Below are 563,980 nucleotides of genomic sequence, written 5' to 3'. Positions count from 1 at the left end.
TTTTTAGAAGCAGATTGTTTTTTTATAACTATTATAGTTCCTCTATTACAAACAGTGCTTATAACGGAGATCATTATTGTTCTACAACAATATTGACATTTTGATTCAGTGTAATTAATGCGACAATATTTTTATCTATACTAATATTATAAAGCTGAAGAGTTTGTTTGTTTGTTTGTTTGAACGCGCTAATCTCCAGAACTACTGGTCCGATTTGAATAATTCTTTTTGAATAGGAGAATTCCAATTATAGAAAATGGTTCCGTACAAAATACAGTTCACGTCAGTGATGAAATGGAGAATAATTCATTTGTGGACAGCGATTCCAGGTGTTGCAAGTGCGACTGCCGGGCAAGGGGTCTCTGGTTCGATTCCCGGGTCGGGCGAAGTATTGCTGAGCCTTTTTCGGTTTTTCGAAAATTTCTCAGTAGTAGCACGGAGTCTGGAAATGTGCCCGGTATATGGCAATAGGCTCACCGCCTATTACATGGGACTTACAATAGAAATTGTGGGTGTACACAGTGGCATTACGTGCCATAATGTGCACCTCTGCCTACCCCTTCGGGGATTAAAGGTGTGACGATATGTATGTATGTAGTTATACTTCTCTGACGTCATACGTAGTACCTACACAGATTTATAAACCATAACATTTATTCATTAACAAAAGTATTCATCATATTTATGGAATAAGGACAAAAAATAAAACAAAAATAACAAACAAGCTCAAAAGGAACCCTAATTTCATGTAATGGTGGATGTAATCTATCATAATGAGTACTATAGTAGAGTTAAGGAAGCTGGAACTATGTTTATAACTTAAAATAAGAAATTATTTTAGTAAAAGCTCATTAATTCGAAGGGGGCATTAAAATATGTCGTAAATCCATACATAGTTTATCAGTAAAATTACAGTCGCACAACATTTTCCTCGTAAGAGACGAATAATTCGATTAAGTACAAAATAATATCTTAGTCACCACGATACCCCGTCACTTTTCTTATTTTTTTTATTTTTCTTCGAAAACACTGAGACTGCAGCGACGTGAACGAATGTAAAATGAATGAATGATGAATTTTAGTGATGTAATGGAATCATGAACTCTTTTACAGTACCCAAAAACACTTTAGTAGTGCTGCGGTGGCTTATATATCACCAAATAGAGATTGCGTTACTGTAACATCAACTGCAACGGGCCAAAATTGTCATGCCTGATACCCTTATAGTTCTACTTTAACACTGAATGGAGATATAATTGCGCCACTTTCTTTGTAGATGCACCTTCTTTGGCCTTTTATTTGACCACCGTTTAGTTTTTACAAAACGTTCTATGGCCTTCTATAAAACTAACTTTTGTTGGTTGGGTTGGTACAATTGTTCTTCATACTCCTGGGCAGGTTATAGTATACTTTTCATCACGCTACGATAAATAGGAGCAGAGCAGTGAAGGGAAATGTTGGGAAAACCGGAGAACTTACTCCATTTTTGAAGCTTCCGTCGCGTGTGCAGCCTTAATGGTTAAAGCTACACAGAAATCATGTATGACGGAAATGTTCTCCTTAAAATTGTTTAAAAAATATTCCACGACAGCAAATGTCTATCTTTTATGGTTGACTCACAATAACACGTAAAACTCCCGATAGCTTAGCAGTTCGAAGCTTTCTGATTATATTTGTCTACCTATTCTTACGTTTATGACACTCATTCATCCCTGATTAAAAAATGTTAACATTATTACCTATTAAATAAAAAAAATCATAGAAATCGGTACAGAAACACCAAATATATACATGAATTACGCTTAGTTTCTATTAAGTAGGTAAAGGCGTAGGTACTTTTATTAATTATAGATCGATACTAAAGCGGAATATGTGATTATTTATTTTTTTTGTCTTTCTGTCTATTTCTATGTTCAGGCATCACGTGAAAACTAACGGTTCGATTAAACTTGGTATAATTATACCTTATTATCCTGGGCATAAAATAAGATACTTTTTATCCTGGAAAAATATGTAGAAAAAAAAAACTTAATTTTTCACTTTTATACTACAGAACGCAAGCCTAGCCGTAATTGGCTCCAATAGATATTTATAAGATGTCATTGTTAGAGTTACTCAAAATGGAGAAATAAAACATCCACGCGAAGACCGACATCCACGCGGACGGAGTCGCGGGCGGAAGCTAGTATTAGATAAAAGTTTTTCAAAACGAGATAACTTAATTATGTGTGGCGATATAAATATTAACCTCTTAAAAGAACAGGATAGCCGGGTGATGGAATACGAAACTTTATTAGCTGAATTCGGACTAATTAGATGCATAAATAAAATAACACGTAAAGAAATTATGAAAGGGAACATTGTCGAATCATGTCTAGATCACATTTATATAAGGATACCATCCGCACTTATCCATTCCGCGGTAATACAGCAAAAAATATCGGATCACTTCCTAGTATCGGCCGCAGTGCAGTGGAACCGCGCGCCGCGGAATAACGCACGCGCTGGCAACAGCGCACCGAGCGGGCGCGAGCCGCGCGGGCGGCCGGCCGACGAGCGGAGTCGCCAAAATATACCTACCGCGCATCGTCGCCGCGTTCTTGATAATCGTTTGGTTAGGGAAAAATTATTGAACACAGATTTTGAAAAATTTGAATGTATAATTCTCTAAAGCAACTTTTTGTTAATATCTATAATGACTGTTATAAGACTGTTACTGTTAGTGTAAGTATTAGAAATAATAAGACTTGGGTTACAGATAATTTAAAAATAATGATAAAAGAGAGAGATAGACTGTACAAGGTATGGTGCAACGACCCAAAGAATATGATTAAGAGATTAGAATATACTAAATATAGAAATAAATGCTATAAAAATATAACCAAATGTAGCAACGAATATGATAGGCAGAGTATTATTAATTGTAATAAAAACATTAAGAAGATATGGGAAAGAATAAATATATTGTTAGGGAATAGTAAACAATCTCTCGATACTGTGATATTATCTAATATGAACAGCCAGGATGGCACGAAAGCTATAGCTGACGGGCTTGCGACTGCATTAATTGATGAGGAAATTCAACGGATTGAACATAATTGTGATACAAATTTTTTAAATAGACGTAATTATGTGAAAATACCTGACGTAAATATGAGATGGCAACCAGTAAGCGACGAATATGTAGGTAAAATAATTAAACAAATGAACGCTAATAAATCGCCTGGAAGCGATCTCATTCGTATGTCTGATTTAATAGTAATAGCTAACAAAATAAGTCCTGTTATAGCAAAATTAATCAATTTATCCGTTGAAAAACATAAATTCCCTGATAAACTTAAGGAAGCAATCATTCGTCCTATATATAAAAAAGGAGACCGTAAACAATTCTCTAACTACAGACCTATAGCGATTTTATCTAGCATTGACAAAGTAATAGAAAAATGTATAATAAATCAACTCGGGAACTACTTACGCACAAACAACATAATAAATAAATCACAACACGGTTTTCAAAAATATAAAAGCACTAATACATTACTGTCTAATTTTACTAACGAAATTAATGATTACTTAAATGAAAAAAAGTTCGTAGTTGCAATATTTCTTAAATATATAAAACTCAAAGGTGACTGACTGACTGACATAGTGATCTATCAACGCACAGCTGAAACCACTGGACGGATCGGGCTGAAATTTGGCATGCAGGTAGATGTTATGACGTAGGCATCCGCTAAGAAAGGATTTTGATCAATTCTACCCCCAAGGGGATAAAATAGGGGATGAAAGTTTGTATGAAACTTTGTCAATTTTAAACCAATCGGACTGAGACTTTGCATGCATAAAGCTACTATAGCGTAGGCAACCCTTAAGAAAGGATTTTGATAAATTCCATCCCTAAGGGGATAAAATAGGGGATGAAAGTTTGTATACATCTTCTTAGATTTTATGAAGAAGTCCTGATGACGAATCAGAATTTTATGATGACGTTCGCTTAAATACGATTTTGATTAATTCAACCCCCACGGGTGATAAAATAAGGGATGATGAAGGATGTAAAATGTATTAGTTTGAACCTATCAGTACGTAATGGAACGAACAAAATAATGTTTACAAATGATTTGACAAAATAATTTAAGCCTTTGGGAAATACCAGCAAAAACCCCAAGCAAGGCCGCGAGACGTAACAAAATTGCATTAGAAATAATATTTCCTACTTTATCCAAATCAAATATTTTTCCTTATCTGTCTGACAAATCGACAGGACATAAATATATATCTTTACTTAATAGGTATTATAAATCTAAAGAGGTTGTTACTTGATATGAATGCGCTAATGATCGAAACTATAAGTTTGAATTGGATTCACTTTTTTACACACGCTAAACAAAAGTAAAGCCGCAAAAACCATACCTAATTAATAATAATACTTCTTAACGCGAGCGAAGCCGCGGGCAAAAGCTAGTTTTTACTATAAAAAAGCATTCGACACCTTAGAAACTAACACGCTGATAACATCATAGATGTATTTATATGTCATTAGTTGATTCTATTATGAGCTATGCTCTTGGGAGCTATGGATTAACATTCAAAACTAACTTAGATAAATTGGAAGCTCTTCAAACTAGATTTTTAAAACTACTTGTCACTAAAAAAACTAAAAGCAACTGTAAAGGAGATTACAGAAAATTATTTAAAATATGTAAAATTTGCCGATTACTTTAAAACATAAATATCTTTTATTAGTTAACCACCATGGAACCCAAGAACATACCTTAACTTATGTGAACAACACTCTTAACACACGATCTATGGCTGCTGGTAGATTCAATGTACCCAGAGTCACCAATTACTATGGTGACAGGACACTAAACAAGAGAATACCTTACCTATTAAACAATCTGCCAGCAGACATAAGGAGTGAAGCAAAATTAATTAGATTTAAACGTAAATTAAAATTATATTATTTAGACATTTTTAATTTGTAAAAACATATATTATTAACATAGAGATTCAGCGACCCCACAGTCAAACTATTAAAACGGTTTTGTGGGGCTTATTATATTGTAATGTAATTATATGGAAATTGAATAAATAAATAATAATAACATCCTTGGAGGAGTGTGGGGTGGAGAAGCCACTGAAAGATTGGTTCAGAGACTACCTCACCTCACGTTCCTACCGGGTCAAGATAGGCGACACACTCAGTGATGAGAAAATAGTCCGATGTGGGGTTCCGCAGGGCTCAGGGAGTGGTCCCGTATGTTATTTAATGCATGTGAATAGCCTGTGCAATGTGCTTCAACATTGCTCAGCGCATATGTTCGCGGATGACCTCTGTGCCTTGCGAGCCGGTACTGACATCGCTGAAACGTGCCGACTTGTTCAACAAGACGTGGACGCGGTAGTTAAGTGGTCCCATGACAATGGAATAGTGCTAAATTCAGAGAAAACACAATACCTAATTATTCACTCACCTTACTCACCATAGAAGGAAACTCCTTTACCTATATACACTCACACGTTTGATTGCATTCATAGAAACTCGGTCAATTGCAGCTGCAAACCTATCCAGAGAGTAAATTGTGTGACTTACCTAGGGGTTAAAGTTGACGAGCATTTTTCCTGGATTGATCATGTAAATTACTTGTGCAATAAACTTAGAATTATATTAAGCAAATTTTACCACCTAAGTTACAGAGTTCCTAGCAGTACATTAAGAGTGTTGTATAAATGTATGGTGGAGTCTGTGATGGATTATGCTCTTGATTGCTATGGGCTTACATTCAAGACCCACATGGAAAAATTAGAAAAACTACAAATTAGGTTCCTTAAACTACTAGTAGATAAAAAAACTAAAAATAAATATAAAAAGGACTACTATAAGTTATTTAAAATCTGTACCTATCAGTCTCAAGCATAAATACATTCTCGCAACCAATAACCATGGCAAGTATGAGTATAATTCACCATTGACAATAGTATGTAATAAAAACAACACCCGATCGATGACGTCTGGTAAATACGAGGTACCAAGAGTTAATAATGTTTATGGTGATTGATCATTAAAAAAAATTAAATTAAAAATTAAAAAAAACCCCCGACACAAAAACTTAATTTCCCTTTAAAAAGTAAAAAATAATAAAAGAAACTTAATCTTAAAGTACCTAAGAATGTACTAATAATTCTAAAAAAAAAATACGTCGCGTTGGGGGACCGCTCCTAATTATTTCTTACTTATCTACGATTTACTGTCTATGTCCAGCAGTGGTCTACAATAGTTTGATAACGATTAAGAGCTGATGAAATTTTCAGTGTAGGTAAATAAAACAACTTAGTTTTTGTAGGAATTTCATTTACTTTATTTTCTTATAATTACTTGATTGGTTCTTAATATTACTTCATCCAAGAAAGGGGCAGGTCGGCTGATACCCTCATGGCAAGCATAACTCAAATACCAAAGAATGCTCATAACATGTGAGCAGCATCCCACTGTTCTTAAACCTACAATACAATTACAGCAATCACTTTTGATTGTGTCCCGGCTATTCATATTTGTTTCTGCAAGTATGAAAACAAAATAAGTTCCAGGAGAAGAGTGGCAGGACTTTATTTTAGCTTGAAGCAACATAGACCATCTTGAACATAGAAGTTCAAATTGCATACTTGGCCCCAGCAAACTTCACAAACTTCATTAATGGAAGGTGTCTGTAAATAAATAACATTCATGTAATTCAAAATTAAGCATTTACATATGATAGATATAAATTGCGCAAAACATGATCAGGCTAGAGAATTAATCTCGACACACAATGATTGGTTTTTACCGAAGACCTTTCAAAAAATACTAAACATATTTATTGTTCACTGGAGTAGAGAATGGAAAGACCAGTATCCTTTTGTTGTTGTTAGTAGAGCCAACATCATTAGTGTCTTACATTTAGCAACATAAAATTGTAATTGCTCTTTGGATTGCGTTTTTAGCTAGCTAATTACTATAAATATGTTATTTCATATTATTATATACCTGCTGGTGCTCCAACAAACAAGCAGTGTTGTCGGGAGTAAGACTTTGACCACATGCAGCACACATCAGTTCAGAATTATCACTTTCCTGCTGATAAGGTTCAACGGGTTGAATATCTTCATTTGGTGAAGTATCCTTAGTTTTCACTCTTAACCAACACCGCACACAAGCTTTATCGTCAGGATGACGCTAAAACAAATAATATAAATAAAGAAAAGCTTTCATTTAAACATACATGCTATTAGTGGAAAATATTAACATTGTTTTATTTCTTAGTTTATTTCAAATATATAAAATACCGAATTGATAAAAGTTATAATATGTACATGTTCTTATTTATACCTGTCGTGGTTATATCTAAGTAGCAATTGTGTAAGCCGTTCTTTGTTTTTCTTCAATCAAAATTCTGCATTGCCTGATTCTTAGTATGGGTTGTCCACATACAACACAAACACCGATGGCCTATGTGTCTTCTCGGCATATTATCAGAAGAACATGAATGACTAGCTAGCTGCCAGCATTCATGGTAAACATGGTCATCTGGTGTAATCTAGAAATAATTAAATGATTTTGAGTATGGCTCACCATTAAACAAAATAATAGGTACTAATAAATTATAACAGTGTTATGCAAAACAAATAAGGCAAGTAAATAATACATGTTACCGATTACTTATGTGTTTATTTAGTGTGATATCACACGTAAAAGTTATTGAAGTTCGTAACTATGGCCCATTCGTACACACAATTTTATGTGGAAACTACTTACATCTCTAAGATATGTCCACAGACGATTAGTGTTGACGATATCTTCACCGTCATTTGATAAAGCGTGTCTTCTTCTTCGGGACAAGCGAACATTGCAATTGATGCATTGCAAACTCGTCATTTTCAATAAAACACGTAACACACAACACAATTATTAAAGCGTCCTTTCGCGAAAGTAGTATCAACAGATGGAGAACGGAGAAGCAGTTGCTCAACTCAACGTAAAAATGGCCAGATAATTGCTAAATTGTTTAGATGAAGTTACTAACTACAATCCAAAACAAAACAACGGCAAAAACTGGACAGACTTTGAAAGATTAGGGATTTTACGAAGCTGTCAATAAATAATTGCCATTACAAAAAAAAATACTGATGGCAAAAATAATTCCTATAAATATAAAGATTCTATGCATATATATGCATTAATTATATATTCTAAGGTATAACCTGTAATTGGTTAATTATATTTACTGTTATTTCTATTTCAAAATATTGATTTATCATTTCGAGCCTTCTGATATTTTATTAATGGCAACTAACTAAACATGTCTTCTACGTTTCGTTTCATTATATTACGTTTCGTTACTAAAATCTTTTAATTGATATATTTGCTAAACCCCAGCTTCTAAAAATATTATTTTTACAAAAAAATGAATGGTTTAGTTCCCTCAATAAGTGGTACAAATTTTATCAGGGAACACCAAAAAAGTATGCTGTACGAATTCTGCCATTCTCCTTTCTTATCTAATAAATGTACTCGCAATCTAGCTGCCAGCTACCTAAACATGTAAATAAATGTATGTATATAAACATACTCCACGGATACATACATTATATATACAATGTGATAGGGCTGAGACTTCTAACCCGTTAAGGCTGAGTACTACATCTAATTTTATCGACAAAAGTCGGGGGTCGAAGGGGTCGAATCCCCTCCCCCTAAAAATTATGGCTATTTTTATAATTTTTGTACTTTTTTTGATATCAAAGGTTGTATGCGTCGTAGAAACAAAAAAAAAAAAAACGACAAACGGTAGCTAATAACCTTGGCTAACTAATTCATTACTTTTTTCATATGTTTGATAATGTTTTGGTGAGAAAAAAATCATTTGTGAATTATTTTTACCGAAAAAATCACTATTTTTCAATATTTTCAATTAGGGGTTCAACCCCATATTATTATTTTTGTCGATAAAATTAGATGTAGTACTCAGCCTTAACGGGTTAGAAGTCCCACCCCTATCACCTTGTATATACATATATAATATATGAATAACATACATATATATACATATATTACATACACATATATGTATATTTATATAAATAAATATATATACTATTATATAAAACTTATTATACTACATATTATTATATATAATTACTATACATTATACTACTGTGTAAACATTTACTACTAATACATAATATTTATCTAATATATACCTCTTGGATCCGACAGACAAACTACATATATAGTTTTGTCGGACTGTATACTAGTTTATAAGTTCATAACATGTACCTTTTAATAAAATAAATAAATAATAAATAAGATACGTAGATAGGTCATTATCTGCAGGAAAATATTAATTATAAAATAATAACAGTGCAATCTTAATCAACAGTGTGATTAATTGAATACTAAAAATATATTTTATCATTTGACATTACCTACTTTTCTTTGTGATTTGGAGTGACAAGATTTAGTCGCAGAAAGCTGATGTGCAACGACTTATTGCTTCGTGTTTTACTGTATGAGTGTTTTTTATTTTATTTTTTTGATTTTTTGAGGGGAGAAAATAATTCAAAAATCATCCCGCCTTGAGCGAGGCGAAAGGAAGTGTCAGAAGAGTCTTATAATAGCTAATAAACTAAAAACCTTAAACTAAAAACAAAAAAAATATATACTATAATATTATTGTACTGCATCGGTAACTTGTTCGATTCCCGGGTTCGGACAAGTACCTGGGATTTTTTCAACACGGAGTCTGGAATTTGCCCAGCAAATGGAAATAGGCTGACCCCCTATTACATGGGACTTATAACACAAATGGTGAAAAAAGGATGCTATATTAGCATTACGTGCCGCGATTTGCACCTCTACCTACCCCTTTGAGGATAAAAGCCGTGACATTGTATTTGTATTAATTATATTTTATATTTATTGTATTTTAATTAAGTAGCTAGGAATAATTATTAATCTAAACTAACACATTATTTACAACTTAAAAATACCAAAAAAATAAGGAATAAAAACTAACTTAAAACTAAAATAAAGGCAATAGGCGTGGTTAGGTGTGGTTAGGCGTCGAAGTACTCGTCCGCATCGCTGTATGTATCTTTATATTTTATTTAATATGAAAATTAAAGCCATCAATCACCCGTGGTGAATCCCCCTTTTGATCCGGATATCATCGATAAAAATCGAAACAAACACTGTTTACCTTATCGCAAAAACTGGTGTACATTGTACAGTGGCATTACGTGCCATAATGTGCATCTCTGTCAACACATTCAGGGATAAAAGGCGTGCCTATTAACCAAGGTTAGCTCACCATCCTTCCAGAACCAGACCTTATGTCTCATCATCAGACTACCACAATGAGGTCCAGTAACGCCGGACCCGGAGCTGCGGACTGTCTAGCCGGGTGTCGAGGCTCTAGATCGAAGTGCAGGAGTAGGAACGTGGTAGTTTTTAGTCAGTAAGAGTCTGACACTTGGAAACCGCATAGGATGATTTTCGCCTCATCAAAAATTAAAAACGGGGCGGGTCGCTGTGTGGCGGTAAACGGCAGCTTTCTGTATGTTCCTATTTAATCTATAACCCTTTATTGTTACAATAATGTTCCCGAAAATGTACTGGTAGGGGAAAGTGGGGGAAACACGAACACCTAAGGGAAAATATAAATAAAACAGTGAAATCAAATCACAGAGTTTCTTTAATTATTAAATTACAAACTTTACTTATCTAGCTAACGTATTACTAATCAACATCATTATTTTTTTTAATAAATAATAACAAAATGGCCGAAAAACAAAACCCTTAGTGTTCGGTTTTACCCAACTGATGTCGGGTAAAGCCGAACACCAAGTGGGGTAATCACGTACTAACATTACTAAGGTAAATTGTAGTTTTTGGAACACAAGTATTTGCTGCTCTGCCAATGCTGAGTTTCTTGGTTTGAACATCGACTATTGCCTTTTTGAGATCCTCTAAACTGTATTTAGTTTCAGTTTTTCTTTTATAATTACGGGGCATCTGAAACAATTTATTTGATGTTTAGCATTATCAAAATCACCCGACAATATAATTTAGTGCCACAAAGAAATCAACATAGACTAAAAAATATGAACAGGGAACTAACAAAAAAGGAGAGAGGAGTAATGCCAAACGTTCGAGATTACCCGACATGCAGCGTTCGCCTTTACCCCACCGGGTCGAAAAAAATTAAATGGAAAAAATATTTTAAGTTATAAAACTTTTACCAAATGCGTCACCGTCATTTTAATGGTTTAGTATGTAAGTTTCCCACTATGTAAAGGTTAAATAACTATTCTCAATAGAAATAAAGCTACACCAAGTTCAATTTATCAAAAAATTACATCGAAAACATTGAAAATATTAAAATTGACATACCTTGAAAAGTACGTGCGTCCGCGTCTCCCGTGTCTTTGACTGGCGCTGGTGGTGGCGTAATCTCTGAGTTACCGGCAAGTGATATACGGCTATATCTTTCTAACATATTAAAACTATTGGGTTCGGGTTTACCCCGCGTTCGCGTTTACCCCACTTTCCCCTACAAAGCGGTATGTTTATTGTTTAAACCTTGAATAAAATTGAAGTTATTGGTTCTACAGTTTTGGTGCCATAATAAAAAATGCTTAAGGGGTCGGGTACTAACAGATTATTATATCTTTTTATCATGTCCAGCACGTTCAAAAATGGGTAATGTCCTATGCTATACAGACAGTGTATAAGCTGGCTTGGGGTTATAGGAATTTTAAACCCATGGGAATGCAGGTAGAGCCGCTGGCAGAATTATGTATATGATAAATAAAAAAATATATGCAAAGTAAAATTTATTATGATATAATCAATTAAATTATTCAATTACATATTAGAAAAAATGTAGACTAACAAAAATTTACTAGAAAATGAACTTCAAGTAGACAATTAATCATGTTCGCCCAATTACAGTTCGGACGTTGTTGCGGGTTTGGCGCCTGCCTTTTAACGTCCGTACTTGTATCCCAAAAATTTCACATTACCAACCAAACTGCCACCGACTTCTGACGTCAAGGTCATGACGAGACGGTTGGTCAGCCAGCCTTCAGTGGTCACTTCTGCTGGCAATGGTGGTAAGCTGGTTCTATGAGTGCCGGTTAACTAGAAAGAAAAAAAGGACTTATTTCTTAAACGATTTAAAGAGTGTTCACACAGAAATACATTGCTTTAGGATTTTCTCCAGCTGGGTGCATTTACAAATATACAATGTCACATACATATGAGATCTAGACGAACAACAATTTATGTATCACACAAAGAGTTGCTCCGTGCGGGGACTGGCTACATGTTGCGCCACAGCTGGTTGCCCAGTCATCACGCCAACCGTGCAGTGCAGTTTCATCATTGTGTAAGGTACACTTTGGCATTTGGTACGGTTCCTTTTTCCAAACTATATGTACTTCTTAGATCATTTGGGCACCACTAAAGACTTTATTAGGAAACCAGGATTAATACATTCTAATAATAAGTTTGAAATCCGCCTTGAGGAAGCGTGGTGATTAGACACTCTAGCTCTGTGCCGCGCGTTGCTCAGCAGTGATCAAGTATAGGCTGATGTCGATGATGATACAGATACGAAGGAGATTTCTTTATAAAACGTAAGTACAAAATCATACCACAGTGTCTGGTCCACCAATGTACTCGATTCGGTGTGTTACCGTTTCTCCCGGAATCGCTGGTACGGAGAAGTCGGTTCTGAAATTAATAAAGATATAATCTATATATACCGCATAGAACAAACACATATGAGTTCATTGTACAGTTCGATATAGGTCCAGTAATTAAGTCACAAAGTGCATTTTCCTCTTTGATTTTATTTGAACACTCTGTACAAATACAGCATTGCAACAGCCGCACCCCATGCTCGTAATATTCCTTGACAAACTATACATATATACATTACAGCTTTTCTGTGGCCAAGGTACATGGAGCTGTCCACACAGAATTTAATACATGATTTATGTAATTATTTATTATGATTGAAATTACCGTGTGTTTCTGTGGACGAGTACTACTTCTAGTTTTATTTAAGCTATATACCTAATCTTCATACTATTTATCCTTAACTTAGTTCCTACTTACTCGAATAAAAACACTCTTTCTGCTGCCTGACGTTCAGGATGGGTGGACAGCAATTTCTGGAGCTCTGCCTCATCAGCATTTTCCACCACAGTGAGGCCTTCCGCCATCTCCTTCTTGCTTGGGAGGACACTGGCACTACAGCAGGCTGCTAGTGCTGACAGCAATGCGATGATGATGAAGGTCTTCATCTGAAACAGCATGTAGTCCACTTTTATCCACTGACCAAAGACAATATCTAAACGCGAGCGAGGAACGGTATCTTGCCGCCCTACCAAAACCAGACCCGTGCGTGCGGCGCGTCGCGTTACGCGGGCGGCTCTAAGAGCCATCAGACCGGGTTTACCGGGGCTCCGGCTTGAAAAGCATGAGCAGGAACGGGGTGGTTTCTAGTTAGTAAGAGTCTGATACTCTCGCTCGCCTCGCCTAAGGCGAGAGAAGTTAGAAAAAAATGCCGTTTAGCTAGTCCGATCGACAGTATAGCTAGAGCAGTAAAACCAATAGAGCAAGTGATAAAAGAATTTCTTTTTAATTATGCTGTTTCCACACTGCGGCTCCTATTCGTTCCACAAGTCTTAGGAGCCTACCGAGTGAAAAAAGTAAATTTGTTATAATATTTTATGGTGCAATTAATATACGTATTATTGACTGCACAGTTGACACGGCGGCTGGGCAACCGACTGCCGCGGAACGTGTAGCGATTCTTTCTGTGATCCACAAATTGTTGATTCGGGTCTGGGTGTGATGTGTATGTGAACTTGTATGTTTATAAACTCACCCACACCCCCAAAATTTGGCTTGGAAATGACAAATTCTAATATATTTTTTTAGAATCTATATTATAAAACAATACAATAAAAACATACCTTGGTATTCCAATATTTCTCCGTTGACTCTTGAAAACTGCAGTAGCCAGCCAGTTGCTTGAAGCCCAATTAATGAACTTATAAATAGAACGTTCGACTTATATATCCCTGATGTAAGATAAGATAGTAGATAGGTCACTATCTTCAGGGAATTACTTATTTTAAAATAATAACAGTGCGATCTTAATCAACAGAAAAAAATAACCTCTACCAAAGTGATATTTTATCATTTATTTTGATATTACCTACCTTTCTCTATGATTTGGAGTGATAATATTTAGTCACAGAAAGCTGATGTGTATTTTTTTTATTTATTAATTTATATCAGGCATTAATTTATAATTTATATGATGTGTAATGACTTTGCGCTTCGTGTTTCGCCGTGTGAGTGGTTTAGCCTTGAAGGAAAGGAAGTGTAAGAAGACTCTTATTAAAAATAACTTTTTAAACTGACATGACTTTATACATCGCGCTAGTACATCAGAGATCGGCGCTTGGAACAGTGTCGAAGTTGTTTTGTGTATCAAAATTGCAACCCATTTAACATTTAACGCTCTCTAGTGATTTTTCTGGGAACTAAAGTAAGATTGTTATAATCTGTGTAATCGTTCTCAACATTTATTTTTTTAATAAACTTCACTTGCTCTGTACCCGTCAAAACTGCGTTTCATTATAGCCGAAATATCGGAAACTCACAAAAACGAATATGCTACCTAATGGTAAATATCCCGTCTTAAGTTCTCATGTTTAAAAAAAATACTATCCGAGCCCCGGTAACCTGTTACGTTTTCCGCAGCTCCGGAACAGTAGCTACCTTGTATTTGGCTTAGTTAAGCTGTATTGATTAGAACTTTGCACCTATGGTTATAATAGAATAAAATAAATGTAATAATATTAAAAACTACCTAAATTAAAAATATGAGTTATTTTTTGAGAGTTTTTTTATTTCTACTAAATTCGTCGGAAACATGGAGTAATTTTGATCCATCTCCCTTCGCTGTTTTTTATGGAATAAGCCAGCAAATAATCAGACTGATCACCTGATGGTAAGCAATCGCCGCCACCCATGGACACTTGAAACACCAGAGGCATTACAATTTAGGGGTTGTTGTTGAGGAATCTGGGATTGGGAAGGGGAGTAATTGGACCTCCGGTAGTTGCTCTCACACAACGAAACACAACGCAAGCGTTGTCTCACGTCGGTTTTCTGTGAGGCCGTGGTATCACTCCGGTCGAGCCGGCTCATTCGTCCCGAAGCATGGCTCTCTCACACTTAACTAACAATACACTAACTAATACTTATTATACACACAATACTTTCTTTAAGCTTGTTTGTTTGTTTGGATGTTTAGAAGTTTGGATGTTTCCCCGTCAATCACGCTGAAACTTCTGAACGGATTTTGATGAAATTTGCTATACAGATAGGGTATGAGCTGGCTTAGCTTAAAGAATTTTTATCCCACGGGACCGTGGGGTATGAATAAAAAAATATATGCCAAGTGAAATGTATTATGATAAAAATATTTGAACACACACAATGTCACGCCTTTTGCCCCCAAAGGGGAAGGCAGAGGTGCACATTAAGGCACGTAGAGCCACTGTTCACCATTTGTGTTATAAGTCCCATGTAATAGGGGGTGAGCCTATTGCCATATACCTACTGTGCACAATTCCGGACTCCATGCTAGTACTGCGAAATTTTCGAAAACCCGAAAAAGCCCAGTAACAGTTTGCCTGAGAGCCCTTGTTTGGCACTCGCACTAGCGACTAATCGACCAACGAGGCAATATATTTCAACTCAAAACAAATTATACAAATGTCTATGAAATAATGAATAAAACAACTATTACATTATAATGTTATTTTAATGATACATATTATAATATAAGATAGAATAAAAAAATATTGACAGGATTATAGCGAAATCAATTAAATATTAAGAAAAATGTAAGTCTCGATATAAGCGCCGGTGTGGCTTCAAATTAATCGAGACTTACTAACAATTTACCAGAAAAATATGCATAATTATAATGATAAAATGAGCTTCAAGTAGACAAATCATGTTTGGCCAATTACAGTTCGGACGTTGTTACAGGTGCCAAGTACATCAAACTGCTTCAATCTTTCAAAATAATGGTTCTTTTTGGTCCCCAGAATTGAATGTTTTCTACCTAATTCCATCTTAGGAAAAAGTCTGTGTATATCTGTATTGGATTATTATTGTTTATTCATTATTGTTTATACGCGATGAACGTGTAAAGAGAAAGAAATTTTGAACTCAATTCACTTTAAATTATGGACCAAAATTGTTTGAAAATAGCACACAATGAAGTTGGCCCAGGAAAGTCCAGCAATGTAGGGCAACTAATTTAAAATTTAAAATCTTGACAGTTTTGAAGAAACTCGACAAGCTGGCATTATTGTAATAGCCAGCAGATCAAGCCACTCTTTTCTGTCAAACTTTATTAGATTGTCAGCTGTATTGTTCGGATATAAAGTTGAAAATGTAATTGACAGAGTGGGGTAGCTTGACTTACTGGCATTAGTACATAATATACGGTACTATTTACTAGTTTCCGTGCACGTAGCCATAAATTTTCACACTACCAAGCATACTGCCGCCGACTTGTGAAGTCAAAGTCATGACGAGATTGTTGGTCAGCCAACCTGCAGTGTGCACTAGAGATGGCAAAGGTGGAAAGTGGTTTCTATGAGTGGTGGTTATCTAGAAAGAAAGAAAAAGGACTTATGTTTTAAACAATTTAAACACTGAAATACAGTGCCGAATAACTTACAAGCCTTTTGTCGGGGGTTTACAAAATTTCGGAGTTCATAAGACTCCGAGTTCGACAGCTGTCAAGTATACTTTGCCACTTGGCAGAGTTACTTTTTCCAAATTATATGTAATTCTTAAGATTATTAAGATTGAAATCCGCATTGGGGTAGTGTGGTGATTGGATACACCTCTGCGTTGCTTTGCAGTGATAGTTATACAAGCGTATAGGCTGATGTTGATGATATAAAACGTAAGTACAAAATCATACCTTAGTGTTTGGTGCGCCAATGTACTCGATTCGGTGTACTACTGCTTCGCCCGGAATGGCTGGCACGAAGAAGTTGGACCTGAAATTATTAAAGATAATCTATCAATATATTTTTGTATTTTGCATTTTGTGAATTATGAATAAAGTTTTAAAAATAAATTCAGGAGCATTTTTTGGCCAAAATGCAAGAATTGGTCATGCCTGACATATTGTGGTTTCAACAAGACAGTGCCACATGCCACACGACACGCGAAACAATGAGAGCCGCCTTCGGTAAACAGTTTGCGCCTAGATCGTCCGATCTAACGCCTTTGGACTATTTCTTGTGGGGCCATGTTAACACTCATGTCTACAGGGATAAACCAGCAACGATTGACGCACTGGGAGCCAATATTGAAGCATTTATTCGTGATATACCGGCTGGTATGTTGGAGAGAGTGTGTCTTGCGAATGGGCCATCTAAACCGGTGCCGCGGCCAGTATTTGGAAATCATCATTAAACATAAAATTATATTGATCGTCCTATCGATTCCAATAAAGATTTCATCAAGTTTTTCATTATTTGAAAATCAAATCCTAACCACTTAAAAAATCACCCGTTATATACCTCGCTTAGTTCCCACTTACTCAAATAAAAGCTCAGTTTCGTTTGACGCCTGGCGGGTAGACAGGAATTTCTGGAGCTCTACCTCATCAGCATTTTCCACCACAGTGATGCCTCCGGCCATCTCCTCGCTCGGGAGGACACTGGCACTACAGCAGGCTGCTAGTGCTGACAGCAATGCGATGATGATGAAGGTCTTCATCTGAAACAGCATGTTGTCCACTTTTATCCACTGACCAAAGACTGATATATTATCTGAGCGGCATGGCACCCGTTTAGCTAGTCCGATCGACAGGATAACTGGAACGGTAAAACCAATAGAGCAAGTGACAAAAGAATTTCTTACTAACTCTGCTGTCTCCACACAGCCTACTCATTCCGCGGATGTTTTAGGAGTCTACTGAGTGAAAAGAGATAATTTGTTAAAATATTTTATGGTGTAATATTTTGACTGCACAGTTGGCGCGGCGGCTGGGCAATCAGCTGCCGCGCAACGTGTAGCAAATCTTTCTGTGATCCACAAATTGTTGTTTCGGGTCTGGGTATGAGGTATATGTGAACTTGTAAGTTTGTTTAAACGCACCACATTCACACACGTCACGCACAGGATAAAGCCCTTTTTTTTTTTTTTTTTTTTTTGAGGGGGAAAATCATCCAATGACTTTTCTCGCCTTGGGCGAGGCGAGAGGGAGTGTCAGACTCTTACTGACTAAAAACCACCCCGTTCCTTCTCCTGCTTTTCGAGCCGGAGCCCCGGTAAACCCGCTAGGTAGTCCGCAGCTCCGGATCAGGCATCAGCCCTGTTGGGCCCCATCTGTGGTGGTCTGATGGCTCTTTGAGGCGCGCGCGGAACGCGACGCGCCGCACGCACGGGTCTGGATCTGGTCGGGCGGCGAGCTACCCTTGCTCGCCGTCCGCAGGCCCACACTTACGGTGGCCGGAGATCGTCTCGCGATCCCCGACGCCCGGAGTGTCTCTCGCGGCGGCTGGGGCGTGAGGATGTTTGTTCTCTCACGCGCCCCGCCTCCTCCTTAGCTAGCATGACTGCTTCGCAGAAGGAGGATAAAGCCCTAGAGTGGGGCTACATTTAAAAAGTATAAACTTTATGTAATGTGTGACGTTTGGACAAAAAACGTAAAAACCTGGTTTGGAAATGAAAAAGTACAATTAATCAATGTTCAAGATAATTGAAATATTTCCAAATAAACATTTTTTAGAATTTATAATAATATAAAAACAGTACAATAAAAACATACCTTGTATTCCAATATTTCTCTGTTGTCTCTTGAAAACTGCAGTAGCCAGTCGGTTGCTTGAAGCCAAAAATCTTTAATGAATTTAAAAATTGAACGTCCGACTTATATATCCCTGATGTGTGATAAGATACGTAGATAGGTCATTATCTGCAGGAAAATATTAATTATAAAATAACAACAGTGCAATCTTAATCAACAGAAAATAAACCCCTTCCAATGTGATTAATTCCAATGTGATTCGTCTGTTGGGCAAAGCCAAATGACGAGGCTGAAGACCGAGGATGGCAGCGTCATCTCGTCGAAGTCCGAGATCCTCGGAGAGCTCGAGAGGTTTTACGGACAGTTATACACCTCAACACGGCAACCCATCGTCGGTACAGCTCGGGACCCAAGAGCTAAACTGACGCGGCACTACACTGAGGATATCCCAGACATCAGCCTGTACGAGATTAGGATGGCTCTCAAACAGCTTAAAAACAACAAGGCGCCGGGCGATGACGGAATCACGTCGGAACTTCTGCGAGCGGGTGGAAAACCGATACTTTTAGTCCTCCAGAAGCTATTCAATTCCGTCATACTCGAGGGAACCACGCCGGTAGCATGGCAACGGAGTGTGGTGGTTCTGTTCTTTAAAAAAGGCGACAACTGTCTGCTAAAGAACTACAGACCTATCTCTCTTGGACTGGAGCGGACGCGGCATCAACATTAATGGCGAATACATCACTCATCTCCGTTTCGCCGATGACATAGTCGTAATGGCAGAGTCGCTGGAAGAGCTGAACACCATGCTCAGCGACCTCAATACCGTTTCCCAACAGGTGGGCCTTAAAATGAACATGGACAAGACGAAAATCATGTCAAATGTCCATGTTGCACCTATACCGGTTGTCGTTGGGAACGATATACTCGAAGTTGTAGACCACTACACATACCTGGGTCAGATCATCCAGCTAGGTAGGTCCAACTTCGAGAAAGAGGTCGCTCGAAGAATCCAACTCGGATGGGCAGCATTTGGGAAGTTGCATGAAGTCTTCTCGTCAAAAATCCCGCAGTGTCTGAAGACCAGGATGTACAACCAGTGTGTGTTGCCAGTGATGACGTACGGTACCGAGACATGGTCCCTAACTGCTGGCCTTTTAGAAAGGCTCAGAGTCGCCCAGCGCGCGATGGAGAGAGCTATGCTCGGAGTATCTTTGCGCGACAAAATCCGAAATATGGAAATTCGCCAAAGAACAAGAGTTACAGACATAGCTCTCAAAATATGCAGGCTGAAGTGGCAATGGGCAGGCCACGTCGCTCGGAGGACTGATGGCCGCTGGGCCAGGAAGGTGACTGAGTGGCGACCGCGGACCGGAAGACGCAGCGTGGGCAGACCTCCCACTAGGTGGACCGACGACATCGTCAGAGTGGCGGGGAGCCAGTGGATGCAGGTGGCGGCTTGTCGTTCTACGTGGAGGACCAAGGGGAGGCCTTTGTTCAGCAGTGGACGTCTCTCGGCTGATGATGATGATGATGAATGTGATTAATTGAATACTAAAAATATATTTTATCATTTGACATTACCTACTTTTCTTTGTGATTTGAAGTGACAACATTTAGTCGCAGAAAGCTGATGTGCAACGACTTATTGCCTCGTGTTTTACTGTGTGAGTGTTTTGTTTTTTTTTTTTTGAGGGTAGAAAATAATTGAAAAATCATCCCGTATAAAAATATCTACAATATCCGGTCCGGACAAGTACCTGGGATTTTTTCAACACGGAGTCTGGAATTTGGCCAGCAAATGGAAATAGGCTGACCCCCTATTACATGAGACTTATAACACAAATGGTGAAAAAAGGATGCTATAATAGCATTACGTGCCGCGATTTGCACCTCTACCTACCCCTTCGAGGATAAAAGACGTGACATTGTATTCGTATTCATTATACCTATTTAATTTAATATGAAAATTAAAGCCATCAATCACCCGTGGTGAATCCCCCTTTTGATCCGGATATCATCGATAAAAATCGAAACAAACACTGTTTACCTTATCGCAAAAACTGGTGTACATTGTACAGTGGCATTACGTGCCATAATGTGCACCTCTGCCAACACATTCAGGGATAAAAGGCGTGACTATTAACCAAGGTTAGCTCACCATCCTTCCAGAACCAGACCTTATGTCTCATCATCAGACTACCACAATGAGGTCCAGTAAGGCCGGACCCGGAGCTGCGGACTGTCTAGCCGGGTGTCGAGGCTCTAGATCGCAGAGCAGGAGTAGGAACGTTGTAGTTTTTAGTCAGTAAGAGTCTGACACTTGGAAAACGAATAGGATGATTTTCGCCACATAAAAAATTAAAAACGGGGCGGGTCGCTGTGTGGCGGTAAACGGTAGCTTTCTGTATGTTCCTATTTAATCTATAACCCTTTATTGTTACAATAATGTTCCCGAAAATGTACTGGTACAAAGTGGTATGTTTATTGTTTAAACCTTGTATAAAATTGAAGTTATTGGTTCTACAGTTTTGGTGTCATAATAAAAAATGCTTTAGGAGTCGGGTACTAACAGATTATTATATCTTTTTATCATGTCCAGCACGTTCAAAAATGGGTAATGTCCTATGCTATACAGAAAGTGTATAAGCTGACTTGGGGTTATAGGAATTTTAAACCCATTGGAATGCAGGTAGAGCCGCTGTCAGAATTTTGTATATGATAAATAAAAAAATATATGCAAAGTAAAATTTATTATGATATAATCAATTAAATTATTCAATTACATATTAGAAAAAATGTAGACTAACAAAAATTTACTAGAAAATGAACTTCAAGTAGACAATTAATCATGTTCGCCCAATTACAGTTCGGACGTTGTTGCGGGTTTGGCGCCTGCCTTTTAACGTCCGTACTTGTATCCCAAAAATTTCACATTGCCAACCAAGCTGCCACCGACTTCTGACGTCAAGGTCATGACGAGACGGTTGGTCAGCCAGCCTTCAGTGGTCACTTCTACTGGCAATGGTGGTAAGCTGGTTCTATGAGTGCCGGTTAACTAGAAAGAAAAAAGGGCTTATTTCTTAAATGATTTAAAGACTGTTTACATAGAAATACATAGCCTTAGGATTTTCTCCTGTATCGTGGGTGCATTTACAAATATACAGTGTCACATATATATGAGATCTAGACGAAAAACAATTTATGTATCACACAAAGAGTTGCTCCGTGCGGGGACTGGCTACAAGTTGCGCCACCGCCGGTTGCCCAGTCACCGCGCCAACTATGCAGTGCAGTTTCATTGTTGTGTAAGGTATTTGGTACGGTACACTTTGGCATTCGGTACGGTTCCTTTTTCCAAACTATATGTGCTTCTTAGATCATTTGGACACCACTAAAGACTTTATTAGGAAACTAGGATTAATACATTCTAATAATAAGTTTGAAATCCGCCTTGAGGAAGCGTGGTGATTAGACACTCTAGCAGCTCTGTGCCGCGCGTTGCTCAGCAGTGAGCAAGTATAGGCTGATGCAGATGATGATACATATACGAAGCGGATTTCTTTACAAAACGTGAGTACAAAATCATACCACAGTGTCTGGTCCGCCAATGTACTCGATTCGGTGTGTTACCGTTTCTCCCGGAATGGCTGGTACGGAAAAGTTGGTCCTGAAATTAAATAAAGATATAATTTATACATACTGCATAGAGCAAACACATATGAGTTCATTGTACAGTTAGATAAAGGCAATAGGCGTGGTTAGGTGTGGTTAGGCGTCGAAGTACTCGTCCGCATCGCTGTATGTATCTTTATATTTTATTTAATATGAAAATTAAAGCCATCAATCACCCGTGGTGAATCCCCCTTTTGATCCGGATATCATCGATAAAAATCGAAACAAACACTGTTTACCTTATCGCAAAAACTGGTGTACATTGTACAGTGGCATTACGTGCCATAATGTGCACCTCTGCCAACACATTCAGGGATAAAAGGCGTGACTATTAACCAAGGTTAGCTCACCATCTTTCCAGAACCAGACCTTATGTCTCATCATCAAACTACGACTACCACAATGAGGTCCAGTAAGGCCGGACCCGGAGCTGCGGACTGTCTAGCGGGGTGTCGAGGCTCTAGATCGAAGTGCAGGAGTAGGAACGTGGTAGTTTTTAGTCAGTAAGAGTCTGACACTTGGAAAACGCACAGGATGATTTTCGCCTCGTCTAAAATTAAAAACGGGGCTGGTCGCTGTGTGGCGGTAAACGGCAGCTTTCTGTATGTTCCTATTTAATCTATAACCCTTTATTGTTACAATAATGTTCCCGAAAATGTACTGGTAGGGGAAAGTGGGGGAAACACGAACACCTAAGGGAAAATATAAATAAAACAGTGAAATCAAATCACAGAGTTTCTTTAATTATTAAATTACAAACTTTACTTATCTAGCTAACGTATTACTAATCAACATCATTATTTTTTTTAATAAATAATAACAAAATGGCCGAAAAACAAAACCCTTAGTGTTCGGTTTTACCCAACTGATGTCGGGTAAAGCCGAACACCAAGTGGGGTAATCACGTACTAACATTACTAAGGTAAATTGTAGTTTTTGGAACACAAGTATTTGCTGCTCTGCCAATGCTGAGTTTCTTGGTTTGAACATCGACTATTGCCTTTTTGAGATCCTCTAAACTGTATTTAGTTTCAGTTTTTCTTTTATAATTACGGGGCATCTGAAACAATTTATTTGATGTTTAGCATTATCAAAATCACCCGACAATATAATTTAGTGCCACAAAGAAATCAACATAGACTAAAAAATATGAACAGGGAACTAACAAAAAAAGGAGAGAGGAGTACTGCCAAACGTTCGAGATTACCCGACATGCAGCGTTCGCCTTTACCCCACCGGGTCGAAAAAAATTAAATGGAAAAAATATTTTAAGTTATAAAACTTTTACCAAATGCGTCACCGTCATTTTAATGGTTTAGTATGTAAGTTTCCCACTATGTAAATGTTAAATAACTATTCTCAATAGAAATAAAGCTACACTAAGTTCAATTTAACAAAAAATTACATCGAAAACATTGAAAATATTAAAATTGACATACCTTGAAAAGTACGTGCGTCCTCGTCTCCCGTGTCTTTGACTGGCGCTGGTGGTGGCGTAATCTTTGAGTTACCGGCAAGTGATATACGGCTATATCTTTCTAACATATTAAAACTATTGGGTTCGGGTTTACCCCGCGTTCGCGTTTACCCCACTTTCCCCTACAAAGCGGTATGTTTATTGTTTAAGCCTTGAATAAAATTGAAGTTATTGGTTCTACAGTTTTGGTGTCATAATAAAAAATGCTTAAGGGGTCGGGTACTAACAGATTATTATATCTTTTTATCATGTCCAGCACGTTCGAAAATGGGTTATGTTCTATGCTATACAGACAGTGTATAAGCTGACTTAGGGTTATAGGAATTTTAAACCCATGGGAATGCAGGTAGAGCTGCTGTCAGAATTTTGTATATGATAAATAAAAAAATATATGCCAAGTAAAATTTATTATGATATAATCAATTAAATTATTCGATTAAATATTAGAAAAAATGTAGACTAACAAAAATTTACTAGAAAATGAACTTCAAGTAGACAATTAATCATGTTCGCCCAATTACAGTTCGGACGTTGTTGCGGGTTTGGCGCCTGCCTTTTAACGTCCGTACTTGTATCCCAAAAATTTCACATTACCAACCAAACTGCCACCGACTTCTGACGTCAAGGTCATGACGAGACGGTTGGTCAGCCAGCCTTCAGTGGTCACTTCTGCTGGCAATGGTGGTAAGCTGGTTCTATGAGTGCCGGTTAACTAGAAAGAAAAAAAGGATTAATTTCTTAAACGATTTAAAGACTGTTCACACAGAAATACATTGCTTTAGGATTTTCTCCAGCTGGGTGCATTTACAAATATACAATGTCACATACATATGAGATCTAGACGAACAACAATTTATGTATCACACAAAGAGTTGCTCCGTGCGGGGACTGGCTACATGTTGCGCCACAGCCGGTTGCCCAGTCATCGCGCCAACCGTGCAGTGCAGTTTCATCATTGTGTAAGGTACACTTTGGCATTTGGTACGGTTCCTTTTTCCAAACTATATGTACTTCTTAGATCATTTGGGCACCACTAAAGACTTTATTAGGAAACCAGGATTAATACATTCTAATAATAAGTTTGAAATCCGCCTTGAGGAAGCGTGGTGATTAGACACTCTAGCTCTGTGCCGCGCGTTGCTCAGCAGTGATCAAGTATAGGCTGATGTCGATGATGATACAGATACGAAGGAGATTTCTTTATAAAACGTGAGTACAAAATCATACCACAGTGTCTGGTCCACCAATGTACTCGATTCGGTGTGTTACCGTTTCTCCCGGAATCGCTGGTACGGAGAAGTCGGTTCTGAAATTAATAAAGATATAATCTATATATACCGCATAGAACAAACACATATGAGTTCATTGTACAGTTCGATATAGGTCCAGTAATTAAGTCACAAAGTGCATTTTCCTCTTTGATTTTATTTGAACACTCTGTACAAATACAGCATTGCAACAGCCGCACCCCATGCTCGTAATATTCCTTGACAAACTATACATATATACATTACAGCTTTTCTGTGGCCAAGGTACATGGAGCTGTCCACACAGAATTTAATACATGATTTATGTAATTATTTATTATGATTGAAATTACCGTGTGTTTCTGTGGACGAGTACTACTTCTAGTTTTATTTAAGCTATATACCTAATCTTCATACTATTTATCCTTAACTTAGTTCCTACTTACTCGAATAAAAACACTCTTTCTGCTGCCTGACGTTCAGGATGGGTGGACAGCAATTTCTGGAGCTCTGCCTCATCAGCATTTTCCACCACAGTGAGGCCTTCCGCCATCTCCTTCTTGCTTGGGAGGACACTGGCACTACAGCAGGCTGCTAGTGCTGACAGCAATGCGATGATGATGAAGGTCTTCATCTGAAACAGCATGTAGTCCACTTTTATCCACTGACCAAAGACAATTTAGGGAACAGAGAGTAAAGTTCCCTAAGAAAAGGAGGATCCTCCGACCAGGCGAGGTGATCAGCCTGGCGGGCTTTCTGCCCAACTGTTGTTCGTTGGGATTTTCTATCCGTGTTATTTCGCATGTAAACTTCGTATGTGCGATGCAGGATATTTGTGACGTCATCCGTTGATTTGCTCGTCGATAGTCTATGTGCGACTTCTGTCATCTGTCACTTGTTACTTGTCAATGTGTCGCCACATCACTCCCCCCCAAGACTGGAGGTCGATCCTGTTGAGACGGCTGTCGATGCTTGAGATGAGCGGTGCCAGAGCCAGTGTAGAATGTTCCTAGTTCCAGTGAGTCGGAACTGTGCCGCTGAATGCCCAGTGAGTCGGGTGAGCGGTGCAGGGTGATACTCCAGTGAGTCGGAGTAGTGAAGCTCGCAGTGTCCCACGGTGAGTCGGGGAATAGATGCTGCGAGGGTAGGTGCGTAGTGGCTGGCGTCTGCGTTGACGGGAGGAAGACGTCCTCAGACCGTGTGCAGAAGTGCTGTGCCTAGACGCTGATGAGGCCGTAGGGAAGAACCAGGCTGCATATCTTCGATGTAGCGTGTGGTGTTGTTCCCTGATGAGGCCGAGGATGCTGGTTGGCTGCGACTTGATTACCGCTCAGCGGAGAAGTGATGGGTGAGGGAGATGGCAATGAGGATGACGGTGCTGATCTGCTCCGTGAAGGTTGGTTTCAATCACGTCGGGGTCACCACTTTAGGGAACAGAGAGTAAAGTTCCCTAAGAAAAGGAGGATCCTCCGACCAGGCGAGGTGATCAGCCTGGCGGGCTTTCTGCCCAACTGTTGTTCGTTGGGATTTTCTATCCGTGTTATTTCGCATGTAAACTTCGTATGTGCGATGCAGGATATTTGTGACGTCATCCGTTGATTTGCTCGTCGATAGTCTATGTGCGACTTCTGTCATCTGTCACTTGTTACTTGTCAATGTGTCGCCACAACAATATCTAAACGCGAGCGAGGAACGGTATCTTGCCGCCCTACCAAAACCAGACCCGTGCGTGCGGCGCGTCGCGTTACGCGGGCGGCTCTAAGAGCCATCAGACCGGGTTTACCGGGGCTCCGGCTTGAAAAGCATGAGCAGGAACGGGGTGGTTTCTAGTTAGTAAGAGTCTGATACTCTCGCTCGCCTCGCCTAAGGCGAGAGAAGTTAGAAAAAAATGCCGTTTAGCTAGTCCGATCGACAGTATAGCTAGAGCAGTAAAACCAATAGAGCAAGTGATAAAAGAATTTCTTTTTAATTATGCTGTTTCCACACTGCGGCTCCTATTCGTTCCACAAGTCTTAGGAGCCTACCGAGTGAAAAAAGTAAATTTGTTATAATATTTTATGGTGCAATTAATATACGTATTATTGACTGCACAGTTGACACGGCGGCTGGGCAACCGACTGCCGCGGAACGTGTAGCGATTCTTTCTGTGATCCACAAATTGTTGATTCGGGTCTGGGTGTTATGTGTATGTGAAGTTGTATGTTTATAAACTCACCCACACCCCCAAAATTTGGCTTGGAAATGACAAATTCTAATATATTTTTTTAGAATCTATATTATAAAACAATACAATAAAAACATACCTTGGTATTCCAATATTTCTCCGTTGACTCTTGAAAACTGCAGTAGCCAGCCAGTTGCTTGAAGCCCAATTAATGAACTTATAAATAGAACGTTCGACTTATATATCCCTGATGTAAGATAAGATAGTAGATAGGTCACTATCTCCAGGGAATTACTTATTACAAAACAATAACAGTGCGATCTTAATCAACAGAAAAAAATAACCGCTACCAAAGTGCTATTTTATCATTTATTTTGATATTACCTACCTTTCTCTATGATTTGGAGTGATAATATTTAGTCACAGAAAGCTGATGTGTATTTTTTTTATTTATTAATTTATATCAGGCATTAATTTATAATTTATATGATGTGTAATGACTTTGCGCTTCGTGTTTCGCCGTGTGAGTGGTTTAGCCTTGAAGGAAAGGAAGTGTAAGAAGACTCTTATTAAAAATAACTTTTTAAACTGACATGACTTTATACATCGCGCTAGTACATCAGAGATCGGCGCTTGGAACAGTGTCGAAGTTGTTTTGTGTATCAAAATTGCAACCCATTTAACATTTAACGCTCTCTAGTGATTTTTCTGGGAACTAAAGTAAGATTGTTATAATCTGTGTAATCGTTCTCAACATTTATTTTTTTAATAAACTTCACTTGCTCTGTACCCGTCAAAACTGCGTTTCATTATAGCCGAAATATCGGAAACTCACAAAAACGAATATGCTACCTAATGGTAAATATCCCGTCTTAAGTTCTCATGTTTAAAAAAAATACTATCCGAGCCCCGGTAACCTGTTACGTTTTCCGCAGCTCCGGAACAGTAGCTACCTTGTATTTGGCTTAGTTAAGCTGTATTGATTAGAACTTTGCACCTATGGTTATAATAGAATAAAATAAAAGTAATATTAAAAACTACCTAAATAAAAAATATGAGTTTTTTTATTATTTTTTTATTTCTACCTACTAAATTCATCGGAAACGTGGAGTAATTTATATCCATCTCCTTTCGCTATTATTCTGTTTTTTGAAATAAGCCAGCAAACGATCAGACGGATCACCTGATGGTAAGCAATTGCCGCCACCCAAGGAAACTCGAAACACTAGAGGCATTACAATGGGATTGGGAAGGGGAGTAATTGGACCTCCGGTAGTTGCTCTCACACAACGAAACACAACGCAAGCGTTGTCTCACGTCGGTTTTCTGTGAGGCCGTGGTATCACTCCGGTCGAGCCGGCTCATTCGTCCCGAAGCATGGCTCTCTCACACTTAACTAACAATACACTAACTAATACTTATTATACACACAATATTTTCTTTAAGTTTGTTTGTTTGTTTGGATGTCTGAAACTTCTAAACGAATTTTGATGAAATTTGCTACACAGATAGGGTATGAGCTGGCTTAGTTTAAAGGATTTTTATCCTACGGGACCGTGGGCTATGAATAAAAAAATGTATGCCAAGTGAAATGTATTTTGATAAAAATATTTGAACACACACAAACACAATGTCACGCCTTTTACCCCCAAAGGGGTAGGCAGAGGTGCACATTTAGGCACTTAGAACCACTGTTCACCATTTGTGTTATAAGTCCCATGTAATAGGGGGTGAGCCTATTGCCATATACCTATTGGCACAATTCCAGACTCCGTGCTACTACTGAGAAGTTTTCGAAAAACCGAAAAAAGCCCAGCAATACTTTGCCCGAGAGCCCTTGTTTGGCACTCGCACTAGCGACTAATCGACCAACGAGGCAATATATTTCAACTCAAAACAAATTATACAAATGTCTATGAAATAATGAATAAAACAACTATTACATTATAATGTTATTTTAATGATACATATTATAATATAAGATAGAATAAAAAAATATTGACAGGATTATAGGGAAATCGATTAAATTATTTAAGTAAATATTAAGAAAAATGTAAGTCTCGATATAAGCGCCGGTGTGGCTTCAAATTAATCGAGACTTACTAACAATTTACCAGAAAAATATGCATAATTATAATGATAAAATGAGCTTCAAGTAGACAAATCATGTTTGGCCAATTACAGTTCGGACGTTGTTACAGGTGCCAAGTACATCAAACTGCTTCAATCTTTCAAAATAATGGTTCTTTTTGGTCCCCAGAATTGAATGTTTTCTACCTAATTCCATCTTAGGAAAAAGTCTGTGTATATCTGTATTGGAGTTCATTATTGTTTATACGCGATGAACGTGTAAAGAGAAAGAAATTTTGAACTCAATTCACTTTAAATTATGGACCAAAATTGTTTGAAAATAGCACACAATGAAGTTGGCCCAGGAAAGTCCAGCAATGTAGGGCAACTAATTTAAAATTTAAAATCTTGACAGTTTTGAAGAAACTCGACAAGCTGGCATTATTGTAATAGCCAGCAGATCAAGCCACTCTTTTCTATCAAACTTTATCAGCTGTATTGTTCGGATATAAAGTTGAAAATGTAATTGACAGAGTGGGGTAGCTTGACTTACTGGCATTAGTACATAATATACGGTACTATTTACTAGTTTCCGTGCACGTAGCCATAAATTTTCACACTACCAAGCATACTGCCGCCGACTTGTGAAGTCAAAGTCATGACGAGATTGTTGGTCAGCCAGCCTGCAGTGTGCACTAGAGATGGCAAAGGTGGAAAGTGGTTTCTATGAGTGGTGGTTATCTAGAAAGAAAGAAAAAGGACTTATGTTTTAAACAATTTAAACACTGAAATACAGTGCCGAATAACTTACAAGCCTTTTGTCGGGGGTTTACAAAAAACAGTTTGTTATAATGTCAGAGTGCATAAGACTGCGAGTTCGACAACTGTCAAGTATACTTTGCCACTTGGCAGAGTTACTTTTTCCAAATTATATGTAATTCTTAAGATTATTAAGATTGAAATCCGCATTGGGGTAGTGTGGTGATTGGATACACCTCTGCGTTGCTTTGCAGTGATAGTTATACAAGCGTATAGGCTGATGTTGATGATATAAAACGTGAGTACAAATTTATACCTTAGTGTTTGGTGCGCCAATGTACTCGATACGGTGTACTACCGCTTCGCCCGGAATGGCTGGCACGAAGAAGTTGGACCTGAAATTATTAAAGATAATAATCTATCAATATATTTTTGTATTTTGCATTTTGTGAATTATGAATAAAGTTTTAAAAATAAATTCAGGAGCATTTTTTGGCCAAAATGCAAGAATTGGTCATGCCTGACATATTGTGGTTTCAACAAGACAGTGCCACATGCCACACGACACGCGAAACAATGAGAGCCGCCTTCGGTAAACAGTTTGGGCCTAGATCGTGTGATCTAACGCCTTTGGACTATTTCTTGTGGGGCCATGTTAACACTCATGTCTACAGGGATAAACCAGCAACGATTGACGCACTGGGAGCCAATATTGAAGCATTTATTCGTGATATACCGGCTGGTATGTTGGAGAGAGTGTGTCTTGCGAATGGGCCATCTAAACCGGAGCCGCGGCCAGCATTTGGAAATCATCATTAAACATAAAACTATATTGATCGTTCTATCGATTCCAATAAAGATTTCATCAATTTTTTCATTATTTGAAAATCAAATCCTAACCACTTAAAAAATCACCCGTTATATACCTCGCTTAGTTCCCACTTACTCAAATAAAAGCTCAGTTTCGTTTGACGCCTGGCGGGTAGACAGGAATTTCTGGAGCTCTGCCTCATCAGCATTTTCCACCACAGTGATGCCTCCGGCCATCTCCTCGCTCGGGAGGACACTGGCACTACAGCAGGCTGCTAGTGCTGACAGCAATGCGATGATGATGAAGGTCTTCATCTGAAACAGCATGTTGTCCACTTTTATCCACTGACCAAAGACTGATATATTATCTGAGCGGCATGGCACCCGTTTAGCTAGTCCGATCGACAGGATAACTGGAACGGTAAAACCAATAGAGCAAGTGACAAAAGAATTTCTTACTAACTCTGCTGTCTCCACACAGCCTACTCATTCCGCGGATGTTTTAGGAGTCTACTGAGTGAAAAGAGATAATTTGTTAAAATATTTTATGGTGTAATATTTTGACTGCACAGTTGGCGCGGCGGCTGGGCAATCAGCTGCCGCGCAACGTGTAGCAAATCTTTCTGTGATCCACAAATTGTTGTTTCGGGTCTGGGTATGAGGTATATGTGAACTTGTAAGTTTGTTTAAACGCACCACATTCACACACGTCACGCACAGGATAAAGCCCTTTTTTTTTTTTTTTTTTTTTTGAGGGGGGAAAATCATCCAATGACTTTTCTCGCCTTGGGCGAGGCGAGAGGGAGTGTCAGACTCTTACTGACTAAAAACCACCCCGTTCCTTCTCCTGCTTTTCGAGCCGGAGCCCCGGTAAACCCGCTAGGTAGTCCGCAGCTCCGGATCAGGCATCAGCCCTGTTGGGCCCCATCTGTGGTGGTCTGATGGCTCTTTGAGGCGCGCGCGGAACGCGACGCGCCGCACGCACGGGTCTGGATCTGGTCGGGCGGCGAGCTACCCTTGCTCGCCGTCCGCAGGCCCACACTTACGGTGGCCGGAGATCGTCTCGCGATCCCCGACGCCCGGAGTGTCTCTCGCGGCGGCTGGGGCGTGAGGATGTTTGTTCTCTCACGCGCCCCGCCTCCTCCTTAGCTAGCATGACTGCTTCGCAGAAGGAGGATAAAGCCCTAGAGTGGGGCTACATTTAAAAAGTATAAACTTTATGTAATGTGTGACGTTTGGACAAAAAACGTAAAAACCTGGTTTGGAAATGAAAAAGTACAATTAATCAATGTTCAAGATAATTGAAATATTTCCAAATAAACATTTTTTAGAATTTATAATAATATAAAAACAGTACAATAAAAACATACCTTGTATTCCAATATTTCTCTGTTGTCTCTTGAAAACTGCAGTAGCCAGTCGGTTGCTTGAAGCCAAAAATCTTTAATGAATTTAAAAATTGAACGTCCGACTTATATATCCCTGATGTGTGATAAGATACGTAGATAGGTCATTATCTGCAGGAAAATATTAATTATAAAATAACAACAGTGCAATCTTAATCAACAGAAAATAAACCCCTTCCAATGTGATTAATTCCAATGTGATTCGTCTGTTGGGCAAAGCCAAATGACGAGGCTGAAGACCGAGGATGGCAGCGTCATCTCGTCGAAGTCCGAGATCCTCGGAGAGCTCGAGAGGTTTTACGGACAGTTATACACCTCAACACGGCAACCCATCGTCGGTACAGCTCGGGACCCAAGAGCTAAACTGACGCGGCACTACACTGAGGATATCCCAGACATCAGCCTGTACGAGATTAGGATGGCTCTCAAACAGCTTAAAAACAACAAGGCGCCGGGCGATGACGGAATCACGTCGGAACTTCTGCGAGCGGGTGGAAAACCGATACTTTTAGTCCTCCAGAAGCTATTCAATTCCGTCATACTCGAGGGAACCACGCCGGTAGCATGGCAACGGAGTGTGGTGGTTCTGTTCTTTAAAAAAGGCGACAACTGTCTGCTAAAGAACTACAGACCTATCTCACTTCTGAGCCATGTGTATAAGCTGTTTTCGAGGGTCATCACGAACCGTCTCGAACGCAGGCTTGATGACTTCCAGCCTCCCGAACAAGCCGGATTCCGAAAAGGTTTCAGTACCATAGACCACATTCATACGCTGCGGCAGATTATACAGAAGACCGAGGAGTATAACTTGCCACTATGCTTGGCGTTTGTGGACTATGAGAAAGCCTTCGATTCAATCGAAACCTGGGCGGTGCTGCAGTCTCTCCAGCGGTGCCACATCGACTATAGATACATCGAGGTTTTGAAGTGTTTGTATAACAACGCCACCATGCGCATCCGACTCCAGGAAGAGACTACGAGGCCAATCCAGTTGCGGAAGGGCGTGAGACAGGGAGACGTTATATCTCCGAAACTGTTCACGAACGCACTGGAGGACGTTTTTAAGCTCTTGGACTGGAGCGGACGCGGCATCAACATTAATGGCGAATACATCACTCATCTCCGTTTCGCCGATGACATAGTCGTAATGGCAGAGTCGCTGGAAGAGCTGAACACCATGCTCAGCGACCTCAATACCGTTTCCCAACAGGTGGGCCTTAAAATGAACATGGACAAGACGAAAATCATGTCAAATGTCCATGTTGCACCTATACCGGTTGTCGTTGGGAACGATATACTCGAAGTTGTAGACCACTACACATACCTGGGTCAGATCATCCAGCTAGGTAGGTCCAACTTCGAGAAAGAGGTCGCTCGAAGAATCCAACTCGGATGGGCAGCATTTGGGAAGTTGCATGAAGTCTTCTCGTCAAAAATCCCGCAGTGTCTGAAGACCAGGATGTACAACCAGTGTGTGTTGCCAGTGATGACGTACGGTACCGAGACATGGTCCCTAACTGCTGGCCTTTTAGAAAGGCTCAGAGTCGCCCAGCGCGCGATGGAGAGAGCTATGCTCGGAGTATCTTTGCGCGACAAAATCCGAAATATGGAAATTCGCCAAAGAACAAGAGTTACAGACATAGCTCTCAAAATATGCAGGCTGAAGTGGCAATGGGCAGGCCACGTCGCTCGGAGGACTGATGGCCGCTGGGCCAGGAAGGTGACTGAGTGGCGACCGCGGACCGGAAGACGCAGCGTGGGCAGACCTCCCACTAGGTGGACCGACGACATCGTCAGAGTGGCGGGGAGCCAGTGGATGCAGGTGGCGGCTTGTCGTTCTACGTGGAGGACTAAAGGCCTTTATACAGCAGTGGACGTCTCTCGGCTGATGATGATGATGATGAATGTGATTAATTGAATACTAAAAATATATTTTATCATTTGACATTACCTACTTTTCTTTGTGATTTGAAGTGACAACATTTAGTCGCAGAAAGCTGATGTGCAACGACTTATTGCCTCGTGTTTTACTGTGTGAGTGTTTTGTTTTTTTTTTTTGAGGGTAGAAAATAATTGAAAAATCATCCCGTATAAAAATATCTACAATATCCGGTCCGGACAAGTACCTGGGATTTTTTCAACACGGAGTCTGGAATTTGGCCAGCAAATGGAAATAGGCTGACCCCCTATTACATGAGACTTATAACACAAATGGTGAAAAAAGGATGCTATAATAGCATTACGTGCCGCGATTTGCACCTCTACCTACCCCTTCGAGGATAAAAGACGTGACATTGTATTCGTATTCATTATACCTATTTAATTTAATATGAAAATTAAAGCCATCAATCACCCGTGGTGAATCCCCCTTTTGATCCGGATATCATCGATAAAAATCGAAACAAACACTGTTTACCTTATCGCAAAAACTGGTGTACATTGTACAGTGGCATTACGTGCCATAATGTGCACCTCTGCCAACACATTCAGGGATAAAAGGCGTGACTATTAACCAAGGTTAGCTCACCATCCTTCCAGAACCAGACCTTATGTCTCATCATCAGACTACCACAATGAGGTCCAGTAAGGCCGGACCCGGAGCTGCGGACTGTCTAGCGGGGTGTCGAGGCTCCAGATCGAAGTGCAGGAGTAGGAACGTGGTAGTTTTTAGTCAGTAAGAGTCTGACACTTGGAAAACGAATAGGATGATTTTCGCCACATAAAAAATTAAAAACGGGGCGGGTCGCTGTGTGGCGGTAAACGGTAGCTTTCTGTATGTTCCTATTTAATCTATAACCCTTTATTGTTACAATAATGTTCCCGAAAATGTACTGGTACAAAGTGGTATGTTTATTGTTTAAACCTTGTATAAAATTGAAGTTATTGGTTCTACAGTTTTGGTGTCATAATAAAAAATGCTTTAGGAGTCGGGTACTAACAGATTATTATATCTTTTTATCATGTCCAGCACGTTCAAAAATGGGTAATGTCCTATGCTATACAGAAAGTGTATAAGCTGACTTGGGGTTATAGGAATTTTAAACCCATTGGAATGCAGGTAGAGCCGCTGTCAGAATTTTGTATATGATAAATAAAAAAATATATGCAAAGTAAAATTTATTATGATATAATCAATTAAATTATTCAATTACATATTAGAAAAAATGTAGACTAACAAAAATTTACTAGAAAATGAACTTCAAGTAGACAATTAATCATGTTCGCCCAATTACAGTTCGGACGTTGTTGCGGGTTTGGCGCCTGCCTTTTAACGTCCGTACTTGTATCCCAAAAATTTCACATTGCCAACCAAGCTGCCACCGACTTCTGACGTCAAGGTCATGACGAGACGGTTGGTCAGCCAGCCTTCAGTGGTCACTTCTACTGGCAATGGTGGTAAGCTGGTTCTATGAGTGCCGGTTAACTAGAAAGAAAAAAGGGCTTATTTCTTAAATGATTTAAAGACTGTTTACACAGAAATACATAGCCTTAGGATTTTCTCCTGTATCGTGGGTGCATTTACAAATATACAGTGTCACATATATATGAGATCTAGACGAAAAACAATTTATGTATCACACAAAGAGTTGCTCCGTGCGGGGACTGGCTACAAGTTGCGCCACCGCCGGTTGCCCAGTCACCGCGCCAACTATGCAGTGCAGTTTCATTGTTGTGTAAGGTATTTGGTACGGTACACTTTGGCATTCGGTACGGTTCCTTTTTCCAAACTATATGTGCTTCTTAGATCATTTGGACACCACTAAAGACTTTATTAGGAAACTAGGATTAATACATTCTAATAATAAGTTTGAAATCCGCCTTGAGGAAGCGTGGTGATTAGACACTCTAGCAGCTCTGTGCCGCGCGTTGCTCAGCAGTGAGCAAGTATAGGCTGATGCAGATGATGATACATATACGAAGCGGATTTCTTTACAAAACGTGAGTACAAAATCATACCACAGTGTCTGGTCCGCCAATGTACTCGATTCGGTGTGTTACCGTTTCTCCCGGAATGGCTGGTACGGAAAAGTTGGTCCTGAAATTAAATAAAGATATAATTTATACATACTGCATAGAGCAAACACATATGAGTTCATTGTACAGTTCGATATAGGTCCAGTAATTAAGTCACAAAGTGCATTTTCCTCTTTGATTTTATTTGAACACTCTGTACAAATACAGCATTGCAACAGCCGCACCCCATGCTCGTAATATTACTTGACAAACTATACATATATACATTACAGCTTTTCTGTGGCCAAGGTACATGGAGCTGTCCACACAGAATTTAATACATCATTTATTTCATTATTTATTATGATTGAAATTACCGATTTTTCAAATTTTAGCTCTCGTTGAGATATTAATTTGAGTTTCTGTGGACGAGTACTACTTGTAGTTTTATTTAAGCCATATACATAGCTGATCTTCATACTGTTTATCCTTAACTTAGTTCCTACTTACTCGAATAAAAACACTCTTTCCGCTGCCTGACGTTCTGGATGGGTGGACAGGAATTTCTGGAGCTCTGCCTCATCAGCATTTTCCACCACAGTGATGCCTTCGGCCATCTCCTTCTCGCTCGGGAGGACACTGGCACTACAGCAGGCTGCTAGTGCTGACAGCAATGCGATGATGATGAAGGTCTTCATCTGAAACAGCATGTTGTTCACATTTATCCACTTTAATATCTGAACGCTGAGGCAGCCGTTCAGCTTGCGGGCCTGCGGACGGCCAGCTGAGTAGCGACTCTGTGTGATCCACAAATTGTTGTTTCGGGTCTGGGTGTGATGTGTATGTGAAGTTGTATGTTTGTAAACGCATCTATGACTCAGGAGAAAGCCCTAAAGTGGGACTACATTTAAAAACAAATAAGCTGACATGCATTGCGTGACGTGCAGCACGCATTTGGACAAAAGGTGTTAAAAAACTCGGCTTGGAAATGAAAAAGTACAATTAGATAATGTTCTGACAATAAAATAATTACTAATTATTTTTTTATTTTTTTTTAAAAGCAGCACAATAAAAACGTACCTTGTATTCCAATATTTCTCCGTTGACTCTTGAAAGCTGCAGTAGCCAGCCAGTTGCTTGAAGCCCAAAGTCTCTTGAATTTTAATGAACTTAAAAATTGAACGTCCGACTTATATATCCCTGATGTGTGATAAGATACGTAGATAGGTCATTATCTCCGGGGAATTACTTATTTTAAAACAATAACAGTGCGATCTTAATCAACAGAAAAAAAACCGCTACCAAAGTGCTATTTTATCGTTTATTTTGATATTACCTACCTTTCTCTATGATTTGGAGTGATAATATTTAGTCACAGAAAGCTGATGTGTAATGACTTTGCGCTTTGAGTTTCGCCGTGTGAGTGGTTTCCCCGCCTTGAAGGAAAGGGAGTGTAAGAAGACTCTTATTAAAAAATAACTTTTTAAACTGGCATGACTTTATACATCGCGCTAGTAAATCAGAGATCGGCGCTTGGAACAGTGTCGATGTTGTTTTATGTATCAAAATTGCAACCCATTGAACATTTACCGCTCTCTAGTGATTTTTCTGGGAACTAAAGTAAGATTGTTATAATCTGTGTAATCGTTCTCAACATTTCTTTTTTTAATAAACTTCACTTGCTCTGTACCCGTCAAAAGTGCGTTTCATTATAGCTGAAATATCGGAAACTCATAAAAAATAATTAACATGGTAAATATCCCGTTTTAAGTTCTAATGATATTATAAAAATAACTATTATTCATGGTACTACATCGGTAGCTCTTGACCGGTAGACCATGCTCCCGGCATTGGTGAGCTTCTATTTTTATATTTTTAAATAATAATTTATTTTGTATTTGATAAGCAGTATTAAAAAAAAAATTTAGAGAATTTTAAATAAATATAATATATGAAATACTAACAGTAGCTAACTTTTTTGTGGGGGAAATCATCTAATGACTACGCCCGCCTTGGGTGAGGTGGGACTCTTACTGACTAAAAAGCACCCCGTTCCTCCTGCTTTGAGCCGGAGCCCCGGTAACCTGCTACGATGTCCGCAGCTCCGGAACAGTAACTACCTTATAATTATTGCTTGATTAAGTTGTATTTATGAGAACTTTGCACGCATGAGAGTAACACATAGAATAAAATAACTATTATAATATATATGTAATAAGTTAGTTGAAACAAAAGCCCAAGTTGTTGCTCTGTAAAAAGAGTTATTTATTTTAATCAAAATACTAAACAATTTGGTAGGTTTGGTACCATACATGTTTAACAAATTAAACTTATATCTAAAATACAACTCAAACAAATACTAACCTGTAAAAAGAGAAACAACATTAAATGCTATTGCTCCTAACAATTAGTTTTTATAAACTATTAAAACTTTCTTAAATAAATCCACTAAATAAATCAATAGTCTTTTCTCTTTATATTACATTTCAGACATATTCTCAGTTTTCTTTTACCACAGACAATATTCAAAGAAAGCGCGGTAATTTTAAATAACGAACCAGAGAGCTTATTTACATCTCCCCCTCCCCCTTAAACTACTGAGAATTATTTACCACCGGTATAATTTTAGTAATGTGAAAATAATTTGATTCAATTTTCTTGCACCCTGTATCTATCTTATAAATTGAGTTAGATAATTTTTCTAATATTTTATAAGGGCCTATTTTTATCTCATCTAGTTTTTTCCTATTCAACTTGTTCCCATTTTCCACATATACTAGATCACCCACTTTTAACTGACAATTTATCCTGTTTTTATCAAATTTTTTTTTATTGTAATTGTGTGATTTTATAGTTCTTTCTAGAGCTATCTTTCTATCTTGTAGTAAATCGTTTTTTGATTTTTGTGTTTTTAATTCATCTGGTAAGATATTAATATTTTTTCCTTCTAATAAATATACTGGGGAGAATCCTGTAACAGTGTGTTCAGTTTCATTATATTTTTGGATACATTCATGAGCTATAGTCGTCCAAGCCATTTTATCTTTCCTTTCATTAATTTTACATCTGATTTTGTTAACTATAGTTTGGTTTAAACGTTCATTTAAACCGTTTGAAAAAGGTGCATTCACTGCGGTAAAGATAATGGTTATATTCTCGTTTTTTAAAAAACTTTTGAATTCTTTGGAGTTTATGCCTGGGTATTGATCACATAGGATCATTTCAATTTTATTATCAGGGATAACTTTTTTTACTAGTTTTATAAAGTCATTTGAATTTTGTGTTTTTGATGTTAAAATGTAGGCATATCTGGTGAAATGGTCTACTAAAATGTGTAAATAGGTTTTTGTAGAGCGGGAGCCACCAAATCCACCAATAGTATCTATAGACACTATTTCAAAAGGGTAAGTGGCAGGACCCAAGTGAGACATCAATCCATATTTAAATTTAGTTCTAGTTTTATTTTTTAAGCATACTTCACAATTATCGCAAATATTTTTAATATTGTTTATTAAGTTTTTTGCTGTAAAGAATGGTTTGATTTTATTTTCTAATTGTTTCACCCCTATATGACAATATGTATAATGTATATTTTTTATTATTTCTTTACTAAATTCTTCCGTGAGTATATTTTTTTCTTTTTTTCCTATTCTTTTTGTGTATACTTTATCTCTTAATAATAGTTTAGTTTTATGAAGTTTTATAATTTCATTTTTCTCTTGATCTTTTTGTATATCTTCTAGTTTAATAAAATTTACGATTTTTAAGACTTCATCCTGGTTCACGTGTGGTTCTAATACAGGGTTTCTACTTAAGCTGTCTGCTTCGAAATTGTCCTTTCCTGGTGAATATATCACTTCAAAATTAAATTGTGATAAGTAATAAGTGAGATCTCCTAGCTCTTCATCGGTTCTTGCCTTAATATTTAGTTTTTCTAGAGGTTTATGGTCTGAAAACACTTTAAATTTTTTTCCTATGAGCCAATGTTGCCAGTATTTTACTGCTTCTTTTATTGCTAAGCATTCTAAGTAGACAGCTTTTTTTCGTTTTTGACTATCATTTAATTTTCTCGAAAAATATGCACATGGCTTCTCTTTTCCATTTTTTTGTGGTTGTTTCAATATAGCCCCTATACCTTGTATGCTAGCGTCTGTATAAATATGTATAGGCAAATCTGGATCAAAGATCTCTAATATAGGTCTTGAGCAAAGCATATTCTTAATTGTATCAAAAGATTCTTGACATTTTTCTGTCCAAATAAATTTTTGGTCTTTTCTTAACAAATTGTGTAATGGTTCTAATATGATTGATATATTTGGTATGTATTTTCCATAGAAGTTAATTTTACCTAAAAATTGTCGAACATTTTTTTTTGTTATTGGAGTTGGAAAATCTTTTATGGCTATTAGATTGTCCTTAAGTGGACTGATTGCATTATTTTTAATTATGTGACCTAAGTATTTTACAGAATCCTGTGCAAAATTGCATTTCGAGAATTTTAATCTAAAGCCCTCTTTTGAGATTGCTTCTAATAGCAGGGTTAAGTGTTCAATGTGTTCCGTGAATGTCCGGGAAAATATTAAAATGTCATCGATGAAATTTACTGTAAAATTAGATAATTTATGTTTCCTAATAATACTACTTAATATTCTTTGAAAGATTGCAGGAGAAGTTTTCAAACCAAACGGTAAACAGGTCCATTGAAAATGATTTTCTTGAGTAACAAATGCAGTTTTTTTCCTATCTTCTACTTTTAATGGAATAGACCAAAATGCCGAATTAATATCTAATGTTGAGAAAAATTTACAGTTCCTTGTTTTTACCATTAAGTCCTCTATAAGTGGAAACGGTTGTGATTGGGGAACCACTATTTTATTCAAATCCCGAAAATCTATGCATAGCCTAGATTTTCGCCCTTCTTCTTTTTTATAGGCTAGTGTTACAGGAGCTGCAAAGGGACTATAAGATTCTTCAATAAGTTTATTTTTTAATAATTTTGAAACTTGTTGTTCTATTTCTTTTTTATCCTCAAAATTACATCGATATGGTCTTTTGCTACAATATGTATCTACAAGTAAATCTATATGTGCCTCATAGCCCTTAACTGAACCTACATCATATTTATCTTTCGCAAATAGTGACTTATATTTGTTTATCAACTCATCTATTTTTGACCGCTGTTGAACGTCTAAATGATCAACTGAAATGTTGAAATTTGAAATATCTATGTGATCATTAAAATTGATCTCGCATTTATCTTCAGTTATAAAATTATCTTTACCTGTGTTTTTCTTTTTTCAATATTTTCATCAATTAAATATTGCAAGTTTTGAATTTTGTTACCTGTTAAGCCAGGAATATTTTCATTACTTTTATTTTCCTCATTGTTAACGTTTTGTATTATTTCCAAGTTTTCATTTTGAATTAGTTGAAAAGATTTTATGCAATCTAAGCCAATTAAAAAATCATGGTCAAAGTTTTGTTTATCTACAACAAAAACATTTATGTATTTCTCAATTTGAAAGATCTTAATCTTTAATGTTACTATTCCTATAGACTTTTTTACACCATTAATCGTTTTTAAATTTGCCTGATTATTATTGTTATTGTAAGTGTAATAATTTTTTAATTCCAATGGAATTAATTAAACTTACATTTGATCCTGAATCATAAACCCCAAATGTTTCTAAGGAATCATTTATTAAAATTTTAATTTTGATTAATGGTGGAATTATTAGTTTTTTGGATCTACTTCATTTAAACTCATTTCTAATTCAGAATTATTAATACTTTTAATTGACTCTTTTTTATACCGATCACCTCCCTTATTTTTAAACCAACAAACGGATTCTGAATGATACCGAATTCCTTTCTTTTCTTTTTCACAAATTTTGCATGGTTTTTCCTTGAAAGTCTTTTCTTTAATGCTATTTTCTGAATATACTTCCTTTTTTCCTACAAACTTTTTATTCAAATGTTCTAACCCACGAATACTATTGAATAAATGTTCTGTTTCCTTTAAGTTATTTCTATCAATTTCATCGGCGATAAAATTAGGTAAACCCGTTACAATTAAATCTATTAAAGTAGTTTTATCTATAAACTTGTTAGTCTCTAATAAAAGTCTCTCTTTTTTTAATGCATATTCTATTAACGAGCCTTGCCTATACTTAAATAAAATAGCATACCTTACCGGTGTCCAACCTTTGTTCATATATGTTTCGCAAAAATTATTTTTCCAAATACTCCATTCAGAATTCATTGTATGCTTTATAAGCATAGAGCTATACCAATCCTGACAAGAATCATCTAAAAATAACCTTAAAACTTGAATTTTGTAAATATCATCAGTTATACCTAAACGAGTACATTCTGTTTCGAAGATAACCATCCACTGTGTGACATTTGACGTTTTTTGTGTAAACTTATCAATAACAAACATTTCAGATACTTTTTTCAAATTAAACTGTCTAGTCTCCTTTCTTGATTCAGCAAAATTTTCCAAAATTTTTGAAAGAGCTTCTATTGGCGTTTCCGTAGAAGTCTGGTCTTGTGCAATTGATGTAACTTCTTCCAGTAAATAACCTTTAAATTGCATATTTCCATCACCATCTATGTAGATATCATGTAACTCCGGTGTAATAGAAATCCATACTTGTCGTTTTTCATGTCTTTTTTGCAATGTAGTTTTTACTTTTTGGAAAATTTGAGACTTTATTAAGACATCGTGTAGTTTCACCGGTTGTAATTGCTCCGGAATTAAGTAAGTACTTTTATTGGCATCCATAATTGATGTTAAGCATATTATGTTTGTTTTCGGGTCGTCACTCGGTTTGACAACAAATTCGAATTTCAACTTCTCCATTGTTGACAACAGTTATAATTAATGTTGTTTTGTAATAAGTTAGTTGAAACAAAAGCCCAAGTTGTTGCTCTGTAAAAAGAGTTATTTATTTTAATCAAAATACTAAACAATTTGGTAGGTTAGGTACCATACATGTTTAACAAATTAAACTTATATCTAAAATACAACTCAAACAAATACTAACCTGTAAAAAGAGAAACAACATTAAATGCTATTGCTCCTAACAATTAGTTTTTATAAACTATTAAAACTTTCTTAAATAAATCCACTAAATAAATCAATAGTCTTTTCTCTTTATATTACATTTCAGACATATTCTCAGTTTTCTTTTACCACAGACAATATTCAAAGAAAGCGCGGTAATTTTAAATAACGAACCAGAGAGCTTATTTACATATATAGTCCAGTCATTTGGTAAATAAAAAGGCGGTTACCTGGAAAGTTTTCCGGGAGTTTTGAAAATTGGTTAATTTATAGATTTGGGTATGCTCTTTTTGAATTTTAACTTTGCCACCTCGTACAACCGCCGCTCGCGCCCCAATATTGAAAAAATGGCGCCTAAAAACGGTGTTTTGTGACTATCTCCGTTCCAACGCATTTTACGAAAAATTTTTTAAGTACAAAATTAAACTAGAAAAAATTTAATAAAATTTATTTTTTAATAACTTTTTCATAAAATCATTAATTTTTAAATATGGCGGCGCGAGCGGCGGGGTTAGGAGGTGGCAAAGTTGGAATTCGAAAAGAACATACCTAAATCTATAAATTAACCAATTTTAAAAAGTCCCGCAAAACTTTCCAGGTAAAACTACCAAATGACTGGACTAATAGGTTATAATAGAATAAAATGAATGTAATATTAAAAACTACATTAACTGTTTTTTTTATTTCTACTGGACTAAATTCGTCGAAGACATGGAGTAATTTTTATCCATCTCCTTTCGCTATTATTCTATTTTTATGGAATAAGCCAGCAAACAATCAGACGGTTCACCTGATGGTAAGCAATTGCCGCCACCCATGAACAATTGAAACACTTGACCATGGGTGACATACACACAATACTTTCTTTAAGCTTGTTTGTTTGTTTGTTGTGTATTATGATAAAAATATTTGAACACACACAATGTCACGCCTTTTGCCCCCAAAGGGGAAGGCAGAGGTGCACATTAAGGCACGTAGAGCCACTGTACAACGTACACCCACTTTTCACCATTTGTGATATAAGTCCCATGTAACAGGGGGTGAGCCTATTGCCATATAACGGGCATAATTCAAGACTCTGTGCTACTACTGAAAAGTTTTCGAAAAACGGAAAACAGCCCAGCAATACTTTGCCCTTGTTCGGCTTTCGCACTTGCGACCGCATAAAAAATATTTGAACGAAAAACAAATTATACAAATGTCTATGAAATAATGAATAAAACAACTATTACATTATAATGTTATTTTAATGATACATATAATATAAGATATAATTAAAAAATGTTGACAGGATTATAGCGAAATCAATTAAAATAATAAAGTAAATATTAAGAAAAATGTAAGTCTCGATATAAGCGCCGGTGTGGCTTCAAATTAATCGAGACTTACAAACAATTTACTAGAAAAATATGCATAATTATAATGACAGAATGAGCTTCAAGTAGACATGTTTAGCCAATTACAGTTCGGATGTTGTTGCAGGTGCCAAGTACATAAAGCTGCTTCAATCTTTCAAAATAATGGTTCTTTTTGGTTCCAAGAATTGGATGTTTTCTGCCTAATCCCATCTTAGCAAAAAGTGTGTGTATATTAGTATTGGAGTTCATTATTGTTTATACGCGATGAACGCGTAAAGAGAAAGAAATTTTGAACTCAATTCACTTTAAATTATGGACCAAAATTGTTTGAAAATAGCACACAATGAAGTTGGCCCAGTAAAGTCCAGCAATGTAGGGCAACTAATTGAAAATTTAAGATCTTGACAGTTTTGAAGAAACACTTTTGAAAAGAAACAGTTTTGAAAAAACACACACACAAAACTTGACAAGCTGGCATTATTGTAATAGCCAGCAGATCAAGTCACTTCTTTCTGTCAGACTTTATTAGATTGTCAGCTGTATTGTTCGGATATAAAGTTGAAAATGTAATTGACAGAGTGGGGTAGCTTGACTTACTGGCATTAGTACATAATATACGGTATTATTAACTAGTTTCCGTGCACGTAGCCATAAATTTTCACACTACCAAGCATACTGCCGCCGACTTGTGAAGTCAAAGTCATGACGAGATTGTTGGTCAGCCAGCCTGCAGTGTGCACTAGAGATGGCAATGGTTGAAAGTGGTTTCTATGAGTGGTGGTTATCTAGAAAGAAAGAAAAAGGACTTATTTCTTAAACAATTTAAACACTGAAATACAGTGCCGAATAACTTACAAGTCCTTTGTCGGGGGTTTACAAAAAACAGTTTGTTATAATGTCAGAGTGCATAAGACTGCGAGTTCGACAACTGTCAAGTATACTTTGCCACTTGGCAGAGTTACTTTTTCCAAATTATATGTACTTCTTAAGATTATTAAGATTGAAATCGGCCTTGATTGTAGGTGGTGATTAGACACACCTCTGCGTTGCTTAGCAGTGATAGCTATACTAGCGTATAGGCTGATGTCGATGATATAAAACGTGAGTACAAAATCATACCACAGTGTTTGGTGCGCCAATGTACTCGATTCGGTGTACTACCGCTTCGCCCGGAATGGCTGGCACGAAGAAGTTGGACCTGAAATTATTAAAGATAATAATCTATCAATATATTTTTGAATTGTATTTAGCATTTTGTGAATTATGAATAAAGTTTTAAAAATAAATTTAGGAGCACATATCGTACACTCGGTAAAATATAAAAGATAATTTATTTTGCATTTCGGTATATAAGGTGTTTTAAAATTATCTGCCACGTCATTGTTGTATTTGATAATTACAATAGTGAATCAATTTCGTACCTCAGACTAGTTAATTCAATTTGAGAACATAAAGAAGTTAAATAAACATTGAGTCTATTCTGCCTAAAGTGGTTCACAAGTTATACGCACTATGCGGTCTATGCGTCGCTGCGACCATGAAAACCATTGTTATCGATTGTTTTCATTGACGAAGCGACAGAGACAGTGGCAGAGACAGCAAGATTACACTACCTCCCATTAAAACCGTGCCAGATAATTTTAGAACACCTTATACCTAGCTTAGTTCCCACTTACTCGAATAAAAGCTCAGTTTCGTTTGACGCCTGGCGAGTGGACAGGAATTTCTGGAGCTCTGCCTCATCAGCATTTTCTACCACCGTGACACCTCTGGCCAACTCCTCCTTACTCGGGAGGACACTAGCACTACAGCAGGCTGCTAGTGCTGATAGCAATGCGATGGTGATGAAGGTCTTCATCTGAAACAGCATGTCCACTTTTATACACTGACCAAAGACTGATTTATATTATCTGAGCGGCGTGGCACCCGTTTAGCTAGTCCGATCGACAGGATAGCTGGAACAGTAAAACTAATAGAACAATTGACATAAGAATTTCTTTTTAATTTTGCTGTTTCCACAGTCTTAGCAGTCTACTGAACGAAAAATGTAAATTCGTTAAAGTAGTTTATGTTGTAATATATTGACTGTTAATATTGACTGAAGAGTTGGCGCGGCGGCTGGGCAACCGAGTGACATTGTTCAAGACAATTGAAAAATTACCAATTTAATTTTTAAATTTACATAAAAAACATACCTTGTATTCCAGTATTTCTCTGCTTGAAGTTGCTTGAAGCACAAAACCTTTCAATTTTAATGAACTTAAAAATGGAACGTCCGACTTATATATCCATGATGTATGATAAGATACATAGATAGGTCATTATCTTCAGGAAAATATTTATTATAATATAACAACTATGCGATCTTAATCAACGTAAAATTAATCCAAGTGATTAATTAAATACTTACAATATATTTTATCATTTGATAGTTTTCTTTGTGATTTGGAGCGATAATATTTAGTCGCAGAAAGCTGATGTGAAACGTTAGTGTTTTGCCATGGAAGTGCTTTTTTGAGGGGAGAAAATCATTCAATAACTTCTCCCGCCTTGAGCGAGGTGAAAAGGAGTGCAAAACTCCTATTTACTAGAAACTCCCCCATTCCTACTCCTACTTCAAGCCGGAGTCTCGGTGAAAAGCTCAAGCACAGAAATAAATGGTTTTACAAGTCGGGGTCAAAAATCGATACATTTCTCGTATATGGGGGCGTAGCTAGCGCCGTATCTGTCGTATCAATTATACGAGACCCTGGGCTTCGTGGGCCCAAACGTATCACTGTGTGACATTAACTTAAGGAAAATAACAAAAATAAACATGGATACGCTGTTATAGCATCAATAAGTCCCGTCTTTGATGCTTGAGCGATAGGATAAAAGCAATAGGATGATTTTCTCAAACAAATAAAGGAAAAAATGATGGCTCTCATAGATTTTTTATAATATAAGGCACGCTACACCACAACTCGTATATCACCGATTTTTTTTAAGGGGCAATATAATCCAATGACTTCTCTCGCCTTAAATGAGGCGAAAGGGAGTGTCAGATTCTTACTGAATAAAAACCACCCCATTCCTACTCCTGCTTTTCAATCCCGAGTCCCAGTAAACCCACTAGGTAGTCCGCAACTCCGGATCAGGTATCAGCCGTACTGTGCCCCATCTGTGGTGGGCTGATAACTATTTGAGGCGCGCGTGGAACGCGACGCGCCGTACGCACGGGTCTGATTCTGGTCGGGCGGCGTGCTACCCTAGCTCGCCATCCGTAGACCCGCACGTACGCTGTCTGGAGATCGTTGTGCGATCCCTGACGCCAGGAATGTCTCTCGCGAGGGCTGGGGCATGAGGAGGTTCGTTCCCTCACGTACCTTGTGCCTTACATGATAATCATTAATTACTGGCGCTTATTACGTTGAGCAATTTAGGTATAATACGGTGTACAGCGAATTTGAACCATCGACTCTGAGACTCGAGATGTTATGTTGATAAGGAGTATCGAAAATGTTATATTAATTGATAATGTTAAATGTTATGTTAATTGAGTAAACGACCGATTCTTATGAAAGGTTTATTGCTACTGAAAATAACATGTTGTTGAGTAATAATATACAATTAAAGATAAACACATAAAATTACAACGCGACACATTAAGTAGGACAAGTAAGTTAGGTTCAATGTACAGCGGAGCTCGTACATATTGCCCACACACAAAGATAACTTAAGGATACATCTAAATTGTTTCACAATTTACTTAAAATGTTAACTTAATTATGGTAACCTACTACGCGCAATAGGCGACGTTGCTTTATCGAGTGCGCATGCACTCGATAAGTGCGCTGTATTACTCATGTCTGTGACGTCGAATAAGGCGTTGTCAACACTGCTCGCTGTCGACCGTCTTCGGGGCATCGGGTGTGGTACCGAAGCCGCTTCTTGTGTTCGTTGATTAGTCCAATGTTTGCGTAGACGATTGTAAGCGTAAATAAACCCCGCGGAAATTACTGCAGCAGCTAATAGGTAGATGGCAACGTATTGGTGGATATCGTGGTGTGTGGCATGATCTGACAGGATGTCTTCTGAGGTTGCAGCTTTCATCTGCTCCACTTGTTTGCCAAGCTCTTGCAGTAGCGATCTCTGCTCTGTTACCGTTTCATTCTCGTGAAGATGTTTGAATAGTGGCACAGATAGGTTTATGATGTTGTTAATCGAAGGAATTTCTGCAGGACCTACGTCGACTTCGGCTTGCATTTTATTCATTTGATGGTTTTGGGGATAAACCGCAAAGGTTTCACTACTAATTATACAACCGTCGTGGAGTGTTATGACCCCGGCTCGGTGTAGTAGTTGCGTTGAAACTTGATGCCCACAGATAATACGTATTTTGCATTGTTGACAGCAAAAATATAGGTAATTATTTGCATTGTTTAATTCGAACCACTTGTCTCGGCAAGGTTCGTGTCTGACTTCGCAGTGAGGAGGTTCTCTTTTCTTCATGCAGAGACTTTCATCAGACTTCATGCGGTATACGGGTTTCTGTAGTGGACACAATCGTGTTGTCGTGTCATGCTGTATGCATTGATGTATTTCAGATTCTGTCATTGGAATATACGAATCCTTTTGAATGTTGATTGCTAACATTTCAGCAATAGGTAATAGAGTGACCATGTCTCCGTCATTGCTTTTTGGTATGGGAATTGTTCGATATATCTCGAAGTTCTCTCTGTTGATTAGGGGTACCTTTATTTCAATTATAAGGTATCGTTCAGTCATTTTCGCCTTTACTTGTAGAAGATGATACAGGTGAAACAACTCTGTTTGAATGTTGTTAATGGGTAGAACTAAATCTTTGGACAGTTGACTCGAAATAATGTTTAACTCGTCTCGGAGCTGTTCTGGTGCGATGAGATGTAGGTTGATCTTGCCATTATAGATGTTTGTTACGGTGTCTATAAGGTTTTCCTGGACGTTTCTGAGGTGTTCAATGAGGCTGTTGGCCGTGATAGAGGACATCACAAATTCGATAGACAGTTCTTGGGAATCCAGTTCCTTCTGGATATTGGTCGTAAACTTCTCTAGGTTTAACAGATGTTGGTTAAACATTTTGTACTGTTTCTCGACGGCATCTTCCGACCTCTTCAGTAAATTATACTCTGCTTCGATCACGGATGTCTGATTTCTTAGTAACAGTGCCAGGTGTTTCTCGTTAACCTTGATTAGGTCAATGTCTTCTTGATATTGTTTTGCGAACTCGTCATCTAATACTCCGAACAGGGAACGCGCGACGGAACCAATACCGTTGATAAGCCCACGTTTGCTTCTCGTATTCGCTCGGCCTTGCGGATTCAGCAACACATTGTTGTAGTGTCTTATTTCATTGATCGAGTGTTGTAGCTGTGTTAAAATTACGTTGCACTGTGTTTTCTGTTTTATTTTTTCGCAGATGTTTTCTAGATGATTGGTGAATTTTCTGGATGCGGCTATACCGTGCCAGTAAGGCTCGATGTCATAATACACGATAATCTTCCACTCGCCGCGTATAAGTTGCATATTTGTCACTTTATCAAAGTACAGTCCTTGTTGAAGCTCGACAATGTTTGTTTTGTTAGCTGCAGCTGCTGGATTTAGCAAGTACAGTAGTGTCAAGACCAATCCAATGAAGTTTATTTTTCTGTTTGTTGTTTTGCATCGATGCAAATTTTGCGACTTGCTGTTCGTCTGTTGGTCTGATTCGTTTTTGTTGGTATTTGAGCTATTTTGCTGTTCAGCCGTATCGCCACCGTTGATAGGTAAGATGGACAGTTTTGTAACTGGTCTTTTCATAAGTCCATTTTTTGTCTTAAGACTGACGACCCGAACATACCCATCATTTCCAGGGTGAAGTTCTGTTATTCTTCCCATAAGCCATTTCCCAGCAGGAGTATGATCGTCGTGAACAATCACTAAATCACCTATCTCTATATTTTTCTGTGGTTTGTGCCACTTGGATCTTATTGTAAGTTGGCTCAAATATTCGTTTTTCCACGCCTTCCAGATTTCGGCGAATATTTTTCTTGTTAGTTCCCATCTTGTTCTTGCATCTTCCTTTGTTTCGATGACTGTCAGGCCCGGTCTCCCCGATAAAAAATGTGCTGGCGTCAGGCAGTCTAGGTCTTCGATATTTTCGCTTAGTGGGCACAGCGGTCTTGAATTCAAACAGGCCTCCAATTTGGTGAGTATTGTGGTGAACTCTTCAAACGTCAGTTTTTGTTCTCCTACGACTCGTTTCAAGTGATGTTTCAGGCTTCTTACTGCTCGTTCCCACAATCCTCCCGCTGATGGCCAAACGGGTGCATTGAAGTGCCACTCAATCCTCATTTCCGCGATTTCCTTTTGTAATTGTTCGTTTTTGTATGTTTGTTCTATTTCCTCGTATTGCTCAACCAATTGGCGGTTTGCGCCGACAAAGTTGGTCCCGTTGTCACTATATAAGTGACGAGGGACGCCTCTTCTTGCTGCCATCCTGTTAAGGGCTGCCAAAAATGCTGAACTGGTGAGATCTGATACCAGCTCAATATGGACAGCTTTGGTCACCATACATACAAACACGGCTATGTAGCCTTTCGTTGTCTTCGCTCCCCGACCTTTGTTCATTTTGACGTCCACATATCCAGTGTAATCCACCCCCGTATGATAAAAGGGCGGTGCTGGATTTACTCTTGCACTCGGTAGGTTACCCATCAGTTGGTGCTCCATTGTTGGGTTGTTCTTGCGGCACGTCACACAGTTTCTGACTTGCATCTTGGTTATTCGAGTTCCTCCAACGATCCAATATTTTTCACGTAAATGTGATAAGGTGAGCTTCGGACCGCCGTGGAAAGTCATTCGATGAGCTTGGTCGATGAGTAGATGAGTTAGGCGACTGTCATGTGGAATGATCATCGGATGTTTCATGTTCTCGCTTAGTAAGGCGTTTCTCAATCTCCCTCCCACTCGTAGAACACCTTGATGGTCAATGAACGGATTAAGCGCCTTTAACTTGCTGTTATACTGCACTGTGTTTTGTTTACGTAAATAGTAAATATCGGTGTCAAATAATTTTTGTTGAGTTTGTTTCACGAGCACTTTCGTTGCATTATCCAATTCATGCAGTGTCAGATAACTCGGTAACTGTCGTCGCTTCGGGTTCAATGCTCTGAGTATCCATGCCACAATGCGAATAATATGTTCGATACAACTGTAGTTTTGCAATAATTTCTCAACAATGCTTGGTTTTTCTAGGGTGTGTTGAGTTGCATTTGCTTGTTTTTGAACTGATTTTTCTTCTTGGTTTGTGCTGTAGTTATGTTTTTCAATGTTATTTGTTTTAAGAGAGGGCAACCATGTCGGCCCTTGCCACCACAATTGATTTTCTTTCAGTTGACTTGCGTACTGGCCTCGACTTGCGGCGTCAGCGGGATTCTCTTTTGTTTTGACGTAGTTCCATGAGCATTGTGGAATGACGTCAGTAATACTTCGTACTCTGTTTCCCACGTAGGTTTGCCAGCGCGCTGGGTCTCCTTGTAACCAACCCAAGACCACCATGGAATCAGTCCAGCCATAAGCTTGAACTTCAGGTTGATTCAAGGATTGTTTGACCTTGCGCATTAATTGCGATAGAAGGTGCGCTCCATTCAGTTCTAGTCTTGGCAATGTTGTGGTTTTACGGTGGGGTACAATCTTTGACTTTGCGGCTACTAGCACCGTTGATGACTGGACCTTAGCGTAGATGACACAAGCATAGGCATCCATGGACGCGTCACTGAACCCATGTAGCTCCATTTTTTGTTTTTGGCCGCAGTTAAGCCATCTAGGTATTTCGCAAGAGTTTATGGCCCTTACATCTGCTTGGATTTTGCACCACTCCGCATGTATATTGTCGGGCACCTCGTCGTCCCATTGCAAGTTTCCGTCCCACAGCTTTTGAAAAAGAAGTTTTAATTTAGTTGATACAGGAGCCAGCCAGCCGAGTGGGTCAAATAGTTTAGATATTTCGGCTAGTAGGCGCCGTTTTGTTTGTTTCTTGTTCACTTCCGAAATTGTGCATTGAAAGGTGAACTTATCCTCTCTTGAGTTCCAGCACAAGCCTAATGTTTTTTGTGTATTTTCTGTTTTGAAGTTGAAGACAATTTTATCGTTGTTTTGTTGTTCGGAGATGTCTTCTAGAATTTCTTGATTGTTTGCCGACCATTTTCTTAGGTTAAATCCTCCATTTTTTAACAATCGTTTCAGGTCAGCGATCAATTTCTTTCCATGTTCTATTGTATGGGTACCATGGACTAGATCATCCATGTAGAAGGACTCCTCCAGCACCTTTGCGGCCTCTGGGAACTGCTCCCGTTCATCTGATGCTAATCTCCTGAGTGTCATCATAGCTAAGAACGGCGCCGCTTTGGTTCCGTATGTCACGGTTGTTAGTTGGTATGAACGAATAGGTTGTTCTTGCGATGCTCGCCATACAATTTGTTGTAAGGGTTGGTCTGCAGGTGCCACCCAGATAGCACGAAACATTTTCTCAATATCTGCGGTGTAAGCAAATTTGTATTGTCTCCATTTTATCAATAATGTTTGTAAATCTTGTTGAAGATTGGGGCCTTTGTACATGAGGTCGTTCAAACTGTAACCTGTAGATGTTTTTGCTGATGCATTGAATACCACTCTATACTTTGTTGTTGTTGATTCAGCGCGTTGCACGCCGTGGTGAGGTAAATGACACTCGTATGTTTTGTTACTGACTGTTGATTGTTTCATATGACCTAGTTCAATGTATTCAGCCATAAAGTCTTTATATGCCTTTGCCAAATTTGTTTGTTTTTCCAGCTTTCTTTCCAATGTTTTGAGTTGGGCGATAGCCATTGGCTTGGACGACCCAAGTCTGCTTTCAAAGTCCTCCTTCATCGGTAGTCTGACGACATATTTTCCGCTTCCCAAGCGTTGCGTAGTGTTGGAGTAAAATTCAATACAGGCTTCATTTTCCGTCGATATGTTGGAGTGATCAACTATGTCTTCGGATTCCCAGAACTGTTTGATATCATCCAGGTTGTTTATCACCACATTGCAGTGAAAGGTTTTCACATTGCCACATAAAAGCCAACCTAAATGAGTTTGTTGTGCAATAGGCTGAGTGGCGTCCACGCCCTTTATTATTCCTCCTAGGATGATTTGCGAGTAAATGTCTGCTCCAAATAGTAAATCCACCTTGCGACTATTATTGAATTCGGGATCGGCTAGATTGATATTCTGTAGGTGGGACCAAGATGGTTTTGTAAAGGTGTTGTTTGGTAGGTTTTTAATCAGGTTGTTCATAATGAAGACAGACGTTTGAAACTTGAAGTCATTGTAAACAGAACTGCAAGTAATTGTTGTCATTCCTTTACAGTGATTCTCTCGTTGACCAACCCCAAAGATGACTCCTTTGCATTTCTCGCGCTTGCTTCCGAGAAGTTGAGCGGCATGTTCGGTTATTAAAGATATCTGGGACCCTTGATCGATGAGGGCTCGAAGTTGGATTTGTGTCCCATCATCTGTTTCTACGTTTACCACCGCGGTTGCCAGTAGTATCTCAGATGTGTCATCATCCTTTGATACATGGGAAGTGTTTGTTGGTCTTTCTGGTTTGTTTTTAATAAATGCATCGTGTAGCAATGTATTATGTTGACCCGCGCATATGCGACATCGGTAAGCTGACGTACATTTCTTTCCATTATGGCTGAACAGGCAGTTTACACAAATATTCATTTTGTTTACTGTGTTAAGTTTTAACTGAATGGGCATTTCTAAAAACCTTGCGCAATTGTACATGCCATGTTCGCCATCGCAAATAGGGCATCGGATCGTTGACACATGGAATGATTTCGTAATTTTCTTGTTGCTAGAGGCTTGATTACTGCTGTATTGTTTTTTAAAGTATGAATGATTTTGTTGTTGGCCCGATGACGTGTTTGGTTTTTGATTGTTTTCTTGTTTGCGGCGCGATGCTTCCAACGATGTAAACTTCGCTTCTAGGAAATCTAACAGATCTTTTAATTTTGGCAACTTCCGGCAATCCTTCAGCGAGTCGTGGTACTCTGAATGAGTATCTGCGTCTAATTTTTGCGATAGTATGTGTACAAGAATCGGGTCCCAAGTATCAACATTCACACCCAAATTTTTTATCGCATAGAGTGTTTCTATGGTTACGTCATGAATTCTCTTTAATTGAGCGACTGTCTGTTGTTGCATATTGGGCAGATTAAAAAGCATGTTTATGTGCGATGTGAATATAAGTTTTTCATTGTTGTAACGGTGATTGAGGATTTCCCAGCACACGAGGTAGTTATCAGAGCTTATCTGTAGGTGTTGGATCAAGCGTTCTGCTTCTCCTTGTACCTTACTCTTCAGAAACTGCATCTTCTGAGCAGACGAAAGGGAGTTGTTATTGTGTATTGCTTCCGTGAAAAGGTCTTTAAATGGGATCCACTGGTTGTAGTTACCGTGGAAAACTGGTATCTCTAATTTCGGTGTTGTTTTCTCGCGATGAGTGCCGGACCACATTTTGGTGTTCAAAGCTCTTTTTAGTTGTTGAAACTGGTTTTCATACCTGGTGTAGCGGTCGTCGTAGACTATCATCTTCTCTCCGTTTGTCTCGCACTCTATCTCCCAGTGAAGGTTGTCGATGGCTGACCAGCGTGATTGTAATGTTTGTAGAGCGTCTTGAAGCTCCCATTTTTCAGTTAGGAATTCCACGTGTATGTTCGCAACTGCTCTCATGAACGCTTTAAAGTTAGCCGTTTGTTTGCGCATCATATCGTCCAGCTTGCTATTGGATCCCATATCCTTTTTCTCAGTGATTTGTTCTGTTCGAGAAGGTGATGGCTCTCTGTTTCGATTAGCATCACTGGCTTGCTCTGCCCTCTCGCTCGTCGAAGCTTCTTGTTCCTGTTTTGTTTGATCCGCGGCGGTGCCTTCCCCTCCTAGCTGGTTGGCCCCTCCCGCTGCTTTTATTTGTACTGGCTGCTCCCTAGGAGAGCGAGCTAGGGACGTCAGTTGTTGGTGTTGTTGAAGAATAAGTTCCTTTACTTCATTGTAGCACTGTAGCGTTATATTATAGCAGTCATTTGCAAAGTAAGGATGTCCTCCACTTTGCTCTGTAGTTAGGCGGTCATGATTAAACTGAAATTCTGACCAAAGGTTCTCCAACATTGCCTTTCGGCGTTTGAAATAGTCGGCATTTTTTCTATCCCAACCATCTTTCTTGATGTTTATTCCGATCTTCTTTATGTTGTCGTAGATTTCGTTCTGATTTTGGAATAAATCAGCTAACGACATGTTGTTTATGTTATTTGTCCTTGTCGACAGCAAGATTAACTCTTCTGTTTGCAGCGTCAACTGTTTCTCCACACTCCTGGTACTTTGTGTTGTGCGATTTTACCTATTTGCGGTGTATGCGCCTTCTCAATTGGTAACTGGGGCGACCCGCTTGTGGGAGACCAGTCCAACCGATTCGCGACCGTAAAAGGTGTAAATCACAGATTTTTGCTCGAAGGACCATATGTTGGGGCGTAACTCCCAACAGTGAGATGTTATGTTGATAAGGAGTATCGAAAATGTTATATTAATTGATAATGTTAAATGTTATGTTAATTGAGTAAACGACCGATTCTTATGAAAGGTTTATTGCTACTGAAAATAACATGTTGTTGAGTAATAATATACAATTAAAGATAAACACATAAAATTACAACGCGACACATTAAGTAGGACAAGTAAGTTAGGTTCAATGTACAGCGGAGCTCGTACAACTGTACTTTGGGGAAGGAATTAGTATATTAACTACTAATGCCTTTAATCAGATTAATATAATTATCTTCATGACTACAAAGAAGGTACTAAAAAATCATCCAATAGGATGAATTTCACCGCAGGTGTCGATGCCGTCACATGACAATGATTGCTTCAGATTATGATAAATGATAATTGATATTTAGTTTTCCAAATAGGTTACAATGTAACTCTTTTAAACCTCAATCTTTAAAATAACTAGATGAGAAGGGCATTTCACCTTACATGTAAATATGCATTATGCAAATATAAATGCTTCGATTTGATTGATGGAAACAGTTAAATTAGAAAAGATGTCTCTTCGTAAACGGGCGAACTATGACGCATACAAGTTTTTTATACCTGAAAATAAAGTAGGTATATTTTTGGACGAAAACATATGGCCCCAGAATATAATTTTCAGGCGTTTTGTGCACTACAGTCAGAGACGTAGAGAAGAGAATGCGCTAAAGGTCGGCACTGTAAACAATAAGCATGGCTGATATGTTGGTACGATTCGCCAGCTTTAATTGTAGGAGTATCAAGCGTTCTATCGAGGATGTGAGAACACTTTGCACAAATTGTGATATAATAGCACTTCAGGAATGCTGGTTGCTGCCGGAGGAATTGCCTTTCCTGAACTCCATCCATGATGACTTCAGCAGTACTGGGACTTCGGCTGTTGACACGTCTGCTGGCATGCTGCGTGGCCGACCCTATGGAGGGGTGGCTCTTCTGTGGCGAAAAAGTGCATTCAGTGATGTGTCGGTCATACCGAGTGATAATCCGCGAGTTTGTGCGATACGCATTAATTCGAGTGAAAGACCTTTCCTGGTGTTGAGTGTATACATGCCCACGGACGCTGTGAGTAACCTGCCAGAATTTTCACATTGCTTGGGTCTGGTAAGTGCGATCATTGACAGTAGTGATGTGGAGGCGGTTTATTGTCTGGGTGACTTTAATGCGCATCCTCATGAACTGTTTTTTACGGAACTTTTGAACTATTGCAGTGACAATGACTTTTCGTGCATAGATGTCGAAACGCTGGGGTTAAGCTCGGATACGTACACGTATGTCAGTGAATGTAATGGCGCTAGACGATGGTTAGATCACTGTCTCTGCACAGAGTCGTCTTTAAAAACTGTTTGTAATGTGTATGTTAAGTATGATGTAATGTGGTCGGATCACTACCCATTGCTTGTTGAGTGCGATATTAAAGTAATTAGGCCGAAATCAAATCAGAAAGTGATCTATGACAACCGAGTTATGTGGGGAGATAGAAGCTCAGAGGCCATTCATTTTTATAGACAGGAGAGTCATCGACGATTGCGAAATATTGATTTCCCTCTCGCATTGTCCAAGTGTTGTGATCGTATGTGTGGTGATCCGGGCCATAGACAAATAATAGATTGCCTATATCGAGACTTGATATCAGCTCTAAGTGAAGCCGCCATTGTAAGTAGGAAGACACGAGTCTCGAATGGTAGGTTGAAGCGCGTGGTGGGTTGGAATAGGCACGTCGGTGAGGCTCATTCGTACGCCAGGCTTAAATTTAGGGAGTGGCTATATTATGGCAAGCCTACCTCTGGGGTAACTTATAGGGAAATGTGTGACAGCCGTAGGATCTTCAAATCAAAGTTAAGATGGTGTCAGAATCACCAGGATCAAATCCAGATGGACATCTTAGCCGAGAAGCATACAAAACAGGACTTTCGGGGTTTCTGGAGAGCTACGAAAAAGCATAACCTTGGGCCTGGTTTGCCAGTGAGCGTCGATGGCGTCTCTGATGAGAGGGATATTGCCAATGTTTTTAGGTCCCACTTCAGTATAAGTCCGAGCAGCATTCCATTGTCTGGGGTGGTCGATGCTGAGCCACAGTGTACAATCCTGGAGCCAGAGGTTAAGTTTTCAGCTGCTGCCATTGCCAAAACCATACAGTGCATGACAAGGGGAAAGTCGCCAGGTCATGATGGGCTCAGCATCGAGCATCTACAGCATGCGGGTCCCCACCTTCCGCGCGTTTTGGCTATGCTATTTACTTTTTTTCTCAGGCATTCTTACTTGCCGGAAGAGCTAATGAGAACGGTCGTAGTGCCGATTGTTAAGAACAAAACCGGGGACATTTCCGATAAAAACAATTACAGACCTATCTCATTGGCAACAGTCGTCGCTAAAGTATTTGACAGCATGCTTAATTCTCAGTTAAATAGGACAGTATCTTTGCACGATAACCAGTTTGGTTTCAGGACCAAATTATCTACTGACAGTGCGATACTGAGCTTAAAGCATGCTGTCAGATATTACACAGATCGGAACACGCCAGTTTATGCCTGTTTCCTCGATTTGTCTAGGGCGTTTGATCTGGTTTCATACCAAGTGCTGTGGAAAAAGCTGCTTGACAGACAAGTCTCTCCAGAGATTGTGAAGATCTTCCAGCACTGGTACGGGGGCCAGGTCAATAATGTTAAATGGTCGGGAGCTCTGTCGGATCCGTACAGGTTGGAATGCGGGGTGAGGCAGGGGGGGTTGAGTTCACCAACGCTCTTCAATCTGTACATCGATGAGCTTGTTGCCGAGCTTAGCAGTCGCCATGTTGGATGCCATGTTGATGATGTTTGTTTTAACAACATCAGCTACGCTGATGATATGGTGTTGTTGAGTGCGTCAATAGGGGGACTCAGGGAGCTCATAGGCATCTGTGAGGCGTACGCCTTTACTCATGGTTTAAAATATAATGTTAAGAAGAGCGAGCTTATGGTTTTTAAGGCTGGGTCCAAGTGTCCGACAGAGATTCCACCAGTGAAGTTGTGCGGGGTGTCCTTAGAGCTGGTAACAAGTTTCAAGTACCTTGGTCATATTTTGACGTCTGACCTGAAAGACGACGCTGATATTGAGCGAGAAAGGAGGGCGCTGTCGATGAGGGCGAATATGATTGCGCGCAGGTTTGCCCGTAGCTCCAAGGACGTTAAAATCACCTTGTTTCGAGCCTATTGCACATCTTTTTATACGTGCGGCCTGTGGGTGTCATACGCTCAAAAATCCTACAGCGCTCTCCGCGTGCAATATAATAACGCACTGAGGGCATTGTTGCGGCTGCCTCGCTTCTGCAGCGCTTCAGGAATGTTCGCTGAAGCACGCATTAACTGTTTTTATACCAGCATGCGCAAGAGGGCAACCTCGTTAGCGGGTAGAGTGCGGGGCAGTGGCAACAGTCTCCTTGCTGTCATTGCCGCAAGGTTAGACGGCCCCTTTGTACAGCACTGGCAGGCCTTACATGCTCCCGTCAATCAGGCATGGGGCAGGTAATTATATAATATTGTAAAGAAAAAAGGAATCAGCCATTTCATATCGTATTTTAAATTATTATTATTATATAATTCAATTTTCCTTATTTCCCACAATTATAAATTATTAATATTTTATTTATTTTACTGACATACCTTTTAATTTTATGATTTTATTTTATTGACCATTTTATTTATATTTGTTGACATTTTAACTTTGACATTTAAATTTATGAATCATGTTGTTATTATATTATATGTATTACTGACATATCTTTTAATTTTATGATTTTATTTTATTGACCATTTTGTTTATATTTGTTGACATTTTAACTTTGACATTTAAAATTATGAATCATGTTGTTATTATATTATATGTATTACTAATATAGATTTTAAGTATTACTTACTCACTAATTTTATGGACCAATTTTGTTGTCTGAATGAATAAATGATTTGATTTGATTTGATTGATTTCCTATATGACTACTCTGAGAGCAATTGCCGAAACAAACTCAGAAAACTAACAGATGATGCACTTAGCTTATTCCAACATCCCTGATAACCAAAATATATACTGTGATCAGCTTCAGATGCTAACCATCTATTTTAAAACCTGAACTATCGATTTTGAACCTTAGAAAAAAATCTGACGGCAGTCACAGACATAATTTAATAGAACTATTACACAACTTGCAATCCAATAGGGATGATGACGGAGTATGAAAATAAAAAATCTATTTAGGCTGCGTCGCGTTCCGCGCGCGCCTCAAAGAGCCATTCATACAGCAGCGCTGGATTCTAGTTTGGTATGTACAAACGTGTTATATAATAATTTAATACTATGCTGGCAGTGAAAGTCACGGGCGTAACGGAGATCAAATCCATTCCATCAGACCACCACAGATGGAGCCTAGTGGGGCTGACGCCTAATCCGGAGATGCGGACTACCTAGCGGGTTTACCGGGGCTCTGGCTCGAAAAGCAGGAGTAGGAACGGGGTAATTTTTAGTCAGTAAGAGTCTGACACTCCCTCCCGTCTCGACCAAGGTGGGAGAAGCGATACACAGAAGTCACACATTAAAAAAATACTGTATAGTGACAATAGTTTATTTATTTATATATACTTTTTGTACACATTTAAGTAGCCTAGGTTAAATACACTACGACATTGCCTGGACCGTGCTACGCCGCATCCCATCGCTACACGTTCCTAGGATCAGCTGGCACGTAACCTACTCGCCTGCAAAAAGTGTACAATGTTCAATTAATATATATACATAGCTATTGTAAAGTCAATATAAAATCTTTGGAGATCGTATGATGTCTGCGTGAAAGACCGAAAGACAATGCAAGACCGTATTAATATATGTAGTTACTTTTTGTTTTATGATTATAATTGTCATAAAAACACGGTTAAGGTAAAGTTTTATAACAAAATCCCATGGAAAATAGCACCTAGACGCAGGAGAGGTGGACTGATCGGTAGTTTGCATACAAATGAAAATAAAACTAATGACAATTCAGCATCAGTGACGTTACGCACAAAATGGCGAATCTTCTTACATCAATCTTCTAGGAAAGAATAACTATGCAGACTATCTGGGATTCAAGGAAATAATTATAACTACATATCTCGTGTTGCCCTTCCAAGCATTATTCAGCTAGAGAAGCATTTCAACTTAATTTGGAAAAAAATATAGAAATCTTTTTTTCATATCGCCATGCCTTTTATTCCCGAACGGGTAGGTAAAAGTACAATATACACCCACTTTTCACAATTTGTGTTGGAAGTCCCATGTAAAAGGTGATGAGTCTATTGCCATTTGCCGAGCACATATCCAGACTCCGTGCTACTACTGAGAAACTTTCGAAAAACCGAAAAAAGCCCAGTAGTACTTTGCCCGACCCGGGAATCGAACCCGAGAACCTTTGTCCGGCAGTCGCACTTGCGACAATTTCTCAGTAGTAGCACGGAGTCTGGAATTGTGTCCAGTATGGCAATAGGCTCACCTCCTATTACATGGGACTTATAACACAAATGGTGAAAAGTGGGTGTACATTGTATAGCGGCATTACGTGTCGTAATGAGCACCTCTGCCTACCCCTTCGGGGATAAACTGACTACGTGTCACGATTATCATCATACAACTAGCTAAGGCCAGCTTTGTTCACTTTCTCGTAAGATAAAAAGGCCTATGTACGTAAGTTAAATTACCCACACGCAAATACAATGATAAGAATTAAATGATAAGCCACAATAGTAAATATAATCAATGTTCAAACCGTATAATGATTTGATTCTTTGATAAAAATCTATTAAGTTAATTAGCAATAATAAATATAAATATTTTACTTACTCTAGAACAAATTTGGTTTTTCCGAAAGTTCTGAAGCCAATCGTTGATTGATGAGTGCAAAGAATTGTTTACCATTTTTAGGATTCCGTAGCCAAATGGCAAATAACGGAACCCTTATAGATTCGTCATGTCTGTCTGTCTGTCTGTCCGTATGTCACAGCCATTTATTTCAGAAACTGTTGGGCCTACATAGTTGAAGCTTTGTAGATTTATGTATTTCGGTAACCGCTATTCGAATTTTGAATAAAAATTAATACATTTAGAAATTAAAGGGGGCACTCAATACATGGAACTGATTAAAAAATTATGGATAGGTCTTTAAAAAAGACATTAAGGTTCCTAAAACCATTTTTCGTCAAAATCAATCGTTTGAAAGATAGACGCTTCCAAAGTGGAAAAATGAGTGTCCGTCCCCCCTCTAACTTTTAAAATAAGAGAGTGAGAAAACTAAAAAAAAAAAAATATGCTGTAGATTTCAATGAAAATTTTCAACGAAAATTAGTTTGAACGAGATATCATTATTAGTTTTTAAGAAATAATACATTCTCAAAAACCGCAAATATAATTTTGTCGTTCATAAAAACATGTAAAACCAAGTTATCTTACAACTTTAATATTATGACATCTACTTGCTGCTACGGAACCCTTCATGGGCGACTCGCACTTGGCCGGTTTTTTATGCAAGTTGAAACGATAAGATTAGTCAAAATATCGGATTTTTTTATCACTCTGTTTGGCTTAAAATGCAGATAAGAATCGTAATTGAGATCAATTACCATCTGAATATTATATTTTTGATATTTTCCTGTTTCTGTTTGGTCTCGTATCAGCACATCGAGCTTATTGTCCTGTTCATTACATCTTCCGTCTTCTTCTACAGAAGAGATGGAATGTAAAGAAGGAAAATGTTATTTTCTTTTGATTTTTTTTTATATCGTCACGCCAGGTTTTCCTCATAAAATAAAATATTCTTGTATGAATCTGTCAATAGAAAAGAAAAAAATCGGAGCCCTTTTTCAAAACTGTTTTAGTTTACTGGATACAGGACTGATAGTTACATCCCCAAACTTATGGAAAAGAGGATGAGGCTTAATTCTATTTTTTCTAACCAGATAAGGATAGAAAAAATCAGAGTCTTCATTAACTGTAAAGTTATAGTCTCCAGTCAATATGACTTTAAAAAGGATCCTTTATCTGCTTTAGGGAATGGAGCTCTAAAATAATAATTGACTTCACTTGAATAAAAAGGTTTAGAAATTTATGCAGATGCACCTTTTATCGTATATTTCCAGGTCTAATAAAGGCGTTCTATACGATCACGATAGCATATATCCCTTTTTTCTGCATGAGTTATAATTTTAGTAGTACACCATCCAAGAATTAACTGCTCTGGTAGTAAATTGATTGTAAAAGTTAATTTATTTCTAAACATCTAAGTGACAAACGCTATATCACATACGGTGTACCCCAAGGCACGATTATTGGACCTACACTGTTTTCTCTAAAACTCCAAATCATTATCTCTGCAGCACACTGCAATTTTTGGTAGAACATTGTGCAATACGAGTATAAGTGACTCATTATCATCAGTGATGCTTTATCACTTATCTTATGTACTGGACTATCTGATAATGCACTGGTGTGTGTAAAAACTCCTCCCTCGATACTTATCACTGATTAAATTTAAGAGATTCAGTGGTTATCACTGATTAATGCTCCGTGTTGTTTGTCTGATGCCACCTGAACAACATTTAAGCAAACAAAATAATTGCATTAGTCACGGTTATAATGAGGTAGATGTTGATGATGTTTTCATTATCAAATAATTTGTACCTACAATTTAGTTCCTGTTGTCAGAGAAGGAAAAAGTCTACAAATTGATAATGAATAGTAAGATAAACCCTTTATAATGTTAGACAAAAACCTCTTATCCGTTTTGTGATTATTACCGTGTTATCTGACTCGGCGACTACGTAATCTCCCTTAACTATAACCGAATGAGAAGAAACAAAAGCTAACCGATGGGCCTGACTGTGATAATCTATAACGGGAGATTTGTTTATTCAACAAGAGAAAGAAAGTTAATGATAATTGATATTCAAGTAAATCATAACTTTCAATTATTCAGAAAATACTTACTTTTAGCTATATTTATTTTAATGTCTAAATATCTTTTATTAATGACAAAATTAAATATATTTGTAAATCTTATTTCGTTTAATATATCATATAAAAAAAAACAATAATCTCTAAATAAAAATATCGATTGCGATATTTGATCGATAAAGGGTCTATTGTATTTAGATAATAATAATGGTCAATCTCTATCGCACGTCTCCCTGCACGTCGCCTCATGCCACCATTTGGTTCCAAAAAAGACTTATTGCGCAACCGAAAATGAAAAAATCCTAAAACAAAAAAGTCATCGTAAAATTGAAGCAGTCGGGACCCATTCTAATATAAATATGAAACTTAGTGAAACGGCTGACTTTCTAGTATGGGTCCCGACTGCTTCAATCGGGTACGATGACTTTCTTGTTTTAAGGTTTTTTCATTTTCTTAAGAAACGCAGTCGGGATTTTTGTTTTTTAAATTACCTTTTTTTAAAGTCATTGGTCAGGTTGTCCAATTTGATTATGAGGAAACTAACAACACTGCCTGATAAGGAGGAATCTTGTAATGATCGTGTTATCATTAAGATTAATAGATTTGCCTTTTAATCTTTTCTATATAAGTCGGTGGTAGTTCTGATATAAAATACTTACAAGATTTGTGCGACGGTGAGCTGCGACGTACAGAGAAGACAAGATTTTTCCAATTGTAAGTATACATTTTGATTTTTTTTTAATTTCACTTTGTCAAACAATATGTACTGTACTGTTCAATATTGCGATTTGACTTTAAGTGACGTCAATTTGTACAAAAAAATATGGCGATGTCGAGACAACGCGGAACGTCATATCATTAGAATATAAAACGGGATATTTACCCTGTTTATTCGTTTTTACAGCCGAAATATTGGAAACTCATAAATTCGAACAAACATGGTACCTAAATATCCCGTTTTAACTAGTGACCATTATCGCATAAAAACTATAATTTTAATGATGATTTGCACGTGGTTGTTGCAGATGAAGAGCTTCATCATCATCGCGGTGCTGTCAGCACTCGCAGCCTGTCATGGCGCCGCTGTTCCCCCGAGCGAGGCGGACATGTTCTCGTCTTTCATTCAAGAGCAGATGTTAAATGGTTTCACCGTGGTGCACAGTGAAGAAGACGCGGCTCTGAACAGAGTTACGCTGAGCAAAGGAGAAACCAGGGACGATCATGTACTTTTATTTGAGTGAGTTTTCACTAAGTTTATGAGTGGTATTTATATTTTCTTTCTTGACAACTAAATCACAGTGCTCTTACATAATAAATTATTTACGTATAACAACACTTCAATGTAATGTTAGTGTTGTGAAAGTCATTAGGGGAGGACTCTTCTCTGCGCATAGACTTCTGCGGTCTATTCTTGTTGTTGGTGTCAAATTCATCTCGCTCTCTCTTTCTGGGTATATCGCGACGTCTAAAGACGTTGAGTGAGCTCCACTCAGTAGTCAGTTTCGCCCACCACTAATCTGAGATGACAACTGCAGTGTTGAAATTAACATTGTGACTATATTTTCAGACGAGCATGCTACGTGCCAGCTGTACCGAACGACGTTGTGCGCTGCGACGTAGTGTACTATGGTGAACCCAACGTCACAATATGGAGTGTTTCCATTTCCTTTGACTGGCCACCACCAGCTAATTTTAATATCACTGGAGTACAGACGAATGTTGGTCGTGTAAGACTTGTGTCACAGCGTGGTGAGCATTTACACACAATTGTCCGAATGTTTGGTAAAATAACTGAAGACAACAATGAGTCGTAAGCTTTAAGATGATTATTGTTCTGCATGAATAAAGTAAATGCTATTGGTACAATTTTTTTTTATTTGTTGGTATTATGCTGAGCCCTTAAAGAGTAATGTAGTTACATTTGATGTTAATTAATAGATAAACACTGTATACTTGTTGTTACTTACTTAACCTACTCATATTATTCTGTGTTTGATTATCTGGACTTTAGAAGAGACCTCTAAGCTTGTTTCGGCATTTCTTCTCAGAGTAGTCCGATAGAGATTGTCATGTAAAACTGTTATCTTGTGACCTATTTGCAAAAATAAATATCATTTATCATTTACGACCTTTTTTTGAGGGGTGAAGATCATCCAATGATTTCTCACGCTTTGGGTTAGGTGAGAGGGAGTGTCAGACTCTTACTGTCTAAAAACCACCCCGTTCCTACTCCTGATTTTCGAGCCGGAGCCCCGGTAAACCCGCTAGGTAGTCTGCAGCTCCAGAATATTGCTGGACATAGTAACATCATATCTTCCGCGTGGCTGTCAGTGGTGACGCAAATGTTATCTACGTTACAACGGACTATATGTATATATATATTATATATGTATAAATTCAGCAACCGCAAAGGACATGGCTAAACCAAAGTATGGACGTCGTAACCCGTACAAATAAATATTGTATAAATATGGTACCTAGCAATAAATAAAGCCGCATAATTAAAAATTGATATTTTGTAATTAAGAAGGTCCAGAAACTTGGCATATCTGCGCAATCCTGAAAATAAAGTAGCGTTCCTACGTCAAACAACGTTACAAAAACTTCAATCTATAACATTGCTGTGAACTTTTACCAAGGCGTTTTGATGTACCTGAGCCGAAAGTTATTTATATATGAGGTAGATAGGTAAACAATTCTGCTTATACTAGATAATGAACACAAAGTAACCAAGGACAGACACAAAATATATAATAAGATTGTGCAATCTTATACAAAATATATATTTTGTGTCGATCAAAACATTTACAATTATTTGGTTTCAGAAAAAAGTCATTATATTACCGTTATTAAAAATTGATGTTCGTTTAATTATTTCGATTTGATTTTCGGGAAACTAATGTCCTAATAATAGCTTGCAGTACCTACTTCCGTGTTGTCATGTCAAACACAACAGAAAAAAATCAAATATGAAACTAATTTTTTGTTAATTTTTGTTCACCAAGTTATAAGAATTAGTTAAACACAAAATAATTCATAAGTGAATATTTAAATGATACAGGTTAGCGTGAAATTCGTATTCTTGTTATTATGCCTGGGTCAGTCATTTAGCCATCTCCTTTTTTATGTGAAATTTATCACTAAAGACGTCAAGGTGTTCTAAAATTCTGCCACGGCTTTAATGGGAGGTAGAGTTGTGTTTGAAGATTACAACAGTGAAGACATTTCGAAACCCGGACCAGTTAATTTAATTTGAGAACATAAATAAGTTAAATGCACATTGACTCTACTGCATTGCATTAAAGTGGTTCACAAATATGCACGATATGTCGTTTTCATTCGCAATTATGGATAAAATGACATAAACGTGAAAGAGATAGCTCTTTCATAACAAACTTGGATTTTATTGTATGAATAAAAGAAAAATACTGGTAATCAATAATGCGCAACATTTTCTTTTTTTTTACGTGAAATAAACACTAATCTAGTATTTTTTTTAAGTCATATCATAATAACATAATCAGGTTTAATAGGCTGTTGAATTTGCAGTCTTAAAAATAATCACAAATACATACTCCTCATTAGTGATAATGGATATTAGTATTATATAAGTCAACTGCCTCGTTGGTCGAGTGGTCGCAAGTACGACTGCCGAACAAGGGGTCTCGGGTTCGATTCCCGGGTCGGGCAAAGTATTACTGGGCTTTTTTCGGATTTTCGAAAAATTTCTCGGTAGTAGCACGGAGTTTGGAATTGTGTCCAGGATATGGCAATAGGCCCACCTCCTATTACATGGGATTTATAACACAAATGGTGAAAAGTGGGTGTACATTGTATAGCGGCATTACGTGCCGTAATGTGCACCTCTGCCTACCCTTTGGGGGATAAAAGGCGTGACGTTGTGTGTATAAGTTATCACTATTTATCGAGATATCACATAGCACTAACGCTCCTGTTTTTAGTTTCAAGGGCAAAGAAAAGACAGGCTTCCGTTTTTACTTAAAAAGGAACTTTAAGTAAAGACATAACAAGGTATAAAATTCATTAGAGGGAATCTTAACAATGAATATTCAATTTTCGTACAAACAGATAATATGATAGTGTACACAAATTAAAAATTATACGGATTCATTGTGATTAAATGATAACAATAATTGATAATATGTTATTTTCCATCTTCAGACCTTGGCGTTTTTTTTTTTTTACATTTAATAGGTCGACGTTTGGCCGCTATCTCGCCTGATGGTAAGTGATGATGCGGCCTACGATGGAGCACGTCTGCCCATAAGCAACCTATTCACTCGGGGTTTGAAGACATCCAGGTTATACCCATCAGGAAACACAGACTCCGGCAAGGAGTTCCACTCCCTAGCAGTTCGTGATCATTTTATTGAATCAACAAATGTCCCGTTATAGATTATCACAGTCAGGCCATCCGTTAGCTTTTCTGTCTTCTTATTCGGTTATAGTTAAGGGAGATTAGGTAGGGGCCGAGTCAGATCAGTGAATCACAAAACGGATAAGAGGTTTTTTATCTAACAAGATAGTTTTACCTTACTATTCATTATCAATTTGTAAACTTTTCCTTCTCTGACAACAGGAACTAAATTGTAGGTACAAATTATTTGATAAATGAAAATGAAAACCTCATCGCATTAAAATAGTGACTAATGCAATTACCTTGTTTGCTTACATGCAAAGATGGGATCAGACAAACAACACGGAGCATTAATCAGTGATAACCACAGAATCTCTTAAATTTAATCAGTGATAAGCATCGAGGGCGGAGTTTTTACACACACCAGTGCATTATCAGATAGTCCAGTACATAAGATAAGTGATAAAGCATCACTGATGATAATGAGTCACTTATACTCGTATTGCACAATGTTCTACCAAAATTGCAGTGTGCTGCAGAGATAATGATTTGGAGTTTTAGAGAAAAGAGTGTAGGCCCAATCATCGTGCCTTGCGGTACACCGTATGTGATATAGCGTTTGTCACTTAGATGTTTAGAAATAAATTAACTTTTACAATCAATTTACTATAGGACAGTTAATTCTTGTAGTGGTGTACTACTAAAATTATCGTAAAATTCAATTCATGCGGGAAAAAGGGATATCTGCTATCGTGACCGTATAGAACGCCTTTATTAGACCTGGAAATATACGATAAAACGTGCATCTGCATAAATTTCTAAACCTTTTCTATCCTTATCTGGTTAGAAAAAATAGAATTAGGCCTCAACCTCTTTTCCATAAGTTTGGGGATTTAACTATCAGTCCTGTATCCAGTAAACTAAAACAGTTTTGAAAAAGAGCTCCGGTTTTTTTCTTTTCTATTGACAGATTCATAAAATAATATTTTATTATACAAGGAAAACGTTAATATCTCACTACATCACAAGAAAATTGGACTGCCTGGCGTGACGATATAAAAAAAAATCAAAAGAAAATAACATTTTCCTTCTTTACATTCCATCTCTTCTGTGAATTGACATAAATGAAGATGTAATGAACAGGACAATAAGCTCGATGTGCTGATACGAGACCAAACAGAAACAGGAAAATATCAATAATATTCAGATGGTAATTGATCTCAATTACGATTCTTATCCGCATTTTAAGCCAAACAGAGTGATAAAAAAATCCGATATTTTGACTAATCTTATCGTTTCAACTTGCATATAAAAACCGGCCAAGTGCGAGTCGCCCATGCAGGATTCCGTAGCAGCAAGTAGATGACATAATATATAATAGACGCTCGATTCCCTGCAACATGGTTGAGTTGGGCGGTGCTGGTGTACATGTCATGTTCGTGAACGGGCGCTGCCAACTTGGACTGGTCAGCTCCGGACTGCATTAATTTTTATTGTCCTCTAGGTTATTTTCTTTTTCCGTCTGCTTGGACTGTATGTTAGTTTTACATTGTTCTCACATAGTTGAAGTAATCGAAACAATGTAACCAAGAATTGTATTGTAAATCTGATTGAAAAAGAGTAACCTATGGAGTTTCTTGCTCGTTCTTCTCCATAGGAATCTACACTTTGGAACGAGCAAATAGCTTCACTAGAGGACTGACCGACAGACAGACGTTATTAATATTATTATATTTGCTTTGACGTTCAAAAGTGCCTTCCTGGTCTATTTCAAATAAATGATTTTGACTTTTGACTTTTGAATATAAAAGTTATAAAATAACTGGTTTTACATAATGTTTTTATGAACGACAAAATTATATTTGCGGTTTTTGAGAATGTATTATTTCTTAAAAACTAATAATGATATCTCGTTCAAACAAATTTTCGTTGAAAATTTTCATTGAAATCTACTGCATATTTTTTTTTTAGTTTCTCACTCTCTTATTTTAAAAGTTAGAGGGGGGGACGGACACTCATTTTTCCACTTCGGAAGCGCCTATCTTTCAAACGATTGATTTTGACGAAAAATGGTTTTAGGAACCTTAATGTCTTTTTTAAAGACCTGTCCATAGACACCCAACACAGATATGTTAGGAGATTTTTTTTAATCAGTTCCATGTATTGATTTAATATAATGATTTGATATAATGATCACGCCAAGGTCTGAAGATGGAAAATAACATATTATCAATTATTGTTATCATTTAATCACAATGAATCCGTATAATTTTTAATTTGTGTACACTATCATATTATCTGTTTGTACGAAAATTTAATATTCATTATACAGATTAACTTAAAGGCGATTCTATTGAATTTTATACCTTGTTATGCCTTTACTTAAAGTTCCTTTTTAAGTAAAAACGGCACCCTGTCTTTTCTTTCCCCCTTGAAACTAAAAACAGGAGCGTTAGTGATATATGATATCTCGATAAATAGTGATAACTTATATAATACTAATATCCATTATCACTAATGAGGAGTATGTATTTGTGATTTTTTTACAACTGCAAATTCAACAGCCTATTAAACCTGATTATGTTATTATGATATGACTTAAAAAAATACTAGATTAGTGTAACTTATTTCACGTAAAAAAAAGAAAATGTTGCGCATTATTGATTACCAGTATTTTTCTTTTATTCATACAATAAAATCTAAGTTTGTTATAAAAGAGCTATCTCTTTCACGTTTTTGTCATTTTATCCATAATTGCGATTGAAAACGACGCATCGTGCATATTATTGTGAACCACTTTAATGCAATGCAGTAGAGTCAATGTGTATTTAAATTATTTTTGTTCTCAAATTGAATTAACTGGTCCGGGCTACGAAATGTCTTCACTATTGTAATCTTCAAACACAACACTACTTCCAATTAAAGCCGTGGCAGAAAATTTTAGAACACCTTGACGTCTTTAGTGCTAAAGCGATTGCTGAATTTTTATGTGAAAGACTATATAGGTAGTAACTAACTTTAAAAATCAATATGCAGATATATCTTTTCTAAACAACCAACAACAAATCTGTTGGGGAAACACATACTCCGATAATAATTATACACTTTTAAATCTGTACTATCATAATCAGCTAATTGATAAGCTCTACAACAGTCCGTTGTAACGTAGATAACATTTGCGTCACCACGAACAGCAACGCGGAAGATATGATGTTACTATGTCCAGCAATATTCTGGAGCTGCGGACTACCTAGCGGGTTTACCGGGGCTCCGGCTCGAAAAGCAGGAGTAGGAACGGGGTGGTTTTTAGACTGTAAGAGTCTGACACTCCCTCCCGCCTAACCCAAAGCGTGAGAAGTCATTGGATGATTTTCACCCCTCAAAAAAAAGGTCGTAAACGATAAATGATATTTATTTTTGCAAATAGGTCACAAGATAACAGTTTTACATGACAATCTATATCGGTCTACTCTGAGAAGAAATGCCGAAACAAGCTTAGAGGCCTCTTCTAAAGTCCAGATAATCAAACACAGAATAATATGATTAGGTTAAGTAAGTAACAACAAGTATACAGTGTTTATCTATTAATTAACATCAAATGTAACTACATTACTCTTTTAAGACTCAGTATAATACCAAGAAATAAAAAAAAATCGTACCAATAGCATTTACTTTATTCATGCAGAACAATAATCATCTTAAAGCTTACGACTCATTGTTGTCTTCAGTTATTTTACCAAACATTCGGACAGTTAGGTGTAAATGCTCATCACGCTGTGACACAAATCTTACACGAACAACATTCGTCGATAATCCAGTGATAGAAGTATTAGCTGCTGGTGGCCAGCTAAAGGAAATGGAAACACGACTGATTCTGACGTTGGGTTCACCATAGTACACTACGTCGCAGCGCACAACGTCGTTCGGTACAGCTGGCACGTAGCATAATCGTCTGAAAATATAGTCACAATGTTAATTTCAACACTGTAGTTGTCATCTCAGATAAGTGGTGGGCGAAACTGACTACTGAGTGGAGCTCACTCAACGTCTTTAGACGTCGCGGTATACCCAGAAAGAGAGAGCTAGATTAATTTGACACCAACAACAAGAATAGACCGCAGAAGTCTATGCGCAGAGAGCACTGTGATTTAGTTTTCAAGAAATAAAATAAAAATACCACTCATAAACTTATTGAATACTCACTCAAAGAAAAGTACATCATCGTCTCTGGTTTCTCCTTTGCTCAGCGTAACTCTGTTCAGAGCCGCGTCTTCTTCACTGTGCACCACGGTGAAACCGTTTAACATCTGCTCTTGAATGAAAGACGAGAACATGTCCGCCTCGCTCGGGGGAACAGCGGCGCCATGACAGGCTGCGAGTGCTGACAGCACCGCGATGATGATGAAGCTCTTCATCTGCAACAACCACGTGCAAATCATCATTAAAATTATAGTTTTTATGCTGTATGGTCACGTTCCGCGATTAAAATTTTTAAACTGACATGGTCACTAGTTAAAACGGGATATTTAGATACCATGTTTGTTCGTATTTATGAGTTTCCAATATTTCGGCTGTAAAAACGAATAAACATGGTAAATATCCCGTTTTATATTCTAATGATAATTACGTTCCGCGTTGACTCGACATCGCCATATTTTTGTACAAATTGTACAGTACATATTGTTTAACAAAGTGAAATAAAAAAATAAAAATACTTAAATGTATACTTACAATTAGAAAAATCTTGTCTTCTCTGGACGTCGCAGCTCACCGTCGCACAAATCTTGTAACTATTTTATATCAGAACTAGCACCGACTTATATAGAAAAGATTAAAAGGCAAATCTATTAATCTTAATGATAACACAATCATTACAAGATTCCTCCTTATCAGGCAGTGTTGTTAGTTTCCTCATAATCAAATTGGACAACCTGACCAATGACTTTAAAAAAACAACCTGACCAAACAGATATTGATAAGTGTGAAAATTTCCAGCACGTATACGTGTTGGAAATATTGATTATGATATGATTATGATAAATATTTTGATTGAATAAATCTGGATCCAGATTACACTGTGTCTACCCGTTTAATTAATTTAAGCTTTAATCTTTTTACCCAACTGCGTCAGAAGGAGGGTTATGTTTTTCCAGAGTATGTATGTCTGTATGTTTGTATAATTGTTTGGCACGTTCTGCAGCCTAAACAGCTTGATGGATTTTGGCTTGAGAGGTGTCGTTTTTTTTTCTCCCCGTTCCTTTCCCTGCTTTTCGAGCCGGAGCCCCGGTGAACTCGCTAATTAGTCCGCAGCTCCGAAGGGGTAACCGCTGCCGGTTGCTTTCAACTGGACGATGTGGCAGTCACTAAGGAAGGCCTATATTCAGCAGTGGACCTCTTATGGTTGACATTATCATGATGATCCAACAAATACAAATAAAAAACAACCCTTTTTGCCAATAATATTTATTTTCCAGATACCATTATTCACGCAGTAGAATGCAAATGGAGTGGGATTAAAGTTGGTACTTACAGTTCACCAAATAATCTGACAACCGATTGAAGTGGCCCACCTATTTGTGACTCTAGTCTTACAAGACCAACATTAGTCGAAAACCCACTAATATAGATGTAGGCAGGTGATGGCCGTATAGAGGTAACGGTGACCCTCCTAATTCTAACATTGGGTTCACCCTCATATACCACTTCGCAGTTCACACTCTGATTCGGTATAGCTGGCACGAAGCATGATTCCCTGAAAATAAAGTCACAATATTAATTCCGAACACTGCAATCGTCATGTCTGCCGTATGTCGGATAAGCGGTGGGCGAAACTCCTTGCTGAGTGAAGCTCACTCAATGTCTACAGAAGTCACGGTACGCCAAAGAGATGGCTAGATGACTAGATGAATTTAATACCAACTACAAGGATTAGCCACAGAAGAGTAGATGATATGTAGGGAAAAATTTGCCCTGCAGTGCTGTGCAAAAACCTCCAAAGTAACATTATCTTAAAATGTTGGGGTATAATTTAAGACCTACTTCAAACTTCCACATGACCCTGTTAGCGATGACCTACCCTAAAGTAGTGGTCACTATCATTGGGCACCGTGATGTAGTTTGCAACACTAACAATACAATATATTTTTAGTTTTATTTTAGTTTTATACCACTCGACCTATGTATAAGCGAAATAAAAACTAAAAATCTATTGTATTGTTAGTGTAGCATGGATTTCTGCAAAGTAACGCCTGATTCTATTCTATATAGTTTGCAAAATTAAAAATATAAAATCCACTCAACAATTTTTTAATACTCACTCATGTAAAAGTACATGATCGTCTCTGGTTTCTCCTTTGCTCAGCGTAACTCTGTTCAGAGCCGCGTCTTCTTCACTGTGCACCACGGTGAAACCATTTAACATCTGCTCTTGAATGAAAGACGAGAACATGTCCGCCTCGCTCGGGGGAACAGCGGCGCCATGACAGGCTGCGAGTGCTGACAGCACCGCGATGATGATGAAGCTCTTCATCTGCAACAACCACGTGCAAGTGATCATTAACATTAAAGTTTTACTAACGAACCCGGCGAACTCCGTTTTGCCACCAAAGATTCCCTGTTTACCTGCATATTTCTCCTGAATATTCTTTGGTCCTCACGGAGCCCGAGATCTTTTCAATGAATGCAAAACCGTGGAAAGCGGTTCGTGAGTTCTAGAATTATAGCGTCAGAAAGGAAAACCTGATTTATTTTTATATTATAGAACATACATATTTTCAGCGCTAACTCAAAAACGTGATATTTTTTGTCAAAACTTTCAACGCCTCCGAAAGTCAAATCAACGTCATTCTTCATAATATACAATGTGATAGGGGCGAGACTTCTAACCCGTTAAGGCTGCGTTCTACATTTAATTTTAAGGACAAAAGTCGGGGGTCGAAGGAGTCGAATCACGTAGCTCCCCTAAAAGTTATGGCTATTTTAATATTTTTTTTACTTTATGTGATATCAAAGGTTGTATGCGTCGTAGAAACAAAAAAAAACGACAAACGGTAGCTAATAACCTTAGCTAACTAATTCATTACTTTTTTCATATGTTTGATAATGTTTTGGTGAGAAAAAAAAACATTTCTGAATTATTTTCGCTATTTTTCAATATTTTCAATTGGGGGTTCAACCCCCCATATTATTTTTTTTGTCGATAAAATTAGATGTAGTACTCAGCCTTAACGGGTTAGAAGTCCCACCCCTATCAAATTGTATATAAAATGGTAATTTAAAGAAAAAAATAATTACTTGAATTTTTACTTACTCTTGGAATAATCTTGTATCTTCTGGTAGTCGCAGCTCACTGTCGCTTCAGTCGTGTCAATAATGCATACCACATTTGGCTCTGGCTTAAATAGAAAAGATAAAAAGATAATCATAATGAGTTTTAATGATAGTTATCACAATCATTAAAATCATCAGATTTATATGATAGTATAAGACACTTTCTTCATTATCACATTAGTAAGTAAAATGTCCCATTTAGATTATTGATAATTATAAAGATTTGTAATGTAAATAATTTCGATACCTATACCTACAGCAAATAATATAGAAATAAAGTGCTGTTTTGTGTTTTGGCAGTTAAACAATTAACCCAGTTGTAGTTGCAATTTTAGGAAACAGAGAATAAAGGAAAGGAGTCCTCCGACCGATAAAAAATCAATTATTATTTATTTATTTATATATTGTACAATTTATATTTACACCAAAGAAAAATAATTTACAACTAATGTACGTAAATCTAGGTTTAGCATATATCACAAATCTATACCTGTTAAAATTGCAGTGTGAGTACAAGTATATAGGGTGACTGGTAATTAGTGAACGATATTTAAACACGTGATTGTACTCATGATTACAAACAACTTTCCCAAAGAAACTTTTGTATATACTCATTAGTTTTATTATTATCACAATAACAAAGCAACAGAATTTCGCACGCGCGTGCTTTCGCATTATCAGTCGGAAAAGTTGTTTGTAATTTCATGATTATGAGTACAATCACGTGTTTAAATATCCTTTACTGATTACCAGTCACCCTATATGCATAAAATAACTAAAATCACTTAAGTTGTGCCATTAAATTTTACTAGATTTGGCTGGTTTATATAGAAAAGATAAGATTAGAAAATTTTTGGTCTTTATCATAATGTCTGCGGTGTCTGTGGCAGTTTCTTCATTATCAAATTTTTGCATTAGCAGCTGATTGCATTAGGAGATTATAATACAATTTGCACTGTTATCTAAAGAGCCTTTAACATTAAAGACATTCGTGTTACATTCGATCAAAGCTTAACATTCCATGATCATCATTATATTGGCAGTGGCGAAGGATTCTTTCCGTAGGCTTTTTTTTTGAAGGGGGGAAATCATCCAATGACTTCTCCCGCCTTGGGCCAAGCGAGAGGGAGTGTCAGACTCTTACTGACTAAAAACCACCCCGTTCCTACTCCTGCTTTTCGACTCGGAGCCCCGGTAAACCCGCTAGGTAGTCCGCAGCTCCAGATCAGGCATCAGCCTTACTGGGCCCCATCTGTGGTGGTCTGATGGAACGGGTTTGTTCTCCGTAACGCCCGTGACTTTCACTGCCAGCATAGTATTAAATTATTATATAGCACGTATGTACGTAGCAAACTAGAATCCAGTGGTGCTGTATGGAATCCTTACGTATCAACATACGAGTTACTTCTAGAAAAAGAACATTGTTTATTAGACGATTCAAAGTTAGAAGGAAAATGCAGCACATTTTATTAAATTAATAATAGATATGATAGACATACAGCCACGTCTCTTCCTTTCGCGCGCAGATTAAGTGGCTTTTTATGGTATAAGCTGGTCGGCGCCGCCCATGGAAACCCGAAACCCAAGAGGCGTTGCAAATGCCTTGCTGGCCTTTTAGGGCTGAGGGATTTAAGGATTTTTGAGGATCACTCAGATTCCTCTGAATGCTCTCTTCTTCTATAAATAGTCCTTATGCTCCTGAATACTTAATTCAGCTTTGACGTTTTGGGCAGTTTTCCCAACCAAAATTTCCGTTCAGCTGAAAGTAGCTTCTAGAGATTTATATGAATGAAATGAAATTAATTTATTTTGTAAAGTGGCTACAAAATAGCACCTGTACACGCCAAAATTATTGTAAAAAAATCTAAATGAGGTCGGCATTTCTTAATTGACTATCCATACAATATTTGAAAAAAAAAAATGGGATTCCGCCAAATACTTCCTTCTCTATTTAACTCCTTTAGAGTTAATGTAATTAATAATAATAATATTCCGCCAAATACATAAATTAAATAAATAAATATATATAAAAATGTAATTAATTTCCTAAGTTGCTATACAGAATTATCGATAAAACTGAGCCAAATTCAAAGGATATTTTAGAATTGATGTAGATTTTTACAGGCTTTTACTTAACTTACTATGTATAAAATATAAATGTGTGTGTGTAATTAAGTTTTTAAAATCTTCAATACACTATCTTGGATTTATATTAAAGTACTGAAATATCAACGAGTGCCTGCCAATAAATGCGCGACGGAGGCACATCGACGCGCAATGTCATATGGTGTTCCACAGGGCTCGGTATTGGGACCGCTCCAGTGTGGAACATGATACGCTGGGTGCTGAAGGGACCCTAGCACTCTTACCGCATTTTATTATTAAACCCAAGAATTTTTCGATCCGAAAATCAAAACCGAGATTTCTCCAACTCCTCCTCCTTTAAATTTTATTAGTACTTATATCCTTGATTTAGTCATTTTGAATATTATCAATCAGTTGCGACTTAATAATATAACTGTGAAACAACAAACACGTTTACGGTAAAGGGCATATCCTGCTTTTTATATTATTAGCTTTAATAGCTATTATTATACTAAACTGTTTGACTTAAACCAAGCAAGGCATCGCAGACCCTGGAGTATAAAGTTCCCCAAGGTCGTAAAAGGAAGGATCATCCAACCAGGCGAGGTCGTCATGCCTGGCGGTTGTATTTTAGGGTTTTCTCTCCCTCTTAACTCGTGAGTCGTATATTGTTGAAATCGAATGTTGTGTATACCGCCATCTACCGATGTATCTTCGTACCATGTTGTCATCATGGCTTATTATCGTTTGTATTGATCAGCTGAACTGCCATTTCTCTTTAAGAGCTTCTTATCTACGTACCAAATAACTTGGCTGACTGTTGTTTTACAATTTGATCTACCCTTATGCATAATGTTGATGGATAGTAATGTATACAGGCCTTTGTAATCGACTTCATAAAAGCTGCGGACTACCTAGCAGGTTACTGGGGCTCCGGCTCGAAAAGCAGTCCCCAAGTCAGAAGAAAACATTAGATAATTTTCTCACCTCAAGACGCTCTACTTCGGCTTCATTGTTGCATATCCTTGTGTGGCCTTCGACATCATCAGACTTAATTCTTGCAACCCTGGTAAAAACGCCGTCAGGTGGTTGGAAGAAAACGATGCGCCATCCATTGTGTCATGAGACTATGTCGCAGACTACACCATAATATTCCTCCTGAAAATATTTTTTTTATGTTTTAAAACATTTTTACTGACGTGTCAGAAATCAAATTGCATTTCAAAGTTGGTAAATCTTGCTATATTAAGTTTTCTAATCTTTCGATAGACTGGGACTTAAATGTCATTCAATTTTCAATCATAGCCCTGATTCTAGAAACCGAGACATTTAACAGTGTCTATCGTGAGAAGAAAGCTATTAAGAGCATTAAACTTCACTGACTGACAGACTATTACTTATTTCTTTATTTGTTGACATTTCAATAGTACCTATTTTGGTTTAATTGGAATAAATGATTTGACTTTGATTTTAACTAAGCGGTAAAGATGTATTGAGTCAGCCATGTACATGTAAAGGTAGTAAGAGCAAAAACTAACAGGTGGCGCTTAACACATAAATTCGAACAATACGACGATCAGTAAGCCTGATCGGAATATCATCTTTTCCGAACTAAACATCTACACTCGTGCCAAAAGTAATACATAAGCATTTCAAATAATTTTGCGCACACTAGATGGCGCTATTCACAAACAATATGCACAATGACAGATTATATTAAGCACGCCATCTGTTGGTTTGCTGCTAAAACTATAATGTATAGTATGCGGTAACAGATGTCTCTACATCATTCACACATTATGGCTGCTCAATTACTAACATTATTGAGAAACTGAATATAATAACATACTTACAAAGCTAATGATGGTTTTCCTAGATGCCAAGTCGTCAGCATAGTCTTCAAGAATAGTATACCTTCCACCAAGTTTTCGAAAGATCTCCTCTTCGGTCGACAGGATAGGGGCACGATTACCTATAGGCTGCGAGTGCTGACACCACTGTGATGATGATGAAGCTCCACATCTGAAACCACCATATGTTTTTCTGTCACACTGTCTCTTAACAATAAGACTGACAAGATTTTCCTAATCACAACACAAATCGAATGTTGTAGTGCGATTCTGTTCCACCAATTCGACATCGAACCCTCGTATGAACGAAATATATATAGTGAAACCTCATTAAGTGAGACATCAAGGGACCTTCAAATTGGTATCACTTATAGAGGTAGTCCACTAACCCAGTGTCTCAGATAACCTATAAATAAACATTTGTCTCATTTTACAGAGAATTCCATTAATGGAGGTGAACATACGGGTTATTTCACATAAAGAGGTGTGATTCTTAAATAAAACAATGTGTTATGTGCACATTATAAATGAATAAGAATAAGTAAATCAACAAACAAAACGATGTTGTCTTAGTTACTGAGGTTTATGCATTAAAATTCACTTGCTGTCTGTAAAATCTGTGTGTATCTGTGTGCAGATAAATGGGTTGTTTGTCCCACTAATAGAGGTAATTCAGTGCCAATGGGTAGGGATCTCCATTTGTGGAGATTTTTCACTTACCGGTCCCACTAACTAAGTTTCACTGTATTTTGAAAGAAAACACACTTGAATTAGTTTACAAATAAAATTATCGAAGCAAAATGGGACTCAAAACTTCGAAGACTAATTGTTTGCACTGCAGATCAATTCCGATTTCGGAAGCGAGTCCCATGATGACTTGATTTTTACGCCAAGTACGTGAATGTGTTTTTCTATTTACCCTCCATCATATACCGAAAAACACAAACTATTTTATTTTACTGTTGACTTTGACTTTGACACTACCGAAATAAGATCCTTTTGTGTTTCATTCTAAACTGTTTAATATATTTTTAGTTTTAAAATTTACTAGATTACTGCTTACATCTCTTACCGCTAACATACTCAGAGTCATTTAATAGTTGCTTAACCCAGTCCTTAGTAAACGTTTTCAATACAAAATCGTTACTAAGGAATAGTTTAAGTAATCATTAAATGTCTCTGAGTGTGGCAGGTAGTCAAGATCCAGTCAAAATTAAAATGTCCACTTGAATTTAAAAGTTCAAATTAGAAAACTTACCTTTTTTTTATTTACACTCTTTGTGGCTCATTTCTTGTCGCTAATCGATAGGACAATTGTTGTCTTGTATTTATATGTTGTATATTACAATTTAAAAGATAAGATTACAAGTAATCCGTGTAGTTTTGATTTTGTTAATGATGAATTAATTGGTGATTGTCCATTTTTATATCAAAAAAACCCAGATAAATAAATACTTCGTGTCTTATATCCGCATTGAAAAAATGTCATCACTCTTGTGGGTGGTATCTTATCTCGTTGTTTCAAAAACAAATGAGGAAAAAATAATGTTAATTTATGGGTGACGCTTTCGGAAAAAGTTAGATTTTTTGGTGATGAGTAATGTTAGCTCTAAGGGTAGCCGTTGTCTGCGGACGGCGAGCAAGGGTAGCTTGCCGCCGGACCCGTGCGAGAAGGGCGTCGCGTTCCACGTGCGCCTCAAAGAGCCATCAGATCGCCACAGATAGGGCCCAGTAGGGCTAATGCCTGTTCCGGAGCTGCAAAGTACGGACTGCCTAGCGGGTTTACCGGGGCTCTGACTCGAAAAGCAGGAGTAGGAACAGGGTGGTCAATACGTCTGAATTTGTTTTATATATTTTCGTTGTAATATAAATCTTAACTTAATGCATATAAACTAAATAATAATAATAGCTATGACTAAAATATAAAATGCACTGGAACTAAGTTTCCTTAGTGATAACGACAAACAGGAAAAAAATATTAAAAATAAGACAATACAGTGTTTATGCTAAGTCATTTTAAATCAATCAAATAATTGATATTGATTGTGGTCTTATCAATGTTGTTTGGCTTTAATTTTGTTGTACAACAATTTCCTTGTAACATGAAATAAAGAAAATGTTTCACATCACACATTAATATCATACCAGCAGCCTATATGTGGCCACTGCTGACCAAAAGCTCCTCTTCTCACACGGAGAAGGTTTGAGCATTTATTACCACGCTTGCTCAATGCAGATTGGCGAATTCAAACTTACAATTACCTACTTATATTATTTTTGAAATCTTTGCCCCACATTACAATATTGTCTCCTGTGTCGTGGGTGCGTTTACAAACATACAAATTCACATACATATAACACCCAGACACGAAACAACAAATTGTGGATCACACAAAGTGTTGCTCTGGGCGGGAATCGAACCCGCTACACGTTGCGAGGCAGCCAGTTGCCCAGCCAACACACCAACCGTGCAGTTTATAATTACAAGCAGATTTCCTCACGTTTCCCTTTACCGTTTGTCGGTGTCGACATAATCTTAGAAAGTACTATTGTAACTTGGAAAAGTCACATTGGTACTTGTTGTTGCTAGGTTTCGAACCAGCACCACAGAATAATAAGTACAAGTACTCTCATATATGAGAAGCGAGCATGAAGAAACAACAATTTTAGGCATTACTCCTTCCTGTAGCTTTTCATGTCGTAACTTTGTTATAAGTTTGTATATAGCTATATTGTTTTGTAAGTGAAAATATTTGAAGATGGAGAGTGACATAGGCAACTTTTTGTTTCATTCTAACCCCCCGTTTCCGTAAGGAAGTAGGGGATGGAAGATTATATGGAGCATATCACAATTTTCCAAATTTAAAATTGGTATGTGGACTTTTTGAAAATAGTCGTGCGTAATTTGTTTTATTCTTTAAACCTTTGACCACCAGGGTAGGCTATACTCGACAAATCAGAACGTCTTCACGACGCTTTCGTCGGCAAATTTCCACAAAAATATAACTATTTTACAATACATAAGAAACATACAAAAAACAGTTTTGTAGTTGTTTGTATTAAAGATAGAATTTGTAGGCTTTATTGAAGTGGCAGTCAAAGAGCTAAAAAAGCACATGCGAAGCCGCGTACGCTAATAATACTAGTGGTCGCCTAGTGGTCGAAATTCGACCATATACGATTTAATTTACAATACCACTTAACATACGTTCAAGGATAATTTTTTTTTTAAGGAATTAGTTTTGTAAAATTCAAATTAATATATTCCGGCGCATCATGAACAGGAAAACTCTATTCATATGAGACGTGAGAATATCATCGCAATGTCTGTCGATTTTGACGTTTTGTCAAATACGATCAGATACTATGCATGGTAGTGTGTGTAATGTTTTATTTATTGATTTAATGTACTTTATAAGCATTATTTTTGAAAAATATTAGCGTACTGCACTTCTCCTACACATAAACTATAAGTGTACCAAATTTTATGCTCCTACATCCGCGCAATTTTCGTAAAAAGGAGTCCAAAGTTTTTGCATCACGTATTGATATATAGATAATGTAAAGCACGCTACGCATCGCATGTAGGTATTACTGATGGCGTCATACGGAATGCGTACGATGCGGACATGTTGACCCTTACCTTTAAACAGCAGATTTTTCAATCCTCTAGTGTCATGTCTATAGTAGTATCTAGTGATCATGATTACATTACTTCAAATCTATCACGACTTTCCTTCTTTAATCAATATATTTGATAAGACGAACATAAATGAGCCAATTGTTTTGATAATAACAGCTATATCCAAATATTTACGTAGTCACTATTGAAATCGGCTTATACGACCAGGTACAATCACAAGACATTGTCTAAAATAAATAAAACACAGATATTTTCATCGATAACTTTTATTTGAACACTTTTATGTTGTTTTCTGATAAATTTCTTTCGATTTCTTCTTGACATGAATTTCTAGTCAGACAGCATTTTCATAGCATTATGTCTCCAGCTAGGTGGAGTAACGATGGGGGCTCCAAAGCAATTCTATTAGAGGACCCGGTGCCCCTTACAGACTGAGGGTGGACACAGGGGTGGTTTAGTGAAGTAAAAATCCCACACTCAATTCCCCCCTTTCCAATCTTCCCAATCCCCGATTCCCCAACAACAACCCTTAAATTCCTAACTCCCAAAAAAGCCGGCAACGCACTTGTAACGCCTCTGGTGTTTCAATTGTCCATGGGCGGCGGCGATTGCTTACCATCAGGTGATACGTCTGCTCGTTTATAAAAAAAAAAGATATCCGCAATGTGGCTGACAGTGGTTGTATGAGAAGAGCTGAAGACCAAGCTCAATGGCGTGCTATTGGAGAGGTACGTCCAGTAGAGGACAATCACAGCCTAGTGATGTACTCAGTTCTCCACAATTCGACCGAACACTTCAAGAAAGACGTGGATACCATCGCCTTCAAATGACGTGTAACTTATGTGGACGACGCGGGTTTCCATTCCTTCAATACCCATATCAGCTGGTTTTTCCAACTTTCCATAACGCCACCGAACTCGCGTTATCCGTATATTAGCTGGACTACGATGTATCAGGTTAGCATACTGTGTTTTTCCAGGTTCAGCTGGCACGTGGATTTCACGTCTGAAAGTAAATTAAAATTTTAATATTATTTGATTGAGCTAGTTAAGAAGCGGTTTATGTTTTGTCGATTGTGACTCGAAACTATGAGAGATTTTCTCCATTAATTTACGTGAGTAAACCGTGATTTTTAGTAAATTTAGTATGCCTCACGATAGTTATTATAAAAAAAAATACTGTCACTAAACCCACGGGTTATAGGCCTATGCACACCACGGTTTTAAACGCGCCGTCGACGCGTGTTTCTAGCGATACAGACGCGAAACGCACGCAAGTTAGACGCAGCCTGTAGACCTTTGCACACCTGACGCGCTTGTGTAGCGAAACAGACGTAATGCAAACGCGCGTGTGTAGCGATACAGACGCGTCGATGGCGCGTTTAAAAAACGTGGTGTGCAATGTATGCAAACATAGGCCCTAAAGAACATAAGTACCGACATTTGAACTAATAGACTTACGTAAGTAACAGTATTTGGTCTTCTCCAACTTCTCCTTTGGAAAACGTGATGTTCTGGTCTTCCTCATTGTACTCCACGGTGGAGTTTGGATACATCTGCTCTTGAATGAAAGACGAGAACATGTCCGCCTCGCTCGGGGGAACAGCGGCGCCATGACAGGCTGCGAGTGCTGACAGCACCGCGATGATGATGAAGCTCTTCATCTGCAACAACCATGAGTTACACTCTCTTACTACTACTGAGAGAAAGCATTCAGAAGTAGTCTAAAATTACTATAATAATATATGATGTCCTCTATTTAATACTAGCTACATCCGCGCGATTTTTATCGCTCTGCGCAGCTCCTATTAGATTTAGTGTGATGTTTTATAGCTTATAACTTTCCTTAACAAATGTACTACCGAACATTAAAAGAATTATTCCTATCGGTTCAATTGATGTGGCGTAAAGAAGAGACAAATATATATAAATTTCGTATTTATAATATTTTTCATCCATTGCTCTACTCCTATTGGTCATATCGTAATATTTAACAGCATATAGCCTTCCTCGAAAAATGGACTATCCAACGCACAAAGAAATACTCAATTCGAACTAGTAGTTCTTCAGATTAGCGCGTTCAAACAAACGAAAAATCTCGTACAAAATATGAAAAAAAAATATCGAACGTACTTACGATGGCAATCAAGCTGTTTTTATACCAAAAGTCAGTCCTCACTTACATTTAATCACTAACTGGATTATGTGCGATATGTGTACCACTATTTATTTTGTTTATTTGATAAGATTATAGCGATATACAGTTTTAAATTAATCCTATTTGACTATTAGATTAATATTATATAATGTTCGTAAATGATAATATACAGAACTGCGTCATAATTGTTTTGATAACTATCATCGTCACAAATAAGATACAGAAAATAGATACCATTTATGAGATAAGATGTATAATAATAATATATAATAATTGTTTATATATTGAGGGTGGAAAAGCATCCTGATTGAGGTTGCTTTTCCACCAAAGATGTGCTATACTGCATTGCTGTGGATGCGTTTGACTTCCACCAATCATATTCATTGGAAACGGACGGAGCTAAGCTATCTTCTTATATGGAAAGATGATATGGATGTGTCCTATGGATACGTGGTAAGGATGTGTGCTACGAATGTGTGTTACGGATGGCTTCCATACTATCGATACATCGCATACTCCAGCTGCGTATCTTTCTCGCACAGCGTAGTATCAGTAGAGACGGTTTCACAGCTTAACTATTACATGTTTGTAGCATAGCTATATACCACATCTTTGGTGGACAAGCGCCCTGATTGATGGAAGCCAAACGTATCCACAGTAACGTAGCATAGCACATCTCTGATAGAAAAGCACCCAAATAAATTTTATTATTTTTGTAAGATTTCACTCACATTTATTTACCATTTACATTTATTTTTTTAAAGATTTCACTTCTTCACACCTTCTTACGTTCAAAATTTTTATCACAATACTACATGTAATACGTACGCCATTATTTATTAAATATTATAATCTTATATTGATAAGATTAGATTATGATGACAGAATATAATGATTGAGCATTTATTTATAATCTGGATAGTATAATGTATTTGGTATTGATTATAAGGAGCTTTAAAAGTTATCTGCTTTAATGGGAGGTAGTGTTGTGTTTTACAAAACAAAACAAAATTATTATCAATTATATCTACAATAAATCAATAATTCATTAACAAATTACATATCAACGTAGTTTCACGTTGACGACATAGATGTCGCTAATCTATCATTATACGCGTATCCTAATTCAATGTATGAATGTGTTTCGATCAAAAATATAGGCTGTGATTTTTCTATTCTAAGTTACAACATATCTTTACACAAAATAAATTGAAAACCTAGGCTGATATCACATGGCTCCGGCTCGAAAGGCAGGAGTAAGAACAGGGTGGTTTTTAGTCAGTAAGAGTCTGACACTCCCTCCCGCCTCGCCCAAAGCGGGAGAAGTCATTTTATGATATTCCCCCTCAAAAAAAAGGCTAGTATCGTATGATGTCTTTTTGTATTTATCCAATGGAGCGTTTATTAGAGTCCAACTATTAAATTGTCAGTATTTGATAGCTACAGCGATTTGGCAAACAGACTTAACACTACATTAGTGCCATCTGTGAACAAAAAGAACTGTCGCCTTCATTACAGTGGCTGGGGTATGTGGCGAGTTTGTTACAGTAAAACAAAATATATATAATATAATAACCAAACATTTTCTTAATATTAATTTGTCTGTTATGTCGTCTCGGTTGTGACTTGCGTGACTTTTTATATTCAGAAAAAAAAAACAAATAAGTACACATGGCAATAGACTCATCCTCTATTACTTTGGAGTCATGAAGCAAGTACAAACCTTCACCGTTCGTCATTGGTGTCTAAATGATCTTAGAAAGTCTTGCCGTAGTCTGTGTCTGGAATAGGTTGCTTATGAGCAGACGTGCTCCATCGTAGGCTGCATCATCACTTACCATCAGGCGAGATAGCTTCCAAACTTCGACCCATTAAATGTAAAAAGAAAAAAAAGAGAAAGTCTGTATAAGTCAGAAAAAGTCACAATGATACTGGCCGTAGGTAAGTTTCAAACCCGCACCCTCATGCATGAGAAGCAGGCGTCTTAAACCCAGCCATCACGACATCTACTCTCTCACAATAGACACTCTGTCGCCACTTAATAACACTTAATAACCTATTAAAAAAAAATAAGAACATGAAATTCGTGTTGCCTCGGATGCTTAAGACCGCTTCTCATTATTTTAACACCACTGTCAAACGGTGAAAGAAAACGTCGTGATAAAACCTGGGCTTAACTATTATATAAAAATATGTCGGGTTTTATCTTCCTGACGCTATAACTCCAGAATGCATGCACCGATTTCCACAGTTTTGCATTTTTTGGAAAATTCAGGAAAAATTCAAGAGAAACGCAGGAAAACGGAGTTCGCCGGGATTGCTAGTGATACTATAATTTTCAAGTTTGAAATCGCCAACCCGCATTGAGTAAGCGTGGTGATTAAAGCTCAAACCTTCTCCGTGCGAAAAGAGGCCTCTGGTCATCAGTGGCAACTTATAGACTGTTGAAGTGATTCATAAAAATAAAGAACATGACAACTTATTTATTAGTTTTCCAAAATTACGTAAGGACGCGACATGTTGTGACCATTCCGCTGTACTGGTTACCTAACCCGTTGACATTGGAGCCTTGCCAAAAACTAACTTGCTAGATACGAAAACCTGGAAAATATATCCAGCGCACACAGCCTTCAGTTTGCTCAATTTATTTGATTGCTTTCTTTGAAAACTTTTCGTGGATTTACCTATTTTTAGTACCTGGTTTTGGGTCAGTTGGAAATATAACTGCTTTCACCTCATTGCCAACTGTCCGTGACCGTCCAATACTGAGCTATGAATTTCTTCTACATTTTGTTTAACGTAACTCTGCTTTACAAATGGGTTGAAGATTGCAGTTTAAAATTGTTCAGGACTATCAGAAAGCGCTGTTTCCTGGTCTCTATCAAATATTATGTATGCCCTTTTTCGGCTATTTCAACGCTTTAGGGAATCAAAAATAGTATCGAACTAATTATAAATCATGCGCTAAAAATACACTTCAGAATGAATAAATAACTTAAATGACGTGAGCAGCAGCTTCTACTAAGGTTAGGTGGCCTAACCGTGATCCCATGTCAACCAAAGAAAATATCTTGCCTAAAGAGAAAGGAGGAGGTATTTCAGCAGTGTATGTCTTTAAGCCGATAATGACGACCAAATCTTTGAAAATTCTTTTGTAGCCCAAAGAAATTACGAACAAAGTTATATTATAATAAAGAACTTAAGAATAAATAATGCTTTAGTCCATGCCCAATACGAAATTTTTCATCACGCACAACAAGTCATAAGAAAGAAAAACACAAAAAATGAAATTAACAATAAATAATTTTATTACAATGAGAATTTTCTTAAGGTTCACTTACATTCCTAAATACAATATTAATACCAATTGTTTTTAATACTAATTAATTTCATATCATTAGGTCTTTAAGGCGGTCTATCGGTGGCTATTGGTCTTAACGACCCCAGATCTCAACACGGTAGTAGTAGCCGTAGCCTCTTTGGGAAGTCAGCCTGATGGTAGCGTAGTTGTAGTTGACTCCACCAGCCCTGAGGGATGGGATACCCCACTGTGTGTAGCCGACCTCAGTGGCTTGGATGTAGGAGATCCTGGTGCTGGCGTTGCCACGGTAGGTGATATCTTGGTACTGCACAGCGTTGGTGATGGGATTTTTGTAGTAGTAATTGCTGGAAAAAGGAAAATTTTACATGAAATTCTGCTGTGAAATAGTTGGAAGGATCCATGTTTCGTAAAGAATTTCACTATTAGTTTGTACCCTAGCACCTAAATCTTTATGTAAGAGAAAGAGAACTTAGATACACCCGAAGACGTTGCATTAAATAAAGGTATAGTTTCTAATTTGAATGAAGAACTTGACCATGATCACACGTCATCATCATCATCAATAGCCTAGAAGTGGCCACTGCTGACCAAAGGCCTCTTCTCACACAGAGAAGGTTTGAGCATTAATCACCACGCTTACTCAAAGAGGGAACACAACACATGCTAATCAAGAACCAATGCATTTTATTTAAGGCCAGTATCACAATGTCTGGATAGCCGCTGTGTCCAAGATAAATTTGAATTAAGAACGTAATTTGTATGAACTATCTGTCACATAAGTTTATCAGGTACTTATATAAAGGTGGTGAAATAGGCGCTTAAACTGACAAATGTAACAAAGGAGTAAATGGAATTGAAAAAAGAACATTCCAAAGCCTTTCTTTAATCAGATATAAAAATAAAAGGGCTCATTTGTAAACCAGTGAAGTAAGTACTAATTGCAAATAAATGCAATTTCATTATTGCAACAGCGTGAGTTTACAAAACACTTGAGTCTTGAGTGCATGATTAATCTTCAATGAGTGATAGTTATCACGATAGGGCTTCCACTTGTCAACTTATCTATTGATAACATGTCTCTTGATGTTCTTATCACTGCATAGTTCTCGGTATCACTTGTTCCCAATTGAATGTTGTATGAGGATACAAATGTCTTGACGACAATTTTTTTTGTGGGTTTTCCCTGATTCACGCTTTTTATAGCAAATATAGTGCTTTAATTTTATGAGCAAATAATTATGACGGATAAACAGTGGCTGATGATGGTCTTATGCAGTGGTTTTCAAAGTTAACTGGCTTTTGTAAATTAATGTCTCAAACTCAGGATCTATCTTCAGGGAATTAAATCGTTACCAATGTGAAAAATTATATAGAATGATTGGTTAGTGCATCTTTTTACAGACAAGACTCACTAGAAATTCGCTTGTGACCAAAGGGTCGCGATCCATAGATTCGTAAGCCCTGGTCTAATGGAATTGCTGGGCAATGTAGTATATTAGTTCTAAATTTATTTGTTTTAATAGTAGGTAATTGACGTGAAATTTGCAATGCAATTTTCTCCAGACAAAAAGTCAATGCGACAAACAAACGACAGTGAATCCTAATTTAAAGATAACAAAGTGTCTTTTACTGTAACTGGTACATACCTGTGGAGTAATCTGTCTCCGGGCCTGATGCCTCCCTGGTACATGTTAGCCCTGAAGGCACCGTTTTGAAGAGTAGCTGCATCATTGAAGACAGCTAAGGCGGCAAGCACCGCAACCAGAATCAAGCTCTTCATCTGTAATTGGCAAAAATAAGAAGTATACTATAGAGAACAGTTTTAATTTTAAAATTAATGTTTTATGGAGGAAATCTTGGGAAACGAGTGCGTATTAGAAAAGACCTTATTCGTATGCAAATAATAATAGACCAATACAATACAACCAGAGAATAGCAAACAGGACAATGGTCGATACGGTAAATAAACACAGTGAAGTCTAATGTTATGATTAAAACAATATTCAATTAAAAGGAAGGAATAATATTTGATAAACTATTAAACAATAAACAAAACAATAAGTTGAAATCTAACAGTAAAACTTACCATATTGATTTTGTTTTAGACAATTCCAAGTTAGAACACACTTTTGCTTCCTCAGAAGTGAATGTGTGTATGATGTTGACATCTGCAAGACATAGTATATATACAGCTCAAAGACGTGTGATAAGATTATTCTTATCACGACTGACTCATGAAAAACAACTCTAAACTGAATTTCATAGAAACTCCTTATCAAAGTGCTATCAATAAATGTGTTTATTATTAATAAAAGTTGAGGAAAACAGAAGGTCTATATGACTCATTAGATCTTTTTATAAATAAAATTGATATCTGTTTTTACAAAATTGCTAAATGGATAATGGTATTATCTATATCTGGGCAATTACATTTTGTTTTATGTAATGCTCAGGTATATTAATAATGTAAGGTAATTTCGTCGCTTCGATTTCACTTGTCAGAGAAAAATAACTTTAACTGCCGCATTTGGAGACAAGCAATGATTATTTAACTATTACTTAGTGGCGATTTTGTTCCGAAAACACTTGCTAAAGACTGAGTTAAGTCATCGTTAAATTACTGTGCGTACGGCGGTTAATTTGAGTTTGAAAAGGAAAAGTACTGCAGCATCGTCTATGATAGAAAAACTCAAAAAGCCTAAATTTTGGTTAACTCTGTGTCTGTTCAAGAATATCCATAGTTATTTGAAGAATATAATGCAGAAGATAGATGGCACAGTCAGGTATAAATCTCTCTCTCGATTTCGATCGTGGTGGCAAGTCTGACTAGACTACTCCTCTACGCAGGATATATTATAATGCCCAAGATCTCTGAACTAAGGGCTAGTAATGGTAGGACCAACGGCTTTTCAGAAGTGCCATTAGCTGAAATTCCGGTTGAAATTGAATTTTACTCAGAAAATGCCATTATCATGGAAGGCGCCTCTGTCAGCTCGCAACCACTGCGCCAGTGTTTTCAGTAAAGACCTACGGGATTGTTTAAGTAGTTGTGTCTCGAGCCTTGTCACAACTATGTGGTACCTATGTGTCTATCGAGTTTAGCAACCTAAAGCCTTTACTACGTGTCTCCTTTTCCGTACTTCCAACCATATAAAATCCTAAAAAGATAATGATGATTAACAAACAAACTTAGGTTTCTAGTTTGAATTACATTTGCGATAACAACTTGTATTGTTGTTCAAAGAATTTTGGACAGTACACGGTCCATTCATGTGTAATAATTAAAAGCGTCATATCTTACAAAAGTGTTTGTGTGTTTTTTTTTAAGGATGCCGCGATACAGTATCGATGTCGATAATTGTATAATGTGGATAATACGATTAGGCGAATGCAATCGCAAAATTGGCGGTGGGAAACACCGTTTACTAATAATAACATAGCATCACTCTTTATGACATGAGCCTATTGTCGTTATACCAGACACAAATTCAGACCCCGTAATTTTAATTACTTTTGTTTTGTGAAACGATTGCATTCAGCTTACCTAACTTTGCGGGAGTTGATCTAGCTAATTGATACGATCAAGACAGTGAAAAATGCTGATGCATGCATCTTGTTTTGAGGCTAAAATCATCTAATGACTTCTCAAGCCTTGTTTGACGAAGAGAGGAAGTGTCAAATTCTTACTAACTAAAAACCACCCCGTTCCTACTCCTGATTTGAGATTCTGATGATACTCCAGATTCTGAGCCGGAGCCACGGTAACCCGCTAAGCAGTCCGAAGAGAACATGCACATACATGTGCAATTTTGTACATATTGATATTATGCTGTACCATTGAGTAGTTTCGTACTTATTAATTTCGAGATGACTTATCGTAATTTCAATTGTTCACGTGCATTTACACATCCACTACATAAGAGTGTTTGTCATTATATCAATACTTGACAGGCTTGATTCAATAGGTTCGAATTTATCAGAGAGCACTGCTGCCTGATCTCCACCAAATATGCAATCTCTTAGGGTGATTTTCCACCAGAGATGTGCTTTGCAGCTATGCTACGAAGATATAACAGCTAAGCTGTGAAACTACGTGACCGTTTCCACTGAAACTAAGCTAAGTAACTTTGCGAGGAGGCCACATCCATAGCACGCATCTTTCCATATAAAAAACATAGCTAAACTGAGTTCGTTTCTACCAGTACTAAGTTACGTGTACCAATGAATATGTTTGGTGAAAACCAAACGCATCTACAGGAATATAGCATAACACATTTTTGGTGGAGAAGCCCCTTTAGCCAGCTCTTACGTTTACAACACCCGTTACGTTTACCCACCTCTTACGTTTACACCACCAACACCTCTTACGTTTACACCACCAACACCTCTTACGTTTACACCACCAACACCTCTTACGTTTACACCACCAACACCTCTTACGTTTACACCACCAACACCTCTTACGTTTACACCACCAACACCTCTTACGTTTACACCACCAACACCTCTTACGTTTACACCACCAACACCTCTTACGTTTACACCACCAACACCTCTTACGTTTACACCACCAACACCTCTTACGTTTACACCACCAACACCTCTTACGTTTACACCACCAACACCTCTTACGTTTACACCACCAGTAATTACTAGAGAGATGAACTCTATAAAGGGACGGGTGCTACTAAAAACAGACCATCATTTATTGGATTGTATGCAAATTATGTTTGGCATGCGTTTTGTATGTCTCCTGCATTAAATTGGAAAGTGGAAACTATCGTTTTCTTTTCTTCTTCTCTAATAATATCTTCTGATTTATTTCGTTGTGGGATCCAAGACAGTTTTTCATGTCCCTGGGACGCGCCGGACTTCAGTGTTCCGGTGTTTTCATGGTTGTATATACTGTAGATCCTGGCTTACAGGAGTTGCAGCGGTTTTGGGAAGTTGTGGCGGGCTTGTCCCATTAAAAAAAAAACTACTGTACCAATTTTAAATTTTGTTCGAAGTTTCCAAGTTCATATTGAAAATTGCAGCTACCAGCTGGCGATATTACCAACAACGTTCATAATATGTTACATAATAATGTATACAAGAGGTACGCTTCAGTGATTTGCTACTGGCGTAGTGCCAATATGGCAGCGGTATGCAATACAACTTTATTGTAACGAAGAATACCAGCGTGGTATGTATGCATAGCTTTTATTGCGTCACTAGAAAGGGAAATTGACAAATTTGTATTGTCAATGTAAGGCAAACTAGGCAATTGCCTAGGATGCCAGGTTACAGAGAAGCGCCGTGAGAAGCGCGTGCTCAACTGCCCCTACCCAAAATTAGGCGTGCCTATAATGTGTTTAGGTGCTCTCTAGGTTTAATCCGCCTCTGGTTATTGAGGGCAGGCTGTAGGTGGTCTGCTCTGCACATTGCTACACCACTCGCGACCATCTATGGCATACATCCAAAGCACGCATCTTTCCATATAAAAAACATTTGTTGAACCCGTTTCCACCAGTGCTAAGCGATATGTACCTATGAATATATGTAATTGGTGAATACCAAACGCATTTATAGCAATGTAGCATATCACATCTCTGGTAGAAAATCACTCTGATGCTGCTTTTCAAATAAACAAACATTTTAAAAGTAAACTCCAAAAGTAAGTTTGGTAATAAATATTTTTATTACAATGAGAACTTATTTACATTCACTTATTTTATTTTCTTACGTACATAATAATACCCGCTTTATTTTTGGTTGTCTATCGTCCAGATCATCATATTAATGGTTGTCTTAACGACCCCAGATCTCAACACGGTAGTAGTAGCCGTAGCCTCTTTGGGAAGTCAGCCTGATGGTAGCGTGGTTGAAGTTGACACCACCAGCCCTGAGGGATGGGATGCCCCACTGGGTGTAGCCGACCTCAGTGACTTGGATGTAGGAGATCCTGGTGCTGGCGTTGCCACGGTAGGTGATGTCCTGGTACTGCACAGCGTTAGGAATGGGTCCTTTGGTGTAGTAGTTGCTGTAAAGAACAAAATGTTAATTTAGCATCAGACGAAAGTAGAGAGAAAAATTTAGTATTTAGTAATGTCATTGCGATCCCGAAACAAAATGTTGTAAATCACACCCAGATTAATGAACAGTGAACAGTAAGTGAAAAGAAATAGAGTTCATTTTAAAGAAATAGATGTATACCTGTGGAGTATTCTGTCGCCGGGCCTGATGGCTCCCTGGTACATGTTAGCCCTGAAGGCACCGTTTTGAAGACTAGCTGCGTCATTGCAGATAGTTAGGGCGGCGAGCACCGCAACCAGAATCAGGCTTTTCATCTGAAATTGGTGAAAATCAAATGTTAATTAGAACAACATAATAAAGGAATGGATCCTTTTAAAATAGTATAATAAAAAAGATAAGAGATAGATACACACAATATGATAAAATAAACTACAAAATATAGTGTACAAAGGTGGCGTTATCACTAAAAGTGATATCTACTACACAACAAAATTTTCTTTTCTTTGGGAGAACAGAGAAATAAATGATATTTGATGAGGTTACGTTATTAGAGCTTAATATACTGAGGTAAGGTGAACTGACAAAGTAATAAAATAAAAACAAAAGTTAAAATTAAAAGTCAACTAACCATTTTGATATGTTCACTGTTGCTTCCCCAGAAGACGATGTGAGTATAAAGCTGATTGCTCCAAGATACAATATTTATAGGTAAAAAAATGATAAGATTGTTATTATCATCGCGAAAACACAGCTACACACTTAATTTCATAGAACATCTTATCAAATTACTATCAATTAATGTATCTATTTTAATTAACTAGGTAGTTATCTTTAGGACTGCGACCCAGAAGATATTAAAGACTAACAACATAATGAAACCGATCTCTAAATTTCTGCGCGAAAAAGCCTACAAGTACCCTTTGTACGAGTTTGCTTTAAAATTGAACGAAAACGAAACTAGACCATCTGTTCGGCGCTCTGATTGGCCGGCGCTACTGAATTAACCAATCAGAGCACCGTACGCGCTCCGGTTTCAATCTCGTTGAACGTAAAACAAACTCGTACTAAGCTCTAGCTTCATAGCTAATTTCGAACGGAATAGCATATATCATAAGGAGTACCCCAAGGCTCAATACTTGGGCCAACGATCTTTAACACCCATATCGCCTCGCTCAAGGTGGGAGAAGTCATTGGATGATTTTCTCCCCATAAAAAAGCTTAAGTTAGGCTAGTATTACAAAATTTTATGTTCCTAGTGGTTTCATTATAACCTTTTCAGGCTTTGCACCGGTCTTACAATTATCATAATATTATGTGGATTATGGTTGAGGAAAACAGAAGCACTAAATATATAGATAATCATAATATTCATATCTGATATTACCTTTAATTTTATGTAATACCTACGATTAGTCACTCTGATTTTACTTAAGTTAGGCTAAATTGCATAAAAAGTACAAAATCTATGAGTTACGAATATTGATGTGACATTATGGTTCTAAAAACACTGCAGCACTTGTCTGAGGTCTAATCATACGGACTGCCATATCTGATATTACCTTTAAGCTCCATGCTCGAATAAGCAGGAGTAGGAACAGGGTGCGTTTTTAGTCAGCTATGAGTCTGAAATTAAAAGACTCGCCTCGCCCAACGCTAAAGAAGTCACAGATTGTTGTCTGAGGTAACTTCAACAAAAAAAAACGTTCTCTGACGTAGCAAAGCTTAAAGCATAATCCAAAATTTTAGTTAAATCTTTTTCGACTCAAGAATGATTCTATAGTTTTTTAAATGGTAAAAAGTATATAGCAAAAGTATTATAGAGTAATACGGAGTGCAACTAGAAATCTTCCCCGTCTCTGGTGACTCTTCCAAATTTCCTAGGTATGACGGCGGGAAAAGCAACGCCGTCTTTGTATACACCATAAGTAAGATATTTTTTTTATGAAGAAAGAACAAAAAATTATATCCGTACTCAATCAATAATATTTTTTTTACCAATATAATACTAAATAGCTTGGCTGACTGTACACTCTGCGCCTCAGAAGATTAAAGGTAAGCGTCAACAGGCCCACATTTTACGTATCGCACGCATCGTACCTTAAGGCGCGAGTGGTAGTAGGCCGTATAGTGCCGATATTTCTATTACTTCAAAATATCGAATAAAAAGTCCTGAAGGCACCTAATTAATTAAAATATATTCCTTTGTATTAATTAGATAAGACGTTCTACGAAATTCAATGTACGGCTGGTTTTTCACGATGATAATAACAGTCTTATCACTATTCTTTAAACTATAAATACTATGTCCAACAACAGTCAGCATTGTACTCACATCGCCTTCTGAGGAAGCAACAGTGAACACATCAAAATGGTTAGTAGTGTTTCAGCTTTTAATTTTAATTTATTTATTTAAAAGTCTTTCATTTTAAAATAAATAGGACTATGTGACATTATTCTCAATAACTTTTTTTCACCTAATTTAAGATGAAGAGCCTGATTCTGGTTGCGGTGCTCGCCGCCCTAGCTGTCTGCAATGACGCAGCTAGTCTTGAAAGCCCTGCCTTCAGGGCTAACCTGTACCAGGGAGCCATCAGGCCCGGAGACAGACTGCTGCACAGGTATGCTTTGATTTTTTTTAATTGAACTTTTTTTACCTACATGTTCACTGCTTATAAATCTGGGTATGATTTAAAGTACTTTTTCTTAAAATTGCAATTGCTTTACGGAGAATTTATTTAGATCTTCTTACTTCTTTGCAGCAACTACTACTACAAAAATCCCATCACCAACGCTGTGCAGTACCAGGACATCACCTACCGTGGCAACGCCAGCACCAGGATCTCCTACATCCAAGCCACTGAGGTCGGCTACACACAGTGGGGTATCCCATCCCTCAGGGCTGGTGGTGTCAACTTCAACCACGCTACCATCAGGCTGACTTCCCAAAGAGGCTACGGCTACTACTACCGTGTTGAGATCTGGGGTCGTTAAGACAACCACTAATACGACAATCTGGACGATAGACCACCATAATGACTTAATGGCATGAAATCGGTAATAAAGCGGGTATTATTGTGTACATAAGAAAATAAAGTGAATCTTAAAGAGTCCTTTATGTAATAAAATTTATGCATTGCTAAACTTATTTTTTCATTTTTATTTTTTCAACTTCTGGCTACCTATATAGTTATATCAGCTGGTTAGAGAGATCCACATAATTATTAGTATTCATATTTTTAATACGTTTCAGTAATGTGAGAGAGTGAGGGAACATAGAGTGCACCTGTGTTTGCGCACATACTATAATATCTCCTGCGTAGTAGCCTAGTCTAGTTAGACAGACTGGCTACCGTGATCGAAATCGAAACTTTTATGAATCGATCGAGCACGCTTACTTATAAGCCACTCGAGACTACCGCGCCGACCAACAAAAGTGATAATGGCATTTTCTGAATAAAATTGCCATTAATAGCCCGGAATCAAAAAGTCTAGCGGTGTTCCATCGCCGTTCGAAAGCACGTAAAGCCGTTAGTCCTGCGTCTGACCTCTCTCCCTCTTCCTCAGTCTGCCGTCCCATCGTGTTCAGAGACTGACGGTACAGAGAGTGCACACACTTGTGCAATATAATATCTCCTGCATAGTAGGCTAATCTAGCTTGACAGCCCAGATCCAAATCGATCGGGAGATTTATTATACCTTCACATTACTCGTATTTACATTGACAAATTTGAAAGTTCGCCACGAATGGGCCGGCTCGACCGGAGTGATACCACAGACTCACAGAAAACCGACGTAAAACAACGCTTGCGTTGTGTTTCGTTGTGTGAGTGAGGTTACCGGAGGCCCAATTCCCCCCTTCCCAATCTTCCCCATCCCCGATTCCCGAACAACTACTCTTAAATTCCTAACTCCCAAAAAGCCGGCAACGCACTTGTAACGCCTCTGGTGTTTCAAGTGTCCATGGGCGGCGGCGATTGCTTACCATCAGGTAATACGTCTGCTCGATTACTGGCGTGTTCCATAAAACAAAAAGTTTAGATGTATTTAATTTGCCGAAGGCATCCTCTCGTAAATAGCTTGTAAAAGTACGCACTAGTAAGTGAATTTTGTTACTATTTTATTTTAATACCTTTTGTTATATTTTGTTTACTTTTGGGTTTTCCTCTCCTATCAAGGTGTTTTACGCTTGCTAGGAAGGCAGAGTCCCCTGACCCCTTCAATATCTTCTTGCAAAGACCAAACATCTTCTAATTTGAAAAAGTCACCATCTGTGCTCTAGAAATACGGACCATCCATTTCCAGCATCATCCGTGCAAATTTTTTTAACGAGAGAGTCGAACTAATTTAGGTTCTACGAAACCTGACACAACAAATAGTTTTTCGAAAAAACTATTTTATTCCTCATACATAAAGGCCTATCAATTAATAGATTATTTATCCACAAATAGTTTGATACGTGAAACTTACTAAAAAACTAGATTTTTCACTGAGATATTCTAAAAGACGTGTGTCAAGTGAAAAAGGTATACAAGATAGGGGTGAATTCTTTGATATTTCCGAAAAAAACAATATGAGGGGTTGAACCCCCAATTGAAAATTTGGATAGCTGTAAAAATTTCGCTGATTTTTTATCTTATTATCTGAATATAAGGCTATCACCGTTCGTGCACTGCAAAAAGCCATGGCGATAAAATTTACTCAGCCATTCTATTATCACATTATAATACAATCCTGAATATATTATGTATATATCTGCGGATGTATAATATTCATATATATAATATTCATAGCCTAGCCGTGAATGTGATCTCATCATAGAATTGCAGCCAAGGTCAACTAAGGGACAATAATTGTCGTGATTTCTAAATAACAAAACTACCGAGACATCACGAGTACCTTCTATAAATAGTACACAAATTGCACAAGAAGTCATTAGATTTTTAATCATGCTTTCATCTGAAAGGGTAGGGTTTTAAAACATACTCAAAATATAAATACTAATAATTATGTGGATATCTTTTACTTACTTATATAACTATGTAGGTAGCCAGAAAATGTATAGGAAAGAAAAAATCAAAAATAAGTTTAGCATAACATAATTTTATTAAAATGAGAGCTTTGTCAGACTTGCTTATTTTCTTATATACACAATAATACCCGCTTATAATACTAATTTCATGTCGTTAATCCATCTTTGTTGTCTATTGTCCGTATCGTTCTATCGGTGGTTGTCTTAACGACCCCAGATCTCAACACGGTAGTAGTAGCCGTAGCCTCTTTGGGAAGTCAGCCTGATGGTAGCGTGGTTGAAGTTGACACCACCAGCCCTGAGGGATGGGATACCCCACTGTGTGTAGCCGACCTCAGTGGCTTGGATGTAGGAGATCCTGGTGCTGGCGTTGCCACGGTAGGTGATGTCCTGGTACTGCACAGCGTTGGTGATGGGATTTTTGTAGTAGTAGTTGCTGCAAAAAAGTAAGAAGATCTAAATACATTCTCAGTTAAGCAATTGCAATTTTAAGAAAAAATACTTTAAACCATACCCAGATTAATAAACAGTGAACACGTTAGCAAAAAAGTTAAAGTTCATTTTAAAGAAATTAATGCATACCTGTGAAGCAGTCTGTCTCCGGGCCTGATGGCTCCCTGGTACAGGTTAGCCCTGAAGGCAGGGTTTTGAAGACTAGCTGCGTCATTGCAGATAGTTAGGGCGGCGAGCACCGCAACCAGAATCAGGCTCTTCATCTGAAATTGGCAAATAATAAAAATAATGAGGATAATTTCATGGATGGTCTTTTTTCTAGTAGCATGTTTTATTAAAAGGTAATTATGGAAAAATAATTTAAATTAAAAGCTGTAAAGTCAACTTACCATTTTGATTTCTGTTGAGAAAATTCCCACTGTTGCTTCTTCAGAAGGCGTTGTGAGTATAATGTTGAAAGTTGCAAGATGTAGTATTTATAGTAAAAAAAGAGACGATAAGATTGCTGTTATCACTACTGAGTCATGAAAAACATCCTACAATTAATTTCAAAGCATTGCTTATCGAAATACACTATCAACATATGATTTACTCACTATCATTTAATTTTGGAAAGTCCTCTTTGTAGATATTATGAAGATTTCAATGATGATAAAAATAACCATAAGTGTTAGCTTCAGAACTAACGGAACAGGATCTACCGCAAGGAGTACCCCAAGGGTCTATACTGGGTCCAACTATGTACACATTTTAAAAGTGAATTTTATTTACAAGCGCTGTAGATCTCAATTTAGAAAAGAGTAAAATTTATTTAGAAACACTGTTGTTCAGTCTTAGTCAACTCTTCCGATGCCTGCGTTGAAATATTATGAGTATGTTCTTTTCCTTTCACAAGACTACGGATTCCCGGACCTTTGGAAGGCGTACGAGGAGCCGAAGCCAACTCACAGAGGCTCTTAGAATTTTTTTTATTTAAGTTAATTGGGACGTCATTATGACTATGTATATTCAACCAACTGTAAGCTTTTTAACGTGCCATTTTGTTAACTTCACATAGAGACAAAGTAAAGTCTTCCATTCATTCTTAACACGTCCCTAGCATGATTATCGGTTTCGATAATAGTACGCAACAAAACAACAAAATCGCCTCTCCTTTTTCTAGAATAGCTTTTTTTCCTGGTTTTGTAATAAGAATGTACTATTATTATACCTTTCCAAAATGACCATTAAAAGAGGTAGGTGTTACGCGTGTTATACAAAACTGCCATATACAATATTTATTTGCTGCTGTAAATTAAAGTTGAGTGACAAGAAAATTGTTCTATGAAATCTGACATAAGAAGTAGTTTTTCCGAAAAACTATTTTAGTCCTGATATATATAGGCCTACCAATAAATAGAAATAGTTTGATATGTGAAACTTACTTAGAAAAGTTTTTTACTGAGATATGCCAAAAGACGTGTGTCAAAGTAATTATTTTTCGGTATTTGCGAAAGAGTACAATTTCGCTGAATATATCTGAATACATATCACTCCTCACTGAATGGCGCATTATTTACTGGTCCTCCAGTATAATATACATAGGTATACATCGCGGCTATATAATATCCATATATAGAATACAGAATGAGCCTAGCCATGAATGTGATCTCATCATAGAATAGAATTTGAGGTCAGTAATAGGATATGCTCTTGTCTGATATGGTAAGGTTTTAAAAATAATTTCAAAGGTACTCAACTAAAATTCATATTCATATTCATATACAATACCACTTTCCATACGTTCAAGGATAATTTTTATTTAACTAACTAGCTTTTGCCCGCGGCTTCGTTCGCGTGGAATAGTGACTTCCGGCAAATTTTTGGTTTTAATAGTTCCCGATCTCGCGGTATCTCTTCAAAAATGAGATGTGGAAGATATTCCAGGGAACTCTTCAAAAATCAACATAATGAGCTCTGCGTTTGAATTTAATAGATGTATACATCACTTAGGGCATTGAAAAAATAGTTTAAAAACGGACTTAAACTAACTTAAACCTAAAGAAAGCTACGAATGAATTTATAACAATTAAAAAAGAAACTATATTACAACCTATCCTCTATGCTATAATAACCAAGCTTGAACTAAATAATTTAAAAGAAACGACTTAAATGAATCTAATCTAATTAATTTATAAATTAGACTTACAATTTTATTAAAAAAACTAACTACAGTAACTACTAATAATCGATATCAAACTAAACCTATGTTAAATAGTTTAACCAAAAAACCAGGAAAACCCAACAAATAAACTTATTAATTGACAAATACAACGAAACCAATTTAGAAATACGAAACAGCAGGACCACTACAGACAAATAATCATACGACTGATAATACACTTTTTCTACGATAGTACCGAAGCGCTCGGCCGATACCCAACCAAATGAATGTAACGAAACCATAGCGCGATCTATTTCGATCGAGGATAAAGACAACTTGGATTATTTATTTATACTCCGTTCGGGCATTTTCTTTGTACTAAAAGTTTAATTATATATTGATAATTTTTTTCATACCTTTTTACTATTTATTTACGATGAATTAAAACAATAACATGAACCGAAGTCGTGTAACGATCGACATAGAATTATTTATACTCCGTTAGAGCATTTTCTTTGTACTAAATGTTTTATTATATTGATATTTTTTTTTCATACCTTTTTACTATTTATTTACTTTTTTTCGATGAATTAATAACATGAACCGAAGTCGTGTAACGATCGACATAGAATTATTTATAAATAATTTATTTCTTATTTTTATTTTTTGATTTTTGAAATAAAAATATATCTATGTCCTTTCTAAGGTTCTAAACTATATCTGTACCAAATTTCAACCAAATCCGTCAAATAGTTGCGGAGATTAATGGTATAAGCATAGAATGTTCGACGTGATTCTTTAATTTGACATAACTTTTTTATTTATGAACCGATTGACATGAAACAAACACTAAATGTAAATTTAAGCATTATTTCGTGAAAACCGCATCCAACTCGGATTTTCTGAGATTAGCGCGCACAGACAAACAGACAAACAGACAAACAGAAAAACAGACAAACAGACAAACAGACAAACAGACAAACAGACAAACAGACAAACAGACAAACAGACAAACAGACAAACAGACAAACAGACAAACAGACAAACAGACAAACAGACAAACAGACAAACAGACAAACAGACAAACAGGACAAACAGACAAACAGACAAACAGACAAACAGACAAACAGACAAAAAAAAGTTAATTACATTTTTGGGTTCGACATTAACAATAACCCCTGCTATTTTTTTTATTTTTATTTTCAATGTACAGACAGCACTTTTCTACGATTTTATTATATGTATAGATTGCTATTAGTTTTGTGAAATTCAAATTAATATATTCCGGCGGATCATGAATAACCAAATCTCCTTCAATGAGAAACCTCTTTTCATATGAGACGTGAGAATTAATCGCAATGTCTGTCAATTTTGACATTTTGTCAAATACGATGCTATGCATAGTAGTGTGTGTAATGTTTTATTTATTGATTTAATGTACTTTATAAGCATTATTTTTGAAAAATATTAGCATTTTTCACTTCTCCTAGACATAAACTATAAGTGTACCAAATTTTATGCTCCTACGTCCGCGCAATTTTCGTAAAAAGGTTCCGAAAGTTTTTGCATTGTATTAATATATAGATTTCATAATGTTAACAAAGATATTTTAAGGGGCTTAGAGCTACTTCAGATTATAGACCCTGTTAGGGTGCAAAATTCAAAGACAGTCTAATCATAATGATCATCATCATCAGCCTATAAATGAGAAAAGTTGTATATAATATGCACAGCTCTCTATTACGATGGATAATTCTTATTATTTATGAGTCAGTCATTATTTGTTAGTTTTTATGTCATGGTGGCCCGGAGGCGTAGAACACCCCGTTTCATGAGAAGACGAAAAAGGTTTCGGCACCAACGACAAGTACCATTCTGACTTTTCTGAGTTTTATGTACTTTCTAAGATTATTTATACACTCTGACAAACAAGGATTATAGTAAGGAACACTTATAGTTTCTAATTATGAGTTTGAAATTGTGAACCAGCATTGCGCAAGCGTGCCGATTAATGCTCAAATCTTTTCCATGCGAAATGAGGCCTTTGGTGGCCAATTATAGATTATGGATGTAATAAGATAAATTTTATGGAATATCTTCATCGTCTTGACTGTGTGTGGGGATCTCTCTAACTACCTAATATAAATAAATAGGTAGCCTGAAAATGTTAAAAAAACAAAAATAAGTTTAGCATAACATAATTTTATTAAAATGAGAGCTTTGTCAGACTAGCTTATTTTCTTATATACACAATAATACCCGCTTATAATACTAATTTCATATCGTTAATCCATCATTGTTGTCTATCGTTCTATCGGTGGTTGTCTTAACGACCCCAGATCTCAACACGGTAGTAGTAGCCGTAGCCTCTTTGGGAAGTCAGCCTGATGGTAGCGTGGTTGAAGTTGACACCACCAGCCCTGAGGGATGGGATACCCCACTGTGTGTAGCCGACCTCAGTGGCTTGGATGTAGGAGATCCTGGTGCTGGCGTTGCCACGGTAGGTGATGTCCTGGTACTGCACAGCGTTGGTGATGGGATTTTTGTAGTAGTAGTTGCTGCAAGGAGTAAGAAAATCTAAATAAATTCTCAGTTGCAATTTTAAGAAAAACTACTTTAAACCATAAATAGATTAATAAACAGTGAACACATAGGTAAAACATTTAAAGTTCATTTTAAAGAAATTAATGCATACCTGTGAAGCAGTCTGTCTCCGGGTCTGATGGCTCCCTGGTACAGGTTAGCCCTGAAGGCAGGGTTTTGAAGACTAGCTGCGTCATTGCAGATAGTTAGGGCGGCGAGCACCGCAACCAGAATCAGGCTCTTCATCTGAAATTGGAAAACAAAATAATGAGGATAATTTCATAGATGGTCTTTTTTCTACTAGCATGTTTTAGTAAAAGGTAATTATGGAAAAATAATTAAAATTAAAAGCTGTAAAGTCAACTTACCATTTTGATTTCTGTTGAGAAAATTCCCACTGTTGCTTCTTCAGAAGGCGTTGTGAGTATAATGTTGAAAGTTGCAAGATGTAGTATTTATAGTAAAAAAGAGACGATAAGATTGCTGTTATCACTACTGAGTCATGAAAAACAACCCACAATTAATTTCATAGAATTGCTTATCGAAAACAATATATGATTTAATAACTTTCATTTAATTTTCGTCGTCAGCATTGTGGATATGAAGATTTAAATGATTAACCACATCGTAAAGATGATCGGGAACTATTTGATCGAAATGACCACAAGAGTAAGCTTCAGAAGTAACGTAGGAACGGAACAGGATCTACCGCAAGGAGTACCCCAAGGGTCAATACTGGGTCCAACTACACATTTTAAAAGTTAATTTTATTTATAAGGGCTTGAGATCTCAGTTTATAAAAGAGTAAAATTTATCTGGAAACGCTACTGTGTAGTCTTAGTCAACTCTTACGACGCCTGCGCTGAAATATTATGAGTATTCTATTCTATGACACTTAACTTTAAGCTTTTCAACATGCCATTTTGTTAACTTCACATAAAGTCAAAGTAGAGTCTTCCATTCATTCTTCACACGTCATTAGCATGATTATCGGTTTCAATTATAGTACACAACAAAACAACAAAGCTGATTCATCGCTACTATTATCAGATAAAACAGTATTAATGACAATTCATAAAATTAGTATCTCTTCGATCAACTGACTCATAACGAAATCTCCAGATTATAGGCTATCGATGAAGACGGTGTCAACGGAATATTTACATTAACATTTGAAGATATGATTACTTAATTTTATCTTTTGTTTTAGTGCTATCTTTTCCTCAAATATTATAAAAGTGTACTGACATAACGCCTGTGATACATACTTACCTCATTTTGGTTTTCCCAAGCGTATCTGGGCCTATTCGCAACTAATTTAGAATTGTCACTGAATTTTTGTCCATAATCATTATCTTGAGATGGAATTTGTGCATCATTGACAATCATTTTTAAGTGTGAGAGACCGGCTCGACCGGAGTGATACCACGGGCTTACAGAAACTCGACGTGAAACAACGCTTGCGTTGTGTTTTGCTATGTGAATGAAATTATCGGAGGCCCAATTACCTTTCTTCTTAATCTTCTCAATCCCCGATTCCCAAACAACCCTTAAATTCCTAACGCTAAAAACCGCAAAAGGCTAGCAAACCACTTGTAAAGCTTCTGGTGTTTCGGCCGCGGCGATTGCTTACCATCAGGTAATCCGTCTGGTCGTCTCTCTTATCGGTTTCCTCTATAGAAAAATATAAATTAGCGTTTCTCTTTATTAACGAACTTCAGGAAAACAACAATTCAAATTATAAGATAATCACCTGCTTATACAATACTACGACAATACAAATTATCAGTATCAACATTATCTTTTTCTATGTGGGTTTTCCAGATATGAATGGACTTACGAATTATTTCTAAAGAAATATCGCTATTTTTAATTCATTATCATGTGAAAGATAATTTGGAACGTACGATGGCATAAAAGGTTCGTTATCTTTTTAATATTAGTTAGGTCATTTATTTCATGCAGGTGTTTCCTTTGTCATGTTTCGACGATCGATTATGAAATCATTCTGACTTTTGTTGTTTGGTTTTCCTTTTGATTTTGACTTTTTAGTTTCTTACTATTTCTTTGGAACTTTCTTTTTTCTCATAATCATCATCAATCATTTTTTCTTATGTCAATAGCCCGTTCAAGTCCCGAGTGAACAGGTTGCAAACGATGTGGCCGACGATGGAGCACGCCTTAGGTCAGCGACACGCCTTATGTAGGCTTAAAAAGCGATATGCTGGTAGCAAAAAAAAAGTTGCTGGGTGTTTGAAGGTCCGTAACACAAGATTCGTAACTCTACCGGACAACAGTTCCTTCCTGCAGGTTGTGGATGTAATGTTTATCAGAGAACATTGCTGTCTGTTATTTGTCAACAGTCTACTATGATAATTTTGGATTAAGATTAGCTGATTCATTCAGGCCGTTAGTCTGCTGACATGATAGCCATAGCAGGCGCACATAGAACTGTCCACCATACCACCAGGTAACTGAAAATCGACGTAGCTATAACTCGGTGCTGCAATTCCTAACAGGTTTACCGCGGCTCCGGCTCAAATCAGAAGGAACGGCGTGGTTGGTCAGTAAGAGGCCACACTCCCTCTCGCTTCACCCATGGCTGTTGAAGTCATTAGATGAGTTTCCCCCCATAAAAAAGGGGTACTATTAAGGAATTTATAACAAGATTCGTAATTGCTAACTTTAAACCATTCATAACAATTGACTTATTAACCATGATATCATATACATTTTTACCACTAAATAAGAAATCACTATTTTATTGTCATATCATGAAACTTACCTTTATCAGTATATTATGTATATCTTAATATAATATATTATATATTGTTTGTTTCTCTAAACTAATCTAATCTCAATAGCCAAACTGTTAAATAGAAGTGTTAGTAGAATGGTAGCTATTCATATTAGTGATAAAGCTTATCTAATAGATTGTTAGAAAATAGTAGCAATTGCGATTTACTTTAATCACGATTTCATTTAAATAAATCATCTTCGAAATTTCTGGAACACGTGATATTTTTAAATTTTGTTATAATATTTAAACTTATTATATAAACTAGTCGAGTTCCTCGTAAACAGTTACGGAGTCGATAACATTAATCTAATTTAGTATTGTCACAAAAGTTATAATCAAATCAAACTTATGTTTAAATTAACCATCCATGCAAATCATAATAAAACCCATTTTTGGGGTACCGGGGCTCAGGCCAGATGAGCAGGGGCCTTAGTCTGGTATTAAAATTGTGTCAGAATGGTCGATCACTGTGCAGCGCAAGAGGGACAGAGCTATGTAGGTTGTATAGCTCCATCCCTCTTGCACTGCTCAATGATCGACCATTGTGACACAATTGTAATAGCAGACTAAGGCCCCTGGAGTAAGAACGGGATGGTTCGTAGCTAGTAAGATTTACGCACCCTAAAAAAGAACACTTGAAAATTAAGTTCCATTATTCCACATTATAAAATACCTAGTTGTGACATAAAAATATAAGTCTTAGTAAAGGCACCTGATTTGTCAGACGTTGGCCTATTGCCAAGTTTCGATACAGTTTTATTGCGACGGAAAATATCAAGGAAATTGCCGTTTTATTGGTATTGAAGGCAATTTTCTTGTTACATCAGTATGTCTTTTTAAAGGGGGAAAATCATCTAATGACTTCTCTATACTTTAGAGGGAGTATCAGACTCTTACTGATTCCTACTCCTGCTTTTCCAAGGCTTGAAACAAAGCTTAGCTGGAGTTTTAATTATATTTTTCCTCAATATAATGTTAAAAAGTATTATTTTCAGTGATGAAGATATCAAATAATTTTTGCAACCTTTTTTCATATATTAATTGCCTTTTTTCTTTTGATTACAGGTAAGTTCCTGAAAATTGCAGTATTGGTATGATCACGAAGATTCAATATAAATAAGTATAAAATCAACATCTGCAACACTGGCTATAACATAGCACTCTCATTGTATGTTCGTTTTGGAAACAGAGTGTGTTGTTGTATTGTGAACCTAAAAATAGAAAACACAAGGATTATTTTCCTATTTTCTTGTCATATACTAAATATCTGACGGGCAGGCCTACCACATATAACGTTACGCACATAACGTTATCAATACATATTATTATGTATTCAATTTGATTAGATACCTACCGCGCGCGATTACTGAGCTTGTATAAAAAAATAAAAGACTGTTGGGTGCGCCATCTGTTGATCAATTGCATGAACTATCTTCATATTCTTTAAATGCTTTATGAATGTTCAGCATAATTGATAACTTTATAACAGATAGCAAGCTATTGAAGAGGGTTCAGTGATTTGAATATAATATAAGTTCATACAAGACAGAGAACCTTACATTTTATAATATTTATTTAGGATTTATGATAAGCTTGTTGCTAATTTTTTTATTTGGAGTACTATCGTTATCGGAAGACTGATAAATAGAATATCACCTCCTACTAATTTAAATTAGCAATATTGTAGCTGAAGAATTTTGTATTATTAATCGTCCAGGCATTACAAAAATGATATTTTTATTGCATTGTTAATCAATTCGTCATTTCAGCTTGTGATTGGCCAGCTCCAATGGACCAACCAATCAGAGCTCGTTCGACGTAAAATAAACTCGTATTAAGGGTACAATATACATCGACGTCATACCAAGACATCGATGACTGTAAGTAGGATACGCGACATCGCCGCGTCTACACACTCCTCATGAGTCCCTTTGTGACTCGAAACTAGTAGAGCTTTTCTCATTTTATTTACCTTAGTAAACCATTCTATTTAGCTAATTAAGTTACATGTCACGATACTTTTAAAAAGATATTATTAAGTAAAAATCACGGCTTTATTAACGGAGAAAAGCTCTACTAGTTTCGCTTTATCATGTGCAGCGTACGCAAACGCGACAACGACGGCGCGACGTTTTAGTGATTTTAGTTAATCTAGTATGTCTCATGATTGTTCTTATAAAATAAAGATATTATTATCACCAATCAAAAAGATGTTACATGAAGCTACGTAAACAAATATTTACTTATTTCTACACCCACCTCTAATAAGATACCTTATCATTGCACATAACACTACCTATATAGGCAAGTCTATTTACCAAACAAAAAGATAAGCTCCTAAGTATCGTCAAATCTCAAGTGGTTTGTTTGCATAAGACGTTATCAAATAGAAGCGACTCTGATTTGTCTTCCTTATCAGTAGCTCCGCCTTAAGATAAAGTTGTTTGGTCAACAAACTACTGATATTGGACATTGTATTATCTAATAAAAAAACACTCCAATATTGCGTTATCAGAAGTTTATCATTAAGTACAACTGACCAAATACTGATAAAAAAAAACTCCAATGAGTGATCTGTACCTGTAATCGAAACGAGATCACGTTCGGCGCTCTGATTGGTTGGTTCATTCGCGCTGGCCAATCAGAGGCGAGTTATCTTTGTCACTCAAATATTTTTGAATAACTTAGTAAGTTCGTCTCGAATTCGACTTTAACTTTGAACCAATTACTAAATAATAATAATGAAATCCTGAAGACGATATCAAACAGGTTCTCATTCCCGCTTTGGAGGTCTTTGATTGAGAGGGCGATGTAAATATTGTTATTCTTTTTTCTTTTTAAATATGGACGGTGTAAAAGTTGTCTGTAATAAAAAATATTTTATTTTATTTCTTTTAAACACAGTCTTCAGTTTTGTTACGTGCTAACGTAACAATGATATAGATCATTTTTATTTATAATTATTATTGAGCAGAATAGCTTCATTGTTAGTTAGATTGTATTTGTATATCAATTAACTCAAAAAAAGATGACACGGATGTAATAATTTCTTCAACCCCAGCTTAACCCTCACGATACCTAGGGTTAAACACTGATATTTATAGGTAACCTTACCATCAAGGAAAAAAATTACACCAATCGTTATTAATAAAGGTATTTCAATAATTTTATTGATGTTCCGAATACACAATTTGACAAACACATTATATAATATATAATATAATTTAACAAAATACATTATCTGAATCTCGATTTATTTATATAGGCTTACTTAGCTCCTAAAGTATAATAATCTGTAACATATCAGAATTCTGTAACTGTAACACAAATTCCAAATTCCCTTACAACCGACTTCTAAACCTTAACATCCCATTCTACCATGGATTCTCACATTATACGAGTAGCCTCGTCCAATCTCTGATCGGAAACTGAGTCTGACGAAATTCTTCCCGATGCCTCCATCAACGACACTCACTTGTGCATTATGGGCGCCTCCTACTTCAGTCACTTGAATTGCAGTGATGTTCGTATATGAAACTGGACGTATAACTACTTCTTGGGTTTGCACCACGAAAGCGGCTCCATCAGATGCGTGATTGGTACTGTGAAGAAATGATGAAATATTAAATAATTTCCTTTTTTGTTGTTTGTTGAAAAACGTCTATTTCATATGTAAGGGTTTTATAAATGTATTTTCTTTCTTTCTTTCTTTCTAAGCTGTGAAACTCTGTCACTGTTTCCACCGATACTAAACTATGCGAGTAATATGTGCTAGGAAGATGCGCCGCCACAAAGTAGCTGTGCAAGGAAGATATGCAGCTCTAGTGTGCGATGTATCGTTAGTAGGGAAGCCATCTATAGCACACATCCATAGCACGCATCCATAGCACGCATCCATAGCACGCATCTTACAAAAATACTATATAAACTTGTCTTACTTGGATAACAGCCTGTCATCACCTCCAATACTTCCCAAGGACAGTCCTCTACGTGTCTCAATTCCATCAGTAAAGTCATCTTCAAAGGCAGTAGTGTAGCTAACTGCCACACAACCAACCAACAGCACGATCATAAATACGCTATGCATCTGTAAAAATGAAGAATCATCGTGTTACTTTTTTATAGTACTTTTTATAAACTCCTGCGCGTACCCGCTGCTCGGCCCGATTGACCGTAGTGTAATTCTATAGCCTATAGGTTAAAACCTTCCTTCCTTAATATTCTAACGTTATAATTGTAGAAAATGTTTTTTTGATTGAACATTGATTTGATTTTGTATACTTTACTGAGTATTATCGGTTTTTTTCCGCACGGAGCAACTTTTTGTATGATCCAGAAATTTTTGTTTCGAGTCTGGGTGTCATGTGTATGTGAATTTGTATGTTTGTAAACGCACGCACGACACAGAAGACAATTCTAGTGTGACGCAACGTCTAAATATGCGGATAGTACCAAGCACCCATAACTAATAGACCAACATTGGTGTAAAACTATTCTTTACTTATACAAAAGTTAGGCTAGAGAAACCGTAACTATACTATTCATAAGTTTTCAAACAATAAACATCAAAATAAACGTGAAATGTCTTACCTTTGTAGCTCCAAAACTAAGCTCCTAAACGTGCTGAAATCCTTTTGATTCGTGTTCTAGTGATTCAATATTTATATAGGCTTTAATACATGTAGGAAGAAAAGATTAGATCAATACTTATTAAATAATATTACTTTATCAGGTGTTATTCTTTTATTACATAAAAATAAAATGCATTGATTAAGTAGATATGAGTTTTACAAGATAACAATTTTGTTGTTTACTATTATATTGTATAGTAGGGCTTACGTTTACTTATTTGATACGTGTGTGTACAATATTAAGAAATTCATCATAAATCGTCAACATCATCATCAGTTCAATAATAAAACCCCTATTGACTTAAATAACATCAAGTTTATTTTTATGGTTAAGGAAAGCCTCGGCGAAGGCTTCATGCATTTTTGGTTTTATTATATCCCAGCAATACCAAGACTAAGGCCAATTTTAATAACCGATATTTATTCAAAATTCTTGAAACCAGAAACGTATAGGTGTATGTGAACTTGTATGTTTGTAAACACACCCACTGTGGGGCAACGTTTTTATAAAAAAAAAGATAAAAGATAAGATAGGGTGTTGTTTATTCAAAAATAAACAAATAAAGATAGTTATGATAAAATAGATATAATTTTGTGATTAATAGATAAAATAGATGTAATTATATTATATTGTATGAATATCAAGATTAAGTGGGTGTACCAAAATCAAAATTAAAGTGATCAGTCATCAGGAAAGGGGTAAAATTACAATTTTATTACTAAAAGACCCAAAAAAACAAGGAAACATAACTCACATGCGGAAGGCTGTTCAAACATTATTTACACGATCAAATGCATTAATTACAAAGAGATAGCAATCTCTTGATCATGGTCATTTATAAAATGCATACTATCTGTTGTTACAGTAAGGTAATCGAATTACACAATTATTATCTTTTAAGTTAATTTAACCGAATTAGATAGTAAACGAAATTATATTTTCCTTGTGGTTCTGTTTATTTATAATTTGATTTAACTGTGGCTGAAATGCAGTCATTCGTTTTAAAATTCTCGTAATAAAGTTAAGTCTAAAGGTTAAGCGTCCCGCTTTGTACGCATCGCACGCATTTCCGCATTCCGTATGACGTCATAAAGTACGCATCGTATATAGGCATTGCTGATGATGCGGTGCATACGATGCGGATCAGTGGACGTAGTTGTATGAATTTCTATACAAGACAAACTAAAATCAGTTGCGTACGGTGCGTGCAAGGCGTACGATGCGGGCCTGTGCACGCTTATCTTTTATAAGCACGGCTCTTCCCGACTCCGGTAAGGCGTTGTTTCGAATTGTGGCTGCCGCTAGCTACCAGCGTGCTTACGGCGCGTCGCCCACGAGGTACATGCGCGTGATGCGACTTTGTTTCGCTTGCGCCTGGCGGGCGGCTCGCTGACGCCTTTTTTGCATTGACGTTATAAAATATACTTATATATAAACTACGGTTGACTCGTACTAAGTGTGACTATGGTCTATCAAGAAACGTCCATACATCCCAAAATCCGAATCGACCTTGCAAAAAAAATCAAACCGTGTTCTCTACATGTCATATTGGATATCACAGTTAAAATCAGATGTTAATTAATAATAATCAGAGATTGTTGATAATCTAAGAGATGTGTTATCTTATCTCAATGTGACAATCAAGTATTTTCATATAAATAGAGATTCTATTGTGAATAATTATAATTTACAATCTAAGTGTAGACGGTGCCTTTACTAATTTTGGAGACTAAAGGTAACTACATATTTTGATACTTATTTTGTTTTTTCTTTATTTTATTTACACTTCTATAACATACAATGGCGGACTTAATGCTCGGTGGCATTCCCTAATAGTCAACCATTGGGTGATGCAGAATTGTGCAACAGTAGGTTTACCAAATATTTTTTATGTATGTTCTGATTTTTATGTCTAAACTTATTGTGTACTAAGTATATTATCTACTTTTCTCCAGTTACATACATATTTTATAATTATGTTACGGGTCCTATGTTAAAAGTATGTAACCATCAAACACATTATTTTAACATTAACGTATGCGCATATTTAGATATTCCTTGAAGACTATTGGCTAAGAAACAAAATAATTTAGAGGATCAAAATATTCCAAACTAGTTTTTTTCAGCAGCCTCACACGTGTAACATTCGCAGTTATGGTGCATACAAATATTTCTTTTGAATCACTACATCTATTAAAAAATACCCATCAGAATCTGTTGCGTAATTTTAAAGATTTAAACTTAAAGACAAACAGACTGGCAGAGAAACAGACAGCCGGACAATAAAACAGCACCAATATTAAGGAAGAATTTTATCAAAAATATAATATTTATTTCAGATGAAAATCTTTGTAGTAGTCGTGTTACTAGCGGTAGGAGTGACCAGCAAAAGACGGGAACCAACAGCAGTAACAGAATATAATGAGCTGGATGCAAGAGATTTGCCAAAAGTTACTGAACTGGATCTACCAAACGATGAGATGATAGAAGAAGATGATGATTCTTCTCGAAATAATCTCGTCTTGGGAAGTGTTGGTCCTAATGATAGGCAGATGACTAGGTAAGATCTATAAAACGATATACACGGTGTAACTAAAAGGGGTACACATATCAAGTGCACGGTTTCTAGACAACATAACAAACGATACGGGAAGGGGTTTTTGAACTCAAGTTATGAATTTTTCCAATACATAAAATTCCAGAAACCGAACATCAAAATTAGGTAGATACTAGTACTAGGCGATCAGATTTACAGAAGAAATGTTTCGTAATATTAGCGAGTGACCCCTGTAGTGTTGTGATATGTTTGTATGATTTTAAATCAAGAATCATGCGACACCAAGTATTTGGTACCAATATTTTTTTAAAGAGATAGAGAAGAAACTTTTTGTAGAGATTCTATTCAACCTGTATTCATCAGTGCTTCTTGATGTATATGGGTATTTTGTTACACGCTGTATATATATTTGTAAACGCACCCACGATACAGGAGAACATTCTGATGTGGAGTAATGTTTAACAAAAAGTATCGATCATTTAATAGCGTTTCCATGTTCTACCAATGAACAAATATTTTTTAAGTAAGTAAAAGTGTAATTTTTAAACAAATATGGCCACCGAGGTGGTTTTAAAGGGGTGAAAATCTCACGCTCACTTCTTTTTCTCTACTAAGAGCTAGGCGCCTAAAAGTTTCCCCTCGTATTCAAAAATGGTTTTATATACATATTTATGCAATTTGAAGTGGCAGCTATCGTTCGTTTTCATTTTCTTCTTCTCTTATAATTTCTTCTGATAAATTTTGGTCTTCTGGTTGAAATAAAGAATTTGATTTATTACCTACGTTGCGGGAACCTAAGACAGTCGTTCATGTCCCAGAGACGCGACGGACTTAAATGTTCCGGTGTTTTTGTGGTTGTATCTACTATAGATCCTGGCTTACAGGAATAGCAGTGGTTTTGGGAGGTGATCACCACAACCCCCCAAATCCTCTTCGCCGCCACGACCTCCCAATCATTGCCCCATAAAAAATACATATTTGTAAAAACATCGTCGATACAGGAGAAAATTCTTTTTTTTTTGTTTTAAATAAAACGTTGCCCCATACTAGGATTTTCTCCTGTGTCGTGGGTGCGTTTACAAGCATACAAGTTCACATACACATGACACCCAGACCCGAAACAACAATTTGTGGATCACACAAAGAATTGCTCCGTGCGGGAATCGAACCCGCTACACGTTGCGCGGAAGCTGGTTACCCAGCCACCGCACCAACCGTGCAGGCAAGTAAAAAAATAGTATGATATAATGTTTAAAATATCGTATCTTTCAGGATCGTACACAACGTTGCAGCTGCTGATTTGTTGATTCATGAGCATGAAGTAACTTTTCGTGGAGCAAGAGGGACTAATATTACAGCAGTGAGTGTAAACCAGGTTGGAGCAAACTCTCCCGTAGCACAAGTACTAGGCGGCGGTCTCGGCTCAGAATTTGTTACAATCGGAATTAAATCGGTTAGAGGCCGTGGATTCTCCTACACTATGCTTGTTCATGCAGAAATTAACTGCTCAAATAATTAATTGCATACTTATTATAGGGTAGATGATGATGATGATGATAATTTTTATTTTAATGTCCGTCTTGTAGATTATTTTAAAACATTAGAAACGTATTTTTTTATTTTCATAAACATATTTATATTATTTTCATTTCATAAAAGTAGTATTTAAAAATGTTATTTTAGAGGATTGCAAATAAATACTTATACGAAATGTCTCACAATAAAGAAATTATAAAAGTACTTACATAATTTGTCTGTATATAAAAACTCATGAAAAGTTAGGGCTATGCCTCTAGTTTTAAATATAATTATTTGCTATCTATTTTGTTATTTACACAACACACCGAATAAAAATATCGTATAAAATTTGTGTTTGTTTCAATTAAGTCTTTTTTATGATATAAGCCGGTAAACGAGCAGACGGATCACCTGATGTTAGGTAATCGCCACTGCCCATAAAATCCTGAAACACCAGGGGCGGTACAAGTGCTTTGCCTTTGGGGGTTAGGAATTTAAGGGTTGTTGGTGAATCAGAGATTGGGAAGATTGGGTAGGGGGCCTACACTTCTCTTATCTATTTTTTGTCTTCTTTATCAGTAACTCCGCCTTAAGATAAAGTTGTTCTTCGGTTAGTCTGTCCAAATACTGATAAAAGCATAATCCAATGAATGATATCCAGGTTATCGGTAAGCAAATAACTGTAGAGGTATGACCATGGCTGTAGCATCATTGTCATTGGCCGGCAAGTATTAAGCAAACAACTTAATGTTATTTCAGTTTTCTTTCTGTTAGAGGACATAAATTGATGTTGGATAGTCCTTAGAATTTTTAAAGTACGAGTATATAGGAGTAGAACTGCCTCGTAGGTCGCAAATACGATTACCGGGCAAGGGGTCTTTGGTTCGATTCCCGGGTTGGGTAAAGTATTACTGGGCTCGGTTTTTCGAAAATAAAAGTATAATATAGGTACTTAAACTATTTTATTATATTTACATAATAATTAATTTTAAAGAACACAAGAAACTTATATTATTACACAGTTTTTCCCATGTTAATGAAAATTATATTTTATGTGTTTACCGAAGGACACAATTAATGCCACAAATAGTTTTTTTTTATAATATTGTACTATTGGCTGTGGCGTTCACAAGCGCCTTCCCGGTTTCCCAATTTGAAATAAATAATTTTGACTTTGACTTTATGTATGGGAAAAACTTCTATAATACAATTTCAAATCCTCTTTAACACTCAATTAAACCATGAATTCTTACATTATATGAGTATGCTCGTCCTACCTGGGATTGGAAAAGGAATTTTACAAAATTTCTATTAAGACCTCCGTCAATAAGACTCACAGTTGAATTCACTGGTGTTCCGACTTCAGAAACTTGAATTGAAGTTATCTTCGAATATGAAACTGTACGTATTAATACCTCTTGCCTTTGCACCACGAAAACCGCTGCTTCAACTGCGTGGTTGGTACTGAGGAATAAATTAAAATGGAAAAGTGTTAGACAAGATATATGTATAGTTCGTAAGTCGACGACGGATTTTCTAGATTCATTTCCTCTCTGTTGATAGTCTGTTAAATACAGATTATTGACATTCAGAGAGTTGTATTATGAAGCTTAGTGAACGTTAGTTGTCCCAACTATTCCAACATACCGTGGGTTGAGCAGTAGCAGCCACCCGAACACATAAGAAATTGCCTATTTTTTAACAAAATTTATTTCTAGTTTATAGTATATCTAATGTATAGCATAATATTTTGAAGAATAAAAATCGTCAGCTGGATATAAAATTAAGGAAAATATTATACGTTAGTTGATCACAAAAATATGAAAAAACATTGCTTCATACTAAATCTGGTGCCCCTGCAATGCAATAATTATTTGAACCCAATCCATGGCATGGCATGACATCCATGGGGTGTCCATGGGTAAAAGCGAAATGCCAGTCGCCAAACCACTACAGCGATCTTATAGTCAAGAAGCAAATATAATAATTGTTAATATATAAAATTGGTCTCACTTGGATAGCAGCCTGTTATCAGGTCCGATGCTCCCCAAGGACAATCCACTACGCACCGCACTTTCAACACTAGGCTCAACTTCTGTCGCGGATGTATAGCCAACTGCCACACAACCAGCCAACAGCACGATGACGAATATGCTCTTCATCTGCAGGAAATAGAACAATTTAGTTTAGTTAGTTTAGTTTACTGACTTTTAATTTTACTTCCACCCTGGAGATACCACAGCCTTATATAAAAGTAACAGCTATGAAATGCATTATATTTCGCCGTGTGAGTAGTAAAACTACCTTAAGTAGGTATGAAATGGGGGTGATTCAGCCTGAATCACCCCCCAATTCCAATTCTAAATTCCCATATCCCCAAAAGGCCGACCGGTAACCTTACTCACGGCCGCAATGATGGAATTACAATTATCAGGTGTATGACAACAGGATACTGAGAACAAAATAAATGTGAAGTCTCACCTTTGCGGTTACAAAATTAAGCTCCTTAACGTGCCGAAATCGTTCTGATTAGTTTTTTTTACTGATTCAGTATTTATATTGGCATTATGCACCTCTGATGTAGAGATAAGATTAAAAGTAACATTGTATTGTTAACTTATCTTATTACTTTTTATTACTGAGATTCTAATCAAGTCAATGAATCAGGAGATAGAAATCTTTCAAGGACACACCATTTGTTATTGGATTAGGGATGATGGTGGAAATTAAAAATCTAATTAGTATTTTTTAAAGAGGGGAAAATCGTCCAATGCTTTCTTCAGCCTTGGGCGAGGGAGAGTCAAACTCTTACTGACTAAAATCCACCCCGTTTCTACTCATGCTTTTCTAGCCGGAGCCCCGGTAGTCCGCAGCTCCGGATCATCTAATTAGTCCTACAGTTAGGTAATAAAAAAACATTAGACACTATCTTTTTTATTTTGTCATATAAAATAATAATGCTTAGATAAAACTAAACAAAATTTTGGAGTGGGAGCAAATACGTCATCCAATCGAAAATCATCCAATGACTTCTCCCGCCTTGGGTGAGACGAGAGGGAGTGTTTGACTCTTACTGACTAAAATCCACCCAGTTCCTACTTCTGCTCTTTGAGCCGGATCCCTGGGAAACCGGTAAGGTAGTCCGCAGCTCCAGGTCGGGCATCAGCCCTCCTGGGCCCCATCTATGGTGCCCTGTTGACTCTTTGACGCGACGCACCGTACGCACGGGTCTGGTTCTAGTCGAGTGACGAGCCACCCTTGCTCGCCGTCGCGCGGTGACAGCGGCCTGCGCGAGTGATCGAGGTTAAATAAAAAGGAACAAATTATTGTCCCGAGACTGCAATTACCAACCCTATCATAAAATTAAGTAATCGTCAAATAAAAAACGTTATTGACACACATTCAGGGGCTTTACAGCTTAATCGTTATGTAGTTTGGTGATTTTCTGACAAATCGACAATCTTATCTTAACAGGTAGAACGAGTGTTTCAATATAAATTGAGATACTTTTGCGGATATTATCAAAGATTACAGAACAGTGCTCCTAGAAGTCCACTCCTATTGATTTTGGAAATTAAAGGTAATTATTTTTTTAACTTTTACTTTCATTGAACTATTATCAGACTATTATACTTTTAATGAACTATTATACAATGTGATAGGGGTGGGACTTCTAACCCGTTAAGGCTGAGTACTACATCTAATTTTATCGACAAAAACAATAATATGGGGGTTGAACCCCTAATTGAAAATATTGAAAAATAGTGATTTTTTTGGTAAAAATAATTCACAAATGTTTTTTTTTCTCACCAAAATATTATCAAACATATGAAAAAAGTAATGAATTAGTTAGCCAAGGTTATTATCTACCGTTTGTCCCAGATGTTTTCAGAAAAACTGAGCTGAATGTACCAAACTTGCCAGAAGATACTGAGCTTAATGTACCAGATTTACCTGAAGATACTGAGCTAAATGTACCAGACTTGCCAGAAGATACTGAGTTGGATGTACCGGAGAATGAAATAGGAGAAGATGATGAGGAAACTAGTGTAGCTACTCGTAATAATCTCTCTTTGGGAAATTTTGGTGCTAACGATAGGCTGATGTCTAGGTACGTCATATTTACTTATTGTGATAAACATGCATAGATGTACAGCTTAAGCCAATACTTATACGGGTTAAAATGTCACACCCCTATTACCAAACATTGTAGTAGCTATTCGGTATCCGCAATTGTGACTAAGTATATGGCAATAGTCTCACCCCCATCACATGGCACTTATATTTTACGTGCCGTAATGTGCACCTCTGTTACCCCTTTCGGGATAAAAGATGTGAAGTTGCAAAAAAACCGAACTCCTTTTTAATAATCCGCCAATACACTTGTAACTCCTCTTGTGTTGTCTGTCGATTGATAGCAGTTATCCCTAACCCGGTGAACCGACTGCTCGTTTGCCCCTATATCCATAAAAAAAGGAGCTATTGTTATCCATTCCTATGCAATAAAAAGTGCTAACGGATTTTTCTAATACCTAATGAAAGTCTGTTGATTCATCTGTTATTTTTTACACGTAACATTTCTTTATCTAATCCATACAAATTGCTGTTGTAAGTATCTACTTACAACAAAAATATAGATCTCTATATTTTTATAATAATTTATCTAATCTTTCTTATATTATAATTCTATCTTATCTAATGTTTATCAACGCCTAAGATATGGAAGAAAGTTTAAAAAAGAACCCTTATCTTTCAGGATCACTCACAACGTAGCTGCTGCTACTTTATTGATTCATGATCAAGAAGTAACCTTCCGTGGAGCAAGAGGAACTAACATCACAGCCATCAGGGTTAACCAGGTTGGAACAAATAGTCCCATAGCAACACGAGTGGCCGGTGGTCTTGGCTCAGAATTCGTCACAATCCGACTTTACTCAGCTAGAGGAAGAGCTTACTCCTACACGATCTTAGTTTACGCAGCGATCAACTGCTCAAATAATTAAATTCGCCATAGTAAATAAGTTGTAATTGTTCGAGGTATCTCGACTTGTTTCAAGTTTTGAGGAGCCCGTAGTCATTAACAGCATTACTCGACAATCGATGCGACGAGAAACTAATCGAGTTACTTCGACAAATAGTTTTAAGTAAGTTGTAAGTAAGAATGTGTTTTTATTTTATTAAGAAATGAAATAAAGATTGGAAGTTTATATGGGACTTGCATTATTTTCTATATGTATTTCTATATTTATCGCCGCCGCCCATGGACACTTAAAACACCAGAGGCGTTACAAGTGCGTTGCCGTCCTTTTGCGGGTTAGGATTTTAAGGACTGTTGAGAGATTGGGAAGGGGAGAATTGGGCCTACGGTAACTTCACTCACATAACGTGTAAGTGAATTTGTATGTTTGTAAACGCACCCACAACACACAAGACATTCTTAGTGAGGAGAAAGGTACTTTTTTCTTTTTAAATTGCATTAATTGATAACTTTCATTTAATCTAATCGCTATGTAGATATCATACAAAGATAACAATTGACTCACTTTAAATAGCATTACACAAAATGGGTACTACGTCCGAATGGCCCAAATCGAATGGCCCATGGGCCATTCGGACGTAAACAGAAATCAGCTACGTCCGAATGGCCCACTAAAGGAAAAAAAAAAGGAAAACAAAGGAGTAGTTAAAATAAATGAAAAATTATTAGAAAGTACATTCGCAAACATTATATGAACATAAAAAAAAATATTATTAATATTTTTAATATATTGATATATACATATTTATGTATATATTTTTTTTAATTATATTATTAATATTTACGACATAAAATATATAATTACTATATACTTAATTTAGTGCCTGTCGATGTTGAAAAAAACTTTTTTTTCTTTCAACCTTTTCAATAATTTTACCGATTTTGTAACTTTTTAAATCTGATTTCATTTACACTCTGAAAAACAAAACAAACGTCACGTCAGACGTCGTTCCAAGGTCCTTTTTCTTTTTTTGGGAAGCCTTTTTTTTTCTTTTTCTTTTTCCTTTTTTTTTCTTTTCCTTTTCCTGTTTTACTCTTTAAAATAAGACTGATTATTACTACCAAAATACACCGACCGTACCCAAATATACATTGCACCCGAATGTACATTATGTAGTTCCTCATTTGTTTTCCTTTTTTTTTCCTTTAGTGGGCCATTCGGACGTAGCTGATTTTTGTTTACGTCCGAATGGCCCATGGGCCATTCGATTTGGGCCATTCGGACGTAGTACCCTACAAAATACGTACAAACGTTCAAGGCCACGATTGTTTTGTTTCAATAATTGACTGATAACTAGTTATATCATGCATCAATTATTTACTTCTATGAATTTTTATCTTTATGGATCCTTTCATTGATTTATTACGAGTTGATTTTACTGTAAATACTGATATCATGTAATTTAATAAATCAAAAAGATAGCTGTATCCTTAGATGAGTTTGCTTTACGTTTAAAGTAATCGTAACGAGAGCGCGTTCGGCGCTCTGATTGGTTGGTTTTTTTGAGTCAGTCAATCAGAGCGCTCTCGTTTCGATTACTTTAAACGTAAAGCAAACTCATATTAAGGGTACTGATCTTGTTGGGTCTGACTTTTAATTTTAGTTTTAGAAAGTAATGTAACAGATTCAGTGGATATTATAATCATAACAATTGCATTAACAAACGTATGGAGCTACGAAAAGCTACGCCGTAGTACACCGTGAGCTACAGCGTAGCACAGTGCTACGCACTATTAGAAACATGTTGAATGATAGTAGAACAAAAAAGCATATTATTATTGTTTTCTTTTTGTTTTAGCTATGGTATTGCATTGTAATGTCGTGATGGCCCGGAGATTTAAAGGTAAGCGTTCACAGGCCCGCATCGTACGCATCGTACGCATTTCATTTGACGTCATCAGTAAGCATCGTATGTAGGAATTGCTAATGATGCGGTCCGAATGATGCGAATCAGTGGACGCAGTTGTATAAGTTTCTATAGCTGTTCTCAAAGTATACCTCAATTAATCCCATAAACAAATATTAAGTCTCTATAAAAATTACTCAGAAAGTAGTACCAAGCACTTTCCTTTAAGTTTCTCAACAACGCCCTTATAATCAGCAATGGAAGTTTCGTAACAAAGATTTTCAATAAATCAGCAGTTGATTAGCATTATCACAAAGATCAGACAATGAAATTATCAATGACATCAACAAATGTTATCTTATCCTTTCTTCTTTACACTATAAATACTGGACCCATTTCAGATGTAGGTATAGTTCAAAACGGAATATCCTGAAAGGATCTACCTTCGAAGAAAAACAATTGGTTGATCAAGGTAAGTCTTTCTTTATTATTAACTAACTGATGTGTTAGTAAATGCGCCCACAAAACTAGAGAAAATCCTAGCGAGGGGTAACATTGTAATTTTTTTTATATAAGACAAATCATGTACCTTAAAACTTTGCCTGTATTTCAGATGAAGAGCCTGTTCCTAGCAGTTTTGTTGGTAGCAGTAGCTTCAGCAGCTACTATCAATGAAGAAATAGTTGACGACCCTAACTTGTTTGAAACGTCTGAGGAGTTTGACTTGAGCGATGACCCTGATGTCAGCAATGATCGTGACGTTGCTGACATGACTGACGTCGCTGACGTGACCGAGGTTCCTGTCAGTGAGGTTACTTCTCCGAGTATTGATGCAGCCACGTGTTGCAGCCTAGGTGCTCGCAGTGGAAGACTCCTCGTCAGGTAAGTAGCGCTAATCTGAACGTTATCGAGCGTGAAATATATCATGATACAATACCTATTAAATATCTATCTGGAAAACAAACGTTTATAATATGTAGTCACTTGAAGACTCAATTTTCTACTGCTTTGAAGTCCAATTATAGACAAAATTCCAATCCATGATATACTTGAAAATTGGAGCTTACTTAAACACCGTCCGGAGCTGCGGAAAACGTAACAGGTTATCGGGGCTCCGGCTCAAAGCAGAAGAAGGAACAGGGTGGTTTTTAGTCAGTAAGTCTGACACTTCGTCTCGCTTTAACGAAACAGGGAGATTGGATGATGATGGCCCCTCAAGAAAAATTAAAGCATGAATGAATCTGAAATGTAACTCCAATCATTTTTGCTCACCATAAGATTATAGCCCGAAACTCTTTGCTCAACAATCCCACTATATGTATAAATTCTAATGTATATATTTAATTCGGTTTTAGATCCAACCAAGTGAGACACGGGAAGCCAAATGTGACTTACATTCAGAATTTAACTTTCCGAACCGGTGCCCCTCGGATTAATGCTATCCAGATCATACATATTGGTGCTATGCAAGGCGCCAGTGCATCCATAGTCTCTGGAGGCCTGAACCGCAACCATGTGACCATCAGACTGCAGTCAGCTAGAGGACGCGGGTACAACTTCAGAATCCTGATCTACGGACGTTAAACTAGAAATTACACAGTTTTATGAGCATTCGATATGGATGTTAAATGTACAAGTAAAGGGTGTTTGGTAATTTATATTAAGTTAAGACATTAATAAAGCTATTTTTATAAACAATTTATGATATTTCAGTAACCACACAACCATATATTTATCATTGCTAGTGTCACCAATTGATAACTTGAAAAGATCATGGTAGATCCATGATCTTTCAGCATATGTGGATAGGATTCTAAAAGGCTCAATACCTCCCCCCTTTAGGGAGCGGGAGTCATCCAATGACATTTCATGCACAGCGCTGATGACTTTCTTATTAGGTGATACACATACTCGTTTCCTTAATATCTCCTAAAATAGGCACATTTCCAGACTACGTGCTACCACTGAGAAATTTTCGAAAAGCCGAAAAAAGTCCTGTAATACTTCGCCCTACCCAGGAATCGAACCCGAGATCCCTTGCGCGGCAGTCGCACTTGGAACCACTAGGCAAGTGCGACTGCCGCACAACGGAAATGGGAGTCTGGAAATGTGCCCGGTATATGGCAATAGGCTCACCACCTATTACATGGGACTTACAACATAAATTGTGAAAAGGGGGTGTACACAGTGGCATTACGTGCCGTAATGTGCACCTCTGCCTACCCCGTCGGGGATTAAAGGCGTGACGATATGTATGTATGTCTGTCTTAGTCAACACGTGGCTTGACCACACCCAGATCTGCGCAGCGAATAACCTAGCGGGTTACTGGAGCTCCGGCTCGAAGTAGGAGTAGAAACGGGGTAGTTTTTAATCAGCAAGAGTCTGACACACTTCACCCAAGGCGGAAGAAGTCATTAGCTAATAGTCTCCTCCCCTACTCCCTTCTAAAAAAACATACAAGACACAAAAGAAAATGTTTAAAATCTTTATCTTTCAGAATTGGTCAAATCGTCGAGGCTGCTTTTTTTATTCGACAAACACTAATGCTTGACTACAATCCCACCTGATAGTAAGTAGTGATGTAATCGTTGATGGTGAGGCGCACTAGTTTCTTAAGAGCCTATTCACTCTGGACTTGAAGACACCCACATTGTAATCCAATGGAAAAACCGCAGCAGGCAGATTGTTCCATTGTTGCTTCTTTCTTGATTCATGATCAAGAGATAACCTTTCGTGGAGTAAAAGGAACTAATATCACACTAATCAGTGTTATTGATATTGAATTAAATAAGCTCACAGTAACATTACTTTCTGGTGGTCTTGGATCCGAATTCGCCACAATCCGAATTCAGTCACATAGAGGAAGGGGATTCTACTGCATTATCATAATTTATGCAGCAATCAACTGTTCTAATAATTAAATTCGCCATTTTGAAAGAAGTTGTAAGTAAAGTAGTCACAGTAAGGCTACTAGTTCAAAAATATTTGTACGATAAATGTTCCTAATGATATCTTAAGAGTTAACTACATTTAGAATATTCATTGCTCTGAAATAAAGAGTAGGCGTTTATTAGCTATCGAAGTAAATGATTTTAATTATAAGTGAAAATAAAAGTTCTAAAACTACACACACAAATAGTTTTTTATTTTTCCCTAATATAAAGAAGGTGAAACATACATCCGAATCCTTTAGGGAACAATCTATTTATAAAAATAAGTCGGGTTTTCCTTCCTGACGCTATAACTCCAGAACGCACGAACCGATTTCCACGGTTTTGCATTCGTTGGAAAAGGTCTCAGGCTCCGTGAGGTTTATAGCAAAGAAAAGTCAAAACAGCGAAAATCATTGGTGGCGAAACGGAGTTCGCCGTGTTTGCTAGTCTATTATATAAAAATAAGTCGGTTTTTCCTTCCTGACGCTATAACTCGAGAACGCATGAACCGATTTACATGGTTTTGCATTCGTTGGAAAGGTCTCGGGCTCCGTGTGGTTTATAGCAAGAGAAATGCAGGAAAACAGGAAACACAGGCGAAACGGAGTTCGCCAGGTTTGCTAGTTTATTATAGTTTTGTTTTATGAGATATTAAATAAACGAGTAAATGTATCACCTAATAAGAAAGTCATCAGCGCTGTGCATGAAATGTCATTGGATGACTCCCGCTCCCTAAAGGGGGGAGGTATTGAGCCTTTTAGAATCCTATCCACATATGCTGAAAGATCATGGATCTACCATGATCTTTTCAAGTTATCAATTGGTGTCACTAGCAAAATGATGTGATAAATATATATGGTTGTGTGGTTACTGAAATATCATAAATTGTTTATAAAAATAGCTTTATTAATGTCTTAACTTAAAACAAATTACCAAACACCCTTTACTTGTACATTTAACATCCATATCGAATGCTCATAAAACTCCCTAATTTCTAGTTTAACGTCCGTAGATCACGATTTTGAAGTTGTATCCGCGTCCTCTAGCTGACTGTAGTCTGATGGTCACATGGTTGCGGTTCAGGCCTCCAGAGACTATGGATGCTCTGGCGCCTTGCACAGCACCAATATGTATGATCTGAATAGCAGTGATCCGACGAGTACCGGTTCGGAAAGTTATATTCTGAATGTAAGTCACATTTGGCTTCCCGCGCCTTACGTGGTTGGATCTAAAACCGAATTAAATATATACATTAGAATTTATACAATATATTCTTGTAGTGGGATTGTTGAGCAAAGAGTTTCGGGCTATAATCCTATGGTGAGCAAAAATGAATGGAGTTACATTTCAGATTCAGCCATGCTTTAATTTTTCGAGTATACCATTTTTTGAGGGGCCATTATCATCCAATCTCCCTGTTTGGTTGAAGCGAGAGGAAGTGTCAGACTTACTGACTAAAAACCACCCTGTTCCTTCTTCTGCTTTGAGCCGGAGCCCCGATAACCTGTTACGTTTTCCGAAGCTCTGGACGTTGTCTAAAGCTCCAATTTTCAACTACACCATGGATTGGAATTTTGTCTATAATTGGACTCCATAGCAGTAGAAAATTGAGTCTTAAAGTGACTGGATATAAACGCCAGTTTTCCAGATAGATATTTAATAGGCGTTGTATTATGATATATTTTTACGCTCGACAACGTTCAGATTAGCGCTACTTACCTGACGAGGACTCTTCCACTGCGAGCACCAACGCTGCAACACGTGGCTGCATCAATACTCGGAGTAGTAACCTCACTGACAGGAACCTCGGTCACGTCAGCGACGTCAGTCATGTCAGCAACGTCAGGATCATTGCTGACATCAAGGTCATCGCTCAAGTCAAACTCCTCAGACGTTTCAAGCAAGTTAGGGTCGTCAACTATTTCTCCATTGATAGTAGCTGCTGAAGCTACTGCTACCAACAAAACTGCTAGGAACAGGCTCTTCATCTGAAATACAGGCAAAGTTTTAAGGTACATGATTTTTTATAAAAATATTACATATCAGCTTCAACTCCGGTACAGTAATTTATGACCTTTTTGTCCCTATTTCCCTTTGTAAGCTTAAATCTTTAAAACTATGCAACGAATTTTGATGCGGTTTTTTAATAGGTAGAGTGATTCAAGAGGAAGATTTATCTATATCAAACATGCATAATATATCACCATTGCACCCATGCGAAGACGGGGCGTGTCGCTAGTTAATTATAAAGAAAGACTTACCTTGATCAACCAATTGTTTTTCTTCGAAGGTAGATCCTTTCAGGATATTCCGTTTTGAACTATACCTACATCTGAAAAGGGTCCAGTATTTATAGTGCAAAGAAGAAAGGATAAGATAACATTTGTCGATGTGCAATTACATGAACAATAGTTATTAGTTGTGATTTTATTGTCATTGATAATTTCATTGTCTGATCTTTGTGATAATGCTAATCAACTGCTGATTTATTGAAGATCTTTGTTACGAAACTTCCATTGCTGATTATAAGGGCGTTGTTGAGAAACTTAAAGGAAAGTACTTGGTACTACTTTCTGAGTAATTTTTATAGAGACTTAATATTTGTTTATGGGATTAATTGAGGTATACTTTGAGAACAGCTATGTTTTTATTTTAATCCCGCACTCTCATGCATGAGAAGTGGGTGTCTTAAGGTATGAGTATAGGCCCGTATCGTACGCATCGCACTCACCGCACGCAACGGATTTTAGTTTGTCTTGTATAGAAACTTATACAACTGCGACCACTGATTCGCATCATTCGGACCGCATCATAAGCAATTCTTACAAACGATGCGTACAGATGACGTCATACGGAATCCGTACGCTTACCTTTAAACCTCCGGGCCACTACGACATAACAATGCAATACCATAGCTAAATCAATAAGAAAACAATATGCTTTTTTGTTCTACTATCATTCAACAAGTTTCTAATAGTGCGTAGCACTGTGCTACGCCGTAGCTCACGGTGTACTACGGCGTAGCCTTACCTAGCTCCATACATTCATTAATGCAGTTGTTATGATCGTATCCATTGAATCTGTTAGATTACTTTTTAAAACTGAAATAAAAAGTTAATACAAGATCAGTACCCTTAGTATGAGTTTGCTTTACGTTTAAAGTAATCGATACGAGAGCGCTTTGATTGTGACTCAAAAACAACAACAAATCAGAGCGCCAAATGCACTCTTGTTTTGATTTCTTTTAACATAAAGCAAAGTCACACTAAGGATAAGATATCAGTATTTACAACCAAATCTACTCATAATAAATTAATGAAAGGCTCCATAAAGATAAAAATACGTAGAATTAAATAATTTTATTGATGCATGATGATATCAGTGAATTCATAAGCAAAACAATCGTGGCCTTGAACGTTTGTTCGTACAATGACTAATGTTATATTTAAAGTGAGTCGATTGTTATCTTTGTATGTATATCTACATAGCGATTAGATTGAAAGAAAGTTATCAATTAATGCAATTTAAAAAGAAAAAAGTACCTTGCCCCTCAGAAAGAATGTCTTGTGTGTTGGGTGCGTTTACAAACATACAAGTTCACATACACATAACACCCAGACCCGAAACAACAATCCGTGGATCACACAAAGAGTTGTTCCGGGCGAGAATCGAAACCGCAACTAAGTTGCGCGACAGCCAGTTGCCCAGCCACCGCGCCCACCATGCAACATGAACATTTAACATTTTAAAAATCATTTAGTATCTAGCTAGGTTCTGCCGCGCGGTTTTACCTACTCTTCGGCTCCTATTGATTGCACCACGATGTTTTATACATCAATTTCTCCTGTTGACCAGGACAAAATATCAAAAACAATTTTGTATACAGACAGGTTGATAGCAGGCAATAAAACAAAAACACAAAACTATAAACATATTTATTTCTAGAACGCAAATTGATCAAAAATACGTACATTACTTGTCCTTATATAAATATTTTAACAAAAGACTTCAAGGTTAACGTTACTTTCTTCCGTAGATCTCGATGCAATACTGGTACCCACGTCCTTTGGATGAGTGGAGTCTGATGCAGACATTGTTATGGCCGACTCCTCCTGCCAACACGGCCGGGCGAGCGTTCTCTGAAACCGATCCCCCACGAATCGCAGTTATTACAGTGGTCGGAAGGCCGCAAAAATACACATCTTCAGCTACATTTGTATCGCCGTCACTTTTGAAGTGATGCGTTCTAAAAAAATTAAATGGCATATAACAATGAATGCCAAAAGTGCCATAAAATTAAAATGTGATGACGATAGAGCAGACTACATTACGTGTACCTCTACCATGAGTTTAAAGCAAGAGTATTTGTCGATAGTCGCTAATAAATTTTTGTATGTCATGTCAAATTGTACAACGCGTCTACCCGTCACCAGTGGAACTAAAATTTGCCATACAAAAAATTTACATCGCCGCTAGCGAGTATCGACAAATACTATTGCTTCGAACTCATGATAGAGGTAGTGATCACCCCTACTTTTTCCTACGGGTCTCGTAAGAGCCTTCTAAGATCAGCTGTCGGTATCAATTTTTTATCATGCATCAGCTGATAAAAACTTGACTGGGACTACATTTTATGAGACTCCACAAACGCCTTTTAGATTGTGCGACCTCGCGTATAATCTTGTAGAAATTGTATATGAACTTACTTGGACAATAGAATATCATTAGCACCGATGGTCCCCAGACTAAGATTGCGATGTATCTTGGCTTCTTCGACCGCCATTCTGAATAATTCAGCCCATTCATCAATATTGACCGCGGTTGTGGTTGGTGATATTCGAACCATCATCTCCTCTTCATAGTAATCAGGTGTATAGTCTCTATCTGGTGTCATAGTGTAATCTTCCTGATCATCATTGTCAGTCACCTCATAGTCGAGGATGGATGCTGATCCTGCTGTAGTGATAAGCACGAACAGAAGTAGAATCTTCATCTGAAACTGTTTTGAAGATATTAACCCTTCGTAGATGATAGAAGGGCCAAATTAAAAGTACCTTTAACCGATGAGCATGCATGAAAAGACTGATGACTGTTGATGAAGCGAAAGAGGTGTGTAAGAATCGTAGCAATTGGCGTTCCATTGTCTCTGGTTATGTATGTATGTAGATTGTAGAGGGTTTAAATCATATAACAGCTGCTCAAATCAAAAATATTAACATTCAGCGAAATCTGATAGACTCAAGTTCGGCCTAAATCGAATTGAAAAGGCCAAACCATGAAAACTGTCTGACAGGAAATTTACAAATGAAACCACGTGAGCAGTCGATACCTACCTCGGAGGTATTTGCAGACATCCTACCCCAACCCTGACGTATCTAACGTATCTAGGTATGGGGACGCATAATAGACGATAAATTGGCCCTTCCTTTCAGCACGATCAAGTACCGATAGAGTATGATCATATTTTGTGTACCCACTCGTAGTGCGGAATAGTGTGATTGAATTCCTCTCTAGTAGGTATTACCTTATTAGTTTCGGAGCTGTGGACTACTTAAATACAATAAAGTCAATAGCTATGTGCTCCTTAAAATTGGTTCGAACATCAACCTGTCCCCACAACAAATCAGAACTTTATATTTTATCGCAATATATATAAAAATAAATACGCAACTTACCTTTTCAGTTTTACTCTTCTCTATAAACGGCTCTGAGTTTCAATAAAAACTATAAGTATATAATTTGTATATCCAAGCAGATTGTTATTTAATAAATTATAATGTGATATGATAATAACTGACCCACATGTCTACTTATGACATTGACTGTTGTCAATTTGACATTGAATAAATCAGACATCTACTCTAAAATGAGGTGAAACCTCTTTTGTAGGGAATTACCAAACGTAGCAGTAACCTTAGTATGAGTTTGCTTTGCGTTTAAAGTAATCGAAACGAACGTGTTCGGCGCTCTGATTGGCCAGCTAGATATAACCAACCAATCGGAACGCCGAACGCAATCTTGTTTGTTTTGGTATTGATAAATGAAAGTATTGCATCGTACTACATGTCTTATCGTATGATATTTATATGATAATAAAGCCAATTAATAATATCTGATAAGGAAAATTACTTTTGAGTTTTTGCATTAAGTTTATTCCTAATTCTAGACTGCGCGTCCTATGCGACCTGGAATTCCAAGTTGAGGAGACTGTTTCTAACAACTTTCTTCACAATCTTCAAAGAAGAAATTAAAAATAAACTTTGTTTATACCTAAGCAAGCGTTTATTAATCATAAAAAATACATTCATCTTAAAAATAATCCATTTCAGTATCTTGTCCCGTTCCGCTCCTAGCGCATCACTTGCAGCAGTTTAACGTCCGTAGATCTGGATCCTGTAGTTATAGCCGCGGCCTCGAGCTGACGTAATCCTGATTGTCACAAAGTTGCGGTTCAGACCTCCGGAGACTATGGACGGGGTCGCGTTCTGTGAGGCTCCCACTCGCGTCACTCGGATCGCGGCGATTCGGATGCTGGACGCGAAGTTGAAAGTAATGTTCTGGACGATGATTGTGTTCGCGACGGCGTTTCTGGTGTGCTGAGTACTGCAAAGTAGAACAAGGCATCGTGTAAAGATTTGAGAGCTTTCAAATTATTAGTTGCTGGATCTAGTTCACAGCGCCTTATCGTAGTGAGCTGTGAGGATCCCCAAGTTTGAGGCGACATGAGCAATGTCCAGCTCAGTGCTACTTACTTGGCGAGCAGTCTGCTGTTGCCGATGGTCCCCACGCTGAGGTTGCGACGACTCTCGATCTCCACACTCCTGCTACCAGCCTCTACTTCAGCCACCTCAGCCTCATCGCTGTACAGGATTTCTTCATACTCAACGACTGCTTCAGGAGCGTCAGTTACGTCCTGGTGGACGATGGCGGCTGTGGCTGCCGCTGCCAGCAGTACTACAAGGAGCAGGCTCTTCATCTGAAACACAGCAATGTAGGAGTGTAAAGTGAATGATGTGCTAATCGAAAATATAGGTTAGTTAGTCTCAGAGAACTGTGGAAGGCAGACAACCCTGATTCCGTGTAAAATATTAACATTTGAAATCAATCTGGTTGACTTCAAACTAAATTGAAAAATCACAAAGTATGAGAAAATTAAAATTTTAGAGTTAATTAAATCTAACTCACCTTTTTAATATTTCTTCGTAATGTTTCTCAAACAAAGAAGGAAGATCCTTTTAGGATTGTGAGGTGGTTGTGACTATAACAATTAACTCAACGTAGCAGTATTTATAGTAGACATTTCAGTGATAACATTTGATTAATTAAAATTATGTCAATGTTATCTACAGTCTACGATTATATCAGTAGCAATTTGTATGAATTATTTGAAGATAGTAATTGACACGCTTTTGACTAATCAGATATTATCATCGAAGCGCATACTATAAATAGTGCTTCATTCAGCAGATTGTTACAGTCACAACTTACTCACCGTCCTAAAAGGATCTACATTCCTTGTTTGAGAGACACTAAAAAGAAATTTAAAAAAGGTGAGTGACTAATAACAATAACTGATCAAAATTTTCGTGACCAAACTACAGGGCTCACATTGATCAGGGGTCAACCAGAATCAGTTATGTGAATATTTTACATAGAGCTAGGACGACCTGCTCTCAATAACCAGTAAAGGGTGATACCACATTCTTGGTTAGCATATCCTCAGCTTCACTCTCATACATTGCTGTGTTTCAGATGAAGAGCCTGCTCCTTGTAGTACTGTTGGCAGCGGCAGCCACAGCCGCCATCGTCCACCAGGACATTACTGAAGCACCTGAGGGAATTGTCGAGTATGAAGAAATCCTGTACAATGATGAGGCTGAGGTGGCTGAAGTAGAGGCTGGTAGCAGGAGTGTGGAGATCGAGAGTCGCCGCAACCTCAGCGTGGGGACCATCGGCAACAGCAGACTGCTCGCCAAGTAAGTAGCACTGAGCTGGACATTGCTCATGTCACCTCAAACTTGGGGATCCTCACAGCTCACTACGATAAGGCGCTGTGAGCATTTCTCTGAACCAGATCTAGCAACTAATCATTTGAAAGCTCTCAAATCTTTACACAATGCGTTGTTCTACTTTGCAGTACTCAGCACATCAGAGGCGCCGTCGCGAACACAATCATCGTCCAGAACATTACTTTCAACTTCGCGTCCAGTATCCGAATCGCCGCGATCCGAGTGACGCGAGTGGGAGCCTCACAGAACGCGACCCCGTCCATAGTCTCCGGAGGTCTGAACCGCAACTTTGTGACAATCAGGATTACGTCAGCTCGAGGCCGCGGCTACAACTACAGGATCCAGATCTACGGACGTTAAACTGCTGCAAGTGATGCGCTCCTAGCAGTGGAAGAAGATACTGACACGGATTATTCTTAAGATTGATTTGTAGTTTTTAATGTGTACAATAAATGCTATTATTACTTCAAACACTTGTTTTTGAAATTTGTTGATTTTCTAAAGTAAATAATACACTATAGTTGTTAAAAAATCTCATATTAACCGTATTTCTAATGATAGCCACATGCTAGCAGATCGCCAGACTGAGATCATTCTTCTCCCTTCACAAGATGTAATTTGTAAATTGCATTTTGTGAAGACCAGAAGATATTTTATTGTTTTTTCTTCAGAGCTCGATTGCCTAATAGGGTAACAATTTACAGACAAACTCGGTGCCCTAATCATATAGCATAACAGGTCACTATTTTAATCATCGACAAGTTAAAGTGCAGTGAAAATGTCGTGTATTCGCCACGTTTCTGAAATTCAAGATGATAACAAACGACTCATAACATAAAATAAACTTTCTTTTTGTTTTCAGACATTTGCCATACTTTAGGATTTATGTAAAATCCTAGTAGTACTTTGCCCTATTTGAGATTTGGGAGCAAGAACCGTTTACTCAGTATTCACGCCTTTCCTGGCACAACTTACCTCCTTATTTAAATTATTTTAACAAATGAGCTTCTCTTTCTCTTCTTCTGAGAATAATTTTAAGGATTTGTTGAAGCTCCTTATACGACCCTTTGTTATTGTTATTTGTCTATCCATCATATTTTTATTTTAATGTAATATAACGCAGTTTACTTAGTCAGGCGAGCTACAACGTAGCATGGAAACGATTTAACACGACAAACCCATGATGGATTTTCCTGTAACATAAAACTTGACAGGGAGCAAGGGACGTTACGAACCACACCCTTCTTTATTTTCCATCTACTATGGGACTGCTAGATGGAAAATAGAGAAGAGTGGTACATTAAAATGTGGACAATTGGTTATAATATGTTTTTAAATAGATTACCAATTGTCCACGTTTTGAAGGCTTATAACCTACTACACTTTATTTATAATATCTATGGGTAGGACCGTTTTATGTGTCACATAGTGCACAATCACATTATGGCATCTCCTCTTTGTACTTGCGTCGTAGCCTGTATACATATCTTTATCGCATAAATAATAAGGTTCCGACTTCTAATCGACGAGTCCTTTCTCATAATTTTGAATCTCAGAAACGTGACTAAAACACGACATTATAACTGGACTTTAACTTCTCGAGGATTAAAATAGTGAACTGTTATCTATACTAATATTATAAAGCTAAAGAGTTTGTTTGATTGTTTGTTTGTTTGAACGCGCTAATCTCAGGAACTACTGGTCCAATTAGAATAATTATTTTTGTGTTTGATAGTGCATTTATCTAGGATGGTTATAGGCGCATATAAATCACGCTACGATCGATAGGAACCGAGCACAGCGGGTGAAACTGCGCAGAAGTAGCTAGTGCTATATGATTAGAGCACTGAATTTGTCTGTAAATTGTTATCCTATTAGACAATTGAGCTCTGAAGAACAAACACTTAAATGTCTTCTGGTCTTCACAAAATGCAATTTACAAATATTACATCTTGTGAAGTGAAAAGAATAATCACAGTTTGGCGATGATACCTTATGTAGCATTGCAAAATTCTTTGGACTAGTTCTAGATATTAATTAATGATACGTTGAATATAAGTTATCTAACAATTATAGTGTATTATTTACTTTAGAAATCAAAAAAAATCAAAAACAGGTGTTTAAAGTAATAAGCATTTATTGTACACATTAAAAACTACAAATCAATCTTAACAATAATCCATTTCAGTATCTTCTTCCACTGCTAGGAGCGCATCACTTGCAGCAGTTTAACGTCCGTAGATCTGGATCCTGTAGTTGTAGCCGCGGCCTCGAGCTGACGTAATCCTGATTGTCACAAAGTTGCGGTTCAGACCTCCGGAGACTATGGACGGGGTCGCGTTCTGTGAGGCTCCCACTCGCGTCACTCGGATCGCGGCGATTCGGATACTGGACGCGAAGTTGAAAGTAATGTTCTGGACGATGATTGTGTTCGCGACGGCGCCTCTGATGTGCTGAGTGCTGCAAAGTAGAACAACGCATTGTGTAAAGATTTGAGAGCTTTCAAATGATTAGTTGCTGGATCTAGCTCACAGCGCCTTATCGTAGTGAGCTGTGAGGATCCCCAAGTTTGAGGTGACATGAGCAATGTCCAGCTCAGTGCTACTTACTTGGCGAGCAGTCTGCTGTTGCCGATGGTCCCCACGCTGAGGTTGCGACGACTCTCGATCTCCACACTCCTGCTACCAGCCTCTACTTCAGCCACCTCAGCCTCATCGCTGTACAGAATGTTCTCATACTCGACGACTGCCTCGGGTGCTTCAGCTATGTCCTGGTGGACGATGGCGGCTGTGGCTGCCGCTGCCAGCAGTACTACGAGGAGCAGGCTCTTCATCTGAAACACAGCAATGTAGGAGTGTAAAGTGAATGATGTGCTAATCAAAAATATAGGTCACTCAGTCTCAGAGAATTGTGGAAGGGATAAATGACTGATTCCGTGTAAAATATCCACTGTTTAAATCTATCTGGTTGCTTTCAAACTAAATTGAAAAATCACAAAGTAGGAGAAAATAAAAAAATTAGAGTTAATTAAATTTAACTCACCTTTATAATATTTCTTCGTAGCGTTTCTCAAACAAAGAAGGAAGATCCTTTTAGGATTGTGAGGTGGTTGTGACTGTAACAATTAACTCAATGCAGCGCTATTTATAGTAGGGATTTCACTGATAACATTTGATTAATTAAAATTATGTCAATGTTATCTACAGTCTACGATTATATCAGTAGCAATTTGTGTGAATTATTTGAAGATAGTAAATGACACGCTTTTGACTAATCAGATATTAACAACAAAGCGCCTACTATAAATAGTGCTTCATTCAGCAGATTGTTACAGTCACAACTTACTCACCGTCCTAAAAGGATCTACATTCCTTGTTTGAGAGACACTAAAAAGACATTTATAAAAGGTGAGTGACTAATAAATGATCAAAATTTTCGTGACCAAAAAGGGTTACACATTGAACAGGGGTCAACCAGAATCAGTTATGTGAATATTTTACATGGACCCAGGACGACCTGCTCTCCATAAGCAGTCAAGGGTGATACCACATTCTTGGTTAGCATGTCCTCAGCTTCACGCTCATACATTGCTGTGTTTCAGATGAAGAGCCTGTTCCTCGTAGTACTGCTGGCAGCGGCAGCCACAGCCGCCATCGTCAGCCAGGACGTAGCTGAAGCACCCGAGGGAGTCGTCGAGTATGAAGAAATCCTATACAGCGATGAGGCTGAGATGGCTGAAGTAGAAGAGGCTGGTAGCAGGAGTATGGAGATCGAGAGTCGCCGCAACCTCAGCGTGGGGACCATCGGCAACAGCAGACTGCTCGCCAAGTAAGTAGCACTGAGCTGGACATTGCTCATGTCACCTCAAACTTGGGGATCCTCACAGCTCATTACGATAAGGCGCTGTGAGCTAGATCCAGCATCTAATTATTTGAAAGCTCTCAAATCTTTACACAATGCCTTGTTCTACTTTGCAGTACTCAGCACATAAGAGGCGCCGTCGCGAATACAATCATCGTCCAGAACATTACTTTCAACTTCGCGTCCAGTATCCGAATCGCCGCGATCCGAGTGACGCGAGTGGGAGCCTCACAGAACGCGACCCCGTCCATAGTCTCCGGAGGTCTGAACCGCAACTTTGTGACAATCAGGATTACGTCAGCTCGAGGCCGCGGCTACAACTACAGGATCCAGATCTACGGACGTTAAACTGCTGCAAGTGATGCGCTCCTAGCAGTGGAAGAAGATACTGAAATGGATTATTCTTAAGATTGATTTGTAATTTGTAATGTGTACAATAAATGCTTATTACTTTAAACACATGTTTTTTAAATTTATTGATTTTCTAAAGTAAATCAGCACACTATAGTTGTTACAAAACTTATATATAATTTATCATTATTAAGTCACAAAGTTTAAACTCTAGCACTAGTCCAAAGAATTTCGCAATGCTTATATCGCCAGACTGAGATCATTCTTCTCCCTTCACAAGATGTAATATTTGTAAATTGCATTTTTTGAGGACCAGAAGACAATTTAATAGGGTAACAATTTACAGACTAACTCCATCCTCTAATCATATAGCATAACAGATCACTATTTTAATCCTCAAGAATTTAAAGTGCAGACAGAGATTAAAGTCCTGTTTTCGCCACGTTTCTGAGATTCAAAATTATGACAAAGGACTCGACGATTAGAAGTCAGAGCCTTATTATTTATGCGATAAAGAGATGTGAACAGGCTATGACGCAAGTACAAAGAATAGATGCCTTAATATGAGTGTGCACTATGTGATTGTGCACAAAAAACGGTCATACCTATAGATATTATAAATAAAGTGTAGTTGGTTATAAGCCTTCAATATGTGGACAATTAGTAATATGTTTAAAAACATATTATTACCAATTGTCCATATTTTAATATCTAGCAGTCCCATAGTAGATGGAAAATAGAGAAGGGTGTGGTTAGTAACGTCCCGTGCTCCCTGTCACAGGCACATCCAGTTTGAGATCTCCTTTTTGTATTTGCTTCATGGGTTTGTCATGTTAAATCGTGTTAAACCATGTGTAAACTGCGTTATATTACATTAAAATAAAAATATGATGGATAGACAAATAACAATAACAAAGGGTCGTATAAGGAGCTACAACAAATCCTTAAAATTATTCAAATATTTAACTCAGTTCCGCGCAGAGTCCGATATGGGTGTCATACAAACTTTGGCAAACGTCATGAGAAGCTCATTTGTTAAAATAATTTAAATAAGGAGGTAAGTTGTGCCAGGAAAGGCGTGAATACCGAGTAAACGGTTCTTGCTCCCAAATCTCAGATAGGGCAAAGTACTACTAGGATTTTATATAAATTGTAAAGTATGGCAAATGTCTTAAAACAAAAAGAAAGGTTATTTTATGTGATACTAGCGACCCGCCCCAGCTTTGCATGGGTGCAATGGTGATATATTATGCATAAAAACCTTCCTCCTGAATGAATTTATACATTTAAAAAAAAACGCAACAAAATCCGTAGCGCACTTTTAAAGATTTAAGCATACAAAGGAAAATAGGCACAGAAAAAGCGACTTTGTTTTATACTATGTAGTTAAGTCGTTTGTCATCATTTTAAATTTCAGAAACGTGGCGACTAAACGACATTTTACCTGCACTTTAACTTCTCAAGGATTATTATAGTGGCCTGTTATACTATATGATCATGGCACCGAGTTTGTCTGTAAATTGTAATCCTATTAGGCAATTGAGCTCTTAAGAAGAAACACTAAAATATCTTGTGGTCTTCACACAATGCAATTTATAAATTAATTAATTTATTAATTTGTAATCTCAGTCTGGCGATGATACCTTCCTTATGTAAGCATTGCGAAATTCTTTGGAGTAGAGTTGCTAGAGTTAAAACATTGTATTTTAATTAATGATACGTTAAATCATAAAGTTATCTTACAACTATAGTATGCTGTTTACTTTAGAAAATCAATAAATTTCAAAAAGAGGTGTTTAAAGTAATAAGCATTTATTGTACACATTACAAACTACAAATCAATCTTAAGAATAATCCATTTCAGTATCTTCTTCCACTGCTAGGAGCGCATCACTTGCAGCAGTTTAACGTCCGTAGATCTGGATCCTGTAGTTGTAGCCGCGGCCTCGAGCTGACGTAATCCTGATTGTCACAAAGTTGCGGTTCAGACCTCCGGAGACTATGGACGGGGTCGCGTTCTGTGAGGCTCCCACTCGCGTCACTCGGATCGCGGCGATTCGGATACTGGACGCGAAGTTGAAAGTAATGTTCTGGACGATGATTGTGTTCGCGACGGCGCCTCTGATGTGCTGAGTACTGCAAAGTAGAACAACGCATTGTGTAAAGATTTGAGAGCTTTCAAATTATTAGTTGCTGGATCTAGCTCACAGCGCCTTATCGTAGTGAGCTGTGAGGATCCCTAAGTTTGAGGCGACATGAGCAAGTCCAGCTCAGTGCTACTTACTTGGCGAGCAGTCTGCTGTTGCCGATGGTCCCCACGCTGAGGTTGCGACGACTCTCGATCTCCACACTCCTGCTACCAGCCTCTTCTACTTCAGCCAGTTCAGTCTCATCGCTGTACAGGATTTCTTCATACTCGACGACTCCCTCAGGTGCTTCAGCTACGTCCTGGCTGACGATGGCGGCTGTGGCTGCCGCTGCCAACAGTACTACAAGGAGCAGGCTCTTCATCTGAAACACAGCAATGTATGAGAGTGAAACTGATATGCTAACCAAGAATATTTTTTACTCTCAGTAACTTGTAGAGAGCAGAAAACTTTGAGAAAAATAAATATAGGGGCAACTACCCAATTGCTAGCACTGCACCAAATTATCAGCACTCTGAATAAATCGACCAATTCTAAGGTTTTCACTTACTAATTTGGGTTTCCACACTAATAAATAAATAAATACATGTTTTTGGAATTCTGCTATTGGGAAAATTATACTTTGAGACCTCAAATTGGCGGAAATTGTGTAAACAAACATTTGTGTCCTGCAGTTTCTTCTGTTTTTGCCTGTTTCTTGTGATCGCCGGTAAGGACACGTGTTTACATTATATGATATATCGTATCTTTTACAAATTTAATATTGAAACTATCGATTTCTCTGATATTTGAGATATTTTTTTATGATAATCTGAAGAGTAGAATTTGAGGTTCTGGTGATTAATTGGTAAAATACGTAGTGCTGATAAATGGATCGAATATTTTGTAAATTCTAAATTATCAGCACTGGTGATGATAAATGGAAAAAAGTACATAAATACAAATTTCATATTTTTTAATGTAAATTATGTTTATTTTATGCAAAGAATTAATTTTGTTTTGTAAAAGTAGTTTATACCATCAAAATCCAAATGTTAGCATGGTGCTGATGATTGGATCAGAAGCATGCTGATAAATTGGTTTCCCTAGAATTTCCCTTCCTTATTTCTTTTTATTTATTTTTTCTCTTCTTATTTTTTGTTTTATTACCAGTAATATTAGCAGAAGAATTTTGTAGATGGTATGCAAGCTACGACAACTTCTATAACAAATAAACAATGTTATAACTTATAATATTACTGGAGATTGTCTTAGTAGTGCGCAATTTGTATATCTTGATAGTCAACAATATTTACTAACACCAGTCAAATTACAAGACATTTTGATTACTGAAAAAACATCTGAACGAAAAGGTGTTAAAAAAAGAGATTGACTGGGCCATCGTACGTAATCGTGCAATAGACCATCGAAATTCGTTGCCATGAAATAGACTAAACAATTTAATACGAGAAATGTCAACAAAAGTAGGTATATAGGTAGTATTGTGTATTTTATTTAAAACGTAAAATTAATGTAATATTGATATGATAACAATTTACATTATAACTTTAGACAGAAGGTCTCTTAAGTAGGGACTAAATAAAATAACCGACTTGGTATTACATGGATCTCACATTTTTTTACGGTACATAAACTGATGAGGTGCGAAACTTGGATTTTTTTACAGAATGTTTTTGATGATATCTCACTTCTTTTTGTAGATTCAATTATTCCATTAAACAATAAAATGTAACTGCATCAATAACTTTGTAATCTCATACATTTATATGGGTTAACAAAGTTATTGGTGTGATGAAATTGTAACTATATAAATAACTTTGTAATCCCATACATTTAGGATTACACAATTATTGATGCAGTTGATGTATCTAAAAAACTGGACTGAATTTACAAAATATTTGATTTTTCCCTTGATGTAGGTACTAACTACTAATTTTATGCAAAAAATTTAAGCTTCTATGTCTGTTAGAAGTGCCTTATACTTTTGATGATCTGTCAGTCAGTGACAAAATTTCGAAACTTTGACGTGTTATAATTCTTAAAGTAATGGTTAAAATTTAATGAAAATTCAAATATACCATGTTTGTACAATGCCTGCTTAGTATCTGAAAATTCAGGCTTCTTGATTTATCCACAACGAAGTTATAGGCGGTCGAAATTGGCCTGAATGGTTTCGAGAAAAGGATGGTACGGCCGTGACGCTTTTTTTGCTCGACTTATACAGATAAAAGTATTATTAGATTATAAGTAATTATTATGTTACCTACTTACTAACTATATAAAAAATAATTAAAAACAGATTTTAATAATGTAACTAATTTTTTTTAATGCAATTCCTAACAGTGATAGTTAGGTGCTGATAATTGGGTTGCTCTATGCTAGTAATTGGTGGAGATGGTGCCAGTAAATGGTGACAGACCCATTTTTTATTCTTACTTGTCTAAATAATCTTGGATAGAGGTCAATCATGTTTTTCTTTTATTATCGTCTTCCTTATTAAATATTATAACTATTAAAATTTGCCTTAACGGGTAAAAGCCTTTTTTCACAATAATAAATTGGCTTAAATTAGGACTAACCCTTAAAGTGCTGATAATTGGGTACTTTACCCTATTATAATTATTTAAAATTGTAACTCACCTTTTTAATATTTCTTCGTAATGTTTCTCAAACAAGTAGGAAGATCCTTTTAGGATTGTGAGGTGGTTGTGACTGTAACAATTAACTCAATGAAGCAGTATTTATAGTAGACATTTCAGTGATAACATTTGATTAATATTGATTATTTAAAATCATGTCAATTACTATCTTTAGTATCTGATTACATCAGTAGTAAGCTGTGGTATAATGTAATGATAAATAAATAATGTAATTAGGTTGTATTATCTTTATAACCTTCACCTGGTAGACGGGGAAAGTATGCCCTGATGGTAGTGGTTGGAACTGTGGGGGTCTGCGGATGGCGAGTAAGGGTAGCTCGCCGCCCGACCAGATCCAGACCCGTGCGTGCGGCGCGTCGCGTTCCGCGCGCGCCTCAAAGAGCCATCAGACCACCACTGATGGGGCCCAGTAGGGCTGATGCCTGATCCGGAGCTGCGGACTACCTAGCGGGTTTACCGGGGCTCCGGTTCGATAAGCAGGAGTAGATGGTTTTTAGTCAGTAAGATTCTGACACTCCCTCTCGAATCGCCTCAGGCAAGAGAAGCCATTGAATGTTTTTCCCTCTCAAAAAAATAAAATAAAATAAAATAGTTGGAACTACTCCTGCTTTTCAAGTCGAAGCCCCGGTAACCCGCTGAGCTATCCACTGCTTCGGGGTCTATCCACCCTGCATAATCATTATCAATTTCCTACAATGAGTAATACTATCAAGTAAAAGTAAAGTATTATGTTATAACACCAAGTAGGTTTATGCGAAATTCATATTTTTTCGTCTGCAGACTCCCTAATTTCTGGATCTGCGTATACGCCTTTGAAATGCTCAGTTATGGCATAGAAAGGAAAAATTATCATTCATTGATCGTCTAATTGACTTTAAAAGTATTTGCGATACAATTGTTTACGAGAAATTATAAAAGCCAAGGTAATAATACTTATTTAATTGATGTTATCACTTTCAACCGCCTCCGCTATATTCATAATAATTCTATTATGTACGATAAAGATACTTGCTCATCATGCCATTTCATTACAAGGTCGTATGATAATTATCAATTTAGTTCATAGTCTATGTACCTAATCATAAATTCACGCATGTTATTCCCCGAAGGGGTATACAAGGCTAAGCTTCTAAAGGATTTTTTTATGGTATAAGCCGGTAAACGAGCAGTCGGATCACCTGATAATTAGTAATCATCTCCGCCAATGGACATCCGAAACACGAGAGGTGTAACAAGTGTGTTGCCGGCCTTTGGGGGTTAGAAACTTAAGGGTTGTTGGGGAATCGGGGATTGGGAAGAGGTATAACTTGGCCTCCACTAACATAATGAAACACAACGCAAGCATTGTTTCGCGTCGGTTTGCTGTAAGGCTGTGGACAAGCCGGCCCATTCACGCTGAAGCATAGCTCTCCCACACTTGAATATTACTTTAAAGGAACCAATCCCCAATCTTTCCAATCCCAACAACTCTTAAATCCCATATATCTCTGTTGTTTCGAATGTATTGTAAACAATCGCCGTCGCCTATGGTAAGCCATCACGTGATCCGTCTACTCGTTTACCGGCTTATACCATAAAAACCACAATAGGATTTTCTCGTCTCTCCTATCGTGGATGCATTTACAATTTGTGGATCACACAAAGAGTTGCTCCGTGCGGGAATCGAACCCGCTACATGTTGTATGGCAGCCGGTTGCCCAGCCACTGCACTAACAGTACAGTCCTGTAACCGTACTGACTAAAAACCAACACGTTCTTACTCTTTTTCACTATCGAAATTGTCTTCGCATGTGGTGACCACATACATTGATACTGCATTTCATGGATTTAATCCTTCAGATTTAGACTTCCCAATAGGTTGCTACACGACCTTGAATTGGTCTACCAGTCTCGCTATCAGTACTTAGTGATTTTCTAAAATCTGAAAATACCCAATTCCACTTATCGGTCCGGGATTCGAACCCGAAACAGCTTGTTTGTCAGTCGTACTTGTGATATTAAATCATAAGAGACTATTTTCTCTCAGTAACTCTAATATTTAATATTTCACTGTTTCCATCCTGTATCTATAGGTCTATTTTTGTCTCAAATCAGGATAACTTAGAGAACAAAACAATGAATTTGTTTCATAACACATTTATTTACATGAGCACAATTCATAACAGCTTAGTTTCTACCCTTAATTACATCAATAATACGTAGTATCTTCCGTAGATCTGTGTCCAGTAGTCGAGTCTATACATTACAATACAATACAAAAATACTTTTGTTCCCTCTCTCACATACAAATACACAGAACAATATGGATGTGTGTGCGTGTGAGAATATGTGTGTGTGTCCGTGGGTGAGAATATGTGTGTGTGTTTTATTGTTTGATAGTGAAACATATAGACCGTGATCTTTATTCTACTGCATTTCAATGGCTAAACTAAATCAGCTGGCTCTACAGCTAAATCTAACTCCTCACCATCATCAAGTGCTTCAGGAGGATCTATCAACATTGAATCAAACAATAAAGTACCATATTCATCACCATCATCCATCTCTGTCAATATCTTCACTGGGTTCGACGGATCTAAGCCTAACAGTCTCTGAATTTCTTCTAATTCGACGAATTCTATATTGTCTACTTCTTCTGCGACTGGCTCTTCATTGATGACGTCTGATGCTGCCGCTGCTGCTAGTAGCACGAGGAGAAGTAGGCTGTTCATCTGTAATAGTTATTTAGATATTTTTTTTTTTTTTTTGAAGTTGTGTTTGACTCTGCTTTGTCGGTCTGTAAGCGGTAGGCATATTTGGATTAAATTTTTCAAAAACCAATCTTGGTTTAGCTATATCTATAGTTAAGCTGTAAAACTATGTGACCGTTTCCACCAATACTAAGCTATGTGGCTGTGTGAAGAAGAAGATGCACAGTTCGAGTATGCGATGTATCGATAGTAGGGGAACCACCCATAGCACGTATCTTTCCATATAAAAAAAGCACATAACTTAGTTGAGTCTGTTCCCACCAGTGCTAAACTACCTATACCAATAAATATGACTGGTGGAAGCCAAACGCATCCACAGCAACGTTGCATAGCACATCTCTGGTGGAGAAACACCCATATACTCGGCTCACCGCCTACCATATGGGACTCTTAACATAACTTGAGAAAAGTTAGCGTAATAACCTAGTAGCGTAATAAAAAAAAACAAAACAAAACTTACTGTCAGTAGCCTTAATACGGTAACTCCTTCTTTAAAATTCGTATGTTTATGAATGGCAGACCGAAGGAGCGTCTTTTTATAGTAATTTGATAAATCTGATATAAGAGATAAGATAGTAGTTGACCCAGTATTGTTTGTAACTAAATTATATACTTTATAAGATTAAGTATGGACAAATGAGTGAGAGCCATACTCCGGCACAAATGAACGGGCTCAACCAGACGGATGACCATGGCTTCACAGAAAACTGACGTGAAACAACGTTTGCGTTGTATGATTGAGGTTACCGGAGACCCAACTACTCCAGTTCCCAATCCCTGATTCCCCAACAACCCTTAAATTCCTAACCCCCAAAAGGCGAGCAACGCACTGGTAACGTTTCTGTCATATCAGGTGATCCGACTGCTCGTTTGAGACTTATACCACTGCATAATCGTTAAAATGCTTTGATAACAGATAAGTAATACCTATATACTACTGAAAACAAATAGATAACAAATATCAATTCATTATCCCTAATATCAAACGATTGAACTGTTTTTATCTATAAAAAGCACTAATATTGTTAAAGAACCTTATCACAAATCAAATAAATATTAGCAATAATAAGATTAATATACAATAATAGTAGGCATTGTCAAGTAAATATTTTGATAAAAAACTTTAGAATATTATCTACTTATAAAGAAATTATAATTATCATTATTTCAGTAGATCCCCGAATTTGATCTAGTTATATTTTATTTAAATCAAGGTTTCAAAAATTGTATGCGTCGTAGAAACAAAAAAAACTAACTAATTCATTACTTTTTTCATACGTTTGATAATGTTTTGGGGATGAAAAAAAGTCATATCTAAATTATTTTTACCGAAAAAATCGTTTTTTTTTCAATGTTTTCAATTGGGGGTTTAACACCTTATTATTTTTATGTCGATAAAATTTGATTTTGATGAGTACTACACTTTTTAAGCCAACCTTAACGCATTGTATGTAAACATGCACAGAGAATTCCGATCGAGCCGGCCTATTCGTGCCGAAAGCATAGCTCTCGATTACCTATTTTGAATTCGGAGAATCCTCCTGAGACGAAAACGAAACGAATCGATCAAAATTAAATCTTTACGAATCCTCTGATAAAAAAATCGAACGATTGATAACATCAAGTTAATAATTGTATTAGTAAGATAGTAAGTGCGATTTAGATTTATGTATTGATGAAAATCAATATCTTATCGTACTTTCATTTGTAATTGTACTTTAATATGTAAGTACTTTCTAAGATTATATAGACACCACTGACAAACGTTGAAGGAAAACTTCGTGAGGAAAGCCGGGCTTGTAATTTATAATTATAAGTTTGAAATCGCCAACCCGCCTATATGAGCCAGCGTGGTGATTAATGCTCAAACCTTCTCCTTGTGGCAAGAGGCTTTTGTGTCACATGGGCGATATAAAACGTATGCTTATCTCATACACTAACAAAATATCAAAACACATGTCACGTTAACTATCCTACTACTCATAAATCATACAACAAAAATGAAAACAACAAAAAAATCTTCAAACAACGTAAAACACATTTTAAAATTTTTACATCTGTGGTCATAATACATTTCCGCCATCTTACCTACCACAGACTAAAAATATGACATCGTTATAATAACCTAAAGCGCAAAACTTATTCAGCCAGTATTCATTTTAACAAAGAGCAAAATTCATATTTCAAAATGTTACATTCGAAATTCTGAATTTAATTCCAAATCCGGCCAGACCGTGGCGACGCGAGCTGGCGTTCTAAGTTTAAAATTGCTTCCCATTCAAGCTCCCACTGCTGAACAATGGCCGCTGCAAACGGGACTTACGCAAGCAAAACCTACATTTATATTCAAATTCAGAATTTAGTGTTAGAGTTCTATTGTGACACTTTTTGTAGTATATATAGGGGTTATTTTCGAGAAGTTTTTTTAAGTCTTTGACTGCCAATAGAAAACTGTTGAAGGCGAATAAATCCTCCGCTAACGTCGGTCACTGCCTCACTGGTGACCACCACGGCGTTCAATGTGCTACTAACTAGACTTAATTAAGAAATCTACCAACGGCAATGTGACTTTTAAGAGTTATATTTATGTACTTTCAAAATTATTTAGACACTGAAAAACCGCGTGAGGAAACTTGGGCTTATAATTTCTAAGTATAAGTTTGAAATCGCCAACCCACATTGAGTAAGCGTGGTGATTAATGCTCAAACCTTCTCCGTGCGAGAAGAGGCCTTTGATCAGCAGTGGCCACTTATAGGCCGTTGATGTTGTAGTCCAGTCATTTGGTAGATAAAAAGGGGGTTACCTGGAATGTTTTCCGGGAGTTTTGAAAATTGGTGAATTTATAGATTTGGGTATGCTCTTTTCGAATTTCAACTTTGCCACCTCGTACACCCGCCGCTCGCGCCGCCATATTGAAAAAATGGCGCCTAAAAACGGTTTTTTAATTTTATCTCCGTTCCGACGCATTTTACGAAAAAATATTTATGTACAAAATTAAAGTAGAAAAAATTTCCTACAATTTATGTATTGATAACAATCAATAGTTTTTGGCGTACGAGCGCCGCAAAGTATTATTAGTCCACTCAAATTAGGATTTCACCTCGGAATTTGAGATACCCAGCTGTAATTTTGTATATACTTGTATAATGACTGCCTGAAACTTGTCTCAAAACCTACATATGGTAGGGTGTAAGCAACCCTTAAAATACAGGGTCAAAGGTCCCAAAAATAATGTTTTTGCGGTTTTTTCGAAATATCTCTTTTCCTATGGGTTTTTGGTATTTGTATTCAATACCAATATTGTAGAATACAAAATTCTCTACAACTTTTGTCTAAACTTTTTTTTATACGGTGCACCGTTTTCGAGATAGAGGGGGAGAGCGCGCGGTCACTGCACCTCTTCAAAAATTTTTTTTTCGTCTAACCTATCCGTGATGGTTGTCTATGGATAGGCCATTAAAAATACGTCATGGTTCCTAAAACCATTTTTCGTCAAAATCAATTGTTTGAAAGATAGACACTTCCAAAGTGGAAAAATGAGGTCTATCGAATGTGTCCTGCCCTCTAACTTTTAAAATAAGTGAGTAAGAAAACTAAAAAAAATATATGCTGTAGATTTTAATGGAAACTTTCAAAGAAAATTGGTTTGAACGAGATATCATAATTAGTTTTTAAGAATTGATACATTTAAAAAAAACACATTGTTTGTACACGTGGTGGTGCAGATGAATAATACTTTGCGGCGCTCGTACGCCAAAAACTATTGATTTTATGAAAAAGTTATCAATACATAAATTGTAGGAAATTTTTTCTAGTTTAATTTTGTAGATAAATATTTTTTCGTAAAATGCGTCGGAACAGAGATATTAATAAAAAACCGTTTACAAACAATGTGTGTTGTACAAACAGGTTAGTTTCGGTAGGTTCCTGTTTCTGATGTTATATGGGTTATGTTATATGTTCCACCGTGTGCTCCGGGCGGTCTTCGCAGTTATGACACCCGGGCGTTTCCTCCTGCCCAATCAAAAACAGGTTCCTACCGAAACTCCTGTGTCCGGTAAGCACCTGCGTCAGGCGGTAGGTGAGGACGCCATGGCGCCTCTCTAGCCACTCCTCAGAAAAGGGACTTACCTCTGCAATGACAGCGAGCCCAGCCCTCGGTTGCGACAGTCGTTGCTGCACAACACACATTGTTTGAACACATGGTGGTGCAGATGAAGAATACTTTGCGGCGCTCGTACGCCAAAAACTATTGATTTTACGAAAAAGTTATCAATACATAAATTGTAGGAAATTTTTTCTAGTTTAATTTTGTAGATAAATATTTTTTCGTAAAATGCGTCGGAACGGAGATATTAATAAAAAACCGTTTTTAGGCGCCATTTTTTCAATATGGCGGCGCGAGCGGCGGTTGTACGAGGTGGCAAAGTTGAAATTCGAAAAGAGCATACCCAAATCTATAAATTCACCAATTTTCAAAACTCCCGGAAAACTTTCCAGGTAAAACTACCAAATGACTGGACTATTGAGTTTATTCAGATTCAATTGAGAAAAAGTTTAAAATAGAAGCTATAAATGGAATTAAAACTAAAAATCTAATGTATTGTTAGTGTAGCATGGATTTCCGCAAAGTAACGCCTGTTTCTATTCTAAATAGAAACACCTTTTTACTTTGTACTTTGCAAAAGGTCCCGTCCTTCAGTCCTCTTTTACCTGTAATTGTCAATCTCTCCAAATAGGTTTTGTATTGATTTGCAATTTGCTTAAAACCTTTTGCTCTTCTTCCGCAGGCGGTGTCGGATGAAATGCTAGTTGAACTGAAGGCGTGCTTCATGGAGGCTTACGACGATAATCAAGATGGGAAAATTGACATTCGAGAGGTAAGAAATACATTTTTTCTATAAAACGGTAAACGAGCATACGTATCACCTGATGGTAAACAATCTCCGATGCCTGTGGACACTTAAAACACCAGAGGCGTTACAAGTGCGTTGCCGGCCTTTTAAGGGTTAGGAATTTAAGGGTTGTTGGGGAATCGGAGATTAGGAAGATTGGGAAGGGGGGAATTGGGCCTCTGGTAACCTCGCACACACAAGGCGAGCATTGTTTCACGTCGGTTTTCTGTGAGACCGCGGTATCACTCCGGTCGAGCCGGCCCGTTCGTGGCGAAACATAGCTCTCCCACACTAAGACATTTGTTTTAGTGAGACGGTGCGCGTTACGTCATTTGGCGAAAGAATGCATGAACGCGGCGGTGCGCGTCTGGCCAGCGTGGTACGACGCCCGCACAAGATTGTACGCCGGCGCGTTACCGCACAAGTTTATTTCTACGTCAAAAAGCCAATTTATTTAATACGTAGATAAAAAAGCGAATAAAATCGATTAACGATTAGATTATCAACGACAATAATACAATCGTATACTTAAATGCTCGTAATCTTGATATAACATTTTTTTTTATCTGTTATAGAATTTCAGATTTTAATAGTTAAATACCTAATTTCAATATGCAATTTTATTGTTAATTTATTATCAAAATTAAAAACCTATTAGTCCGTCACTTCAGTTAAAACAACTGGTAAAAAATGGGTGTTACGTTGACTGTGCGTCCATCTTAAAATAATATTTTTTGATAATAGTGAAATAATATTAAACACATTAATCCAATTCCAAGTGACACCGACATTTACATGATGTGTATATTGTTACAGTTGGCACAACTGCTTCCTATGGAGGAGAACTTCCTCCTCCTCTTCAGATTCGACAACCCTTTGGAGTCCAGTGTGGAGTTCATGAAGGTGATTACATTGTTATTATGTGGATGGAAGTAGGATTTTGACAGTAATCTAATATAACTTATCCAAATCGATCGCATTTCGATGATCGAAAGACAGTCAAGATTATACAATAGGGATGATGAGGGGGTACGAAAATTAAAACATAATCTGTCAGCTAAGTAATGAAAAAATATTAGACACTTTTTTTACATTTTGTCATATAATATAAGAGTACAAGTATAAAAACGAATCAAAGTTTAGAAGTAGGAGCAAATACGTCATTTCTACGCATAAAATGTACCTAGAAGTGACGTCATGTGATATTTCAAATTGATATATTATTTATCTTAGAAAGTATTTGTTTCCGTAAGAAAATTAAAAATACGTGTCTAACATTTTAAAATAATCTACAAGACGGACATTAAAATAAAAATAGTCATCTATCCAATTTGATGTTTTTCTTTAATCAAATAAATACATTATGTCGACTGATCAATACAATTAAATAATCACACTTTTGTTATATTATATTTCAGATTTGGCGAGAATACGATACGGACGGTAGCGGATACATTGAAGCCGACGAATTGAAGGTAAATATTTGATATATTTATAAATAAAATATCATATCATAAAATAATTCTTGTAAACAACTATTTAGTACAGATATTACAATTATGTATCTTTAGTTGTGCATACATATCAGTAAATGAATACACATAAAAATGTCCTGAATGTTACGATGGTTTGGACATGTAGAAAGTATAGATGAAAGCAGATTTACAAAAGAACCATATCCACCTCGTATATGAGGCGGATATTGTGCCATTGTGTCTGTCTATCACCACGGGAGACAAACGTGAGGTTATGTATGTATTTATGTACAAAATATCCTGCTTTTTCGAAACAAGATATTATTATAAAGAACTATAATAATCTTTATTTATTTAGATTCAGTTGAAACAGGAAATCATTAAAACTCGTACGGTGCTGTTAGCAGTCCTTTGCATTTCCCAAATAACCTACCTACATACCAGAGCTTTCCACAACCAGTAATTTCAGTCATGCATAGACATATCAGTCACTCAATTGTAATTATAAGTAGGTAAAACATCAAGTGCTTCCCCTATTATTAGTTCATTGAAACTAGGTGTCGATTATATTAGTATAGATAAGGGACGATTAAAAAACATTTAAAATCAGTACTTTCTGTCACCTTGAGTTTGAAGGACTATCAATGTGTAGGCCGTCTTGGCTGGGGAAGTACAAGCTTCACGGAATACCAGCGTGGAGTGTTGACATAATGTTGTATGTTTCAAAGAAACCCAAAACGCTTGGCAACTGGGCTTCTCCAAGTTATGCAGTCTCTTTTGTGCCCTAACGATTAAGTCATTCTGTCTCCTGCATTAAATTCACCGAGGGAAGTGGAAACTATCGTTTTCTTCTATCTTGTCATTCACGTCCCTGGGACGCGCCCGACTTCAATGTTCCGGTGTTTTCATAGTTGTATCTACTGTAGATCCTGGCTTACAGGAGTTGCAGCGATACGGGAGGTTATGGCGGGCTTGTCCAATTTAAAGAAAACCCAAAACGTTGAATGACGTTTATATTATAACTTTCGTGAGACATACTAAATTAATTATTATGTGTTTCGGCTTACACACGTAACTATTTAACGAGGAACTCGATTAATTTCAAGCCATGTTTTTTTTAAGCATATAGTAGTATAAAAAGTCATCATCATCATCTGAATTTCGTTTACAGAATTTTCTCCGGGATCTCTTGAAGGAGGCGAAGAAAATTAATGATGTTTCAGAGGACAAACTCATTGAATACACCGACACTATGGTACGTACACACAGACATATTTATGCATTGACTAGCTTATGCCCTCGACTTCGTACGCATAAATAGGAGATTCCTCTTTTCCCATTCCCGTAGTAATTTAGGAAAATCCGTTCTTAGTACTCCCCTTTTTTTGGTGACGTTGGGAAACCTTCAAAAGGCGCCTAGATTTCTGGGGATAAAAGACTAGGGAGTGTGGGATTTTTACCTCAATAAAACCACCCCGGTGGCCACCCTCAACACCTGTAAGGGACACCGGGTCCTCTTAACAGACCTGCTCCGGAGCCCCTCCTTAGTGCTCCCTGTACACTCCTTAAGGAACTACCAAGTGTCAGCTTCCTAAGCAGTTTTGGCTGTACGTTGTTAGTCAGTCAGTCAATCAGTAACGGAAAAGTTTTATGATAAACTGAAATTAAACAACAGCTGTCAAATATAACATCCAATGGTGTGACACTAGCTTATTCCTTATTGGACGAAGAACGAAAGGTTCACACTAACGCCATCTGGTGACCAAAAATACAAAAAATTGGCATTGAGTCCACCATTATATAATGTACATAAAGTGTAAAATAAAAAAATACAATATCCATTAGTTTTTGCCAACTACATCAGTCAAAATAATAAAAAAAGAACAAAATAATAAACAAGATTGATGATAATATGTAAAATCAGAATTAGGTTAAAACAACTAAATGACAATATGTGGATTACCTAATAAATTGATAAAACCTATTGATGTTTTATTCCAATTGACATTGAATTGTTGATAAAATTGATTAGCAGCATTAGTGGCAATCGAGTTTCTTATCACTTTCTTTGTAATCATTCAATTACTTAGGCATATAGCTCTTTGGGAAGAACCTAGGCTTAATAATACGGCCTAATTTTAGCTACCTTGACATGGAAGATACTTAGAAGAAGATAACTTACTTTTACTTATTAGAAAAAGGGGCTTTTATAATATATATATATTATGAACTCACTTTTTACCGATTGAAAAACTTAAACCATTTCATATAGAGAAGACATTGCATTATCACAGTTGCCCGCAGTGGCTGGGTCACCGGCTGCTGCAAATCGTATCGGGGGTTCGATTCCCGCGCCGGCCAAAAAGTGATAATGGTATTTTCTGAGTAAAATGACCATTATTAGGCCCGAGTCAGAAAGTACATCAGTCTTTTACCTCCATGCCTTGGGGTATGTGTTATTCTAGACTATTATCTATCCCTGTTCTTAATTTCTTCTCGATCCCTTCAGCTGTTTTGACGTGAAAGAATAACTAACAAACAAACATACCAACATTCATTTATAGTATTAGTAAGATATTTTATATATATTTTAATGTCCACAGCTACAAGTATTCGACTCCAACAAGGATGGGAGATTGCAACTTTCCGAAATGGCCAAGTAAGTAACGAATACTTTTTTTTTAACATTGATAAGTCTGCGTTTGGCCACCAAACCCGCTTACTGCCAGGACGACGAAGTGAAGATGTGGTTGAAGATGGAGCACACAGACAATAAACTAAAAAAAGACGGTTTATAAAACATATATGTAGAAAAGCTCTACTAAAAACTCGCGTGATATCGCCGTATCTGCACACGCTGCTCATGATGAAGAGACCCTTTGTGACGAGAAACTACTAGAACCTTTCTCCATATAAATTGTTTAACCACATTACTGCCGATATATACGACATAAAACACACGTACATAGAAAATGAATTGTGTCTCGCGTGGATCTGCGTTCCGTTACTATACCACGGGTTAAGCAATATGTTTTTTACCGTACTCCGATTATGTCGCCCTTCCAAATATACTGGTATCAATAAATAAAATTAGGTAGCGCCTACAAAAAATGTGAGCGGTTATCTTTATAAAACCTACTTAACTACCTATTGACACAATTATTTATTTTTGCAAATTATAAACGTGGGTAATAATTTGAAGGCCAAATTTTGTGTGCCTATAGGTTTTAGGGGAAGAACTATGACAATCACAATCAAATGATAATAAAAGACAATTAATAATTAATCAATATAAATCTATACAATAGTCGTAGGATTACAATGTAGATAAGATTACCTTATAATACATTATCCGCTATTTTTAATAACATATCTGTTCGTATATTTGGTTCATGATTGTGCGACGACACATGATTATCAACATCATTAGCGTAAATTATTTTCTACCCACTAACGAAGGCTTCCCTCTCAAAGAAAGGGAATCAGGGATTGCAACATATAAAATGCACCCACACATAAAAGGTCTTAATGTGAGTTAAAGTAATAAAAATAGATGCTTATTCTTAGCACCCATTCAACTGAAATATTAAAACGAGTCAATCAAACGAATCTAATTCGAAAACGTTATTAAAAGGCCCTCAAAACAATTAACATTTTGATTATTAATAGCTACAACCCCGTCCAAAAAGGTCTAACCCAAAAACTTTAATATAAATTTTAATTAACCAAAGCTTATGTCGAACGGACGAGATTAAAATTAAATTGTACATTAAAATGGTGATCGAAAATACTGGGCTATGACGTCATACGAGTTTAAATTAACCTTCCCTGACCTTTTTAAAAGTTTTAATTAAATCTGTTTTAAAACCTCGAGGTTTTAGTTTTGAAATAGAATAATGGAAGTCTGATTTGTGATTACAATGCCTAATATAGTTTTTTATTCTTTGTCTCACACTATTTTTTTTTCCTGTGTCGTGGGTGCGTTTACAAACATACAAGTTCACAACAATTTGTGGATCACACAAAGAGTTGCTCTGTGCGGAAATCGAACCCGCGACAGTTTGCGCGGCAGCGCCCATCCACCGCACCAACCGTGCAGTCTTTAATGCAAAATGTTTTTAGTTGGGAATGATCATGTAGTATCAAGCTAATAAAATAAAAAAGCGTGATGTTTTTTCTATGAAATAACTGAAGCAGACATTGCCTGATGATAAGCAATCAATGCCCCTGCAACACAAGAGGAGTTACAAATGCATTGCCAACCAAATAACCAAATTAAAGACCAAAGGAACACAATATCAAAATCATAAGAGAGGAATAAAAACCTATATTAAAATATTATTCGTATTCAGACTCTTTCCTATTGATAAATCATTCAATCTTTCTTTGTTTCAAATTTAGAAGGACGGCTAAGAGTTTCTTGAGAAGGCTTTCATACACTCAAGAAAGTCGTAACTTAGCCATACTTATTATAAGTACACAACGTCCTTTTAGGGATCGGGTATTCCTTTGATAGATCTTTTTGCAAATAATAGATAGTAAAAAGGGATTTCTAGCGAGGGTTGTCATGTCTATTTTGGGTATTATTATAATTTTATTTGTTTGGGTTTTTTATCTAATCCTTGTGTCATCCAATTTCAAAACTATCTTGTCTTTAGCGTACTAATGAACAAAAGCCGCTGAATGAGCTCTTACAGACAAGCGGCATGTTGCCAACGACGGGTGCAGTATGTTACCTAATGAAACTCACGACCCAATATAAAAAAACCTTCAGTGAAAAAAGTATGACATGAAACCTTGACTAATAAAAAGTAGCTAAAGGAGATGGCTAAATGACTGACCCAGGCATAATAACAAGAATACGAATTTCACGCTAACCCGTATCATTTAAATATTCACTTATGAATTATTTTGTGTTTAACTAATTCTTATAACTTGGTGAACAAAAATTAACAAAAAATAAGTTTCATAATTGATTTTTTTCTGTATTGGTTTGACATGACAACACGGAAGTAGGTACTGCAAGCTATTATTAGGACATTAGTTTCCCCGAAAATCAAATCGAAATAATTAAACGAACATCAATTTTTAATAACGGTAATATAATGACTTTTTTCTGAAACCAAATAATTGTAAATGTTTTGGTCGACACAAAATATATATTTTGTATAAGATTGCACAATCTTACTATATATTTTGTGTCTGTCCTTGGTTACTTTGTGTTCATTATCTAGTATAAGCAGAATTGTTTACCTATCTACCTCATATATAAATAACTTTCGGCTCAGGTACATCAAAACGCCTTGGTAAAAGTTCACAGCAATGTGTTGTAGTTTGAAGTTTTTGTAACGTTGTTTGACGTAGGAACGCTACTTTATTTTTAGGATTGCGCAGATATGCCAAGTTTCTGGATCTTCTTAATTACAAAATATCAATTTTTAATTATGCGGCTTTATTTATTGCTAGGTACCATATTTATACAATATTTATTTGTACGGGTTACGACGTCCATACTTTGGTTTAGCCATGTCCTTTTGCACACGATCATGCGTTATACTCATACACGGCTCTAACACGCATAAAAATAATCATAAATACGAGTATCATCAAATTAGAGTCCTTGAGAAAACTAGTTTGTGAAATGTATTGTCAATTACTTATGTTATTATATTGGCACGAATACAATTTATCGGTCTGGTGATCTCATTTATATTGTAAATTAATTGTGATTTGGTAGTAAATGTCAAAATCAGATAGATGTAATGAAAATCTGTTCCAATTTTACTGAGGGCTTTACTGAACTTTTTACGTTCACCGAAAACGAAACGAGAGCGCGTTCAGCACTTTAATTGGCCGGTGCGAATACCAACCAATAAGAGCCCAAAAAACTAGAACTAAGCCCTCAGATTTCAAAAATACGTTGCTGTAAGCGATTTTTTAAAGCTGCTTTATGTGGTTCTAGGGAGAAGTAAGTAGGAATGTGCACAAAAACAGGTATTGTAGGGATTCCAGATTTTATCTATTATGTATTCGGCATTATTAGGCGTCACAACATTTAGGGCTGCAGATAGTCTTAAGGATTACCAAGGCTCCGGCTCCTCATCGGAGTAAGAACGGGGTTTTTCTAGTCAGTAAATCCAAAACTTTGTCTCGTCTCTCCCAAGGCGAGCGAAGTCACTAAATGTTTTTCTTCCTTCAAAATTTAGCATAACATAACCTTTAATATCTATCATAAAATTTTAATTCAATACAAATTCCTATAATTTAACTCTATTTTCGTTTTAAATTAAACAAGGTATTTATAATAACGATCGTATATTCCAGACTGCTGCCTGTCAAGGAGAATTTCCTTTGTCGACAAGTTTTCAAGGTGAGTGACGTTTCATTTCCCGCCAACAATATTCAGCCGACGCCATATTGTCGAACCGCTACTATAGAGTAAAGAGAAACTGTCATTTATATTTTTTTTTTCGTGACATGAGTTTAGTTTTTAAATCAGATTTTTTTACTCGTAATATAATTATTTTTGTTTTGGGTAATTTCCTTAGTTAAAAATAAATTATTTCAATAAAATAAAATATTTAAAAATAATCACATTTTCGTTCATAGATTTGATGTTATTATTAATTTTGGATTTTATCTAGCTAATTATCTAGAATTAAGTTCGCTATTTGTCGAAAAAACCTGATGACGTCATAAAGCACTATTTCCAAAATCCATTGAAAATATAGTTTTGACGTTTCGAAAAAAGTATTGAATTTGATTAGTAGGAAACTAACCTATTATAAGAAAGTTCATTTGTTTATAAATTAATAATTTATTTAAGAGAGATATCGAAATTAATAATTTACAACTACATAATAGATATTATACCTATTCCTTTTTTTTCTTTATAGTAAAGTTTTCGTAGAATCTTCATTTCCTTGAGCATCCATACTAAAACAAGTAGATTTATTTTAGATTAGCAAGCACTCATTTCCCTTCCATTTCGTTTTGCTCCTAATAAAATAAAAAGATAAAATTACTAAAAATAAATTTTAAAAAAATTGCTGTCACTCACACATCATAACATTACTACACTCACACATACATACATACATCATGTAATTAAATAGATTATAAATATGTATATTTATGGCACGTAGACCCCTAAATGGTCATAAATCATAATCATAAACATAGAAAACTTCACTTTGTAACTTTTAAGTAAAAAAAATGGGTAGCTTACGAAACTATCTTTATCAACTAAATTAAATTAGCTACCAAAACTGTTTCTATTCATGTTTTTCATCAATGTTTTGCTACAAAACAATGTTAATCTTTATTGAAACTCGATCAATAATGTCTCAAAAGACATTAAATTCTAGATTTTAACAAAAAAGAACTCCAAATTCACGTGCCTGAACAATGAACATAACTTTAAAATAGAAATATAGAAATTAAATATTAAATAGTGTGATAATAATATAAAAAGCACGTTACTACAATTACTTTGCCTGTCTGTCTGTCTATCTGTCTTGACACTAACGCTTGTCTCTGCACTTTGCACTCCTAGGAGGGCATAGAGGTGAGTCCTCACGATGCGTTTAAACATTGGCCTAATCTTAAAAAAAGATATTATAACCTCAAACCAAAAGAGTGAACGTTTTTCAATTGACTTTGAATTCTATAACGTTAGTTTTAAAGTAGAAATTAGTTCTGAAGACAAATATATATTGAAGAATATATAACAAAATATGTATGTAATATAATAAAATATTGAATAGTTTTTGTCGACAATTAAATCATTAGACAATCAATTAGGTCATTTTCTTCGCTATTGTTGCATATTAGTGATGTATTTGGCACTTGAGAGGTTATGAACGAATTAAAAAACGTTTCGAGCATTGTATGATAAAAAATGGCGGTTATTTTGGCCAACGTCTAAACGCGTCGTCACTTTTCTCTTAACAGTTACACAAAAACAGCTTAAAATTGTCTTAAATTCTAGCATTTAATAGATAAATACTAAATAACTTAGCTGTAGCAGCAATGCATTGAAAACTAAACTAGATTTTCTTTTAATATTACTTTGTTTTCTATTTAAACTATTTATTTGCGTATTTCAATTATTTTTCTCTGTGTCTTATGCAATTTTTGGTTATTCGTGAAATTTGGCGCCCACCGTGGGACCTGCAACGTAGCCAAATTCAAAAACCTCTTGTATGTTGGTATATGAGACACAATAGAAAACACATTGTGTCTTGCTTAGATCTTCGTACTGACATACAACGGGTTAATGGTCGTTTTCACCAAACACTACTAAGCCGTGTCTTTTTACTAATAATGAAGCACCAAAACTAACCCCTTAACTTTACCTTCAGGTATCACTTTTCGATTAGTGAAAACCAAAATACCTTTAAGTGTCACCTATCTTAGCTTCAGAGTTACTTAAAATTTCAAAGGTGTCGGTGAAATTGAGCAGTAAGTATCTAAATCAACGCAATGAAATCTAAACACATGTATGGGAGTAAATTTAGCATAGCATTGGTGGAAACGGATGCGTGCTATGGATGTGTACTATGTATGTGTACTATGGATGGTTTCCCTACTATCGATACATCGCATTCTCGAACTGCGTTCTGAGAAATGCATACATTTGTTTGGTTTTTAAGGGGAAAGGGTTTTTATACTAAACTTGGCTATAGGTACGCTTACATCAATGTTTTACGAGACACTAATATATTTCTATTTATTGTCAGGGCGCAACAAAACTTACTAAGGACGACATTGAAAGAGTCTTCTCACTGTATGATAGGGTAAGATCCGACATTTTTAACTTTTAAATATAATACATATATTAATATTTTTGATGTATTTAGAAACAGGTACAAGTATTTTTTGTACTAGCTTCTGCCAGCAGCTTCGTCCACATTTCCGTGGAAAAAAAATATTATCCTATCACCCATAAACAAGAGTATAAGCAATCAGCTTATACCCTGTCTGTATACCAAATTTCATCAAAATCCGTTCAGTACTTTCAGCGTCATTGACGAACAGACTTCCAAACTAACAAGCTTTCACATTTATAATATAAAGTGTGATTTTCATACATCATTCTACATTATCACTTCTAATAAAACACCGATTTTGAAAAACAAATTCATCTCAACATTTCCCAACACAAATAGTTAACGCTAAATTGGAACAAGGGAAAGTTTTCCACGACGATTCAATAGAAGTTACGTAACGAAGTGATTGAATCTGTTCCAGGATAACAATGGCTCGATCGAGAACGAGGAACTGCGCGGCTTCCTAAAGGATTTATTAGAATTAGTTAAAAAGGTTCGTGTATTCTTCTGAACTTATTCGAGTGAATAATCGAGTTAGGAAGTTTGGAGTGGAGGCCAGTTACTTCAGTCTTTTTTTCTTCAAGTGTTTGGAACACGATTGCTTTTTTTGTTATGTAACACGCTGGTAAACAAGCAGACGTATCGCCTGATGGTAAGCAATCGCCACTGCCCATAGACACTTGAAACACTAGAGGCGTTTACAAGTGCGTTGCCTTGGAGTTGTTTTTGGAATTGTTTGTACATAGTTAATTCAGTTGTGATTGCAATTTGCAATCTTTAAAATAGGTGGTTTGATGATAATGTCCCACTTTTTTTTCCCAGATGGAAAAAGCAGACGTGTTACACCAAATCATCAGTTATGTTATAAATCCCATGTAATAGGAGCCTATATCGGACTCAATTCCAGACTTTCTCAAATTCTGGGGTTTACTCCTGTTCTCGAATCCGAAGTTTCGTTTAATCTTCGACCGGAGGTTTTATTGATTTACTAATAGAATGACTTAAAATAACGTTTTATTTTTAATTCCATATCAAAATCTATTTATTTACTTTCATTTAATTCGTTCATTTTTGGTCACGAAAGTTCGCAATAAATAGAACAATCTGCGAAGTTTCGAACGAAATTTTGTTTTTCGTTGAATTAGAGTAGATCCCTTGGTCATGAGAACCCCCTTCGATATATTTTTCGACCTCAACCGCAACTAATAAAATATTTAAAATTTTTCATCAAAATTAATATTTTTCAACAAATTTTCCAGGACTACGACGCGCAAGACCTGCTGGAGTTTGAAGAAACGATCCTCCAAGGTGTAGAGTACAGCAGCGAAGGGAAGATCAGTAGAAAGCAGCTGACGATGATACTCCTGGCTCTTGCTAAGCATCACCAAGAGGAGGAACCGGCGACTCCATAAGTTTAACCGAACGCAAACGCCACTCCGTCCCAATATCCGAACGAATTTCTAGCGTTGCGAAAGCTTTGACACATTCGACGCCATCTTTGAAATTGTTTATGGTGTTCCTTTTTTTTGTTTTGTTAGAGGTGCAATGGTTTCTTGTTTTAAATCGTATAAGATATGCAGCTTGTTGTTGTGTTTTGCTAAAAAAACCAAAGAATCGTTTATATTTATATCAGAATCATGTAAGAAGTAATAGTAATTTCTATATTTTGTTTTTAATATAATGTTGATCTTAAAATCTTAACTTTTCTATAAAAATGTACCGATGAAGAAAAAGTACTTGAACAAGAAAAAAGTTTCAAAACAAATAACACCAACAAAAATTGGACCCACGACCATTTCACAACTTAAGCCATCGTTCTACGCTTACATCAGTCAAATTCTGAAAACATTCTGATATCCCATTTAACACAACATCAAACATACATGTGGCGCCATCTATTATCAAATTCACGTAATAAAGCTTGTAACATTTCTGTATTATTGTCGAAACTCATATAAATAAATGGAAGTAGAATGTGTCAAAACAACATTTTTAAGGGCTGGGATAAATAGTTGTATTATAAAGAATATTGTTATATTAGTCGAAACTACAGATTAATAATTATCAATCTATAAATTTCATTTAAACATCCATAGTCAAACAGGAAAACAAATTTCACAATACATTTAGTCGAGAATAAAGCACAAATTAGAGATAAATACAATCAATCTCTTTCCAGCTTCTTCACTATTTTCATTCACTACCTTTAACACTATTTAATATTGACACTTGATTATTTTGAAACAAAACAGCATAACCTGGACCGTCAAATGTGTGGAAAGATCATACAAAGCAAAACCAGGTTAAACTGTTATTAGAATTTAAGATGGGATATTAACCATGATTTTCAGTTCATTCGTGATCATGGCGCTTGCAACAGTGCGAAAATATCGGAAACTCATAGACATAAATAACATAGTAAATATCCCGTCTCAAGTTCTAATGATAGTGTTAGTGACCATGTCTGTTTAAAACCTTATACCAGGATAAACTGGTTTTTTATAGTTCGATGTAAAGCCAATAAGTCCTGTGGCTCTAAAAAACTCGACTAAATTAAACTAACTCGACTATTTATCGTATCTCTAACAAAGAGCTTGTTTGTAGTTTATTTGTGTATTAATTTAATGTCTAATAACTATCGTGAGACATGGTAAATTAATTTAAAATAATTGCTTACTCACGTCAAAAGAAAAGCTCTACTCGATCAGCGCACTGCTCATGAATAACAGTCCCGTTGTTACTTGAAACTGGTAGAGCATTTCTCTATTACATGAGTAAATGGTTGTTTTAAATTAATTTAGTATATTAATTTATTATTAACCTCTGTTTCTCAAATACGTAATAAGACACGTAAAATATAGTGCAAATGTTAATTAATATCAATCAAATATTATTATTATTATATATTTTACATGATCATTATAAAGCCAAATCGTATGCCAAATATTTTAAAACTAGCTATTCTATCGACTCTTGGTTCAAATGAGAATTAGACGTTTGCCCGTCCAAACTCCTTAGACAAAAGACATATAAAAAAACACTCGTCGAACGATTAAATTGACCATTTCAGTTTGTATGACTAACGGTGAAGGAAAACGTCGTGAGCCTGGGCTTATAATTTCTAATTATAAGTTTGAAATCGCCAACCCCAATGCTGGTTGGCGAAGCAAGGGTGGTGATTAATGCTCAAACCTTCTCCGTGTGAGAAGAGGCTTTGGTCAACAGAGCAGAGGCCACTAATAGGCTCTGATGTGTATGTGCGCGTGAAAAGTATTTTAAGAGGGAAAATTATCAAATGGCTCCTCCCGCTCTAGGTGACGTGTGAGGAAGTGTCAGACTCTCACTGATTAAAAACCATCACGTTCCTACTCCTGCTTCGAGCCGTGACGGCAGTATTTTATTACACTTTATGTAATAACCAAACATGGACTCGCTGTTCGCATCGGTAAGTCCGAGAGGACTTTGAGGCTTGAGAGGCAAGGGGATTATCATTGGATGATTTTCCCCCCTCAAAAAAAAAGGAAAAAAGGGCCTCAAAAAGAATTATTTTGAGTTTTCTAATATCTCGTTCGACGATCCCTCTTATAAGGTCTAGGGGGATGCGGGAATAAGTAAGGAATAGAGATTGAATAAGAGTGGAATGTTAATAACCGATTTAGGTAAAACTTTAGTCGATTCATCCTTACTTCAATCGTAAATCGTCTCGCAAGTCAATTTGTACACTTTTAGGCACATACTATATACCATGTAGGTTAAGGGCTAAATAATGCTCATTAGAAGCTTAGGTGCCATAGATATTAAAACATAACCGAATATCATTTCTCTTTTTCATTTTTACCAAGAGATTCTACTAAAACTATTTTCATAAATCATTTTAAATGAAAGTTCTGATTAAATATCTCTTTACATACTTTGGTACATATCACTCCAAGTCAATGTGAATACAATATTTTGGATAAACTGTATTGCAAACAAAAAATACAATCAATATTAATACAATGCTGCAAATAACACAAACACTGCTACGCCGATTGACTACGCCGTAGCGCTACGAACGTCTACCGCGTAGCACCACGTAGCAATGCTACGGTTTGGGCGTTTCTTTATTAAATATTTCAATGAAGATTATAATTACAATATTTTCACTTACAATCATAAATGCTCAATTAAAAATCAGAAGTTAGGAAGTCTAAAGCTAGTTAAATACCTACTTTTTGTTATGCATATGCATTATCAGAAAATCTCTGATTCATTAAATATTTAAAAAGTAAAAATTAAATTGACACAACAATGCACTTTAACTTCAGTCGACGAGAGCAGTGAGTTTCACTATCATAGAAAATTTAATATTTCATGTCAAATACTAAATCCTTTTATTAGTCAACGGCTGCTCAAATCTTTAGCAAATTGGAAACAAAAATAAATGTGGCCTAAAATTAAGATCATAATATTTTCTATCTCTCTACTCTTACAAAAATCCTTCGTCCATTCAATCTTAATTAAAAAAAATTCTATGTGTCTAAAATGGCTGCATAAAAAATTTAAATTGTCGGTGTAGCTTTACTAAATGTTTCCTTAGAATTTTCTCTAAATGTCTTCGCTTAATCCTTGTATAGATAGGCAGCTAATAATAATAAAATGTGATAATAAAAAAATCTCAATTTTTATCTAAAATTACTAACAAAATAAATCGGCTTTCATAATCCCGCCATTTTTTCTCGTATTTTCTTTTTATTTACACGGCAACACTAAATGAAATTGTCTTTGGTGTCCGATAAAAAAAAAGAATAAGGTTATTTGTGTAATATAAATTAAAAAATATAGGTGTATGTAAAATGATGTAACATAATTTAATGGTTTATTATATATTGTATTGTTTTTTAATTGATAAAGTGATGTTAATTAGTATTTTGTATAAAATGTCTTGATAACTAGTAAAAATGAAAATGGAACTTGCATAAACCGATAGAAAGGAGAATAATTAATTCTAAGCTTTTATTAAAATGTCAAGTTTTATTTTTATTTTTCTAGTTCGAGCTTAAATCGATGTTAAATATAAATAAATATATAGTAGTTATTGGTGAAATACCCTGATTGTGTGTAGCGGCCTTCTGTGTATTATTTAAAAATGTATAAAAAAAATATTAAATGTCGATGGTAGGCAAAAGAGTTAGGTGGGTTAAATTAAAAAATACGAGCCAGGGAGAATAATCTATGTGACATCATCACGTAACTTTTTTATTTGCATAGATTATTTTGGAAACTTCATTAGTTTCATTTAATTTAACTTGATTATATTATCACTTTTGTGAGACATATACCTACGTGTATTGGGTTCGAATTCAGTGTCAACGCAAACACAGCAAAAACGCAATAGCAGCGCGACAATCGACGCGTCGTGTGTCGCGAAATGCTGCTCATGAATATAAGCCTCTAGCATAGCTTGAAACTAGTCGAGTTTCTCGTCAAATAATTACGTGTATAAGCCAATAACATTAATATTAGTGTGTCTCACGAAAGTTATAATAAAAATTATTGAAGATATTGCAATGTTTCTCGCATGTTTATTTTTTTTATCAAATGGATGACATTTACCCATGTACTTACCTCTTTTGCCTTTAGAACGTACCTAAGTATATTTTGTATTAACTAAACCATAAATATGTGTTGTGATGGTATAATACCTAGCTTTAAATATCTACAAATGAGTTCCAAAACTTACGCACAATGAAACATCGCTCAATGTTATTCCCAGTATTGTTTTTTAGTACTTTTTCCCCTTTTTTTACCATAAATAAATGTCTAGTTGTTTTTTTAAAGAATGAAATTATTAATTTTTATATCATTGATAGATCGAATTGCCTTTTTTTCAAAATGGCGTATGTTTTTTGATGTTTCATTGTATTAAGTAAAATCCTAGTTAAACTAAACCAAATGATTTAAAAAATCGTAATAAATTTTATGATTTTGTATTTTCCATTAGGTATTTAATTTCAATTATCAGGGCTCATTCTTCAATTATCTATTATATAAAAATAAGTCGGGTTTTCCTTCCTGACGCTATAACTCCAGAACGCACGAACCAATTTCCACGGTTTTACATTCGTTGGAAAGGTCTCGGGCTCCGCGAGGTTTATAGCAATGAAAATTAAGAAAAAATTCAAGAGAAATGCAGGAAAACAGGGAATATCATTGGTGGCGAAACGGAGTTCGCCGGGTTTGCTAGTTATTTATAATTATATAGTCAAATCCAAGTAACCATTACAAAATGTACCTAATACCGATTTCATTAAAATAGACATTCTTAATTTAAATAACAATATCTAGCTACTTATCTAAATACCCTAAATAATAATGGAACAATTAAAAGTAATTGAAAAATCAGCCCTGTTATACCCTTAGTACGAGTTAGCTTTATGTTGAACGAAAATTAAACGAAAGCGCGTTCGGTGCCGATTGGCCGGCGCAAATGAACCACCCAACCGGAGCCCCGAAAGCGCTCTCGTTTTTAACTTGTTAATCATAAAATGAACTCGTACTAAGCCTTCTAAAGCTACTACTCACTAAGCCTAAGTTAAAGGTACATCTTTCAGGAAATTAGTCCATAACTTAGGCATTTCTGACAGTTAACCATATTTTTTTTAGATAAAAATAAATATCTGATTTTTTTTGTTGTTTAATAATTGAGTTAATCGATGGATTCGGTTTCGCCTGGCACTAAGTGTTAAATGTAAGGTTGGATACGATGTTTGTTATAAAATGTTTATATTTGTTATCGTGTTTTATTTCTATCACCTTTCTCTTACTCTGTCACACGTTACAATTTTAATTCCAGTAGTACCTAATTAGAAATACCTATTACCTACCTAGGCTTCAAGTTAAAATATAGGTAAACATACTCTTATGAGTGCTGTGGTGTGTGGGTTCGAAACCTACCTACCAACGGCAAGTATCAATATGACTTTTTCCATGTTATATGTACTTTCTAAGATTATTTAGACACCACTAACAAACGGTGAAAGAAAACATCGCGAGGAAACCTGAGCTTATAATTTCTAGTTAAGTAAGTATAAGTTTGAAATCGCCAACCCGCATTAAGCAAGCGTGGTGATTAATACTCAAACTTTCTCCGTGTGAGAAAGGCCTTTGGTCAGCAGTGACCACCTATAGGCTGTAGATGATGATACAGACTCTGTATACCATTAAAATATCGCGCCGAGTTTCACCAGTTATGTTATAAATCCCGTCATCCCATTTACTAGGAGACTTGCTCTAAAGCCAGATATGGATTACCATACCAGATACCAGATATGGCCACCTCTGTAGAGGTGGCCTAAACCAAGGCCTAAACCTAAAGAGCACCAGAGGCCAGCACCTCATTGGTGCCTCTAATTTCTTTTCGAGCCGCAGCCACTATAGGCAGTTGGGCTTACTTTAACTAGGCAATAGGCCTTTGGAATAGTAGGGCGAAAATGGCCATTTTTGCTAGAACTTCTAGTTTCTGAGACTGCTAGATTTAAAAATTACCTACGTTTTCGACTTTTCCAAGAAACAAATATGTCAATTTACTTATGTATACCGACAATTACTTAATAGTCCAAAAAAATCTCTACCGCATGCAGCACTTCAAAACGCATTACTTTAAAAATTGGCACGTTATGTATTCGCCATTCCTCAACTAGTAGTATCTTTATGGGTTTATCAGATCAGGAGATTAACAAATAAAACAACATAAATATTCCACAATAAGTTTATTCATCTTAGTTATAATGATAAAGCTATCATCCAAATCCAGATATTATTGAGTTCACAAGACACTTGTGCAAGTTATTTACAGTTTTGGAGTACAGCATTATCGCACATTTCATATTTTGGCCTTAAACTACCCAGATCTTAACACATCCAATCATAATTTGTGATTTAGAGTGAAAAGTCTTCTAAAAGTGACTATTTAGGACATATTGCACGATTCTAATAATCAAAATGCTTAAGGAATGTCATTATGAGCTAAGGCTTTTTTAAATTTCTCTAACACAGCAATGCTATAGACTTTAGGTATAGGTACACAGTTAGAAATGAATTGTAATTGACATTGGATCAGGTTGAATCTTTGTATGACAGTTATAAAAAATGTGTTGTGTGTACAATATAAAACATATTTTAAATATACAATGTGTAACAAGATAAACGTGGTGACTAAACGTCACTATTGTATTGTTAGAACTCCGAAATTCTTATATCCACCACATACATCCATACATTTTCGTGACCTGCACCTCAAGCATGAGAAATACCAATGACTTTTTCCGAGTTATACATACTTTCTAAGAATTTAAGACACCACTGACATAAAAGAGAAGGAAAACACTCATAAAATCTAATGCAATAACTTTAAAATCATCAATGCGCCTTGAACAAGCGTGGTGAGTAATGCTCATTGCTTCTCTGAATGAGAAGAGGCTTTTACTCAGCAGTGTGCACTTATAGGCTGATGATAATGCACACTACATTATAAACATGTGATTTCCAATTGGTCAATGGTGTCCGCTTAGGATTCGTCCAAACATATAGTAGTTTAACATGTTACACATTGCATTTGACATAAGACATGGTAATAATAAATTGTGCAAAATCTTAAGAGATATATCGTAAAAAAGAACATGAAAAATCCTCATTTTAGTATATTATGTCAAGTAAATTCATAGTTTCCAATTTGACATTCAAGTTGGCAGTTTTTCCTTACAGTTCATGTAGAGATTATAAGTTTTACGTTTTTATTAATTACTTTAAAAGACAGACAAAAGTTGAAATACCTTCATGGAACCATTCTCTTGTTCACTAGGCTTAAGTCATTCTTCTGACCGAGAACTAACGATCGATATAACTTTAAAAAGTTATTAACTAGAGTCTTCATGAAGAACCGATATTTTTTGGATTAAAATTGGTTATAATTCCGGCCAAATAAGGATGCTATAAGTCTTTGTTAACAAGAGATACAGTTCCAATGTCTAAAATGTAAATTAATTAAAGTTAGGTGACTGCTTAGGGTTTTATTCGAGGCGCAGGAGTTCTACGTCGAAGACGAGGGTGGAGTTGGGTGGGATGACTCCGGGGTGGCCTTGCTGGCCATAAGCGTAGTCCGGGGAGCAAGTCAGCTTGGCGCGTTCACCCACCGACATCTGTAAAAGGTATAAAATAAAGTTAATTAAAGGGTAAAATAGTTTTTAACACGTTGAACGCCATGGCGGTCCCGACGTTAGCGGAGGATTTGCCTTCGACAGTTTTCTATTGGCAGTCAAAGACACAGATTAAAGGAAATAAAAATTTTATATAAGGATTAAGTACTTTTTTTTTATATTTGACTTGATACATACAAGATGTCATGCCTCTTAATTCCTGAAGGGTCAATCTGAGGTGGTGCTTATGTAACACCTATTTTCATCAGTTATGTTATAAGTCTCATATTATAATAGCTATCTATTCTTATATTTCCCTAATAATAATTGGTAAATAATTTATACTCATATTATAAATATCAGAGTTTGTAGGGGCATAAAATTGCATGAATCCGAATTTTTGTACAACTGAATAGTCTGGAACAGAAAGCTGCTAACAGAAGCAAATTAGACATAATATGTATGATTCACGTCATGTATCGCCACGCCTTTTATCCTCGAAGGAGAAGGCAGAGGTACACATTACGGTATGTACTGCAACTGTGCAATGTACAACCACTTTTCACCATTTATATTATAAGTCTCATGAAATAGGGGGTGAGGCTATTGTTATATACCGGGCACGATTCCAGGCGCTAATACTTTAGTAATACTTTGCCCGACCTGGAAAATGTCGCACTTCCGATCACTCAACCAACAAGGCAGTCTCTATAATGTATGAATGGCTATAAAAATGTTTTGACAAACAAAGATAGCTGTTTCTACTACTTTGTATTTGAAACCCAGGTAGCAATGATTGCAAATCAGTTTACAAAACACAGGAATTTCAAATACAAACATGTTGTACTTCAGCCTAAACACTGAGGTATGGGCTACCTACTGTGAATAATGCATTCTAAGCTGAACATATTCCCCAGTATAACACATGAATAGTCTCTTCAAGTGTTATACTGGCTAACATGTCATGGCCATTGCAAACATGTCAACTGTCACATGTGACAATGCTGCACAACTCACATGCACACCACGTTTTTTAAACACACCATCAGTGTTAGCGAGAGATCTGGATAAAAATTACTTATCACACACACAACCTTTTTAACATTACATAACTTTTAAAAATATTATTATACATCAATTTCAATCACTTTTCTTTTATCCCACATAGTAGGGTAGGGAGTAAGCCATAATTTTAGTATAGGAAGCAGGATACTTATCAAGACTCCATGCTACACATAAATATCTGTAAAAACTGAACAAAATTTGTCCCTGACCTATAACACTAACAGATATTAATCTGCAAGATTTCATACTTGATTTATTTGAAATATAAAATCTACTAAAAGATATTAAAATAATTTTTACCTTGGCAACACCCTCATCCCAGCCTCGGATGACCTCTCCCTTGCCGATGCGGAACTTGAAAGGCTTGCCACGGTCACGGGAGGAGTCAAACTTCTTGCCGTTGGTCAGCGTACCAGTGTAGTGCACCACTACGGTCTGGCCCGACTTGGGGTAGGTGGACTCTGAGGAAAGTAATGTTTGAACTTGAGTTGATAGAAATTTAAAAATTAATACAATGACTTAGGGTTTGTTTTTATAACATTTTTTGTCTTACTAGCCGATGGTATTTACTGACAAACTTGCCCTATTTTGAGAGTGTAAATCATCCTATGACTTCTTTTCGTCTTTTACGTGGCGAGAGGGAAAGGGAGTGTCAATCTTACTGACTAAAAACCTTGTTCCTACTCCTGCTTTTCGAGTCAGAGCCACGGTAAAGCCCCTAGGTTGACTTAATTTGCCCTACTACGCTTTGGAAACGCTCTGTAGGTAAACAACCTGTATTTCCTTTAAGTAAATACCTACCTACACACATACAGACATACGAAATGTTGATTTTATCATAATAACAATAATTACTTTACTATACAAGTGTTATCTAGTGGGACACTTATCAGATAACTACATTTTCAACACTGACGATTTTAAAGCAAATAAATGGTTAAAAAAACTAGCATAATGCGGTACTACACGTGGTTACTTATATTTAGCGGTTAAAATAGACACCGGCTGGAGCCCTAACCATCCCCAATAATGTCTAAGTACAGTAATATTATAGGTTATGTATTAATTATCAAATTAGAATGCGAATCAATATTGTAATTACACAAAAAGACTAGTCATTGTTTGTGCAAATCATGTATTCAACGTAAATCCGATACGAGTCGGACAGGCGTCACTCCGACCGCTAAAGGAAATGCAATCATAAAACATTGATTTTCATACATAACATGTCACAATTTAATGTATAACACTAGAAAACCTTCCAAGTAATGTGCAAAACAGTTTACTGAGATGGTCAATAGGTTTTTCGGCAAGAAATCTTCGTATAAGAATCTTATAGTATTGGTAACTATTTTACAATGACATTTAGATTTTGTAATGAAAATTGTTGTTTAATAACTTACCATCTCCAGGAGAAATAGTTTCTACGTTCACACCCATGTTAGTTTATCTGATTACTCAAATCGTATCACCACACCACGCGTCGCGATTTCCAGAACGCCGATTTTCACAATGATCAATCAATGATGGCGGATATACGGGGTGACCATTCTAAAAAATATTGTAGATTTGTAGCATAGTATAAATCTTTATGATTTTTGTTTACGGTTTTCAATTTTTCAACAATATTAAAATAATTTACTGCAAAATTTTAATGCTATTAATTAAACGTGTACTTAATAATGGTAATAGTATATACTACCCCAAGCTACAGTAATATTCTTTATATGTCCTTTACTTGGCGCGCGCCCGTAAAGGACATTAAAACCGGCCTTAGAGCCGAGAGCAAATAAGTTTGCCAAAAAATAATAGTATATACAAATAAAATTATCTACTGCAAGTAGTCTTTTTATACATTTACTTTTAGACCGGTTTTTGTTTCTTGTATAAGGTACTAGTAAAATTGAAACTATTAGTTTAATCTTAAATAATTTTATGGTTATGTATACTAAAACTATACCTATATATATTAACTCAATTAAATCTAGCGTTGTAAATCGCCTGAAGAAATATTACAAGCAATTATCAGTACTGTAACAAGTAATAGTTATCTACTGTTAAGGGAGGTAGGGGAGGGATGGGCACTTTTTCACAATTTAATGCATAAAACGTCAGATTTTGTAGATAATCAACATTTATTGTTCCACTTCCTATTGTTCCATACTTTTGGCTAGATATATTATAAAGACCTTTCTTATAATAATAATCAGTCTCCTAATTAGGAGGTAATAAAAAAATTAAGTCAAAAGTGCCCAAGGCTCCCTATGGTAGGGAGACATGGGCACACCCTGTGGGAGGCTTGGGCATGGCCTGTAAAACACTTAACATTTATAATAGACTCCAAAAATAAACGTAATAACAACAAAAAATATATCACAACTTATTTTAAATTAGTTATAAACCATAAAATATTTATCAGCTGTCGTTATTATTTTTGATCCTTTTGATACCTCTTCTATGGCTCGTAATATCAAATCTTTGGTAATTTCTGGTCGCAAACCTTTCTTTTTGAATTTAACCGGCATCTTTCTGTAATAAAAAATAGTTCAAATAGTGTAATTAAAGCAGGCAATTATAATTTTCAAAAGACCTCCTGTACGCAATATAAAGAAGAGAGCATTGGGCATGCCCAAACCTCCCTCACATCCGACTGCCCATTGCTCCCTCTGTACACATTTTCAACACAATTTACCGGCATTTTATTTTTGTATAGGTATTGAAACGTGAATTTTAGTTTGATTTATTAGTTAGTAAATATACAATAGAAATATAATAAAAAATACACATACCCTTCGTTACTTTTTTCTGTATTACGATCCGAATCCACAACAAAATATTTACTTTTACAAGCGCATAATCTTCAAATGTGTTTGTATTTGACAACTGACGGAAATAACAGATATTCTATGGATGAACAGTTTTGCCAGACGGTAAAGTAAACTACCAAATTAAGAAAAAATAAAAACCTATGACAAGATCAGAATAAAAGGGGGTGCCCATGTCTCCCGACTGCCCATCCCTCCCCTACCTCCCCTACTAATAGAATAATAAAAACGTTAATTATGAAGATGTATTTTACAAATAACACACACGCACACAATGATTTGGAAAAGGGCGGAACACTAGACCCATCACCTGATGGTGGCTTTCTTTCTTTTTATGGGTTACGAATTTGAGGATTGATAATTTGGCGATGGAGGGCGGAGGAGGCAGGGGATTGGGCCTACGCTAAACTTACTCGCTCGGCATCAGAATTGTTGTTTTACGCTGGTTTTCTGCGAGGTCGTTTTTTTCCATCTGCGAGGTCGCCTCTGGACACCCGAAACACCAGAGGCGTTATAAGTTCGTTGCCGGCTTTTAGAAATATAAGGGTTTCGAGGATTGGGAAAAGGGGTAATTGGGCCTCCGGTAACCTCACAGCCACAACGAAATGCAACGTAAGAGTTGTTTCACGTCAATTTTCTGTGAGGCCGTAGTATCACTCCGGTTGAGTAGGCCCGTTCGTGCACACTTAAAAATTAGTGTCTCTCGCAACGTGAGATAGTTTTTAGGCGATTATCTCTCCAAACTGAAACCTTTATTTTCCTGGGTTAATAATTATCTAATGCAGTGGTTCCCAAAGTTATCTGGACTACGACCTATCTAAAACAAGTTTCCAAACTCAAGACCCACATTTAGGGAATTAAACCGTTACCAATAAAATGAAAGATAAAATACAGATCGGTTGATTAGTGCGTCTTCTACAGACAAGGCCCAATTCCAAAATATATAAAAGATAGCAGTAGTATAAATATTTTTAAGCATAAATTGACAACTTTCTTGATAGAACATTGTTACTATAGTCTTGGTGATTTTCTGGCGTAGTAAAAGCTACCAATATGTTTTGTATCTATTTCGTTTCTTGTACATTTTCATTTAACTATAATATTGACATGTTTTGTAAGCAATTCTTTTTGATTGTGTATTAAAATTTACTTTATTCTGCTATTATACAGGGTTAAAGGGTAAGTCGACCTAAATCCTTTAAGACGTGATAGTTTACATCATTCCTGACTGATTTGACCATGGGACCCCATATCCCAAACTTAACCGTTGTCAAATTATCGGCATTTTAACTTTTTTGATAAAATTTCCCATTTTTTTGGCTATTTCTCCCTTGTTTTGTCTTTGGTGGCTAAATTTCGTTTTGTTTTTGCTTTTTGTGTAGTAGATTAGTTGCTTTATTATTTAGAAAACTAAAACTGTAAATAACTGTACCAAACGAGTTGTAGCAGACGATCGAATGTTAAAAAAGTAAATAAATTTGTGATAAGTTGTTTTTCTTTGTAAGATATTTAAAAAAAAGTCTATGACAACTGTTCTGCAAATGAGCGTTAAAATATCTACAATTCTTCAGCTTTCTGATAAGGTATAACATGATAGGGAATAATTTGAATTCTTTGCCAAAACATCGATGAAGTACTACAAGGTAGTAATAAGAATATCGATATTTAAGCTTCAAATTTAACTTGAGTCAGATAACAAAATAAAACAAACTGGTTCACTTCACTTCAGAAGGGGTGTCAGGGAGTGGCTTTTTTTGAGTGGGGAAAATCATCCAATGACTTCTCCCACCTTGGGCGAGGCGAGAGGGAGTGTCAGACTCTTGCTGACTAAAAACCACCCTGTTCCTTCTCCTGCTTTTCGAGCCGGAGCCCCGGTAAACCCGCTAGGTAGTCCGCAGCTCCGGATCAGGCATCAGCCCTACTGGGCCCCATCTGTGGTGGTCTGATGGCTCTTTGAGGCGCACACATAAAAATCCATAGGGGTCAGGTCTGAACTTCTAGCTGGCCACGGTACAGGTCCGCCTCTCCCGATCCACTTATTGGGATAATTAGTGTCCAGTACAGGCCTGCGGACGGCGAGCAAGGGTAGCTCACCGCCCGAACAGAACCAGACCCGTGCGTGCGACGCGTAGCGTTCCGCGCGCGCCTCAAAGAGCCATCAGACCACCACAGATGGAGCCCAGTAGGGCTGATGCCTGATCCGGAGCTGCGGACTACCTAGCGGGTTTACCGGGGCTCCGGCTCGAAAAGCAGGAGAAGGAACAGGGTGGTTTTTAGTCAGCAAGAGTCTGACACTCCCTCTCGCCTCGCCCAAGGTGGGAGAAGTCATTGGATGATTTTCTCCACTCAAAAAAAAGCCACTCCCTGACACTCCTTCTGAAGTGAAGTGAACCAGTTTGTTTTATTTTGTTATCTGACTCAAGTTAAATTTGAAGCTTAAATATCGATATTCTTATTACTACCTTGTAGTACTTCATCGATGTTTTGGCAAAGAATTCAAATTATTCCCTATCATGTTAGACCTTATCAGAAAGCTGAAGAATTGTAGATATTTTAACGCACATTTGCAGAACAGTTGTCATAGACTTTTTTTTAAATATCTTACAAAGAAAAACAACTTATCACAAATTTATTTACTTTTTTTAACATTCGATCGTCTGCTACGACTCGTTTGGTACAGTTATTTACAGTTTTAGTTTTCTAAATAATAAAGCAACTAATCTACTACACAAAAAAGCAAAAACAAAACAAAATTTAGCCACCAAAGACAAAACAAGGGAGAAATAGCCAAAAAAATGGGAAATTTTATCAAAAAAGTTAAAATGCCGATAATTTGAAAACGGTTAAGTTTGGGATATGGGGTCCCATGGTCAAATCAGTCAGGAATGATGTAAACTATCACGTCTTAAAGGATTTAGGTCGACTTACCCTTTAACCCTGTATATAGGTAATTTGTATGCCCTATGTGGCGGAATACTGCATGAGCACATTTTACCTAAGACCTTTATGTAACCTGTGAATCACGAATAATCAATTTGATGTGATTTGATTTAAAAATTCGCATGTGACACACCAATGGGTCGCGAATCACAGTTTGGGAAACCCTAATGAGCTTAATTATTATGCAGAGATAAGTATTGCCTCTCTCTACTGTTAGTAGGTAAATATGCCACATGTGTGTGACAATTTATTAATGATATCATGGTAAACAACATTATCACGATGTCAACTATCTGCCTATAAATGGCTACTGCTGACCAAAAGCCTCTTATCGCACGGAAAAGGTTTGAGCATTAATCACCACGCTTACTTACCTATAATTAGAAATAAGCATAGGTTTTCTCACGATGTTTTCCTTACCCGCTTCAAAATAATCTTGGATAGTATACCGTATGGAGAAACCTGTTATGACCTAATTTAAACCACATATTTGTTATCATCTTGGCTGACAAAATATTAAAAATGAGCGAAATAGGCCCAGTAGTTAAGCCAAAAAGTTTATAGTTTGTAGTTTCCTTTAAGTCATATGCTTGATTTCCATACCTACTGTAGGTATATAACTCACTCTAAGTCGCATTGGCACTTGCCCTTAGTAACTTTCCAATCCGCATCCTTATGTAAAATTTAAAATTCACGGGCCACCAAGTCATATTAAAACATAAAAAATAATACATAAACGTAATTTTTCCAAAATTTTATTTACATTCTTATTTTATTCAATCGTCGCACACAAGATAACCGTATACATAAAATCTATAATTGAAATCCATTTCTTCTTCAGTGCCATAACCTAATTTGATGAAATTGTGACCCAGCCCTCCGTCTAGGACTTTCAATACAGAATCTGAACCACCCCAACCCTCTACTCTTGTGATTCTGGCGTACTCAACCAAACGAATGACAATTTCTTGATTGTGAGCTACTCTGTGCGATCTATCCACCCTGTGGTATGTGCTGGAAAGTATAAAAATATGTATTAAGTTCATGCTGTATAAGAAAGCAAACAAGAAATGTTCAAGAACCAAAAAATATGGTATTAAATCAATTTACATATACGGCTGTTTTTCCACCAGAGATGTGCTATGCTACGTTGATGTGGATGCGTTTGGCTTCCACCAATCTTATTCATTGGTACACATAGCTTGGTAATGATGGAAATGCACTTAGCTAAGCTGTGATTTTTTTATGGAAAGATGCGTGCTATGGACGGCTTGCCTACTATCGATACATCGCATACTCGAGCTGCGCATCTTCCTCACACAGCTACTTTGTGGTGGTGCATCTTCATAGCACATCTTACTCCCGTATCAGTGGAAACGGTCACATTAGTTTCACAGCTTAGCTATTACATCTTCATAGCATAGCTACATAGCTGCGGACTACCTAGCGGGTTTACCGGGGCTCCGCCGGGTCGAAAAGCAGGAGTAGGAACGGGGTGGTTTTTAGTCAGTAAGAGTCTGACACTCCCTCTCGCCTAACCCAAGGCGGGAGAAGTCATTGGATGATTTTCCCCCTCAAAAAAAAAAGCATAGCTACATAGCACATCTATGGCGGAAGAGCATCCTTAATGTATGCACACATTTTTATTCGCGATATTAAAAAACTTATATTGTAAAAGTATAAATATGGACTCACCTGGACAAAAGCCTGTCATTGTCGCTGTTCTTAGATGCTAGAAGCACCCGTGGCTTTTCCAAGTTATCGTCTGGTTCAGTAAACAGAGCTTGGGGTCGCGACGCAGCATCTACAGCTGCATACCCAAGGGTGACTGCTAGCAATACAACCAATGTGACACTCTTCATCTGAAACAGAACAAAACGTTTATGTTTATTTGATTTATCTTTTCAAATTAAAAGTCGAAATCATATTTCATTACTATCCTACTAATATTATTATAAATGCGAAAGTTTGTATGTTTATTTAGTTGGTTGTTTTTTACTCCTTCACGTCAAAACAGCTGAAGGAATCGGCATGAAATTTGGAACAGGGGTAGATTATGGTCTGGATTAAAACATAGGCTACTTTTTATCCGACGGAATTGCGAACGAAGCCGCTGCCAGAAGCTGATACAAAGATGTTTTTGAAAAATTTCTCGATCAGTACCTAGTATAAATATTGAATATTTTATAATAAAAGTATTAATGAAGCTAAGAGGCTAACTACAACACTCAGAGACATTTAATGTTTACTTAAACTATTCGTTAGTAACGATTTTGTATCAAAAACAATAGCTAAGGACTGAGTTAAGTAACCATTAAATGACTCTGAGTGCGGCAGTGAATCTATTGAGGAAAACGCAAAGAGAAAAAAGTAACGCCACGTTGTATGGCAATGTTTATCCTCTGGCCGAGAAACGGACCAACCTTCTGGTCACGATGCGGCGACCAGGCGTTTGTAGATAATTTTAAATAAGCGTTTGGACCCCACGGTCTTAAAGGCTTTACATACTAAATTAACTAAAAATCAGAGCTTTTCTCCGTTAATAATACGTGAGTAAACCGTGATTTTTAGTTATAGATGTGTACGGTACCTTAGATGCTTGAACTTGACACGTTGTACCTCCGAACTGAACCTTTGATAAATCCATGCGCTTTCATTAAACAAGTATTTATACACGAATTTAATGCGGTGAGTAAATACCGAGCAAACAAGATAAGATTAATTATAATTAATCTTAATATCATTTAAATACTCTTATCAATTATCTCATCTCATCCGTGTGTCCAAAATAGTCCAAAATAGTGATGACATTTTTTTAATACATTTTCCTTATTCTTTGGTAAAGCTGCGACCCCCTACAGAGAGGCGGGCAGCCGCATCGTCGAAATTTTCTGTTGCCGCCTCAATAAATAGCTTTACGCCATTTTTTTTTTTTTTTTTTGAGTTATAAAGTCATCCAATGGCTATTCCCACCCTAGGCGAGGCGAGAGGGAGTGTCAGACTCTTACTGACTAAAAACCACCCCGTTCCTACTCCTGCTTGTCGAGCCGGAGCCCCGGTAAACCCGCTATGTAGTCCGCAGCTCCGGATCAGGCATAAGCCATACAGCTTTATGCCATATGATTTCGTGTGTAAATTCTCTTGTGTTAAAAGTTGACAGGCGGTCTCATGGTGGCCGGGAGGTTTAAGACGCCCGCTTCTCATGCATGAGGGTTCGAAACCTATCAACACCAAGTACCAATGTGACTTTTTCCGAGTCATCTGGGGGCACGGTAGTGCCCCGCCAAGACGAGCCAAGCGAAGCGCAAGCGCAAGGGCACTACCTACCTTTTCTCGAAGCGCTTCGTCGTATTTTTGAACCTTCATAACTTGAGTTTGGGTTATACCAGATAAACAAAATTTTCAGGATATAATGTCAGTGGTAGACTTAATAAACCTCAAAAGTTTCAATTGCATAGCTCTTATACTTTAGATTTTATTGATATCTAAAATACCCCGATTTCGTCACTCACTCACTCACTGATGATCAACAAAATTCCTAAGGTACTTCCTGAAGTCCTAGAAAACTGAAATTTGGTATGTAAGCTAGTATTAGTACCCAAACAACAAAAAAATCCTAAAACTTGGAACTTTTACCCCCCAACCCCTTAAACTAGGGGGTGAAAGTTTGTTCGAGACTTCCGCAACTTTTGACGCTAGAGGTCTGAATGCGGCCGCGGAGGGGTAAAAATCTGAAATAGGGAAACTTAATTCCCTATTTCCTGCTTGAGATCTGAAAATTATACACAAGTACATAGAACACAAACTTTTCATCAAATCAAAACATTATCCTACCCATAAGTACTTAGATATGAATAATATTACTACACTTCACTTCGGTAAGTGTTTATTAATCAACCTATAGTTTTGAACATAAGCATCGTAAGTATAGTATGCGCCAACGCCCGCCGCCTGCCCCCTCGTCCCCGCGCAGTAGCTAAAAATAATCGGCCCGTCAGCGAGCGCGGCACCCGAACGCGGGCAGACGCGCGAGGGCAGACGTCGTTGACGGTTGTCTCGTTGAATGAAAAATTTTCGGAATATTTCGGTGATTTAAAAGTTTGCTATCGCGGAGAAAAAAACCATTTGCCTAATATTTAATTGTTAGTAGTTTAGTAGGTAAAGGTTTAGATACTAGTGTTTTAATTTTCATTGATAAAAAGTATTAGGATTACGTTTGCAATTTTCTTATAAATTTAGTAGTTTAGTAGGTGAAGGTTTAGTTAGGTACTAGTGTTTTAATTTTCATTGATAAAAAGTATTAGCATTACGTTTGCAATTTTCTCACAAATTTAATTAAGAAATTCAAAGATTGAATAAGTAGGTATTTGCAATTAAGTAGTATAGGTTAGTAGGTATAATATGTTTATAGTTGTTTATGTAGGTACGACTTAGTGAGAATAATTTGATAAGGCACAACAGACTGCGATAGTCGAATATAATCGTCTAAGATCCAAGTATCACCCTGAACTATCGCATATTGTAAATAGTAAGCCAACGAAAAATAAAGGCAAAGATAGAGAATGGGCTATAAAAAAAGGCATCTCAGATGCACAAGAAATATACCCCAAAAAAAGAAAGAAAAAATGAGCGACAAAAAAATACTTGTATTTGTCGCTCATTTTATCTTTCTATCATAAGCAACCTACAAAAAGAAATGAAATCCCACAAAAACATTTCATGTTAAATGTTGCCAAGACGGCGACTTGGACGTAACTGGCCAACTCGCCAGTTACGTCCAAGGTTTGGCTAAATTAGGGCTTATCGATTTAGGTCTGGGCATGTAGGGTTAGAAACTTGGCTCTACACGGGATCTGATTACTTTTTGACAGTGCGAGCTATATGGTCTCGTCTTGGCAACATTTAACATGAAATGTTTTTGTGGGATATGTACTTTCTAAGATTATTAAGACACCATTGACAAACGGTAAAGGCAAACATCACCTGAGCTTATAATTTCTAATTATAAGTTACGACCTTCAAAGCTTCAAGAAAAGAACATAGGCACTCCTTTTTTAAAGGCCGGCAACGCACCTGTGACTCCTCTGACGTTGCGGGTGTCCATGGGCGGCGCTGATCGCTTACCATCAGGTGACTCGTTTGCTCGTTTGCCACCTACTCCATAAAAAAGGTTTGAAATCGCCAACCCGCCTTGAACAAGCGTGTGATTAATACTCAAACCTTCTCTGTATGAGAGGAGGAGGAGGCCTTTGGTCAGCAGTGGCCACGTATAGGCTGTTGATGTATGTATGTATGTAGAGGTTGATCTGGTAGTAGACCAGTGTTCGCCATTTGACTGTAGGTATTTGCAATCAGATTTGAAGAGGCGCATTTGCGTAATAATTATTAGCTATGACAGGATAATTATTTCGGAGCAGAAGTAAGAAGAAAGAGCGGTGTGTGCCCGAGTTGTAGACGCGGGTGTCGGCGCGCCTCACTACCTCACTACCCCTAGCAAGAGATGACGTCAGGACGGACCTGATGATGCCGAGGCCATGATGTTGGGCTGCGAAAGAATTTGGATTCTCGCACCCCCACGTGCACGTACGGAGAAGACACCGCTTTTACCCAGGCAGAGGATGTCCATGAGGATTTCCCCCGACAAAAACAAAACGAAGATTGTGTAATTCTTCCTTCTATTTCCTTAACAACATATTTTTAATGATGTTATCACAATGATCAGTCAATTAACATATCATTACGACTTAAAGTATTAAAAGATTTACATGTGATTATAATAGATAATTATTAGTCAGTGGCTCACTGATTCTTTATAAATACTGCTGCCTTTAATTAAAATATACAGGTAATCAAAGAAACGCGACCGCCTCTCTCTCGTACTCCCGATTAGAAGAAAAAGGTAAGTTATCTTTACAAGCTTTTATTTTAACTTAATGCCTATGTACATGTGTGAATGTACCTATGTGTGTCAATCTTGCAACCGAATTAATTTTTAAAACAGATATCTTCAACCGATTGATCTGAAAATTTAAATACACGCTTAGGCCGCGTTTTCGCTGACGCGGAGCGGGGCGGAGAAGAGCTTAGCGGTGCACGAATTGACCAATCACTATGCTCGAAATCTCCGCTCCGCTTCAATGGAGACAAATGATTGGTCAATTCGTGCACCAAAAAATAAGCTTCATTTGTTTTGAACAGCATTTAAGGTATGTAAAGGACCTTACATACCTTAAATGATGTTGTTTTTTAAGCGCAGAAAAACGCTTAATTACCTTTGACGCTCAGAAAGACTCTTATCGAGTAAAAACCACCCCGATAAGGCCCACTAGGGCAAATGCCTGATCCGGAGTTACGGACTCCCTAGCGGGTTTACCGGGGCTCCGGCTCGAAAAGCAGGAGTAGGAACGGGGTGGTTTTTAGTCAGTAAGAGTCTGACACTCCCTCTCGCCTCGCCCAAGGCGGGACAAGCCATTGGATGATTTTCCCCCCTCAAAAACCCTATTCTGATATAACCGTTTTGATTCCAGATGAAGATCCTAGCACTCTTATTGTTGGTGGCAGTAGCCGCAGCAGTGAACAGCTATGAAGGGCAGGAAGCCAACGTGTACTATGAGCAACTGTTGGAGGTGGAGGAGTCAGGTCGATCACACTTAAATATCTTCCAGTTTGGAACCATTGGGCCTGACGACAGACTGATATCCGAGTAAGTAGCATTACCTATACTTATACTAATACTATTCACCGAGGGAAGTGGAAACTATCGTTTTCTTTTCTTCTCCTCTAATAATATCTTCTGATTTATTTCGTTGCGGGATCCAAGACAGTCATTCATGTCCCTGAGACGCGCCGGACTTCAATGTTCCGGTGTTTTCATGGTTGTATCTACTGTAGATCCTGGCTTAGAGGAGTTGCAGCGGTATGGGAGGTAGTGGCGAGCTTGACCCTTAAAAAAATACTAATACTAGCTTATTCCGCACGGCTTCACTCACTCTGTTCGGCTTCAGCCTCATAGGCTATACTTTTAATGATTAAAATGAAACTACAAGTAGTACCACAGAAACAATATAATACAACTAAATATTTCAACGAAAACCGAACATTAAAAAAAATCATGTTTAATACATGATTATTTTTCTGTGGGAACAGCTTCATGTTTCTTGACCACCGAAGAGCATGACGGACATGCGGCGCGGCTGTTATAATGCAGTATTTGTAAAGAATTCAAATTAGCTCTAAGAAAACAATGCACTTTTTGGTTTTAACTTCTGAGCCTATTTCGTTAATTTTTCGTATATTGTCAGCAGAGATGATAACAAATATGTAGTTTAAATTAAGTCATAAGAGGTTTTTCCATACGATATAACATTACGCCCTTTACGGCGATTACCATTCTCAATAAAGGCAGTTGTCCCACCGGCAACGATTAACGAGTAACGAGTAAAGCTAGAACTAGCAACGAGTTAGCGAGACGCGTGGCGCGAGTGCATAGTTCCGATATTTGTGTAGCTCAGCTATAAGCGAGTGTGCGAGTGAGGCGGGCGATTACTCGCATCAGTACGATACGCACTGTAGAAAAATGACCATTGGTGAGTGTCGCCGAGCGAGTGTTATCTTTCATAGCTCTTGTCGCTCAGCGACAAACTAGTGAAGCGAGCACTCGCTGGCAGTGTGAACAGTCAGCGATCAACTGTTTTTATATGCATCTCTTTTGTTCACACGGAAAGTATATCTATTGTACGTTTCTTGAGCGAGAAAATAGCCGATAGTTAGTCGTTTTCTCGCCGTTGGTGGGACAACTGCCTAAATAGACCTTCCAACACAAAAACAGTTGAAAATAGAAGAAACCCTATTACATGGAACTTATAAAACAATTGGAGAAAAGTGGGTGTACATTGGACAGTGGCATTATGTGCCGTAATGAGTACCTGTAGCTATCCTTTCGGGGATAAAAAGTGTGCCAGTGCCGGCGTAAGGGCCACTGATACCCCAGGCGAAAATATTGTGGCGCCCACTTGAGGGAAGCAATATCAAGTGTTAGTTTTTTGCGGATCTCATCGGCGGCGGCATCGGCGCCCCCCAGAATTTGTCGCCCTGGGCCATCGGCCCAGCACGACCCCCCCTAACGCCGGCACTGAGTGTGACAGTAAGACAATCAAATTCTTTTTCATTTTCAGCACAACCCACGAAGCGTACGGCATAGAATACCATGTTAACGACCATGAATTGACTTACCGAGGAAGTGAGAACACGAATATAACCGGTATCATAGTCCATGAATACTTGAGCAACTACACCGCCGTCACTATCCAAGATGGTGGTATACATAGAAATTATGTGACTATCAGTCTCAAAGGCAGGAGATCTTACCACGTCGGTTGCCGTATCGGAATCTTCGCTTCAATAAACTGTTCTAATATGTAATGTAATGTTAATAAACGATTGTTAAGAACATAGTGTTTTTTTTTTATGGTAAACGAGACGGTTCACCTGATAAGCAATCGCCGCCGCCCATGGACACCCGAAACACCAGAGGCGTTACAAGTGCGTTGTCGGCCTTTTGGGGGTTAGGAATTTAAGGATTGTTGGGGAATTGGGGATTAGGAATATTGGGAAGGGGGGTAATTGGGCCTCCGGTAACCTCACTCACACAACGCAAGCGTTGTTTCGTGTCGGTTGTCTGTGAGACCGTGGTATCACCCCTGTCGAGCCTGCCCATTCGTGCCGAAGCATGGCTGTCCCACACTTAAATGTGTTTATTTACTTACCCAAAAGTCTTTTGCATCAGCTTACTCGTTTGCTCCTTGTCTCATTAGAATATCTAAATAATGCTTTTGAAATAGGATCATCATCATCATCATCAGCCGAGAGACGTCCACTGCTGCACAAAGGCCTCTCCCAATAGTCCTCCACGTAGAACGGCATACTACATATACATGAAATAGGATAGTTTCCTAAATTTTTATTTAATATCCTCTGGTAGAGTAATGTTAAATATAATACATCCCTCATCTAGTAATTTAAAAATTGATATGTACGGGTGCTTTTCCACCAGAGATATGCTATGTTACGTTGCTGTGGATGCGTTTGGCTTCCAACTAATCATAATCATTGGTACACATAGCTTAGCGCTGGTGAAAACGCACTCAGCTAAGCTATTATTTTTATATCAAAAGATGCATTTTATAGATGACTTCGTTAATAAAGATACATCGCATACTCGAGCTGCGCATCTTCCACGCATAGCTACATAGCACATCTCTGGTGGAAAAGCACATCAATGCCTTATAATCCATTTACAATAATTTATTTATTTATTTATTTCTAGAATTAAATACTTTCGACGACATATTGATTTGAAATATTATGTGACAGCACGATTTACTACTTTTGTTATGAAGCGGTGACATGAAGTCCCACTCCTAACCTCTAATCCATTTCATCTAAATATATGTTCGTAACCCAGCAAAATAAAAAAATATTACCTGTCTAATATTTTTCCTTTGGTTAACTGACGGACTAAATATATGTTTAATTTGAATACCCTGTCAACTAAGTATCCTATTACAGTCTACATATATAATGTGATAGAAAAACTATTCAATGTCTAAAGATTATGGTACATGCCCTTCTCTTTAAAACAAGAGTAACAAAGATAAATATATAATTCGTCAAAATTCATATAATTCGTCAAGCCGGCCAATCAGAGCGCCGATCACGCTCTCATTTCGATTTGTACTTTAAACGAAGCAAACTCATACTAAGGGTACTGCTTTCTGCCAAAGCTAACGCGTCTTGCGATAACCAATAATAATAACTATCATCATATCAGTCACAATACGTCCACTGCTGAATTTTTTCAATGGTTTCTATAATATTTAGGAAAATAACAAATTACTGTACTTACTTATATTTTATTTAATTATTAGAACAGTTTATAGTCGCAAAAATATCGATGGCCATATTAGTCATACTTGAAGATCGTTCAGACTTGAACCCTAGTGTCACAAAATTATGGTATAGACCACCGTCCAGCAAGACCACTTCAGTAGAGCCCCAGGGTTCTGTAGTACGAATCATTGTTATATTAGTATTTTCAAGTCCCCGGTAGGTAACTTCTTGGTAGTTAATGAAGAAGGAAAGAGCCTCCATCGTATGAACAGTGCTGAAATTAAATGAATTACAATTAGAAACGAGCTTATTTGTTACCTTAGAATTTTTACTTGAGCAAACTAAATGGGTATACAAAATTTCAGTTCAATAGGTTGAAGATTATCTGCTTTTTTACGTATGATGGGTCGACGTTTGGCCGCTATCTCGCCTGATTGTAAGTCATGATGCGGCCTACGATGGAGCACGTCTGCCCATAAGCAACCTATTCACTCGGGCTTTGAAGACACCCAGGTTATATACATCAGACAACACAGACTCCGGCAAAGCTGCTTCAAAATTTAGTTGCAAGATTCCAATTTAGACATAGTTAGGTTGAGTTTGTTCTCGTTGGCCGAGTGGTTGCAAGTGCGACTGCCGGGCAAGGGGTCTCAGGTTCGATTCCCGGGTCGAATGAAGTATTGTTGGGCTTTTTCCGGAGTAGCACGGAGTCTGGAAATGTGACTGGTATATGGCAAGAGGCTCATCACCTATTACGTACAGTGGCAATCCGTACTATAATGTGAACCTCTGCCTACCCCTTGAGGATAAAAAGCGTGACGATATAATAACAAAAATATCAGAAATATCTACTAAATCCAACCTAGGATGTTAAGAAATGGCCACAAAATGAATATTAATGATAGAACAAAATGAATACTCTACTTACGTGGATATTAGTCTGTCGTCAGGTCCAACCGATCCCCACTGTCGACGACTTGCCCGTCCCATTTCATCAGCGTCAGTAAAGTGGTGGGAGTCTTGGGCATCATAATTCAATAGCTTGGCTTCCTGCCCTTCATTGGTGTGTACTGCTGCTGCTATCGTCACCAATAAGACCACTAGCATCATCATCTGTAATTAAAATATTTCATAAAAATAAAAAAATTTTCATTTGTGTTTCATTTTATTTTATGGCCCAAGTCCCTTCCCAATCTTCCCCATTCCCGATTCCCGAATAACAACCCTAAAATTCCTAACTCCCAAAAAGCCGGCAACACACTTGTAACGCCTCTGCTGTTTCAAGTGTCCATGGGCGGTCGCGATTGCTTACCATCAGGTGATACGTCTGCTCGATTACCGGCGTTCATAAAAAAAAAAACGTGTCGTACTTTTACTTGTGTGTGAATGTAGGAGAGCCATACATCTACATGAACGGATCGGCTCGGCTGAAGACCACGGCATCACAAGATACCGGCGTTAAACCAACTGCACGTAATGCTACTGTACAATGTACACTTACTGTTCACCATTTGTGTTGTAAGTCCCATGTAATAGGGGGTGAGCCTATTACCATATACTGGGCACAATTCCAGGCTCCGCGCTACTACTGAGGAACCGAAAAAAGCCCAGCAATATTTCGCTTGACCCGGGAATCGAACCCAAGACCCCTTGTCCGGCTGTCGGACATTGCGACCTCTCAACCAACAAGACCAAAAAAATAATTAATATAAAAATGCTTGGTTTACATTACCGTATTTAAAAGTATTGCTGGCTTCTTGATTGCAATTTATAACTAAAGTAGTTAATTTGTTAAATTGAAGTTCGTTGACAGTATTTATAATAATATTGGAGATGTCAATCAGAAGATACGCATCTTATCTATTAAGACAACATCTTACGGCTCCATTCAAAAGTTTACTTACTGTGAAATTTCTTTAAAGATGCTAATCTTTTATTTAGATGATAAACAATTATGGTGGTTCTAGTTGTTTTTCAAAACAGTGACGTCATCTATTTCAATATATTTTCATCACTTTTGTAATGGATTAATTTTATAGCCCCTTTTTTTTCTTGAGGGGGGAAAATCATCCAATGACTTCCGCCCGCCTTTTGCGAGGCGAGAGGGAGTGCCAGACTCTTACGGACTAAAAACCACCCCGTTCCTTCTCCTGCTTTTCGAGCTGGAACCCCGGTTAACCTGCTAGGTAGTCCGCAGCTCCGGGGTAGTCCGCAGCCCCAGATTTTATAGCCTTTAAGGTTATTTTCTTCCAGAACCATGCGTACGGCGCACCGAGTTCCGCGCGCTCCTCAAAGATCCATCAGACCACCATAGATGAGGCCCAGTAGGGCTGATGCCGACCCGCAGCTGCGGACTGCCTAGCGGGTTACTCGAAAAGCAGAAGGAACGTGGTGGTTTTTAGTCAGTTAGAGTCTGACTCCCTCTCACCTCGCCCAAGGTGAGAAAAGACATTAGACGATTCGACCCCTCAAAAAAAAAAAAATGCACGTGCATAATTATGACACCAATTTTCTTTTTACATTTTTAGTTTTTAGTACAAAAGGAAAAAGCGGTTATATCAATATTACAAACAAACAGTCTAATCTTATATATTAGTCTAGATGCCTTATTTTATTATACCTATAGATGTTTAGTAGTGATATTGGGTGACAATACTTTCCACTCTCACCCATAGAGATTATTATTAGAAATAGGTATCAGATACTAATCTTTGTGTATAAATACTTACTTGAAGGCTTATTTAGTAAAGGATTTAATTGAGAGATACAACGTTTCAAAGTTTGGAGTTTTCAAGCAACTAAGGTATCGTACAAATTAATAGACAGTAGCCGATCAAACTGATTGACTGCCTCGTTGGTCGAGTAGTCACAAGTGCGACTGCCGGCCAATGGGTCTCGGGTACGATTCTCGGGTCGTCCAAAGTACTACGGACAACGCACTTCTAACACCTCTAGTTTTTCGGATAGGCGTCTAGCAGGGCCCCTTTATAACTTATCACTCTTGACTTCTCTCGCCTTGGACGAGGGAAGAGGGAGTGTCAGACTCTGACTGTCTAAAAACCACCCAGTTCCTACTCCTGCTTTTCGAGCCGCAGCCCCAGTAACCCGCTAGGTAGTCCGCAGCTCCGGATCAGGTTCCAATGATGCTTAAATCATTATTCTGTTTCAGATGAAGAGTGTCACATTGGTTGTATTGCTAGCAGTTACCCTTGGGTATGCAGCTGTAGACGGTGACGACCTTCTTGAAGCTCCTTCTACCGGACCAGAAGGAATAAGTACTCGTAATGGAATCTTATCCATAGGAGACGATAATGGTAGATTGTTTTCTAGGTAAGTCCGTATATTTGTGTAAGTGCTAAGTGTGGGAGAGCCATGTTTCGGCACGAATGGGCTGGCTTCACCGGAGTGATACCACGACCTCACCGAAAACCGACGTGAAACAACGCTTGCGTTGTGTTTCGTTGTGTGAGTGAGGTTACCGGAGGCCCGATTCCCCCCTTCCTAATCTTCCCAATCCCCGATTCCCCAACAACCCTCAAATTCCTAACCCTGAAAATGCCGGCAACGCACTTGTAACGCCTCTGGTGTTTCAAGTGTCCATGGGCGGCGGCGATTGCTTACCATCAGGTGATACGTCTGCTCGACTACCGGCGTTTTCCATAAAAAAAATTACTTCTACAATAATTGGGTAAAATGACTAATTTTTATTTTATTGTCCACCTTGTAGATTATTTTAAAACATTAGACACTTTTTTTTTCTTACGAAAACAAACGCTTTCGATGATGTATTAATTTAAAATACCGCGTGACGTCACTTCTAGGTACATTTTATATGTAGAAATGACGTATTTGCTCAGTCCTAAACTTTGATTCGTTGTATCTAAGTATTGTTATCTTATATGACAAAATAAAAAAAGTATGTGTCCTATGTTTTTTTCATTACCTAACTGATGGACAAAGTAGATTTTTAATTTTCATACCGCGTCATCATACCTATTAAACATCGTTTCATTTCTTAAATAAAAGAGGGACATACCACTTTATAACTTGAAATTATAAGCCCAAAGTTCCCTCACGATGTCTTACTTTACCTACTCATGAATTTATACTTTTCAGCACGACCCACCAAGTACTTTCATCGCCGAATGTATTACACAAACAAGAAGTTTTAATACGGTTGGTTGAATACGCCAACATTACTGGGATTCGGGCAAATCCTTCAAGCACGTTAGGAGTAGTCACCCTTATAGACGGTGGACTGGGACACAATTACGTCAAACTAGGTTTTAATTCTCAAAAGAATTTAGGTTATTTATATAGGATTTTGGTATACGGTTCACTGGTTTGTGACGATTAAAATAAGCTATTTTATCGATAAATAAAAGCCTGTCAAACATGAATGTTAGTACATATTATTTTCTAAGTTTATCCCAGCCGTCTGTGTGGATGCATCGGCACGAATGAACTGATTAGGTCGGATCGATATTACCACTGCCTCACAAAGAACAGATGTAGTGAAAACGCTTGCGTTGTATTTCCTCATATGAATGAGATTTCCGTAGAGCTTAGTACGAGTTTGTGTTATGTTTAACGAGATCGAAATGAGAGCGCGTTCGACGCTCTGATTGGTTGGTTCATTGATGCCGAATGCGCTCTCGTTTCGTTTTAGTTCATCGTAAAGCATACTTATACTAAGAGTATGGAAGCCCAATTCTCTCCGCTTCCCCCATCCCTATTCCTTAAATGCCTAATCCCTAAAAGGCCACCAATACACCTGTAACTCCTCTGATGCTTCGAAGACCCTCGTGGGCGGCACCGATTGCTTACCATTGCTTACCAAATAATGCATCAGAGATATTGTACAATTTTTTTTTTAAAAGAGTAACGATGGTGTTTCTTCCTCGTTCTTCTCCATTCGAAGCTACACTTTGGAACGAGCACCAAGCTTCACTGACAACAGACTGACGGACAATTCAATTTGACGTTTCAAAAGTGCCTAATTTAGAATTAATTGAAATAAATGCTTTGACTTTGACTTTGAACAGGGAATCTAACAAATAAAACTACGAAATACATTTTTCGATCATTTTTATTACACAAATAATGTAGATAGAAGATAGAACAGTTTAAGAAGAATACAACATCGATTCTCTTAGTCGAAGCTTATCAACTAACATCAAGACAAGTAAAGACAGTCCAATAAATATGTTTGTTCCTAATTACGTCGATATATCAAATCCGTCGCTCAACAAAGCGAGATACGCTCTACCCTGTTGACTCCTAGCTGTTTGAAACACCATCATATTATTGTATTTCTGTAACAGAAAAAAAATTTAAATTAGTACAATTCTGGCTGACTTTTTTTAGAGGAGTGGGGAGGAAATCATCCAATGACTTTTACCGCCTTGGGCGAGGCGAGAGGGAGTGTCAGACTCTTACTGACTAAAAACCACCCTGTTCCTACTCGCTTGCTCGAAAAGAAGGCTTTTCGAGCCGGAGTCCCGGTAAACCCGCTAGGTAGTCCGCAGCTCCGGAATTCTGGCTGACTTAAGGCACAGTATAAGACAACGTCTTTTAATCACTGAATGATTATTCAGTAGCCTTACTACGAGTTTGCTTTACGTTTAACGAGATCGCGTCCAGCGGTCTATTTGGTTAATTTATTCGAGCCGGCCTATCAGAACGCCGAACGCGCTCTCGTTTCGATTACTTTATACGTGAAGCAAACTCGTGCTAAGGGTACAGAGCATAGGTTAAGTTATCGAAAAAATCCTGATCTATTATTATTATTTTTATATATTATGCAACGTCACGCCTTTCATCCCCGCAGGTGTAGGCAGAAGTGCACATTACGGCACGTAATGCCGCTATACAATGTATACCCACTTTTCACCATTTGTATTGTAAGTCCTATTTAAAAGGGAGTGAGCCTATTTCTATGTATTGGGCACAATTCCAGACTCCGCCCGAAATAATAAAAGTGGCATGTATACTTTAAATAAAAACTTTAAAACCATATTAAAGAACGAATAAGTAAATTAAAGAAATTCTTATAAAGAATTTGGTTGGTTTATGTTTATTAGCAACACTATTTTACATTTTTGTGTTAATATTATCTTTTTGTATTTTAAAACACAGGCACAATGAAAGTTGTTAAATTCATTATTTAAATGAAATGAAAAATATTTACCTGAAAAGATTTTTAGCCCTTCTTGTGGTCTTCTTACATGGTCTTTCGACTCGGTCTTCTGACGTCGTCTTTTTGCTTATTTAAAATGTTTTAAACTAAGTATTTAATACAAGAAAGATCTTTGAGATTCCAATACTATCAATACCTAAAAAGAAAATCTTGTAGATATTTCGTTACATAAATTATTTTCGTTTTCAACATTTCGATTCTTCATTTTCTTCATTTAATGATTCAAATTTTTATTTTATTTACAAAAATAGTTTTTCTCAATCTTCTAATACAACTTTCCATCTCGCTTTGCCATCATTCCATACTTGAGTAAAATAGTTAGACATCGATTTGAATGGAGCTCCAGCCTAATGCGAGTCTTCCATTATTTATAGTACGTATACTTATTATCTTAATAGTAACATTGAAAGCATGTAGGAAAAAATAAATATGTGTGGCATGGCCCAATATCCTTCCAACATATTCCATTTTTATTCGATGCTACTTTTCGTTGACTGTTCCGCCGCATTCTTCTCTCCCTTCTGGGTTCTACCTTCTGAGGTCTCCCTTCTGGGGATCTTCTGCGGACTTAGGCCATCCATTATAAGTACAATCTTACTACAGGTATGTACCTGTGTTCTATATACAGTATATAGGGCTACGTATACCTACGTTACTCATTAAGTATAATTAAATTCTTTGGTATTTCCCTGCATCTCCGAATATCGTTTAATTCCAACTAAAGCATTTTTTCTATTAGTCTTATAAAGGTAATGGTGTTTGTACTTTTTCTATTTCAGGTTAAGAAGCCCGGTTCTCCGTTAGCACAACTTTTAACGCAGGCATTTAACTAAAATATTTGTTTTAATGACTTTTTTTGTTAAGGAAATTACCAATGAGTAAAGGTTTTTCGCCCGTCAACTGTATTTAGGATCGCGGGGGACACATTACAACAATCATATACACAATCCCGGGTGTATTCCCGGGTAATATCGTTAACATTAAAACACATCTACTTCTTAAGCTACAAGAAACTGATAGTGGGTCTCTGAGGACCGAAAAGATTACTTGGACATCGAATAGACGCCCATACTGAGCAGTGAAGTGGTAACGGAGAAGTGAACATTATATTCTACATTAATTACAATCTGAAGACCGTCTCCTCATTTCCTCATTCTTCGCTTGATGATCTTACTTCGCCTAAAACAGAAGAAAGAATAATGCATTAGTAACAGAATTTAAAAGCTTACAAAGTATTATCAGAGTCTTTAGTCAAATGCCACTTCAGCGTTTGTCTACAGAGAGTAGATATTTTTGTTTTTTTTTTCGTTGCCGCACACTAGTTGTGTGCGTTTACAAACATACGAGTTCACATGCACACAAAGAGTAGATCCGTGCGGGAATCGAACCCGCTATACGTTGAACGGCAGCCAATTGCCCAGCCTCCACCACCATTATCAGTACCTACATATGACTTATAATAGTTATTTTTTACTTTTTGAAGCAGATTTTTTTATTTATTAGACTAGACTAGATGGTAAAATACAACGCAAAGCACTACATTAGGTTATCGTTTTTCAACACCATAATTCAGTATTTTTAATTATATCATGATTTCATCATACATTTAACAAATTAAGTAGGATTATTGAGAAATAATCGTCAGTAAATCGATCTTTTGTATTATAACTCTCGATACATATTAAATTAAGTTATTATTATGGTTATTTATTACCTACATTAAACTCAGAAGTTTAGTTGAATAACGATACCTTTCTTTAACAGAAAATGCATTAGCAACTAAATACTTTGTCTAAGCCAATCCTTGGGGTGCTTGTTGTATGAAATAGCTCGTGTCTACAGTACACCAAATTAAAAAAAGTATTAATGTGCATTTAAATCTTTGTCACTGTTCGGCAATGGGAGTTTAATGCCTGTTTTCACCAACCACTTCTTAATTTTAAGGAACCCCTTTTAGGTGACTTTTAACGACATTTTGAAAGACATTATCAAAGTTGCATTGCGTTTGAGTTATTTAAAAAATGCAAGCATACTATGCAAGCAATTACTCAATATTGAAAAATAAAAAAAACAAAAATCATTGTTGACTGTAAAGTCACATTACATTGCCATGCAAAAAAAAATCGCATAAAAGAACTAAGACAATAATTACAGAAACTAGAAAATAATATGCAGATATGAATATTTTTTAATTTAAACTTTTGTATGTGGCTATAATTTGCATGGTTATAATGCCGGCCCAATTATTCACTATGCATCACATTTTTTATTCGCCCTTGCAGCACCGGTCACTCCCTGCCTCATGTCGCTCAGTTAATCCGTCCTTTATGAGACCACCCTTCCTCTTTGTAAACTTTAATCCTCTCAACCCTCTCTGTCATCGCATTCACTCAATCAATGATATTTATTAACTACGAGTATGACTCATGCCTCCCATTCCCCATCGCAAATTACATGTCTTTCTCAAAGCCGACAAATAATTATATTTTTAACTTGCAACATTTAGACTTCATAAAAAAAACATTTTGAGTTGGGTTTAAAAAAAACATAGATTCTATCTTTAAATAAAATTATGTAAATTTTTTGCGCGCCATTTTCATTCGTATTTAGAATTCGAACATACTGTATGTTTTTTAATCGAACAAAATGTATTCAATAGGGATGATGACTGGGTCAAAAATAAATGATTACAACTTTCCATTACAATAAAATATTCAAAAATAATCACGCTCTCATTCATAAATTTGATGAACTACTTAATTTTCGATTATTTCTAGCTAAATTTCTAGAAATAAGTCTGCTATTTGACGTAAAAATCTGATGACGTCATATTAGAGTATTTCATACAAAGTTCATAGAAAATATCGTTTTTGACGTTTCGAAAAAAGTATTGAATTCAACTAGTAGGAAACTAACCTTTTGTCAGTCTCATAGTCATAATAAATTCTTCTTTTTATTGCATGTTTTAATAAATTATCATTTCACATTTGAAATCTCTATTCACGCTTTGCAAATTATAGCCCTCATACACTCAGGATTGGGTATGTATAATTCGTATTTATTCAAGTGCTTTTTATTATCTGCATAACTAATAAAATACTAATAATTTTCAAGAAATATGCGGCGAAGGGTTCCAGAAAGTTTGTAAAGCCTAAATAAAATACTTTTTATCAAATACACAAAAATTAAGAGCTATTTCATACAAAGCCTTAATTTACAACTAAGACGTCGCTAAGGCATAAAAATTAAATGTTTCTAAATCTACAATTTTGGTGTCACGGAGAAGTAAGCAAATGGACGATTCAATGATAGATGATTTGTAAAATGTTTGTTGATCTTGTGTCTCCACAAAATTATTTTCATTTATATAAATTAAAGATAAAAGTGAATACAAATATTTGATGAGCCAGTGAATGTTTCTTCTCCCACGCAACAGATTTAAGTAAAAATAAATAAAAATGAGACTTGTCACAGCCAACTGCTTACTACTCCGCATTAGCTGCCGTGTGCATTATCTGCTAAGCCAAGCAACAATAAACCTTAAAAACATCGAATTTCATAAAAAAAGAAATGATGTTAACGTGTTTCATCAAGGAATTAATCTTTTTAAATATTTTCCTAGCCTGCCGCTCTTTGATTTGCAATATTCTAATCTCTTTATGCTGAAGTTCGATTATTGCAGAAGCTTTATCCATTTCCGTCATTTTTCCAGCTGCAAGCCGCTTTTGGATTTTTTTAGCTTTTCTCACTTCAGATCGAGCTACAGCAAGGGCCTACAACAAATTTAAAGGTTACGCTATGCAATGGTTTTGTGAGAAGCAATGGCGCTAAGTCTGAAGTAGCAAAGGGATTGGAGATCTGTACGTAAAGTCGGACATGTTAGTATTTTTAAATGCATGATGCGTGGGACGGAAGAAACTTCTTAAAATGAAATGATACGCTAACGTAATGACACGGAAACAAAAAAAAATATATGTAAAATACACCGCGTCTGTACAATACGTCATATTATATTGAAGATGAACAATGCGCACTCCGTTTACTTACTAATCCGTGGTCACTTAAATGAGGGACAAACATCGATACGACTCACAATACTTATAGCATATAAACTAAGCTAGAAACTAACATTTCTGTACCCTTAGTACGAGTTCGTTTTATGCTTGAAGTAATCGAAACGTTCACGTGTTCGGCGCTCTGATTGGCCGGTGCGAAAATACCAACCAATCAGAGCGCCGAACACGCGATCGTTTCGATTACTCATACTAAGGGTACTGTTTACTTGAAGCGCAAATTAGCTAAGCACAATGAATTCTCCTATAGTTTGTACGACATTTAAAAATACAGCTACGTATATATAAAATAGTATGCCTTGTTGTTCTGTCGTTGCGTTCGGCTCTCGTGACCGACGCTGCGAGGTAGACGGGCGAGTTCTGCGCCGGGATCTTCTCGCCTTTTTCTGTAAAATCGCGTTTGAATTTCGCTCAGCATACATTGTATAGTGCCCTGACCCGACCAAAGCTACATGAAGATATTTAAATATCGACGGTTAAAAGGAAATAGGGTATAAGCGACAAAAATGAAATATTCAGGAGACCCGTTTAAACATGTGTGGGTGAACTGAGGGACCACACTGGGAATTCGCGAAATGAAAGTTCTAGGATTTAGTAGTAGGCCTAAAACAATTGTAGAACGAATCTGGGAATTTGTAAACAAATATATTAAAAACTACGACCCATAAAGTGTGGTCCCTCAGTTCTCAAAGACGATCAGACAGATCTCGGAAAGTATCTTATAAAAGAAGGTTTTGTGAATACAGACATTTAGTAAATAATTTGTAAAGATATCTATTAAATAACCGACCACAAAGCATTAAAGATAAAAAAAGTATAGCAACTGAACTGTGGTCCCTCAGTCCACATAACAAAGATACATATTTTAGTAAATATTACTGAATAAAACCGTTATTATTCTTCATAAAGTTTTAGTAAAAGTCTTAAAACATATTGTAAAAAGAAATGGATCTTAAATATTGAAGCATTTCGAAGATAGCGATGATTAAAAAATCCCTCAATCCTCCCTCCACTGACATATAGACACTGCTAGCTGCTAGACGAGAGCAATATCAGAAAGTCTAGTGTACTTAACATTTAGTAATAGTTTTCTACTAAATAATAGGTATATAAAATTTTGTGTTTCTTACCTCTAAGCTGAGAAAATATTAATTTTTTAATCCTATGAAAATAGGTAGGCCAGTGTGACCACAAAATCAAACAAAGTGTAGACAGTACTATTATTCTTTATTTAATATATCATTATTTAGATGAAACGTTGTTTATTGTCAGTCTGTTGTTGTTGTATTGTATATAGAGAAACCTTAATTTATATAGGTACCGAATTTGAACGTACGTTACGTGCGTTCAAATTCCACATACCAACGAACGAACGAACGAACGTACCGTACGTTCAGACTCGTAAAGCCTACGTTCAGACTCGCCAAGTTACGTTGACCGAATAATAGTACTGTCTACACTTTGTTTGATTTTGTGGTCACACTGGTCTACCTATTTTCATAGGATTAAAAAATTAATATTTTCTCAGCTTAGAGGTAAGAAACACAAAATTTTATATACCTATTATTTAGTAGAAAACTATTACTAAATGTTAAGTACACTAGACTTTCTGATATTGCTCTCGTCTAGCAGCTAGCAGTGTCTATATGTCAGTGGAGGAGAGGATTGAGGGACCACTTTTAATCATCGCTATCTTCGAAATGCTTCAATATTTAAGATCCATTTCTTTTTACAATATGTTTTAAGACTTTTACTAAAACTTTATGAAGAATAATAACGGTTTTATTCAGTAATATTTACTAAAATATGTATCTTTGTTATGTGGACTGAGGGACCACAGTTCAGTTGCTATACTTTTTTTATCTTTAATGCTTTGTGGTCTGTTATTTAATAGATATCTTTACAAATTATTTACTAAATGTCTGTATTCACGAAACCTTCTTTTATATGATACTTTCCGAGATCTGACTGATCGCGTTTGAGAACTGAGGGACCACACTTTATGGGTCGTAGTTTTTAATATATTTGTTTACAAATTCCCAGATTCGTTCTACAATTGTTTTAGGTCTACTACTAAATCCTAGAACTTTCATTTCGCGAATTCCCAGTGTGGTCCCTCAGTTCACCCACACATGTTTAAACTCGTCTGTCGTCGAAAGAATACTAGGAAAATGTTTTTTTTTTGCTAGGATATAAACGCTAAAATTGTCATCGTAGAGCTATGAGAGTAAGCGCATTCGAAAGAGCGGAAAATTTTACGTAGGATAGCATAATAAACTCATTTTTGTCCTAAATGTCGCTTACCCTATTTCCTTTTAACCGTCGATATAATGATAGAATAATCCCTTTACATAAAATCCTCATATAAATATACTCAAAATAAATACTGTTTTGAGCACCAAAAGTACCCATCAAATTGCAATTGAGTTTACCAGTTAATATTAAGCCCCGCGGGCTGAGCATCGCACCTTGTTTGCTGAGTGCAAACTTTAGCTCTTTGAACACGACTGGTTGTATTTGGTCGATGTGACCAGTCTATATCTGGATATACAAACTAGATATATATAGTTTTGTTACGACTATACTGTAGATTATAAGTTATACATTGTATCTTAATAAATAAATAAATAGATAAATAATAATAGACCGGTCATAAAAAATAATAATAGCTTGGATTTATCCTGTTACTGGTGGGCTACTGCTTTTTATATTTTAAATGTTTTTTTTTAATTTATATTTAAAAATGTCATAAACAAGTGCAATAAATAAATTATAATAGCAATATAAACCGGTCACATTAACAAAATTAAATTATCTTTATAGTTAGAAACTTAAAAGTGTCTATGATTGACAAAAGTTGTACAAAATCTACATATCTTTTATGTAAAGGGTATTCTTTAGTTTATTTCCTACTTATAATAATATATATTGTAATAATAACAACGCAGAAAACCTACGACAAACCCTCAATAACAAAAACGCAATTAAAAAGTCTGAAATGAACACAAAAAAAACATAGATTTACAGTTTGTTTTCGTCCCACACACCATTTATAAATCTTAATGATAGTTTATTTTTGCAAGTCGGTTATAAAACTCTTTTACACGTCAATCTTTTGATATAACTAGATGAGGTTAGGCGGAGATTGACTAAAATGTCCGATTTTTTAGGTACAAATACACCACTACAGAATTGGGTAGTTTCCTAGGTCAAAAATAAATTATTTTGACATTTCCATATAATAAAATATCCCAAAATAATCGTACTTTTATTAATTAATTTGATGATATACTTATTTATTTAATTTTTCTAGCAAATTTAAAAAAAGTAAAGTATACTATTTGACGCAAAAAAATATGACGTCATAAGTTGCGATCTCATACAAAATTCATAGAAAAGTAACGTTTTTTTGACATTTCAATAAAAGTATTGAATTTGACTAGTAGGAAACTACCGTATTAAAAAGTTTTTTTTTTCTTTATTGGCAACCGAGTCTCCAATCCAGTGTTGTCGACTATACTGCCAGTGTAAAAAGTTAATTATTTTCAGTCTATCTAATGCACGTGTCCTGTCATTGATTCTCTGTTCGAAGCATTTAATTAGTGTAGTTCACCCTCATACCCAGACGGGGCGTTGTCAGGGGATCAGAGGGGGATGGTACACTACATGTTTTGATTTCGAGAGGGCAGGTAATGAATTTACTTTCATATAGCTCCCAGCTTCTGTTATTTTTATTTTCGAACAGGATATTTTAATGTTGTTGAAAGAAAATTTTGTTTTAGACAAGTGCACGTTAACCAGATATATGTTAGAAAAATATTTGTTACAGGTAAATAAGTCGATCCAGATTCATTTATTATAAAATAACATTCTCAAAAACAGTTTTAATATTACATTAAATAACGAAATCAAATTTTAAAATATTTTTAGTTATAAACGTCAAACTTGTCAATGTAATTTCGCGCCATTGTTTCTCTGCTCGTCTTGTCTATGCTACCATAGACTAATGCATTGTGAATGTGAATGAAGACTTACCTTCTTGCAGATCTTACGTCGACTCATCAGCTTCTTAATTTCTCTCTTAAGTTCCATATTACTGGGAGGAGTGGAAGGTCGAGGTGATGGCAGACCTTGCATATGGCGTCTTAAGTCGAATACTGGACTATCAGCCCGATTCCCCAGCAGTGGAGTGTGAGGAGAACTTATCGGCGGACTTGGATTTATGGATGACTGGAAACGGTGTTCACACAATGTGGAATGTACTCTTTTTAAGCAAAGTTATTGAGTTTTTGTCGTAGGTTCCTATGAAAGAGGTCGATATGTTTAAGAGGTTAGTTGTGAGAAGGTCTTACCGCTCGTCCTCGGTATTTTTCCTCAAAGCTGCTAGAATCAGCTTCAGCAGACGAACGCCGATCAAGCAGCGGGCTCGGTGTGGGGCGAACAAAGAAGCTTTCCGGCTAAATAGAAAATGTACCTTAAGTCTATGTACATAGTAACCATAATTATCTTAATTTATTGTATCACTTGATTTTTATCTGCTTGTTGTTATCAACAGTTTAACCAAAAAAATCCTATATAATACTTGAGCCTCTGAGCTCGGGCGGAGAATTTCGGAAAAACTCAATATTACTTCACTGAATATCTGCCGTTTCAGAGAAAAAGGTGTCATGTTATGTGCGACATGTACCTATATTAATCTTAGCCGGGCATCGAAGCCAAAACATCATTTACGACTTATCCAAAACACAGAAGATAATTCAACGAAATTTAATCATATCCAGTGTCAATAATCATCAGTGCCAATATATTAAAATAGAAGTTTGAACAGCTCCATGCATCTTGACCACAAAGGAGCTGTAATGTTGTAGGTTGTATAGAAATCTGACGGATATGTGGCGCGACTGTCATAATGCTGTATGTATAAATATACAGCATTATGACAGTCACACAGTCACACACATCACGCCGAGAGAGTTCAAATTAGCTCAAAGAGAACAATGCACTTTTTGGCTTACCTACTGAATCTGTTTAGCTCATTTTCCGTATATTATCAGACAAGATAACAAATATGTGATTTTAATTAAGCCATAAATATTACTCCATACCGTATAAGAAATTTAGAAACCGCCTCCTTTATTAAAGTCGGTACAAATATTAACAAACTTACAAACAAAAGCGAATAACAAATAAAAAATACACATTTGTAAAAAAACGAAGGGTTGTAGAAAACCCACCAATGTCGCATTAAAGATTCAATTGCATCGATCGACGAGCCAATTAAATGACTCAAGAGCCGCCGCAGTCATTTGTCAGTAACCACACTACTACCTATAGGTACATTGTAAAATTGCCTTCAGTGTTTTCAAGGAACACTATTTTATGCATAGACCAATTTAAGTACGCTTTTCCACCAGAGATGTACTATGCTACGTTGCTGTGGATGCGTTTGGCTTTCACCAATCATATTCATTGGTACATATAGCTTAGCACTGGTGGAAACGGAATCAGCTAAGTTATGTTTTTTGTATGAAAAGATGTCTGCTATGGATGCGAGCTGTAGATGCGAGCTATAGATTTGTGCTATGGATGGCTCCCATATTATCGATACATTGCATACACGAGATGCGCATCTTCCTCACACAAGATAGTCAGCACACAAGTTATCGGTGGAAAAGGTCACATAGTTTCACAGCTTAGTTATTACATCTTTGTACCATAGCTACACAGCACATCTGTGGTGGAAAACCGCCCTAAGTTAGGTTTCTACGATCGATACTGTATTTTATTGATTTTTGTGTAAGCAACAAGGTTTTTTCGTCGCCCGCTGCCGCGTTGTGATGATAGAGTGGAATACACATACATGCACATCAACAGCCTATAAGTGGCCACTGCTGACCAAAGGCCTCTTCTCGCATGGAGAAGGTTGAGCATTAATCACCACGCTTTCTCAATGTATGTTGGCGATTTCAAACTATAATTACAAATGCCTAAGTTTCCTCACGATGTTTTCCTTCTATTTGTCCGTGGTGTCTGAATAAAAGTTAGAAAACAAAAAGTTTCAATTCTAAAATATCATAACATAACCCCTCTTATTCCCTGATAGAAAATACAGGTAGAGAATATCGCTCATTACTAAAAAAATATCTTGAAACAACCAACAAAATCCAACTATTATTCATCTTCACCATCCACTAACCTGGAACTCCGTCCAATTTAAAATATCATAACATAACACTTTTAATTCTCTAATAAAACAAGCAGAGTAGAACGCTCATTCCTAAAAAAATATATCTCAAAACATCCATCAACATCCATCCATCATCCATCTTCAACATCCACTAACCTGGAACGCCGTCCAAGCAGCGAGATCATTCTCGTTGCAGTCAATGTCCAGGTCTTCGGAGAAGGTGGTGTCAGCTTCCTGGATCGGAAGGGAGAGGTCAGGAGAGGAGTTTCGGCTGAACTGGGGCAGAGGCTCGTCGCGTGCCAGCGCCTCCCTGTTCACTCCTCGAGAGGTGCTTGGGATGTCTTCGATGGGCTGAAAAAGATGATGATATTAGCTTCTTATAATAAGGCAGGTCGAAGTGACCCGGAGTTTTAAGATGCCTGCTTATCATGCATGAGAAGCTGGTTTGAAACTTAATAATGGCAAGTACTAAAGTGACTTTTTCTGAGTTATATGTACTTTCTTAAGATTATTAAGACACCACTGACAAATGGTGAAGGAAAGCGGCGTAAGGAAACTTGGGCGTAACGAAGCGTAGGGAACTCATAATTAGAACTTAATAAGTTCAGTTCAAACTTTCTCCGTGTGAGAACAGGCCTTTGGCCAGCAGTGGCCTTTTATAGGCTGATGATGTTAATAAGGAAGGAATAGAAGGAGAAATAGAGTTATCGTTTTCAGAGAGCCGTCTCCTTCATCGCGATGCGACGCAAAACAAGCCAAAACAAGTACAATAGCATACTAATGCTATGTCCGTCTGCTACATAATTTTAAAAATTTACACACGATTTTTTTTCCTAAAACATTAAACACTTCGTCGTATATCGTCGATAATAATATATTGTTTTGAAATACCGTGTGACGTCACGATTTACTTCATTTTATGGGGTAACATGACGTAATGACCCACTTTTAAACAAAGTACGTTTCATGAATGATACTCAAAGAGTTTCAGAAGTTTTTTTTCACAAAGAAACCATACCAATTATGTTGAAAATTTATTTCAACGCTAACTAATCCCGCTCTGTTCGGCTCCTATTGAATAGTAGCGTGATGTTTCATAGTCTATAACTTTCCTCAATAAATTTTCTATCCAACACAAAAATAATTATTCAAGTCGGACCACTAGTTCCGGAGATTAGCGCGTTCAAATAAACAAACTCTTCAGCTTTATAGGTATTTCAGGGAAAAAGTTTTACAAAATAACTTTATCAAGAAAATATTCCATTCATTTTGAAATAATTTAAAAAGGAAAATTGTATTTTATTGGAATGTGCAAACGACGGATAGGTACGTCAAATATTTTCAGTTAATTTTGGGATCATTTTGCACCGAGTTATACTAACAAAAAATTTAAAAGCTTCGATCCTACTTATTAAAAATAATTGTATTTATTCATTTTCATTCTTCTTATTTCTCAATTAGTTGTTGCTTCGAAATAGCGTCGCTGTGGTAGAATTGTTATAATTTAGAATTGTTTTTACAACTGACTAGTGCTGAAAATCAGCGCCGTGACTTGAGCCGTCGGGTTCGGGCTACGGCATTTTAGCTGAACCCCCTGGCCTTTTTGGGTCTTGTTGCTTATTTATTTACTTTTTAACTTATTTTCTTGATTTGCCTACACTATTTTATAGCGGTGTAAATAAACTGTTTTTCTTTTTGTTTCTATTTTAAGAAAACCGTGATTATTATGTTTTGAGGTAAGTAATATATGCCGCCGCTACTCAACTAAATATTTTCGCAACGCAAATAAATATTTTGAGTTTGATTCTCACTAAGAATTCTGTAAACCTTATAAGTTACCAAGACTTATCAGCTCGTGTTCTCTTTCTCAATGTCATGAAATTGTATAAATGATAAAAAAATACCTAAATGCACTTTGAAAAATAAATAAAACTATGTTTTTTTAAATAAGAAAATTCCATTTTCTTATATTTCTAGTCGAGTTCCTCGTCAAACGGTTACGTGAGAAAGCCGATATCATAATAATTAAAAATCAAAGCGTTGATCTAAGAACATTTTTACGTGACTTTAAAAATATTTTATTTGAAATTTGTTTGATTGAAAGCATGCCATTATTTTGTTAGTTTTTGTATTTTAAAAATTACATATCATGTTGTAACAGTACTTTTTCAAATAAATAAACGCACTTTCAAAGGCAAACATGAAAAAAAACTTACTAGCATCACTCGTTACAAAAATAGATTCCTTTATCACATTAATTAGCTCCCAATTACTTCTTCAAGCACTTCTTTGAAACACAAACTCGCAAACTCAACACAAAATGCACTTTCGAAATCACTATAGCATTTGCAAAAATACACCACTACAATTTTACTTACAATATTAAAATTTTATATAAGTAACACTTTAATCCTGAATAATTTTCTTAATAGCTATTTATGTTATACACGGCGTTTCTCAACTTAATGCAGACAGGGAATGTCCAACGAGACATGGTGAACACAGACACATCTTTGATTTGCGTTTGTGTGTGTGTGTCTGATGTATAGAGAAGTCCATATTTCGATAGGGGAGAGATGAATTGCAATTCGCGAGGTCAGTTTTATTCAATACTAAGTATTGTCCGCTACTTTGTCTGCGTATAATAATGAGTTTCGACATGATATATGCTTTTGTAATTTTTTTTAATATAAAAGTAGGCTAAGTTACTTTTTAGTACATCAGCTATTTCAGAGATTACTCAGAACAAATAGACAGACAGACACACAAAAATGTAAAAAATATATATTTTGGTATACGTATCGTGTGTATAAGGTATTTATATGCATGTAGTAAAAAGTGGTCACAGGTTACGGAGGCGCTTGGCTGCTATCTTGCCTGATGGTAAGCGACGATCCGACCTACGATGGATCACACCTGCCCATAAGCAACTTATTCTCTCCAATGTTTGAAGACAATAAAATTGAACCCTTCAGGTCAGGACTTTGGCAAAGCATAACGGTGAGGTTATGTGAAAAACAGGAAAGAAAAAACACGCAATTATAAAAAAATCTTCAATGTTTAAAATATGCTGACAACCACCACCCATTGGAGAGACCGTTGCCAGCAGAACCTAGCTAAACCGTGAAAAATTCAAGACTGAAACTTTTCAGTTCCACCAATCAGCTAGGCTATGCTAAAACTGAATTCGAACCGTTCAAAGTAAACTCGATCTTATTCTCGTGCGTCATTGATAGAGATTATTTCCCATAACCAAAGACATGGCGGACCGCGATCGAGTTCACTTTCGAATAGAAAGTTACAACACGATCGTTGATCATCTCCAACTCCTTAGAATTCTCTCAATAAAAGAAATACAAACACTGACACGCAGATACTACTGATCATCACATCCAACTGCTTCCCCAATCCCGAAATCCCCAAAAGACCAGCAACGCTGTTGTAAAATCCTCTGGTGTAGCCACAGACGGCGCTGATTGCCTACCATCAGTTCTCCTCGTCTATCCATCACCTATGCTAAAAAAACCATACAGTCTTTTCACATACTTTTTCAGCTTCCATCACGTTCATATACCTAGAGTCATATTATGAGCTCATATGTAAGAGGACTTACCGGCAGGTCGCGGTAAACGACATACTCGCAGGGAATAGCAGCAGTCTTCAGGTAACGGTTGCCTGAACGCTTGATGAAGTAATCAGTGTCTCTGAAGTGCTTGGAGCAAATGTAATCGTTGGCAGTGGGGGTCCAGTCGTCACGACCGGTCATATCAATCCACTTCTCTCTTATCTCCTCATTGGCTGGGAACCTGCAACAAAGAAGCAAGGTTATTTCGTATCGATTAAGGTTCAAGTTTGTTTAACAGGCAGCTAGGTCCAGCTAGCAGGAGTAGGAACGGGGTGGTTTTTAGTCAGTAAGAGTCTGACACTTCCTCTCGCCCTAGCCAGAGAAGACACTGAATGATTCCTCCCCCCCCCCCCTTAAAAAAACTAGGTCATTCTGTCCCGTCATTGGTTGAGGTTATTCTCACAACCAATCACATAGCAGACCGCGATCGAGCTCACTTTGAATGTTGTTTGACAATTCCAGAATTGCCTAGCAGAAGGTGATGTAGAGGACATTTTTTCACAGTAAATTAAACCCTAACCTTTACTAATAGAGACTATATTAAGTCTTTAACTAATAATCACTAATTGAACGTAAATAAGAATCGATTAAAGTTATTAATATCCCATACAAAGTCGTACTAGACACGCCTTAGAATTCTCGTAGCAGTTGCTACGCACGCCTACGCCGCCCTCTACGACGCTACGCAGCGACTACGCACTACGCGTCTTTTGTCTAACCGTTATGACTGAATTTTATCTTTCTTTTATAGGAAAAATTGATGAGGAAAATTAATAATGAGCCTTATTACAGCGCATGTCTTAGTATTAAAATAGAATACATGGGATAGTAATCAATAAAGGCGATTTTTCTATCACCTTGATGTCGCCATTTTTGTCTAAAATAGGATCTGTGTACGAGCATGCGCAGTGAGGGATTTCTTTGTTCTCAATAATGTTTCTAGAAACATGGCTAGAGCAACATTTTAGTATGACCTCGTGGTGATAGAACAAAGGAAATTCTAGAAAAATCCTAGGCCAAGAATTTTTACGAGAGAGATTTGGCCCTTAATTTATTATTGAGTACAATTCTAATCACATTTCAATAATCACTTTCAAATAAAACGACCTTCAATCTGAAGTGATAATGTTACGCAATATAATTTCCCTTACAACTGAATAGGGGGACTTTTAACTCAAAAATTAACACTTTTCTTACTAAAAAACACTATTTACCTAAAACACAATAAAAAAATCATCGATATTCCACAAAAACAAATCATTGGAGCTCCTCTATCAGACTTCGCACACCGCAGGACGATCGCTAAGCCACGACATTATCGCACAACACGCAATCCATTGCCGCTTTTGATAACACGACGAACATGGAGGCCTTACATAACGCGCAATGTAAACGAACCACAATGCAACAGTTAAAAAATCACAATTTAATAAATGTGGAAAATTTTCACTTTAATTTATAATTAATTTGAAGTAATAGAATGTTAAAAACTTACGGGTGGAAGGTGAGTCTTGAGGAGGATCCGCTCGGGCAGTCTGACCTTGATTTACATGTCAGTACAGCACAGAGCGGCATGACTGACTCCTTGGTTCGCGGCGGAGCGCTGCACTCGGGCCCCGGCCAACTATGCGAGCATGCGCTTATGACGATCGATATCTGTATAACCAATAGCCGTTATGCGCACCACCTCTCTACCGGCAGAATCTATTTTTAGCTCATACTGGGTCCTGGGAAAACAGGAAAGCATTTATTTATCAATACTATGCATCTTCGTGTCTCACTCTGACGGGACGCGACGCCATGATACCCTGATGTCCTACATAGGTACTAGGTACTTACATCTCTACAGCGGCTGTGATACGGAAACTGGTTCAATTTACCCTGATTTCAGATGTTTGTGCGGCTGAAAATTGGGGGTTTCTTATGCTGATCATTGTAATTGTGGTATGAGCATGTAACTTAGTGCATTTTGAATACATATTGTAATTATTATGGATAGTAAACTTATTATTTTAGATGAGATACTTAGATTGTGTTTAGTTACAGTTACTTAATATTAAAGATATGTAGTTTCTTTGGACAAAATCTCCATTTCTTTAATATATAGTGCAGATGACTATTATTTATTTGAATGTCCGTCTTGTTAATTATTTTAAAATATTAGATACGTATTTTTTGTTTTCTTACGGAAACAAATACTTTCGAAGATATATCGATTTGAAATATCACATGACGTCACTTCTATGTACATTTTATACGTAGAAATTACGCATTTGGCCCCACTTCTGATTGTTATTAACTGATTCGTTTTATCTAAGTAAAGTTATCTTATATGAGAAATTAAAAAAATCGTGTCTAATATTTTTTCATGGCCCAACTGATGGACTAATTAGATTTTTAATTTTCATACCTCGTTATCATCCGTAGTCTCTTAAGATTACTATTATTCTTTAAGCATATACGGTATTTATAATTTATAAGAAAAAAAAATAAGGACAGAATACGTCCAGACCTCAAAGAATGTACATTTTATGATACAGAAAGAGGACAGGCCGCGGCAGATATTTATAAATTAATTTCTTAACTATGAATGTGAAGCCTTATTATGCTGAAACTAATTAGAAATGCCTTTGACAATTTTAAAGAATATCAGAGTATAAAAAAATGTTTATTAAAGCTTAAGAGATGAGATAGTCAATAATCTAAGACTTAGATTGAAGCCAAACTCTATACCATTTAGTTAATTAAATATCCACGCAGAACGAATGCAATTCGCGCAAGAGTAAGTTTCGCAATATCAATGTCGATCCAATGAAATTGGGTTCAAGAGTAAGGCCCTAGGTATAATTTGGAAACGGTAAAAATTCCTAGAGGTGAGTCCCGAGTTTGGTAACTTGTATTAGATGTGTCGTAGCCCAGACAATAACTTTGTGAACCACACAAATAGCTTCACTAGAGGACTAACCGACAGACAGACATTTTATATGAATATTGACATTCAAAAGTGCCTTCCCGGTCTATTTGAAATAAATAATTTTGACTTTTACTTTGATCTTGAATCACTGATGACTAAGTAGATAATAAAAATTTTACTTACTTCGCATTCAAAATGATAACCATCATGGCGACATCATTATAACGTTCAATGCTAAAACATAGGCCTCTATAATGACTTCCAGATGAACCGGTTGGGTGTGAGCTGCAACCAACGATATAGGGCACTTTATTAAACAAAAATAATATTTTAGAGAACAGAGAGTAAAGCTCCTTAAAAAAAAAAAGGATCCTCTGACCAAGCGAGGTGATCATGCCTGGCGGGCTTTCTGCCCGATTGTTGTTCGTTGGGATTTTCTATCCATCCGTTGATTTGATCCAAAGCACCAGTAAAAGGGTGGAAATTATTGCTAACCCCTCTTTATATACAGGAGGCATTATAGTGGCTGCAGTCATAGACTGTTAATGTGATATATAGATATCTAGTGCGGATTTGTGGACGGCCAGCAATGACCAAGTCGTTCTATTTTATTTAAAACGTAAAATAAATGTAATATTGATATGATAACAATTTACAGAATAACTTAAGACAGAAGGATTAAATAAAGTAAAAGACCTGGTATTACATGGATCTCACAACTTTTTACGGTAGAAAATCTGAGATGCGAGACTTGGTGTTTTTTTACAGAATGGTTTTTGGTTTTAATGGTATACATTTGTTCAATCAATAATTGTATATATGTGAGAAGAATGCAAAGTCTTTGCAACGCACAACATAAATGGTAGAACTTACTAAGTTAATATAACACTCGACTAACGAGCTGTTATTTATTACGTAACGGGGAATGGGCCTATTTCCACACACCACACAATCACAACTTTCTTACCGACTTACCATAAAAATACCAACTTCCAAGTATTACATAATGCCTAAGTTTAATTACGAAAAGGTCAGGTAAGTGAGAGGGCGGAGAAGTGACACCGTCTGAACAAATACTTGTATAACGTTTTAATACGTATATACAAAAGTAATTAGGTAAGTACTTGTACCGACTTATTGATTAACCTCTTAATGAAGAAACTAAGAAAATAACTAAGAAACTAAAAAAAACTATAAAACGAATCTTTAATACTTATGGCAACGTACATAATGCTATGTTATTAAATGACTATATTACTGAGTGACTGACTGACGCTCAGCCGAAACTACTGGATGTAGGAAACTGAAGCAGCCCGTATTTTTCTTGGGGAGTGAAGGGTAGCATTAAGACAGGATTCCCTAAATTCTCCCGGAAACGGTGTGAAATGAAATGAAATGAATTTATTTATTTTGCAAATAGGCTACAAAAGAGCACTTTTACACGTCAAAATGATTATTAAAAAAATCTAGATGAGGCCGGCATTTCCTAACGGACTACTCTGAGAAGAAATGCCGAAACAAACTCAGAGGTCTTTTAAAGTACAGACAATATTTGAAAAAAAAAAACATGTGGAAGAACCATGTAAGTTTTTGTTCTGTAGTGACCTTTTAAGGAAAGAACCACAACGGTTTAAGGAAACGGTAAATTATCAGCAATCATCTATTTATGCATACGAAGTCACTGGCAGAAGCTATACATAGCATTTGGCCCCGAACCATAAAAAAGGAAACTTATTAATTAATTATTTGTTTACAGCCTATTAATAGTAAATAATGATGATGAGATGAGATGGCAAACATAAGTTTGCCATGGACTTATTATTATATCATCTAGTATAGGGAAACTCGCGTCATAATCTCCACGCGTTTACATGTGAGTGGAAAGCCTAGTAAGATTCGGCCAAATAAACATTGCTACACGACCTCCGTTCAATGTGTAGCAATTACAACACCCATATGGGATATAGAGCGGTTCTATCCACGACAACCCTTCTTAGTCACAAATGTATTTTACTTTCAACTACTATTTTACCAACAACTCAATCACTAATATACAGTATGTTAACTAACAGAGGGCGTTCCTGTTAACCCGCAATAGTATAGCATCCATACATGCTAAAAAATGATTACCATTCAAAAACAAAACAATTTTATTTTTTTAAATATTAAAATATTCACCAAACATTTTAAATCGATACGTAAAAGAAACACTCTGTGCACCCTTAGTTGAAGTTGAAGGAAGGCAACGTTGCAATTTGTTGCTTATTTTTCTATGTTAATATTTTTATATTAATGATATAGATTAACGAGTTTAAAGGAACGCCCTCTGTTTGTTAACATACTGTATATTAAGAACTAAACATAATAATATCAAGCAATCATATCACTAAAAGAACAAATACTTAATTAAGATTAATTTACTAACCTCCTTTCTCAGCTAATTTTCCTAATTTTCGCAGACGTTGTATACCGTCTCGGATTGTCGGTTGACTGAAAGATTTTTTAAGCTAATATGGAGTAGGTAGGTAAGATTGTTATTTTTATAGGTACTCACATCGTTAGGGCGATTTTTTTCAAGTACCAAGTAAAGCTTATTAAAGAGGATTTGTTGCTACATTTTTTCTCTCTTGTTTTTGTTTTTATTGTTTTATTTGAGTTGTTTGTTTTTCTCGAGTAGGTGTTATGTTTCGTTTATTTTGGTCGTGAAGGGATCGATGTGTTGGTATTGTATCTTTATTTGATTTTGATTGTTTCATAATTTGTAGCATATTGAGAAATGTGTTTAAGTAGGTACCGGTAGGTAACATTGGGTTTCTTTGACCCTAGGGGACTATGATCCAGACTTTTAGCTTAATAAAAAACTAATCTGTCTAGGTGCTCTTTGTTATGGATTACTATTGGTTATAGAATTTGAGTCAAAGTCACCCCTTTTTTGATGACGGGGGAAACCTTCAAAAAGCGCCTAGCTTTTTGGGGAGAAAGACAAGAGAGTGTAGGATTTTTACCTCCCTAAAACCACCCCGATGACCACCTTCAGCACCGATAAGGGGCATCGAGTCCTCTAATTAGACCTGCTCGGGAGCCCCCATGGTGCAACGCAAAATTACCCCCTAGGTTCAAATAAACCCGTTCTTACTTTCTCGTTCCGAAAGGTATTTTGCTTAGCGTTACTTTCTTTAATAGGGAAAGTACCTAGTATGAATTTCAAATGATTTAAGACACTGATATTTAAATAATTTAATAACATACATTCGAGTAGTCTTTGCCACTTACCATCAGGTGAGATCACGGTGAAATGCCAGTCGAGATCCTTTTAGATAAAAGAAAGTCTCGGGTAGTCGAATCTCCGACAAATACAGTATCTAGTAAAGTTATTCTTTCGAGGAATACAAAAGCCTTGACATTATATAATGCCCACTGGATATTTTTTTAATGAAGACGTAGGTAGTCACTATTGTATTGACTGTTCATATAATATATTATATGTATTCTATATTATATAGACTGTATGTTGCCGCAGTGGCTGAGTAGCCGACTGCTGTGTAACGTGTCGTCGATACAATAGGGTTGACGACGTTTTATGAAAATAAAAAATCTATTTAGTTCGTCAGTTAGGTAATGGAAAAATATTAGACACCATTTTTTATTTATAAGAAAACAATACTTAGATAAAACTTATCGTTGTGTTTCATCGTGTGAGTGAGGTTACCGGAGGCCCAATTACCCTTCCCTTCCCTTCCCTTCCCAATCCCCGATTCCTCAACAACCCTTAAATTCCTGACCCCCAAAAGGCCGGCAACGCACTTGTAACGCTTCTATTGTTTCGGGTGTCCATGGGCGGCGGCAATTGCTCACCATCAGGTGATCCGTCTGCTCGTTTACCGACTTATACGAGAAAAAAAAATCTCGTTATCATAAAGTACATTACAATATAGAATGCATGTGAATCTGCAGACGGCAGTTAGTCATCAATTACTGGACTAGCGACCTCGTAACTCGCTTGATGTGAGGGGGACCGAGACCATTCAACTAGGTACCGTGCAGCGCGCAGTTACGGACCCTTTAGGAAGCTAATTTCTGTATCGTTCTGTTGAGTGTTACAGTGGATAGTTTATGCTAACCACAGAACAGATGCTAATTATGACAAACTATTGGTAATTTGATTAGGATGCCAAGTTTGGGGCAAAAAAGGAATAACTATTTAATATAGGTTTTTTTTTTATGAAACACAAACAAGCAGACTTATCACCTGATGGTAAGCAATCGCCGCCGCCCATGGATACTTGAAACACCAGAGGCGTTACAAGTGCGTTGCCGGCTTTTTAGGAGTTAGGAATTTAAGGGTTGTTGTTCGGGAATCGGGGATTGGGAAGGGGGGAATTGGGCCTCCGCTAACCTCACTCACACAACGAAACACAACGCAAGCGTTGTTTCACGTCGGTTGCCTGTGAGACCGTGGTATTACTCCGGTCGCGCCGGCCCATTCGTGCCGAAGCATGGCTCTCCCACACTTAAAAGGTTTATCTTTATTGGCCTACCGATCATTGTATACATTTTTTAAGAGGAAAATCATCCAATGATTTCTCCAGCGAGGCAAGAGAGAGTGTCAGACTCTTACGGACTAAAAACCACCTCGTTCCTACTCCTGCTTTTCGAGTCGGAGCGTCGGTAACCCGCTTGGTAATCCGCAGCTCCGTGTAATTAACATTTATAGATTTTAATGATGTGTAAGTAAAATGTTGCAATCAATTCCAGGCGAGCACAGCATTTGTAAATAATATTATTCAAATAAATGTATCTATTAATAACACAAACACAAAGAATTAGACTATACAATAATATAACCAACAAAAGGTACCTTTGTTCAAGGTCCTTAAACATTCTCGACATTTACGTTACGTTAAACTCAAATACATTTTGCTTGACTTGTTTAGAAAACTAACCAGTGTATAGAAAGCCCAAAATATTTTTTTCTGCCTGTAGAAAAATGCCCAATTAAGTGCTAGTAGCGTAATGAGTGAACTGAACAATGAACAAATCAAGTTAACTGTCTTTGTTGCTCATAGTGCCCCTAAAGGTATACTCCAACTCCTGAAAATCCGTCCCAAAAACGTCCTATTTTTTACAAATATAGAAACGACCTTTTTTAACAACCCTTTATGTATTTTTGTAGGCAAAGACAAATTATTCTCTTCTTATTTATTTATTATTTTAGACCTTAATGAATACAATTCTATGTTAAAATGTTTTGTGCATATTTAGATACAAAAAAAACATAAAGGGTTAAAATATAAAAGGCACTGCAATTCCTTACACCTAAAATAAAGCTACTTAGATTTGTGCTAGCTAGGTAGATTCTTGTCCATTGAAAGGTATTAGCGTAATAGGTATTTTCATCTGATTTGAACAATGAACAAATCACGTTAACTGTCTTTGCTGCTCATAGTGCCCCTAAGCATATACTCAAACTCCTGAAAATCCGCCCCTAAGATGACTTTCTTTTTTATACAAATATAGTAAAAAGAAACTGCAATTCCTTACACCTAAAATAAAGCTACTTAGATTGGTGCTAGGTAGATTCTTGTCCCATGAGAGGTACTAGCGAGGGGAGACTAAGACCTCTTTACACCCATTCAACGCGCAGTTAACAACTCTTTAGGATAATTTTATGTAAGGGAGGTAGGGGAGGGATGGGCACTTTTTCACAATTTAATGCATAAAAAGTCTGATTTTGCAGATAATCAACATTTATTGCGACTTCCTATTGCTCCATACTTTTGGCTAGATATCTTATAAAGAACTTTCTTATAATAATAATCAGTCTCCTAATTAGGAGGTAATTGAAAAAATAAGTCAAAAGTGCCCAAGGCTCCCTATGGTAGGGAGATATGGGCACACCCTGTGGGAGGCTTGGGCATGGCCTGTGTAATATAATTGTTGTAATATAATTAACATCTATAATAGACTCCAAAAATAAACGTTATAACAGCAAAAAAAAAAACATCTTAAATATATCACGACTTATCTTACATTAGTTATAACCCATAAAGGCTTATATTTATATTTATCAGCTGTTGTTTTTGATTATTTTGATACCTCTTCTATGGCTCGTAATATCAAATCTTTGGGAATTTCTCGTTGCAAACCTTTCTTTTTGAATTTAAACGGCATCTTTCTGTAATTAAAAATAGTTTAAAGCAGGTAATTATAATTTTCAAAAGACCTCCTGTACGCAATATAAAAAAGAGAGCATTGGACATGCCCAACCCTCCCTCACATCCGAATGCCCATTGCTCCCTCTGTACACACTTTCAACACAATTTACCGGCACATTTTTTTGTATAGGTTTTGAAACGTGAATTTCCGTTTAATTTATTAATTAGTAAATATACAATAGATATATAATAAAAAATACACATACCTTTCGTTACTTTTCTCTGTATTACGATCCGAATCCACAACAAAATACTTACTTTTACGAGCGCATAATCTTCAAATGTGTTTGTGTTTGACGACAGACGGAAATAACAGATAGTCTATGGATGAACAGTTTTGCCAGACGGTAAAGTAAACTACCAAATTAAGAAAAAAGAAAAACCTATGACAGGATCAGAATAAAAGGGGGGTGCCCATGTCTCCCGACTGCCCATCCCTCCCCTACCTCCCCTACTTACTAGGGAATGCAAATCTCGTGGGACTGGGGCTCAAGCGAGATCTCGCGAGGTTATAAGTAAATTCTCACGAAAAATCGTCAATTTCGGAATCGGCAGTTCTGTTTGTTTTATTTTTTCACATATAATCATAAATATTTAGGAAAGAAATGATAAGATAATATAAGACATTTCTTTTTATGACATTTTTTCTCGAAAATATGTAACAAGTAACGCGGTACTCTCATTGCTACGGTAATAGAGATGATGGCGGGGTATGAAAATTAAAAATCTATTTAGTCCGTCAGTTAGGTAATAAAAAAATATTAGACACTTACCTTTTTATTTTGTCATATAAGATAACAATACTTAGATAAAACGAAATAAAAACGATCAAAATTTAAGAGTGGGAGCAAATACGTCATTTTTACGTATAAAATGTACGTAGAAGTACATTTTATACGTAAGAAGTAATCGATAAATCTTCGAAAGTATTTACGTATAACTAGGTTAGGTTTGGGTTAGCTTAGGTTTGGGTTAGGTTTGGGTAGGTTAGGTTAGGTTAGGTTTTTTTTATTAAATAAACAATCCGCAGACATAACGTCCGCGCCCTTTTTCATGCATTTATTAGAAATTTAATTACGCGTTGGTTACAATATTATTAGGTGTTCGGCTCGTTTTCTTAAAATTAAACTTACGTGAAAATTAAATCTACGTGAATCCATATATATTATTTTTTTCTCCCTTTTATGGTTCTTTATTTGTATTTTTTTTTATTAGGTTTGGGTTAGGTTAGGTTAGCTTTGGGTTAGGTTTGGGTTAGGTTTGGTTTAGGATTGGGTTAGGTTTGGGTTAGGTTTGGGTTAGGTTTGGGTTAGGTTTGTGATAGGAAAAAGCTTGGAATTTTTTATGTTTTGGCTTGACTTTTAAGGCTGTCATTTTGATTTGAAATATCACGAGACGTCACTTCTAGGAACGTTTTATACTTAGAAATGATGTATTTGGTCCCATTCCTAGTTGATTTAAATTTTTGATTTGTTTTATCAAAGTATTGTTATCTTATATGACAAAATAAAAAAATACGTGTCTAATTATTTTTTCATTACCTAACTGAACTGATGGACCCAATAGATTTTTAATTTTCATACCCCTTTATCATCCCTACTAACGCTTACCTTCGCCATCATTTATACTAATACAGATAATAAAAAAAGGGTTTATTCAGAATAGAAACAACAAAATAGTATTCATAAATGTATTTTAATCACCATCCGTATCTGTTTCTCTTACATCTAGTACTAGTCATATTTTTAAATATACAACTCAAAATACAATGTCATTCATTCAATCACTACATTTCAGTTTAACTTAAAAATATTTCTCTGCTTATACTAGTTTTATATTAGTTAATGCACAAAGAACGCGCATTTTTACAAAGCAAAAACATAATATTCTTTCTCTTGTGTAGATATTACACGGTTTAATTAGAAACTATATTTCAATCTGCGCCTTATGTGAAAACTTTAGTACATTAATATTTTTTATAAATCACACAAAGTTATCGCCGTACCCAGAGACGTTTAATGGTTACTTAACCCAGTCTTTAGCAATTGTTTTCGATACAAAATCCTTACTAAGGAATAGTGTAAGTAATCATGTTTTTGAGTGTAGCAGTTAGGGCCAATTTTATTTTAATTTTAACCTTAGTACGAGTTTGCTCTACGTTGAACGAGACTGCGTTTGGCAAACTCATGTTAATCGTACAGAAAAGATAACTTATTCATCGAATAAAATTGACATTTGACAGTTCTGATATGGAAAAATTGTAGTGACATTACGAGCCATAATGAGCACCTCTGCCTACCCTTTAGGGGATAAAAGGCGTGACGATACATAAAATATTAGTCAAAAGTATTTTAAAATATATCTATGCATTTTCACTAAAGGCGCAGACAAACAGCCGATCTTAGTAACAGCATATCTATCAGTAGAATTGCTTACTAAAGCTCCAATCAAAATGAGTCAAAATACTATCTTTAACAAACAAATCTACCAATAAATAGCTAACTAATATCCGAATACTCAAACGCTACTCAATTTTTAAGACGCTCTCAAAACTAGTTCTGTCGCTATCAATTCTTTATAAAATGACAGAGATAGCACGATATTTAAGTACAACTTAAAATTGAGTAGCGTTTCAGTATTCGGGCTTAAGACTGGCCGTAAAAAAAAGATCATTGCACCACAACTTAATAATCTCAAAATCATAAGGCCACCTACAAACAATAATTGAAGCCAAAATTCAAACACCTTTGGCCGACATTTTGGTAATTTAGAAAAACAACTCTATTTAAATTTGATATAAGAAACTCGACTAGTTTCAAGCCATGCTAGCCATGCGACTAACGCGTAGCAGCGCTTGAAACTAGTCGAGTGTCTCGTCAAATATTTACGTGAGTAAGCCAAAAAACATAATAATTAACTTAGTATGTCTCACGAAAGTTATAATATTGATATAAGGAATTGTTTTGCATGATCACCTTTTCACAATTGAGCTTAAAGGAGGCATCCAGTCATTGACACTCAAAATTGAATTTGTACAGATTTTTTTTTCGAATCAAAAACATAATAGTTATTTATATTTTTCAAACATAATATAATATAGTAAGTACATAAAATTTGGAACACAATTTTAAAAGGTAACCCACATATAATTATTTTTATAATGCATGCTTGCAAAAATATAATCAAGGGCCAAATAAGATATTTAATTGTATGATTAACTGATTAGAATCATAAGAAACATGATCTGATGTTAAAGTCCTGCTTTAGAAAATATAAAGTGTTCTAAAATTATCTGCCACAGCTTTAATGGGATGTAGTGTTGTGTTTTAATAATTTATATGTACTTTTGAAATCTTCAAACACAACACTACCTCCAATTAAAGCCGTGGCAGATACTTTAAAGCTCCTTATATAAAATATTATTACAGTCAAAATTGATAAAATTTGATTTAATAAGACTGCAGCCGACTGAGTAAGTCGACATCAAACCTTTACACATTTGAAATTTAATTATATTCGAGTATACTTAAGCCAAAATCTATGTGACACGTTTGTAAACAAATCCATGTAAACAAAACCATGGTAGAACGTACGTATTTCGCTAGAAAATATACTTACTTACTAGCGTAATCGCAAAGAATTTTATTATTAAAGTTGTTGTACAAGACATTGGGCATTTAATTGTCTTGAAAAGTCAAAATCATTTGTGACTGAATAAAATAGCCCGAGCGGTCACACTCCTGCCTATTTCATTAATAGGCTGCCTATTTGATAGCAAAATGACAAGTATAGAAAATAAGATAAAGGCTATTTGATGTGGTAATGTAGTATTAGTATAGTGGTTTGTTCACAAACTTTCACATTAATCTTGGCTTAAGAAAAACATGCAATTGAATATTTATCTTTAGGTGATTATTGCAGTTAAGTTATTCTAATGACAGCCTTGTAGCAATGAAGACTACAGTTCACAGATGATGCTAGCTCATGTAACATATGAGTCCTATATGACTAAACTGTTGCTATCAAAAATAACTGTAGAGTACTGGCCAAAACAAAATAAAAATGTCATTAAACTAATTACTAAGAAATGCATGATATTCTTTGACAATGAATGTACATTGAAAAAGTAGGGGCCGTTATATGAAACTTATTATTAATTTTATGTATATTTATAGGTATTATGTCAGCAGTCTTACTACCAACACCGAAATGAACAAAAAGAGTATGTTTGCAAATAAATCTGAAGAGTTTATTTCTTTGTATCAGAGACTATGAAGACCATTGATTATTATGTTGTTATAGGCTTATTGACGTAACTGTATGACGCAGCGATTATCGCAGAATACTGTTCATGAATATGAGGCTCGAGTATGGCTTGAAACTAGTCGAGTTTCTCGTCAAACAGTTACATGTGTAAGCCGATAACATAATAATGAATGTATTATGTCCTACGAAAGTTATAATAAAATTATGATGACCATTTTCGACGGGTAAATTGAACGACATCGAACGAGACCGCATTCGGCGGTTTGATTGGTTGTTACATGGAGCCGGCCAATCAGAGCGCCGAATGCGGTCTCGTTGAACTTAAAACAAACTGGTACTAAGTTCTTAGCAAGGTAACAAATTCATTTAAAAAACTGGGTACATCATAGTCTCTGATATGAAATAAACTTATAGAAAAGTTTCATATTAACTGCTTACAACAAAATGTTTCTTATTGTTAATGTTTTATGGTATATATTCCTTGTGTTGGATTTAAGACAAGTCTGTCTTTTGCATAATTTTAATATGGAGTGCCATTGTCATTACGATTCAATTACAGCGTTACATAATTGTTTATAAATATATAGGTATATCTGGTATCTATATAACAAGTTAATAAGCATGCTACATTGCTATATGTAATATCATTATAATGTACTTGCGTGAAAAAATATTATATTGTAACATAAATAAATTCACTCTTATAAAACAAAATATCAATCCTTCAAGTTTCACTGAAAACCCACAATTTTTAACACTTCTAGCTTCATACTGAAGTTCAGTTTCTACACAAAAATTATTAAATCACAGTTTCAATCGCACAGTTCACACTTCACATTTGTTTACGTCTATGAATTTGGTAAAGGTTTTAGAGGTCCTAAGCTAAGTAGTCCATCAGCTCCTAGAGCTTGCAAACTCATTGAAGTACCGTTCTGTACATTATGCACTGAGATTACTGGTATACCGAAGCAGCCGCCCGCTTGCTCCCTATTCGCTAACGGTATAAAACTATATATTCCTAAATTACTCAACCGCTTCAAGTTGTCTTCCTGCGAGAGGTCCACCACAGGCAGACCCAGCTCCCTGTTAGGACCAGTCACATTGTGGAACACCCGTTTATGATGCTGCAGCTGCAACGACTTCGGGTACGAGGCGGGACATTCGTCACATTTAAACACGGGCACTTTACTCTGCGGATGCGCATTCGACATGTGCACTGCGAGTGAATTATGGTTCATGAACATTTTCTTGCAAATCTTACAGGCCATCATACCGCCGCCGACCTTCGCCTCTGGTATCGAAAAGTTACTTGATTTCGACGTATGTTTTATACTAACGCCGGCGCCTAGGTTCGGTATGTAAGGCGCAGGACGCTCTGGTGTCGGCGAGCGACTCTTCTGCTTCTGTTTCACACTTATCCCTCGCGACGCTAACACATTAGCCATCGCGTTAGCTTCTTTGTTCACCGTCTTCTTCGTAATAGATATTTGACTGCCTAAGTTGAACTTATCTTTGGCTCCTTGTACACTATGTATCATTGGCAATCCCTCCCTTTGTTTCTGCATAGCCATCACCTGACAATCCTCGTTGTCATGTTTACCAGGCAGCAACATGTCTGTCCGTCGCTTCTGACCCGGCCCGCCTGCCATTTGCGCAGGCGGTCTCTTCATTGGCATTCGTACTCCTGCCTTTTGTCCACGGACCTGTGCGTGTACCTGAATACCCGGCCGTATTCCAGGCCGTGGCCCTCTAGGAGCGGCCATTCGTGGTCTTGTGATATTGGCACCCGGAGCCATTCTGATTTGAGTTTGTCCAGGCATCTGTCCGACTACAATAGGGCCGGGTGGTGCGGGAGGCCCGGCCATCTGCTCTGATCCCGGCATGCCTACTGGCTGTCCAGGAGGGAAGGTTTGCACGTTCTGAATCTTAACACCCCCTGAAGGTGGTTTCATAGCTCCTCCGGGGCTCGATGTCGGAACGTATGGCGAACCTGGGGGACCCATTTGTCCCAATGGTTGCCCCAGCTGAACATTCATCCCGCCACTAGGAGCTTGACCGTAAACAGCTTGTTGCATACCCTGCAGTGGAGTTGCCGTAGAGTACGGCGATGACGAGGGTGGGAATTGCCCTTGTTGCATGGTATTTGGATAAGGCCCTGGTTTATTCATTGGCTGTTGGAACTGGCCATAGTTTTGCTGACCCATATAATTCTGTCCAGGATACTGGCCCGGCATTTGTTGCGGTTGTCCATACATGTTGTTACCGTAATCAGGTTGTACGTTCTGTGCAGGCGGGTAAGAATTGTATCCACCTTGCGGATTCATCATCATGCCACCGGCTCCCGGGTACGCCTGAATATTGATCATGACATTTTGTTGATGAGTGAATCCTGGACCACTTCCACTGATGGTAGAAAGCTTTCCAACTTGGTCAGCTAGTTGCTTCACTGGTAGTATGCTGGAGAGAATATTAGAACTAGAACTATAAGGCATAAGTGTGGAGCTGGAAGACGGAAGCGCCAGAGTCTTTGTGTGCCCTGTGATCCTCCTATGGTCATCCAACAGCCCTATATCAGTAAACCTAGTGTTACACACGTCACACGAGTGTTGAGGTCCTAGCGTATCTAATGATATGTATTCACTAGCGTCTGATATAGACATGCCTTCCTTCTTAGCGGAGCTTGATGTTAGTAAGCTGTTGAAAATGTCATCGGCACTTTTCTCAAGCATGTCTATTGGTGGTTTAGAATCTGGTGCGTTCCAATTGAAATTATGTTGTTTCTCCAGTGAGGGCGCAGTCAGGCGAGTGTTGAGCATGGTAGAAGAACTGTAACTACTAGCTTGTGTGGTAGGGTACGTGGGTGGAGGGTACGACACGGGCGGGTTTTCCGTCTTCGGTACCACGGGCTTAACGTCAGGCGCTGGTGTAGCAGAAACCACACAGCAGTCATCGTCTTCATCATTCGAATCTCCATTTATTTCTATAACAGTTACTGAGCTAGGCTCCTCCTTTTTAGTGACTGGTAGGAGGGGGGGCATAGGCACAGAATTGTTTGGTGCATTCTGATGTGATGCTAACGCGTCCGGTTCTGACTTGACCTTCGCTAATATTGGAGTAGACGCATCGCCCGTTGGCACTGGCGGAGATGCCCTTTCAGATTTAATTTGGTGTTGAGTTGAGAATATAGGCACGTTCGAGGACTGCGTCTCAACAGCCTCGACTTCTTGCTTCACGACCACGTTGTCCATGCTTGAATGTGACTCGCGTCGCTCTGGTGTAGACGCACTACTTGGAGTGCTGCCAGCAGACTTAGTAGAAGAGACTTCCCGCTCTTGTGCGGCAGGTAATGGAAGATTAGCACCCCTTTTTGGAGTTTGTTTAACTGCCGGCCGGCCTGGCGGCTTGTTCTGCTGTGCAGTTACTTTAAGTGGCGTTTGAGGTTCCTTCTGTTTTATGGACACTCCTTGTAAATTTTTCAATGAATTCGGTTTAATTTTAGCAGATTTTGCCGAGTCATCGCTTTCTGATGTCTTACGTATATTAGGTGGACTTCGTTCATTGTCACCATCGGATTCGTTATCTCCTGGTTCTTCGTCAAAATCTTCTCTACTGTCATCGTTCCCGCTTTCTTGTCCCTCGTCATCTGAGGCATTAAAATCTTTAAGTCCATTGATCACTTTGAAAGAGTTGGAGTTGTTTCCGTCTGATTTTAATTTCAGTTTGATGCCGCCAAGTTTACCAAGTTTTTGCATAAAATCGTCAGTGTTCGCTTCTTTTTCTGGTTCAGTTTTGACTGGGGTATTGCCCTTTTTAATAGTGAAGCCCAGTCCGCTAAGTTTGCTTAGAGCTGCATCGTTTTTGTTGTCATTGTCAGCGGGCTTTTTGACGGAGATGCCCTTTTTGAGTAGCTGTGATATATCGATTTTTGTCGGTGTGACCTTTTGTGGGACTTTGGGTGGGGGAGCCTCGTCCTCTTCATCGGACCAGTTTTCATTTTCAGAAGCCCCCTCTTCTTCGTCGTCTGATGGCAGTTTGACGAGAACAACGGAGGGTAGGGAGACGTGCTGAATAATGTGGTTCTCTAACTCCTCCCAATCTCGGAAGTCTTCGTCACAGGTGTAGCATCGGTACTCTTGTTTAGGCTTCTTTATGAGAGCTCCAGACGACTGAAGTCTCTTCAATATATTGGCGACATTGTTCGCCGGTTGCTTTACTTCTTCTTCCTCTGCCTCGGAGCCTGCGGAGTCAGGCGCCTCGTCATCTGGAATGTGATAACATACTTGTTAATGTTGTTAATTGGACAGTTTCACATTGTTTACGACTTTGTGAGATAGAAGTTAATATAGTAGTGGTAAGTTAATATGGACCGAATCGAGCATTGATCTGGTCGTTGATCCGTCAGATTGATTCTCAGCAAATACAGATAAGCACTCAGCAAATACACTAATCCTCCGACAATCCTAACAGCTGATCATGCAATATAATGCGAGCGCGCAAAATTTTCTTATTATGTTGTTGTGATAAAAATAAAACTAATAAGTATACAAGGAAAGTTTCTTTGGGACAGTTATTTGTAATCATGATTGTACTCATCACGTGTTTAAATATCCTTCACTGATAATACCTGTCATCCTATATTTATGTATGTCATTGGTACCCATACCTATATAAATTTAATTTACATAAGTTAGAAAGTCATAATTCATAATAAGCTAGAAATTTATTTCTAAAAATATTTCGTCTGAACATGACAAAAACAGAGTCGACATCAACGTCAGACCAGACTTGCAGTAAAGAATAGTGAGGACAAAGAGATTATAAAGGGGTGCTCAAAAAACTGCGCTGAAAACTGGACCTAACTACAGGAGTCTAGGATACAAAATAGTGAAGCAGTTTATTTTATAAAGGCACTAGCGACCCGCCCCAGCTTCGCATGGGTGCAATGGTGATATATTATGCATGTATTATACGTATAAACCTTCTTCTTGAATCACTCTATCTATTAAAAAACCGCATCAAAATCCGTTGCGCAGTTTTAAAGATTTAAGCATACAAAGGGACAGAGAAAGCGACTTTGTTTTATACTATGTAGTGAAAAAGAGTAGCATCACGTATTCACTGACGAAATTATACCCATCTACACTAGCATTTAAAAATTAAATGAGACAATCTAGATGTTTTGTTGAAAGACCTGACTAGTCTGACTGCCGCATCATTTCTACGAGTCAAGACGGCTATTTCCAACGAGTGACTACTTATCTCAAGAGCCTACAACCGGTTTCAGACAGACTAAAGATTGGTAGCTTCCTACATATCTACTCTTATATGCAACTTCACTAGAGACTCGGGCTGTCCTTGAGTGACCTTAGTTATGGCAATACATGTTACAATATTCACGAAAACTGTAACAAATTAACTATTTATTTATTTATCACCAATTGTAACACCTTTACAGAATGACCTAATGCGTTGTTACAAGTCACAAATATAACATTACAGAGACTTACATAAAAGTAGCATAATTTACTATAGAAGTTACAGTGTGTTCGCGAACGGTTTTCCGATACATCAGACCCATACTGTTCGTTGTACGGTAAACGATACACAAAAACCCTACAAAAAAGCTTTGCAGCCCTCATCCCTTTGAATTGGAGCAATCTTAATATAACCCCGAATCTCCCCAATCCCCAATCCTCAATTGATTAACCCTCAAAAGCCGGGCAAAGCAGTTGAAACTCCTGTGTGCGAGGTCATTATCAGGTGATCCGTCTGCTCTTTTATCGACTTATCATAAAAAAAACTTGTTCTCATTTATTTCCTAAAAACTATATCTAAAATCTACATAAAGTGACGTAATTAATTGACGTATTACGAAATTGAGCGCCGTCTGCATTTATTATTAACGTTGCATTATAATGACATACATATTGGAGGACTAGAGCTAACATAACTAATTGTAATAATTTACAGTAATGTGTAAATTATTGCTTCGTGTTGCTCTTTCTATGGATTTTTATTTTATTTTTAAGTTAAAAAATAGTATGACAAATAAAAAACCATATAAAATGTGAGTTAAAAATATTAACTCGCATTTTTGTCTCGCTTATTTTAGGAAACGCAAAGTTTAAAATCGGTCTACGGTAACAAATGCATTGCGGTAGCAAAATCTACGGCAATTTGCCGTACGGTGTATTTACCTATAGATTAAATTAATAAGATCCGAAGTGAACTTATTATTATTGGCCAAAGAATGAAATCGACACCATGGTGAAGGTCTTTATAATCCTAAATAAAAAATAAAAACATTGAAAACACAGCGTTTAGATATTACTACGACCTTCGAAAACTTTTTCCTCAAAAAATACGGCAATTTTTTCCTGCCAAATTCGGCAGTCCGATTCCTTGCTGATTCTCTAATTCTTAGCTGATTCTATAATTTTATTGGGTGGGCCGGGTGTCTAATTTTGTTTATCAGAGAGGAACTGTATGATACCAGAGAACTCTCATGAAGTACTTTACGAAGTCTCTAATATAATCAGTTAAATAGCTTTCATAAGCAAGTAAACCAACAAACCTTTCTTGCGCTTAAACCTCACAAATCACAAGTAAAAAGCAACAATTCAGTTGTGCGTCTTATCGGCATGATGCAGTTACACTAGTAACTCGAATAAATCATTTTCAGCTTATATTTACGACCAAAAGAGTAATAAGGTCAGTTTTCTGTTTGCTAGAAACCCATTTAGGACTAACATGGCAGTCGGGTAATAGTTTACCTAGTAATAGTTTACTTAGTAGTAACTGTATGATTTTATTGTCCTTAAGTCTTTGACTGCCAATAGAAGACTTTTGAAGGTAAATCCTCCGCTAACGTCGGTCACCGGTGACCACCACGGCGTTCAATGTGTTATTATCTTTTTCGATCTCTTTGACTGAATATTGGTGTTACATTGTTCTCACATATGTAATTGAACCAACGAAACAATGTAACCAAGAATTGTATTGGGAACTTGATTAAAAAGGGTAGCCTATGAAGTTTCTTGCTCGTTCTTCTCCATAGAAACACTTTGGAACAAACAATAGCTTCACTAGAGGACTGACAGATAGACATTTATTGGAAACTAGCTACTTCCGCGCGGTTTCACCCGCTCTGCCTGGCTCCTATTGGTCATAGCGTGATGTTTTATAGCCTATAGCCTTCCTCGATAAATGCACTACCCAACACAAAAATCATTATTCAAATCGGACCAGTAGTTCCGGAGATTAGCGCGTTCAAACAAACAAACGCTTCAGCTTTATAATATTAGTATAGATAAATTATTTTGACTTTGATTTTGACGCAACAGCACAGAGTCTAAGTTTGTTACGGCATTTCTTCTCAGAGTAGTCCGATAGGAAATGTCGGCCTCATCTAGTTATTTAAGAGATTGACGTGTACAAGAGTTACATTGTAACAAATAATCGTTTTAAATTATTTGTTTGATTTTATCCAAATTCCGAAAAACCAACGACCTTCAACCATGAGTGTATCCCATGAAATATTTTTGTAACATAAGAGATATGTATGATAGACGCATATATCCCTAGTAACGACTGGGGTGGTCTCAGACCCTTTCCTGTGTCCGTAGCCATAAATATAGCCCCGCTAAATAATCCCTTGCCCGGAATGAACCGCAGCCGAACTCCCGGGGGGAGGGGCCCAGAGGGTCTGTGTTCCTCACAGTAAAGTAGATATTTAGTTTTAGGAGGTGAGGAGATTATGCTTCCACACTCTCAGCTGAACTCGACGCAATCGCTTTTACACGCCGGTTTTTTGCAAGACCGTGGATCGTGATATCTTTCTGGTTGAACCGACCCATTCGTGCCGAAACATAGCTCTTATGAGGTCATACACGTTAGGGTTTGCGCGATGGTTTTAACCTTGCATGCATATCCGACAAGCAACCCTTTTTTGTGGGGCGAAAATCATTCGATGACTTCTCCCGCCCCGGGCGAGGCGAGAAGTTGTGTCAGACTCTAACTGACTAAAAACCATCCCGTTCCTACTCCTAGACATCTACTGCTGACGCAGAACTTGAATCCTAATTGTCCCGCAAATCTTAACAATTAAACGTACAATTTTAGAACGTTTAATCCATCATAAGGTGCAAGATTCGTTGACAAATATCAGATAAACTTATAAAAATGCTTTTGTGTCTACAAATGCCTAGTTCAGAGAATTTCTTACTCTAACCACTTATTGGAACAATTTATAGTTAATTTTGAAGTGGTAGAAAAAACTCTTGAGTGAGGATAAATTCCTAAATATCTGCCGTCACCACTTGACACTGGCAGTATAGTCGACAACACTATTGGAGACTCGGTTGCCATTCAAGAAAAAAAAAGGTTAGGTTGAAATTTCAAGTACATACATAAGTAAGTGGGTCAATGATATTAAGAGTTACCCTAAATCAGTCATTGCCAAGGTTAAGCCGTGCGTGGGTTGAATATTATTAACGAAATACAGAAGTACGTAAAACACAAATATTAAGTTTTGTAAAAGCTCCAGCTTCCCATTCAACGGGATATAGGAACGGGCTGGTTTTTAGTCTTACTGACTAAAAACCATCCTGTTCCTACTCCTACTTTCCGAACCGGAGCCCCGGTAAACCCGCTAGGTAGTCCGCAGCTCCGGATCAGGCATCAGCCTTACTGGGCCCCATCTATGGTGGTCTGATGGCTCTAAGTATCTATCTACTATTAATAAAATACAATAAGCATTGCATGCAAACTACTTTCTATGATTGTCTCAGTGGTGTCTAATGCGACTGCCGAATAAAATGTCTTGGGATCGATTCCCGGGTGAATTATGGTTAGAGATTTCATGTCTTTTTTATGGTATAAGCCACTTAACGAGCAGACGTATCGCTTGATGGTAAGCAATCGCCGCAGCCCATGGACACTCGATACACCAGAGGCGTTACAAGTGCGTTGCCGACCTTTTGGGGTTTAGAAATTTAAGGGTAATTTTAGAAATTCTCATTAATGTCATCAATACCTTTGTTAACATAATATACACCTTTGCCTTCCCTTCCGGGGAGTAAAGGTCAAAGGCGACTACCGACCAATTGGTATCGAGATTCGGCAGTTTTTAACCGACTTCCCAAAAAGGAGGAGGTTCTCAATTCGGCCGGTATGTTTTTTCTATGTATGTACACCGATTACGTCGAGGTTTATGGACCGATTTGCGTGATTCTTTTTTGTTCGACGCGGATTGGCTCAACTTAGCTCCCATTACAAAGGAGATGGCTAAATGACTGACCCAGACATAATAACAAGAATACGAATTTCACGCTAACCCGTATCATTTAAATATTCACTTATGAATTATTTTGTGTTTAACTAATTCTTATAACTTGGTGAACAAAAATTAACAAAAAATAAGTTTCATAATTGATTTTTTTTCTGTTGTGGTTTGACATGACAACACGGAAGTAGGTACTGCAAGCTATTATTAGGACATTAGTTTCCCCGAAAATCAAATCGAAATAATTAAACGAACATCAATTTTTAATAACGGTAATATAATGACTTTTTTCTGAAACCAAATAATTGTAAATGTTTTGATCGACACAAAATATATATTTTGTATAAGATTGCACAATCTTAACGCAAATGTACCGAATACCGACCGGTGATCGGCGCGGCGAACAAAATCCTCCAAAAGATAAACAAAATATACAAGGTCGTATAATAAAAAATGCTTTTCCGAAAGTATATTAACTATGAATTAGAAATATGTTCATTATTTTGCCCTTTTACTACTATTTTGTACCTATATTTCGATTTAAACTCTTACGCTTGGAAAAATACTAAAGTCCCCGTATACCGACCGACTGCCGACAGATGTCCGTGATACCGACTCCTCAGGAACCTGAATCCGTCCGACCCAAACGCACATTGTAAAATCAACTCTATTTCTTAGCAGTAGAGTAGAAATTCGTAAAACAACTATCTTTCTAAAACTATTCACGCATTGTTTTTGGATTCGATACTGAAATTACGATAATGAATTTTAAAATTTAACATAACATTACGTTTTTTAACACTCGGAGATGTAAGCAGAGAACATACAACGTGACGTCTACTTTTCAACCTACCGTGTAGGTAGTTATTTATTTTTTAATTAAGTTTCCTAGTATTTCAGCATAAGATTTACCAACATCATGTGGATCTTAATTTATTATGCCTAATAAAGAAATTGTTCGTATTGGTTAAATGCGAATGGTCTTTAAGTACCTATAGGTAGATACCTATTGTTAAGATACGTAATTAGGTAAATTCGTGACTAAACTTTTCTATGTTATTACATACTATGTATCGTACATATGGTAGGTACTTATTTTATTTACTTTACTACTTGTAGGTTGTAGGTACAATAAACCTCCGTAGTTATTTTCGGAACATTATGTGTCGTAGGTATTACGTGCAAGTACTATACCTATTACTAACGTTTTTGTCGTTCATCCCGATGACTTACCGATGATGTGCTTATCATGTAATTTAAAAAAAACACCAAAACCTATATTCCCTTAGTTAGTCGGAACAAGGGACAGGGAAACAAATCGTATCCAGACTACGACCAAACCTGTATTTGTATAATAAAACGTCTTAACTGAAATTTATACCATTTTTTTAGTTACTTTCTACTCTACTATTACTTATTAAGTTGTAACAATATCGTATTCATGAAATTCTTCGAAATAAACATAAAATATAAAGGTTTACTTCTAGCAAGTCTTTGTGAAGGAATCGTAAATATATCGGAAATATGTCAATTTAAAACGTAAATTACAAAGAATCCACTATAGTTAGCATAGGTCGGATACCGGTCTAATATCTAAGGATAGCTTTAAGAATAAGAAACTAATCACAAAACACTCCTAAAACAACCCACGTTACAGAAAATTAGTGTCATTCATAAACCTTAAAATTCCGTTTACCGACCAATTTGGTCGGTATTCGGTACGTCGTCATTTTGTAGGGCTCCTTATTCCGTCCAACATTAATTTATCGATAAATCTATAAAAACATGGAATTTCTGTATGCATATTGAAATTATAAGGACTCAATGAACCAATAAATCACATAAAGTAAATACATTCTTAGTTTACCCGAGTGATCATCGTCAAAATCGAGATCTTTTATTTCACTGATTTATGTTTTTTTCGCATGAAAATTTACGCAAACTGCACCTTTTTTATATTTCGCAGGACAGTCGGAATGTGCGTTAACCCCACAAACCCAAGTTTTGACTGAAGGTGAATGATGAATTAATGTATTGAATAAGGCGTATTTCAAGACTTTCGCGCGATAAATACACAAATTAGCGTAAATAAACTAAAATGGTCGGATAGAGGAGGCCGGTCGGTAACCGGTACCTTTGCGTTACTATATATTTTGTGTCTGTCTTTGGTTACTTTGTGTTCATTATCTAGTATAAGTAGAATTGTTTACCTATCTACCTCATATATAAATAACTTTCGGCTCAGGTTCATCAAAACGCCTTGGTAAAAGTTCAGAGCAATGTTATATTTTGAAGTTTTTGTAACGTTATTTGACGTAGGAGCGCTACTTTATTTTCAGGATTGCGCAGATATGCCAAGTTTCTGGACCTTCTTAACTACAAAATATCAATCTTTAATTATGCGGCTTTATTTATTGCTAGGTAACATATTTATACTGTAAGGAGTTTCTATCTATCATGTAAGGAGTTGTAAGGAGTTTCTATCTATCATGTAATGAGTTTCTATCTACCCTGAAGTAGTCTATGAAAGGAGGTTGTTAATAAGAAATGCGCCTATTTGCTCGCCAGCTCTCGGATTGTACGGAAGGGTTGTGATAATCTGTGTTGGTCGTTATTAAGGTCACGTAAGCCATTTTTCCAATCGTTTTGTTTAATTATTGAAGTTTGCAGTATTTGATTAATTGTTATGTTGTATTGATTAAAATCTGTAAGATTTAAAAATAAACGGCTTCTTGTCGATTGTATTTATTTTTTTAATAAAATTCCACTTCTGAACCTAAAATCAGAAGTGGGATAAAGGACTTATAAGCCCACACTAACATTAATTTGCTTTTGAATTTGTAAATCAGTTGAAAACAAGAAAACCGTTAACTTTTAAACTTTGCTTTGTTTACAACTACCTACTGCTTACTTCAGTTTTCTTTCTTTTTACTATTTTTGTGTTTAATTGCTGTATTTACGAGACGTACAAGGATGCCTAGTCCACGGAGGCGCCCCTCCAGAGGCGATTCGCGTAATCGAGATCGGCATACTTCTCGTAGGTCTCGCGACCGTAGTGAGGTTAGATCAAACCGCAATTCGAGCGACAGACAACGAACTTCGCGGGATGGCTTGCGTGTCCGAGATCGACATAATTCTCGCAATACTGAAGTGCATCGGTCGCGTACTCGTGTTAGGTGCGAATTGCGTAGTAGAGATCGCTCTCGTAGTGCTCCTCGCGACCGGTCGAGATCACACTCGCGTTCAATGCGTTCTTCTAACGATGATGCGCACATATTAATGAGGGTAACGTGTTACATGAAGGGCGCACATATTAATGAGGGTAACGTGGTAGTTTATGTCGATGACGTCCTCCTTCTGAGTAATACGGTACACGAGGGAATTGAACTGTTGCGTAAGGTACTTAGAATTCTCACAATAGCTGGTTTTTCAATAAATCTGGCCAAATGTTCGTTTCTGGTTACTGAAGTCGAATATTTAGGTAGACTCATAACGTCAGGTCAGGTTAGGCCGAGTCCACGGAAAGTGGAAGCCTTAGTCAGCTCTTTGCCTCCCGAGAACGTAAAGCAGGTGCGACAACTTTTAGGCTTGGCAGGATCCTCTACCCTATTTACCGACAAGATTCTACGGAACTTAAACGCGTCATTACTCAGGCTATCTCCTTGTTTGGGGTGCCAAAACTTATGGTCACGAACAAAGGACGTATGTTCGAGTCTAAAGAATTCGTGGCATGGATTAACGAACTCGGCTGCAACCTGCACTACATCACGCCAGAGATGCACCAGGCAAATGGTCAAGCGGAAAGGTACATGCGGACAATACTCAACATGTTACGCATCCAAGCCAACCACAAAAATCTGCAGTGGTCGGAAACTCTGTGGAAACTACAACTGGTGCTGAACATCACAAGACAGAAGACTACGCAGGTATCTCCCTTGAATCTTCTAATAGGCACAGAATCTACAACTCCTGTGGTTCGAGCGCTAGTACGTGATGTGGCAATCGAGGGTTTGGCACCTAACAGAGAGGCACTACGTGAAATCACAAGAAGCAGAGCCCGAGAACTCCTCAGTAACAACCAAATCAAGCAAGACGAGCAAGTTAACCAGCGACGGAGTACACCACGCCAATTCAATGTTGATGACTTGGTCTTTGTAATCAAATACTCTCAGTCGGCAGGGAAACTCGACTCCGGCATGCGCGGCCCATACAAGGTGGTGGAAGTTCTACCTAGTGGCCGTTACACGCTACGTTTGCTCGGCGGCAGTTATGGTAAAACAACGCAGGCTGCTGTTCAGTTCATGGTGCCGTGGCGGGGTGAGTGGAGCCCTGAAACATGTGCCGCATTTTTTTGAAAGTAAGTTGACCTCATAATGTTGACAGTTATGCAAGGCTCATTAGTACGAATATTATCTAAATGGTGAACCTCACTTGTATGATGCACTCTGCTTGTTGAATGCCTCAGCACGGATGATTGCGGTCACCGTGTTGGGAAGCCTCGACACGTTCGAATACGGTCTGCGTGTCGGGAAGCCTCGACACGTTCGAATACGGTCTGCGAGTCGGGAAGCCTCGACACGTTCGAATACGGTCTGCGTGTCGGGAAGCCTCGACACGTTCGAATACGGTCACCGTGTTGGGAAGCCTCGACACGTTCGAATACGGTCTGCGTGTCGGGAAGCCTCGACACGTTCGAATACGGTCTGCGTGTCGGGAAGCCTCGACACGTTCGAATACGGTCACCGTGTTGGGAAGCCTCGACACGTTCGAATACGGTCTGCGTGTCGGGAAGCCTCGACACGTTCGAATACGGTCTGCGTGTCGGGAAGCCTCGACACGTTCGAATACGGTCTGCGTGTCGGGAAGCCTCGACACGTTCGAATACGGTCTGCGTGTCGGGAAGCCTCGACACGTTCGAATACGGTCACCGTGTTGGGAAGCCTCGACACGTTCGAATACGGTCTGCGTGTCGGGAAGCCTCGACACGTTCGAATACGGTCTGCGTGTCGGGAAGCCTCGACACGTTCGAATACGGTCTGCGTGTCGGGAAGCCTCGACACGTTCGAATACGGTCTGCGTGTCGGGAAGCTTCACACGTTCGAATACGGTCTGCGTGTGGAATGCGCTCGTACGTTTGAATACGGTCTTCGTACGAGTGGGTCTGTTTTGCAGATTATGTTATTGGATTCTCCGGTGATTTAATGATGAAGTCAACCGGGGAGATTAAGCATACAGGCCTTGGAAACTCACAGTTTATGCCTTGGCTTGGTTGTAGTTTGTTTGCTTTTTCTTTGAGAACGATGAATGTGCGTCTTGTGAGATAGTTCTGATAGAATGAGGAATGAATTGACTGAGTGGAGACTGAATGATTGGTTAGCAAGATTGGGTGTTCCTATGTTGTATTCCTGAACACTTTTAGATGAAACTAACGATGACGAGGAGACGGAAGCGCAAATAGAGTTTGCTCCTACAGCTGCACTGTCCATGCCCTTGCTGGATGAGGGTGTTGTAACCGATCCACCGACCTCTCCAGTGGCCGGGATCACAAGAAGAAACTGTGTCGAGGACGACTCACCGTCAGGAGAGGCCGTGTAAGGAGTTTCTATCTATCATGTAAGGAGTTGTAAGGAGTTTCTATCTATCATGTAATGAGTTTCTATCTACCCTGAAGTAGTCTATGAAAGGAGGTTGTTAATAAGAAATACTCCTATTTGCTCGCCAGCTCTCTCGGATTGTACGGAAGGGTTGTGATAATCTGTGTTGGTCGTTATTAAGGTCACGTAAGCCATTTTTCCAATCGTTTTGTTTAATTATTGAAGTTTGCAGTATTTGATTAATTGTTATGTTGTATTGATTAAAATCTGTAAGATTTAAAAATAAACGGCTTCTTGTCGATTGTATTTATTTTTTTAATAAAATTCCACTTCTGAACCTAAAAATACACTATTTATTTGTACGGGTTACGACGTCCATACTTTGGTTTAGCCATGTCCTTTGATTCAGATTGGATCAGGAGTTTTTATTTTATTAGGTGTGTGTGAGGGTTATGTTTTTTTCGAGAGTATGTACATATGTATGTATGTATGTATAATTGTTTGGCATGCTCTGCAGCCTAAACGGCTTGATGGATTTTGGCTTGAGAGGTGTCGTTGGATTCGTATTTACTGTGAGAGTGACACTGCATAATATATCAAAATAATAAAAAACAAAACGGCGGATTTTTGGCGCCAAATTCAAACTAGCTTGAACGACTCGATGGGTTTCAGCTTCAAAGGCGTCGTTCCGGATGCATTTATGTATCATGTGTGTTTGTGTCATATTATAGGTTATTATATAAACTCATTCAATAATAAAACTAAAAAAAATAAAATAAAAAAGATAATTAAAAAAAATAAAAACCCGACTGCGTGTCTTTACACATAATAATATGATAATGTAAAAACCCTAAAACAAGAAAGTCATCGTACCCGATTACATTCACATTGAGCTCCGGTTCTATAATTTACCTACCTCTTAAGTTAAGCGCAATCGGGTACGATGACTTTCTTGTTTTAGGGTTTTTTCATTTTCATATTACAAAGAAAGACAGTCGGGTTTTTTAGTTTTTAAAATTACCTTTTTTATTTACGATAGTTTGTAGATTTGAACAGTTCTGTTCCGATTTGCGTGATTTTTTTTTGTTCGGTATACGTTTACGTTGCTGACTTCTAAACTAGCAGTGGGTAGACACAGGCAGTACAATGATAGTTATTTTTTGGTTTTTAGTTTAAGGTTTTTAGTTTAGGGTTTTTAGTTTAGGAAGTCGGTTTTTTTAAACGTAGTTTTAATTTTATATGAAGCAGCTTTCGTATTTCTTAAATTCTTAGCAATAATAATGAGTCTGAAATTGAACTCAGTGTATGGTAACAGACTCCCTACCCAAATGTGCCTCATGACTGGTCAAATGTGGGTGTCAGTCACAATCAATTATGTGCACCTTTACTTTGCCACTTTGGGGATTAAAAACGTAATGTTAATATATTAAATTAATTAATTAGGTATTATACTGGAATTGTGCCCAGTATATGGCAATAGACTCACCCCCTATTATACGGGACTTTACAACACAAATGGTGAATAGTGGGTGTACATTGTATAGCGGCATTACCAGCGGTACTGTGCACCTCTGCCTACTGGGGCTAAAAGGCGTGACGTAGGTATTATACAACTACTATTATAAATACAAAAAATATTAATTAAATTGATATTAAAACATCCGGACAGATAAAACTCGACAAAAACTTGTACTATACCACAATTTTATAAAAAATACATATACATACATAAAAATGTATGGTAAATAAAATAATCATTAAAATACGAGTATGGCATAACTACTTAATGTCAAACAGTCATAAAATAGTACCGACATGTAAGAGATCAACACTAATGTTTGTCATTCTATGTATTTTTAAAACTTCCTATAGACATCCTGGAACCGCCATCAATTTTTTTTTACTGTCTCAATTTTTTTAAGCCAGGTGGGCCAGGCCCAGTTTAGCCAAAAGTAAGATTGCACACAAACATACATACAGGCAGGTCAAACGGAGAACCTCCTTTTGTTGTGTCTTAAGTCCCCCAAAATAGATAAAAGAGAATATAATGGTGCTTTTCCACCAGATATGATAGCTAAGCTGTGAAACTATGATGAGTTGTTTCCACTGATACTAGGTACAAACTAAAAGACAGATTCTACAAAAGAAAACAAGTTGCTAAATAAATGAAGCTGAAAACTAGAAGAACAAGCTATTAGATTTAAAATATGAACACCAAAAAAAAAGTAAACAAAAATCCTTAAATTCTGTAATACTTAATGGGTCATTCTCCAAAAAAATCACAAAAAGTTAACAGCATCATTATCCTCAACTAAAAGTTAACAATTCTGCCGATTTAAACACAAAATTTGGTTTAAATAAATTGAACCGTGTTACTGCTCTCAACCAATCCAATAAAAACTATCCAACAAAACAAACAATTCTTAATAATGTGGCAGAATAATGATTTGTTAAATAAAAGTTAAATAGCTTTTTGAAGAAACACCCATTGGTGAAATTATGAGTATAGAAGGCTTGCCATGCTTTCAAAAAAGAAGTATAAACAATAATAAAGTAAAGCATTATAAATAAAAGAAAACTTCAGCGTGATAACTAACCTGATTCATTGTTTGCGGGCTGCGAAGATAATACAGGCTCATGCTTAGTACCCATCATCTACAATACCTGTGAACAAGTTATATCATATCATCCTCTTTGGACCTTTATGAATATAAATATGATCTGTGGTAGTAGTTCTTGGACAGTGTTAATATTCATACAGCCTACAACAAACTCTTGAATTAATGCTAAATAAAATTTGTTAATCAATAACTTAATGTTATAATCTCATTCACAGATAGTTTAATACAACAATAACAACACATTAACACAAACACTTCTAAGAGAAATAGTAAATACAAGCTCCAAGTAGAAAGTTAATTTTGTTTATTTTCATTTGAGGTTGGTTTTCTAGTTAGTTTATTAGTTCATCAAAATAGAAGAATGCAAATTCCAATTGTACTAAGGGATCAGTGCAGACTTTATAAGTATAAATGAAACAAACAATATCTATCAACTTAAGTTACAAACGTATTATTTCAACTTGAGTAGTTACGAACATAAACAATCAAAAACATTGGAAGTGAGAGGGTTACAAGCCACACAACAATGAAAAATTTGTTTAATATTGCACTTACATTCATTATCCAGTTAATTCCAAAATTTCGAACTATTCTTGCGTGTACTCCATGATATTTTTCTTCATAAATAGGTACAAACAAATCTCCAATTTAAAATCCGGCACAATCGGTCACTTTAGTTTACGACACAATTCAACACTCAAAGTTATTCCGATAGAGAGAAACAATAGTACATTCGGTCACTCCACTATGTCAATTTACACAATGTTCGTTTTGTGGTATTCACAAAACAATCGCAAGAACTATAAAAATGCAAATAGTTTATTTTCCGCGAACTTCCGTAGCACACTGTCACTTCGCTTCAACAGAAAAATACAAAATGGCCGGCTAAATAAACGAGCGAGGGCTGTCAAATAAGCGTATTGTATCGATAGTCAACCGTTTACACTAAAAGTCACTTTGTCTCACATGTTTTATCAAACTGGTTATCGATAGTTTAATTATGCAAATCACAATATTATTGTAGGTACTTGTTAAATAAAATATGCCGAGTAGCTTTCCTGCGACTCACGAACAAATCGAAGCGCACTCCGCATTCTCATTTCACCCTACCGAGAGGCAGACGCAGACCGAAACTCTGTTCCTTTCACTCAAAGGCAGACGCGGCACGGTTGCCAATGCCAGAATGGCGGACTGCCAGTATTGGTCGGTTGGCAATCTCCTAGCGGTTGTCAGTAGTCAGTGGCACACCCTGTCTCTGTCTAACTAAAGAAGCAATGTCGGTTGTCGATACATGTGTCTCTGTCGCACACTTCGTGGACTACGATATTTCAACATAAGCATAAATAGCACTCTGTCTGACATAGTGGTATATTATCGGAATGGTTGCCGCTTGCCGCCGCTCGCCCCGATTTTGTCCGTAATGACCTCGCTCACTCGGTTCTCGTTTCGTCGGGGTTCGACCGGCTCGGCACGAGTTGCCGTTGTTGAACACTAAAAGTAATAATAATAATGTACAGACTGAGGCGGATTGAGTCAAACGTGACGTGAGCTGAGTCACGGAATGTATAATTGAGCACAGAATTTAGTGCGCTAAGCGAGCGTAGCGCTTTGCTGTACTTTGTAATAAATTGATTTGATTAATCAAGCATTTTATAGGTGAAATAATAATTGAAATTAAATAGGTAGATAGCTGAATGAATTAAATTTTACGTGATTAGTTTTTACTCACATAGCTACGTAAATGGTTTTTTAGGTGCGATAGTTTCAGTCAGCGTATTTTAATTTAATTTCTTATTTTCTTGGATATTTCGTCTTTGTTTGCAGATCTTCTACAATGTATCTAATAGGTATAATTGGTGTCTGTTCACATACACATCCATATGTATCTACCTAATGTAAAAGACTTGATGTGAGTCATTTTAAAAGCATAACCTTGAGGTTCAAACATTATGAATACTTAAAGAAAAAAAAAGAAGATTGCGTAGTGAGACTGAACAAGTTCTATGCGGCATTCGGCATGCGTAACTCCGATTCTAGTTCGAACCGGTTTGTTCGAGCGGGCAAGCAGGCAATCTATCTCGCTCTAACAAGCACGGGCACAATAAACCCAACTAACAATAACTTTTAGTATTATTACTATGATATTATGTATAACGATAACGGTACTGCGCCCGTGTAAAGTGGGTATCAAACTCTTTATCGAACGGGCTTGTGTGTAAAGATAAGAACTCGATAAAAATAAATTGTAAGTCAACGCTATTATTATTGTTTACTAAGCAGTTTACTTTAGGCAACAGAATAAGGACGTTTGGTAGATAAGCATGATAAATTATGTACGGATGACTTGTTGTAAATAATACGACAACTGGTTTAGAACTATGAGTTGGCGTATTGTCGACAACCGTGTATCTTTTGTTGTTCTGTGTTTCTATTCATATTAAGTGGGTCAACAATACGCCGTGCACCCACTGCTCCCACTAGGGATGGACGAATATAGGTACAGTACTACCAAGTCGTGCTAGGACTGCTAGGGTTGAACGAATATAGGCTATGCGTAAAGCTATATAAAACCAATTTATCATATAGCCTTGCTTTGTACGATTATTCCGCACATTCAACGGGATATGTACTTTATTATAAAGTACTATGTTGCATGCATTTGGAATGCATGCAATCACGCAATAGTAATTTTAATTACACTCGATATTTCATTGATTTCGAAATAAGTAATTTAATCCAGGTACCTAATCATCGAAACCTAATATGTAATTTTTATTAATAAAAAAAAACAGAGAAACAGCACGAAGTACCAATAGACCCATAAAAATAAACTAACTAACTAAGCAAAAATCTGTGGTACTTAGATGTTTTTTTCTTTACCCGCTATTTTCTATCCTCTTGTCACATACATTTCTGGCTACATTTAATAGCTAGGTAGCCAGGGGTGCGCGTAAAATACCCTAAGCCCGCCGGCTCCCTGCGCCACTTCCGATTCTCTCCCGTCCGTAAGCCCCAAGGGTAAAGCCCCTTTGTTATCTACAAAATGCGAACCCTACATACAAACCCGTGCTACGGATAAGTAACAACAGAATACGAAGATTACGGAATACGCAACCCGTGTCTGTTATGTTTGTGAGTTAGCGTAGTACGAAATAATGAGTTGTCGTAGTCATAAAATCGTAGTGTGTAGATGTGTACTTTCGTTTTTCGGGTTTATTTTGTTTGCTTTGATTATTGTAGAGTTTATTTTTAAATATCCTGTTATAGTTTAAGATTAATCGATGTTATTTGTCTAATTAGGTAAAGTAATAATAATCGTCAATGGTAATTTAATTACCTATTTTAATAAATAGGTAAACAACTCATTAGAGTTGTATACTAATATGTAAACAAGGAAAATCCATAAACTGTTTTTGTTATTTATTTGCAATGAAGGAAAATCTTCAAAAATATATAGGTAGGTAGCTGTTATTTTAGTTCATTTACGTCTATAATTTGATAAGAAAAATAATAACTATGTATTATAAGCAAAGCGCAGTAACCACTAGATGGCCTTGGCGCGTGGGTTATCAAAAAAACAAAATGGAGCTCATAATTAAATATCGTACAAAAAAGAGTCGACCCACGCAGCGCACAGACCCAAACAGAATTTACCTGCCAGCCGAAATAACCTGATATTATTATTACGCCGCGCGAGCGCTAGAAAGAGAAGTAAAGTGTCCTAATACCCATAAAACGAATATTGCTATCCTTGTCGCTCAACATATTTCGTGTCTCTTCTTTGTATAACGACTAGGTATATAAATATGAAGAAGTATTTTTGAGGAAACTTGGGCTTATAATGTCTAATTATAAGTTTGAAATTGCCAACCCGTATTGAGCAAGCGTTGAAGCAAAAATATCCTGTAAAAAGCCCAAGTCTTGCACCTCAGTTTTATACAAAGTCGGTTATTTTATTTAGTCCCTTTATAAGGAACTTCTGTCTTAAGTTTATACCTATTTAAATTGTTATCAAATTTATTTTGCGTCTTAAATAAAATAGATCAATTTGGCCAACGCACGTAATCATGCAATAGATCATCGTAATTCGTAATCATGAAATAAACTAAACAATATAGGTATTTTGCTTCTTGTTTTATCCACAACGAAGTTTAGGCGGTCGAAATTGCCGTGTCGCTTTTTTAGCTCGACTTGGCGGGGGACACTGCCGTGCCCCCAGATTAATGCTCAAACCTTCTCCGTGCGAGAGGAGGCATTGGTGGCCTTGGGTCAGAGTCCGTAGTGGCCACTCAGGAGATGAAATGAAATGAAATGATGAAATGACATTTATTTCTGTAAGTAGGTTATAAAATAACACTTTTACACGTCAATATTTCAAATAGCTAGATGAGGCCGGCAGGTTGTTGATGATAATTCATAATAATACAGACTTTGTTTAAACAACTAAATAATTCTAAAATGTCGTGAGCAATCGAAAGTCTAGCATTCAAGGTCGATGTCCTTTGCGTGCAAATAGAGATAAGAGACTCTCAGGTATGCGCCTAAAGATCATTTTAGCGTGCTGCGGCTTGCCACAGTTAACGGACAAGGCGCATTGCCCGTAGTGGCCTTTAGAATCTCGTCTCGTGCGTTCTTTGTTTGTAATAATAGAATATAATTATTGTCACGTAATGTTCTTGGTTTAATGCTCGTCAAATGCATTTTGTTTTGTCATTTCTTATCGTGCCGGCCGGTAGTTTTATCTACGTATGTATTGACCTGATTTTAAAAACATACTTAAGAGATATGAAACACTTTATTTTCAGCTTTTAATCATGCCCTGATTAATAGCAATCTACGCATTTATAGTGACATTTATGCGTTATGGTACATCCGCCTGAATGATACGACATTATAGCACATCGGCCTAAATGATACGACGTTATGGCACAACCACCTGAATGATAAAACGTTATAGCACATCCGCCTGAATGATACGACGTAATGGTACATTCAACCGAATGATAGGTACATCCGCCTGAATGATACGACGTTGTAGCACAATCGCCTGAATGATACGACGGTATGACATTTCCGCCTAAAAGATGCGACATAATGGCACTTTGAACTGAATGATACGACATTATGGCACGTCCGCGTGAATGATATAACATTATGGCACATCCGTCTAAATATTACGACGTTACGGCACATCGGCCTGAATGATACGACGTTATGGTACATCCGCCTGAATAATACGACGTTATGTCAGATCCGCCTGAATGATACGACGTTATGTCAGATCCGCCTGAATGATACGACGTTATGGCACATCCGCCTGAATGATACGACGTTATGTCAGATCCGCCTGAATGATACGATGTTATGGCACATCTGCCTGAATGATACGACGTTATGGCACATCCGCCTGATATACAAAGTTATGACACGTCCGCCTGAATGATACGAAGTTATGACACGTCCGCCTGAATGATACGACGTTTTGGCACATCCACTTAAATGATACGACGTCATGGCACATTCACCTGACTGATGTTGTAATTTTGTAGCAGTTTCACTTAACTGTTGCGATATTTTCGCACATCCTTCTGCACTTTTGCGAAACTATTTCACATGCACATGACAGTTTCGACATAATGCAAATAGTTTTGTGTAAGTGTTAAAGCAAAGTGAATAGACCGGCTTGACCTGGGAATGGGAAATATTACTCTACCACAACCAGCGTGAAACAGTGACGTGATGTTGCAACGTTTCATTTGTTAAGTAGAAGTTTTGACTATCTAACCAATTTAATCTACGTTATCGTTTTCAGTAGGTGCCCAATAAAGATAACATGAAAAAAAAGTTTTACCAAGCCATCAAGCCATCATATCATTCTTCAGGTCAACTGACCTGAAGAATGATAAATATTATATAACACCCCTCTTTTTGCGTCGGGGGTTAATTATAAGATATTATCTTATCGCATATGGAATAATTCAATCAGAAATCTTAAAACTTTAATATATGGAGCAAAGATTAGAAAATAATTTAAGTAATGATAGCAAACGATAAACCTAGGTGTGGAAAAGCCATGCTTCGGCACGAATGGGCCGGCTCGACCGGATTGATACCACGTGAAATAGCGCTTGCGTTGTGTTTCGTCGTGTGAGTAAGGGGGTCCAAACCATCAACAATCCTCACCTCCTAACCCTCTAAAGGCCGGACACGCACTTGTAACGCCTCTGGTGTTTCGGGTGTCCATGGGCGCCGATTGCTTACCATCAGTTAATCCGTCTGCTTGTTTACCGGCTTATCCCATAAAAAACCGGAGGCCTTTGTTCAGCAGTGGACGTCATCCGACAAATGACGTCGATGACGCATTGTATCGAAAATTCTAAAGCAAGCATGCATCCCCGTTTCGTTTGTTTATCAAAGCATTAAAAACAAAACACGACATTTAGAAAATGGCTAGAAAATAGTAAATATTTTGTTTGAAAACATTCTCGTTTCCCTTTTGTAGAAGCAACATGTGTTTCTGTTTAGTTAGTACTGAAATTTCGTGGCTAAAGCTATTCTAGTGTAGTATTCGGTAAAGAAATTCACAAATTCGCGTGTGCCATAATATAGGGTAGTAGAGTAACAATGTGTGACCTAACAAATTCGCGTGTGCCATTATAAAGAGTAGCGGAGTAGTGATGTTAGTTAGGTTTCTAGGCCTTACATAGTAGCTAATTCGGTATCGTGATCGCAAGAAATTAATCCAATTACGGCTGTGTAGTTCTTCGCCGTCTCTCCGATAAAAAATCTAATACCAATTTCTTAAAACATGATAAAAACGATCAAAACAAGACGAAGCTTGATCCAAGCGTGTTGCACTATGTGTTTATTTATTTTTCTAAAAGAACTGTACAGTTTACAACAAGTCGACTTAAGTACCGATAATCCTGACGACAAAGAATTAAAGTTCCCATTTATAGAAGACGTGAAATTCTCTCCAAAACCGAATTCTATTTACTTCCACGTTACTTCACTTCAAGGATATTTAAGACCTTCGGAAGCCTGTGCAGTTGAAGCGGCAGCCAGGGCTCATCCAGCACGAGAAGTATATGTCCTATTCACTTCACCAATCGTTGACTATCTAAAGCGCAACATGAGGATTACATCAAGAAAACTCCGAAAATTTCGGAATATCAAATTGCTACGAATTCATTTAGCGGAATATTGTAATGCGACTATTGTGGAGTCTTTGTTACTGAATGATTTGAAGTACAGCAGCTACCCTGAGCGGCATACAGCTGATATCCTGAAGATATTGACTCTTAACAAGTGGGGTGGTATGGCCGTAGATACGAATATGATAATACTGAAACCCTTTACCCGCTTACCACCAAACTGGATTCTTAAAGAAAACGAAATATACGTCGCTCCAGGGATCATGCAGTTTTCCAGAAACGAATTTGGCTTAAACGTTACTAGTGGAATATTGAAGTAAGTATCGCTTTTATCTCTTAGTTGATGAGACAGGTAGTTGTTGACATCATCATCAGACCACCACAAATGGGGCCCAGTAGGGCTGATGCGTAGGCTGATCCGGAGCTGCGGACTGCTTAGTAGGTTTACCAGGGCTCGACAAGCAGGAGTAGGAACGGGCCGGTCTTATAGTCAGTAAGAGTTTGACAGTCCCTCTCACGTCGCCCAAGGCGGGAGAAGTCATTGAATGATTTCCTCCTCAAAAAAGCATGTAGTATTCTTATATTTTGCTTCATTATATTCTTAAGCTGACCGGCAGATGAGTTATATCGAAGTTTGACCGACAAAAACCACACAGTCCTACCTCAGGAACATTAGAAAGTCACCAGAATCAGACCCCACTTTTGTGTTCCAGTTGGGATTTTTGCCTTTTTAACTGAACTTCTTATTAGTATATCTTTATTGGGACAAACTCGCCACGACCTTCCAAAACCGCTGCAACCTCTATAAGCCCGGAGCTACAGGGTACAACCATGAAAACACCGGAACACTGAAGTCCGGCGCGTCACAAGGACATAAATAACTGTCTTAGATCCCGCAATGAAATAAATCGGAAGATTTTGAGGTTTTTTATGGGATAGGATAGGCCGGTAAACCAGCAGATGAATCACCTAATGACAACCAATCGACACCACCCATGGACACCCGCAACACCTAAGGAGTTGTTTTGCCGTTGCCGGACTTTTGGGAGTCAGGGATTAGGATAGATACAGAAGGAAACGTAAATGGATCCTATCATTTACGTTTATCTACGTGTCTTTTTTTTTAGGGGGGAAAATCATCCAATGACTTCTCCCGCCTTGGGTGAGGCGAGAGGGAGTGTCAGTCAGACTCTTACTGACTAAAAACCACCCCGTTCCTTCTCTTGCTTTTCGGGCCGGAGCCCCGGTAAACCTGCTAGGTAGTCCGCAGCCCTGGATTTATCTACATGGTTACATACACAATCTAATTTATGTTTGCAGGGAAATGTCAGAGACCTACAAACCAGATAATGTTGACATCACCGGCAGGATTGCTCTAGAGAAGGTGGTTCAGCGCATTTGTCCCGTCATGATGCGATGGGACAGCTGTAAAGGTAAGAAAGGAGATCACATTCATATGTATGTAGGTATGGAAAGTTAAGACTTCAGTCACATAGAACTTTTTTTAATGGAACACAAGCCGGTAATCGAGCTGACATATCACCTGATGGTAAACAATCGCCGCTGCCCATGGACACTTGAAACACCAGAGGCTTTAGGAGGCCGACCTTTTGAGGGTAAGGAATTTAAGGGTTGTTGGGGAATCGGGGATTGGGAAGGGGGGAATTGGGCCTCCGTAACCTCACTTACACAACGAAACACAACGCAAGCGTTGTTTCACGTCGGTTTTCGATGAGGTTGTGGTATCACTCCGGTCGCGCCGGCCCATTCGTGCCGAAGCATGGCTCTCCCACACTTAACATATAATAATATTACTTTATCTTTTCAGATATCATTATCTACCCTGCGGACGAGTTCTATTCAATAGATAATGTGTTATGGACGTCTTCCCATAAGGTGTCGTTATCACAAGTCTCTTTCTCGTTTCATTTAGACACCCTCACAAATTCAGTTGATCCGTTGACTACAGCAGATATATTAGATATATATTGCCCTTCAATATATATGGAATACCAAGAAAACTTACTTAATTGAGCGAACGATTACACCCACGGAATACAGTTTTTTCTATTCCATGATTACCCTATAGTGCAGAATACTGCGGCTTTCTGATCAAGCCGATCTAAACTGGATAAAAGTTGAGACTACAATAAAAAAATTGTAACAGAATGGACTTATAATATTAGTAAGAATTTAAGTTAAATTAAATTGTTTTATAAATAAATCCTCCTAAATCCGCAGATTTTCCTTTTATTCTTACGTCATGCCTTTTATCCCCAGCTCAGGTTAAGCAGAGGTCTTTAATGACACATAGGTACACAATACTGTTTGTGAATCAACATTGTCTGAAAGACTTAAGACCTTAGACTAGAGAGACCTAAGACCTTCTTAAGACCTTTCTGTATACCTATGCTCACAAATAAATACATTTGAATTTGAATATTTCCAAGTGTTACTGTTACAGCCACATCAGACGGCAAAAAGTTACTAGTATAACGCATGAAGCAAATACAAAGAGATGTCATAACTAGATTTCCCTTTACCATGGTGCCTGACACTTTACGGGGAGCGCGGGTCGTTACATACCGCGCCCCTCTCTATTTTCCATCCAGCGGTCCCATACTACAAAAACGTAGCCAGTCTATCCATATTTTAATGTACACTTTCTGAGCGCTTATAACTTATCTACACCGTTTTACTTATTATCATTGGGTATAGCCAATTTTTGTGTCACAGTGCACAATCAAATTATGGCATCTTCTCATTGTAACTGCTTTATTATCATTTTTTTTATAATATAAGCCGGTAAACATGCTGACGGATCACCTGATGGTAAGCAATCGCTGCCGCCTTTGTACACCCGAAATGCCAGGCGTTACAAGTGCGTTGCCGGCCTTTTGGGGATAGGGAATTTAAGTAGGGGTTGTTGGGGAATCGGGGATTAGGAAGGGGGTTAATTGGGCCTCCGATAACCTCACTCACATAACGAAACACAATGCAAGCGTTGTTTCCAGTCGATTTTCTCTGCGACCGGCGGCGGTATCTCTCTAGCCGAGCCGGCCCATTCCGATTCCATATCGAAACATGGCTCACCCACACTTAAAGTTAGTTTAATTTCCTAGTACCTACAATTATTATAATTTGACGTTGGATTTTGAACGAGAAATAAATAATAATTGTATTATTTTCCGTCCACGGATCTTGTTATTTTCCGGTGACATATACATATTATATACGATTCACACTGTATAATTATAATAACGTGTAAATAAAGTGCATATAGGTAAACGAGTTCCTAACTTGCGTCAGTAATTTTGCGTCATCGCATCGCCAGGTGGCCAAATTCTTATAAAAACAATCTAAGTAGGAACATCTAAGGTCAACTCAATAAATACCTATTGAAAGGTAAGACCATTCGTATAGTTACAGAAATACAATGAATTAGTGTTGCCCAGCAAGAGTCTTGCAAATCTTGCATTTACCAATTAGCCAACTTATTTTTTTTTATGATTATGATTTAACTGTAGTATTAAGTATAATAATTTGTAGATTTAACTATACAGTTGTATTGTAAGGTGTGGCTGCTATTAAATAAACAATATCAAAATATAGTATACTAGCTTTCTGTTTCGTCATTGTAAGATCTTGCCGCGTAGTTAATACAGTTAAATCATAATCTTATAAAAAAATTAAGTAAAATAAAATAAACAAAGAAAGATCATACGAAACTAGACCATGATAAACTGGTCTTAAGATGGCTAAACTTGAGGAAGCTTCTATCGACGTTGGCGGCATAAAATTCAAGTCTAGTAACTCTCGGAAGTCATCGAACATGCTCGATTGTTTTGGAGGACGGTCAATCGTTCTCGAGTAACTCTCGAAACTGATCGAGTAAAGCATGAAAGAAATCGAGCACGCCCGAAACCGATCAACGTTTTGACGGAGCTCGAGCGTTTTCAAGTAAAACTTTAGATTAATCGAACACTCTCCAAAGTGATCGAGGACCGCTAATCGTTTTCTAATAGGTACGCTTTTATATGTATAATCGAGGATACTAGAAATTGATCAAGAACGCCGGAGGGTTTTCGAGGATGCTCAATCTTTTTCGAAAATGGTTACATTGGTACTTGCCAGTTGCCAGGTTTCGAACACACAGCTTTATACTTTAGTATAATAACAACCTACCTATATTACAATAAACGAAATAAAACACAAGTAAAACATTAACAAAAACCAATTTTTTACAGTCTTCAGAATTTTTCTGATCTAATATACATATTATGAACCAAAATTCTTATTGTAATATTTAAACGTTACGGGGCAATAGAGCTGCGCTATTTTCCCGTAAAATGACATCGATGTCAGTATACGGTGTTTAGTGAACCGATAGTAAGTATGGTAGGTATAAACGTCTTTTTTCTTCATCACTTTTTGTTCCCCGACCCAGAAGTACGCATCTCTTTCGTAGAAGTTCAATGGGTAGAATTTATCTGGCTCGTAAACTTCGAAGCCTAATTCTGAAATAAAGATTTTGGTTATTAAAATAATGCTATGTATGTGAAGCCTTTTATCACCGAAGGGAAAAGCAAAGGTGCACATTACGGCGCCTAGCTTCACTGACGGACAATTCAATTTGACGTTTCAAAAGTGCCTTATTTAGGATTAATTGAAATAAATGTTTTGACTTTGACTTTGTAACGTGCCGCTTTGTAATGTAATAAATACATCCATTTTTCACCATTTGTGTTATAAGTCTCATGTAATGGGGGGTGAGCCTATTGCCATATACCGGACACAATTTATCCGTGCTACCACAGAGAAATTTTCAAAAAGCCTAAAAAAGCCCAGTAATACTATGCCCGAAATCGAACCCGAGACCGCTTGCCCGGCAGTTGCAGTTGCAACCACTCGGCCAACGAGGCAGACGGCTAAAAAGGAAGGTTGTACTCTAGAAGACAGAAGAAGACGCTGGTCGCCTCGCCTAAACGCCATTAGACACCATCTCACCTGGGGCCTTAATCTGCTATTACAATTGTCTCACAATTACAATACAATCACAATCACAATCACAATTACAATAACTATACAACCTACGTAGCTCCGTCCCTCTTGCACTGCTCAATGATCGACCATTCTGACACAATTGTAATAATAGACTAAGGCCTCTACTCATAGTCTGGCGACTGATTGCAGATTATTAAAGAAAAAAAGGTTTACACATTAGGTACTTAAAATAACGTACCTTTGCAAGAGGTAGCATTAATTCCGAAAGTATTCAAGACTACTATCTGTGAAATGATGGACGTAGTGTCGTAGCTCCAATTTTCTTCTAGCGATACGAGAGGCTCCACTAGTAACCTGTAAATAAAAAAAAATGTTTTCTGGATATACGGACTTGTAGACGTTGAACATCGTGATGTTTAGTGTACTTTTAGTTTTACTTGAAAGTAAGAACTCTTAACTACAAGTTACTTAGCGTGAGGGAACACTTAAACATACATACATACATATCCTCACGCCTTTAATCCACGAAGGGGTAGGCAGAGGTGCACATTATGGCACGTAATGACACTGTGTACACCCACATTTCACAATTTATGTTGTAAGTCCCATGTAATAGGTGGTGAGCCTATTGCCATATACCGGGCACATTTCCAGACTCCGTACTACCTACTTCGAAAATCCGAAAAAAGCCCAGTAATACTTCGTCCGACCCGGGAATCGAACCCGAGACCCCTTGCCCGGCAGTCGCACTTGCAACCTCTCGGCCACCGATGCAGTCACTTTAACTAACCCCTTATATGTACCTATAATTTTTTTCTACCTAGCGGATTTACTGGGGCTCCGGATCTAAATGCAGGAGTAGGTACGGGGTGGTTTTTAGTCAGTAAGAGTCTGATACTCCCTCTCGCGTCGCCAATGGCGGGTTAATTTAGCGGATAATAATTATATCCCCCTCAAAAAAATAAAATAAAAGCGATAGTTACCTCAGAGCTGCCTCAGCTAGTTTCTTGCCAACCTTACTTCTTGAGAACGCAAACATATCTACTGAATAAGTCTGCGGCGTATCCTTAACGAACCAAGTGTCACACAGGTCAAACCTTTTCGCCACAATGACGTCAAAACTCAAATAAATCCCACCAAATTTGTACAATAACAAAAACTTTAGGATCCGCGGCGTACGTTTATCCAATTGGAATTTGTTCAGTTTGTGTACGAAGCTGTGTATCGGCGTATTTTTAACTAAATCTTTGATTAAAACTCGCACAAACTTCAAATTTTTGTAGGAGCGTTGCAGAGTACGGAGTATAGATGTGCTGTTCAGCGTGGCTGCTGACACAGATGACGAGAATAGGACGAATACTTGACGGTCCTTGTTGGCTCTTGCAGCGGACTCCACAGAGCAAGCGAGGCGGGATGACAAATAGCCCATGCAAGACGTTTCTATGAAAAATATGGAGTTTTCTCGTATCAAACTTGCGTTCAGTATCTGTAGTTTGTCCCCCTTTCTCGTCTCGTGGCATGACAAGTCCATCTCCGGGTACTTTAATAGACGTTCCTTCCACTTTTTCACGTGTCGGTGATCAATATCATAATTATAATATTGTTTCTCATATTTTTCTCGTTTGCATACTAAGATTATTAGAATTAAAATGTTCATTACAACGAAATATACTATCATCTCTTTCAAATGCATTTTTGGTGAGGACTCCTGGTTGAACTAAAAACGTTGTCTTGACGAACAAACACAAGAAATACAAAACTTGTTACTGAGTTTTGCACTTAACGATACATTTTGCGATTCGTTTTAATCAGGCACCTACGTTTATGTATATTGTATAGTTGTGGTTTATTACTGTGTTCATTATTAAGTACACTACTTACATTACGGTAAATACTAAGTCTTACAGCGGCTTCACTGGCGTTATAATTTTTGTATACTAGTAGGCTAATTAGGACTGTAGTTGATCAGTAATCTTGATCGGTGGCGTACCGTGCCTTGGCTTGGGGCCTCTCATAACAATTTGTGGGGGAGTAACCATTTTTTCTTTTTTGGGAGGAAAATCATTCAATGTCTTTTCCCGCCCTGTGTTTCAAGCCTTAAAAAAGAGACTTACTGATGCTATTATTAGCGAGTCCATGTTTGGGAGCCCTTATGACGACGTTATTTTTCCTTAGTATCTATAGTTGCTGCCAAGTTTAAAACGTATGCTTTACGCGCAAAAAAGGAATTGATTATTTGAAAAAATAAAAAACAATTTTAACAAAAAAAAAACCGACTTCAAAAAATAAATATTCCAAAACAAATTAATATGCACTAAAAAGTAAAAGAAATAATTGCGTATTTTTCAACAACTTAATAGATCAACTAACTTTACTAACTCATCACACACATTATAATGTAAGTAGGTACAATTATTGTTATTTCTGGAGTCGGTGTCAGCCAACTAAGATAGGTTTGTTATTTACCTATTATCACAACAAAACATTACAGTTTTACACCAGTTGTAAGTAGGTACTCAACCACCACTCCGCCCGTGCCGTGCTAGTTGTTGGCGTTTCCTAGGCTGACACCGACTCCAAAAATAACAATAATTGTACCTACTTACATTATAATGTGTGTGATGAGTTAGTAAAGTTAGTTGATCTATTAAGTTGTTGAAAAATACGCAATTATTTCTTTTACTTTTTAGTGCATATTAATTTGTTTTGGAATATTTATTTTTTGAAGTCGGTTTTTTTTTGTTAAAATTGTTTTTATTTCTTGATTTTTAGTGAATAACTTATTTGAGTATGGGTCGACCTATTAAACGCGCTGCTCATATGAGACAGCGCCGTTTAAATGAATAATATTAATATCTATCCATATTGACGCATAATTACATTATTTTCAAATGTATATTAACCTGATACCCTTACTTATGATCTGCTGAGCCGACAGCTAACAGTAACCTGTTCATAAGCTACATACATAGTCAGTTGTCAAAGACACAAACAGATTAGATACCCACATAGGTATACAGTCATGTAACTCAGACAGCACATCAAGCTACCCATCATTCTATACCAAATATGCTACTATCTGTCCTGAATTTTATGGCTACTGAGAAAGATAAGCTAGTATGCATCACTTCAACGTAAACGCAGAGCTCATTCTGTTCATTTTTGAGGAGTTCCCTGGATTATCTTCCACATTTATGGTCAGACTTTAAAAAAAAATATATGGAACCACACTGCCATCGTACTCTTTCAAACACAAAAAGAATTTCTCAAATCGGACTATAACTGCCAGAGATATGCATTTGTCAAACACAAACAGATTAGGTACCTACATACACATGTAAATCAGACAGCACATCAAGGTACCCATCATTCTATACCAGGTATGCTACTATCTGTCCTGAATTTTATGGTTACTCAGAAAGATAAGCTAATATACATCACTTAAACTCAAACGCAGAGCACATTCTGTTCATTTTTGAGGAGTTCCCTGGATTATCTTCCACATTTATGGTCAGACTTAAAAAAAAATTATATGGGACCACACTGACATCGTACTCTTTCAAATACAAAAAGAATTTCTCAAATCGGTCTATAACTGCCGGAGATATCGATTAACATACATAAAAAAAAAAAATACGGTCGAATTGAGAACCTCCTCCTTTTTTTGAAGTCGGTTAAAAAGTTAGGTAGTTTTTATTTTTTGCTGACGCACGTTGGGGGTCTCCGTAGCCCGGGGCCCGCTTCTCATGCATGAGGGTGCGGGTTCGAAACCTATCAACGGCAAGTATGTACCTTAATGCCCACTTAGGTATAAGTTGGTGATGTCTGTGATGTGTGTTACAATAACCACTAATAAACATTCATAAATACCTACAATAAATGCTTAAATGTATCAAAATTGATCCACCAGTTTAGGCTGACAACGAAACAAACATACGTATCCATATTTATCTACATCTATGTAGGTAATGAATTAGGTTTAAAATTGAATATAAAACCTTTGTAATTACAAATGCAAAGTTTATCGCTTTAATAGTTTTATCAAGATGTTTTATAGTAGTGTGTTTGTTAGAAAACTTTAATATAACATGGTTGTTTACGGTTTATCCCGCTCTCGCTCGCAAAATATAGGTATTTTACGCTTGGAATCGATTTTCCCATTTTGCACTGAGAGCTGAGAGTCTGAGAGCCACCGCTCTCCCCCTGCGGTTATAGGGGACGGGGTAGGCTACTCTTTATAATTATTTTTGCAAATAATGTTAGGTATAGCTGGATATGGAGATCGGGTGTATTAATGGCGTTATTGAAGTTTAAAACTATATTTAAACAAATAAAACTATATTTAAACAAATGATTTCTTTATCATTCTAACACTTTTATTAAAAGGTCTGTTTCTGAATTTCCGAAAATAAAAAATACAAATAAATAGGTAGATAAAAATACGTGTCAGTTGCGATATCAATAGATTTTTCCTTTTCATATTATCATAATATTTTTTTATTATAAGTTGCGTGAGATATAGGTACTTATTTATAACTTAATTACTATATTATCGGCTTACTCGCGTAATTATTTGTCGAGGAACTCGACTAGTTTCAAGCCATGTTAGAGGCTCATATTCATGAGTAGCATTCCGCGACACACGATGTGTCGTCTTGCTAGTATTTTACAGTTACAGTTACGTGAATAAGCCGATAACATAATAATTAATTTGGAAATGATTTTTATAAAATAAGTAGAAATGATTTATTTGCACTGAATGTCCAAAATCTCCCGTCTATACTCCTTACTCCTATCGTAATAAGGGCCAAACTCACAAAACGGTATTCCAAAAACCCCGACTGAACGAAAACAGCAAAAAATATCGCCGAAAAAATAAAATCTGTTCAAGCAACAACGTAGTACCCTAGTACCTACATTGTGTAGATGTTGATCTCCACTCGGGCTCCAGCCACGACCCCTGGGGTTGACACTAAAGGGTATGACGGCTATGGGGTGGGGTTGGGTTGGGGTAGCTCACCCTCACCGCATGGGGTGAGGGTGGAACACTACCCTCACCGCACCACCCTCTGTGAGTAGCTCTACTGCTCTAGGGTAGAATGGGGACCGAAGCTAACTTAGTTAGGTATTATTTTTAATGTGAGCAGTAATTTGTGATTTTTTTTTACTGGTGCGTCACTTCGTTTATCGATTTAGCGGTTGATACCTACATGATATGATACTCATCTGCACTTAGGTACCTAGTTGTATTTTTGTATACAATTGACAGATTTTTTTTCCTTCTGTCTTATGTTTGCCCACTATTTCACCTGATGGTAAGTGATGATGCGGCCTACATTGGAGCACGTCTGCCCATAAGCAACCTATTCACTCGGGCTTTGAAGACACCCAAGTTATAACCATCAGGAAACACAGACTCCGGCAAAGAATTACATTCCCTAGCAGTTCACACAAGATTGTAACGCCTACCTATTATACACTACTCCGACGCGCCATTTGACGAATGCATCCAACCTACATAGAGCGCTAGGCTGCCGCTTCTTGAAGTCTTCCTTGTTGCTAAGCAAGGTTGCGTGCATTTGTCATTTATAAGCCGTCTATTCATCTTTCTTCAAATGACGCGTCGTAGATAATTGGCCTCAACTCACAAAACAAAACCGTTCGATTTCGTCGCAAAATTACCTACTTAGTAACGATAATGCTTTTTATGAGGGGTGCGTGATCTCTCTTTCACATCCTTTGAGTTTTTGTCGCTGTCCTTTTTAAGTTTCGACCCCGGGGGGTGAAAACGGGAGACTATATTTAGTGGTATGCGTTGCGTCCACATATGGCGAACATGCCACTCGCAAAATGCGCGCGTGCATTGTTCTTAATTTTTTTTTTATTATTATTTAAACGTACGTTGTTCTACACTACGATTTTTTCTTCTACTCCGGTTCTCGAATGCAAAGTTTCGTTTAATCTTCGGCCGTAGGTTTTATTGATTTACTAATAAAATTACTTAAAATAACGTTTTATTTTTAATTTCATATCAAAACCTGTTTATTTATCTTCATTTCATTCGTTCATTTTTGTTCACGAAAGTTCGTAATAAATAGAATTGTAGTATGCAATCTGCGAAGTTTCGGACGAAACTTCGTTTTTCGTTGAATTAGAGTAGGCCCCCTGAGTCGTGAGTGCGTTCACAAACATACAAGTTCACATACACATGACACCCAGACCGCTCAGGAACCACAATTTGTTGGTCACACAAAGAGTTGTTTCGTCCGAGAACCGGCCCCGCGACACGTCACGGTGCTGTTTAAAACACACACATACCAATATAATAGGGTAGATGACTAATTTTTATTTTAAAGCCCGTCTTGTAGATTATTTTAAAACATTAGACACGTATTTTTTATTTTCTTACGGAAACAAATACTTTCGACGATATATCGATTTGAAATATCGCGTGACGTCACTTCTAGGTATATTTTATACGTAGAAATGACGTATTTGCTCCCACTTTTAAACTTTGATTCGTTTTATCTAAGTATTGTTATATTATATGACAAAATAGAAAAAATACGTGTCTAATATTTTTTCATTACCTAACCGACGGATTAAATAGATTTTTAATTATCATACCCCGTCATCATCCCTATTATTGGTATCAGATTCGAACCAGTAGTTTAGGATATTAGCTCGCGCAACGAACCAACCAAAGTATTATTTACAAAATAAAACAATTTGGACTTTTATGTAGGCATTTATTTAAAACTTGTATATAACTAAGATTAAATACATAGAATTGTGCTTTCATTATTACAATATAAGCGTAAACACAGCTGAAGGAACGTATTCGATGTTTTAGTTGGGTGCATATTATTAATTTTATTAAAATTACAACGAAGTAAAAGTATTGCTATAGTAATGCCTTATTCACAATACGTTAGTTCGTTAGTAGTAGTAGTAGTAGTAGTACAAGTAGCTAGTATTTAGTAGTTCTCTCTCGCTTCGATTTTAGGACAGAAGTGAGAGAGAGCTACTATTTATTTATTTAAAGTTAAATTGTACAACATTACAGTCGTTAAACATACTTCGCTATATACGAACGAGGCATTAGAGTATGATTAGATAGTTTTACTACTAAATTGTGATGTATTTTTCATACTGTTATCCCATCATAATCTACGTTTAATCGCCAAGCTTGCTTGAATGAGGGTGCTTTTCCACCAAAAATAAGCTATGTAGCTATGCTACGATTATGTAATAGTTAAGCTGTAAAACTATGTGACCGTTACCACTGATACTAAGCTATGTAGCTGTGCGAGGAAGATACGCAGTTCGATGCGATGTATTAATAATAGGAAAGCCATTCACAGCACGCATTTTTTTATATAAAAAAACATAGCTGAGCCGAGTCTGTTTCCACCAGTGCTAAGCTGTGTCTACCAATGAATATGATTGGTGGAAGTCAAACGCATCCACAGAAACGCAGCATAGAACATTTCTGGTGGAATAGCACCCTTAGAAGTTTGTGTAATTAAGATTCTCAGATTTTATTACAGTTACAAGTCGACCTAAAAAGCGCATTAGAAACCTCTTTGAGGTGCAAATGGTGTGATGTATAACGAAGATACTACATATTTGTAAGATATTAAAGTTTTGTTCTCTACAGAAATTTAATTTACAATGTTATTTATTTTTATATTTCATGTGGCGACACATTGACAAGTGACAGATGACAGAAGTCGCACATAGACTATCGACGAGCAAATCAATGGATGACGTCACAAATATCCTGCATCGCACATACGAAGTTTACATGCGAATTAACACGGATAGAAAATCCCAACGAACAACAGTTGGGCAGAAAGCCCGCCAGGCTGATCACCTCGCCTGGTCGGAGGATCCTCCTTTTCTTAGGGAACTTTACTCTCTGTTCCCTAAATTCACAACACAGTTGTACGATTACATCACATCACAACCAAAGATCTGTAAAAAATCTGATGAAATGACATATACATAAACAGAAATTTAATGAAAAAATGTCTATGAGTTTCCTATATTTCGACACTGTTGTAAGCGCCATGAACAAGGATGAATCGGAAACCCATCGGAAATCGGAAATCCTCAAGGTTATTTTCTTTTCCTATCACTTTGACTGAATATTAGTTTTACATTGTTTTCACATAGTTAAAGCAATCGAAACAATGTAACCAAGAATTGTCTTGTGAATCTGATTAAAAAAGAGTAGCCTATGGAGTTTCTTACTCGTTCTTCTGCATAGGAATATACACTTTGGAACGAGCAAATAGCTTCATTGGAGGACTGACTGACAGACAGGACGTTAATAATATCATTATATTTGCTTTGACGTTCAAAAGTGCCTTCCTGGTCAGTTTTGACCCATAGACATAAATAAACATGGTAAATATCCCGTCTTAAGTTCTAATGATAGTGTTAGTGACCATGCCAGTTTAAAAACTTGTAGTTGGGTGATTCTTCAATAAAAATCACAAAAAGTTAACGGCGTCATTATCCTCAACCAAAAGTTAACAATTCTGTTGATTGAAACACAAAATTTGGTTTCAATAAATTAAACTGTGACACTGCTCTCAACCAATCCAATAAAAATAAGGATGATAATAAGCTACCACGATGCTTAATAATGCGGGAGAATAATGATTTGTTAAATAAAAGTTAAAGTTTTTTGAAAAATCACCCAGTTTATAGGTTCCTTAATAATCCATTCATATGTTCCTACATATTAAGATTCAAGCTCTCTAAATAATTAGCTTCATACTCCTTATAGGTCTTCCCATCAATGGTTCTGTTGGAAGAGATGTATTTCTTCATGGAGTTATCGGACCAGAGCTGAAGGTTCTCCTGTCCCAGGTCCAGGGTCTTCACAGTCTTCTGCAAGGCTACCAGGTTGTCGTTGAGACGCTTTTTAATTCTATCTATTGTGTTGGTCTCCTCTTCCGTTTCTGATGATATATCTGGAATTGATATGGTTTTTTAGTAAAAGGAATTCGTATAATGAAGAAATGTGAGTGACTGACTAACAAACTGATTGACTAACTGATTGAGTGACTGACTGACTGACTGACAGAATGAACGAATGACTGATTGACTAACTAACTGATTGAGTGACTGACTGACTGACTGACAGAATGAACGAATGACTGACTGACTGAATGAATGAATGAATGAATGAGTGACTGACTGATAATCAATGCACAGCCGAAACGAAACTACTGGACCTAAGAACGTAGTTCGCTTATCAGAGTACGATTGTATATATGAAATTCTGCCAATCTCTTTGGTGATAAACAAACAAAGTCATTGTTATAAAAATCAAAATCACGTACCTATAGACACATCCCTTCTCAAAGAACTTTCGAGAACTTTCACCAACGCTTCCATTTCATATTTCTTCTGCACGGTCAGTATAATCCTCTGTAGATTGCGTGACAGACTGACGGACGGACAGACGAGCGAGCACGTGACGTCATCGCGCTGCCAGCTCGAATGTAAGCGGTCCACTGATGATTGGAGCGTTTCAAATATCCACACCTTTTCGCCGCTGTAATGAAAAAAGAAAATATTTTTATAATAACTATCGTGAGACATACAAAATTAATTAAAAATCACAGTTTACTCACGTAAATTAATAGAGAAAAGCTCTACTAGTTTCGAGTCAAAGAGGGACTCTTCATCATGAGCAGCGTGCGCAGACGCGGCGACGTCTAGTAGAGCTTTTCTCCATTAACCTTTCGTCTGCGGGTATATGAGACAACAATAGAATACACATTGTGTCTCGCACTGATCAGTGCTTCAGCATACGACGGGTAAACGTACGTGAGTAAACCGTGATTTTTAGTTAAAAAGGAGATATTTTATTAATACACTAGCATTTATTCTCGGTTTTTGTTTGTGTTTATATCTATCGGCGACTGCACGGGTAGTGAGGTGGCTGAGCAGGCTATCGCATAATGTGTAGCTGTTTCGATTTCCACACGGCCTAACACTTTGTGTGATCACACGTGATACACATAAAACCTCGGTCCTGGGTGTTATGTGTATGTAAAATTGTATGTTTGTCAACGCACCTATGACACAGGAGAAAATGTTGTTAACTTACTTGTCTAGCACCAATTTTCTGTTATTTTCCAGCTTAAACTTCTTCAGGTACACCTTCAGCTCATCAGTGAAGGTCGGGTTCATATTTTCTGTAAAATAAATGATAATTCGTTAATTATTGTAAAGACTGCCTCGTTAGTCGACTGGTCGCAAGTGCGACTGCCAGACAAGGGGCTCTGGATCGATTCCTGGGGCGGGCAAAGTACTACTGGGTTTTTTTCGGGTTTTCGAAAATTTCTTAGTATGGAGCCTGGAATTGTACCCACTATATGGCAATAGGCTCACCCCCTTTTCCATGGGACTTATAACACAAATGGTGAAAAGTGGGTGTACATTGTATAGCGGCATTACGTGTCGTAATGTCCACCTCTGCCTACCCCTTCGGGGATAAAAGGCGCGTATTGTAAATAAAAAGGATTGAATAAAAAATCTAAGACAATGTAATGAAGCTGTATGTCTACAAAATCGATTAAGAGATAGCTTAAGAGATAAACAGATGAACAGATTTTGAAAGGATTAAAGAGTTACCTGCAGCATCATAGGAGCAGTTCTCCGAAGTATCGAGGTCCATGCTTAAGTTGACTTTGTTCCTATTTCTGTCTCTCCTCTCTTCGTAAAAACGTCGCAATGTTGATATTGACTCTTGTGGTAGGGATAACTGACCTGCATAAATAAATATTTTTATTTAGTCAAGCAATAAGCTTACTGTACAGTTGTATAATACGGGGTGTAGAATTCGGAAGGTGATCAGAAATTGGATATGTGTTCTAGTTTCTATTCACTCCCTTGCGACAACAGGCCTTTGGTCGGCAGTGGCCACTTCTAGGCAGTTGATGATGATGATGATTCACCCCCTTTCTGTATCTATTCACCCCTTTTCTGTATCTATTCACCCCCTTTTCTGTATCTATTCACCCCCTTTTCTGTATCTATTCACGCCTTTCCTGTATTTGATCACCCCCTTTCTGTATTTATATGAGTAAATACAAGGGGTGACCCTTAAATTATATTCACCGATTGAGCTGTTTTGTGTACACATTTAGTTTGCATAGACATAAAAGCTTAACTGTTCAATGGGAGAGATGTTTATATTTATTTAAACTATGAATGTATTCCGTACCTCCGAACCTGTCCCCCTGGCACCCGGTGTCGGTGTGGAAGCCATTGAACACAGTGGTCAGACATTCCCTCACATTATGTATCTTGCGCTCCGTTACAGCCAGTGACGTAATTAGACGTTTCAGCTCGTCGCGTTTCGATTCCTGCAGAGGTTAGATGATTTTAATGGATTTAGAGCTGGAGAGTAGTTTGGTTGTAAGATTCTGAGGGCTTAGTATGAGTTTGTTTCGATTCGATCTCGTTAAACGTAGGTAAAACAAATTCGTACTAAAGCCCTCAGAATGATATATAAATAATGACTATTTATTATTTAGCTCGCGTGGTTTCACTCGCTGCTCGGCCCCTATTTATCGTAGCGTAATGTCTCTCTACTCAAATGTACTATTCAACAAAAATAATGATTCAATTCGAACCAGTTGTTCCAGAGATAAACTCGTTCAAAAAAAACAAACAAACAAGCAAATTATTCAGTTTTAAAATATTAGTAATATAGATTATAAATAGATATACTTACAATAGCCTTATCAATAGCCAGTATATGCCTGGTAGCCTGGGTATCTGGAGCCCCCCCGGCGGCCTCGAACACTCCGGTCCGTGACGTCACCTCCTCGTGCAACGTCCGTAGAGTGTCCACCCGAGCCTGCGCCCGCGCACGCTCACAGCGCACTACTAGCAGCTCACATGCCTCGCCTGAGAGGTAGTCCTGGAAAGAATAAGTTTAAGGATACATATATACTATGTCTATACTATCGTGATTCAAATTAAATTAACTAGAATGATCTGAGACGTCGCCGTGTTTGCGTACGCTACTCATTATTAAGAGTCGCTCTGTGACTCTAAACTATTAGAGCTGTTTCCTCCAGATATTTACGCGAGTAAACCGTGATTTCTAGTTAATCATCGTATCAGTCACAAAACAGATACTGTCGAATAAAAGCCTCCCTTAAAAAAATTACACCTAAGGAAGTAGATTTTCCATTTTCAAGCAAGATATTTTAAGTTCTATTCTTAGATCGAACAAAAGATAAAAACGAATACTGAATAAGTGAATACGAATCATCGTTTTCAATACATGTAGGAACATACAAAGGGTTGTATGCTTAATTCTTTAAAAGTACGTAACGGATTTTGATGTGTTTCAAGAAGAAGGTTTATATGTATAATACATGCATAATATATCACCATTGCACCCAAGGGGCGGGTCGCTAGTGAATAATAAATAAACTTACATTGATCTGTGTGAGTGAGTCGGCTAGTTTCTTCTGTGCGCGCTTGGTGTGTACCTTGTTCTTCACGGAGTTGAGCGCGAGCGAGCAATGCAGGGACGCCGTGTGGGAGAGCACCCATTGGGGAGTTATCCTGGAATATTCACAGGGTTATTCATCATCATCAGCAGCCCGTGACAATCCACTGGTGGATTATAAGCCTTTTTTACATAAGGGGGTTATGTTATGTACATAATCTGTACTCTTTGTTCGAGTTTGATTTACGTTGAACGAAAACGAAATGAGAGCGCGTTGGGCGCTCTGATTACCCGGCTCGAATGTCAAAGTCAAAGTCAATTTAAAATATGATTGATCTTTGATATTGGTAATTCTTTGGTCTTTGGTCACACTATTTTGGAAGTTATTGAGATATTATTACATTTTTGGCATCCAGTGATTATAAATTAATTATTTTAGCTCGATATGACTTAGGAATAGATCATAAATAGCGATCGATCTTATTTCCCTGTCACTATATGGCAGCTGTTAGAGTTGGCCCGACTGTTAGTGTCGACTGGAGGTATAGTACAGTCCATACCTGTTAGTATCGCTAGTGTCCCGGTCGGTAGTGGCAGCGAGCGCGGCAGTGAGCGCGGCGCGTCGCTCACACAGCTGGGGCCACAGCGCGCCGCCGCACCTCACCAGGGACGATATCTGCTCCTCTGTACCATACACCAACAAAACAACGTCATTTCCTCATAGACCATCATCATCACCCCTATCAAGTCATCGTCTCTCATAGGCCTCCCTCAATAATATCCATATAGGTTGGTTAGACTCGCATCCAGCAACTGTCTTTTTTAGGGAGACGAAATTGTCCAATGACTTCTCCCACCTTGGGTGAGGCGAGATGGAGTATCAGACTCTTACTGACTAAAAATCACTCCGTTCCTATTCCCGCTCTGCGAACCGGATCCTCGGTAAACTCGCTATGTAGTTCGCAGCTCAGGGTTGGGTATGCTACTGGGTGGGGGTAGTAGGCTACCCCGTCTGTGGTGGTCTGATGGCTCTTTGAGGCGCGTGCGGTACGCTCGGCGCCGTACGCAAGGGTCCGGTTTTTTTTTTCATTTTAATTCAGTCAAAGGTTTTGGTCGGGCATCGAGCTAATCTTGCTTGCGACCTTAATTAAACTCTTGTCTGTCGATAAATGAGACACAATAGAAAACACATTGTGTCTCGCGTAGATCTGCGTTCCGACATACAACGGGTTAAGCCTGTTTATGTACTTTTAATACCTATAGGAATCCTTGGTCTAGAATATTTATAAGAATAACTTACCCGAGTCGTTCATATCTCCGCCGTTGGACGTGATGGAGGAGCTGGCGAGTGGCGCCATACTGACGGACAGCGCCGCGGGGGCACGCGGGGTCTGCCGGCGGCTGGTCAACTTGTCTAGCTTGTTCTGGAAATAATAGTACATTTATTTAATATCAGCATGGCTTACTATCAAGTAACCCGTCTACTCGTTTGCCCCCTATTTGTAAAAATAGCATCCTGAATGATGACATCATTCACCATCATCACCACTTCTGAAGAAAGCGTCTCTTCACATGGTGTGATTTTCAGCTACTCCTCGGTATCGTATTTTAAACTGGGTATTTATTGCCATTGGGTATTAGCTATTATAACAAGTCCATCCTTAAGGCTTCCATTCTGCTACAATACATTTTTTTTTTTTTGGGAAAAATCAGCAAACGAGATGACGGATCACCTGATGGTATGCGATTGGCGCCATGGACACCCATTTCATTTATTTTTTAAAGGGGGAAAATCATCCAATTGCTTTCGCACTAGGCGAGGCACGAAGGAGTGTCAGACTTACTGACTAAAAACCACCCCGTCCCTACTCCTGCTTTTCAAGCACCAAGTAAACCCGCTAGGTAGTCCGCAGCACTGAATCCAGATTTAAAAGAATTAAACATTAAATTATCTTAGGAAAATGGCAGATCACAACTAAATATCCAATTATAAACAGATATTTTTAAAAATATCTCACCTCAACATCAGAACAGTCATCGAAGCTGCACAGCGAGTCGGCGATGGTCCTGGCTTCATTCAAGCTGTCTCTCTTGGCGCGCAGCTCCTCGCCCAACTGCTGCAGCAGCCAGGCGCGGCGCTGGGCCGCCGCCACGCGGGCGCGGGCGAGGTTGCGGTGCGATACTGTAATGTATGGAGTTGTTGATAAAAACTAGAATCAATGTTTTTAATTTTAGGAACTTAAGTGCTAATTAATGCCGTTTCATACCCGAAGGTTTAAATGCCTAAGGCATTAAGCCCACCCCATATACACATTCATGTACATAAAGAATTAAATAAATAAATAAAACCTACCAACGTCAAATACTAATGTGACTTTTTCCAAGCTATAAGTGTATTATCTAAGATTATTTAGACACCACTGATAAACGGTTAAGGAAAGCGTCGTGAGGAAACCTAGGCTTATAATTTCTATTAATTATAGGTTTGAAATCATTCAACAATATTGACCCCAAGCTGTTTCTTCAGTTTCAATTATATAACCCTGTAATAGAGTTCAAAATACACCTAAGTTTGAGAGTTTCTACAGTATTTCATACCCTAAACTCTTTCTTTAACACATTATCAACCTTATCACCCCATAATAATGTCCAAAGTTCCCCAAACATACTTACATCTGCTGGACACTTTATCCACGAGCTGGTTGAGCTCCTGCCTGGCTTGCTGCACTCTGGTCTCTGCGTCTTGCACTCTCTCCCGCAGGGTAGTCTGTTGCTTCCATAGAGTCAGCTCTTCTGGCACTATTGTGCTTGAATCAGGCTGTAAAAATAAAGTAATTATTATTATTGGAAACTATAATTAGGAACTATGAAGTAAATGATCATCTTCAAGATGGAACCAAAAATTTGCTGCACTGCATTGTTGACGCGATGGCTGCCGTGATTCCCGCATGGAGCAACTCTTTGTGTGATCATCAAATTGTTGTTTTGGGTATGGGTGTCATATGTATGAAAACTTGTATGTAGTTATAAAAAACAGTTATGAAACTTAAAACTGCACAAAACAGGAGAATATCCTATAGAGAGGGGTAAAGTTTTAAAAAAGAAAATTGTTATAACTGCCACACTCAGAGTCATTTAATGGTTACTTTACCCAGTCCTTAGCAATTGTTTTCGACACAAAATCGTTACTAAGGAATAGTTTAAGTTATCATTACATGTCTCTGTGTCAGTGTGGCAGTAAGCAAATTAAGTTATAAGTCAACTGTTGAAAGTGTGATCTACCTATATTGTATGTGAAAGCCTCACCTTGCAAAAAGCATTAGTTTTCCTACACCTCTGCACATCATCATTGAAGACTTGCAGCCTCTTCTGTCTGATGACCTCCTTAGGCTCTACATGCTCCATCAGACTGCGCCACACCATGTAATACTGGCCGCGGCACATTCTGCAATATTTTAAAAAGATTTCTTGAAAAATGAAGGACCCAGGTTTTGTTTTGAAAACTTTGTTCTTGTCTTTAAAGCCTAGTGATACTAAATAGCAATGTTGTAGTTTGGAGTGAAAATTTAAATTATTTTCACAAACAATATTAATTTTTGCTAGTAAAGTATGTACACGAAAATTTTGGCAAAGATAATGAAAATATTGTAATTTCAACAATAAATATCAATTTTTTACCTAAAAAGCTATAAAAGATGAATATGAACTTAAAAAAACTATAAAAAGATTTTCCCGTACCGGGAATCGAACCCGAGCCTCCTGGGTGAAAGCCAGGTATCCTAGCCACTAGACCATACGGGATGTGAGAGACAAGCCGAATTTTGAGTTCTTATATTCCATGATTTACGAAACGTACTATACGTAATTATTTTGCAATACTGCAAGTGTGCATTACATATAATAAATCCCATTGATAAAAAGAATTAAGTAATTAAATAAATATTTTAGTTTAGCCGTGTAACTCACTCTGATAGTTTGTCAACAGTAGGCACTTTATCCGGCGGACAACCCATGGACAGCAACCATTCTGCGAACTTCTGAGGCACCTTATCACTACTCAACTTTTCTTCATTCATTTTAGTCACAATTATGTGTTCTACAGTTAGAAAATGTGTAATTCGCAAACAATAATAATCTGAATGCGACAAACAACAAGCAACAGACGAAAATTCAAATTTGACAATGACATACGTCACTTTGAAGTAAGATTGTACTTAAATTCTCGTCATATTGTTTCATTCGTATTTTAACGGAGAATCTTCATAATTACGATATTTTTATTATTTGTTGTATAGAAAAGCTAAAAGTTAATGATTTTATTGTCGCTAATTATTGCTTCGTATTATTTTTATTTTAGCGAGAATACTTTTTGCTTAATTTTATAGAAACACGAGAATACAGTGATAGTTTTTTTATCTATGACATTGTCACTGTCATTGATAACAAACGTCAAATTGTCAAAGCAAACAATGTTGATATTCTTTTCTCAATAATATTTATATTTTAACTTTAAAATAATGCTAGGTAATCTCAAAGATTTTATTTCGGTCGTCCAAGATGGTTTAGCATCAAATAACAACATACGGCAAACGCTACAAGAAGTTCAGAAAGTGAAAAACATTTTCAAAGACAAGCAGAAAGTTGCACACGAAAGCAAAGTCAATTATGGAGCTGGAGGGGCACTGTTGGAGAAATATCAGGAGGAATGGGCTAAAATACACGAGAACGCCGATACAAACGCTAAGGCAGCTGATGAGGTAGACAAATTAATACTAGAGTTACATGAAGAGGCGAAAAAGCGTTTACAAAGTGCGAACGAATTGGCTCAGAATCTGTCTCTAATTCCTTCGTTAACTGCCTCTGTGGCGGAGTGTATGGACAGTCTGAAGAACGTGCAGGGATTGCTGAAGACCGTGGAGGATGAACTAGTGGAATTCGAGGATATAGTGGAGAGAAGTAAGATGGAAAACTGGAAACTGGACCACCACTATCATCTGACTATGTACAAAGAGAAGAAGATGGGTAAGTAGAATATTGTTATATAAGCTATTTACTAAAGCTGTCTAGTTTATGAGAAGTGGCCAAATCTTTTATCAGTGTATTTCCCATGACCTACATTATCATAAAGATGTGTTTCTGATAAGAATCTTGTTTGGTATATTGGTACATTTATATTGTACATAGTGTAGAATTGAGATAAGTAACCATGGTCATTATTTGTATTTCATAAATATTTTGTTAATAAATTGGGACTGTTTGGGTAGATTATGTCTATCTACCCATATACTGTAAAACGGGGTGAATAGAAACAGGAATTGGGAAAATTTCCTAAAATCTATTCACCTTGTTGATGTACAAGGTGAATAAATACAGGTTCAATTTAAGCAGTGAATAGATACAGAAATGGGTGAAAAGTGTTGGTAAAATGTCCCAATGAATTCAGCCCTTGATTTCTATTCATCCCGTTTTACTGTATGTTTGTTTTTCTTTCACCCATAAACTGCTGAACAGATTTAAATGAAACTTACAACAGAGATAAGACTATGGTCAGGTACAGTGACAGTTGACACAAAGCTACTTATCCTGGTAGCATGTTTGTTATCAGAAGCTACTCTCATATAAAATATGTTGTTTCCAAATTGCAATCTCATTCACCAACTTTTATAAAAATACCTAATCAGACTACCCATCTATTCCAGTTGCATTAGAGGAAGTACGTAACAAACTAGCAAGGGAGAACAGTCAGCGTAACTCAGAGAGGGAGCGACAGCAACTAGCGGACCTGCAGGCGAGGAGAGAACAGAGCTCCAACGCATTCCAACAAGATGTTGCTAAGTACTTGGCTAGCGGGACTGTTACTATCAGTAAGTTGGCAGTATTCTTGCTTTATATCCAGTAACTATGGTTCAGCATCATCATTACTATCCACAGCCTATTAATGGCCACTGTTGATGGTAACTACATAGGTTGTTTCAAATAATTTTGTAGTCAAAATCTATATGTTTGTTGGAATATGATGAAACAATGATTTTTGAACTATGAACTTGGTAAATTTTAAACAGATCAGATTGCGACTTTGTATGTATGAAGCTACTATGACGTAGCCATCCCCAAAGAAAGGATTTTGATAAGTTCGATTAATAACAAAACGCGAGGAAAGATGCAGGTAAAAGCTAGTATAACAATATAATGGAATATTTCTGACTTAATTTCTTTATCTTTAATTCCAGGCCAGCCTTCAACACCAAAAATAACTTTAGAACAAATACAGTTAGATGAAGACAACAGTGACCTGGAGAAATTCCTCGACAGTTGATGGGAACCACCCGCGGTGCTGGGACTGTGCTACGGTGATATCAGAGCTTGTACAATTAAGACTAATGCATTCTATTTTATATTCCAAAGTTAATATAATATTTGTTGAATATTTTACCAACGTTTTTAATTTTTTTACTCTGGTAACCCAACACATTTCAAATTTAGAAGAGAAAGATGGTAACCTCGCTCTTATCGCTATCAAATAACACCCTGAAGATAGAACAATTCATATATAATTTATTTTTTTAGTTAAATACCTAAAGAATTTAATTTTTGTACTGTTAAACTTTTTCATGAACTGAAATTATTTTTCTTATTCAATAATAAAGTCAAAAATACAAAAATATATATACAAAGCATTTATGACTAGTAAAAATAAGCACATTGCTAAAACAGCTTTATCGGAACACGGTTCACGCCGGTCACGACATAGTTCGATACAGGTCTACGAGGGATCCCACAAAAACTCCATTCACAGTAATAATTATATCAAAAACTGACTCCGACCACTAAAAGTTGACGGCCGCATCATATAAAACAGTCAAAAATATATCAGTACGCCACACACGAAATGAATTTACTGCTGGGACAAGTAGCACAGGGTGCGCTCCGTTAGTGACCGGCCACGAATGCCACAATTCACAATTTTCCACTGCTGTTCAACTGTCAGTGGCGGGAGTGGGGGAACTGTCCAGACTAGACGTAGCGTCGCGGGCGGGCTGCGGGCTACGTCTTCCTCATGATGGGGTGCAGGTCGCCGCCGCCGTGCGCCGACATCTTCACCTTGCCCGCCACGTGGTTCTTGATGCAGGGCCCGGCGTCCTTGATGGACACGCCGCCGTCCTCCATGTCCTCGTCCGACGAGAAGTCGGACACGCACAGCGTGAGGTGCCGCTTCTTGGGAGGCACGACGTGCAGCGTCCACCGCACGGGCCCCTTGTGGTTGCCCTTCAAGTTCTCCCGTGCTTCGTAGTCGGTGTCGGAGGCTGCGCGCTGGGACTCGCTTTTTAAACTCCGCAAGTTCTTACTCGGTCTATGGGTTTGTTCCTTTTTTTCCCCCCTCGGGGGGGTGTGGAAGTTTTTTAAATTCATTACACTGGACGTCTGGCCCTTGGAATTCAAGTCAGGAAAATTCTGAGAGTATATAACGACGCTGTCTACCGGTTTCTCTTTATGAAATTTTGCCGGCTGTTTACTTTTCGTGTCGCTCTCGGAGGGCGAGCTCGAGGCGCGCTTCTCCGCCGAGTTCCCGCTGCTACAACTAGTGTTGCTGTTACTGGTGCTGTATTGCTCAACAGCCTGCTTTTCTAATTCTCGAAACTTGGTGTCTATACTCTCGTCTGACGCTTTGTACTGCTCTAACGCTTCTTTCTCCAATTCCTCGAATTTATGATCGACTGTTGGTGGCCGCACTCGTGATCCAGGGAGTACCATTTTTGGATTCAGTTTCAGGAGGCCAGGCGTCACCAATTTCTGCGCTAGTCTTACGACCGGAGTGAGTCCGATAGGCGCGGGCGCGCTCATGCTGAGCACTGTGCTGTACAGGCGCTTCTTCCTCAACCCGTTGTCTATGGCGGCTGCGCTGGTGGACGGTAGCTGGCCATCAGCCACGATTTTGTCTTGTGTAGTTGGGCTCTCTGGCTTATCACCTTGCGAGGTCTGCGGTTCAGTGACAGGAACCACAGCCTGTTCGTTGGTGCTGCTAGTGCTTTCCTTTTCATCGGGAAGTTCTTCTTTTTTGTCTTCTTCTGTGTCTGTCCGGGCGGGGGTCTTCTGCCCGGCCGGGGCGGGTGCCTGGTGCACGTGCGTGAGGTGAAACCTGTGGTCGAGGCGCGGGGAGGGATGGTCCCGCGGCCACCACACGCCGTAGCGGCGGTCCGGACAGCGCGCGGGCCGCTGGCCGGTGGGCGCGTACCGGCTCACGTTGGTGCCGCGGTACGGCGGACACCGCGCCGCGGACGCGCGCATCACTGCCTGCACGCTCGCTGACAGCCGCCCCATGGCGCGCTGGCACTCCGTCAGCTGCGGAGGCCGCGGCGGATCAAACTGGAACTGAGATCACGTGGTTAATTATGGCACAGTACAAGCAATCATGGGGGTGTAAGAGGTGACTAACGATGATGTAGCTAGTTTCCTAAACGGGAAAGTGTTATCGAGTCAGTTTTAGGCAACAGAGTAAGCTTACTTTGCACGAAGGGTCGCAGAAGAGTTGTGCAGGTACGTCGAGACAGTACGCCGGTGGCGGTGGCGCGAGTGCCGTCAGCCGCCTCGGCTGGCGACGTCTCGCCCGCATCTTGCGCGACACTGCGGGGGGGCTGGGGGCGCGGGGCGCGTGGCTGGAGTGCGCGGGGCCCCGGGGCGCCTGCGAGGGGGCCCACAATGCACGCACGCTGAGCACTCGGGCCGCCAGCGCCGCTTCTTCGCCTGCGGCTCGCGCCCCACTCGGGCCCCAGCGCTCGCTAGCTGCCGATCGGTGCCAATTAATTCCTCTGCTCATAAAATTTTGATCTAACTTAGTTACAGTCTCGCAACGGCTACCTTTCTTCGGTTTTAAACTAAGTTACTAAGTTTGTAATTTGGTATAGAGGACCAAGTCTACAAAACTGCGCTGCATCATAGTTACGAATGTCTATACAGTAACTTCCTTAAGCAGTTCTTATTTAAGAACCTAATTTCCTAGGCTATTTAGGTACTAAAAGTTTTGTCCAAAAGGGGTAACCGTAAAAGCGAACAGGGTATTGATAGACGCACAAATCCTCGTCGGGCAGCATCCTGTACTGTCGGCGCCGTCGCGGGAACATGCTGCGCTCAGCTGACTCGTCTACTAACTTGCGAAACCAGTACTCCACCTGCAATTTATTATTATTATTATATATTATTCAGGCCGGCAGTTGATAAAACTGATATGTGCTTGTGTCTGTTATTATTTACTTGGATTCCATATTATGTCTGTCAAGTCTGTTTTTGAATTGGTTGCAATTTCAACATCTGGGGCCTTAGTCTGCTATTACAATTGTGTCAGAATGGTCGATCACTGAGCAGTGTGAGAGGGACGGAGCTATACAACCTACATAGACCATTCTGACACAATTGTAATACGCCCTGACTACACGATTGCTTAGGAAGTGTCTATGAAGGTTACTTTTTGAGAAGCTTGTACACAACTTGAGGTGGCCTCTAAGATGATGTTTTTCATTATGTGAGAATAGTTTGTCGAAATCTTTGATCTCATAATGTCCACTCAGTCTTGTACTTATATCTCAATCAAATATCAACGATGCTTTGAAGTGGGTAAGTTCAAAACCTTCTAGCGTTCCCCATATTTGCTAAACTTTGCTAAAGAACTAGAAGTACAGGACACATGGTGCCAGGTCAGGACATGGAAGACACCACACGATAGGGATGTTAAGGTAACGTTACCTCAGGCAGCATCCAGCATTCCGTGAGGTCTGAATTTTCGCAGCCCTGGCCGTTGTACCCTCGCAAGTTAGTTCGTTCATTCGTACTTGTATAACATTTTTCTCTACAAACAGAAATTGACCGTTAAATCATTAACTACCGAAGAAAACTGTTGTAGGCAAATCCTCCGCTAATCGTTGGTCACCAGTAACAGATAGCGGTTAACGTGTTAAAAATCAAATACAAATTCCAAAGATTGACAGTTTGTCATTTTGACAGGAAAAGGATTTTGCGCGAAAAGCAATGTCTTGTCATTTGACATGATGATGGCGGCAAGCCGGCAAATTATGTCCCATTTAATTTGCCGTGCCGTACCGTAAAGCAGTCCGCAGCGGCTTGGTTATTTACGGGGGACAAGCCCGCCACAATCTCCCACACCGCTGCAACTCCTGTAAGCCAGGTTCTACAGTAGATACAACCATGAAAACACCGGAACACTGAAGTCCGGCGCGTCCTAGAGACATGAATGACTGTTTTGGATCCCGCAACGCAATAAATCAGAAGAAATGTTAGAGAAGAAGAGAAGAAAATGATAGTTTCCACTTCCTCCGGGGAATTTAATGCAGGAGACAGAATGATTTGGCTTGGCTTGGTGACAGACGTCTGCGCATCGTCTCATGAAACAGTTCTTTGTGTACTATGATCTATGAACATTTTTAATTATATCGTCTGAATACCGCCTCTACCGTAGACTAATTGTAAATGAAAAGAAATAGAGTACCTGACTTCGTCGTAATAAAAATTTCCATAGAATTGTGCCAATCTGGACTCTGGTATAACGTCTTTCACACTTCTTCTGCCACTACTGCTGCCATTTTCTTGGCTCTGGCTTGATATTGCACGTTTATTATCTACGAAATATATTATTTATTATTATATTTCATTATCGTTTTATTACTTAAACGAGATGTTTCATTAGGAAGTCAGGAGAACAGATCGTAAGTGACTAACGGCCAGTCTTAATAACTCGCGCAGGTCCAAAATACTGTGTCTTTTTAGTCATGAATGCACAGGCCCCTGGCCGCGCAATCAAGATAGTCCATGCTATAAAGTTAATTTCGGTCAAATGATGACAACAGACTAGAGTGTATTTGTCAGCTAATTTCCGACCGTAGGGTCTTCATATTGGCTGGGGATAAGGCAGTGCTGCTCTATGATACCCAAACGTGAACCTTTTAAATCTGCGCTATCTCCAACTCGTCTGCCTAGTGTGAACTGGAGATTCCATAAACTCTTTATGTAGAGGAAACCCAGACCCATAATCCTTTGCAGCTAGGATATTCTGTAACTGGATCATATTCTCGCCCGTCATTGGTCGAGAATATTCTCACAACCAATGACACGGCGGATCGCGATCGAGTTCACTTCGATCTTTCAAAATGAAAGTTACAGAATAGCCTAGCTGAACTCAGCAGAGAACCAATGAAACGTGCTGTTAATGATGGTAGATGGTAGAAAGGCCGAGTACAGACAGAGGTCTCATCTGTTTTATTGAAGTTTATTTCTTAACCGTTTATTTACATTAAAATATTTTTACAATATCCTGCAATGACGAGAGAAATCGCCGGCAGAATATTGAAGTTTATGCTCATCGAATTGCTGAATAGACCTGGCTTGCCCGGTGCACCTAGCGATGTAGGTGATCAAATAAAGGAAACCTATTTTATGTGTCCAGCTACGTCCTTCACAAAACAAAGTAGTGATAGAAATTATCTAATTTAAAACTTTTCTTGCAAATTATTTTTGAGTTCTATTGCGTAGATATGTTGTTGAAAATGGCCGTAAATGGATTTTTCTACAGTAAAATATTCAGTACTAGATAAGCACGGTTAAGGATGCTTTTAAACCAGAGACGTGCTTTGTAGCTAAGCTGTAAAGATATAATAGCTAAACTGTGAAACTACGTGAACGTTTCCACCAGAGCTAAGCTATGTGTAACAATGAATATGATTGGCGGAAACCAAAGGCGTCCACAGCACTGCATTCATCTGTATTATCATATCAGCCGGAAGACGTATATCCCGACCATGAACTTGCAGATCGGCTGGTTGGAAACGACCTGAATCCATGCGGTTCTCCGCTATTTCATTAAGGCCTCATGACCGTACTATTCGTGCGCAGTACGTAATTGATCTTTACGTACAGTTGATTTAAACTACAAACATAAAGCTTTGAGCAAATCAGAACGTATTGGACTTGCAGCTCAAAACAGCATACGTCCACGATCCGGTCCAGTTAGCTGGTGCAGAGTATCTAACGACAAATGTGCTTTAAAACGTGCCGATACGTGTGAATGCACCGGCTGGGCGGAAAACGGAGCGCGTGGAAGGGTCTAGGACAGGAATGACTTAGAAAGGAATAACGAGGGTCCTGAAGTCTTTCTTTTACTATCTTTAGGGGTCTAAAACTTAGCTCTATCTACGGTCTAAGCAAATTATGTCAATTTACTATTCTATCTCCTGACCTGTTAATTCGCATTGATTATTTGTTTGCAAACTTTGTGATTCCAATGATGTGTCTTGCAGTACTTGAGAGACACGACAATGCTGTGCCCAGAGACGCTGAAACCGAAAAAAACATCGTGACAGATGGAAAATTCTACTCAAAACCTTATTTTTAGGAAAAAATGGGAAAAATGATTTTTTTCTCAGGAGCGGTACCTGATTAGCTATAATGAATTCATCGGGAGGTTCCGTAGCCCATGTGAGATCCGCACAAAGGGCGATATGTGCCCACGCAGACGAGTACCGATCCACTTCGAAGCTCATTCAATGTGACATTTCACACATACAATTAATTATCTTTAGAATAAGAAACGAACTAATATAATAGTCACTAAATTTTAAGAGAAAAATTAACGGTAAAACTGTTAATAAAAACGACGACAATTTGAAAGACATTGGTGGTTAAATCTACAATAACAAAATTTTCCTCTTTTTTGATAGATACATGATGTATTTTTTTCTTTTATTTTAAATTGCTTTTCGAATTTCGTACCAAATGAAGTGAAAGAAATTGTCATCGCGTTGGCTTGGCCGGATGTCGGTAAGAAGTTTTTATTTATAACTTTATGGTTGTGCTGTCACTTTGAATTAATTTATCTGAAATACCCGAAATTGTTTCTACAAGTCTTACTAAAGTGTAACCAATTTGTAGCTAAAATAAAAGATATATTGTAATTTTATTATTCATACGAGTAACTTGGATTCAGAAAACATGGCCGTCGTCTCAACTTGGCAACATTACTGTTATTTTTGTGAGACGGCAACATTGGCGGTCCCGCCCGCCAGCGGCCGCCCGTCACCTCTTATGTCAGTTTGGCTTGCGCAGCCAGGTGGCGTTGTCGTTACGGTCGTTGCGCGCAAGCGTGCTCAGCTGAGGTGGCTGAATGGACATTGACAGATCAGTTAAATAATTATAATTTATTTTATTAAATAAAAAATAAATAAAACTAATACAATTAACCAAACTTGTGCTTTTATTAGAAAAAGTGTTACAAAGTATTGATATAATCGAGTTAGTATTGTGAATGAGATTGGAGAAAGAAGAGTTTTAAAAAAATCGATTGTAAAACGACGACAGATTGTATTTTCTTTATTATTTCGTGTGTTAAACGACTTTAGTTTTGCAACAAGTGTGAGCCCCGCTAGTCGTGCTGAGAACGGGTTTGGGAACCGTTGGGTTTTTTGTTTATGTATATTTGTTTGTGGTACCTATATATTCGCGAGTGAGTGTGGTGAGTCGTGTCCGTTAGTGATGCTGCAATCGGGTGCAAGTGGTCACCGTTGAGTCGTCATCTCGCCACCTCTGCACGGTAAGTGATGTACCTTGTATACCTACCTACTCATTACAAACTAATTTGTTAATAGTTAGCCAGGCAACTAGAGTCAATGTGAAATGCGCTCAATTCTCATACAGGTTTTGATTCAATCTGCTTTATCAAAGGAACTATCAGTAGGTAGGTACCTGTATTTGGTATAAGTACGTAGGTACTTGTTCTCCAATGAATCAAGTGAATGTCTTTACAGCATTAGAAAGAAAATATTTATCATTATCTTGCGGTAACCATTCATAACAGTTTAATGCTTTGGTACTCACGCATGTAACAATCGGATCGTTCTTATTGTTTTAAGTTTCATTAGATATGTCCAGTTTATTTCGCGTCTTATTCTTTTAACGATACAGAATCTAAAATGTTTTAAAGAAAGTAAGATTACTTAAATAATTTTTGTCGAAAGATTTGAGATGTCGTTGATTAGGTGGAAAGAAAGATTCACGATAGCGGTAGTTAGGGTCCTGTAAAATTGGGAATAAAAAATATACCTAATTGTGTGTACAGTATGCAAACTAATAGTTGTCTTTGCATAACACATATTACCTACTTATAGATCATCATCATCATCATTATCATATCAGCCACAAGATGTCCACTGCTGAACATAGGTCTCCCCCAATGACTACCAGATAGGTCGGTTGGAAGCGACCTGCATCTAAGGATGCTACTTTTTTCCCGAGAAATATCTCTAAAAGACTTTACGTTTATATCTTCTTTTAATCCTTCTTGACCATCTCAATCGTCATCATCGTCTTGTTTCCGTCCACTGCTGGACATAGGCATCTCCAATGGACCAATGGCACGACACTGAACACAATAAGACGAAAAAAATAAGCCAATCTTTAACAACCTTCAAATTGTCCATTTTCTATTATCCTAATCAAAATAAATGTCAATTGTATTGATTGAAATTGCATTCAAATCAATTTGAGCTCTAAATTTTGAGTTCTAAGATGAAATATTGTTTACATAAAAGTTCATTGTGTTCTACAATGCTCTATGTATAACTATTACGCTTATTTACATAATAATCTTGTTTAGTTCTCGTATGCAAATTGTGATTATATTACAATGGATGATCAGTGATACATTATTCATTATTTATTATTATGTAGGTCACCACTGTCTATCAAGTCGATGTTTGATAAGATAGTACTTTCAGAGAATTATTGTAATCGTGTGTCGGCCATATCATTAGGTTTTTAACCGACTTCCCAAAAAGGAGGAGGTTCTCAATTCGGCCCATATGTTTTTCCAGCATCAAAATTCTTATTGATATATCAAGAATCAGGAAAATTTGACTGCACGGTTGATGCGGTGGCTGGGCAACCGGCTTTCCTGCACGGAACAACTCTTTGTGTGATCCACAAATTTTGTTTCGCGTCTGGGTGTCAAGTGTATGTGAACTTGTATGTTTGAAAACGCACCCACGATATAAGAGAAAATTCTAGTGTGGGACAACGTTTTATTTATAAAAGAAAAAAATGTAATAGTTTATTCACGACGTTTATGATAGAAAAAAAATGAGTACAGTCATTTTTTTTTCTATCATAAACGTCGTCATCAACATCACTTTACTAGACACAAAAATCATGTCAAAAACGCATCGCTGGGACGTGAAAGAAAGGCAAACACTTTTTATGTGTATTTATAGGTACATGCAAAAATACATGTACCTATTGTAATATATTATAGGTACTTCTAATTATTTCAACAACATTATCATAAAAACATGATCAAATTATTAATACCAGGACCTTATAAAATGCATGCTTTCCATAACTAATTTGTTGTGCAATTATGTTTTGTTCTTAACTCTTACTAATTATTGTTTTGTTTTATTCAGGTCGGTTGTGGGCTTCAATTGGTTCGGCTTCATTCTGCTAATAACATCACGCTAATTAATACTCGCTTCTTTATAATTTGCTTGTGTTTATAAATAACTGTATGATATGTTCCTTTTTTTGAATTCTGATTAAAGTTGGATACCTACTACCTACTAGTTACTGGTTTTAAAGAGATTCTGGCATATTTTTCTTTGATAAGAACAATAAATAAATAAATAAACGTAAATCCAAGTTTAATCAGACTATTCAGACTTGTCTAGCAATTTTTTTTATTGTTTATTTATTAGCTACATTTCAATACAGTTTTACATATTTTTGCACCATTAAACCAGATCGGTACCATGAGTACTACAATACTTTCTATCGATACTCGATAGCGAAGGCGTAAATTTTTTGTATGGCAAATATTATTTCCACAGGTGACATGTAGAGGCGTTGTAACATTTGCCATACATACACTTTACGTCGTCGCTAGCGACTATCGACAAAATACTATTGCAAACTCATGGTAGAAGTTCTGGTTTCTATTGGTACTCACATTCGCTTAAGAGTATTTAGCTTATTGATGAAGTGCATTCTGGTTTAAAGAATAACTAGACCTTTTAAACCGATACTTTGTTTTTCTGTAGTTATTAAAACTTTAGACCAGACTGTGCTTAAATATTTTATAGCGCTTCTTTTAATTTTTGTTTTTGCTTACTAACTCATTAATGCGGTCGTAAAATTTTTGGTTTGCAGACTTAATTGGCTTTATAATAAACTTTTTAATACTAACATTGTTGTATTCATTTCTAATCCATCTATTCTTAATCCGAGGTTATATTTAGAAAAGAAATAGTAATTAAGATTGAGTAATGAGTAACTAATTCCCTTCATTTCATTAAGGTATAAATCCTCTGGCAAGGCGCATAAATTGTTTACCTTTCTCTGTTATCCGTAAAAAGGTTCACATATTGTTTGCCACGGGATTATGTACCTTACCGTATAATATGATGTAAGCAGCCGTCCAAACATTACATTACTGTATATTATTCCGTGCTAGATCCTCTAAACATTACCAGGCCGCAGCTTTGGCCTTGGCCCCATTCCCGAATCCGAGCCATCCCTGAGAGCACCGTCTTTGCTATATTTCGACAGAGGTAATAGAGTTGAATTCTCAATGGGATATCATATTCAATCGTACGAAATGTTCGACGTATTTCGGTTATTTTAATGTTGCTAAAGATTTTTGAAATTTTGGAAAAACTGCCTTTATAGGCAGATATTTCTAGGAAACCTTAATAGACACCTGTTTAAAATTCAATCTATGTGATAATAATTTCTACATATCTGTATTAAAACGTTATAAAACGAAATTGATAATCATATTCTTATCTTTACCCCACATTTCAACGACATGTTTACATACACTATCTCAATCTAGTCCCTGACATTTTACTGCACTATTTGCCTACCCTCATTCGAACAAACTGGTCCATATGATCCTAAATAAATTTCAACGTGGCTCCCAAAATTTTTTGTTACACTTTTTCTGCATGCAGTGTAAGGGCCCGGCTGTTCGACCTTGGCCCATTTTGGGGCGCTACCCCGCTAGGATCTTTTCATATGCCCTCTTATTCGGATAAATTATTCTTCAGATGTAGCTGCGGGCACGCGTGCATGTTTTTTTGAGAGGGTTAAACGCTCGTGCTGTTTCAAATTGATTTTTATCGAAAGGGGTGAAGGAAGATCAAATAGTGTAATAGATCTACTTAACTATAAATGTTGTTTTCTTTGAACTGTTCTCAGCATCGCATGATTGCTTTCTTAGCATGTATTTACAACTTCTGTTATGATTATACGTGTAGGACTTGAATTATGCATGCGATAATTAGCACTTACTTCACAAAGTAGCGTCGAGTTGTTTTTTTTTTCACATTTCTTGCTGCCATTACATAAACTATTTTGATTGCTCTCTATTACATAACGTATACACCGTGAAGATTTGTAACAATTGAAATCATCTACTTACATTCATAATGCGCCGTAAATAATGGTCCTAAAACAGAGCCTTGGTGAACTCCTTTCACTATTTATCTGCTTTTACTTTTGGGATATAAACATATCGTAATGTACTGAGATTATGGTTTGTTTATAATCATGTAACAGTATAAATAACTTATCTAACCGCGGAATACGAGTTACTGATTTAATTAATGAAAATTCTTATAGATATTACGCAACGAATGGCTTAGTGAAAACCAGTATAGAAGAAAATGATGGTTTTATGGTTCTCATAACACAGTTCGTTTGGACTCTGCCACTGTTTATCGTTGACCCAGTTTGGTTAATTTTTAATTTTAATGTAAACCGCCGGATAGAAAGATTATAGTGCTCACGATGTTGCTACAAAGGTTGTATTAATTTTATAGCAGGATGGATTTTGGTATTACGAAATTTATTACACGTCGATCGGCATTACTGGCTTTATAACATCTTTGTAAGACGTTTAATTAAATTAATCAAAATAAAAACGCTAAATAAGAAAAAATTATAGTGTTTAATACTTCTGCATAAAACTTTAAAAATGTAAGCAAATATTGAATTTATGTATTTCAAAGCGTGTAATATGTCGTAAAATGCATACTCGTATCGCAGTATTGTAGGTGTAATAAATAATTAACTGATTACTTGCATTCGCAGCTGACCTCATAACGATTAACCGGTGCGCTATTAAGTCTTGCTGCATGAATGAGATTTTAAAGGTTAAATACGTAAACTGAACCCGTTTTTAATTCATTCATAGATGCATAGACAACGCCTGACTAGTCCCGGTGAACATGAATCAATAGTTTCGCTCCGTTATTTGGGATGCTAGCGTAATCTTTTATTGTGTACCCTTTCTAATAATAGACTATTAAATATGAAATACTACTTTCACCCGCGGCGTTGTGCCTTGTCCTTCTCTGTAAGTGGTGTAAATGTAACAAACAAACTTCTTTTCGCATTTTTTGGAATGTAGTCTTGTTTAATTTTTTTATGGTGTAAGCCGGTAAACGATTAGATGGATCACCTGATGGTAAGCAATTGCCGCTGCACATGGACACCCGAGATACTAGAAGGTTACAAGTGTGTTGGCGGCCTCTTAGGGGTTAGGAACTTAAGGGTTTTTGGCGAATCGGGGATTGGAAATGGGGCTAATTGGGCCTCCGGTAACCTCACTCACACATCGCAACCGTTGTCCCACGTCGATTTTCTATGAGGCCGTGGTATCACTTCGTTCGAGCTGGCCCATTCGTGCCGAAGCATGGCACTCCCACACTTAAACATGGTCTGTTGTTGATTCCTAAAACGTATAAAATAATGACAAAGTCAAGCTCAAACACAAAAAAGAAACCATATGGAATCATACAAGAATCTTATTTAAACCTGTTAACTACAAGTACCATAATTACTAACATATTTCTTAAACCGAGGCAATTTACCAAAGCTTGTTGCAAGCAAAGAAGCTAGAGGCAGCAGATTATTTTTGGCTCCCTGCCCATAATAGGAAGTGAGGCTATTAAAGATCTTAAGTGGCTAGATAAAGCTGACGAAAGAATATTATAAACAGGATGAAAGTATGATAGCATATTTGTATAGGACGTCCGGGCTTCTTCGAGTGTAATGCTATCAATCGGCTCTGGGTCTAAGTGGTTTCAATAATGCAAAGTTGAATGTGAATGGCTTTGCTTGTATGTACGAAAGATATTTTAAGACTAATGCACAATATTTTAGATTAATAGGTACTTTATGGTTGACTGCACGGTTGGCGCGGTGGCTGGGCAACTGGCTGCCGTGCAACGTGTAGCGGGTGCGATGCCTGCACGGAATAACTCTTTGTGTGTTCCATAAATTTTTGTTTCGGGTCTCGGTGTCATGTGTATGTGAAATTGTATGTTTGTAAATGCACTCACAAAATTAGACAATACGTATCGTAGTGTGGGGCAAATTTATAAAAAATGGAAAGAATTGCTGAGTGAGTTTTCTGTTGACGAGAGGCAACTAAACATCACTCTTAAAGGAAAAGATTTATTCGGAGCTACACACGTGATCATTGAATATTACTACAGCACCTAACTAATTATAAAAGTAACAATTTAAAAAAACAATAGTTTAACGGAACTAGGAAGCGAAATAACTGAAGAATAACAGGTTATATGAATGCTGATTATATCAATTCGTATAATCATAACTGATATACAATGGACATCAAAGGCCTTGGAGCTAAAAGCATGGATGTGCGAAGCAGTTTTCATTGCATTTGTTTATAAATTGCCATATTTCTTAGAATCTTCATCGACGTGACTTTGAATGTATGATACTTGGTATAGGCATTGCAGACATTGCATTTTAGCAATGTTTATTGAATTGTGCCATTCATGATTACCATTCACAAGGAGCTGCATATTTGATAGCGCTGGGCAGCAGCACTCTCTGATAAACTTGAACATTCTCAACTGCGATATTTAATCCTAAGTAGTCGAAGCAGCGGTTACCGGGGCTCCGGCTGAATTAAATAAGTAGGACTACACTCCCTCTCGCCAAGGTGAGACAAGTGATTGGACGATTTTCCCCCTTTAAAATAAACCTCTACGTAGGCTGGAGTGCAAATCTGTTCGAGACACACTCTTGTTTTTTATTGTGTCTGATATGCAATATACCTGCAAACAAGAGGTTAACCCGCCTACCAAGGGTGGTAATCCTTTTATGTCGAGGAAGCCTGTGCCCATCAGACAGTGGATGGAAACTGCCTGATGTTGATGTTATGATATTACTTTATTCCTTTATAAAGACCACCAACACCTTCCAAAATCCTTCAGTTCCAATTATTTTTAAAAGGGACGGTTTTAAAAAAAGTTGGATTAAAAAAATTATCACATCAAGATCATCTCTCTCTTTAATTTTAGAACCCTTTATCATTGCCCCTTTCATGTCTGCATTTCAAAAACAGTCGTCCAGACTTCTAAGTATTTTATTTTCCTTTTAAAAAACGTTGCCCTACATTAGGATTTTCTCCTGTGTCGTGGGTGTGTTTACAAACATGCAAGTTCACATACACATGACACCCAGACCCGAAACAACAATTTGTGGATCACACAAAGAGTTGCAAGTTGGAATCGAACCCACTACACGTTGCGCGGCAGCCGTCGCCCAGCCACCGCACCAACCGTGCAGTCAAAGTATGTACCGCAAAGTTTTTTAATAAAACTAGTTACTAGGAACTAAGCACTGTGGACTGGACTCTCGTATGAAAATAAACAGGCAGCTCATTGTTTTTCAATGGCTTGTTTATTGAAGTTAGTTGCCCCGTGTTATGAGCTCTATCTCTGATACTTTATGAGCTCTTCACTTATTTTCGTCTTCCAACGCCATTTCAGCTGTTAACGCAGCACTTATAATAAATTTATTAATAGTTGGAATGGAATTTGTATCTTATGCTTCTCCATTTAAGTGCTGTTTATGGTTGTCTTCTTATAGTTAGGGATTTTGTGGTTCTTGCTAATGCTCGATTTAGGTTTTTATGGAGAAGCCGATTTTAGTCTTAGTTTTAGATTTCTATCTGGACTCAAGTCTTTACAATTATTACCTAAAATGATTTAAGTATCTAATAATAGATTCTTTGTTTGATTATCTGCCACTTCTAAGTACAGATTTTAGATCTGATTTTGAATGAAGTGCTAAGCCACATTGCTTAGAATTATGCACAAAATCCCTAAATTCTAATTGAAAAATAATGCCCCATCTCTTTAATATAACAAGTACACGTAATTATAACATAAACTTGCCATACAAATACTGCAATTTAAAAAAGATTGACCTCCAAAAATTTAACCCTGAAAAACCATCTGTGAATAATTTAAACAATTTTTAACTTCCACAAAGCCGTAAATAACTAACTACCGAACCTAAACAGTTGTATCAAGTGCATAAGAATAAATTTCAAAGCAAAACACCGACCTATTATTCCCATAAAACACGTAAGCTCACCGGGTCAGACGTCACCGTCGCACAATGGGAAACGGTACACCATAGAGTAGATACCATAGAGTATAGACCATACGGTAACATGATGCCTCACTCCCACGCATTCCCACCATATTCCCATAACCTACTAATTCACTAGCGAGATTCAAAGTATGGCCTCATTCGATTTTCAATCTTGTTTATCTGTTAATTAAAGTTTAATTTTGATTTTTTGGTCAATGATAGTATGATACGATGTGTGGCCGTATTCGATTTTGGATTTTGTTTATCAAATGATTAAGGTTTCTTTTTGGTTAATACTGTGGTTTGTTGGATATTATTTTGTGGCTGACCACAGCTCATTGTCATTAAGGGCGATATGATATTTTTGATAGTAACCTAGATAACAAGACTTTTAAAGACAAGGAATTTTGTGTTCGGCTAAAAATTGGTAAGTTGATCGATGACCAAAATTAATAAGCAATCTAAATCTGTACATGCCGTCGAATCTCGAAAATATAAGCCCTGCGTACCTATAGAAGTTTTTACTTCAGAAAGCGGTTAATGAAAATATAGGTGAAGTAACCTTTTTTTAAAAGCGATCTTAGATCCAGTTGGTTTTCGACAGAAACTCCAAACAACCAATGATTAAAATCCGTTATTAACATCCACCGTTGGCAGTTGCCAGGTTGGTGGTCAAACAACGCTAAAAAAAACTTGAATTCTCTGATAATTATGTTTTAACGTAGGTACATTTTTAACCCCGACGCAAAAAGAGGGGTGTTATAAGTTTGACGTGTCTGTCTGTCTGTCTGTCTGTCTGTCTGTCTGTCTGTCTGTGGCATCATAACTCCCAAACGGATGCAGTGATTTCAATTTAGTTTTTTTCGTATGAAAGGGGACTTACGTGCGAGTGTTCTTAGACATGTTTGATGAAAATCGGTTGAGCCGTTTTAAAGTTATGGGCGGTGAAAGTGGGGAGATTAGCCGAAGGTCTGCAAATATACTGGAATGGGGTCTCAAATTAAACCGCACTGAAAGAAGATATTGAAAGATATATTTTTTTCTTATTAACAGAAATAAAAAAATAAATAAAAAATAAAAAAAATAATAATTAAATTAAAAATTTAATAACAAAAATATAAAATTTTTAATTTAACGTTTTATTATAAACAAAAAATCTTGCACCAATGTAATCTTTAGCCTACTTATAGAAACAAAAACTAGTAATTAATAAGTCAAAAAAAAAAGCGAACGAGCTTGACCTTAGATGTAATCTTTACCTTAACAAGAATCGAAATCTATATATTAATACGTGATGCAAAAACTTTGGACCGCTTTTTACGAAAATTGCGCGGACGTAGGAGCATAAAATTTGGTACACTTATAGTTTATGTGTAGGAGAAGTGCAGCACGCTAATATTTTTCAAAAATAATGCTTATAAAGTACATTAAATCAATAAATAAAACATTACACACACATGCATAGTATCTGATCGTATATGACAAAACGTCAAAATCGATAGACATTGCGATGATATTCTCACGTCTCATATGAAAAGAGTTTTATAAAAGAGTTTGTTTGAGTTTGAGTTAAATAAAAATTATCCTTGAACGTATGTTAAGTGGTATTGTAAATTAAATCGTATATGGTTGAATTTCGACCACTAGGCGACCACTAGTTATAGTAAGTATATGTAATATACTAAGCCTAACTTAACCTAACCTACCTATAAAAAGTATAAAATAAAAAATTAAATTAAAAATTTAAAAAACCCCCGACATAAAAATTAATTTCCCTTTAAAAAGTAAAAAATAATAAAATAAACTTAATCTTAAAGTACCTAAGAATGTACTTACTAATAATTCTAAAAAAAATACGTCTCGTTGGGGGACCGCATTCATACGGACTGTACACCGCCGCCCGCGCCACTATATTTCTATTTTCTGTGTTATAGTTAAGTACTTAAACATCAATTTACTTTAATGTTAACACCAAGCATGTGATACTTATGAACAAATCGTAGATAAGTAAGAAATAATTAGGAGCGGTCCCCCAACGCGACGTATTTTTTTTAGAAATATTAGTACATTCTTAGGTAGTTTAAGATTAAGTTTATTTTATTATTTTTTACTTTTTAAAGGGAAATTAATTTTTATGTCGGGGGTTTTTTAAATTTTTAATTTAATTTTTGCTGATTTGAATTTGCATTAAAAGTCTTTTTGATAGCTCATCAGTCTATAGTAATTGGAGACTTGCTTACCTACGTATTATTATAGACGCAAGCATTATAATTTTGCACATGTCTAGTCTAAATGTCTAGTCGTAAAGTTTCGTAATTTTAAAAACAATGTTTTGTCTATTTGGTTGGCGAGTCAGCGTAACGTAAGCAAGGGTTGAGTCAGGTATTGGAGTATAGACACATGTGCATGCGCTTTTTTAAGACGTTGGGGGCAGATTTCCAAAAAAAAACATATGTAGATGCGATCTTTTTGTCAAAAATAATACATAGTTATACCAATTTTTTGCATATCTTGTAAATTGCGGATGGAACACATACAAACTTCCACGCCCCTCCCTCATTTTAAGAAAGTGGGAGGTTATAAAGACACTAAAAGTAACTCTCCCAACTAAATTCACACAAAAAAAAAACATGTTATTCAGTAACTCGCTCCGTTGCGACGTGAAGAAAGGACAAACAAATATAAAAACAAACACATTTTCCTATTTATACTATTAGTAAGTATGGATATCTTAAAAAGTGGGGGTTAAATTTCAATTAAACTTTGTCTATCTATCCTAGTAAAAATAGAAACGAGACAAGCAAGTTAAACCGTGTTTTTAATAAAAAGAAGAAAGTACATGTTTTCGAAAATAATGTCTAATGAAAGACATTATTCATTATGCATTTTGCAACTTTCTATGTAAGTAATAAAGTTTCAAATTAATTGATTAACAATAATTCATACGATGAAGTGCAGTTTTTAGTTGTTAATCAAGTTTTATGCTGTTCTGTAGTTAATAGCCAGTATACCTAAGTAAGTCTATCATTACCGTCTCCGTGCAAGAATAATCAGTCTATAAGTGGCCACTGCTGACCAAAGCCTCTTCTTACATGGAGAAGATGGGTTTGAGCATTAATCACCACGCTTGCACAATGCGGGTTGGCGATTTCAAACAGTGTCGGTGCCGTTTGTCAGTGGTGTCTAAATAATCTTAGAAAGTACACATATAACTCGGAAAAAGTAACATTGGTACTTGCCGTTGGTAGGTTTTGAACCCTCACTCTCATGCATGAGAAGCGTCTTAAACCTTCGGGCCACCATGATGTTTACACTAAAATACCATCTGTGACTTTTTTGCGGTCAGCAGTTGGCCATTTTTACCACATTGTTGCGAAAGAAGAGTTATTCTACTCGTATAACTGCAAGTAACAGCAGTGTGTCGGCCACATGTTGGATGACACACAATGTAACAGTCGTAGCAGATGGCTAATGCTTTCTTATACTTACTGATCATTGTTTTAAACTCGAGAAACCATTACTGCAGATTGTGTGAAGTTGTTTGTAGAAAATTAAAGTTTCTCCGCGATGAAAAGCTAAGGATGTTTTCGCAATGGGTTTGTGAATTAAAGCTTAGTGTATGATTCACATTATTTATCTACGTCTGTTGGTCAGGTATATTAGATACCAGTATTGTCCCCTTTTTTGACATTTTCATTCATCCATCTATCATTCATTTAATGTCTTCTCCCACTTTGGGGCGAGGCGAGAGGCAGTGTCAAACTTTTTACCGACTTCACAAAAAGGAAGAGGTACTATGTTCGGCTGTTTGTGTTTTTTTTTGTATGTTTGTTCATCGAATACTCCGTCAATTGTCGACGGATTTTCAAAATTCTTTTTTTGTTCGAAAGTAGATAGTTCCGAGGTGGTCCCATTGTCACCAAGTTAGGATCTGATGATGGGATCTTAGAGAAATTGAGGGAACTCCTCAAATATTATAGGGAACTATACAATGTGATAGGGGTGAGACTTCTAACCCGTTAAGGCTGAGTACTACATCTAATTTTATCGACAAAAGTCGGGGGTCGAAGGGGTCGAATCCCCTCCCCATAAAAGTTATGGATATTTTAATATTTTTTTTACTTTTTTTTATATCAAAGGTTGTATGCGTCGTAAAAAAAAAAAAAAACGACAAACGGTAGCTAATAACCTTGGCTAACTAATTCATTACTTTTTTTATGTTTGATAATGTTTTGGGGAGAAAAAAATCATTTGTGAATAATTTTTACCGAAAAAATCACTATTTTCCAAAATGTTCAATTAGGGGTTCAACCCCCTTATTATTTTTTTGTCGATAAAATTAGATGTAGTACTCAGCCTTAACGGGTTAGAAGTCCCACGCCTATCACATTGTATAGTGATTTTGGTATATTCATCTAGAATTGAAGCATTTACAGTCAAAAAGTAATCTTTGAAGAGGTGGAACTGATGAAGAAGACCTGAAATGGCCAATGGAACTTCATACTCACATAGAAATCACAATAAAGTTAATTAAGTGACTGTGACAATACAAATAAATAAAGTAGTTATTGAGATAGAGAATTTTAACCGACTTTTTTAGTTGCGATACTGAGTATCGCAACTCGGTTTATTTTTTTGTACAAAGTATTTTATACTGACTAAAATCCACCCCATTCCTACTCCTGCTTTTCGAGCTGGAGCCCCGGTGTACCCGCTAGCTAAGTAGTCCACACCGCTAGCTAAGTATTGCCTAAGGTGGCATTGGTAACTGATAAGCTCCCTGAATGACACTTATACACTTTTTAAGTTTCCGTCACATTTAAGTGTCTTAATTTAGCCAACATTAAGAGTTGTCGCACAATAATTTTATCCATTTCATAATGAGTTAATAAAAAATCATAATTTACACACGTATATTAATGCGTAGGGTGAGCAATGTCGCCGCGTCTGCGCATGCTGCTTATGATGAAGCATCCATCTGTGACTCGAAACTAGTAGAGCTTTTCTCCATTAATATGAGTAAACCGTGATTTTTAGTTAATTTAGCATGTCTCACGATAGTTATTATAAAAAATTCAATGAGATCATAACCCCACTTTTTACACGCATTTTTTTTAAATCGTACAATACATCTTTTTAAAACGAGACTACCGAAACATTTACTCCACTCTTCGGTCCCATCTCCTATAAAAAAATCCACACGTGCCAACTACGCCCTGCGTAACGTAGGCAGCGGGTACACAAAAGGTGCCCGAACAATCGCCTCGTCACTGCCTTGTCAATACTCTGCATAGTGTCCGTTGCATTGATTCAATGTTATTGTGTGACTACAATAGAATCTACTGGTGTTCCACGGAAACGCTGAGGTAGCCTTGAGAACTATGCTGATGTTGGTTAGCATTCATCTAGTCTAGGTAATAGGTATTGGGGGCTTTGTGAGCTGTTCTTGAGTTGTGGTTAATATATTTCTAATTTCTATGGGGGCCTTTTTATCCCGGGGTTTTTAAGAGGGGAAAATTATTCAATGTTTTCTCTCACCAGGGCAAGGCGAGTATCAGACTCTTACTGACCAAAAACCACCCCGTTCCTACTCCTGCTTGTCGAGCCGGAGCCCCGGTAAACGCGCTAGGACTCGGCTAGGTAGTCCGCAGCTCCGGGTCCCCGAAGGGGTAGGCAGAGGTGCACATTACGGCATGTAATGCCACTGTATAATATACACCCACTTTTCACCATTTGTGTTATAAGTCCCATGTAATAGGGGGTGAGCCTATTGATTATATTATCCATGAGATAATGACTTTGTCACTGAGATACATATTCCATTAACTGTTTTTACAGACTACAATCTATACCTGTACCAATTTTATTCAAATCTGTTTATTTGTTTTTGCGTAAAAGAGTAACAAACGCAGAAGTGTGTACATTGTTACAATCTTTTTTTTTGCTACGATGTATCTTTTTAAAAGCCCCATTAACTATGCACTATGAATTCTTCTCAGCAGACATTTTTAAACGAGTTCATAATTAATGCATATAGATTTAATATGCTTACATTACCTAGAAAACTAGTCCATTGAATTCCCCAGTAACCTATCTTTGATTCATAATAAAGTACTCTCTACATCAATTACCATATTTCTCGCATCAATAATTTAATTTCCATTTTTATTCTCCGCCATTTCACAATGCGACTTTTTTAATTAGCCGATCGTTCGTGGATTCATTTTCATTCGGAATATTGCTATGGCGGCATTTTTAAAAAATGGAACTGTCAAATCGGCTTTGCACTTTATCTGTGATTAATGTGGAAGCGTTCGGGAAGCTTGAATGTCTATTTTTAGTGCTTTTAATAGATTTTTATAATAACTATCGTGAGCCATACTAAATTAACTAAAAAGCACGCGTTTTTAGTTAATAAACCGTGATTTTAGTTCACTTTTAATAGATATTCGTTTAATAAAAGCTTCTAAGCATATAATATGAATGCATTACAGCCCTCTCATTCGATTTTAAACAAAATTATTCAAATGTCACTTTTGACATCTGTCACAGCCGCCATGTTGATTTTAAATATTAAATAACAACGTTGGAGTTTGAAATTAAGTAATTTCATCTCTTGAATTCTCTACACCCACACAGAGGCAACACATGTCAACATTCATTTCGTTTCTATGTCCAACAGACGTAACTATTATAATAGTGTACCTATTTACTGTTTTATGAAGTAACTAGCTTAGCTCTGCCTGAGGCTATGACGCCCACTCCATGTTTAGTTTATACATTTTTCTTCTAGTATAAACTATTATAGTTGGGTACTAAACTGTTATATTGTTCTTTGTTATATAATGTGTGTTAGGATTAATGTCTGTTACTCATATTAAAGCAGCTGATCAGATTCAGATTATTTACATATACGCATTTTAATCGTGAATGCACGGTTGGTGCGGTGGCTGGGCAACTGGCCGTCGTGTAGCGTATAGCGGGTCCTATTCTCGCACGGAGTAACTCTTTGTGTGATCCACAAATTGCTGGTTCGGGTCTGGGTTTCATGTGCACGTGAACTTTTATGTTTGTAAACGCATTCACGACACAGGAGAAAATCCTAGTGTGGGGTAACGTTTTTAAAAGAGAATAAAACGTTATCTTTATTCTTTACATAGTTAATATACTCCTTGCTACAGCACCCTATTTTCACCAGTTACATTATGAGCCCCATGTAATAGATTGTGATTGTGAGTTGATTATCATATATTACGTACAAATCAAGACTCTTGAGTTACCTATAAAAAAAATATTCGACTGAATCTCTGTTTAATTTGAACCAAGTGTGTCTCTGTTTCAAGATCACTTGGTCATGTCGTGTCTCTTTATTTGATTACTCTGTGTAATTTATTTGACACCGACTCCACTGTGTATGATTCACAGAAACACAAAATTACAACAACAGCTACCTAGTGTCTGCTAAAACTGATGAACAAGCCTCTTATCGAATAGCTAACTAGACTGTCACATCAGCGTTATCGGGAACTTGTACAGCTAAGCTACTCTTTTTCGTTGGAAATTCGACTCAATATCTAAACAGAGAAAGTTAAAAATCGAATACAGTAATTTGACAAAAAAGGGGTAGATTGACTTGCTCGTGTCTGTTCTATGCATCAGCACTTATTAATTGACTACCTTGCACTGGCTGACATACGACTAGACATAGTTGCGACATAGCTTTAACAGCGTATCAAGATATCCCATGCCTCTTGAAGCGAATTTTTACTTTAGCTTTGTGTTATAAGGTTGGAAATGGCATGCAGATATTTGACACTTGGTGTAGGGTGATGTGCTGCCGTCTTTACTTAGGTAAGTAGTTAGTTTTGCACATGTCTTGCACGTGTTTGTATGCAGTGCGGTGTGAGTTAATAAATATGTTTTAATAATATGATTATGTTAATTATAGGTAGGTATTTTCTAAGAGAAATTTTAGAAACATTGAAAATCAATTTGCTCAATAAGTAAGATTGTTTTGCATAGAATGAAGTCACCTGCACACTCCACTCCAAATCGCCTGCCAATCGCATAGTATCCACTATGCTAATGCTGTTATGCAGAGGGCGAGAAAGGGCCCCATAGACCAGCTGCGGACTGGCACGGGCTGTCGATGATGATGTAAATTAGCTACATAGAAAATATGAAACCACTGGCTTCTGCCAGCGACTTCGCCAACGGTCCCGTGGGTTAAAAAGTCCTATATGGTATTCCAGACAATAATCTACCCCAGTTCCAATTTTCATCCCGACCCCTTTAGCCATTTTGTCGTGATTGAATAAGAAACATACACACAAACTTTCGCATTTATAATAATGTTAGTAGGAGTTTCTTTTGTGTGAAAAATCTTGCGGAATAACTCCTAGGAAATCTCATTTAGCTATGGGGACGCGGAAATCCGGATTCTTCCACCGTTTATAACTGGCACACCGATCTATTGGTGCTAATAACATCTATAGCAGACAGTTAGCAATATTTACGCCACATTACAGAAAACTGCACCAAACCGTTGTTAGACGGATACGTGCACAAGCGCATCGAATGGCGTGAAATTATAAATTTCTTATGTTGGTACACACGCCTGTACAGCGTGTAACAAAAAACTCGGGGTATACATAATATCAAGTGCACAGTTTCTAGATAACATAATAAACGATACGGGAAGGGTTTTTTAAACTCATGTTTTCATGGAATGAAGTTATGAATTATTCCAATGCATAAAAATTAAAATTTCCAGAAACCGAACCTCAAAATTAGGTAGATAGGTACTAGGCGATCAGATTTACAGAAGAAATGTTTCGTAATTAGCGAGTGACCCCTGTAGTGTTGTGATACGTTTGTATGATTTAAAATCAAGAACCACGCGACACCAAGTATTTGGTACCAATTTTTTTAAACGTATTTTAAACTGAAATTTTGTGTACAGATTCTATTCAACCTGTATTCTTCAGTGCTTCTTGATGTATTTTGTAGCGTGTATATCGAACTATACAACCAGTTTACAATGGTCTCGCCTTGTATGATTCTTTCACACATTCGACGGTCAGTTTATACTGGTTTTGCTTAGCTTGATGTGCACCCGCTAATGATATATGTCCGCCATTGTGATGCTCTGATACGTTTCGTTATTCCTATGAAAGTATTGGGACTTAACGGTCACGATAATGCACGATAATCAACCTGCTATCTGTCAAATTGCATCGGTTAATTGAATTGGAACTTTACTGTTTTGTGATAGAGTCGAGAATTCTTTGAAGGTTAAAGTCAAAGCATTTATTTTATTTATACTGAATTAGGCACTTTTGAAAAGTCAAATTGAATTGTCCGTCAGTCTGTCTGGCAGTGAAGAAGGTATTTGAGAGTTTAGGGTAGTATGTTATGATTGTATGCAAAGATTTAGGGAATAAAATGACTGCACGGTTGGCGCGGCGGCTGGGTAACGTGTAGCATGTTCGATACTCGCACGGAACAACTCTTTGTGTGATCCCCTAATTGTTGTTTCTGGACTGGGTGTCATGTGTATGTGAACTTGTATGTTTGTAAACGCAACCACGACACAGGAGAAAATCTTAGTGTGGGGCAACGTTTTTATAAAATAAACAATAAGGTCGATTTTTCAATATCACGTTTGTTAAGGTATATGTATCAGGTCATGTCGGATGATGTAGTTCCTATTTAATGACCGTGAAGGTTACCTAGTAATTTAGGTTGAACGTGTTATTTTCTTGCTACGTCTATGTGTCTAGTATATTACTTATTATCTTCATAATTTGTTTACCATTGTAGTAAGAATAGCATCAACATATTTTTGTGTAGTAAGCAAAGTACACACTAGATCAAAAGATATTACAATAATTTAGGTGAATCATTAAAATTATTGCCCTACTAATTACATCAGCTCAATTGATTTGTTACTTTTGTTTGTGTAGGTATGTGTGTACCTTTTTTATTTCATTTGGGAAACAAACAGATATTACTAAACAACTAAATATCGTATGAAATAAAAATTATCAACTTTCTAATAGATGCATTTCTTTTTTTGAGGGGGGGATATTCATCCAATGGCTTCTCCCGCCTTGGGCGAGGTGAGAGGGAGTGTCAGACTCTTACTGACTAAAAACCACCCGTTCTTTCTCCTGCATTGAGTCGAAGCACCGGTAAACCCGCTAGGTAGCAACTCCGTAGATATACAGCTAACATAGCATTTTTAAATAAAATTCCCACAGATATTCCACTTTACCTGGAAACCGGGAGCTTCTGCTTTAAACCATATAAAGCCTAGGAAGTCTATTCATAACTTTGCGTAAAGGATTTATGAAGTAAACCTTTTTAAAGTGTTGCCAGGACACGTTAATGAGTTTCTTCCTGACCTGACTCGCTATGGTCCTTAATCCAGCCCATAGGCGGAGTCACGAGCTTATCTTGTATAGATTGTTTACTGGCGTCACCTTTTACCCATTCTTTTTTTTCAAAATGGCGCCATTGGCAGTTTTTTGCTTTAATTATGGCAACTTATAGATTTTTTATCTGTGTCAGAATTCGTTTTCTGTGCAATTGCAAGACAAAATTATTTGTAGACTAGATATTTGGCTTAATAAGGATCCGTGATTCGCTCAGAATATTACAATAGGTCATTAAAAAAAAACATATCCACAAATATGGCAAGATAGTCGCTTTGATACTGTGACATACTTAGAGACAATAGCATCGTGTTCCTTCATTCCCTTTTAAGTATTTATTATTTTTTTGTTCTGAATTAGGAATTATGGTATATTGTACTACTTAGCCCATTTTCTTACTCCCACACAGAAACAGTTTAAATATTTCCTTTTGAATTGTAACAATAGAATACAACATTTATAAATATTTTTGTCTGACACTGATGGGACAGTCTATCCCAAACAAATCATATTTAAGGTTCCTTTTTCGAAACCCGTAAAAACCCTTTCCAAAAAATATCTCGAATCGAAATAGTGCCTATTTCAGATATTGCCTTGGGAGTTTCAGACTCCTACTGCCTAAAACCCACCTTGTTCCTACTCCTGCTTTTCAAGTCGGAGTTCCAGCAACCCGTTAAGTTATCTGCGGCTTCGTATAAGATATGGAATTCTTTGCCAGTGTCAGTTTCTTGAAAGGTATCTTGTTGGTGACTTACCGCCATCGTAGGTTGCATCATCGCCTATCACCAGGCGAGATAAAAAGTGGCGAAATGCTTGCTCATTATAAAAATATTAATACTATCTAAACCAATAATTATTCCTAGATAGTATTATAACTTCTAGCAAGTTCATCATATAGTTCAGCGGCTGGCGTGTGGCAGCCAGGTGTCAGCCACGCGTTCAACTGACGCGCAGCCAACCGTGCGCGGTACGGCAACCATCTTTGATGGAGCTTCGTGGACTGTTCTAACTGCTTGTTACATGATAGTGCCATTTTTGTATGAAGCAAAAATTACTGAATAGTTTTTAATGAAAGTTGGCACAGAGATGGACCATAATCTGATTTTGTTTAATTACTAGATGGACTGAAATTTTGAGGGGGCTAAATTATCCAATGACTTCCTCCGCCTTGGACGAGGCGAGAGAGAGTGTCAAACTCTTACTGACTAAAGACTAACCTGTTCCTACTCCTTCTTTTCGAGCCGGAGCCCCGGTAACCCGCTTGGTAGTTCGCAGATCAAGAGAGAGAATGTCAGACTCTTACTGACTAAAACCACCCTGTTCCTAGTCGTACTCCTGCTTTTTGAGCTGGAGCCCCGGTAACCCGCTAGGTAGTCCGCAGCTCCGAATAATCTGGGATAACAAATAGACTACGTTTTATCCCGGTAACGGGAGCGAAGACACTGACAGAAGCTAGAAACCGATACTTTTTTCGCCAGCTGTGCTCACGAACTGATCATTATCATACTTATCTAGACAAGAATGAATCATTAAATGATTGTTTGAATACTGACCGGGCAGGCTCAGCAAATAAACGGCGAAACTCGTTTCTGTTAAGATACCTAGTCTAATACGTTTTCTTTATTGGTATTGACCGTTTATACGGTGAAGAATAAAGTCTCATCTGTCAAGGACGGACAGATTATTGTGTTTTTTTTTATTTTATTTAACACCTGGATTTATCTAGGTATTTGCACATCTAGAATCATCTAGGTTTTTAAAAAGAATCTGTTATGGCTGAGGCTGTTGTAATTTGATCTGTGTTGTTTTTTTGCTAAGCTAGCTATTTTAGTGAAGATCTAAGTGTGCCTTTGTATAGTTTCGTTCTAAGGTTATTGACGACAGCCTATGCATGTTAAGAACTTCGAAGTTAGGTAAATACCTAACTTTTTTAACCAAATGGTTAAATACGTCAGCACCGCGATTTACATGTAAAAATACTGTCATTAAAATTTGCAATTTTTCCAGACCTTTGCTGAAGAAAAGGTGTACCGCATGATGTTATATTATGCTGCCTCAAAACTTCAATTCATAAAGTACCATTCCAACAAAAGAATATGTAAAAAAGTGCATAATGCCGAAGATATTCTTAAAATTACATGTAACACATGGTCACCCTATTTCTTTTGAGAAGCAGTTGCACAAACCCTTCACGGTGGGTGAACGTGTATAGGCAGAGCTCTGCTATACGTGCAGGCGATGACTTCTGTAATTATTGTTATTAAGATTCCAATTATAGCTCGTGTTTGGTAATAGGCTCGCTCTAATTGCAATGAATAAGTACAAAAGTGATATAACTGACGAAAAGTACCTACACTGTAATATACTGACTGATACATCTCTGTGGTCTACTTCTGAGATTAGAAGACTTTATTATCAACAAGTATTACCGACATAAAAAATATGTTAAACGGTTTAAAGGGCTTGTATTGTATGGTCATCAAAATTAAGAGTATTCTTGGTGCATACTCTCAGATCATATCAAATCGATCGGTCGTCAAGAAGGGAGTTTAATGCCAATTACTAAATTTGACCCAAACAAACAGGTCAATCAAAATAAATCTGTTTAAATAAAACTGTCATCAACCGTAAGACGTCCACTGGCCTCCCCCTTAAAGTGGGGGTGGTTGCCATAATCCCCATCCTTGCAGGTGACTTGGGGATCGCAGTTAGGTCAGTGAATTGTCGCAGTTTTAGGACGTATCTGGGTCCAATATTCATCCGACAATTAAGTTAAAAATCTAAAAAATTAGCCAGGTTATAAATGAGACTTGCAAATGACGTGATGCAGTGTATTGTCTTTCTCGAGGAGTTGAGCAAACCCGTCACGGTTGGCGACCGACGCGAGAGATGTATGACTGACAGTGTTGCTACTAATGCAATATTGTTGATGATTAAGTGTTGCCACATCACAATATTGTTTCAGTGAAATATGTAACTATTGTTTTGTTTGTGTCTGCCTGTTACAGTTTGTTGTATGGCTACAAGTCGTAACATTGTTCTTAGGTTTAGTTCCTTAGTAAAGATGCGAGAATTTTACGTACGGCATGAATGGGCCCGCTTGCATTGTGTTTCGTTGTGTGGGTGAGGTTACCGGAGGTCCAATTTCCCCTTCCAATCTCTTCAATCCCCGATTTCCCAACAACCTTTAAATTCCTAACCCCCAATGAACTTGTAACGCCTCCGGTGTTTCAAGTGTCCATGGGCGGCGGCGATTGCTTACCATCAGGTGATCCGTCTGCTCGTATACTGGCTTATACCATAAAAAATCTAAATTATTGTGATTTTTCTTTGAAAGTAGGTACGTTTATGAGTGTTTTGTCGATAGGTGTTGACTCGAAGTTATTTCATTCATTCATGAGATTCGAGAATATAATGCGGTGAAAGTGTTGAGAACTTCACATAAAACATTACGTTTGTTGTTTCCACAAGAGGTAAGCAGATGTAGTGACAGCGCACCCTATGTTCACGAAATAATATGTGTTCATTTATATGTGCGGACCTTTACCTTGCCTCCTGGATATGAAAATATTCACCAAGAAACTCCTTCTTTATAAAGTTGCTTTTCTACCAAAGATATTTTATGTAGCTATGCTACGAAGATGTAATAGCTAAGCTGTGAAATTATGTGACCGTTTCCACTGATACTAAGTTATGTAGCTGTGCGAGGAAGATGCGCAGGTCTTGATAGTAGACAAGCCATCCATAGCACGCATCTTTTCATATAAAAGCATAGCTTACCTGAGTAACCTATTCACTCGGGCCTTGAAGACACAAAGGTTATACCCATCAGGAAACACAGACTCCAATTATGTGTGCCCGTTGTCACTAGTGCTAAGCTATGTGTACCAATATTTTTGGTGGAAGCTAAACGCATCCACAGCAACGTAGCACAGCACATCTCTGGTGGAAAAACACCCAAAGGCTTGTTTAAAAAAACCAGGCTAATAAACTGAGAGCGTGCGTGCATTCAATTACACAGTCGGTATACATTGTTCATCTCTCTGATGCTTCATTTCAAACGCTAGCCGATTAGATACAGTCGGATTGGCGCGTGGTCCTCAAACCAGCGTAGAGATTAGTTCACACACGATGATTCACCATAGACTACACTTGTGACACAGACGCCATAGCGCTTCGTACTGGCTGTATTTTACGTCATTTTATTTAGTCTGCCCCAACACACATACAAACATGTGTGTGTTTTGATTGATTGGGATTTTACCCCTTCTTAATGATATATCGAACTGTACCCTTAGTATAAGTTTGCTTTAACTTTACAGTAATTTAAACGAGGGGCTGTGATTGGTGGCTTAATTTGAGCCGGCCAATCAGAGCGCCGAACGCGCTCTGGTTACGTTTTCGTTCAACATAATGCGAACTTTGATACACAGTTTTACTCTTGATGATCATACAATATTATCTATTATCTCCATTATGGATATCAAACGAAAGGACTTGATTGGTAGAATAGAGCTCATTAAAACCGTTTAACATCTAGATTTCTAGGTTAATAAATAAAATTAAAGTGTCTGTTTATAATATTGACTGTTTGTCTGTCTGTTTGTTCCGGTTAATCTTTGAAATGGCTGGACCGATTTTGACGGGACTTTTATTGGCAGGTAGCTGATGTACTAAGGAGTAACTTGGCTACTTTTATTTTAGAAAATTAAGTCACAAAGTACTAAATCAACGCGAGGAAAGCTGTGGGCATTAACTAAAAGATCATTTTCTATGTACTTATTACTTGTTATGTAACAAATCTGTTGCGACCTTTATTGATTGACACAATCAATGTTTGTAGTTTGTAAGTGCAATAAAATTTGTTTGTTTGTTTAAACTCTCTTCCGCCGATGGTTAGAATGAACGCCTGTTTATTTATGTGACATGTGGTCGGCTGATGTTGACGTTAGCTGTCATTCGTCATGACCGTTGTCAAGTTTGATACTTTCAAATAATCGACGATTATTAGAAGTTAAACAGTTTTAAGTTTTTATTCTGACATGGTCACCAACATGGTTCATCCGTGATCATGGTGCTTGCAACAGTGCCGAAATATCGGAAACTCATAGACATAAATAAACATGGTGAATATCCCGTCTCAAGTTCTAATGATAGTTAAACAGATTGTCTATGTATCCTGTTTTTGATCCTCATATCTGTCTTTGAGTTGAAGTAAAAAGGGATAACAATGAGATATTTTGATTTAAAAAATGTTTAGGTCAAATTTTATTCCACTATCAGGCGACTGATCATAACTATCACTATCTAAATTTAGAAAAAAATCTTAAACAGACTAAAAATAAACTGGGGCCAATATCTAAATAAAAAATGCAACGACCTCCATTTTAAAAATTCGACCATCGATGGTAACACTGATATTTATTTCACAGCCATAGCGTGCCACTGGCTGCATAGAAATACAAAATGGCGTGATCATGTCACACAGCTATAAAATATAACTCTAATAAATTGCTCGATAACAATTCAGCACGCTAGTTTTTAGGTATGCTCTAGTTAACTGTACTTTTAATAATTATTATATTATTTTAAATGCAATATGGTTTTAAAGAAAATTAAAGTCGTAAAGTCAACCTCCATGTTTCCAAGGGTAGTTCGTTAGGTTGGCAATAAAAATTCCAATTTCAAACTTTTAAATAAGGAAGTGAATTAGTTCCTTCCTCGTGTTTCATATTTTATTTGCTGCCAATTTTTTTTTTTGTTCCGTTATGCACACAAAATGGTAGATTTTTAATAGGTATTTAATATGCTGGCTGTTGCATCACTAACAATAGAACGTTCAAATAATATTTTTATCTGTTCTGTGTTTAATTTGATTTCACAATGGTACAGTTTCGAATATGAATTTTAATTCGCAAAACCGCAATTTATGATATTGCAAAATTGACAATAAATTTGCAACCACTTTTAGGTGAGGCAAACTTTATGCTAATTGTTTAGAAATAATCTATAAATATTTGCATAAAGGTTAAAAATGAAATCAGGATCACCTGCAATCTGTAGAAATAGTAGGATATAAGTAAACTTAGCATTCAAGGACAGTTCAACTTTGAGAATCCATTTTTCTTACATATATTTTTTGTTACTCCACCCCAGGATTTTTCTTAAGTCATGGATATCTACGTTTACAAATTACAACATATTATTACTTAGGTACAATATTTATCCAGCCACTATTACTGCGCCATTTTAAAAAAAACAGAAACATGATTTCATTTTTAATTTAATTTAAAGCAATGCATTTTCCGCAGAAATTTTTGAACGTGGCAACAAAAGTTTTCAAATCGATAACACGTAATCCATAGCGCGCGTTTTTTGCAAACGGCCGCCATTTTAAATCATGTTCCAACAAGTTCATTGTACTAGGCAGATTGGATTTGAATAGATTCCGTGATTTTCAATGCTACAAATGTTTCGTGATTGAATTTACGTCTTTTTTAGGCTTTCAGTAAACCAGACTGTAAATATTTTTTGTTGCCGAGGTTTTGGGGACGCTGTTTTGTGTGTTGGCGAACATTGGTATAAGTATTTTTCATTTTTAAGGGGGAAAATCATTGAGTTCCTTCTCCCACCTTGGGTGAAGCGAGAGGGTGTGTCAGACTCTTATTGACTAAAAACTACCCCTTTCCTACTCCTGCTCTTTGAGTCAGGTAAACCAGCTAGGTAGTCCTCAGCTTGTCGGCATCAGCGCTAGTCCCCATCTATTAACATGCTGTTCAAGATGACGTAGCGTCACATTTTCTTTTTTCGAAGAAGGGTGCTCTATCCGCAAATAAATCAGCTGCGAACTACCTAGCGGATCTATCTCGAAAAGCAGAAGTAAAAATCCGCAAATAAAACGCATACATAATTATATAACACGTAAGAATGCTACTTCTGTAAGGATTTAAATAACACCAAAGTAATGGATGCCTTCTCACATTTTTGTATAACAGATTTCGATTGAAACCTCCGAAGCACTTACTTGAGAGAAACTGTGGAAAAGAGGGAAAAAAGTGGTCGACTTCCGAGCCGTGCACTCGACGACCTCCCCCCCTTTCTGTCTGGGGCACGCTTTACTTTTTTTTTGCAATAGGAGTCATTTTAATGATAGAAGAAAACAACAATCTTTGTCTGTCTCGTTAAGTGTTGCAATAACGATTTAAAAAAGATGGTAGACTAGAATTTTCTGTTTAATTTTTGGTGGAGTGCTACAGCTTATTAAGATTTCACAGTTTGAAAAAAATATACATAGAGAACGAGTATTTATTAGACAATATGGGAATATATTCGGCTGCTTTAAGCCGGAAAAGTAATAAATATAAAAAGCTACATAAATCTGCCTTTCTTCAGTCTCATATGCTTAAGTAAGAAAATTCAAAATCTTTGCTTCGCTTAATGTGGTATAAGTTCTTATATAATATTATATGGGTAACAATGAAGGTCCACCCGACAGAGTGGTGACTGTAGACCCTAAGTCGCGTGCCTGAGTACGTGCAGAGATATTAGAATATCTAATGATAAATATTTTTGCTTGTTAAAATGTGTTAATTACACAAGTACTTTTATTTATATATCAATTGTATCGAATTAAAAATAGGCAGAATTTTTATACCAATGATATTTGTTTTCAAAATAGAATGGTTTACCTCAACAGTTACTTGCAACAGCTGGTCTGGCGAACACCTTAAACAGTTTCATTGGCACGCATTGTAATACAATCAGCAAGTTGACAGCTATGGGAAAACTCATGGAAATCAGTTCAGTGGCCCAAAGAGCGTTTTGTTTGACACGTATGTTGGTGCCGTTCTACGAAATTGCTTGAAGTTTTTTGATTGTAAGTGCTAGGTCGATATTATTTGCCGTTATGCTGATGTGTGAGTGTGGCTGTAATTTAAGAGATTGATACTTTGAGTTTGATTGTTATAATGTGTTAGTGAGACGTGATTTTTGTAAGTCCTATTAGCAATTGTGGTTTTGAAAACTTGTTTAATTTTATGAATGAACTTGATACGATTTGATACTGCCACAAATTGTAGGCTTTCGTAGGTATGCCTTGTTTGGGCCTATACTAGTAAAAATTGAAATTGAATGACTTAACCGACCCGTTCATATTCGTAAAATACGTCCGACGTATCATCAGTTGAACTAACGTATCATCGGTTGAGTGTGAACGGTCAAGTGTTTTTCTATACATTTGTCTGTTTTGGCGTTACGCGACTGATATTACGCGACGCATATTCCGTCAAATGTAAACTGACCCTTAATCTTTAAATTCTTGGGAATATCTAAAATCTTCCAGATTTAAATAAAGATGCCATAATTTTCTTTCAGTAAAAAAGTCACATTACGGTACTCAAAATTGGCAATTAAGAGCCATGTGTACCTGTTTACATCCGAATCAAATAACCAATTACAACAACATAAGTTTACATAGAATTCATTTTACCATAACACAAAAAATTGCCTCTCCGTGACGCCCGTTGCCTTAATTCGCATTCTTAATTCACCTGATTATCAAACCATGAAAATTGATGTGGAACTGACTTAATTGCTTGTCACAATTACTTATTTATTCTAAGGCCGGTCCCCGAGATCCAATTAAAGCCTATAATTAGAATGGCGTACAATTCAGAAGATTTCAATTTAATGTAACTCGATAAGGTCTAAAAATATCCTGTGACTCGTCAGCGTTTAGGAGTTAGGAAAAGGTTACAGTTTAATCAGCTAATTCAGCGATTGTTCCATTCTGATTCTGATAATAGGCAATGTCACGCATGTCTTAGAAGTGCCTATCATGCAAAACCTATGGCGCATCTCGATAGCTCTAAGATCCAAGACACTTTTCTTTCCAACGCAACGTCACGCCTTACTTAGCCAAATCCTTAGCAGTTGTTTTCGGAACAAAATCGTTACTAAAGAATAGTTTAAGTAATAGAACTTTTTTTTTGGAATGAGTCAATGAATGAGCAGACGGATCACCTGATGGAAAGCTATCGCCGCCGCCCATGGACACTTGAAACACCAGAGGCATTACAAGTGCGTTGCCAGCCTTTTGTGGGTTAGGAATTTAAGAGAAGGGGGATAATTGGACCTCCAGTAACCTCACTCACACAACACAAGCGTTGTTTCACGTCGGTTTTCTTTAAGGCCGTGGTATCACTCCGGTCGAAGCAGCCTACTCGTAAATTGAAAACGTATAAACAATTTCACGCATAAATCTACCAAGCTGGGTCATAGTAACAAGTTGAGGTATTTCATTCAAAGTATTAGTCGATTTGTTTGAACGCGCTAATGCCAGTGTTAACCTACTTTCAGACGTCATTCGGAGACCATTGTCTCCTCTCAATAGCTTCGTTTGTAGAACAAGACGATTTGTGAAACGTATTAGGGAGTTGTGGACTGGTCTGTCATTAATCATTGCGAGTTTCTAAAGGAAAATTTGCCTTTTTTTGACAGTGGGACTAGTTTTTGATAGTGGTTTAGCTGATTTTGGCTTTGTTTTGATTGAGTATTTGGCGAATTAGGTTTTAGGTTATAGAGTTAAAATCTAAGGAATTCTGTTAGAAATTATGGGTTTTAAATGTACAAAATTATGTTGAAATTTATTTCATGTTTTGTTTATTTCTCTTGTTATTTACGTATCCTGACTGAAGCTAATCATATCAGAAATGAAAATAGAAATAGATATTTAAATCGCAGGAACATGTGGAAAAATGGATCTTAGTCTAATTTTTTGACAGTACAGTGTATTTCACCTTTTCCAGGCTTGCAAATGTTTGTTTATTATATTACAAACATTTAAATCCAATTTAAATAAATGAATTATTGAGTATCAAGCTAAATGTATCAAAACACTTATCGAAAGAGTAACAGATAGATCTAGATGATATCTAGTATTGTTTAATTAAGTCCAAAAAAAATCTTAACCGAAAATTACGACCTTGTATGATGAAAAACACGACCGCTAACCTAACGAGGCGGTTGGAACTGTTCCTATTTCAAATTCAAAATAACGTTCTTCATTATTCTTTCGTTTTTTCAAATGTAAAGTTGCCATGTAAAATAATCTATTAGCATGTTTCTTAAAGCCAATGGCGTTACGTTTTATGACATAATGTGTTGCCAGTTTTAAAATATTGTTGGAGGTTACCAGTAATTGCTCTGTTTTGTTATACGATGAACTAAATTATAGGTTAATGTGGCAATTTCTTGCACTCGTAAAGTCCGTTGCGGTTAGGCGGTTGCGCAAGAAACTATTCAGTTTTTAATCTCCTTCTTTGTATATTTATGTTGTATCATATTTTATGTTAAGAGGATGAAGAAAAACCATTCGCATTCACTGATTTTACCGTAAAAACAGTATACATAATTATAATGACCACTATTTACTTCAGAAAAACTTACTGTTTTATAATTGCATCATCATCATCCAAACTATTAACCAATAAGTCTTAATATCGGTTTCGAATCAAAAACCCATTAATTCTCGTCTCCAAGTCTAGTGAGCACGCATCATATTGTTTCTAATTTATTACAATAAAGATAAAGCATTGTTAAATGACAAATGTCCGCAGCAATGAGTATTTATTGATTCCCTTCCGAACGGTGCAAGGTTCAGGATTGTGTGTCTTAAAATAGCATTTTAACTATGTACCTAGTTATGATATGGTCCTGCATTATGTAACTTTGCACTAGTTTCTTTTGCGAAGCGTTAAGAAGAAAAATTGGAAAATAGAAGATAAGTATTCACTATCTCCACATGGTGGCGGTCTGCCCTGCATGGACTGAGCACCGTCGTATACTCGGGGATGTGGTCGGTAGCAGCGACCTCTCACGTCCGGCACAGGTTCAGGCCATGGTGCTGAGCGAGGGGGACTGGGATGCCGTCCGCTCTTTTTGAGAAGCAGTCATGCTAGCTGAGGAGGAGACGGGACATGGGAGAAAACAAAACCTCCTCACGCCCCAACCACCGCGAGATCGCGGAAAGATCATATTTGTTTACATTTATTTAAGGTTCTATGTATCTTAGAATTAATATCGCCTAGTCCCGTTAAAATCACAATAACTTATAAAAAAATATAGCTATTTATGGTTTAAACAGCATGGCTACAGACTTATGGTCTATATTATACCTACAACATTTTGGCCCTATAACAAATTGGGCAAGCAAAAATGCAAAAAAACATGGTTTCTAATTTATGGTAGTTGGGCGTACTACCAAAAACAAGTTGATTCATAGATTGTAATTTACGTTACGTACTTAAGTAGTACTGAATCATTCTTGGTACTCTATGAATGGATTTTTACAAGACTAAAATTAGCCTTTATCGTCATAAAGATAAAGCTGATTTTCCTACTTTAAATGTAACGTGAGATCGTCCGTTTGTGGCTTCAATCACGAATAAGGTTGCCTCTGATCGATTTTGAACCATGTAATCCGGTTTCATGACATTCGTTTAAGCGCAGTACAGAGATACAAGCACAATAAGATACTCTAATCTGTCAAATAGATATTGAACCATATCCGTTTATAAATAGAGTCCTAATTTCTTTGGGTAAATGGGTCAGATTGGTATAGTTTAATGTGCTGGCTGTTATTCGAATGTGATTAATTTACGTTTTACGAAAATCAGGTTGCTATACAAACGGTGCGAGGTTTCAGTTTGTTTGTGAGGTTTAGCGGTTTGGCTTTGAGCCAGTTTATTGTTTTTCGGGCACAAGTAATCGGGAATACTTAATTACAGTACGTTGCCAAATAATAAGAGCTGAGAGCCTTTTAAGTTAAAACAGAACAACAATTTTCCTTAATTTTAAGCTGGTAATTAAAATAAATGCAGCCATTTTTAAAGCAGCCTGCCATTTAGGTAACCCTAATCATAGAGGGAACCAGAGCTCAAAGCTTCAACAAAAAGTTTAAAACTTGGTCGGTGCAACAAACGTGACTGTGGTTAATCGCAAAAAAGCACGCAAAGACTACATTTTCAACCTTAACTTTTAGTAATAAAGTTAAAATTCAATTAATTACATTTGACAGTTTTGAATGCGCGCTAGTGTTTATACAAAATGAATGCCTGTCAGAAAAATCGAAGATGGCGGAAAATGGGCGCGAAAATATGATTGAGGTTATGTTTTTGCTGTCAAATGTCAAGTTGCGTTATGGTCACATTTTTATGAGCTAATATAGGCTTTAAAATCGAAGTTCCGACATGCTTATTAGTTATTTGTGGTCATAGAAAGTTTTAAAATATTGTAATCGTTTATGGTCACGATTTTGTATTTTTGTTAGGTGTTAGTTCCGTTTTTTTATTGGCACAATGAAAGTTCACAAAGCGTTGTAACACAGTTACAAAGCATAGTTATTGTATTGAGTATTCTGAGGTTTACTTATTTTAATATTGGGCCGACTTTTCCCTATTTATTTTTAGTGTACACTACAATATACCTTACTGCATTATCACATAATTTTTCCAAGAAACATCAACCACTATAACGCACCTTTTTCCTGTAAATACGTCATACGAAACAAAACAAAGCAATTTGAAAAAGCAAAGCTTATTTACACTCTTGATGCCTGTATATTAAATACAGGGTGGTTTTAAACGTTTTAGTCTGAAGCCGCCATTGCTTGCGGCAGGTCAGTGACCGATGCTTGAATTGATTGAGCCGAGCCATGTACGATTGTGGCCCAATTGTAGCTCAATTTATTTATAGGGTAATTAAATACGTGTTTGTTTTAAGGGATGCGTTTGATTCGGATTTTGTGGGAGTTTTGGATCTGTTCTGTTGCTAAGCAAAGGGTATCGGATTTGGTTTGTGTGGTTTTCTAATGGTCTTACCGTCTTAACCTAAAGATAGACAGTAATGGTCTTCAAAATAGGCAGGTTAAGCTTCAGTTAAATTTCATAATTATGACAATTTAATGTTTACGCCTTGCTTAGTTTACTCCTTAGTACCTTTATCTAGCCCTCATCTAGTGCAATCAGAACATAAAAATCGAGTTATCATATCGCAGTCAATAGTTTTTAGTTTTTTTCAGAAACTGTTTGCCAGTCCCTTTCTTTCCCAGACAAAATAGCTTAGTTCCATGAAGATATTAGGTATAATACCCTAAAAACTAAAAAAGATGAAATCAGTGGCTTCATCACTATTTTCTACCCTAAAAACTAAAGCAAAAGTGCACAAATCTATAGGTACGCCATAGAATCCTTACTTCGAAACTACGACATAGGCCGCATAGGCAATTGATTACGATACCAAATATAGTTGGAACGTCTTCCTTTATGCAAATAGCATTATGACTTGACGTAATAACGGAAAGGCCATAAATTATACATAAAGACAGTTTCTATATTCGTCCGTAGATAGTATCACTTTGATTTATTGAGGTGACTGCTTCGATGGCCGATCTATCGCAGTTTGATGAGGTAAAAGAGGGTATATATTGATTCCCGGTTCGGCCAATGTGAGTTTTATTGACGTTTTCTGATGTCAATCATATTACATAGTTTGTGTATCGTCGGGCTATTGCAAGGAGTCTTGTGTTACTATCAGAATAGTGGATATTGTCACATAACTTCTCAGAAGATATACGGTATTTTAGTTTGGGTGATGTATTTGTTGATTTGTCCATATTATCCTAAATATTGTTGATGAAATTAGTGTCATTTTGTAGAATGTGTTACTATAATTAAAAACGTATAGAGTGATTTTTTGCAGTTAATAATTTCTTGACAATGATTGGCCGCAAAAAGCTTTAAACTGAGGAGTAGAAGGAGGGTCGTTGCCCTGCAGTGGGACGATCATGGCTGAAATCTAAATCTAATGATTTCTTGCATTAAGCCGAACGGTATGTTAGTTTAAGCTTCTGCTCCCCGTATTACATGTCCCTTATAACATAGGTACCCTTCCAGAATTTGGATGTTATATTATAATTGCTTCTATCTTCTCCTCTGTGGCTTAAAAAGCTCCAACGATGTCAGTAGGTACCTATTCCATTTAGTATTTTATCAAAACAATGAACAAACAGTTTCGGCAATTAATTCCAACTATTAGTTAGGATGAGTTCGCCATTTTTGTTTAGCGATGGCTCATTTCTCGTGTGGGTGTTGAGTCCCGACTGTCTGTCGCCGGCTGAGTACTGTTCGGTAATGTTTTGGTGAAATTTTTGGGTAAATTGACACTGAGAGGCTCGTTAGTCTGGTTGGTAGAAGTGTTTCAGTAAAATAAGGATGGCTTTAAATACTTTAGTCAATTTTATATCCACATCTACAACTCACGACAGTCCACTGCTAGACTAATGGTTCCTCCTAGTGTATAAGACGGTTGGCCATAATCTCTGTGTCAGGTAGGCAGGCGATTTTATTTGTTGTTTTTGAGCTGGGAAACCAGCCCGTTCCTACTCCTGCTTTTCGAGCTGGAGCCCCGGTATCCCGCTAAACAGTCCGCAGCTCGGTTTCGGCATCAGCCCTACCAGGCCCCATCTGTGGTAGTCTAATGGCTCTTTGATGCGCGCGGAAGGCTCGGCGCCGTACGCCCCTTCAGACGGCGTACCTGGTAGGCGTTTTTAAGAAAACGCTACTGCCCCATTTCTGTTAAATGTGAAGTCCTCGTTTTCTATTTAAGTAGGAGATATTTCTAATACGCTTAAGACTACATTTGCAAAAAAAAATATTAAGATCACCACCAAACATTCAGAATGTATCTCTTACAATCCATTTAGACCACTCGAACCAAAACAGCGAACTTAAGTATTTGAACAACAAATAAATAAAAAAGATAAAACCGAACATGAATGGAATCAGATTATTCGTACGAATCAAATTCTGGTACATATACACACACATACGTAGGTATTGAGCGCCCGGTTGCCATAGCAACCGCCCGCGACCGATCGATACGGTGTAAACAACTTTGCATCCCGACTTTCATTGAGACGGGATTATATTAAACTATTTGTGGCCTGGTGACTTTGTTGACACATAAACTTAGGTCTTCTGTTCATCATTTACAGCTGGTGACAGTCCACTACCGTCCTCTTCTATATAAGACCGTTTGTCGATTATAGTCAAAGTCAAATAATTTGTTCCAATTAAATCATAATTATACTTACTTAGATACTTTTAAAACGTCAAAAAAGAACGAATAAATAATAATATGTCAATCTGTCCGTCAGTGAAGCTAGGTGCTCGTTCCAAAGTTGTAGCTTTGAATGAAGGAGAACGAGCAAGATACTCCATTCATATAACAAGGTTTGAATGTGGTTCTAGATCGCTATTAAAAGCTTCAAGTTTATTATAGAGCGCTACTGCCCGGTTTCGGTCAAATACTCCCTTAATTGGCTTTTAAAACTCCTACGGAAAGGGTAAAAATGTATTCTTTATTACCCTTACTACATACGCAGTCTATCTTCTATCAGAATATGATTTGAGATTCTTTCTAGTATTGTGTCCAGAGCCCTCAAGCAATGCAGCATCTATCATCATCAGATCTATTGTTATGATGTTGCAGCAATGATGACCCGAATATATTTTAGTTAATTTAAAATGTTTTTAGATATTTATATATCTAAAAACATTTAGAGTATGATGGGACTGACGTAGCCTATTATATATTAGTTATACTAAAATTAAATAGATTAAAAAGAATCTTCTATCAATAATCTTCAAGACTCCCAATAATCATCCTTAGCGCTTCTGTTTTTAGTTCTTTTATCTTTTAACCCCATTTTTATCAACGTCTAGTTCCTAGCCTATTCTTCTCTCTTTCTTAACAAATGTTAAGAGGGATCTTATGTTTCCTCTCGTGTCCAATTTGTCTAGTTTCAGACAAAGCAGGTCCCATTACTCCCGCGAAACAATTAATCGCTTTCATTGATTTATTGTTGTCACTAATGTGATCATTTATTAAGGTCGTTATTTGTCTTAATCTTGGTTTACTATTTATAGCTTGTAGATTATGAAGGATATTGTCCTAATTACCCCTTTTCTTATCTTCCAAATCCCCGTTTCTCCAAAAACCCTTAAATTCCTAACCCCTAAAAGGCTGACAACGCACTTATAAAGCCTTTGGTGTTTCGGGTGTCCATAGCCGGCGGCGATTGGTTACTATCAGGTGATCCGATGAAAAACCCAAAAAAAAAACTCAAATAACTCTTCGCCCAACCCTGGAAACGTTACCAACTTGATCAATGAAGCAATCAAATAACATATAATAACCTTCAAAGCGATCCATCCCATTAAACTGTGCCAAAGTAAGTTCAGAAACAAAATTCTCATGATTACTCCGACTTGGACGTAGCCGTAGGTAACAGGCGTCAAAGTTTCGACATTTCGTTGTGTAGGCGTGTGTGGGCAGTCCAGTTTGAAGTTACCGATCTAACCAAATCGTTACCGCCTCTACAAGGACACAGTTATTTATTGGTTTAGTGTAGTTTAACTACGAGTGGTTAGATTTTGATGGCATTTAATGGTAATTTTGGATCGCGTTTTTGGTTAGGCAAGTGGCGAAATGAGTTGTTTGGATTCTTTTTACCGTTTTGTTTATGCTTTTTAGGGTTTATGGTTGATGTGATTTGCCTTTTTTGATTAGAAAAGTGTGCTGTCTATGTGATGATAAGTGATTGGAATAGAAAATTGGAGATGTCCTACTAATATGATGTATGCGTGTTACTCTTTCACGCAAAAACTGCTAAATAGATTTAGATTAAAAACTTGGCAGATAAATAAATTATAGACAAGGATAACACATCACACTAATATTATAAACGTCAATCACGCTGAAACTACTGAACGGATTTTGATGAAATTTGGTATATAGACAGGATATGAGCTGACTTGGATGATAGGATATTTTAACCCAGGGGAATGCTGGCGCAATCGCTGGCAGAAACCATTCCCTAGGTTCTACTAGTAAGTACATAAACTTAGTAGTTTATCTAGGTGAAAATGGTGAAACAGCTGACAGAGTAGAAGATAGTCTAAAATAAAATGTAGATCTACATAGTTTGACCAAAAATAAAGATAATAATGTTGATATCCGTTTGCGCACCGCTGACTCCAAAATGAATGTTCGTTTGGGTGAAAAAGTTACGTTAAGCTTGTTAAAAAGTTTTTAATTAAATTTTAATCAATGGCTGGGCCGCGTCCCCCTTTCCCCCTCTGTGGGGGGTGTCACAAATATTCCGATGCTTTTGTAGCTTAATTACAAATGTTGTCAGCTATTTTAAGACCTTTAATTTGATATCTGACATGTTTTTAACTAAGGAGCTATTTTTGTTGAGTTATTTATTTTTGGTTGTTATTAGGGCCGGAACTGCCTTTATTGATTGAGAGATGTAGAGAGAGAAAGAGAGGGAGATGAGGTGTCGTGTTTAATTCTAGGATCATGAAAATTGTTATAGATTAGGCAGCTAAACTTTTTTTATGGTATAAGCTGGTAAACGAGCAGATAGATCACCTGATGGTAAGCAATCGCCGCCGTCCGTGGACACCCGAAACACCAGAGGCGTAACGAGTGAGTTACTGGCCTTTTAGGGGTTAAGAATTTAAGGGTTCGGCCCATTGGTTCTCCCACACTTAAAATTGTTAGACCTTTTATCAGTTTAATGTTATTTTGGTATCGCATAATACACAACTTATAACAACGTATTGTTACGTTCTATTTGGTTATAGTTTCCGGAGCTGCGGACTACCTAGCGGGGCTCCGACTGAAGAAGTAGGAACGGGATGGTTTTGAGTCAATAAGAGTCTGACACTACCTCTAGCGTCGCCCACAGCGGGAGAAGTCATAAGATGATATTCCCCCCTTAAAAAATATTTGGTTATAGTTACTGATGTTTTAGACATCTTCTTTCTTAGTTACAGTGTTTTAAAAAGTATAGTAAGTATGTACTAGTATGTAGGTATATTTTCCGTGTTTTTTCTTCGTGTAATCAACCGATAACACTTTCACTCTCGATCTGCGATAGGTTTCACATTGCATCCGAATCGGATTATGCAGCCGGTAGTTGACATTTTCTTAAGGGAAAGGCAACACGACTTTTAAATAGATTTCAAAAAACATTTATATCTATCGTAAGTGACCCGGTTGTGGCCACTTTAAGAATTTTGTCGACTTTGAGGTTTTCTTAACTTATAGTTTTTGTTATCACGAACATATTTCTTGTAAAAAGTCATTTAACATGTATTAATCTTGCCTAAGAAAACCCATTTTTTAAAGAACGTCCAATAGAAAAATAACTGTATAACAAAGAAAAAAAAAAGTTTGTGCCATTTTTGGCCAGATTCGTGCCATTTCTGGCCACAGTCGTGTGCCAGTTGTGGCCATCAAAAAATACAATAAAAGTAATCAAAATTTATTAATTAAATTTGACATTTTAGAAACAATGGTTTTCATTTAGTCTGGAAAATATGAAATATTATTACTTCACTTTGAATTTAACTTACAAATAAAGAAATCAACATTTATATGACGTTGGTAAAAGCTGCAAAGTAAACTGACTTCCCCTTGTGTGTAAGCAATTTATTGCATCTCTGAAAATGAAAAATATGTATTTGTTGATATGTAAAGCCAAGGAAAAATAATAAATAAATTACGATAAATGACTAGAAGTGGGGCGTTTATGTACAAAAGTTTTGGCCAGCCGTGTGGCCAAAGATGGAGAAATTCATAATTTTGTCTCCATTAGTGGCCACCTTCTAATAATCCCACTTCAGAAACATATGGCGACAAAATAACTTTAGTTCCACTTAGACAATATATTCTTCATGTAGTATTAACATAAACATCCAAACAATTAGCAAAGATTAAAAAAATAAAAACCAAATCCTCACCCGCTCGCCTTAGCCTTTTTGTTAAGATCTTAAGAATTTCACCCTCAACTAAAAAGAATGATTTGTTACATCGAAGTGAAGTTTGACACATCAAAGCTGCCAACGGTATCAGTTTCTCCAATATTCAATATTTTAAATACTGTACATCACAGAGTAATTTATTTGTCCTTGCCTTAGTTATAAATATTTGAAGGCCCAAGTGGCCACAATGGGGTCGATGGCCACAACCGGGTCACTTGCCCTATACTAGCTTCTGTCAGCAGCTTCGCCCGCGTTCCCGTGGGATAAAAAGTATCCTATCACCCAAGTTAGTTCGCACTCTGTCTGTATATCAAATTTCATCAAAATCCGTTCAGTAGTTTCAGCGTGACTGATTATTTATTTATTTATTTAAAGGTGAATCAACAGCTACATTATACAAATTTAACAGAAAGATAGTAACATAGTTGATGAACAAACATCCAAATAAACAAACCTTTACATTTATAATATTAGCGTGATGGACGTAGGTGTTTTTCTTTAGGTTATATTTACACCTACCCAATACTGTGTATCTTTAAGAAAATTATAGTGTAGTTAGGTTAGCTTATATATTTTTTGTTGGGTAGACGATTAAACAGGGATATTATAACTATTCTGTATTAAACCACTTTCAAAGTAAATGATCTTTATGTAAATAATTTATCGTCTTATTTACTTCAAATGAAACCACTTTGTAACCATTTCAACTTTCTAAATGTTGATCCATTTTACATAATAGGTGCATGCACTTTAATGGCGCTCGATATATTGCATCTGTGGAGGCTGTCGATTGGCTGGTGACAGTGTAGGCTAGCATTTACGTAAAGCCTAGTTTCTGAATAGATTATAAGATAATTAGTATTAGTCTTACTATGAGTATAGAGGGTCTGTTTATATAGAGTACTCTTACTCTTTGTATAGAGAGAAAAAATGAGACTAATAAGTCACCATTTGTGTTATAAGTCCCATGTAATAGGGGGTGAGCCTATTGCCATTATTATTTATTTATTTTTAGCCGTGGTCATCCCACTGCAGGGCAAAGGCCTCCCTACCCTCCTTCCACTCCTTTCTGTGCAAAGCTTTCTGCGGCCAATCCTTATCGTAGATCTCAAGTTCGTCTCATGCCATCTCCTTCTATTGCCATATACTGGGCACTATTCCAGACACTATTACCTACTAAGAAACGATATACCAAAAAAAATTACAATTCATTTGTTATTACTAAGTTGTTTAAAGAGAGAGCTCTATAATAGCCTATACAAGCCAAATCAGTAGCTACTTAAAGCAAGCATCGTTTTGTTTTTGTTTTTGCAATGTAATAGACACGTAATCCTTAACTCCGGATCCGCTTTTCACGCGTTTACCGAGTTACCGATTACAAGCAACACTATTTAGATTGATCGGATATTCGGAAATCGATTTCGTAGATTTATTCGATTCGTTACAGTAAGGTTGCGAATGCTTTACACTTTGTTTGTAGACAAAAAGTTACGAAAGTTTATTAACTTGTCGTGATTAGTCACTATCTTGGTTAAATAGATAAGGCAAGATATCGCCAACGCTTTGCGGAGACATGGGAACACATAAATGTATTGTCCACTTGAACCCATATGCCATATACCAGACTAAGATCACGTCTAATGTTGTCTTTAAGGATTTCAGAACATAGCAGACGAATTCTTCCAGAGATGGGAACTAGCAGGTTTCGGGGCTCCGGCTCGATTCTGACACTCCCTCTCACCTCGCCCAAGGCTGGAGAAGTCATTGGATGATTTCTTCCCCTTAAAAACAAAAACAAATTTCTTTAAGAATTTTCCGGAATCCGGAGAAAAATCAATGCATCAAACTCATCAACGAGCTACTTTATGTTTTGCACAGCATTAAAATATCAAAATTTACACATTTGTAATTAGAAAATTTCGCACATTGCTTGCACTGAGTACTGAGCAAGTGTCGGCGTTAGGACAGGCTTGCAACTTGCTAGCTACATTATATTATAACTTGCACCGGCGTATTGAAACCGGTCGCCTCGCGGTGCGAACCAACTATTTGAAATGTGAATACTAATTCTGATTTATTGTATAATTCAAATGATGAGATTACATAATAACGTTGATGTTGTTAGTTATTGTCAATGATTGATAGTGTGACTGCTGAGTACCTAAATGTTCTCGATTTTGATTCTCTAATCAGGCTTTTTTTAAATGGGGAAACCATTCAATGACTTCTCCCGCCTTGGGCGAGGTGAGAGGGAGTATCAGACTCTTACTGACTAAAAGCCACCCCGTTCGTACTCTTGCTTTTCGAGCCGGAGCCCCGGTAAACCTGCTAGGTAGTCCGCAGCTCCGGATCAAGCATCAGCTTCAGGCCCCATCTATGGTGGTCTGATTCTCAAATCAGGCTAAATATGCATATATTATTGACTGTCAATCTCTCTTGATTATTTTCTTTCGATCATTATAAGTTTAAGTGCGTACAAAATCAAGGACATGTTAGAACTCTATCTACTGCTTCGAGAAATAAAAAGATTGATCTTATAACCTTATTGGTCAAGTGGTCGCAAGTGCGTCTGCTGGACAAGGGGTCTCGGGTTCGATTCCCTAGTCGGGCAAAGTAAAACTGGGCTTTTTTCGGTTTCTCGAAAATTTCTCAGTAGTAGCACGTAATCTGGAAGTGTGCCCAGTATATGGCAATAGGCTCACCCCTTATTACTTGGGACTTATAACACAAATGGTGAAAAGAGGGTGTACGTTGTATAGCGACATTACGTGGCGTAATGTGCATCTCTGCCTACCCCTTCGGGGATAAAAAGGCGTGACGTTGCACGTTGATCTTATAACCATTTAAAACACTTGGTTCAGAATTAAAAACCAGTTTTACAGTGAAGGAATACTCCTTGTGGTTATCAAGTTACGTATAAGATATGAATGAAGCCGTAACAACTCAAGTGGTGTGGATGTAAGCCAGATTTCCCGCCTTTATTGGATATGCACAGATTATGTAACGGATTTTGTAAATGCCAGTAAGGAGGTGGGATTAAAAAGGTTTTTTTTACTTTATGGTAGACTGTTTTGCTAAGGAGTTTATGTGTGTATTAAGGTTTTTTTTATGTGTAGCTGATTTGTGAGTTTGTGAGCGCTGGATTGAATATTTTGTGGTTTGATATTCATTGCCGAACATATTTTTTTTATGATTTCATAACGTAACATCGTGGCTTTTATACCAGTTCGTAGGCAGAGGAGATTAGGAATGTTAATTTTAACACACTTTTCGCCTACTTTTGATATTATTTTGGAGGTGGCAAGCCTATTGGCGTACTATGGAGATAAGTCCAAACTTTATACTAGATATTTTGAAAAGCATATAACGCCAATGGTTTGCACGCCTAATGGCTGATACAACATATAAATTCACATACACATGACACCCAGACCTGAAACAACAATATGTGTACCACACAAAGAGTTGTTCCGTGCAGGAAACGAACCCGCTACACGTTACGTGGCAGCCGGTTGCCCAGCCACCGCATCACCCGTGCAGTCATTAACTTTAGCTAGTTTGATAAAAACTACCCAAAGCCTATATTATGCCAAAGCAGTTCAATATTTTGAATTCTATTTGTCGGTCTCTGTATGCGATAATGAGTATTATGCCGATACGTTGCAATTGATATTTACATACAACTTTGGCCACAGACGGATAAGGCAAGCATAATGTCCGTTGGCGCTTTTGCCATCCAGCTTGCATATAGCGGTATAACTTTATAAGTTAGGATATTAGGTACGTTGGGTTATAATAATGTATTCAAATGCTTAAAAAAAGTTATAATATGAAACCTGCATATATGAAATGTTTTACTAAACATTCGAAGTGAGCCCGATCCTGCTAGACTATTCTGTATCGTTAATTCGAAGTGAACTCGCGGTCCGCGATGTCATTGGTTGTTAGAATAAACTCGACCAATGACGGGCGAGAATGTGATAAACTAAATCTAGGTTTGAAGAGTTAAACTCCTCTGGTGTAGTGGGTGTCATGGGACAGTTGCCATTAAGTGATCAGTCTGATCTTATTTGCCTCCCATCCACATAAAAAGGTAGACATTATAATTGTTTAAACCGACTTCTTTAATTTAGTAACTGTAACTTATGACCTAATATTTACTCAAGATCACCTTTTGACATAATAGGAGTGCCCCTAAAACCGGCTTGTAATACAAAGCTTTACGGCTCAAACAAGGATCTCGTTTGCATCGCATTGACTCGACAAAAGTCCGTTACATTCAAAATATTATTCATTCGTATTTTAAATTGTAAAAGTACATGGTTTCCATTCGTTGGACGTTTCTCTGTTTTTCTGCATTCATTTGCGCTGTGCGAGAAAATATAAACAGTTTTTTTTTTTGTTTTTCGCGTCTTTATTTTAGAGTTCTGTCAGCTGAGGGGATTAAAAGTGAATTATTGCTGAAGATCAAGGTTTATTGGTTACAATAGTCCTGTCATTGATGATAGCCCGACCACAGTATAATGTGATATGGCCGTTTTCTAGTATTAATCTTTTTAACCGACTTCAAAAAAAAGGAGGTTCTCAATTCGACCGTATTTTTTTTTTTTATGTATGTTAATCGATATCTCCGGCAGTTATAGACCGATTTGAGAAATTCTTTTTGTGTTTGAAAGAGTACGATGTCAGTGTGGTCCCATATAATTTTTTTTAAAGTCTGACCATAAATGTGGAAGATAATCCAGGGAACTCCTCAAAAATGAACAGAATGTGCTCTGCGTTTGAGTTTAAGTGATGTATATTAGCTTATCTTTCTGAGTAACCATACAATTCAGGACAGACAGTAGCAAATCTGGTATAGAATGATGGGTAGCTTGATGTGCTGTCTGATTTACATGTGTATGTAGGTACCTAATCTGTTTGTGTTTGACAAATGCATATCTCTGGCAGTTATAGTCCGATTTGAGAAATTCTTTTTGTTTTTGAAAGAGTACGATGTCAGTGTGGTCCCATATAATTTTTTTTAAAGTCTGACCATAAATGTGAAAGATAATCCAGGGAACTCCTTAAAAATAAGCAGAATGAGCTCTGCGTTTACGTTGAAGTGATGCATACTAGCTTATCTTTCTCAGTAGCCATAAAAATCAGGACAGATAGTAGCATATCTGGTATAGAATGATGGGTAGCTTGATGTGCTGTCTGAGTTACATGACTGTATACCTATGTGGGTATCTAATCTGTTTGTGTGTTTGACAACTGACTATGTATGTAGCTTATGCACAGGTTACTGTTAGCTGTCGGCTCAGCAGATCATAAGTAAGGGTATCAGGTTAATATACATTTGACAATAATGTAATTATGCGTCAATATGGATAGATATTAATATTGTTCATTTAAACGGCGCTGTCTCATATGAGCAGCGCGTTTAATAGGTCCACCCATACTCAAATAAGTTATTCACTAAAAATCAAGAAATAAAAAACAATTTTAACAAAAAAAAAACCGACTTCAAAAAATAAATATTCCAAAACAAATTAATATGCACTAAAAAGTAAAAGAAATAATTGCGTATTTTTCAACAACTTAATAGATCAACTAACTTTACTAACTCATCACACACATTATAATGTAAGTAGGTACAATGATTGTTATTTTTGGAGTCGGTGTCAGCCTGGGAAACGCCAACAACTTGCATGGCACGGGCACGGCACGGGCGGAGTGGTGGTTGAGTACCTACTTACAACTGGTGTAAAACTATAATGTTTTGTTGTGATAATAGGTAAATAACAAACCTATCTTAGTTGGCTGACACCGACTCCAGAAATAACAGTAATTGTACCTACTTACATTATAATGTGTGTGATGAGTTAGTAAAGTTAGTTGATCTATTAAGTTGTTGAAAAATACGCAATTATTTCTTTTACTTTTTAGTGCATATTAATTTGTTTTGGAATATTTATTTTTAAATTTTCAAGAGGTAGATTACAGATGAACCTGCACTTATTTTTGTTTTATTTTAGTATTAAGTTAAGAAACATCCTCATATTCAAAGTAACGAAATGGCTATTCCAAAATAGGGCTTAGTGGGCAAAATATGGCTATGTGTAGTTACCACTAAGCTAAGTATGGAACACTCTAGAGCTGCGTACTACTTAGCAGGTTTACCAGGGCCCCGGTTCAAAAAGCAGGAGTAGGAACGAGTCTAACCCTCGCAATCGCCTATGGCGCGAAAAGTCATTGGCTGATTTAACCCCATAAATAAAAGTACAGAACACTATCTTAAAGTCTCATTGACAATAACCGGTATAAGTACAGCATTTAGAAACCCCTTTTTCCTAATACAGGGACTATAAAACACATGTCATGTATGTATAAGGCTCATAAAATCAATAATAGCGCTTCTCGCTGTCAGCCATTTCTTCTTGCATTATTTGTGTAGCCACTAGCCGGATGTCCGGTCGTCTATTATCTATTCCCCCGTCGCTGTATCGGTTGCTTTTTGACAGATAGGTTTTATAGATGTTTCCATTTCATTGATAAATAATGAATTATGTAAATAGTGATTTTGGTCTATATTATTTTTTGTGTGGATCTTTAAATGTTTTTAATCGAAATGTTTAACATTTGCCTAAAAATATTTAGGTAGCGAAAAGGGGGTTATTTTATAAAAGCCGCAAACTATATTATAAAATACTAGTTGCGTTAGTTTAGCTTCATTACTCAATTAACTTAAAAATGAAAGAAAATGGGAATCATCAAAAATGCTTCGATACATACAAAGACAAAAATAATAAAAACCGTCGATGTAACAAAATTGTTGAATGCACAACCATAATCTTCCTATCAAAGACAATTTCTATGAATACCCAAAAAGCCCAGCACCAATCACCATAGCAATTTGCAATACACCAAACCACACTATAAAAGCTTTTAACAAAACTCCCATGCCATCCTACAAGGTTAAGTACAGCAAAAAGAACACCTAATTTCCTTCCAATCATTATCTTTTGATGCGCATCGTCTAACGGACGTCCGGCCATCCATCGGCGGCAGTACGTCCTTCGATTATTCACCGGGATCCATTTGAAACGGTAATGACATTGTTTCGCGGTCTCTAAAGGATAGTGATGCCAATGGCGCGGCCGCCATGTTTGACAGCTGATTGTTTAGCTGTCATTTGTTAGATGTAGTCTGTGGATTGTGTTATCTGTGGTGTTCTTTTGGCGGGATTTTTATCTTTGCGGTTATTTGTCGATAAAATTGATTTTGTGTTGGTAGTTGGTCTTTACTTATTAATTATTATGTTATCGCCTTACTCACGTAACTGTTTGACGAGAATAATAAGATGAATATGAGCCTCTAGCATGACTTGAAACTAGTCGAGTTCCTCGTCAAACAGTTACGTGAGTAAGTCGATAACATAATAATTAATTTAGTATGTCTCACGAAAGTTATAATAAAATCATGGTCTTGCTTTATTCTATTTCATTCGGAGTTATTAGGTTTAAATTAATTTATCCTTAAATACTTCTCTGTCTCTATGAAAAGTATTCGAAAAACTGTGTATTTTCATTATAACGCTACGGTCTTATGAAACGAAAGTTAACTAAACTTTGTGGGAACAATTGAACATGAATGACAAAAGAGTTTAAAAATATTTAAAGTAGGCTAAAAAAACGTACATAATATGTCATCTTTAAATACCAGAGAGTGGCAGTAACCTCGAAATGTGTTCGTTACTTTGACATATTCAGTTCTGAATGCATTCCACTGTCCCATAGACAATGGCTACCGAATGTCGGCGCCGGCGCAACCAAACAGGCATGCGGGCTTCGAAACGTTTATCTAGATTGGAGACGATTGCGAAATGTACGTTTAAACGCGTGTTGTTTAGTGGAATTTATTGTTTTTGAGAATATTTGTTCATATATATTTTTTTGAGGGGTGAAAATCATCCAATGTCTTCTCCCGCCTTGGGTGATGCGAGAGGCAATGTAAAACTCTTACTGACTAGGAACCACCCCTTTCCTACTCCTGCTTTTCCGGAGCCGGAGTCCCGGTAAACCCGCTAGGTAGTCCGCAGCTCCAAACTCTTCATATCTCAGATAGTGTTTTCGTGTACTTAGGACTTAGAAGTCGGCGTCCATCAATGAGTATTCGATATTTCTCAACTCTCTCTCGAGCTTCTCTCAAAATCTAGTTACAATATAGGTCTGCATCTCCTCTTCATAAGAATATTTTCCATATCCTCCTTGCTTGGAAGATGAATTACAAGAGATCACAGAAGACTTCAGGCGCTACTGGTTCCGGCTTAACACCCACGAGAAGACTAGTGATAGCAACAAACATGCCTATTCTTCTTTACCAATGAGTAACCTTATTCTTCTTCTACGTATTAAAAAAGTGGCCATTTAGCTACTCTTTAAAGGGATCTCCCTTTTGTATCTCAACCTTAAGCCACAATGACTCACATTTTAAACCACACACACATAAAATTAGTATTCTTTTCTTACAATACTTACATGTTAAACAGATGTAATGTAACATTTATCATGTAAAGTCGTGCACACACTGTCGCGATGTGAACGAACTATGGTACGAGTGGTGCAGTGAATTTATAATGCTGTGTGTACATTGACGGGAGTTGTTATTATTGTTATCTGATCTTAATCTTGTTTTGGAGAAAAATGGGTTTTGTCTAATGGACGGTCTGTTTTAATATGAGTTGTTATAAGCTGGTGATTCTATGAGGGGCTTGGCAGAAGTTTAGTAAAAGATCGCCTGTTGCCTCAAAGTAATTTGTAATAGGTAAAGAATCTGTTACTCATTTGTGAATCTTATAATCTGAGAAGAAATTGTCCGTCTCGGGAATTAAACAACAGAGGCTACAGCCTCCACTAAATCTCCATTTGTCGAGCGACATGTGTCCCCAGAGACATCGAGCGATGTCGGGCGACGTCGGACGACATCGCCGCAACATTGTTGACTATGCGACAAGGAACAGTTTCAACAATGTCGCGGCAATGTCTCCGGGGACACAAAAGGAACATTTAGTGTTCCTAGGGGACGAGGCTCAACAGTGGAAGTTTTGACCCCTACCAAGCCAAAAGGGATATTTTTAACTATTCAAAAAATAATAAAGAATCCTTCTTACATTCATCTCATAACCAACTTCTAAGTACTTTACAAAAGAATACAATAAAAAAAACGTCTTAACACAAAAGTGTGAAGTCTCATCTCCATTAGAACTCTATTACTAACAGCATAAGGTTGATTTTCGTCAGTGAAATGCTTATAGTTTCTAAAGGACAATATGGGTGTTTTGTAAAACACACTTGTAGGGACAAATGTTTGTGCGTTTGTTTGCTTTTGTCTCTTTACTCAGTAACTGCATTAATGAGTTCATACCCTTTATAAGGAGTATACTCTTGGGGCATTCGGTTTTTGTATTCATTTTCTTAAATCTGACGCCCGCTGTGAATGGTAGTTTGTGTTTTGTTATGATTTTGACAAGTTTTTAAAAGATTTGTTTTTTTTTTCTTAAAATAGTTTATTTTTTGGAAACAAAAGCTTTACTAGGATTTTCTCCTGTATCGTGGGTGTGTTTACAAACATACAATTTCACATACACATTACACCCAGACCCGAAACAACAATTAGTGGATCACACAAAGAGTTGCTCCTTGCGGGAATCGAACCCGCTACACGTTGCGCGGCAGCCGGTTGCCCTGCCATCGCGCCAACCGTGCAGTCTCTTTTGCTTTATGGATATTTTGGAAATTATGGGAGGTCTGTAATTACTGTGATTTTGTTTTGTTGAAGGTAGTTATTCCACGTTTTATGTTAATAATCTATGATGTTGATGACCAAAGGATCAGTAGTGATTTGATGAAGTAATTTAATGGAGCAATCTAATAAACAGTGACAAATCTGATGTATTGCAAAGTCATTATTTAAAGAACTCCTCCTTTTTTCACAGTAAGTCTTTTAGCGAAAAACAAACACGAAATAATCCTTAACAGCAAACATATTTCAACCAAAAATGCCTTCCATATGCACAAAACCACAGAACATTACACAAAGATGCATCGCATTAAACATCAGATCTCCGAACGGTACATATAATGTCGTAACTCATTGGCTTGTCAGGGGCTCTGACTGATTTCGGTCACGTTCGCAACGGTTCGGTTCGGACTTGCGACAAAAAATCTTTTTAAATGTCCACCGAGGTCAAGCAAGAGCGATGGACTGCGCGATTGTTGTGATGATTTAATTTTATAGCTAGGTCTATCTAGATAGGTAGTGAAACAGGTATTTGTGTGTTGTTCTTTGTTGTATACGAGTGGTCGTGTGTGGTTTTAGAGATGAGTTATGTTTTTGATAGAGATTTTGTTCAGTATTATTAAGTGTGGCAGAGCCATGCTTCAACACGAATGGGTGACGAATGGGACTTGATCAGAGTGATACCACGGTCTTAGAGAAAACTGACGTGAAACAAAGCTTACGTTGTGTTTCGTTGTGTGAGTGAGGTTACTAGAAGCAAATTATCGCATCTTCCCAATCCCCGATTTCCCAACACAATCCTACAATTCCTAACCCCCAAAAGGCCGGCCACGCACTTGTAACGCCTCTGGTGTTTTGGGTATCCATGAGCGGCGGTGATTGCTAACCATCAGGTGATCCGTCTGCTCGTTTACCGGCTTATACCATAAAAAAACTATCGACGCAATTCTCGGCAAAATATCGTGGAAATTTAACCCAGAAGAAACGAAAGTCCAACAGCGAATTGTCACGTGCTATTGATGTGGGGTATTACATAATATTTTAATATGGAATGGAGTGGTCATATTAATGTATCTGCTACAGCTATTGATGTTCAATTTAGATATTGATTGAATGTCAATGTGATGTCAGGGTTTGGGCCAAATGAGCAACATTGACATACATTGTTAAAGGGGGTTTAAATCATCCAATGCCTTCTCTCTAAACTCTCACTGACGAAAATCCACCCCGGTCCCACTCCTGCTTTTCGAGCCGATAAACTCGCTAGGTAATCCGCAGCTCCGGATCAGGCGTGAGCCCTACTGGGCCCCATCTGTGGTGGTCGGGCTCTTCGAGGCGCACGAGGAAGGCGAAGTGCCGTACACATTATCAACGATTTCTTTTTTAACACCACTCTAGGACTTAAATCATACTAACTTTATGCAAACTTCATCATCATGGTTTATACATACAACCACCCACTACGCTAATAGTTTCCCCAAACGAATTCTGTGTTATTTTGATACCATTAACAACCCAAATCCCGAGAATACCGCGCGGTGTTATTTTGATACGAAATCTGAATAAAATAAAATGAAATGAAATGGATGCGACAGAATGTGGCGGTCGGTCTCCTATTTATGTTCACACATGTAAACGTGCATCTCTGTCATAGTTTGTAGACACCATGATGTAGGCAAACCACGGGATAATTAAACACGTAGAATGATATTGATACATATAATTATATTACCTATAATGATAATGAATGATAGTGATGAATTGTCGATTTCATATGAAATCCCAAAACCAAACCTGGATTGCCGGAGTTTGTGTTTCCTAATGGATACAACCTGAGTGTCTTCAAAGTGCATGCTCCATCGTAGGCCGCATCATCACTTACCATCAGGTGAGATAGCGGCCAAACGTCGACCCATCAAATGTAAAAAAGCAATTTTCCACACGAACGAATCACTTTTTTCACCTACGATTTCGGAGCCGGATGACCCCCTCACACACACAAACTATGAGCAAATCCAGGCTCCATACTTTTACTAAAAATTAAAAAAAAAACGCAAAATCAATAATGGTTTTTTCTCAATTTGGAAATTCAACACTATAACCCTTGCTTACCAGTCACACAGCAAAATCAAAAAAAATCATTTTTTTCTCAAATAAAGAATTTAACACACACAGAACCCTTGTTTACCAGTCACAATCACCATTCGTTACCATGACAACACAATCACAAAATCACCTTACTTAGGTTAAGATAATTTTAAAACCCTACACAGAAAATGCAAATCTATCCATACTTATCCGTGCCCTGCATATAACAGTGTAGTTCCCTTCACCCCACGGATGACCGGGCGTGCACCGATAACTAGGGACACAGAAATAGTATCGATTACACCCAGCTTCCGTGTTCTGTCACACAGACGCGAGATAATGGTTTTATGACGTCATGCGGTGCCCTCTTACCGGCTATGTAGATACTGTGTAGGTACTTGTTTAGTGTTTACGTTATCCTGTGAGAAATGTAACTATATGTGTTTGTTTCTTGACTGTTGAAGTAGGTTTTGAAAGTGCCTTCCCATTCTTTGATTGCATCATCATTAAAGGGTAGCCTTCCTCGTCATTTTCTTCTGGGACCGTACGTCTAACGTCAACCATCCCAAAAATTATACCTACTTTATAATACACGATATTTACACCTAAAGACCTTTTATAATTCTTGAAATTTTATAAGTAGTTATTAATTTATAAGAAACTTTATGCCAGTCGGAGTCAATGATGACTACTTTCAGAGGGTTTTGTACGAGTTTGTTTTACGTTTAAAGACATCGCAATGAGACTGATTGGTTGGTTTATTCGTGCCGGCCAATCAGAGCCCCGAAAGCTATTTCATTTCGTTTTTGGTTAATGTAAAGCAAACTCCTACTAAAAGGTATTGAAAATTGCATGGAATGAATAAAAGTTATCTTTCCATTTTCTAAATTCGTCTGTATATTTGTCATTTGTCTCTTCGGTCCCTTTCTTTTAAACGTAACAACCGTACTAAATTACCAATGTTTTTTGTTTACAGGTAATTCACCAATATTGAGCAGTTTGCCATCGCCTATAACTAATCAAATACATCAGGTATAATTATATTTTACTAAGCAGTTACGTATCTATCGACAGACTCCTCTAATGTAGATAATGTGTATCAATATTTTCGCTCCAATACATAATTTAACGTATTATACTGATTTACTAAATGGGAACATTTGTGATTGACGTGACAAGACGCGGATCTTAATAATTTAGTTATATTTCGTAAGTAGTTCCTACATGATGGTTCCTAGAATTCCTGATTTATTTTGTTGCGGGATCCAAGACAGTCATTCATGTCCCTAGAATGCGCAGGACTTCAGTGTTCCGGTGTTTTCATGGTTTTATCTACTGTAGACCCTGGCTTACAGGAGTTGCAGCGGTTTGGAAGGTTGTGGTAGGCTTGTCTTATAAAAAAGGTCCCTAGAATTTATAAATGATGTTTTATTTTTAAGTGCCATATTGGTTACATTATTTAAGCGTAGCAGTAAACTAAGAAGTCATAGTTCAACCTCAATGGATTCAACTCAAATTAATAATTTTCTTTTTTTATTTAATTGGGTGTCCATGTCCATAATGCAGGCATTAAATTCATTGTTCACATTATTCTAATATACATAATTATCAGGTTTCTAATAGATAAGAAGCTGCGAAAACGGTGCGTTGTTCAAAATATCCTCACAAAAGGAAACGTCAATTTATTTGACGTTGTAATCAAGCTGTCAATGTCAAACTGACATAAGTTATTGATAAGTTCACTGTACCTAAACATAAACATTCTGTTTGCTGATATGAGTGCCCTACCCGAGAGGAAACTATTCTAATTATAACCTTAGGTTAGGGCTTGACAGTTTTAATTTATTTTAGGGTCTAAGGCATTGTCTATAACATCGGCGATCGATTCATTGATCGTTGGTACCTGTCTTTCGTTGCCAGCGCCATGTCTTTAACTTTTTTTCACAATGAACGAATGAATGAATGGTTGTACCTATCTCGTTTGTGAAGATATGTTAAGGGATTTGTTTTGCACGTGGGGTTAAAATTAAATAATGACGTATTTAACTATATGTTTAGGACAATATAGACTAATTTGTAGTTAACAAACATACTTTGTGTATACTGTAATTCAGTGTTTGTTCAACAAGTCATCATGGCTTGTTAAGGATGTCCCTTAACATGAAAAGTATTTTATCGGTTTCCTTCACAGTTTATAGTCATTTTTTGAAAATTCTCAGTAGATACGACGTCATGTAGATTCAGCAAAACACTGTCTTCTTACATAAGACTTATAGAACCTAGCTCATCAAAGTGACAGGATGTTTAATTTTAATCCTGTACACAGAATAGTAGATGTATTTAGGTACTATATTATACTAGTCTACATTATGCATGTGATACCTACCGCACGCGTCTGATGGCATGCAAACGCATAATGTATCAGGCATTCAGTGTACAAATACACTGAATACTTGAATAATATTCTGTATACAAATCAAGTGATTGCTGGAAACATCAAGTTTATATTTAATGGTGACGGTAAACACAATATTTACTAATACTGTCCGTCTGTCTGTCTGTGTTTATATGCGTCTCACGTACAGTTTGCAGTGTTGTGTTTAGAATGGTAATCGTGTAAACATTGAGTTTTGTTTTAGTTGTAGTTGTTGTTACCTTAATTATGATTTTAATTGAAATATGTAGATTATTTTCTTTGTTATCAGTAGATTACGAATCGTTTGGTTATAAACTGTAACTGTAATTGAAATAATGAAATATGGATTATTTTCTTTGTTATCAGTAGCTTACGATTTGTCTGGTGGTAAGATCTCACTTTAATCGTAGTAGCAGCATGAGATACTAAGAGGGTGCTAGAGTATGTAGGATACTGTTTAATTGTGCTATGATTTTCTTTCCTTTTTGACCCTCGGAAGAATACCTTTATGTATCGTCCTTCTGTCTGGAGATACATGGGACTCTCCGGGAGAAGGCACTACACTGTGTCGCCATAAGTGAGGGGGGTTCGGTAGAACCATTATGACTCCTCAGCGAAACTTTAAGCTAGCTTCCTTAACTACATTTACTCGTCTTATGGGACCAACCACCTCATTTATTTCAACAACTATTTTTAACTCACCTCTCAATATAAAGATATCTAATAAACACAATACTAAACTAAATTAAATTCACATAAATAGGTACATTAATGGGCGCATTATTTCATAAGGAATATTAATAACTTTCCAATCGAACAACAACATCAATTGTTTATTTAAATCAATAAACTTACTTTTATAAATCACTGTTTATTACTTTCATTACGATAACTTCTCAGAATATTTATTTACAATTAACTGATTAAATTATTATCACTGTGGGAATTACATTAATTAATTAAGATAGTATAGGTAATGTCCCTGTATCCTGACGAACTTTGTACTAATATACCACATATCAGGGGCAACCTGAGACCACGAGATTTAGTGTGGTTAAGTTCCTGAAGCCCTTTTTTAGGGGGGAAGATCATCCAATAGCCTCTCCCACCTTGAGCGAGGCGAGAGAGAGTGTCAGACTCTCACTGACTAAAAACCACCCCGTTCCTACTCCTGCTTTTCGAGCTGGAGCCCCGGTAAAGCTAGGAAGTCCGCAGCTCCGGATAGGCATCAGACCTACTGGGACCCATCTGTGGGAGTTCCTTAAGTCCTAAAGATAGACATACTATACTTACAAGGACAGAAACGCACTTGTAACTCGTTCGGTATTGCCGATAAGTATGGATAGCATCATCAACTATCTCATGCATAAAAAAATAAATAAACATACGGATACTTTCCTTAGATACTAAAATTGCAACACCGAAATCTATAAAATCACCAATCATAGCTACCATCTTACATCTTTTATAACAAAAACCGAAACAAAATGGCGCCTTCAAGCAGTTTCAAGGCCATTAAAGAGTAAATAAACAAATAATAGTTAATTAACGGTGTTAACGACCATCGTTTAGCCAATTTGTTGATTTTAACAACATTATTTCATGGTTCGCTTTGGCTTATTGTGTTTAACGGGATTCTATGGTGTAATTCTTTACGGGGTACTTGATATTATAGCTCCGTGAACGTTTGGGTGCTTCGTTTGGCTATAATTAAGTGGTTTGATGGACCGAAGCTATGATACGCAAAAAGGTAAAGAACCCAAGCTTTGGTGCGCAAAAAGGCACGATTCAGATGCAATGACCTACGCAGTTTTTGTCCAAAATGTCGAACAGAATGTTCAATTTTGTTTGTCAAATTTTTGCAGTGACTTAAGATTGATCTAACTGTCTGTAGATTGCAAGTACTTTGTGAATTTTGACCATAATTACCTACCTAGGTACTTAATAATGTAGCGCAATATATTTTTTACACAATTATAAAAAAGATGTTGTGTATTTATTGCCTCTAATAAAAAAATACAGCAAAGGACACAATTCCTTGTAAAACACAATTTTATTCTCACTAATCAATCCTTTTTCCTCAACAAACAATTGCTTTTGTACTCATTGCAAACAATTAAAGCGGATCCCTTGTAAATCGATTCTAGAGTGGCCCTCACTTGATCATCATCAGCATTTGACCTTGTATCTAATTCCAACCACCGTGAACTTTCAATGGTTTACAAATTAACCATGAATTTTATACCATGGCCCATGACAATTACGTTTTAGTTTCACGACAAGGTGCTGCCATCTAGTTTGGGCGGTGAAAAACTTTTGGGAATGAATGATTGAATGAACTTTTGACATTTGGCATAATATTATAATAGAGAGTTTTATTACCTAAATCGTTTTTAAATCGTTTTTTTTTAGTCGATGTTATGAGTGTGAATGTGAATATGGTTTTTAAAAGCTTTACGGCTATTTACCAATACCCGTATTCATTTTACTAAGATCAACGAAAACTTTACTCTATTTTATTTTATTTTTTTATATTCTAGCCAAAAATACCATACTAGAAGTCAAAAATAAAGGCCATAACTTGTTAGTGACTACTTAAGTAGTTACGTACCTATAAGTAAAGTATAGGTACTTATATAGAAACGATCACACATCGAACTAAACAAAACCAGTTTATCCTGGTCTCACTTTGTATAATCTTTTCATACATTCGACTGTCAGTTTATACTAGTTATTGTATAGTTTGATATTTAACCATGTATCTATGTATAACTACGTATGAATCAGAATCAGAACACAAACAAACACAGGTGACTATTGTTAGTAGCACTTCAATAGATGTAGGTGATAGATAACGCATTGTTACAATTGTGTACCGCACCTCTTGCAACCTATGAAGTAATTCATTGTTTCAGAGGTAGCTAATGAAAATTTAGTCATATCATTATGATTGAGGGGTAAAATCATCCAATGACTTCTCCCGCCTTGGGCGAGGCGAGAGGGAGTGTCAGACTCTTACTGACTAAAAATTACCCCGTTCCTTCTCCTGCTTTTCGAGCCGGAGCCCCGGTAAACCCGCTAGGTAGTCCGCAGCTCCGGATCAGATATCATTATGATTAAGTCTTTGACTGCCAATAGAAAACTGTTGAAGGCAAATCCTCCGCTAACGTCGGTCACCGGTGACCACCACGGCGTTCGATGTGTTAATCTGTCGTTGGCCATTGGTTTAGAATTATAGTCCTGGTTAGATTATTGAGGTTTGGACATACATAATATGTCAATTCTTGTAATTTTCGGAGCTGCTGACTACTCGAGTTTACCGGAGCTCCGACTCGAAAAGCAAAAGTAGGAACGGGGTGGTTTTTAGTCAGTAAGAGTCTGACACTCCCTTTCGCCTCACCCAAGGCGGGAGAAGTCATTGGAAGATTTAGAGCCGTCAAAAAAAATCTTCTCGATGTAATACATCAGTGCCCTTGGGCTAAAAATATACTGATACTTTAAAGAAGTAAGTATTAAAAGCATCTCCTTCTACATTGTTATATATCTTTTTAACTAATACAACGTCTTTATGACGACTACAGCGTGTTTTTATGCCATAAAATAGATAAAAGAGACTTTATATGTTCTGTGGTCTACAATACCTATGCAACTAAAACAAATAACGTAATCACAAGAAGTAATGTCTCGCATGTAAACGTTAACTCGTCTGTCGTACGGGGCACATACAAATAGACTGCATCTAGATTCTACGTGGATCTCATGCTTGGATGCGCACGCGCACGTTTCGCAATACTGTTACTTTACTTGGGTGTGTGTGCGATATAATTTGTAGCAGTTCATCAATAGCCCGTGACAGTACAGTGCTGGACTCCTCTACATAAGAGAGACTTGTCATATACCGATTGGGAAGATTGACAAGGGGGGGAAATTGGGCCTCCGGTATCCTCACTCACACACAAGCGTTGTTTCACGTCGGTTTTCTGTGAGGCCGTGGCCGTATCACGCCGGTCGAGCCGGCCCATTCGTGCCGAAGCATGGCTCATTCATACTTGAAAGCAGAATGCCAGAGTTCTCAAAAAAGTAGTAGTAGTAGTAGCTCCTTTGGTATATAGACAGGGTATGAGCTGACTTAGGTGATAGGATACTTTTTATTCCAAAGGAAGGCGGACGAAACCGATGGTAGAAACTAGTTACTAATTAAGTATGCGAATGTATTTGTTTGTGTGATTTGTTAATTTATTTGCTAACAACATTAATGAGTATTGCAAGCACTCTTTATTTGTGGAACAAACACTCGTCGCTAGATTTTCTCAGTTGGATATCGGAGATAGTGGTTAGAGGAGTGTCGTTAAATTAAAAAAAATAGTTAGTAGGTATAAGAGGTTTTTTTAAACAATATGAGTGAGTGTCTTTAAAATGTATAAGTTTGTTTGTAAAATGAGTGTGAGTGTTGAACAGCAGATACTAGTAGAAGATAAGTTTGTAAATAAGTACCATGCGTAAGTTTTTTTATCCTTTTTATGTTTTTGCCATGTATACTAAAGGGAAGATTGGGAAGATGGGTAATTGGGCTTCCGGTAACCACACTCACGTCGATTTTCTGTGAGACTGTGGTATTACTCCAGTTGGGCCCATTCGTGCCGAAGCATGACTCTCCCACACTAACTTAGACTCGTGTCAAAATCCCTACATTATGAATGCTGAAGCAAGTATCAGATGACATAGATAGGCCCTCTAAATATTGATACAGCCATGTAAACAGCTCATAATCCTACACCCTCCCAGCTTTTGGGGTCAACGACATTTATGTAGGCAAATTCAACGATATTATTCATAAAGCCAATCAAATCAATACCCACCTATTTGCCGACGTACGCAGAAAAAAAGTCAGCGTTCCACATTTGAAAATAATAAAATGGCGCGCACTGCTCTACTTGCTAAGTGGGTAATATTAACAGGCAGCGCGATGCTCAGTACCTTTCATTATAATGCTATAGGAATATGAACGTAAACACACATGTGATGGCCGTAAAAAGCGCGGTAAAGAATGAACGGTAACGTGCGAAAGAGTGAATGATAAAATGTTTAGAATTGATTTTTAGTGCTTTTTTTTATTATAGAGAACATACTCTTTGTGTGTGTCTTTATTTTTTTAATTTTAGAGAACAATCTCTGGTATCTTTAAAATTCAAAATGGTATAGTGTTGTATTTTGACCATTTACTTATGTCTAAACGATTAACGTGATTATCGTTACATAAGTAAAAATATACGGATTAATTTCAGACGAATATTTCAATAAAAACGGTATGAATATAAACCACAATATTACTTAAGTACTTTTGAAAAGTCAAGAAATAAACAATAGTCTGTCAGCCTGTCCGTCAGTGAAACTAGGTGTTCCAAAGTGTAGCTTCAATCAAAATCAAATAAAAACTTATTTAAAATCATAAAATTAATTCTCGAGAAAATGGCATTTTGCAGCCGTCTCCTCGAGGTATTTTTGCGTCTGCTAACGATTATTTGATCAATAAGAACTTTTCAACATGAAACTTCAACCTTTTTTGGTCATTAAGTAATGAGCTTTAACTGTAGTTGGCAGATCTTGCTGTTGCAAAAGATTTTTGGCTAAAATCTTAAAATCCACGTCTTTGTCTTAAGTTAGTGCGCAAATGTGTCTAGAATAGTCTGACTAGATTAATCATTAGGCTAGACATTGTGCATGACGGGTCTTAAAATATTAATCTAATAGATTCAGCGATATTTTAATTTAATTTATTATATAAAGTGTGAGTGTATTTCTTTAATAAATTCTCTGGAAAATTTATAAATGTTGCACTAGTTGGAATGAATAGTTTTATTACAAACCTACATACTTAAATGTCGTTGCAAAAGTTGATCTTACTGCCGGACTTCGGAGCTGCAGACAACCTAGCGGGTTTACCGGGCACCGGCTCGACAAGCAGGAGTAGGAACGAAGTGGTTTTTAGTCAGTAAGAGTCAGACAATCTCTCCTCTTGCCTCGCACAGGGCGGGAGAAGACATTGGATGATTTTCTCCCTATTAAAAAAAAAAGAGTCTTTTACGCTTTCTCGCGTGTCTCGTGGCCGCAAGCCCACACATAACGTAACGAACGCTATAGTCTCAAAAATCTCAATATTTGTATTTATTTATGTTAATTTATTTAGTAACCACGGACGTTAGTGTCTCATGCACCGTTAGCCGCCTCTTTTTAATTTAAATCACTACTTTTATGGCCGAAACAATATGGATTATGCGGCCAGTATGATAATTTTAGTTAAATATATCTTATATGTAGGTGCTATGCATCTTCAATAATAATATATTTGGTTTTTTTTTCTTGTATATTTGTGGATTTCTCAATCCAACCAGGTGGGCAGAACTGATACGATAATTTTGAATTATTTATTAGCTGTGATTGTTGTTTTATTTGTAGATTACAACGTAGGTACAAGCATTTCTATTCTGCCCATCTGGGCAAAATCTCAATCAATCCTTCTTTCATATCACATAAACAGTCTATAAGTGGTCACTGCTGACCAAAGACCTCTTCTCAAACGGAGAAGGTTTGAGCATTAAACACCACGCTTGCTGCTTGCGATTTCAAACTTATAACCAGAAATTATAAGCCCAGGTTTCCTCACGAAGTCCTATTTCACCGTTTGTCGTGTCTAAATAATCTTAGAAAGTACATAGGTATAACACTGGAAAATTCATATCGGTACTTGCTGTTGATATCAAACGCATCCACAGCAACGCAGTATCGCATCTCTGGTAATAAAACACTAATGCTATGATTCTATTATTAGAACTTATGACGGGATATTTACCATAACACTAATAATAGTGTTAGTGACCATATCAGTTTAAAAGCTATGATTCTAGTTAATAATTTTACAAAAACAACTAATATTTTACCCATCCTTGACCCATTGTCTGTACATAATAAGTAAATGACAATTGTAAACAGTATGACACGAACACTACTGAATATTGAGTAACATAAGGTATTAGGTATGTATTGACTCTTATTGTTTAGTTCTAATATGTACTATTGTAGTTGTCACATAACATAATTTCGCTATAGACGACATTATTTGATGTAATTTAAGACTACCACAGGTTCTAATGAGTATTTCGAAGTAGGGCTACCAAACAATGCTTTTCTTTTTGTTTAATTTTTTGCCGCTGTCCCAGACTAGGATTTATATGAGATAAGGTACCTATACCCTGGCAAAAAGGTGTAATTTAATGTCATTGTAATTAAATGATATCCTAAATGAAAACATCTTCATTCTCTCGCCTTGGGCGTGGCGAGAGGAAGTAACAGTCTCTTACTGATTAAAAACTACCCCTTTCCTTTTCGAGCCGGAGCCCCGGTAAACCGGCTAGGTAGTCTGCAGCTCTGGATCACCTACCCCTATCAGAAATACCACCCACAACGACACATACAAACAAAATGATCAACAACCACTTTACCAATTTACCAATAGTAACTATAGATGACGCTGTGTTTGCATCACTTGGGTTGCGTAAGCGCACCGCTTCGCATCGTCACCGCAAACTAGTTAATCTAATAGACATACATCTGGTGAATAAGTTGTTTGTTATATGTCTGTTGTCTTACTTGTGGTAAGTATTTTACTTCTATTCAAAGTCAAATCATTTACGTATTTGTATTAGACTAACATATACATACGTATATGGTGACTGGTAATTAGTGAACGATATTTACACACGTGATTGTACACATGATTACAAACAACTTTCTCAAAGAAACTTTTTTTTTATACTCATTAGTTTTAATTTTATCTATTGTGATAAAAAAAACAAAATTTCATTAGCACGCGCGCGTAATGCGTTGTAGTAATTTGAACTATACAATACTTATTTGTTCTTGAAACAATACCTAATTTTATAGATACTTCCCCAATACGTAACGGAATGAATTGAATGGTTCACATCATCATACAAAGAGTTGTTAAAAATTTTTGTTTTGTGTTGTGTACTTGTGTCATACAAACGTAGTTGAATCAATAAAATGGTGTCTTAATAGAAAATCGTCTCGATAAATTCAATTGTGTAGTTATGGGAATAAGTAATTTACGCCTCAGTCACCTATTCCTAATTTCAAAAGAAAAAATGTCAATGTAGTTTTTTCTCCGGACTCTAGGCTAGCATAACAAAAATAATAATTTAATAATTTTCCAACATAATAAATATATTATTTTATTAAACAAACAAAAGTTATTGTAACTTTCGTGAGACATATTAATTAAATGAATTAATATGTTATCGGCTTACACACGTAACTCTTTTACGAATTTGTGTGTCGCGGAATGCTGCTCATGAGTATGAGCCTCTAGCATGTCTTGAAGCTAGTCGAGTTCCTCGTCAAACAGTTACATGACTAAGCCGATAACATAATAATTAAAACAAAAGTTACTCAAACTATAATTGAGTACAAACTACCAAAATACTACAACTGTTAAAGTAAAAAATCTTCAAAAACACTACTTAGCTGCTTAATTACCATGCTAAAAGCCTTCGTTCTCGTGCCAACTACTCTAATCTCATTGAATCGAATCAACAGTGACGTCATCACCTTTGTTTACACACAGTTTCCCATAAAAGCGGGTAATTTGTAGAGAAAAAACTGAACTAAACACTATCTAAGTGTATAGCTGTATACTTTCATTTTCCCGTACATGGGGACTGGTATCAACTTTCTATGGTACATAGAGTTTTATATAAATGTCGATACTAGCTTTATGTATGTAGATTATATACCTAGGTTTTAAATATACACAAAGTTGTGGTCAGTAAGGATCTGATAATTACTTTAGTCTTCCCCAGGCGAGGGATCCACGAGTACCTACCTATTTTCCATATTGGGGTAAAAAGTACTTATCCATAATATAATAACCGCCGTACTCAGAGTCATTTAATGGTTACTTAACTCATTCCTTATAGCAATTTTTTTTTTCAATACAAAATCGTTGCTAAGGAATAGTTTAAGTAATCATTAAATGACTCTGAGTGCGGCAGTAAGTATAATAACTTAAAGGAACCTAAAACTGGGGTTTTGGGTTTCTCTCTGAAGGTTCTAATTTTAGACAACATCAAAAACAATTTGCTATCTTATCACTGAGGTATAATATGATGAATCTGAACACGTGAGACGTGGGCACATCAGCAATTTATTTGCATGCATGAGCAATGTGCATCTTTATAAGAACAGTATTCTGGACAAATTCTCCACGTACTTCAAATACGTTTATAAAAAAGTGATACACGAAGTATCTCCACATTTTAAACGCACTCGTAACCTCATTACGTAGCGGTCAGCGTTGTCGGCTAAATAAAGGTAATGAGTTACGGACACAGTTCATCAATACAGCCGGAATTACGGGACGCGGCCCAAATACCGGACAATTAGTACCATGTGGCTATCTGTTAGCTTTTTCAGCGAGTGCGTAGATTTTCATGGTGTTAACTAAAGTGGGATAGTTTTTGTGAAGTAGTACGGTGAAATTAGTAGGACAGAGAACTAAATTCTTTGGCTATTTGTAGGACGTATCTACACTAATTAATAAAATTGGAGTCTGTCTGTTTGTTATATCGCACACCTAGTAATATATTGGCACATTTACGGTTTTCATAGTTTACCTGACTTGTTTAGTTTTTAGTTTACTTACCAATGAACCGTTGTTTTACGTGTGTGAGGGGGGAAAAATACAATAATGGTATAATGACACTTACGACCTCTCTCGATGAATATGGAAATAAATAGATTACTATGCAGTTTTAAAGACGTAAACCATATTATATAAAGTCAATTTCGCATTTTTGCAGATGTGCCAATATATTAATAGGTGAGCGATATTATTCCGTGTACCATAGCGTAATTAAAGTTCTATCTTTCTTCTTTCTTTCTTTCTGTCTTATCAGCTTTAATAACACCATTTTGCTTGAAAACCTGTCTGTATTTTGTAATAGTTAATCTGCCTATTTCTATTTGGTGAGCGTCTTACGTAATACTATTGACACTATTGTACTTAAGGCATTATAATTATATATGAGTATACACCAGTAGTTCTCAACCGGTGGTCCACAAAACAAAATCTCCGTCCAATAAATAACTACGGTTGAAGCTAAAATTAAGCTTATTTCAAAAGAGACAACTGACAAAACCATCTAACTGCCGTACTCAGAGTCAGTTAATGGTTACTTAACCCTTAGCGGTTGTTTTTCATACAAAATCGTTACTAAGGAATAGCTTAAATAATCTTCAATGATGTGACGATAACAACTTGCTAATGCCAGCGGTTTCACTCGCGTGGATTACGATGTGACTAATAAAAGTAGCCTACGTTACTCCTTAGTACAACAACCACCTGCCTAGAAAGGTCTCGTCCAAATCGGTCCAACCATTTTAGAGATTAGTCAGAACAAACAGACAGACAGACAAATTGTAATAAATGACTATTTTGGTGAAGATATATACCGTATGTACTTTATATATTATGCATGTAGTAAAAAGCGATATTTCAATATTACAAACACAAACTTCATTTAATTTATGGTGGTCCTTAACCTAACAAGAATAATACAAAAATAGTCCTAGACCAAGAAAAGGTTGGGAACCCCTGGCACACACCAATCAATTTGTTACCAACTTAAAAACATCGTTCCATAAGATTTCACGTTATTCTGCAAATCATGCGAACTTGACAGTCACTGAATGATCATTAATTATCAGATGATCTTACATTTTTAGCAGCCCGTACACATAAACTTGTGAAATGGTAGTAGAATATTTTAATGGAAATCTTTAAAACAACTATTATCTTTATGGGTGTGGGTTTACTTGCATGTTTTAAATCTTACACTATTAGGTATAAAAAACTGAAGAGCTTGTTTGTTAGATACGCTAATCTCCGGAATTACTAGACGATTTTAAAAAAATGTGTTAGACAGTCCTTTGAGAGATGTCCCATCAAGAGAGATTATAGGCTAGAAAACATCACGCTACGATCAAAAGGAGCCAAGCAGTGGGGTGAAACCGAGATAAAGTATCTAGTTGTAGATAAATTAAATGCTCACAGCATTGGTAAGAACACATATAATGGTTTAAAAAAGAAGGAAATATAAAAACAATAAAATTAAAAATGATCTATTTGCATTTCTGATCAATATCCTAAGAATAACAAATTAGCAAAGAATCTGTTGCCATAGTAACGTCCTTTATGAGTTTTACGAGCAAACATTTTCTAATTCTATTCAATACTACAGAACCTTTTTAAATAACCTCACTCTTGACCATCGAATCACGTTAACGGACAATTTTCTACTATTGTATTTGTCTTAACTCTTACCCAACAGTAGGTAACAGTGGGTAAGAGCCGCGTCATTCAGTGAAAGTGTTCAAGTCAGTTCAAATATTAACTTTTGACTATTACATAGTACTATGACATAGAGTGAGTTATGTAAAGAGTTCAATTGTAAATGTAACGGTTTCATGTTTGATCTAATCACCTATGTAACTTGTCATTTAGGAATTTCTTTTTATTTTATTTTGTCTACTTGATTTGATCAACGATGACCAACGGGTCGATCGTGATTTTGCTAAAGAAAGATTCTTGTTATGTAAAAGTTTTAGTTACTACTGAAATGTCGTTCAAGCAACATTGGACCTTGCAACAGGAATTGTAACGGGATTGTTTCTTGTCGGTAAGAATTTCTTGCCTTACTCCGGGTAAGGGAGACATTCAACTGTCGATCATAAAAAAAAAATCTTGCAACAAGGAATCGGGAATGTTTCTTGACAATAAAGACACTACTTTTTCCTCTCATAAGGCGGGATTATCGAGCACACGGCAGTGTGTCCGCCAAGTTCGAGCAAAAAACCGACACACCCCGTGGGTTATATTACACGAACTTTCGGGCTCTTGACCCACCTAGAACTCAAAATCTATTTTATCTACGCATATGAAATTTCTAGTATCTGTCGAGATCTACTGTACTTAACTCTTACAAAAGTTCAGGTAACAGTGTAATTGTAGGTCTTGAGATATCGACGTCAAAAAATCGCTGTTCAACTATACACTCACTATTGACTCACTTTCAAAAACCTAGACCACTTCCAATAGTACGTATTGACTTGAAAGTGGCAGTTATGTAGGTTTTTAGGTCAATTGTAAAGGAAAAAATCGGGCCAAGTGTGAGTCGGTAAAAATAATGAAGGTGTAAATTCATACCATTAAGGAACTAAAACAAAAAATTATCTATATCTTCCAATGGTCGTACCGACCTAAAATGTTACGAAGGTTTCGTATTTAGCTAAAGTAAAGTAAAATTGAAAAAAAGAAAATTTTACCTTACTAAATGAAATGTCACCCAAGCAACATAAATGTGAAAGGCTGCCAAGTTGATAATATTGGAATGCTTCTTAGTCGGTGAGATCTTTAAATAAGTACCAAGTTCCATACACAGACTCAGCCGCGCGCGATATAACTTGGCAAGTAAATAGCTAATATATACTTGACTCATTGCGTTTAGTAGGTTTATAACACGTGTGTGAAAACTTGCCAACGTTATATCATTTGCCGAGGTCTGTGTATGGAATTGGTACTTAAGATCTCACTTCTTTTAGGCGGCATTCCAATATTATCGAACTTGGCAGCCTTTCACATTTATGTTTTGTGTGGGAACCTAACTCCTTGTAAAAAAAATCACAAGAACAAGGATATGTTTCTTGTCGGTAAGAAAACTGTTCTAAAACATAGTATTTCTTTGTTCCAGATCAAACTGTCCAGTAGTACCGGCGGCGAGTGCAGCTTGGGCGGTCGAATGATGAGCGGCGCCGGCTGCCGTAGCCCCCCGCGCCCCCGCCGGCACCCCCGCCGAGATGGCCGCGCTCTCCTGCTACCAGCCCTGCAGGTCGCATCTCGCGCAGCCTGCTAGGTACACGCTCACTTACTTTTAACTATTTCTTGTCTTCTGCTGGTGTGCAAGGATCCTATAAGTTACCACTTGGTATGTAGCTTAGTGCTGCTATTCTTGGTATAAGCCGGTAAACGAGCAGATCGATCACCTGATGGTAAGCAATCGCCGCCGCCCATGGACACCCGAAATACCAGAGGCGTTACAAGTGCGTTGCAGATTAGGAATTTAAGGGTTGTAGTATTCGGGGTTTGAGAAGATTGGGAAGAGGGATAATTAGGCCGACGGTAACCTCACTCACACGTCGCAAGCGTTGTTTCACGTCGGTTTTCTGTAAGGACGTGGTGGGCCGACTCAGCTCAGCATGTTTCTCACACTTGGATTATAAGAGATCTTCTCCTATTTGATTGCCAATATAAAACTATGAAGGCTAATCCTTCGCTAGCACCGGCAACATACTCTCCATTGTCTGACACTGTTCAATTTGTTAAGAAAGCTTTTGTAACTGCGTGCTATACTTACGACGTACCCTATTTACTTCTTCCTACATTTCATACGAAATACAGACATGACTTTGTCCATTTGAAATCTCTACTAGCATACAAAACCAAATTAAATTGCTTAAAACTCATAAATACGATTCTATCGACATCTAGCCTAAAACATCTAGACTGAAGCAATTGTTTCGCGAACCAAGTAAAGTAAGCTATTGTAATCATAATATCATGTTTCGCCAACAGAATGTGCGTATATCTGTGTCAAATTCTTGCGTTACTCAAATCTATATATTCCGGCGCATCATGAATAACCAAACCTCCTTCAATTAGAAACCTCTTTTCATATGAGACGTGAGAATATCATCGCAATGTCTGTCAATTTTGACGTTTTGTCAAATACGATACTATGTATGGTAGTGTGTGTAATGTTTTATTTATTAATTTAATGTATTTTATAAGCATTATTTTTGAAAAATATTAGCGTTCTGGACTTCTCCTACACATATACTATAAGTGTACCAAATTTTATGCTCCTACGTCCGCGCAATTTTCGTAAAAAGAGTTACAAAGTTTTTGCTTCACGTATTAATATATAGAAAAGAAATATTCTGAACTTAACTGACGAAATGACTATACACTTTATGATATTTCATTTAGAAAAGAGTCTAATCCAAATCTTTACACATTTGAAGGCGTATCGGGTAAATATGACCGACGCGAGTAGAGTAAAGAATTAGCGTTTTTAAAACAGTTTTTGTGGGCAGTCAAAAAACATAAGTACTAACCCAAAAATCTCCAAATTCCAGGTGTCTAGACGACGAAGAAGATTGCCAGCAAGTGAACTTCTCGCTGCGGAGACAGCAGTTCATCGAGAGATGCCACGAGGCGCGAGGTCAACGCCCCCGTGACTCCATCCCGGAGGTCTCGGTCAAGAGGACCAGGGAGGAGTTGGCCAAGCATGCCTCGCAAGCCACACCGCTAAACCGCCGGCTCAACGTGGAAGCCGGCTGGTCCAAGGTCGAGGAAGTGAGGAAGAAGTTCGAAGGAGCTGCTAATTGTCCCTCGTTTTCGAGGTCCTTTGAGTCGCCGCCCAGGTGAGTTATTCAAGTGTTGGAGTAATTTGGTGTGAATGTGGACTGATAAATCATAAATGATATTTATTTTGCAAATAGGTTACAATGTAATTCTTTTACACGTCAATCTCTTAAATAACTAGATGAGGTCGGCATTTCCTGTCGGAATACTCTGAGAAGAAATTCCGAAACAAACTCAGAGGTCATAGTCTCTTTTAAAGTCCAGACAAAATCAATTAAAGATGTTGGTGAACCGTGCAATTTGATTCAAAAGTGGTCTGTCTGGATAGTCCTAACTTTGTTCCTGATCGTTATATTACTCTACTGTCTTTGTACCAGGCGCCGTCTCATTTACAGCATCCAACTAAAAAACTACTCTAACTAAAGTCATCCACAATAAATTCTATTTCACTCCACCAGGCGTCGTCTCGCAGACTCGTTGTTCGCGAGTTTCAAACTCCCGCGCAAGTCGAGGGAAGGCATGGCGGCCCCCAGGTCCCTGGCGCAGCCGCAGCAGCAGAAGAGGAAGTCTGCTGTCGAGCTGCTGGCGGAGACTAAGGCCTTCTACGTCAAGTCGGAGACTGTGCTCGATAGGAAACAGGAGCTACCGTTGAGGGTGAGTCAAAATCTGATCTGAAGTGCAAGAGGGACGGAGCTATACAACCTACATAGCTCCGTCCCTCTTGCACTGATCAGTGATCGACCATTCTGACTAAATTGTAATAGCAGACTAAGGCCCCTGATTGATTGATTGACGAAAGCATAAAAGATAGTAGCAAAGCATAATAAGAAAATTATTAGCTACTCGAAAGTAGTTAAGTGGGAGTGCTGAATAATGATTCTCGGATGTCGGATAAACAGTGTGGTGATAGTCACTTCGAGTCAGACACGCTCATATCGCCGCGGTTACCGGTACAGCCAAGAGAAAATACCTAGACTGCCAATAGAAAACTGTTGAAGGCAGCCTCCGTTAACGTCGGTCACCAGTGACCCCCGTGGCCTTTAAAGTGTTAATAAATATTTCTGTTTTGCCTGGTTAAAATCTATAAACAGTTTTACCATCGTTTCCAGATGAGCAGTGGTCTGGGCCAGGCGATCGCAGCCGGTGGCTGTCACCTCGTCAGCTCCGGAACGCTCAACCAAGATGCTTGCTGCAATCCCTGTAAGTGCATATTGTTATTAGTAAATAACAGATCTATACCAATTTTCTTTTCCAAGACATGTCACTCCACCATGTTAGTCACGACTGATTGTTATAATACCAGTATATGATTAGTAGGCACTAAATAAATCTTCCATTGACGAAATTCTCACAAGGCTTAGCTGGTGACAAGAGGATCTAAGTTTTTTTTTAATCCTTAAACCTGATGTAATCATAACCCTGAGGGCCTACTCCGGTTCTCGAATGCGAAGTTTCGCTTAATTTAGTGATTAAATATTTATTGATTTATTAATGAAATTACTTAAAATAACGTTTTATTTTAAAATTTTAAATCAAGACCTATTTATTTATCTTTATTTCATTTGTTCATTTTTGTTCACAAAGGTTCGCAATAAATGGAATTGTATTACGCAATTTGCGAAGTTTCGGACGAAACTTCGTTTCTCGTTGAATTAGAGTAGACCCCCTGGTATCTACAACACCAGACGGAACTAACTGATCTAAATACTCCCTTGCAGACGCGACAACCCGCAGTACGGGTGCGCGGCGCGCGGTGAGTGCGGGCGAGGGCCTGCAGAGTACGCTGCGGCGCCTGCTCGACCACGCAGACAGCCGGGAGAACGTCTACTCGCCACCATTCGCTGTCTGTGAGTACCATCACACCGATACTTTGTCCTAAGATTCTAGATCAAGTATCAACCAAAACTTGCCTTCAGAAGAAAATTCTAGTGTGGAGCAACGTTTATAAGTTGTTACAAGGTGGAGATTAAAACAAAAAAATATAAAAAATAACTGGCGAAACAATACGAATTAAGCTGAAAACGTGTCTTCTTATAAAGTTGGTTATAGATATCATAAAATGTCAGTTTCTAAATAAAATTAAGGGAATTAAAACCATGTTCTGATCTTGTCATGTCTGACATGACAATCTACAGAGTACATTAGGTCCATTAAAATATTTCTGAATGTGCAACATTAATTATAACACCTTCCCTTCCTGGCAGTGCTACTGTATCAGACACTGTTAAAACCAGAAACTCAGACATACTAAAACATGACCTCAATCTCTCCTCCCCAGGTACACTATCAGCGCACAAAGTATATGCTGACACAAGACGGCTAAAAGACTCCTACCCAGAACGGGAGACCATGCCTCGGTCACAGCACAATTCTGGAACATTCTCCGGAACATTCTCGGGCACCTCCTCATCAGGGACCTCAGGGTCTAAAGCCCAGAAGTCAGACCCTGACCATAGAGAGAAGATGAACAGGCCCCTGAGTTTTGGAGACGCGAGGGTCTTCTTCCCAGAGTCCTTTGTGATACCACGACAGAGGGCCAGCGAAGTCGTGATCAAGGGTGGATATTCTATGCGTAAGTCGTCCTAAAGGCCATTTTATTTGATCAATAAAACCTATGTCATTTTAGAAGACAGTGATTTAGTAATAGACAGATGGTAAATTGAGTTTGGTTGATTTTAATTTCTTATGATTTCCATTATGGAGAAAATGAAATGGAGTGCTTTATCTAATATACTTTTTTCTTCAATCTTACTAGATCTTTAGCTTTGCAGTTTAGTAATTTATCCATCAGCGGCATTATACCATTATCCATCAGTGGCATTGACCTATTGAAATCCTGAAACCTGCTTTAATCTTCTAATCACCATCTGCCTATTATACAACAAGAAATTCTTTTTAATTAACTGGTTTCTTATTTCAGCGAGTTCCCACTCGAGTCCAGAGAACATGGAGCTGCCTGAGCCAGTAGTGAGCGGGTCTGGATCACCGGCGGACCCCATCCCCACCATCAGTCCACCGGCGCAGTACGCACACTCCGCACCCCGGTATATCAGGTACCAAGAGTAAATATCAATTGATATAGAACATTTTAACAGTATCTATATTACTAGGTTATTTGGTAAGCACGTAAAATAGATTTTATATATCACGAAGCTAAATTCTTTGTTACCGTTGATTGGCTCAATCCTTATTAATTTTACTAAATCAATCTATATTCTATTACGCATGTGCATACCAAATAACTTACCTATACCCTGTGCGCTATAACAAGGTGCGGCTGACAGATGCCAGTATGACGTTGACGTCTCTCTTTAGGGATGGATATTAGAAAAATCTTTTTTTATCGCTATCGATACTCGCAGCATACATTTAATTCTCTTTAATTTTTTTATTAAATGTGTGTGTTATTTAGTTGTGCAGTCTAACTACGTGTATATACTTGTCAAAATAAATATTTTATGACCGAGCCCTGAGGTGTTTCAGAGTTACAGTTTTACAGAACCGTGAAGAAAACAAGGATATATTAGTTTGTATATGTTAGATTAAGTACCACCACGCATTATCAATGGCGCCGGAAATGTCTAGAAAAATGCCTACTACATATTTCTGCTCAGATAATGTCACTGTGGTTTGGGCAGAGAGAGCCGCGTCTACAGTGGATTTACCCACATAATTAAAGGTTTTTTAAGAATGATAATTGAACGACGCACGATTTTCGTTTTTTATTCTAAAAAACATCGACTACCTATCCATCGTAGCCGTACATCCCATCACTAAACACGACTATGGCTTTACGTTATACGCATAACACTTTACTTTATTTTTCATTTCATTAGATTTTAATTGAATACTAGAACATTCCGGTTGGTTTTAATTTAATTAACTACGCATCCGAATGATTTAACATAATACGAATGTGATACAGCTAATATAATAAGGCATAATTTTTAAATCGCAGCAACTTTCAAGAGTGATACGAAACGTTACAGAATCTGTCAGCCGCACCATGTTAGAGCGCATTAGTTATAACTGCGATACGTACAACATAAACCAATATCACTCATGGTTTCCCGAAAATATTTAGAAGATATCTACTGAGGAGAAACATCGAAAATCCAAAAATTCAACATCACCGAAAAAAGTCCGTGGTGAAAATGAAGACCAATATTGAGCCAATAAATTAATGATTCACTCCAAAATTGCACATATATTTGTCCTCCACAACCGCAGTGAACCGCTGACAATGGACTTACTTATACCATACAAAAGCATTGATAAAAGTCAATAATGTGCTTAGTTTAGTACCGCTATTAAATAATAGATGGCGCTGTGCCGTGACGTCATTTTCTTCATCGCGGTGTTATGTATTGACTTTCCGTCAGTATATGACCTGAGCAGTGTTTTATGTATGTAATAAATTGTCTTACTCTGAACACGATTGTTTTAGTTCTCACGAGATATTTTTGGGACGTTGTACATAAGTCTTTGTACCTTCCAGATCCAACTCCCACTCGCAGCCGAGCATGCGAGAGGATGACAGCGGCTGCCCCAACATCAACAGCCACAAGTCGTTGCCAGACTTACACTCGCAGACCAGGTGCTATCCGGAACAGTGAGTACCATTATATGATCCTTACCAATCAATCAATTACAATCCTGAAAGGGCAATCTTTCACTTAGGTACTGTATTAAGTAGAGGATGAAAGGCTGTAGGACGGTAGGTAATATAAGATCTGAAGATATGCTCAAGAGATTATGGTTGTTAAGATTGAAAGTGAGTGTGGGTGGACCAAAGGAAATGTGTATTTATTGAGTTCTTTGGTAAATTATTTAGATTTCTAAGTAGGTACATACTCCAACCACACACATACTCCAATACCGCCAAACCCGCATTGAGCAAGCGTGGTGATTAATGCTCAAATCTTCTCTTTGTGAGAAGAGGCCTTTGGCCAGCAGTGGCCACTTATAGGCTGATGATGTGACATATTGCAAAAAAAGAGGACTGGAATAATGACGAATTAAATTATTATATTTGCTGTACGTCTTGTCTGTCTTACGCCCGAATACTCAAACGCTACTCAATTTTAAGTTGTACTTAAATATCGTGCTATCTATGTCATTTAATAAAGAATTGATAGTGACAGTACTACATTTGAGAGCGTCTTAAAATTGAGTAGCATTTGACTATTTGGGCATTAGTTACATGTTTCTCTCTCTTCCAGCGCCAACGTAGGCCACACGGACACAATAGGCCGGTCCCCGCGGCGCCGGCGCCACTCCACCCACCAGCGCACCGCCTCCTGCTCCTCCAAGGGCACGCGCTCCAACCACTCCTCTCTCATGTCCTCCTGCGAGGCCTTCTCCGAACACCCCTCGCCTGGAGAGGAGAACTACCAGTCTTATAATAGGTGAGTTTCTTCATTATTTACCGGGGTATCTTTAAGGCTTTGCTTATGGGTAGGGCATGCTCCAATGTTGGTTATATCATCGCCATCGGTTAAAATCTGTCAAATAAAAGAAGGTTGATATAAAATCCTTGTATTTTTTGTGTGATACGGGGTATACGAGCAGACGTATCACCTGATGATAGCAATCATCACTGCCTATAGACACCCATAACACCAGAAGAGCTACAAGTGCATTGTCAGTCTTTAGAAGGCAAAGAGGATTCAGTCTTCTGTACCCTTATTCACATGGTGAAATATAACGCAATCGTTGTTTCGCACCGTTTTCCTGTGATCACTCCAGCCGAACCCAGAACCTAGCCTAGCCTGGTCTCATAACCCAGTTCATTACAAAAACTCTTTGACCATGTAAAAGACTTTAACATTAACATAATCACATCCTCCAGTCGATGTGGCTCGTCGTTCGCGCGCGACTCGGGCGGGTCGAGCGGGCACTACACGCAGCGCAGCGCGCCGCACGCCGCGCACGCCGCCCCCACCGCGCGCCACTCGCACCGCCGGACCGACTCCGGCTCCTCCACGCAGCATGAACATGAACACGCCAGGTAAGGGCCCAGGCCTTAGTCTGCTATTACAATTGTGTCAGAATGGTCGATCATGCCTACGTAGGTTGTATAGCTCCATCCCTCTTGTACTGATCAATGATCGACCATTGTGGACAATTGTAATAGCAGACTAAGGCCCCGGGGTGCTGTGTGGGAAATTATGCCTTTTTGTTCCTTGAATGTTTAGGTACAACTGTAGAAGTTCACGAAGATGTAACACCACTATTGGTTATGTTATGAGTCTCATGTATTCCAGACTTCATGCTACAGTGAAAATGTACCGAAATAAAATTTTGGTACTCTGCCCAGAAGAGTCGAGAATCGTACCTAAGAAGCCATCTGGCTCAAAAGTCCCACTTACGGTCACTCGAGTCGAGTGACTAAACCAACGAATCAGTAAAACAGAGTGGAATATGAAAAATTAGCTTTCACCACACTTGCGGAAAGAGTAAATTTTAGTCTACTGACATCAGACGATTTTGTAGTAAAACACAAATAACTGGACAATTCTCCTCAGGGGCTACAACTCGTACGTGTCGGAGTACGGCGCGCCCCTGGAGTGCTACGTGTCCGCGCCCCCGCAGTTCCAGGACGGCGCCCCCGACCCGCCCGCGCCCCCGGCGCCCCCGCCACACCACGCACACCATCATCACTATACTCATGCACCTAGAGTCGGGATACATTTTCAGGTAAAAATTCCGAAAGAAGTAGAGGCAAAAATGTAAAACCTAACACCCATTTACCAGTAGTTATAAGACCATGTCAGGTTCATAAAATAGTCCGGAGCTGCGGACATCGTAACACCAGTGCCGTTACCGGGGTTCGAAGCAAGAGAAAATCACCCTCTCGTGACCTAAATAAACGGTAGCTCTTACTGTTCCTGATCCGGAGCTGCGGCCTAGCGGGTTACTGGGGCTCCGGCTCAAAAAACAGGGTGATTTTTAGTCAGTAAGAGTCTGACACTCCCTCTCGTCTCACCCAAGGCGGGAGAAGTCATTAGCTGATATTCGGCCATCAAAAAATAAAGTAGCCAGACTTACTTAGTACTACTTTGTGCACCTGGTATACCGTACCTACCATACCATCTTACAATATAATTCCCCTATTCTTCCAGGCGAGTGCGCCCCCGCCACAGTTCCAGGACGAGCCCCCCATGTACGACTATGGAGACTACGAGTGCACCTACAAGACCCCGCTCAAGTGTCTCAACGTCGGGCGCAAGGAGTACGCCAGGGAGTATACGAGGTGAGGATAAAATAGTACATTTGTTCATCATCAGCTAAAAGGGATCAGTTGCTTAACAAAGCGACAAAGGAGATGTTATCTTATGACATCCTTGGTTTGTTGACTTGCAGATCCAGTTTCGCGGAAGTTACTATAAGAATAATAATTGCCGACTGATGTCCCATTTCACTTTGAATAAAATTGTCCAACAGGCCTCTACGAGTTTACTTCAGCTCCTCGTACGCTTTCCAAAGATCCGGGACCCTGTGGTTCCGTGAATGGAAGCGAAAATAAGAATAATTGTTATAACGTTGTTTCTTATAAATAATATCCTATCTCCTGATCTCCCTTCCACAGATACCACGAGCCGAGCACGGAGCTAGTGAACAAGCAGCCGCAGTACCAGGAGCTGCGCATGCGCCCGCGGCAGGATGATAACCAGGACTACGTCAATGCTACGCAGGTTAGTCATTGTTTATCGTAAAATTAATTTTAACAACTCATAAATATTTGAAAACTTCTCTCTACCACTTGCCTTTCGCCTTCTTGAACACCACGCATTCTCGCCTGTCATTGGCCTAGATTATTCGCAAAACCAATGACATAACAGACCGCGCAGATTTACTTCGATCTTTTGCATTGAAAGTTACAGTATAGGATAACCTAGCAGCTAGGCTTTTCTTCTGTAAACATTCCGTGCGAATCTGTTCTTCCTTTTGGCATTTTGTTGCCTCGTAACATTTCAAATGACTAAATAAGTACTAATACTGATTATTCCTTCTAGATATGTCCACCAGAAGAAGTGACGTCACCACTGGGTACGTTCAAGCGACAGCGGTGTCTGCGGTACAAGCAGAGGCGACCCAGACCTATACTGCGCTCCAAATCTGATATCTCGGATAGGTATGTACACTTACACGTTGTCCACGAGAACGGACGAGCTGGACTGTCTGTTTTCGGATAGACACAGAACTCTTGTTTTTTGAAAGTCGTTCAGCAATTACTATACGGTAAAGAAAAACACGACATTACGTGCCGTAATGTGCACCTCTGCCTGGGGTAGGTTCGGGGATAAAAGGCGTGAAGTTGTGTATAAAAATACGACATGCGCTATTAAATTCGATTGTTTCGGGATTGTGTGGGGCCACGACTATTTTTTTTATTTTAATCGTGATCAGTGAGGGTTTTTCAAGTTTGATTCCTGGATCGAAATTATCGATTTTCTGGCTTTTAGATATTATCTCTTGGCAGTTATGAAAAGCGTGATCATAATGTTATGTACAACCACCTACGTGCGTGATGTTATATAATGTTCAATCGTTACAGGTACAGACGCTCAGACGGCCGCAGCCCTGCATCAGCCCCATGCGAGGGCGAAGACTCGCCCGACAGTCCGTCAGAAGAGGCCTCGCGTCTCCAGGACTTCTTCGAGAGACTGGGCCTGGAGCCCCGTCAGTATGATGCACTGGTACGGGACGCTCCACCTGATAGTCCCGTGTTCTTCTCATCAGCTTCCACTGTGGACTCCAACCAGCTCGCTGCTACTGCTGATTATACGGTACGTAAGATAAGAGTTAGTTTGTTAATGTGTAGGTAATAATAATTGTTTTTTTTTTATGGAATAAGCCGGTAAACGAGCAGACGGATCACTTGATGGTAAGCTATCGCCGCCCATGGACACTTGAAACACCAGAGGCGTTACAATTGCGTTGCCGGTCTTTTGGGGGTTAGGAATTTAAGTGTTGCTGGGGAATCGGGCACTCACACAACGCAAGCGTTGTTTCACGTCGGTTTTCTGTGAGCCCGTGGTGTCATTCCGATCGAGCCGACCCATTCGTGTCGAAGCATAGCTCTCCCACACTTGAATTATGTTTGTTTTAAACCAACTCTTGTCTCCTTCCAGGTCCAAGGCCCAGGCGTTCAGAAACAAATCTACAGGAACACAGAGCCCCCTAGCGTGGTGGAACGGAACGCTCGCATCATCAAATGGCTCTGTCAGTGCCGAAAGACGCAAATGCCACCGCCGCAGTGAACCACTCTAGAACTATAGACAAAACTGTCACAACTACCCTTAGATAGGCACAGCTCTAAAAGTTTGCGCCATGAAAAAAGCAATCTCAAAAGGCTAGTATCTAAAAATAGCGTTTTGGGCTTAATTTATGGTAATACCGAAAAACCCGGTTCCAAACTTCATGTATTACTTCTGGATTGCCATACCAAAAAAGGCAAGTCGAAAACAAGGAGTTTAATGTTTTAAAAAGTTTTATAAATCAAATGCCCATTAGAATATAACTTCTGGGTGTTTTAAATGATCTCAAAAATTACTTCTTTCATGGCACGAACTCCATGAAATCTAATTCGATTTAAAGGCTACTTCTCTTGAAGAATTTATAAACACTCTGCTAAAGACGCTAATATTCATTAGAATTCAAATTAATAAACGTAGAAATCTCGATATCTGAAAATCGATTACTGAATAAAAAATCGCTCAAATGACTGATTCATAAAAATCGATTTAAGAATGACTATGAACTAAGTCAGCAGTAAGCTTCTACTGATACGGATGCGATTACATCATCGATAAGAATACTCGACTAAACTTAATAATCGATTAACGAAATGTTACTAAATCTAATGAGAGAACCAAATGTTGCTCATACGTCGATATAAAATGACGCTTAGGTAATTTCTAATTCCTAAAACTAAGACTAGGTTTAGGCGTTTAATAAAAGTTAGATTTCGATATTTAATAATTCTTCGCTCATAAATTAATGTCTTCACAATGATAATAAATAAATAAGGTTTAAATCATGAGATCTGGTCCAGATAACACAAGCTTAACTATCACTCATCTTAAATATCAAAACAGTGTTAATAATTTATCTGTTTAATTGCCTTATTGCGAAAGAAGTAAGTCTAAACAAAGGCTTTAAAACGATTTCCTGTTAAAATGGGCCTAATAACTACAACCCCGACGTGCCAATAACTCAAAAGGCCTAGCTCAAACTAAACTAAAGTAAAACACTGTTTTGCGACATCTCCACCGTTAGGTAATACCTAATAGGTAAGTCATAAATGATTTACACAACTAAGGCTGTGTGTATCTGGACGAGTGACACGGCGAGCGATCGCCGTCGACTGCTGGTATTATCTAAGCGATACTAGTTCATTAGTCTGTACGGTTCTTAATGTAAGCGTCGACATTATTCTAAACGTTTTAGTAACGATATCGCGATACCGAGTGTGGGCATGGCTAGCATTTTAATACAAACTATAATATTATATCGGCCTAAGTAATAAGAAAGGCTAATAACCCCAGGTTTTATGAAGTGCATTTCTGAACTAACTTTTTCAAACGGTCACAATCTAGTGATGTCACCACTGCTCATATTAGTCGATTAATAATCGACTAAAATTAAAATGTCTATCCATGCTTTACTACTCGGTTCCAACGTATAGCGTACGTAATACTATCTAATATATTTTTGGTCGTAAAATTGACTATAAAGAGTTGAAAAAGTTTTTGATTGTAAATAGTAAAACATATTTTTGTCTCGACACTATGTACAAGTTGCGAGCTTAGCCACGAGACGTGGAAAATGTTATTTTCGAAAAAGGAAAACATGATTGAAACGATAGTTTGACTATCCAACGGTTTCTATATTTATTTTATTTAGTAAATTGTTTTGGAACAGTGTGCATTAGACTCTAACAGCCTAATTGTACAATAAGCCACCTCAAGGCCTCATGAATTGAGTCTGTTAATTTACCTAATTAGATATTCTAATTATATGACTTTTTACATTTGATCTTTCATAATTTTATTGTCAATGTTGATCTACTCTTGTTTTAAATCGAATAGATAAAATTTTTGAATATGTTTAAACTGTTACAATTTAAATAATGACTTCTATAATTTACTTGACAGTGAAGATAACAGTCGAAACCAAAATATTAAAAAAGAATATGTTCCTCATTATGGATTTGTCTGTATTTATATTATTTATTTATATTGTTGTAGTTATATAAGACTTATCGTACCTACATCCGAGTTTTGGGAGCACAAAATGATCGAAGTAATATATTTTTGTGCCAAAAAATTAGGTAATATTTTCATGTAACTATATTTCATTTGAATACTGCCTTTGTCGACTAAGTTCCGTTGTAATGTAAGTGGTAAACAAATGATTTCAAGATTTCGCAACATAAAAATTGTAGACTTTCTTACCGACATAAATCAAGTAATTAAAAATAAATCTTTACGTAAGTATTACAATTCCATTAATTTAATTCGAATTAATCTAAAATTCAAATAATAGTGTCCAAAAACATTATTTTCCTTCTTCAGTTTTAAAAGTCAATGTAAGAATTTAATCAAAAAAATCATGTGGACTAAAGACAATATAAAAATAATCGAAATAATTTATGTTTTACGTCTTAAAGCATAATATTTAACTATAGTTACAATAACGCAACAATTAAAGTATTTAATCGTTCATAATATTATGTAAATAACCATTAGACTGGTCTAATCTCAATAGTTTAGTTAGAATAAGTAAATTACTATCATTTTCATGTTTTTTTAAATGAAATTTACGCTTTTGCGCAGTCAAAACTGACCTCTCTGAAGTTAGCCACTCTTCTGAGAGAGTGGGATGCAAGTATACGTAAACAATAATAAGTGAGAGAGACAAAACAATGCATTTGTAGCTTACTTCATTTCTTTGGTTGCTTGACTATCGTTTTGTTTTACAAAATTTTATTTTCTGTGATATTGGTGTCTAGAATTTGCGAAAAAGCTGTTGGATGTATGACAACCATTATATCTGGATAGTGGATGTAATTTTAAAGGTAACAAGAAAATACGATTGTTGTATTTGAACTCACTAGATCATACTTCTAGTGATTGAGGGCAGTGTAAGCTCTTTAAGAACTTTACTAATGTGATGTATAGGAACAGTAAAGTATATACATCATATGTCTATCCAAAGTTATGGTGAGTTCAAATACATCAGTCCATAATTTGTTTCTCTTTACATCTACTATTTCCAAATAAATGATTGGGCATCGCATCGTGATACCGTAATGAGTTATACTATTAACAGTTCTTCGCATTTATTTTTGCAATTTATTTGCTATTAACCTAATCGATTTTTGATTGTTAGGCGATTCTTAATCGATTTTAATTCAAATTATAATAAATATTTTGCGTGCTCCGCGAAGTAATTAAGATCAGTTAAATGATTTCAAATGTTTTACCTAAGTTACTTCATTAATAAATATGAAATTGAATGAATAGAAATTAATACTTTAACAACTCGACTAAGGAATTTTACCTTCAATTTAATTATTCTGTCTGTATAGTTAAAAATGTATTGAGAATGGTTAGCATTACAGTATTAGAAAGTTTAGCATTCGATGCTTCCATTAATTGTGTAAATAAGATTTACGTAAATTGTTAGAAGTTTATCGTGAAGAAAGAATTATATTGTGGTCTGATATGTCGTTGTTTTATTTCGTATATCATAAACAGTCTTGTATTTATAATTTCTTCGATATTCTCCTTTCCTCTTCCCTATTTTTAACATAAACATTTATATGAGTGCTTCGTACTTTGATACCAAGTTATTAAAAGATTATTGAATTTTGAAAATTTTGACTGCACGGTTGGCGCGGTGGCTGGGCAACTGACTGCCGCGCAACGGGTAGCGGGTTCGATTGCCGCACGGAGTAACTCTTTGTGTGATCCACAAATTGTTGTTCCGGGTCTGGGTGTCATGTGTATGTGAACTTGTATGTTTGTAAACGCACCCACGACACAGTAGAAAATCCTAATGTGGGGCAACGTTTTTTAAAAAAAAAAAAAATTGATGTTTTTATAGATCGAACTCGACTATAAACTCTTGCTCCCCGAGAACTCTTGCTCGACAATCGCACTTACTACTACTCGACCAATAGAAATAGGTACAGATATTCCCTTCCTTTAAATGAATTTGTGATAAATAAAAGTAAATAGAAAAAAATATTAAATGACTTTCATAATTTCGCGCTCATTTCGACTAGAAATGAATAATGAATACTCTATTATTTCAGAACGCAGCCTTCGCTATGTCAAATTCTACTATATACACACAAATCCACTTTCTAACTAAAGATACATTTTACATAACAAAAATTAAGTTGCCTTTATCCAATGATTTCTGTTCATTAATTTATTTACTTTATTTGTATGAAAAGAAATGGACGTGTTTTTACAATCTATTATCTATGGTTACTGACGTCAACCACTTCACGAATGACGTCAATGGACTGACACATTTTATTAAACTTCACTCTTCATTCAACGAAATCTATTTTTATGTTTGTGTTCGAGTATTACGCATCAAGAGCTGAGTAATTTTATGAGCAGCTTGCAAACGTGTTATTGTTGTTTTTGTTTTGAAATCTAGTGACATAAGATAGATAAATTAAAGGAACTTCCTAGGAAAAAGACTGAAAGACATTTCGACAGCTACAGTAAATAGTTTTAAAAGTAAAAGTATCACATCGATCAGTGCGTCACAAATTTCTGGAAAAAACAGTAACATATTGTCGCAGCGCTAGTAACATCCCTCTTAAACCTTCAAAAGTGTGTTGAAAGTAAACTAAAGTGAATTTTAAGAGCGCAGAGCGGCGTTTGTCGTAGAAGCAGTTTGATGATATTAGACGAGCTTGAGGAGTTCTTCGATATGGCTCCAACCAAGCGCGGGAGACGAGGAGTCAGTGACGCTGACGATGAGGATGATGAGTATAGACGGAAACGTGACAGAAATAATGAGGTAAAGTTGTATTTATATTACTAAACAGTAACACAGTTAATTTAGGTGCATAGAGTTTACTGGTATTATAGGGCCCTTAGAAGACTGTGTGCTTATTGCTGACCACAAAAATATATGCAATATAATATAATAGAGAAAGGCTGAGTATAATCTGAGAGAAATATAATTTACATAGGAGTGAAAATGATAACTAGTTCTGATCCTATGCTTTGAAAACCACCACACATTCAGTTCCTGATACTGGCCACTCACTTTTCCTGACTGCTTCAAAACAGTTATCTCTTGCTAAAAGAAAAAGAATGTAGAGAGAGCATTTTTAATTGAACTTCTTTGCTTATCATCTACTTGAATAGAAATTGAAAACATTTATCAAGTGATATTTACTTCATAATGTGCTAAAGTATCTACATTTTCATTTTATAAATCAGTTACAATAAAAGATACACATTTTTTATATCTGGTTTTACCCCAACTACATTTCGAATGAGGAAATCATAAAATAACCATTAACGATTGGCAGAAAAAAAAAATATTGTGAAACAATCCAACCTACTTCTGTGCTGGACTTTTTTGAACATAAATTACTTAGCATAACAGCCTTATCTGTTATTCAGCAGAGTAGTTCTGGGTACTCAGGTCTTTGTAAAAAAGATTGTGCAATTTCCTTTATATTAACCGTAATCATTATGCAACATTTCTACTATATATCTGTTTGAGTTTCTATCATAGTATTGTTTATTTCAAAATGGCACCGCAGGGCGTACATCCCTCTTCTATTAGCATTAATTTTAGAATATATTTTTCATAGTATTCTTTTAGTTTTATGTTTTATAGTCGAAATGTTGTGCTTGTGATTCTAGTGAATTCTGTGGAGTGTGAAGTGCTAGCGTGTTTCTATTTTTGATTGAGAATGGTACAGTTGAAGAATTTGCGTCATTTTTATTGTTTACCACTAGTGATAAGCGATGCAATAACAACATTGAGTTTTTAAAGTATTCATGTTTTAAGATAACAATATCTTTCTTGTTTACAGGCAGTTAAAAAGAGCAGATTTAAGTCTAAACAGAGGACACAAGAAACTTTTACACGAGTCAATAAATTGAAGGCTGAAAACCAAATGCTTGAAGAAAAAGTCAAGACACTAACAAAAGAACTCCAGTTTTTGAAAGAACTGTTCCTAGCACATGCGTCGAACACACCCAACGCGAAGTTTGATGGCATAGACCTCGACAAACTATTAGAGGATATACCGGATGACAAGAAATAGTTTTTAAATCAAACGAACTTGCCGTTTCTAGTGATTTTAATAGAAAAATACAGTGAGAGTGATCGCAGGATTGATAGAATTGTTATTCAGTGTTCTGTGGCTCAATTAGAAAGAAATTATGAAATATTATGTGCTATCAACCAGTATTAATGGAAAAAAACTTAACAACTCGCATTTGAGCTGCGAGATATGACTTGGGTCAAAAGGTTGTAAGTACATAGTGCCTAATCTAGTATATTGTATACTATGTATACTATTATGGAGAGGTATGTCATACCCGGCGGATATATTATATTTATGTACAATTTAATCATGTGTTTTATGTAGTACAGTTCTGTTTTTCATGTTATTGTTGACATAGGTATATTTATGTGATAATTCATGAATTTTATTTGTTTCTTTAGGTCATAATGGGTTGAAATTTTGCAAATTTTTTTAATATGACACATAAATACATTAGAATGTGTATCATATAATATACTATTGTTCACTTCAATGAAATTAATCTGTTAAATATTTAGTTTTCTAAAGTATGTACATAAAATTTGTTTGTTTATAAGTTGAAATCATTAATCACAGATAGCTATTTAGCTATGTCAATAATCTGATGACAGATATTATTTGAAAAGTACATATTTAATGTTAAAACAGCGTTGTTAGTTGATGATTGTCACCCATTATTTTTTATCTGTGTGACTTGCAAATTATATTGCTTATCTGTATTGTTATCATGTTTATGTCACGAAAGTAAATACGCGTTTTGTTGCGTAGATAAAGCTAAATATAAGCATATTTGTTATGTATATTCTATGTTCGTTATGTAAGCCCTGTTCAGTCTGATTGGAAACTTAATTGCTAGAATATTTTATAGTTACATTTGAATTTCACAATCTTACAAAATACCACAGTGAACTTGAATTTATAAAAAAAGAATATATAGAATTAATTATCTATTCTTTAATTACATCTAAAGATTATCTCAGGTGAATTTTGAGTTAAATTGGAATTGAACATTAGCTAAATCTTGTGAATACTTGCCACCAATCTATAAATTAATGAAGTTGGAAAATACCTTTTGAAGAGTGTACAGGGTTTAAAAAAAGTACTTTGTGTTATTATAATCATTATATCTGTCTTAATATTTTGTCCCCTGTGTTTGTTGAAATAAAATAAAGCATTTATTTAGTATTCTGATATAATTAAACCTTTTATAATGTAATTCTTTATTTTAATTACTATTGTTTTGTTACAATTATGTATGAGTACAATATATAGTATATAAGTGTCAATGTTTATATGTATTGTTTCAATATTATTTACTTTATTCCACTGTTAATAAGTACAGTAGTTATTGAGAAATTATGTCCACACAGTAGTAAAAATATTCCTAAGAGAAACTGCACAAAACTGATTGATTATATAAAAAAAAATATTCTTGAAAAATATATTTTAAAATATTGTTAATTGAAGGAAATAAAAAGATATGAACATGATGTCTATGGTTTTATTTAATTACTTACTACAATTATAACAACAATATAGAATTTTGATATGATAATAATAAAATTCATTCATTTCATTAATTGGAATTAAAACCTAAGTACCTAGTTTGAGTTTTTATTTTTTTTAATATATGAATAAGTTCCTTCCTACAAAGTCTAATTACTTTTTTCTATGGTATTTATAGATATAAAATCTAATTTAATTTAAACTTGTAATGCTGTTTCATGTCATTGTTAGTAAACTATACACCAATTATTAATAATAATAGAATTTTACTTAAATAAAATAAATATCAACTTTACAAAGGAAACTTGTTTTATTTTATAGAAGTGATAAGATACCTCTACGCTCAAATCTTTGAACCCTATTTAAATAGGTATTGCTCAATAAACTAAAGTTTATAATTTACTGAAAATACATTTTCATTTATTAGTTTATTCAATTTTAATCAAATTTTAATATTATTTTTTATTGGTTAACGCCATCTGTGGTATATTATAAGAACATTTGTAAGAAGAGTTGTAACCATTAAATCAATTCGTAAATGGCTTTTTATTATATAGTATTAAATCAGTTGTACCTAAAACATTTTTAATAAAAATAAGACAATAACATACCTACTATTATTAAAAAAAAAATTTTGACAGATGGCTAAAATGTAAATACGGGGGAATTCCCGCAATTTCCCAAAGTCAAGGGTAATTTTATACAAATTATCATACAAAAACTAAAATATTTTTTTCAAATGACAAGAAACATCGGACATTTGATCATAAAACATTTTAACTCATTACTTAACAATATATTTTGTTCATAAACAGTTATTTAAAGAGATTTTTATTAAACAATATATATAAACAGAACATTCGTTTTTGGGTGTATTCAATTATAAATTGGCAACATTAGTAGTCAGGCTGATGAAATTTCATTCAAGTCACAAAATCACAAGTACACAATCATTTCCATTCCGATTCAAGGCGAAACTCGTGTGTTGTTTACAAGTGAAATAATTGAATTAACTAAATCAAAATCAATTATTTTCTTCACAAGTCTAATCAATTAAGACTCATAATCAACAAATACGTGTAAATATTCCAATTGGTAAGTTTAACAATGATAAAATTGATTTAAAATATTTAATAAATGTTGCGTCATAATTTCATATAAACTTCACAAAGTTTCTAAGTAAATTTTTACTTAAACTCTTTCTATTATCCTTACAGAAGTGTAACAAAAGTGTTTAAAAGCTTTGCGAGAAGATTTCGCAGCGGTTTTACTAAGCAATTTGATGACATTATTCGATTTGGACGAGTTCTTAGACATGCCACCCGTTAAGCGAGGACGGCGAGGAGTCAGTGGAGATGAGGATGATGAGGAGTACAGGAAGAAGAGGGAGAGAAATAATGAGGTCAGTATTTTAAATAGAATGTAAGAAACATCTACCTGTCTCTCATTAGTGGCACTTGATTACAATACTCCATAAGAACTCTTTTGTCTATAAATTTTATTTCAAATAGAACATTATAAACATATACTTGTCGCTCGTAGGTGGCACTTGATGGTAAAACTTCGTTAGAACTTCTTTGTCTATAAAACTAATTTAATTTTTGTTACGCTAACTTTCCAACCAGTGTCACTGTCAGATGGGCTCATAAACTTCTATATTCTCTAAAAAGAAAGTAGAACATATTATATTCCAAAAGATGTACCCATACACACAAACAGATACATAAAATATCTCCAGTTAATTATAAGCATAATTTCACTTTAATATTAATATAAATCTGAAGAGTTTGATTGTTTGACCACACTATCTCCAGAACTACTGGTCCAATTTGAATAGTTATTTTTTTTTTAATTATCCTTTCCATTATAAAGTTGAGCAACATGTTATGATTCAATTATTTACACTTTGCAAGGTGATGCAATAATTGCAATACTGACATAAACATTGCCTCTGTGATAGAAGCTTTTGAAATAAAGACTTAAAATGTATTTGAAAATATGAATGACTATCTGGTACTGCCTTGTACCTTAATATTGTACCAAGAGTCCGTGGAGAACTAATATAAATATACCAAATAAAAAAATAAACAAGTTTAATATTAATTCTTCTTGCACCATAAACTTGCTAATTGATGCCGCTGGACTTATGGGATGATGAAACTTTTATGTGTTTTATCTCATACCAAACTACCTACATAGTACATACTTTCTGGTTATAAATAACATTCCTGTTTCATATAACATTGCAACTGTGAATCATCTTGCGGTTTGATAATGTTACTTTTCATTTTTAAAACATACAACATTCTTATTGCTACAGTCAAGTAATAAATAATAATCTATATAATTTTGAATTGGCAACGCACCTCTGGTGTTGTGGGTGTCCAAAAACAAAAATATTTTTATTTCCAATTTGTACAAAATATAACTTAATCTTATCTTTTAAATAACTTTAGGTAGCTCAAAATTATCACTTACCATCAGGTTATCCATCTGCTCGTTTGCTTCATATTCCACAAAAAAAAACCAGCATTCCATCTTCCATGAATAAGCTCCGAATTAAAAAAAACCCACTCAAAATACCATATTTAATTTTACAGGCAGTTAAAAAGAGCAGAGTGAAGTCCAAGCAGCAGACACAGGACACATTCTCCCGAGTGAAGCGACTTAAGGAAGAGAACCAACAACTGGAAGACACCACCAAACGGTTGACCAAAGAACTGGAGTTACTGAAGGAACTCTTCATTGCTACCGCAGCCAACAAATCAGACCCCAAGTTTGAGGGCATGGATCTTGAGAAACTGCTTGAAGATACTCCTGAAGTTAAGTTTTAATCAATGTAGTGTCTATTGGTTTTTACTTAGGGTTTCGTACGAGTTTGTTTTATGTTTAATGAGATGGAAATGAGACCGCGTTTGGCACACAGTATGCTTAGTATGAGACTATGATGCTTTACGTTGAACGAATGAAAGAAGTGCGTTCGGCGCTCTGATTGGTTGGTTAACTTGGAGCTGGTCAATCAGAGAGCCGAACGCGCTCTCTTTTCGATTACTTTAAACGATTTAACCCCGTACTCAGAGTTATTTAATGATTACTTAACCCAGTCCTTAGTAAGTGTTTTCGATACAAAATCATTACTAAGGAATAGTTTAAGTAATCATTAAATGTCTCTGAGTGCAGCAGAAAGATCGTTTTATTTGCCAAAACATGTGTAGGTCATAATAATACATGCAAAAACTGATATTTACTATTAATGGTGGTTAAGTAGAAGAAACATAAAAATTAGTGCCGGATTAGCCATATAGGAGGAGGCAACAAATACTATGGGCCCCGCGCCCATGCCGGTGTCCAAATTATCAAAAAACCGACTTCAAAAACCATATACTAAAACCACGTTCACATTTGCTACGAGCCCCGCGTCGGCTTTATCCGGCACTGCATAAAATGTAGTATTTAATAGGTCCTTCTTAAGATATTTGACTTATAACCTATAAGTACATTGTCCTAGGATTAAATCGCGAATTTATCTCTGTAATAAAAGCTAGTATTGCACGTTATTTGAGATCGATCTGTGATTTTAACTGTGATTTATTTATTTATAAGTCGAAGCATTATGTATTGATGTAGAATATCATTATTGTGTACGGTTTATCCATATGATAGCCGGACTTATGGGTCAAACTGCCGTACTCAGAGGCATTTAATGATTACTTTAATTATCCCTTAGTAGGTAGCGATTTTGTATCGAAAACAATTGCTAAGGACTAGGTTAAGTAACCATTAAATGACTCTGAGTACAGCAGTATGTCTACCATCTTCACCATCAAGCCCTCATTGCTGAGGATCCTGACTCCATAAACAATCAACAGCACATATCTATTTGTCACAGTTAGTAGCCTAGTGTAGTGCTTTACTGACTGGGATTTCCAGCTGCAGATATTTGGGGCCTTAGTACGATTATACTTTACGTTTAACAAGATCGAAAAGAGACAGAGCGCGTTCGGTGTTGTGATTAGTTGGTTTATTCGAGCCGGCCAATCACAGTTCCGAACGCGCTCTCGTTTCGATCTCGTTAAACGTAAACTCATACCTACTAAGGCCCCTCATTCACATTTTGTCAGTCCTTATACATTTTGACTTGTTTTATTGCATTTGACTAGTGTTTCTGCAGTTTGTATGTAGGTGGATTAGATCATTTCTCTGTGCATTTAAGTGTTTCATTAGCCGTTGTAAACCTTCAGTAAAATAATATTCTCTTTAGTCAATAAGGTGGTTTTTTGTACAACTATTTATAATGTTTGGAAGATCTATCATTAAATCTTTTAATTATAACTCCTAGAAGAAAGAAAGTGTTTTCAGAGCTGAAATAAGAAGTTGAATATAAGAAGCCCTTTAGAATATAATTCTCGATTGAATTCTTATTATTATCTGTGATAGTTTAGGTCATATGACGTAAATATTTTCCGCTAAGCTTCGTGTCTTTAGAATGGGATAGCAATAAAGACTGTTTTGATCCCCATACTATAGTATTCGCTGTCCTTCTCGCACCTTTTCAATATGGCTGCGAATCTTGGCGGGTTTTACGCACAAATATGTTTTCAGAACAAAATTATTATGGATGAATTAGTATTGTATTATTATATTGTGTTGTAATCAATTCATTGTTGTATTTTGTCTTTAGTTTTAAGGAGTTATTGTGTAAGTAAATTGCATTACTTTGAGCAGTCTTTTTCATTTAATGTTCTACAGGATATTTTCTCGAAAATGTTTGTTAATCCAGAAAGAAGTAAAGATATGAGATCTAAAATTCAAATTGTTATTTATATTCCCTTTCAAATTGTTATTTATATTTTTAAGAAAATTATATTAAACTGGTTGCTTACCTTAAGGTCAGTTCATACAAGAGCAGAGTCAAAGCGCATTCTTCGAATTTCGCGTCTGCGCGTGATTGCGCCTTTTTAAAATCTCAGAAGTAATGGGTGCGTTACGCTGTGAAGTTAAGGTGAATTTGTTATGTTCAGTTTTGGAAAGACGATTCGATGCGCTTGGACATAGAAATATTTGTGGCATGTCACACGATGCTTACACCACTCTTATTACTCTACTACTACACCTTGCCACATTGAATATGGGATATACATACCTTTTTCTTCTTTATAAATAAAGCAACAAAAATACTCATAACATTTTTATTATGCAAAAATAGAATCTTACCAACTACAATAATTATTACGTACAAACTGTTTGTTTCGTGGTACCCCGAACACTTTCAAGCTCGAAACGGGTCCCAAAACAAACATCGTACTGAAATATTATCCACGAATTTTATAATTAGGTATTTATTATGTAAGGATTTATTAATTATACTATTAAATATACATTTGATACAATTATATTCAGTCGTTTTCTTTCAAAATTATCTATATTGACTGTAAAAAAGAAGGTTTTACTTTTCATTTTAGCGATATTTTAATCATGTTACTGTAGATAGTTAGTGTAATTGATGTTGGGGGGGGGGAATAATCCAATGACTTCTGCCGCCTTGGTTGGTGAGAGGGAGTATCAGACTCTTACTGACTATAAACCACCCCGTTCCTAATCGTGCTCATTGAGGAAACCCGCTAGGTTAGTTACACATTTTCGAATTAATTTTAGTGACAGGACGCAATCGAAACTAAGATACAATATGAAAAACTATATGATGACCTTTTGGGCAAATAAAAGCAAAATTAATTATTGATCAACACAAGTCTCGCTAAAACTCGAAAAGGGCCAGACCGATTTCGCTACTTTGGTCTTACATTATTTGTGGAATTCTAGACAGGTTTAAAATGTGAGAAAAATAATGTACCGCCTCAACGGTCAGCCAGTATGACAATATTATTTGTGCTGAGTATAGAGTAAAATATCGCCACTTTGAAAAATAAAACCTGACATGAAATAAACTGGTGGACAATAAAATTAAGCCACATAACTGATTTTCCAAAAAGCATGAGGACGTCCAAATTTCATTTTTTTATGTGATGTTGAATATTAATGATAAAAATAGTGAGTGCCTTAATTTTTCGTCCACCAATTAATTTTATACACAAAAATAACAAAGCTTATATCGTAAAAAAGCAGGATCACAGATAAAAATCTAAATAACTCTATGCATTAGCCGCTTCATTAGGGTATTCTACGAATAGAGGCGCCATCGTCAGTGGGACGTAATACAGTATGGAGATCACTCATATGACTTAAATGAAACTACAAGTAGTAATCATCCAAACCCAATATTTCAACGAAAACTAGTTTCTTGATCACAGAAGAACTGTAATATTGTAGGTTGTCTAGGAATGTTAGGGACATGTGGCGAGGCTGTTGCGATGCTGTATTTATAAAGAGTGTCCAAATTAGCTCAAAGAGATTAATGCACTTTTTGGCTTACCTACTAGGCTTTTTCGCTCCTTTTTTCGTATATTGTCAGCCAAGGTGATAACAAATATGTGGTTTAAATTAAGTCATAAGAGGTTTCTCCATACGGTATATTTTTTTATAGTAACATTTACTAATGCTCAACGACCAGTCTCAATGTATGGAGTATTTTATTATAATCATTAGTTGCATTATTTAAAAAGCTATTTTAAAATTATTTATTAAAACATTCTACGGACGAACAGGATATGAAACGGGCCGTAAAGCATTAGTCAACGTTTTTAAACATACGTTTGATTAACAGATTATAAAAGCATCTTACGTCTCACTAACGCCATCTGTTGAGCATAATCGCAATCCCTAAGTTAATGAACATACTTAATTTTGCCGCGCGGTTTCAGCCGCATTATTCCTACATTTATTTTAAATTTCACATAACGATCAAAATAAATGACCGGTCACATCATTTTAGAGTCATATATATGGCCAGTCTCAATAACCTTTGTCAATATAGAAAGAATTTTGACACAATAAATTTTAAGTAAAAATCACGGTTTACTAACGTACACTAATGGAGTTAAGCTCTACTAGTTGCGTTACGTGTAATACTGACTGTGTGCCGACTCGGGAAACGCACCTATCTACGTCGTTGGTGAACCTATCGAGCGTCATAACATCATCGCACCCGCGATCAGAGGTGGAGCACAACGCGCGTTTTTGCCGGCAGAGGGTGCGATGGGCATACAACGCGTAGGGACGCTGGTCATGATTAAGAGTTCCTCTGTAACTCGAAACTAGTAGAGCTTTTCTCTATTAATGTACTTGAGTAAACCGTGATTTGTAGTTAATTTAGTTTGTCTCGCGATAGTTATTACAAAAATACAATACGGTAAAACGGGGTGAATAGAATTCGAGGGTTATAGATACAGAAGAGGTACATTTCATATTATTATGAGCTCTCTCTAGTAGCCCAATCTATCGATAAATAGGTTATCAAGACCAGCCAATGGTCATACTACGCAAATCCAGTTGCGTAGTACAAGTCCATTAAACAAAATATAAAAAAGTTCCTAATCTAGACATATGCAGTTTAACATGGGAAGTCCAATTCCTACACGATAGAAACGATATATGCATGTCAAATACATTACTTTCTTTCCAATAGTCTAAAACAATATCGAATTGTGTGTGAGTTTGTTTAATTTTTAGGGTCAAATAATATATATATAAATATTAATATTTATTTTTTGCTGTCATTTTGTTTACATAGTTATTACTGCTTACAATTTCGCTGATGTCTGGTAAAGGTTTTGTCAATAAATCATAAATAAATAGGTATACATTACCCTTAGTACGAATTTGCTTTACGTAATATACGCTAATAAACCAATCAATCAGAGCGCCGAACACGCTCTCTTTTCGATTACTTTAAACGTAAAGGAAACTCGTACTAAGGGTTCAGAGAATGAAGAGCATCATAGATACACGCACACGCATTCAAAAAATAAAATAGAATCCGTCAATTTTGCAAAAACCAGCCTCTTATCATCACATCCCTACCTATATATCCTTTAACTCATCAAAACCAAACAAATTAACCGCAACGCCGGATACCAGTTACCGACGCTTAGTCAAGGATTTACCTTCAACAGTTTTCTTTCGGCAGTCAATGCTTCAACTATACCAGCAAAAACACACAAACATACACTCACAATAATTCATCAAATACAAAAAATCACATTTTCTTACCAGCAAATCACTTAAAATAACTCCTATTTCCACACATTGATAACGCCGTCTGCCGAAGCGCTGACTAGATACGGCTTGCTTCCTTCGACCACCGTAAGGTCTGTGATGGGCGCCGTATGGTAGAACGACCTGGACTCCACACTCCTATATATGTTGTCATCTGGCATTGAAGCCGGAGTCGAAGGGTTGAGCTTGCAACATTCTTGTATCACTGTGGTGCCATCTATTATTCGGCTCCTGGAATTATAGTGAAGTTTTTTGAATCGTTGAAACGGTTGTATGTGAATGGATGGATGGATGGAAGAAAAATAAATTTAGGGAAAAAGAAAACCACTATCCTTTTTTTCTTACCCAACAATGATATCTTTTCTGATAAAAGATTTAAATTAAGATATGTATAAAAGAATATAGAGTACTATACAAACTTTGGATGATAATAATCAAGAAATCAAAAAATTGGATTAACTAACTAATAGACACAATCACAGGCAAAAGAAATAGATATACAAAGGAGGGACAGATCTCTACATAGTGTAAGTGTGTAAAAAATAAACAAACATCAAGAACATAGCTTTATTTGAGACGGGAAATTATCCAATGACACGCCTTGAACGAGGCGGCGAGAGCGAGTGTCAGACTCCTACTGACTGAAAACCACCCCGTTCCTTCTGCTTTTAGCCGGAGCCCCGGTAACCTGGGGCCTTAGTCTGCTATTACAATTGTATAGCTCCGTCCCTCTTGCACTGCTCAATGTTCGACCATTCTGACACAATTGTAATAGCAGACTAAGGCCCCTGTTACGTTGTCCGCAGCTCATACGAACATAGCTAAGAGTTAATTACCTGTATTTAAGCGCCCCGGGCGAGTTTTTCAACGCGTCATTATGCGCATGCAGCAGTATATAAGAGTCCTCAGGGTGCTCCAGGTCCCAGTAGCGCAGCCTCTGGTCGGAGCCGCCCGTCACCACGAAGCGGTTGCCCTCGCGGGTGCCGCAGTATATTGAGCTTATGTACTGAGAGGCCTGGGGAATTACATGTCGTATTTTACTGATTTGAACATCATATAAAACTAATTAGACTGACTGGTATAGGTTTGTAGATCGATTTATGAATTGATCTTTTACTAACAACTACTATTAATTAATTATTATGTTATCGGCTTACTCACGTAATTGTTTCACGAGGAACTCGACTAGTTTCAAGCCATGCTAGAGGGACAATAGCCGCGTCGTGTGTCGCGGAATGCTACTAGTCGAGTTCCTCGTCAAACAAATACGTGAGTAAGTCGATAACATAATAATTAATTCAGTAAGTCTCACGCAAGTTACAATATAACTACCATAAAGTTAAAGTTCGACGGTTCATAATCTGCCGTCACCACTTGACACTGGCAGAATAGTCGACAAGTTTTGTATTGGAAACTCGGTTGTCATCAAGAAAAAATAAATTAATGAATAAAGAAATGATTTGATCGACTGACATTTAGCTTAAAGTTTGAGGTCTAAATACACAAGTGGTACGTACAACAGGCGTGTATTGCAGCGGCTGCAGCGAGTTGGTGCAGGTCCAGAGCGCGGCGGTGCGCTGCGTGGACTCCAGCGACCAGGCCGCCGCGTCGCGCTCGCCCGCCACCCACACCGCGCCCGCGCACCCGCCGCCCACTATGCGACGGACGCGCTCCGCTGGGGGGAGGGGGACAATGTTGTTATTATCAACAAACACAACAAAATGTCGTTTATGTACATTGCGACGCAATAAGACAAACTGAACAGGAGAATAAAGAAGCGTTTACATATTTGAAATCACAACTTTTTTTTGCTATCATACAAATAAATTACTTAGGAATAGGCATGTTTCCTACTAGTCAAATTCAATACTTTTTTCAAAACGTCAAAAATGATATTTTCTGTGAACTTTGTATGAAATACTCTATTATGACGTCCTAAGTATTTGACGTCAAATAGCAGACTTATTTCTAGAAAAGCTAGACAAAATCGAAAAAGAGTAGTTAAGTAGTTCTACAATTTATGAATGAGAGTGTGATTATTTTTGAATATTTTATTGTAATAATTTATTTTTGACCCAGTCATCATACCTATTCAATACAAAATATTTAAAAACAGATTACTATCAAGTATAAGTGGCTTTCATAATCAGAAAGAAATACATAAATAGTAATACAATAATCTTTACAAAAGTACTCACAGTTAGGATGTCTGACGGAAGTGATGGGTAAATGGAACCGCAGGTCCCAGACGCAGATGGCGCCGCTGGAGGTGCCCACGGCCAGGTACCCGGTGGGGTCGGCGTACAGGCACGTCGTCACGCCCTGCTTCAGGTCGCCTTGTAGCTTCCACGCGTTACCTGACCAGGGAAAATTTATTTAACTATTTTATTCATTTATTGCACTATGTACATACTTATACTACTAGCACAGTACATACCACATTGTTAGGGCGGAGCAATTTTTATTACAATAATATACATTTCGTTAATTTAATAACTAGTAAGTATAATAAAAGTAGTAAATATATTTTCGCAATTTTTTATACATCAAATATATGCAACTTTTCATACATGCGTAAAAAAATTGCTAAATATTTATGTAATACAGTGAAACTTGGTTAAGTGGGACCTGGATAAGTGAGAAACCTCCACAAATGGAACTCACACTGAGGTCCCTACCCATTGGCACTGAATTACCTCTATTAGTGGGAAAAAACCCTCTGTAACTGGGATTCGTTCTTTCCATTTATCATCTTAGTTACGTCTATAACTGAGACAGCAAGTGAATTTTAATGCATAAACCTCAGTAACTGAGACAACATATTTTTGTTTGTTGATTTACTTATTCTTAACATTTATAATGTGCATATAACACATTGTTTTATTTAAAAATCACACCTCTTTATCTGAAATAACCCATATGGTCACCTAAATTAATGGAACCCTCTGTAAATGAGACAAATGTGTATTTATACCTGGTTATCTGAGACACTGGGTTAGTGGAATACCTCTATAAGTGATACCAATTTGAAGGTCCCTTGATGTCTCACTTAACGAGGTTTCACTGTATTTCAAAAATAAGGGTAAAGCTCTAAAATACCTAAGAATAGATTTCGACTTTTCAAGTTACCTATTTCGCATTGCGTTAATACATGTTATGAATTCAAAGATAAAGATATAAATATTATAATTTTTAAGATCAAAATACTATACAAGTTTAATATGCTGATATTTGTATATTATAGATATTTCGCATTGAGAGCGTAGACATTTTTACTACCTTACATATAACAAAATTAAAGTCAGTCAAGTAATTGATCTGAGTCAGTCACGTCAGTCAGTCAAAACAATCAACAAAGTCAGTCAAATCAATAAAAACCACTAGTCTCCCACTACATACCGGGCGCCCTTAGGTCCCATCCGACGATGTTGGCGAAGAGCGTGGCGTATGCGATGACGTTGCCATGCGCGGGCGCCGCCACGCACAGCGCGTCGTCCCCGTCCGACTCCAGCTGCCGGCCCTGCGACAGGGACATGCGGGACGACGACCCGTCCACGCTGGGGGGAGGGGGATTGTATTTATTTATTTAAACTTCATCACAAATACAGTGAATGGCGGACTTAATGCCTTAAGGCATTCTCTAACAGTCAACCATAGGGTAGTGCAGAGAAATGAAGCGGATTGATGCTAAGTCAAAACACAAGCTCAAAAGAATAAATATATGAATACAATATATATTATATATTGGATATTGGTCATCATATTTTGGGAATTTACAGAGGGAGGTACCACCAGCTTATACAATTTGGTTTGGAAACCTCGAAACGGTCTTAGTACACTTATAGAACAAGTTTTAGTTGTATCTTATTATTCTTAAAATGGCACTTACAAAGGATCATAGAGCATCAATACAAAGAGTAGATGTCATAACTGGATTTCCCATTAACATAATGCGTGAAACTTGGCGTACGGGTTGATGCGCGGGACGTTACAAACTACGCCCTTCTCTATTTTCCATCTAGCGGTCCCATAGCACAGAAACACTGTCAATCGTCCACATTTTAATGTGCCACTTTTTTAGCATTTGTTTATTTATTTATTACTAATAAGGCATGTCAACAGAATAAACACCAACATTAATAAAAAAACAAGATTTTGCTATTGTAACTATCACTTGTAAACTATTAACACCATTTTACTTGTAATATCATTAGGCAGGGCCTTTTTTGTGTCACTATGAACAATCATATTATGGCATCTCCTCTTTGTATTTGCTTCATGCTTGTAAACTATTAACACCATTTTACTTATAATATCATTGACAAGGCCTATTTACCACAGTGCACAATCACATAATGGCATCTACTCTTTACACTTGTTTCATCAAAAGGACATTTACTAGAGTTTGGTCTAGAGTTTATGACCGAGTCTGCAGCGAGATGTTAACTATACTATAGTAAACTTGTAGTATACTGACCGTAGTACGAAGACGGACTCCTGCGTGGCGGCGACGAGCGACTGGCCCGCCTCGCACGCCGCCAGCGACACCACGGGGCCCGCGTTTCTATTGTACATCGACTTCGATCTGGAAACATTCATAAATATATTTTATATAGTACTAGCGACCCGCCCCAGCTTCGCATGGGTGCAATAGTGATATATTATGCGTGTATTATACATATAAACCTTATTGAATCATCTCTATCTATTAAAAAAAACTGCACCAAAATCCGTTGCGTAGTTTTAAAGTTTTAAGCATACAAAGCGACATAGGTACAAAGAAAGCGACTTTGTTTTATACTATGTAGTGATAAACATAGTACACTATTTCAAAGTTATTATTTAAGTTTCAATGAACACAAAAACTTAAAAGATGTCATTTTCGTTAGTATTTTCTTACTACACCCTACAAAATCTTGGAGAACTTGACTTAATTATGTTGTACGGGTAAACACGTAACTATCTGACGAGGTAAGGCCCCCGGCCCCGCTCGTCCGTTGTGCTGTGGACTTCTTGCGGGCAAATGGGGCATGTCATAAAAAAATATACGGAAAAAATGACACTGCGACAACGCAACGCAGCGCAACAAGCAAGTGGAGGCGGGGTCTAACTCAACTAATTTCAAGTCATGTCTGGGACTCGCAAAAAGTTGATTGAAACTACTCGAGTTATGTCGTCAACCCATGAATTATTTTTTAGAATACAGAAGTATGTAGTATATGTAAATAATGATATAAAGCAGTACCTGTTGATATGCGCGTGAGTATGCAGCCTGGCGGCGTCCCACAGACGCACGGTGCCGTCGTCCGAGCACGACGCGAACACTGCGCGCGACGCCGGGAGGCAAACTAGCTGGTTCACTCGGGCTCTGCGACATTGTACACACATATTTAGTTACTATAATTATTATACATTTAATATAACTAGTACTTAACAAGCCTTAACAAAATAAACTGCCTCGTTGGTCGAGTGGTCGCCCTCGTAAGTGTGACTACCGGGCAAGGGGTTCAGGGGCAAAGTATTACTGAATTTTTTTTTCGGATTTTCGAAAATATCTCAGTAGTAGTATGGAGTTTGGGATTGTGTCCAGCATATGGCAATAGGCTCTCCCCTATTATACGGGTCATAACACACATAGTGAAGAGTTTATTTACTTTGTACAGTGGCATTACGTGCTGTAAAGCGTGACAATACAAAACTATGCTGATTAAAGAAAAAACGTTACATAAGCATCATTGTAATACTAGTAACCATAGTACGAGTTTGCTTTACGTTTATCGATCAATAATAATAGAAACGAGAACGCATTCGACGTTCTGATTGGCCGATTCGAATAAACCAACCAATCGGAGCGCGGAACGCGCTTTCGTTTCGATTACCTTAAATGTAAAACAAACACGTACTAAGGATACAGATGTCTCAGTCGATATTTCGGTGCAAAATAAGTGGTTATTATAGTAATTAAACCACTACATACTTGTGTTCGTGTAGATAGGCCAGCAGTTGGTTCCCGGGCCGCCAGCCGGGCGGGGGCGTGGCCTCGTCGCTGCACTCCACCGGGTCCTCCGGGCTCCTGCACGCAATGTTGTTTATTTATTAGCCGATACTAGAAACTTCGCTCGCGTGAATTACGGCCATTGTGACTAATAAAAGTAGACTATGTTACTCATTAGTACACCAGCTACCTGCCCATAAAAGTCCCGACAAAATCGATCCAGCTATTTCAGAGATTAGCCAGGACAAACAGACAGACAGACAAAAATTAAAGAAAATAATAATTATTTTTGTGTATGTATCATACGTATATTCATATACATGTAGTAAAAGAGTAAGTTAAGGGTAAGGGTAAACCCCATTTTTTTGTGGTATTCGATTCGTTATCACGTCATCGTTAATATAACCAAAATACATATTGTAAAGTAGGGACTAGAATATCAAGATCAGCCAGAAAACTATCATTACCTTAAAGACTTCTGATACTTCTGCTGCATGCGCGCTGTGAGATCTCTTAACTCAACTCGACACGGCGCCATGCTATCTGCAACCACAACAACATATTAAGGGATGAACAGAAACATTAGAACTCGCTGTTCGCAATTACAAAACATTTAACTGCTGCACGCTTCAGACTTTAATGTTTTAACATAAACTTGGTTTTACTGTCTAGGATTTGACAACGAAATAAATAAATAGATCATTGGAGGACAAGAATCATTGTACTGTATATATTATGTAACTTGTTTATTTAGCGTGTGAAATAAATATATTTTCTAACTTACTTTCTTTCTTTCATCAACTAAAAATCACGATTTACTCACGTAAATTGATGAAAAAAAGGCTCTAATAGTTTCGAATCAAAGAGGAACTCTAACATTTTAATTTTTTCTGACATTCTACGTAAACATTTCTTTCTTTAATTTCAACTTTCCAACGCGACGTTCTATGTGAGCGATCTAGACGCGAAGGCGAAGCGATGCGGTGCGGCGCAAAAACAACAAACTGTCAAAATATATTGACGTGGCCTATGTCACCAACCGCACGTGGGATGCGGTGCGGCGCGGTGCAGCGCGGGCTCTCTATGACTCTCACGGGCAGTGTAGGGGTGGTGACTCTAGCATTAGAACTTGAAACGGGATATTTACCATGTTTTTAAATTTCTATGAGTTTCCGATATTTCGGCATTGTTGCAAGCGCCATGATCACGGATGAACTGGAGTAAATGCGGGAAGATGTTTTTCTAGTTCTAATACTAGTGTTAGTGACCATATCAGTTTAAAAACTTATATCGTGGTGAGTCTATTCTACTTTATGGTTGTTTGTGTAGAGCGTGCAGTATACGTACACTGTACGTAGCTGGCGCTGTGCGCGAGCTGCGAGTGGTGGGGGGGCGGCGGGGGGGGCAGCACGCCCACGCTCGACGACCCCACCGACTGGGACACGCTCTCCGATACTGCGCATACATTGTTTTACTCATTATTGTATATCTATGGCAACCCACATTGAAATATAAAATGCTGACGGACGACGTCACAAAAAATAATAATAAATGCTTTGTCGGTCGAACAGTTATCATCATAATAATAATTTTAAAAACATAAATAAAAGGTCATAAAATCAATATTTATTAGAAAATTTACATCGTCTAAAAAAATATGAGAACATATAAAAAAACCGCCTTAAATTTTCCCTAAGTTTGAAAACCACTATGCTGAAAACAGCATCTAAACCTGTTTAGCCTAATGCCAGATAATCGTGCACATTACATACATACAAATCAAACTGAGAATCTCCTTTTATTAAGTCGCTTAATAATATGTTTGTTTTTAAATTTTTATTTTTAACTAATTAAAAAAAATCGGATTATTATTAAAAAATATTTTATCAATAATTGTAAGTGTATAAATATAAAGTAATATCTTACCTCTGGGATTTTCGTGTGAGTGTCCGAACATATGTTGCCACTCTGTGTTCATGTGTGACTCCTGCGACCCTGACGTCTTGTGCGTGCGTCTGCGCATACATACAATAACAAAAATCAGTTACAAGTGCATATTATGGGAAAATAGCATTTTGTTTTAAATACATTACATAATTCTATCTTTAATAGTCTTATACGAAATGTGTCTAGTATACAAATCTATACAGACTATAGCAGTTTATTGACATTGACTCTTATTAAAGACTTTTTGCTCAAAGAGAACGAAATAAACTGCCTCATTAGTCGAGTGGTCGCAAGTGCGACTGCCGGACAAAGGGTCTTGAGTTTAATTCCCGGGTCGGGCAAAGAATTACTGGACTCTTTCGAACATTTCTCAAAAGTAGCTGGAGTCTGGAATTGTGCCCAGTATAATATACTGGGCCTATTGCCATAATAAGGCAATAGGCTCACCCCCTATTACATGAGACTTATAACATAACTAGTGAAAAGTGTACATTGTACAGTGGCATTACGTGCCATAATATGCACCTCTGCCTACACCTTCGGGGATAAAAAGGCATGACGTTGCAGAACGAAATAATTTCAGTAAGAATGATTAAAAAATGTTCCAAAACCCGTTTACTTTAAATGAATCAACTCACCGGTTCTGTGTGGAGGCATACATCTTGTCTACATGCGGCATGGCGTCCGCAGTGCCCGTGTCCAGTTGTACCGCGCGGGATATACCCGACGCGGGGAGCACGAGGCGGCCCGGCGCCTCCGTTATATGCTACACGGTACAAATATACATACATTAATACTATTATCATAATTTCTACAGCTTCTTGATGTATAAAAGTGGTATTTTGTAGCTTATAAGAAGATGTAATAATCATTTCACTTCATCAACATCACTGCACCACTAGGCCCCTTCTAACACGGAGAAGGTTTGAGCGTTATTGTGACGATTGTAAACTAATAATTTTCAATTAAGTCTTTGACTGCCAATAGAAAACTGTTCGGAGGCTACTACAAATTGCACAATCATTACATAATTTTCTTTGTCACTAAATCATGTATGTTATACCAAGATATCCTCCACTCTGTCTGAACAAGTTGTTTTAATTAATTATACAGTATACACTTACTAAAGCTTTTTCTAAAGTTATTCTCCAATAAAGTGAACACCACACATCCATTTACTCCAATCGCAATAAAACCCTCAACGAGAGTCGAGTCAAACGTTATTAATAATTCTAACTACTGACCTGTGTAGAAGACCCCTGTATCTTGATGAGATGTGCGCTCATGGCCAGCAGTTGGTTCTCCACGTGCTCCGTCATACCGTCGGATGCCAGTCTGCGGAACAGGTTCCTCAGCTGTTGGCCCATCTCCGAGTACTGGGGCACCGTGCCTTGCTTCACCTGCCACATACGTACAAAGTCAAAAACAATTATTTTAAATAGACCAGGAAGGCACTTTTGAACGTCAAAGCAAATATAATAATATTAATAACGTCTGTCTGTCGGTTAGTCCTCTAGTGAAGCTATTTGCTCGTTCCAAAGTGTAGATTCCTATGGAGAAGAACGAGCAAGAAACTCCATAGGTTACTCTTTTCCAATCAGGTTCACAATACAGGTCTTGGTTACATTGTTTCAATTACTTCAATTACGTACGATGCATGAGTAACTTGGAAAAGTGTTTAAATGGACTCTTGATAAAATACGGTTTAATAAACTATATAAAATAATAAAATACATTTAACCAAGTAAACTTTTACAATAGATTAAAACATTTACTCATTTATTTTCGAAATATGGCTTATAGAATAGAATAGAATAAACATTTATTTCAGACAAAAGCCCATATATTGTATGTCTTATATCAGAAATTAATCTACGAATTTAATTAAACAGAAAACCTAGGTTTTTATCAATCCTCAATCCGAGTACGAGTTTGTTTTACGTTTAAAGTAATCGAAAGGTGGGTGCGTTCGACGTTCCGATTGGTTGGTTTATTCGAGCCGGCCAATCAGAGGTCCGAACGCGCTCTCGTTTCGATTACATAGATTTTGATTTCGACCGTTCGATACTTTTCCTTGTAAGTTTCCATAGCCTGCACCTAGTAAAAAGGAGTGTTATATGTACCTTGAGCCGAGTGTTCCTCCTCTCGCGTAGAGTGTGCACGAGCCTATCCACGTCCCCGTGGCGCAGCACTGCGTCCAGCACCTTGCGGGGGATGGGCTCCGACAGACTCTCCAACAGGAGCTCCGGCCTCTCCACCTACCGCACACACGGTTATTTGGATATTTACAGCATATGGATATTTTATAAAAGAAAGCAAAGTAAATAATTGTTCCTCCCCCCCCCCTTGCGTCATTTGTTCTTAATGCGACCATACAGTTATTTTACTAAACTTCTATTTTAAAAGAAAAAACAAAATAAAATAGTTGTCACCCCCCCCCCCCTACTTGCGTCGTTTGTCCTTAATGCTGTGTCGGTGAATCTCCGGTAACCGAAAACCGACGTGAAACAACGCTTGCGTTGTGTTTCGTTATGTGAGTGAGGTTACCGGAGGCCCAATTCCCCCTTTCCCAATCTTTCCAATCCCCGATTCCCCAACAACCCTTAAATTCCTAACCCCCAAAAGGCCGGCAACGTACTTGTAACGCCTCTGGTGTTTCAAGTGTCCATGGGCGGCGGTGACTGCTTACCATCGGGTGAGTCGTCCACTCGTTTACCGGCGTTCTCAATAAAAATAACCTCACTCAAACAACGCAAGGCCGTAGTATCACTCCGGTCGAGCCGGCCCATTCGTGCCGAAGCATGGCTCTCGCACACTGTGCTTAAGACAATAGCAATGACTCTTTTTTATGGAATAGATGGCAAACGAGCAAACGAGTCACCTGATGGTAAGCGATCAGGGCCGCCCATAGACACCCGTAACACCAGAGTAGTCACAGTTGCATTGCCGGCCTTTTAATAAGGAGTATGCTCTTTTCTTAAAGGTTGTATTGGTTCGGAAATACTGCCGACGACAGTTCATTCCACAGTTTTGCTGTGCGTGACTCGAAGATATACCTTCCACAAATCATAAGGCATGTGTTACCTGTATAAGCTTGTGTTTACCTGTATAAGCTTGTGTTTACCTGTATAAGCTTGTGTTTACCTGTATAAGCTTGTGTTTACCTGTATAAGCTTGTGTTTACCTGTATAAGCTTGTGTTTACCTGTATAAGCTTGTGTTTACCTGTATAAGCTTGTGTTTACCTGTATAAGCTTGTGTTTACCTGTATAAGCATGTGTTTACCTGTATAAGCTTGTGTTTGAGATGCGGCCAGACGAGTGGCAGTATCTTGCAGTGCACGTCGATCGGGTTCATTAGGCTCGCCACACACGATACTAGACCACACACTTCTTGCCGGATCTACGGAGACATAGTAAGTATAATAGTAATTGAATATGTATTTATAATCCCCATGCATGATAGGTAGCTTTGGAAGCAGGCGCGGAGTTCGACGTTTAGACTGGCTGGCTCCAATAAAGCAAACCAATCAGTACCCTTAGTACGAATTTGCTTTACGTTTAAAGTATGTAATCGAAAAGATAGCTCGTTTAGCACTCTGATTGGTTGCTTTATTCGAGTCAACCATACAGAGCGCGGAACGCGCTCTCGTTTCGATTACTTTCATCATTAAATGCATTCAATCGTGAATTATCATGTAGCAGTAAAAGCACTTTGGCTGATGTTGATTATGTTAATATATGATATTCAATATACTCTTTGACTGCACTATCATCCTCCCCAATTAAAGAATTTTTGATTAACTAAAAATCACGGTTTACTCACATAAATTATTGGAGAAAAGCTCTACTAGATTAATCAGCCAGCCAACCAGTAGGCTGCGCCTGCGCGACGTCGCCGCGTCTGGGCGCGCTGCTCATGATGAACAATTTACGTGATTATCCGTGATTTTTAGTTAATTTATCTTTATTATTTACGATAGTTATTATACAAATAAATATATTTTGCCTTCACGCTTAGCAGGTGAGTTAGACATCGATTTATCAGAGCTTGTTGTGTCGATGTTATGTCCGGTGTCTATCAATTAAATAACCTACCATTAAAATATCAATATAACCAACATAATAATGAATGTGTACTGACCCACAAGTTAGGGTGAGCAAGGAACACGGCGCTCTCGGCGACGAGGTCGCACAGCGTCTGCTTGTTCAGCAGCCCCAGCTCCGCCAGGTTGGTCGTGGCGCGCAGGGCCTTCGATATTATCCACTCCGACTGGTCCGTCAGACCCTGGCCACAATACAATGGTGATTAGCTTCTTGTATAGAAGACAACAGTAGAAAACATATTGTGTCTCATGTGGATCCGCGTTTTGGTATACGAAGGGTTAAGTAATACTAGTTTCTACCAGCGGTTTTGCCCACGTTCCCATGGTTCCCACGTTCCCAGAAAGTAGCCAATGTATTATTCCAGACCATAATCTACCCTTGTTTGAAATTTCATCACAATCACTTCAGTCGTTTTGACGTGATACAGTAACAAACATACACAGAAAATCATAAACTTTCGCATTTATAATACATATTAGTAAAATAATGTCACATATTTATTTTCAGAGAAGCAAGAAGTATAAATTAGAATGCGATGACAATGACGCCGATTTATTTTCAGTTTGATTTTTTTTAACTGACTTTAAGAAAAGGGGAGGTTATGTTCCTCAGTACCTGTTGCAGTAGCGGTACGAGTATGGGCGCGGCGTGGTGTCCGACATAGGCGGCGACCCCAACGACCCTCTCGAAGAAGCACCCGCGGAGTGCCGCCTCCTCCTTGTCGTTGAGGAACGTCACCATGTGGGAGAGGATCACGTCGTTCGCTATAAACAAGAAAATTTAAGTTTCGTAAATTACATTAAGAATAATTTATTATACATTGTTTATGTATAATTTTAGTCTAATTTAGGATTAGGTGTCAAGCTGTACTTTACTTAAAATACAATACAAAATAATGTTTTGTCTTTTATTTAGAACTCTAATGAGTAATTGGGTAGTTTCCTCGGTCAAAAATTAAATATTTCGACTTTTCAATACAACAAAATATTCAAAAATTATCACACTTTCATTTAAACATTTGATGATCTATTTAATTTTCGAATTAGTCAGAGTTAGAAACTCATAGAAAATATAGTTATTTGTCGTTTCGAAAAAAGTATTGAAATTAACTAGTAAGAAACTAGCCTATTATATCCCTTACCTTTCTGTTTCCCGAAGAAGATGCAAAGCTTCGTGATACCGTTCTCTACCAGTGCTCGCTTCACGACCGCTTGCGAGTCTGTCAACAGGTAGGATACTGTCGACCGCACCTGTGGTATACATAGAAATAATTGTATTAGAAGTTGTATTATACCAACGCGGTATCATTCAGGTCGAACCGACTCATTCCCACAAAAATAACTACCGTAAAACGGGGTAAATAGAATTCGAGGGGTGAATAGATACAGAAGAGGGCTAAATTAACGCTGAGAAAATATTCTAACACCTATTCACCCCTTTCCTGTATCTATTTAACCTTTGAATTCTATTCACCCCCTTTCATGGTATACGTTTTAAAAGTGTGCACATAGCTTTACTGACGGACAGACTGACGGAGTATTCTATTATATATTTTTTTAATGTTTTACAAGTACAGGTATATGGCCTAGTTGAAATAGATGCTTTAATTTTGAAATAATCATAACATACCATTTCATGCAGTGCCGACAGTTCAGTCTCATAATTAATATTAGCTGCCTCCTTGTCCACCATATTCTGTGTCTGATCTAGGAATCGAACCGCCGTTTCTGCCAACCTCGCTGAAAATAACATTAGTATATTAACATACAATTATTAGTTAATGCGCAACCATTGCGCAAATCCTGCGTACTTGCGCTAAACGAGAAACGTTTGCGCAAACTCTTAAGACAATACAAATAAATAAAATTGAAAAATTGTTAATAGTAGTTTAGTTTTTTAATTATTATTATTAGCTAATGCTGTCATTAGCATTCGTTGTATTTCAATATAAAATAACCTTGACTATAATAACAATTTGTAAGACATGTCTTTTATTGAATAACAGAAATACTTTGGGATCTTGGATAGAAATATTTTGGAATGAGAAAAATACGACAAAGATGCAATAACTAATAAATTATGCTTTAGTTTTCTATCAATGATAGTTAACATACATGCGATGGGTGAAAGGCTAATATGATCATGTCATAGAGAAAAAATTGCTCATTCCGAATATGTGTTTAAATCAATATCACAAAAAAAAAAACACTTAAATCAATTAGCCTTTCATCCATCAACATGTATTATAGTAGTATAGAAGATATCTCCACATTAAACGTTACTATTTTCGAGCCTATTTAAATTAAACAAGTACAAAATGCAACGAAACCCTCACCGATGTTATTAGCGTACGCGATGCGCGTACCAATTCCAAGTAAACAAATATAAAATGAAATGCAAGCCTCACCGATATTATTAGCGTATGCGATGCGCACGGGCACGCTGGGGTCGGTGGCGCGCGGCGCCAGCTCGGGCAGGATGTACTCGGGGAACACGTTGCAGTCCGCGCGCGGCAGACCGCGGACGCAACATAACGCGCGCCCGCACGCGGACACTGCGCGCGCGCGCACGCGGGCCGTGCTCGAGTGGGACAACTCGATCTAGGGGGAGGGAGTAGATTATTGTATTTTTTATTTTATTTATGTATGCAATGTAACTTATTGTTATCTACATACACCGGTAAGTAAAATGTCTCATGCAAAAATTAATTATTTCGACTTTTCAAAACAGAATATCCAAAAATAAACGTACTTTCAATAATTATTCCTTAATTTGTCGATACACTTAGTTTTATCATTTTTCTAGCATTTTTTTTAGAAATAAGTACGCTATTTAACGCGTAAATTTAATGTCGTCATAAGTTGCGATCTGCTACAAAATTCATCACATTACAGAAAACTTTCCTTTTTAATATTTCTTTAAAAATATTGAATATGACCAATTGGACCTTATAATAAAGAAACACAGTTCTTAACATTATACTCACAATATAAGGCAGAATCCTATCCAAAATAGTTTCCGAGCTAGTATTCTCACACAGCAGCTGCAAAATCTCCAAACTGTACAATTTCGATGTACAATGATGCAACCCTCTAATACATGACGTCACCAGTGACGTAATCAAAATCAACCCTTCACTGTCGGGGCTTAACTCTTTAATCTCAGGGGCCTTATCGTCCTCATCGTCAAAATCCGTAGTATTTACATTTAAAACTTTAAAATTGTCCTTTAATTTGTCAATATTGTCTACTGATTGGTGTTCCGTGGTCTCTTCGACCAGATCTTTGTAGTTCTTGGCGTCTGAGGGTTGTGTGAATATTTTTATTATGTTCTTTATGTCTTGGTGTATGCGGAGTATTTTCTCGTCCGCTGGTAAGATTGGCTGGCCCGAGAATATCAGCATGTAGGATTGGAGGAACGAGTAAAAGTACTCGGGGAATAATCTGGAACAAACGTTTGGAGAAGTTAGGTTTAGATTTGGTGGGCTGGTTCTTGTTTGACTTTATTTTGATGTAGTATGAAGAATGTAAGTGTATGCGTGTTGTGTTTTAAAATTTGATTTCCATTGAAAAGTTGTATAGTTTCATTTTAACTTTTTAAAAGGCATATTATTAGTAACCAAAAAATAAAATGCTATAATGTGCAATTGTGCACCACTGCCTTTTGGGATAAAAGGCGTACCATACGATTATTATTAATCAAAGTTTTAAAGTAAACCAAAAAAAATATGAATGCCTATACAGAGAGTAAATTCAACGCTCCCGAAAAGCGCTACAATTAGTTTTTTGTTTTTACAATTTCAATCATTAGCAATTAAACAAACACAAAAAATAAAAAGGAATATCTGTACTCACTTCCCCCTAGCCTCATCAAGATACAGCTCAGCAGACTTCCTATCCTTAGGGTTTCTTTCAGTCATGGAGTGCAGTAGATTCTTCAGGTCTTCGTCATCCGTGCTGAGGGTCATGGTGGAAGGTCTGTCCTCGCCATTACGGTACGCGAGGAGACCTGGCAGGTCTAATGCTGGGGTACCATCGTTCCATAACTCTAGGAGGGCACAACTGTGGAGGTTGGAAAAGTGGGTTAGGGTAGAGTAGATATGTGTGTGAAGTGGATTCTAGTGTTTATTTCGTTTGCCCTCTTCTGTTTAGGCTTTGGGAGAAGAAAAAGATGTGTGTTTTATGTAATCTGTGTTTGTTTCTTATGTGCTGTTTTAATCGTAGTTTGGTTATTATTGAAAGTAGCATGATATACATAAAGATGGCGAACCTTTACGTAACTATGTGCTATTTTTCTTAAACGTTTCATTTTGTGTTGCTACTTGTACCATCGAAAAATTTTTTATCGATTTTGTAATCTATGACGTTTCCAAAATATTGTGGTGCATGCCACAATATTGACGGGTATTACGCGTGCCATCAATGGCACGCATGCCAATGGTTCGCCATCCCGGTCATATAGTGTCTACCTGTCCCTGTCTGCCTCTATAAATAAATACCTAGGGAGAATTTTTCATTTTGACAATTGGTTCAAATCTGATTTAATTTGAGTCAAACAACCACACACATTTTCTTTTAGGTTTATAATAATTAGCATTTTGAATACAATTTGACTTACCCAGCCGAGAAAATATCCATACTCGGTACCAGTTCACCGACTTTACAGGGCGATTCACTCAGCAACAGCCCGCCCATTTTGTCATCACCCTGAATAAGGAAATTTTCTTAATTCGATATTCATCTTTAGAAGTTTGAAGACTATATTATATACAAGCAAACATTGTACCACCTCAAAACAAAATCTCCACTTTTAAACCTTCCCTGGCCTACCACAAATAATTGACAACATTTCAAAACTGATACGACATGGAAACAAAAATACCATTTCTTTATTTTCGTATCCTGTGTTCAAATATATTTATGTCATATTTTTTTTATTTTTTATTTCTGAGAAAAATAATTAAAATCACAAAACATGTGATGACGTCATAGGTACGGCAGAATGCAGTCGTTACCTTTGCCTTAGCAATCATGGTTTCAGATGAAAACATCAAGTGTCAAATGTCAATGTTTAATGTCACTTGAAGCTGTAACTTTTATTTACATTCGAAATCGAAATTGATTTTACACAATATTTTCCTATCGAATCGACACGCTGCTTATTGTTATTATTCACAACTGTTGATTGACATTATTTCGTCAATAAAATGGATTTCAATGAAACATATACGCCAATGAAGGATCCAAAATATTGTTTTGTACCAGCCTGCAAAAACAACACTGCCAATACGTATTTCTGCAAAATTGTAGCATTCATTATCGTGCATATATTGCAATAGCATTAAATAGTCAACTTTCGGCAAGTTTCTGCAATCGGCAACTAGGAATCATATAATTATAACAACACAAATAACAAAATCTGAAATCAGTTTGACAAGCTTAGTGTTGCCAACTTTATTTTACCAGCCCACCAAATGAGGCCTCTCAAACCACCAGAATTCCTCAAGATCATCACAGAATCTAAAAAAAGGGATTATGAATAATAAGTTCATGGCCCCCTTTATTCTTTCAATAACTACGAACATTATTTAAAATTTTTGTGCTTAATATAATCTACATATAAATCATATAATATATTTTTAAATATTCTTTATATAAACTGACTTTCTAGACAGACTGCTTCAAAAAGTTTTGATTCTGTTATTGCCTGCGCAGAAGCCAAAAATTGGGTTCTGTAAGTATGATGGGCAATTAAAATACTGAACTCTGGTTTTCATGAGTTTCAAGTTTCAGGCGGTGGTACTTTCTGTTTCATAGATGTTAAGTGAATTTCAAATCGGTACCCCAAATAGCATTTCATACCTATAAAATCTTTAATATTGTGCATAAAAATATTTACCTTCTGAGTAGGCAATATTATCTTGCCAACAAGTGTGCCAATTAAGTATTTTTAACTAAAAATCATACAGCATTTTACGAGTAGTGTTAGTGGTTAATTTGTAACTTACCACTAACTGAAACAATCTAGTCCACTAAAATATCCACTAGCCGCTAAAACCAATATTTTCCCGTTGAAACACATATCTAAACCACCAGATCTAGTGGAAATTCCACTAAGTTGACAACACTGGACAAGCTGTCAGTGACAGTACATTTGACATCTAGTAGGTTTTTTACGGATGATACGGTGAGGCAAAGGTATTATCGCCATTCTACCGTAATTTGGCACTTACGTCTTTTTAGAATACACTGAATTTCAAACTCGAAATTATGAATGAAAAGTACATAATTTCGAAAAATGAAAAAATATGGGTGCCCTAGTTTTCGATTTACTTTTATATAACATAATAATACATGCATGTTAAAAATATGAAATGTTGTCAATTGTAGACCAAAATTTGGCAAATCGGTTCAGCCGTTCTTGAGTTTTAGCGAGACTAACGAACAGCACGTTATGTTATTAGATTATATTAAAGAAGTCAGACGTGATTTCAAATAATCCAGCTTCTAAAAAACTTTACTTAATGTTAAGGCATATTCCATTGCCAATCAGTCAAATCTGGTTAAGACTTACTGCCTAAATAAATAAAAAAAAACTGGTGCAAATAAACTGTTTTTCTTTCTTTCTTTACCTAGCCCACAACAAATTTGGGCTAGGCCAAGAAAAAAGTACATTATCTATGTTACGATGAAAACTTACCCCAGGTCTATTATGTGGGTCGGGTGCCCTCACGAATCTCTCGGGCGCGACGTAGCAGAGCCTCCTGCGTGAGGTGTCGAAGAAGTAGCTGAAGTCGGCAGGATTGTCATCGGGTAGGAAGGTCGGCTTGAAGGATGCTATGTCTGTGAGCAGCACCCACAGCCAGGATGTCACCATTATGTTTTCTAGCTGAAATTAAAAAATATAGATAAATGATTGGTCAGAAATAGAGTAGATGAATAGTTTTTATATAGAATAGAATCAGGCGTTCATCTTCATGCTACTCTAACAATACAGTAAGATTTTTAGTTTTATAAATTTGTATAAGCGGAATTAAAACTAAAAATCTTACTGTATTGTTAGACTAGTTTTTATTTTAATGGCCATCTTGTACAATATTAGACACGTATTTTTTATTTGAAATATCGCGTGACGTCATTTCTAGGTACATTTTATACGTGCAGGCAGAGGTGTACATTACGGCAAGTAATGCCACTGTACAATGTACACCCATTTTCACCATTTGTGTTATAAGTCTTATATGTGTATCTAATAGGTAGAAAAATATTAATTTCTTCCCCAATTTCATATCTACAATCGATCTTAGGGTGTATTTCCACCACCACTATGCATGATCAATACATCGCATACTCACGCTGCGCATCTTCCTCGCACAGGTCCATAGGTTAGCATCAGTGGAAACAAACATATAGTTTCACAGCTTAGCTATTACATCTTCGTAGCATAGTTACATAGCACATCTCTGGTAGAAAGCACCATCATAACCTCCAGAAGCTATACAACCTACATAGCTCCGTCGCTCTTGCACTGCTCAATGATCGACCATTCTGACACAATTGTAGTAGCAGACTAAGGCCCCTGTACAAGATACTCTTATGTTTTTTATGAGACATGCCGGTAATCGAGCAGACGTATTACCTGATGGTAAGCAATCGCCGCCGCCCGTGGACACTTGAAACACCAGAGGCTTTACAAGTGCGTTACCGGCTTTTTGGAAGTTAGGAATTTAAGGGTTGTTGTTCGGGAATGGGGATGGGGAAGATTGGGAAGGCGGGAATTGGGCCTCAAACAGAATCAAGACAAAAATAACTCTAAACACTTACTTTAATATCCCCATGACATATCCCGAGTTTGTGCATGCGGTGCAGAGCGTACAGCACTTGGAAGGTGATCCATTTCTTCTCCAGGGTGGTGAGGAAGGGGCGCGTGGACATGCGGTCGTACACGCTGAACTTGCAGTATTCACGCATCAACAAACCTGCTTTGTCTGTCAGCTGTAAATAAGGAAATAATATTGAATTGGATGGAGCTTATAAATTTTTGATGAAGTGATGATCACAAACTGTTTATATAGCGTTTTCTGATAGCGTTTTTTCCTGTATCGTGAAAAGAACTACAAGTTTTTGTGGAAATATAGACTTTGTCGTGCGTTTCTTAAGCCGCGACATATTAGGCCGCCGCGGTTTGAGTGTATTTAGTAGTATACACTCATAGCATAGCATTAAGTGCAACTCTTCTGGTGTTGCAGGTGTCCATGGGCGGCGCTGATCGCTTACCATCAAGTGACCCGTCTGCTCGGCCACCAATTCTATTAAAAAAAACAATCTGTTTTACATTGAGAAACTAACCTAATAATTTTTAGTACTTATAAAAATACTAATCAATGAGTTTATTATTCAATCATACTCATATGGCATATCTACATATTTATACTTTAAAAGATGCAATTAGTTTCAATGCACTGGACTAAGTAGAAAAAATCCTTTATTTTAACATTCAAACAATTGGATTTTTATCACAACTGAATGGATATCATATTACCTTCTAATTGTGGAAAACCACAAAAAGTAATTAAACAAACATTTATAGTGAGAGTTCACAGATAGCTAATAGATAAGTCAAACTAATGAGGTACAAAAAAAGTTAACTAAAAATATTGTATTACCTTTAACTAAGAGTCTCCATAACCTAACTACTGCCAAATCTAATTAAGACTTAATACCAATCCTAAAATTATTTACGTAAAGACTAAGAGAAAAAATGGTTAAGACATTAAACATCATGGGGGTCGTGCTCATAAACTCGTAGGTGACCAATGTTAGCAGAGGATTTGTCCTTTAAGAGTTTTCTATAAATAGTGAAAGACTTATCTAACAAAAATATGCATTAAAATATCATCATTCTCTATATGCAATATAATTAGTTGAGGGTATTTCTAATATAAAATTACTTAGCACTTGTTTCATCACCTTCATACAAGTACCCGATAAACTTTATGACAGATAATTCATACAAATTACAATATTAACACCCGTATTCACAAACGATACTTTCCTCAGTGAAGTAGCAACGCTCTGCGAAGTAAGGCATTTCTCACTGCGTAACATCTGGCAAGCCTTTCAATTCATAAACGATACTTAAGCGACCCTTGTCTAAGCAAACCCGTAGCGTTGAATAGAGCTCTGTGATTGGTTCTCGTATGTTGCGTATTTCACGTCGCTGCTTGACGTTCGTATCAGTTGTCATACAACAACGTCAAAACATAAACAGTTACCGGTAACCAAGAACAATTTTGAGTTGTCATACAACAACGTCAAAATATAAATAGTTACTGGTATCCAAGAACAATTTTGAGTTGTCATACAACAACGTCAAAATATAAATAGTTACCGGTAACCAAGAACAATTTTGAGTTGTCATACAACAACGTCAAAATATAAATAGTTACTGGTATCCAAGAACAATTTTGAGTTGTCATACAACAACGTCAAAACATAAACAGTTACCGGTATCCAAGAACAATTTTGTTAATATTTGTGTTGGTTTTATATTCACAAATATGGATACAATAACAAAATCGGGATCCCTAAACACAACTGTCTGTCTGTCCGAAAAATACTTATATTTCTCTAACAAGAAATAAACCTTGTGACATCTATTGCCATTGACAATGGCTATGCGTTGCTTAAAACAGCTGGCAGGCTACTTTAGCTGTGCGTTCATTTTGAAGGACGCATAGTACCAGCTGTCACTCAAGTATTGTTTATGAATTAGATTTAGGGGCCCTGTGCGCTCGCGCGCACTAAGAGACCGCATAGTATCGTTTGTGAATACGGGTGATAATCTCTTTGGTACATAGTGGCTGTTTAGTAGGACAAGCCCGACACAACCTCCCATACTGTTGCAACTCTTGTAAGCCAGGATCTACAGTAAATACAACCATGGAAACAACGGAACACTGAAGTCCAGCACGTCCCCATGAATGTCTGTCTAGGATAGTGGCTATCAACATAACATTGTGAAACAGCCCCTTAGTAGTTATATTAAAAACTTACAATAACTCTTTGGTACGGCAGACAGTTGAACGCAGAAGCTAGCTGCTCTTTTATCTTCAGGATCCGCTCCTTATGCTCTGCTAACGGGAGCGAAGGATCGTGAACCGCAAACACCTTTACAACCACAAGTCCCTCACGGGATCTAGCACGAGCTACCTTCAAGAACCGGGTAGAACCGAGGCTGGAAAGAAGGAAAAGAGATTCATGATTTATTTGCATAATGTATGTGTATACTTTCTATGGATGATTTTAATTGTTGTTACATTGACATGCATGTATTATCTCATTGTTAATTGATTGATTACAAAGCGTTTTGTACATCTACTAATAAAAAAAATTAAGATAAAAGTTTTCTAGTTTCAACAACAATTTTGTGTGTGGGTAGTTGTGACAAGTTAGACATTATTTGATTTTCAAAGAGTGGATCCAATCTGTTAGTTTAGGTGCATCCCTTTCTCAAATTAGTATTTCTTATTGCATAAGTTCTGTTACTATGAAGTTAATTATTGTCTACATTGTTTAATTAAGGGATAAAATTTTATTGTGTATTTCTTGCAACCCTTCTCTAGCATAGCTAACAATATGGCATTTTTAAACAAAAGATGCTCTTTTTCATAACTTTTAGAAAACTAAGAAGAAAAAATAAACAAAGAAGGGTCGATGCCAAGGCGTAAATTTAACTTTTGAACTTATTTAACAACGCCATCAAGTAGTTTTTATCAGAGTACCTACATATCAATGTTATATTGATAACTGCTACAGAAATTGATTCATACCTCTGGTCGAACGATAGGTCCACATGGTCACTCAGGTAATGTTCTACAGGATAAATCTGCGACGGTGCAACCCCCACAAGCTGATTTCCCATTGTGTAATTTTATATTTACAAGTACTATTCAGTCTAACACATTTCCTGATTTATTCGTCTAGGAGATTATCACCCTAAAAGCTCTGAGATCTTGGAAAATTTACTTATCTAGTATATTATTAATTTACACAATAATTACGATTTAATAATAGAAAATAAATCTTGAATAAGTGCACGTATGTATTCAAAACAAAGCAAAATTTGCAATTTTTGACAATTTACTGCCAGCTGCCAGTTCGAAAGTTTGACAATAAATTACTGTCAGTGTTACCAATAAATGAAATCGTTTGTCCCTATAGGTAAAGTTAAATTAACCCCTTCCCTAACTTTAAAAATAAGTTGGCAAATATCGTTCATTTTCATCATTAATTCACTGGTTTTTCTGGTTTCAACATGTGTAGATAATTCTTATTTTGAAGTAATAGCATTTCGTGCGTAAATCGTCATAACATGCTAGAAGGATGTTATGCTCTGCCATTAGTGTATTTTATTTTGTTTGGATATTACTTATGATTTAATGATAAATAGATTACACAAACTAGAACTAGGGTCTAGAACTCTCAGATTACACAAAACTAAGAGCGCTCTCCGCAAATGATACTTACAAGTACCTGGGTATGTCAGAGGGATTAGGCATTAATGGACCGGACATGAAACAATCGTTACGGGAACGCTTCTTTGGCCGCCTGAATAAAGTGCTGAAAAGTTCATTATCAGGCGGAAACAAGGTGCGAGCCTATAACGGTTGGGTCATGCCGGTTCTAATGTATTCTTTTGGTATACTCAAGTGGACTCAGACTGAACTTGACACTCTGGATAGGCGAGTCCGAACACTGCTGACTGCAAATCGTATGCATCACCCTCGTTCATCGATCATGAGGTTGTACATCCCACGGAAGTGTGGGGGTCGAGGCTTGTTAAATGCTAAGACCCTTCATAACCGTGAGGTGTGCAACCTCAGGGAATATTTCCTGAAAGTAAACGAGGGTATGCATCGAGAAGTAGCGGCAGTGGACAATGGATTCACTCCACTATCTTTAGCAAAAGAGAACTGGCGCAAACCTGTGGTACTAAGCGTCAATGACCGCAAGGAGGTATGGCATAGCAAGGAGCTCCATGGACGCTTCTTCCGGGCCCTTCATGGACCCAGTGTAGATTTTCTGGCGTCCGTATCTTGGCTACGATTCAGTAATCTCTTTGGAGAAACTGAAGGATTTGTCTGTGCAATTATGGACGAAGTTATCCTTACGAATAACTACCGGAAATATATTATTAAGGATGGGACCGTTGACATATGTCGGGCATGTCATAGTCCTGGTGAATCCATAAGACATATAATTTCTGGTTGTGGTCGTTTGGCTAATGGTGAATATTTGCATAGACATAATCAGGTGGCCAAGATTATCCACCAGCAACTTGCTTTGCACTACCAACTTGTTGAGTTTGAGGTTCCATACTACAAGTATGCGCCCGATCCAGTTCTCGAAAACGGCCATATCACGTTGTACTGGGATCGATCTATCATCACTGACAGGACTATTGTAGCCAACAAACCTGATATAGTGGTGATAGACCGACAAGCGCGCCCCACGATGATAATCGATATCACCATCCCTCATGACGAGAACCTCGTGAAAGCTGAAAAAGATAAACAAATAAAATATCTTGACTTGGCTCACGAGGTTGTCGACATGTGGAATGTGGATTCGGCTATCGTTGTGCCGATAGTCGTGTCGGCCAACGGTTTAATACCCAACAGCCTCGACAACCACCTTAGAAGGCTGGGGTTGGGCGGATGGATCAAGGGCCTGATGCAGAAGGCAGTACTCCTCGAAACGGCACGTATTGTGAGGAGGTTTCTGTCTTTGGAGCCCTAACCACCGGTAGCTTGGACCATGCTCCCGCTACTGGTTGGCTCCTATTTTTATATTTTTAAATGTTATTTTGTTTTTTATTTTTATAAGTAATGTTTAAAAATATAATTTTAGAGTGTTTTAAATAAATAGATTAAATAACCTGCCATCTGAAGACATAATGTTTACAGAAAATCCTGCAGCATTACTTATCCCATAATTAGAGGAGAAGATAGTAAAGCTAGAAACCCAGATTACTGAGGGACAGGTGCGTTCGGAAACTGTATAGAGACTATTTCTGATTTAAATTTTAATTTCAATAAAACTCTAACATTTTCTTTAAATTCAAACCTAATTTAGTAACGATATCCACTATACAAGTAAAATAAAGTGAGAAATAGCAGATTTAATTAATATTTTATTGTTTTTTGAAAGAATAACTGCGTGCAAGGATTTTTATTGCCGTCAAAAATCATAGAGTAAATGACAACACAACTCATCAAATTTACTGTCATATTAGCTCTATGGTTTCTCTTTCCTTCAACAAACAAGCATTCCACCCATTTTCATTGAATTTGATATCGTTTGCCTATAATATTTCAAAGAAATGTCTTCTAAAAGTGAAAAAGATCGAGCCAAACAGATCCAGGACAGATGTCAGAACATATTGATGCAAATGTTGAAGGATGAAGACAATAAATATTGTGTTGACTGCGATGCTAAAGGTACGCGGATTTTTTCTTATTTTGTTTGTTCATTTTTCTGATTGAGCTTCATAAATGTTTGTAGAATTGGGTAATATAGTTTTCAAATTACTGTTTCCTCATAACTTGCGCAAATTTCGCGTTTGTAATTGAGGTCCTTGAACTCAATTTTAAAACATCGAAATTATTCAAATGACTCACGTTATCTCGTAATAACTGTCTTGCTATCGTTCTGGAGCATACATTTCTATTATTTCTGTACCCTCACATAGTTGGTAATTGTAAGGAACGTGAAATAATTAAGCAAACAAATGTTTGACAAAGAATTCCTTCTTGGTTGAATGATTCATTGGAATGTGTTCAAAATGGAACAAAATTTCTCACTGACAGCTGCCAGTGTTACCTGAATTCCTAATTAGCCAAGCCTATACCCTAATACCACTATCCAGTATCACAAAAATTCAATAAATCCACCATGAGTCCTTATAACAAATCTCCATAGATATGTTTGATGTGTTTTTTAAGACCAATGTAAGCTGTCATTCTGCCTCTAGTGCAAAAAACCCAACTTTATTTTGTTGAACAAATCAGCTGATTGTGTGATGTCAGACACATAAAAAATGTGCTTTTGTTATAGTATGTTATATTAGTACTTAAAATTTTATGATTGCTAGATAATATTTACTGTGTGTGTGCATATAATACTTTTATTAAGATCTTAAAGAGGTAATTAAACATAAAATCAGAGTTCTATACATAAAAAAATTTGTTTCAAAACTCAATAGCTATAATAAACAATGAGAGTTCATCATAAAATCTATAATGAAAGATTTCTCATGCTTTTTAAGGTATCAATGCCATGATTTCTTAATCTAATCACTTTCTAAGACTTGTCAAATTAATGATAAGCATTTCCAGGTCAATAGCATTCCTATCATCAAACAAGGTTTTTATCAATAAAAAAAAGTCTTCCTACATTCTATATTATCTATGATATTTAATTTTTTAATTATCTGCTAATTCATTGCTAAGGTATTTCATGATTCTTCCTTTTCATTTAATTATTCTTTATTTATCTGTAACAGATCTTCTAATGGACATGAAGTGTTGTTATTTGCATTGTAATGTTAGAATGCATGTTGAGTTTATAATGAGTGACATAATATCATTGAATGCATTACAATAGTGCTATGGAGGCCAGTGACCATTATATTTGTGTTACATCAGCTCTGGTATGGCTTAAGAACAATGTGATGATACTTGACTCTCCTCATTTATTGCTCTACAAGTTTTAAGTTTGAAATATACATTTTTAAGTTTAGATAAGAAGCTTTAAGTAAATCAAGAGCCGAAACCCAAGTTTTCCGCCTATGGCTTTCCACACGCCTTTTTAAAGGATTTTCGAAGGGCAGATTTCCAAATAAAAATATCAATTTTTAGACTATCTTGTAAATTGCGGAATGTTCCATTCAAACTTCCACCCCGCATTTCAGGACAGTGGAGGATTAGAAAGAGACAAAATGTAGCCCATATCACTCTCCAGCCTCCCAACAAACTTCACACGGAAAATCATGTCATGAACTTGCTCTGTTGAGATGTGTAGAAAGGATAAATACACAAACACACTTTCCTATCTATAGTATTAACTGTGGCAGTATAAATATAGTGTGTTGCTTCATGTTAATTTTTTTTATTCTTCCGCCTTGGGCGAGGTGGGAGGGAATTTCAGACTTACTGATTAAAAACCACCCTGGAGCGGGAGCCCCAATAAACCCGCTAGGGGCTAGTATGGCTGCCACCACTTATCATGTACAAGAAAGGTTTACCCACCCACTAATTCTTCTTCATTATCTACTTATCTCAATGACAGGGCTGTTAATGGTAAATGTCCAACATAGAAATGTTTATCAGAAACATAATTTGATTACAGTTATCTTCAATAAACATTCTAATATCACGGTCAATGATAATTTACCAAAATATTAATTTCTAGAAACTAAGTGATTATTATTTTAGCATTGGATGTCCTTCTTGAAAAAGATAATTTGAGAATATTAGACACGTATTTTTTATTTTTTCTTACGGAAACTATTACTTTGGATTTTTTATGAAATTAGTGTACAGACAGGGTATGAGCTGACTTGGGTGATAGGATACAGGAACGAGGGTGAAGCTGCTGGCGGAAGCTAGTCAACTATATTTTCGTATTATTTACAGTTCTAAAAATTAATTTTAAAATAGCAATTAGTTAATGAAGACCTTGCATTAATTGCAAATTATGGTCAACAGGAAACTGGTAATTGTGTGAGCCTATCCGCTGCGTTATTTGCAGTATGGAAATGGTACATAATACATACTTGAAATTGTAATGAATTTCATAATTAGGAGTTGGCACTATATGCTAAGAAGACAAGTTTAATAATTATTTTTATTAATAACTCTTTGTCTGTTTCTGTGATGCTTGTAAATATGTATATATTTTACCGTATTTTTTAAATTGCTTACTGAAACAATGAAACAATGAATGTATTTTTGTAAATAGGATACAAAAGAGCATGTTTACACATCAAAAATATTGTATAAAAAAATCTACATGTGCTCGGCATTTCCTAACGTACTACTCTGAGAAGAAATGCCGAAACAAACTCAGGTATACTGTATATGTATACTCGTATTTCTACATTCATTCTTAAGACTTTGAGCCGACGAAAAATTCTTAAAGGCCAATCCTCCGATAGCGTCAGCCATCGTTGTTTGATTCTGCGTCTAATGTATTAACTTGTTAAAAATAAGAAACGATTTAGTAGTGCTATAAATTAAAAAAAATATCTAATAATGCCGGGCATAACTATGTAACATTCGTAGCAATTGGCGTTCCACTGTCTCTGTCTACTTTCATGGTAGTCAGGCGTGTGGTTATATATTATTATGTATGTAATGCTGGACATTGCCCAAATATTGTAAGTTGTCAATCATCATAATTGAATAAAATTGGTAGTTGTATCAGCAAATATCGATTTCCGTCCGCATTCCGCTGAAGTGAAACATTGATCCGTGATGTGATCGATGTTTCATAATTGTGTAACAATCAATGTTAAACAATCTTGATTTGATAAAACAGACACACACATACTGCACGCAGTGGGAAACCCTGGTGTAGTGGCATTGTTTAAACATGAAACCTTAAATATTCTCTTTAAATCAGTCAATAGGGTTAATAATTTTTATTTTAATCTCCGTCTTGTACATTATTTTAAAATATTAGACATGTATTTTTTATTTTCTTACGGAAACGAATACTTTCTAAGATATTATAATTGATTTGAAATGTCGTGTGACGTCACTTCCAGGTACATTTTATACGTATTTGTTACCACTCTTAAATTTTGATTCGCTTTATCTAAGACTGTTATCTTATAAATTAAAGATTGACTTGATTGACACATTTTTATACTACTAGTGGATTCCGAAACCTACGTTCATTTGCAACACTAAAGCTATCACAAATGCTTTAAGGATCATACAGGGAACTGTTTTATTTAGTTATCATTTCCGAATATGATGATCGGGCATCCGAAACTCACTACCCAGATGAAAGGAAACCTAGCCATATTTTGCAATCAGAGATTTTTGTATAGAAACTTCATAATATCTTCCCCATCCCCATTCCCGAACAACAACCCTTAAATTCCTAACTCCCAAAAAGCCGGTAACGCACTAGTAAAGCCTCTGGTGTTTCAAATGTCCATGGGCGGCGGCGATTGCTTACCATCAGGTAATAAGTCTGCTCGATTACCGGCATGTTTCATAAAAAAAAATATATATTCTATTTATCTCCAGGTCCGCGCTGGGCGTCATGGAACTTGGGCATATTCCTGTGCATCAGGTGCGCGGGCATCCACCGCAACCTCGGGGTCCACATCTCCAAGGTGAAGAGTGTCAACCTCGACTCATGGACACCTGAACAAGTTGTAAGTACCTTTAGACAGAGAGAGAAAGTAAGAGAAAGACTCATACACTCTTTCGTGGGAGTTTTACATCCAGAGGTAGGGCATTGCCCTCCGCCAAGTCGAGCAAAAAAGCGACACGCTTTTTCGTACGATTATTTTGAATATAACCATCTATAATGACGCCTGCCCGCCTTCGTGAAGCGATAGGGAGTCTCAGACTCTTTCTGAATAAATACCACCCTGTTCTTACTCTTGCTTCGAGCCAGGGTAACATATGGTAACTTTACCGACAACACCAGCCGCTTTTCTTTTCGCCGTCTGGATTTCGCATAATTTATTTATATCAATCACTGCAAATTGCAGGAAAAATAACTTGGAACATTAACAATATACAATTGCGGAAAAATGTTATAAAATAAAGAATATTGTTATAATATAGAAATAACTCTATTTATATACAGGTGAACAATTGAAAGCAAAGAGGAAATTCTAAGAATACATATAATATTATGAAAATAAAAGTGTTGATGAGGTCACCACTTTTATCTTTTTATAGGAATCGGCTCAAATATACTACATTTTTAAATACTACTTATAAAACACAAAATATAATATGAAAATAGAGGGTACAAAAGAGAACACTACAAAACCTTCCTGCTTTTAGAAATAAAAAGCAACTTCAACAAAAGGTACTAAATATTTTCTTATCGCCATATAAATTTTTTTCTTGTGAAATGATTAAAAACGTTCTTAAGTACCTACAAGCAGCGCATCAAGCTACCCTCATCTATTTTAAATACATTTTCAACTTTCTTACTTGAACGATAAGGTTCGAAATCGGTTACAAAAAGTTCTCAGATTAGTATACGATGATATGCCGCCTGCCCTCATCTATTTAAAATACATTTTCAACTTTCTAACTTGAACGATAAGGTTCAAAATCGGTTACAAAAGTTCTCAGATTAGTATACGATGATATGCTGGCTGTATTTCAGTTGTATAGTATTTTAGTTTCGTGGGTCGCGTGACTGCTAGCAATGAAGAAAGGTTTAGTAGTAAAACCTTACGAAAAGTACGAAGCTACGTCAATGGACTCAGGCAGCAGGCTTTTGTTTAAATATTTATTGTATGTAGTGTTTTAAGCGCCATTTACATGATGCAAGTTTTTTGCCTGTTGCATACAATAAAATTGAAGCAATAATTGACCTGCATGGTCTAAACAGTACGTAACATTTTGACCTTTTGCACAAGTTTTGCTTGCCAAAATTTTCTTGGTGTAAACAGCACATACAAAAATTTCTTAGTCGATTCTTGCATTCAATTAGTTTTTTCTTCATTTGCCAACATGAGTGCAGTAAGTGAAGGTGTGATAATCGTTGCTGCTCTTCTAAGACAAGAAATATTGAGAAATCGTCGTAAAAAGAGGTGTTGGATCAAAAAATGGATAGCAAGAAGAGGAGTTCTTGGAGCGTCTAACAATCTTTGTATAGAATTACAAATAGAAAATGAAGATGACTTTAAGAACATGTTTCGTGTCAATAGAACCCAGTTTTATTATTTATTAGATAAAATTGGTCCTTCTATACAAAGGCAAAATACAACAATGCGTAATGCTATTCCTGCTCGAACAAAACTAGAAATAGTATTAAAATATTTGGCAACTGGAGATTCGTTTGGTACACTGTCACAATTATTTAGAGTACCTAGGTGTACTATAAGTACATTCTTGGTCGAAGTTCTTGAAGCTATTTACTCTGTATTAGAAGATTTTATAAAGGTGAGTTCGAAATAAAACAGTTTTTATAATAGAATCATATATTTTCAGCTAAATAATTTGAAATTGTTAGTTACTATTTATGCTCAGAGCGAAAAATAAAGAATATTTATTTTTTATCAAAATATAAACTACGGAATTTAATTAAAATGGAAAAAATTACATGTTCAACCATGTGTCTTCGCTGCCTTGTTTCGAATACGGGGATTCTGGCATTGGAGTAGAGTTTTGTCGTTCTTTTTCTCTAAGATCTTGCAGTTTATATTTTGATAATATTGCTTGTATTTCGTCTTGAGCATGTATGCTATTTTCGGTATTCAAAATTCGCAATGAAGACGCAACATATTTTCCAAAATTGTCCAAATCATCATCTTTTTTTTCAAGTCTTGCTCTTTTTTCAATATTGTCCAATTTATTTAAGGCCGATTCTATGTAACCTGCTTTTTTAGTTGTTTTTTTAGGCATTGGAAACGAAAGCACATCATCGACGACTTGTATATTTGAATTTATAACATTTTCAATATTTTTCGTATTTTCATTTTCAAAATATTCAAAAACTACTTCTTGCGATGCCAGGGACGTATCATTCTGAAAACATACACTTATTTCATTATTTTACAGGTGCCAAGATCTGAAGAGGAATGGAATAAAATAATAAGGGGCTTTTTTATAAGATGGAATTTTCAACTGCGTTGGTGCCATTGATGGAAAGCATATAAACGTAAAATGTCCCCCTGGCACAGGATCAGACTTTTTTAATTATAAAAGTACATTTAGTATTGTGTTACTAGCTTGTGTTGATCACGACTATTGTTTCACATACATTGACGTGGGAGCAAAAGGTAGAAACTCTGATGGTGGAATATTTAATATTTGTACTTTAAAGAAGGCTATTGAAGAGAATACCCTAAATTTGCCAAGTAATGCAGTACTTGTCGGAGATGAAGCGTTTCCTTTAAAACCTTATTTGATGAAACCATATCCTCGCCGTAACGATTTAAGTAGAGAACAAAAAATCTATAACTACAGATTGTGTAGATGTAGGAGAATCGTTGAAAATGCTTTTGGAGTTTTAACATCCCGATTTCGAATTTTCGAAAAGCCAATCACTACAAGTATAGACAAGGTCGATGTCATAGTGAAAACATCATGTGCTTTACACAACTGGCTTAGGAAAACTTCACCTGCGTCTTACACCCCACCAGGTTTTATGGACGAAGAATGTCAAAGAAGTGGTCTTCGTCTTGGTACTTGGAGACAAAATGCTTCAGGCGGAGCTTTTGAAAATATAATATCACAGAACAACAGGAATAGTACAAGGGAAGCTATAAGAATCCGTGATAATTATTGTCATTACTTTAACAATGATGGTGCTGTACCTTGGCAAGACAGTGCCATTTTTTAATGAAAAGAAAGTTTCACATTTATAATATTATGCACTTGACTGTACTTTAGAAAATTTACATAAATACATACTTACCATATTTGATGTTGTTTCTCTGTGTTCAGAAGTTTTCCTTAAAAAAGAATCCATTAAATTATACCAAGAGATTTTGGACTTGTAAATATCAGCAGTACCGGAGCCAGTGCTCATTGAATGTTTTATCTTTTTCCTTTCCGCATTATACTGCGTTCTTAAGTTTTTTATCTTGTTTGTAATTTCCTTAGGTTCCAAACCGTCAACTCCAAATTCTTGTGCAAATGCTACAAGTGCAGCACTACGTGCATCACGGTTCTTGTAATTCACATTTTCAGTGTCCCACAAACACTCATGACTGCGATAAATGTCAATAAACTTTATTAAGTCAGTAGAGCCAAATTTTAACACTTTTTGACTCATCTTTTTTATAAGTATTTGCGCTGTAGCATGGTGCGGGTGACAGTTGCTTGTATGACGTTGACGTCTCTCAGTGGGGTATACAGACTCTTTACAAAACCTTCCAAGACTTGAATAAAAAATTTGACAACGCAAATACGTGCAATACTTGAAGCAACCCGCCAATGAATGGTACACGCACATACAACTCTCTTTTTAGACAAGTCAAAACTTGAAAGCAATAATCTCCTAAACATTATTGTATTGGTCTAAACAGAAGACATTTGCAACTATTTTTGTCAAGACTTGTTTTCAATAATTGCGTTTAATTTTTTTACTTTTAATTTGTATCCACGTGTAAATAGTTGCGTACAATTCTTGAAGGGCAATTAACGCACGTAATTTATTGCATTCAATAATTGCACTTGAATGTACAAGAAAATTGTATCGTCTAAATCACACTTTATTTTTGCTTTAGTAAATGTTGTATGCTAGCATCTAGTCACTAAGCTACCTAACAACATTGATGTACACTAGAATCTGGTGTATACTATCTTATTGAAAAGCACCTAAAGTAAAAGAGGGTAGGGAGGCCTTTGCCCTGCAATGGGACGATCATGGCTGAAATATAATCTATAAATCTATTGATCGTTGTCATCTAACTCTTGAAATAGTTTAAGTTGATATAACCCTAACATTCATAGCGTAGCAGGCTTACCGGGACTCCGGCTCGAAAATCAGGAGTAGGAACGGGGTGGTTTTTACTCAGTAATAGTCTGACACTTCTCTCGCTTCGCCCAAGACGAAAGAAGTTACAGAATGTTATTCCCCCCTTAAAACATACATATAATTCGGTTGTTGATTATTAATTAAAAATTACCTCTTCACATGTAGAGAAATATCTTACGTTTCATTAGTGTAACTTTTTTCACTATAAGTCACTTAAAATAGCACAATAATTCACCACCATCATTTCTCTCAACTCCAGGTATCTCTTCAACAAATGGGCAACTCCCGAGCGCGCGCCGTGTACGAGGCGAACCTGCCCGACTCGTTCCGAAGGCCGCAGAACGACTCCTCGCTGGAAGCCTTCATCAGAGCCAAGTACGAACAGAAGAAATACATCGCCAAGGAGTGGGTGCCACCTGCGCTGCCCAAGGTTAACTGGTGAGTAAAATTATTTTAGGTTAAATGGAATATAATTATCTAAGAACTTATTTGCAGGTGTTATGCTCTGATCCGGAGCTACAGACTACCTAGCGGGTTTACTCGGGCTCCGGCCCGAAAAGCAGGAGTGAAACGGGATGGTTTTTTGCCAGTAAGAGTCTGACCGCCACACTCGCCTCGTCCAAGGCGGGAGATGAATTTTCCGTAAAAAAGGGTGTTATGTTCAGATAATGAAGCTGAAGACTTAATTGACTGCACGGTTGGCGCCGTGGTTAGGTATCTGGCTTCCATGCAACGTGTCGCGGGTTCAATTCCCGCACGGAACCCTTTGTGATGTAACCACATATTGTTGTTCCTGGTCTGGGTCTCATATGTATATGTGAAATTGTATTCCATAACCCTTTGGTTTGTCTCTAGGAATAGTGCCCACTACTGCGTCGCAGATTCACACTACCCAACTCAAATTTGATACTGCTATAATTCTCCTAACACGATGTTTCAGGGACAAAGAGATTGACGAAGAAATAGAGAGACAAAAACGGAAAAAGAAATCCACCACCTCGGGCTTAGGGCCTCTGCCTGCGCCCTCTACTAGTGATAAGAAATATAATGTAAGTCATCCTGTATTATTACATACTTATTATACTCTAGTACCATTTGTAGTCATGTATTTACTATAAGATATAGTTTTTAACTATTAAATATATTTTTTTTCAGAAGTCTGACGTCATTCCCAGCATCCCGAAACCGAAATCGTCAGTAAGTCCAAAACTGGGCCGGTCCACACCACCCACTGCCCAATCAGACGCGAGCAAAGCCTCCAATGGGGCCGCGGACCTTCTTGGACTGGACACGGGCTCCAAATCTGACGCGAAACCAGCCAACGATGACATATTCTCAAGCTTCTTCTCAGCACCTCAGGAGAAACCAGCGGAGACGAAGCCAGAAGACCTGAAACCCGATCTGAAGACTGAAGAGGAGAACTTCTTCAAGCAGGCTGCACCAACGGAGAAGGAGAAGTCAAAGTTAACAAAGGACAGTATATTAGCCCTATACAGCCAGACACCAGCAACTAATCTAGTGAACCAATTCAACCCGGTGCCACCAGTGCAGCCGGTGCAACCTGCCTACCCAGCCTTCGGCAACGTGTATCAAGCAGGTTACAGCAACATGCCCGTACAAAACGGTATGCCTGCACAATTCAACCAATTCCCCATGAACAGTCAGTTTCAACAACCGTTCCCTGGACAGGTACAGCAACCGTTGCAGAATCAGCCTTTCCAAAGTAATCAGTCGTTTCCAAGTAATCAGTTCTTCAACCAGCCTCAGCAGGGCTTGTCGCAACAGTTTAACAGTTTGAACTTAGGGCAAAGTTTTCCGAACGCGTTCGCGTCGAACAACACGAACGTTGCTAGCAACACAACTTGGCAGTAGACTGTAATGTAGTACTTCTCCTTTTTTTTATTTACCGCAGATGTATTTTTGTATGTAAGAAGCTGGTACGGTCATGTAGTGAGAGTTTAGTTTCATTTTTTCTTTTATAACTGTGATGCCATAGATATTACCTCAATTTTGTTCTAGGTTTCTGACAATAGTTTTTATTAACTGTCTAACTAAAGCCTGTAAAGATTCGCGATTAATTGTATTGGGACACATTCCCGATATCAATGTGTTCAATACAAGATATTATTCATTAGGCATTAAAATTCATATTACTTCTAAATAAAAAAGCCCAATAATACTTTACTCAACTAAATAGTCAATTGAAATCACTACATGACAAAGCTAGATACATCTGCGCAGGAGTTTAAGGCGTGTAGATATGCGAATAGAGGGCATTTTGGCTCGGTCGGCTTATTAAACAGTTTGTTCCTATATATAATGCTCATATGTAAAGAGCTACATTTGGCGCTGTGCGGTCGTTGAAAAAGTCGTGAAGAGGTCTATCTTTTTTGTTAACACCAGAGGGCGCTGAAGTATCTTTTAGTCTTCTACGTCCAATGATAGCTGTCTAATATTAATTATTCATGTACAGCGTACTATCGTAACTGTTTGATGTAACTCGATTAGTTTCAAGCCACGATGGGGACTCATATACATGAGCAGGTTGCACATGGGGAAATGTGCTCCATCGTAGGCCGAATCATCACTTACCATCAGGCGAGACAGCATTGTGCGTCATAACACATTTAATATGTTTCCCAAATGTTATAATACAAACAAGATTTGATATTAGTAAATAATCTATAGGACAAAGATCTTATATTTCTACGCCCAAAGCATACAGACTTGATAGACCTCTTCACAACTTTGAACCTTATATCTGAAACTATAACGACGAAATTCCACTGTAAGCGATCGCATATAGGTACTTATACTTTTTGAATAAAATGCTATTTTATTTTTTTATTCTTATTATTGTAAAGTGGAATGTCCATTGCGAAATTATGTTATTAAAGTATTGGAAAATTAAATTATTATTATTATTTGTTAATTTAATGGTTTTTGAGGCTGCACCGCGCCTATTGTGCAGCTAATATAGCTTGGGGGCTTTGGAATAAGTGGACACCCCTTTTTAAGGGGTAAGCGTCCACAGGCCCGCATCGTACGCATCGCACGCATACCATAATATGACGTCATCGGTACGTACGATACGGATCAGTGGACGCAGTTGTATGAGTTTCTATACAAGACAAACTAAAATCCGTTGCGTACGATGCGGGCCCGTGGATGCTTACCTTTAGAATGAAATAATGCAGAAAATTACGAAATATAGACAGTATGTTGATGAAAAATCAACCTTATCCCATTCACACAGAGATCATATTTGAAACGTAATATCAATAAGTTATTTTTTCTATCTCAAAATGTCTGGATACTAAAGGATACCAATCAAGTTCAGATCCTTTTTTATTTATTTTAGTCTCCAAATCTCCACTTATTCTAAAGTTTTTATTATGGTAAATGCCATGCAACAGATATCAAACCTTATACTATAAATCATAGAATTCAAAATGCATTACATACATGTTCATTTTACCACATATTTCAAGCTGTGTCTAAATATTTGGGTTGAACGAAATTAGACCTTATTCGAATAGGTCGTAGAGCACAATGTAATCTAAATACTAATTGTACGTTTAATTTACAATAATTTCTAAGTATTTTAGGAGGTAGTGGAATTAATAAATTAATACTGAAATCTCCTGAATGTACACAGCCTGAAATATTAACCTTTACCTATAAAATTGCCATTTCTAACCTCTTGTCTGTCGATATATGAGACACAATAGGAAACACATTGTGTCTCGCGTAGATCTACGCTCCAACCTACCACGCCCTGGACGAGGCGAGAGGGAGTGTCAGACTCTTACTGACTATAAACCACTCCGTTCCTACTGTTGCTTTTCGAGCCGGAGCCCCGGTAACCCGCTAGGTAGTCAACTCCGGATCAGGCTTCAGTCCTACTCGGCCCCATCTGTGGTGATCTAATGGCTCCTTGAGGTGCGCAACATACCACAGTTAAAGGTTATTTTACGGCGGAGACGGCAATTTTATAGGTAAAGATATATTTATTACAACCCCAAGCTAAACAATTCGACCTATTTCGATGTTGGACGATGAAAAAACAAGTATTTACTTCCATCAGTTAGAAAAAAGAAATATTAGACACGTATTATGTTTTGTTTGTAAGTAGTTTTACTACTTATTATAAAAAAAGTGGAGTGGAGTTATACAGTGGGGGCTTGCTACGTCATAACTATGTTTACTTAGCTGTGACGTCATGTGATATTGCGATTCAAATGTGTATTGTTGTGAAAATATACGTGTCCAATATCTTTTTAATCTAACTGATGGATAAAATATTCTTTTTTACTTAAACATCATCATATTTATGTAAATCTGATATTTAAATTATAATTTGCGAAAAATATCATGAAATGTTTTTATACGTTATTATAATTACTGTGTATCCAAAACGTTACACTTTGATTAATAATTTAGCACTTTTTAACACTATTTTAAATATCTATGCACAGATAATTAATTTGTGTTTGTGTATCGATCGTAATTCGTTCTAATTTTAAGTAGATTTTTTTTTATTTCTTTAAACGAAATAGGCGTCCCGGATTCGTAATATGTGGTACGTAAATAAAAATATATTTAAAAAATTAACTCATATTCTAACAGATGTTTTATTTTTATATTAATTAATTGAATTTATAATAGAAATCTAACAAATGTGACATGTTATTTAAACAAATTATGTATTTAATCGTTAAAAAATGTATTCGGGACGTCTGTTGTTAAATTGGTGCGTGTTCAACGGTATATTGTCGTTTTTTTTATTATTATTTATAGATATTAAAATACTATTTAATAAATCTGATAAACATTTTTCTCTAAATTGTAAAGTTTCTATAATAAAACTATTTACAAGTAGGAAGCCATTTCCATCTCATGCGTTCAGCCTTTTTGGTGTTGCAAGTTTACAAGTATTATTATTATTTTTTATTATAAAACTGCTTGATATTTATCATTGCGGGCTGCGCAAGTCTATAATTGTTTGGTCGTAAAAGACTGAAGTGTATTTTTTTTATTTGCAATATTTACTTACAATTTAATTGTGATTAACAACGTGTTAGCTAACGAAAATAACTATTATTAGTTTTGAGGCAACATTGAAATTATAGGTAATATATGTCATAAAAAATGTATACAGTGGTTAGCAAAAATATGTGTAAACTTCTATGAACTGAAAAAAAAAGTAATAAAATTAGTTTCCATTCCTATCTGTATGTCTCTTGTCTATCTGTCTTTTCCAACAACAATTTACTCCTTTCATATTGTGAAATGTGAACAACTTACGGAACAAAATGAACTAATTTACCGAGGGTATAAAATTCGAAAATCATTTAGGTATCTACCAAAATAATTATTTGAATATTTATGCTCGCGAGAAAGATCAGTTACTCGCTGAGTATTTTAGTCTAGCAAAAACTATTTGTCTCTACTTACCCTTAAGAGCTGTGAACAGTGAAATCAAACCCTATCTACTTATGCCATTAGGGACTAGGGACCTTTTCATGTGCAATATCGGAATCATAAAATCTTATATGTAACCGAATAGATCCTCAGTTTTCATCAATATAATGTACGTAATGTAAAAACTAGTACGAGTTAGTTTTACGTGTAACGAAATGGAAATGAAAGCGCGTTCGCCACTCTGATTGGCCGGCTCGAATGAACCAACCAATTAGAGAGTGCCTGCGATGTCGTTAAACGTAAAACAAACTTCGTACTAAGCCCTCACTCCTCCATTTCTTTTTATAACTACTCTGTGACCGTGTTTGTAAGCTCGTTTTACTACTGATGTATAATTTTTTATTGTCATTCATACAACCCACTTTTGATGTATTTAGTTGAAATATAAAATGTGATTCTTATTAAGTGAATTATGTAATATAGTAAATGTAACGGGCCATAAGTCATATTGGCTGAATGTAGCCCTGATTGAGCCTGTATTTCGTTTACATGAATAAATATAATGCCAATATGTTTTGTTTCTTTTTAAACCTTTGCCGTATAAAGATTTAAGTGTGGGAGAGCCTTCGGCACGACCGGGCTGGCTCGACCGGAATGATACCGCGGCCTCACAGAAAACTGAAGTGAAACAACGCTTACGTTGTGAGTGAGGTTACCGGAGGTCCAGTTACTCCCCTTCCCATCTTCCCAATCCACTATTCCGCAACAACCCTTGGTCAGTGGGACCCTTAAATTCCTAACCCCAAAAGGCCGGCAACGCATTTGTAAACTGAGGTTTCGGATGTGGCGACGAGGATTGCTCACCGGCAGGTGATGATGAAAAATTAAACACCTATCTATTTTCATGTCCTAATGGAGTCAAACCTCACTTCATTTGACTAGGTAAGAAGGTACAATTTCAGAGTCATGAAATCGAATTACCCAATGAGTAGTACTTGTGCTTAGAAATTCTATTCTCTTTGTCCTATCCAAAGATACCAAGTTACAAGCACACAAGCATAGGAATGGAATCTTCATAACAGACCATGAAACCTGATGGGTACCAAAAAAGGTAAGTACGAAAGTAATGTGACATACTAGACTTGAGATCTTGATTATTTAATATCTAATCGTAGGAGTCAGGGCTCGAGTGGCGTCTTGCAACAGTTATTTTGCATGTTGCATTCTAATAGGAACATCCCGATGTGGTACGATTATGATACCAATTCGTCAGCGAGTGACAACCCTAATGAATCGATTATGGAATCGATTTTTAGTAGGTAAACCTACTAAAATATTATAAAAAATATAAACATTTTATATCTATTATGATTAAACAAAATAAATGCATATTTTTATTTAAGTACATATCGTCATCAATCGTTCATCAATTTGAAACGTTCAAAAATTTAATAATTCTGCGAGTAACTAAACGTATTCACCAAGCAGCTTGGGCTCGAAACTGTATTTAACCGATTTTTTTTAGAGTTTTATATGTTATAGGCAGTGAATTTGTGAAATTATGGATACCATGGATTGTGGGTAAGTTTAGGAATATCAAACAGTAAATGAATAATACAAATTTTGTTTACTTTTATCGATAAAGTCGGTAAACTTTTGTTTTGGCGCCCGCAGCCATATTGTGTCAAACAGCTGTTGCGAGGACGACTTCTGTGCGCTCCGTTGTTTTTGTCGCTTGTATTAGCAAAAAATGTTTAACAACTCATTCCGTCTTAATAAACAATGATAACATAGTGCAAAAAACGTGATTAATTATTAATAACTAGTAAAGTGGTTCGTCGCAATGTGTTTTCGGTAATCAGTGAATAACATGGCTTGTGGATTGCAAAACTACGAGGACGGTGACATGCCCGCGGCTGAACTTGAGTTCCAAACGAAATGGAGCAGGTTTTCCGACTGGTTGCACTGCATATGTGTGGTTACGTTCGACTTGGAGCTCGGACAGGCGATGGAAAGTGTGTATCCTCCTGGTGTGAAACTAACAGATCAGGAAAAGTGCAATATTTGTTATTTGGCGTTCCCTGACTCAAACTCTGGGTGTATGGGAGACACCCAGTTCCACGTCCGTCTGCGTTCTCGCACGGGTCTGACGCGGCAGCAGCTCGTGTACAACGAGGACAGTGTTCCCACACTGCGCGCTGATTCTACGCACTACTGGGGCTTCGTGTACTTCAGACAAGTGAAGGACCCCTCGCTACCGCGCGGATACTTCCAGAAAAGTATAATTTTACTTACTAGATTACCTTTTATAAACCTGTTTTACAAAGTGATACAGTTGATTGCTCCCAAACATTTCGAGGAAGGGGAAAGGAGCCTAGAGGCTGCCTGTCATGACATTAACAGGTGGCCTTCACTCGACGCCGGCCAGAATGTGTTGTTACCTGTGCTTGGCACAGTTTTTCAGTCATACATTCCTAACCAACAGACCGGAAAGATTACTCGGTCTGATATAGCCAAACAAGTTCACTCTCCTAATGTACCACACATACTTGCATCCATACAGGATGTGAATGTATTTGATGTGTTGTCTAGTGTCATCTCACACCTACACTTGTTGTGGGAACTGGTGCTAACAGCAGAACCTATTGTAGTAATGGCCAGTTCACCTACAGAATGTTCCGCACTAGTTCAAGCCCTCACCTACTTGATCCAGCCACTGCCATATGCAGCAGAGTATAGACCATATTTCACAATACATGACAGTGAATTCAAAGAGTTCACAAGGAAACAATTCAACCCACCTTGTGTAATACTAGGCGTGACCAATCCATTCTTCACGAAAACATTACAACATTGGCCACACACCATTAAATTGGGTGATGCTACATCAATTAAAACGAAACTACGAAAAGTTGGTAATCTCAAGCTTTTAGATACTGCTCCTGGAGTATACACTCAATATAAGCCATTTTTAGAGAAAGATAAAGCAATTATTAAGAAACTTCACAATGGGATAAGAACTGATCGGCCATCTGAGGTACAGACTGCTATGGTCAAGAGGCACTTGCTTGAACTGACTCAAAGCTTCATGATTCCTTTAGAAAGGTATATGGCATCGCTAATGCCACTACAGAAGAACATTTCTCCATTCAGAGCACCGCCAGTACCAAATCCTTTCAACCCTGAGGATTTCTTTGCAACTCTTCAGCAGTCCGGACCTCAGCTGACAACTGGTATAAAAGGCGATTGGATTGGATTATACAGGAACTACTTTAGAACACCAAACTTTAGTGCCTGGTTCCATGAAAGACATAACAATTTGACGAATAAATTGCATGCTTTGCAATTGGAGGCTTTAGCTGAAAGTGACTTGAAGAAATGGTCAGTTGGGAAGAAAGAGGTTGAGATTGTGGATATGGTCTTGAAACTAAGAGAGGTGTTGAAGAGTAATCCACCAGTGGCTGACAATACTAGAACATTGTTGGCACGGCGTCTGGAGGACTTGAACTGTGTTCTGCCAGAGGATATGAAGTCTATATTGAATGCGGCCACGTGACAGAAGCACTGCTGCGCCTCAAACTTGAGAGGATGCAGCGATGACTGCAAGACGCAATTCAAGAAACTAAGATATGGCCAGCCTATTGTGTGCATGTGAAATGTTGGAGCAGTTTATTAATGTCAAAAAGTAATTGCACAGCATTTAAAGGATTGCGAAAACGAAGTTGCGAACGTAAACTGTTTCATTGCAATAATTTGTTACTTACTTGTGTGTGGTAAACAACCATTTCTATGTCTCAATTCACAAGTTTATGTTTGTACTATCTCATTAGGAATTATGCTTTTAATCTAGATTTCAATTAGTTAAATGCGTTATAATGATACCTCTTTAGTACTGATAACTTTTATAATAACACCTTAGCTAATGGCATAAGATGCTATCTTGTTTGACAAATTGATTCATGTGACCAATACATTGTTTTGTATACAGGCTTCCAGCTACCTAATGTTGATATTAAGTATATTATGTTAGTTAAGGAATTAATTATAGAACTAACAAGTATCCTGATAGGAATGACTGATTTTTGATTAATTTCAGAGTTTTATTCTATGAATTCAGATTTAACATGGTTTTTCAAATTAGCAATTAATTTAATCAAATTACCCTATTCGTTAATATTCCTCATTTTGTAACTGCAGAGCGTTTTCCTGTAGGAATAATTATATTTTGTTGTTTGCTTCAAAAATGACTCAACAGCAAACTCAAATAAAATAAATTCAAGTTATCTTCAACCAATTGCTTGTTTACTTGTGTAAACAATATTGGTGGCAAAATAAAATCGTGACTTAAAAATCGAATGTACAATTTGTAATGGCCATATTCTGCATAATAAAAAATAAAGGTTCTATTCTAAAAATGAAAAAATCTTGCCCGTATGTCTGTATAAAGTTTGAACTATAGCGACACTAAGAAATTGCGTCGATTATATGAATAGATTGTAAATATTGTAGTTATAAAATTAATAATAAATCATTAATATTATCTTGTAATTTAAACGGGGAAATGTTGGAGACCTTTATAGATAGATAATGTATGTTAAAACAATGTAATCCAATATGTTAGGCAGTTGTATGTCTGCCTGTTTATGGCAGTATGTTCAAGGTCACGTTTAAAAAAAACGTGGTTTGCTTTTGTATCGTACCAGCATTTGGTACACATGCGAAATTGTCTATGCCACATGTTTTTATTGTTTGAAATTCGAATCAGTTTCGCGCCATTGCGCCATATGTAATTATTTCGTTTTACTGTTTCTTTGGTCGTCAGTTAAATGGTACTTGTGTAAAAATATCGTTCTGACTCAGTAAATATGAGTCAGTAGTGCATACTCATTTAAAAATAAACCTTCGTTAATACTGTAGGGTCGTGCTTGATGGTAGGAATGAAAGATCTTTGCCCAGCTTTGGGATAGTAAGGGTTAGCTGTTATCTGTGTGTGCTTATGTGAATAGTAAATAAAAGTGGACGAAAAAGATTTCAGATAGATAAAGGAAGGATAATTAGATGTGTAGTTGTATTGGTATCTATGTTCGGATTTCGGAAAGTAATATCTTCGAAGTGATTATCTAATTAACCTCTTGTCTGTCGGTATAATATATGAGAGACAATAGAAAACCCAATGTCTTGCGTAGATCTGCGTACCGACATCCAACGGGTGAATTGATTTTACGGAATTCTAGCTGTTGAAAATGATCCTAATATGTTTCGTTTCTTTTTTATTCGCTAATCTTTCATTAGCAGCAGTCTCGTGTCAATTACACCTGCAAATAAAAGCTCATTAAAGGCTTTTTGGGGTATAAATAATTCAAATAACTCAGTAGTATTTAATCTGTACATTCGCGGTGTAAAATTCAAAGCTTACGGCAAACAGTCCAATTGAACTAGACATATTATAAGTGGGTAGATAATCGTCCTCCTTTGTGCTAAGTCTAAATAAGTATGTGTTGGGCACATCGAAGTATATTTTCCTATACTATTTTACTTGTAAAGTATGTTTAGAATCTCTGTATCTCTTGTTTATGTGTCGTAAAGGTGTTTTACGATTGTCAGTGGCTTTCGTCAAATGTGTATCAGCCTAATCGTTCATTATTTGCCCTAGCCGATAGCTCTTATCCGAATTATCGTTATAACACTCCCTATCTTCGTGAAAACAGATTAGAGGTTTAATACGGTAAACGGGAGAGTGTAAATCTTGACTTAAAATAGATTATATTATTCAAACTTTGGCGAGACCGCCAACGGAAACGGATCAAATAGTTGTGTGATAACATCAAATTGATTTGTAACTAGTTACGTTTTTCGCCTGATGGAAAACTACATACGTACGTACCTGTACCTACCTATGTAGTTTTGTTTCGCGGGTTTTTCCGCTTGTTCTATAACCTACTATGTTCCTATCTAGCGGTAGTGAAGTTAGATAATCCACAATTTAGCCTTAACCTTCCTCAAGATATGAGGTTATCTAATGTAAACATATTTTCTAAAACAAATCGATCACATTCGACTCAAAAGTACCAATTTCGTACAATCTACTCTCTACCTTTTTCATTAATAACGCCCAAATGCGTAGTAATATCTACGTCACAACTGTTGATGAATCGTTCTATGTTTTATTATAGGATTGATTAATTTCAATAGATGTCTTTGTTCAGACCTATAGTAATATGGCGACTTTAATCAATGATCGTACAGTTACGTAACTCCTCAAACGCTGACAATCGTTATCACGCTATCTATCTATCCTTATGTAAATCATCTTCGCAGAAAATCCATCCATTTGTACTTTATTTCTACTAAAACCGGTAAATAAATTAATGTTGCTGTTAAACGTAGATAAGGGAAGAGTATACTGTATAACTAATGATAAATGATGTACATTGTTATCGCTTAAAGGTTTTTTCTAAGATATTTTTATCACAACCCTGGTTACTGTAATAAAGTATGATATTAAAATGGCGCCTGTTACTAAACTTAAGTAAATTATAGGGTTAAATCGATTGTTGGGTGTTTTTGATACGATTGGAGAAAATCGAGATAAAGTAATAACGATACGTTGTTAAAATTCAATTCAACGTAAATAAATTCAAGCATCGATTAGAATCGGTTAGATATCTGCTTCGACATCTCTCGATTGTCTTCAATTCGTTGTCAAAACTCCAATTTTAAATCTCCTGCTGTAAATTAGAATAAGACAAAATTTAACGTTAAACGCGTCCACATTGGACAGCAAATTGGCAGCTTGGCAGGTCATTTCCGGTCCCTACTCGGGGACGACTGCAGTTTCCTTTGAGTACTTCCTGGCCTATTTTCTAATTGGAACATCACAATAATATCCCCCACGCAACTCCTATAGCGACGCGCGCTTTCCCAAAATAATACCAAACGTCAATAAACCGATAACTTTCGTTTGCTCCGAAAGTCAAGGTTTGAAGGCAATTATTTTTAAACGAATGTGTAAAACCCAGAGAGCTATGTCCGTGTTTTACGTAATTTTCAACGCTAGTTAGCCACGCTAATACAATTCAACTGCAATTTAATTTTACGCGAATATTTGTAAATAATTCGGTGCCAAATTGTATTCTTTCTATCGGATTGTAATGATGGCATTGTAACTTTTATTTTTGTAAGTAGTTTTTATATTAGATTGTACTGTAAGAAGGGCCTGTTTGCTCAATCGTTTTGAAGATGTATGTTTATGGGATGTTGTGGACATATTGGCGAAAAATATGGATATAATTTTGTAAAAGTTAATTGGATGTAGTTACCTATGCAATGTTGGGTCTTAAAAATGGTCTTCTGTAATAAAACCAGCAGAATTCTAATTGTAAGTGTCAAAAACTTAGCATACTCGCATAATTAATTTATTTAAGTAATTTGTCGGTTAGAACACTTGCATAACCGCGTCCAATTTACTTTATGCAACTCGTGGCGGGTTTCCGCGTTCGCCAATATGGACACACCCCTAGGGATTATTATGTCAAGGTCAGGTCGAGCTAACGCGACGTCAGTTACTCGTGGAGGCGATCTTAACTGGATTCTACTGGACTATCTGACCCACTTGTCTTTGATAAAACGATAACTTGTAAGAGCATTTTATGCGGGTGTGGCTTGTTTGGTCGGTATACTCGAGTCTGATGGCGGTATCCAGTGTCTAGAGGTTTTGAACGAGAAAATAATTGTTATCGCAGAAAGAAATTTCATTTTCCATGGTCAATTATATCATATCCTGAAATGAATTTTATCATAGTGGGTCAGATAAAAGGTGTATTATGTAACAATTTGTCATTTTTCATTAGTAACTGAAGACCTTATTTGATGTCACAAATTGTCTGTTACTCTGTTCTTTTTTTATGATAACAATGTTAGATTTTCTACTCTTTTATGACTTCCATTGGCTCGACTGGACTAAGGGTGGGGTATTGTATAATATCCGCCCAAACATTATGTATGTTTGTATGTATTGTTACTTATCGCCGACTCCACTAGTATATAACATATCCCATCGTATTCGCCACATGTAAATACAAACATTGTACAAACTGCACCATGTAAAATGAAATAAACATGTTATTTTTCAAATATAACTCATTTATTAACGCTTATGCATATATGTGCGGTCCTGATACGACAAGGCGGGAATATGTACGCAATACAGGGTGAGCTATCCATAAACTGCACACAAATAGTGATAATTGTGTTCAAGGTTGGTGTGAGTAAATATGCAAGATAAATAATTTATTTATAGCTTCAAGAGCGACTGAATACTGTACATCACAAGTATTCTTTGTTCTGGAGGCGCGAAAGATGGATAGGGAAACACTCCAATCTTTGCATAGACCATTAACATCAGGACACTTGAGCAATTTTATTACCTATTGACTTCCAAAATAATTTATACCCACTTTAGTTTTGGCGTAGGAAGCCCCATGATTGGCAGTCTAAAGGCTAAATATTTCTATAATCTCTAACTACATTACTCAATAAATATACCATTTAAAAATAGGAAGAATATTTATTAAGTACATTGCATCTATGGCAAGAGCTACACAACTTGTCTGCACAGTTTATGGATACCAAAAAGCACTATACATAAATCTAAACAGGTACGTGGAACATGGTACAAATAAGTCCCTGCGTCCCGGCAGATCCTTTGGCGTTGACCATAACAAAACTAAAAATAACAGTCTATTAAATATTTACAAAACTAGGCGGGTTGAATCACAATCGGTTGTATCGGGCTTTACTCCATATGTTGTCGTTGTCGGTGATGAGTGTGTAGACTCCTGCGAGGGTGAGGCCGACGGCGGCGCCGAGGCCCATGGAGCGCAGGCCAGCGGTGCTCTTGTATAGGACGCCGGTGGTGGCGGCCGCGATGAAGGTATTCGCCGTGTCCTCCTTGTCACGGATCCATGTGACGCCGAGCGCGATACACGAGTAGAAAGACGCGATGATGCCGAGAGTGCAGCCTGTGTTTGTGCCTGCAACATTTTATAGTTTCGTAAATATAAATATGCATTGATTTAGATTTGTTGTTAGAATATTTTTCTTGTTAGTAATACCAAAACATTTGGGTAAAATAGGAGGATGAAGTTTTAGACCTAGTATAATGACTTAGGTATATTTACGAATACTCTGTCATCAGAATCATAATTGATAATGGTTCACTTCACTAAGTAAATTGGTAAACTTCACCGGGTGAATTTGAATAAACAATTTCAGTGAAATCGTGGCCAACATTTCTTTTTCAATTTCATGGCTTTTATAGAAAACATGGAGCATAATGGCCACTTATCATTTTTACCTGTTGCTTAGATTAAAGTTATGCTTAGCATTATCTTGTAATGATGACTTTTTCCGTCTTATAATTTTACTAATATTTATACTCAAACCGACCTTGTTTCATGATGTAGTTGATGACTTGCGTTCGTCGCACTTTGCCCGTTTGTCCTGCCAGTGTTGTTGCCCTCAGACCTCTGTATAAACCTGCCATTCCACCTAAACCTGGAATCAAGTTGGAAAATACTGTTCAGTACAATTATTATTTTTTTTATGAGGAAATTGAGCTATTGTTTTGATGGCTATAGTTTGCTAGTTCATATTCATTCTATTGAATATTATCAGTTTGTCAGTAACTATAGTTTGTCAGGACATTTATCTTATAGTGAGTACACACTCTGGTTACACACAATTGTACCATATGCCTTACAATTTAACTGAACTGTGAAACAGTTGAAACAGCACTCTGTTAAATTATAAGGTGTGTCAGAGTCAACAGTAGTATAGTTTTAACTGAATCAAATCAAGAATAGATAAAATTGTACAGTAAAATCTAAATTCTTAGGTGTGTAAGCTGCATACACCTACAATTTTACTATACAGTCTGACTGTACACTTTAAACTGCACAGTTAAATTGTACGGTGTGTAGCGTGTATAAGCCAGGAACAATTATTTTTTTATTTCAGCTCTTATAGCATATATCATCAAGACACATATTTCTGTCATAGTTGCTAGATGGAATGTAGAAATATTTGATAAAATGTCATTCATTCATAAGTAAAAAGGAACTATTTTATTTTCTATTACGGTTCTAAATGAGCCTCAAAATTATGTTTTTTTTAATACAGTTTGTTTTATCTGAATGTTAAGTTCAATTACTTGAGTTCTAATATAACTAGAACATTACAGTAATAACACATCTTTATCTGTCTTAAGAGCCTTGTCTGCTAGTTAATTTATGCATCATTTGTTGCTATTTGGCTTGATGCCCACTGTGTAAGTAAACATCAAGTCAAATAACACTTTCTGGAGCATATTTCCTCAGTACTGTGATATTATTATCTGAAGCTATACATTTTAATTCATATCAAATACATAGAATACACAGAACTCTGTCTGACGCAGTGTTATGTAAAAATTACTAATAATTTTGAGGTTATGTTCGAATTTCATCATTTGATTACCTGAGCCCGTCATGAAAGACATTCCAATGATAGGTAGTGCTACGTTAGACCTTCGGGCAGTAGATGCCATGTGACTGTCATCAGGATACAAGAATTCCGGCTGCATTTTCGGTATGATATGGGGATCGAAGTTCAAATAGGGAGACAAACTCGACCCCGCCTGCTGTGTTTTCTCCTCATTCTTATTTATTGATAATATATCGCCGAATAAAGACATTTCGATATTTTTTTTACACTATTTTAACTAAACTAAACCTAAACGTGATTCGGATATCACGCAGCGAATTTTTGAAGAAATCGAACTTTATTGAAATGTCAATGTCAAAAAAGGATGTATAAAAAAGTACAGACTAAAAAATTAATCAATGTTGTCATTGTTGAAAATTATGTGGTCATAGACAAATTCTGATGATACTAATTCTCTGTGGTATAAATTAAATAATATTTTTTATTATTTTAATCAAAGTAAAAAAATAATTTATTTTTAATATTATGTATTTCAATGTATGTTCATCAAAGGTTCGAGAGTTAATTTAGCGCGCTATTCAATATGACTGCAGTAATTTAGTGACGACAACCGAATTCTAATATGAATATCGCATGAAACACAAAACAACTAAGAATGAAATCATATTTTTTGATGACTAGATATGAATATAGCAGAGAATTGTTGTCTTTCCTCTACTTATATGGGACAAAACCATTAACAACAAATAATTGCATTTTCCAGAGAATTGAGAACTCCAGAGGAAGCGAGGAAGATAATAAAAACGGCTAAGCTTCACGAATCAGAGCTGACAGAAATCACACAAGTACTGAGGTTTCCCAACCCGAGCGAACATAATGACAGGCTGAAACTCATGTTACTAGATGATAATCTTCTGAAAGAAATAGAAGCTGGAAACGACCTGATGTTTAAAGGTAAGATCTCAGGTTCCTAAGTTTGGTTTTGCAGTGGATATCTTTTAATGTTTCGTTAATTGAATGTTAACTGTCGAGGAAGGAGACTCGGGTTCGATTCCCGAATTAGAGTATTATGAAGATTTTCTAAATTCTTAATAATGTTTATATTATAAATTTAGTTAGGTATACTAAATAAATTATTATGGTTTTTGGTTTACTCACGTAATATTTGACAAGGAACTCGATTAGTTTCAAGCTATACTAGAGGCTTATGTTCATGAGCAGTATTCTGCGACACACGATAGATGAGCCTTTAGCATGGCTTGAAACTGGTCCACTTACACAGTGTGAGTAATCCAGAATAATTATTTCTCAATAATAATAAAGATTTCGATACCGTGTCAGTTAAATAGCAACAAAAGCAAATTAATTTGGACAATACAAGGCGCCTTGTTACATGCATCACTAACATAACATAACTAACATTACAGGAGACCCAGACGAAAACGTAGTACTATGCACCAACACCAAAACGTACGACGTAAAAGAAGCAGAAACATCAAACAGCCTTCTTCTAGTCCCAGAACTATTGTTCGCAGCATCAACAGGCCTGGACGAGACCATACAAAACGACTCTATAGAATCAGAATCCTCATTTGAAAAATCAAACGCAAGTTTGAACAAGTCCACAGAATCGGACGAAGGTTCTAGGCCCCCAAGGCAGATAGTCCACAAAGACATATTAAACACTTTCTTCACATACTACGAATTGAAGCCTTGCAAGCCGAGGCTAACGAAGCTACGAAAAATTCTAGAACCAACGAAATACCAAGGATTGGAACTAGAATACGCAGTTGATAAGACCAAGTTGTTAAGTTACGAAGCTCTCTGTGACAAAATCCAGGCTTCGAAAGCCGAGCTAAATGAGGAGTTAGAAAAAATACAAGCTGTTTTATTAGATGGTCATTATAGATTGTTAGAGTTTGAATACGAATTTCGTGTCTTGTCCTACATGCTTGATCTTATAGATGAAAACTCCTGGCCTTTGGACAAAATATCTAGAGAAATTACTATAGACAGTTTAAAAGAATTGGTTCCTCTGCCAATTTTGGAGGCTATGTTTAGGTTTTATACTGATCCGTCGGTTGAAGAGGATGGTGTTCAGTTCTATCAGTATAAGCAAGATAAAGTGTGCAAGTTCTTGGCCAGAGTGCTACTGAAGAGTGCTGGGAAGTTCAATCTGGAAGAGTTCTTGCAAGCTTGGAAGGATTCTGTCCCTGATGGAATGGTGACTGATGTAAGTATTGAAGCTTTATTTCTTGTTAACAACAACAATTTGTAGATCATTCGAAAATAATTCCATGTTGTCGAATTCCTGACTCGTATAAAGGTAAGCGTCCACAGACCCGCATCGTACGCATTGCACGCATCGGACGGATCGCATCAACGGATTAATTTTTTTGGACTGCGTCCACTGTATCGGTAGCGTTTGGATTGTCGACGCGAGTCGCAATCGGATTGCGGATACCATCCGTCTTCGGTACGCATCGCATGTAGGCATTGAGCGGTCCGTACGATGCGGATTAGTGGACGCAGTTGTATGAGTTTGTATAAAAGATAAACTAAAATCCGTTGCGTGCGATGCGTCTGATGCGTACGATGCGGACCTGTGGACGCTTACCTTTACTAAGTCTGTCGTCCAGATACTACGCCAATCATGCCAAACTGGGTTATAAAACATTATTGTTTCCCCATTCCAGGAATCTCTCCTGTCTGGAATAGCGCTAGTAGATAAATCCAGCACACCACAAGTAGTTTGGGGATTCGCCGAGACCGACTTACCGGAAGAAATTAACCAGCGATTCAAGATATTATTCCAAACCAAACCAAAGTGGACTGTCGATCAGATATCGCCGTATATTGAGTAAGTATTTCTTTTAATAATGTTTTTAACAAGAACAATTCACTTCCGTCACCGTGCACCAAGATCACTTTCAAGGACACTTTCTTATATTAATTCATTTAAGTCAAGCTTATTGAGTTCGTCTACAAGTTATTCATTTGTGGCCCCATCCCAGGCCGACCCTAGCTAAGCTCTTCATTAATTTGGTTTGTACCTCGAGAATTTTTGTGTTGTGAAACAAATCGAGAATACTTTTCACATCCATCTTTTGATGTCCCAAAATTGCAGGTTCAAGCACAGTCCCTTACACCCTGTAACCGGTTCCTTATGAGTGACTGTAGTATTTAATCACTATGTAATGTAGCAAATTATATTAGAAGTTATTTAAAGTAAATAGTGTATCATAATCACTTGAATGTATGCATTAAAAATCTCAAATGTGTTACTGTGTTTTCCAGATGCTACGCAACAGAAAAACTGAACGTGAACGCTTTGCTAACGAAGTATGCGCGGGCGTCCACACAAGATGGAGTCAGAGTGTTCTCAGCTAAACATATGAAATAAAATGTAAGTGTAAATGTGTGTAAATAGGCCAAGTAATCATGTTGTGGGCAATAAACGAATAAAATTCAAACTTACTCACTGAATAATACGTTTTATTTTAAAAATTAACTTACATACAAAATATTCTATACATTATTTTGATGAGTAAATTCATTATCGTTCATATTATACATAATTATTACTTATTCATATCATTATTTACTTAAATAACACAGCCTTCTTATTCGTCATTACTACGTTCTTCAGCCAGCATTGTTCGTTACTTTCGATTCCAATATTTATTAAAACAATTGTACGACCAGCGTTCGATTAAAGAGAAAATACATATAACAGGAATGTTTGCAAAGACTATCCGAGAGAAAACATATAAGTAGTATCTTTACATTCCGAAATACTTAACTAAGAATTCTTAAAGCTATAAATCTTTGGCATAAGTTAAGATTGCTGCACGTTGTTCCTCAGTTTGTTTAGTTCGTCCCACATTTCTTGGGGCAAGTCCTGTCCAACTTCTTCCTTGAAATACTTTTCGATGGCGTCCGCTTCTTGGAGCCAGAAGTCCTTGGGTATACTGAACAGGCTCTTCATGTCGATGGCGCCGAGGTTCTGTGTGTTGAGATCGCCCTCAGCAGGGATGTTTCCAAGTGGGGATTCAGTGTAGCATGGCTCGTTGTCACAGCGGCGGAGGATCCAGTCGAGTACGCGGGAGTTCTCACCGAAACCAGGCCAGAGGAATTTGCCCTGGAGAAAGGAAATAAAATTAGTCAAATGTTAGGTTGGGATCGAAGTTTGGATAGTTGATACCTAGCGTAGAATTGAAATACTTTATACTAAACTGATGTTATTTTCATAGAACGATTTTTACGACATCGTATAATATGAGTTTTCAAAGAAAACGTAATAAAATTAACTGTCTCTAGACAATATCATCAAGTTTTTACTATCAGTATTTACTTAAGACTATAGTTTGAAAACATGGACTCATTTCGACCTAATTTTCTTGCAATAATGTAAACAAAAGAGATACATACCTCATCACTCTTGCGGAACCAGTTGACGTGGAAGATCTTGGGCATCTGGCGACCAGCCTGCGGCATGGACAGCCAGTGCTTCAGGTACTCGCCGAAGTTGTAGCCGAAGAATGGACGCATGGCGAACGGATCGTGCATTACTACTTTGCCCTGTAACAAAGAAGAATTGGTTTAGATCGATTTGTTTGGAGAGAATAAGAGAATTATATCAATCATTCTTTATCATTATAAGCTCGTTTCCGTCCACTAGTGGTCAGATTTCTTCCATCGCATGTCACTATGTTCGCTTACAATGATTTCTTCCTTCCTAAGGGCAATAGTAGAAATAAACCCGTTTATACTAGTTGTTTTTATTTACAATGTATTGTAAAATATGCTTACCGCATGTTCAGCTGCAGCAGTGGCTTCAGATCTCATGGTAGCTCCCATAAACACACCGTGTTGCCAGTCTCGAGACTCTACAACTAAAGGCACGCCAGCAGGACGACGTCCTCCAAGCAAGATGGCGGATATTGGCACTCCCTCAGCACTTTCCCATTGATCATCAATAATCGGGCATTGTTCAGCTGGGGTGCAGAATCTGTAACAATAAAAAATACGGTTAGATTTTTTATTCTGGTAACATTCAGATATATGCAATTTTTGTAATCTGGCAACACTAAAAACCATAGACAACATTTTTTTTTTGTTTAATCGTAGGAATTATTCCATTCAGCCTACCTAGAGTTGGGGTGTGCAGCGGGAGTCTTCTTGCTAGGGTCCCATGGTTGTCCCTTCCAGTCGGTCAGTTTCTCAGGGGCAGCGCCCATGCCTTCCCACCAAACACCACCGTCATTGGTTTCTCCTACGTTCGTGAATACCGTGTTTTGGAATACTGTTGACATGGCTATTGGGTTGGTCGCTTCGGAAGTTCCTGTGAAAAAAGGATATAAAGATTAATATTATGTGGGCGCAAATTTTATGGATCATGAAGGCTTTTGAAAACTTATTGGAACTTTGTATTAGTTAAAGTAAGTTTTAGAGCTGCAAACTTATTCTATAACTGTCAATTTCTTTAACGAACTTCGAACTTTCCGAAGAGAGCTCGATCACATTCTCACGTTATTGGTCGAAATTATTCTCACAACCAAGTATTGCGATTGAGTTCTTTTCCATATCCTTACAGAATAGCCTAGCTGTTCTGGTACAAAAACGAATAGAAAAATGTATAACATTAGGTCCTAAAAATAAGAATTGGATCCCTTACCTGGAGCAACTCCAAAGAATCCATTCTCCGGGTTGATAGCTCTCAGCACGCCATTCTTATCGAACTTCATCCAGGCGATGTCATCACCTACACACTCCACCTTGTATCCTGGCAGGGTGGGCGTCATCATAGCGAGGTTGGTCTTACCACAGGCGGAAGGGAAAGCCGCTGCGATGTAGCGCTTACGGCCCTTTGGGTCAGTTACACCAACAATCTGTAGGATAGAAGGGTCATTTGTTAAGATTTTTTGAAGATTTTCTTTAGTATTTGATACATGTAAGTACAGGTTTGATGTGAAGAATTTAATATTAATATTGGATTTGTAATCTTTTGTTGTTTTTAGGAGCAGTAGTGTTTGAAAGATAGTATGTACTAGATAAAATTATAATAGCAATCTTTGACTTAGTTGCAAAACAATGATTGCTATTTTATTCACTCAGGGACTCACTTCAACTTGAAGTTATAAAATGTGTATCTTTATGATCAAAACTGTTATAAATCAATATAATTATTATACTATTTAAATATATTTTCAACTCACCAGCATGTGTTCAGCAAGCCAGCCTTCACGGCGCGCGATGACGGAGCCCAAACGAAGAGCGAAGCACTTTTTGCCCAACAAACTGTTGCCACCATATCCACTACCTGTTCAAATAAATAAAATACATATTAACAACTATTTAAAATGTAATAAATAACTTCTAAAGGAATTGTTTGGCTGTATGTTTGACATATGTTTACGCAAATGTGCCGAGAGATGGCGTTGATAGTTACATTGGCAAGTGAAATATTTTGTATCTTTTTATTATTGTGTGATTTTTAATCCATTGTTATTTTAACTTTACAAAATCTTTTTGAAAAATGTTAAGAAATGTTGATAAACCGTTTGGAATCAAATATTTTTTGTATAATAACTCACCGTAGCTAACAATTTCGTTGTCAGCGGGTTTGTGTAGGATGATAGTGCGAGGAGGGTCGCATGGCCATCCAGTCACTCCACCACCAGTGCCGACTGCATGGAGACAGCGGACGAACTGCTCATCTTGACGCAGAGCTTCCAATACTCTCGCACCTGAGGACAAGAATAAACGAATTTTAGAACTGATATCTTTATTTCTAATTTGTGTAATGTCTATTAGGTATTCCTTCTTTCCTTTTCCTATACAGTTGTGTATTTGAAAAGGTATTTGTATTACTTTCTTTAGTCATATTGAGCTGGATCTTCCATGACTGCATTATCATCTTTTATATACAAAATTAAATGAAGAAAATACAGGACTTAGATAAGCAGTAATATAGTACCTAAGTTATGAATAAATGAGACAATGAAAGAACAAATTTATGCCATCATAGGGTGAACATTTAATCACGTTTTTTACCATACAACTGACGATTATTAAGTAAAATTGGACTGTAAACTAAAGAGAGGTTTAGATTTTAACAAATCAAATTGATTTCAAGTATCCCTTGAGAAAGGAAACAGATTTATTACATGTCAATTATTCGAAAGATCCGCGCGGTCATTTCCCTGTCCTCTGATTGGTTTTCCCGTGTTCGGGCACAGCAGCGCACCTACGTCACGCCGGCCCACGCAACACGTATTCTATGAGAACCCCGACTTTATTACAAATTCAAATTTTAATTGTTTTTCTTTACAACAAAGTAAAAATATAACCATATTTTATTAAGAAAACATTACAAAGTATAAAAAACAAGAAATGAAAGAAAAATATAGTTTTTTCGGTAGTTTGTAACTGAGTTTGCATTCTGTAAAGTTGTTAGTTTTTTACAAGTGCATGGCTAGATGTCGCTGCAGTTGTGTTGAGATGCGCCGTTTTGCCGCGCGGCAGTGTCGCGTTATCATGACAGACAGTGGCAACATGTCCATTGTTGACGCACGTCCTGACACCAATCAAGTAATTGATGTGGATCAGTTGATTTGCGAAATCAAAAAGCGACCTTTGCTGTATACCAGGGCGCAAACTGAGTACATACAGAAGGTCGCCAGGCAAAGAGAGTGGACAGAGGTTTGCCAGGCGCTTTGCAAGAATTTCCGCCAGTTGAGTGCCAGGAAGAAACGCGAGAAAGGTAAATATTTTATTTTCTTTTGTCAAACATTTTTGTTAATATTTTTTTTGGCTTAAATTTTTTTGTTAGGTACGTAATCGTGAGTTTTGTTTCGTGTGTCAAGTTTCCGCGACTATTGTGTTATTTTGAAACTTATCAAAGCGGGGTTGGATTAATTTTTCATTTGTTAGAGAGTGGTGTTAGCGATATAGTGCGGTTTAAACGACCGGGTTCGATTTCTCGGTGAAGAAAAAGGTGATGAAAAATTGTAAAACCTGTGTAAATTTAATCGGATCACTAGATAAGGTAGAAATTTCGCGAAATTGTCCTTGACATATATCCAGTCTTTGTACGCCCAATTTTAAAGAAGTCGACAGAATCCTAAATTTTTATTTATTCTTCTTTACAGTGCGGCAAGTACAGTCCAAGTGGTTCCGGCTGAAGAAGACCTTTCTACGTCAGTCCGGGTACGGAGTCAGGACAACAGTTGGGAGGATTAGGAAAAAAAAGCAAATAGAAAAGTTGTCGTTCCTTATTCCGACTACACCCGTCATGGAGGTAGACTCTGGAGCCGGAGCCACGGCTGCCGCTAACAACAACGACGATGACTTAGACCTTGTCATGGACACGCTCAAATCTGAAGAAGCCAATGCCCCAACGGCGTCAACATCTGCAGACAACATCGCGGCCTTCGCTAAACAACATGAGGTGAAGAAGAAACCCTTCTTCATACCTCTGCCTAAAATAGAGGAACCTAAACACGAACCAATAGATGAGAACTTGCATTTCGCACTGATGCTGGTGCCTTTGCTCCGGGCTTTGAACCAGGACCAACGTTTTTACGCTTGGTCCAACATTTTAAACATACTGCAGAAGGCACGAGAGCTTGGACCCAAGAAGCTGTCGATTTTGCAAGAAGAGTTGCGTTACACGGATGGGGAAGCTCCCAATTTGCTTCAAGACCTGGCTTATGTGCAGCCTGATCCGGAGCCTCCAGTGGATGAGGAGCCAATGTTCCCAGCTGCCCATGGAAGACCAACGAATGAGGCAGGGGAAATCATGTATCCAGAAACTGATACTGAGGATAATGAAGAGGCTTAAGCCTTCAGATTTGGAGATACTACTCTGTATTCAAACCATATTCTTATATATCTCTTTGTCAATATCTAAATGTATATTTCTTGTGTCTGTCTACGTATACGAGGGTATATCCATCAGACTTTGGGAGATGGATATCACCCTGCCTATTGTAGTCGTGTCCCTCATTCCCCCTACCCCGATCCCCCTAAGTGTATTCTTGTAAACATTTACAATTAAATATAAATTAGATTTAAGACATCCGAATTGTTCTATTTTGTGATGATGTTCGTCTGTTGTTTTGTGTAAATGCTGTATGTGTGGGTTTTATTTATTGTAAGTAAATATAAGTTTATGTTCAATATTCGGATAGACTTTAATTTAGTTTTTAAATACATTTAAGTGTTGTGTTTAACAGTATTAGTTAATTTTATAGGTTTTTTAAGATTATGGGCCTATGTGTAATTTCATTATTGTCTACGTGTGTGTAATCACTATGTAAGCTGTGCGTCTGTGTCCCCTTTCGAAATAAATGTTTTAGTAGTGTGTATGGTTGTTTTATTTTTAGAATTTTACCTAGAAGTCAACAAAAGCCTTCTAAAAACTAAAATGGTTACCTTTTCCAAAATTCCTAGTTGACTATAGGTAGATGTTTGCTAGCGTCCTACTGCGTTTTCGCTCGCAATTGCAATATTTATCCGCTTTGCTATAAACACTTAATTAAGAACCCCTAATTTCGAATACAGACATAATTACTAGCAATAGCGAGCACGTAATTGGTCGCTAAGTAACAGTACGGCGGAAAATCGAAAAACGCCATTTGTACCTATACAATTAGGTACTATTTATAGATACCTCTCCATGTTAGAGCGAGACAACAAATCAGTCCCGCTCTATCGATCCGACGGGCTCCGAAGCCTAGATTTTGCACCAGTCGCATCCAGTATAAATTGACACGTTATTTTAAAAACGAGATGTATTTCCTTCTTCCCGCCACGCCCTTAATGGGTCAACTTATTTTGGTAGAACACACACAATAAAATGTAATAATTTGTGTTGATGTGTTATTGCGATAATTGATATTTTTGATGGACGTGTGAACTTACCCATTCTAGTCATGACGCGCATAGAGTAGACGACGTATGGCGAGTCTGTGATCTCGACTCCGATCTTGGACAGAGGTGATCCGACGGGACCCATCGAGAATGGGATCACGTACATGGTACGGCCTGTTGACAAAACACAACAATGATTTTAATTAAATATTTTATCAATCTTACTAATGTTTAGACTCTTAATTAGTTGACCTAATTACTTTAACGATGATGAGTTCAAAAGGTTTTAAATTAATTACGTCTGATAGTTAGTAATCATCTGAATCGTTGTCATTAAAAAAACACAGAAAAAGAAATACGTTCGAATTTCAAAAGTCTTCCGTCTTTTGTTTCATAGACAAAAAGTCCGGAATGCATTCAACCAGTATTACAAATTACAATATTTGACACCTACAACAAAAAAGTTTTTACTATACCTAAAAAAAATATTTTAATCTTTGATTCTTTGTTGATTAAATCTGCCGGCGTACCTGCATCTATCTACCAATTACAACATTACAGGAGTACCTATAAGCGGATTGCCCGGGACTCGGGCTCGCTGTATCGATTTTGAGGGGAGTCTGTCGACAGACTGACATGCATGCATACACAAACACAGATTTAATATAGACATTCATCAAAGCACCACGCGGTACTGGAGCCCTTTGAGTAGTTATACAATATGTACGTAGATACTAGATACGCGTATATCGGACATTTTGGGGACTAGGTACGGTTTCTCTTTGTTAAATCGAAACAAATAGCCTTTTGTTTCCCCTTTCCACCATAAGGTTTCCATTTTTTACTGGAAAATTGTTTTGTAAACATTCGATGGTCGTTCATGTATGTTTTGGATGGATATCGAGCTTCTGTTATGTCTTACGCCTGTCTTATGTTACTGTAGAACCAGGTAGCCAATCGGCTTCCGCTTTCAAGTAAACTTAAGTCATAATAACATTTAGTAGTGTTAATTGGTTGAAAAAACGGTATTATAATAATAAAGGTCATGTTTGTGCATGCTTGCTTGACACGTCATTGCTTATCCTTGAAATGGGTAAGAGGTTCGTAAATATCCACTTCTAAAATCGGCATTAGAATCTTTGTTTAACTTTTAGATTTTCTGTCAACGCCTTCCTAAGATCTTTATAACTACAATACTTGGAAAAGACGAACTGCATATCCTCAAAACTGGATATTCTCTGAGTTTGCCAAAGCCACTTTTCAAAGGACATTTTAGGGGATTCTGGAACTTACCTCGCATGCATCCAGGGAATCTTTCAGTGATGGCCTTTTCATAGTCATCAGGGGCGATGTAGTTGCCAAGGGCGGACTTCTGTCCAGCTCGGGCGACGGGTACCACATCCCTCTCCTTCTCAGAGCAGATGAAGGTGCGGGACTCCACGCGGGCCACGTCTGCAGGGTCGGTGCGAGCCAACCAGCTGGTGGAGGAAAAAGGGTTTTAGCATCCGAAAAGCGAAGACAGAAGTCGGTTTGAAGGTGATTTCTGAAATTAGATGATAAATGTCCTTTTGTCAACATTTTGGACATCATGGATTATTTTCTTGTTCTTTTTCATTTTTAATCCTTAATATCATTCCTCAGTTTACTATTTTTATGGGATTAGACCTTTCTGAAGTGTCCACTTACCAGTTGTCGTACTTCGGCAGCCGTTTCAAGGTGCCTTGTTGCTGCATGATGTGCAGTAGAGCAGCAGCCTCGGCCTCCGAGCCATCGCACACATGGACGTGTTCCGGCTGGCAGAGAGCTGCTGAACGCTCCACGAAGGCACGGACCTGAGGAGTTTAGGAGAATTTTAATAAGGGATTGGTAAATGTAATAGTCTGAAGTCTTTCCAGAAATTGTTTTCTGATATTTGGTTGCAGGCTCTTATTTGTAATCTTCTTAAAGTTACGATGTTATTATCATTATTTGTATATGTCAGATTCGTCGCAAATGGCGTTTCATTGTTTCTACCTACCCCTATGGGAGATGGGCGTGAGGTTAGATAATATGTTCTTTGTGTACCTAATCAGGTCTCTAGAATCATTTTTATTAATACGTATTAACATTACAGACAATCCTTTTTAACATTTTGGTCCCACATACAGAGCTCATTTATTATCCATACAAAATGCACCCCCCTATCCTTTCCAGCCAGAAAGCAAGACATTCCCTACAAACGAAGAATTTCAACCTATCGATTAGATAATGGCTTACACCACCGTGCGACTGAACCCTTTAATAATTCACGATAGCATTCACTTTGTAAATTGTCCTGCAGTTGAATAATGACTAAAAATTTTGTAATGAGTCATTATCCTTATTTTAAAGGTGTTTAAGAAATTATTACTTTTAAATGGTGATTTAAAACAATAGATAATAATCATACGGCCACGTGCAACATTAAAAAACATTGGATTAATGAATTAATTAAGACCTAATTAGTTATGAAAACAATGTTATTGCTAATTATTTATCATAACTAATGCTTCTCCTAATTAGGAAATCACTGCATAGTATAAAACAAAGTCGCTTTTTCTGTCCCTATGTCCCTTTGTATGCTTAAATATTTAAAACAACGCAACGGATTTTGATGCGGTTTTTTTAATAGAGTGATTCAAGAGGAAGGTTTATATGTATAATACACGCATAATATATCACCATTGCACCCATGCGAAGCTGGGGCTGGTCGCTAGTATTAGTAATAGAAATAATCTTGTCTGTAAATACGATGTCTATGAGAAAATTTCCTCCAACACGAAAGGCCAAATAGAATATGATTTCCTGTCATAAAATCGATTCGTCTCGGCGTTAGGGCTATTTTTACCTTGGGAGTCAAAGCAGCGAGCTGAGGGTTGGGGGAGGTAGCGCCTCGGACGGCCGCCTGGTGGGCCGCGCGCCCGCATGCCAGTGCCACTTGAGCATACCTGTAACAAAAAAAAAACACATTACACGTTGAATTTTTGACGTTTCGTTGCGCGCCAATTTCTAAGACTACAAAAGTATTCGTACGTATCGCACGCAACGGATTTTAGTTAGTCTTGTATAGAAACTCATACAACTGCGTCCATTGATCCGCATCGTACGGACGCAGTCAATCCGTTTGATGCGATCCGTGCGATGCGTACGATGCGGACCTGTGGACGCTTACCATAAATGGTTGACTTGTCTTGACAGTTGACATGTCAAAATTTTTATTAAATTGGGTAGTATCCTTGGTCAAAAATAAATTATTACAACTTTTCAATACAATAAAATATTCAAAAATAATCACACTCTCATTCATAAATTTGATGAACTACTTAATTTTCGATTTTTTCTAGTTAAATTTCTAGAAATAAGTCTGCTATTTGACGTCAAAAACTTATGACGTCATAATAGAGTATTTCATACAAAGTTCATAGAAAATATCGTTTCGAAAAAGTATTGAATTTGACTACATAGTAGGAAACTAGCCTGTTGGGAAAGATAGTTGTATAGTTTATTACGAAGATATAAGTAGGTATGTAATTGTTAGTTGAATGTTATCTCCTATGACCTGTATTAATTAGGTACAATACGATTGAATTACATCGAATACTAACGTCATTGCAGTTTATAATATTTCCTATGATCGTCACAATGTTGATATAATAATTTGCGTAGCATATCAATTTATGTTATTGAAAAGAACATGAATGTTTTTAATTTTAGGAATTTTTCATATAAAGTACCTATATGTGTAGATAGGTAATGTAATACCATGTTTTAAATATATATAATTTTATTATAACTTTCGTGAGACATACTAAATTAAATTATTATGTTATCGGCTTACTCACGTAACTGTTTGGTGGTGCAACGTCACGCCTTTTATCCCCGAAGGGGTAGACAGAGGTGCACATTACGGCACGTAATACCGCTATACAATGTACACCCACTTTTTACCATTTGTGTTACAAGTCCCATGTAATAGGGGGTGAGCCTATTGGTTGGTAACTCTTTGACTATGTATGTATTTCTGGCTTTGTTTATAATACATAATATAGAGTTAGAGATACGTTTCCATGGGTTCACTTTGCAGATTAAAATCGTTAATAAATAAAACTCTTTTAATCAAAACTCCTTGACATTGAAGAACATTAAATATCGATGTTGAAATATTCCGATAACACATTAATTATTGACAATTAATAATTCTTATCTGTTATAATATTGCGCGTGGAATAGCATTCAGTTCCTTTTAGTTTAGAACTTTGAACCGGTCACAAAATGTCGGTCAATTTAAGCTGGAGGTTATTTCAATTTGTTTATCGCAGTACTTTGTACTGTTTCGTAATGTTATGGTGAGATATCGTGGATTATATTGATTGATTTAGTCATAGGTAGACTTTAGTAATATGTTGTATTAAATGTGTGAATAAGGAACTTGATGTAGTAGAGTAGTAATAGAAATCGATCAGTCAGTCAGTCGGTCAAAAGATCTCGATTTTTATAATTGCTACATACAACTAATGTCAAAAATCGATCAATAGCTGTTCATTTATAACCTTTTAACATTTGGATTTTCCGTTCTATGAAGCTAACTACGGGTATTGAATTCCCGCTAGAAAATGAATTTTTTTTTCCTGTTTTAAGAAAAAGTTGTAATGGTTAAAAGTACCGATGAATTGTGGGTTGTCGGGAAGAGTATTCAACCGAATTTAGAATAACTACAACAAGTCTCTTTATTTACATGTGCAATGTGTATAATGAATCGAATATGTACTTGTAATGGCCATTTTAAATGAAAAATTCACATACAAAGTCCTGAATACTAGCTACTGTTCGGCACAAAAGTCTATGTTCTGAATCTATGTTTAGATCGATCGATATTTGTTGCATTAAAGATAGTTTTTGTACCGCAAGACCGTAATAGCAATCCATTTTATACCAATGTAGAGGCCTTTTTATACACATTTTAGTGTCGTGAGTTTTTAAATAGGCTTTATTTTATAGACGAATAAGACTTTAGTAACATAGCAGTATTAAAAAAATGCCCTACTATCATCTTATGGTATTTTATGGTGACCATGACCTAAAATAGGTATAAACTATTTTGCTCTCCTGTCAACGACCGGCAAAATCTTCCATAGCATAATTAATGTACTAGATGGAGAGTTGCTAATAGATAGGTAAAATGTTTTACAATACAAACGTAGGCCGTCTGCAAAGAGGTGACGAGTGCAAAATTGTTTTTGGTCACTACCTATCTCACGACTGTGATGAGGACTCTTTCTTAAACGCTGTAAATTAGTAGTTTTTTGTTTATTTTCTGTTTTTTATGGTTCTTATAATGCATACTGTTTTAATTTTTAAGTTGTAAATGTTTTAGTCTTAATTTTTATTTTTAAGTTCATGTTATGTCTATGCTTCTTACATTTAAATAATTCTTATTATTCGAGATATTCGAATAAACCTTTTTTTTTTTTTTGAGGGGTAAAATCATCCAATGACTTCTCCTCACCTCACCACCGCCTTGGGTGAAGCGAAAGGGAGTATCAGACTCTTACTGACTAAAAACCACCCCGTTCCTACTCCTGCTTTTCGAGCCGGAGACGAATATAAACCTTGGGTACTAATTTTGGGTAACTTTACTTTTTAATTCACGGCCGAAGACATTGACCGCGCTTAGTAGGTCGATTCGTAATTCGATTCAAATTTGAACTTAGAACAATCGATGTTGTGATGACACCCGAGAGACGGATTGCAACGTTTTGTTTAAAGTAATGAAAATCGAGTGGATTTTTATGCAATTTTATACGAAAAGTGGGCAATATTTTGTTCCTGACATATTTTAATCATTCAATTACCTAAGTTGTGATTGGCACTGAGTATTTAAATTCGGTTAAAATAAAATACTAGTAGGTACCTATTTTACAAGAAGTCTTCACAATCAATAATGAAAATTATTATAAAGAAAATTTGGTGTTGGAAAATGTATTTTTGTGGCATTTATTTCCCAAGCACCTAAAGTAAGTCAGATTGATGTAATGATAGCTTTATAATGAATTAGTTATTATAATACTCATTATGCACGTGGGCATTTAAATGATTTTGGACATTATATTTAAATAATATGTACTACTTACTAAATGGATTTCAATTATGTAAGTAGTAAGGAAGATTAAAGATGATTTAGACTAAAAAAATAATGTTTTCTAGAATTTCATAAATGGAAATTGAAAATAAATTTATGGATATATTTGAATGCCAAGTCCAATTATTTTATTTATTTAATTAGATACTTCCTAATAAATATTTTAAAAGTTCCTTAAGAAAATGCAATGTTAAATAATGGCAAGTACCTATTAAAAATAATAGAAAAAATGAAACAAATTATTCTAGTGTCTCGGAAATATTTGGAAGAAAAAATAATTAAAAAAACAAATAAACTTCTTGAGAGAATTCATGGTATTTTTTTTAAGAAGATGAACGTGATGATTGTGATGATGGACGCTAAATAAAATTAAAAAAAAAACTTACTGGTTGGTCTTCCTCACGTAGTCTTCGGGGACGGTGTTAAAGTGCAACATTTTTAATAGAGAGAAATAATTAAAAACTATTCAACAAATTAATTAATACTTTAAAACTGGAAAATTAACGAAAAGACAGCTAAAGTCGATCAAAATTACTGAAGCTGAAGAGAAATATTAGCCACCTATAATATCCTATGACGTTTAAGTTGTAACCCATTTAATAACTATGCGTGTCCAAAGGCTAGAAGCGCAATGATTTGAAATGAGCGCGCGCGCATTATATAGTGGAGGAGTGTTTGCACGGCGCGCGCTGATTGGCCGAGCCCGCGGGTGTGTCGTGACGTGTGCACTCCGCCGTATCAACTTGTTTTTCTACTATTATTGATTTGTTTTGTAATGCTGATAATGTTATGATTTTTTGCCGATCCCAAAATATTATCGTCAGATTGCTTGATTCTTATTAGAGAGTCATAAGAGTGATTTGGCAGTTTTTAGCCAGTTTAGGTACCAACTTTCTTATATATGGCATTGGTATTGTAATCAAATAAAAACGGATTTTTTACGACCATAAACTTGATTCTTTCTATTACAAAATCAGTGGATTATTCCATAAAACATTAAGATACTATAAGCAATAAGTGGAAGGGTCGATATTGCTCTCAAGACTGAAATGTCTTTGTGTGACATGCGGGCAAGATGCAAGCCTTATTGCATCATCCACCAGCTAATCATGTGGTGCATTTTATCGGAGTATATTTTAATCAATTCATTCGGTGTCAACCGTTGCGAATTCATGGACAACTTACACACAACTTACAATCAATCCTAAAAAAAAACATTCCCGCCAATTTTTGACAGTTGTTTCTTTTTTCATGACATTTAAATTTTAGCGGGGAAATAGACAAAAAAGGGAATGTTTATGGATTTTGGTATTGTCGTGTCATCATATTATCACAATATTTGAAAAAAAAAGAAAATAAAAAGCAGAAAGAAAGAAAAATAAGGAAAGCAGACTTTTTCGGTTAGGTACCGAAGTAAGTCTCAGTTACTTAAAGGGTAGTCTACCGATGTACCTAATTGTTGAATTAAATAAATAAATAACGTAAAAGTCTGCATAAACATGAGTGACATTTTAATATAAGATCACAATCATTATAAACGTTATCATCGTAAAATCTTATATCAAAACTATCTACCCAGATAGATATTAATTTCCCTAAACATGAAATGATTAACTATCTCCTATACATATAACTCCGAAGGTTCCTATAAACGTAGATAGAAACAAGTTGTTTGTTATTATAAATGTAACTAAAGACGTGTATTTCGTCAGCAAGTTGTAAGCTCAAGGTAAGTTTCGTCATCGGAGGCGTGTGTCTGTGTCTACGGAATGCACAATATTGCTTGCCCTACACATTACTAGATTATTACGCTTACTTCTATGATTTTTTTTACTTTGTTTATAGTACTTTGGACTTTGTTATATAGTTATTTGTAGGTAGGTAGGTAGGTATTTTGTGCTCGTTTTACGCTGATTTTTGTGTCTATCTAATCTATACATATAATAAAATCGTAGAAAAGTGCTGTCTGTACATTGAAAATAAAAATAAAAAAAATAGCAGGGGTTATTGTTATGTCGATGTCGAACCCAAAAATGTAATTAACTTTTTTTTTGTCTGTTTGTCTGTTTGTCTGTTTGTCTGTTTGTCTGTTTGTCTGTTCGTCTGTGCGCGCTAATCTCAGAAACGGCTGATCCGAGTTGGATGCGGTTTTCACGAATATATTGTGGGATGCTTAAATTTACATTTAGTGTTTGTTTCATGTCAATCGGTTCATAAATAAAAAAGTTATGTCAAATTAAAGAATCACGTCGAACATTCTATGCTTATACCATTAATCTCCGCAACTATTTGACGGATTTGGTTGAAATTTGGTACAGATATAGTTTAGAACCTTAGAAAGGACATAGATATATTTTTATTTCAAAAATCAAAAAATAAAAATAAGAAATAAATTATTTATAAATAATTCTATGTCGATCGTTACACGACTTCGGTTCATGTTATTGTTTTAATTTATCGAAAAAAGTAAATAAATAGTAAAAAGGTATGAAAAAAATAATATCAATATAATAAAACATTTAGTACAAAGAAAATGCTCTAACGGAGTAATAAGTTTATTTGTTGGGTTTTCCTGGTTTTCTGGTTAAACTATTTAACGTAGGTTTAGTTTGATATCGATTTTTAGTAGTTACTGTAGTTAGTTTTTTTAATAAAATTGTAAGTCTAATTTTTTTTTAATTAGATTAGATTTAAGTCGTTTCTTTTAAATTATTTAGTTTAAGCTTGGTTATTATAGCATAGAGGATAGGTTGTAATATAGTTTCTTTTTTAATTGTTATAAATTCGTAATTCGTAGCTTTCTTTAGTTTTAAGTTAGTTTAAGTCCGTTTTTAAACTATTTTTTCAATGCCCTAAGTGAGTATACATCTATTAAATTCAAACGCAGAGCTCATTATGTTGATTTTTGAAGAGTTCCCTGGAATATCTTCCACATCTCATTTTTGAAGAGATCCCGCGAGATCGGGAACTATGTGGTTAAAACCAAAAATATTATAATAAATCTTTAGAAGGGTCAATTCTGTACATTGAAAATATTGAAAGAATAAATGGCACTGGATTGTTACCAAACCCAAATATGTGATTAATTTTTGTCTGTCTGTATGTTCATGCATCACGTGAAAACTAACGGTTCGATTTTGATGAAACTTGGTATAATTATACCTTATTATCCTGGGTATAAGGATACTTTTTATCCTGGAAAAATACGTAGAAATAATATCTTTATTTTTCAGTTTTATTCTACAGAACGACCAATAGAGGGATCTCCTTAATTATTATGGGCCTCGCCGTATTTGGGTCCAATAGATATTTATAAGATGTCATTGTCAGAGTTACTCAAAATGGAGAAATAAAACTTCCACGCGAAGACCGACATCCGCGCGGACGGAGTCGCGGGCGGAAGCTAGTGTTAAATATGTATTTTTTCTATAGTTTTTATAATTTTCTTTTTTAGTAACGTCTCTAGGTACGGTTTTGACATTAATAGCTTGTTACAAATATAATAGCTCAGTGTTGGACTATTTAGTTTTCTCTTCATCATTCGGGGTTTGCCATAATCACCACGATTAGACTAAAAGCGGGTTTAGGCTTTAGGGTTAAAAACTGCGGTTTATAAGATACTTTTTACACTAACAATACCATACATTTTTAGTTTTCATTCCGCTTGTAAATAATCTACAAGCGATCAAGAATTTCCGCAAAGCAACGCCTGACTATTCAATATGCATACTTTTTATCCCACAGAGACTCGAGTGAAACCGCTAACAGAAGTTACTACGTACACAAACACAGTATGAAACGCAAATAAAACAAGTGAGTAACGGATGCCATCTAATTTACCGCCACAATTTGATCAATAAGTCTTCCTACATCACATGACGTAAGCAAACATAGTTGCCAATGGACAAAATACAACAGCATAACGAAATAAATTGGAGATAGATCACAATTATTGTGACTATGACGCATGCCACAGTAGATACAAGTAAATAAGGTTACATTACTGTTTGTCCATGAATGGGTAGTATTGGCCTTGGTTATATTATGTATGTAATGTACCAAAATCGATTTCAATCATGACGGGCTTATAATGTGTGCAGGGATTTAAGGGTTATCCTTAAATTCCTAACCTCAAAAAGGCCGGCACCGCACTTAATTGTAACGCTTTTGGTGTTTCGGGTGTCCATAGGCGGCGGCGATTGCTTACCGTCAGGTGATCCGTCTGCTCGTTTACCGACTTACCTATATATCATAAAAAGTCAAAGTCATCCTGAAGTTTTTGTACATAATGAGAGTTTGAACTAATCTCCACGTCGACAGGGGGATTAAGAATCTCAATCTCTAACGATGCAAGAGTAGGAATGGTAACAAATATGTTTATTACTACTCTCAGTTTAAAAACATATACAATTTTATTTCTATAAAACCCCTTTCACAGAGGTTTGCTACCAAGCAATCATGTTTATTAAAGTCTACACAAACTGGGACTGCTCAAAGGACCGCCCGGGGGGGACTCGGCTTAGGTAGCGCATCGTTGGGGGGACCGGTGAACTCTCTGGATTAGTGTAATGCATTTTATAATATAATATAACTAAGTGAAAAGGTTGGACGTTCGAAGATTGTTGTAAAGTAATATTTAAGTCGTGTTAATGGAAAATGGATCCGTAGGTAGACTTAGTTCATCTGAAGCTGTGGACAACCTAGCGGGTGACTGGGATTCGGGCTCAAAGCATAAGTAGGAACGGGGTGATTTTTAGTCAATAAGAGCAGATTCTTACTGACTAAAACCCCGCAGTATGAGCAGAACATTACGAACGCAAGCGCTGTTTCACGTCGGTTTTCTGTATGGCCGATGAAGCCGGCCCATTCGTGCCGAAGCATGGCTCTCCCACACTTTAAACACTATCAAAAATACAAAACAGGAATTATCATTATTTATCCTTCATTCCTTAAAACGCGGAAACAATTCAAAATAAAACATTTTTATGTACTTTATCTATATTTAACAATATTATGTTTGACGTCATTACATAATGTATGTTTTTAATATTAATATCCAGTTAAATGCGTAACTAATGTTATTAAACAGAACTGTTTATCTGACTGTCTCTGATATTGCAATATTAGTGATAATTCCCGTCATTACTTATATCAATACTTGGTCTAATTACAAGTAATTACATTGGCACTATTAATAACTTAATGTACCTATTAGATTAATTATAATACGTAAACTAAGTTACAGATCTTCTCTCAGATAGAGAGGGTTAAAAATAAATGTTGATCGACTAACAATAGGGATGATGACGGGGTATGAAAATTTAAAATCTATTTAGTCCGTCTAGGTAATGAAAAAATATTAGACACGTATTTTTTTATTTTGTCATATAAGATAGCAATACTTAGATAAAACGAATCAAAGTTTAGGTGCGGGAGCAAATACGTCATTTCCTACGTATAAAACGTACCTAGAAGTGATGTCAGGTGATATTTGAAATCAATATAATATGTTCGAAAGTATTTGTTTCCGTAAGAAAATAAAAAATACGTGTCTAATATTTTAAAATAATCTACACGACAGACATTAAAATCAAAATCAGTCATCTATCCTATTTTTATGATAGCGACAATTTTACTAAACAAAACTAACGAAGAATTGAAAACTATGAATGTTTTGAAAAATGCCAATTACTACCAAAACGAACTGATATGAACTTTTTACGTTTTGGATTCCAATTTACAGTTTACGCTCCCCCACCCCGCTTGTTATCGATTTCACCCCCCACTGCCTCAGAGTAAATACATAAACTAGTTTAAAACACGGGTGCATCGCTCGTTTTTCCAGGAACAAGCCCTTTCATAGACTACTACAGCGTACCGTAGCAAACAGATTTATTTCTTAGAAATTCTAATAGCTATACAAAATGTAACTACGTAGATAGATGTACACTAGACTTTAAGTTTTAGTGCATTGGTGATAAGGTTGACAATGTTTTGTGAGTAAAGGGGTAGCTTGATGTGCTGTTTGTAGTTAGACTGGCATCGCTCGAATGTTCCAGATTCAAAGGAAATGTTTGTGATCTATTCACCTATGTGGGGCGGGGGAAAATATGAATCACTACATAGTATAAAACAAAGTCGTTTTCTCTGTCCCTATGTCGCTTTGTATGCTTAAATCTATCTATTAAAAAAACCGCAACAAAATCCGTTGCGTAGTTTTAAAGATTTAATTTAGTGAGTGATTTAAGAGGAAGGTTTATATATTGTATAATACATGCATGTGAAGCTGGGGCGGGTCGCTAGTTTGTTATAAATTGCTATTTATTGTAAAACTATTTATTACTTAATTATGGTATTTCTTGTGTATGGTGTTTATTGTGGTTATTTGTTACGGTGTTGGTTGTGTTTTGTAATGATTTATGGTGAAATTAAAAACGAGTAAATACTGAAAATTAAATCGTTTTTGGTAGAACTTCTTCAGGTATGCCACATAGGAGCTCCTAACTTACGCCTATATGTATACATATAGTACATAATCCTTTGTAATAATTAGGACAGACTTAGTAATACCTACTTATAAACCTAGACTTTGATTTGCTAGAAGAAAATTTAATACCTACCTACTGATTATCTCAATCTGTAATTAAATGAAGGTCTCAATAATTATAGCTTATGATGTTTGGTTTCTACGTTAATTTAATTTAGTTTACCGTTATTATTAATTTAAATTAATTAATTAGTTTACGGCAAATTGTAGATCCTTGCTAAAAAAACATACAATGAATATAGCCCTGCTGTAGTAGACCACAGAAAAGTATTTAAAACTAAATATAGACTACATTTAAAGTTTAAACTTGGAACTAGAACTCTTTAATCAAAGAGGCTCGCCTATAAGTAGGTACTAGTAAAACAATAAATGGGACGAGCCACAGATAACAAAGTGATGCAAGGCAAGTGCTAGCCGACAGAATTAGCACATTTTACTACGCTACGTGACACCCAATAGGTCAAAAGTTCTTCCAGATAACTTTAATATTTATAAATTTACAATCTTTTAGTTTTTACATCAGTTTTTTTTTGTATATCACAACGGAAAGTACCAGTCATATGACATGCCGTGTGAATTTCTGATAAGGGAGATGAGTGCAAAATTTTATTGTGTGCAAAAGAAACATTCCCGCCTGTTGCTAATTTAATATGTGTATTGACTTTATTTTTGTATTTGTTTTATTTATACTTAAATGCCTACGACTGCCTTGTTGGTTGAGTGGGTGGGATTCCCGAGTCGGGCTAAGTAATACGTACTGGGCATTTTTTTGCCGAAAATTTCTCAGTAGTAGCACGGAGTCTGCCTGAGAATTGTGCCAGTGTGTGGCGCAATAGGGTCACCCCATATTACACGGGACTTATAACACCTGTGGTGGCCGTGGTATCACTCCAGTGGAGCCGGACCATTCGTGCCGAAGCATGACTCTCCCACTTTTAAAACATAGTAACTACTTTCCAACCTAAATAAAATACAGGCAAAAATTACAACTCTGAGCGACCAATCTAACTCCGTTGGATTTCCTACTTCACTTTCAGTCGCCTCGCTACGAAACTTTCGAAACTGTTTTTTTAGTTCCGAAATTTCCCTCCGCATTACAGTGGCGCTGTAGTTGCCCGGTAATAGATAAGCAGGGTAATTTTTTTATAATCTTATCTTTGTGAGGTAAAGGACACGCCCTCTATGACTCTTACTCATAATTACTAATACTGGACTTCGATTATTTGGATAATAATATAATTTTATTGATAAACGATGAAGGAAAACATCGTGAGGAATCCTGGGCTTAGTATAATTTCTAAATATAAGTTTGAAATCGCCAACCCGCGTTGAGTAAGGGTGTTGATTCTATGTGAGTAGAAGCTTTGGTCAGCAGTGGCCACTTGTAGGCTGATGATGAGTATACCTAGCTGTCCTTTATTGCCATTTAATTTTGGACATCAACTAATATTATTTTAAGTCACTGGATTAAGAAACACGCCCATTTTTAAGTTGAATGGCTGAGTTAATTCTCAATATCGGGATAGTCAGGCTCTACATACACTATGTTTTTCGGAATTTAAATAAATAAGTGTGAATTAATGAAAGAAAATCTTAACTTAAATCCCCGTACCAAAGTAAGTAGGTATTATCAAAACACATCACATAGCAACAAGATGTCTTTAAAATGTACTTTTAAATGTCGATCACATACATAAGTAAGAACTTAATACTTTTCTGCAGATAAGCATTTGATCCTTTAACTTTGAGCCATTTTTAGGCACGTGTAAGTTACCTGTGACTTGCGGAAAATTAATTAAGTATAAAATAATTATTAAAAAACTTAAATACCACTTACTAAACAACTAAATTTGAATTTGACGTTTACCTAATGTCACCAAACTCGTTCCGATTTACATTTTCCAATATTTAGCTAGTTCTAAATTTAAAAAACGAAAAAAAAAACAGACTTGTCTATGATCAGGTTTGTTTTGAATACATTAAAATTAAGTATCGTACCATTTCGTACCTGTTTTTAGATGAAAATTAATGATTAAGAATAATAATAAATTGTTATGTAATGTACTTAAATCGTGAGTTTTATTTCCCACCGTGGTTGTCAGGCGTGCACATACTGAGTGACACACCCACTTTTAGCCAGCTGTGTCATGATTCATGATTGTCTACGTGCTTTAATGTTTGTTCATTCTACTCCAAACATCACATTATTTAATACGTGTTTCTTTTCCAATAATTAACATCCTTTCAGCACGCATGATCAGGGTTATTGTATTGTAAATCTGATAGAAAAAGAGTATCCTATGGAGTTTCTGGCTCGTTCTTCTCCATAGGAACCTACACTTTGGAACGAGCAAATAGTTGAGACAGACAGACATTGTTAATATTATTATTTGCTTTGACGTTCAAAACTTCTTGGTCTATTTGAAATAAATAATTTTTGCTTTTGACTTGGACTTTTTTAAGTTTTAAGGCAAATCCATCATTAATTTAAGCAAAACCTTCAGAATATCAACCATCCAAATTAAAAACATTTCACACAGTACCTATGTTTTAATAAAAACCGTTCACAGAATTCATGTGAAATCAATTCTATAAATAAATTAATGAAAAGTACATAGTACACACATTAAAGTATATACTTGTAGATAAAAAAATATAAAACAATGACATGTACTGTTACGTTTTATCAGCTGTAAGTACATGGCTGTATCTACGCTGTATCCACGTGACTTCTTACTGTGGCTTAGGCTGAATGAATCACATTAATTAAGAAGGTAGTAGGTACTCTGTGGTTGTGACGTTAAAATGGGAGAGCCATGCTTTGGTACGAATGGGCCGGCTCGACCGGAGTGATACCACGGCCTCACAGAAAACCGACATGAAACGTTTGCGTTTTCCGTTTCCCCAACAATCCTTAAATTCCAAACCCCCACAAGACCGGCAAAAGTGACGTTTCAAAAGTGCCTAATTTAGGATTAATTGAAATAAATGCTTTGACTTTGACTTTGCAACGCACTTGTAACGCCTCTGGTGTTTCTGGTATCCATGGGCGGTGGCGATTGTTCGCTACCATCAGGATCACCGGTGGTACCACGAAGTTCAATGTGTTAGGTTCAGCTCTTGCCGGCTCATCAGAATGAGTAGTTAAGCAAGTGGCGAAAACCAATAGTTCGTTTATTTTTGAATAGGCCGGCTAGGAAGTTACTGCTATTTTATCCTTGACAGAAAATTGACGTTAAATACCCAATATAAGTCCGATTTCTTTTGTAATTTTCATTTTATCCTTTCAAAATCCGAATCACATAAACAATATTATCTCTAGAATAAACCAACAAACCTTATAATTACACAGATAACACAAAAAGTCGTTACTCACGGTGCCAAGTCCAAACCGCCCAGTCTTTGGCTTAAAAACTAGATCAAACTGGATTCTACTTGTAAGTGTACTATAGGCGTACGGATCGATAGCTTACTAAGTCTAAGTTTGTGTCTAAGTGTACGTCTGTTAGTTTAACTAGAGTTTATGATCATAATTGATAGTAGCAATAGTAAAGTAAACATACCAAAGTTGTTCGACAAGTTGTTTGTAAATGATTATTTTTCTTTTAACAACCTAGTCAATGTTTATACTGCCACTACTGCCAGTGTTTCTAGGTAAAATACTTAAATATTGTCAGTTTGGGACGATTTTTTTTAATTAATTTTCGATCTTTTACCTCCTTTCAAAACCCGAATGACATAAACAATATTATCTCTAGAATAAACCACAAACTTATAATTACACAGATAACACAAAGATATTGCATTCATGTCGTTACTCACGGTGCCAAGTCCAAACCGCCCAGTCTTTGGCTTACAAAACTAGATCAAACTGGATTCTACTTGTACAGTGTACTATAGAGCATTGATCATAGTTCTAAGTCTAAGTTTGTGTACTTTGTTAGATTAACTAGAGTTTATGATCTAATTGATAGTAGCAATAGTAAAGTAAACATATCAAAGGTTGTTCGGAAGTTGTTTGTAAATGTTATTTTTCCTTTAATGGCAACTGAGTGTCCAATGTTGTCGTCTATACTGCCACTACTGCCAGTGTTTATTTTTTAATATTTAACATTTTGATTGTCATATTTGGGACGGCCATTTTGTTTTTATTTACCCGCGCAAATTGTTTTTTTAATAGACAGTTTTAGTTTTAATTACTAAAGTAAATGCAATAAATACTTGACTACTTGAATACTTGAAAATGCTCCAAAAAAGGGTTCTATTCAGTCAAATCTGGTTAAGCCTCTATGCTCTTATTTCTTGAGAAGGGAAAATCATCCAATGACTTCTCCCGTTAGGCGGAAGGGGCCCCGTGTCAAATTCTTACTGAATAAAAACCACCCCGTTCCTACTCCTGCTTTTCGAGCCGGAGAACCGGTAAACCCGCTAGGTAGTCCACAGCTTCGGATAAGCCTCTATCCTGTGTCCTAACATTTTGGCATTATGACGCTTAACATTTTCCTCTCTATTCGTAACGTAACTGACTCCAAAACGAATATTTACTAACAAGACCTACATAGTTTAGTTTGTTGAACATAGCAATCCTTTGACAGCCTGTTCCAAATAAACAACTCAACTGTTCCACTGGAAAAAATATCAGCTGCATCCAACTAAAAGTTGTAACGTTGTTTTATTCGGTGGGTGGAAGTTTCTGCCGTTTTGTTTCGGAAATGAATGGACGGACCGATCTGTATTAGTTTCCGTACTTCGACCAGATTGGAATTTTTATAAAAAAGAGGGAATTAAAAAATCTTAGTGGGACTAAGATGAAGTTAAAGATTGGTAAGAGTTTTCATGCAACAAAACGTACCGACATTACTTGCATTTTTAAAATTGTTTTCCTGATAATATTTTATATCGACATAATAAAAAAGTTACATAATAATAAAAAAAGTTCCATATTGGTAAAGTATCTTTATTGATTTTTAGTTGTTTTAGATTTTTAACCACAGTTTACATTTTACTCTTTCCAAGTAGCACTTAAATTCAATGTAAATATTTCAATAACCTATTTATAACTTAGGCTACATTAATATACCTTTTTTTTTTTTTTTTTGAGGGGGGAAAATCATCCAATGACTTTTCCCGCCTTGGGCGAGGCGAGAAGGAGTGTCAGACTCTTACTGACTAAAAACCACCCCGTTCCTTCTCCTGCTTTTCGAGCCGGAGCCCCGGTAAACCCGCTAGGTAGTCCGCAGCTCCGGATCAGGCATCAGCCCTGCTGGGCCCCATCTGTGGTGGTCTGATGGCTCTTTGAGGCGCGCGCGGAACGCTACGCGCCGTACGCACGGGTCTGGTTCTGTTCGGGCGGTGAGCTACCCTTGCTCGCCGTCCGCAGGCCCGCACTTACGGTGGCCGGAGATCGTCTCGCGACATTAATATACCTACACCTATACCTACATTAACTATTAACTTAAACTGTAGTTGTTGTACAGCTCAGTGTTTCCGAAAAAAATGTTGAAAATTACTTATAGTACCTAGTAGTCTACAACTCATTACGAGACTAGATAATTATATATATCCGTTTTTAACAAGTCACTCTATACTAAAGCATGCAAAACTTTCCCGTTACTGGTATTCCCAGTAACGGGCAGACAACACACCGCCCAAACTCCTGAACTACAAATCTGCTGAAAGCTGAAACTTTACATGTATGTAAACTTGTACGGCAACGGAGGAGTTAGTTAGTTAGTTTACTAGTTATTTAGATACTAAAACTTATTCTAATTTTAGAAATGTGCTATGCTACTTTGCTGTGGATGCATTTGGCTTCCACCAATTATATTAATTGGTACACATTGCTTAGCACTCACTGGTGGAAACGGACTGTTATATTATTTATATGGAAAGATACGTGCTATGTATGGCTTCCCTACCATTGATGCATCGCATACTCGACCTGCGCATCTTCCTTGCACAGCTACTTTGTGGCAGTGCATCGTCATAGCACATTTTACTTGCACAGCTACATAGCTTATCAGTGGAAACGGTCACATAGTTTCACAGCTTAGCTATTACATACCTACATCTGTTGGAAAATCACCCCATACAAAAATAAACAAAAAAATCTGTACTAAAGAGGTGACACGATGACATCACTTTATACTCAATCCGCCTAGATACAGATTAAAAAAATACAATAATATGAAAATGTAGACGTGACCGGAATAGTAACATTTGATATTTAAATACCATATTCTTGATGCTACGGACTACGGAAAATTTATTGGAACCAGTATAGACACACCCACTGGCTTGAGATTCAAGATTTGTGATATTTACTGAGCAACGAGTTTACCTACGAATATACGAGTAAGGTTGGGTGTGTCTCCTACGTCATTTTACACGTTTAATACAATATCAATCTTGATTTGTATTAAGCACTTTACTTAAAATGTCGAGATAATGAAATGTCACTAGCTTGCAAAAGTTGTACTTGTTAAAAGTATCAAGTATTGACAGAATGTGCAAGTATAAAGAACAAAGGATTGCCTTTTGTTTTTGAGGGGGGAAAATTGTCTAATGACTTCTCCTGCCTTGAGTAAGACTCTTACTGACTAAAAACCACCCCGTTCCTACTCCTGCTTTGAGCCGGAGCCCCGGTAACCTGTTACGTTGTCCGCAGCTTTGGATAACAAAGAATTGCTTACCGTTCCATTTTTTAATATCCCGTGCTTTCGGTTATCCTGCGAGTTCGAAATTCAAAAATATTTTTTTAAGTACCCATGCTTTTTTTCAAAAGGGCATTGACCCCAAGGTGTAAAATCCTCATGGAGCAGCTAGCTTCACTGACAGATAGGCTGATGGACAATTCAATTTGACGTTTCAAAAGTGCCTAAGTATATAATTTAGGATTAATTGAAATAAATGCTTTGACTTTGGAAACCCCCTCGTCTAGTAAATACCAAGGGAATTTTTAATTCAGATTGAGATTGTTTAAGCACAAACCTTAGCCCCAGTCTCCATGTCCATCTCGTACGTAAGGGTACGTCATTATAGAGGGTGCGTATTTTCGCGAAATAAAAACAAGAAAAGTAGAATTAATCCGTTGTCGCTACAGTAACCATATCAAGTAGGTACTTGTATTTATAATTCTGTGATTATCTCGTGAAGTGGCTATCAAGTACCTATATCGATATTATTCGTCTAATTGCTTGTTAACGTATCATTTTAAAAATAATCTCTTCTAAAGCATACCGTACTGTGTTTAGGTATTTTTCTAAATAATTAACTGATTAGGTGGCTTCTGATTTTACTGCTTTGTGTTGCGCTTCCCGGTTCACTATGTATGCGTGTCCTATGTAGAGATCGGCAATTTTTTAGATAAATACTCAAAATCGACAAATACTGGGTATTTATCCACTTCATTTGGTAAGTACTAGAGTAAAAACGATTGAATACTCATTATTTACTCAGTATTTATCAATTTTGAGAATTAATTTAAAAAAATGCCTATCTATAGTCTTATGTAAGGTAGCGTCCTATTTTTTTAAGAGTCTATGCATAAAAATTCTTTGTCCCATGTGAAACTGAAATCTGATCTAGACTTTGAACCAACTCTAAGTTAGCGGTCATTCCAACGACCTAACCGTAATTAGGATTAAACACAACACCTATCGTAATAATTCATTAATTTTACAGGATTATTTTAATCATATTGTTATTGATGTAAATACTTATTCCTTTAGCTATATCTATAATTAGGTATATTCTATAGTTGTCAAGATTATATTATGTAGATAGGTAGGTAATGTTGCTATGTGTAGATAAATGCCAAACTTTGTTTTCGTCTGTTCTTATCGTGTTATCAATACCGACAGGCCCCTTGGAGACTGATTTATTACGTAATGGAACAGCAAAGATTTTTTTAACGTTGCCCTACACTTAGTTTTTCTCCTGTATGGCGGGTGCGTTTACAAATAGTTATACAAGTTCACATCACACACAGATCCGGAACAATAATTTGCGGATCACACAAAGACGCCACAATCTCGCAAATCGCTGCAACTCCTGTAAGCCAGGATCTACAGTAGATACAACCATGAAAACACCGGAACACTGAAGTCCGGCGCGTTCCAGGGACATAAATAACTGACTTGGATCCCGCAACGAAATAAATCAGAAGATGTTATTAGAGGAGAAGAAAAAGAAAACGGTTTCCACTTCCCTCGGTCAATGACTACACGGTTGGTGCGGTGGCTGGGCAACTGGCTGCCGCGCAACGGGTAGCGGGTTCGATTCCCGCACGGAGCAACTCTTTGTGTGATCCACAAATTGTTGTTTCGGGTCTGGGTGTCACGTGCATGTGAAATTGTATGTTTGTAAACGCACCCACGACACAGGAGAAAATCCTAGTGTGGGGCAACGTTTAAAAAAAAAAAATAATAATGTAGGGGACAGAATGACTTAAGCCTAAAGGCTCCAAAGAGACTGCATAACTGGGAGAAGCCCAGTCGCGAAGTATCACTTACTTAAAGCTAAGTGGGTCCTATGTGTGAGCTGTTATACTTGCTTCCAATAATAGGTATGGCAAAAACGCCTAAACGCAACGCCTATTATTGCTAGCAAGCAACACTATCAAAATAATACCGAATACGACTAAGAAATAACAAGATAATAAGATTGGAATGAGGATACAAAAACTATCCTATACCTAATACGTATATATAGACACAATCATTTCCTCAATCATAGACAACAAGCTTTTTATTACAAACTCTTTATAAATATCTCTCGCTTTGTTTACCAGAATAACGTTCGGTTAGCAGTTAATATATTCCATCGTTTCTTTGTCTGCTAGCCACTTGATAGACTGGTCGTGAAGGTCGCAGGTATCCGAAAGAGAATGTGGAATTGTGGACTGAACACTGGACTCCTTTGTCTAATACAAATACAATCAGGAAGCTTACAGGTTTGACAGCTGTCATTAAAAAAAACGCGGTAAAATGTGTTAAGTATTTTTTTTTTCGTTCGAAACATTTTAAATTGTCTTTTAATAAAATTGTTTAATGAATTCAAATGGTAAATGTATTGGATAATAATTTTATTTGTTTAAAATCGTCGGATAAAAAGCCGTGAATTATTTTATTATCAAATAAAAATTTCAACTTTCAAATATTTCGAAGTTAAGTTTTAGAAGCGCCTGCAGTTTGGATGATTTTTATTATTCGTGTGTTTTACAGACAAGAAAACGCTAGGCGCTTGAGAAAAAATCTAGTCAGTACAGGTAGCGTAGATATTACAAGTAAATATTTGTATTACATATGGGAGGAGAAATAGTTACAAATTTTATTAAAACATAACTTTACCTAATAAATGGTAAATACGTAATATTCGGCACAAAAACTCATATACTAATTACGAAATAAAACGGATAATTCCGGAAAATATCATAAAGACATATTATACCTAACCAAATTATGGTTTACAATCAAAACTGCAAAGATACAAACCCAGAAAAAAGTATTTCAAGTCCAAATGATGCAAGAGGTCGACCTCTTACAATACACGTTTAGATACGACTCTTAAAATACATAAATACAATTTCAAATAGCAATAAAAGCATTAACTAACGTACAATAAATGTAATTATAAATTATCTGTACTGTACTTATAATAATTAAAACTATAAATAGATTGTCTACACTCTACTATTTAACAATGAAGTTTATTTTTATTTTTTGCGCCTGGCTTTCTTGTCTTAATGTGTTTTCAAATATGTATTTGTTCTAACATAATCTGTTTTATTACCGTGCTTGCTTTTATTTCCTCAATTAAGATAATATTCTACTCTTCCCGGTGAGATTATTATAAACCCTCTTATGTAAAGGAGACTCCGAGTCCAGTAGCATCCTCTCGTCCAGGTTCACTACTGACAGTTCTGCCATAGGCTGTGAATATACACATAAACAAAAGCCCAATTTAAATAAAGAATCCTATGTTACATAACGTAACTCAAATACTTTCGAAGATATATCGATTTTAAATATCGCGTTAGAAATGACGTATTTGCTCTCACTCCTAATCTTTGATTCGTTTTAACTAAGTATTCCTATCTTATATGACAAATTAAAAAACAGTACCTACACGTGTCTAATATTTTAATGTGCCTACTCTGTTCGTATTGCCGCAGGTTTTCATATAATTCTTAGACCATTTAACCAAGTCATATCTCAAACAATACGCCGCAATTGACCCTCGATTTGTGCACTATATATTAATTAATCAAGACATTATGTACTAACTATCTTGGCTGAGGGATTTTCCGCGATAAATAGGTACATAACAAAATAATAAATAAACGATATTGTGACAAAATATGTCTGATGTCGTGTCGTGTGTAAACGAGGAAAATTTCGCTCGATTTTGCATTGAGTTGATAAGAGCGAGGCGGTCCACGCTGGGGGTCATGTTGGTCATTGAGAGAGAAATAGGGGGACTTCCATTGTTTTTGTGGTACTGGGGTATTTTTTATAGTAAAAAGATTCTCGAGTGTGTAAACAATCTGCTTGTTTTTAGTTACTCATTCTGTCACTAAACTGAACCTAGTTTTATAATTTTATCTGTCTTTTTCAGGTATTCTGTAAAACCTTTATTTAAAAAAAAACGTTGTCCCACATTAGGATTTTCTCCTGTGTCGTGGGTGCGTTTACAAACATACAAGTCCACATACACATGACACCCAGACACGAAACAACAATTTGTGGATCACACAAAGAGTTGCTCTGTCCGGGAATCGAACTAGTTACACGTTGGTTACCCAGCCACCGCGCCAATCGTGCAGACAATTATTTTTCATAACTATGCACGATTTATAGTAATATTCTAGTAAATAAATATTTACTCAATAATCTATGTAACAAAGTGCATGTATGTGTGTTTAATGCTATAATCCCGTGCGATTAAAAGGGTCAGGCAGATTACGATGGTAAACATGACACTTTATTATTACTCATTGCTTTACTTATCTGAAAATCTAGAGCTTTCTTAATAGATAATAATTATGGTTCCCGGATGCCCCATCATTTTCCAGACTCATTCAATACTCGCATGAATCGAACTCCAAAACCAAATTTGATTGGTTGACCAACAAAACAGAATAGTCTATCTTTTATATTAGCTATCGTGAGACATACTAAATTAACTAAAATATCACGGTTTACTCACGTACATATATTAATGGAGAAAAGCTCTACTAGTTTCGAGTCACAGAAGGACTCTTCATCACGACTACAACTAGAAGAGATTTTCTCCACTAGTATACGTGAGTAAACCGTGATTTTTTAGTTAATTCAGTCTTTTTTTAAGGCATGTAAATCATTCAATGACTTCTCCCGCCTTGTACAAGGCGAAAGGGAGTGTTAAGCTCTTAATGACTAAAAATCACCCCGTTTCTACTCCTCTTCCGTTCCTACTCAATTCAGTCTAGTCCATTATTAATAGGTATTATACTTAATCAACTCGACAATTAAGAAGCAACTAATTTCAAGAATAAAAACACATGTTGTGACAATGTGCCTGCCAATAATTCGGGTCAAATAATTAACCTCAGATAGTATTGTTGGTAAAACAACGACGGTCCGGTTTGCTCAGATACAATATTTAGTTTATAACTCAGTTTGAACTCGCTACAGGTCACGATCTTTGAGCGTGTGTAAAAATATATCTGTGGAATATACCAATAACTGTTATAATGTCTTAATTAGTTGCTGGGTCTAATTTGTGTCTTATCTTTGTTAGAATTATAGTTGGTTTTTTATTGTTTTTTCAGTTGTAGGCTTGTTTTTTCAGTAGGTTAGTCCCGTGAAGGAAGTATAAAGAGACAACTTTTATCCCCGAAAGGGTAAGCAGACGTGCACATTACGGTACGTATTGCCGCTACACAAATTACAACCACTTTTTACTATATTTTATATTTACCATTGTGTTATAAGTCCCATGTATTAGGGGGTGAGCCTATTGCCATATACTGGACACTATTCCAGACTCCGTGCTATTACTGAGAAAAAAGTCCAGTAATACTTTGCCTGACCCGGGAATCGGACCCGAGACCCCTTGTCCGGCAGTCGCACTTGCGTCGTCTCGTCCAACGAAGTAGACAAACGACGGATTATTTTACCATAACTGTTTTTAAAAAAATCTACCTTTGTACTGTGAAGTCCAGCTTAATCAAATCAACTATCTCCATGCACAGCGCAAAAATGCAAAGTGCTATTGACAGTCACAGTCTAAAAAAATAAATAATCCTTTGTCGAGCAAAGGATTATTGAATTTTTTCGAGTCTCTAAAGGTCCGTGACTAGCAATATTGGGAGAGTTCAGCATAAATTAATTGGACTATGCGAAGCGCTGTGAGTGTGTGTGTGACTAGATTAGTCCATTCCAGCCTTTGTCAAATACAAAACAGATCTTTTGTAAAGTCACTATTGGAAATACAATAAAGGAATCAGTATTTCAAATTGAAATGGAAAATTCGTTTCACATTGTTATGAAAATCTAAAACCGATTTGGCAGATTCTGGTCTTGCATTATTTGTGCAGATAAAGGGAAAGTATATGGTGAGGTAACTAATGTACTGTAAATATAACATGTATAACTTACTATAATTTAGTATTAGAACTTAAAACGGGATATTTGATGATGATGATGATGATATTTTACCATTTAATACTAGTTTTAGTGACCATGTCAGTTTAAAAACTTATATTACTATAATTTGAAACTAAAACAAAAGAAAAACTTATACAAATATTCAGTTAGATCGGGCAGTGTGCACGTAAAGAAAAAGCCGTGTGTATTGCTACCATTATCAACTACCAAATAAAACGTCAGATCATACCTAAATGTCAAATACGAAAAAAAAAGAACGCTTGGCAACGGCGACAACCGTGCGCAATCATTGTTACTATTCAGATAGTCATACAGAGGCCTTAGTACGAGTTTGTTTTACGTTTAAAGAGATCGAAACGGGAGCGCGTTCGGCGGTCTGATTGGTTGATTCATTGGCGCCGGCCAATCAGAGAGCCGAACGCGCTCTCGTTTTGTTTTCGTTCAACGTAAAGCAAACTTGTACTAAGGGTACTGTTATTGTAAGTAGTGTTGTTTATTATGAGATTACGTGCGAGGGTGTGAGGCCGGGCCTCCGCTTGAGGTCGTATTGGTGCCCTCCCCGTATCTTATCTTACAGTTCTCCGTATATGTTCCACTACAATAATATTTGTGATAGTGTCGCGCTCAACACTCAACAGATATGTTTAAAGAAGGTTCAGTTTGTAATGTTTTTTCAATGACGCTTCTTTTTTGGGAGGTTTAAATATATATATTTTTTACGAAAATGATGAATGATGAGTTTGTTGTCAGCAGCGGATTGTTTGTTGACCAATTACTTAGTACTAAATAGGATAGGGCAGCGGAACTCTTTAATGAATCTCATCTTTTTAAACTTCCAGGGGATTATGGCAAACCCTCTTTCCTTTTAAGCAAAAGACTTACAGGACCGTAGACCCATAGTGCAGTTGTGGATTGTCAGGGACTGTGGATATTGATGATCATTTAAGGATTGAAGAACAGAAAATGGATTAGACAATAGATTTAATAAAATAAAATGACCAAATTATACACCTATTCTCAATCTTCGTTAATCCACTTTTGGGTTACGGCAACGAATGAATGTTTTTATAAAACAATACTATCGTTATGTCATCGTTAATGATGTTTACCTAAACTACATGTGAGATGTACTACGAATACTTATCATTAAGCTATCGTGTCGTGTCGTGTACAGAAACGTGTGCACAGCTGCTGTGTGGAGTGTGCACCGACCTATTGTCAACTAACTGATAGTCTTTTGAATTATCTACAGTTACAATATGATTATAAAGAGGATAGATTGGATTGTTTGTTTGTTAACCACTCTAACGTCCATGGATAGCACGGTATCCAAAAAAAGGAGCGTCATACGTCCATGGATACTATAGTATCCAAAGCGACGAGTTCCGTTTAACTCCCTCTAGTTTAAAATACGGTCTTGTTTGGTGAGTTTTGACTGATTATCTATACAGCTGAATAAATTGTTCGACGAAAAAATAAGACATGGCGTTGTAATATGCTTTGACAAACAAAATATAAATTTTTAAAGTTAGTTGACTTGACTTGTGAAGTGTTTTTGTGAGTTCCAACAATTATGTCGTAAATACTACAGTTTTGTTTAATTTATCTTGCAAGTGTTATACATCAAAATAAACTAGAAGATTTGTGCTTTACGATGATGTATAAATATCACAGTTTTAGCTGATAAATCTAGTCTAATTTTAACTTCAAACGATTGTTTCGAAAAAAATGGCCGGTCGTATGGTGTTGGCCACTTTTAGTTTTGTTTATACATATTTTACATACTTTGCATTACAATAGTATATAAAATATCGAAATACATTTCGTAATAAGCAAAATAATACATTTTTCAAAGAGAAATATACTAAATTCATTGAAGATTCCATAATAATGTCAATGTGTTCCTCAGGTTTTTTGATGTGTAAAATTACGAGTAGTGTTTTCTTTCGATTTAATTACAATACTTAGAGTTAACCGAATATAATCATATATACATCAAAAGAAAGGGTAATGAGTCTAGTTTGTTGTAAAAATATTTTATTGATAAAATATGCAATAGTTGTGCCGTATATTCTAAAAAGGTAGAAATAATTCTGTTTTTTTTTTCTGTGTTTCATGTTTAACCCGTTTTATTGTATTTTAAAGATTAACTAAAGATTTAAAAAAATCGTTAAGATTGATCAGTATTCTTCTATCTTTTTTTTGGTATTCTTTTCTTTATTCTAGGCATTACGGTTCAGTAGCTATATAGGTTTTTTGTTACGACGAACTTGCGAGTCGCGCGCGTTTCGGATGCCGTGCGCGGCTGGACGTTAGAGAGATAAACGGTCGCGCGGGCCGGACGTTAGAGTGGTTAACATTAAATAACTTTCATTTTTTAAGCTACTGTACCTTAGTATGAGTTTGCTATACGTCTAAAGTCTAATAAACCAACCAATTGAAGGTGTGATATTTTTTTTAATTATTGAGTTTTATAAAGTCCTTTGTCAATGCTTATAAATTTATTATGTACATAATTATTCAGGTTGTGTTTTATTATTTATTGGAAATGAAACACATTAACAAATCAAGCAAATTCAACGTAAATTAATATAGAATGACTTACTGTCGATAGCTCAAATCAAAATCTTTAGATGATTGACATTAGTTCTACAGTGTCTGTTACAAATAAAGATAGATCCAAAGATTTTGAATAAAGATCGGTTATTAAAATTGGCAGTTACACAGTGACTAATATCTACACGTAATAAACAAACAGGACTTCTGTGAATAACTTGCATAGTGTAAAAATATGCAATAGTGACAGTAATGGCGTCACGTTTCATCGGCTGTACTGTATTGCATTTACATCATAAATGGATGATCAGGTTGCTTGCAAGGCCTATGCAAACCTGTCTCTATGTAGATCTATGCAATTTTATCGTTACTATGCCAGCACGTGGGTAAATGAGGGCAAATGTTCAAGGTTTTGTATGTACTTAGAAAATACCTTTCGAGATTTTTGTCCTTGCTTATAATTACTGCTGTTATTAGTTTATAAAGTACCGTTATAGCCATTGATAATATTAAAATGAATATTTAAGGGGGTAACAGATGTGTGTTTTTTTACCGTTTTTCACTATTATAGTTTGTTATGGATCTGTGCGCGAGTCTGAGTTGCATCTAGCACCGTTTCTTTTTTTTTTGATGACGGGGGAAGCCTTCAAAATGCAGCTAGCTTTCTAGGGATAAAAGACTAGGGAGTGTGGGATTTTAACATCACTAAAACCACCCCAGTGGCCACCCTCAGCACCTGTAAGGGGCACCGAGATCTCTAATAGACCTGCTTCGGAGCTGCATTGCATACAGTACCTAATCGTTTTAAATTTTAATTTTAGAACAAGATAGAACGATAATAACAAGATAGTTTTAATTTAAAAAAGACAGTAAACGCGTGTCATTTAAAAAATTAAAAAAAAGCACGGCGCATACGTAGGAGCTGCGTAGTGTTAGTAGATGATATAATATAATATAATATAATATAATATAATATAATATAATATAATATAATATAAGTAATATAATAATCACACTATAAAAAAGTAAAATAATTACCACTTACTTTTTAGTTATTCGGGAAAATAAAAACACCATTTTGTCTGCTGCTGCTCGTCTGGTTCTTCTTCAATTCAATTGTTTTTGTAATCTGTAACAAAGTAAGTTAACAATTTTAAAATGTGTTAAAACGAATAAAATATTTCGGACTAGCTGACCCGGCTAACTTCGTACTGCCTCGAAACACTTTTTTTCACCTGTTAAACCTTCCAGAAATAATTCAAGACCAAAATTTGCCAAATCGGTCAAGCCGTTCTCGAGTTTTAGCGAGACTAACAAACAGCAATTGATTTTTATATATCTAGACTAGATTAATCTTAAGAAGTATATAAATATAGGTTCTTACTTAAAGGACTCGAAGCGAAACTATGTCTGTAGCCACAGAAATATTAAACACAGTTTCTTATAGCTAATGAATAGTCTGCACTCTCTACTTTCAACAACTCAATGGTTATACATCGCAGAGGTAACAGACAGGTAGAGGTAGAAAACAAAAGACAAACGATAACATTACCAAATATAACCACGTGGTACAACTTCGGTGCAGACGCAGGTAGGTAGGTAGGTACCTATTTGTTTTAAACAATGCTTTGCCCTAACAAGACATTAAAACTGAGCGCGGAATATAAACTTAGAGAAGGTGTTAAAATGTGGCATTTTAGTAAAAAAGTTACTTTAAAACACGTTCTCTATACGTTCAAGAGTTAAAGCCAGTAAACGAGCAGACGGATCACCTGGTGGTAAGCAATCGCCGCCGTCCATGGACATCCGAAACACCAGAGGCGACCAAGTGCGTTGCCGGTTGCCAGCCTTTTGGGGTTTAGGAATTTAAGGGTTGTTGTGGAATCAGAGATTGGGAAGATTGAGAAGCGGGATAATTGGGTCTCCGGTAAACTCATTCACACAACGAAACACAACGCAAGCGTTTGTTTGTTTGTTTCACGTCGGTTTTCTGTGATTTAGTGGTATTATTCCTATTATTACAATAATAGACTACTAACTATTGAAGACTGAGTTGCCATCACACAAAAAAAAATGCAGGCTCATATCAGGTGGAACCTGAATTAGGCACCGAAATACCCTTTAATGGAAAACCGATAATAGGGACCGGCACTGACCGGATTTAAGCTGCAACTAGCCGGGGCATGGACGCGCCGCTAACCAATCGAATTAATCGTGCCGGTGCGTGGGTGACGGGATTTCAGTGAAAAATTCTGCAACGTTGGACATTGGGAACGATATCATAGTGTCACATAGCTTTTAGGGTTAAATAATGAATTTATATCGACACTATATGCGTGCGTGGATTTGATTATGTGGGAGAGCCATGCTTCGGCACGAATGGGCCGGCTCGACTGGAGTGATACCACAGCCTCACAGAAAACCGACGTGAAACAACGCTTGCGTTGTGTGAGTGAGGTTATCGGAGGCCCAATTACCCCCCTTCCCAATCTTCCCAATCCTCGATTCCCCAACAACCCTTAAATTCCTAACCCCCAAAAAGCCGGCAACGCACTTGTAACGCCTCTGGTGTTTCAAGTGTCCATGGGCGGCGGCGATTGCTTTCCATCAGGTGATCCATCTTTTTTTGCACGTCTGCTTGTTTACCGGTTTATTCCATAAAAAAATGCACTTGGAATGCTTTGCGTCATAATAAGCCAGAGATAGAGAGAGAGAGTGAAAAAAAAAACAAATAGTTTTCCACTTCTAATTTAGATTTGGCAGCCATCATCTGTTTATTTGTGTATCTCCGTCGCACATTATGCGACACAGTGACACACTCGACACTAAATTGTTTATTTATATTATTTGTAATGTTCCGAATGCTTCATTGATTTTGATTGAGTACATAAAATTTCTTCGTAGGTCGCAATTATGGTTGCAGTATGGATTCCCAGGGTGGGCAAAGAAATGTTGGGCTGTGTTGGACTCGGATGTACTAACTTCCTCTTCCATTTTTTATAATATAAGTCGATTAACTTTCAGGCGGTTTTGGATTTAAAGGTTGTTGGGGAATCAGAGATTAGGAAGGTGGTAATTGGGGCTCCAGTAAATTCACTCACACAACGGAACACAACGCAAGCGTTGTTTTACGTCAGTTTTCTGGGCGGCCGTGGTATCACTCCGGTCGAGCCGGCCCATTCGTGCCGAAGCATGGCTCTCACCTTCTCCATGTCACCTATACGACCTCTGGACCAACAAGACATAGTTTAATGACCAAAAATGACAACAACAAATGAGTAAATAAATAAGTAGTTCTTGTTTTTAGAATGGAACCTTTATCCTGCAGTTGAAAAGCAGCTCTTACAATCACTAAACTGGTGGCGAGAAGCGATAATAGTCGTAAAAACTGATATACCAATAATTATAATAAAATACCTAATTTAAATACCTAGCTATACGACCCGGAAGTATTAAATAAATGGCTTAAAGTCAACAGACAAGGAATTCTAGTCTAAAAGGTTAAATATTATTTTTAAATAGATTTTTTACAAGCAGTATAAATTATGGTTTCAAATCAAACGTATTCTAGTTGATTATTTTCCTAGTAATAACCTGAGAGCTTACTCTTGAGTCCAATTTAGATAGATCGACATTGATATAAGGGTTAAAAAAAGTTTAATAACTAAAAATTTAAACGTCATTTAAAAATAAGGACCCTTTTTTTGAGGGGGGAAAATCATCCAATGACTTCTCCTGCTTACAGTGAGACGAGAGGGAGTGTCAGACTCTTACTGACTAAAAACCACCCCGTTCCTTCTCCTGCTTTGAGCCGGAGCAATGGTAACCTTTTACGTTGTCCGCAACTACGGATAAATAAGGAAATGAAATAACAAATAAAAAAAGGACCCTTATCTACACAAATGTTTTATTTAAAAGAAAAAATATGGAATTACCTGACACACCAGCCCGAGTAGTTAAAATACCGTTGCCGACTCTTCGAGAGACTGAATCTTCAGTAACTCTACTCACAGAATCACACGACGATACACAACACTATACAAGCGCTTTTTTTTTCAACTAACAAACTATAAACCTTTGCACACATCACACTTCCTAATCCGAAAATAGTATATCACGAGTATATAGTAGGTATGTAACTACATATATACATACATAGCTAAGTATCTGATAAGATAATTCTCCACATGTGGTACTAAACAACGTATCTTAGGGTGTTACCACACCAATCGATCGATAGCCGATAGATACCATCGATCGATGGTAGAATGGATTAGTCGATGTCGATCGATAGTTTCTACCACACCAATCGATCGATAGCCAATAGATACCATCGATCGATGGTGGAATGGATTGGTCGATGTTGATCGATAGATTCCAGCCAGAATCTAATAAATCTACCGACCGCTGCCATCGACCGGCAGTCGACCGGTATCCGTCGATTAATTAAAGCTACCACACCAATCGATCAATGTCGACCGATGTCGATCGATGGCATCGATGGACTATCGATCGATAGGTGTGGTAACACCCTTACTCTAATCCGGCCTATGGATTTGAAATCTGTCATATCAAAGAGATGACTCAATGGGCGAACGATTGGCTTGACTATTTACCTATTCTTGCTATATAAACTAGGTCGGTATTTTCCTTCAGTTGAATGGAAATTTCCAAAGATATCATTTTAATGCTACGTTGAAGAATATGATCGGTTTAACTGCTCGTGTTTGGGGTAAAATTTCAATTTACTTACGTACTAAGTAAGTAATTGTGACTGACGTTAGAATTACAAGTATCTGTTGTGATTATTCCAAGGGATATAGTTTATTATGCACTGTTGATATTAATTACCGATCTTGAAACCAACATCTCTGGATTGAACCAATATACTAACTAATATCCATCCAATGCCGGAATAGCCACCTACGTATTGCAGGACGCAGCAAATGTTACAGACAATGTGCCCCCTGCCTAAGCCCAAATCAACAAATATAAAAATACATCACATACCCTGTTTAGTTCTACATCTTATAAAATTAGAATTACTTGAATGAAATTATCAATGTTAACAATAAGAATTATTTGCAATCTATGACATATCAATCATTAATGATTGCACATATGTAGTGAAACGTGGTTTTAATATAAATTGCTAAGAATTAAGACACCTAACGATGACTCCATCAGGGCTACGGGGAAATACAGTTTTCAAATAAACATTACACAAAATAAAATTACTATCTTATCAAAATACAACAAGAAGTAAAGTACATATTTGTGTCAGTCGGTATATAGGCAAATTGTTTGATGACGTCACGGTGTTGTTTAGATTTTAAATGAAAAAATACGCATTGGCGAATCGTGGTTATCAGTGTATCTGGTAGGAAGTACATAAACCTTGATGTTGGTATTGTCACATGTGGTGATAAAGATTGAAGCTTGACCATGATTCTTTGGAGGCTGTTTGTTTTGGAATATCTTGGATAGTTGGATATTAAACTGCGCATTCACGCTTGCCAAGCTTGACTATCATGGCAACACTTCATAGGAGGCTCATAGCTTAACTGTCCAGGGCTATTTTTTTATAGGACAAGCCCGCCACAACCTTCCAACTCTGACGCAACTCCTGTAAGCCTGGATCTACAGTAGATACAACCATGAAAACCGGAACACTGAAGTCCGGCGCGTCCCAGGGAAATGAATGGATCCCGCAACCAAATAAATCAGAAGATGTTATTAGAGGAAAAGACAACGATGGTTTCCAATTGTTGGGATGTCCAGTGCTAGAATAAAGTAGTCCCACGGTAGCCCCTAAATGATTTCCAGCTGTTTTAATTTACAGGAGCTGCGGACTGTCTAGGGGTTACCAGCGCTCCGACTCAAAGAGCAGGAGTAGGAAAAGGGTGGCTTTTAGTCAGTAAGAGTTTGACACTCCCTCTCGCCTTACCCAAGGCGGGAGATGTCATTGGATGATTTTCCCTCCTCAAAAAAAATAAAATACTGATTTAATTTCAAGATTTAGTTTGTATATTAAAAGTAAACCATGTTTCAATATTGTAAATGAAAATACGACAACAATTTGTTTATTGTTTACGCATTAGTTTATTTATCAATTTTAAATCGACTGCAATTAAAATGGGTCCGTCAAATTAGATCAACCTCTTCACCCGGATTTGTGCAATAATTAACTGATTACGTTTTGAAATGATCTGTTTTAATTATAATTATAAGTACTTAGTTTTTCTCGCTATTTCTTATCAGTTACTCGTGGAATATTTATAATTTATTTTTAGCTTGGCACGATTAATAATAAACATTAGCATTGCGATTGTTTTTATACGAAAGAGTAGGCACGACTGATTACACTGATGAAATGCTTGTCTCTAGTCGCATTTTTTTTTTAAGTCACCACCTTCATATAAGTGCCTGATAAACTTATGTGACAGATAGTGCATACAAATTACGTTCTTAATTCTAAGTTATCTGATACATAGCGGCTATCCAGACACAACAAGTCCTAAGAATCATAAAATTAGTATTTTTTTTTTTTTTGTTATAATATGCAAACGAGCGGATGGATCACCGCTACCAAGTATTCCAAGCAAAGAAGTAGTAAGACCTTTTGGTGGTTTATGGGTACCTAAGACCTATGTAGTCTGTGAAAGCTATGATTATAATTAAATGGCTCATAATTTAATAGTTGGCAATTTTATGATGATGCGTTGAATAATATAAATCATAATTGCGAGTGGTTTTTGTTTTGACACTCACAAAAACAATAGTACACAAACAATAATTTTCATTTAACAAATAATTTATTCACGCATTACTGTCCACAGATAAACAAGAGAAATGACTTAAAATCCATAGAATTTTGCGTGTAAATCATGTTTATAAAATATATTCGATAATATACGAGCTACTTGAATCCTGGGAGAACGATTTGCTTGTAGAAGCACTCAGCTTTCTCTAGGCTGGTACTTCAACGGTACTTTAGTGGCATTATGGTACCCCCGAGAATATCAACACAACTTTTGCATTGATGGATAATGTACAAGATACCTATATTTTTATCGAAAGACGACATCTTGAAAGAGTGCATTGTTTATGGTTTTGTTTTTTTAAATTTATAACTTTTGTGATAGGGTAATGACTTGTTCTGCTTAATGCAAATTACTTTTTGTAGCTAACCTATGATTTATTGTTTCGTAAAAATAGTCCTTAAGTAGCTATTGTTATTAATTATTTTCTATAGCCTTTTATTGTATTCGATTAACAGTTGTTATTTATTTTCATTCCATGTGCAGTTAACGAAGTAAGAAAATGTGAAGAAAATGAAATATTTAGATTTCAAAACTGAATTTGGAATATTAAAGTCATTTATAGGCAGTTCGGCCAGGAAAAACAAAATTTTACCTATAATAATGAAGCTGCTTTTTATTACAAGTATATATTATATTATACACAAATTCATAATGACTATCAACAAACATCACTCAATCACATCAAGGACAGAAAGTAAAGAACGAAAATAACAATATTCTTACGCAATTTTATATAAAAACAAAAGAGATGCGATTAAGTATAAAGATCTACACGTTAAATATATTTATCTATTAAATGCGAAAATATTTTTGTTTGTTTGATCAAAAGTACCTAATTCGCATCAAAACAGACCGACGAAAAGACTGGATATATGGATATCCATATATCCATTCGTGCTGTATCTATATAGATACAGCACGAATGAACATAAGTTTGGTTAAAATTAATTAAATCCCCAAGAGAGACTGTCTCATTCCTACGGGAGTACATATCACCGCCATCTATCGTCGACAACGAGAACTATACTTTCCATACCATCTATGGAGTGGTATTTCAAATTCTGTTGCTAATGTAGCGCCCTCTATATTAACGACTCCGTATCGAATAGGTACTCTATGGCTGCTAGTTGAGCTGCGGACTACCTAGCGGGCTTACCGGGGCTCCGGCTCGAAAAGCAGGAGTAGGAACGGGGTGGTTTTTAGTCAGTAAGAGTCTGAGAATCCCTCTCGCCTTGCCCAAGGCGGGAGAAGTCATTGGATGATTTTATAACCTTAAAAAAATGGCTGTCAGTTAACGCGGGAAATTTCAATAGTTACCAATACAAAAAGTGAGAAAAATCGCGTGCAAAAATTATTCTAAACTATATATCCTTAATTATAAAGCTGAAAAGTTAATTTGTTTAAACACGCTAATCACCAGAACTACTGGTCCGATTTGAATAATTCTTTTTGTATTAGGTAGTGCATTTATCAAGGAAGGCTATAGGCTATAAAACATCACGCTATGACAAATAGGAGCCAAGCAGAGCGGAGTGGTGAAACTGTGTGGAAGTAGCTAGTCATAAATATAAATATATACGAGTATATATAAAGGAATGACAATGAAAAACGCCCCGATAGATAGTGGAAACGTTGTCAACAAGTTGGACACGTCACATCGTTATCGTGTCGCCTCGCTACTCCATTACATCATGCCGTTGGTATCGGCACCAGTTCGCGACTGGGGGCTCGGCCTATTGATAACTACGTATAAACGAGTGCCTTCAAATATATGTTACACGTTGTTTGTTAGTCCATTTACTTGTTTTGCTGTTTAAGTGATGTTTAGCGGGAATTGGGATGAGTTTTTCTGGGAAGCAAATATGTTGTTTTGTATTGAAATGATTCGAGAACTTGTTTTAGGCTTGGTAGTTTATCCGGAGCTGCGGACTGCATGTTTTTTTATTGGGACAAGTCCGCCACAACCTCCCATACCGCATTTACTCCTGTAAGCCAGGATTTACAGTAGACATGACCATGAAAACACCGGAACACTGAAGTCTGGCACGTCTCAGGATCATGTATGACCGTCTTGGATCCTTAGATTATTAAATTATATTTTTAGTCAGTAAGAGTCTGACACTCCCACTCGCCCAAGGCGAGAGAAGTCATTGGATGATTATCCCCCTAAAAAAAGTGTTTAGCGGAAATCAGAATGAGATTTTCTTTGAGGTAAAGATGTTGTTAAGTATTAAAATGATTTGAGAACTTGTCTTAAGCCTTGTTATTACATATTTCGTGTACATAATCATGTATGTACAATACATGATATATCTTAATCACCACACAAGCATACAATGGTGTCATTCACTGTCACATGAGAGGCATAACTCTAGAAGTCTAGTCTTTAGGTTTATAAAGATAGATGGCTTCTGTTTGGACTAGAGTCTATTTTACTCACATCAACAGCCTATAAGTGGCCACTGCTGACCAAACGCCTCTTCTCACACGGCGAACGTTTGAGCATATTTCACTACGCTTGCTCAAAGCAGGTTGGCGATTTCAAACTTATAATTTGAACTTATACTAAGCCCAGATTTCCTGACAATGTTTTCCTTCAGTGTCAGTGGTGGCTTAATTGTCTTAGAAAGTACATACTTATAACTCGCAAAAAGTTACAACGGTACTTGCCGTTGGTAATTTTCGAATTCGCACTCTCTTACAAGAGAAGTTTTATACCTCATACGTTTTATAAAAAGGGCAACGACTATTTTTTTAATTAGGAAAACCAAATATACCTAAATTTGATTTTGATAGGTATGGTAATTTCCTTATCATATTCAGTGTTTATTACTTTTAAGAATAACTTAGGTTTATCTATAATTATTAGTACTTACCTAGAATTTAAAATTAGTTTTCACTTAATGGCAGCCATGTACCAAAAAGTATCTATTTACCAAAGTATACTCATAAAATTACTGTTTAATTTGTAGTAGGTAATTCTGAAGCTACGTAAAGTGCCTAATTGCAGTGAATAGAAACTAATTTAACCCTTTAATCACAATATAATTAGAAAAATATTAAAATCTAATTATTCTAACACAGTTATGTTTACCTACGTCATGATTAGGAGAATTATTTATGATTTATTTTCCGAAAACACTACAATAATAAATCTTATTACGAGTAAGTATTTAAACAACAATTTTTAAGCACTTAATAGGATTTATAATTTTAACTTTTTTTGTAGTAATTGTCGATGGCCGTGGCAGAATGATTAGATCGACACCCGCTAAGTATAAGTATGTATCTGCCAGATACACGAAATGGTTTTTATTGCATTTTTAGCTTCAACGTACCTGTATCTATCCAATAAAAAAATATCAAAAAAATTGTAACAGCCGAACATGGTTTTTTTTCAGACGTATAAGTATTTATCTGAATTAGCTAGGAAATAAATACAACGTACAAATATGTAACTTCCAGTTAAATAGTAGTACGCGGGGGGATCGAGACGCGGGGTGCGGGCATCTGCCGCTCGCTCAGTTCTTCGCGGTAACAGCGAGCGGCACGCGCGAGCGGTGCGTTATATTTTATAAATATAGTGAACGCTATAAATTCTTAGTATCGTTAAAGCAAAATGCAATTAAAAGGCGACAGAATCTCACCATGTCACCACCAAATGAGATTTATTCGTCACCTAGACAAGGTAAGTCCTAATGATAATTATTATGGAATTTTAGCCATTCCCGGTGCATAAGTGTGTATCTACGTAGTTACACATTTATACACTGGATTCAATTTTAATTGTAAAATGTATCTAGGCACTTAACTACTTATTCCATGGATATCGCTTAAAATATTCGATAAATATTCCATTGAAAAAGTGTGGATGTGGCAGTTAGAGTATTTTGATACATTCTAAGACCGGAGTAAAATTATCTATGTGTTATAAAACAAAACCATAAACCTTTACAAACAAAATTTCCTTGTAAACATAAACTGTACTTAATTTTAAACTCAGTTACCAAATTTCAAACCATAAATCCTTAAAATGACAAAGATATGACAATTTATAATTTTTGCAATCTTAAATTCGCTCTCCTGTAAAATTTAACTTTTTCAGTTACTTACTTATACTTAGGACGTGTCGAGATGTTCACTGACGCAAGTTCCGTTCCCGAAAAAATATAGATAAGTTATTTGCGTTGTCACTGGTGGGATTATTTTTAGCACTTATTATAATACCTAATTAAGTATTTTAGTTTGATTGTCCCTTTGGTCGAGTGGTCTCCGAGTACTCATCTCTAGCGCAGGTAATCAGGTTTGAGGTTTCGATTCTTGTTGCATAAAATAACTATAGTAGCCTTTTTTTAATTATTATACCAGACAGTAATAAGTGAGTTTTTTTTAGAAAAAATTATTTTGAAGCACGTCAAAATAAGTCCACTGTAATTCAAAAAGTATTTAGTGATTTTTGCAGTCCACTGTACTAAAAAACGTACCTATTGAGTGATTTTTAGCAACAAATTATTTCTTGTAATAAGCCGATTAAATTATTGAGAGGAACCTCAATAATTTAATCTCATTTTGGAAATTCTTACTAGAATAACAGAATCCTATTACCTACATAGGGCTCGTAACTTAACTAGCAAAAAGTGGGCGTAATATTTAACCACGCGGACGCGAACGCGGGTCCACATGAAACACAATAATATGTTATCTTTTGTTGTCTTAAATACGAGAATTTAATAAGTCTATCACGACCTCTGACTACCGTACGCCTTTAGCGTTTGTTTTTATAGCAACATAATAATTACAATGCATTCCCTCCTTTTACCGGGCATAAGTCACTTGGAGTTTTTTTTTAAATAAACCAGGACCACAGATCTATAAGGAACTGTCAAAACCGGTTCGAAAAATATCTCGCTTGACTTCTTTTACGTTAGCAGTCGACGACAGAACAGTCCGTCAAGGCATGACCTATTGGGAAACTTGATTTATAAATACATTTTATATTTAAAATTACGATTTATTAATTATATTAGTTGTTGAACACATTATTGTGTCAAATTCTTTGTGAGAATAGACAATATCTGTATTTTTATTGTAGATTATTGTATGTGGTCATCTTAAAACGTTATGAAACGTAGTTTTAATGATGTCTTGCAAGTTACCACATTGCATTTCATCATTAACCCGTTTGTTTCGTATAGTTAATGGACATTATCGATTAAGTTCTCAAGAAATAACAACATTCTCTGAACGAGGAATGAGTAATTGTTTTTATTTGTTACAATCAGGAAATTGTACGCTATCACTGTTTACAATGAAGTTGGTAAACAAGAAGTGTTCTAAAGATAGTTATTATACGGGGTAGCGACCGATTTGACTTTTAAAACTTGACAGTTCGATGCCACAGGACGACATTTTGACATTACACAAAGAAAAAACAACTTTCGCCTTTCCCGCGAAAAGTTTGACAGGTTGAGTTTTTTTTTAATGCAAAGGAATTCCGTACGAGTTCACATATTTGGACGTAACGTGCACAGAATAGGAAGAAGGTACTTTAAAACGAATCGGAATCACTTTTATTACTTAAACAACAGATAGAAACGCGAAGTCAGTTACATTTATCCTTGTAAAAGTAAGTGTATCAGTAATATTATGTTTATAATTTGATAAATTATTGTTATTATTACATTTCTATCACGATTATCACAGTCTGACTGCATAGACGATAACCTTACGTCATTTTCTATGAGCGTTCTATATTTAAACACGAAACAATCGGAAGAAAGTCCTTCCACATTTAAACATGTTGGAACAACAACAAAAAAATAAAAATAAAAAAAGTACAGCAACCATAAATGTCTTACCTTTTCTTAGTTAACGGTGCGAGAATGAAAACCGGATTTCTCCCACACGATGTAGTTTCACGTTATTAACGATTTTTATTAAAAAAAATGCGCAAGACGTGTAGTATGCGGTCGACGCACTAGTGTACTGCTGTAAACAACGGGCATCGAGATGTTACAATTACTTGCCAGGCATCGCTATCAGTGATACGTCGTCTTGTGATTGTCGTTGCCAAACGCTGAGGAAGATAGGTCAAGGATACCGATACAGGTGACATGAAAACGTTGGCTGATTTGCATACTAGATAACATATTAGACACGCCTTTGTAAAACATAAATTATAATAAAAGATAAATAATTCCACGATGATAAATAATAAATTTTTCATTAAAAAAAAATCTAGGCTGTATAGGAAAATACCTTTACTATTTTCTTCCTACGACCTACAAAAAAAAAACTTTTGACATAAAATATGGCGGGAGAAGTGACGTTTAACAATAAAATAAAATTGAATTATTTTATTGAATGGATCACGATTCACGACAGATCCTCAGGCTTACCATATGAAGAATGAATAGTAGACTGTTCTACATCATTTACACTGGAATACGGCACTAAAAATATATACTATGTGATGTTAAATACATAGATAATGTCATTGACTTTTGCTAGAATAAAAATGTACTTTATGGTGTTGTAATAAGGATTCATTTCCTTTATTAATTAACGTGTTGATAGTTGATAATCATAATACGTACTTGTATTTAAAAATATGAGGAACTGGCCTGTCTACTTTTTTTTTGTTAAGAAATGTTTTTTTTTGCCTATTTATATACTAGCGGACCCGACAGACGTTGTCCTGTCTACACGTCTTTAATTTGAAAATTTGTCGGATCCAATGTAAAACATTCCAACATCAACAACTACTAATAAATTAAAAATTAATTAAAATATTGTCCAGCGGACAATATTGTGAATCTAAACCATTCTCAGATCCCCTTGCACACAGACAAAAAAATTCATCAAAATCGATCCAGTCGTTTAAGAGAAGTTCAGTGACATACACACTTACAGAAGAATTATATATACAATGTGATAGGCGCGAGACTTCTAACCCGAAGGCTGAGTACTACATCTAATTTTATCGACAAAAAAAGTAATATTGGTGGTTGAACCCCCTTAAAAATTATGGCTATTTTAATATTTCTTTTAATGTACTCCGGCGCACTTGATACTTTATGTGATAACAAATGTTGTATGCGTCGTAGAAACAAAAAGAACGACAAACGGTAGCTGATAACCTTGGCTAACTAATTCATTACTTTTTTCATATGTTTGATAATGTTGTGGTGAGAAAAAAAATCATTTCTGAATTATTTTGACCGAAAAAATGGCTATTTTTCAATACTTTCACGAATTACTCAAAATTCCGTCCCATAAAATTATTAATTATTTGCGCTCATTTAAAAGTATTTGAGTTTTTCTTTCTAACGATACCAAAAACATCACCATAACATCATTAATTCTAAGTAGTTTCCCCTGTGTAAGCTCAATACTCATACTCGACATTATTTGTAAATAAAACCAGTAATACTCATATGTACTTTACATTTATTTAAAATCAAACCTACTAAAAATACAAACAAACAAAACATTTTAATGCTTAAAATTAATTTGAAGTCAAAGTCAAAGTCAAAATCATTTATTTCAAATAGACCAGGAAGGCACTTTTGAACGTCAAAGCAAATATCCTAGCCTATCCTATCCTATAGTCCTCTAGTGAAGCTATTTGCTCGTTCCAATGTGTGGAGAAGAACGAGCAAGAAACTCCATAGGTTACTCTTTACAATCAGATTTACAAAACATTATCAAACATATGAAAAAAGTAATGAATTAGTTAGCCAAGGTAGCTACCGTTTGTCGTTTTTTTGTTTCTACGACGCATACAACATTTGTTATCACATAAAGTATCAAGTGCGCCGGAGTACATTAAAAGAAATATTAAAATAGCCATAATTTTTAGGGGGAGGGGGTTCAACCACCAATATTATTTTTTTTGTCGATAAAATTAGATGTAGTATTCAGCCTTAACGGGTTAGAAGTCTCGCCCCTATCACATTGTATAAATGATAACGCCTCTGCGAGCATTTACTGAAGAGCACGACACATGACTTGTACAATTTCGATTTCTGTATCCGAAAATAAATTATCAGATATTAACAACCTTTCAACAATATTAATTTTGGAATCTTGTACTTTCTTCAGTCATAAATTATTTCAACTATTCGACGACGTCGTAACGCACTATTTCATGCAAAATTAAAAGTAAATATAGTGATGTTTCGAAAAAAGTATTGAATTTAACTAGCAGGAAACTAGCCTATTTAACTCGCGTCACGATGGCCGCTACCATAAGTGCGGGTCTGCGGACGGCGAGCAAGGGTAGCTCGCCGTCCGACCAGAATCAGACCCCCATAGATGGGGTCCAGTAGGGCTGATGCTAATCCGGAACTGCGGACTGCCTAGCGGTTTACCGGGGCTCCGGCTCAAAAAGCAGGAGTAAGAATGGGGTGGTTTTTAGTCAGTAAGAGTCTGACACTCCCCGACGCCTCACCAAAGACGAGAGAAGTCAAGGGATGATTACCCCGCTTCAAAAAAAAAAAGGCTAGCTGAAGGCAGTATTCACTTAAATTAAGTACAGCCCCGTAATCCGTTTTTAAGATATCAGGACGCTACTCTGCATTTTCTTAAACGAAAACATCTGAAACAGGTCCGATAAATACCTAATTATAACTAATTTAAAGTCCATTGCCCTAAAGAGAATTAACTTTAACAATGGCATAAATAATTCGATACTTACTTACTACACCACCTACTTTACTGAACCAAATATGTTTGCCATGAAAATTGGCAATTGACTAATGACTATTGCAGTTTAGTGCCGCTCTCGGTACCTACGTCATGTGAGTAATTATCATCAACGAAAATATAAAGTTACAATAATAAATATAATGAAATAATTAACTGTTATTGTTTTGCTTGCAATATATTTTATTTTACGGGTTTTTTTAAGACGACAATTCAAGGCCTTTTAAAATTAAGAAAATATGTTTTTAGCACATTATCATGTTTTGTGCTTTCGAAAGAGTAAACAGAGTGAGACCCACTGTGAATCATTCAATGACGTCTCCCGCCTTGGGTGCAGCGAGAGGAAGTGTCAGGCTCTTACTGACTAAAAACCACCCATTACCTATTCCTGACCTTCGAGCCTGATGCCCCCTTTAAACCCGCTAGATAGTCCGCAGCTCCAAATCAGGCAACAGCCCTTCTGGGTTCTATCCGTGGTAGTCTGATGGCTCTTTGAGGCGCGCCCGGAACGCAACGGGTCTGGTTTTAGTCGGGCGGCGAGCTACCCTTTCTCGCCGTCCGCAGATCCGCACTTACAGACCGCAGTAACCAGTAACCTCAGAGGCGTGTATTAGAGATGCCTATGTCCTCTATTTCCAGTAGAGGATGACCAAAAAGGTTCCATTCGTAGTCCCACGAAAAACTTCAACCAAAACATATTTAGACACCTAAACCCAAAGCAAAGGAGTGATAATTTTAGAAAAAATAATGTGAAATTTCACACATACAAAGTGGAAAATACTAAGAAGATTGTTTATAAGACGTTTGTGGTCCACAATAGTATTCAATAGCAAAGGACATCGCATTGAAATTCATAAATAACATAACATGACAATAGGCGCCATTTTGTAAAGCGACATCTGTCGGATCGCACGGTACTTGCGATGCTTGTGAACTATTACGACGGTTAAAAGGAAATAGGGTATAAGCGACATTTTGGTCAAAAATGAGTTTATTATGCTATCCTACGTAAAATTTTCCGCTCTTTCGAATGCGCTTACTCTCATGGCTCTACGATGACATTTTTGGCGTTTATACCCTAGCAAAAAAAAACATTTTCCTAGTATTCTTTCGACGACCGACGAGTTTAAACGGCTCTCCTGAACATTTCATTTTTTGTCACTTATACCCTATTTCCTTTTAACCGTCGAATTTATAATAGATCAAAGAAAACGTATGAATATGTGTTTTCTTTCCACAGTGGTCTTAAAGACGTATATTCTCTGTTGTGCTATGTTCTTAAGCGGTTTATGTTGGTTTATGCGTGTAAATATGTCTTTCTTCTAGGCTTTTCTAGGGGACAAACGTGTCAGACCTTAGGTATATTTATGAGGGCTGGTAGCGTTGAACTCGTAAAATCATGGGACGCCCACCCGTAAGGTCCACCCACACACTCTCTCAGAAGGTCATTGGGGAAGCCCTTAAGCCAATCAGCAGGTATGACAATTGTGTTGTGTTTAGGAGCCGCTGACGCAGTATTAAAGAAAACATACTTAAAAAAAATGCTTGAAAAAGGGCTTATAGTAAATTCTTAATATAAGCACGTTGTTGGTCGAGTGGTCGCAAGTGTAACTGCCGAGTAAAAGATCTCGCGTTCGATTCCTGGGTTGGTTAAAGAATTGCTGGGTTTTTATTCGATTTTTCGAAAATTTATCAGTAGTAGCATGAAGTTTAGCATTGTGCTCGGTATATGGCAATAGGTTCATCATCACAAATGCTGAAAAGTTGGTCTACATTGTACAGTGGCATTACGTGCCGTAATGTTCACCTCTGCCTACCCCTTTGGGTATAAAAGGCATAACGATACATAAGTACATAAAAATATAACATAATGAAATACTGAAATACCTATGTAATGATAATAACACAAGCATATTGCCTATGAAGGTTTCTGTGGTACCATAAAAAACACGGTAGATAATATGAGCAGCAACCCCACATAATAATTGACGATTATTCGACGTTTGAGAGCAATATTTTCATTTAAATAATACATATAATGTTTTGAATATAACTAATAACTGCTGTGTGGGTATAGAACATAGGTACCTACAGGAGATGTGGGAAAGACTAGCTTCTTTCCGTGTCATCACTCGCTTTGAGAATTCTTGTTAGTCTGTCTTGTTTAGAACTCTCTGATTTGAAGCACGTAGGTAAAGGCACGTTTTTTAATGTTGACGAAAGCCAATTAATTTGAAATCAGTTACATCATCATATTTAATTTGTTTATCTGTAGGCAGAAATGCAGTTTTGTGGCGCACGGGAGACGCACGTCTCCCTAGGGACACAAGTGCATCGTAATCAAGGCAGAGATGCATTTATAAAATAATACAACCGCATCCCTTTTTCACCTATTTAATTACTTATGTTGCATTTTAGGCGTGAGCCTATTGGCATACCATACTCAATTTTGACCGAGCTATTATCTACAATATTTTTTAAACCGCGGAACGCCGAATAATCCTTTAACCGATTTAGACATAGAACCCGACACCTCTTCACACCAGCCACTCAAATAACTCGCAGTTATAACAAAAAAAAAATGTCTTCTAAACTTCCCACTCTTATGTCAGCCCCACAAGGACTGACCATAAACAATATTAAAAAAAAGTGCGCCATTACGAACTCCTTAGACCCAGTCCCATTATCCTAATGTCCAAATTACACCGTATTATGTGTAAATTAATGTCCATAATATAATATAATTAAATAATTTTACGAGTGACGCTGAAATAAAAATCTCCAGTGAAAATGTCAACCATTTTTATTTTTATTTTGTTTCTCTTTTCTTTTGAGTAGAAAATGTTATAATGCGTCATGTGTTTATGTCATAGAGATGTGGCCATATTATCTTTATATATATAATTCTTCTGACGTGTGTACCGAGCTGAACTTCTCTTAAACGACTGGACCGATTTTGATGAATACTTTTGTTAAAGGGGATCGAGAATGGTTTAGATTCACAATTTTGTCCGCTGGAAATGTTTTTTTAATTCTTTAATTAATTAGAGTTGTTGATTTTGGAATGTTTTACATTGGATACGACACCCGCTACACATCGCAGTGTCAAATATTAATGATGTTATATATTGTCATAACATTTGAATAATATCTTCATCAAAATGGTCCAGAATGTTTTAGCTTATTAAAAAAAGTTTAAAATTTTCAAATTAAAGACGTGTAGACAGGACAACGTCTGTCGGGTCCGCTAGTTTATATTTAAAGTTTGAAAGTCGAAACTGCGATTATCGAGTTAATTACTGACCAAATAAGAAGTATTAACCGCCGAACTCAGAGTCATTTAATGGTTACTTAACTCAGTCTTTTGTACGTGGTTTTCGGAACAAAATCGTTACTAAGGAATAGTTTAAGTAATCATTAAATGTTTCTGAGTGCGTAAGAGTGGTAAACTTACCTACCATTTTACGAGTAGTGCGGCCAATGTAAGAATTTCAACTTAAGTACATAATACGTCCACTTCCTCATTAATTGTGAAAATCAGTCGTACAACGAAGCCGATTTATAATTCCTTAAAGGGGATTGACCAACTTGTATGGGACTTTGGCTATTTTTGAAAAGCACTTCAGCTAATAATATATGTTTGATTTATTAGTTCATATCATAAGAATGAAGATACAAACTTAGTTTTGGCAAGATTTATATTTAGATATTTTTTTACATTTTATTGAAACTGGTGTGCATGAAATAAAACATATTTTTTCTATTAAATTGCATTATTAATCCGATTCATATGTAATTAAAATATGGTCAAGGAACTCGGCAGGTGGATTAATAATTTTCTGGTAACTTGCCCAGCTTTTGTAATAGTTATTATAATATGTGCACATCAACCTACTGTTCTATCACCCACCATGCAGTTGCAGCAATAATGTTGAGTATGGAAACTGTCCTGCCTTTAGTGTTATTTTCATATAATATATAGGTATACAAAATATGTTTTCCTATTAATGTGTCTACTTTGTATTTTCCCACGCAATAAATAAGTTTCAACACTCACAATGCAAAAGAACAAAGCGAATAATATCTGTCATTTTGACGAAAAACTACAACAGATTGACAGCAGATTGGCAGCACTAAAGTCAAATTCAAAGCCAACTACTACAAATACTTGGTCTTATCATAACAAATACCAATAAAAATCAATTTTTTTAAAGTACAAATTGATACAAAGTTATTAGCGTCAGACATTTACTAACGAAATGAATAGGTATTATTGGTAAATTACATTTTTGTTGAGCAGCCTGTTCAAAAATAGCCAGATTTGGACAATCTCCTTTAACTATACAAGTTCACCATTATTTCACATGATATCCATACAAAAAGATTACGACGCAACGTTTTGCAGGTTCGATTTCCACGCTGTACATTCATTGTGTGATCCACAATTATTATTCCGGATCTAAATGTGATTTGTATGAACCCACGTCACAGGAGAAGACACTAGCGCAAGGCAACATAAAAAAAATCAATTTTCAAATGCAACAGATCCCAGTTTCCCACATTATCATGCATGCTTCTTCAAAAAGCGAAGCTCACCCTTTCACAAACACAGCACAGCATCCCAACACCTCTATCTATTAAAGTAAAGGAAATTGAAAAATATGAAAAGTATTCTTTTTAAAAGTATCTCGTATTATTCCCAAAGGAGGTTTAGCTAATCCTTTCCGTAGGTGTGCGTGGCAGTGTGCGCGGGTTAGCGGTTCTATATAAGCTGGTGCGGCGGCATGCTGGTCACTGTTGTGCTTCAGAAACGAGACAAGACATGTCTGGAGTGCGCTGTAGGTAAGTTTTTTCGAAAATAGGGTTCTTTGTTTTTATATAGAATAGAATCAGAATCAGAATAGAATCAGAATTCTTTGTTTTTGTTAAAAAGTGCTTTGTTAAAGAAGGAGGTAAAGTTTAGGGAGAGAGACTTCGAATTTTAGGGTTCTATGTTTTTGTTAATGTTTAAAAGTTGTTGACTGGTAGAGTATGCCAAATTGGCATTAAGTCCTCCTTTGTATGAATATACATAAAGTGTAAAAGAAAATAAAATAAAAATAAAAATGCTTTGGTTAAAGAAAGGGGTAAAGTTTAGAGAGAGCTTTTGAATTTTTTTGAATTTGCCGTGTTTTGGCGGTTTTTTGAAAGCGGTGTGTGGATTTTTTTGCTATTTATTTAGGTATGAAAAGGAGTTGTAATGTTAGTTTAATGTTTTCATTCTAAAGTTACAATGATTTTTTACACATTATTTACAACTTAAAAATACCTAAAAAAAGGAATAAAGTTAACTTTTTAAAACTTTATTAAGAAAAAATAATAAAAATTCTTCGTTAGGCGTCGAAGTACTTAAACTTACATTGTGTCACCTAAAACGAAATTAAATGCGTTTAGTTAAGTTTTTGGTTAAAAAACTTTATTGTTTAGATAACTTTTAGCTAAGTTTGTGGTTTCGTTTTGTCTATCTATCATTGACATTAGAACTTAGGACGGGATATTTACCATGTTTATTTATGTCTGTCGGTTTTCAATATTTCGGCACTTTGCATATGCGCCATTTCATAGCATAGTCATAAATAAACATGGTAAATATACCGTCTTAAATTCTAATCGTTAGTGTTAGTGGCCATGTCAGTTTAAAAACTTATATATCTTTCATTGTTTTGGTTCTAAAAGCTATACTTGGGTTAACTAGAATTTGAAGTCGGGAAATAGTTTAAAAAGATTGTCGAGAAGTCTTACATTTGTACGCAATACTAGCTGTGCACAGCTGCACCTGGTAGTGAAATTACAGGAAAAGTGAAATAATTTAATTACATTGCACATTTTCCTCTATAATACATTTCTTTGTACAAACAGACAAGCGTCGTGTTAAGAGCTATCATGCAGTTGTAAAGAAAATAAGTTTCTACCTACACAGAAATACAACAGGCTAGTTTCCTACTAGTCAAATTCAATACTTTTTTCGAAATGTCAAAAACGTTACTTTTCTATGAACTTTGTATGAAATACTCTATTATAACGTCATCAGATTTTTACGTCAAATAGCATACTTATTTCTCTAAAATTCGCTAGAAAAATAAAATAAATAAGTATATCATCAAATTAATGAATGAAAGTACGATTATTTTGGGATATTTTATTATATTGAAATATCAAAATAATTTATTTTTGACATAGGAAACTACCCAATTCATACTATTGTTTGGTAGAATAATTTAAAAGGGAAATCCGGAACCTTATTTAAATGAAGATACATGACTGACAAGTCTATAATTCAACCACAAAAGAGAGATTACAAGAGACACAGCTAATTTATTCAATTTGACCAGAGATTGACCAATGTCACACTACAAAATGTTTATGGTTTATAATTAGTGAACTAATCATAACACATACGAATGCAAGATCTCCTCAATCGTTCGATTTTGGCAAAATGTTATCGGTTAGGTAATGAAAAATTTTAGACACGTATTTTTACCCGACTGCCAAGGAAGGGTTATGTTTTTCGCGCGTATCTTGTATGTATGAACCTAATATTCTTTATTACCTCATTTCTTCGAAACGGCTTGATGGATTTCGACAATCAGGGCATCGTTGGATTCGTCTTAATTACCCAAGTGTTCTTAGATATGTGACGTAAAACAAAAACCAACATGGCGGCCGTGAGGCGCCCTAGATAGAAGTAAAAAAAAATAATATTTGCTACAATATGGGTATCAAATTAAAGAGCTCATCATGAGGATTCCAAAATGGTATATCACTGACATATAGAAAAAAATACTATGTGCAATTATGTTCTTTATTATCCAAACTAAATACTCGTATAGGTACTACGCGACGCGATTGACTAGCGGTTTCTGAACTGTCGTTTCGTGTCGCGGGTGAAATCTTGAGAAACACATAGCCGCATTATAACTAACTAAAAAGTGTTAAATAAAAATAAATAAATTAAAAAAATTAAAATACCCGACTGCATAAAAATACTTTAAATAAAAACTGAAAAGTAAAAAACAAGCTTAGTCTAAAAGTGTAGATAGCAATGCTATTACCACAAAATAAATGAATTTCATAATCAATACACAAAAAATAATAATCTTATGCGAAACATAATTGAGTGTAACAGTCGGGGCCCATTAAATAAACTAGACTAAAATCATTCAATATTAAATAAACTAGACTAAAATCATTCAATATGGGTCCCGACTGTTGCACTCAATTATGTTTCGCATAAGATTATTATTTTTTGTGTATTGATTATGGAATTATTTAATTTTGTGGTAATAGCATTGCTATCTACACTTTTAGACTAAGCTTGTTTTTTACTTTTCAGTTTTTATTTAAAGTATTTTTATGCAGTCGGGTATTTTATTTGTATAACATTACTTTGATAAAACCAATCAAAGGGTGGCGACACTCTGACTCTGAGAAATGACGTATTTGCTCCCACTCCTAAACTTTTTTAGGGAACAGAGAGTAAAATTCCCTAAAAAAGTTTAGAAGTGGGAGTAAATACGTCATTTCTACGTATAAAATATACATTGAAGTGACATCACATGACATTTCAAATTGATATATCTTCGAAAGTATTTGTTTCCGTAAGAAAGTAAAAAATACGTGTTTAATGTTTTAAAATAATCTAGGTACAAGACGGACATTAAAATACAAATTAGTCATCTACCCTATTATTGGGTTTTGTTTTTTTTCCGTTTAGCCGACCATATTATATTGCCTTCTGCCGACCACTGGTGGTCAGTGAACCACCGTTTTCTAGAAAACGGGTACATATTGTAATATTTTTTTAACGTGAGGAAATCCTCATATGTACGTGCGTCATAAAGCAGGTTATGTCGGACTCTTACCGACTAAAACCAAACACTCTTACCTTTAAACAAGAGGGTTACTGAGTACTCGAGTGAACGACCTCACCAGTGACATTGTAATAATATTTTTTTTAAATTTATAAATGGAATGTTTGAAAAGGGATGATGACTGGGTCAAAAATAAATTATTACAACTTTTCAATACAATAAAATATTCAAAAATAATCACACTCTCATTCATAAATTTGATGAACTAAGTACTTAATTTTCGATTTATTTTCTAGCTAAATTTCTAGAAATAAATCTGCTATTTGCCGTAAAAATCTGATGGCGTCATAATAGAATACTTCATACAAAGTTCATGTAAAACGGGGTGAATAGAAACAAATCGGGGGTGAATAGGAACAACATTTTGTTGTGTTTTCACGTAATTTAGAACTGTTTACACCATTTTAATATTTTTTATTAATTCATTATTAAAACCAAAAATGCTCTATTAAAAGCAAAAATATGAAAACAAACTAATAATCCAAATTTGTTTCTATTCACCCCCTGAGTTTCTATTCACCCCATTTTACCATACCTATAGTTTTTGACGTTTCGAAAAAAGTATTGAATTTGACTAGTAGGAAACAGGCCTATTATCCCTGACTCTCAAAAAAAAAAAATATTGGAAAGTGTTAAAAAAACAGGTTGTATGTAGTTGTACTTAAACATGTCAGTTTATAAAATACATTCATAGCGGTCCGTTGCCAGGACCTCATCTATCTAAAAGGGGCTGGGACATAACTCACATCAACTGTACAGGTTTCAATAGACACGGTTTGATGCATAGCACCTCCACATTGGTAGTTACAATTCTTTCTTTATAATAAATATATGTAGTATTTATTGCGGTTTTACGTATTTGTATCTTTGTCGGTCGATTAGCAATAGTGCAATCGCTGAACGAGGTGTCGTCACACCCACGTGATCGGTTAGGCAATTTTTTTTTTCGGTTTTCCAAAATACTGGCAATAAAAAATAACCTTCTAATTATGTGGGATGATGGGAGTTTATTCACTTAACTGGTGAAACATTGTTGTTTCAAACAACAATGTTCTGCACTAGTCCAAATATATTTCGATTGTCGAAGCATACCATTAGATTCATAAATCCTTTCCCAAATAAATCACACTTCACACTAATTGATGATTATAAAATGAAAAATTGTTTGAAAGTTTGTCCGCCAAACACGCTGAAACTACAGAACGGATTTTAATGAAATTAAGTATACAGACAGTGTATGAGCTGACTTTGGTGATAGGATACTTTTTATACCACGAGAACGCGACCGAAACCGCAGGCAGAAGCTAGTAAACTTGAGGAAAGGTCCTTCAACAGTTTCAATGTCAAATACTATCTCAAAACTTGACAATCTTCAATAACATATTGTGTTTTCTATTTGTAACGATGATTTCAAGTGATTCTCTCAGATAACATCTACATACGCAGATATTTATCTCGAGTGGATTTGAAGGATTTGAGAATTTAAAGTAACATCAATGCTATCGTAATGTTGTGAGATGGATCGGAAGATGCAATGATGAAAGTACCGCCTTACCTACATCCGGTATTGTGTAGCGTTTTAACGTTTTATATTTTGAGTTTTCAATCATTATCACGATGACTTTCCGATCTCTATTGGATTTCGTATCTGTATCCTTAGTATGAGTTAGCTTTACGTTTAAAGTGATCAACACGAGAGCGCTCTGATTGGTCGGCTCGGATAAACTAACCAATCAGAGCACCGAAATTCTTCCATTTTCCAGTTTGACGTTTCTTGTTTCCAATTACCATGATAATTTTTATTTTGACTTAAAAACTACAAACATCTATTCTTCTACAAAATCGCCAATAATTTTATTGGTACATACTTATGTACCGCATTGATGATTGAATTTGTATCTTTTACTTTTCATATTTTAACTATAAAAATGGTCCTGGTAATTAAAAACGTCAAAATAAGAGAATTACCAACGTTAGCGGACAGGAGTGGAGGGGAAACGACAGTCTCACTCATCTCACAGATGTCAGGGAAGACGCAGTACCCCCCAAAATTAATTGGTAAAAGCCATGAGAAAGAGAGTGATTAATCAGAGCCCTGACCTGAGGCCAGTATTTGGCATTATGCTCACGTAGGTTTGTAATAAGTCCTGTTGTAAAAGCAAGGGACAGGATCACCAAACATCGGACATGTATTAATTTCATTCTTTGTGTTGTTATTTTGTGAAAAAAAAAAACGCAACGCCAGTTAAACCTACTATGAATGGAGTCAGTAGACTTCATGGTCCATCTTCCGCGACGTTTTGAGCTGATATTATCATCTAATAACTTCTCCCGTCTTGAACGAGACGAGAGGGAGTGTAAGACTCTTACTGACTAAAAACCACCCCCTTCGTACTCCAGCTTTTCGAGCTGGAGCCCCGAAATCCCGCTAGGTAGTCTGCAGCTCCGGATCAGGCATCAGACCTACTGGGTCCCGTCTGTGATGGTCTGAAGGCTCTTTGAGACACGCGCGGAACGCGACACGCTGTATACACGGGAGAATACCTTAGATCTCCATCAAATTTGTAGACCCCTAATCCCTTAATCAGCCCTTACGACAACACCCACAGCAAGAGTAGAAATTATGACAATCTGTTATCACAATAATTCTTCCTCGTTAAACAAAAAATAAAAGAAAGCGAAGCAACAAGTAGAAATAAATAGCGAAATAAGTAACGCTAACACACTCACTTATCATAGTAAGCTGACGTGACTGTTGTTTGTGGGAGTGTCACGAGTCCTGCTGATCCTCTGACTAAAGGGGCCGGTGTGTCTCACATAGTAATGTACGCTTAGTATGGTCTATGACGTCTAGTTTACTAGACTTTATGATGGGATTACGATGTCCTGGAGTTTATGTGACTGTGTATTTGTTTGATATAGTTCTTTTTTTAAATAGGAATGATGAGTCACACGGGAATTGTTTCTCTTTCTTCTTTCTACGGGCTACGATATGTAAAAATAACGATACTCTTTTTAATTATTATGATCGGCTTACTCACGTAAATGTTTGACGAGGAACTCGACTAGTTTCAAGCCATGCAAGAGGCTCATATTCATGAGCAGCATTCCGCGACACACGACGCGGCGATTGTCGCGCTGCTACTGAGTAGCAGCTAATTCATCAGCAAATCATATTATTATGTTATCAGCCATGCTAGAGGCTCATATTCATCAGTCGCGGAATGCTGCTCAAACAGTTGCGTGAGTAAGCCGATAACATAATAATTAACGATACTCTCCTTAATTGATTTAATTAAAAGCTAAGTTATATTAAACTATATCTATACTACATAATACAATAATACTACATAATATACAAGAGTTTGTTTATTTGTTTGAACGCGGTAATCTCCGGAACTACTGGTCCGATTTGAATAATTCTTTTTGTGTTGAATAGTTCATTTATTGAGGAAGGTTATAGGCTATAAAACATCACGCTATGACCACTAGAAGCCTAGCAAAACGGGTGAAACCGCACGGGAGTAGTTAGTTATTAATATTATTATCAGTGACAATGTCCGCCTACTTCAACTAATAAGTTTTATAAAAACAAATGACTTACCTCATCTAGTAGGAATCCGTAGCCTTCGGTTTATTCATACTGGATTAATGCTTTGTTGACCGCTGAAGTCAAGAAGAGAGAATTAAATATCATGTCCACGGTTTAGAGTCAAGAGTCTCCTCCACGTTTTGTCCACGAGCTTCACATTATTACACTGGGTTTAAACATAGAATATTGATTGGTATTATGTATTCTCGTTATACATCGTAATTTAAAAGCGTATGTAAGTCTTCTTTTGTTTAAACTGACTATGCACTTATGCCTCCTTCGGTGCTATGGGTATCCACTATCCAGTAATAAACTCCGAGATTGACTTTGAAACCTCAAACTGTGCTGAAATTGAAAGATAGGTACTATCATTAGAACTTAAAACGGGATATTTACCATGTTTATTAGGTTTCGTGAGTTTCCGATATTTCGACACTGTTGCAAGCGCTATGATCACGGATGAACTCATGAAGACAGATGCAAAAAAAGAGAGGATACTTTTTATAACCTGGTACGACATGAATTTCTACCTGACTGTCAAAATGGAGGATTATTACTTACTTACTACGTTATATTTCACAACTGTCGAACTCCAAAACAATACGTATGTCAGCTGCATTGACGGGTATCGGATATGCAAACACTTTTAGTTCGAAATGGTATTTGGTATTGAACACACTCCTATGGGATGCACTGTCGATGTAAATACTGGAACAATGCTCACTGGCCAGGCGACGACAGGTCTGTTCACTGCTGCAATAGTTTAATCGAAATAGCAACTTTTGAATACTATGGTTGTAAATTATTATTTTGTAATTGTCATTTAGTTGGATAGTGGAGTTACCTACATGTTGTTCGAATATTGTTATTTTTGTGAAGGAAGAGGGTATTCAATATTTTTTAGATGTCGTCAACTTGAACGTTTCTATGATTTTTTATATTAGGCCTCAAGTTGTGTGTGTGTGTCATATGTATATCATACTTAGGTATGTATTTCTTTTAAGTTAGAAAACATAATGAAATTGAGCTTATAATAAGAGAGTGTCGTTGTTTTTAGATACTATTAGTCTCTAATTTATAATTGGAAACCGAGTCCTTAATACTAGAAGAGTTTAGGATTGAGCTTCCGCCTCCGATATTAATCCTCCGATCCTCTCAGGCGTCAAGAAACAATGCAAGCGTTCTTTTTGGTGGGTTTTCTGTAAAGCCATGGCACGACTCTGGTCGAGCCCCATTCATAATGATGCTTAATTACGAACTCTTTGAAGAACTAGGAGCCAAGTGTGTGAACTCATGTTATGTTATGTTAATCTTACTAAAAAATATTTTTAGTTGAAATAAAACAAATTTCGGAACTGCTGTTTTAATTAAGTAAATAATTAATTCTAGGTGTAAAATTTTTAACTGGGACGTCACACTAGGGAAGTTGAGGTATCACAAATGTGACAAGGACGGGAGAGGGGGTCAAAAATCATGAAATTCGTAGGACGTAATTTATGGATGGTCCAGGCACTTGGCAATTTCAGATAATTTTTTTTTTTTTTATGAATCAAGCCGGTAATCGGGCATACATATTACCTGATGGTAAGCAATCGCCGCCGCCCATGGACACTTGAAACACCAGAGGCGTTACAAGTGCGTTGCCGGTTTTTTGGGGGTTAGTAATTTAAGGGTTGTTGTTCGGGAATCGGGGATTGGGAAGATTGGGAAGGGGGAATTGGGCCTCCGGTAACCTCAATCACACAACGAAACACAACGCAAGCGTTGTTTCACGTCGGTTTTCTGTGAGGCCGTGGTATCACTCCGGTCGAGCCGGCCTATTCGTGCCGAAGCATGGCTCTCCCACACTTCATCATCATGTTTTAATACAGGTACTATTGTTTGTTCTGCTACAACAGTAGGTGCCTGGCCGTGGTAGCGGCGTGCGTGTTGGCGGCGGCGCTGGTGTCTGCGCAGATCACGTTCAGCCGCGACTGGACGGGCGGCAAGCGCGCCGCGCCCCAACTCGCCCTGGATTGTGGCCAGTTCACCAGGCTGTGTCGCCACTTCGTAGTTAGTATTATCAGTATCATATTTATATTATTATAGCTTTAGGAATTTAGGAGCTTTGTGTCCCATCCTGGCCCATCAAGCGTGTCAAGTTTACAGTGGCACTGCGTGCCTTGGCCGGGCCTCGAATAAAAAAATGTTTGGGGTACTTTTTTGAGGGGGGAAAATAACCTGCCCTGTCTCTTAAGCCTCAAAGAGGGGACTTACCGATGCTATAACAGTGAGCCCATGTTTGGGGGCCCTTACGACGACGTTAATTTTCCTAAAGTTGCTGCCAACTTTTGAACGCATGCTTTACTCGAAAAAAGAAGGAATTGATTGGGGGCCCCGTATAATGAATACGGCAGATATGGCACTAGCTAAGCCCCTGCAAGTTTATAAAAAATATATACTTAACAATCAGTTTCGTTAATTAATATAGAATTAGGATAAAGGATCTGTTGCTGAAGGATCTTCTTGATTTTCTAGAGGTTTCTATCTTCAATTTTCGAAGCCTTTCCTAAAAGATATGACGTACTAATCTAAGACTTCTCCCATGTTGGCAGCACGAGCTGAAGCAAGCCCTGACGTCGGAGATGGCCACCAAGCGGCAGGAGTTGGACAAGCCGCCGCTGTACGACGAAGAGTAGCGCCCGCCTTCAAACTGTTTAGGCACCGACTCCCGAACTCACGGCCAGATTATTAACACACGAATAGGATGTACTTACTGTTGACTCGAGGATTTTGTTCACTTCAATGAGTAGATATTATGAGTTGATGATATTTACTTTATGTTTTGCGGTAAACAAGATATATTTACAGGAAAATTAGCTTCTGTTAGCAGTTTTGGCCGCGTCCCCGAGATAAAAAGTAGCCCATCTGTTATTCTAGACTATAATCTACAGCTGTTCCAAATATCATCCCGATCCTTTCAGCCGTTTTGACGTGACGAACGTACAGACAAAATCACTAACAAACTTTCTCAACTAGGTAAATACAATATTAGTTGGGACTTGGGATAATATAGGTATTTGTTTTAGAGTCTAAGACGAAATTATAATAGAAGATTTCTACTAACTTATACTACTTAAAATAAATGTTACTCAATTTGAAGTTATTACAAACCGGAGCGTGAATCTTCAATTGTTACTGGTAGCGGCTGGATACGAGTGATTGAAGATCGCGCTCTGTGCTCGCTCGGGTTAATATGAAGCCTTTCAAGTTCGCCTTGGAATTAATTTCTAACTATATCATACATATATCTATAGCAAGAGCAGAACTATAAGAATCGTTATAGATCAGGCGTTTCCACCCTTTTCTTGCTCATTGACCATTTTTACTATCTTTGGTGAAGGTTTTCATGTGATCCATTCTAAATAGTGCTAGTTCATAAAAATAGTGACCATCAGTTGCTTCTCTGACATAAGTTTATAAGGAGCTTTAACCTCTATGTGGGGTGTCTTGTACCTACTTTTGTTCATATCACGGAACATATGTCTTGTCTTCTGCGGACTACCAGTTGGTAACCACTATTATAGATAAATACCATATCATATCAAGAATGAATAATAATATAATGACTAAAAATTGTTCATACAACAAAAACTAGTTTTCAAGCTTCCCAATTTTATGAACGCCTGATTATTTTAAAATGCAATTATTTACCCTACTCCACTTCAAGTCCCAAACTAACATATAGCAGCCCAAAATGTGTCGCATAAACGCAAACTTTTTAACAATCATCGAATTACGATGTAATCAAACCCAAGTACTTGGTATCAGTATAATTACTAACGGACTATAATTATGTGAAAACTTTTCAACCATAAAACTTCAATGACATATAAACTTTTTAATGTTTTCGGCACAGTTGCTAAGCTAATTACTTCAGGCGCTATTTTATTACATTATTTTATTATATTGTCTTTTGTAATCCATTAAAATTAAAATATATTGAGGTTTAATGGTATTTCCAAGCGAATGTAATCTTGTATCTAGTCAATATGCTTTATTATGTAAGTAGTTAGGTAATTAGGTATCCAATTATGTGAATTAAATGCATGACATAGGTAACTAAGCGAGAAACGGATATTTTGATAGGTATATCATCAAATTGTAACTGAAAATCTCTATGTAATAATTATAATTAAAAGAGATTCAAGTCTTATGTTTGTCTTTTTATTTATTATTTACTTTAATACACGGCCCAAGCTATGGTAAGTAGTTACCGTGGCCTCTACTCTACTTTATCAATTCGAAGAACTGAGACGTTGCTGAGAAAACACGAAATCACAATAATATTTCTAGGCTGACTAGGTGATTGAACCAGCAATGCGCCATAAGACATGCAGTCGAACATCAAAACCGCATTATCGATACCAAATCTCATAGATCGTTATCATCAAGGAAATAAATACAAGGAAACAATAAAACAAGAGAAAATACTTAAAATAGTTATATTATCGTAATAAATTGATTTTATTTACACATATAAAATATAGCTACAAACTAGGCACACACACAATTATTGCAAAATACAATCAATTCCGATGTTTGGTGCTAATTACAATATAAATATTGGCAGGTGTATTGGTAACACAGACTTTTGTTAACTAGATATCGCATGAGCGCAGTTTGTCTTGTCATATCTACATAAATTACTTATTATGGGCTGCTAATGAGCGGATGGATCACCTGATAGTAAGCGAATACTTGGGGCATTACATACATTATATCTACATAAATTATATTTTATGTGCAGATGGATCACCTGATGGTAAGCAATCAGCAACGTTCATAGACACTCGTGACATCAACGGAGTTGCAAGTGTATTATTCGCTCTTTAGGGGTTAAGATTTGAGGATTTGGTCGTGGGTAACCTAATTTTTACGTGCCTTAGAATACCGTATCTAGTCAGCAAAAGATCTGTGTTTTATCCCTGATTATAAAACTTTATCAAAAATTCGTTCACATATAAAAAAAATATTTCAAAGAATTGACAAATTTCTCTTTTCAATATAACGAAGAATTTTCTTAAAAAAAGAGGGGTTACAAGTTGACAACTAACGACTAAAATGTATTTCAAAACGTAATATCTAAAAATGAAAATTCAATACTTTAATTTTCAAATACTAGATTAAAGGGCATGTGAAAACGAGTGGAAATATCTTGAAAATAACCTCAGAGTAGTCTAATTAATGAATATGATACAATTTAAAATGTAAGCGTCCACAGACCCGCATCTCACGCATCGGACGGTGCGCATGCAACAGATTTTAGTTTGTCTTGTATAAAAACTCATACAACAGCGTTCACTGATCCGTATCGTACGGACCGCATTATCGGCAATGCCTACATGCGATGCGTACGATGCGGGCCTGTGGACGCTTACCTTAAGATGACAATGATTGACGATGATGATTACATTATTAGATTATAAAAAAACTAATTGTTAAGTAATTACAAATTAAAAGATTACACATTCGTTAGTAAAATAATTAATAATATTATTAGTTGGATAACTATTCCATAGGAACAGCGTGCAGCAGTGTAATTCTTTCATTCAATGTCCATGTTCCCTTATATCTTCAACTAGCTTATGCCCGCGGCTTCGCTCACATGGTTTACGGACTTTATGACTAATAAATGTATCCTAAGTTACTCCTTAATACACCAGCTACCTGCCAATAAAAGTCCCACCAAAATCGGTCCAGCCATTTCAGAGATTAGCCAGCACAAACCATCAAACAGACAGACAGACAAAATTTGTAATTATTGTTATTTTGGTGTATGTATTTTTAAATCCTATTGAAATTGATTGTTCGTATTCAGAAACGCATTAAATGTAACACAATTTTTCGTTAGGGGAAATTATCACGTATCAATTGATAGATAGGAGGGCTAAAAATTAATGAAAATGTGATCAAAATCAGTATAATGAATAAAATCTAAGAATTAAATTGTTAGTACATTATTAAAGCTAGATTTCAGTCAAACTAAAACTATGCACACTATTATAACTATCAAATATTTACGTTTTAACGCGTCCAAAACGAATCTAAATAATGACGTAATTTATGAAATGAAATCTAAGTTTCGACCTTAGCTAAATTAATTAAATATATGAATAATTATATCGCACATTGAAAAGATGAGTGACACTAAGCAAAAATGCTATTTTTGAAAAAAAAATGTATCTTTGGGCGCTAAGAGAAGGCACTGCTAGCAAAAAAAAAACATATTTTTTCGTGTAGTGATGGTCTTCTTATCAATGTGCCATAATATTGTCATGGTTAAATTCCGATTAGCACAGCTAATCAGGTAAAATAGTATAGAAATCGAGCGTAAAATGTGTCGTTACGCGCATATCTAGAAAACGGCAGGATTGATTTTGGTAACCTTCTTCAATTATTATAGGAGAAAGGCTAGAGCAGTTAACAAGATTTTCAAATAGCAGAACTTTATAAATTAACTAATAATCATGGTTTACCAACGTCGCGTCTGCGCACGCTGCTCATGATGAAGAGTCCCTCTGTGACTCAAAACTAGTAGAGCTTTTCTCCATTAATGTAGGTGAGTAAACCGTGATTTTTAGTTAACTTAGTATGTCTCACGATAATTATTATAAAAATATAGCAGAACATCGGAATAATTCGAACATACTCTCATATCATACACATGAAATGGTTTTTCATACTCCTATTTCGTTTTTAATGCGATAGGTAGGTATAATGTCGTTGACAGTTTTCTACGACTATGCCTAGGTTAACTCGTCATTATTTTAAAACTGGTCCCATAGATAAATCAATACATTAGGTAAATACATAATTTCATTTGGCCCTGCCAATCGAATAGTGGATAAGGCGGAGAGCAGCTTAGGCAAGTGTTTTGAACAGATGGCGAGTAGACAGGTAAGATATTTAAAAAAACTAGTTTTCTAGGAAATTTCTCTTTAGAAAATGCCTTATTAATTATCTTTTCTCTTTAGAAAATGCCTTATTAATTATCGTCCATCCAGTAAAAACACTAATCCAATACATATTTCATCAAAAATCACAGAACTATGTCTTTTAATGATTCCTGTATATCACATGTTTATATAATCCATTTAATGTATAAAATTAGGCAAATAACTGCGCGTACTATAATAAGGTGTTCAAAAATTATCTGCCACGGCTTTAATCTTTAAACAAAACAAAAAAGCAACGTCACGCCTTTTATCCCCGAAGGGGTAGGCAGAGGTGAACATTACGGCACGTAATGCCGCTGTACAATGTACACCCACTTATACCCATTTGTGTTATAAGTCACATGAAAAAGGGGTGACCCTATTGCCATATACTGGGCACCATTCCAGACTCTGTGTTACTACTGAGAAATTTTCGAAAAACCGAAAAAAGCCCAGTAATACCTGGCCCGACTCGGGAACCGAACCCGAGAGCACCAGACCAATCGACCAACAAGGCAGTCACTAGGCTACCTCCCATTAAAGCTGTGGCAGATAATTTTAGAACACCTTATACATATATAGTTACTCGCTATGTTAAAGACATTATAATATGTAGTTAATTCAATGTACAATATGAAGAGGTTGTTATATTTCAAAGGTAGGTATATCATTATGGAGTAGACTTTGTATTGCAGAAGCAAAACTAAATTCATTTACTCCATAGTCAAGCTAGACTGAATAAAAATCATGTTCAAACAATTTTCACACCAAATCCCACTACAAAAAGGCTCAAACTACTAACCACATCCACTCTTCAAAATACAACAAACCTCTTCACACTACAATATCAGCATAGATAACATAAAATGAGCATCTTACTCAATCATCGTCAGTGCCGCAGCATCGTACATATTCTAGCGCCTTGTTCAGGCAATCGAGCCAAATATCTCTGTCTTTAGGCGTGTCGGCGGCCAGTAGATGGCGCCTCACGATAGACCCGTCTGGCCGTCGGACGTAGACCAAGGACCCTGAGTCTGGCACTATGAGGCCGGCCGGGATGGAAGACTCTAGAAGGATCGTGTTTGGACGAGCGCAGAGGTCGCGCGGTGCCTTGATAACGCGCTCCGATACTACTGTTAGGAGGTCTATGTCGCCGATTGGCATCTGAAGAGGAGAAAAAGAGATCACGTTAATAGGTAAAAGGAAAATATATCGGTAATATAAGACGTAGACGCTAATAAGATTGTTCTGATCATTACAACTATGAGGTAGATGTTGTAGTAATGAACTGCTAAACATAAACCACTAGTCCTGGATAGCCCATACTCATTAATAGCGTCCAACTTTTTCAGGTCTGTAACTTGTAAAATCTACCACTATTTTATGCATTTTTATTAGTGAAATTGGACCTAGTGTAGTTTGAACACGTCAAAAGTGTCATTAATTACATTTTGCTATTCGTACTACCGAGGAACCTGCTGTTACCCAACTAGTAAGTTAGTAATAAAGTAAAATAACCATCATACCTTCTTCTGCACATCATCAGGGTACTTCCAGTAGGCCAGACGCGGCGGTTGCAGCCTGAACCAGCGCCGGTGCCAGGCGCCGAGCCCCGACACATCGTCGAACGCCGTGAGGAAGGCCGCGTGGGGCGCCGGCGGGGACACTTGGACGCGAGCCTTTATCTCCAAGTTCACCGAGCCTTCTAGTGGACTGCCGCCTGGGACCTGCGGGTTTTGGTAGAATTTTAGTGACAATTTATATTTTAGTAAATTTTAATAATACACGTTTAAGACGGAATATAACCACAAGAAGCATAAGTAATGAATAATCTCTAACATTAACGCTACTATCACGTGGGAGCTATGCTTCGGCATGAATAGACTCTTCAAGACTGAAGTGGTACTACGGTGTCAGAGAAAACCGCTTGCGTTGTGTTTTGTCTGAGTTTACCGGAGGCCCCATTGTCTCCGTACAACCTTTATTTACTTAATCTCCAATTTTAAATCCCTGTTGGATTTGCAAGTGCAATTTCTGTGGCGTTGTGAATGTCTATAGGCAACGCCGATTGCTTACTATCAGTATCTTTAATACGAGTTTGTTTTACGTTTAACGAGATCGAAACGAGAGTGTGATCATTGCTCTGATTGGCGGGCTCGAATGAACCGTCGTTGGTTGATTCATCATAGTGCTGAACGCGCTCTAGTTTCGATCACGTTAAACGTAAAACAAGCTAGTACTAAGGCCGTCAGGTGAACTGTAAGTTTCGTTACTATACGTCAGCTCGTTAGCCGTCATACCCAATAAAATACTACCAGGTTATACCCTGATGGGTATAACCTGGGTGTTTTCAAAGCCCGAGTGAATAGGTTGCTTCAAGGCCCGAGTGAATAGGTTGCTTATGGGCAGACGTGCTCCATCGTAGGCCGCATCATCACTTACCATCAGGTGAGATAGCGGCCAAACGTCGACCCATTAAATGTAAAAAAAAAACAACCATGTACGAACCTTGTTCAGAGTAAAGTTCTTCCTGGTGGACTGCTGCAGTGCGAAGATGCAGTACCCGTGCAGCGAGAACTGCGGCGAGCGGACGGCCATGGGGCCCGCCGGGCTCTGCACGCGCGGCGCCTTCAGCTCCGATATCTTGGACTTGGGCGTCAGGAGCTTGGAACTCGACTGTGGATAAATATATATTTTTTAATGGTAGTTATTAATAGGATTGGCTCAAAATACGTAAATAGAAAGAGAGTTATATGAATTTAAATCTTAAAAGGTGGGAAAAAGACGGAATTGGATACGAAAAGACAGTTTTTGCTAATTTATTTATTATTCTTGCTTGTCATTCTTCATAGGAATCTACGCTTTGGAACGAGCAAATAGAGGATTTACTAGTGGACTGATCGACAGATAGACATTTTGTTTCTTTAATAATGTAATATTTGGTTTGCCGTTCAAAAGAGTCTTCTCGGTCTAATTGAAATAAATAATTTTGATTTAAAAAAATGTGTAAAATGATTAAAAAATTTACATGTTTTCGTGTAGTACCATAGCATACCTATGAACATGGATCAAGCACTATTATGTATACTTTACAAGAGCCTACAGCTTGTATAAATAATTTGGATTTAATTATACTGGGAGAGAAGTAAATAAAACTCACCTTTTTGTTAGAAATGTGGTATTTCACCTCATGTGACAAGACTTCCTTTGAAGCTTGCAGCAGATACACTTCCACTGTCACCTGGAAACATTTGAGAAAACGATTAGATGTTAAATAGAAACATGAACGCTTGGATTGGCCGGCTCCAATGAACCAACCATCGCTCAACTAACCACGGGCCAATCAGCGCTGATCGCTTACCATCAAGTGACTCGTCTGCTCGTTTGCCACCATTCCATAAAAAAACCGATCATAGCACCGAATGCGGCGCCGTTTCGGTATTGTACTTTATGTAATACAAACTCGTACTAAGCCCACATAGCACTGATTTGGTACTACATTGGATTGATTTAGTTTCTTTCAAGTGCTTGTACAAGAAAATTTAACGTCATAATGTTAGATATTTTGTTGTATGTTTCATTGTACATCTATAAGTAATCTGTAACGTCTGTGGCGTTAATACTGCCCATACATAGCTTTATAAATAAATAGTCAGGTAATGTAGAATGAAAGAGTGTTTACCTTAAAATCGCTGGCGAGTCCGAGCATGCGTATGTCGTCGGGGAAGTGCAGCACGGTGGCGGTGGGCTGCGTCTGCTGCATGCTGGTGGCCAGCACTCGGTCGCGGCACTTCACCAGGCACACCGCGTGGTGGCCCACCGCGCCGTCTGGGGGTGGGTGGGTAGGGGAGTTAGATATTTATGTTGAAAAAGAAAACTATTTTTTTTTTACATTTAATGGGTCGACGTTTGACTGCCCATAAGCAACCTATTCACTAAGGCCTTGACTAACTAGCATCTAAACATGGTCATTCTTGCTTTTTTGAAGTAGGTAGAAACAATGTCTACCTACACACAAAATTATGTCTTCGTCACATAAGATCTTTATATATGCGTTATCTTCAGTTGTATTTATGTATTCCGATTATGAATAGCGAGATTATATTATTTTAAAAGTTAAGAAGAATATTTTTCTTAAAAGATGGACAATGGTTCTGGATTAATCACGTACAAATGTTAAGTAATCGCATTAGAGTATTTTTGTAAATGAAAAAGTTTCTTCAGTACAATTTGTTAAAAGGTGTATGCTTAAGCTGCAAATTGTAGTTAGTTATAGTCCTGCTTGTATCTCCCAAAGCAGCTATATTATAAAAAGATAATATATTTAATAAAAACAACAAACAAAGTATAGAATTCTGTGTATAAGTATACAGTACCTGCGTTAAGCTGGCGGACATAGTCCCGTTTGAGCGGCACGGCGAGGTGCGTGAGCTGCAGCGAGGCCATGCCGGGCGCCGCGGCCGGGCCCGCGCCCTCCACCTGCAGCCGCTGCAGCTCGTGCAGGCAGGCTTGGCGCCGGTGGGCTGGGAAGGGAACATACATTTATTATTATTTATCAGTACATACGAAAGTATTAAATATTAGAACTTCAGTGCGACCAGCTAGTGACAAGATGAGCATTCAGTATTAAGAATAGCAGTTATGTAAAAACCCATCTTAAAAAAGTTACATAATCAATGGACGAATGGACGACATTTTCTCTTCTGGATATGGATTTATGTGATCCACAATTAATGTTTCGGGTCTGGGTGTCATGTGTGCGTGAACTTGTATTTTTGTAAACGCATCCACGACACTGGAGAAAATCCTAGTGTGGGGCAACTTTTTTTCTAAAAGAAAGAGAAAAGATTTTTAATGTTATGTTGGGTGTATCAATGACTTTACGTTAGTCACATTTCGGTAATTGTAAAGAAATAATCAAGTTAAGTTTTATAAGAATCGAGAAAAAGACAAAAGTGTGGCATTATAATCTATATATTAATACGTGATGCAAAAACTTTGGACCTCTTTTTACGAAAATTGCGCGGACGTAGGAGCATAAAATTTGGTACACTTATAGTTTATGTGTAGGAGAAGTGCAGAACGCTAATATTTTTCAAAAATAATGCTTATAAAGTACATTAAATCAATAAATAAAACATTACACACACTACTATGCATAGTATCTGATCGTATTTGACAAAACTTCAAAATTGACAGTCATTTCGATGATATTCTTACGTCTTATATGAATAGAGTTTTATAAAAGAGTTTGTTTGAGTTTGAGTTAAATAAAAAATATCCTTGAACGTATGTTAAGTGGTATTGTAAATTAAATCGTATATGGTCGAATTTCGACCACTAGGCGACCTCTAGTATGTATAATTACATAAACATTTACTCACTCGCTAACAGCAGTAGCCTTTCCCCCTCCGCCTGCTCAGTGGACCCGCTGAATTCTATGGTAGCGGCGCATAGGTTCAGAGCTTGACTCGCCTGGAAATAGAAACAAGCTATTAAATGTTGTGTGAAACACAGTTCACCTCAATTATTAACACATTAAACGCCGTGGTGGTCACCGGTGACCGACGTTAGCGGAGGATTTGCCTTCAACAATTTTCTATTGGCAGTCAAAGATTTAATCATTCCTCATTCCTTATGATATTTTATCTTGCACAATAACTATAGCAAGACATTAACACTATATGTCGCAGTTAGAGACATTTAATGATTACTTAAAACTTTCTCAGTAACGATTTTGTATCAAAAAGGATATCTAAGGACAGGGTTAAGTAACCGTTGACAAATGACTCTAAATACGGCAGCAAATAAACTAAACTTCATCTTCAGCTCCTCAAAAATTTTCGAGGAAACTCGACTACTTTCAAGCTACACCGGGACTCATAAATTATGACGTGTATTCTCAAACGTCTTGAGTTTAGAATTACCTGTGATATAACAGTCTGTTGTTTAGCGATTTCGTTCTGCAGCTCCTTGATGCGTTCTCTGACGGTGGTGACGTTGGCGGCGGGCTCGTCCGGCGTGGCGGGCGGCGCGCGCTCCGGCGACACGTGCCGGACCACGCGCATCGGGGTCGATGGAGTTGACGACTGCGGATGTAGGGGAGTCGGGGGTAAGATTTTTGAGTTATTAAGTTTTGATAGATGTTTGAAGTTTGATGTCGTAATTATTGTAATAATTATGTTAACAAAATAATAGATGGTTATTTTGATTGTTAATTCTGAGTTCATTGCTATTTTTTTTTTTAAACGACGTATCACCTGATGGTAAGCAATCGACGCGTCGCCGCCGCCCATGGATGCTTGAAACACAAGTGCATTGCCGGCTTTTTGGGGGTTAGGAATTTAAGGGTTGTTGGGGAATCGGGGATTGGGAAGATTGGGAAGGGGGGAATTGGGCCTCCGGTAATCTCACTCACACAACAAAACACAACGCAAGCGTTGTTTCACGTCGGTTTTCTGTGAGGTCGTGGTATCATATAAAAATAATTCCGGTCGATATCGGGCGAGGCGGCTACTTAAGTAAGAGAACGAAGCACATGAATTAAATCTATTTGAACAATAACACTGTTTCTCTATTTATCAATAAATATTATTTACATCGTAACTTCCTTGATTGAGCGTATCGTAACAATGTGTGTAAACGCGGGCACTCCAACGGGGCCTTTTACAAAACAAAGTGACACTACATCTCATTTCTATAAAACTGACCTGGTTCTGCATACGCCTGTAGAAGCTGACGCTGTGAACCAGCTCGCTGCCCCTGTCGTCCCTGGCAGGAGTGGCGGGCTGCAGCTTCAGCGGCGACTTGAAGGCCGAGCGCTCCTGGTACACGAAACTTGATGAGGACTCCACAGATTGCTGCAACCAACCCACACATGTGGTTGGTTCCGGATAGTTTGGCTAACTACATATTTAATAGGGACCTGACAGCAGGTTAGCTAATAAACCTGATCGCTTTAAACTGCGATCTTTAACCTGCTTACCAAGTTTGGAGATTATGGCAAAAACCTTTGCTTTTGAGGGGGCAATTATCCAATGACTTCTCCCGCCCAGGGTGAAGCGAGAATGTATCAGACTTTTACTGAGTAAAAACCACACCGTTTCTACTCCTGCTTTGAGCCAGAGCACCAGCAACCTCTTAAGTTGTTCCCAGCTCCGGATTATGGCAACTCCTAAGGATTCTAGTCTACCAGTTGCTGTATATACTCTCGTTTGATTTGATCGATCCAAAAGACTAAAAAAACTACTAAAGACTAGAAATGCTCAGTAAGGTTAAACATTTCAAATTGTCAACTCGTTTTATAAAGGAAACTGAAGGGAAACTAGTCTGGCTAATATCATGGTATCACTTACTAACACACTTACAAACTTTCACATTTATAATATTAGTAAAATAATTTGATTGTGTAGCTGTTGCTGTTGTGTAGCTCTTATATACACTAGAAAACGAACATATGGTAGCCCAACCATAAAAATAATTAGGACGAATACGCAAATAATATAATTATTATCAAAAATACCTTTATAAATGAAATATAAATCCTACACATAATACGAACACAAATCATAATACCAATAATTATATAAAGAGCGAATGACAAGTAATGTTTGTTATTTACCATTTGCACTCATAATGCAGAACCTAAACACCGGTTATAATAAACCACATATTTCAAACACACATAAACAATACACAATGCACTTTATTTATGTTAATTTTAATACCAGAGTCGTGTGGTTCGGTTGAAAGTTGAGTGTGGACTGATGTAAGCAAGTGTTTGGGATCATGGCGGTAGTAGTCGTCAATGGCCGTAACAATGGGGTTGATATAAAAACGTGTCTAGCTTAGCGTGTCATTCAAGGCTTGGCAGGCTATTGTGTTTATTCCCTTATTTTTATATGCTGTTGCGTAACGCGTTAGCTGGTGGGTGACGGCAGAGTTTAGTGCATTTGTCACCACTTATTTCCCGCGGTCTTAAGAGTCGCCGTTTTTTTGAGGGGGGAAATTATCTAATGACTTCTCCCACTCTCCTGTACCTTGGGCGACGCGAGAGGGAATATCAAACTCTTACTGACTAAAAACGACTCCGTTCCTACTCTGCTTTTCGAGCCGGAGCCACGGCAAACCCAATAGGTAGTCCGCAGCTCCGGATAAGGCATCAAACCTACTAGGCTCCATCTGTGGTGGTATAATGGCTCTTTGAACTTTCTTTGTTAAACCTGAACATTTTAAACTACGCAAATAAAATTATGGCAAATACTCTAATGTAGAGGATGTTTATAGCCCTGCAGTGGACAGTGCCGTGCAAAAGAGTGGTTTGCTATAATTTTCTCGCTTGACAAGCAAGTAGGAGGTTGTTTAAAATGTACAGGTTTATCGGATAGCGCTGAAGTCCCGTCTCTCAGTCAGTCAGTCTCAAGTTGGTGACAACTACCTAGGCACTATGAACATAATATAATTACCTTATTTAGTTTAGGAGGAGTAGGTCCCTCGCTCTGCTCATTGATAGCCTCGTCCAAGATGTCTTCCAACTCGCTGTCCGCACCGCTGCTGTCAGAGTCACTCTCGCGGACCGCCTTCTTGTAACTCGTATTGTTTTTCTTTACGACCTGATTGTAACAAACATTATTTTCATTAATTTATAATATACTGTAGTTACAGTAGCTAGCAGGTCAAGCTAATGTTATATGTCCATTGGATTTTCAACCTTATATCAAAATAGTAACGTTGAAAATTGAATAAATTTGGCACAAAGCTAGCCACGGTACTTATAATGACTGGTAGGTTAATAGTAGTACATAATTAAAAGTTAAAACAATGATTACTCAGAAGAGAATAGCTATACATAGGCGATAACCGCGATGTGGTTTTCCTTGAGATTTTCCTACAGCATTTAATACAAGTGGATCTCAAATATATTTAATACTAACGACCCGCTCCAGCTTTGCATGGGTACAATGGTATTATAATATATATTATGCATATAAACCTTCCACTTGAATCACTCAATCTATGAAAAGAAACAGTATCAAAATCCGTTGCGTAGTTTTAAAGATTTAAGCATACAAAGGGACATAGGGACAGAGAAAGCGACTTTGTTTGATACTATGTAGTGATTAAATAAATGCAATTCAAATTGAAATTTACCTTGTCAATAATAAGGTAATTTTTGGATATAGTAAACTTACATTCATAACTTCCCGACCGAAGGATGTTTCAGCCCAGTTATCCGACTTGTTCAGTCTGTCTCGCGTATCTTGAAGGTAATCCTCTGAGCTGAAATGTTAAGAAATTGGTTGAATTGGCATACTTTTTGAGATGAAAATATTACATTTTAGTTATTTAATTCCCTTATTTTGCTGTGCAGTTCTATCTCAGTGTGTGTTTGGTTTGCATTATTTATTTATTTAGATTCCCAATAAAAGATAACACGATTTTACACCAATAGGCATTAAGTAAGGCTTGTATTCCTTCAGCTGCAGCCTTTGTCTCGTTGGGGGCATGGGGGCAATAGGCGTTGGCAGAAATCAATGAGTGTCTACATACTTAGTACGATCCTTACATACTTTTTAAGCTTACATCACATTCATGTACTATTTGTTGCTATTTCACGTCGTAAAGGAGTAATTTCATTATATGTATTAATTTTTGTGTTTGCAGATGAGAGGCTGGAGAGTGTTAAAGATCTTTTTTAGTTGTCCAAGCGAGGTCGCATGTAACAACAGCTAGTCTAGTTTTAAGTAAGTTTTTTAAATATTATAATAATCTGTTTTCATATTTTTAACGAACATTTTACTCTAAAATATGATCGTTCATTCTACTGATGGTAAAGGCGACTGTCGAATGATATCAGCTTCATATACACGGATTCGGGGATTAAATGGGAGATTTATTCTGAATTCTATGTACCTAGGTAATAACAGAATAGACTAAACGTGTGATAACCGGCTGAATCAGAATAAGGGTCCTTGTAATACTCCTATTGATGCTAATTTCTGATTTTACACCTGATTTTTAAATCATTTCGCATTAAAAACTAAAGATTCGTGCGATTGGTTGACACCCCATGTTCCGCAGACAAAATTAATAACCTCTACACTATTTGCTAAGAACATTAAAACATAACCAGTATTAGTTTTTAAACTGACATGGTCACTAACACTAACATTAGAACTTTCCGGCTCAAGTTCTAATGTTTACCATGTCTATGAGTTTCTTGTTATTTCGGCACTGTTGCAAGCGCCATTATCACGGATGAACTGGTAAATATCCCGTCTCAAGTTCTAATCAGTATTATTTTTTACATATCACCAACTATTAGCTACATTTGTTCTACACTGGCATTTTCTACTGTATCGTGGATCAGACCGCATCTTTTGATTGCAGAGCAGGTCTAATCAAAACTAATCAAAACTAATAATAATGAAATTCTCGGTAGTTGTATGAAGTGGTCAAAGAACTTGTTATATTGTTTGCAAGTTCGCATACATTACTTGCCTGTTAGTATGCTTTTCCACCAGAGCTGTGAAACTATGTGACCGTTTCCACAGATACTAAGCTATGTAGCTGTGCGAGGAAGATGCGTAACTCGAGTATGCGATGTATCGATAGGGAAGCCATCCATAGCACGCATAAAAGCACTCTCACACTTAATTCCCCTTTAGTACTTGTTACCTCTTGGTTCTAGGTAAAACGTAACTGGTTAAAGTAATTTCTATTCATTTTTTTAAATATTTAGGATACTTTTATATATAAAGCTGATGAGTTTTGTTCGTTTGAACGCGCTTAGCTCTGAAACTACTAGTCCAAACTGAATAATTATTTTTGTGTTAGATAGTCCAATTAAGGAGGAATAGGCTATAAAACATCACGCTACGATCAATAGGAGCCGAGCAGAGCGGGTGAAACCGCGCTCGAGTTTATGAAAAAATATATTCTTGAAGCTTAGCCATAGCCATTAGGAAAATCTACATTGAATCGAGCGCTTAGCTTCACTGACAAACTGACGGACCATTCAATCTGACGTTTCAAAAGTATATAACTAAGGATTAATTTTATTTAAATAAATGCTTTGACTTTGACTGTTTGTTTCGTTTATATAGTTTGTAGCATAGTTTTCTATACTACAGCAATCTAGCAAAATCTATTTTAGAGAAACCAACACAAAACCTAATTAATTACACCTATCATAATGAAAAACAGGATTGCAGTTAATTGAATGCAAGACTACAAGTTCATACACCTTAACGGTGACCTTAGTAGCACAAAAACAGTCGCGCCATCTGTCGACTACAGCTTGTAGTTTCGTATTGAATGAAACATCTGGTTGCCCCCCTCGAACGCCGGCAGATGTTTTTGTAAAAACGGTTCATTTTGTTGGTTTTATTTCATATGGTTGGTGTGTTGAATGATTGCTTGATAAAGGACTGTAAGATTATGCGTATAGGAACGTAATTATATCTTTGTAATTGGGAAATAAGTGTAATACTAGACCTAATACATAGAAAGAACTAAATGTGAAGGAAATCTCTCAAAAACAGGCCGATTTTTGTTATGTACTTGTATTTTTAATAACATAACTATTAAATGCAATAAATAATGTAGAAATCTGTATAGAATACTTTGTAATTTAGTGAGATTATTAAATTCACTCAAAGGAATAAAGCAATATGTACTCGTATTGCCTGTTATAAAACTCATAGCAACACACTGTTACAACGCTATGCTATAACTTATTTGATTCAGGAACGATAAACTTTTATATTTTTATAATAATTATAATGAAATCTATCATCATCATCATTTAAATTACCTAAAAATAAGCTTCAATCATATCTACAGGCTTCCAATAAAATAAATATATTTTGACAATGTTCAACCAATTACAGTATCAGTGAGTTAACTGTGCTCATCTTGTTATAATATCATACTTTGTAACGGGAATGAGTTCTATAGGCACACTTTAATTCTTCAATTATAATTTCCTAAAGCAAAACATTTGTATTATTTAGTGCTATATAGACCGTAAGATAGTTATAAGTACATATGTGGTCTCTTAAGAGACAAAGCCCTTTAAATAAATTAAAAAATATATATAGTGCCATTTCCGTGTTATTTTCCGACGATTCCGTGGCCTGACACCACGCAGTACATGACGCCAACGCTGGTCATCAGTCGAGTGGTGACAATTTGCAGTACATTAAATTACAACTAGCACAATAAACGTATTCACGTTTTATATTGTATAATACTTTTATATTAATATGAGCCTTCGATACCTGACGTAAAAGAATAAATAAAAAAAAGACTATAGGGAATTTAGAAAGTGGACAATCACAGGAGAGCCTTCCGAAATTGATGTAAAATCATCTCAATAGAAGACAGGTCAGCTAAAAATCAAACCAAACAACACACTGAGAAGTCTTTTGTAAAAATATAAAATAAGGAACACAGCAAAACAAAAGGGAATTAAAAAACCAAAATGGATGTTTCAATAGCTTTATTTTACAAAAAATCGTTACTAAAGTTAAGTATTATATTATCACAGACAACATAATTTACAAAATACCTGAAAAGGAGTCTTATAATTACGTAAAATATTAGTCGACATACAAATTATATTAAATTAAATATACCGTATGGAGAAAACTCATATGACTTAATTTAAACCACATATTTGTTATCATCTTGGCTGACAATATAAGAAAAGTGAGTGCAATAGGCCCAGTAGTTATACCATAAAAAGCAGTCATTGAGATAATTTGAATACTCTTTATAGATACAGCATCGCAATAACGGCGCTGTATGTATATTTATCATTATTAAACAACCTACAACATTACAGATCTTCTGTGGACAAGGTACTATGGAGCTGTACTCACAAAATATAATAATTGATTTTTTTTCATTTCTGATTTCATTGCTTAGCTTCAATTAAATCATATGAATAATCTCCATATGCGAAAAATGGCGTTTCGAAAATGCTGGATGTTATAACTATGGCATTGTGTTTCAATAACGCAGATCATACGATTAATCGCATTTATTCAACTTGAGATGTTACGTCAAGTCGCATTAGGAGTATAAGACAAAAAATCGCATGATCGCGTTTATAGAATCCCCGCTTAATCAACTGTTAAACTATTGCAAACATTAACTATTTAAGTATAGATATTTTCAACTATGTGAACATTGGTGTAAGGTCTAATTTCGATTGATTTATTTTACTTGATTATGCATGTATCTAGTTTACGAATGCCTAGGCATTAGCCTAAATAGTTTAACCTAGTAATTCTAAACTATTCGTTTAGATAAGCTGTTGCCAAGTTCATTTTGATTTGCTATCCTATATACCTATATTATTTAGAATTTGTTCTTGATATATTACTAGTATAATTTAGTAAGTAGTATTGCTTAGGTGATAAGACATTTTAGGCATTAACACTAGAAACTTAAGAGTGATATTTGCTTGTTATAACAATCTGATATTGAATTTAACTGCTAATTTATTGCTTTTTCATGTGCTGGGCGTTAAGACTACAACCTTAAGGGCGATATTTGCTTGTCAAATCTATATGATCTTATTGTCTTTTATATACTAGAGAGAGACAGAGTACAAACAACTTTATGTATATGTTATTAAGTATTGTTTTAATGTAAGCGCAATTTATATGGAATTGTACTGTTCATTATTATGTTTGAATAATAAATAAGTAGTGCTTGTAATTACTGTGGGCAGTTTAAGTAGATATGTGTTACTATTCTACGATATATAAGTTAATATATAAAAGAATGTAGCAAAACCACTATATACTAACAGGCATTTTGCAGTCTTCAAACCTTTTTATCTTTTGATTTGCCACTATATGAGACACAATAGAAAATATGTGTCTAATTTAAGTCTACATTTCGGCAAACAAAGGGCTTTAAAATTCTGATCAGTTTAGCTATCATATACCTAATTAATTAAGGTACATTTTCGCTTGACATACACATTTTAAAACAGTCTCGATCAATAAGCACCATTGAGAAACGAAATACGTAGAAATATAAAGGGCAAATAATATATAAAAGTCCCTCATTTTCCATATAAAGTCATCGAGCGAACAAATTAGATATGTACGAGTGATAATCACCGTTTTTTTCGCAGTCAACCGGCCACCATGCAAATCAACTTGACCCAATAACGTGGAACATTTGTTGAATACATAATTAGGTAGATTCGGTAGTTTGCGATGCTAATTTTATGTGTAGGAAACTTTAAAGTTTTTGAACTAAATTTTGTATTGTTTTTGTTCTATTTTTTTTTTGTTTTTTTTTTTTAGTCTATCTCGCTACATGATTTTGTTAAATAAAATGGTTAACAATAATTTGATTTAGAATAGAAATAGGTATATTGTATTAATGATTTCTTTCGAGTATTGGTAGATAGTATTTCAATTGATTTTTTATTTTGATTACTGGTTTTGGTTTTACGTTAAGTAGAATTTCAAAACACATATTATTTCTGTGATGGAATATTCCTTCCAATAAACAGAACCAAATTTTTTGTAGATACTTTTTAAGCTCTATTATACTTTCATGATTTGACTTCACTATCAAATGATAAATGATACTTATTTTTGCAAATAGCTTTCAAGATAACACAACATTTCTATCTGACTACTCTAAGAAGAACGGCCGAAACAAACTAAGAGGTCATATTCTCTTTTAAAGTTCAAACACACTCTCAGGAAACGCAGTACCTAGTACATACAACATATCTACTTCTCATGTATTATTTGTCTACTCATTAAAAAAAAATCCTAATCAGAAATGAACTCATAATACTTACTAAGTTAAAGTTGGCAGTAACATGAGAAGATATCGCGAACGTGACAATTTACTAGAATCGTAGACTGTGTAGTGTAAAGTAACGGTACATTGTGCAATTCTATGCAACTTTGTGTGACATAGTATTGAATTACTACTACTATGTAACTTTGAAATTGTCGTGTCACATGTTTAACAAGGGTTTTTAGTAAAACTGTGTTGTAATTGTCTATTTAAAATTAGTATTTAATTGATGAACATTCTGTTATTGTAAAGTCTTTTCAAGGTCAGAGTGAATAGGTACTTTCTAAGTCTGTGTGCTCCATATTCGGTCACATCTTCGCTTCGGCGACCTGGCAGTAAGCGGGTTGGTGGCCAAACGCAGACTTATCAACGTTAAAAAAATCTAAAAGCTCCTCAGGAGTATATCTTTACAAATCTCTTTGTAAAAAGATACTGCATTATTACAAAATTATATGAGTTATATTAGCCAAGCCTAGCTCCTATTCTACGAGAGAATAGACAAGCATAAAACCATGTACTTTTCGCAATTATTTACGTGTCAGTAAAATAGACTTTAAAGACTACAGTTATTCGATATAAAATCGCATGATACCAACTATGTATAAAAAAGATTGAACTTCAAAACTGTTCTGAGTTCCGTTAATCTTCAGAAAGATGTTAGAAGCATCACCTAGCAACTGTAGCTACTGACAGGCAAAGCGAATTACTTTTTAACAGTAACACATTCAATTTTAAACCTTACTGCTAATCAAATAAGTGTCCAAAAAGTTATGTAAAACAGTCCTTTATAATTTAGGCACGTTGTAATTAAATTCAAATTGTAAATTATTGCGTTTCATTATAAGACAAAGGTGTAATACCAATACTTATGATACCTACATACTACTTTACCAAAAAGGTTTATATTTATTTCATTGCGCTTGTTTTTTTTTGATTTCTGCAAAGAGGTTGTAGAACCTATAATAACTGGCCATGTAATAAGAAAAAAGCCAAATTTCAGGCATAAAAAGTAATGTTGCTAGTTGCTACTGAGAATTTCTATACTCAATAATGTAATAGGCCAGACTTAAGACTTATTAGGCTCTAGGCAGTCATATGTTACCAATTCATTTGGTTACAAGTCCTACTTTATGGAATCTTTAATTGTCGACCTTATTCAAAGGAGTATAAAGTTGCTAGTAGATCAAACGCTATTGTATCTATCATGTATACTTGTATAGGTTTAATAGAAAATTGCGATACAATTATAGCCATTTATATTGTCATTTGGAAACCGTTTTTGATATCAATCTATGAAAAACTGACGTTTTGATAACTGTTATTATTACGTCGATATTATATAAGCCGTTAGGGCATATCTAGTTGTATTTTAATGCTTGTATATTGTATGCCCACATAGTTATCTACCTAGTATAAGTAGTGTAGTCAATGTCAAGTTAATCTAGGTTAAAACCTAGTCTAAAACTAGCTAGGCAACCAGTCTAGCACTAGAAACACGTAATAAATAGGAATATTAATAAATATCTATACTATCGATACGTTATCAAAGTCTAATTATTTGTTGCAGCAACATCGAACGTCATAAGACTATTTCAAGCTTTCGAAATACGTCTAAGTACTCTTGTTTAGGTTTAATAATTAATTAAAATAATAAACCAAACAATAACATCCTAACTAAATAGGAACATACAAAAATGTACTTTAAATCACAACTGTTGCTGCAACACCGCCATCTTGGAAACTCGCAATTGAGTACAACGCCATCTAGATTTTAACTCCGAGCAACTTTCGTTAAGTTTTTTAAATACATAGGAAGAAGAAGATGCACTCGAGAGTGTAGTGTCCACACCTTGATCCTCCGCAGTCGGAGTATTCGTCGTGATTATGAGATGTGTCAGTTTCAATGTCTGATAGATGTGGGTACAGGCTGGCTGGTTGCTGTAACACCGCTCCGTTAGTTTGTGGGTCCTTCTTGTTGTTGTTTACTTTAATTCTCTTTACATCGTCTATAACTGATAGGACTACTGGCGAGTCTTGGGAACCTGCAACAAGTTGGTAATAAAATATAGCAAGGTCAGTTTTCATGGAAGACGAAGATATTCATTCAATAATATTAGACATCATAACAGAGTCTAGTTTTTAAGGCATATCCTGCAAACAGATAAAATTATTTTTATTTAGGTAGTAATTCTGATTGAGTCTGTAATTGAATTTTCGCTGGTAGAAGTAGAGTAATCAAATAAGTATGAAATATGTATTGAATTAGTTTTAAGTACTTAAAGTTATTATACTTTTATATCACTTTAACTGTATAATGTGTGCTTAAGTTGTAAAATTATGCATGTTGTTTGAAATACCTAAATGAATAAATATATATGACCATACTCACTTCGTCTTTTAACGGGTTGTGATCCAATAACTCTGTCTTCCTTCTCAACCTCTTTCTCCTTATCATTCAAACCTTCGGACTTTTTCTCGTCAAAGATAACTTTAGGAAGGTTGGAAATGATTTCTGGTTTCTTGTTGTTCTGAGAGAGGCTGACAGTGCTGCCCATGAGAGGAGCTTTCTCTGATGGATCGTGTTCACTCGTGTCATCGTCAGAGTCATTTGGAGTGTCTTCTTTTTCTTGCTTTGGCTGGAATTTAGAGAATTGTTGGTTAGTAGAATTTCATAGATATTGAGAATTCTAATTTCACTGTAGATTCTAAGTTAAGCCTTTGATTGCCTATTTAGAAAGGTCTGAATACTGATACTTTATCCACTTAACGTGCACTCATTTTGTAGTCCATTTAAGGAGCTTTTGTTGATGATTCAATTAAAATCTGACAGTATTCATTGTTTTCGTGGTTAAGAAATGTTACTGAAGTATAATACGGACTGTTTAGTCGGTATTATCCTTTAATCCTTTAATTACTATCAGTTACTAATGAGAATGAGTGAGAGATATGTATTATTTTATAGCTGCCGCACTCAGAGTCATTTAATGATTACTTAAAAGAGAACGATTTTGTTCCCAAACAATTGCTGAAATTTACTGGGTTAAGATAACCATTAAATGACTCGAGAATACAAAATAAATATCAGATTGGGGTCCCTAAATCTAGGTTAACTAACACATAATTTAATGTCCAATTTGTATAATAAATACTTAATCGATTTAAAGTTTTCCACTACAGGAAAACCTAATGAATTTAGTTGATGACATAAACATACACGTCATTATTGAATGTATGTCGTAAGTCGCATATCCAATTACGTAGGAACTGGATTTATTACATGCAGAAATATATTTACATTTATTGGGAAATATATCAGCAATTTACTTTATAGTTTAAAATGACAATTTACTTCATAAATGAGTTGGTTTAGTATTGTGTGTTTACCATCAAATCTAATTTTATTTTTGATGGGTTATTTGGTTCAAGTTCCATAACAAATTTGTTTTATATATAGGTACTTAAGTAGGTACATGAAAAGACTGATGACTGTTGATGAAGCGAAAGAGGTGTGTAAGAATCGTAGCAATTGGCGTTCTATTGTCTCTGCCTACCCCCATGGGAGATAGGCGTGAAGTTATGTATGTATGTACTATAATTAGGTACATAAAATAGTAATATCACCAGAAATGTGAATTAATAATTTTCCTATTGATGTTAGCAATAATCACGGAATTCATTCATTCAACTAAGAATGTTTGATCCACTAAAACCTTACAAGAGTAGAAATAATAAATTCCATTAAGTACATAAAATCGACAACTCGAATAACATAATTTTACTAAAAAATGTATGACGCCACATTACTCAACCAAGGTTTCGAACTGAGGTGCGGAAATGTCGAAATGGCTCCCACAAACCACCCAACTGTTTCGACAATTACCTAGCAAGATGATTCACATCGCCTATTCTTTACTATTCCAATTTGAGCTTAAGAATGTTTGTAATAAAGTCCAAAATGCATTAAAGATATCTAATGTTAGGGGTAGCTTGATGAAGTTGTTTGTACACACGCCAGCAGATCAACAAACTCCAATCTGTTGATTGTTTCATTGGATTTTCAACTCTACATTAAAACGATAAAGTTGGAAATCGAATAACAGCATTTGACAGAAAGGAAGAGGTTGATCTGCTTGTGACTGTACTAACAAACTGTAAAAATAATATTTGCAAAACTAAATGGAGTCACGACAAATGTATTATTACAAGACGACAAACTAAATGAGGAGTAATTTTGTATACCTTTTGTATGTATTGTTTTGAAAACAAATAGTCTTTTGTGACAGTGTAGAAAGAGAGAAAAAAGTGTAACGTTACTAACATTAAGGCTCTCAAAAGGATAGGTAGAAGTAGCTATTAGAGGTATTTAGTTATATTTATAAAGCTTTTCTTTGTTATTTACAATATCCTTTGTTTTATGAAATGACTTCTCTCGCCTTGAGCAACGAGTGGGAGTGTCAGACTCTTACTAACTAAAACCCACCCCGTTCCTACTCCTCATACCAGATCCATAAGAACGATTCTTCTAATTAACCAACTCCCTAGAACAATGTATCCACATGACTAATAAAACTACAACGAACTAGCTAACCCGGCGAACTCCGTTTCGCCACCATTGATCTTCCCTGTTTTTTTTTCCTGAATTTTCTTTGCTATAAACCTCACGAAGCCCGAGACCTTTCGAATGAATGTAAAACAGTGGAAATCGGTTCGTGCGTTCTGGAGTTATAGCGTCAGGAAGGAAAACCCGACTTATTTTTATATAATAGATTAAAATCAGCTGACGATCTTCACAAAGAAGAATTAGAACATCTTTATTAGCCACCTAACACGAAAATATTTAATAGACACTTAGAATCTACAAAGGATTTAAAATTAACAGTTCATTAAAGTGACTATCTAAGGACATAACCAATCAATGGTAGACAGAACAAAACCAAATGTCCCACCTCTTACCGTATCGCACTCACAGTCATTTAATGATTAGTTAAACCAGTCCTTTGCAGTTGTTTTCGATACAAAATCGTTACTAAGCAATAGTTTAAGTAATCATTAAATGTCTGTGAGTGCGGCAGTTAGAGAGACTTCAAAAGGAACTTCCTAATGAACAGACACGTTCTCACGGGAACAAATCAATGGGATTTGGCGGTAGAAACACAGTCAATGAGTTGCTACCCCGGATGAAGTCTTTTATGACATTACACCCTTCTTGGGAGGTTTTCGGAGACCACAGGACACGAACGTATCGAATTCTTGCACATAAACCTACCCTAGAAGCTTAGATTTATTTTAAACCTTATCTTATAGTAAGTAAAGGTTCAAATGCCACACAGTTTACAATTTGCATAAACAAAAAAGCATCAACATATCTAATTGAAATTCAACTCAAGATTATAAAATATCATTGTGAGATTTTTTTTTTAGTATGTCGCCTATCTGTCTACGAGAATGCATCTATGCATTTTAAAAGGGTAGTTCCCGATTTTTATAGGACGCTTGCCAACGATGCTGGTAAGGCAAAAAGCGTAAAAAGTTTTGGTCCGAAATATGGCCTGAATATGGACGTTGCCAATTTGGCTTTAATCCAGAAGAGCTTAAAACGGTAGCAGTTGTATCTTACGTTATTTGTCGAAAATTTTACATCGAAAATATTATCTTCGAGCGGATATAGGTCTCTATGTCAAATCTAATAGACCTATTTCATAGTCTGTAGAAGATTTGATTAATGTGTATAGAATAAACTTCATTCTTTTTAATGTGGGAGAGTTATGCTTCGGCACGAATGGGCCGGCTCGGCTGAAGTGATACCATGATCTCACATAAAATCGACGAAACAACGCCTCTGGTGTTTCTGATGTCCATGGGCGGCGGCGATTGCTTACCATCAGGTGATCCGTCTACTCGTTTACCGCCTTATACCATAAAAAAGAAAAAAGCGTACGAAATGTTTCTCGACCAACAAAAGAGATGATAATTCTTCATTAATCCAATACTTCCTACAATGTTAGGTAATTATGTATGTTAATAAATCCTCAGCTACAGAAGGGTTAATCTAAGAAATACGCCTCAAGTTGATACGATAGATCACGTCGTGTGTCTAATGCTCGTATATTCAATTATCTAGTGTCCTTTTACGGTAGAGATAGAAACATCACGTTTTATTGACTCGGTAAGGTGAACAAGTTTCCTAAGTAGGACGTTAGTGGCACCTGTGAAAACGCTGATACCAAGAGTTCGTTTTTTTATGGTATAAGCCGGTAAACGAGCAGACGGATCACCTGATGGTATGCAATCGCCGCCGCTTATGGACACCCGAAACACCAGAGGCATTACAAGTGAGTTGCCGGCCTTTTGGGGGTTAAGAATTTCAGGGCTGTTGGGGAATTAGGGTTTGAGAAAATTGGGAAGGGAGGTAATTGGGGCTCCAGTAACCTCACTCACACAACGAAACACAGCGTTGTTCCACGACTGTTTTCTGTGAGGCCGTGGTATCATTGTTGTCGAGCCGGCCCATACGAGCCGGCCCATACGTGCCGAAGCATGGCTCTCCCACATTTAAAATTATTTTTAAATTGAAGTACTTCGTAAAATTTTGAGCTGTAATCATGATGAGAGTATAGTAGTCAAATAACTTCCTAATATAGCTGTATCTGGCATTTATTAAAATGCAGAAATTCATACATATTCTGTTAAACCAATCAGTATTTGACTATGAAAGGGCATTCTCGCTAACATTCCATAGAACTAAGTGTTTAAAACAACAAAAACCTACTATTCAACGCAAGACAAACTGCATAATACTCTCATATTGTACGTTGAATATGCAATAAGGCTTTACCAAACAAACTAACATGTTAATTGCTAGCCAATCAGCACATACCTTGGGAGAGCAACTCTTAACACAAAGGGTATAAAGGCGAAAATTCCTAGCACGTTTAACACATAAATCGATTTCTTTTTTCTCAGCCTTCGAAGCCTAAAGCTTTACTTAGTACATGCACGAGTCATTAGTACATGTTGCGTGGTATTTCGCAATGGTTATATGGTTCTTTTAAGGTTTAGGGCGTGTACACAATGTATGGAGCCGTCAATTATCGTCGTATTGTGCTTAGTGTAGACTTTCGTTACTTTGTTGATGTTACGGTTACGACAGACTGTTTGTTGAGGCGGTTTTTTGGTTATTTTCGGGTTTTTAAAGGGAACCTTACGGGTCTTTCCATTAATATCGCTCTTAAACATGCCGAAGACATGATTCATGGAGGGCTGTGGTAAAAGACCTTAGAGAGGGAGTCCCTATAGAAACACGGCTTTCAGTAATGAAGAAGCGAAAATGAAACATTTTTGAAAATCTAATTAACAGCTTGGTTTACTTGAGTTTGATTATATCTACGTATAATTTTGACATAAACTTCACTATATTATTTTTTACATACTTAAGTTTTATTATGCTATGAGTGCTATGACCTATTCCATTTAGGTTATAGCATTATTAATTTATGTTTATAGGCATTTATTAGTTAATTAAGAGCCTTTTATAGCCCTACACGCTTCCCATACTAATGCCATTAATATAAAATAGCAATAACATATTTCTGTCCTCCATTAAAAGTATTCACACAAGTTGTAAGAGTACAGTTCTTAATTTCCTTTCCGAGTAAAGCAGGAGGAAATAAATAGCACTAGTTTGTTGCCCTCCGGACGGGAATAACTCAGGAGTAATAAGTTAGGAGTTGGAGCGAGGAGACGATGTCTACCGTAAAGGAATTTCAGTTAAAATTTTAGTGGATAGTTTTGAATAGGAACGTCGGTAAGTTGACGAATGTAAAGATCACTCAGTAGTAGAGTTAAAACATTTTTGACGATATAGTAGCATAACAGAAGGGAAAGACATTAACATTACATATCTTATAATAATTAACCGGGGAAACTTGTAAAGCAAAGTTCGACTCCATTTTTGGGAAAAGATAACGATGACGTCAGTTAAGATTGACAGCAAAAAATGAAAACTAGACCTTAACTCAAGAATCAAGAACAAGCTGTATACTGTGATATCTACCAGTAACATGGACTGTTGAATGTTACAATTTTACTTTTCCTGCCACAAATTCACAGGAAAAAATCCAATAGGAATATGTGTCACCTATAGTACCTTAATGGTATATACCTATGTGTTGTCCTTTATGTTGTATGAGTGTAGGTGCATAAACAGTAAATAAATAAATAATAAAAATAAATCGGGTTTTCCTAACGTTATAACTGAACGCACGAACCGATTTCCACGGTTTTGTTCGATAGAAAGGTCTTGGGCTCCATGAGGTAAAGTAAGAGAAAAGCAGGAAAACAGGGAAAGTCATTGGTGGCGTAACAGTTAATAAATAAATAAGAATAATGATTTACACTCTAACACACATTCCCAACATAGACAACCTAAAAAGGCTTATAAAAAAACAGAGATAAAAACAAAAATACCTCTCTCACCTTATAATTAAATCTGTTCTGTAGCATCTCCATTTCTTTCTCCCTCTCTTGTTTAAATTTGTTAGCAATAGTGGATTCACTGATCGTCTGCTCCTTATTGAACAGGGCTGCAAGCTTATCCTTGATACCACCTCCCACAGAGCTCTGGCTTATATTATCGTCTGAGTTATCGTCTTTGGAGTTACTTCTGGAACTAGCCAGAGATGGAGTCTTAGAGGTATTCTTCTGAGCCAATGGCTTCTTGTCAGCTGAAAAAAAAAAAATGTTTATAGTGAAAATTCGAGGTCGCTTGGTATGTATCGATATAGTGTCGACTGCCAACAATGAAGGTTTTTTACCAAGTTCTGTTAGTACAATGTGTATTGTGTTGTTGTAGTAGTAAAAAATTTGATAAATCACGTTCGGTTTTACGCTTCGTGATCGATAAGTCAAAGATTTTGTTAACGAGAATATTTTAATGGAATTTATTGATGTTATACGATTTTGCTTAGTATATAGTTATCATTATCATCAGCCTATTTATAAGTGGCCACTGCTGACCAGAGGCCTCTTCTCACACGGAGAAGGTTTGAGCATTAATCACCATGCTTGCTCAATGCGGGTTGGCGATTTCAAACTTATAATTAGAAATTATAAGCCCAGGTTTATTCACGATGTTTTCCTTCACCGTTTGTCAGTGGTGTCTAAATAATCTTAGTAGTAAGTATGTAGTAAATAGTACGTTTATAAACTGCCTATAGGTTAGATACTAGACGATTTTAATGCATAATAAATATTTTTTCCAACAAGAAACGGTACCTAAGTCAGTAAACATAATCCGTAAAAGTGGTTACTTTTCCACGCTCCATCCGATCTCAATTTACAAAATGGATTCACAGTTTTATAGTGAAAATAAAACCGTAACTTTATAGTTAACTGTCTCAGTTAATTGTTCAGGTTAACGAGGTAAACCTTGGTTAAACATCTGTTGGATACGGGTCAAGTAAACCGATTGACAAGTAAACTGATTGTTAAAATGTTAACTCAATTGGTTTTCTATTTATTGTTTAACAAAGTTTCTGTTGCGTATGATTGTGAATTACGAACGTAGATATTTAGCAATATTTATATTGTTGGGCTTTCAAAGTAAATTAGGGTGTTCTAGTTTCCAATTTAACAGTTGAAGAACATTCTTAATAATGCTAGTTTTTAAATTTGTTGAGCCTCAAATCTGATTGGTTTCGTTTGTGTGAAAAAGTATTTTATCATGATTTCAAAACATACTACTATTAATGAATTTAACGCAAACAGTAGGCGTGAATAACTTTCATTGCTTCTGGTTGAAGGAATTAAACGAAAACAAGAGGGAGTTTTTTTTCATAACGAGACGCACTTTATTTTTCAAAAATAATTTCTGAGGGTTGCACTGTAAAGTATATCCCCTTTAATTCTTTTCTAACATATTATTACACAATAACTAAAGACCAATAAAGCAAGCCTATAATTCAATATAGCTAACTAGTAGATTTTTTACCAAGCTCAGGTCCATTGACCTTTCTATTATAAACTGAAGCAGCAAAAACTATTGCAATGTATAACATGATAACTTATTTAATTTTATGCATTGTTAGTTGATATAATCGATAGAATTTAGAGGTTACACTATTACTTATTAGAAGGAGTATGTAGGGAAGAAATAACGAGGGGTTTTTAAATACAAATACAATTAAAATATTCATATTATTGTCCGAAGTGAATATAAAGTGTGATGTGTTACGTGAAGATCGAGCTCAGTAAGGCATAGGCCTTATTGAGCTGAACAGTACCTATAGGTTGCCTAGCGTTATTTAACAGAATGTGTGAATTTTAACGTTGCCGATTCGTGGACACCTTTAACTTGATATTAAATAAATCTATCCATGTTTAGCATAATATTAAAGATACCTATCCCTGTTTAGCATGGCATGTATGGCAAAAGCCTGATAGTAAATGGTGATGTTGTGTCAATTATAATGACCGCTAAAACCTACACCGTATAGGTATTTATTTACTAATCTTACTACTACTGAGAGGGAAAATGAGTAATTTCCGATTTTTATATAATTTTCTCCGGATGTTATAGCAAAACTGGTTGTAATATGAAGTTTTACTTGTAAACTTAATGTTCGCATTTTAATATTTCCTCGAGTTAATGGCTTTCTAAGGGATATTACCTGGTTGGGGTTTATAGGAAGCACGATACATAATAATTGACATAAATTAATATTTTCTTGTTATATAACCATTATTGATTGATTTGTTTACATTGGATAATGTACTTTGAGTAAGAAAAGTCTATTTTCAACTTACGTCTGAGAAATAGAAACATATTAGTATGTAGTGCTTACAAAAATAAATATAATCGTGTAATATAGGTACTAAGACTAGGTTCAATTCATACAACTAGGTTCAATTTCAAAAGCCATTTCAATTATATGAGTACTTTCATTTTTAGCTAAAAATATCTATTTCAAAAATAGAAAATATCTGTATTTATTGAAACTTTGTACCTAATTCATAAGTTACAACATACACATCTTATTAGGCTTCATACATACATAGATCATAAGAAAAACATATAATTTTGAAGATAAAACCCATTGGGGTCAAGAAAACGTGGTGAGTATTACAGAACAATCGCCGCAAGGCATTTATCTTAAAATTATTATAATGGCGGAAACCGCAGTAATGATCACCGCATTGTTGACTCAAACATTTAACAAAAACACATTATATTCGACAAGATTTGATTGAAGTTTATGATTTTAAGAGAAATATTATAGTTTCAAGTAATAAGAATCAAACGAAATTAATTAAGTAAAGGCTATGTATAATTTTATTAGCAATAGGTAAATTTTTTACTAGTAAATTTCATTGCTTTTTTCGAAACGTTAATAACGTAAGTATATTTTCTATCAATTTTGTATGAAATAGTGCGTTATGACGTCATTCGATTTTTACGTCAAACAGCACTTATTTCTAAAATAATAAGTAGATAAATTCGAATATTATAGATCATCAAATCTATGAATTAAAGTGTCATTTTATTATATTGAAAAGTCGAAATAATATTTTTTTTTTGACTGAGGCAACTACCCAATTTTATTCATTTAAGAAATGTAAATAATAAAAATTACCTTATAAAATATTTCCCAAACAAATCAATCAAAACACTATCAATTGGCAATTTTCAACACAAAAATCCAATGAAGTCGTCTTTAACACGAAAATTCACAAAACTCACAATCACGCAGCACTGTTATCGTTCAAAACCAACTTAATATTAATTTCTAAGCTCGATACTGCGCGCGCGCACGGAGTGGTCGCGGATCACCAACCGTTGGTCCACCACTACTCTGAACTAGTGATGTGCGCTTCCGAATCCCACAGTCCCACGCTCACCGCAGTGGCACCCAACCTTTTATCGTTTAGAACCTTTTGTCGCATTTACACGCGTCACTGCGTCGCATCGACATTATTTTGTTCAATAGTGAACTACTGTTACGTGATAGTGGATTGTTAAAGTCTTTGGGAAGTCTGTTAGCGTGTTACTATCTTTAGTTAAGTTTACAATGTAATTTGATTGTGCTAAGTAAACAATAAAACTGTTTTTATGTTAAATTATGGTTTATTACATTCACTTCTTACAACACATAAGAAACACCTTGCATTTTAAAGTGCTCATAAAAATAAAAGTACAAAGTTGCCTGCGGTCATAAAGGGCCTCTTTTCCTGTAAATGATCTACGGAGTCAAGGTTGGCAGCGTCTGCCTGCTAACCTTGTCAACCGGCCATTTGGTGATGTCGCATCACTTATTTCGGCAATACCATGTCACTTTCGACATTCATTCGGGATATTATTCTGATATAACGAAGAAAGTTATTTGGAACTGAATTTTATGTGCATATTTCTTTTAGAAAATGTAAAAACCTTTACGACTGTGTAGTTAAATGATAATAAAATTGGTAATTTGAATGTATAAATATTTAAATATGATTTAGCATTTACGGAACTAGGACAAGCGTTTAGGTGTCGACCCTGGCAGAAGAACTGAATAACCTCAAACAGTACCATTAATATGAGTTTGCTTTACGTTAAAAGTAATAGAAACGAGAGCGCGTTCGTCGCTTTGATTGGCCAGCAGAAATAAATCAACCAATCAGAGAGCTGAATGTGCTCTCGTTTCGATTACTTTAAACGTAAAGCAAACTTGTACTAAGGATACAGGACACAAAATAAAACGTGCAAGCATGACTAACACATGGAAAGTATCGCTTTGAAACTTCCCAGAAACATTACAAAAGTTATTTAAATACGTAAGTATTATTATTTTAGCATACTTTTGTGCTTGAACCCGGGACGTTAGCACGTTAGGACTTACATTGTGTATTAAGACTTCTAAAGTATACCATAACCGGTCTTGAACCTGCTTTCAATGCCGAGCAAAAACTGTTTTAAAGAGTTCTTTTACCCTGTACGGTTTAAGCTGAGCTTATACTTAACCATAGATATATTCAACAACGTCTTTTGATTTAATCAGCCACACACTACTCGTGTATAAAACTGCAAGTCATTTAAAGTTGAGCTATTTGAAGATTGAAGTCATATTTTAAGTATAAATAAAAATGATTCACCGAAATGTATGTTCGCGCATAACTCCCGAACTACTCGACAAAAAAGGATGTTGTACTGTTTAAATATTGGCATAAAATCCGTCACAAACTTTTTACTTCTTTAAAGATCGATTGAAGACTTCCAAAAGTTTTGTTTTCCTCGTCTTTAAGGATTTTTATTGTGATTTTAATCTGTATTTTTTTTCGTAATTCGGGTCAAATTTTCAGAATACCACTGTGCCGTGATTTCGTAATGGCCCCAGTAATAACGGTAGCAGTTTTGGTAATAGCATATAATTTTGTGACCTCTAATGAGTTCAAATTGTATGGCACACGTATGTAAACATATCATTGACATATATCTCACGTAAGACACACCAAAATTACTGTATTTGAAGTAGGGAAAGTTTTGGAAAATTGTTGCTGTGGGAAGACAGAGCAAGATGGGTACTGGATTTTGTATAAGATATCTTTTAATTTTTGGATCCCTCTCCATTTTGATTAAGACTTGAGGGGCATTGCTTTAATTGACAAGCTTGGCATATTGTTTAGCGATCTCTGTTTCAGACGTTGTAAAACAGGGCTTAATTGATAATTACATTTTTGGGCTACACGGAAGTCAGTTAGTCGATATCAAGCGTCAGGTAGGCTGTTACATAATAAATCGCCAATAAGGTGTCATATGGCGAATTCATATGAACTTTATCTTTGTTGCTATGGTTAAAGCCATATGCAGCAATGCAGCTCCTTATTTGGGTATAGTTTGGGTGGCCATATTTGTATATTTTTTTCTATGGCATGTGTCGGTCAACAAGCAAACGGATCACCTGATGATAAGCAATCGCCGCCACCCATGGACACTAGAAACAGTAGAAATGTTACAAATGCGTTGTCGGCCTTTTGGGGGTTAGGAATTTAAGGGTTGTTGGGGAATCGCAGATTGGGAAGATTGGGAACTTTTATGAACGGAACGATTGACTCCCCGTCATTGGGCCTCCGATAACATCATTTACACAACGCAAGCGTTGTTTTGAGCTTAAGTCTAAAAGAATATCAAGGGAAAATACCCTTTTTATGAGGCATATGAGTAAGCGGTCATCTGATGGTCAACGATCTGCCACCATTTGGACAACCGCAACACCAGAACACAAATACGTTGACGCCTTTGCAATAAAATGAGTCAGTCCTATGAAAGCTTAGGGTGTCTCATAACACCAAATTCTTCATAACATGTCTTTATCACCGATTTTTGCATGCACAAATAGGCTGCATCTTTAAAAACATTGTTCCTCATACCATTTAAGACGTAGAATCCGTTAGCAGCCCAAAGTGGATCTTAACGACTTGTTGTAATACGTGTGTGTTGGAAGGCGCCGATTATATCCGTAATGATGACATAATAACAGACAAGGTTACTTTATACATATTAGCTTTGTATTAGCCTACGATACGTCATCAACACTAGTTTTATGAAGAGGAAGATTTGATTGTTTACATTGGAGTAGGTGTTGCAATGAGCGAATTTCGTTTCCCGCACCCTCATACCTACGTGTGAGATGGGAAACCAGGGTGGGTTTTAGTCAGTAAGAGTCTGACAGTCCCTTTCGTCTTCCCTAGACGACGGGGCTCCATGAGAATTTCCCACCTTGGGTTAAAAAAAAGATTTTGTACTGAGCCGATTTAAAACTTATTTTTCTTTCACTACTTATTGGCAGGTTACTTTTCAGGGACGCACAAAAGTTGTATTTATCACAATACTCAATACATAATCAGAACGTATTTGAGAGAAAATCTCTAATTTCTGTGAAGTGAGTCATAGGCGGAAAATAGTCTTAGAAAATGTTAATATGTTGGTGACCTTACCTATACTTTTTGGGTTGGGTAAATACACCGATAAGACGAAGCACTTGTTTGTTATTTAATTATTACGGTTATGTGCGAATTATGGGTAGATACGGAAGCTAATTGTTATGAAGCAACAATGTTTAAAGTGTTTTAGATGAATCACAATATTGTATACTTACTTCTGTTCTGTATTAATTTATGTAATGGTGATTACTAGGAGTATCTAGGTAAAAATATTAAACTTTTACTAACACTAGTGGTCGCCTAGTGGTTGAAATTCAACCATATACAATACCACTTTACATACGTTCAAGGATAATTTGACTCAGTGATCAACTGGGCGGCAATAAACTGGGCCACGTGGACCAGTTGTACAAAATTAATTATGCCTACTATTTTTGTGGCCAACTGGGCCGAACGCACTTTGGTCTCGCGGACAAGATTTTATTATTTAATTTGCTGTGGTTAAGTGGGCCGAAAGTATCCAATACAGGCAGATACAGAGTGTTTCAGTAATTTCAAATATTTACCTTGTGGGTACCATTTTGTTTTACTTATATACAGTATCTACAGCCGTTACGAAAGTAAAGGGCGCAGAGCAGCAGTAGTTGATGCGAATATTGAGGTAGATGCGGAGCGAGCAGCCCAGCACTGCAGCTTACCTCGTAGCACCGCATGCCAGCACCCTCGCAGACACTCACTAGTCGCGCGGCTACGTGTCAGACACCACGGTCGGGGACGGGCGCAGCGCCGACACTACTGGACAAGCACTGGCCAGTAGTCCATCGCAGCATCATCAATTTATTTCTGCCTCAGGCTGGATGGTGTGCGTTGATTTGCGGTGGTTTGTGATAGGAGGTAGCGGTTGGCGATTGTCTTTTTTGAAGTTAAAAGAGATTGATGTTTCATAATACGTAACGTTATACCTGTTATAGCTTAAGGTAGTGGTTCCCAACCGGTGGTCCGCAGAGAACAAAATATAACGACAACAAAATATAAAGAAACGCACAAGACAAAGGAAGAAAGCGCACTTTACTTTCGTAACGGCTGTAGATACTGTATATAAGTAAAACAAAATGGTACCCACAAGGTAAATATTTGAAATTACTGAAACACTCTGTATCTGCCTGTATTGGATACTTTCGGCCCACTTAACCACAGCAAATTAAATAATAAAATCTTGTCCGCGAGACCAAAGTGCGTTCGGCCCAGTTGGCCACAAAAATAGTAGGCATAATTAATTTTGTACAACTGGTCCACGTGGCCCAGTTTATTGCCGCCCAGTTGATCACTGAGTCGATAATTTTTATTTAACTCAAACTCAAACAAACTCTTTTATAAAACTCTATTCATATGAGACGTCAATATCATCGCAATGTCTATCGATTTTGACGTTTTGTCAAATACGATCAGATACTATGCATGTGTGTGTAATGTTTTATTTATTGATTTAATGTACTTTATAAGCATTATTTTTGAAAAATATTAGCGTTCCGCACTTCTCCTACACATAAACTATAAGTGTACCAAATTTTATGCTCCTACGTCCGCGCAATTTTCGTAAAAAGCGGTCCAAAGTTTTTGCATCACGTATTAATATATAGATTAAGGTGCTGCCGCCAACGTTGCAAATAAGTACTACCAACCAGACAACATTGTAATTATATCCTGGCCATTTATCAATCCAAACATATTTGACAGGCCATATACAGCCGATATGACTGCGCTTTATTGCAGCCATATATTGCAGAAAAACAATGACCGCTTTAAAGCACCCAATAGGGGATATCTAGTCAATACTTTTTGATTCAATACGACTAGAGGCTACTTCAAAATCATACTATATCAGAAATAAACAGAAAGAACAGCATTTCGCGTCATCACGACTTTCTCTCGGTTGTCGCCGGCAGAATCGACGGATCGTTACAGACTGAGGTCATTCAAGTGTTACGGGCAGGGCTGCCAATGATACTTATGTAAGATGATTTTCCTCAATTGTTTTATCATAGAAAAATTGTTTAAGTTTGGTGACTTTGAAAATGTCTTATTTAATTTTTCGATTAAGAAATCCTACTCAATCTCAGACTGACTGGAATTGTGATTCCTATTACTAAATAAAAATGACATGATTAGAGAAAAACTAAAGTTATTAGCTAGTTACTACGAAACTTACTATATGTACTTAATTTCAGTAGTAGAAGACGTTATAAAATAGTTATTGAATGCGTTAATATTAAGATCATATCTTAAATTAATTAGGCATAGCAGAGTTTAATAGCCATTAAGATCGATGACACACGATAAACAGATGAGGTTAATGACTTTTTAATCTCTTATAATAAAAGTAGGTTACAGAATTCAGATTATCACGCACATTAATAACAAGTTCATGTGACATCAGAGTTAATAAAGCATTCTTGTTATTTCCCAAAATAAATCAGCTTCTTAATAAATTGTAGCCATAAAACACAAACAAACGTTTTAATAGCGAAAGTGATTTTATTTGTTACATTTTTACTCATAAACGGCTAAACCGATCTTGATAAAACTTATGAACAAATGAGACTCAGAACTAAGAACACTACAGGATTTTTTTACCTGTATACTGTATAGACAGACTTAGAGTATTTTGACATTATGTTCCATAAAAAAGACGCTAACGAATTACATTTTCAAAGTAACTACCCAATGTTAGTTATATTACACATGAACTTAAGTTTTTTCCAAATTATCTACAGCACCTTGAAAGGGTCAACAGTTAACTCCAAACAAACTAAACTTTACACCTAACCTACGACTGCGGAAAGCAATAACTAATGATTAACTACCTACCACTTTACTTACTGATCCGGAGCTGCGGACTACCTAGCAAGTTTACCGGAGCTCCGGGTCGAAAAGCAGGAGAAGGAACGGGGTGGTTTTTAGTCAGTAAGAGTCTGACACTCCCTCTCGCCTTGCCCAAGGCGGGAGAAGTCATTGGATGATTTTCCCCCCTCAAAAAAAAAAACACTTTACTTAGGAACGCTACCAGCCCTAGATGGCACAATTCGTTCCGTTACACGACAAAGCCGACTTCCAACGTCCAACGGTGGCCAGAACATTGTCAATAACAGAGTATACTATACTATTGATACACGTACACCTATACATAACCAGTTTACGATGGTCTCTGGTTTGTATGACCTGTCTTCACATTCGACGGTCAATTTATATTGGTTTTGTATTACTTTATGTGTAGGACGTAAACACGTACACCTATACATAACCAGTTTATCGTGGTCTCTGGTTTGTATGACCTTTCTTGACATTCGACGGTCAATTTATATTGGTTTTGTATTACTTTATGTGTAGGACGTCTACCACCTATTTGTCATTAGAAATTATTGTAAGCAAGTGAAGTTTTGTAGTAAATTGTGTTGTTGTTTGTTTTGAAATGTAGGATAGCTGTTTTTGTTGAGTCTTTTGGCTGTTGTATAGTTTCCTTAAGCACAACTGTTCCGTAAATTTTAGCTCTGTAGGTACTATTTAGTTGCAAACTTAAATTAAAACAACACCTACTGGAATAAGATCCTCGTAATGGTTTGACGCGAGTTACAAATGTAAGCTTTTAATGACCACCCCTAACTGCCGCACTCAAAGACATTTAATGATTACTTAAACTATTCCTTAGTAACTATTTTGTTCTGGAAACAATTACTAAGGACTGGGTTAAGTAACCATTAAAAAACTCTGAGTACGACGGTAAGAGCATTAACCTCTGCATCACATTTTATCAAAATCAGCTCAGTAATTTAGGCGTAAAAGTGTGACAGATAAACAAACAACACTCATTCAAATTACGCCGACAATTTTAAACACAGATATTGCAACACATTTACGTTTGAGTACTTTAAACCTTTTAAAACAGCCTTTTTATGATAAAATACTTTACTTTTCAGGCAGCCCTACCTCTACCTCTCAGTACCGTTAGTTCAGCAACCCAAGCCCAATAGACTATGACTATTGTCGATTCATAGTATTATGCAACTGTCGGAACCAGGATGTTACCGGTACTAAAGTATTACGACTAGACTTCAAAAGATTTTTATAGGTTAACGCAACGAGAGGTGTGTTGCAAAAATTACGCGAATTCAGGCTGTATTTCAAAGGGAACATTGAGTTATTTGAGATCGAAATTGCTTTGTAGGTGTGATCAAATTGTAGCACACCGGTCGACATGGACCCCCTAAATGGGTCTGGGGACGGTGGACTTGGGGAAGTTCCCGTCACCCCGTTTTAAAGGACCCGAGATGGGGGCGCGTGTTGTGCCAACGCGCGCCTCCGAGCCCTAACACGGAGGAGATAAACACCTCACTTCTCTGTGCATTTTGAGGTGGGGCCTGGTAAAGCAGGCGGCCACAAGAAGAATTTGCTTTCCCGCACCCTCGTACCCACGTATGAGGCGGGACACCGGGGTGGGCTTTAGTCAGTAAGAGTCACAGTCCCTTTCGTTCTTCCCAGGCTAGAGGGCTCCAAAAGGATTTCCGACATTAGGGTCAAAAAAGAAGTGTAAGTACTCTATAAAAAATTATATTCTTTAGCAGAATAAAATTAGAAGGTATATAACATATTATTGTGATGATACGCGTGAGGAAGTTCCTTCACCTTGCTAAGTATATGTAAATTCGAAACAAAGGTATAAATAAACATGAGGGAAATATGCAACTAATGTATTTGTTTGTGCGATCCCTAACTTGTTCTTCACTCTTTGGTACTGAGAAAAATATTACATATATTTTTTCAAACTTCAAGTGAAAGAACTCATCACTCTAATAGACATTTGTCCGTCAATCACGCTGAAACCACTGAACGGATTTTGATGAAATTTGGTATACAGACAAGGTATGAGCTGGTTTGGGTGATAGGATACTTTTTTTATTTCAAAGAAACGCGGGCGAAGCCGCTGGCAGAAGCTAGTTTTTATATAAATGTGAATAAACACACTAACCGCTGCGTAGATCACCGGTGACCAACGTTGACCAAGATTTGCCTTCAACAGTTTTCTTCTGGCTTTGGGCACTCAAGGGGCCATAATTTAAATCTCAATAGTACACTACAATTTAAGTACATTTATAAACTACCTGGGGAGCCAGTGGATGCAGATGCCGGCTTGTCGTTTTACGTGGAGGACTAAGGGGAGGCCTTTGTTCAGCAGTGGACGTCTCTTGGCTGATGATGATGATTAAACTACCTATTACGTATAACGTCAGTTAAAGCAGGCAAGTTTCATTACCAAATCATGCTTTACTTTTTATTCGTAACTATAAGGAAAAATCCGGCTTAATTGGAATTTGAGCTCAATGGATCCTCTAACTCGATTACAGATTACAATACAATTTACCTGTTTAACTTATGTATGTATATCTGTTTAAATAAAGCAATATAACACGTAACACTAGTCAATGACGTGTGTACAAGGAAAATATCAGTTTTTTTTAAGGATTAAATTACAGGAAGCATTACGGGTGAGTAGGTAGGCAAGTACATAAGTAAGTAGTCAATAATACGACGTAGTTGTTTTTTTATATATGTGTATCGGTAGCAATAAAGCTTATTGGCAGTCTGGGTCGATAGTCACGATATTGATAAGGTTAAAAATCGGTTGTTTAATCGTGTATTTCTGTAATAGATTATTACTCTTAAACTTTTGTAATAAAGTTGTAAATATATTAATGAAATACATGATTTAGTGAGGGGTTTCTGTCGTTACCAATTAAAGACTTTCAGCTTTCTTTATGATAAAGTTACCGTAGCCTAAGTACTTTCATAATATTGGGACTGCGGACGACCTAGCGGATTACTGAGACTCCAGCTCAAAGCAGGAGTAGGAACGGGGTGGTTTTTAGTCAGTAAGAGTCTGATACTCTCTCTCGCCTCACCCAAGGCGGGAGAAGTCATTGGATGATTTTACCCATTAAAAAGTACTCTAACCACAGTCATCATAAATACATCACATCATGTCATCATACATATTGTTTAAATGGTGTATGTAAGGTAACTTTATCAAGTAAGGTTACCGAGGTTACCTTATATTTTAATAGGTTAATGCTTGAATTGTTCGACAAGGCCTATTAATGTCCACTTTGTGGCTTTAAGTACATAAAGAGGTTAGTTTACCAACATACTTATGTAGGTCGGAGATTTTAAACGTTAATTTCCTTTTTAAATTGTAAACATCGACTTTAATGCGTTGATATGTTTCCTTCACTCGGTTATATTATCTTTTTGACGAATTAAAAATTACAGTACGTACATTATGTGTTGTCAAATACGAGAAATATCCACAGGAAAGTCGAACTAAACTGAAACTACTGGCAATGGTGTTCATTTGCCAAATAACTTTTAATTTAATGCTTATCCCTAATCAACCTTACCTATAAAAATATACGAACCACATTTGAGTAAATTCATTGTGGCAAAGTCACCATTTCAGCGAAATGAGTTGCCCTGCCTCAACCACGAATGCGGTTATGACGCAATTTGCGGTCAAAGGCAAGCCTTCGCGCAAATCAAAGTAATAGCGACATTTTAACTGTACTTGGCTTATTTAGGTTTCAACCATTTTGCACGACAAAATGTTTTAGAGCAAAATACTTATATTATTACTTATATTATACGGATTCGTAAAAATAATAAGGATAAAAGAATCCGTATGCGTATGTTAATATAGTATCACTAAAGACACTATATTTCTGTATCTATTAATCAAATAACGATCAGCTGTTTTAAGGGTAGACGCGAAACGAATTCACTTCTCCATTTAACAGGTTTTTTATGGTATAAGGACTACCTTATACCATAAAAAAAACCTGCTCAAAAAGTTCGTTCCGTCTGCTCGTTTACTAAAACGAGCAGACGGATCACCTGGAGTGCGATTCTCTAAGGCAAAACATCTTTACAACGAGAAAATCGTCAGTGAAATATTCGATGAAATAAAAACGGTATTCTATAGTTATAACTACCCGATCGCAGCGCTTCGCAGATGTAGACGGCGCGACATGGAACTAATATATGTTTCCAAATGTATGAAAAACGGTATTCAGCAATTCAAAACATCCTCGCCTTCGATGAAAATGACACCTTCGTCTTCGATTTTAACTGTCAAACCGAAAAGCTAGTATTTTGTGGTTGTTTGCTTGTTTGTAGGCTTCTAGACGATTAAAATGTAAGTAAAACAAGTTATTTTTTAAATTGGATACATAATATTTATTAGCTTTTTGTACTTTAATACCCGAAACGTTTATAATTAATGTTTTAGATGGCTGTTCGTGGATCCTGTATAACATTTTCATTGGAAAATGCTAAGCGTCGAGATAATTTAGAAAAAAGACGTCAAGCGTACACAATTCGTAATATGGGTCTTCTTGCAACAGATATAAACTATATCAAGATATTCAGGTTGAGTGAAGAACTAATTGCACAATTAGAAGAAGATATTTCCCCATTTTTAACACCGGCAAAACGTCGAGGAGGAATTAGCAACCGAAATAAGGTATTACTAGTAAATTAATATACCTATAACAAGTAAATCACCATACAGAGTAATATAGCCTAAAACTTACTTTCATTCCAGATTTTATGTACTCTCGCATTTTTTGCCAGTGGGAGTTACCAAAAAATACTAGGCGAAAATGTAAGGACCTATATCTCCCAAGCATCTGCCTCGAGGGCTATTAGAACCGTAGTAGATGCCATCAACCAGCCAGCTATTATTAAAAAGTACATAAGATTTCCTGGAAATGCAAGTGAAAGGGAAATTCTTAAACAAAAGTAAGTATGAGTACTAGGTATCTATTTCTTAAGTTTTATATTTTAGTTAGTTTTTTTAAGTATGTAGTATAGTAAGAATGATACTTTCATGAATCAAATCATATGTTTATATATTTTTGTTACATTCTTAAATACATTAATCCGTAGTAGTATTCCCTTCCCTTACTATGTCTATATTTTATTTAGATTTTATGAAAAGTTCAAAATTCCTGGGACCATTGGTTGTATTGATGGTACTTTGATATCAATGGTGCGGCCCAAAGAACATGAAGAACGATTTTACTGCAGAAAAGGGTATCATGCTCGAAATGCTGTAATTGTAAGTTTTTTATTCATTACTTTATGTGAGTTGTAGTAGGAATAGGAACCTATCTGTTTCAAACTACAATTTTTTGCCTTTTCAGATAAATGATCCTGACTTAAATATAATGCATGTGGATGTAACTTTTGGAGGGGCAACTCATGACAGCTTTATATTTAATAATTCATATATAAAAACGCATTTGGAGCAGCTGAACAATACAGGAGAAACAGTGTACCTGCTTGGTGTGTATTCTTTGAAAATGTTTCTTTACTTTTACCACCATAAATTGCACCTATTTCCACAGGCAATTGAATATTAATGATAAATTCGAATAATATTATTGTAAAATTAAATTCCTATTTAATTTATTTCAGGGGACTCAGGTTTTCCTCTCAGGCCATACATGATGATCCCTTGCAGTAACCCTGAGCCTGGATCGAGGGAAGAATTGTATAATAACCTGCATGCAAGTGCTAGAAATACTGCAGAACGAACCATTGGCATACTTAAAGGCCGCTTTAGGTGTCTTTTAGTTCATCGTGTTCTGCACTATGATCCTGAGATGGTGGGGAAAATAATAAAAGCATGTTGTGTACTACACAACATATGTAATCGAGCTGGAGTACCTCCTGTAGAATTACCAAGTTATCTACAAAGACAAGAAGATACTTTTCTCCAGTTATTACAACAAGGAAGCCAGAACTCGATTAGTGATTTAGACAGTGGACGCCTTGCTAGAAGTCGCCTAATTAATAGACTGTGGCGCGGGCAAAATAGGCAACAATAAAACTAAAAATACTAACAATAGAGTTAAGATATTACTAAATTAGATTAAGATACAGTTTGTTTATTAAAAATTATAGTAGATATCTATGTTTAGTAGTATTTGATGTATTATTTATCATAAAATAAAGCAAGTTAAAGGTTTTTTATAATGTTTTACTTAATATATAAGATAAAAATTAATATAAGTAATCTAACAAAATAGGAGAGTGTGGAGGTACAATAATTTTATTACAATTAATTAATTAATAAAACAATCTTAATATAGTGTATTTTATCATAACTAATAATGTATATATCAGTCCTTTGACACACATTTTATTTATTAGCTAAATCTCTAAGAGCGCTACCTAATTTATCCAGCGCCTGAACCATAGCTTGACCGACTTGACCTAAAACCTCAACAGTAGCTTGGCTGTTCTGTGCTTGTTTATTGATCGATTGAGCAATCAAGAGTTCTGCATCTGCTCGGCGTTCTTCAATTGCAATGAACCGCTCTGTGATGCTAACCATTTCAGAGCGGCGTTGCGCGGGAGGTGACCTTCTTAATAGACGCCGGCGCGCGGCAGATTGCCGCGGAGACTGTTGGTGAGTCCGTCGGCGACCATGTAAGGTCTCTCTAGGCAAACGCTGACTGGGAGCTGCAATTGAAATTGAAATATTGTACTTATTACAGTCATCTTATTAACCTATTTGTCTCTATCCTATATAAGCCAGAACAGGCTGTTATGTTTTATATACAACATTCACAGTTTCTGTAGTGTATTTAGTATCAACATTGCACCCGTGCGAAGCCGGGGTGGGTTGGTAGTATTATGTATATATGTTTGGTTACAGAATGCAACTTACTTTGACTGCCTCTTTCCAAAACATCATTTCGCTGTAACATAGGTCTTGTTGGCTCAGTTGGTAGAACCTGAAAATATAATATGAAAGTTATTGATTTGTTTCTATGTATAATAGTTCAAATTATAATTTTCCAAAACTATACCCTGTTTTCTTCAGCTTCTAAACGATGAGCGTCTGATGCTGGTTCAATTACTGGCTGGGATGCTGAGGTTGAAGGTATCGGTGCCAGATTGTCTTGCACACTATTCCCATCAAAGGCAGGAAGATTAGACTGGAATTTAATGTTTTGTTAAGTTAATTATTCAAAATATTATTTAAAAAACAAAGTAATAACAAATCCTATACCCATAGCACTTCATAACCTGGCTCAGATAATCTGCTTTGGTCAGCATTCTGTTGCTCAATTGGCAGGTCAATATTCTGAAAATAAAATGTTGACACAATCTCATATTTGTAATAGGATAGCCAGTAACTCATTAAACTGATAAAAATACTTACAAGTAAAATGCTGGGAGACTCTTCACTTTCCACAACTCTATCTATCGGCTGTTCCTAAAAATTATAATAAAGTATAATATTGTATTATGTCCTTTTCAAAGAAATCAAAAAATATGTAACATACATAGCCTTTATAATCACAAACCTCAAAGGGATTTATTGCTAAGTTCTGATCTCCGCTACCAAAACTTTCTCCTCCCATGATTGTTTGGATTTTTAACTCAATTTCACTGAGCTCTGGCACATCCTCTATACCACCACCAGTCCGCCGTCTTGCTGCTGCAATTAAGCTGGTCTTCCTCTTCACTGCTCCTTTTTTGTCCTTCCAGTACTAAAACACAAGGAAGAATATTATTAAAAATATTGATATCTTTTAAATAGAACACTTGTTTGCTCAGTTTGCAATTTTTAATGCCATAATGTACCCCAATTTGAAACCTAACCTTAACACGTTGACTGTCCGTGCATTACATGTAATTCATGACATGATCTGGCTGTAACGTCCGTGCATTATATGCAATGCATTAGTCAGTGGCAACTGAACTGCCTTTACTGCGCTGGACGTGTGAGCTAGAACTTTGAATTTACTAGGGACGTATGAACAAAGACTTGATAAAATAAGACTTTCCATCGAAATTTTGTACACTTTTAATCAGTAGAATATTTTAAGTTCCATTGGACGCACCAACGAGATTATCCAAAATAGATGGGACAGTCAATGTGTTAAGTTACAGCACTTGTTTGTTATCATTAATAATTAATGTGCACAGGGTCAATGTAAAAGGATACTTTAACGTAGTCTATACTACTACAGTACTAACTCATTGCAACAATATACACACACATAACATAATCATATTATTATAATTGGGTACCAACCTTACACCACTGTTCCCATGTTTTCGTACACCCACCACCTTCACTGTTCAAAGCTGTCGTTATTTCGGACCATGCCTGACGACTGCGAATGCGAGCATTCGCAGTACGAGCATGACCCATAGCCAGCCATGGATTGCTTTCCAAAAAGTTTACTAGTTTTTCTAGCTGATAAATATTTTGGTTACACAGATAGTAGTTCAAAGTAGAAACTGTTGTATTTTATAAATAGAAAGGTGAGATGTTTACTTACTTTCGAAAGGTTTTGAACCAAACTAAAACAAAGAACAAGTAGAATGCCATTGCTAAGGGTGGAGAATTCCACTTACGAGTTTGAAATCCACTTAGCCACACTTAAAAAAAACACTCAGAACATTGAAATTTCGTATTTATATATAAAAAAACTTTACGTGAAGAACTCAAGTGGCAGGTACCTAGTTTGTTTTGAAATTTGAAATACCCAGAATGTTGCCGTTAAAAAAAGGCAAACATTTGACTAAATTATAATCATAAATGATTGAAATTAATTAAATTTTCGTTACATAATAAACAAAATAGGTTTTGTAGATACGTATTGTGTATTTATATCAACTTAAAGTGATGAAATAACCTAAAATTAAGTTAGTCGAGATTTTCTCGATTATACTTTAGATAAATCATAGCAACACTGTTAACATCGTACGTATAATCGTTGCTCGGCAGATCGTCGACGAAGTTAGGTAGCTTAGTGAATACCGTTTTTACCAATGTTGTTTTAAAAAGCGTTATAAACGACGAAGCCTCCGCTATATCGTCCTTATTAATATCTGTGATACGTTTGTTAGAGAATCGCATGGCTGATAATAAGCGATCGCCGCCGCCCATGGACACTCGAAACACCAGAGGCGTTACAAGTGCGTTGCTGGCCTTGTGGGGGTTAGGAATTTAAAGGTTGTTGGGGAAACGGTTTTATGTTTTATTTTATTTTATTTTTTATTGATTAGGGACAAAAAACAGTTACATGCTAAGGTACTAATTACAAAAAGAGAATAAAGATAAATAGGTAAACATATAACCCACACTATTGTCCACAGATAAGTCAATTAAATGTATAACGGAATTTTAAGAATTATTGATTTATTAGAATTAAAGAATTTAAGATTAGAAATTATAATTTAGATTTTAATGTCAATTTATTAATAACGAGATTTTTGAATTTATTATTATAAAGGGAAAAGATGTCTATGTCCATGAAGTGCGTGTTATAGGTTTCCACAAGACGACGAAGAGGCACACGTGCCCCGGCATTAGTCTTACAGGAGTCCAAATGGAATAAACGAGGCATGCGAGCCCCCCGCCGAATTACGGTTCTGGGTACAGTAAGGCATATTTTATTTGTAATATCGATACAGTCGAATCTATTGTGGCACAAACCATGCAGCATCATTACATCTAGAAGCAAGCGTCTCGATTCAAGACTTAGAATTTTATACTTTTCCAGTAAATCTGTATAAGGAATCTTTGAATGGTAACACTTGAAGTTCATACCACGTAGAAACTTTTTCTGAACCATTTCCAAATTGTTTCTATATTTAAGGTAGTATGGATTCCAGATAGGAGTGGCGTATTCTAGCTGAGATCGTACCAGACACTTGTATAACATCAGAAAGGTAGAGGGCCGCACAAAGTCCCTTGACGATCTCATGACGAAACCATACATCCGAAACGCTTTATTGACTATACTATCAATGTGCAGGTTGAAGTGCAAACTCGAGTCTATGATCACACCGAGGTCACGAACGGAATCAACTACTCTCAATTGCTGACCATCCAAAGAGTATACAAAATTAAGTTTATTTTTATTATTTTTAGTAAACGACACACTGTGACACTTAGGGAGACTAAGGAATAGTTTGTTGTCTTTACAATAGGCATGGAGTCTAATGAGATCGTCTTGGAGGAGTAGGCAGTCTTGAGTACTTTTGCAGGATTTATATATTTTCATGTCATCCGCATACATCAAAAACTGAGCATTGAAAAAACATTTTCCGATATCGTTGACGTATACAATGAAAAGAAAGGGTCCCAATATTGATCCCTGTGGAACCCCAGACCTAACCGTAACAGTATCAGACTCATACCCATTGATAACCACTTTTTGAGTCCTGTTAAAAATATATGAGGCGAACCAGCGAAGCAAGTTTCCCCGAATTCCATTAAAGGCAAGCTTTTCCAGAAGAATTGAATGGTCCACCTTGTCAAAAGCCTTCCGAAAATCAGTGTAAACGGCGTCGACTTGGATCTGACGATCCATGTTTTCAAACAGAAAGTTGGTAAATACCATAAGATTCGTCGTTGTCGATCGCCGCTTAACAAAACCATGCTGTTCAGGTATGATAAGCCGATGAAATAGAGGGTATAAAGCACCGTGCACAAGTTTCTCGAAGAGCTTCGACAAGGCGGAGAGGATAGAAATAGGACGGTAATTTTCTACGTTTTCTTTTTCACCACTTTTATGAATGGGTGTAATAAAAGCTCTTTTCCACGTAGTCGGAAAAACACCCTCGCGTAAACAAGTATTGAAAATCAAATACAGAGCAACGTGAATGCTATCAGCAGTTTTGATGAAAAAGGCGGGTGGCAGTCCGTCGGGACCAGCCCCTTCGATGGGTCGAGGGATTTAAGAGTTTTCAGTATAACGTCTCTAGAGAGATAGATGTCGCCTATGCTAGAAGAATTATCCCCGTACTTGTTCGAAGGTTGCCATGTCTCAGGGTCAAAAGTAGATGGTTCATAAACAGAGGCAAAGAAGGTCGAAAACAGGTTACATATATCTGTAGGGTTGTCAGTAGAGATATTATTTAGACGTACGCTAGCTGGGAAGCTGGCCTTGTTCTTTCTATTGGATATATAACTCCAAAAAAACTTAATGTTTCTAGGAATACTATCTTCGACCGAATTAATGTAAACACTAAAACAAGCATCAGACTCTTTATGAAACAGGGTACGATACCTAGAGAAGTGTTCATAGTCGTATAGGTTGTGATACTTTTTCCATTTAGCCCATGCACGTTCCTTATTTTTAAATATACGAATCAAAGATGGCGAAAACCATACAGGAAATCGTGAACTTCTAATTCGGGTTAAAGGAACGTGTAGTCTGATAATCCCGTATAGAATGTCATAGAAGGAGCTAACTGCCTGTTCAGCGGGCAAACCAGAGAGTTCCTTATCCCAGTCGATTGCACTAATTTGCTCATTAATCTCAGGATAGTCAGCCTTATGGTAGTTATACCTGGGAACCGCTCGAAATTGCATAGGGGTAAATTGCATATTAAGGTGCGTCATGATGGCAAATACAGGGTGGTGGGTGTCCGGCTGTAGTAGCGAGCTACAAGGTGTAGTGAGGCAGTCTGCGTTGGATATAAACAAATCAAGTGTTCGTCCAAGAACATTTTTACACTTATTATATTGTAAACCGTCAATTAGAGACATAAAGTTCAAAAGAAGCTGGCCACTAGACGTTGCGGAGTTTATAACTGAGTGATTACCGTTATCCACCCAGCCCACGTCCGGCAAATTGAAATCTCCTGCGATATAGAATGACTCGGTAGTGGAATCGTTAGCAATGCCTTGCAGCATTTCTAGATATTGTATGTATACATCGTCATGAGTTCGCGGTGGTATGTAAGCTACACTGATAATATGGCGCTTATTAGATTGAGATGCAGGTAACTGAACCACAGCCTGTTCCACGTAAGCATGAGCAAATTGTGTAGTCATCCTAGTCGGGTGTAACTCACGAAGCACGGCCACCAAAACACCTCCTCCCTCACGCTTATTTGTTGCCAACCGATCGCGATCGCATCTAAATACTATATAGCGGTCGTCAATAAACTCGCTATCGTGAATGCCAGGGATCAGCCAGGTCTCAGTTAGCATGATAACGTCATAAGAACACGATAAAATATTCATGTACAGTGTATGCAGCTTTGTACGGATACCTCGACAGTTCTGATAATACATCACAATATTGCTAGTAGCCATTTATGCACAAACAACAACAAATCAATATAATAACATAAGGCGTTTCCGAAAATAATGTAAGGACCCGGACTAACAAAAGTAATCGTAATATATAGTTCCAATACCACATACTCAATATTACAACAGTTACAAAATGAAATAAAAGTTTTCGTTGCTTCAATACATTGATAGTACTAATACACATTAATGTTAGTAGAAACCTATGAAATTTTTGACTAAATCTCCAAAGTTGTGACTGCTGACATAGAATCGCACAAAATGCAGCAGCATCAGAAAGTACCAATATCCAAGCAAACAACACATTCCATAACAAAAACATCATGCAATCGTAGAACATAAGATATTTATAATTAACAGAACAGTATCCAAAAATGTAACGAGATAGTATTCTAGGTACTAGTCTTCCTAGTTTCGGTAATTTTGTGAAAGTCGTTTTCTGAGCGTATAGCAATGGCTGGGGTGCCGTCGCGCTCACGTACGAGTATCGTGCCATTTTTAACCCAGACGTACTTAAAACCGTATTTTCTGGCAACTTCTTTGGACTGACGAAATAAAACTTTATTTTTTAGTGTAAGATGCTCGTTAATGTACACCGGCAGTGTAGCGCCTGATATTCCCAGTTCGCTAGATTTAATGCTCTTCCTTTTACGATAGGCGCTAAGGAAGTTGTCGCGAAGTATCCGAGATCTCAATTTAACAATAATATTCTTCGGTTTGTTGTCCTGTTGCCGTGCGTGTGGCACCCTGTGTATTGATAGTATGTCGCTCTGTGACACAGGATAACTAATAGCTGCTCCAATTGAATCCATGATGGTAAGCAGGTTTTCATTGCGCCTATCTGGCAGGTTACAAATCTCTATATTGCACTGGCGTGCATGCTGCTCCATTGAGTCGATTTTCGCTTCCAGTGCGACCATTGCCTGCTTGCTGTCACGATTTTCCAACTCACACAGACGCTCAACAAACCCGCTGCGCTCTCGCTCCAAGATCTCCAATCGGGATTTCATGTCTTCGTAGTCCGCATTGATGAACCGAATTGATTTCTCTATATCTGCATTTGATCTTTTTATATCGAGATTTTGTTTTTTCAGTTCAGCCACCTCTGCCACTAATTTATTCAGAATCACATCTTGATCGGCCTTCCAAGACTGCAGCATGTGCTTTAGCTCCTCAAATTGATCCTGCTCCTCGTGACTCTCATTACCTCGAAACCGTTTGACTGGCCTTGTTGTGATGTTTACTGGGCTATCTGTAGCCGCTTTGGAAATCGACATGTCGGTAGTAAGATCAGGTTCGGATTGTGATTCAAGGATAGGCTGAGTGTTCGCAGAATTGCTTGGAGGTGAACGCGGAATACGCGGCATCATTGACCAGTACTGCAGCTTCTGGCGGAATGCGCAAGCAGGCAGCGTAGTGATGCTCGTTTCGGGTTCGATAGGTGTCGGTAATTTCTAACAAGCGGCTAGTTGTACACTTAGCCGAGTGCGCAAACGGGCCGCCTCCGACGCCTGGCGACTCAGGTTCGAGACCAGGCAAACGCAATACTTTTTGGATTTACCCAAATGAGTTTTTCAAATATGTTTGAACACCAGCTCAGTGTAGGAGCTGACAAAAATGTTCTGTCCCGCTTGAGCTCCTCCCAGTGGGCGTAGACCACGGGTAACAACACCACAGGAGTGACAAGGAATCGAAATAAGCAATAGCAACCAATCACAACACCACAATTCACAAGAACGTCAATATTCACGGCGCGATGCGACACACGTCTGTCCGCTTCCGGTAAAAGAACGTAACTGTTTTCTGTGAGGCCGTGGTATTACTCCGGTCGAGCCGGCCTATTCGTGCCGAAGCATGGCTCTCCCACATTTAATAGGTAAGTATATTAGTTAAGATTTCCTCTGAGTTAAGATTTAAATGCTGGTTTTAATTAGATATGCAAGATACAAGATTATATTCCATAGATAAGCAATAACAAGCAATTGTCTATCATTACACGTAATTATGTACGGTGGAGCTAACACATGTTAGTTAAAGAGGTAAACAAACAAATGTCTTAATGCAAATGAGATAAAATTGAAAATAGAATGATTAATTTTGACGATGTACACAAATTGTAACCACGTGTTAAGTGAAAAACAACATGTTTAATTTGAATTTTAGGGCAAATTTGATATTTGTGCACCAAACCTTGAGAATTCTGTAGCTCAAATTTTAACCTTAATAAAAGATGAGTGTATAAACTTGAGATCACTATTGTAATCCTATACGATACGAGACATGTTGCATTGCTGTTTCATGATTTAAAAACAGATTTCTGGTAGTTGTTTTTGAAAGGACAAAGATTAAGGTACGCTTTATCCTTATAAAATCTTCTACACGTTATTACCCATATCCTTTTGGTATCAGCAGAAACGGGCTATGACTAATATTGGTCTCAGAGGCCAGCCGGTATCAAAGGCCAGCCAGGTAGAAACCATACATTTTCGAATACTCATGCAAATCTACTATTTGTATTTATATATCCTCAATTTAATATGGACTTGCTAATTAATTGACCAGGTCAGTACCTCAATGACTATTTAAAATATTAGTTAGAAAACCGTGTAACACAGTTTTTGTGTAAATAGTAAAAGTTAAGTTCGAGTAAGTAGTCAACTCGGACCACATGCCTACGGCCCATTTGGGACGAGTTGGGGAAATTAAAAATAAATTAAGTTTTTAGTGGTCAACTCGTCCCACTTTTTCAATGTTTGGTACAGTTAGCAACACAAGATTAAAAATACTTTTTTATTGTTTTTTTCTTTACTTTCGTTTTGTTTATAGATTATTTCATATTAAAAAATCCTGACGAAGTAAGAACCTCTTTTTTTAGTGTCGGTTAAATAATTTATTACCTAATTTTTTTTTAGCAATCGCACAAATTCATGTGTTAACCAAAATTACTAAGAATAGTAAACATGTGTGGCTTAAACTATGGTCACTTATGAAGTAAATGATAACATAGATAGAATGAAGTTCCTAGAAAATTTTTTGTTTTCAACAAAGTAATAGAACTTTATTATTTCCACAGTAACCCTTTTGCTACTGACTGTACATTATCTCATTGTGGTAGTGACGAGGGACGAGTTGACCACTAAAAATATTATTTTATTTTATTTTCCCCAACTCGTCCCAAATGGGCCGTAGGTATGTGGTCCGAGTTGACTACTTACTCTTAAGTTCAACAAAGCGGTATTGTTTACCGTTTGTTTCAGAAACTATTGAGTGTTAAACATGAAATGAGATGACATCATCCATATTTGGGCAGTCCTAATGAGTTTCGTGTCACTTTCTAGAAAAAGGAAAGTGTGATAGGTTTTCTTTGAACTGAAATGTTTTTCAATTTGAGTTAATAGTGGTCATTTAGCATTTTTGTACCTTGTTTGTTTAATATAAGCAATTCTAAAAGATAATGGAGACAGACGGACAGCCAGATGGACTCGCCAATAAGATCACCTATGGATTCCCGCAAGCCCAAAGGTGTTATAAGTGCGTTAGCGACCTTTTTTGACCTCTTGCAATTTCACTGATAAGGCGCAAGCTAATATACAGTTTCCTTTTAGTTTTTAGGTCTACTAAGAGGACTCTGTGCCCCTAACAGGTATTGAGGGTGGTCGCTGGGGTGGTTTTAGTGAGGTAAAAATCCCACAATCCCCCTAGTCGTTTATCCCCAAAATCTAGACGCCTTTTAAAGGTTTTTCCCCCTTCATCAAGTTTTCTCACCAAAATCATTATGCAATTATTGCTATACACAGACTTGACGCCGTCCACGTACGCATTTCACAATTCGTATGTTGGTCCATATGACTCAGAACACAGGGGATTCCATTTTGAAGCAATTCTTTTTTCCTTGTGCAATTTGCATCAATTTATTCAAGCAACAGATTGAAGTTTCTCTTTTAAAATCGTGAAACAACAATGTAACATTGCTCGTGTCGTATTAGCTTACAATAGTGATCTTAAGTTTATACACTAATCGATTAACATTAGCAAAGAGACATAACAAGCCATTTACTACACTAAGCGCCATCTGCGCAACGCGAAAATATTAAAAAATCCTAATTATTAATAGTGGTATGTTTGTTTTTGAGTAATAAGGATAATATTTCAAATAACAATAACATTTTAACAGCTGGACATATTCAAACGTAGACACGTAATATTATTAAGGTTTTGTTTATGGAAAATTTTGTGACACATCAATTATTTCACCTATTTGTTTGCAATTTACTTTAAGTCTAATTTAATTCAGTTACGAGACAAAATTATAATTGTATCGTTATTTAACCTCTTGTCTGCCGATATATGTATAAGGCACAATAGAAAACATAACCCTCCTTCTGGCGCATCGGGTAAATACATTATGTCTCACGTTGATCACGTTCTTATGAAATGGTGTGCAAACAAGCATACGCCTCACCTGATGGTAAGCGATCAGCGACGCCCATGGACCATGGACACCCGCAACCCCAGAGGAGTCACAGGTGCTTTGCCGGTTATAATGGAAAAGGTTAAGAAACTAAAACTACATATATCTAATGTAGGTAACCCTTAAACGCGTATACTTATGCTAACCACGAAGGACCCTTACATACCAGCTCTTAATTATATTATTGCTACTTAAAGAACTGCAATAATTTAGGGCCAGGAATTCCACACAACAGGTGATAGATAAAGCATATTTTTAATTATATTTTAATGACATGTTGTGACAAATACCCCCAACAATAGGCACGCGTGTCAATTTTGTCATTATTTAAAAATTAAAATGTCATTTGCGAGGCAGCAATAACTATTAAAATAAGTTTAGTCATATGTGAACTTTTAGTACTTAACTTGTAATAAAAATACTGTCCCATTTAATGAAAAGCGGAATTCCATTATCTTCCGTATGTATAATCTATAATTATAATAATACAAAAATAAGTCGGGTTTTCCTTCCTGACGCAATAACTCCAGAACGCGCGAACCGATTTCCACGGTTTTGCATTTGTTGGAAAGATCTCGGGCTCCGTGAGTTTTATAGCAAAGAAAATATAAGAGAAAGGCAGGAAAACAGGGAAATCATATCTGGCGAAACGGAGTACGATTTTCTAGTAATGCATGTATGAATGTGTATAACGAATGTTATCTCATTATTTCTATAACAGCCAAAGCTAAAATCTCAAATAAAACATTTACAAATTATCCATACATAATCGCAAAACAAAGAACATTTTGTTAGCAACAAAAACCAATACCTAGACTACAAAAGCACCACCACTCCGGGTGAATGCACTTTATAGTATTCGAAACAAAAAATCGATACTCGACTCGTTCCTCACCTATCACTTAGTCGATTATATAGTATAATAACATGGTTATCGATTCAAATCGATTTAGAAATGTCAGCAAAAAACATCGAGACGTCTTGGATCGAGATCAATCATTGCCATTATGAGGTTATGCATAAATTAAAAAGATGGAAGCCTTCAGATAGACTGGATGCAGACCTGTCTAGATTTTTGTCTAATGACCTTTGGAAAGGCACATGACCTGTTTGCAGACAAGGTCTTATTATTAGGAGTTACACGTGGATGATCAGGAATATGGCTTTTTATCGCATACACTGCGCTCACTGTATCGATTTTTCTACTCTTTCAAGTCACTATACACCTGCTTTTAATATTGCTGTGTGTGTAACATATAACCATCATTATGATTTTAATTTTTATGTTTCAATATCTTATACCTTATCTGGGGAGGAGCGAGACAACCCTAACACAAGTTTTTTTAACCACTTACTGGGACTGTTTTGATCACTTGTATTGTATTATATAAATGTAACAGACTAACCACCGTACTCAGAGTCATGTAATGGGTACTTAAATCAGTCCTTAGTCATTGTTTTCGATACAAAATCGTTACTAAGCAACAGTTTAAGTTATCATTAAGTGTTTTTGAGTATGGCAGTAAATAAAAAAGGATAAAGGATTATCTCGATGGTGATAGAAGGAAAATCTTACTTAACGTATGAATATTTTCATAGCCACAAACTAAGATGTCAATGGGGATTATATGGATGTAAGATGTCGGTATAGAACCTGTCTGAGTGACATAAAGGTCTTTGACATGACCTACGGGCAAACCTTAGATGTAAAGTGCATTACCATATAGTAATGATGCATAAAGGTTATGTCTATGCATATATTATGCAATACGAATGCATTATTTAGATAGAAATTGTAAAATTACTTAGCTTTGTGCAATGTGGTAGATGTTTTAAATGGAATCGGTTGTTTAATGGATAGAGGGAATGTAGCAATTTATCAGAATATTCCGTAAAATTGTGCTAAGGATCGACACTAAACTAAGTACGTAGTTTGGAATTAAAATAAGAAATACATGCACTATTTCAAATCCAAATAACTTTTTCATTGGTTTATTTTTCCTTTAATTTCTTGACACTAAAACTTTTAGCGATGAAAATAAATATCCTATCACAACTAAATAGTTACCTATGGAAAACATATTTTTAAAATTTACATCATGTTTACGTAGCTACAAAGGCCTATATTTTGTAAGAGTTACATAAAATTGACATAGTTTACACAGTATATCGTACAATACATAATAATATATGTACACAAATATTGTCACGATACGGGAACCAGCCCTGTGACCCTGAGATTGGAGACCATACTAAACATTACTTAAGCCGAGGTCTCATGGGAAAAAAACATTGATAAGAAAAAAAAGGTTGAATTTAACCAAAATACTAGGAAAACTACACATGTTGTACACATGTGTTGAGTTTTTGTACTATTCTTCTAAAATGGTTTCACAGATTTCGCTCTAGAACTCATTAAGTGCATATCCGCGACTTCTTACGACAATTAATTATTATTAGTCAGTACATAATATAGGTAAAATATAAGTATCGAATGAAACTATTTATCGATCGTTCCAAAGTTAATAGCAATGGACAGCTAATAAAAACCATTATCAGAGATCAGTAACATTAAAACATACAAGAAGGTGAAAAAACCTGTTTTGAGAGCGAGCGCATAAAAAATTGGCAGGTACTTTCTGTCCGTACGAGGCACGACTTTGACATTTGCATAGTATTCCTTTAATTAAGTATATTATTTAATATTGCTTATATTAAATTCGCGAAACATTGCGACATGATTTCTAGAACATAATATGACGAAATCATCGTCAAATGTTTTTTAGACTATCGTAAACAGTTTCAATTAAAGTGGGTTATCGTTAAAATGGAACAATCAGCTGTTGTTTTGTTTCGACAAATTCATTCTACATCGGATTTAGGGCAGTGTTCTTGAAGAATCCGTATGTAAGTTAACTACGATCTAACTGCACAATAGATATAATCGTTCACTAACTTCTCGTGTTAGCATCAGACAATTAAACCAATTAACAGCTACAGAAAAATCATCACGCCAATTGCGTAAAACCAGTGGATATAAAATTCAGTCCATTTTATGTGGTTACGGACCATAAAATCAAAGTAATTTATGTTTAAAGAGTTAGCATGTCTTCATTGTTGGCAGTAAATATTATAAGTGGGACTTACCTTTATTGTCTCCGTGCAGGGTCTTAACGGAGGGTGCGAGGCCGAAGGGGGCCTTAGGCACGATCGCGGCGCCCTTATTTTTTTCAAAGAGCGCTTTGCGTTCCCTCAATGACATTTCGGCGGGGTCCTTCGCCTTCGGGCTGCCCGTCTCGAACATCGCCGCCTTAGACAACACAGAACTCCTGTCAACACTGCCGTTTATTTTCGGAGCCAACCTTTTCACTAGCGGCGACCCCATCTCCGGCGCCGGCTTGTCGTCCGCCGGTTCCGGTTTTGTTTGTTTACAATCATCACTTGCGTCATTATCGTTGTCGAGTTGCACTGCATTCTCTTTGTCTTTTTCACTTTCACATTCATCTTCCGTGATAACATTCCGCGGCGGCGTGGGCGCTCTGTATTTCTTGATCGAGGGCTTTTTTGTAACGGCCGTGTTGGCGGGCGACGGGGCCACCATTGTCGCCATGTTGGGGGCTGAAGCTGCACTGGGGGTAGTCGATGCACACTTCGGCTCCTGTCGGTCGGGATCGGCGGTTTTCGTGGTGAATTCGTAGACGAGCCGCGATTGGCTGGCCGAAACTCGCCGGTAACCCTCGCCCTCCTACGATTGGACAACGGCCGCGTAACGCGAGGGGTGAGCACGTGCTTGCATATCGTTTATTGATACGGTTTATAACAGCCGCTAAGTTCGCGCGGTTAGTTTAACTGGGTTAGGTTAGCGCTAAAAGGGCTCACGGTGAAGTTGCATCACGTCTGTCGGAAGGTTGCGTAAGGCGCTGAGGGTATTTAATAGTTGGTATGAAATAAATAGTTTTGGAGTTGAATGAACGTGAGTAGCGTGTGAGTGAGGTGGCGGGATCGTGTGTGCGCGCGTGAGTCCCGTGTGCCGAGCTCCAACTGACTGGCTGCCTGCGGAGGGCCGCCACCGCCACACGTTGCCCAGCTGATAATTATATTTTGACGCATCGCGTTGTTTGATGCGCTTTGTGTTATTATAATATTGAGGAAATATGTATCATTATTTCGGGTACATGTCACGGTGTATGAAATGATTTATATTTTACCTTTGTGTGTGCTTTGATAGGATCGCGTCTGGTCTGTGACGGTGATCATTAGAGCATCAATTTGACATTCGACAATGTGAGAATTCATAACTACACAAGTGTTCACATCTGCATAACATAAGGCTATATTCCAAAAGGTTTATAATACTCAAGATTTCTATGAATTATTAGATTTGTAAACTTAACTACTACCTACATAAAATGTTTATTTTACTACAGACCACGCGTAATATTATCGTTTTTAACAAAGATAACATTTATACACTTGTGCCGCAGCTGTTCTGCGGAAGACCAGCCCGTGGCCCGTGGCGGAAGAGCTAATGACACGACAATTATACAGAAATATCGCGCAACCGACGACGAGAGAAAAAAAACTTGACATTTTTACACAAACCGGCGTAGCTCATTTCAATTTTTTTTAAATAGTAGTTTTTTAATAAAATTTGTTAGTTAGCTTCATAGCATCAAATTAGGTACATTTAAACTATTATCAAAGAATCACATAAGTTATAAAAAACGGGGATTTAATATTATTGCAGCCTAAATAAACAAAACAAATAACATTACGAGGAAAATAAGAGGATATATACAATAATTACTAGAATCGCTAATGAATGAATACACGATTCATACTAAGCGGGACAAAAAATATAGTGTAAAAACTAGTAGCAAGCAAATAGCTTTGATTTCATTGTTTTATATGTCTGAAGTAACTTGTAGACAAGGATGTTATGCAATTTGTATATTCTAATAAATATAATTAACAAAACAGTACTACTAGACATACTACAGAAAACTTCGAAATGGCTTTCTTTCTAATCTTGCTAGGATCACCAAGTCCACCGCCCCCTCAATAAAAGAATATGTTTCTATTTGACCTAGGTTAAATAGAACAGTCTTATTTAACCAAGAGCCATTTTCTGGTCTTATTTTGGATTCAGCTAGAAGATCAAGGAAACCATTTTCAGCAAATAAGCATAATTGGAAAGAGGTATGTAAGATTTGTAGCAATTGGCGTTCCACTGTATCTGCCTACCCCTATATGAGACAAGCATAATGTTTGTAATCATAGTTGGATCCCGAGTTTTAAATGTCAGTCATGAAAAATAAAAAAGAGAGAATCCTAGCTTATAGTATGTACCAAAAATATTAAATTTCATGCCACTAAACTGATCAGTGCCTATTAACCAATTCCCCCATTACTTAAGTTCGGGTGGCCGAAATTGTGATAGACATGCCCCTTGCGGTCATTGACATACGACTAGCTACTGTTGTTTAGTTCAATCGAGGAGGGAGACGCAGACTGTTCAACTAAGAAAATGGTTGTCTTTAAACTATTTTTAACTAATTTCAGTGAGGCATTGCTTCAACTGAGAAACTCATGGTTTAAAAGGAAGCTGTCTGACACCGAATAGTCCAGTAGACTAATTTTAAATTTGAAACCATAAGTGTCCTCCAGTCCGGGGCTGCGATCTTCCTAGCGGGTTTACCAGGCCTCCAGTTCAAAAAGCATGAGTAGAAACGGGTGGTGTTTTGTCAGTAAGAGTCTGACACTCCCTCTCGCTTCGCCCAAAGCGGGAGACGTCATTGAATGACTCTCCTCTTCAAGACATGAGGTGTCTTGCAGTACACTTTTATCTAGATGTGGGATTGAGACCCATTTTCAGCTGAGGAAACATCTGATCTCTCTGAATTCTCTGATATCTCTGATCTAATCTCAATTCTGCATAAATTAAGCAGATTAAAACTAATCAAAAGATCCAACAAAAAATCAATTTCCTTCTTCAGTAACCTATATATCAATTTGATTTTAACAAAATTAGAACAAAATCAGGCCATTAAGACTACTGTGCTACAAGTATGTATGTCTGTACATGAATTAGCAATTAAGATTTTTTGTTGTGCATAATTACAACAGTCGGAGCAACTAGTCCTTGTATTTACATCACATTGGCGTAATAAAATGACTAATAGCTTCATTCGATCCTCAAGAATGCTAAATTAGGTGCTGTTTGAGAATTTTTGGGCGTTTTTCTTCAATGATTAACACTTTAAACGCCATGGGGGGCTAAAGTGACCGGCTAAAGGGATTTGCCTTCAGTAGATTTTTATTAATAGTTAAAGTCTTAAGTGTTCTTAGCTTTACTGCTGGATGAGAAATGCCGTTGGGTGTCACATAAGACCAAAATCATAATTTCGGTTACATGTAGTCTAGTAACCAGACTAACTCATTACTTTTTAGACCTTCAAACAATCCCATCTGCAGCATGAAGTTCGATGCACCCAAGCAATCAATCTTATAAAGCTTTTACAGAAAAACTACAAGATCTGAACGAACCGGTAAATGATGCGCAAAAACGTAGTTCAACAAACTCCTATAAACCATTTGAGAAGACCCCTACTATAGTATATTCTCTTTGAATAACAGCTCTTGTTTACTGGCCAATGTGTAGGGAAGCGATGGTGTTGTAACAATGATGCAATTGTATTAGAAGTAAGTACGTATTGCGACACAAAAGTCGCTGCGATTAATCTAGATAGGGGGTGTAAAATGAGTTTAATGTATCTAAGATTTATAGCGTGTGGGTTTTACTGTTCACGAAGAAGATAACACATGGCTGTGATCTGGTAACTTCGATTATTTTTCCTCTACTTTATCTGTAAAAGTTGGTTTTGATTGGTAGTTTGGTTTTCTATAGCCCTGCGTTAACCTCATTCTTTGGGATTTTTGGGCAGGAGGAAATAAACCTTTGGAAAACAAATAGTATCACTTCGTCTAAAAATATCTCTGGTGTTGTGGGTGTCCATGGGCAGCGCTGATCGCTAACCATCAGGTGAACCGACTGCTTACTTGCCCCTATTCCATAAAAAAAGTTCTTCAAATCTAATGATAATGGCAAAAAGTATACTTCAGTATTTTTATTGTATGTATATTTTGTTGCTTTTGTAGACGAAATGCTTAACTGTAGTCCAAAAAGTGTCAGGATTGTTTTTCTAATATGACACTTATCGTTAAAAATATATTCCATTAAAGAACAAAATCCCCATAAATAACCCATAGAATTAAAAATAAAACAATTAGCACCACGAAGCGTGTGCTTACAAAGCGTTACGGAGCAAGTTGGCAAGTTTATATTTTCTCAGAATTTATTAGTATTGAATTACAGTTCGGCTGATAAGGGGCCTGCGTTAGAGTTGGAGACCTTATAAATGACACGTGCAGAACTAATTGGTACTTTTATTGGGACCAGGATGAAAGAGCTACAGTTATTTAGAATTCATGTTGAGAAGGCCAATCGGTGGATTTGGTTACTAGGGATAGAATTTATAACTCTGTATGGAACTTTGAGATAACTGGCTGTAGAAGATGTAGATTCTGACATATTTTGATTTAATTTTGACTAACAAACTAAAGACAAACAAAATGTTTGAACATGGATTTTTTATACATATCGCCTAGTGGTGAGCGATGATGTGATCGACGATGGGGCACACCGACCTATGAGCAACCTGTTCATTCGGGACTTGAAGACAACCAAGTAGTATTTGTGTGGCGCCTTGTTTAAGTGTTAGGGATCAAATTAGAAATTCCAACGATGACATTGATTTCTCGTCGGCTAGACTATAACGTAATTGCAACTGTTGATTTTAAGCCCTTAATCATGTGTTAAATGTAGCTTATAATGAGTATTATAGTTATGAGGACAGAATGAATGAACTCATACAATAAATCTCTCCTAAACACACACTCCCATCAAATAACTTACAAGATTTAGCTACACCTATCTACAAATCAGTCCACAAACTCAATCTATCAGGAAAAATCGCATTAAAAATCAAACAGTACCGTAGTAAACTAAAATGGGTCTTTCAAACCCAGTCATGAGTTGAGGCAACACCACACAAACACACAAACAAACCCATCCCATATAACTGTTACACGGAAACGTAAACCGACGGACATGATGACATTTTAACCGTGGCAACACTGAGATGCGTATTTATACTGCACACGAAACTCCTGCGCATAAATAGGAACAGGTAGAACGTAGAAATAGATGCGTTTCCGTGAATTATGTAATATTATGTTGGTTTAAATGTGTTTGTAATGTAATGGGTGCTTTTCCACCAGAGACGTGCTATGCTACGTTGCTGTGGATGCGTTTGGCTTCCACCAATCATATTCATTGGTACACATAGCTTAGCACTGATGGAAACGGCCTCAGCTAAGCTACATTTTCTATATGGAACGATGCGTGCTGTGGATGGCTTTCCTACCATCGATACATCGCTACTCGGACAAGGACTCTCGTTAGGTGTGGGTGATGAACAAAGGCAATTTTAAAGCTTACAATAATCATTTTAGGCTCTTAATAGGGTCTCGACTGCACGGTTGGCGCGGTGGCTGGGCAACTGGCTGCGGTGCAACGGGTAGCGGGTTCGATTCCCGCACGGAGCAACTCTTTGTGTGATCCACAAATTGTTGTTTCGGGTCTGGGTGTCATGTGTATGTTTGTAAACGCACCCACGACACAGGAGAAAATCCTAGTGTGGGGCAAAGTAAAAAAAAAAAAAAAAATGTAGGAATTTCTAATTTCAAACATAATAAAGCCAATCTCTTTCTCTTTTTATCCTTCTAATTCAAGGCCATAACAAAATCGAGAATCAATTCTCGATTGAATATCTCGAAACCTCACGATTTAATGACAAAACTATCCTAAATGGACCCGTATACCGTGATTATCACCTGCACAATAGCAATTTATCACCATTCAAGGCCCTGAGATATTTGAAAATAAACGACACACTATTGAAAACGGTCGGGGTAAGACAATTATAACCAAAGACTTAATTAACAACCTTAACTCCTTTGTGGTAGGGATGGTTTTCCGATACCAAGATATTATGGGGTTTGTTTATGAAAAAAATCAATGTACAGTTTGTCTGATGTCGTATTTTATTGTTATGAGACCTAGTCAAATACGGGCACGTCATTCATGTTGGATAAATAGAGACAGACAATGTAATTTATGTGTTTAAGTTGATATTATAGTTGAAAAGGACAGTGGAATGATGAGAATAGAAAAAGTAATATTTTTGAAATAGACAGCTGTCTAAAATACAGATACAGATACTAAAATACAGATTTTATCTTTGAAAAACACAGCTAAACATAACTACCGCAAGGGAACTCACTTTTTCATATTGTTATTTTACTTTCATACTTCTGACATAATTATGTATTAAATTACTGTTTTTTTTACATCTCGCATGCTTTCAATTTGCAACCACTATTTGTACGCCTACTGGCATAACATAGCGACTTATGTAAACTTACTAATATGATCAAATCATGTTATTATCTATGTTAAACAAATAATAAATTATTATTGATTTCAGATGGAAAAATCGCATTGGAATCTGTCTTTCCGTTCAGGAGCTTTTACCTATAGGTAGAAACATTAATGCACATCCCTCTTTTTGCGTCAAGAGTTTAAAAGGATATAGAATTCGAACCTAACGAAACAGTTATTAACAATGATAGATATGTAAACAGTAACTGTACGTTAACTGATACCACTGTCCTAATTAACTTGTTCCAAACACATAATACACAGTAATTAACCTAATTTAGCTTAACACTTTTCATTTCGATAGTATTTGGGGCAGAGCTGTCGTATAGTATTATGCATTTTAAATGTTATGCTGATAGATATAGGGGCTATTTTTGTTGCAAATAATTTGGCTATAACACCATTATGAGAAAATTGATAGAGGAAACGAATTAATTGAATAAAATATGAGATTTTTTAAGTTAAAAAGAAGTTGATAAATGTCATAATAATTAATGTCTTGGGCATTTCATAGCTTGAATAATGAATTCTTTCTAACAGAATAAATTGTTAAAGAGTCATTTTATACCTAATATATTCGTGAAATCAGAAATATTTAACTGGATTCAAAAAGTCTACGGCCGCGGCCCCTAGGAGATCTCCAACTGTTTCTAGGCTCACCCATCAGTTCCATTTTACTAAACCTTATGATTAATTTAATCCAAATTTCAAAAAAATCTACATCAACAATCACCAAGATAACATTAACTTGTCTACTCAGGAGACACAACACTACACCAACGACATCTAGCGACAGAAATCTCATTACCCAAAACGGGAATAGCCGTTGCTCTAAATTGGTAAACACTCGTCCCATTCATACATATGGGCGACTCCACGACACATTCATAGGTCAACGCATTAGATGACAAAATATCGCTCTAGTGTAATGTAATGTTTATCTAAGCGGATGGATGAATGAGATTGTGGCTCGTGACGTCACAGTCACAGACCACACGTAGTAGTGTTTGGTTACGAAAAGTTGACGATTTGATTTTATTGTGGGTTTGGACGTGAATGGGAATAAGTATTATGGTTGTGTTAAGATGAGATGTGGCGCAAACACATAGGTGTCTCTAGCTCTTAGCGCCTTAGTTAGAGTAAAAGAGAAGAGAAAACGGTAATGTTTCTTTGCATTTTTGATTTTGAAAAAGGAAACACTTTTTCATTGAATGGGGAAAATTGGGGGCAAACAAGCAGACGGATAAACTGATAGTAAGCGATCAGCGTTGCCCATGAGTTTATATGAATTGTTGATGAACCTTTGCTTAATGCAGGAAACAATGCGAGCTTTGCAATGCAATTAATTACATCCAAATTATCATTTTGCAGACCATTTCAATTTTTTAAGACACGCCTATACAATGTGATAGGCGTGGGACTTCTAACCCGTTAAGGCTGAGTACTACATCTAATTTTATCGACAAAAATAATAATATGGGGGGTTGAACCCCTAATTGAAAATATAGGAAAATAGTGATTTTTTCGGTAAGAATAATTCACAAATGATTTTTTTTCTCACCAAAACATTATCAAACATATGAAAAAAGTAATGAATTAGTTAGCCAAGGTTATTAGCTACCGTTTGTCGTCTTTTTTTTTGTTTCTACGACGCATACAACCTTAATATCGAAAAAAGTAAAAAAAATATTAAAAAAAATATTAAAATAGCCATAATTTTTAGGGGAGGTTGATTCGACCCCTTCGACTCAGGACTTTTGTCGATAAAATTAGATGTAGTATACAGCCTTAACGGGTTAGAAGTCTCGCCCCTATCACATTGTATACATAGCATTACGAAAACAAAAAAAAAAAGCCTACAAAAAACGTATGCAGAATACCCGGAATAAATAACACAATAACAATTTTACTACCGAAACGAAAGGAAAAAGCATTCAAAAAGCTTTGCGGTTTCACATTCAGGGCTGTCTCAAAAGCAAAACAAAAAAAATACTTTAAGGAAACAAAAGGGCGACGAGAAATGCGTTTCGTCGAAAGCTGTTATGAAATGAAAATAAAAATAATACATATTTGTGTATGAAGAAAACAATAGTGAACACTCGAGTGCATATTACGAACGTCATTATGCAGTAAAATTCGAACGAGTGCCGAAAGAATGCTCCTGCGCCGATTTTATGGAGCTGGCCTTGGATGCTAGGGTTGTCAAATTCCGGAGCTGCGGACAACGTAAAAGGTTACCGGGGCTCCGGATCAAAGCAGGAGAAGGAACGGGGTGGTTTTTAGTCAGTAAGAGTCTGACACTCCCTCTTGGCTCACTCAAGGCGGGAAAAGTTATTGGATGAATTTCCTCCTCAAAAAAAGGGTTGTCAAATTAGTTTAAAAAGGCTTATTTGTGCATTAAAATTTGAAGGGGTGTTTATCTGTATTGATGGCGTCCGATGAGGAAATTGTTATTAAACACCGATCCCTGTAGATAAGGTCAGGAAGAAGTAAATCATAGTAGAACTGCTACTTAATTGAAAATAGCGGTTTACTCAAGACATAAACTGAGGAAAGCTCTACTAGTTTCATGTCACAGAGGGATATCGCGCATTCTACTACAACTGCTATCGGTCACGATAGCACACAAATATTAGATACTTTTAATATTTCAGTATACTTAGCTACCTTTTGACCACCTATGCCATATACATACGACAAATATTTCCGTGTCCCTACCGCTCATGTCGTATTGCTGCGACAGAGAATAATTATGCATGATTTTTTTGTTCTATTCACACGATTGCTTCACTATATTTAGTGTAGATATATTTTTTTCGAGGGGAACGGTAATTGCTATTTAACTGGACGATCAAAGGGTTAAAGGAAATAAGTACTATGATGAATTCTTTCGTAAAGAATAATGTCTATAAAGGTTTAAGAAGCATTATACTTAAGGAGAAACAAACCAAAATATCTCTCTATCTATCCTTTCTCTGTATATCCAAAACACGAGTCAAATTAACCACAGCATCAAAAACGCTTCGTCATGAAAGGCCACCCATCTGGTCGTCGTGGAAATAACTAAAGCTTTAAATATAGCCATAAAAGATCAAAATAAGTCGTAAAACTGCGCAAACGCAAGCCACGTCCACGCGAGGACAAAGGGTAGCGCGGGCTGACTTAGATATAGTGGGATTTTATTTATAGATGTAGTATTTACGTTTAAATAGTAGAAATTTTATAAAACAATGTCTTTTATTGCGGGAAATAAGATAAAGGAACATTTTAAATATCACACTAATCACACTAAATGTGAGAATTTGTTTGTTTGGATGTTTGTCCGTCAATCACGCTGAAACTACTGAACGGATTTTAATGAAATTTGGTATACGGACAGGGTAAGTATGAGCTGATTAAGATGATAGGACCACAGATGGGGCCCATTAGGGCTAATGCCTGATCCGGAGCTGCGGACTACCTAGCGGGTTATCGGGGCTCCGGCTCGAAAAGCAGGAGTAGGAACGGGGTGGTTTTTTTGGTCAGTAAGAGTCTGACACTCCCTCTCGCCTCATCTAAGGCGAGAGGAGTTTGATGATTGTCCGTCCTTATAAAAATAAAGCGTGATAGGATATTTTTTGACCCATATAAGCTTCAGCAAGCGGCTTCGCCCGTAGCTAGTTAGCGTATTTTTTTTTTTTTTTTTTTTTTGAGGGGAGAAAATCATCCAATGACTTTTCTCGCCTTGGGCGAGGCGAGAGGGAGTGTCAGACTCTTACTGACTAAAAACCACCCCGTTCCTTCTCCTGTTTTTCGAGCCGGAGCCCCGGTAAACCCGCTAGGTAGTCAGCTCCGGATCAAGCATCAGCCCTGCTGGGCAGCTAGTTAGCGTATAAGAATAATTCGCGTGTCACCACACCGCTTCGCGTTCGCTTCTAGATCGCTCACGCAGGACGTCACGTAATGATATTAACAATATGAGGAAATCAAAAGTACTTTAGTCAATAAAAAGCTTTTAACTAGCTGATATGACATTTTAAAGAGTACACCATGATGATAAATTATGAATATTTTATCAGATAACTTTAATTGTCAGATAAGTAGTTTATAGAAAGCACTAGAACTCCTGATACAAGAGTTATTTAAAAATGTACCTAATTTTTAGGTGGTTAAAATACAAAAGATCTTGTTCTATGAAACTATTTCATCGATTATACCCACTCTCAACGAGGCAGTCACACTGTAATCAATTCAATAACGATTTTAAATTATTTATAGTTCAGTCGGACATGCAAATCAGAAAGATCGTCAATAGATAACTAATTCGTTGGCATTAGTATGCTGCGCGGGCGCCACATCAAATTGATGATACATGGCGCGACTTTAATCCTTGATTAGCAGAGGAAGAGCGGAAACTATTGAGTTACTGTTTATGTAAAAAAATCTATGTATCAGTTATCGAGTATTTATTATACTAACCGCCGTTCTCAGAGTCATTTAATGGTTACTTAACCCAGTCCTTAGCATTTGTTTTCAGAACAAAATCGTTACTAAACATTAGTTAAAGTAATCATTAAATGTCTCTTAATGCGAAAGTCAGCGTCAATTTTATAGTTAAGGGCGTAATAAGGATACCAAAAAAGGTAACCTCACTCACAACGAAACACAACGTAAGCGTTGTTTCACGTCGGTGTTCTGTGAGGCCGTGGTATCACTCCGGTCGAGCCGGCCTATTCGTGCCGAAGCATGGCTCTCTCACACTTAAAATAGTATAGTTTATAACTAAGAACTCATATAGAGACTTGTACAAAGAATAACAACCGAACTCTTTGTCCCATAAAGGTCGCATTGTTACTACTTACTACGCAAATCTGTTACACATTAGACATGACAATACAATACGATTGTATCGTAAGGTAACAGAGTATCGATAAAATACATTGTAAACAGTTTTATTTTCATAACATAACAGTTATGTAGTAACCATGGATTTCTTTTGTATTCCTATTATATTCGTTATTTTTCTTGTATATACGTAATATGTATAGGACAAAGAAGTTTTGAATTTTACAATAAACAATATTTTCCACGTCAGACATAACGCCTACGACAAAAATCGGAGCAAATCACACTACGTCGTTGAAGTATTAAGTCAGATATTTAGCGCAGGCGTTACACATTGTCTAATTTCAGAAGGCAGTAGGGCCGGTACCTGCTTGTGGTTGCCCACAACCATTGCGAGTTACCGGGGCTCCGGCTTGAAGCAGGAGTAGGAACAGGGTAGTTTTTAGTCAGTAAGATACTCCCTCTCGCCTCGACCTAGGCGGGAGAAGTTATTGGATGATTTTCCCCCTTAAAAAAAACCGCCCATGGTTGCCCAAAACTATTGCGGGTTACCGGGACTCCGGCTCGAAAAACAGGAGTAGTATAGGAACGGGGTGGTTTTTAATCAGTAACAGTCTGACACTCACTCCCGTCACACCCAAGGCGGGAGAAGTCATTAAATGATATTTATTTTTGCAAACAGGTTACAATGTAACTCTTTTACACATCAATATCTTAAAAAACTAGATGATCGGGATTGCCGGCATTTCCTTTCGGACTGCTTTGAAAAGAAATGCCGAAACAAACTCAGAGGTCAAAATCTCTTTTAAAGTCCAGACAATCATTGAAATAGAGAATAATGGATAATAAACTGTGCAAGTTGATTCTGTAGTGGTCTTTAGAGGAAAGAGCCACAGCAGTTTGAGCGGACCTGTTCAGATGGAAGTACGCATGGGTCAGTTTACAATCAGCTCAGCTGATCATTGAATAATTTCCCCTTAAAAATAAAAAAAGCAGTGTGATTGAATAAATCATTTACCGGAAAAGCAATTCTCACGTGGTTTTACATATTTAAGACGTCAATAATGCAACTTCACCGTTTACCTACGAATTCACAACGAACCGTACCGCTTTATATAAAAAAAAAACCAAATAATTTTTATAAAACAATCCCAAAACCGTTTTGTTAATAACACGTGCCGTACACTTATACCATTGCACCAATCATAGGAAACTGAGGGTAGGTAGGTTAATGGGTAAAACTAACTATAATAGTAAGTTAAAATACTGATTTCGTAATAATTCAGGAACTTTAATATTGTTAAATAGGGGATTAATTAAATGGAGGAACAGTACCCCCTAGTATGAGTTTGCTTTACGGTTGAAGTATTAGGAACGAGATTACAACAGAATGATCTGATTGGTTGGTTTATTCGTGTCGGCCAATCAGAGCGCCGAATGTCCTCTGGTTTCGATTGCCTTAAACGTAAAGAAAACTCACACTACAAGGTACAGGACTGGATAAAAGACTGCTTTGGTAAGCTATAAAGTTATATTTTATTTAATATTTGTGATAATTTTATATAGTAGTTATAATTTATAATAACGAAAACTATAACAATTAATTTAGTATGTTTCACAATACATTTGTTTTGATAATGATTTAAGTTCGGTACTCTACAACGTACAGTTAATTTAGTTATATATAAAGCTACCTGAGCAGTCCAAGGATACTAATAAATTACAAGGACATTAATAACATCATAATAAATAAAATAACCAAACTTACCTTGCCATCAAAAATCATATTTAAAATCATTATTATTTTAGAATTTCATAATAAATTTTCTTCCCATTCTTTCATATATTCATATCAAAACCAAAAAAAAACAAATACCTATATACGAAATGAAACACACATCGAAAGAAAAATACAAACAAAAAAGAATATCAACAACAAGAAATAATAAATACAATCCCATTTTACGACCATATACTCAAACGCTACTCAATTTTAATCGGCAGCTAGTCAACCTATACCAATCTGTTTATTCTTTACACTGAATTTTCGACTTTAAACCAAAACAATAAAGTTCAAAATCTAATAAAGAAAGGTATAGCTTAACCTGCTGGTAACTATAGAGTACATTTTCTCGTATCACAGTTGAAGTATATAGTTTTTAAATAGTAGTTTGAGTATACCGGTGTAGTTCTTATATGCTATGTACTCACCAACTCAGCTACAATCTGCTTGCCTAGTCTCTGACACTCGTTCACTGAAGATTTCGTGAATGTGTTCGAGTCCACGTGTTTGTTGGTCTGTGGACAAATATGGAGTTTTATTGTAACTCTCGTGAGACATACTAAACTAATTATTATGTTATCGGCTTACTCACGTAATTGTTTGACGAGGAACTCGACTAGTTTCAAACCATGCTAGAGGCTCATATTCATGAGCAGCATTCCGCGACACATCGAGTTCTTCGTCAAACAGTTACGTGAGTAGGCCGATAACATAATAATTAAATGTGGAGTTGGGGTGAGCTACGGTCAGTACATTTAGTATGAGTTTGCTTTACGTTTAAAGTAATCGAAACGAGAGTGTGTTTAGCGCTCTGATTGGTTGGTTTATTGGTACTTGCAATGTGGCGTCTAATTAGGATACATTTGGAGCTGCAGTCAAACTAGCGGATTACCGGGCCTCCGGCTCGAAGCAGGAGTAGGAACGAGGTGGTGTTTAATCAGTAAGAGTCTGACACTCTCTCTATCGCCTCACAAAGGGTGGGAGAACTCTTTAGATTATATTCTTTTTGATACTGCAGTTTTTGTAATTAAAAGTTGCTCTGTTTTGGCTGTGATATGAATGTTTATTTGTAAACTAGCTACACCCGCGCAGTTTTACCCGCTCTACACGGTTTCTTTTAATCGTAACGTGACTGTGTAATGTTTTATAGCCTTCCTCGATAAATGGTCTATACGACATAAAAAGAAAAAATCTGTTCGGACCAGTAGTTCTGGAGATTAGCGCATTCAAACAAAGAAACAAGATCTTCAGCTTTATATATTAGCGAAGATATATGCATGCACTCAAAACACAGCACAATGATACAAGCTAATTAATACACAATTGACCTTTAACAGATTTAAACATAGCTTCGTATATTTATTCTACCTAAATGCATTTTGAAAACAAAACTAAATAACAAAGTCATAACAAACCTGTTTAGCCTTGTTTTTATTTAGTTTATTATTAGAGAAGAAAATAAAGATCTCTCATTAAATTAAATCACTGCATCCGTTCGGGAGTTATGATGCCACAGACAGACAGACAGATAGACAGACAGACAGACAGACACGTCAAACTTATAACACCCCTCTTTTTGCGTCGGGGGTTAACAATGTAATAACAAACCTGTTTAGCCTTGCTAGTGCTATCCAGTATCTTATTGATGTCCTGGAACGAGTGTATGGACACGTCCACCGTGGAGGCATCCAGTGTCTCCTGCTTCTCAATCTTCTTGTCCTTCTTATTCTTAATATCTGGTTTGGTTATTGCCTTCTTTGCTGGTTCAGGTGGCTGGAATGTGAAAGGGGTTTGTTGAGTATAATTTCAGATATATGTCATTGTGATTGCGACATCAACATTGAGGATAAAGTTTTTAAGTGAGAGAAGAGAAGTTTTTTCATTTCTCCTCTAATAATATCTTCTGATTTATTTCGTTGCGGGATCCAAGACAGTCATTCATGTCTCTGGGACGCGCCGGACTTCAGTGTTCCGGTGTTTTCATAGTTGTATCTACGGTACATCCTGGCTTACAGGAGTTGCAGTGGTAAGGAAGGTTGTAGCGGGATTGTCCCAAAAAAAAGTGTGCGAGAACAATGCTTCGGCACAAATGGGCCGGCTCGGCCGGAGTGATACCACGACCTCACAGAAAACCGACGTGAAACAACGCTTACGTTGTGTTTCATTGTGTGAGTGAGGTTACTGGAGGCCCAATTAATACTCATACACATCACACCCAGACCCAAAACAAAAAATTATGGACCACACATATAATTCACTCACGTTGTGAGGCAGCCAGTTGCTCAGCCACCGCGCCAAGACGATAAAGTTGTTCTTATTACTATTATTATAGTCACACGGTGCCTCGTTGGCCGAGTGGTCGCAAGTGCGACTGCCGGGCAAGTGGTCTCGGGTTCGATTCCCGGGTCGAGCAAAGTATTACTAGAATTGTGCCCAGTTTATGACAATAGGCTCACCCCTATTACACGGGAATAGCACAAATGGTGAAAAGTGGATGTACATTGTATAGCGGCATTAGGTGCCGTAATGGGCACCTCTGCCTACCCTTTCGGTGATAAAAGGCATGACGTTACAGTACAGTATAGTCACACAGTCTGGTATGGTTAGACGTAAGGATGACTCAAAACCACAGCATTCAATTAAGTAGAATTTAACGCGACCTTTAGCCACTCAATGTAAGAACGAAAATAAAACTATTGACATTACCTAAACATTATTTTTAATCAAAGCAAAAAGAAGGAAAACTTAGTTTATTTTGTTATGGAATAGATAGAAACCAGTTTTCGTAATTAATTAAGTCCATTATTACTTTAGCTTAACTACATATCTTCATACATAACTTTATCTCAACCGATCCGGCAATTCACCCATACAAGTGTACCAAAAACACCTTGAGACGAGGGGGAAGGGTATCAGACTATTGCTGAGTAAATACCACCTTTTTTATGGAATAAGCCTATGGACACCCGAAACGCCAAAGACGTTACAAGTACGTTGTTGGCATTTTGGGGGTTAGAGATATAAGGGTTACTCTGGTTACCTCACTCACACAACGAAACCATGTTTTTACTCTTGTTTCTAATAAGCTAATAGGTGCACGGTACATAACTAGCCTCATCCGCGACCCTGGCTTCACAGACGGGGCCCTAGTGACGACGCGCCACACACTCAGGAATAACAACCCACTCTAAAACTATAAAATTAGGGCTCAATTCCCAATACTCACAATATGATGTGTCAGATCATCTTCCCAGTTATTGATCTGGTCCGCTAGGGCCGCCAGTCGACCGAACTTCTTCTTCCCGTCCTGGGGACGAGGCTTCTGCTGTTTCAGCTGTTCCGGCTCCGGTGGAGTGGCTGATGTGAACTCCAGCTCCGTGCGGTGGATCGGCGATGAGAGGGTTGGCTTATCTGGAAGTGGGATTGAGATTGATGAGTGAGATTATCCAAAAAATAATGAATAATTGGATAAAGTTGTAAATGTCAAGAATTAACCCTAAATAAAATAGACTACAAAAAAAAAATTACATGGGACTTATAACACAAATGGTGAAAAGTGGGTGTACATAGTATAGCGGTATTACGTGTCGTAATGTGCACCTCTGCCAACCCCTTCGGGGATAAAAGGCGTGACGATATATATATATATATACTCCGTGTGGGTATCTAACTGCCGAACAACGATTTGTTACCGACAATCGAGTATCTTATCGCAAAATATAGTTCGTTATGAGGATACTGATACAGAAAAAAAAATTAGAGAGCTATCTAAGTTATCAATACAGGATATTATGCTCTGAATGAAGTAAAATTAAGAATAGTACTGTTGCCACAGTAGCTAAGTGGTGGGTCCCTAGCAGCTGCAGTACCATGTGTAAGTGAAGAACACACTGTGTTATCTATATCTGATCTTAAGATACAGAGTAGATTGGATTTGTAGGCAACTCTGTGGGGTGACACTGAATTACCTAATTAAAAATATCTAGGTTTACTCATATACTTACATTAATGGAGAAAAGCTCTACCAGTTTCTAGTTACAGAAGGACTCTTCATGAAGATCAGTGTGCGCAGATGCGGTGGTGAGTAGAGCTTTTCTCCATTAATGTATGTGAGTAATCCGTATTTTTTTTTGTTAATTTAGTATGTCTCACAATAGTTATTATAAAAAAATACAACATTAAATTTTAAAACTCTACTGGGGCATTATTTATGCCCACAAAAATGAGACTCTTTCCATCTATATTATCAATCACATAACTTAAAATAATATCTGACATTAGTACCACTAAACCTACCTGAATACAGATTGCCGAGTCTGTCAAGTCGGGACTTGACATTGTGCCGCAGTCCACCTCGCTGGGTCTTGTTCTCCGAAGCATCTTCAATTGCCTTCTCCAAGTTAACGGATGAGCCATCTGCAATTTTTATTTGTTTGTTTTTTAAATAACCATAAATGGACACCTTTGATACACATTAAAAAATTACACACATTTTTAAAGTATAGTAAATTTAGCTGAAGAAATAACTTTCACAGAATTTCTATGTACTACACTAATAAAAATTATGTATTAAATATAATTTTAAACAATCTCGTACCACCATGTACTTAAAAAGAAAAAATAATACTGTCCATATAATTAAAAAAAAAAATTACCCATCTTAAAACCCAATTCCAAATTCAAATTCAAAACTTTAAACACAACACTATCCACAGACCGCACAGAATGAAACAAAACTAAATAACATGAAACAATTTCATACAGCTACAAAACTTAGTACTGTTTACATTAAAACCAATCAAGTATTTATTATTTCAAGAAGCATTAACAAATTATTAGAAACCATTATCTTCCAGAGGTGACTAATAACTAAGTAATAAGCAAGAAGGTTCAAACTTGTAAGGATAAAGATTTATAAAAAATAAAGTGTCATTGGCTCTGGTTAGTCATTGTGGTTCCTTATTTAGATAAATACCTTCATGCTTGGATCCTACCTATGTGGTGAAGAAAATAAAGGGACAATCACTTTTATGTTGCATCATACATTGTTTTGTATTTTTAGATGCAATACTAACTGCCGTACTCAGAGACATTTAATGATTACTTAAACTATTCCTTAGTAATGATTTTGTTCCGAAAACGATTGCTAAGGATTTGTTTAAGTAATAATTAAATGACTCTGAGTACGGCAGTAAGTACTTAGATGACATAAGTCCCCGATGGGAATAAAGTTGATCATTATTTTACTTTGTCAGGACTTAAAAGAGATTGTCACCTCTGTGTTATTGAGCCTATTTCACAATTTCGGACTTCTGATTATTTGTTTTATTTGAATTCATAATGTAATTTGTATGAATTATCAGTCATATGATATAAGTTATAAATAAACAGGCACTCAGTTAGTGGTTCCCAAGCTACCGCTACAGGAGCTACCTTCAGGGAATTAAACAGTTATCAATGTGAAAAATCTCATTTGGAATGGTTGGTATTATTACTAAAAATTCGATTGCAACCCACTAATGGGTTTAAACCCATTTAAAGTGTCAAGGAAAAGTCAAAAACTGCTAATCATTGTGTTGTTTACATGTAAACTACCTAATTAAAAACATATTTATTTTAAGATATGATCAGTTTAAATCAAATAATCAGTCCTTAGATCTGTTTTGCATCTATACTAATACCAATTATAAAGCTGAAGAGTTTGTTTGTTTGAAGGCCCTAATCTCAGAACCTACTGTTCCTAATTAAATAATTATTTTTGTGTTGGATAGTCCATTTATCCAGGAAGGTCAAAAGCTATAAAAGATCATGGTACAACAAATAGAATCCGAGTGGTGCAAGTAAAACTGCTTAAAAGTAGCTAATTTATAATAGTAACTAATATGTAAATTCATTTCTAAATTAAGTTGATGTCCTTCACACCACACAGGAAATGAGCAGTAAATAGTTTAATATGTATAATTAAAACCTCCTTACCTGTGATCTCCTTTATAATAACGTTGCTTCCAGGCTTTGCCTGTGCGTCATACACGACGCTGATTGGAGCATCTCTCTCCTCGACTTGTACCTCGATTTGAATGTCATTTCTATGCGAAATATTGATCTCCACTGATACATCAGAGTTCCGTCTGTTAATACTTCCTCTTTTTGGACTTTTAAACTCCTTCTTAGTCACCACTATGTCGTTACGAGCCCGCTGCGGCGACGCTACGTCGGCTTTCAAACTAGATCTTTTAACCACAGCTTTTGTAGGAGTTTCAGACTTTGAACCATCTTTAGACACCCTCCGAGGCGACGTAATAGACTCCCGAGGTATTTTACTAGGAGACTTCACCGGAGAATTCTCATTTTTCAGAACAGTAATGTTTTCTGCCAAAGGTCTCCTCTTCGGAACTACCTGTCCAGTACTCGCGAGTTTTTGGTCAATCTTCTCCTGTCTGGCCCGCGCCCTCTCTAACATACGCTGGAAATAAGTTTAATTCATTAAAACACGATGTTCTTGTTGACCTTTTGCAGATAGCGACCGTTAACACATAAATTATCACCCAGCCGTACCTGAGTGAAGGGATCCATTATTTAACGATACAAAAATTACACAAATGTCACAAATTACACAGTTAACATAGTTTGTATGCACTTTACACAATAATTACAGTAATACAATAGCTTTTTCCAAATATCAAACAAGAAAACAATTTGGTTCCACAAACATTCGTGTGTTCGTTATTGGTTTGACGTTTGAACCGAATATTTGAATTTAGTTCGCTGTTGATCCGGTAGGCGTCATAATATTTTTCGTTCTGAAATTAACATCTCATCATTGCTCGATAGTTGATTGAGAACAATCTTTACCAAAGTAATAAATTATTAAATATTCAAAAATATCTATATTTATAGAGCACCATTTGTTTTATTTAACTTTTTGACTTATATGCAACATTTTCTCAAGAAGTTTATATATGTGGTCAAACGTAGCTCCATCTATTGACGAAATTATTGACGGACTTTGTAAATGTTGTTATCTTTTTATAACAGATGGCGCTATACTCCGTGTAAATTCAAGTTGTTTAAATATTTACAAAATCGCAATTTGAATGTTTTTTGTTTCTACGTATCGATATTTTTAACTTTTATTGGTATTTTAATTGCATGAAAACATAAAGTCTTTCGTTTATAGACGTCTAACATAAACATATGTTAGACGTCTATAAACATTGACTCTAGCTACACTTTGTTACGCATAGTGGACCTACTTTACGTTGCTATCCCACGATATTAATTTAATCCTAACACTATAAATTCTCCAATCTTCCCACCAGACAGGATACATTGGTTAGAAACAACTAACACACGCCATAATATGTTTAAAACCAGATTCGCTCTATGTTTTGTTAGACTACAATACAAAAAGGCCGGGAATGAACCGGTTAAAAGAGCATTCAACATTTGCAAACCAGTTACAAACCAACGTTTTATTATTATAGCCATAATTTGTTATATTCGGGGTACTTTCATACAAGAGTACCGAGTTATTATTAAGATAACTTCACCCTTTTTAATAGAGTAGATAGATGTCTTGTCGACAAGTGTAATGCAACACCGTCACTTTTAACCAGTTATATTATAAGCCTCGTGTAATGTAGTGGGAGAACCTTTTGCCACAAAACCAGACAGAAAATTTCGAAAAAACACCAACAATAAATCTAGAAATCGCACCTTGTTTCTTGGTGCATTAACTCGACTAACAACTAACAAGGCAACCAAGTAAACTTTAATAAATAGGTACCTATTATCTGTTGTTTTTCCTTATTTAACAATCGGTTATAATAATAACCTACACGTAATATTAAATTTGATTTGATAATTTACTAAATTTTGCCCGCGGCTTCGCTCGCGTTAAAAAGTATTATTATTAATGGAATTTATTAAAATTTTCCTTTCTTAGGGAATGCCTCGATGATAGTAGCTTTATGCATGTAAAGTTTTAGCACGATCGGTAAGTACTTATAATATTGACAAAGTTTCATCCCTTATTTTATTCCCTTGGCCTTCATCCCCTATTTTATTCTGCCCAGAATTGATCAAAATCTTTTCTTAACGGATGCCTACGTCAGAACATCTACATGCGTGCGAAATTTCAGCCCGATCCGTCCAGTGGTTTGGGCTGTGCGTTGATAGATCACTATGTCAGTCAGTCAGTCAGTCACCTTTGAGTTATATATGTATATTTAGATTTAGATAATTAAAGCATATAGGTAGGTACTGTAATGCCTGAGTAGGTCATAGCCGATAACATCATGAACCTATCGTACAATCTAATGTTTGTTTGTACCTAGTGCATAGAGGGCACTATATTCTGAACTCTGAGTCATATCTCAATTTAGATAAAAGGAACTTGTTTAATAAAAATAAGTGTTAGAAATATTAAGGAAAATTGGTGTTTTATTCGTTATTTACCGATTTTAATAACGTGTGATAGTCGCTATAAACCGGAGCTGCGAAATACCTAGCAGGTTACCGGGGTTCCAACTCGAATAGCAGGAGTAGGAACGGGGTGGTTTTTAGTCAGTAAGAGTCTAACACTCCCTCTAGTCTCGCCCAAGGCAGGAGAAGTCATTAGACTACTATTCCCCACAAAAAAATCTCTATTACTCCATTCGAGCCGGCTAAATCTTAGCTCTCACACATTTAAAATTTCGAGATCTCCCAAGCTGACGTCCTTGCATTATGACTATTTTGCCTTAGGGAATAATTGAGATCTTCAATAGCACTTTACACGATCACAGAAACGAACACACGACTCATATCTACAAAAGATGTTGCACTTGTCTTGTGGCCAACCCAGTAGAGACAAGGAAGCTAATTTGAGCCCGTGATTTGAGCTCAATCATACATTATTAATGCAGTCTGCAATGCCACTGACATTCTTACTTTATTCTCATAGAATACACAATTTCTATATTTATATCGATTTAATTAATATATCTAAGTTTCTAGTTATATGTATAAGTTAGAAAGCATTGAGCAAGTGTGGTGATTAGATAATGTTCAAATCTTCTCC

General features: G+C 36.7%; 48 protein-coding genes, 1 long non-coding RNA gene, 1 other non-coding gene and 1 pseudogene across 78 annotated transcripts; 21 read left to right on the top strand and 30 right to left on the bottom strand.

The window, feature by feature from the left end:
* Positions 1–5,107: 5,107 nt before the first annotated feature.
* On the top strand, positions 5,108–6,088 carry LOC126911149 (uncharacterized; annotated as a pseudogene).
* Positions 6,089–6,280: 192 nt separating this feature from the next.
* LOC118281516 (uncharacterized) lies at positions 6,281–9,042 on the bottom strand. The gene is made up of 3 exons (XM_050696382.1): positions 7,796–9,042; positions 7,028–7,216; positions 6,281–6,708 (listed from the first exon to the last, which is right to left on the bottom strand). Exons 1-3 carry the CDS (start codon positions 7,913–7,915, stop codon positions 6,610–6,612), a joined length of 408 nt encoding a protein of 135 aa, XP_050552339.1. The 5' UTR covers positions 7,916–9,042; the 3' UTR covers positions 6,281–6,609.
* A 2,819-nt stretch (positions 9,043–11,861) lies between these two features.
* LOC126911126 (uncharacterized) lies at positions 11,862–19,076 on the bottom strand. 3 transcript variants are annotated; one of them, XM_050696373.1, is made up of 5 exons: positions 18,930–19,069; positions 17,759–17,875; positions 13,163–13,230; positions 12,697–12,775; positions 11,862–12,181 (listed from the first exon to the last, which is right to left on the bottom strand). In XM_050696373.1, the coding sequence occupies exons 2-5, from the start codon at positions 17,873–17,875 to the stop codon at positions 12,026–12,028; spliced, it is 420 nt and encodes a 139-aa protein (XP_050552330.1). In that variant the 5' UTR covers positions 18,930–19,069; the 3' UTR covers positions 11,862–12,025. The 3 variants fall into 3 exon arrangements, with proteins under 3 accessions (XP_050552330.1, XP_050552329.1, XP_050552331.1); XM_050696372.1 differs by lacking the exon at positions 17,759–17,875 and having other exon boundaries at positions 13,163–13,350; positions 18,930–19,076; XM_050696374.1 differs by lacking the exons at positions 11,862–12,181; positions 12,697–12,775; positions 13,163–13,230 and adding exons at positions 15,872–16,750; positions 17,070–17,148 and having other exon boundaries at positions 17,697–17,875.
* On the bottom strand, positions 15,872–46,763 carry LOC126911127 (uncharacterized). Of its 3 annotated transcripts, none has more exons than XM_050696377.1 (4): positions 46,574–46,763; positions 46,017–46,095; positions 45,410–45,682; positions 15,872–16,169 (listed from the first exon to the last, which is right to left on the bottom strand). In XM_050696377.1, exons 1-3 carry the CDS (start codon positions 46,753–46,755, stop codon positions 45,527–45,529), a joined length of 417 nt encoding a protein of 138 aa, XP_050552334.1. In that variant the 5' UTR covers positions 46,756–46,763; the 3' UTR covers positions 15,872–16,169; positions 45,410–45,526. The 3 variants fall into 3 exon arrangements, with proteins under 3 accessions (XP_050552334.1, XP_050552333.1, XP_050552335.1); XM_050696376.1 differs by lacking the exon at positions 15,872–16,169 and adding an exon at positions 29,411–29,721; XM_050696378.1 differs by lacking the exon at positions 15,872–16,169 and adding an exon at positions 44,866–45,070.
* Positions 21,647–38,004, bottom strand: LOC118277162 (uncharacterized). Of its 6 annotated transcripts, none has more exons than XM_050696368.1 (4): positions 32,481–32,627; positions 25,754–25,941; positions 25,288–25,366; positions 21,647–21,966 (listed from the first exon to the last, which is right to left on the bottom strand). In XM_050696368.1, the coding sequence occupies exons 2-4, from the start codon at positions 25,939–25,941 to the stop codon at positions 21,811–21,813; spliced, it is 423 nt and encodes a 140-aa protein (XP_050552325.1). In that variant the 5' UTR covers positions 32,481–32,627; the 3' UTR covers positions 21,647–21,810. The 6 variants fall into 6 exon arrangements, with proteins under 6 accessions (XP_050552325.1, XP_050552324.1, XP_050552326.1 ...); XM_050696367.1 differs by lacking the exon at positions 25,288–25,366 and adding an exon at positions 22,500–22,578 and having other exon boundaries at positions 32,481–32,622; XM_050696369.1 differs by lacking the exon at positions 21,647–21,966 and adding an exon at positions 24,453–24,772 and having other exon boundaries at positions 32,481–32,620.
* Positions 46,764–48,448: 1,685 nt separating the features above from the next.
* Positions 48,449–56,683, bottom strand: LOC118274711 (uncharacterized). The gene has a single exon (XM_050696353.1). It carries the CDS (start codon positions 56,214–56,216, stop codon positions 48,663–48,665), a length of 7,554 nt encoding a protein of 2,517 aa, XP_050552310.1. The 5' UTR covers positions 56,217–56,683; the 3' UTR covers positions 48,449–48,662.
* Positions 56,684–65,012: 8,329 nt separating this feature from the next.
* Positions 65,013–66,580, top strand: LOC118277151 (uncharacterized). Its single transcript, XM_035595858.2, has 3 exons — positions 65,013–65,171; positions 65,483–65,694; positions 66,025–66,580. Exons 2-3 carry the CDS (start codon positions 65,483–65,485, stop codon positions 66,269–66,271), a joined length of 459 nt encoding a protein of 152 aa, XP_035451751.2. The 5' UTR covers positions 65,013–65,171; the 3' UTR covers positions 66,272–66,580.
* A 5,911-nt stretch (positions 66,581–72,491) lies between these two features.
* LOC118277158 (uncharacterized) lies at positions 72,492–86,703 on the bottom strand. 4 transcript variants are annotated; one of them, XM_050696357.1, is made up of 3 exons: positions 86,631–86,703; positions 73,039–73,250; positions 72,492–72,787 (listed from the first exon to the last, which is right to left on the bottom strand). In XM_050696357.1, exons 2-3 carry the CDS (start codon positions 73,248–73,250, stop codon positions 72,541–72,543), a joined length of 459 nt encoding a protein of 152 aa, XP_050552314.1. In that variant the 5' UTR covers positions 86,631–86,703; the 3' UTR covers positions 72,492–72,540. The 4 variants fall into 4 exon arrangements, with proteins under 4 accessions (XP_050552314.1, XP_050552313.1, XP_050552312.1 ...); XM_050696356.1 differs by lacking the exon at positions 86,631–86,703 and adding an exon at positions 76,145–76,248; XM_050696355.1 differs by lacking the exon at positions 86,631–86,703 and adding an exon at positions 73,567–73,711.
* LOC118277146 (uncharacterized) lies at positions 83,993–86,708 on the bottom strand. 3 transcript variants are annotated; one of them, XM_035595851.2, is made up of 3 exons: positions 86,641–86,708; positions 85,203–85,405; positions 83,993–84,747 (listed from the first exon to the last, which is right to left on the bottom strand). In XM_035595851.2, exons 1-3 carry the CDS (start codon positions 86,641–86,643, stop codon positions 84,510–84,512), a joined length of 444 nt encoding a protein of 147 aa, XP_035451744.2. In that variant the 5' UTR covers positions 86,644–86,708; the 3' UTR covers positions 83,993–84,509. The 3 variants fall into 3 exon arrangements, with proteins under 3 accessions (XP_035451744.2, XP_035451746.2, XP_035451747.2); XM_035595853.2 differs by lacking the exon at positions 86,641–86,708 and adding an exon at positions 85,879–86,031; XM_035595854.2 differs by lacking the exon at positions 86,641–86,708 and adding an exon at positions 85,875–85,930.
* A 2,476-nt stretch (positions 86,709–89,184) lies between these two features.
* LOC118277177 (uncharacterized) lies at positions 89,185–91,468 on the bottom strand. Its single transcript, XM_035595890.2, has 3 exons — positions 91,308–91,468; positions 90,868–91,001; positions 89,185–89,565 (listed from the first exon to the last, which is right to left on the bottom strand). The coding sequence occupies exons 1-3, from the start codon at positions 91,308–91,310 to the stop codon at positions 89,334–89,336; spliced, it is 369 nt and encodes a 122-aa protein (XP_035451783.1). The 5' UTR covers positions 91,311–91,468; the 3' UTR covers positions 89,185–89,333.
* Positions 91,469–94,878: 3,410 nt separating this feature from the next.
* LOC118277180 (uncharacterized) lies at positions 94,879–101,255 on the bottom strand. The gene is made up of 7 exons (XM_035595891.2): positions 101,108–101,255; positions 100,848–100,981; positions 100,472–100,701; positions 98,054–98,214; positions 95,865–95,987; positions 95,417–95,550; positions 94,879–95,243 (listed from the first exon to the last, which is right to left on the bottom strand). Exons 1-7 carry the CDS (start codon positions 101,108–101,110, stop codon positions 95,012–95,014), a joined length of 1,017 nt encoding a protein of 338 aa, XP_035451784.2. The 5' UTR covers positions 101,111–101,255; the 3' UTR covers positions 94,879–95,011.
* LOC118277179 (uncharacterized) lies at positions 97,441–98,377 on the top strand. The gene is made up of 3 exons (XM_035595893.2): positions 97,441–97,607; positions 97,721–97,854; positions 97,996–98,377. Exons 1-3 carry the CDS (start codon positions 97,605–97,607, stop codon positions 98,225–98,227), a joined length of 369 nt encoding a protein of 122 aa, XP_035451786.1. The 5' UTR covers positions 97,441–97,604; the 3' UTR covers positions 98,228–98,377.
* Positions 101,256–105,043: 3,788 nt separating the features above from the next.
* On the bottom strand, positions 105,044–105,931 carry LOC118277181 (uncharacterized). The gene is made up of 3 exons (XM_035595895.2): positions 105,813–105,931; positions 105,557–105,690; positions 105,044–105,419 (listed from the first exon to the last, which is right to left on the bottom strand). The coding sequence occupies exons 1-3, from the start codon at positions 105,813–105,815 to the stop codon at positions 105,188–105,190; spliced, it is 369 nt and encodes a 122-aa protein (XP_035451788.2). The 5' UTR covers positions 105,816–105,931; the 3' UTR covers positions 105,044–105,187.
* Positions 105,932–111,481: 5,550 nt separating this feature from the next.
* On the bottom strand, positions 111,482–112,925 carry LOC118277174 (uncharacterized). The gene is made up of 3 exons (XM_035595888.2): positions 112,835–112,925; positions 112,183–112,331; positions 111,482–111,846 (listed from the first exon to the last, which is right to left on the bottom strand). The coding sequence occupies exons 2-3, from the start codon at positions 112,329–112,331 to the stop codon at positions 111,606–111,608; spliced, it is 390 nt and encodes a 129-aa protein (XP_035451781.2). The 5' UTR covers positions 112,835–112,925; the 3' UTR covers positions 111,482–111,605.
* Positions 112,926–114,492: 1,567 nt separating this feature from the next.
* Positions 114,493–117,131, top strand: LOC118277150 (uncharacterized). Its single transcript, XM_035595857.2, has 3 exons — positions 114,493–114,611; positions 115,216–115,436; positions 116,706–117,131. Exons 2-3 carry the CDS (start codon positions 115,216–115,218, stop codon positions 116,950–116,952), a joined length of 468 nt encoding a protein of 155 aa, XP_035451750.2. The 5' UTR covers positions 114,493–114,611; the 3' UTR covers positions 116,953–117,131.
* A 516-nt stretch (positions 117,132–117,647) lies between these two features.
* LOC118277141 (uncharacterized) lies at positions 117,648–122,158 on the top strand. The gene is made up of 3 exons (XM_050696438.1): positions 117,648–117,675; positions 120,834–121,062; positions 121,708–122,158. The coding sequence occupies exons 1-3, from the start codon at positions 117,648–117,650 to the stop codon at positions 121,952–121,954; spliced, it is 504 nt and encodes a 167-aa protein (XP_050552395.1). The 3' UTR covers positions 121,955–122,158.
* A 2,066-nt stretch (positions 122,159–124,224) lies between these two features.
* Positions 124,225–125,534, top strand: LOC118277145 (uncharacterized). The gene is made up of 3 exons (XM_050696348.1): positions 124,225–124,308; positions 124,450–124,718; positions 125,192–125,534. The coding sequence occupies exons 2-3, from the start codon at positions 124,450–124,452 to the stop codon at positions 125,418–125,420; spliced, it is 498 nt and encodes a 165-aa protein (XP_050552305.1). The 5' UTR covers positions 124,225–124,308; the 3' UTR covers positions 125,421–125,534.
* A 2,121-nt stretch (positions 125,535–127,655) lies between these two features.
* LOC118277144 (uncharacterized) lies at positions 127,656–129,451 on the bottom strand. The gene is made up of 3 exons (XM_050696347.1): positions 129,032–129,451; positions 128,490–128,758; positions 127,656–127,998 (listed from the first exon to the last, which is right to left on the bottom strand). Exons 2-3 carry the CDS (start codon positions 128,756–128,758, stop codon positions 127,770–127,772), a joined length of 498 nt encoding a protein of 165 aa, XP_050552304.1. The 5' UTR covers positions 129,032–129,451; the 3' UTR covers positions 127,656–127,769.
* Positions 129,452–130,688: 1,237 nt separating this feature from the next.
* LOC118277143 (uncharacterized) lies at positions 130,689–132,724 on the bottom strand. Of its 2 annotated transcripts, none has more exons than XR_007705689.1 (3): positions 132,446–132,689; positions 131,477–131,769; positions 130,689–130,909 (listed from the first exon to the last, which is right to left on the bottom strand). XR_007705689.1 is itself a non-coding variant. In XM_050696346.1 (3 exons), the coding sequence occupies exons 2-3, from the start codon at positions 131,761–131,763 to the stop codon at positions 130,791–130,793; spliced, it is 513 nt and encodes a 170-aa protein (XP_050552303.1). In that variant the 5' UTR covers positions 131,764–131,769; positions 132,446–132,724; the 3' UTR covers positions 130,689–130,790. The 2 variants fall into 2 exon arrangements, 1 of the variants encoding a protein (XP_050552303.1); XM_050696346.1 differs by having other exon boundaries at positions 130,689–131,016; positions 132,446–132,724.
* A 317-nt stretch (positions 132,725–133,041) lies between these two features.
* On the bottom strand, positions 133,042–134,099 carry LOC126911125 (probable salivary secreted peptide). Its single transcript, XM_050696352.1, has 3 exons — positions 133,956–134,099; positions 133,523–133,746; positions 133,042–133,373 (listed from the first exon to the last, which is right to left on the bottom strand). The coding sequence occupies exons 2-3, from the start codon at positions 133,744–133,746 to the stop codon at positions 133,142–133,144; spliced, it is 456 nt and encodes a 151-aa protein (XP_050552309.1). The 5' UTR covers positions 133,956–134,099; the 3' UTR covers positions 133,042–133,141.
* Positions 134,100–134,174: 75 nt separating this feature from the next.
* LOC118277157 (probable salivary secreted peptide) lies at positions 134,175–139,097 on the top strand. Of its 3 annotated transcripts, none has more exons than XM_050696350.1 (3): positions 134,175–134,320; positions 134,523–134,746; positions 134,908–135,250. In XM_050696350.1, exons 2-3 carry the CDS (start codon positions 134,523–134,525, stop codon positions 135,137–135,139), a joined length of 456 nt encoding a protein of 151 aa, XP_050552307.1. In that variant the 5' UTR covers positions 134,175–134,320; the 3' UTR covers positions 135,140–135,250. The 3 variants fall into 3 exon arrangements, with proteins under 3 accessions (XP_050552307.1, XP_035451757.2, XP_050552306.1); XM_035595864.2 differs by lacking the exons at positions 134,523–134,746; positions 134,908–135,250 and adding exons at positions 138,381–138,607; positions 138,757–139,097 and having other exon boundaries at positions 134,226–134,320; XM_050696349.1 differs by lacking the exons at positions 134,175–134,320; positions 134,523–134,746; positions 134,908–135,250 and adding exons at positions 138,103–138,186; positions 138,381–138,607; positions 138,757–139,097.
* LOC118277155 (probable salivary secreted peptide) lies at positions 136,899–137,918 on the bottom strand. Its single transcript, XM_050696351.1, has 3 exons — positions 137,822–137,918; positions 137,389–137,612; positions 136,899–137,239 (listed from the first exon to the last, which is right to left on the bottom strand). The coding sequence occupies exons 2-3, from the start codon at positions 137,610–137,612 to the stop codon at positions 137,008–137,010; spliced, it is 456 nt and encodes a 151-aa protein (XP_050552308.1). The 5' UTR covers positions 137,822–137,918; the 3' UTR covers positions 136,899–137,007.
* Positions 139,098–140,786: 1,689 nt separating the features above from the next.
* LOC118277156 (probable salivary secreted peptide) lies at positions 140,787–143,919 on the bottom strand. The gene is made up of 3 exons (XM_035595863.2): positions 143,779–143,919; positions 141,276–141,502; positions 140,787–141,127 (listed from the first exon to the last, which is right to left on the bottom strand). The coding sequence occupies exons 2-3, from the start codon at positions 141,500–141,502 to the stop codon at positions 140,896–140,898; spliced, it is 459 nt and encodes a 152-aa protein (XP_035451756.2). The 5' UTR covers positions 143,779–143,919; the 3' UTR covers positions 140,787–140,895.
* Positions 143,920–151,339: 7,420 nt separating this feature from the next.
* On the top strand, positions 151,340–164,461 carry LOC118277140 (calbindin-32). The gene is made up of 9 exons (XM_050696345.1): positions 151,340–151,429; positions 152,261–152,347; positions 152,863–152,919; positions 154,091–154,174; positions 155,523–155,578; positions 159,244–159,289; positions 161,661–161,717; positions 162,172–162,243; positions 163,010–164,461. Exons 1-9 carry the CDS (start codon positions 151,355–151,357, stop codon positions 163,160–163,162), a joined length of 687 nt encoding a protein of 228 aa, XP_050552302.1. The 5' UTR covers positions 151,340–151,354; the 3' UTR covers positions 163,163–164,461.
* A 5,025-nt stretch (positions 164,462–169,486) lies between these two features.
* On the bottom strand, positions 169,487–173,562 carry LOC118277183 (peptidyl-prolyl cis-trans isomerase Fkbp12). Its single transcript, XM_035595896.2, has 3 exons — positions 173,395–173,562; positions 172,292–172,452; positions 169,487–170,929 (listed from the first exon to the last, which is right to left on the bottom strand). The coding sequence occupies exons 1-3, from the start codon at positions 173,429–173,431 to the stop codon at positions 170,801–170,803; spliced, it is 327 nt and encodes a 108-aa protein (XP_035451789.1). The 5' UTR covers positions 173,432–173,562; the 3' UTR covers positions 169,487–170,800.
* Positions 173,563–178,495: 4,933 nt separating this feature from the next.
* On the bottom strand, positions 178,496–180,444 carry LOC118277288 (uncharacterized). Its single transcript, XM_035596011.2, has 3 exons — positions 180,347–180,444; positions 179,452–179,618; positions 178,496–178,770 (listed from the first exon to the last, which is right to left on the bottom strand). Exons 1-3 carry the CDS (start codon positions 180,401–180,403, stop codon positions 178,533–178,535), a joined length of 462 nt encoding a protein of 153 aa, XP_035451904.2. The 5' UTR covers positions 180,404–180,444; the 3' UTR covers positions 178,496–178,532.
* Positions 180,445–183,539: 3,095 nt separating this feature from the next.
* On the top strand, positions 183,540–186,205 carry LOC118277184 (uncharacterized). Its single transcript, XM_035595897.2, has 3 exons — positions 183,540–183,655; positions 184,284–184,459; positions 185,931–186,205. The coding sequence occupies exons 2-3, from the start codon at positions 184,284–184,286 to the stop codon at positions 186,175–186,177; spliced, it is 423 nt and encodes a 140-aa protein (XP_035451790.2). The 5' UTR covers positions 183,540–183,655; the 3' UTR covers positions 186,178–186,205.
* Positions 186,206–187,647: 1,442 nt separating this feature from the next.
* Positions 187,648–189,423, bottom strand: LOC118277185 (uncharacterized). Its single transcript, XM_035595898.2, has 3 exons — positions 189,377–189,423; positions 188,573–188,757; positions 187,648–187,918 (listed from the first exon to the last, which is right to left on the bottom strand). Exons 2-3 carry the CDS (start codon positions 188,755–188,757, stop codon positions 187,672–187,674), a joined length of 432 nt encoding a protein of 143 aa, XP_035451791.2. The 5' UTR covers positions 189,377–189,423; the 3' UTR covers positions 187,648–187,671.
* Positions 189,424–190,383: 960 nt separating this feature from the next.
* On the top strand, positions 190,384–192,044 carry LOC118277187 (uncharacterized). The gene is made up of 3 exons (XR_007705655.1): positions 190,384–190,447; positions 190,814–190,974; positions 191,761–192,044. It is a non-coding gene; the product is annotated as an uncharacterized LOC118277187 (long non-coding RNA).
* Positions 192,045–192,715: 671 nt separating this feature from the next.
* LOC118277580 (uncharacterized) lies at positions 192,716–209,387 on the bottom strand. 3 transcript variants are annotated; one of them, XM_050696217.1, is made up of 8 exons: positions 209,224–209,387; positions 207,717–207,909; positions 204,260–204,454; positions 202,269–202,373; positions 201,952–202,146; positions 197,383–197,616; positions 193,835–195,022; positions 192,716–192,959 (listed from the first exon to the last, which is right to left on the bottom strand). In XM_050696217.1, exons 1-7 carry the CDS (start codon positions 209,301–209,303, stop codon positions 195,014–195,016), a joined length of 1,011 nt encoding a protein of 336 aa, XP_050552174.1. In that variant the 5' UTR covers positions 209,304–209,387; the 3' UTR covers positions 192,716–192,959; positions 193,835–195,013. The 3 variants fall into 3 exon arrangements, with proteins under 3 accessions (XP_050552174.1, XP_035452343.2, XP_035452345.2); XM_035596450.2 differs by having other exon boundaries at positions 197,425–197,616; XM_035596452.2 differs by lacking the exon at positions 197,383–197,616.
* A 9,146-nt stretch (positions 209,388–218,533) lies between these two features.
* LOC118277348 (uncharacterized) lies at positions 218,534–239,822 on the bottom strand. Its single transcript, XM_035596103.2, has 3 exons — positions 239,177–239,822; positions 238,598–238,664; positions 218,534–225,384 (listed from the first exon to the last, which is right to left on the bottom strand). The coding sequence occupies exons 2-3, from the start codon at positions 238,653–238,655 to the stop codon at positions 221,972–221,974; spliced, it is 3,471 nt and encodes a 1,156-aa protein (XP_035451996.2). The 5' UTR covers positions 238,656–238,664; positions 239,177–239,822; the 3' UTR covers positions 218,534–221,971.
* On the top strand, positions 233,313–235,946 carry LOC126911083 (uncharacterized). 2 transcript variants are annotated; one of them, XM_050696110.1, is made up of 2 exons: positions 233,313–234,763; positions 235,880–235,946. In XM_050696110.1, exon 1 carries the CDS (start codon positions 234,090–234,092, stop codon positions 234,759–234,761), a length of 672 nt encoding a protein of 223 aa, XP_050552067.1. In that variant the 5' UTR covers positions 233,313–234,089; the 3' UTR covers positions 234,762–234,763; positions 235,880–235,946. The 2 variants fall into 2 exon arrangements, with proteins under 2 accessions (XP_050552067.1, XP_050552066.1); XM_050696109.1 differs by having other exon boundaries at positions 235,826–235,946.
* A 5,117-nt stretch (positions 239,823–244,939) lies between the features above and the next one.
* LOC118277481 (lactosylceramide 4-alpha-galactosyltransferase) lies at positions 244,940–247,930 on the top strand. Its single transcript, XM_035596302.2, has 3 exons — positions 244,940–246,091; positions 247,096–247,208; positions 247,604–247,930. Exons 1-3 carry the CDS (start codon positions 245,430–245,432, stop codon positions 247,807–247,809), a joined length of 981 nt encoding a protein of 326 aa, XP_035452195.2. The 5' UTR covers positions 244,940–245,429; the 3' UTR covers positions 247,810–247,930.
* Positions 247,931–250,038: 2,108 nt separating this feature from the next.
* Positions 250,039–252,530, bottom strand: LOC118277485 (lactosylceramide 4-alpha-galactosyltransferase). The gene is made up of 3 exons (XM_035596310.2): positions 251,763–252,530; positions 251,018–251,133; positions 250,039–250,292 (listed from the first exon to the last, which is right to left on the bottom strand). Exons 1-3 carry the CDS (start codon positions 252,470–252,472, stop codon positions 250,054–250,056), a joined length of 1,065 nt encoding a protein of 354 aa, XP_035452203.2. The 5' UTR covers positions 252,473–252,530; the 3' UTR covers positions 250,039–250,053.
* A 4,989-nt stretch (positions 252,531–257,519) lies between these two features.
* LOC118277385 (uncharacterized) lies at positions 257,520–267,450 on the bottom strand. The gene is made up of 13 exons (XM_050696216.1): positions 267,236–267,450; positions 266,576–266,714; positions 265,943–266,087; positions 265,288–265,451; positions 264,570–264,693; positions 263,830–263,953; positions 263,256–263,385; positions 262,541–262,729; positions 262,028–262,169; positions 261,436–261,570; positions 260,909–260,996; positions 260,136–260,350; positions 257,520–259,763 (listed from the first exon to the last, which is right to left on the bottom strand). Exons 1-13 carry the CDS (start codon positions 267,343–267,345, stop codon positions 259,525–259,527), a joined length of 1,944 nt encoding a protein of 647 aa, XP_050552173.1. The 5' UTR covers positions 267,346–267,450; the 3' UTR covers positions 257,520–259,524.
* On the bottom strand, positions 266,999–267,070 carry Trnae-uuc (transfer RNA glutamic acid (anticodon UUC)). The gene has a single exon. It is a non-coding gene; the product is annotated as a tRNA-Glu (tRNA).
* Positions 267,451–267,701: 251 nt separating the features above from the next.
* Positions 267,702–269,701, top strand: LOC118277386 (dysbindin protein homolog). Its single transcript, XM_035596158.2, has 3 exons — positions 267,702–268,291; positions 268,969–269,133; positions 269,500–269,701. Exons 1-3 carry the CDS (start codon positions 267,787–267,789, stop codon positions 269,583–269,585), a joined length of 756 nt encoding a protein of 251 aa, XP_035452051.2. The 5' UTR covers positions 267,702–267,786; the 3' UTR covers positions 269,586–269,701.
* A 103-nt stretch (positions 269,702–269,804) lies between these two features.
* Positions 269,805–276,050, bottom strand: LOC118277384 (uncharacterized). Its single transcript, XM_035596155.2, has 7 exons — positions 275,707–276,050; positions 275,511–275,607; positions 273,768–273,897; positions 273,008–273,110; positions 272,339–272,436; positions 271,773–272,046; positions 269,805–271,639 (listed from the first exon to the last, which is right to left on the bottom strand). Exons 1-7 carry the CDS (start codon positions 275,812–275,814, stop codon positions 270,314–270,316), a joined length of 2,136 nt encoding a protein of 711 aa, XP_035452048.1. The 5' UTR covers positions 275,815–276,050; the 3' UTR covers positions 269,805–270,313.
* Positions 276,051–276,351: 301 nt separating this feature from the next.
* LOC118277352 (uncharacterized) lies at positions 276,352–355,585 on the top strand. 2 transcript variants are annotated; one of them, XM_035596111.2, is made up of 17 exons: positions 276,352–276,860; positions 341,178–341,339; positions 342,622–342,909; positions 343,309–343,504; positions 343,960–344,050; positions 344,569–344,697; positions 345,129–345,422; positions 345,771–345,903; positions 347,349–347,462; positions 348,073–348,258; positions 348,702–348,860; positions 349,378–349,549; positions 349,975–350,105; positions 350,442–350,547; positions 350,869–350,987; positions 351,411–351,642; positions 351,988–355,585. In XM_035596111.2, the coding sequence occupies exons 2-17, from the start codon at positions 341,284–341,286 to the stop codon at positions 352,114–352,116; spliced, it is 2,535 nt and encodes an 844-aa protein (XP_035452004.1). In that variant the 5' UTR covers positions 276,352–276,860; positions 341,178–341,283; the 3' UTR covers positions 352,117–355,585. The 2 variants fall into 2 exon arrangements, with proteins under 2 accessions (XP_035452004.1, XP_035452001.1); XM_035596108.2 differs by having other exon boundaries at positions 345,771–345,912.
* Positions 321,444–391,057, bottom strand: LOC118277362 (phosphoinositide 3-kinase regulatory subunit 4). 3 transcript variants are annotated; one of them, XM_050696420.1, is made up of 28 exons: positions 390,729–391,057; positions 389,953–390,133; positions 387,721–387,891; positions 386,597–386,785; positions 384,515–384,603; positions 383,752–383,958; positions 382,884–383,340; positions 382,305–382,497; positions 381,527–381,636; positions 381,039–381,147; positions 380,513–380,661; positions 379,935–380,078; positions 379,077–379,193; positions 377,916–378,050; positions 377,037–377,192; positions 376,431–376,558; positions 375,772–375,860; positions 375,193–375,300; positions 374,313–374,388; positions 373,828–373,923; positions 373,096–373,218; positions 372,328–372,435; positions 371,250–371,407; positions 370,049–370,207; positions 369,368–369,525; positions 368,687–368,865; positions 367,865–368,081; positions 321,444–321,528 (listed from the first exon to the last, which is right to left on the bottom strand). In XM_050696420.1, the coding sequence occupies exons 1-27, from the start codon at positions 390,818–390,820 to the stop codon at positions 367,868–367,870; spliced, it is 4,095 nt and encodes a 1,364-aa protein (XP_050552377.1). In that variant the 5' UTR covers positions 390,821–391,057; the 3' UTR covers positions 321,444–321,528; positions 367,865–367,867. The 3 variants fall into 3 exon arrangements, with proteins under 3 accessions (XP_050552377.1, XP_035452016.2, XP_035452017.2); XM_035596123.2 differs by lacking the exon at positions 321,444–321,528 and having other exon boundaries at positions 364,854–368,081; XM_035596124.2 differs by lacking the exons at positions 321,444–321,528; positions 375,193–375,300 and having other exon boundaries at positions 364,854–368,081.
* LOC118277514 (CCAAT/enhancer-binding protein gamma-like) lies at positions 356,395–365,073 on the top strand. 2 transcript variants are annotated; one of them, XR_007705695.1, is made up of 3 exons: positions 356,395–356,902; positions 362,279–363,353; positions 363,479–365,073. XR_007705695.1 is itself a non-coding variant. In XM_035596345.2 (2 exons), exons 1-2 carry the CDS (start codon positions 356,780–356,782, stop codon positions 358,167–358,169), a joined length of 357 nt encoding a protein of 118 aa, XP_035452238.1. In that variant the 5' UTR covers positions 356,411–356,779; the 3' UTR covers positions 358,170–359,662. The 2 variants fall into 2 exon arrangements, 1 of the variants encoding a protein (XP_035452238.1); XM_035596345.2 differs by lacking the exons at positions 362,279–363,353; positions 363,479–365,073 and adding an exon at positions 357,936–359,662 and having other exon boundaries at positions 356,411–356,902.
* Positions 391,058–393,186: 2,129 nt separating the features above from the next.
* Positions 393,187–407,641, top strand: LOC118277361 (stromal membrane-associated protein 1). Its single transcript, XM_035596122.2, has 5 exons — positions 393,187–393,398; positions 397,218–397,348; positions 401,906–402,084; positions 402,587–402,695; positions 402,802–407,641. Exons 1-5 carry the CDS (start codon positions 393,281–393,283, stop codon positions 403,516–403,518), a joined length of 1,254 nt encoding a protein of 417 aa, XP_035452015.1. The 5' UTR covers positions 393,187–393,280; the 3' UTR covers positions 403,519–407,641.
* Positions 407,642–408,511: 870 nt separating this feature from the next.
* On the top strand, positions 408,512–421,236 carry LOC118277528 (sister chromatid cohesion protein DCC1). Its single transcript, XM_035596362.2, has 5 exons — positions 408,512–408,651; positions 418,316–418,506; positions 418,980–419,785; positions 420,249–420,412; positions 420,850–421,236. Exons 1-5 carry the CDS (start codon positions 408,632–408,634, stop codon positions 420,953–420,955), a joined length of 1,287 nt encoding a protein of 428 aa, XP_035452255.2. The 5' UTR covers positions 408,512–408,631; the 3' UTR covers positions 420,956–421,236.
* LOC118277527 (protein DENND6A) lies at positions 408,733–415,208 on the top strand. Its single transcript, XM_035596360.2, has one exon. The coding sequence runs from the start codon at positions 408,941–408,943 to the stop codon at positions 410,624–410,626; it is 1,686 nt and encodes a 561-aa protein (XP_035452253.1). The 5' UTR covers positions 408,733–408,940; the 3' UTR covers positions 410,627–415,208.
* Positions 415,192–417,921, bottom strand: LOC118277530 (mitochondrial import inner membrane translocase subunit Tim23). The gene is made up of 3 exons (XM_035596364.2): positions 417,586–417,921; positions 416,518–416,625; positions 415,192–416,102 (listed from the first exon to the last, which is right to left on the bottom strand). Exons 1-3 carry the CDS (start codon positions 417,800–417,802, stop codon positions 415,843–415,845), a joined length of 585 nt encoding a protein of 194 aa, XP_035452257.1. The 5' UTR covers positions 417,803–417,921; the 3' UTR covers positions 415,192–415,842.
* On the bottom strand, positions 421,027–468,181 carry LOC118277526 (phosphoenolpyruvate carboxykinase [GTP]). Of its 2 annotated transcripts, XM_035596359.2 has the most exons (13): positions 468,021–468,181; positions 456,384–456,467; positions 430,295–430,394; positions 429,115–429,260; positions 428,722–428,906; positions 427,480–427,602; positions 424,149–424,301; positions 423,771–423,874; positions 423,230–423,443; positions 422,704–422,896; positions 422,365–422,563; positions 421,984–422,133; positions 421,027–421,693 (listed from the first exon to the last, which is right to left on the bottom strand). In XM_035596359.2, exons 2-13 carry the CDS (start codon positions 456,413–456,415, stop codon positions 421,391–421,393), a joined length of 1,902 nt encoding a protein of 633 aa, XP_035452252.2. In that variant the 5' UTR covers positions 456,416–456,467; positions 468,021–468,181; the 3' UTR covers positions 421,027–421,390. The 2 variants fall into 2 exon arrangements, with proteins under 2 accessions (XP_035452252.2, XP_035452251.2); XM_035596358.2 differs by lacking the exons at positions 456,384–456,467; positions 468,021–468,181 and adding an exon at positions 433,972–434,227.
* LOC118277529 (uncharacterized) lies at positions 424,627–426,921 on the top strand. The gene is made up of 2 exons (XM_035596363.2): positions 424,627–425,317; positions 425,706–426,921. The coding sequence occupies exons 1-2, from the start codon at positions 425,026–425,028 to the stop codon at positions 426,395–426,397; spliced, it is 984 nt and encodes a 327-aa protein (XP_035452256.2). The 5' UTR covers positions 424,627–425,025; the 3' UTR covers positions 426,398–426,921.
* Positions 468,182–475,602: 7,421 nt separating the features above from the next.
* Positions 475,603–485,350, top strand: LOC118277531 (uncharacterized). The gene is made up of 3 exons (XM_035596366.2): positions 475,603–475,710; positions 484,269–484,422; positions 484,965–485,350. The coding sequence occupies exons 1-3, from the start codon at positions 475,691–475,693 to the stop codon at positions 485,046–485,048; spliced, it is 258 nt and encodes an 85-aa protein (XP_035452259.2). The 5' UTR covers positions 475,603–475,690; the 3' UTR covers positions 485,049–485,350.
* Positions 485,351–489,367: 4,017 nt separating this feature from the next.
* On the bottom strand, positions 489,368–561,672 carry LOC118277085 (anillin). 4 transcript variants are annotated; one of them, XM_035595749.2, is made up of 21 exons: positions 561,475–561,672; positions 560,896–561,382; positions 559,216–559,335; positions 558,146–558,330; positions 556,528–556,692; positions 555,348–555,434; positions 541,898–542,495; positions 512,661–512,908; positions 506,575–506,821; positions 506,035–506,227; positions 498,539–498,626; positions 497,813–497,959; positions 496,058–496,207; positions 495,275–495,436; positions 494,732–494,822; positions 493,724–493,870; positions 493,030–493,175; positions 492,508–492,588; positions 491,856–492,023; positions 490,874–491,074; positions 489,368–490,511 (listed from the first exon to the last, which is right to left on the bottom strand). In XM_035595749.2, exons 1-21 carry the CDS (start codon positions 561,490–561,492, stop codon positions 490,227–490,229), a joined length of 4,014 nt encoding a protein of 1,337 aa, XP_035451642.2. In that variant the 5' UTR covers positions 561,493–561,672; the 3' UTR covers positions 489,368–490,226. The 4 variants fall into 4 exon arrangements, with proteins under 4 accessions (XP_035451642.2, XP_050552284.1, XP_035451643.2 ...); XM_050696327.1 differs by having other exon boundaries at positions 541,898–542,060; XM_035595750.2 differs by having other exon boundaries at positions 496,058–496,171; positions 561,475–561,671.
* Positions 526,038–528,178, top strand: LOC118267613 (putative nuclease HARBI1). The gene is made up of 6 exons (XM_035581689.2): positions 526,038–526,341; positions 526,435–526,668; positions 526,750–526,946; positions 527,133–527,265; positions 527,351–527,492; positions 527,625–528,178. The coding sequence occupies exons 2-6, from the start codon at positions 526,435–526,437 to the stop codon at positions 528,035–528,037; spliced, it is 1,119 nt and encodes a 372-aa protein (XP_035437582.2). The 5' UTR covers positions 526,038–526,341; the 3' UTR covers positions 528,038–528,178.
* Positions 528,246–530,423, bottom strand: LOC126911123 (uncharacterized). Its single transcript, XM_050696340.1, has 7 exons — positions 530,260–530,423; positions 529,526–529,711; positions 529,381–529,434; positions 529,228–529,302; positions 529,025–529,153; positions 528,883–528,949; positions 528,246–528,674 (listed from the first exon to the last, which is right to left on the bottom strand). The coding sequence occupies exons 1-7, from the start codon at positions 530,377–530,379 to the stop codon at positions 528,352–528,354; spliced, it is 954 nt and encodes a 317-aa protein (XP_050552297.1). The 5' UTR covers positions 530,380–530,423; the 3' UTR covers positions 528,246–528,351.
* Positions 561,673–563,980: the final 2,308 nt, after the last annotated feature.

Source organism: Spodoptera frugiperda, chromosome 10 (genome assembly GCF_023101765.2).
Source record: "Spodoptera frugiperda isolate SF20-4 chromosome 10, AGI-APGP_CSIRO_Sfru_2.0, whole genome shotgun sequence".
NCBI classification, from domain to species: Eukaryota; Metazoa; Arthropoda; class Insecta; order Lepidoptera; family Noctuidae; genus Spodoptera; species Spodoptera frugiperda.
Note: the sequence above shows the minus strand (reverse complement) of the source record. Positions and strands in the feature narration are given on the sequence as shown.

What these genes read in the sequence shown, in the direction of transcription:
- LOC118274711 (XM_050696353.1), bottom strand. Translation starts at nt 56,216, where the DNA reads ATGTCGTTAGCTGATTTATTCCAAAATCAGAACGAAATCTACGACAAC.
- LOC118277179 (XM_035595893.2), top strand. An exon ending in GGAGACAGACTGCTGCACAG is followed by an intron (nt 97,855 to 97,995) that starts GTATGCTTTGAT and finishes ACTTCTTTGCAG; the next exon opens with CAACTACTACTACAAAAATC.
- LOC118277526 (XM_035596358.2), bottom strand. Translation starts at nt 434,021, where the DNA reads ATGTTGCACTTTAACACCGTCCCCGAAGACTACGTGAGGAAGACCAAC. An exon ending in CTGCCGAAGTACGACAACTG is followed by an intron (nt 428,907 to 429,114) that starts GTAAGTGGACAC and finishes TTCCTCCACCAG; the next exon opens with CTGGTTGGCTCGCACCGACC. An exon ending in GCTGCACACCCCAACTCTAG is followed by an intron (nt 422,564 to 422,703) that starts GTAGGCTGAATG and finishes TTATTGTTACAG; the next exon opens with ATTCTGCACCCCAGCTGAAC.
- LOC118277162 (XM_035595872.2), bottom strand. Translation starts at nt 37,168, where the DNA reads ATGAAGACCTTCATCATCATCGCATTGCTGTCAGCACTAGCAGCCTGC. An exon ending in GAAAGAGTGTTTTTATTCGA is followed by an intron (nt 36,553 to 36,980) that starts GTAAGTAGGAAC and finishes ATTTAATTTCAG; the next exon opens with GACCAACTTTTCCGTACCAG. An exon ending in TTGGCGGACCAGACACTGTG is followed by an intron (nt 35,941 to 36,473) that starts GTATGATTTTGT and finishes TTTTCTTTCTAG; the next exon opens with TTAACCGGCACTCATAGAAC.
- LOC118277158 (XM_050696357.1), bottom strand. Translation starts at nt 73,250, where the DNA reads ATGAAGAGCTTCATCATCATCGCGGTGCTGTCAGCACTCGCAGCCTGT. An exon ending in GATGATGTACTTTTCTTTGA is followed by an intron (nt 72,788 to 73,038) that starts GTGAGTATTCAA and finishes CTATATTTTCAG; the next exon opens with ACGATTATGCTACGTGCCAG.
- LOC118277145 (XM_050696348.1), top strand. Translation starts at nt 124,450, where the DNA reads ATGAAGAGCCTGTTCCTAGCAGTTTTGTTGGTAGCAGTAGCTTCAGCA. An exon ending in AGTGGAAGACTCCTCGTCAG is followed by an intron (nt 124,719 to 125,191) that starts GTAAGTAGCGCT and finishes ATTCGGTTTTAG; the next exon opens with ATCCAACCAAGTGAGACACG.
- LOC118277361 (XM_035596122.2), top strand. Translation starts at nt 393,281, where the DNA reads ATGTCTTCTAAAAGTGAAAAAGATCGAGCCAAACAGATCCAGGACAGA. An exon ending in CATGGACACCTGAACAAGTT is followed by an intron (nt 397,349 to 401,905) that starts GTAAGTACCTTT and finishes TCTCAACTCCAG; the next exon opens with GTATCTCTTCAACAAATGGG. An exon ending in CTAGTGATAAGAAATATAAT is followed by an intron (nt 402,696 to 402,801) that starts GTAAGTCATCCT and finishes ATTTTTTTTCAG; the next exon opens with AAGTCTGACGTCATTCCCAG.
- LOC118281516 (XM_050696382.1), bottom strand. Translation starts at nt 7,915, where the DNA reads ATGACGAGTTTGCAATGCATCAATTGCAATGTTCGCTTGTCCCGAAGA. An exon ending in TGTGGACATATCTTAGAGAT is followed by an intron (nt 7,217 to 7,795) that starts GTAAGTAGTTTC and finishes TATTTGTTTTAG; the next exon opens with CGTCATCCTGACGATAAAGC. An exon ending in GTTTGTTGGAGCACCAGCAG is followed by an intron (nt 6,709 to 7,027) that starts GTATATAATAAT and finishes ATTTATTTACAG; the next exon opens with ACACCTTCCATTAATGAAGT.
- LOC118277288 (XM_035596011.2), bottom strand. Translation starts at nt 180,403, where the DNA reads ATGGATTTATCAAAGGTTCAGTTCGGAGGTACAACGTGTCAAGTTCAA. An exon ending in GTCAAGTTCAAGCATCTAAG is followed by an intron (nt 179,619 to 180,346) that starts GTACCGTACACA and finishes GTTCTGTTTCAG; the next exon opens with ATGAAGAGTGTCACATTGGT. An exon ending in AATGACAGGCTTTTGTCCAG is followed by an intron (nt 178,771 to 179,451) that starts GTGAGTCCATAT and finishes TATACTTTCCAG; the next exon opens with CACATACCACAGGGTGGATA.
- LOC118277185 (XM_035595898.2), bottom strand. Translation starts at nt 188,757, where the DNA reads ATGATGATGCTAGTGGTCTTATTGGTGACGATAGCAGCAGCAGTACAC. An exon ending in GACGACAGACTAATATCCAC is followed by an intron (nt 187,919 to 188,572) that starts GTAAGTAGAGTA and finishes ATTTAATTTCAG; the next exon opens with CACTGTTCATACGATGGAGG.
- LOC126911123 (XM_050696340.1), bottom strand. Translation starts at nt 530,379, where the DNA reads ATGGGTCATGCTCGTACTGCGAATGCTCGCATTCGCAGTCGTCAGGCA. An exon ending in CATGGGAACAGTGGTGTAAG is followed by an intron (nt 529,712 to 530,259) that starts GTTGGTACCCAA and finishes CTTGTGTTTTAG; the next exon opens with TACTGGAAGGACAAAAAAGG. An exon ending in CAGGTTATGAAGTGCTATGG is followed by an intron (nt 529,154 to 529,227) that starts GTATAGGATTTG and finishes ATTAAATTCCAG; the next exon opens with TCTAATCTTCCTGCCTTTGA.
- LOC118277528 (XM_035596362.2), top strand. Translation starts at nt 408,632, where the DNA reads ATGGATACCATGGATTGTGG. An exon ending in ATGGATACCATGGATTGTGG is followed by an intron (nt 408,652 to 418,315) that starts GTAAGTTTAGGA and finishes TGCATTTTCCAG; the next exon opens with AGAATTGAGAACTCCAGAGG. An exon ending in CTGATGGAATGGTGACTGAT is followed by an intron (nt 419,786 to 420,248) that starts GTAAGTATTGAA and finishes TCCCCATTCCAG; the next exon opens with GAATCTCTCCTGTCTGGAAT.
- LOC118277348 (XM_035596103.2), bottom strand. Translation starts at nt 238,655, where the DNA reads ATGATGGGTACTAAGCATGAGCCTGTATTATCTTCGCAGCCCGCAAAC. An exon ending in GCCCGCAAACAATGAATCAG is followed by an intron (nt 225,385 to 238,597) that starts GTTAGTTATCAC and finishes ATCACATTCCAG; the next exon opens with ATGACGAGGCGCCTGACTCC.
- LOC118277485 (XM_035596310.2), bottom strand. Translation starts at nt 252,472, where the DNA reads ATGCATTTGAAAGAGATGATAGTATATTTCGTTGTAATGAACATTTTA. An exon ending in CTAGCTGAGGCAGCTCTGAG is followed by an intron (nt 251,134 to 251,762) that starts GTAACTATCGCT and finishes TTTTATTTACAG; the next exon opens with GTTACTAGTGGAGCCTCTCG. An exon ending in TAATGCTACCTCTTGCAAAG is followed by an intron (nt 250,293 to 251,017) that starts GTACGTTATTTT and finishes TCTTTATTTCAG; the next exon opens with AATTAGGCTTCGAAGTTTAC.
- LOC118277529 (XM_035596363.2), top strand. Translation starts at nt 425,026, where the DNA reads ATGGCTAGATGTCGCTGCAGTTGTGTTGAGATGCGCCGTTTTGCCGCG. An exon ending in CAGGAAGAAACGCGAGAAAG is followed by an intron (nt 425,318 to 425,705) that starts GTAAATATTTTA and finishes TCTTCTTTACAG; the next exon opens with TGCGGCAAGTACAGTCCAAG.
- LOC118277181 (XM_035595895.2), bottom strand. An exon ending in GGAGACAGACTGCTTCACAG is followed by an intron (nt 105,420 to 105,556) that starts GTATGCATTAAT and finishes TACTCCTTGCAG; the next exon opens with CAACTACTACTACAAAAATC.
- LOC118277385 (XM_050696216.1), bottom strand. Translation starts at nt 267,345, where the DNA reads ATGAATGAAGAAAAGTTGAGTAGTGATAAGGTGCCTCAGAAGTTCGCA. An exon ending in ACTGTTGACAAACTATCAGA is followed by an intron (nt 266,715 to 267,235) that starts GTGAGTTACACG and finishes AAAATATTGCAG; the next exon opens with AATGTGCCGCGGCCAGTATT. An exon ending in ACTCACTCACACAGATCAAT is followed by an intron (nt 262,730 to 263,255) that starts GTAAGTTTATTT and finishes TATTCTTTCCAG; the next exon opens with GACTACCTCTCAGGCGAGGC.
- LOC118277580 (XM_050696217.1), bottom strand. Translation starts at nt 209,303, where the DNA reads ATGCCGCTCTGTGCTGTACTGACATGTAAATCAAGGTCAGACTGCCCG. An exon ending in TCAAGACTCACCTTCCACCC is followed by an intron (nt 207,910 to 209,223) that starts GTAAGTTTTTAA and finishes TCTTTGTTGCAG; the next exon opens with GTTCCCAGCCAATGAGGAGA. An exon ending in GACGTAAGATCTGCAAGAAG is followed by an intron (nt 197,617 to 201,951) that starts GTAAGTCTTCAT and finishes AATTTGTTGTAG; the next exon opens with GCCCTTGCTGTAGCTCGATC.
- LOC118277085 (XM_035595749.2), bottom strand. An exon ending in ATGATCTGACACATCATATT is followed by an intron (nt 556,693 to 558,145) that starts GTGAGTATTGGG and finishes TTCACATTCCAG; the next exon opens with CCACCTGAACCAGCAAAGAA. An exon ending in TCGGTCGGGAAGTTATGAAT is followed by an intron (nt 497,960 to 498,538) that starts GTAAGTTTACTA and finishes TGTTACAATCAG; the next exon opens with GTCGTAAAGAAAAACAATAC.
- LOC118277352 (XM_035596108.2), top strand. Translation starts at nt 341,284, where the DNA reads ATGGCCGCGCTCTCCTGCTACCAGCCCTGCAGGTCGCATCTCGCGCAG. An exon ending in CTCGCCACCATTCGCTGTCT is followed by an intron (nt 344,698 to 345,128) that starts GTGAGTACCATC and finishes TCTCCTCCCCAG; the next exon opens with GTACACTATCAGCGCACAAA. An exon ending in GAGTCGGGATACATTTTCAG is followed by an intron (nt 349,550 to 349,974) that starts GTAAAAATTCCG and finishes CTATTCTTCCAG; the next exon opens with GCGAGTGCGCCCCCGCCACA.
- LOC118277140 (XM_050696345.1), top strand. Translation starts at nt 151,355, where the DNA reads ATGCTAGTTGAACTGAAGGCGTGCTTCATGGAGGCTTACGACGATAAT. An exon ending in GGAAAATTGACATTCGAGAG is followed by an intron (nt 151,430 to 152,260) that starts GTAAGAAATACA and finishes ATATTGTTACAG; the next exon opens with TTGGCACAACTGCTTCCTAT. An exon ending in TCTTCTCACTGTATGATAGG is followed by an intron (nt 161,718 to 162,171) that starts GTAAGATCCGAC and finishes AATCTGTTCCAG; the next exon opens with GATAACAATGGCTCGATCGA.
- LOC118277141 (XM_050696438.1), top strand. Translation starts at nt 117,648, where the DNA reads ATGGCTGTAGCATCATTGTCATTGGCCG. An exon ending in AGCATCATTGTCATTGGCCG is followed by an intron (nt 117,676 to 120,833) that starts GCAAGTATTAAG and finishes CGTTTGTCCCAG; the next exon opens with ATGTTTTCAGAAAAACTGAG. An exon ending in AACGATAGGCTGATGTCTAG is followed by an intron (nt 121,063 to 121,707) that starts GTACGTCATATT and finishes CTTATCTTTCAG; the next exon opens with GATCACTCACAACGTAGCTG.
- LOC126911125 (XM_050696352.1), bottom strand. Translation starts at nt 133,746, where the DNA reads ATGAAGAGCCTGCTCCTTGTAGTACTGCTGGCAGCGGCAGCCACAGCC. An exon ending in AACAGCAGACTGCTCGCCAA is followed by an intron (nt 133,374 to 133,522) that starts GTAAGTAGCACT and finishes TCTACTTTGCAG; the next exon opens with TACTCAGCACACCAGAAACG.
- LOC118277155 (XM_050696351.1), bottom strand. Translation starts at nt 137,612, where the DNA reads ATGAAGAGCCTGCTCCTCGTAGTACTGCTGGCAGCGGCAGCCACAGCC. An exon ending in AACAGCAGACTGCTCGCCAA is followed by an intron (nt 137,240 to 137,388) that starts GTAAGTAGCACT and finishes TCTACTTTGCAG; the next exon opens with CACTCAGCACATCAGAGGCG.
- LOC118277151 (XM_035595858.2), top strand. Translation starts at nt 65,483, where the DNA reads ATGAAGAGCTTCATCATCATCGCGGTGCTGTCAGCACTCGCAGCCTGT. An exon ending in GATCATGTACTTTTATTTGA is followed by an intron (nt 65,695 to 66,024) that starts GTGAGTTTTCAC and finishes CTATATTTTCAG; the next exon opens with ACGAGCATGCTACGTGCCAG.
- LOC118277157 (XM_035595864.2), top strand. Translation starts at nt 138,381, where the DNA reads ATGAAGAGCCTGTTCCTCGTAGTACTGCTGGCAGCGGCAGCCACAGCC. An exon ending in AACAGCAGACTGCTCGCCAA is followed by an intron (nt 138,608 to 138,756) that starts GTAAGTAGCACT and finishes TCTACTTTGCAG; the next exon opens with TACTCAGCACATAAGAGGCG.
- LOC126911127 (XM_050696377.1), bottom strand. Translation starts at nt 46,755, where the DNA reads ATGAAGACCTTCATCACCATCGCATTGCTATCAGCACTAGCAGCCTGC. An exon ending in GAAACTGAGCTTTTATTCGA is followed by an intron (nt 46,096 to 46,573) that starts GTAAGTGGGAAC and finishes TAATAATTTCAG; the next exon opens with GTCCAACTTCTTCGTGCCAG. An exon ending in TTGGCGCACCAAACACTGTG is followed by an intron (nt 45,683 to 46,016) that starts GTATGATTTTGT and finishes CTTTCTTTCTAG; the next exon opens with ATAACCACCACTCATAGAAA.
- LOC118277144 (XM_050696347.1), bottom strand. Translation starts at nt 128,758, where the DNA reads ATGAAGAGCCTGTTCCTAGCAGTTTTGTTGGTAGCAGTAGCTTCAGCA. An exon ending in AGTGGAAGAGTCCTCGTCAG is followed by an intron (nt 127,999 to 128,489) that starts GTAAGTAGCGCT and finishes ATTCGGTTTTAG; the next exon opens with ATCCAACCACGTAAGGCGCG.
- LOC118277183 (XM_035595896.2), bottom strand. Translation starts at nt 173,431, where the DNA reads ATGGGTGTGAACGTAGAAACTATTTCTCCTGGAGATG. An exon ending in AACTATTTCTCCTGGAGATG is followed by an intron (nt 172,453 to 173,394) that starts GTAAGTTATTAA and finishes TACTTTCCTCAG; the next exon opens with AGTCCACCTACCCCAAGTCG. An exon ending in GGGATGAGGGTGTTGCCAAG is followed by an intron (nt 170,930 to 172,291) that starts GTAAAAATTATT and finishes TACCTTTTACAG; the next exon opens with ATGTCGGTGGGTGAACGCGC.
- LOC118277150 (XM_035595857.2), top strand. Translation starts at nt 115,216, where the DNA reads ATGAAAATCTTTGTAGTAGTCGTGTTACTAGCGGTAGGAGTGACCAGC. An exon ending in AATGATAGGCAGATGACTAG is followed by an intron (nt 115,437 to 116,705) that starts GTAAGATCTATA and finishes CGTATCTTTCAG; the next exon opens with GATCGTACACAACGTTGCAG.
- LOC118277362 (XM_050696420.1), bottom strand. Translation starts at nt 390,820, where the DNA reads ATGGGAAATCAGCTTGTGGGGGTTGCACCGTCGCAGATTTATCCTGTA. An exon ending in TCAAACACAAGCTTATACAG is followed by an intron (nt 378,051 to 379,076) that starts GTAAACACATGC and finishes TGTGTGCGGTAG; the next exon opens with GTGGAGAGGCCGGAGCTCCT. An exon ending in ACTCACGCGCATATCAACAG is followed by an intron (nt 372,436 to 373,095) that starts GTACTGCTTTAT and finishes GAATGTTTCCAG; the next exon opens with ATCGAAGTCGATGTACAATA.
- LOC118277174 (XM_035595888.2), bottom strand. Translation starts at nt 112,331, where the DNA reads ATGCATAGCGTATTTATGATCGTGCTGTTGGTTGGTTGTGTGGCAGTT. An exon ending in GATGACAGGCTGTTATCCAA is followed by an intron (nt 111,847 to 112,182) that starts GTAAGACAAGTT and finishes ATTTCTTCACAG; the next exon opens with TACCAATCACGCATCTGATG.
- LOC126911083 (XM_050696110.1), top strand. Translation starts at nt 234,090, where the DNA reads ATGGTCACGAACAAAGGACGTATGTTCGAGTCTAAAGAATTCGTGGCA.
- LOC118267613 (XM_035581689.2), top strand. Translation starts at nt 526,435, where the DNA reads ATGGCTGTTCGTGGATCCTGTATAACATTTTCATTGGAAAATGCTAAG. An exon ending in ATGCTCGAAATGCTGTAATT is followed by an intron (nt 527,266 to 527,350) that starts GTAAGTTTTTTA and finishes TTGCCTTTTCAG; the next exon opens with ATAAATGATCCTGACTTAAA. An exon ending in AGAAACAGTGTACCTGCTTG is followed by an intron (nt 527,493 to 527,624) that starts GTGTGTATTCTT and finishes AATTTATTTCAG; the next exon opens with GGGACTCAGGTTTTCCTCTC.
- LOC118277143 (XM_050696346.1), bottom strand. Translation starts at nt 131,763, where the DNA reads ATGAAGATTCTACTTCTGTTCGTGCTTATCACTACAGCAGGATCAGCA. An exon ending in AATGATATTCTATTGTCCAA is followed by an intron (nt 131,017 to 131,476) that starts GTAAGTTCATAT and finishes TAATTTTTTTAG; the next exon opens with AACGCATCACTTCAAAAGTG.
- LOC118277177 (XM_035595890.2), bottom strand. An exon ending in GGAGACAGATTACTCCACAG is followed by an intron (nt 89,566 to 90,867) that starts GTATGTACCAGT and finishes TCCTTTTTCCAG; the next exon opens with CAATTACTACTACAAAAATC.
- LOC118277146 (XM_035595851.2), bottom strand. An exon ending in GACCAAATACTGTTACTTAC is followed by an intron (nt 84,748 to 85,202) that starts GTAAGTCTATTA and finishes ATTTACTTTCAG; the next exon opens with ACGTGAAATCCACGTGCCAG.
- LOC126911126 (XM_050696372.1), bottom strand. Translation starts at nt 13,350, where the DNA reads ATGAAGACCTTCATCATCATCGCATTGCTGTCAGCACTAGCAGCCTGC. An exon ending in GAAAGAGTGTTTTTATTCGA is followed by an intron (nt 12,776 to 13,162) that starts GTAAGTAGGAAC and finishes TATTAATTTCAG; the next exon opens with AACCGACTTCTCCGTACCAG. An exon ending in TTGGTGGACCAGACACTGTG is followed by an intron (nt 12,182 to 12,696) that starts GTATGATTTTGT and finishes TTTTCTTTCTAG; the next exon opens with TTAACCGGCACTCATAGAAC.
- LOC118277514 (XM_035596345.2), top strand. Translation starts at nt 356,780, where the DNA reads ATGATATTAGACGAGCTTGAGGAGTTCTTCGATATGGCTCCAACCAAG. An exon ending in AACGTGACAGAAATAATGAG is followed by an intron (nt 356,903 to 357,935) that starts GTAAAGTTGTAT and finishes TCTTGTTTACAG; the next exon opens with GCAGTTAAAAAGAGCAGATT.
- LOC118277531 (XM_035596366.2), top strand. Translation starts at nt 475,691, where the DNA reads ATGTCTGGAGTGCGCTGTAG. An exon ending in ATGTCTGGAGTGCGCTGTAG is followed by an intron (nt 475,711 to 484,268) that starts GTAAGTTTTTTC and finishes CTGCTACAACAG; the next exon opens with TAGGTGCCTGGCCGTGGTAG. An exon ending in GGCTGTGTCGCCACTTCGTA is followed by an intron (nt 484,423 to 484,964) that starts GTTAGTATTATC and finishes CCATGTTGGCAG; the next exon opens with CACGAGCTGAAGCAAGCCCT.
- LOC118277530 (XM_035596364.2), bottom strand. Translation starts at nt 417,802, where the DNA reads ATGTCTTTATTCGGCGATATATTATCAATAAATAAGAATGAGGAGAAA. An exon ending in GTCTTTCATGACGGGCTCAG is followed by an intron (nt 416,626 to 417,585) that starts GTAATCAAATGA and finishes ACTTGATTCCAG; the next exon opens with GTTTAGGTGGAATGGCAGGT. An exon ending in CAACTACATCATGAAACAAG is followed by an intron (nt 416,103 to 416,517) that starts GTCGGTTTGAGT and finishes AAAATGTTGCAG; the next exon opens with GCACAAACACAGGCTGCACT.
- LOC118277184 (XM_035595897.2), top strand. Translation starts at nt 184,284, where the DNA reads ATGAAGATCCTAGCACTCTTATTGTTGGTGGCAGTAGCCGCAGCAGTG. An exon ending in GACGACAGACTGATATCCGA is followed by an intron (nt 184,460 to 185,930) that starts GTAAGTAGCATT and finishes TTTCATTTTCAG; the next exon opens with CACAACCCACGAAGCGTACG.
- LOC118277180 (XM_035595891.2), bottom strand. An exon ending in CTGGTGCTGGCGTTGCCACG is followed by an intron (nt 95,988 to 98,053) that starts GTAGGTGATGTC and finishes TTAAGTGTGTAG; the next exon opens with CTGTGTTTTCGCGATGATAA. An exon ending in GGCGACAGAATACTCCACAG is followed by an intron (nt 95,244 to 95,416) that starts GTATACATCTAT and finishes TGTTCTTTACAG; the next exon opens with CAACTACTACACCAAAGGAC.
- LOC118277156 (XM_035595863.2), bottom strand. Translation starts at nt 141,502, where the DNA reads ATGAAGAGCCTGCTCCTTGTAGTACTGTTGGCAGCGGCAGCCACAGCC. An exon ending in AACAGCAGACTGCTCGCCAA is followed by an intron (nt 141,128 to 141,275) that starts GTAAGTAGCACT and finishes TCTACTTTGCAG; the next exon opens with TACTCAGCACATCAGAGGCG.
- LOC118277384 (XM_035596155.2), bottom strand. Translation starts at nt 275,814, where the DNA reads ATGAGCTTCGAAGTGGATCGGTACTCGTCTGCGTGGGCACATATCGCC. An exon ending in TTTTATTACGACGAAGTCAG is followed by an intron (nt 273,111 to 273,767) that starts GTACTCTATTTC and finishes TTCTGTTTGTAG; the next exon opens with AGAAAAATGTTATACAAGTA. An exon ending in TCTGCGACCCTTCGTGCAAA is followed by an intron (nt 271,640 to 271,772) that starts GTAAGCTTACTC and finishes ACGTGATCTCAG; the next exon opens with TTCCAGTTTGATCCGCCGCG.
- LOC118277481 (XM_035596302.2), top strand. Translation starts at nt 245,430, where the DNA reads ATGATAAAAACGATCAAAACAAGACGAAGCTTGATCCAAGCGTGTTGC. An exon ending in GTTACTAGTGGAATATTGAA is followed by an intron (nt 246,092 to 247,095) that starts GTAAGTATCGCT and finishes TTATGTTTGCAG; the next exon opens with GGAAATGTCAGAGACCTACA. An exon ending in GCGATGGGACAGCTGTAAAG is followed by an intron (nt 247,209 to 247,603) that starts GTAAGAAAGGAG and finishes TTATCTTTTCAG; the next exon opens with ATATCATTATCTACCCTGCG.
- LOC118277386 (XM_035596158.2), top strand. Translation starts at nt 267,787, where the DNA reads ATGCTAGGTAATCTCAAAGATTTTATTTCGGTCGTCCAAGATGGTTTA. An exon ending in GTACAAAGAGAAGAAGATGG is followed by an intron (nt 268,292 to 268,968) that starts GTAAGTAGAATA and finishes CATCTATTCCAG; the next exon opens with TTGCATTAGAGGAAGTACGT. An exon ending in TAGCGGGACTGTTACTATCA is followed by an intron (nt 269,134 to 269,499) that starts GTAAGTTGGCAG and finishes CTTTAATTCCAG; the next exon opens with GCCAGCCTTCAACACCAAAA.
- LOC118277527 (XM_035596360.2), top strand. Translation starts at nt 408,941, where the DNA reads ATGGCTTGTGGATTGCAAAACTACGAGGACGGTGACATGCCCGCGGCT.